The 576,716-nt window shown below is 37.1% G+C and overlaps 2 protein-coding genes across 2 annotated transcripts; both read right to left on the bottom strand.

Moving 5' to 3' along the window:
• Positions 1-159,942: 159,942 nt before the first annotated feature.
• On the bottom strand, positions 159,943-415,190 carry RSPO2 (R-spondin 2). The gene is made up of 6 exons (XM_072603281.1): positions 413,876-415,190; positions 413,070-413,367; positions 280,216-280,404; positions 249,131-249,274; positions 247,604-247,792; positions 159,943-162,027 (listed from the first exon to the last, which is right to left on the bottom strand). The coding sequence occupies exons 2-6, from the start codon at positions 413,161-413,163 to the stop codon at positions 161,912-161,914; spliced, it is 732 nt and encodes a 243-aa protein (XP_072459382.1). The 5' UTR covers positions 413,164-413,367; positions 413,876-415,190; the 3' UTR covers positions 159,943-161,911.
• An 85,396-nt stretch (positions 415,191-500,586) lies between these two features.
• EIF3E (eukaryotic translation initiation factor 3 subunit E) lies at positions 500,587-553,136 on the bottom strand. The gene is made up of 13 exons (XM_072603280.1): positions 552,547-553,136; positions 538,539-538,653; positions 537,065-537,182; positions 535,621-535,663; positions 534,266-534,370; positions 528,477-528,602; positions 527,626-527,750; positions 518,696-518,822; positions 517,014-517,115; positions 514,683-514,792; positions 501,741-501,843; positions 501,297-501,431; positions 500,587-500,750 (listed from the first exon to the last, which is right to left on the bottom strand). The coding sequence occupies exons 1-13, from the start codon at positions 552,634-552,636 to the stop codon at positions 500,712-500,714; spliced, it is 1,338 nt and encodes a 445-aa protein (XP_072459381.1). The 5' UTR covers positions 552,637-553,136; the 3' UTR covers positions 500,587-500,711.
• Positions 553,137-576,716: the final 23,580 nt, after the last annotated feature.

Genomic DNA, 576,716 nt, shown 5'->3' with positions numbered 1-576,716 from the left:
GGCAGAGCGGGAAGACAACACATGAAAGGAAGCTAAAAAGCAGGTGGCAGGGCATAGAACTTGTAATCAAAACAAGAGAAAAATGAATATGGTTGAACACTCCCTGAAATGGAAGTTCTGGCCAGGAACTCACCAAAAGAAAGTTAGATAAGACTAATAGGAACAGAGGTATCTCCAACGTTAAAAGGTAGTTGGAGCAGAGGTATAAAACTCTAGAAGGCGAAGAAAAGGTCCAGGAGAAAAATGGGCATGGATGGCTCAGGTGCTTCCTCAAGGAGGTGATCCTGGGCAAGATTTGGGAATAGAATTCAGGTGCTCATTGTGCCTCAGGTTCTTTATCTAGTTAGTCCAACTTCTCATTTTGTGAATTTATATGCTTGTCATGAAGAAGATATTTTAGTTACATTTTCTCTGTTCTGCTATAGAAAGGAAAGCTAGGAACAAAGGGGCAGAGCTATAAGAAGGATAATTTTAGTTTGAAGTAAGAAGAAATTTCTGCTAGTGATCCTAATGCCTCAAGGGGTGAGTTACTATCATTGGAGAGGTTCAAAAAGAGAATGATATTATAGAGAGGCTACCTAAAACAGGCAGGAAGCTCAGAAAGCAGTACAGTGTTCAACTCATTAATTATCTGTTAGCTATTAGGTTTGATGATGTTTCCTAGAACCTCATCCATCCCCTTTGACTTCTTGGTAGCTTTTGTAACTGCTTCCTCTCCTCAATACCATTTCTTGGTTTCTGTGCCATCACCTTCTTTTGGACCTGACACTCTTTCGGAGGATCACTATCTCCCTCCTGTTCCATTAGTGTGGGTGTTGCCTAGGAGTAGGTCCTGTGTTCTCTTTTCTATTTACTTGTATTTTCTCAGAGATCTCACTAGCTCTCAAGATAATAACCATCAACAATCTCTTAACTCTAGATATATTCCTCTAATATCTCTTTTGAATTCTAGTTCACACTGACAGTAGACTGTTGAACATCTCCTCCTGAATGACCCACAAGAGTATCAAACTCAGCCTGCCCAAAAATGATATTGACGATCGATCTCTCCCACTATCTTTTCCTCCTTTTCTAAATTTTCCTTAGTGTGGGGGTAGGAAGTCACCCATGCTCAGAAGACTGGAATCAGCTTTGACTCATTTTAAGTATTGATGAAAATGCTAAGAGAAAGGAGTCAGGGACTGTCTTTTGCTTCTTTTTGTACTCCAGGCAATTAGCATAGTGCCTGGCAGAAAATAACTGCTTAATAAATGTTTACTGACACTGACTTTCTCCATTGAATTCCATTGTCTCTAATTGCTTTTTAACCAGCAAGTTAATGAATAATCAGTTGAATATGCTATCCCCTTGAGCTATCATCCTATATCTTTCTTTCCTTTCAAAGGCAAACTCTGAGAAAAAAGACTATCTATGAAACCTTCAAAATCATACACAAGTTATTGGACGTCTCCAACTTGATATGCTATAAGAATTTCAAACTCGGGTCTACAATATTACTTATCTTTCCCCCAGAACTTTTCTAAGCAATCAATTTCTCTAAGTTCAGGATACAATTACCCTTCCAATAACTCAGATTCAAAACCGCAACATCATTTTTGACTCTTCCTTCTTCATGCTTCATATTGTTGCTAAGTCTTTTTTGATCCTATGTCTCTAAAATACACTGTATCTATTCCCTCCTATTTAGTTTGCATCACAACCTAGAGAAAGTAGGGAGCCAGAGTAGCTTCTTGAGGAAGACAATGGTGACATGGTCAAATCTATGCTTTAGGAATATCAATTTGCCAGTCTGGTGGAGGTTAGATAGAGAGGGTGGGCACAGGAAGTTATTGTAATTACTCAGACAAGAGGTTGATCTATGATGGTGCCTTTGTGAGTGAAGAGATGGAAAGTTTACCAAATTTGTAGACGGCATGAACCTCAGAGGGAAAGATAACACATTAAACTGCAGTTAGAATTCAAAGAAAACTACCAGTTTAGAACAGTAAGCTAAATATGATTAAGAAGAATTTTTAATGGACAAATATAAAGTTGTATACTTTAGCTAGAAATGTAACTAGAACAGTACAAAATGGAGGAGGAATGGTTAGATTAAATCATGCTTAGTATGGTTCTAGCTTTGAATGTTCTAATTCTTTTGAAACTGACAATTCATACAGAATATAAATGGTGTCCTTTTTTGAAACTGAATATACCAAATAACAAAAGACTTACTGCACTTTATTTAGGTAATAGCCTCCCACAGGAGAACACATTTAAAAAATTGGGATGAGTATAAATCCAAGGAAATTAAGTTTAATTTTTTTCCATAGAACTCAACAAAATATTTGTGAGTCATTATTTTTTGTCTTGCTGTCCATGAGTCCAAGAGTCCCTGTAAAAAGGTGGCAATCAACCATTTCTCCAATTAAAACTTCAAAAGTCCCAGTGGTTATTTACTGAACTAGAACTTGAATTAATAATTATTCTTTTTTTTTCAAAATTCAAAAGGAAAAAGACTGTAAAGTCTCAATGAATTTAATTTTCCAGTAATAAAAAGATCTGAGTGATAGTGTTAAACTCTTGAGGAAAATTAGAGGATTAGAAACTAGTCCATTAACATTCTCAGATTGATAAATGTGTTTCACTACTGATTTAAAAGAAATGAAAAGTTACATAATGATAAGACAATGACCAGTTGGAAATGGATAGCCTGGAAAGTGATAAATCATACATTATAAAAGCTCAAAGAGGAGAAACTACTTTTGTAGTAATTGAGACCAAGCAGGCAGGATTCCTGAATAGACTAGTACAGCCTATCTTCCAATTACAACATTTCTTTCCACTTGAGAGCCATCAGAAGCCAGGAAATTCTTAGTCGAGAATAGGTGAAAATGTATTTAATAAGAATGTTTGTGCAGAACCCATATAAGATTACATGTGATCTTGGGGAAAGAAGGGGGAGGGAGGGGAGATGGAGGAGGGAAGGAGGAGGAGAAAATCTAAGATTTATGCAAGTGATTGTAGAAAACTGAAAACAAATAAATTAATTTAAGAAAAGAATAAGTCATCATCTATAGTTTCCAAAGAATTAATGTGATATAGCACACTAACAAGTCATTTCCCTGGTGAATGCTATGTCTACATCTGAATAAGGTGATTATTGGAAGCACTTGCAAGTTCACTGGGCTTTTTGCTTTCAAGTTGGATCATTATCCAAATCAAAATATTTTTATTCTCTTTATGTGATAAAAATATAATCTGCCAAAAACACATGCCAGGTTGCTCTTATTTTGAAAAAGACTCTATTCAGAGATCTTGGGTGCTTTGATATAAGATCTCACATCCATGATTTCATTGATGATCCAAGTTAGCAAACTTCAAAACAAGTTATTATCCAGGAAAATGTAAATAAACAAAAAAATGCCTTATTTACAAAGGGCCACAAAATTAGTAATGGGAGACTCAGATCATGGAGGATTATCTTAATGTACTTTTTGAACTCTGCCTTAGTTTCTGCTTTCAGGGAAGAGAATTCTGAAACCTCTCCTTAGAAGAAAACTACAGTGATTCATGTCATTACAGATGATATTCAAGTATTGTAAAATTCCACAACCAAGATATTTACATTTTGAAATCACAATACAAATATATCTAGGAATGTTATAAAAATTCATGTTACTCTAAATTACTTTTCAGTTCACAAAGTACCTTCTTCACAATGACTGTAAAATAAATACAAGTGGTTTGATCCTCATTATCCCAAAGTAAGTAGACTGTGAACAGACTACCTCAGAGTGATTATAAGTGGCTTATCTAAAGTTGGTGCTGAGCCAGAACTGAAATCCACATTCAATACTCTCTCTACTACCCTACATAACCACTAAATTGTTGAACAGGTTCTGCTATAGAATTTTGCAATCTACATTGTATGCCTCAAGAAATAAAAGAGTCTAGATTTAAACTAAGATCTCCCTGTCTCTCTGCAACCCAGCTTCCTAGTTTAAGGGAACAGGTTGGCAAGAATATAGAGAGAGTGAATGAGGAACAATATTCAATGAGGTTAAAAAGTTAAGTTGGAACTAGTATTTAAATGATAGAGAAGAACCCAGGCATGGCAAAGAGGGTGGAAAATTGGCCATGATCAGACAAACTAAGAAACCTGCTAACAAATATTTCCCTAAAAAAGAAGGTAGGTGTGGGGCTTGGTGCTGGGGTAAGGACAGAGCTGTCAGACATACCTGGAGACAGGATAGTGAGAAGAGATGCAGGAGCTTGTTCCTGTTGGGGAAACAGTTTGACTGTTCTGGAGGACTCAAGCTTAGGCCTGGGAGGGGCTTGGGGATGACAAAGGAGGACTGATCCTGGCCAAGAATTCTGCATTGATTGCCTCTTCCTTTTTTCCTCATCCTTCATCATTATTTAGACCATGGATGACCCTACAATGATTGACTTACAGCTCATCTTTCCCCCTCCCTTTCTTCCCCTATCCTCCTTCCCCTCCCACCCTGATACATGCGTGCAGGCAAACATACACACACACACACACACACACACACACACACACACACAAACACACGAGAAAATGTAGGGGGGAGGAAGAGAGAGGGGAAGGGATGAGGAGGAAGGAAGATAGCATGAGGGTTATACAAGCCCATGATGGAATCATCTTTGGGAAACTTGATTCTGTCTTTGATCAACTTGGGATTATATCCCTAGTAGTGGTGAGGCATCTACTACCTTTCATATTTCAGAAATAATTGTGAGTCAAATATTTTGGAATTGTTTTTGAGAATTCTATTATTGTTTATAGGATCACAAATTTAGGACTAGACTGGCTCCTAGAGGCCGTCTATTCTAATCCCCTTGTGTTTTACAAAAGAGGAAAATGAGATCAAAGAGTAGTTGTCGTATCTGACTGAGATCCTATTTGAGGTTTTCTTATCACAGACAGTGGAGCGGTTTACCATTTCCTTCTGCTCATTTTACAGATAAGGAAACTGAAGCAAACAGGGTTAAGCGACTTGTCCAAGGTGCAATATTAATTATGTGAATAAGAGTTAAAGATCTCTACTCATTAATGGGCCTACTCATTAAGAGAAGCTTGATTAGAGGAGATTTGTTTTGTAAGAAGGCCCACATCTTTTGTTGATTCCTAATGGAGCACTTGTTCTCAAGGTTTGTGATGCCCTCTGTCTCTTAAAAGTGTAAATATATAGACCAATAACAATAAGTTAGGGTCCTTTAATTCTTAATAATACTGTGGAGACAATTAGGTCCAGAGCTTGTGAAGTTAGCAACGTAAATATTATTTGTGTCTCAGTTGGATAATGTTAAAAAAAAAATTCTTTTGTGTTCCATATTGTAAATGCTTTAAAAAGAAGTATTACCTGACCAAAGGTCTGAATTGCTTTATCTGTTATAAACTGCGTTAAAAATAAATAACAATAAAAAAAGGAAAAAAAAATTAAAAAATTAAATGAGGCAGAGTTGCACCAAAAAAAAAAAAAAAGCGTAAATATACACTGAGGTGAAGTTTTGTTTTGGAGCTTACTTCTTGGAAGTGTTTGGCCAAAGGAGACTGAGGGTAGCTGCTAAGAACCCCCTTTCCACCCTGCTTTGAAAACCCAGATGTTGCTGCTTCTTCTCTGGCAACTATGTGTGTATATAATAGTCATACAGTTGGAGCTGTCTGTTGATCTGTGATGTATGTATTGCTTACGGTCAGACAGTTGGAAGCCCTGCCTGTTGGTTGATTGATCTTTATTTCTCTGTTTATATTTTCTCTAAAGTTCAGGGTGCTGACTTTTCCCCTGAACTAAGTGAATGATATATGTGTTTGATTAAAGGAGATTGTTGACCCCTCAAAAGTTGTTTTTCTTTCAGAAAAGCATACCCAAGAACCTATACAGCAGGCTCTTCTGTGTATGCCAGGATCCTTGCTTCTACACAAGGTCACACAACTAGTAAGTGTCTGAGGCTGGATTTGAACTCAGTTCCTCCCAAATCCAAGTCCTGTACTTTATCTGCTGCACCATGTAACCACCCAGCCAGGAGTATGGGCAAGAAAAATCCCTTATTCAAAAGATTCTTGAACTTGGATTAACTATTATGGTATCATGAACATGTGATCCTTCTAGGGGAAGGTTAAAGGTAATCAGATAATTAATGGGGAAAATTAGGTAGGACAAATAATAGTATGTGACTTCTTTTTGTTTATTCTCTACCATCCTGAAGCTACACTTCAGTTTTGCTAATGGATTATTACCATCAAAATATTGGGGAACACTAGGTGGACATGACAAAGAATAAAATTTAAGTTTGCATTAAGGGAAAAATAAACCCTGACAATTAGTACTATCCCAAAGTGTTGCCTTGGGAAGTTATGTTTCCCTTTATGGAGATCTTCAGTCAAAGACTGGATGATTACTTGTTGGGGATGTTTTAGTACCAATTCTTACTTACAGATAAATTCCTTTAGCAACTTTGGCAAGGTTCCCACACTTTTTACATTCTTTTTCCCTCACTTTCCCATTGTGTAAAAATTCACCTGTGCTTTCTTTTTGCTTCTCTTTGACTCTTTTTCCTTGCCTCTTTTTTTCTCACTTTCCATGACAACATTCCTATTTCAATATACTGATTGGAACAACCTCAAGTCAATTGCTTGAAAGGCAGCCACATTTATCCCAGTACCATACCGAGTTGATAGCTTATCCCACCATGATTCAGAAGACCCAGAGAGCAATGACTGTGTGATGATCCATTCCTAGTTTCTCAGTTACACAGTTGCAAAAATACAAAGCAAATTTATTTAATTTGTGACTATTTGACAGAGCAAAAGTAACTTGTATATTTGCTTTTCTAGAATCTGTCAATAACTATTATTAAAGTGTTTATGGTGTTCCGGACACTGTGCTAATGATGTAGATGCAAATCCACATCTTTTTCAAAGCAAAAAAAAAAAAAAAAAAAAGATTGTATCTTCCTTCAAGCATTTTATATTCTAATGGGGTGACAATACACAAAAGGGAGCTAAAATTCTGGGAGAGGAGGGAGAATAATCCTGATCATAATGAAAGGTACAGGCTCTGGAAATCCCTCCTGAATTCTCCTTTAACTTTCCCACAAGGTCAAGTGTCTGGAGTTGACTTGAGGCATCTACCCACTCCAGTAATCCTCTCAACTGGCCTTTCGTTGTAGCCTAGTACTACCATTGTATTCTCCATTCTCTGTTACCTCTGAATCACCTCTGGCTACTTCCCCACCCTTGATCCCAACCAGACCCAATTCACCCCAGCCTACTGGCCACTCTCATCAAGATCCTCCAGTCACCCAGGACTACTTGGCCACTCCTAGATCCCTCCCACAGTCTTTCTGTATATAAAATCCATTAAAGTGCTCAGATTTAATCTGATAAACTTGCATTAGTGATACAGATGCTCAGATCCCTTAAGAGTCTAGCCAATACTCAGATTCCTTAAGAGACTGGCCATTTTTAGAATTACATCTACCTGTTGAGGTTTTAATAAACCTTGTTTTTCTTTGGCTGATAGAATGCTTGGGTGGAGTTCATTCAGGCAGGACCCACAGTCACTATTTTGGGTCCAGCACCCCTAAACCTCACCACTGGTAGCAAAGTTATGACAGCCAAAAGTACAGTGAGAGAAGAATGTAAGCTGTCCAGCTTGGCCCTCTCAACAGAATGGAGCCCTCAGAAAGAACAGTGAGAAAGCCATAGACTGAAGGAAGTTCAGCAATCACATAAAATCTATTTGGAATTTTTTTCCCACAGAATCTGAGGAAAACAGAATTTCAAAGGTCATCTAGTTCAAATGATTGAAATTTCTATCTGCTACATAACCACAAGTGGTAATCCAGACTTTGTCTAAAGACTTCCAGTGATGGGGTACCTACCAAATTCCAAGACAGTCCATTTCAGTTGGAGATAGCACTAATTATTACGAAGTTTTATCGATATTGAATCTGCATTTAAAACTTCTTTCCATCATTCCTAGGTCTGCCTTCAGAATCAAATAGACAAAAACAATCAAATCCTCTTCTCCATGAGACTACTTCAGATACTGAAAAATTAGCTATCACACTCATCATGTTCAGTAATTTTCAGTCATGTTCAACACTTCACATGACTCCAATGGAGTAAAAAATAGTGGAATAATTTATCATTTCCTTCTCCAGCTCATTTTACAGATGAGGAAACTGAGGCAAATAATGTTAAGTTACTTGCCTAGGATCACACAATTAATAAGTATCTGAGGCTAGATTAGAACTCAGGAAGATGAGGCTTCCTAATGCCAGGCTCAGCACTGTATCCACTGTGTCACCTAGCTGCCCATAAGCTCTCTTTTCTCCATGCTTACCATAGACTTAGAGTTAGGGGGGACCTTGAAATCATCGAACTGAAGTTCCTCATTTTGCTGATGAGAATCCTGCATTTCTGAGAGGTTAAGTGACTTACCCCAAATCCGAGAGATAACAATGGGCAAATTTAGTATAAAAACTCAGGTTCTCTGACCCCACATCCAGTTCTCTGCTGGTTATCTTGACTCTGTCATGCCACTGGACATCAAAGACTCAGGAAGAAAAAGTGAACCTGATGACTTTGTGCAACTCTGCCTCACTTCAATCCAATTTATACGAGTCAGGTTACCACCCTGTTGTGTCACTGGTCCTCTTCAAAAAAGAAAGAGAAAGAACAACAGCCACATCGTGTACTTTTGGATGTGATTATTGAGGCAGATATAACATACAGTATTTATCACCCTCAGTTTTATTACAGATTCATCTGAAAGTTCTAGGATGTCAAGCTCTTTTTGAATCCTGTCAGCCAGTGTGTTAACTCTCCATCCCAGATTCATGTCATCTGCAAATTTGATAAGCATCCCACCTGTGCCTTTATCCAAGTCACTGGTGAAAATATAAAACATGGTTTTGGGGAACTCCTACCAAATTTTTGCCCAAATTTCTACTCATCAGTAAAACTATCACTGCTTTGTTGAAGATTAAGTCCTTCCCAGTGTCCATAAGCAATGCTCATTGCTCCCCCTACTCAAGTATGCCTCTAAAAATCCACATAGGGTCTGTTCTGGTGCCATGTGGATTTCATAATAAAAAAAGGGCTAATGTAAAACAATGTAAGCCCAATTTGTGAAATAAGAGCTGCTAATAAAAACTGTCAATTGGAAAGAGAAATAAGCACTGGAATTCCTTGTGTGGGAGACAGCTATGAAGATCCAAATAAAATTGGCAATGGAATGATGAAAAGCCATATTTATAGGAAGAACTGTATATTTTTTTTTTGATATAATGAGATGATCAGTAGTTAGAGGATGGTATGAAGAGCATATACCTGTGAAAATGACCTTTTCGCATAATGCACTATATGCAATTTGCATGTGCATATGGCACATATATGTGTGTGCGTGTGTGTGTATGTAGGTTTCTTGATACACATTGTCAGTTGCCCAGACATGTGCCTTCATCTATGTGGGGAAATTCAAATCTGTGGTAACTGCTACTGAGGCTATTCATCAACTCTTCAGAAACTTACAGTTTTCTAAGATTATCTAGGGCACTGTGCCATGAAATGACTTGCCCATTGTCTCACAACTTAAACTCTGCTCCTCCTGATTCCATGACTAGCTCTCTATCTGTGTTTATGTCTTACACTTAAATATCCCTTGAGTCTAACCTCTCCACCTACCCCCCCCAAGCCTCCACCCCCCCCACCTTCCTATCCCCCTGCCCAAAACAAAAACAACTCCACAGATGGAATGTACTGGCAAGATTCTAAAAGTTTAACTACATGTCAAGTGCTCCTCAATCAAACTTTTCCCTGTCTGTCCCCTATGGTGGATTGTGCTCTCTCTCTCTCTCTCTCTCTCTCTCTGTCTCTCTCTCTCTGCCTCTAACTCTGCCTCTCTCTGTCTCTCTCTCTCTGTTTCTGTCTCTCTCTCTCTCTCTCCCCCTCTCTCTCTCCCCCTGTTGTTCCTTGCTTCCTCCAAGGAAAGAACAGCCACATCTTGTACTTTTGGATGTGATTTTTGAGGCCACATCTACACTAAAAGCCTACCTTCTACAGGAAGCGTTTACCAATCTTTGTTAATTCCTGTGGCTTTCCTCTGTTGATTATTTCCAGTTTTCCTCTATATAGCTTATTTGTACAGAGTTGTTTGCATGTTGTCTCCTTCATTACTCTGGGAACTCCTGGAGAGTAAGGACTGCATTATCCTTTTTTGTGTATTCCTAATGCTTAAGACAGTGTCTGGAACATAGTAGGGGCTTCACAAAGGTTTATTGACTGTCTGACTTGAAGCTCCTGGAAGACAGGGATCACATGATGTTATTTTAATAATTCCCAGCCTGCTATAACACTGTACTGCTACTCATTCAATATTGATTCTTCACCACACTCAATAATAACTAGGAAGGGAACAACATGCCTCTTTGAGAGAACTTGCTTTTCCACACCCAATACTTAACTTTGCCTCCAAGCATTATGAATACAGGCCTGAACTACAAGCCAGTTTGTTTAATTTCTTTTCAGATCATTTATATTTGTGTACAGCTAACACAAGATACTTAAATTACCAAAGAACTTAAAATACCAGATTTTGATAATCCTTAGGTGGCTATATGCAAAACAGATGTTCCCTTATACTTTCCAGATGGTGACTTTAAGCACAATTAATTAAAGACAGTGCTTGCATATCACTTAAGTACACATTAAAGCTATGTCAGAGCAAAGGGAAAATGAGTGAAAGCCAGGACTACTTTACTGCAAATTGAATTGCCAAGAGAAATTATATTCACATTTTTATGCCAACAATAGGAAGAATTAAAAGAGAAATTGGAGAAGGAATAAGTACTCAAAGGAGGTAGGACTACACTAGGAGTTACAAAACAAATTCTGTTCATAATTTCACCTTTTACTCCCTTGACCTTGGCAAAGTGTCCATTATCAAGACAGACAGTATCTTTATTAGGGCAATACAATATACAAATCATCAAGTAGAAAGGTGGTAACCCAATACATCACTCACCTTTTTTTTTTTTTCAAATGCATGTAAATTGTTGGGGAAAAATCCAAAACAAAACATGTGTATATGACCAGATTGTTTTAAAGCTACCCCTATGTCTTCCAGTCTTTCAACATATCACATGCTGATAATTCTCTTCTCACTCACTGGTCCTCAGTTTCCCCACATGAAAATTAGAAATTAGATATAGATACATACTGATAGAAATGATATATATGGATAAAGATAGAAATACATAGATAGGGATAGACATAGATGCACATGCAGGTACAGATACTGATATAGATAATATAGATAAGGATAGTAATAGGTAGAGATTGAGAGGAAAATAGAGATGGAAATAGTGATAGATAGGTAAATATAGATAGAAGGCAGATAGATATAAATACAGAGATAGTCATACATCAGATATGTAGCTTTCTTCTAAGTCCAGCTAATTTATCCCCTTCCAGTGATTACCTTTACCACAGGCTATCAACGTAAAGTCTCATGTAAGTTCATAGATAGAGCTGTAAGTGACTTTAGAAGTCACTTAGACTAAATCTCTTATTATATAGATAAGAAAACAGGCTCAAACAGGTTAGGTCCCTTGTCCAGGCTCAATTACTTGAAAGGGGACTGTTCTTTATTCACAATTTATGTCCTTAACGCCTGACATAGTACCTTGCACATAGTAGGCATTTAACGAAAGCTTTTTCAATTGAATTGAGTATACCGATTACCGAATAATCATCAAGAGTACATAATATTCAAACAACTTACAAACATGCAAATCCTTATCATCTAATTAAATTCACCAATAATGACTACTGGTCTTCTTATATGATCAATAGGATAAACTCATTAAATGAGTTTATTTTGGGGCTTATAAATGAAAGGTAACCAAGGATAAGGCCTTTTCAAACCTCTATCACATTCAGGGACCAGTAGTATATTCAACAACTTTTTATTTGAAGAGAACGTACTGGTAAGTTGTATTCAATAAATAAATGGAGAATCCAATCCCTTTCAAAGCAGTCAATACCAGCTCAGGCTCAGCCATAGCAGAGTTGGAGCAGACCCCAGCTGACTGTATCTCCTGTGACAGTGGCAGTTCCCAGACCTCACAGCACAGGGTGGGGGTCTGTTCAAATTGGGTGAGAGAGAGTCACAGTCCTGGTGGGGACTTTGGCTATAATAACAGCGCCTACTCCTGGGGCTATCAGCCAACAGACCAAATGTTTGAAAGTCACCTACTTAAACTTCTGGGAGCCAAGATGGTGAAATAAACTGTAAGTGCTCTCAAGACCCCTTGTTGACCTTGAAAAACCCAGAGAACATTGCCCCAGGAAGAATCCTGGAATAGTGGAGCCAGCCTAAAGGACAAGGTAGTCTTGTACCTCTGTGGCTTAAGAGAACCAGTACAGAAGGGAGGCATCCCAGCAAGCCAGCAACAAACCCCACTTCAGCTGACCAGAGGGAAATCCTGAGCCCCACGGTGGACGAGCGCCAACACCAGGAACCCAGGCATGCCTTCCACAGCCAGGGGAATCAGCAGATGCCAGTACGAACAGGCTCATGCCAATAGCTGAGCCTATCTGTGCTCCAGCACAGTCGTTAGTGGAAGGGAGGAGACCTCCAGTAAACAGGCCACCCCTCCCCCACTGTGAACTTCAGCCCTCACCACAAATAACATGAGACAGAGCCCCCTGTAACCCAGAAGCACTTTAAAAGCCAGAAAAAAGGCAATCACAATGGGCAAAAAGCAAAATAGAAAAGCAAAGACCACAGATTTTTTCTATGGGGACAAGGAAGATCAAAATGTGAATCAGAAGAGGACAGTATTGACACCATACCCACATCTGAAACCCCAAAAGGGAATATGAACTAGTCTCCACCCCAAAAACTCAAGAAAGATTTTAAAAGTCAACTTAGAGAGGTAGAAGAAAAATTGAATAATCCTTTTAAAAATACAATTGACAAAATCAAATCGGTAAACATTTATGGAGCACCGTCTATGCACAAGACATTGTGATAAACCTCTTGTGTGGCATAGTAACAGGATTGCAAAATTCACCGGGTAATTAGAAATGAAAAATTCATTCACCAATTTGTCTATGAAACATAAATTTTGCATGTGGTTTCACGAACTTTGTCTCATGAATCTTTAATGTTCTCTGTGGTGTGAATAGAGGTTGTAGGAGGAGATTTTTAAGGCTAAAGATGTTTTTCTATCTAAATCTCAAAATGATTAAGAATTTACTATGACTTCCCCGTAGCTACTACTCCCAATGGCTCAGACCCTTATCCTTTAATGCCTTCCCATCCTATGTAACTTTTGCCTGTATTTTTCTGTACTCAACCCAGTATCTGCCCCTAATATTCAGTCTTCTGTCACCTCTCTTCACATTACTTGGAGATCTGCTGAAGAGAGATTGTACTAATTTAGACAAGCTGATTGTTAAATTTTTAGTGTGAGAATTGACACATTGGAAATAGGAAAACACTACAAATGAGGGCTTTATTATTTTGTTTATCATGACCAGACATTTCCAATATGAAACAATCTTAATTTCCTTCATTTTGCTGTAAATTTTTTTCTGAGTCTTCCTTACCTTGGTAATATTCCATTTCCACCTGGTCCCATGGACTTCCATAATGTATTCTAACCATATATTTTAAATCCATAAATCTTACCTGCTCAGATTAGCTTACAAAATACTGCAGTAGATATTAGTATATCTACTAAGTCTATAGAAACTCTCATTTCGCAGTCCAAATTGAATCCTCCTTGGATTAGTTAAAGAGACAATGTGACACAGTGCAGTGCTTAATTTACAGTTGGAAAAATTTGTGTTCAAATCTCTACTCTGACACTTATAATCAATGTGATGTTGGGCAAGTAAATTTACTTCTCCAGGACTCAATTATCAATATGGAAAACGGGCATGATAATTCCTATAGTGCCTCTCTGAAAGGATTATTATGCAACTCAAAGAACATAATACATAAAAGATGCTGCGCAAACTTTTAAAGTGCTACAAAAGTGCCAGTTATTATCTGTTGCTCTTCTGTCAAATTTGAATGGCTGAGTGGGAAATGCACTTAATAAACCACCTTGAATGCTGGGATTGATGTTTAATAATGTGAGGTTTCATTTTTTAGCCTGACACATTTGGTGAAATTGAGCACTTCCTTTCCAGTTAATACAGTGGAATTAAATTTTCTTTATTATTGACTTAATGAATTAACTGTGCTATCTGATCAGGACAGTGAAGGCCAGGAAAATGGGGATAATAGATATCCAAAGTGCAGAAATGACTTCATGTTACCTGAAGATTACAAAAAATGGTGGCATTATGTCACTGAAGAAAGTTTCCTTTTCTTAGTGTTATAAGCTGAAGGTACAAGACATCACTTTTGAGTTAACTTTTCAGTTATGAAAGTGCCATCATTTTGTCCACCAGAAAGTGAAAAGATAGACTTTTGTTACCATAAAGAGTTGAATGGTAACCTTTTGACCCTTGAAGGCAAATTCTAAACTGAAAGCACAGGGTCAGGTCTGTTGACTCAAGTACTATTCTGAAAGACCTACACAAACCATCTTAATAAGTACTTGTAGCTAATCAAAGCCACAGGACTCTATCAGCATTTAAAAAAATGAAGGAGTCTTTTAGCCACCAAGAGATTGGCCTCCCACACACTTTGGCTTAGGTGAATGTGAGAGAACTAACAGAAATGATCACTTTACAGCCCACCCTGGTTGTACCTGGGGTTTGAAGATAAACAGATGATTTCAGTTCCTCAGGGACACAGGGATCTTTCTGGACCTGAGAAAAATAACTCTTTAAAGATCAAGGAAAATTCAGTCTTTTAAAGATGGGGCAAAAAAGTAAGAGAGGAATTCATCTGGGGATATATTCCACAATAGGAAGAAATCTAATAATTACCCAGCTTCCATTCATTAAATGAATATATTCTTGCAAAGTAGGTGGGGTGGTACTCAATCCGCCAAAATGTGTTTATGAAGCACCTGTGCTATTTTAGGCACTGCTAAGTACTCAATATGTAAAGATAAAGTCGCAGAGTAAACTCTTTTGCCTATAGAGTAGGGGAAGGACATTCAAATGTGAGATAAAGCCTTTCCTCATGCTATGGATTTGTCCAGCATCGTAGTCACATATCTGTGCCAGCCTTCAAGGAGATAACATTCTTCTAAAGGCTTACAAGTTCAAAGATAAGTAAAGATAGGTTATACATAAAATGAAAACAAAGTAATTTCTAAGGTTGAGGGGCATTAACTGCTAGGGGAACCAAGAAAGACTTCTTGAAAGAGGTGGCACTTGAAGTGAACCTTGAATAGTGATAGGAATTCAAAATTTTAACAATATTGTTATGGTAGATATGTGGAGAATGAATTGAAAAAACAGAGGGTAGATGTAGCCTATTGCAATAATCAATGCAAAAGTTTTATGAGGGACTAAATGAGGACTGTTGCTGTGTAAATAGAGAGAAAAGGGTAAATGCAAGAGATCACAGGATGAGAGAGATACAACTAAAACAGTCCTCACAGTTCACATAGTGCAATTCCCTATTTTGATGAGGAAAGTAAGAACTGAGATAGTTAAGTGACTTGCTCAAGGTCACACAAATAGTAAGTATTCAAGTCTTGGAATTGATGAAGTGAAATTGACAAGATTTGTCAACTAACTGAATGGGGGAAGTAAATGAGGCAATCAGGGTGACCCTCTGACCCAACAATAATTTTATTAGACCTATATATCAAAAAATGATCAAAGAACTAAGAAAAGGATAATTATTTATAAAAATATTTGTAGCAACTTTGTGTGTGTGTGTGTGTATTATTAAAGAACTATGAGCTAGGGGAGTGTCCATCAATTAAGAAAGGAATAGCTGAACAAATTATGATGTGTAGATGTAACAGGACATTATTGTACTACAAAATGTAAGTAGCTAAGTGGCACTAGTGGATAGAGATCTGGGTCTGGGGTCAGGAAAAGATGGGTTTAAATCTAGCCTCAAATACACATTCACTATGTGACCCTAGGTAGGTCATTTAACCCTTATTTGCCTTAATCTATTAGAAAAGGAAATGGCAAACCACTCCATTATCTTTGCCAAGAAAATCTAAAATGGGGTCACAAAGAGTTGGACATGACTGAATGACTGAAAGATAGATAAGAAGAGATGATGAAGGAGATGATTAGAGCAATCTGTAAAGCTTTATATGAAATGCTGCAGAGTGACATAAGTAGAAACATGAGAATAACATATACAGAAACGACAGCATTGTAAAGACAAACAAATTCTTAAGAACTCTAATCAATGCCCAAAGGCAATCCCCAAATACCACTGATGAGGCATGACACTTGCTGCTTGACAGAAAGGTTATAGACTCGATACAGAATGAGTTATATATTTTAAAGACATGGCAAATGTGGGAATTTGTTTGTTTTGACTTTTTTTTTCTTTTTTTTCTTTTTTTTCTCTTTTTTTCTTTTTTTCTCTTTCCTTCCCAACAGGAAAGATGGAAGCATTTATAAAAATTATTTTTAATGGTTGAGTAACTCCTAGATGGGCAATAAACCTACCAGACCAGAAGAATAGTGTTATCTTCGAAAGAAACAGGGAATTTAGGTAGATGGATGGTTTAAAAAAAAATAATGAGTTTGATTTTGGTTTAAGTTTGAGTTTGGTTTAAGTTTGAGGTGTTTATAGCACATTCAAGTGGAGATGTCTAGAAGGTAGTTAAAGATGTAGGATTGGAGCAAAGGAGAGAGATGATGGCTAGATGTGCAGATATGGAAGTTATGGTATTAATTAACACCCTGACATACACAGGGTGGCCTGCTATCACAGGTTCTTAGATCTGCATTTATAAAAGAAAAGACAACTTTTGAGGGGTCAGTCACTTTAATTAGTTCAACCAAATGCTTCCAGACACGCCTTTTCTATTTTTAACATTTCCAAAGCAACCAAGCCTCCTATCTATTTAACAAACAGAGAAAATACAGAGAAATGAAAACCAACAGACAGGGCTCTACTACATGAATCAAAGCAATATTGCTATACGCTTTACATACATCCCTGGATCGAGAGAGCCTTTATATCTGAGCAATCAGGTATCTGAACATACAGCCACTCAGAGTCTCCACCAGGTAATCCCAAAATCCTTCTCATAAGTGAACCCCCAAAGTAAAATACCAGCCTCCCAGTATAAATAATGAAGACTTGGCTCCTGATTGGCTCAGTCAGTAGACACAAAATCGACATGACTCAGAACAGCTGCAAACCATCAGGGCTTAAAGGAGACTGAACCCTCAGATGCTCACAATTCAGCCTGAGCCTGAAAAACAACTCTGGACCAATAAATCTCATTTTGCTTGCTGCTATAGTCATCAGCATAAAAATCAAAGTCATGGAATTATTACTGATATCATAGTTAATAGAATGTGAGTAAATCCATTGGAGCTTCTGAGAGCACTAAGAGAGAGTACAGAGGAAAAAAAAGGGAAAGGTCCAGGACAGAGCACTAAATTTATACCCATCCAAAAGGGGATGGGACATGGAGAATGATCCTGTGAAGAGCACTGAAAAGGATCAATCACATAGGTAGGAAGAGAGTACCACAATAGAGTGATGCTGTAAAAATTCAGGAAAGAAAGAGTATCCAGGAGGAGGAGGTATTCAACAATGTTAAATGCTGCAGAGAGGTCAAGAACTGAGGGACAAAAAGCTATTCATCTTAGCTATAAAGAGATCTCTAGTGACCTTGGAGAAAACACATTCAATTGAGTGGTGGAGGCAGAAGTCACATTGTAAGAAGACTCACCTTTTGATAAGTCAGACACAAAGTTCTTTACTGAATTATACTATAATATCAGCATCTTATTACAATTTTCCAAAAGATAACTATTTTGCTAACTCTTTTGAAAGTATTAACTCTTTCCAAGATCTTTCCTGACAATGTGCTATTATTTCTGGTGGGAAATTGATGAATACGGCATGGAATAGAATTGAGATAATAGAACTCTTCCTAGTGGAAAATTTGAGGCATTGGTTCAGTTATAGAACACAGAAAAGATGTGCACAAGATGAGATTTCAGTTGAATCTTGGGGGAAGCCAAGAGGTAGAGTGAAAAGGGAGGACATTGTGGATGTGAGTGACAGCCAGTGAAAATATACAGTCAGAAAGTGCCATGTTGCAGGCAAAAAATACCAACCAGGGCAGTGTTGCTGAGTTGTAAGTCCTAGGAGAAAGCTAAGGTATAAGACTGGAAAGATAGTAGAAAGAGTTCAAGCCATGAAGGACTTTAAATGTTAAGCTGAGGAGTTTATATTTAATCCTAGAGGCAATAGAAAGTCAGTGCAATCTATTGAATAGGAAGGTCACATTTGCACTTTAAGATAATTACTTTGGCAGCTGAGTGGAGGGTGGTTTGGAGTGAGAAGGCACTTGAGGCCAGGAAACAAATTAGGGGGCTATAGCAATAATTTGGGAAAGAGGTAAAGAGAGTATATACAAAGGTAGTGACTGTGCAAATGGAAGTGAGGGAATGAGTACAAGAACTGTTTTGAAAGTAGAAATGACAAAATTTGATATAGTAAATTGCATGAGGTATTAAGGTTAGCAATAAGCTTTTAAACTTTGATGAGTAGGAGAATGATAAAGTAGGAAAGTTGAAAAGTAGGAAGGATTTTTTGGTGAAAAATAATGAGTTCTGTTTTCGTTAAGTTCAGTAGGAGGTACATTGCTACATTTTGTCTCCAAGACACAACCATGAATCTTGACTATAGGGAAGAAAGACAGATAATGATCTTACCAGAGGAAAGAAGCTGTTTTTTCCAAACATTAGATTTGGAATAATCCAATCCCTAGAGAAAAAAGATTTCAGTGCTTTGAAACACAAGAGAAGAAACATAGTTTGGACAATTCACACCCTGGGTTTATATGGTGAAGCTGGTGCTGGGTTTAAAGGAAAAAAATCAAGCTCAAGTTTGGATAAGAATCTCACAAGAAACTGACTAAGATTTAGCACCTTAAGTATGTGGGTGGGAGTGTGTGCCTGTGTGTTCAGTTTGCACATCTGTAAGTTATTTTCAGTATTCTGGGATATAATTCATCTGAGCCAGGTGATTTAAACTCTTCACTTATCTGTGATTCAACCCCCTCTTAATTCTTTCTCCCTCTCATTCCTTCATTATAAAGTGAAGAAAAGACAAGACAGCACCTAGGTACCTCACCCCCTCCCCTAACCCCTGCCCATGAGTTCACCTGACCTGACCTTCCCAGGATACTGAAAGAACTTGCAGCCTTTCTTACTGAACTTCTGTCAGTGATCTTTGAAGAATGGTAGATGATGAGAGAGGTACCTTCGGATTAGAGATTGGCTAATGTGCCCATTTTCAAAGAGGAGAAAATGTTGCAGAGGACAGGCTGTGAGGGTAATGACAAATCTTCCTGGAAAAATTCAGGGATGGATTTTTAAAGTGATATTTTATGAGTACATAGAAGGGGGAGAGTTAATCATTAAGAGTCAGTATGGGTACATTAAGAATAAGTCATGCCAATCTTTCTTGGACAGGGTCACCAAACTGGCAAATCATGGAATTGCTGTAGATATAGTATTCCTAGATTACAGAAAGACATTTGACAAAATCTCTCATGATACCCTTGAAGACAATGTTGGAGAGATATGGACTAGATAATAATGCAGTTATATGTATTCAAAATTGGTTATATGACTAAACCCAAAGGTTTGACTAATAGATTGATGTCAGCCAAGAGGGAGTCCCTTAATGAGGTGGCATAACACTCTGCTCTTGACCCAGTTCTTTCCTTTTTAAACCCCATTCTTTCAGGATAATTTTAAAAAATCATTGATAAAGACATTTAGCATGCATCTCAGTTCTGTATTAATTGAAGTTCAGCAAGGATAACTGATAATTTGCAGAACATAACTGAGATCCAAAGAATTCTCAATAGGCTAAAAAGTAGGCATCATCTAAGATAAACTTCAATTAATTTCAATTCCTGAGTTTTAGATTTTAAAAATTAACTATCCTAGTATGGGATCGGGAAAACAGAAAGAATTTCATATGAGAAGTCTGGCAGCCTCAGTACTCAGTATGGTTCAAACAATTCCATGTGATAAGTTTTTAAAAAGTGAAATGAGAACTTAGACTGAATTAATAGAAGTATGGCCTCTAGAATGAGAGAGGTAGAAATTCCATTGTATTTTTTTTAACCAATCAAACAGCTGGAATCTCTATTTTTTTTCTGTATCTCACATTTTAGTTAAAACATTGACAAACTGGAATATATCCAAACAAGGATGAGACATGGGGGACTCAAAACTATGCCACTGAATATTGGGTGTAAAAATAAGGATGTTTATGTAGAGGCAGTAACTTAGAGCACTTCCCATGGGGATTGATATGGGTATGAGCAACACATAGCTCCTGATTACTTCTTTAGTCCAAATAGCTGGGGGGATGCATTCAAGATGAGTGGTCACTAAGCCAAGAAGAGTCACCCAGTCAGTAATTTATAAAAGAGAGGCTTCATCCCTCTTTTTTTTTTTTTTAAGTTGCTAAATTTAAGGCCTTATCAGTTATTCCTTAGACTTCTAGTGAAAAGCAGAGGAGGATTTCTCATCCTTCACATCCTCACCAGTAATGACATCTACAAGCATATAGGAGCAAGAATATGCGCTAGCAAGAGACTGTTGGGGGGTGGAGCACAGAGGGGACAGGGATGGAGGCAAGATCATGGAGTAAAAACAGGGACTGACTTCCTTGAGCTTTCTCCCAAAGCCCTCCAAATACCTGTAAAAAATAAATCTGAACAAATTCTAGAGCTACAGAACCCTCAAAATGACAGAGTGAAACAAAGCTCTAGCCCAAGACAACCTGGAAAGTTGACAGGGTATATCACATTGGGCAGGGAAGAGAAGGTAGTCTGATGTAGGCAGTGCCAGCACAGACAGACTGGAGCAGACTTCAGGACTGAATCACTAGCAGTTGTGGCAGTTTTCAGACCTCTCAACCTATAAACACCAAATACAGCATAGAAGGTCAGTGGGAAAATTCTGTGGGACCTGGGTGAAAGAGGAGCATGCAAGGTCTGGCCAGGGTCTGGCCCAAGCCCTTAGGCAATGGGAGTGGTGGCAGCAGCAGCAGTAGCAGCAGCAGCAGTAGCAGCAGCAGCAGCAGCAGCATTGATGGCTGCTTCCAGAGCTCTGGGTCCACAGAGAGTGAGGAATTGAGCAGTACATACAAAACCACTGAAGCTTGGAACAGTATACCCACCCACCATCCCCACCCCCACTGGAAACAGAGTCCTACCTAAACAAAGAGATAGAAAGTCAAGTATTTGACTGGGAAGATGAGTAAACAATGTAAAAAAAAAAACTCTGACTATAGAATCTTACTTTGGTGACAAAGATCAAAACATACAACCAGAAGGAGATAAGAAATCTTCTACATCAAAACCTCCAAGAAAAATATGAATAGGTCACAGGCCATGGAAGAGCTCAAAAAGGATGTTGAAGATGAAGAGAAGTAGAAGAAAAACTGGGAAAAGAAATGAGAGTGATGCGAGAAAATCATGAAAAATGAATTAACAGCTTGCTAAAGGAGACCCAAAAAATACCGAAGAAAACAATATCTTAAAAAATAGACTAACTCAAATGGGAAAAGAAGTCCAAAAAGCTAACTAGGGGAAGAATACTTTAAAAAGCAGAATTGGACAAATGGAAAAGGTGATCCAAAAGCTCACTGAAAAAAATAATTCCTTCAAAATTAGAATGGAGCAAGTGGAAGCAACTGACTGTATGAGAAATCAAGGAAATATAATATAGAACCAAAAGAATGAAAAAAAGGAGAAGGCAATGTGAAATATCTCATTGAAAAAACCACTTACCTGAAAAATAGATCCAGAAGAGAAAACTTTAAAATTACTGGACTACCTGAAAGCCATGGTTAAAAAAAAAAAAAAAGGCTAGATATCATCTTTCAATAAATTATCAAGGAAAACTGGCTTGATATTCTAGAACCAGAGAGCAAAATAGAAATTTAAAAATCCATTGATTACCTCTTGAAAGAGATCCAAAAGCAAAACTACTAGGAATATTATAGACAAATTCCAGGGTTCCCAGGTCAAGGAGAAAATATTGCAAGCAGCCAGAAAGAAACAACTCAATTATTGTGAAAACTCAATCAGGATAACACAAGATCTAGTGGCTTCTACATTAAGGAATTGAAAGTCTTGGAATATGGTATTCCAGAGGTCAGAGGAGGTAAGATTAAAACCAAGAACCACCTAAGCAAAACTGAATATAATCCTTCAGGGGGAAAATGGACATTCAATGAAATAGAGAACTTTCAAGCATTTTTGTTGAAAAGACTAGAGCTGAATAGAAAATTTGATTTTCAAATACAAGAAGGAGGAGAAGCATGAAAAGGTAAACAAGAAAGAGAAATCATAAGAGACTTATTAAAGTTGAAATGTTTGCATTCCTACATGGAAAGGTACTATTTGTAATTCATGAGACCTTTTTGAGTATTAGGGTACTTGGAGGAGATAGATAGATAGATAGATAGATAGATAGATAGATAGATAGATAGATAGATAGATAGATAGATGGCAGAGGGTGATTTGAATAGGTAAGGATGATATCTAAAAATAAAATTAAGGGGTGAGAAAGGAATATATTGGGAGAGGGAGAAAGGGAGAGATAGAATGGGGTGAGGCAAGAAAAAACTTTTACAGTGGAGGGGAAGTGGGAGGAGATGAGAAGGAATGAGTGAACCTTACTCTCATCATTGACTTAGAAAGGGAATAATACACACATTCAGTTGGGTAACTTACCCTACAGAAAAGTAGGGGGAAGGAGACAAGAGAGGGAATGTTTGAAGGGAGGCCTGATTGGGGAAGGGGGTAGTCAGAAGTGAACACTTTTGAAAAGGAACAAGGTAAAAGGAGAAAATAGAATATGTGGGGGGTCAGATAGGATGGAGGGAAACATAGTTAGTCTTTCACAACATGACTATTATGGAAGTGTTTTGCACAACTACACATGTATAACTTATACTGAATTGCTTGCCTTCTCAATGGGAGTGGGTGGAGAGGGAAGAAGGAAGAGAATTTCGAGCTCAAAATTTTAAAAACAAATGTTTAAAAATGTTTTTTCCATGCAAATGGAAGATGAAATATACTGGCATGGGTTACAGAAATATATCTTACCCTTTAAGAAATAAAGGGGAAGGGAATAAGAGAAGGGGATAATAAAAGGGAGGGCAGACTGGGGTAAGAAGTAATCATAATGCATGCCATCTCATTGTGGGGGGAGGAGAGAGATGGGGAGAAAATTTAGAACTCAAAATCTTGTGGAAATAAATGTTGAAAACTAAAAATAAATAAATAAATAAAAAGATTATGTGCTTGCCTAGGTAAATCTGAGCCTGGATTTCAAGACTTCAGTTGCCTCTTCTGCTTTAACTTTCTTCCCTGAGTTGTTGTTTCTCCTTCATTTTCCAAGGGTACCAATAATATCATGGGTGATGTCTTGACTTGTTTGTGAAATGAATGAGGCACAGTTGCACAAAGTCATTCACTTCACTCTCTCCTCCAGAGTCATCGAAGTCCAGTGGTAAGACAAAAGTCTAGACCACTTGTGATGGCCCAGGATGCAGTTCATAACATTGGTATCTTCAATGTCTGACCAAGCTTTAAGCACTTCACAATACCTGCTTCAGTCACCTTCATGGACACTGGAACAAATTGTTCTCACCCACCCATTTCACTGGAGAAGTCTTCTCCTGCTTGGGATATGCCTCCCCCTAATTCACCAATGGATTTGAGGCCTGTTGGTTATCATCAGTCTGATTTAGCTCATCTGCCTAGATGATTTGCTGGAGTTGGCTTCTGTGTATGCTACAGCTTCTTGGAACCCCAGGTGAAAGATGGATGAAGATGGATGCCAAAGGTGGATGAACAGCCCTGAAAAAGGCTAAGCAAGCCCTCACATCAGAGGTGCTGGTCCTCCCTGAATACCCCATACATCCCCCTTCCCTAAGTAGAGGAGAAAAGAAAACCAAAGGGAGAGGGTAGGGCAATTACCTTCAATATTTACAAAGTTATTACATGTAGATGATAGAGAAATTTTGTCTGCTTAGCCTCAGAAGACAGTATTAGGACCAATGGCTGGAAGCTATAAGGAAGTAGATATTGGCTCAGTCTGATAAAGAACATTCCAACAACTTGAACTTTACTGGAAATAGGATGAGCTGCTTTGCATAGTGGTGAATTCTGTAACAATTAAAGTCTTCTGGACAAACGTGGAAGATCACTAGTTAGGGATGTTACAAAGAGAGTTCACAACTCACATAGTTAAATTAACTGATCTCTGGTGTATTTGTCATTGTATGATGCTGTAATTTTTCCTGAAGAAATTCCTAGGTAATTTAATATTCTAGCACCATCAACAAGGTAAACTGAGTCTTTGAAGACAGCCAAGCCAGACATCTGATCCAATTGTTGAAAATCATGCTTCTTAATTCATATTTTTTCCTCTTCTTGTATCTATTGGTCTTATTCATCATCCCCTCCAAGCTGACCTTGCCTCCCATACCTGACATATGGTAGCAGTTTAGATGAACTTGGTGGATGCTCAGACAAAAACCTTGTCCCCTCAGGGGACCACTTAAACTATTAAGTTTATACTTGGAAAAGACTTATTTTGAGTCTTTAAGGAAATTTCCTAGATAAACTCCTAGTTATATTATGCAATTAAATCAAGCTGGGGAAATGCAGCAGTCTAATAAATAGTAATATTATACAATGACATTAGTCTCCAAAAAAGGATTTCGATATTGGTCACAAAATAGACAACATTTCAGATCAGCTTGGCAAACTTACAATGACTGGGAAAGAATTGCCATGCCCAAGAAGTGGGAGAGAAGAAAGAAATTCTCATACTCTAGGGCTGGAGCTTTTAATCGGAGGTCCGATGCACTCCCAAGGAGTAAGTGGATAGCTTTCGAGAGGTACAACTACTTAAATGGTAAAACAAAACAAAACAACAACAAAAAACACCTTACATTTTTGTTTTCACTAACCTTTGCTTTCCTTTGAAATCTTATCATTTTATTTTCTGCATTTAAAAACATTCTGAGAAGGGGTCCATGAGTACCCCAAGACTGCCAAAGGGATCCAAGATACACACACAAAATGTTACCTGGTCGGGGAATAGGCTGTCATTTTTGCTGTTGTTAGTCTAACCACTTTTTAAAGAGAGGAGACAATATGTGTGACCCTAGAATAGTAGAGTTGGTATTTATTGTTATTATTTTCTTCTAAGAAATTTTTTTTAGCATTCTGTCAAACCGAAAGGAAAATCATGAGTGGAAATTGAAAACCAAAACAAACTTCAGATTTTTCCAAATAGAGAAAAATACACATAAATAAAAATATTTAATAATTTAAACCAGATAAGGACCAAATTCTAAGCAGATAACAATGGGGAAAAATAAAATAAAGTCATTTAATCAAATACTAGTTAGGATGCAGTCTTGGAAAGAGCATTGATTCAGAGAAATTGGGTTCAAAGTTCACCTCTGATACTCTCTCTTACAACCTAGGCTGCAGGGATGGGGGCTGTCTAAGTGTTCAAGTACAGCCCTTTGACTGAATTAGAGGGCCCCATGTGGCCTTGGGGTTGGAGGTTCACCACCTGTAACCTAAGGAAAGTCACTAAAGAAAAATGGGCCTCCATTTTTTCATCAGTAAAAGAAAGGAGTTGGACTAGATGATCTCCAAGCTCCCTTGCACCTCTAAATCTGTGATCGTATTAATCTTCAAATTTCTTATATCATAGCAAGACTGAACAGAAATCAATGAACAGACTCAAAATGATAGCATTTAAAGCCAAAAAACACCTCAGAGATCTACTATAGTCTTTCATTTTGATAAATTAAGAAACTGAGGGCCAGAGTCAGAGAATTAGCAAGAACTAAAAACCAAATGTCCCTCAGTTTCCAGGCTGGGGTCTTTCCAACTATACCACAAAACAAAGACATAGGAGAAAGTTAATAGTTTAGAAGATATGTTCATTTTAACTGTTTGCACAGATATTGAAAAATAAATAATTTTGATGATTGTCTATTTCTAGCACTATATTCACGTCAAAATTTAATTTTTTTCTCTCCAGTTAGGTTAATATCTCAAATTTTAGAGCACTTCAAGTTTACAATATCTGCCTCTCTTGAAAAAACATCTGTAAGATGGATAAGAAAATATGTCCCCCATTTTACCGATGATGAAACTGAGGTTATGGGAGGGGCAGATGACTTGTCCATATTAATGCAAAAACTGAGTATAGGAAGCTGGTTCTCAAAGCTATATCTCCTGATTATCTTATCACACCATGCTCCTTTTTCCCCCAATACCAGAATGGAGAAGACAACCTGAAAATTGTAACCGTAATGTGGACCATTTCTGGAATGATCAGAGACAAAGTGAAGAGAAGTTAGAAATTAATACATGGGCTTACACATTTAGACTTGGAAATAACTTTAATAGTCATCTAATAATCATAAGATTATAAAGGTAGAACTCAAAAGGACCTCAGACTTGCTTATTTTACAGACGAGGAAACTGAAACTCAAGTTAAGTGACTTGCTAAAGATTACACAAGCAGTAAGTAGCAGAACTGACCTCTTTCTCCAAACCTAGAACAATACACTGCCTCCCTATTTATTAGGCACCTGATGTATCAGGCTGTGAAAATATAGGTTATTCCCCAATTGATAAATGGTCACAGAATATGAACATGTAGTTTTCAGTGGAAGAAATTAAAGATATCTATAGTCATATGAAAAAATGCTCTAAATCACTATTGATTAGAGAGATGTAAATCAAAACAACTCTGAGGTACCACATCACACTTATCAGATTGGCTAACATGACAAAACAGGAAAATGATAAATATTCGAGAGGATGTGGGAAAGTTGGAACACTAATTCATTTCTGGTGGAGCTGTGAGCTGATCCAACCATTCTTGAGAGCAATTTGGAACTATGCCCAAAGGGGTACAAAAATGTGCATATCCTTTGACCCAGCAATATCACTTCTAGTACTGTGTCCCAAAGAGATCATAGAAATGGGAAAGGGTACTACATGTACAAAAATATTTATAGCAGCTCTCTTTGTGGTGGCTAAAAACAGGAAATCAAGGGGATGCCCATCGATTGGGGAATGACCGAATAAATTATGGTATATGAATGTAATGGAATAGTATTGCGCTATAAGAAATGATGAACAGGAAGACTTCAGAGAGGCCTGGAAAGACTTATATGAAGTGATACTGAGTGAAAAGAGCAGAACCAGGAGAACTTGGTGCACAGCAATGACCATAGCGTGCAAGAGTTTTTTCTGGTAGACTTGGAACTTCATTGCAATGCAAGGATTTAAAAAAATTCCCAATGGTCTTTTAAGGCAAAATGCCTTCCACATCCAGAGAAAGAACTATGAAATTCAATCGCAGAATATAGCAGAACATTTTCTTTTGTATTACGTTTTGGTTTGTTATATGATTTCTCCCATTTATTTTAATTCTTCTACACAGCATGACTATAGTGAAAATGTATTTAATAGGAATGTATGTGTAGAACCTATATAAAATTGCATGCTGTCTCGGGAAGGGACAGGGGAGATAGGGGAGAGGGAAAAAAAATCTAAGTTATATGATACTGATTGTAGAACACTGAAAATAAATAAAATTAATAATAAAAAAATAAAATAAAATAAAGAAAATATAGGTTATATAAAGCTGTCAAGGAAATTACAATCTAATTGGGGAGAGAGGACCTATAAGTCTTCGTATGTGCTTAGGTATGTATGCATATATATGTATACGTGGCACTGTGTGATGAGTGTTACACAGAAAACAGTCATAGGAATCCAGGGGCAAAACTCATTATCAAAGTCTGGAGAGGCAGAAGAAGGCTTTCCAAAGAATATAGGAGTGGAGCTTGGGTCTTAACGGAGAGTTTGTCCTATGATAAGTAGCTAGAAGGAAGAGAGCCATTCTAGACTGAGGAAGAAGTGTGACAAAAGGTCCAGAGGCAGAAGTAGCTCATGGTGCTTAGAAAATAAGAAAAACACCTTGATTTGAATGGAGGCTTTCTGTAGAAGAGAGAGTATTGGTCTGTAAGATTGGAGCAGTAGGGAGGAAACCATGTGGTACACAGTAGCTTGTACTGGAAAGCTGTATTTAGGGTAGATCAGAGAAAAAAGAAACTGTAGGAAATTATAATGATCATCCAGGGGTGGGGAACCTGCGGCCTCAAAAGCCATAGAGGGCAGGTACCCCACCTCCAAATCCTTCTCCCAACTCCCAACTTAGTGCAGATTCATTTCCCTCCTGGAGTATGACAATGACTTGTGTGCTATCCCTGTTCCAAGTCTCTCACCGTGCCAATTCCATTTGGCAAAATGATTTTCTTTAAATGAAGATCTGCCCATACTGTGCCCATTTTCAAAAAACTAGTGGTTCCTCTCTAACATAAAATGAAAGTATCCTATTTGACTTTTAAAGCTCTTCACAACTTAGTCCCAACCTGTCTTTCCAACTTCAGTATAGATTCTGCCTCTTTCCACACTCTTTGGTCAAAGATACCCTTCTTTCTATCATTTATATGTGCCATATTCACTCTCATCTCTCTGCCTTTGCACTATCACCTCCTGTCCTTAATGCATCCTTCCCCTCCACCTCATAGAATCCTTTCAAAAAGGAACTCATGCTCCATCTTTTTACATGATGCCTTTCTTGATCCCTACCCCCCAACTACTAGTGCCCTCCCTGTATAAGTACCATGCATTTATATTCTCTCTCTCTCTCTCTCTCTCTCTCTCTCTCTCTCTCTCTCTCTCTCTCTCTCTCTCTCCCTGTTTCTTTATATCTCTGTCTTTATCTTTCTCTCTCCATACACACACACACACACACACACACACACACACACACACACACACACACACACACATATATATATACATTCATGGACATATACATCGACATGTTTAAGTAAATATATGTATGTATTAAAGAATATAAGCTCCGTAAGAGCAGGGACTGTTTTTGTATTTTTGTTTCTTTGTTTTAGTATCCCCAGTTCCTGGTTTGAGATAAAAGAGGTCATAGGAATATAAAGGAAGATACACATTGGAAAAAATGACAGGATTAATGTATGATGAGAGACACAAACAGAAATAGAGATAGAGACAGAGGTTAAAGAGAATGCCAAGTTTTTGATCATGGAGGAAAAATGGAACCTCTTGACAGAGCTAGAAAAGATGAGGCAGGGAGTAGGTTCAAGTATTAACAATGATTAATTTGGTTTCTTCCATGTCAATCCCAATATAGCAATCATATTTGTATCTTGTAATGTAAGGACTTTTTTGCAATCAAATATTGTCCATTTATTAGACTGATTAAGACATAGCTTTAAGTAGTCATGGTGCTTTGGGGCATAAATTTAAAAAACAATAAATATTAGCAATTAATCAACTTCAGGATCTTTACCCTGGGAGAGAGAAGAGTCAATGGCATGTTCTAACCATCTTCAAGTGGTCCAAATAGGAATCAATATTGTCATACTGAAATAGGAATAGGTTTGTTCTGCTTGACTCTCAAGGCAGAATTAGAGCCAAGGGTAGAAGTTACAAAGAGGGAAATTTAGGTTTCTTGAAAAGAGAAACTTCCTAACAATTAAAGCTTTCCAAAAATTGAAGGGGCTGCTTGGGGGGTGGGAAGTAGTGAGTTCTCCATCACTGGAGGTTCTCAAAGTTTGGGTGATCACTCTTTAAGACTGTTGCAGAGAGAATTCTTGTTCAAGTTCAGGTTAGTTTTGGTGACATCTGAAGTTCCTTCCAGTTGTAGGAATCTGTAAATCATCCTAAAAATGTTTTTAGCAAAGAAAAACAATTTAAACTCCAGAAACTAACTGGGTTAAGTTTTTGTTTCTAAATGAAAACATCCTAAAGAATTGAAATATTCTAAAAGATTATTTTACCCCAAACACATGTGGACATACCCTCCCACATAAATCTCCAACTATGCATCGTCAATAGAAATTTTCTCTAGATGAGTGCTGACTAGCTTTCTTAAAACATTATTTGAATGTCTCAAAACCCTTTTAAAAACAAAGAGCATGTGTGAACCGGACGGACTTTGCTAAGCATGAAATAAGCCTAATTTAGTGGGGGTTTTTTCTTTATTCAGCAAAATAATTATTGAATTCCCAAGGGGAGTTTATATGGAAAAAACACCAAGAACAAAGGGCAATTTGAGAGACTAATGACAGATAGGCTTCTCAGAGACTGTTGTGGCCATGTGGCAGTAGCAGTGAAAGTTCTGAATAGTCATACATTTGTCTCTGTTCCTTTTAGCCTGGAAAATGATTTTGAGCAAATAAGAGCCTTCTTAACTTTCACCCACTCTGAGAACTGAACTGAGAGAGACTCTTTTTTGAGGTTCTGAGTTCTGACAGATAACTGGTTCACCACTTCCTGAGGTTAGACAGCACACAAAGTAGGCATGAAGGGGTGATGCAAGCTGTGGCCATTCCATTTTTGTCCCACTTTTCTCTAGCCCAAACCAGTAACTCTACTAAAAAGAGCTTCGTTGTACAGTCAGTAGACCATTTTTTCTTCAGAACAGTTGGGTAGCTTGGGTAACTGGGAGTCCCAATTCACACAATTGACTTTGCAGATACAAACCTGAAGTTGAGAAGCTTAGCCTTTCTTTCTCTAGCCTCACCAGCTAGACCTCACTCCATTTTCAGGATAAGACTAAAACTTTGTTCGGAAGCAGTAACCCATTGCTCTAATCAACATTTCTATATTTTATTTAACCATTGCGAAGGGGCAAAGACAGTCCAGGTCTCCAAAAGTCCTTTGTGCCAGGACCTCATCTGAATGAGACTAGCCTAAGTAGAGTCAACTGGACAGAGTCCTTAGTTCTCAGCTACTGAATATTTTAAAATCAAAAGCAACACTTTGCAATTAGAAAAACAAAACATTTAGGCGGGTAATTAATCCAGCACCCAGAGACAATAAGTTGCGTGTATCTGAATTTTATTTCTCCCCGGTGCCTTAAAAAGAAAAAATTTTTAATAGTTATTGCATTTAACGTGTTTGGGGTTAGCCATTCTCATGCTACCCTCTACTGGCCGATCTTAAGAATACACTAGAGTTCTTGCCATTGGTTTTAAGATGATCTTTCCAAAGAAGGTTGCCATCTAAGCCCACTTATGTGAGTTTTATTTTTCTCAAAGATTCAATGCAGTTCTTATTTGCATATTATCCCAGCCTCCATTTGCTTCCCATATTAGAGTGTAATCTTCTTGAAAGAAAGGATTATTTTCTTTGCTTTTATTTGTATCTTTAGTGCTTAGCATAATGCCCCACTCATAGTAAGTGCTTAATAAATGCTCTAGCTAGCTCTAGTCAAACATACTTCCTGAATGAATTATTGTTGCTCATTAGTCCTAGGTAAGTATGCATCCTGATTATTTGTACAGAACCTATTTTATATTTTCAATTTCTTTTGACTGATATTCATTAGCCCTAATTTCTTTCATGATGATTTTACATGGGCATAGTTTTTTTTAAATCTTTGCTCCAAGTTTTATCTATAATGTATTTATAATGACATTAATACAGGAATTACCAGAGTGAGCTAGACATACATTCATTGAAGGAATGTCAGAGATCCTGCTTTCCAAGGCTAGAATTTTCTTTCTTTTATACTCAATAGAAGACACTAGTTGTAATTTAGAATAACTATTACTCAAAATACCAAGGAGGAGATGAGAACTTAATATTTAATATTCTCTTAATGACCTTGATGAACCCAGATTTTTCCCAAAGGGCTCTCTTTTTCACTATGCCCTTAGAGGCATCTAGATGATTCATTGGCTAGATGAAATCAGGTAACACAATCAAGAACATTCAAGTTCATTCCACCCTCAGACATTAATTAAGTTACTAGCTAGTCACTTAACATCCATCTGCACCAGTTACTTTACCTGTAAAATGGAGTTAAAAATAACACCTACCTTCCAGGATTGTGAGGATGACATGAGATGCATTTTTAAATTGTCTTACAAGACTTAAAGCAGTATGTAAATGCTACTTATTGTGTTGATGATGATAATGATATCACATGGCTACAAGTCATGGAATACCATAATCTTTGAAGAATTAAAATGAAGGTTGCCCAACAGCTGATGGAAAATCAGAGAACTTAAGCAACTTGTCTAAGATCATATGACCCACAGGTTGCCAAAGTGGGCAATACTGCCCCCCTGGGGGAGGGCACTGGAAGAGTGTCAGGGGGAACAGTAGCCTTGAGTGCAATTAAGGATTGATGATTAAAAATAAGGGGATGGTGAATGCATAAGGAAAGAAGAGAAGAAAAGAAAATTTTGAAAAATAGTTCATATATGTTTCATCTGTTGTGTAACAGAGTTACAGTTCTAGTGAATACTTTTTTTTTTATTTTCCAAATAAGCACACAAAATGCATGTTATAACCAATCAGTGGTCGAGTCTGTGGACAGGTCCTAACAAAGGATGTGAGCAGACTAGCATGTAGTCCATCATGAATAGGCAGGAATATATGTATGTAATGACTTGTTTACAACATGATATTATATGGTAACATAAAGGAATATTGCATCATCAAAATTTCAATGCAGGAAAACCCCCCCACAAATTTACAATAAATTATTAAATTTAATGTTTTATTTTTTAAAAAATATTTTATATATTTTTGAAATAATGTACATTTCAAAAAAAACATAAAAGGGTTAAAGAAAGTGGATTTATAAGAGGAGCACTGAGTAATTTTTCCCCAAAATTTATTAACTTATTTGTTTTCAATTTTCAACAATCACTTCCGTAAGTTCCAAATTATCTCCCCCTCCCTCCCCAAGGTGACATGCAATCTTATATGAGTTCTACATATACATTTCTATTAAACACATTTTCACATTAATCAGGTTGCATAGAAGAATTAAAACAAATGGGAGAAACCATGAGAAACAAAACAAAGGAGAAAATAGTCTGCTTCATTCTGCAGAATAATTTTTTTAAATGGAGGCAGTAGACCAAATGAGTTTGGGAACCTCTGATCTAGACAGCAAGTGGTGGATTCACAATTGAAACTCTTATCCTCTAACTCCAAATCCAGATTTCCTTGTACTGTACTATACTGATTCTGTAGCTAAAAGCTGAGCAAAGGTGAATCAGCAAAGGAGACCAAGACAGAGCGGCTGGGTAGAACATAAATACAAAGAGTCCATGAAGCCATGGGGTAAGGGAGAGGCAAAGAAAAAAGGGTTTTCAACCGTGCTTAAGGATGCAGAATTGCATATCATAGCATCACCTGCTGGACATCCTGGTCCTCTTCAAGAACAAAGGACAGACAACCTCAGTGAGTAGGAGTAGGAGTTGCCCCACTATGGACCCAAATGGAACTGACCAGTTGAGAAACACAACACTTTCTTCTTTCCTTCCTCCTTCCCTCCTTCCTTCTTCCTTCCTTCCTTCCTTCCTTCCTTCCTTCCTTCCTTCCTTCCTTCCTTCCTTCCTTCCTTCCTTCCTTCCTTCCTTCCTTCCTTCCTTTCTTTCTTTCTTTCTTTCTTTCTTTCTTTCTTTCTTTCTTTCTTTCTTCCTTTCGTTCCCTTCCCTCTGTCCACATAGGGTATCATACCCTTAACTTCAGGTGCTTTGACCAAAGGAATATAAATTTTGATTGATGAAAGCTTGGAAAATATCTTAGGGTTTGCAGGCTAGATATTTTTCTTGAAGACCATGCCTTGAATCTAAATCACTCTGGCTCTCATCAAATCACTATGGCAGACAGCCCTCTTTCACTTAAATCCAATTCACTTGCATGCCATGGTATTCACCTCCCTGATGTCATGGCCTTCTTCAGGAGTGAAGGACAAACAAGAAAGTTGCAGAAATATAAAGAAAGATAAAGACTGAGAAAAGAATAATAGTGTACACTTGTATGGGGTTTTAAGGTCTATAAGAATCTTTCTCTAAAACAACCAATAAGAGAGGCAGTATAAATATCATTCACTCCATTTTATAGGAAACCAAGACTCTGAACAATTAAGTGGCATGTCCACAGTCAGATAAGTAGTGTCCATGATGAGATTAGAAGCCAACTCATGATACCCTGTCCAATAGTCTACCGTACCATGTTGTCTCAAGAGCAGTTCATTAAAATATTTGAATAATAGGAGTATCGTTTTAAAGCTGGAAGGAACCTTAGGGACTGTCTAATCTAAATCCCTCATTTTACAGATGAGTTAACTGAGGCACAGAAGTTAAGGAACTTCACAATGTCATACAGCTAGAGTTTGCCAGAATGTGAACCTAAGTTTTCCTGCCTCCAGTCCTAGTGCCTTATCTTCTGCTGTCTCTCGCATTAAAGAAGAATCTAAAGCCAGATTACAAGGTAGTTGAAGAAAATGTAAATAGTGAAGTGACATCAGCAAGAAATGTCTGAAGATAGCTCTTTCTAGGACTTTGGCACTAAAAGAGAGGAGAGATGGGAGATGATTCATTGAGAGTAAGATGAAATCCAGGTTTGTAAATGGTAAGGAGAGAGTTAAATATGTTTAGAGGAAGAAGGGGAAAAAAACCAGTAGAGAAAAATTGGAAACTAGAGCAAAAATGATTAACACATGAATTCCTATGCTCTTTTAAGGAGTGCTACAATTCCCCAACATATATTATTTTTTAAGAATGGAATAAAAGAAAGCCAAGCACATAAAGCCTATACATATGTACAAATGTTTGACACACATCCACACAAAAGAAACATGTAATTGCACAACCAGTTCAGCCCTTATTTTATCAGGCAAGCTGTTTGACATATGGAAATGGTCCTTTTCCTTATTAAGTCTACATTGTACTTAGTTTCTATTTTTGCCTTTTATCTCAGGAAATGCATATTTAATTGCCTTTATAACCAATGAAGAAAGTTTCTGTAAACCAGATGTTAAGCTAAGAATTAATTTTAGGACAAAGGTCACAAATGTAAACATCCATTTTCCAAGTTTTTCATGCTATCCTTTTCTAAGAAATATTTCCATGTTGTGGTCAACCATTTGCCATTTTGTCTCATTTTCATGTTAAATTCCTTTCCAGATAAAGTCCCTTTCGCAGACTGGGTGGAAGATTACCCACAGGCTATGATTTAAGAGACTTCTAAGGCCTCATCTGTTGTTCCTTCCCAAACTCCCCAAACAGCCAGGCACTGCTTACTCCTCCTCCTTTCTCTGCCTTGACATTCCCACCACCAGTTAGTAACAGGTGAAACAACAGATTCGTGAATATATTTCAGAAGCTACCAGGTTAAAAGGTCCATATGTTATCTAGGAGTGCCCCTTACCTTGACACTCCCCTAAGAATATTTGAGCAGATTTAATCAAAATGCCCAACGAACCCTTTGAATCTTAGGACAGGGATTCTCAACCTTTGTGTTATCATGTCCTCCTTTGACAAGCTTTTGTCATGCCAAACTGTCCAAAGGAGGGCATGACACAACAAAATAAACAAGAGAGAAACATCTGGATAAAATTTCAGGAAAATTAGAGATGAGAGTTCTCTGGTGATTGCTAAATAGAAATAGAAAGGAATTTTCATACCCTTCACCTGTAAATGGCACCTTTACAATAACTGCCAATGTATTAGGGAATAAAGACCCTCTCTAAATTGTAGAAAAGCAAAAATACCGGATGTCACTTACTTATCCCAATTCAAGCAAAATTACATTCAATAAATCTCCCTTAAAGAAAAAATTAAAAAGCAATTGAAAATTAAATAATGTAATTCTAAAGAATTGCTAAGTCCAAATACAAACGATAGAAAGAATAGAAAATTTCATCAAAGAAAATAACGATAATGAGTGACACAGCAAAACTTAGGAGATGGAACTAAAGTAGTTCTTAGGAACAAATATAGTTCTCGAAACATTTTCACTAACAAAAGAGTGAACAACTCAATTAATTGGGTTTATAACTTAAAAAATGCTTGAACAAAAAGAAATCCAAAATCACCAACTAAGCACAAAACAGAAACTCTAAAAATTAATGAAATTAATGAAATTGAAAGCATAAAGATAACTGAATTTATAAAGAAAATTAAAATAGAGTAAAATAAAATAAAAATTAATATCAAATCATTTAAAATTAAATGATAATAAGACCTTTAAAAACTAACAAAACATCTAAATAGGTAATCCAATTTTTTAAATGAAAACAAAATCAAACTGTTTATATCAAATGTGAAAAATTAGAGCTCAAAATCAGATATGAAATAAAGGAAATTATTAAAAACTATTTTGCCCAAATATATTCTAAGAAAACTGAAAATTAGAGAAAGTAGACCAATAATTTTAAAAAAGTAATTTATCAAGGTTAGCAAAAGAAAAAGTAGGCTATTTACATAACACAATATAAGAAAAAAGATTGAACAAGTCATGAATAAACTCCCAAAGAGTTCAGAGCAGATGGTCTGAACTATGGGACTAGGTACATTTACAAGTAAATTCTATCAGACTTTCAAAGAACAATTCTAATGTTGTACAAAATATTTCCAATAATAAGAAAGGAAGGCACCTTTCTTTCTATGCTACAAATATGGTCTTGATACATAAACCAGGGGGAGAAATAAAACCACAGACCAATATTCTTAATGAACATTGACACAAAAATGTTAAATAAAATATTAACAAGTAGGTTACAAAAACACTGATGAAATATTATACAACGTGACGACGTTGAGTTCACCCCAGCTACACAAGTTCAGTTAAATATTAGGAAACCCATGAATATAATAAATCAAGGAAATAATGTAAATTATAAAGCCAAAAATTATATCTCTAGATATAAAAAATATTTTTAAAAATCTAGCACTTTTTTCTATTAAAAACTCCAGAAAGCATAGGAATAAAATGATATTTCCTTAACATGGTAGAAATTTATCTAAATCCAAAAACAAACATTATATATATATGTATATATACATATATAATATAAATTAGAAGCCTGTATAAGAAGATCAGAGACAAAATAAGGATCCTTATATCACTGTTTAACTATTTAACAAAGTATCCCCACAAATTCTCTTCTGACCCCACAGGCTGCAATCCTATCTCTCTGAATTTTCTCTAGCATGCCACAGACACTTCTTCATCCTGGAAGTTGACTCTACCTTTGACTTCTCACACTGAGAGTACATTCTACATTTCTAGCCTCTGATTGGCTGGTTCCATTCTGGAAAGCAATTTGAGCTATACCCCAAAAGTTGCTAAACTGTGCATACCATTTGACCCAAATGTATTACTGCTAGTACTATACTCCCAAAATAAAAAAAAGAGTAAAAGATCTATATGTACCGAAATATTTATAGTATCTCCAAAAATTGAAAATTAAGAGATTATTCTTGGAGAATGGCTAAACAAATTAGAATGGAATAATATTATGTCAGAAAAATGACAAAATAAACAGTTTCTGAGAAAATCAAGAAGATCTTTATTGAGCAGGGCAAAGGGAGCAAAATTAGGAGAAAATTTTGTAAAATAATAAAAACATTACAGATAGAAGTAACTTTGAAAGACTTTAGGTCTATCATCAATGTAATTCATGTATGTAAAACCATATGTCCAGAAAACTGAAGATGAACATGTCCCTCATCTCCAGAAAGTGAAATGAAGAAATTAAAATCAACATTTTCAGGTTCTGCCGATGACAGAATCTTTCTGGTCTCATTATACTTATTGTGGTGAGGGTTTTCTTGTGGTCCTAATTGTTGAGTGGAGGTGGGGAGAAGAAGAGAAATGGATAAGAAACATATATAAGATAAATAAATTTTTTTCTAAAGATCTAGCTGGAATAGCCACTCTAGTTCCTATTGCCTTTACCTGTGTAATCACCTTCCATCTACTTTGTATCTTGCTTACACCTGATTATGGTCATATTATCCACCCACTCCCATTAAAATGTGAGTTTTTTAAGGGCAAGTACTGTTTCACCTTTCCTTTCTATCCTCAGCACTTCTCAGCTCAGTGTGTGGTACATAGGAAGTATTAATAATTCTTGGCGGTTGATTGATTCATCTATCTTTCCTGTTTGTCTGATATGATATGATAACTAAGTAGTTTTACCTAGCATGTACCACCATACAAGGACCAGATTAGCTAAGTGGGTTGAGGCTCGTCTCCCTAAGATTGGCTACTGGAATATGATGAAATTTTTGGCTATGGTATCTCATGAAACTTGGAAGGATTACTAGTTGAACCCTAGAAGGAGTATTCTGACTAATGACATAATGTATCCTTCAAAGTGATATTATAAGACCTTTGAACTTTACTATGGATATAGTACTTATAGCTATGCTTTTCCTTGCCTGGAAAGGTTATGATTTGCTTGTTCTTTGGTTATCATCATAATATTTAAATTAATAAAGGCTGAATTTTAACACAAGTACCTGAAGGATCCATGATTTTGTCAACATCAGGAATTCCTTGTGTATGTCCTAGGCAAGTTGCCTGAGACAAATAAGTGACTTCCCCAGGGACATGAAGTTAGTAAGTATGAGACCAGATTTGAATTCAAGTCCTTGATTCCAAGCCCATTCAGCACTTTGATTCCAAGTCTATCTACCACATTTTGTAAAAGAACTGTATAAGAACACTTTAAAACTTTAATATCTTCTGCAGAATTTGGTACCATAATCGGCTCGCTAACTTCATGCTCTGATCGATTTTTAGATAATCAATCAAATGGCCCAGGGGTGGGGAACCTGGGGCCATATGGGGCTGTTGGGTGTGACCTTTAGACTGAGTCTAAGTTTTACAAAACAAATCCTTTTATTAAGAGGCTTTGTTCTGCGAAGTTTGGATTCAGTCAAAAGGACTCAAAGTCACAGGTTCCTCACCCCTGAATTAGCCAATTCCTCTTGCTAGAAACACACCATTCTCATGAAAATAACTCAAAAACAGACTGGACAGAAGAAGACAGTTTATTTACACTTCTTGAGTCATGGGTGCTGTTCACAGAGAGCAGACACACAGACAGAAGTCAAACTGAGTCTTTTTATGGGGTTAGTGCTTTCTGGTCCCAACCTTCCTAGCTGGGATTGGTCCCAGCTCTTGTCAGTTACAGTCTTTCTAACCTACCTACTACATGTCACTCCTTGAACTCCTCCTCTCAAATATACTTCAGCATAGATCCTGTGATAAAAAATGGAGGGACAACTTCATGTGAGGTGTCAGTTAATATGAATGAAGCTTAGTAAGCAAGAGCAATTTAGGTAATAGCATGACCTCATCTGCTCCCTTAGTTTGGCCCATCTCCTGCTGAAGCAGGACCTTGAGATTTCTTGTCTTGATGCTCTCTCCCAATCACATAACTGTTTCTTTCTGTGGAGGGCAAACTTTATCTCTAATACTCTTTAACATTTTACAGAAGACTCATAATAACTCAGAGGATAGCTTTTCTATATGAGTAAACCTGTTATTTAGTCAAAGTTGGGAGAAACATATGAAAAAACTGAAAGCATTTACTTACCTTAGTTTCCATTTCAAAAATATCTCAATGACACGAATAACTGAAATGTATATGGTGTTTTATGGCTTGCAAAACATTTGGCATGAATTATTATGTCCATTCTATAAGTAAGGAAACAGGCTGAGAAAGGGTAAGTGACTGGTTCAGTCACACAGCTAATGAAGCAAGATTAGATCCCAGGTCTTCCTGATTCCAAGACTAGTGCTCTATCAATGACCAGCACAGCCTCAAAAAACAAAAACAAAAAACCATTCTCTTCCAAACAGGTTTGAAAGGAATGTTTTAAATAATCAGAAATATTCCCTAAAACCAAGAAAAACTGGGTTCAGTTTCTCCCTTTGACACATGCTGGCTGTGGGATGTTAGTCAAATCAAAACAAGTTTGCAAGCATCTATTAAGCTTTTATCTTGGGCAAGGAAGGTACAATGCTAACCTCATCTCTATCTTCGAAGAGTTACATTCTCCATTGGGAAAGATGATACATAAAAGGGAGGGAAAATTAGGAGGTGAGTGTAGTAGCACAGTGCAGAGAAAGTACTGTGGAGAGTCAGGAATGTATCCTGGAGAGGAATGAAGACATGGTTGGCCTGGACCTTCTTCTTAAATTGGAGAGAGAGAAACCCGCCAGTCAGAAAGTGAGGCCTTAAATTTGGAGGGGAACCAAGGGTAGAGTGACCTTCCAGAGTAAGAGATTGCCTTGACATAGTAGACAAAGTCCTGTGGAGATGTGTCAGCAGTGCAGCCTGGAGAGGAATCACAGATTCCCAGAAAGTCTTTTGCCTGGTCAGATGTGGTCTGGAGGTCTCTACTATAATGGCTGCCTGAGGGGGTCTGGAATGCGGTTGGCAAGAAACAGTATTAACTGAACTTCTTAACACAACACTGCTCACCTCATGACAGAAAGATGATAGACTCAGTGCAGAACAAGAAATGCATTTTTGGACATGACCAATGTGGGAACTTGTTTTGGTTGACTGCTTTCGTGATACAGAGGTTCTATATTCCCTTCTCTCTCTCTCTTCCCTACCTTCTCTCCTCCCACCCGTGGATAGGGAAGGTGGAAGGGAGAAAAACACATGAATTCTTGACAAGAGTTTGTTTTACTATACTGCTTTCTTTTCTCTTTCTTTTTAAAGTATTTGTTACAAAGAATGTCCTGCTGGGTAGAGGAGGGAAAGGATAGATTAAAAATGAATATGATGTAAAAATAAAAAGATATTAATAAAAAAGAGAAAATAAGCATGTTCAAAAATATAAAATGCTCCCACATTCAGCTCAGGAATATCTAGTATCCAAGAAGCCCATTAGCTGATGTCAAAGGCACAGCACCAATGCTACTTCAGCTCAGAAATTAAAATATCACTTCGAATCACTGGAAGCTAAGAGGTGAGTTTCACAGCGTTAGGATGCTATCAGTGATCATTAAAGTTAATCTCCTACTGACTCTGGGTCAGGCAAACACTTGAGAATTCAGTACAAAGTAGCCTTCATGAGGACGTGAGGTCTAATTCCGGTTGCCCATGTCAGATAAAGAGCTCAGCACTTAATTAAAGCAGCTTCATAAACAGCTCTCAAAGAATAATAAGTGGCTAAATTTGGAATCAGTAATCTCTCTCCAGGGAGGCATCATAAGCCAAAGGCTGAAAAGAATGATAAGTTTGCTTCAGCGGAAAATCTATCCTGCGAAGGATCAGGACCCAAAGATTAACGAGAAACAAAAGTTCTACATAGAGGTGCCTCAACACGTTTTTATCTGTCTTTTCCATATGAGTTGATCTTTCTGTGCTGTCTCATGGGTGGGAGTGGGGATCAGGTGTGAAGATTAACGTAGGACAATATCAAAACTTTTGGATAAAGAATGATTCCAATTCTGTAGATGAGGTTCTTAGTTATGGAAACTTTTAGCCAGGATATTTCAGGAAATAACATCACAGCTTTGTACTTTTTAGTATCAGTGACAATGTCCAGAAAATTCTATGACAGTCACCTCTCTCTGTCACTGTCTCTCTCTCTCTCTCTCTCTCTCTCTCTCTCTCTCTCTCTCTCTCTCTCTCTCTCTCTCTCTCTCTCTCTCTCTCTCTCTCCCTGTCTCTCTCTGTCTCTGTCTCTCTCTGTCTTTTCTCTTTATCATGCATTGATGGTTTTGATATATTAAGAAGACAGATTTGATTAACATTTGAGGATTACATCAGATTCTGCAAAATGGCAGAGACAATTCTTTTCTTTAGTCAAGGAAATAAAATTGAGTCTAGTGGGTAGATTATGGGTCCTGGAGTGAGGAAGACTAATCTTCTTGAGTTCAAATCTGCCTGCAGACACTTACTAGCTGTGTAACTCTGAGCAGCTCATTTAACCCCATTTGCTCAGTTTCCTCATCTGTAAAATGACCTGGAGAAGGAAATAGTAAACTACTCAGTGTCTTTGCCAAGAAAGCCCCGAATGGGGCTGGTTACAAATGAACAATATCAATTAGGAAATTCATCCTTGGGAGAATGAGAAATTATTTTCCCCAGTTTTAAAGTTTGAATTCTCCCTCCACACAGTCCACTGCAGACATTTGAGGGGAAAAATAAAAACATGCACCAGTACATGTATTAGTAAGTTCTTATTATAGTGCCATGCTAGCCATTTGGAGATACCAAGATTATCTAAAACAGAATCCCTGACCTCATAAAACCTATAGTCTTGTACAGGAATAAAATACAAATACAAAATCTATATTGCAGGCATCAGTCAAATGTGCAACAAAGTGTTACGGGAGAACTAAAGAGAAGGTTAATACCCACTGCAGGAATTAGTGAAGGTTGACTCTGGCATTCAAGTTCCTTCAAAATCAGCTTGCAAACTTAGTTTTCTAGCTTATATTTCACATTATTAAACTTTACAAATTTTACATTATAACCAAATTGAATTTCTCCCCACCCCCTAAAATCAATATGCCATCTCCTGTCTCCACACATTCATATGAGTAATCCTCCAAGATCTGATATGTCATAAACCTCTTTTTGTACATTTTATTGATATATTTTGTTACATTACATTCGTAAATTACTCCCTCTTGTGAGAGGTCTTTGCAACAAAGTAACCAAATTTGTAGATAGTTACTAAGTAAAAGTTAAATGAAACTAATAATTTTGTGACCTCACTTGAAAGCTCATTCAACATTGCATATCCTTAGAGCGTCCCACACACCCATAAATATCTCCACTGAAAAAAAATTTTGACAAAAATCTATTTTTTCTCCTTTCCAAACCCCAATCCACTGGGAAAAACTACATTAAAACAAATTTCTTGTAAAAAAAATATGCATAGTCAAGCAAAACAAATTCCTTCATTGGATACATACTCTTACATGCATATGTATGTGTGTATGTGTGTGTGTATGGAGAGAGAGAGAATGTGTATACAGATATACACATCTGCATATGTATATAAAAATATATGTGTGCATGCACACACACATATATATATACATACATACACGTGTACACACATATATGTATGTATCTAACGAATGAGGTATATATGTATGTATACATATTTAGATATGTATATACACAAATATGTATACTTCATTCTAAACCCTAAATCCATCACTTCTCTCTATAATGGATAGAATGCTTCATCATAGGTCCTTTGGAATCATGAATAATCATTTATTAATCATAGTTCTTACCACTTTCAAAGTTGTTTGTTTTTACAGTGTTGTTGCTATGACATAAATTGTTCTCCTGGATCTGCTAATTTCATTCTTTATCCATTTATAAAAGTTCTCAAAATTGTTCATTTTTATAATATTGATGTCATAACATAAATTTTTCTTTTGCTTCTACTTACTTAACTCTACATCAATTCATACAAGTCTTTGTTTCTCTTGGAAATTAATGATTCCTCATTTTTTAAGTATTGTAACATTCCATCACATTTACATGCCACAGCTTATTCAACCATTCCTCAATTATTAGACATTGTCTTAGTTTCTAGTCTTTTTGCCACCACAAAAAGAACTGCTGTTACTATTTTTGTACATAAAGGACCTTTTCTTCTTTCTTTGATCTTTTTTTTGTGCATATGTCTAGCAATGGAATAGCTAAAAGGGCACACACTAGTAATTTTTCTGCACACCTCCAATTGTTTTCCATGATAGTTGTACTCATTGACAAGTGCATGAACAGAGCATCAATGTGTCTGTTTCTCTATAATCCTTCAGACTTCTACATTGTCTTTTTTTGTCATCTGTGTTGCTTTGGTGGGTGTGAGACGGCATCTCAGAATTGCTTTTATTTGCATTTTGTTAATTAATAGTGATTTGGAGTATTTTTTCCATATAACTATGGATAACCTGAATTTCTTCCCTTGATAAATGACTGTTCATATCCTTAGACCATTATCCATTAAGGAATTGTTCTTATTCTTATAAATTTAGATCAATGCCTTACATATCCTGGAAATAAGACCTTCAACAGAGAAACTTGTTGCAAAAAATTTCCCCTAGTTTCTTTTTCCCCTTTTAATATTAGCTTTACTAGATTTGCCTTTGCAAAATTTTTTTAATACTATGTAACAGAAATCCATTTTATCTTCTGCAATCCTTTGAATTTCTCATTTGGTTATAACATTTTATCCACTTCATGGATCTCATGGGTATTTTTCCCAAGTTTATGTTTGCATGTTTGTTTATGATGTGCACAGTTGGAGTTTATCTTTGTGTAAAGTGTAAAGTGTTGGTTTAAATCTAATTTCTTCTGTCCAGATTTCACAGTAACTTGTCATATGATGAGACTTTATCCCAGTAGGTGAGATCTTGTATTTATTAAACTAGGATATTAAATGTATGGTATTAAAAGCATATAATATATACATTAAATGTCTGTGTTGTTTGTATAACTAATCTATTTGATTCATCTCTTTTTTGTAACTAGTAGCAAATTATTCTAATAATTACTACTTCGTAGTACAGTTTGTGATCTGGCTCCCAAAGGCCTTCTCTTCCTTCTAGGCACACCTGAAATACTATCTTCCTCATAGATCTTTTCCTGTCTCCCTAACTGAAAGTGAAGTGTGTTTTGTCTGGACCTCTTCTTTGTCCTCAGCATTTGCCACTTTGTATGCTCCTTATTACTCTGTCATCTTATTTTTGTATCTCCAGCACCTAGCATATTGACTTGTGTATAATAGGTACTTAATAAATATCCACTGAATTTAATGAAATTGAGCAGGTAACATTTGAAGTGGATTTTTCGGAAAAGAGGAATTCAGCAGAGCAGAAGGATATTCTAGGAATAGTGTCTAATCTGAGTAGGTATGGAGTAAATCCCATGTTTGAAGATCCGTCAGTCAACATTTATTAAGCATCTGCTCTGTGCTAGGCAATGGACCAGAAAAATTCAGCTTTGTTAGAACACAAATTGTGGTTAATATGAGCTGAATTTACAAAAGGATGGTAGTGTTAGATTGTGGGGGTCCCAAAATTTCCTGTTTGAATTTTATTTGGTAGGCGGTAGGAAATCACATTGTTCTCTTTCCAAAAACACTGGATTTCAAATCAGGCAGCCTGGGTTCAGATCTCAGTTACTGGTAGTTCCCTTTTTATACAATTAAAAGAATGTACTGCAAATTGTCTACTGTCTTTTCCATCTCTACATCTATGATTCCAGTGTCCTGAGTAGCTCTGCTTTTTAGAAAGACAAATCATTTAAAACTTAGATTTAGAATATATGTGCAAAGTGTTGTGAACCTGTTAGGGGATTGACTTGCTTTTGTCTATAAACTACATCTTCCAGAAAACTTTGGTGCTGTGGTGTTAGAGTTCAGAAATGCTGAAAATGACTATCGATAGGTATGTGTGTGTGCGTGTGTGTGTGTGTGTGTCTGTGTGTGTCTGTGTGTATATTTGTGTGTGTATATTTTGTTCTGTTAATTCAATCCAACTCAACACATTCCTAAATTCCTACTAAATGCAAGGGACTATGCCAGTCACTGGATATCACCTATCAGCAGTCTCATAGCTTGAGACTTCTAAGAAGGAGCTATAATCAAAATGTACATGCAATGAAATTTTACCTAAAACTCCTCTGGATGAAATGTTCAGTCTGTTGAACTTCAAACAACATAGTCATCTTATCATATTTTAGGGCTAGAAATTTGTCTTTGAGATTACCAAGTCCACTCACTCCCCCTCCATACCCACCAAAGTGTTGTCACCCAAAGTTGTATCAGGAAATTGGGGATCTGAAGTTTTGTTGGCATTCCTACAAAAAAAGGGAATAATTTCTTTTAAAAAGAAGTGCCTACTACAGCCTCAATCAGTTCATTAAAAAGAAGAACAAAACATTGGCTTTCTGCCTCTTAGGGCTTTTGTAAGCAACATACCTGCTGTATGTTGTACATTACGGCCATCAGGATGAAGATGTGTTCTGCCATCACATCAAACTAAAGGAAAAGTAGGCAGAACACATCTCTATCCTGATGGCCGTAATGTACAACATACAGCAAATATGTTGGTTACAAAAGCCCTAAGAGGCAAAGAGCCAATGTTTTATTCTTTAGATAAAAAACAATTAATCAGGTATTATAGAATTCATTAGAGTGCTGAAAATCCCACCCTGAGTCTAGAGCTTAAGAAACTAGACAATTGTTGAACAGTTAATGCCAAGTATTGCATATTCCTGATATTCAAATATTCAAATAAACCTGGGATCTCATTGATTTGAGTGCTCCTCCAGGCGAACATATTACTACCTATTCATGTCTTCCCACCCTGTGAAACTCTTGTCTCCATGAAGCAAACAAGGAAATTCATTACCTTCCTCTTGGTTGAGAAGTGGGGGACCACAGATGTGTATTGTTACACTGTCAGAAGCAGTTGCCATGCCAGTCGGCTTTTCTCACCATGTTTCTTTGTTACAAAAGAAGATTCAGGGGCTTTGGGGTGATACACTGGAGAATGACTATAGTCTAAAATGCAAAACATATCAACAAAACATTTTTAAAAATCCTTAAAGCAGTATGTCAACATGAGTTATTTTGTAAGTAATTTACTGTCATTGAATCTGCAGGATACATGGGAATGAGATTTAGTGAGATATCTTTTCTCCATTCTCTTCTCCCTTACAGATGACTCATGTTTTGGAAATATAAGCATAGTTTCTGCGTTTTATGCCCAGGGAATTTAGAATATTGTCACTGGGCTATATCTCCTGGCCTTTCTGCCTTTAAATGCAAGCTGCAGCATAGAGAGTCTGCATTTAAAATCTGAGAACTTAGTGTTAATATACAGCTCTGTCATATGCTGTGACCTTGGGCAACAATCCTAGTGTTTAACATCTTAAGGTTGGTGAAATGCTTTTCATGTGTTACCTCATTTGTGCAAATCATTAAGCTCCTCTGGGCTTCGATTTTCTTATTAGTAATATGAGGGCATTGGATAGATAATCTCCAAGGACCCCCTATATCTATGATTTCTATATTGCTGTGTTAATGATGCAGGAAATTGTATTTGCAGGGTTGTTGTTTTGTAATGCAATTACAATGCTGTGATGATATGCTAAAAGTCTTGCAGCATAAATGACATTGCCACCTGGAGACCAATGTCTGGACTCAGGTTAGAGGTAATAGAGCACTCAGCAAAGCACAAAGCCTCTTCTGTGACATTTGGGATATGCCTGACTGTAGTCAGTCACACACAGTTGTGTCATAGTTGCTTCTTTCTTTAAGGAAAAAAGTAGGTAATGAGCCAAGACCAAAGAAGACTAAACCTCTGGATATGGATAACTTATTTCTGTCCATAGTCTTTCTGCTCTCCACTGATCTAGTAGTTGTAAATGACGTTGGAAGTCACTGAAACAGGCTCTAGTGTGTAATCTCTCTAAAGAAACTGGACTGAGCACCTAACAATGAATCAATGTATTCTACTGTGTTCTCTCTCTCTCTCTCTCTCTCTCTCTCTCTCTCTCTCTCTCTCTCTCTCTCTCTCTCTCTCTCCTCTCTCTCTCTCTCTCTTCTCTCTCTCTCTCTCCTCTCTCTCTCTCTCCTCTCTCTCTCTCTCCTCTCTCTCTCTCTCCTCTCTCTCTCTCCTCTCTCTCTCTCTCTCTCTCCTCTCTCTCTCTCCTCTCTCTCTCCTCTCTCTCTCTCTCTCTCTCTCTCTCTCTGTCTCTCTGTCTCTGTCTGTTTGTCTGCCTGTCTGTCTCTCTGTTTCTCTCTGTTGTTGTTTGCTTTTCATGGTAACCAGTGTTTGTTGGAGAGCGGCAAATGGATATGAAAGTCCTCATCAAGAACATACACTCATTTCAATATTCATTTGTTCAGAATAATGTAAGCTCCTTATGGGCAGAAACTATTTTTACTTTTGCCTTAATATTCCCAGCATAGATCACAATGCTTTGCACATTTGTATTTCACAGACCTGTGATGTCATAGTTAGAGTGAATTTTTATTGAGGAATCTCCTTCTCTCAAGGCAGGTATTACTTACTGCACAATTTATAGTGTTAGAGATTTATGTGGAGCACTAAGAGGTTACACGAGAACAGGATCACACATCATAGTCAGAGGCAGGACATGAACCAAAGTCTACATGATTCCAAGTCTGGACTTCATCCACTACACCATGCTTCTTGTGTAATTTAGTGGATGTTTAATAAATGTTAGCTCATCAATATGCATTTATTAAGCACTTACTAGACACCAGATACTGTGCTAAATAATACGTTTCAAAGAAAAGCTGAAAAATAAACCAAAAGAACCCCTGCTCTTAAGGAGTATACTAAATGCATATGTCTAGGTAAATATAAGGTACATAGAGAGTATATGACAATAATATGAAAGGGAAAGTTATTTGTGGTTGGGAGTAGGGGATTCTCATGTAAGCATTCCATTCCATTAAGCATCTTCTATAGATAAGATGTGGGAAGTTAGGTGATGCAATGAATAGAGTGCCAGACCTGGAGTCAGGAAGACTCGAGTTTAAATCTGGTCTCAGATATTTGCTAGCTATATGACCCTGGACAAGTTACTCTTAGCCTCAGTTTTCTCATCTGTAAAATAAGCTGGAGAAGGAAATGGCAAACCATTCTGGTATCTCTGCCAAGAAAACCCCAAATGGTGTCATGAAGAGTCAGATATGACTGAAAATACACATACAAACACACACACACACACACACACACACACACACACACAACACATCTTCCCGGCATGGGGTAGAAGGGGATAGAGAAGAGGCGAAAATTAGTTATTCCTATGACCAAAAGAGCTTATTATCTAGAGAAGATAAAATAATATGATACAATGGGAAATGTGCTGGATTTATCCTCAGAAGACCTAGGATTAAAGTTAGTTCCAACCACTTACTACCCTGTGCCACTATGGGGAAAAGTCACTTTCACCTCACTGAGCCTTAAGTGTCCTCATATACAAAATGCAGGCTTTGGGACAGAGAATTTCAAAAGTTCTGCCTATCTATCATCCTATTACTTACTGTGACACGTGGAACCACAATACAAATTAGATCATGATAAATTCATAAGTAAATCACCAAAATGAACAAGGGAGCAAATGCCGATGGAAAATAGAGTTAAATCTGTACAGAAGATAACAAAGATGTTTACTAAAAAGTAAAGCTTCACAGGGAAACTTGGTGTCCATTTGTCTTATGAAAACTCCCAAATGTATCTTTTAACACCTATGTATAATTGGTTTGAAGGTCACGCTGAATTCTTCATGGAATTTTTCTACTACTCTAGCCTTTGTAGAAGATATTGGCACATACTACAGTTATTTTCGTAAAGGTCTTCATGGTGGTCTCCATGGTCATCTCAACCACTGCAAGGCAGAATGACCATGAAACAATGTATCACATTGCCTTTGGATACATCATAGAGCCAATTCTTTTTTACTTACCACTCTGAAGAAACGAACCTGTGCACCATCCTCCCATTTAGCTGCATTTTCTCTTCCTCCTGAGCTTAGCATTTTTCCTCTTTAATTGTTCTACATTTATTGCTTTTTTATTTTTATTTATTTTATTTTAACATAGAAATAAAGCAAGTATTTCCATAACATAGTAGAGTAGAAAAAAGATGACAGTACATGAAACTGCAAAAGCTATTATGTATAACTTGCTATTCTGTTTAAATGCATAATAAAGTTACATGTAATTTTCTTTTGTTTCTTTCCTCCCGCCTCTACCTTAGAGATGGTTACCATTAGACATAAATATATATGTGTATATGTATATACATATATGTATATACATGTATACACACACATATATGTGTGTGCATATGCATACACATATATACATATGTGTGTGTGCACGCATATATGCATGTGTATATGCATATATGCAAAGTCATTCTACATTATACCTCTTTTGTCAGCTTTTCCTCTGGGTGTAGATAGTGTTTTCCATTATAAGTCCTTTGTAGTTAATTTGAATATTTATAATAGTCAAAATGACTTAGTTGCTTAAAGTTATTTTTAAAATTATATTGCTGTTATTGTGTATAATGAATTTTAAAACCTTCACAGTGTGGTTCTAGGCCTCTTTCCTGGATTTATCTCACATTATTCTCCTTCGCACACTCTCCCTTCCAGTACAACGGTCATTCCTAACTCTGATCTTAGTGTTTTTTTCTCCTTCTTTCCACACTTAGACTAGCCTGTCTGGACTGTCTAAATGCATTCCTTTTCCTCACTTTCACCTCTTAAAATCTTTAGTTTCTTTCAAAGTTCAACTTAAAATTCAGATCCTAAAAGAAACCTTTGCTGACCCCTTGAGAAATAAGTGTTCCCTCTAGCCTCAGATTATATTACATTTCATTTTCTGTTTACATGGGAAGGCATGCTCCTTGAAGGCAGGGAACGCACTGCTTTTTGTTGTTATGTATCACTGTTTCTTCTTCTTTCTGAAAGTAATTGGGGCTAAGCAACTTGCCCAGGATCTCACAGCCAGTAAGCATCTGAGGCTGGATTTGAACTCAGGACTTCCTGACTCCAGGGCCAGAGCTCTATGCACTACTCCACATCTGGTCCCATTTCCGCTTCTAAAATCCAGTCCGCAACCCTCATATTCAGCATCCATACCCATGATATTAGACTTTGCTCTCCAGTCTTTTGTCAGTTCAAGTCTTTGTAACCCACAAATCTTAATCAACTTCAAGTTTTTTGGTACCTATTTACTAGTGAGAACATGCATCATTACTGAGATATGTGAAGCATGTCCCTGGGTCAAATACTATACCTAGAACCTGCAATTCTCTTTCAACTCTGCCTTTAATGCCCCAGTGCTGATAGATTAACATCACCAGATAGACTTTGTCACTATTCCATAGGGGCATCCTTACAATGAATGTTAGCCTGGTGGAATTCACCAAAATAACACTTTTCCTCTTACACATTGACCTTAATGTTTCTCTGATGTCTTTTGCAACGCACCTACCAAAATCATTGGTTCATTGATTTAATGATTGCAGGTTAGGTGGTTCTAGCTGATAGAATCTGCCTTTCATATATGCACTTATTAGTAGCACCTCCTTTCCTAGGGGTGGGGGAAACAGGGACAGTGGTTGGCTAGAGAGAAAGAAATGATCATATGTTCAAGCTGTACTTCCGGTATTTCACCATCTAACCATAGGGCAATCAAAGCTTCATTCTCACCCACGGTTGATTTCACACATGTACACACACACACACACACACACACACACACACACACACACACATACACACCAATACCATTAACTCCTTTGCAGAAAATACCTCATTTCACAAGAACTACAGATTACAACTTAGACATTTCATAGACCAGCATCAGTTACAGCAGTCTTAGTCCTAGATGACATCTTCAGCAAGGTACATCTTCAGTGGTACAGGCTGACTTGAAGGCCACCTCAAAGAAGCCAGGGGCCTCTGAAGTGCAAGTCAATAAGTACTGTTCATGGGCAGCTAGGTGGTGCAGTGGATAGAGCACCAGTGCAGGAGTCAGGAGGACCTGAGTTCAAATCTCACCTCAGACACTTGATACTCACTAGCTATGTGACCTTGGGCAAGCCACTTAACCCCAATTGCCTCATCCTGGGTCATCTCCAGTCATCCTGATGAATATCTGGTCACTGGATTCAGATGGCTCTGGAGGACAAGTGAGGCTGGTGACCTGCACAGCCCTCCCTCACTCAAAACAAAGTCAAGGGCAAGTCACATCATTATTTCTCTGATGGCATGGTCTTCTTTAGCAATGAAGGAAGAACACACACACAATAAGCACTGTTACCAGGTGAAATCCTCAAAAGAATCTTCACTGCAGTGTACCTAATAAGTGATCATCCAGTCTTTGTTTGAAGACTTGCCGTGTGTTCTGCAAAATTCTACCACACAAAACTCAGGTTGCAGTGGATTTATTAATGACTTAGAATGAAAAGAAAGTAGTTGCAATATATTCAATGATCTCTGTATTGAGAGATTTTACAGAATTTTGCAAAACATACTAGAGGTCTTCAGGGAAAATTTGAATGGTCATTTGTTGAGTACATTGTAATTACGTTTTTTATTTATTTTGTTTTTTGTTTTTTTCATTCAGGCATGGACTTTAGGTGGCCTCTGAAGTCACCTCCAACTCTAAAAGTCTATAATTCTGAAAGAAATTTCCTCTCTTCCAGTATGATCATTTGTTAAGCCTTTCCTTTCTGTTATGTCTTGGAGTTGGAATCAGGATCCTAGGCCAGACCCATGTGTAAATTTCTTGAGATAGGATCTCAGAGAATCAATGAAATCCTGCATGACATCAAAAAGTAAGTGGACTTACAAGTAAGCTGCCCTGCCACACCACTCCCATGCCCCCTGATTTTTCAAAGATCATGGCCAATCGCTCATCCATTACATCCATGAATTCATTCAGAGCTCTGCGATGTGATTGGTCTCAGACTGATGACTTGAATTCCTTGTTGGCAATCTAGGAGTTCTCTTATCTTCTCAGTTATCTTGAGTTTTTAACTCCTTATTAATCATTTTTGTCCTCTCCATTTCAATCAGAAGACCATTCTCCTTGTTAGATAAAACAGAAGCCAAGAAGTCGATATCCTTCCTTCTGTTCAGCATCCCCTGTTATCATACCATCCGCCTTGGATGTCACTTCTTTAATCATCAATGTGGCTTTTAAATCCTTCTTATTGTTCTTAGGATCTATGAGCAGCTTTAGCTTCTTCCAAAACTTAGCTTTCTATTTTCATTTCATTTCATTTTTCACAGGACACTGTGGCTCTTGAATTCAGTCTCAGTTACCTGTCTTTGCTCCCACTTCTATTCTGTTTAAAATATAATTTAATCAATTCCTTTTGCCAGTTGGTCCCAGGAGGCTCTCAGGAATGAAATTCTGAAAACAAAGGCAAACAATCCCAATGAGAAGCAAAAGAGGAAGAATTTTTAAAGCTCATTTCACCCCTGCCTCCTCTCTTCCTTCAGGACTTGGCTTATACCCTCCTTTCAGCCAGAGGCCCTTCCCAGTCCCTCTTCTCTACCAGGTAGGTATCTTATGTGGACTTATTTATTTACATATTTTCTCCCCTGTTAGAAAGTGAGCTTCTTGAGGGCATAAACTATTTCTGCCTGTATGTTTAGCATAACACTTGGCACATAATAAGCATTGATAAATGTCTATTGACTGACAAACTGATTACCAATGCATCTGAAAATTACAGAAAGTGCAAGAGATTGGATTAAAGCCATGGAACTCGGGATTTTCTTTCTCCAAAGTAGTTTGGGAACTCAATTCCTATTTGTGTGTGTGTGTGTGTATGTGTGTATGTTGTCTTATATATCTTCTATATCTTCCCAGTTTTCTATGCTATTAGGTTTGAATCCAGGGAGGTTTGACCTATCTATTTTCCTTGGAAAGTAAAATCTTCTAGGTAGAGTTTCTATTAGTGAGTGAGTGTGTGTGTGTGTCTGTCTGACTGTAAGTCTCTGTGTATGTGTATATATAACACAACATTATATACATAAACATATATAATGCTACATATCATAAATATTTATATAAGCAAAATTTTATACACAATATATGTATAAATTTATTTCATATATTTATATCATAAATATATAAAGTATAAAAATATACATGCAAAACTTTTTTATTCTTGACAATAACGGTATTGCAAGAGACTTTGTCAATGCCTTATTGAAATCTACATATACTATGTCTTCAGAATTTTCCCTAACTTGCCAGTCAAATGATCTTATTTAAAATGCTTAATTTTGTATATCTTTTTTAAAATTTTTTTATTAATTAATTTATTTAACTTTTAACATTCATTTTCACAAAATTTTGGGTTCCAAATTTTCTCCCCTTTTGTCCTCTCCCCCCACCCCAAAGCACCGAGCATTCTAATTGCCCCTATCACCAATCTGCCCTCTCTTCTATCATCCCTCCCTTCCCTTGTCCCCATCTTCTCTTTTGTCCTGTAGGGCCAGATAACCTTCTATACCCCTTTACCTGTATTTCTTATTTCCTAGTAGCAAGAACAGTACTCAACAGCCGTTTCTAAAACTTTGAGTTCCAACTTCTCTTCATCCCTCCCTCCCCACCCCTTCCCTTTGGAAGGCAAGCAATTCAATATAGGCCATATATCTGTAGTTTTGCAAATGACTTCCATAATAGTTGTGGTGTGTAAGACTAACTATATTTCCCTCCATCCTATCCTGCCCCACATTGCTTCTATTCTCTCTTTTGATCCTGTCCCTCCCCAAGTGTTCACTTCAAATTATTCCCTCCTCCCATTGCCCTCCCTTCCATCCTCCCCCCCCTCCCCCCGCTTATCCCCTTCTCTCCCACTTTCCTGTATTGTAAGATAGGTTTTCATACCAAAATGAGTGTGCATTTTATTCCTTCCTTTAGTGGAATATGATGAGAGTAAACATCATGTTTTTCTCTCACCTCCCTTCTTTTTCCCTCCACTGAAAAGTCTTTTGCTTGCCTCTTTTGTGAGAGATAGTTTGCCCCATTCCATTTCTCCCTTTCTCCTCCCGATATATCTCTCTCTCACTGCTTGATTTCATTTTTTTAAGATATGATCCCATCCTATTCAGCTCACTCCGTGGTCTCTGTCTCTCTGTGTGTGTGCGTGTGTGTACGTGTGCATGTGTGGGTGTGTAATCCCACCCACTACCCAGATACTGAAAAGTTTCAAGAGTTACAAATATTGTCTTTCCATGTAGGAATGTAAACAGTTCAACTTTAGTAAGTCCCTTATGACTTCTCTTTGCTGTTTACCTTTTCATGCTTCTCTTCATTCTTGTGTTTGAAGGTCCAATTTTCTTTTCAGCTCTGGTCTTTTTATCAAGAATGCTTGAAAGTCCCCAATTTCATTGAAAGACCATTTTTTCCCCTGAACTATTATACTCAGTTTTGCTGGGTAGGTGATTCTTGGTTTTAGTCCTAGTTCCTTTGACTTCTGGAATATCCTATTCCATGACCTTCAATCCCTTAATGTAGAAGCTGCTAGATCTTGTATTATCCTGATTGTATTTCCACAATACTTGAATTGTTTCTTTCTAGCTGCTTGCAATATCTTCTCCTTGTCCTGGAAACTCTGGAATTTGGCCACAATGTTCCTAGGAGTTTCTCTTTTTGGATCTCTTTCAGGCGGTGATCAGTGGATTTCTTGAATACTTATTTTGCCCTCTGGTTCTAGAAACTCGGGGCAGTTTTCCTTGATAATTTCATGAAAGATGATGTCTAGGCTTTTTTTTTGATCATGGCTTTCAGGTAGTCCCATAATTTTTAAATTGTCTCTCCTGGATCTATTTTCCAGGTCAGTTGTTTTTCCAATGAGATATTTCACTTTATCTTCCATTTTTTCATTCTTTTGGTTTTGTTTTGTGATTTCTTGGTTTCTCATAAAGTCATTAGCCTCCATCTGTTCCATTCTAATTTTGAAAGAACTATTTTCTTCAGTGAGCTTTTAGACCTCCTTTTCCATTTGGTTCATTCTGCTTTTGAAAGCATTCTTCTCCTCATTGGCTTTTTGAACCTTCTTTACCAATTGAGTTAGCCTATTTTTCAAGGTGCTATTTTCTTCAGCACTTTTTTGGGTCTCCTTTAGCAAGGTGTTGATCTGCTTTTCATGCTTTTCTTTCATCTCTCTCATTTCTCTTCCCAGTTTTTCCTCCACCTCTCTTACTTGATTTTCAAAATCCTTTTTGAGGTCTTCCATGGCTTGAGCCCATGGTATATTTATTTTGGGTGTGTGGGATACAGAAGCCTTGACTTCTGTGTCTTTCCCTGATGGTAAGCATTGTTCTTCCTCATCCGAAAGGAAGGGAGGAATTATCTGTTCACAAAGAAAGTAACCTTCTATAGTCTTATTTTTTTTCCCTTTTCTGGGCATTTTCCCAGTCAGTGACTTGACTTCTGAGTCTTCTTTCCACACCCACCACACCTCCAGATCCACCCAACCAGAGCTTGGGGTCTGAGATTCAAATGCTGCTTCCCAGCCTCAGGGCTTTTGGTGGGTGGGTGGCTGCTATTCAGTGTGAGATTAAGTTCAGGTGCTCAGGTGGGGGCAGGGCCACCTCATGGGGCTCAGTTCCCTCAGGGGATTTATGTGGAGACCTTCAACAATGGATCCAGGCTCCTGCCTGCTTGGGGAGCCCCTGTCTGCCGCCACCCCGCTGCTGCCTCCCGAGGGGGCCTGAGTTATGGGGACACCCCACTCCCCTCTCGACCAGCCAAAGAGGCCCTCTCACCAACCCTTGTCACCTGTGGGTGGAGGAACCTGCATGGCCACTGGAGATTCCATCCCTGAAGCCTGCTCAGATCTGCTCCCCTCGGCGCTGCGGAGCCAAGGCAGGGCTGGGCTCCGCTCTGGGTCCAGTGAGTGATGGACCTTTGGTGTCTATTTTCAGGGCTCTCTGGAACAGAAATCTCCTCCACTCCATTGTTCTGTGGCTTCTGCTGCTCCAGAATTTGTTGGGAGTTCTCCTTTACAGATATTTTATGGGCTGTGGGTTCGGAGCTAGCATATGTGTGTCTTTCTACTCTGCCATCTCTGCTCCTCCCCTTATATATCTTTTTTTAATGAGTCAATCATTCTTTCTTTCCTCTCTAAGCACTTACAATATGTTTAATAATCAATCCTGTAATTTGGTAGGGATCAATGTTAGACTTATGGTTCCATATATTCTAAAATCCATCTTTCTTTCATTTTTGAAAATTGGAGCATCATTTTTCTACCTTCAATTTTCTGGCATCTCTGTCAAGGCTGAATAGGATAATAGACTGACTCTTGGGACTTAGGAGGCAGAGTCACAAAATCTAGCCTTCTGTTCTAGCTCTGCTACTAACTGACTGTGCAACTTGGGACAAGCCACTACTACTCCTCTCTTGGCCACTAGGTTTGTCACCTGAAAAAATAAGATAATTGGACTGGATGATCTCTGTCAAATAGTTAGCCTCCTTTCTGGCCCCACTCCAACACGATATGCAGAAGACTATATTGGTGGTGGAAGGCAGGAATTTTGCTTTCACATAAGAAGAGTCTATAGCCAATCAATACATTGGACATGAAAACTGGCCACCACTAATGTGGGAATTCAAGCTCTGGGTCTAGATTCGAGAAGATCTGAATTCAAATCTGGCCTTAGACAGTTAATGCGTCACCCTGGGCAAGTCACTTGACCTGTTCTTGCATCAACTGTCTCATCAGTAAAATTGGGATAGTAATAGCAGCTACCTCACTGGTTCTTGTAAGGATCAAATGAGTTAAAGCACTTAGCACAGTACTTGCCACATAGTGCTATATAAATGTTAGCTATTGTTGTTATTTTAACTTTGTATATTTTTTATAATAGTTGCAAGAATTAGTTAAGCTAAGTCTTAGCTTCTCTGACTTTTTTCAAGACAGCTCAAATACCACCTTCTGTTGGAGGTCTTGGTCCCTTTACTCCTAGTTCCTTCTCCTTTGATATTATCTTCCATATCTTCTGTGTATAGCTTGTATAGACCTAGTAATGATCCTGTTGATTCCCTCATCACAATGTATGTTCCTAGGGTCAATTTCTGATCCTGCCTTCCTTTTGGCATCCTAGATCTCAGGTGCAGGATCTACCACATAATATGTATTATTAAATAATGTAGTTATAATTAAATTAATTATTATTATTATTATTATTAATGTTATTATTATTAAATTTATGCTGTTGATGACTGTCTTACTGGAAGCTCATTTTTTCAGGGAAAGAATCTAAGGTCCATTGAGGTTTTTGGGTTCTTTGAGTTCTTTGCCTAAGGTCATCCACTTGACACATATGGATCTGAACCCAGATCTCAAGTAACCCTATGGGACTAAGAAAGAGACTGTGATTGAAGGGTTTATTGCCCAGAAGGGTCTATGCCACTAACGTTGCTCACTCTGCTCCAGATGAAGCAAATTATTGTCTCTGTCGCACCAGCTTTTGATGGAAGCTAAAGACTTTATATTCAATGTCCCCAGTTAGGTGTAGTGAGGCTTCCCAGTCCCTGGGACCCTTATTGAGTTGTACATAGTGGAGCTAAAGTGTATGAAGAACCTGGCTATATCATGATGCTTCTACCTCAAAGAGTTTTTGCAAGGAGCAAATTGAGATAATATATGTAAATAATATACGTAAAAATCTTTGTACTCTTAAAGCTATGTAAATATAACCTTCTATTATTATACGTCTATTAAAACTGGATCGTTAGGATAAGCAGTGATGATAACAATTATTCCTAAGTATTTAATCTATATACCTAATAAAACTTTAAAAGTTTCTTATAGAATCAAAAAGATATTTACCCACAGATAGAATGAAATTATGCAGAAACACCATGAGATATTGCTGCATTGACCATAGCAAGAAAACAAAAGGAAACTTTGTATGTGAAATTGACTCTGTCCATTGGAGAAATCGTAAAATGAAAGTTAGATTGGATCTCATGTTTGTTTTTTTTTATTTTTCTGTGGTTCAATCGTTTCAAACTCTGTGACCCCATTTCAGTTTGGTTTGTTTGTTTTAGCCAAAGACACTAGAGTGGTTTGTCATTTCCTTCTCCAGTTCATTTTATAGATGAGGAAGCTGAGACAAAGGGATTTAAGTGACTTGCCCAGGGTCACACAGCTAGTAAGTGTCTGAAGTCAGATTTGAACTGACAAAGATGAGTCTTCTTGACTCCAGGCCCAGCGTTCTTTCCATTGCACCAACCTCTATCTGCTTGTGACTAGAATGTTTAGATCAGATCAGTCTGGGATGGAAGGAGGGAACAGATTTCAGTTTGCATTTTACAAGTAAAAATAAAATTAGAAAGAAGCTAAATAAAATTGGAAAGTCAATGTAAAAAAATTAAAAATATATCCTGGAAAGTACATAGGATACTTTTTTGGTTTAATATAGCACATTTGCACTCCTAATTCAAAATTTTAACTCCAGCGTTCTGTCAATTGCCCTTCCACTGTCTTTTATCAAAGCATCCCCAGTCAGCTTCTACTTTTGGCTGCTATTCACATGGTTGAACACTAGATGGCAGAATGTGATGGACAATGGAATTAGACTTCTTTCTAAAACTTCATCACTTCTAACTGGTTGAGGGGAAGGCTGGTTTGAATTAGTGAAAAGTCGAAATCTAGGAATATTTTTTAAAAAATGCAATTTTATTATAGTTTATCAAATTCAATTTATCAGTTTTGATACAACCACTCAGACTTGGCTGTCTGATTTCGTTCATTAATTCAAACTGTTGCCTAGGAGAGAGTGCCTTGGGTGATCTATTCTCATAAACAGATTAGATTGGTTTTTAACGAGCAAATCAATTGTGTGAAGGCAAATAGTTGCTTCTAAAGTGGTTGAGAGTGCTGGAAATGTTGTTTACATCATTAATTTACATTATCTATTGAGTAGCCTTTGCTACCTAAATGTAAATCTCGGTTTTTGTTCCATTTTTGCTTCATTCCATTGTTTACATAAAAACAATGAAAATGCACCTGATAAATGCTAACCCCTCTCCCTTTCTTATCTCATAGTGACACATCTAGATTCAGCTGAATGAGACTTTGGGGTCATCCAGGCTAACTAACCTCTCATTTAATAGAGTTTCAACCCCATGCTGACATTTCTCTATCCTATTAGATATTAAATATTAGATATTAAATATTAAATGGCTTCCCCAAAATCATACAAGTAGTATTAGAGGAAGAATTTGAATTCAGATCCTCTGGAGAGCAAGTGTCCTTTTCCTGGCAAACATGCTGCCTCCAGGTAAACCATTTTATACATATGGGAATTTTACACATTGCTTTAAAAACAAAGTACAGTATACGTGCTCTTTCCTGTTGATACTGAAAGTTTCTTCTCATTTCAATAGGAATATGTAAAACAAATAGGTAAATATATAAACCAAAAAGACAGTCTCATATAAATACGATGCATACTACTTATGGTCTCACTAATCTTATGATTTTATTGAATTGATTGCTTGTAAAATTATCTCCTGAGTCCTCAAATAAGCAAAATATTAATATCACCTTCTCCTGAAACCAAAGCACTAAAATTAATGGAAAGAGTACTGGACTTGAAGTCAGGAAGACTTGAGCTTAAATTCTTCTGCCTCAGACCCTTACCAGTTGTGTGATTCAGGGTAAATCACTTAATCCCTTAATTTACCTTTCCTCATCTGGAAAATGGGAATTAAAAATAGTATTAATCTCTCAACCTTGTTGTGAGGATCAAATTAAATTAAATATATAAAATTCTTTGTAAACTTAAAATGTCACATAAAAGCTAAATGTTACTACTATTTTTGAGGGTCTGTAGAAGGTTTAAGCAATTTTAAAAACCGAAGGCTGATATTTGTCCATCCCAGGGTGGGGAACCTGTGACCTTGAGGTCACATATGGCCCCCTAGGTCCTCAAGTGTGGCCCTTTGACTGAATTAAAAAAATTGGTTCTGTAAAACTAGGACTCAGTCAAAAGGCTGCACCCAAGGACCTAGAAGACCACATGTGGCCTTGTGGCAACAGGTTCCCCACCCTGGTCTATCCTATTTATAAGGCCCTCTAAGGAAACATTCTATTTCCTTTCTACTATCCTTAAACAATGGAATGTGCTATCTAAATTTCTTGTAGAGAAAAATTAACTAGTTAGAAAAAAGATGTTTTCTTCAGCTAAAACTTTCAAGAGAAGTAGCCTAGTATAATAACTCTGGAGATGAAGAGATCGATTAGGAGGCTATTACAATAGTCAAGGAAAGAAGTGATGAGGTGATGTATTGCCTAGGCAATATTCACAGCACTAGGGCAACTATGAATATATCAGCATAGTTCTGAATCATAAAGTTTAACAGATTCTCCATATATTCAGACACCAGAAAGCCAAATCTGTCATAGTAACCAAGAAGTCAATACACATTATAACTGGAGGGGAAAAAGTTCTTCTCAAGCCTTGCTTCTTCTTCCCACCCCTGCCCTGCCACAAACAAACAAATGGGCCTGCATGCCAGTGTTCTCTCCTCTCTCCAGACTACTCTCACCAACTTCCTCCAAGTTCTGCTCCAACCTTCCCATTCCACACATGCAGCATACTCTTCCCACCACATGTGACTTGCTCTTCTATGTGATTTAAGTAGGTCACATGGACCTATTAATGAATGGGAAAGATCTTTCCATTTAAATTACCATTACAAGTGATGAGAGGGTCAAAATGAGAATTAGAGTGGTGATCTTATGAGTAAAGAAAACTGATATTGTGAGTGTAGAATCAACAAGATATGGAGGTTTTCATCTTCTTTTTCTGCACAATGCTTAGCACAGAGCTTGGAACATCATCAGCATTTAATAAAAGGTTTTTGAATAATTGTTGAATCAGATGTGGAGAGAGGACAGGGAAATGTGAACTTGAGTAACTGGAAGAATAACAATGGTGCCCATAACAGTCAGAGAGAGGGGAAAAGTTAATGAGTTCTGTTTGGAATGTTAGAAAGTTTTTCTACCATCTCTACTTATCAAAATCTATTACTGAGCAGCTGCATCAAGTGCTCCTAGTTTGGTCCTTTGGGACCAAGTAGGATAAGACTATTCTGTCTCCCATATCAAAGCCCTTCAAATATTTGAAGATATCTATCACATCTTGGGAATCTTTTTTTTTTCCCAATACATGTTAAATATCCCTACCCTTTCATGGTATTGTCTCTTGTTCCTTCACCATCTTGGTTACCCCCTATTCTTCCTAAAATATGGGGCCTAGGACTGAACCTAATCCCCTAGATGTTGCCTGAGCAGGAGTGGGCTGAGTATAGAGAATACATTATTTCATTATTTTATTCTTGACTCTTGGATTATTTTAACACAACTCAAAGACCACATTAGATTCTTTGGCTGCCATAATATACCATTTCACCATCTACTCAGAAAACGATTCTCCCCCCTTTTAGTTCACATAGCTCCAGGGTATTCCTCAAGTTTTTAAGAAAAAATCTAACCTAAAATGATTTTTTGGACCTAGAGTTGGATCAAAAAAAAGACAAAGACAGCTTCTCTGAAGTGCTTTCCTTTCATCTCTTTGTTTTCCAGCCTACACTGCATAAATCAGCCATCTTCCTTCCATGCCAATCTTGTCATTAGATAATGGTTGTACAATGATGCAGCCTGCTGAGCTGTGACAGCCAACAAACATGAAGGTTTTAAATGTATTTCATAGGTATTAACTCCTGAATGTCCTCTTCTCTGAAACTGTCATGTATATTGTTATTAGGGAGACTCTTAAGTCAGGGTTGGGGGAAAGGGCACAAGATAGGAAGATATTTGACATAAACACTGGCCAAGTAACTTGTTCAAGGTTACCATGTCAATAACAGCTCAAAATAGAACTCAAAACTCCTGACACTTGATCCAGCACTCTCCTTAGTCAATACTATTTCACTCACTTTGATCATTTAACAAAGAGAATCGTGACTAGATGGAGTGAGAGATGTGTGTAAAGTACATTTGCTATCCTGTACCAAATGACATCATTGGATCCAGGAATAGCAATGAAAGATTTCTGAAACCTGATGTCAGTTTCTTTCCAGAGTTTTTCTCTCTTTTCATCAACTTTTAGTGAGATTAGCATTGTCTATCTTCACTCTTGAGCCTGGAAACCTGAAGACCCCAAACAGATCCTGATCATTCTTCTCTTCCCTTTCTCTAACTCTGCCTTGAACTCCATGCAGGTATGGGGCATTAATTAACTGATTGATACACTAATTAGAAAGAATTGAATACCAAAGGACTTTAGGAGCTGGATTTCATTCCTCCTCTGATTGAAACTCTTTTCAGTCCCTTGCAAAAATCATCTGGGATAAGTTCAAAACCTGTAGCTATACAGTATAAGCAGATATATCAGCACTTTGAAACTACAAGGGTGATTTTCGTGGGATCATAGATAATCAAACTTTGGTACCATTGAAGCTGAAAGAAAACAAAAAGCACATTAACAACAGTACATACAGGAGACATGACACTATATAGAACATCACCTGGGAAGATACTACAGTGACAATATGCCCAACTACACAAGCCTATAACACATGTATATTTCAAAAATACATTCATATCCACAGTACACAGCAAATACTCAAAAAGAAGTAAACACAGTTAACTAACAATGCAAAGCTAACTAGCTACAATAATACCACTACCAATAGGTCTATATATAAAATATAGCTGAGCTCTAAGGATTAGCATATATGCAAAACAATTAGCAAACAGATATTACTCTAGTATGAACTTAACACAAAACAGTTAAATGACCATGGAAAACATAAAACATAAAATTCGTGTAATTACATTTTTACTGCTGTACATTGGAATTTCTACATGATTGAGTATACTTGTTAAGAGTAAATACTTGGTCACTTCCCAACCAACTAGACTGTCCTGGCTAGTAGAAGAAGAAATGGAAGCAGTGTCAGATTTATATTTCCAGGCTCAAAGATCACTGCAGAGGGTAACTGCAGACATGAAATTAAAAACCATGGCAAATCTGGATAGCATACTAAAAAACAGAGACATCATCTTGCCAACAAAGGTCCATATAGTCAAAGCCATGGTTTTTCCAGTAGTAATATGTGACTGTGAGAGTTGGACTAAATGGAAAGCTGAGTGCTACAGAATTGATGCTTAAAAATCATAGTGCTGGAGAAGACTTTTGAGAACCCCTTAGACAGTAAAAAGACCAAATCAATCAATAATACTTAAAGAAATTAATTCAGACTATTCATTGGAAGGCCAAATACTGAAGCTGAAGCTTAAATACTTTTGCCACATAATGAGAAAATTGGAGTCATGGGGAAAGACTCTAATACTGGGGAAGATTGAAGGCAAAAGGAAAAGGGGACAGCAGAAGATGAGATGAAGTGTCATGGAAGCAATGAACATGAGGTTGAACACACTTTGGGAGATAGTGAAATAGTCTTTGGGGTCGTGAATAGTCAGACGTGACTGAATGAATGAACAACCACCCCACCATTACATTACTATTTGAGGGGAAAATTTATCTAAGCCCTGCCCATCTATATAATTGAGCACTAAATCATTTTCCTACTTATATATGAATCTTATTATTTGGAGTTTGATATTTTCCCTTTCATTTTTGAAAAATGTATTTGAATTTTTGAAAAGTACAACATTTTAATATATGAACAAGAGAATAAAAATAAAATAAGAAAAAAGCATGTATTCTGACACACACAAAAGAAAATCCTGAGAGATTATAAAAAGTCTTATTGTCTACAATTTACAAATCATTAACTCAGTCTCCAAAAGATGAATATACTAATTCTATCATGGTATTACCCATATCATTCTTTTTTTTCCTGATCTCCTTTGATCTTCTTTACTCTTCAAAGCATGAATTTGTTGTTGCTTTTATTTAAAAAAACATTTGTGATATATATTTATACCATGCCTTTGTCTCTACTTTCCTTGTTATGTATCACTTTATGTAAGTCTCATTTTAAAAATTATTCATTTCTTATATTTCAATAAATCCAATTACATTCACATACCACAATATGTTTAACTGTCTTACAAATTGATAAAACATTTCTCTCTCTGTCTTTCTCTCACTCTCTCTCTCTCCTCTCTCTCTCTCTTTCTCTCTCTCTCTTTCTCTCTCATTCTCACTCTTACAAATAGTGCTACATGTAATATTCTTTTAAACAGCTAGGATTTTCCTGCCTTGATGGATACTAGAAGTGGTACCACCAGACCAAAGGCTAGGTCTATGTTTGTCACTCTAATTGGATAATTTCATATTGCTTTCCAAAATGGTGGGCCCAAAAGGACACTTTTCAAAACTCTACCATGTAATAGCTTGTCTATTTTACCATAGCCATATCAACATTGAATTTTGTCATATTTTATTATCTTTGACAATCTTAAGGGCAGTCATGTAGAATCTCAGATTAACTTTATTTTGGTTTTATGATTGCTACATATTTTGATATTTTTATGTGATTGTTGATATTTTATGTTTTCTGACCTTTTATCAATTGTAGAATAGCTCTTATGCTTATGAATTTGTATCATTTCCTCATAAAATTGTATCATTATTTTAATGGAAGTATTTGATGCAAAGTTTTCTCCCAAATTTATTTTCTTATACTGGAAGTACTGTGATTTTTTTGTGCAAAAGCTTATTATTTTGATAAAATCAAATGTATGTGTGTGTAATAATTTCCTCTAAGCCATGTTTTGTTAAGAATTTATCCTCCCTCCACAATTTTGAAAGGAACAACAATTGCTAGATTTATTTTTATGGTGTGTTTTTTTGTATTTTGTCCTTTAAGAATTCATTATGCTATATAGTATGAGATTTTAGTCTGTTTCTGTTTTTTGTTAAAATGATATCTAATTTTTCTAGAAATTTTATCAAGTAAAGATTTAAGAAAAATGATTACTAACTGTAGATAGCACTAGTCTAACTAGTTCCATTGATGCAGTGTTCTATTTCTATCTGGCACCAGATAATTTTGATAATTATTAGTATGAAATAATTTGAAATATAGAAATGCAAATCTCCCTTCTTCCTTTTTTTCATAATTACCTTGATATTCTTAACCTTTTGTTCTTCATGTGAATTTTTTTTAGAGAAAAAATAGACTGACTGTTAATTAGATTTCTCAAATGTTCTCCACTTGTATTTTCACAGTTTATGTAGCAAAGAGACATTTACTTAGCCTCTATTTGACATAAAACATGTCCCTCCTCCCTGTGTACATAATACTCAATGTTTAAACACAAAGGGTGATACCATAAGCAAATATAGAAGCAAAGATTGTCATACTATGGATAAGGAAAGAATTTATGACCAAACAAGAGGCAGCAATCATCGCAAGGTATAAAACACAAAATTTTGAAAATTGCACAAACAAAACCAATGCTGTCAATTTTAGAAGGAAAATAGAAAACTTGGGGGGGGGGCATTTTAACAGCAATTTTCTCTGATAAAGGCCTCATTTCTCAAATACATAGATCAACTGAGTCAAATTTATAAGAATATGAGTCATTCCCTAATTGATAAATGGTCAAAGAATATGAAGAGACAGTTTTCAGAGAAAGAAATCAAAGCTAATTATAGTCACGTGAAAAATGCTGTATTGATTACATAAATGTAAATTAAAACAACTCTAAGGTAGCACTTTACACCTATCAGAAATTGCATATGCTTGAGGGTATGGGGGAAAAGAAATAATACACTGTTGGTAGAATTGTAAACTTGTCCAAACATTCTGCAGAGCAATTTGGAACTATTCCCAAAGGGTTCTAAAACTGTATATTCCCTATGACTCAGCAATACCACTATTAGGTCTGTGAAAGAAAGAAAGAAAGAAAGAAAGAAAGAAAGAAAGAAAGAAAGAAAGAAAGAAAGAAAGAAAGAAAGAAAGAAAGAAAGAAAGAAAGAAAGAAAGAAAGAAAAAAAGAAAGAAAAAAAGAAAGAAAAAAAGGAAGAAAGGAAGGAAGGAAGGAAGGAAGGAAGGAAGGAAGGAAGGAAGGAAGGAAGGAAGGAAGAAAGAAGGAAAGAAAGAAAGAGGGAAAGAAGGAAAGAAGGAAGGAAGAGGGAAAGAAGGAAAGAAGGAAGGAAGGAAGACAGAATGAAAGAAGGAAAGGAAGAAAGAAAGAAGGAAAGAAAGAAGGAAGGAAGGAAGGAAAGAAGGAAGGAAAGAAGGAAAGAAAAGGAAAGAAAGAAAAGAATGGATGAATAGATAGATGGATGGATGGATGGATGGATGAATGAATGAATGGGAAAATGACCTATATGTACAAAAATATTTTATAGCAACTCTTCTACTGGTGACAAAGAGTTGGAAATTGAGGGAATGCCCACAAATCAGGGGATAGCTGAACAACTTATAGTACATGTTTGCAATGGAATACTATTGTGCTATAAGAAATGATGAGGAGGATGTTTTCAGAAAAACTTGCAAAGACCTATATGAACTGATGCAAAGTAAAGCAGAACCTGGAGAACACTGTACACAGTAACAGCAATGCTAAACAATGGTAAACTGTGAATGACTTAGCTATTCTCAGTAATGCAATGATCCAAGACAGTTCTGAAGGACTTATGACGAAAAATGCTATTCACCTCCAAAGAAAGAATTGATGGAATGTGAATACACATCAAAGTATACATTTTAAAACTTCATTTTTCTTGTTGCTGGTTGCTTTTTGTCTGTCTTTTCTTTCACAACATGACTAATATGGAAATATGTTTTGCATGATTGCGCAGGTATAATTTACGGTATATAGCTTGCCTTCACATTGAAGGGGAAGGTGAAGGAGGGAGTGAGAGAACTGGGAACTCAAATTTTTTAAAATGAATCTTAAAATTGTTTTTACATTTAATTAAAATAAAATATTTGAAAATAAAAAAGATAATATTCAGTGAAAGAACTTACAGGAAATCTTGTTTAATATAGGATTAGAGGGAGGCAAGAGGAGAAAGAGGACCTGAGACTGCATTCTAATAGGGAACGTTGTATAAGGAAAAGCCTTTTGCCAGTTTAGCTCTATGCCTTCTCTGCAAGTTAGAATACTAGGAATATGCCTAGGCTACTAATAGATTAAATGACTTGCCCCAGAGTCATATGGTCAGTACATTAGAAGCAGAATTTGAACCCAAGCCTTCCTGATTTCAAGGCTAGCTCTCTAATCACTATATCACATTGCCTCCCTAATATGGAATTAAGATAAATTATTGATGGCCCTACCACAATATAAAATAACTAGCTGAAGAGCAAATTATAAATATTAAACATAGATGTAAATTCCTCATTTTAAGAGTATATCACTATCCTTAATATTCTGCACATCTCCAAGGACCATTTATGCCAACATTCACCAAGACTTGGTCTTTTAACTCAAATGTTCTTTTGTGTCCACAGCCAATAGCTGCCATTAAAAGATCAGCAATAAGGGACAATGATGGGCAGCTAAGTGGCACAGTGGATAGAGCACCAGGCCTGGAGTCAGAAAGACCTGAGTTCAAGTCTGGCCTCAGATACTTACTTACTAACTAGCTGTGTGACCCTGGGCACATCATTTAACTGTTTGCCTTAGTTTCGTCATCTGCAAAACAAACTGTAGAAGGAAATGGCAAACAGCCTAGTGTCCTTGCCAAGAAAATCCCAAATGGGTTCTCAAAGTGTCAGACACAGCTAACATGACTAAACAACAAGGGGCATTAATGATACCTCATATTCATATAGCACATTACAGTTTTCAAAATGCTTTCACATCTGTTATCTCATTTGATCCTCATAAACACCCTTGATGTAGACAGATATTATTATCCTCATTTTACAAAAGAGGAAACTGAGGCTTAAAGTAATTAAGTTACTTGTCCTCTGGTCAGTCAGTGGTACCCGGGGAACTAGAACACAAGTCCTCTAATTGAATCCAATGTTACTTTTACTATACAAAAACTGCCCCATCCCACCCCCTCATCATTCTAAAACATATCAATTTAGGTCTATTAAGAGGTCTGATCATTGCCAAGAACGTATTTAATTTTGTTGATGAAAGGTTTTGTGTCCTCCAAAGACTACATGCTAGGTAAATGTGGAGAGGATTTTTTTTCTGTAGCTTTTTTAATGTAGTTAAATAAATTCAATAGTGTCCATTAGAATCCTTACACTTGGCCAACTACCAGCCTTCCAGCAACATCTCCATATGTTTGGCTTCTTGCTTGCAACGAATACTAATGTAAGACATCTTTTTATAAGAACCGGGATCATTTATATCAACATGCCCACTGTCTGTCAGACACTCTTGAAAGGAAAGCATGAAGAGATGGAAATGTTATTGTTTAAAACATGAAAAATATAAGCCTCAGAGGATCGTTGAGAGAATCAAATGTGATTATATATGTGAAAGCACATTGTCAAACTCTATGCGAATGGGAGGTGTAATTATGATTGCTCATGCAGTTTCACAGCTATGCCATTCTCATCCTCAGTTCTGCTCCCCACACCCCACCACGCCCCAGCCCATTACACCAGAGATGGATACCCCTTTTGTTGGTCTCTGTGACTCTTTTCCCCTGCATAATAAGAAAACATAAATGACTAAGAATTTATTTCATATTGTATATATATATATATATATATATATATACACACACACACACGTAAATATATACTGATACATCTACACGTATATATACATACTATATGTGTGTGTGTGTGTGTGTGTGTGTGTGTGTATAAATATGGAGTGAAGAAAATGAAAAGAAGTGAAGAAGTGGAAATAACCATAGGATTAGAACTCAATGGTATCTTGGAGACCATGGAGTACAAATAGTTTCATTTTACATATGAAGAAACTGAAGCACACAGTTGTTGACTGCATTTAGTAAGTTGCCCAGGCTGGATTTAAACCAAAATATCTCCGACTCAAATGTAGTGCACTATCCACCATACTGCATTGCCTCTCAAATAAAAAAATAGTGATTTTGTCACTAGCTTGTTAAATTATTATATATAATAGATAATATATATGTACATATATATCACTGTTTAAAACTACATCATAGATTTGGAGAAAGAGAGAGAGAGAGAGAGAGAGAGAGAGAGAGAGAGAGAGAGCATTATATTTATATACCCCTGCTTATCTCTGCCTTTAGACTGCACATCCTACAAGATATGGACTTCATCGTTTTGCTTTGTTTTTCATCTTCATATATCTCTAGTGACTCCCACAGTACCCTTTGGGTAGTAAGGCTTATTAAATGTTTCTTGACTTGACTAGAAGGTTACCTAGCTAGTTGGTAGAGTGAATAGAACTCTGCCCCTGGAGTCAGGAAGATTTGGATTCAAATTTGGTCTCACACACCTACTAGCTATGTGAACTTGGGCAGGTCTTTAAGCTCTGTCTTCCTCAGTTTCCTTCAGTTTATTCTCATAAAATGAGGATAATAACACCTACCTTTCAAGGTTGTTGTGAAGATCAGATGAGATAACATTTGCATAGTGCTTCACATAGTGTCAGGCATTTGGAAAACCCTTAATAAACGCTTTTTGAAATTGAATGAACCACAATGACTCCATCTTGTGTCTTGATTTTGGATCTAGCTCAGTTCCCTTTCTATTTAATTATTGGTCTAGTGACTAGTTCAATTTCTGTCTTGTGAGAAAAAATTATTCAGTTATGAAAATTGTGAGAAAACTTTCACTATTTGAAACTAACCCTGTATCACTGAGAAGCTGGACCACCTCTGCCTGCTGCTTAGAGATCATTAACTAAGGACTCGATTATGCTGACCAGAAACCTAGTCAGATACAAAGATTGATACAAGGAGTTTTCTTACAGTTCTGCATCTCATGCAAACTGTGTACCTTATCTGAAAACTAGTCCTGTACTGGTAAATCAGTTATTTATTTCCATATTCCTTTGATTGAATCTCGAACTCTTGAAAGGAGTGGGATACGTCTTTTTCTGATTTCAGGGGATTACACCCATTTGCTTTCCCTCCTGTAACTTGGGAAGTCTCTCTTCCAATTAGAGATCATATTGCCTACTTTTGTATCCTACTTTGTACCCTGCAAATTTTTTTCTTTTAATTAGTTGGTCTTATTTGACTAATTGTTTTTAGTACATAAAACTCTGTCTCACTCTGTATTAAGGGTCTTTGGACTAACTGGGGAGTCCATTGACCCATTTATTATGCCTGTTTTGCTAATAAATCATACAACTTGAATTGTTTCCTCAGTTATTATTAATTATCCACCATCTTTTCCAATCCAGTGTTAACAGAGTAACTTGCCCATGATCGCATAGCTAGTATGAGTCTAGGGTAGAATTTGAACACACATCTTGATTCTAAGTTCTGTAATCTATCCACTATCCAGGATGTGACTGAGAGCCTTCTGAGACTTATCAAACTTCCTAACTAACCACTCCCTCCCACTTCTGATGATTCTTGTAGCAATAAATGATAAAATCAAAAGAAAACTAGAAAGCACTGTTAAGGATTATTGAGGCATAGCCAAAAATAATAGGAGAAGAAATGATTTTCATCAACTGAACACAAGGGACTCAGGAGAGAAAAGCAGCTTGGGGACTTTAAGAGATGTATGAAAATGAGATTGAATAAATGAGATGTTGCATCTCTTTCATGACATCCTTTGGGATGCTCTTATCAAATTTTGAGTTGGTAATGTGTATTATAATGTAAAATACAGTGAAAAAAGAAAAGTTAGTATGGCTCAAGAAGATAAACGATATGTAGAATATTTGCTCCGGGTGTATAGGGTGGGAAGTTGATAATGGATAAGGGTAAAAGGCTGAAATAGTTAGCTCTTATTTTACTTCTGTTCCTACCCCAGTCCATCCATGGATAATCAGTCAGTCAATTAAGTAATATTTGTTAGGTAACTATTATGTGTCAGACACTGTGCTAAGCGTTGAAGATAAAGAGTAAGAGGGGGAAAACCTATCCCTACTCTCAAGGAACTCACAGTCTAATGGAGGAGACAACACATAAATTATGTACAATCAAATCTCAGAGGGCAGGCACTAAGATTATGGAGGACTGAGACTTCAGCTGAGACTTGAAGGAAGCCAGGGAAGCTATGAGGTGGAGACAAAGAGGGGAAAGGGGGAGAGAATTCCAGGTATGGAAAACAGTCAGTGAAAATACCCAGAATCAGGAGATAGAGTATTGTGTGCAAGAAATAGCAAGGAGGGCAGTGTCATTGGTTTGCAGAATACATGGGGGAGGAGGGGAGTTGATGTTTAAGAAGACTGGAAAGACTATTGCAATATCCCAGGTGTGAGGTGATGAGAACCAACTTCAGGGTAGGGACAATGTCAGAAAAGAGAAGGGAGTATATTCAAGAGGTAACATGATGGAAGAAATGACAGGACTTGATCCCTGCCAAACTACAGGTATAATAATAATTTAAATGGGAAGATCTTTCCCATTCATTAATAGGTCTATGTGACCTGCTTAAATCACATGGAAGCCTAAATCACATATGGTGAGAGGAATTTGGTGAACAGGTCAAAAAGTAAGGATGGAGTAGAACTGGGAGGAAGTTAGTGAGAGTGGTTAGGAGCAGAGAAGAGAGGACCAGGTGGGGGAAGGGAAGGGGGAAGGGGGAAGAGAAAGGGGTCTCAGGAATGACTTTGTCCCCTATAGTGCTAATGTGTATTGACTTCTTGGTTACTATGAGAGATTTGGCTTTCTGGTGTTGGGATTTGGCTTTCTGATGTCTGAATAAATGTTTTTCTTCTGCTTTCTATATGGAGAGTCTGTCCTACTTTGAGATTCAGGACCACAGTGGCATATTTATAGTCACCATCAGTGCTATGAATATTGCCTTGGCAATACAATGGGGTATGACAGTGAAGAGTTAAGGATGACACCTAGATTGTATGGGTGACTGAGATGATTATGATACTTTTGATAATGATTGGGAAGTGAAGAAGTAAAGTGAGTTTGGGTTAAAAGACAACAAATTTCAACATTAATAATTTCATTTATAACTTTAACCAATGTACATTAATTGGCCCCAAAAGGAAAACCCAACTAGAAAATACCTTGGTCAGCAAACATTTGATTTAGTCACCAAAAAGAAAGAGATGAATGCCAAAGTCAACACCTGGTTGGAATATAAACTTCTTTGCAAAATCTTATGAAGCAATATGATGAATGAGTATGAGTGGTATCATCTCATAAAGCAAAAAGAAACAATGGAGAGTAAAACTAGTTTGAAAAAATCTTGGCAATATATCCAACTAATCAAAGTCATTCCAAAGACATTTAAAGCTGAAAAGGGAAACAATAACTAACAAAGAAAATGGAAAAGTTGAGGAAAATGTTTGTAATAAATTATTTTCTTGATCAAGTAGAGTGAGACCACCATACTTGGACACTTCACATTCTAGTCCTGGTAGCACTTATGGAGAAGGCAGAAATGACATTACAGAGAACAAGGATGGGGAAAGCAGCTTGACTGGACCAAGAAAATCCATACTGGAAGTGTTAATGATATGACTGTGATGGTATTATGGGACTAATATACAAAATACACAAATAAAGAGAAGATATCAATGTCTTGGGGGGAAAGCAACTTTCTTAATGTTAAAAAATGTTGGCCAGAATATCAATAACTACTAACCTACATATTTACTCTCTCATCTATTCAAAATCATTATGAAACAAGAAGAATGAATATGGCTTTCTCTTCTCATGAGAGGTCTTTAGTCAAAGGCATGGGGATGATTTGCTGAGAATATTGTCAAGGAGACTAAATTTAATTTAATTCAACATACATTAATTAAAGATTCATTATGTGCTAAGTGCTCAGTATCAAAAGACAAAAATTAAGCATTCCCTGTCCTCAAGTCACTTACATTCTATGAGTGCACAGATAAGTAAAAGGCAGTGAGGGAGACAAAATGGTTGAGTAAGTGGGAATCAGGAAAGGTTTTGTAGAGACTGTGACATCTGAAGTAAGTCTTGAAGAAAGATATTATTCCTAATCAGTGGAGGTGAAGAGGAACTGCATTATAACTATGGGGAACAGTTTTTACAGTCACAGAAAGGGGAGATGAAACATCACATATGGAGAACAGAAAACTGACCACTTTGGTGGGACAATGATAGGAAAAAAGCCTGAAAACTGAGACTAGAACCAAATTGTGAAAGGCTTTACGTAACTGATTATTCTTTATCCTAAAGCTAATAAGCATCTTCTTCAGATTTGAGCATTGGATTGAGGTATTCTTTTTTTTTGTTTTTTGGGGGTTTTTTTACAATTCTTAACATTCATTATTAAAGCTTTGAGTTCCATGTTATCTCTCTTCCTCCCTCCCCACCTACCCTCTTGAGAAAGCAAGCAATTCATTATAGGTCATACATGAGGAGCCATGCAAAACATTTCCATAATAGTTGTGCTGTGAAAGATTAACACACATTTCCCTCTGTCCTATCCTGCCCTCCATTTGATACATTCTCCCCCTTGATCTATCCTCCCACAGTAATGTTTGCTTCTAATTATCCCTTTCCTAAATTTGCTATCCTTTCTATTATCTTCCACTCCTATCCCCTTCTCCCCTGCCTTCCTGCAGAGTAAAATAGATTTCCACATCCAATTGAGTATGTGTTATTCCCTCTTTAAGCCAAATTCCAGAGAGTAAGGCTCATTTATTCCCTTTCATCTCCCCCCTCTTCTGCTCCACTGTGAAAACTCTTTCTTGCCTCTTTTATGTGAGATGATTTGCTACATTCTACCTCTCCCATTCTTTTTCTCCTAGTATATTCCACTCAACAGTAAACTTTGTTTTTAAGTATTCTCTCTTCATATTTAGCTCACCATGTGCCCTCTGGCTGTGTGTCTATACTTATACACATATATGTATATATATGCCCATGTATGTATACATACCTAGACATATATAATATACATGTGTGTACATACATGCATACATACATACACACACATATATTCCCTCTAACAAGCCTATTACTGAAAAAGGTCTCATGAGTTACAAATATCATCTTTCCATGTAGGAGTGTAAACAGTTCAACTTTGGTAAGTCCCTTATGGCTCTTCTTTTCTGCTAACCTTTTCATATTTCTCTTAATTCTTGTATTTCAAAGTCAAATTTTCTATTCAGCTCTGGTCTTTTCAACAAGAATGCTTATAAGTCATTGTGATTTCATTGTGATTTCTCTGATGCGTTATACTCAGTTTTGCTGGGTAGATGGTTCTTGGTTTTAATCCTATTTCCTCTGACCTCTGGAATATCACATTCCAATCCCTTTGATCCCTTAGTTTAGAAGCTGCTAAATTCTGGGTTATCCCGATTGCATTTCCACAATACTTGAATTGTTTCTTTCTAGTTGCTTGTAATATTTTCTCCTTTACCTGGGAACTCTGGAATTTGACTACAATATTCCTAGGACTTTTCCTTTTGGGGTCTCTTTCAGAAGATGATCAGTGAATTCTTTCCATTTCTATTTTACTCTCTGGTTTTGGAATATCAGGGCAGTTTTCCTTGATAATTTCTTGGAAGATGATGTCTAGGTGCTTTGTTTGATTGTAGTTTTCATGTAGACCAATAGTTTTAAATTATCTCCTCTGGATCTATTTTCTAGGTCAGTTGTTTTTCTAGTGAAATATTTCACATTGTCTTCTATTTTTTTCATTCTTTTAGTTTTGTTTTATAATTTCTTGATTTCTCATAAAGTCATTAGCTTCCATCTTCTCCATTCTAATTTTTAAAGAACTATTTTCTGCAGAAAGCTTTTGGACCTCTTTTTCCATTGGACCAATTCTGCTTTTTTAAGTCATTATTCTCTTCATTGGTTTTTTAGACCTCTTTTGCCATTTGGGTTAGGTATTTTAAAGATGTTATTTCCCTCAGCATTTTGGGGGTTTCCTTTTGCAAGTTATTGACTCATTTTTTGTGATTTTCTTGTATTTCTCTTCCCAATTTTTCCTCCACCTCTCTTACTTGACTTTCAAAATCCTTTTGGAGCTCTTCCATGGCCTGAGACAATTGCATATTTTTTGAAGGTTTTGGATGTAGGAGCCTTAACCTTGCTATCTTCCTCCAGCTGTAGGCTTTGTTCTTCTTCTGATTATATAATTTGCTCTTCCTCATCCGAAAGGATGAAAGAAAATACCTTTTCACCAAGAAAGTAACCTTCTATAGTCTTATTTTTCCCATTTTGGGGCATTTTCCCAGCCAATTACTTGACTTTTGAGTCCTTTGTCAAGTGGAGGGCATACTACCCCAGGCTTCAGAGGTGTTGTGCAGATGTTTTCTGAGATATCTCTAGAGACCTGTAAGTTCTCAGTTCCTCCCAAGTGGCATAATGAAGGGAGAGGTGTTTACTCCTCTCCTGACCTGTGCTCTGGTCTATGAGCATCTACAAGCACTCTTTTCCGCCCTGGAACTGCTAATAGGATTCCCTCTCCACAGCTGACACTAGCTCTGCCACACCAGCACTCCTCCTCAACCCAGGACCTCAGGGCTGAGACCCAGATCAACTGCTCAATTCCCCCAGGGTCTGTAGGCCAAGCTCTCCAGAAGCAGCTGCTGCTGTAGCAGTGGCTGCCAACACCCTCAGGCTAGAGCTGGGGTTGGGGCTGACCAAGTACCCCTCTCATCCATGTGAAAGAGCTTTCTAACTGATCTTTGAAGCAGTCTTTGTTGTTTATGGGTTGAGAAACCTGGAAACCACAGCAGCTGCCCATGTTTCAGACCCTGAAGCTTGCTCCACTCCCATCCAAGTGATCCACACTGGGCTGCACTCCACCCGAGGCCCTGTACGAGACCCTTTCTGTTGGCCTTCCAGATTGTCCTAGACTGGAAATTTGTTTCACTCTCTCATTTTTTGACTTCTGCTGCTCTCTAGAATTTGTTTAAAATCATTTCTTACAGCTATTTTAAGGTCTTTGGGGGGAGAGCATATGCAGGTTGGTGCTTCTACTTGGCCATCTTGGCTCTGCCCCCCTACTCTGGATTGAGTTATTCTTAAGGATGCTTTGGAAGGAGATTGTGTGGGAAATGTGTTGGAGATAAGAATCAAGGACACCAAACTGGGAACTGTTGCAACAACCCAGGGAATGGGTAAAGAGAGCCTAAACTAGATTAGAAAGAAAGAGACATACAAGAAAAGTTTTACTGGAGTAGAATTGATAGCACTTGATAATTAATTGCATAAAAGCAGATGGCTTCTGAAATTCATTCCAGCTCTGGCATTCTGAGATTCTGAGGTCAATCCTCTAATCAGTCCCCCAGGTGACACTCCTCTCTGATGAGTAACTATAGGGCAGCATACTGTCCAAATAATAAAACTGAGCAATTGAAAATCGACAAAATAAAGACGACAAATCCATAAGACAACATGAAATTCATTGGTAAGTAGCCTAAACCTAAGTCTCAGGAGATAATATACTCCCTTGGAAAAGGTATCACTCAGAGCAAGAAATCAGACATTCTCCTAGTTATAAAATTAGGTAGATTGCTATTTCAAAAAGCATCTTTCCAATGCTGGTGAAATCATATCTCTTGGCTTTGACCTATTGCTTATAATACCTAGAAACACTGCATGTAAATCTGCCTATTTATATACTGAAAAACCAAGTATCCCTTTCCAAGGCTGAAACATAACTTTTGCCAAAACATTATTTGCTCTAAAACTAAGGGCTATTGCCATATTAAACTTTGTTCAGACTCTTCTTCCAACATCAGTCATTGGTGCAAGGAAATCAGAGACTCTATATGATGTAAAATGAAACAGGTCTGAAATGCCTTTCATGAGGCAACACAAAAACCAACCACAGAATGGCACCCTTGGTGATTAGAAAATGACTATTGCATGTTGAGAATCTACCATCATGGAGGGGAGACCAGTCAACCACAGCCTGCCCCTTCTATGTTGGGTCCAATAAACACTTCATTTTGTAAATTGCATCAAAGGATAAATTGATCCCTGAAATATCTTTTTAAAAAGTGGCTTATTTCTGATTGGTCACTCTGAACTTCTCTCCCACTGCCCCCTCCAAATGCAACAATGTTTATATAAGAATTAGCTCTCCCAACAACTAGCTGGGTTTTGATTTAGAGACTGAATAGTGTGTTGGGCCGCAAAGAGCCACTGAGATACAGACAGTGTGTTCTTTTCATTTACTTCTATAAACAGACAAAAATTGGAGTCAGCTGTCAGTGGAGTCCAAATTAAAGGACTGAGGGTCACTTAGAGTCACAGTTGAATCAAGATCAGTTTTTGAAAGGAGTCGGGGACAAGGGAAGGAAAGCCAGTTGGATTTTTAAGAGTTTCAAAAAAAGATAGGATGTTAGGTACAAAGTGAAGATGTTCAATTGAACTGTGGTTAAAATGTAACATGCATTGTTTACTTTTCATAAATTCAATTTGGACTGAAACTAATATCATTGCTAGAAAAAGTTCCCGGACTTATATGATGTACATGATCTCAAAGTATAATAAAATAAATGCCAAAACCATAACCACTCCTAATATAATTACAACAAGTTGAGTTCCGTCTGTTATGAGTGAGGCACTATGAATCTCTTCAGTGTGTTTCTTTTTCTTTTTTTCAAATTAACCTCTCCTGCTATTTTTTACTGGTTAGTCTAAGGTTATCCTTCTATTTATTCCTTCTTCTCTTATCTAGCACTCAAAGTTACAATTAGATATTTCTGCCCTCAGAACAATTACCACTAGTGGAATCCTAGGGTACAGGGCACAAAACAAAGACCAAGTTTGGGGGTGGAGAGGATGAAACATTGTCCTATTGGCAGGAAGAGACACAGACTCAGGGACATCATTATGATGCTTACGCATAAGATGGAAAGAAGGAAGCTATAGTAGCCAGAGATCACTCCAGCCTCATGACTAATAGATTCCTATTTTTAACTAATTATTCTTACTAACTTGGAGCTAAGGCCTCATATTTCTTTGAAAGACCATGTCAGTGCCCTTTAAATTCAGTGCTCTTTAAATCCCAGTATGCCAAAACCATAACCACTCCTAATATAATTACAGCAAATTGAGTTCTGTTTGTTATGAATGAGGCACTATGAATCTCTTTGATGTGAGTTTTTTGTCTTTTTAAAAATTAACTATTGCTGCTTTTAAGGATTAGTCTAAGGTTATACTTTTGTATATTTATTCTTTTATTCTTTTGTTCCAGCAAAGCCTCACTCACTTTGCCCTATTTCTGAATGTGCTTGTAGTAGCTTGGTATATGGCATAAGAGAAAAGAGTATGGGACTTGGGTGTTAGAAGATATGGGTGTGAATCCTATCTTAGATGTATGCCATTTGTGTGACCATGGGCAAGTCACCTGATCTGTCTAGGCCTGTTTTCTCATCTGTAGTATGTCCCAAGCACTTTCCTGAAACTGAAATTTGTGGAGGAGTTGTCAATATGCTTCTTCAATTCTGTGAGTTCCTATGCTAGGAGTGTCTCACACAGGTCCAGAACAACACCAAAAAAATGCAGAGAAATAAGAATATTTACATTTTCTATGTCACAAAGCTCTGCTGAGACTTTTTAAACCTTAAAGTGCTTTATAAGTTTATTATTACATAAATCTGTTACAGTAGATTACAGCACCTATGATTAGTATTTAAATAAAACAGAATCTAAGGCCTTGTATTTTTCCATGATTTCATATACAGCTTAATGAAAGTCATCATAAAGGTATATATGCATCATAATATGTTTGGAATTTCACAAAATTAGTTATATGTAGTCAATTCATGCCCCTGGCACAATGTTAACAATTGTATAGATTACACAGAAGGAGTTTAGGATACAGTCCCTGAACTCAAGTAACTTACATTGTCATCAATGAAATAAATTATTCCCTCTCAAAATTCTAAAAATATAAAATTAAGGGCCAAAATGAGAAGAATAGCTAAAAAATACTATAGATGATTAGACAAAGGAAAGATCAGTGTAGACTGAGGTAATAAAGCAGGGTCTCATGATCAATCAATCAGACAGTCAATAAATACTTTTTACTGTGGGCCAGGCTCTGCCCTAACCCATAGGGGTTACAAAGAAACACAAAACAACTCTTGCATTAAAGAAGCTTATGCCCATAGCTCATAAACTACCTCTCAACAAATTCTAGAGCAGTAGAAGCCACAGAACGATGGAGTGAAGGATATTTCCAGCGCAGGGTGACCTGGAAGGCCAACAGGAAAGGTCTGTGGCACCAGATGCAGAGCAGACCACAGCCCAGCCTTCACCACATGGTGCTGGGAGGAGCAGGACTGGAGTAGACCTCTGGGGCAGCATCCCCAACAGCAGTGGAAGTTTGCAAATTCCTCAACTCACAAGTGCAAAAGGTAGTTTCTACAGTCAGTGAAGGGGCTTTTTCAGCTGGGAGAGAAGGGAGCAGGGTCCCCCCTAGCACCAGTTCCAGGCAACAGTGGCAGAAGGAGCAGCAGCAACAGCAGGTGGCCGTGGTGGCTGAGGCAGGCAACAGCCAGCATCCATTTTTGGAGCCCTCAGCTTAAATCCCCTGGGGGAACTGAGCAGCTGAACTGAACCTCAGCTCTGAGTGGTGGCCCCACTCCCAACTAAAACCTCTAGGGGAATTGAGCAGCTGACTTTAATGAGTGGCTGGTCTGGCCCTGGGATCCCTCTCCCTAAAGCACCTGGGAGAATTGAGCAGCTGATCTGAATCTCAGCCCTGAGTACTGACCTGGCAGAACTGGAGGCTTTGTGGAGAGAGAAATCTACTACTTGAAGATTCTGGGTAGAAAAGTTTCTTGTTGCTCCTAGACCAGTGTGCAGGCTTGATTGTGCCACCTTGGAGGAACTGAGATCTTACAGGTCCCCATAGTATACCTAGTCTTGACAAAGGACCCAAAAGTCAAGTAACTGGTTGGGAAAATGCCCAAAGAAGGAAAAAAAATAAGACTATAGAAGGTTACTTTCTTGGTGAACAGGTATTTTCTCCCATCCTTTCAAATGAGGAAGGACAATGCTTCCCATCAGGGGAAGACATAAAAGTCAAGGTTTCTGCATCCCAAATATCCAAAATAAATACTCAATGGTCTCTAGCCATGTAAGTACTCATAAAGGATTTTGAAAATCAAGTAAGAGAAGTGGAGGAAAAATTGGGGAGAGAAATGAGAGTGATGCAAGAAAATCATGAAAAGCAAGTCAACAGCTTGGTAAAGGAGAACCAAAAAAAAATGCTAAAGAAAATAATACCTTTAAAAATAGGCTAACTCAATTGGCAAAAGAGGTCCAAAAAGCCAATGAGGAGAAGAATGCTTTAAAAGGCAGAATCAACCAAATGGAAAAGGAGGTTCCAGAGTTCACTGAAGAAAACAGTTCTTTAAAAATTAGAACAGATAGAAGCTAATGACTTTATGAGAAACCAAGAAATTACAAAACAAAACCAAAAGAATGAAAAAATGGAAGATAATGTGAAATATATCACTGGAAAAAAAACTGACCTGGAAAATAGATCCAGGAGAGACAATTTAAAACCTATGGGACTACCTGAAAGCCATGATCCAAAAAAGAGCCTAGACATCAGCTTTCATGAAATTATCAAGGAAAACTGCCTATTCTAAATATTCTAGAAACAGAGGGAAAAAATAAATATTGAAAGAATCCACCAATCACCTCCTGAAAGAGATCCAAAAACAGAAACTCCTAGGAACATTGTGGCCAAATTCCAGAGTTCCCAGGTCAAGGAGAAAATATTGCAAGCAGCTAGAAAGAAACAATTCAAGTATTGTGGAAATACATTCAGGATAACACAAGATCTAACATCTTCTATGTTAAGAGATCAAAGGGCATGGAATATGATATTCCAGAAGTCAAAGGAACTAGGATTAAAACCAAGAATCACCTATCCAGCAAAACTGAGTATAATACTACAGGGGAAAAAATGATCATTCAGTGAAATAGAGGACTTTCAAGCATTCTTGTTGAAAAGACCAGAGCTGAAAAGAAAATTTGACTTTCAAACACAAAAATCAAGGGAAGCCTGAAAAGGGAAACAGGAAAAAGACATCATAAGGGACTTACTAAAGCTGAACTGTTTACCTTCCTACATGTAAAGATAATATTTATAACTCTTGAAACTTTTCTCAGTATCTGGATTGTCGGTGAGATTATACACACACAAGCACACACACACACACACACACACACATATAGAGAGAGAGAGAGAGAGAGAGAGAGACAGAGAGCACAGGATGAGTAGAATAAGAAGGGATCATATCTAAAAATAAAATTATGGGGTGGGAGAGGAATATATTGGGAGGAGAAAGGGAGAAATGGAATGGGGCAAATTATCTCTCATAAAAGGGGCAAGATAAAGCTTTTTCAATGGAGGGGAAAAGGCGGGAAGTAAGAGGGAAAAAATGAAGCTTAGTCCATCACATTTGGCTCAAGGAAGGAATACCACACACACTCAATTCCATATGAAAACCTATTTTACACTACAGGAAAGTAGGGGAGAAATGGATACACAGGATCGGGGGGGATGATGAAAGGGAGGAAAAATGGGAGGAGGGAGCAATTAGAAGTAAACACTATTGGGGAGGGACAAGGTCAAATGAGAGAACAGAAGAAATGAGGGGCAGGTTAGGATGGAGGGAAATATAGTTAGTCTTACACAACATGACTATTATGGAAATCATTTGCAAATCTACACATATATTGCCTATATTGAATTGCTTGCCTTGTCATTGGGGATGTATGGGGAGGAAGGAAGGGAGGGAAGTTGGAACTCAAAGTTTTAGGAACAAATGTAGAACATTGTTTTTGCATACAACTGGGAAATAAAAAATACAGGTAATGGAGTATAGAAATTTATATTGCCCTACAGGATAAAAGAGAAGATGGGGATAAGGCAAGGGAGGGGTGTTAGAAGGCAGGACAGATTGGTGGAAGGGGTAATCAGAATCCTCAGCATTTTGGGGTGGAGGGAGAGGAGAGATGGGGAGAAAATTTGGAACTCAAAATTTTGTGGAAATGAATGTTGAAAACTTAAAATAAATAAATAAATTATTTTTAAAAAAATAAATAAAAATAAAAAAAGCTTACAGTCTAAAGCAGGGGGCTATATGAAAACAAAGAGGCACAAAGCAGCTGTATAATGAGTAGATGAAGGGTTATCTCAAAGGGACAACGGATTCCCCCAGAGGAGACAGGAAAGGCTTTCTACAGAAGGTAGTATTTGAACTGGGTTTTTAAAAGGAACCCAAGAAAGCTGAGGCAGAAATGGGAGGAGAAAGCATACCAGATATGAGGAATAGCCAGTGTAGATACATAGATGGGAGGTGGGTTGTTGTGTGTGAGAAAAGAAAGTAGGCCAGTGTAGCTCAATCATAGCGGGTGCGTAGGAGAATCAAGGGAATGCTTCAATCTGCATTCAGACTCTCTCAGTTCTTTCTCTGGAGATGGATAGCCACACTATTTTCTAGTTTTCCCAGCAGTTTTTTTGTGAAATACTAAGTTCATATACCAGAAGCTGGAGTCTTTGGGTTCATCAAACAATAGATTACTATAATCATTGACTACAGTGTCTTGTGTACTTAGCCTATTCCACTGATGCACCACTCTTTTTCTTAGCCAGTACCAAATAGTTTTGACAATTGCTGCTTTATAATACAGTTTTAGATCTGATACGACTGGGAAACGAGGGATGTTTTTAAAAAGGATTAAGGAAATGTGGATATGTTTGTAGTCCACAGGGAAAGAGTCATTAGAGGTTCAAGATTAGAAAGAGAACGGATGATTGTGGGAGCAATCTGGAGGAGCCAAGAGAGAATGAAATTGAGGATGAATATAGATGTTTTGGCCTTAGCAAAGAGGAGGGTCACCTCTTCATCTAAGACAGAAATGAAGGAGAGAGTTGGGGTGATATCTGATTGTTGTGAGATGTGTAAAGATGTGTAAAGGGAGCTCTCCTCAAATGGCCTTGGTTATTTCATTAAGTATGAGATAAGGTCCTCAGGTGAGATATGAAAATATTGGAAGCTTGAGGAGAAACAAAAAGTTTTGAAAAAGTTGTTGTTGAGCATGAATAAGTGAATCAATAAGGGAGGAGTTTACCTTTATGCAATGTGGGCTCAGCTGAAACTAGATAACAAATATGTACTAGTTCCAGTTGGCAAATTGTCATGACTTTCTACAGCTCCATTCAATAGCACATGAGTAGAAGCAAGGGAGGAAAATGGTAGGAATGATGTGGCTTTGGTAAGGTGTGAACAGTGACAGGACAAGGGAACAAGGGATCCAAAAGTAGAGAATAATATAGAGAAGAACTAGTTAACCTAGGGGTTGGGATACAGAAAGGTGAAGAATGCAGTCAGTGTAAGGGTGATGACCTCATAAAGAACTAAGGACTAGAGGGAATGGAGGGCATGGTGAGGAAAAAGAACAACATTAGGTATTTTAAAGCACAAAGAAATGTGTAATAATAAAATATTACAAACAGATAAAGGAATTTTGAGGGTAATGAAGATGGGATACTTGTAGGTGATTGCAAGGTCAAGAATGTGACCATATCCAATTTAACTGATATAGAATGCAGTTATAGATCAAAGAAACTAGTCTATTGAGAAACTAGGATGTTAGGATATTTGAGAGAATATCAATATATACTCTGGAGTTCCCCCATAAGAAAAGTGGTATAAGTAGTATGTTGTAACTAGTGCTAGGCTTGGAGTAAGAAAAACCAGTATTTTTTTGAATCTCACTCAGGATGTTATAGTGGATAGAACTTTTAACCTAAAATCAGGAAGACCTATGTACATTCAACGTACATTCTTCTAGTATTCTAAATGGCTATAATAATTTTAAGCATTTTATAGACATTCAATAAGAACTGATGGGAATAGAGATTTAGATTTCTTTATATAAACATAGTTTCCTTCATAAAATATTTTTATCATGATCAAGGATGAAGCATTCCCCTTCCCGTTTCACACACAAACAACTGAACTCTGAAAAAGTAACATGTGAAGAAGGGAAGTTGGAACTTCAGTGGAATGTAGGCTTGGGTGAGGGGTTGGATATTTACCTTTATTTAGAGAGGGAAGGAAAACAGAGGGGAAGAGAACACTCAGTGCTACTATCTCAGACATTTCATTTCACTTGGAGTTGGAATGAGGAGATGTTAGCATTACTAGAGGCAGCTATATGGCTAGTGGAATAGATAGGGTGGTGGACTTCGAGTCAAGAAATCTGGGTTCACATCCAGCCTCCACTGCTTACTTCCTGTATGTCTCTGGACAAGTGACTTGATTTCTTGGTGCCTCATTTTCTTCCTTTGTAAAATGAGGATAATAATAGCACCTACTGCCTAAGGTTATTTTGAGGATCAAATGAGATAATTTGCAAATATTCAAGGACTCCATCAACACTTCTCAGCAGTAGCAGCAGCAGCCAATTCCTCTCCCCTGATGTTAAAGCCTTCCCAAAGAGAATTATGATGTTCCCTTATCAAGGTCTCATTTTCATCCTGTTTTCTAGAGACAGAAATCTGAGCCAAATTAAACAACAAAGGCATATTATCTAAAGAAAGGATTGTACTCCTGAATGAGGGAAAAGACAAAGGGACTTGAAGGAGATCAGCAAATTGGTGTGGTGAAGTTCTCAAACTCAATACAAGGCTTTCTTTTTCTCAGAGCATATTTTCTGATAGGATAATAATAGGTCAACAGAACATTTTTTTAATTTTATTTCTTTTATTCTGAATTTAAGAAATAAAACAAGTATTTCCATAGCATAGTAGAATAGGAAAAAAAAAAACCCTGCTAACCTATTATGCATAGCTTGCTATTATTTTAAATATATAATAAAGTTATCATGTAAATTCATTTTTCTTAATTTTTTCCTCCACTTCCACCCTAGAAATAGATACCATTAGACACACACACATATTTGTATGTATCTAAAACTATTCTATATATACTTCTTTATATCAATTCTTTCTCTGGATACAGATAGCATCTTCCTTCATAATGGCCTTTGTAGTGAATTTGGATATTTATCATAGTCAAAATAACTTAGTCACTCAAAGTTGTTCTTAAGACAATTTATAACATGTTTTTAAAGCACTTACTATGTCCTGGGCACCATAAAGGCTAATGTCTTGCCTTTGTGACTAGTCCCCAAAGGCTACTGAGTTCCTTTGACTTGGACCCCTCCTCAGGGCACTGTATGGGTACATCACAGGATGCCTGAGCAGGAGTATGTTGGTGGGACCTACAGATGGACGGAAATTGACAGAGTCCAAATCTCCCCCCTGTCCTCTTATTTCTGGGCTTCCTAGGTGCAGGTACTCCTGACTCTAGGGAGAACTGGAGCATATTTGGATTTGGCACAGTCGGGTCTCTCCATCCATACACTCTTGACAGTGATGAGGTGAAAGCTATTTTCAATGCATTTATGTGGAATAGTTATCATTAGAACCAGGGTAATAGAAAAAGGATCTGCTTGCAGTTTACTGTATCCCTTCCAGTCAACAGTGTTTCCTTTCCTGATGGAGTATGCTCACCAAAGCCTTACGGGAACACAGCTCTTACTTCATCCCCAGCAGCTATCTTTTTGGCCAGCTCTGTGCCCTGGACCCAGGATCTTTTGAAACAGTCATCCCTTCTTTCTCATATTTCCAAGTGAAACAACTTCCCTGCAAGCGCTTCCCTGGCAGCCCCACTCTCTTATTTTAGAAGATAGTTTTTAGACAATCTGTTCCAGCCAGAAGGCCACTTGTGACAATAAGCAGCAAACAAAGCTCAAAATCGAAGGAGTTTAGGAGTGATGAAACAAGACGTTGTTGGCTGCCGCGCTTCTAAATCCAGCTGTTCCTCTCACACACTCTATATTTTCTCTAATAGCTGAACGAGTGTTCTCCAGAGTTCTCCAGTTCTCTCAGCCTAAAGCTGAATTGTTGGGCTTTGTCATGTTGTGGATGGAGCTTCCATCATCTGTCAGCTAGTATGAAATCACTTGAGTTTTGTCAGCTTTAAACAGTAAAAACCAAAAAGTACCAGATGCCTCTCTATACTTTGAAGTGCTCCACTCTAAGCATTTGCTAAAAGGAAAATTATTGGATTTGGGATTCCATGAGATATTGCCCAAGAAGAATAGCCTTGGGTTTTTGTAACTCTAAATATTTTAGAGAAATCAACTTGCTTTGCAAGTCCTTTCCAAAAACTTTGGGGCTACATTATGGTTGGCAAAACAAAAAAAAAATCAAAGGAAAAAATCAACAATTTTGATCAACCTAAAAGCATATATATATATATATATATATATATATATATATATATATATATATATATATATATATATATATATATATATATATGTATCTTTTATTTCTATATCCTGATATGTAAGTTCAAGGGAGATACCCTTTAACATGGAAAAAAATAAAAGACTAAAACACACATAGTTTGGTAAAACTAACTGATGTTTCAAAAAAGTACAGTACTATTTGGAATGTTCCAAAGCCATGGCCACTCATCTCTGAAGGAAAATAGGGGATATGGCTTCTCATGTGCCTTTTAGGGGGGCTAATCTTGGTCATCACAAGCACAATGATCATTTTCAATGGTTTAGTTGTGGTATTTTTCACTAATATCATGAAGTCATTTTTATATTGTTTGCTCTTCCTTCACAATTTTGCATCAGTTTGCATGTCTTCTCATACTTCTCCATATTCATTTGAGTTATTTACTATTTTACAATAACATTCCATTTCTATGTACCACAATTTGTTTGGTCATTCCCCTGGAAGCAATCTACATTATCTCCTATGTTCTAGGCACTATTCTAGGTTCTAGAGATATAAAGACAAAAATAAAATATTCCCTGCCTTGAAGGAGTTTATGTTCTATAAGTCACTATGTACATATCTTAAAAGCATACATAAAATATATACAAAATACACAAAACGTAAATTTTTTAAGGTTAGGGTTAGGATCTTATAGGGGAGAAGAGCAGGAAAGGCCTCATATTGGAGCTGGTCCTTTAACTAAAAAAAAATCAATGATGTTAAATGTCTGAATAGAGTTCTTCTTTCACTATTGGCATGAAGTATAAATTGCTCTTCCACCTCTGGAAAGTCTTTTTCTCTACCTGATGGTCCAGTAAACTACCAACTAGCATTTATAAACTCTCCATTACTCATTCATTATCAACCAATAATTATAATTTGCTGCTGGCTGTCTTCCTCCAGTCCCCAGTTCAAATTCACTCTGGTCATCCTACGGGATATCTCATAGGTTCAATATCTAGAAGCAGCATTAGAGCTCGTATAGCTCTACCTTTATATCTGCCAGATGGGGAGCTAGGAAAAATGATTACCCCAGTCTTTCAGATTGTAAATAGTAGAAATCAACCAGTCAGTCAATGAACACCTAATATATTTCAGTCATTGTTCTAAGTAGTAGAGATACAAAGAAAGACAAACAAAAGCCCTTGCCCTTGAGGAGGTCATAATCCAAAGGGTGAGACAACAGGCAAATAACAATGCACATACAAGATATATATAGGATAAGTAGGAAATAATTGGAAGAGGGAAGGCACTCAAATTAAGAGAAATCAGAAAAGGCTTCCTAGAATATAGGATTTTTACAATATCTAAAGGAAGCTAAGAAAGACAGGAGGTAAAAAGGAGGAATGAGAGCATTCCAGGCTAGTGAAAATGCCCAGAGTCCAGAAGAGGAGTGTCTTGTCTGAGGAAGAGTGTAGATTGTAAAAAGACTTGAAGTACTGGGGTCAGAGAAAAAGGGTGTGAATGGCTTTGAATACAAAAAAAAAACAGGATTTTATATTTGATCCTTCAGGGGTTAGGGAGCCATTGGTGTTTACTGAAGAAGAAAAAGAGGAGGAAGAAGGAATAACATGGGTCGTACCTGCACTTTAGGAAGATCACTCCAACAGCTGAGTAAAGGCTTGACAGGAGTGAGTAGAGATCCTCTCACTTCCAATTCTATTTTCTTTTTCCTTTCTACTAAATGTCTTCCAAGGACATCATGTGGCCTTCACCAGATTGTCTCCAAGCTCTCATTCCTTTCAGGGACAATTTAAGTTTTCAGGCTGTCTCAAATCATGTTACTTTTGGCACCACTCACTTCCAGACTCATTTATGATCCAGATTTTTCTTTGGAGATGCTTCTGGATTTAGCTAACAAAGTATATTTGGGAGGGGTCAAAAAGACAGATTATAATGGAAGGGAATTCTATGTCTCTTTTAGGAGTGTCTACCTATCCTCTGCTACCAAGCAATCTAAGTCATCTTTCTCTGAACAACGATGGCCTCAAAACATAGCCTGAATGTATTAATTAGACAGCAGCTAGTCTGGGGGAAAAAGATTTGGGGGCTTTTGTGAACTGCATGTAAAATATGAGTCATTAATGTGATATGATGGCCAAAAAAGCTAATGAAATGCCTAAATTTACCTCTTTGCTTCATTGAGAACTATAAATTCCTGGAACAAAAAAACTATGGTATCAAAGAATCATAAATTTAGAACTAAAAAAGACTTTAAAGGACTTCTGATTTAGATGTCCTTTAAAATATTCTTTACAGACAAGCAAATCAAGGCACAGAATGGTTAAGATACATTTTCATAGTTACATAGCCCAGCCACATCTACAGACATGGTAAGTATCCTGCTAGGTTCTGCTCCTGTCAGACTATATTTCAATCAATCAATCAATAAACCTTTATGAAGCCCCTAGGCACTGTCCTATGTGCTGAAGAGACAAAAATAGATAAAAGACAGTCCCAGTCCTCAAAGAGCTTACGTCTTAATGGGAGTGACATGCACATAAATATACAAAGCAAGCTATATACAGGATGAATAGGATACAATTAATAAAGGGAAGGCACTGGAATGAAGAAGGATGGAGGAAGGCTTCCTGTAGAAGATGGAATGTTAGTTGGGACTTAAAGGAAGTCAGGGAGGTAAGTAGTTGGAACAAAGGAGGCAGAGTAGGGGACAAAAGAGAAAATGCCAAGAGCCAGAGAAGGGTGTCTTGTGTGTGGAACGGTCAGGATGCCAGCGTCACCAGATCAAAGAGTACATGTAAGGTATAAGAAAACTGGAAAGATAGGAGGGAACAAGGTTATAAATGACTTTGAATGCTAAATAGAGCACTTTATATTTGATCCTGAAGGCAATAGGGAGGCACTGGAGTTTAATGAGTGAGGGTAACATAATTGCACCTATGCTTTAGGAAAATCACTTTAGTGGCTGAATGAAGTATTGTGTGAAGTGTTGCATGCCACAGATTAGAAAAACATGATGTTGATAAACTAGAGAATATCTGGAGTAGGGCAATTAGAATGGCAAAAGGCACCAAGTCTATGTCATACGAGGATTAGTTAAAAGGAGCTGGAAATATTTAGCATGCTGGTAAGAAGCCTCAGGAGGCACATATTAGCAGTCTTCAAGTAATTATAAATCTGTCCTGTGGAAAAGAAATTAGATTTGCAATGTTTGACTTCAAAGGAAAGTAGAAGAAATGGATACAAGTTGTAAAGGGGTAGATTTAAGCTTAATATAAAGAAAAATCCCCTAACAATTAGAGCTATCCCAGGGGAAAGGGAAATGAGCTACCTTGGGAAGGAATGGATTGCCCTTAAGTCTTCATGCAGAGACTGCATAGTCATTTATTAGGCATGTTCTAATGGGGATATTTTTAGGGGTGTGATTTCTGGGACCTCTCTCAACTCTGAAATAGTGTGATTCTATATTGTAGACCATCTGCAAGTTCATCTAGTTGCTGTAGCTAGTAGGGCAGCTAGATGGCACAGTGCATAGAATGTTAGACTTGGAGTCTGAGTTCAAATGCAGCCTAAAACACTTAACTAGCTATGTAAGTCAAATTTTTTAAACTCTATTTGCCTCAGTTTTCTTATCTGTAAAATGGGAATAATAATAGCACATACTTTGTAGTTGTGAGGATAAATTGAAATAATTGCAAAGTATTTTGCAAACTTAAAAACTACCCATCATCATTATTATTGTATTATTATTAGCATTGCAAGGATATAGCCTTCATATCCATTTATATTCACTTGCACATATGTCTTACCTGTTTTGCAATTATCTATTCTGTTCCAATTATCTATTCTGTTCATTAAGATGAGTCTCTCATGGTCACTGAACCACAAAAGTGGCCCCATTTATGTCCTAGGCGGGGAGGTACTGAATAAAAACAATAAATCAAATTCACAGTATGTTTTAAAATTTACAAAATGCTTTCCCTGCTATATCACTTTGGGACTTAATTTGACCCAACACAGGAAACCTCATAAGGAAATTTATATTTGAGTAAGTTGTACAAGTATAATTTGCATTTTTTAATTGATCAGTTGTCTTTTAGTCTTCTCTGATGCTTTACGACTCTAATTTGGGATTTTCTTGGCAAACATACTGCAGTGGTTTGTCATTTCCTTCTCCAGTTCATTTTACACATAAGGAAATTGAAGCAAACAGAGGTAAGTGACTTGTCCAGAGTCACACAGCTACTAAAGTGTCTGAGACCAGATATTTTTTAACACATGACCAAACTGAGTCTCAGAGAAGCTAAATGATTTGCAAAAGTCCACCCAGCTAGTAAGCTTTTGAGAGTAGGCTTGAATCTGTCTTATGCCTCCAGATCTTGAGTTCTTTCTAGTATATCATGCTTCCCTTTTTAGGTAGCTAAGTAGGGAATAGAACTCTTGATTTGGAGTCAGAAAGACATGAGTTCATATCCTATCTCAACTTCCCTTGGTCTCAGTTTCCCCATCTGCAAAATAATACAGAGAATATTAGCACCCACCTAACTGGGCTACTGTGAGGATCAAATGAGAGATCTTTTTCTTCATGAACCTTAAATTGTTAAAAAAAAAAAAAACAAAAAAAAACTGTAGGTGTGTGCCCAGAATGTTAGTCTGAGCACTAGATCAGACATACTCCAGGATTATAATTGAACCCAGAAGTTGTATAAGAACAAGTACCCTGGTGACTATAAAGAGTAGTATAAATCCTACATCACTTTGCCACCTCAATCTACCAGGGGAAGTCACTGGAGAAATTCTACCCACCATTCCTCCCATGCTGCCCTTCCCAGCACATGAAACCTCCCCTGAGTACCATCCTGCTACATTCTACAAGAAAGAAACAAACCTCAACAGTGGTTCCAAATAACTAGTGTGGGGCACACAATGAGGCCCCTCCACTCCATTTAACCCTGGTTGCAATTTTCTCTTCATGTCTAGATTAGAGGCACACACCCATTTCCCCTAAATCACATTTAATTTGTTTCTTGGAAATTTTACCATGTTCCAAGAGACCCATTTTCACAATGCCAAGATCTCCCCTTGGCCTGATTTTTCAAGACTTAGCTTTTGTGAGGTGACGTCTATTTCGCAGCTCACACAACATTGCTCACGAAAAAGTCAGATTGTCTGGATAAGTCACAATAGTTTCCTATTCCCTCCGTGAATGATTGCAGCTGATCGACCAGAAGGGTGAAGGGGCGGGAGGGGGGCGAAAAGTAGTGGAATACTTATACTCTAATTTGGCTGCCAGTTTTTTGAGTGTTGAACTACAGACAACCCATCTGGGTCGTATTTGAATGCAGTTAAGCTCTGAGACCACACTAAAGTAAGTTCAATCCATTAATAGTATTTATTTCAATATTACAAATTGCAAGCAGAGAAAAACAAAGGGTGGAAGCAAAAACCTTACTAGGTAAAATCAGCTAATCTCTTCTGAAAAGGAATTAGTAAAACATAGTCCTCCATTAATCAAAATGTCCCAAAATCAAACCCATACTAGAATTCCAAATCCAACCCAAACGCTCTCAGCTAAAGTTCCTGCTACTCCTTTTGAAAGGTAGTCTGCATTCCTGCTAGAATTTTGGCAAGAGACCACTTAGTTTTTTCATTCCTAAGACATCACTGGTCCATACATCACTCTCCTGACATTGCTTCCCAGAACTTTCCCCAGACATTTTGCCATGGCTTCAATCTCCTGCCTTTGTGACTTTATCCAGGTGGTTCTTTATACCTGGAATATCTTCAACTATCTTCTAGGAACCTTATATCCTTTCAAAGCTCAGCTCAAACTTTCCCTCCTACACAAAATCTTTCTTGATTCCTCCAATTTATAAAACACCACCCCCTTCTCTCTAAATTACCTTGTATTTACTTCGTTCATGTTTTGCTTGCTTGTCTGTACCCACCAATTTTCCCTAATAAAATTAAGTTCTTTGACTGCAAGGTCTACTTTGTTTTTGTCACTGGGTCCGCATTTTGTCGTTGTGTATAAAAACTTAATATGTGCTTGTCAAATTGAATTTCATTTTCCCCAAACCTAATAAGGAGGTAATGCTCTATTATCTATTTGCTGAGCAGAGTTGCCAGGGAGGTGTTTTGTAAACTTTAACATATCAATTTTAAATTTGAATTCAAATAATTTGATTCTTTTTCACCTTTTTTTCCTACTTCCCAGTAAACATTTTTCTCACAGGCATATAATGGTTAAAATTCAATCTGTGCATTTAATGAATCTACATCATGAGTCCTTGCAATATTAAAGAGGTCACTCATACCTCTATCTCCTTTAATTAATTTAATCATTCCTCACACAGACATGGAGACAGCAAGAAACTGGGAAGAATGCATGATAAATGACATTTACTTGGGACTGTATCATAGGATCATAGATCCAAAATTGGCAGAGAATTCAGAGGCCATCTGGTTCAACTCCCTTCCTTCTACAAAGGATGCTGAGTCTCAGAGAGGCTAAATGACATTTCCAATGTGGCACTGGCAGTATTAAGAACTGTTAAGGGGTCACCTGAACTTGTCTTTTTGAGTTGTCATATTTTCCAGAAACATTGAACCCAGAGCACACATGAGGCCCTGAACGTGTCAAGGACAAAACTCCCCCTGAGCTGACATAATTTGTTGTCCAGCACCCCAAGTAGGATTCCCTGTGTGTTTCTTTCGGAGGCAAAACAGTCACTATCCAGTCTCTGTCGAGCTGGGATAATGTTTGTGCAGCTAGGGTCCTTTGTAGATAATTGGATCCTCCTATGTTCATAATCTAGCAGTTTCCAAGGGAAAAGAATGAAGATTTTGCTATCACCTTGCTCCTCTGCAGGGGGCATTATTACCCCATTTTCTTCCCATGCCATGTCCCTTCTTTTTTTCTCCAACTCTTTTTGCTGTACTATTATAAATATGCAAACTTCTGTGAGGACTGGGAACTCTTTGGGTTCCACATGCATGTTAATTTCTCTTGTAATAAACTCAGTTTTCACATGTCTCATGATGTCCCGATTGCCTATTGATGGTAGAAGGCACTTGATAATGAACCTAGGTCCTTTAATTTCAAGGCTAGTGTCCCTTCCCCTATAATCATGTGGTAATATATAAGGGAACAAGCAACTCTATAGTATCTACAATGTGCCAGGCCCCATGGTAAGTGCTTTATAGATAGACGGATAGACAGATAGATATGGACATACATATATAGATATATATAGATATCTCATTTGATCTTCACAGCAACCCAGAAGGTAGCTGCTATTATGATCCTCATTTTTCAGCAGAAAAAAAAAAGGAAAAACAGAAGCAAAGATTAAGTAACTTGGACAGGCTCACACATCCATTAAGTGTCTGAGATCGGATTTGAACTCAGGTGTTCCTGATTCCAGGCCATTACTCTATTCACTGAGACACCAGCTGCCATAAGACAAGAAATGTGGGATTTTCACTGAGATGGATTGAGTGCAAAATCACTTAATTTCTACTTCAGTTTCCTTATATGTAAAACAGGGTTAATTGATAGCACTTACCTCATATAGTTTTTGTGGGGATAAAAAGCGAGATAATGTAACAAAAACAACAATAATAATGCATTTATAAGGCACTTTAAGTTTTGCAAAGAACTTTATAGACATCTCATTTAATTCTTACAATAACCCTAGAAGGGAAGTGCCATTAAAGTGCTTTATAAATGCCAACTATTGTTATATCTGTGAAGGGATCAAATCCATGATGTTTGGCCTTTGTCATATTTCAGCAGCTTTAGCTACCCTGACTATGGGGCAGCATCACTTAGGGACAGACTTAATTGAAGCATCATGCTTTAATGCACAAAGTACTGGCTTTCATTCCAGAAATTTCAGGTTCCAGTCTTGGTTCTGCTAGGTACTAGCTCCGTAACTGAGTATCTGCTATCTGAGTGTTTCATGTGTAAAGTGGAAACAATAACATGTACCATGCTTACCCCAAATGGTAAACCTTAAGGAGACAAACATGAGATATGATTACTCTTATACAAGGTAGTTGACTCAATAGGCCCCAAGAGGGGTTTGTAATCTGAACCTTGTGAGTCAGTTGCTGGCTAGATTTGAGAGCTAGGCTCTTGAACCTTCAAGTGGAGAGAATTACAATAATTTGTGCCCAAATCCATGGGAGCTGAAGATATCAAAATGTGAAATAGTGTAGAGGGAGAACAGAGCTCAGTAGACAAGACTGTGGGACACCCATGGGTAGCAGGCACATTCTGGATGAGGAACCAGTGAAAAAGATTGTAAAGACACTCTAACTATGTGGTTAAACTAAGCCAAGACATGCAACCTCTCTAGAATTCAGTTTACTTAACTGTGAAATGAGGGATTTGTATTAAATGATTTCTAGCCCTTGAATGATACAATTTTGTTGGTCCATATTTTCATATATCAGGTATTCTTAAAGTGGGCACATTCAGTCCGTCAGTCAATAAACATTTATTAAGAACCTGCTAGGTGTCAGACAATATCATAAACACCAAGAATATAAAGAACGGCAAAAGACAGTCCCTGCTCTTAAGGAACTAAGAATCTGATGGAAGAGGCAACATATAAACAACTATGTACAGATACTATATTCAGGATAAACTAGAAATAATAACAGAGGGCAGGCACTAAAAATAAGGGGGATTAAGAAAGGCTTCCTGCAGAAGGTGAGATTTCAGCTGAGACTTGAAAGATGTCAGAGGCCAAGAGACTGTGAGGTAGAATATTTCAGGTATTGGGTCAACCAGTGAAAATGTCCAGGGATGGGAGATGCAGCATCTTGTTTAAGAAACAGGAAGGAGGTCAATGTCACTGAAGTGCAGAGTGTATGATGAGGTATACATTATAAGGAGTCTGAAAAAGTGGTATGAAGACAGGTTATGAAGGGCTTTGAATACTGAACAGAAGATTTTATGTTTGATCCTGGTAGTGACAGGGAGTCCCTGGAGTTGAGTAGGTAGGTTACATCATTAGACGTGAATGTTACAAAGATCCCATGGACAGCACAGTAGCTTTCTTATCCCAGCTAAAATTTCACCTTCTATAGATGATCCCTCTTAATTCTAGTGCCTTTCCTCCACTAATTATTTCTAATTTATCCTGTATACAGCTTGTTTGTGCAATTATTTTCATGCTATCTCTTCCATTAGATTGTGAGCTCATTGAGAGCAAGGATAATCTTTTAACTTTATTTGTATTCCCAGTGCTTAGAACAGTGGCTGGCAAATAGTCAGCACTTAATAAAAATTTCTTGATTGACTGAATGATTGAACAGGAACAGAGTGGGGAAAGACCCATGGCAGGCAGACCAACTAGCAGGTTATTGCAATAGTCCAGATGTGAGGTGATGAGGGCCTGCCCCAATATGGTGGCAGTGTCAGAAGAGAGAAAGATGTGAATGAAAGAGATGTCATGAAGGTCAAATCAAAAGGTCTTGGACAGGTGTAATGGTAATTTAAATGAGAAGACCTTTCCCATTCATTAATAGACCCATGGGACCTGCCTGGAACACATGGAAGTCTGAGTCACACAGAGTCTGTGATGGAAGGAGTTCGCTAAGTGGGTGGAGCAAGAAGGGGTGGAGTAGAAGGTGAGTTAGAGCAGGCAGAACTGGGAAAGAGAGAGCAAGCAGCAACCAGCATGAGTGGGAGAGCTTGTTTGTGATTTTGTTTAAGGGAGTCTGCTTATGATTTGAGGGAGCTGGCTTGTGGGAAACCAAACAGAGGTAAGGCTTGGGGGTCATAGTCCCCCCTGCATTGTTACTGTGTATAGATTTCTTGGTTGCTATGATGGATGTGGTTTTCTGATATTGGGATTCAGCTTTCTGGTGTCTAAATAAATGTTTTGATTCTGTCTTCCATGTGGAAAGTCTTATATTTTGAGATTCAGAACTGTGCTGGAATATTCATAACCACTGTAGGTGCTGTGAATATCACATTGGTGCTACACAACTACAACAGGTTGTAGTAGTGAGAGATAATAAGAAATTGAGAATGCAACCTGGGTTGAAAGCCTGAGGGACTGAGAAGATAATGTTGTACTCTATAGTAAAAGGGAGTAGGGGAGGGTGAGTTTAAGGGGAAAGATAATGCATTTGAACATGTTGAGTTTAAGATGTCTACAGGATATCCCCTTTGAGATAATTGAAAAGCAGTTGGAGATGTGACACTAGAGGTCAGCAGAGAGATTTAGGCAGGATAGGTAGATTTCTTTTTTTAGTCAATCAATAAGCATTTATTAAATGACTACTATGTATCAGGCACTATGCTAAGCACTGGGGATACAAAGAAAGATGAAAGATGGTCCCTGCTTTCAAATAACTCTCACAAATGGGAAAAAGAACAAGTCTTTCACAGTTGATCATCATTACAACGTTGTTACTACTGTGCACAATGATCTCCCAGTTCTTCTCACTTCACTTTGCCTCCGTTCATATAGGTTTTCTCATGTTTTTTTCTGAACTCCCCCTACCCACCCTGGACAGGTCATTTCTTATAGCATGATAGTAATTTTGTATAAATAGATATGTACAGGATAGATTGACCCAACTTTCTTCTTAGTCAGTAAGAGGTAGTTTATTGGATGGATACCTCCCCCTTCTCTGGTATCTAGGACCATAAAGTAGTGGAAACCTTAAGTTCTGGCATCATACAAGTGATTTATTAGTTGTCTCTTTCCTCAAATTACCTTGTATTTACTTATGTGTGTAAATGTTGTCTTTCCTAAGAGGATATAAGATTTTTGATGAATGTTTTATTTTTAATTTAGCATCCCAAGCACTTGGTTACCATTAATGTCTTGAACAAACTAAGCAATAAATACTTGTTAAATTGAATTATGGGCTGACTGGCTAAGGTCTAAACGTTTCCGGCATAGAAGCCAACAAACAAAGGGAGATTAAACAAATCAACAGCAAAATTATGAGTTCCAGATTTATGAATTCTGCAGACTTGGCTTTTTCTGTCATGAAGCATATATTGTCAGACTTGGTTATAAAGAAGGGACCAAGGAATGAAGGTACTGTCTCTCTAAAAGGAAAAAAGTACAAATGGTTTAACCATCAGTCAACCAATAAACATTTATTAATTACCTTCCATGTGCCAGGAATTGTGGTAAACCCCAAGGATACAAAATTAAGTCTGTCTTCAAGGGGATTACAATCCATCAAAGGAGACAATACATACACACAAAAGATGCAAAATCTGTATAAAATAAATACATAAGCATAAATACATAAATTCCTTGGGCAATAGCTTCTGGAGGTACAGGAAAAGATATCAGGAATAGCTCGCTGCATGAGATGTCCTGTGATATAACAACTCTAATGGTTTTAAATCCTAGCTCTGCTCTTTACTACCTACATGCCTCTCAGCAAGTCATTTACCCTCTGGGTCTCAGTTTTTCTCATCTGTAAAATAAAGGATTTGGGTTAGATGACTTCTAAGAACCTTTTACATTTTTTTATTATTTATTTCAAACATTCTTTTCTTTTTAAATTTTGAGTTCCAAATTCTCTTCCTCCCACCCCTCCACCATCCACTGAAGAGGCAAGCAATATATCACTCCTGTAATATTATTCAAAACATATTTCCATATAAGGCACATTGCAAAAAAGCAAGAAAAATACAGCAAATGAGAAAAGTATACTTTAATTTGCACTCAGATTTCATCAATTCCCTCTCTGGAAGTGGATAGTATTTTTTCATCATGAGTCCTTTGGAATTGTCTTAGATCATTGTATTGATCAGAATGGTCAAGTCGTTCACAGTTGATCATCGTTTTACAGCATTGCTGCTACTGTGCATAATGATCTGGTTCTTCTCACTTCATTTTGCTTCATATAAGTTTTTGTTCATACAGGTCTTGCCAATTTTCTTTCTGAAACCACCCCCTCGATCATTTCTTATAGCATAATAGTACTTCATCACAATCATATGCCACAACTTGTTCAGCAATTTCCCAATTGATGAACATCATCACCTCAATTTCCAATTCTTGGTCACCTCAAAAAAAAGCTGCAATAAATATTTTTGTATGCAAAGATTTTTTATCTTTTTCTTTGATCTGTTTAGAGTACAGATCTAGTTGTGGCACTGATCAATTAAAGGGTATGCATAGCTTTATAGCCCTTTGGGCATAGTTCCAAATTGCTCTCCAGAATGGTTGGACCAGGTTACAACCATATCAGTAGTGCATTACTGTATCTATTTTCCTCCATCTTCTCAAGCATTTGTCATTTCTGGTAGGTGTGAGATGGTACCTCAGAACTGTTTTCATTTGCATTTCACTAATCAATAATGATTTAGAGCCTTTTTATATGATTGTAGACAGTTTGATTTCTTTTTTCTTAAAACAACCTGCTCATATCCTTTGACCATTTGTCAATTAGGGAATGGCTCTTCTATTTAATAAATTTGATTCAATTCTCTATATATTTGAGAAATGAGATCTTTATTAGAGAAATTTGTTAGAAATTTTTTTTAATATTACTTCATTGTCTATGGTGCCTTTTAGCAAAACATAGTTTCCCTGGTTATGTTTTATAATTAGATCTATTTTTTGCTTTTGCTTTGTCTGAAATCATAATTGCTACTCTGCCTTTTGAATTTCAGCTGAAGTATATTAGATTCTGCTCCAGTCCTTTAACTCTGTGTGTGTGTCTTTCTGTTTCAAGTATGTCTCTCATAAACAATATACTGTTGGATTTGGTTTCTTATCCATTCTGCTATCTACTTCCATTTATGGATAAGCTCATCCCATTCATCTTCAGTTATGATAACTGTGTATTTCCTTCCATCCCATTCTCTTCTATTTCTTCTTCTCTATTTTTATCCTGTCCCTCCTCAAAAGTATGTTTCGCTTCTGCTCTCTGCCTCCTTTGATCCACCTTCTGTTTTATTTTCCTCTCCCCTTTGCGTTCTCCCCTTCCCCTCACATTTGCCTATTGGATAAGATAGATTTCTATAACCAACTGAGTGTGTGTGTGTGTGTGTGTGTGTGTGCATTCTTCCCTCTTTGAACCAATTCTGATGAGAATAAGGTTCAACCATTGTCCACCCTCCCTACATTTTCCTCCCTACTATAAAAGCTATTCTTTGCATGTCTCTTTTATGTAAGCAAATTTCTCCTTTCTGCCTCTTGTTTCCCCCTTCCCCCACTGCATCCCTCTTTCTCATCCATTCATTTTTTTAGAACATCCCAACATAATCAACTCAAACCCATGCACTTTGTCCATGCCAACTCCTTCTAACTACCCTAAAAATAATTAAGTTCTTAAGGAGTTACATGATTACCCTTTCTAGTTTATCTTTTTATGTTTCTCCAGAGTCATGTGTTTGAATATCAAATTTTCAATTTAGCTCTGGTCTTTTCATCAGGAATGCTTTAAAACCCTCTATTTCATTAAATATCTATTTTTTCCCCTGAAGAATTATACTCAAATTTTCTAGATAGGTTATTCTTGGTTGTAATCCTAACTCTTCTGCTATCTGGAATATCATATTCTAAAATATCATATTCTTTTAATGTGAACTGTGGCTTCATGATAAGTGAATTGTTTCTTTCAGGCTGCTTGTAAATTTCTCCTTGACATGGGAGCACTAGAATTTGGCTATAATATTCCTGGGAGTTTTCATTTTGGTATCTCCTTTAGGAGATTATTGATAAACTCTTTCAATTTCTATTTTACCTTCTGTATCACAAGGTAAATAACTGTATAATTTCTTGCAATATGGTATCTAGGTCTCTTCTTTGATCATGGCTCTCCACAATCTATTTTTTAAGTCAGTTGTCTTTCCAATGAGATATTTCACATTTTCTTTTTTTCCTTCTTTTGATTTTGCTTTATTGCTTCTTGTCTCATAAAATCATCAGCTTCTACTTACCCAATTATAATTTGAAAGAATTCTTTTCTTCAGCCAGCTTTTGTACCTTTTTTCCCATTTGGCCAATTTGGAATTTTAAGTTCTTTTCTTCAGTGAATTTTTGTGCCTACTTTTCCATTTGATCCATTCTACTTTTTAAGGAGTTCTTTACTCCAGTGAATTTTGTGCCTCTTTTACCAAGCTTTTAATTCTCTTTTCATAATTTTCTTGTATAACTCTCTTTTTCCAATTTTTCCTCTACCACTCTTATCTCTTTAACTCTTCCAAAAATTCTCACTGGACTTGTGTCCAATTAGTATTTTTTTTTTCAGGTTTAGCTTGTACCTATTTTCACTTTATTGCCTTTTTCTGAGTTTGCATCTTAGTCTTTCCTGCCACCATAGTAGCTTTGTATAGTCAAGTTCTTTTTTTTCTGTTGTCTGTTCATTTTCCTACCTATTTCTTGACTTTGGACTTTATAATAAATTGGGCTCTGCTCCCTTGGGGTGGGGCATCCCTGTCCCAAACTTCACACTTTTTTGTGTTGCTATTTTCAGAGCTAGTTTTGGGGGTCTGAAAGTTTTGGTTGCTTTTGAGGTTCTGTGACCTGGGGAAAGGAGTGGTCACATCTCTCCTGGTCTACACTCATGTCTTTACCACAGAAACTACTGCTGCTGCTACAGAGGCCAATGCTGTTGTGACTGCTGTTGCTGTGGGCTTCCACCCCAGTGTCATAGACCTCTCCTGTCAACCCCCAAGTTTACTTAGGATGGAAAAATGTTTCACCCTGATCTTTTGCTGGCTTTACCACTTCAAATTTTAACTTGAGTTATTACTTTAAAGTTGTTTTGAGGGAAATGTTCAGAGAGTAAAGCTGGGTTGCTGCCTTTAATCCACAATCTTGGCTCCACCCCCAGGAGAGGTAGATTTGAAAGTTGTCAGCAGATATGGTAATTAAGTCCTGGGAACTGATAAGATCCCTAAGTGAAGTAGTATAGAGGGAGAGGAGGAGAAAGTCCAGGACAGAACCCTGAAGGACACTTATGGTTAGGGGACATTATCTGGAAGAAGATCCAGCAAAAGAAATTGAGAAAGACGAAAAGTCAGAGAGAAGGAAAACAAAATCAAACAAATGGAAAAAAGTCTGGTATTATCTAGCTGAAGCAACAGACTTCCTGAAGGTTCTTCTGAATACCCAAATCTATAATCCAAAGGAACCTAGGTAATTAAGTCTCCCTACTTATACAGCAGGAATAACCCACAACCTGGATCTTTCAGAAGTCAAGAGCTACTACATTTTTCTACCTCTCTCATCCATTTTTAGTATCATCTTAATGCCTCTCATACTAGACAGTAAGTCAAAAGATGTAATCGACATATCTTCTTTTGTTTCTTCCACCCTCAATTTCTTACCTAAAGCCTATGAAATTTGATATTTTCTATTTAAATAAAGGTAATAACTTCCAACTTAAGCCAAGTTCGTCTGAACTCCTGAACCCTGAAGGTACATGTACTTATCTGTTATGGAACTCCTAAAATACCTGGGAAATAGATGTCTTTTAATAGAAGAAGTGAAAATGACAATTCACTCGAATTGTGAAATTTGGGGTCTTCAGATAAATGTTTTATTCAACCCAACTTCTCAGTTACCTCCACCAAGCTTAAAAGACAACACTAAAATCAACAAACCTACCTTTCCTCTGTCTCCTTTGACCACATAATTATCTGAGTTAATGAATTTTATGTTGGAGAGAGAAGAAAATTTGAAGGTCATTATACAAATGTGAACTTTTTAGGGGCAGTAGTTGATAATTTTGGCACATATAAAATAGAAGCATAATGCCAAGAGTAGTGTATAAAGAGCTAGACTCAGTGTCAGGAAGACCTGAGATCAAAGTGTAATTCTTGACACATTCTAGATATGGGAAACTGGGCAATTCACTTAAACTTCTCAGGGATCCAAATGACTTGTTGAAACCATAACCATAGACCAACGACTGGTCTATACTGGAGGAGGATGTTTCCTAACCAAAAGTTCTCTATTACAATGAAATCAGAAATCATAGAATCCTAATCTTGGAGGTATCCTTACAGTTCTTCAAGATATTTGTAAAGTGCTTACCAGAATGCTAAGTATATGGCAGACAACCCATACCATATACATCCATCTTCTTGACAACATCTCTGACATGTGGTTATCTAATCTCCGCCTGAACATTCCCACTGAGAGACTGGTAGTCTCTCAGGCTTAGGGCAGAGCAGGATAGAGTGCCACACCCCACACCAGGCTTGGTATATCAAGAAGGCAGCATCTCAGAGGTGGGAGAGAGGCAGAGACTAAACCAACCAAATGAATTACATGCCTACTATGTTGAAGATATGGTTCTGGAGTGAGGAAAGAGGGAAAATTCCTTAAAGATTGACATTTGCCTAGATTAACATGGCTAAGTTGAAAGGTTGGGTTAGTTGAAAGAGGCAAAAATGTCATTGAAGTGAACTGGGTCCACTACTGTGAGAATAGAATAAGATGGTCAGCTATTTGCAATGAAAAAGAGTGAAGCTCAGGGGTAAATACTCTATAACCTGGTTATCTATGCATAGCTACAGTTTAGCAAGATCAATGATCCAAATCCTACCAAAAATTAGTCTAGGGTATAGGTAAATACAAAGTTCTTACATCTCTCTGGCCTCAGTTTCCAAAATACCTCTATTTGGTAACAGTGCAAAAAAGGGATAATAAGACTCTATGACTTTTCACACCATATAATTATCACATGAGGTCAATGTCATGGACTCAAGAAACACTGCATGAGTATTTATAGAAATTTGAATGACTGTGAGGAATCCTGAATCACAGATTACAACCAAGAATAAGAGATCTATTAGATCGATTTTTCTTTCATCTACTAGAAATTCCTTGGGGCCTCTTGGTGGAAAATAATTTCTTCTGAAAGCTCAACTGAATATATTTCTTGAAAATTAAAATTGCTTGAGTTATACAAGGGATAGGCTGAATAAGACTAGAGGAATTACTCAGGATTGATTATATTCAAAAGCTCCATACCCAAAGCTTCTTTAAGATCATGCATAGATTCTTAAAAGTTCAAGGTGGAGGAAATTGATAATCACAATTAGAAGAGTTCCATCTGGGTAATCTTTCAGATTCTGTTTGGAATTGAACAAATAATTTTTATTTTTTGTTATTTAGTTGTGTCTAAATCTTCATGAACCCATTCGGGATTCTCTCATTGAAGTGGTTTGCCATTTCTTTCTCCAGATCATTTACAGATGAAGAAACTGAGGCAAACAGAGTTAAGTGATGTGGTCATAGTCACATAGTTAGTAAGTGTTTGAGAACAGATTTGAACTCAGGTCTTCCTGATTCTAGGCTTAGTGCTGTATGCACTGTGCCACCTAACTGAAATGTCCTACTTCATGAGCTGCTCCAGAATCCCAATCAGAACTCTTATTTTTATGGTGTACTGTTTTTCTTATTTGGTTTCCCTTGGATGAGAATAGAAACATGGGGTCTTGGCTACTCTTCACATCATATCCTGCTTTGCCCTTACTGAGGGCCAGAGTGCTTCGTGTACTTTCTAAAACATTAGTACAATTTCCATTCATTCTGAAAGACTACAGGGTGAAGATTTATAGACATTTCAAAAATGTAATAAAAATTAAGCTAAAAGTTGCACTTTTTATAAAGGTAAAGGGCTGTAAAGTTTGCTGGTCTTGCCAATGTCTACTGCAAGTAAATGTATTAGACCTGTCCAGATTTTCCCTTCTTTCATTTCAGTCCCAAATACGGATTTTGGTTCTCCCCAAAGTAGAAGCCACTCCAAGGTAGAAATTTCCAGAAATGCTATAAGTCTTTCTGGGTAGGAAGTGACTATTAGATATGGGTAGAGTTAATAAACACAAGCATCTATCTACCTTATAAAACAAGATCAGTTCCAGCAAGGAGCACGAGAAAAATATGATGAAGAATAACATTGCAGTTAACTCCAACTTCGTGAGCAGCTTTCTCTTAGTGGAGCCAGAAACCCACAAATGGCAAAATGATCACTTGTTGGAACTCAACAACCAATAATAGTGATAATGGCTAATCCATTCCCATGAAGTCATGGGGCACTTCTCAAGTCTGATTCCTGTAGACAAAAATTGTAGAGGATAGTTTAAAGTGATCACAGTAGAGTATAATGTCTGAATAATCTTACCTGCACAAGTTATTATAATTCACTGCCCAACAACATCTGCTGCTGAGGACCTGGGCTGATGCCCTTAGACTTCCCTAAGTCAAAGAATCTGCCTCAGTGGACTCCCTAAATAAAATAGAAGACATTTACTCTTTTTTACCTTTGACTTGATTTTGCTTTTATTAAGGCTAACTAGATATAAAATTCATTAATTTTCCTTGTATCTATTAGGATGCCTTTTGGTCTATTTGGTTATTTAACCTTAGTATATGAACATGTTCATTTTAAAAGTCATTATCAAAAAACACAAGTTACTTAAACTTGGAACTTCTAGAAACTATTGTGCATTGAGCACTTCAAAAACAAGAGCTTAAATTTATATTAGATACTGTCCTTAAAAGGAAGAAATTAACTTTAGAAAATTACCTACCAGAAACTCATTTTTGTCATGCTTTTGATGTTTTACTTTATTGTGAGGTTTATTATTTATTGTACCTATCTTTTGATTTGTAAATCAAAAAAATTTGTAAAAATTTTTGGCCAAAAGCAATAAAATTCTCATCTATTTGTGCCTAACAGTACTAAGTGAACTGATCCTAAAGCATCTTACCCAAGATACATAAAAACAATGATAAAATATTCTCATTATAGTGCCTTTACCTAAATAAATTTACTTTTTAAGTGTCAAACTATGTTAGCCAAAAACACTTAAAAGAAACACAAGAAAGTCTCTAGTATTTGGAGGAGTCTCTTAGTTTACTACTTTCATTGATATTTTGACTCACTGTCACTTTGCTACAATCCATTCTTCCTTGGAATTTGTGTGTGTGTGTGTGTGTGTGTGTGTGTGTGTGTGTGTGTGTGTACGTGTTAGTCCTTCATTGCCAAAGAAGACCATGCCATCAGAGAGATGATGACATGACTTCCACTTGACTTTGTTTTGAGTGAGGGAGGGCTGTGCAGGTCACCAGCCTCACTTCTCCTCCAGAGCCATCTGAAACCAGTGACCAGATATTCATCAGGATGACTGGAGATGACTCCTTGGAATTTATGAGATGAAGATAAGGAGACAAATATTTAAAAAGAAAAAAAGCAGTGTCCATTTCATAGACAAGAAGTCATGGAGAACAACTTGGATCCTCCATTCTCTGCTTTCTCTTCTAGTTGGATTCTTTCAGTTTGGTTTGGTTTCAGTTTTGGTTTAGTTTTTGCAGGCTTGTACCCTGTTATCAATGGGCAGACCACCAGCTGTTGAGAAAACCTAATGGTTGTGCTAGGAACTGCTTGAAATATGCAAAAACAAAAATAGCAGCAAAAACATAGAAATTGTGAATAAGTATTGATTGAGCATCTGCTGTATGCTCATCATTGTACTGAGATATAGAAGGAGAAGGATGTATAGGGTGTTCAGGGAAGACTAGCACCTCTGGCATGAGGGCTTGCTCAGCCTTTTTCAGGGATGCTCCCCTAAATGGAGCCATTGTGCATACTTCATTGTTGTATGCCTGTAATTCTAGATAGTCTACCATCACCATGCTAGAAAATAGAACTCTTCCATTTAAACTGAATTATGAAGATTATCTGGCAAAATTAGGCACCAGTCACTGAGGTCTTCTCTTAACCTTAACTACCAGGCATTCGAACTCTACTGTACAGAGTACAGCTTTAATTGGCTGGTCATGTAGCCCAAATGCCAAGCATATGTTTAGCTAAAAGACTATTTTGTGAAGAACTTACATAAAGCTCACATGGGCATCAGAAGAAGTGGTACAAGTATATTCTCAAGGACTCTTTGAAAAACTTTAGTACCAATTGTGGGACATGGGAGACACTGGCACAGGACCACTCAGGTTGGCATGTCCACATTAAGGGTGCTGTACACTATGAACAAAGCAAAATCACAGTAGCACAGAAGAAACGTGACATACTCAAATCTAGAGACATCTCCATCTCAAATGTTCCAGTGGACTATGTGCGCCTGACCTGTAGTAGAGCCAGTTGAACACCCCCTACCTTGACTCCAACATCATGATGTCATTGCTTCTCTTTGAATACAAAGGACAAAAAAATGACAACACAGAAATAATAGAATATATGCTCATTTCTCTAAGGAGTTTGCATTCCAGTTATGGAGAGCGGGGAACACAAATAAAGCAAGAATGAACAATATAAAGAGTTAATATAATGAAATTATGAGATTATAGAACCTAAGTGCTAGGTTCAGCATTGAGGGAGATCATTGTAAACTGGATAAGCAAAAAAGGTTTCTTGGAGGAAGTGGGACTGATGCAAATATAACATTACATCTTAAATAAGGATGTACTTTTAAAATTTGTCTACATTTTTTACAAGTACCAGTAAGTGTATTATCATTGAAAAGTTGTTGAACCTTTGAATGAATGAATGAAAAAGCATTTTAAAGCACTATTTGCTTATGCGGTACCTGCACTGTGGTAAGGGATAGGGATAGGAATAGAAAAAGCAAGGAAGTCCCTGCCCTCAAGAAGTTCATATTCTAATGTAAGGGAATATATGTAGGGGAGTAATTGTTAGGGATGGGTGTTGTATTCAGGGAAGTTATAGAGATGGTAAGTAGAGGCATTAGTCTATTGATTGACAATATTGAGTTGATTCCTGTACCAGAGCTAGATGGGGGAATGCAGAAACTGAGGAGGGAGGGTGTATGACATCATGACATGAAGCAGGAGTGGATTTGGGTCAGGGAACAGATAGAGAAAGTTCTCACTAGTCTGGATCCCAGAGCCTAAGGGTAGGGCTAGAAGACCAGGCCAGAGACTGAGAGTAAAGTGACATTATTATAAAGATGGCCAGAGAGCAGTATGTTGGATCTGAGTCAAGAACCACAGAGTCACTGACAATGAGAGTCTAAAGCTATCTCAGTGATCATCTAATCCTACACATATGTACAAAAGAAAACTCCACTATTGTAATAGTGGGTTTGGGGTAAGGGTAAATAAGAAAACACACACTAAGCTGGAGCCCAGGGCCAAAGGGCAGGAGCTAGACAGAAACAGGAGTCTCTGCTTGAAAATATCCATGAAAGGAGAACTTGCCTCCTCTTACTGTGACCCATTTTTGATGGCTCTGTTTATTCTTGACATAAAGCTTAAATTGACTTCTTTGGAGCATCACTGCTCTTCATTCTGGCTTCTAGGGTCAAACAGAACAATCTAATCCCTTCTCCACATGACAGACAACTCTTCAAATGCTTGAAGGAAAGCAATCATGCTCTCCTCTTACCCCTGGTGTCTTCTCCAGCTCAGGCATGCCCAGCTCCTTCAAATGATCCTCATATTGCATGAACTCAAGGCCTTTTCCCATCCTGGTTAATCTCCTCTGGATACTCTTCAGCTTAGGTCCTTCTTAAACCATGGACCTAGTATTGAACATAATATATCAAACAAGGTCTGAAGAGGGCACAATGCAGTAGGACTCTGACATCCCTGTTCATAAAAGCCATGTTTCTCTTAATGTGACCCAACAATATATTAGGTTTTTTGTCTATCATATTGCCCTGCTAAATCATATTAAGCTTGTAGTATACCAAAATGCCAGGATAGATTTTTTTAAAAGCCCTAAGTATGCCTTAGTCTAGAATGATTGAACTTGGCATCAGGAAGAGGTGAGTTTGAATTCTACCTCAGACATTTCCTAGCTGTGTGACTCCGAGCAAACAATGTAACCTCTTTTTGCCTCAGTTTCCTCATCTATAAAGTAGGGATAATCTACCTCCCAGGGTTAATGTGAGGATAAAATGAGATATCATTTTTAAAGTGCTTTGTAAACTTTAAAGTACTCTATAAATGTTACTGATTACTTTACTTCTGCCACATCATTCTCATGAAGTTGATTTTTAATGCCTTACACTTATGTCTAATGAATTTCATCTTTTAAGAGAGATTCCGCTGTGGTAACCTATCAAGATCCTTTTGGTGTCCAACTCCACCATTCAGTATATTGGCTATACCAATAAGCTTCATATCATTTGCAAATTTGATAGGCATACTGTCTATGATTTTATCCAAGTCAATGATAAAAATGTTATAAAGCACAAAGCCTAGCCCAGATGCCTGGGGTACTTTACTAGAGACCTCTTGCCAATTGACACCAGGCCATTTACAAATATTCTCTTAGTCTGGTCATCAAACCAGTTATAAATTCATCTTATTCTATTATCATCTAATCCTTATCTCTTCACATTCTCTTATAAGGATAATAGGAGAGATTTTGCTAAAACCTAGGTTTTAGTATCTTTTCCAAAAGAATAACACTGAAAACTTTGATAAAGTCAGAAGTACCCAAGTGAGAATACAGCCTCGAAGATTTAGTAGTAGTATGGTCTCAGTACCTCAGTATCTATCTCAGCCTTGATATATTCATCTACAAAATGGAGATAAAACTTTTAGAACCTACCACATAGGAGCATTGTGAGGCTTAAATGATACAACGCATGCAAGCGTTTTACAAACTTTAAAACTCTCTATAAATGTCAGTTATTATTTTTCAGATGAAATCCTGTAAAGGTTTCACTCAACCACATACCATACGTGGCAAGAATGTCTGCCCATCATGGGTTATAGAAGAAAAATATAGCCAAGTCAAAAAGCTAAATACAATAAAGTCGAGTAGTAAATTGTTGGATTTCGACATTGAGGAAGAACAAATTTCTAATCTTGCCTCTGGCATTTGTTAGCTATGTGACCCTGAGCAAAGCACGTCACAATAGTCTGAGTCCATCTGTAAAATGGAAATAAAGTTACTGCCTACCTTAAAGGTTTGTTATGAAGTCGAATGAGATATTACATGTTGAATGTTTTCCAAATCCTAAAGCAGTATGTAAATTCTAGCTATCCTAAGCTGATTTATCTTTAGGCCAAGGTAAACAGGAAATTCAGTTGGTCAGAGAGTTACTAAAACAAGAACATTACCAAAGGAAAAGTGTAGTTACTTTTCCATATTTACTAAGCCCTGGCTATCTGCCAGAGACTGTGCTACATCCTGGAGAATAGAAAGACAAAAAGGAAAGACTGCTTGACCTCAAAGAGCTATCCTTCCAAAGGGGAAACAAAATGGCCACATATAGGTACATGCAAAAGGTACCTATGTACATAGGTTATAAATATATATATATATGCTTAATATAGGTTACATAAATTATGTCATAACTACAAGGTAATTTCAGAGAGAGAGACAGTGGAGCCACAGGAAAAGGCTCAGATAGGAGGTGGAGCTTGAGCTAAACACTGAAAAAAAATCTAATGATAGTTTGTTATTTCACTGACTCTTTCTGGCTTTTATGCCCACAACATTTAGAGTTCCCTCTTTTTATATTCTATTAAGGACTTGCTCCCATCTTGAAAATAAAGCCTCTCTAAATCGGGTCCTCCATTTAATTTAAATACTCAAGTACACAGATAAATTGGTGGATATGTATAAGATTGGGTTGTATGGATGTTTTAAGAGTTCTATGAGAAAAGGAATTGTGCCATAAGAAATAATGAAATGGATTGTTTTAGAGGAAACTAGGAAGAACTCTGAACTGATATAGAGTGAAATGAGTAGAATTAGAGGAAGAACCTATACAATGATAACAACATTATGGAGAAAAACAACTTGAAAAAACTTTAGAACTTCAATCAGAACAATGATAAATCATGAGTTCAACAGCATGTAGATGAAACACAACACTCACCTCTTGAAAGAGAAATAATCAACTGAAATGGCAGAAAGACACATTCCTTTTGAGACATGGCTGTGTGGGAATTGATTTTGCTATATGATACAACTATACGTTGAGGGCTTTAATCTGCTGTTTTATTTTGCTCAATGAGGGAGAGAGAGAGACAGTAGGGGAGACAGATTTTTAAAGTAAAAAAGGAAAGTACATGAAAATACCTATGAGGAGCCTTGTCATTAAAGACATCACAGTTTGAGAAACTTTGCACTAAAAACAAGTCTATCCAACATATTAATATTGTTAATGTTAATATTAATTATAACATTTTTTAAGATAAACATGTTAGAATTTTATTTTATGTTAAAATAGTTTGTATTTTCATAAAATATTATTCACTAAAAATAGAAGAAAATTTCTATAAAACTCTAAGCTTTAGCATAAAATAGGAAGCATAATTTAATTTGAATTTTAAATCCATCATCATATTATGATAAGAAATTCTTAATATATGTTTGTTCATCTGAATTGAATTAAACTCCTATTGGAAAAAATGAATCAAAAAATGACCAGCTGAAGATTAGAATTTACATTAGTCAGGACTGAGAGACAGTACAAATGGAGTTTGTGACTCCCTCTTGGGTGAGTGAAACAAAGAATCCAATTTTTTTATTCATTTCACTTTTCTGAGAAGCAGGAAATTCATGAAGGGATCGGAAAAGACCCCTCCAAGTAGGTGAAGATGTCATTCTGCTGCTTTGCCAAACAGCATCTTCAGACTCCACTCCTCTCTTACCTGGCCTGCTTCTCTCAGGGGACTAGCGGACTATGGAGTGAACATTCCATTCATCTGTTTTTCCCTTAAAGGGCTTAATTCTGTAGATGTTTATTGTCAATAGAGCTAATTTGATATTTCACAGCTTCACAGAAGTAGGAAGAGTTTAGACAACCCTATTCTTAATAAAAATTACTTGGCCTGATAAAGATTTGCTTTGCATATAAGACTTAAAGAGTTCTTTCTCCAACCTACAGTAACATCTCAATAGGGACACTGAAAGAAAATATTATAAGTAATGTAAATAATAAATAACTCTTAAAAAATTTACATAAAAGGAAAAGTTGGTGGTTAAGGAAGAAATTAGAGCTCAGATTTCTGATTCTGAGTTGGAAGTTATGCTTGGTCCACAAAAATCTCCCATCTGACTCTACAGGAGAAGGAATATGTTTATTTATTATCCCACCGTGACTAAAACCAGCATTATTTGGCAACAATTCTCCAAATTCAATGTCACAATATCATTATTGTTAAACAAAGAGTGTGGTCAAGGCCAAGATGCTTCAAGACTAGTATTTCTCATGATAGTTTTCAATTTTCACTTCTAATCCTCGTCAAAACCCAAAGTACAGACACAGAAGAAAATCAATCTAAATAAAAACAACCTTAGAAATGAGTTGGGGCTTCATGTGAAGAATGAATGAGTGATGACTTGGGCTTGGTTTTATTTTATCTGAACTAGATCCTTGATCTTGGTGCTAGTAAATGTTTTATTGTATTGGTGAAAACACACAGGTCTCAGGTATCTAGAATTATGGCTTATACCACTGAATGACAAACATTATCCATTTGGATGAAAATGCACCATCAGAGCAGTGAATGCCAACCAGGGGCTCATCTGTTTCAAAAAATAGCATAGAAGTAAACAGGTAACCTCTCTGATTTGTCTAATCTTGCAGATGTCTAAAGTATGATCACTTCCAATCTGTGTAATACCTTAATATCAGGAGAAATTGTCTCCTCAGAAAGACTCTGCAGTGCTCTGGTTTTATGTTTCTGGGTTGTTTTCTGATATGGACAGGATGAAGCACATAAAAGCATTTAATAGTAGACATATTTTTGCCTAAGAACAAACCCTACTTCTGCCTCCACAGGATGTTGGTGCTCTCCACAGACCTTGGGTTGATTACCCTCTATGGGAAGTGGTGGTCAAGTCTAATTAACTAATTTACTTCTAACAAGTGTTTAATTAGGCCCTTGCCCATATGCCCTATTGAAGAGTCTTCACAATGAATGCACTTTTTAGATGACCTATTAATCTGGTTCTCTGACATAAGGTCCTTGACTATGGAGAAAAGCCCCAACCAGATGGTCTCCTGACTAAGGGTTATTAATTTTACTCTTTTTAAAGCTTCAAATTGTAAGATGTTCTGAAAAAATAAAAACCTATGTGAGTAGACTGGCCCATAAATTGTTCATTGGTGCATTTATGTGTTTTTTTTTTCATCAGAGTTAGAGTTAAGCTGGCCCAAAATTTTCATGATATAGATAAAAAAACTAATACCAAGAATGAGGAAGTATTTTGTCCAAGGTCACATAGGTTCATAGGTAGCAAACCAGGATTCGAACCCATTTTCTGTGACTCTGAATTCTATAATAAAGTGGAATTGCGGATTAAATCAACATAGAATTAGTCATCCTATGGAAGCTTACTATTCTATTTTCAACTCTTCCTCAGAGAATTGATATAAAAAATGGACCTATGTGTGACAACAGGGTTCTGATATTTTACCAATAATAATGGAGGTAGTATAGTTTAGTGGAAATAGAACTGTAGTGCTGGGTTTGAATCAGGAATGCATGATTTCAAGTCTTGCCTAAGATATATATTAGCTATGTGACCTTAGGCAAGTCACCTAACATCTCTCAGCTACACCTAATATTTCTTCAGCTGTAATTGAGAAAGTTGGATTCAATGGCTCCTAAGATCCCTTTAGTTCTAAATCAATGATCACATGATCCATTTTATTTATTTTAAAATATCAAACATTTTAAGAACTTAACAATAACAAATGTTTAAACATTTTGAAATGTTCAACACTCTTGTGTCTTCCCATTAAACTCACAATGTGAAGTGGAAAAGACTTATAAAACCTCAAAGATGGAAAAAAAAATACTTATCACATCTTGAAATGCAGAATGTTGTGTGTGTGGACTTCACATATTTTCATTAAAAATCCTAATCACAGAAGAAAGAAGGTGTCAAATGTGAAAGACATTGTGGAAGTAAAATTGAAAGTACTTGGCACTTCAATGAATATGGGAGATGAGAAAGATTGAAGATTTCATAATGACTTTGAGTTTGTGAACCTGAGTGACAGAAGAAAAGTGGTATCCTCAACAGACAAGGGTATTTAGAGAAGGAATGGCTTTGAGGGAAAATATATACTTTCTGTTTTTGATTTGTTGAGTTTAAGATCTTATTGGGGCAGCTAACTTGAAATGTGCAACAGGCAGTTGGTAACATAGGACTAGAGCTCAGGAAAGTGATTAGAACTGGATTATATAGATTTCATGGTCATTTTCATAGGAATGATAACTTTGCCATTGGGGGCTGATGAGGTCACCATGATAAAGAAACCTGAGAAAAAGAAGAGAACCAAAACAGAAACTTAGGGGGCATTGAGTGTTAGAGGTCATGATAAAGATATTGATTCAGCAAAGAAGAATGAGGAATAGTCAAATAGGTAAGGGGAGGAACAGGAGAAAACATTATTAAAATAAACCTAGGGAGGACATGATATCTGGGAGAAAAAAACTTAAGAATGTCAAATGCTGCAACTTTTGATCAAGAATATGGGCAGAATTTTTAACAAATGAAAAATTTTTTAATGTCATCTCTTCATTACATAAAGTAAATACTGCAGGAAGAAATATTGCTAGAAAATTTTAGTTGCTGCATGCAATGATGTAAAGATATGCTGCATTTCATGCTGGGCTCTCCCTAATTAATCCAAATTCAATGAGATTTTACTGTGCCCAAAGAAAAACAACTACTACAAAAAATGAAAATAAAAATCCTAATCACAGAATAAGACAACTTCATTGGAATGCATTCATTATTTCTGAGTTGCTAACAAGAATTTGGATTTTCACTTTTCAGCTGAAGATTCCATGAATTTTGAGAATTTAACCTGATGCTTCTGATTTAGAAGGACATGCAAACATCCTTTCCAGGTCTTATGTGATTTTCTTTAAGTAGTTAAGATATTGATGGCATGATGGTCTTCCTAGCTTATAATTAAATGAAAAACCATACAAAAGTTGAATATTTTAGAGTAATTCAGATTCATCTAATCTTACATTCAGAAGTAACTTCCACCTGAAAACAAAGGGAAATTCATTCCCTCCTAAAGCAACCCACCCCACTTGTGGATAGCCTAATCATTAGGAACTTTCTCCCAATACCTAGCCAATGTCTTCCTCTCTACCATCCAGTCATCGCTATGACTTTTCTCTGGGAATAAGCAGAACAAATCTAATCTCTCTTTTGTGTGGCAGCCCTTTAAATACTTGAATTCTCATGACTTCAAAATTAGCTGATAATTAAGAAATGCTATTATCAGAATGGTCATAGTGGATAGAGTGCTGGACCTGGAGTCAGGAAGACTCATCTTCCTGAGTTCAAACCTGATCTCAAATGCTTCTTAGTTGTGTGACTCTGGGCAAGTCACTTGACTCTGTTTGCCTCAATTTCCTCATCTGAAAAATGGATTGGAGAAGGAAATGTCAAACTATTCCAATATCTTTGTCAAGAAAACCCCAAATGGGGGTAATGAAAATTCAGACATTAGTAAAACGATTGAACAATAACAAATTTTTATCAGAAGTAAATGTTATAGAAGGGCAAAACACAATGTTGGTAATAATTAGTTCTATAGTTCTGGATAAATTACTAACACTTCTGATTCTCCGTGTCTTCATCAATAAAACAAGGCAAATTAGAGCAGATGTTCTCTCAGTTCTGTATAAGCTATAAAATTGTGATTCATTCTATAATCCTAAGAACTGGGGAAAGTAAGATGTAGTAACTGAAACCTGAATTTAGTTAGTTTATCTCTCCCCCACTCCACTTCCTGTCCTTAAGAGTCATAGTGCAAAAGAAGTTGAGAAGCTAAAATTTGATTTTTATCCAGAGTTAGGTTGTCACTGACAAAGGTCCTAAATATTTGGAGAACGGTAAAAATCTGTGAAATTAACATTGATATTAAAAACAATACTACAACAGATCGTTCAGACAATATCAAGGAATATCCAGTTGGTGCAGATAAATGTCCTAGGTATTGAAAGGTGACACAAAATTTAATTAAAATATGCTCCCTGCCCTCCTGGCAGTTTTTCCTTTAGAGAAAATATAAAATTTATATGTAGATCAGTATAATACATCTGCTAAGCACATCAGAGAGGCACATGTATTTTGTGATATCTGAAAGGTTAAGGATTGTTGCTAAAAACAAAGGTTTGATAGAGAATGTAACATCTGAGTTGAATTTTAAAATAAATTAGGAACTTAATGAGCAAAAACAGGAGTGAAACAGCAGTGGGGCCCAGTCTGAGCAAATCCAGGAAAGCATAGAGTGTTTTTTAGGACCAAACAATAGTCAGTTTGGTGGTAATATAAAATATATGCTTGTTAGTAATAGGGGATAAGCTTGGACAAGTAAAATTGCATGATATAGATTCATAGCTCTAGAAATCAAAAAGACTTCGAGATACTTTCATTCCAAACTTCCCATTTCACAGATGAAGGAACTGAGGCCCAAGGAGGCTTAGTAACTTACCCAAGGTCACATTGGCAGTAATACTCAGAGGTGATCTTTGAACAGAGTCAATGGTCTTTCATGCCTCCCAATTCAGATTACAGAGAGTTTTAATTCCAGGTAAAATAGTATCAAATGAGGGTCTGATGGTCAGAAAAATATGGAGAGACTGTAGAAAATATACTCTAGAGAAATACATGACTTTAATTTCAATAATATCAAAAAACAAACAATAAAATTCATATTATGATTAAATTCCCAGTACTTTAGGTGATATACTAAACTTAAAATGATTTCTCAATTACACTGCAAAAAAGCGTAGACAAGCCAAGATATTGCTATTTGTCTCTTGAATGGATTATATATACATGAGTTTTTACAGAAAGGGAGATGGGGATGAAGAGTGAATTATCATTCTTTTTATCTCATTTTATCTTACTCTAGAAGCCTAGGGCAGACAAGAGGTAGCAGACCAACCTTGGAAGAAGGATTCTTGGAGGGTCTTGATTAATGAGGGATGAATGCTCAGTGAGAAGCAGTGGACAATAGTGGATAGACTGACTCAGAGACAGAAGATGGAGATGTAAGATCTACTTCAGACACATACTGACTGATCGTAAGACTCAGGACAAGGCACTTCATCTCCCAGTGACTAAATGAAATTTAATTTAGGAAACTCTAAACTGTAAATCACAAGAACAGGTTAACTTGAATTGCCAGATGGAGGTTTCTATGAGTGAAAACAGAGGTCCAGTTTTGATCCTCTAACTTGGTGCTCAAAAAAAAATGGTAAAGACTAGAGATATAATACCTAAATTGACATATTTTAAAAAATAATTCTCATCAGAAACTTCCTACACTACTGAAATCAAAGGTCTGAATTAAATATATAACATTGTTTTATACATACCAGTCCATAGGGAAAATGAAGTGGGTATGGGAGCAGGGTAAAGAGGCAAGTGCAGCAACACACACATATGTATATGTATTTGTATGTGTGTATATAGACACACATACACATATATACATACATACATTTACTCCATATATAATTGCCCAAAGATTTAAAATATTTTAACATCAATATTGTGAATGAGCTTCAAGTGAGTAACTGGAGATTGAGTATAATGATTTCATGGACAAATTTATAAGTTAAATAGCAACATATTCGAGAAAGAAAAAAATACTCCTCCATCATTCACCTGGAACAGACTCAGAACAAATTTCTAGGAAACAGAAGATACCATAAATAACAGCAGTTTCTTATGATCAACAAGCATGGCTTTTCACAGGTGTTTCCAGGTATATGACATTTAACCTTATTTGAAAAGGTCTTGATAAGTATAATCAAAGAGACCAGGGCCTCCTTACCTTGGCTTTGGAAGGAAGCTCTAGATCCCTTTCTTCTATCTAACAAAGCAAACCAAGATCTCTTTTTCCCCTATAACACCAAACAAGCCAGGAATTTCCAGGTCATGTGACTAACAAGACAAAAGATGAAACATTTTCTCTAATATTCCACAAATCTCAAAACTCCCTGAAATAAGATTTATCCTTAAGAGGTAAAAGAGTTGTTCCCCAAGGTCGACACCAAAACAATCTGAGACAACAGCGTGACTTCAACAGCAGGGAAAGCTAACTCCTAATCCCTAACATGCTCATTCAGCACTTCATCCTTCCCAGATTCCTACCCTTGTGCTCTAAGATCCACAAAGAAAGTTTCTTGTTCCTCTTCTATATGGAGGCCCACCTGCCCCCTTCATCCCAACATTATTTGACAATAAGCAGTACTCAACTTCAGCCATGGTAAAGAGAAAGAGTGTCTGGTCTAGGGCAATGTCACACTGAACCAGTGTTGTACCAGAGAACTAACGATCAGAAGGAAACGGGTCAGGGTGACAATTTGGCAGTGGAAGGAGGTGCTGCAGCAGTCTTGAAGGAAAAGGGATTGGCATCAAGCTGGGGCCAGTTCTGTCCTTCCAGCAACTACTTGGAGGTGGGAACTGAGGCTGGTGGAAAGGAAATTTCCCAGTGTGAGAAGTGGATGAGACAGTTTTGAATGATATGACTATTCTGCACCCATCATATACTGATGAAAGGAACATTTTTTTCCAATGAAAAAAATACCAACATTCAGTGAAAGAGATGAAAGAGAAACATTTGAAGAATTGTTTCCACTTAACAGTATTATTCCAATTGCATGTAAAGATAGTTTTTAACATTCATTTTTATAAGACTTTGAGTTCCAAATTTTTCACCTTTCCCTCTCCCCAAGACAGCAAGCAATCTGATATAGGTTATACATATACAATCATGTTAAACATATTTCCACACTGATCGTGTTGCAAAAGAAGAATCAGAACAAAAGGGAAAATCCATGAGAAAGAAAAAATGAAAAAAAAACATGAAAACAGTATGCTTCAATCTACATTCAGACTCAGGATGCAGATACCATATTCCATTATGAATATTTTGGAATTGCATTGCTGAGAAGAGCTAAGTTTATCATAGTTTATCATTGCAAAATGTTGCTACTAATGTGTGTACAATGTTTTCCTGGTTCTGATCACTTCATTCAGCACCAGTTCACGTAAGTTCAGTGGTTTTTTTTTTTTCTGAAATCCACTTGCTCATCATTTCTTATAACACAACAATATTCCATTACATTCATAAACCACAACTTGTTCAGCCATTCCCCAATTGATGGGCCTTCCCAATTCTTTGCCACCACAGAAAGAACTACTATAAATATTTTTGTACTTTGGATCCTTTTCCCTTTTCTGTGATCTCTTTGGGATACAAACTTATTAATGGTATTGCTGGATCACAGTTTTATAGCCCTTTGGGTATAATTCCAAATTGCTCCCCAGAATGATTAGATCAGTTCAGAACTCCACCAACAATGTATTAGTATGCCAATTTTCCCATATCTTCTCCAACATTTATCATTTTCCTATTATGTAATATTAACCAATCTTATAGGTGTGAGGTTGTACCTCAGAATTATTTTAATTTGTATTTCTCCAATCAATAGTGATTTAGAGCATTTTTATGTGATTATAGATAGCTTTAATTTCTTCATCTGAAAACTGTTTGTTGATATTCTTTGAACATTTGTTAATTGGGGAATGACTTGTATTCTTATAAATTTAACTTAGTTATCTATATATTTTAGAAATGAGGGAACTATCAGAAATGCTGGCTATAAATATTGCTTCTCAGGGCACAGCCAAGATAGCAGAGTGAGAACAAGTACTCACCTAAGCTCTAAGACAAATTCCTTCAGATATCTCTAAAAAGAGAATCTGAACAAATTTTAGAGTGGCAGAATCCAATAGAAGACAGAGTGTGGCAGATTTCCTACCCAGGACAATCTGAAAGGTCTATGGGAAGGATCCATTGTGCAAGGCTGAAGGAGCACACAGTGCACAGGCTGTACCAGCTCAAACCCTGCCATGGCAAAGCCAAGCAGGAAGCCCCAGGAGGACTGAAGCAGTAGCAGCACTGTGGATTCTCAAATATCATCAGCCCAGGACAGGAGTCCAGTGGGAGAGAGAAGCACAGAACCCCAGGTAACTGCAACAGCTGCTCTTGAGACTATTGGACCTCAGATTAAATGTCTGTAAATCACCTACTTGATCTTCTGGGAGCCAAAATGGTGGAGTGATCTGTAAATGCTATCCCCCTCCCCTTGTTGACCTTGAAAAGCTCAGAAAATATTTCCCTAGGAAAAATTCTGGAATACTGGGATCAACAAAATGGGTGAACAGTCTCTTAGTCCATGAGGCTAGGAAAATTGCAAAGTGGGTCCCTCTTGCTGTGGCTGAAGGGGACAAGTGTAGGACCAGAGCTATCCCAGACAGCCCCACCTCAGCGAACTGGGAGGAGATCCTGAGCCCCAGAGGGGTGGAGCCTGTAATCATCAACACCAGGACCCCAGGCATGCCTCAACACAGCCAGAGCGATCAGGAAGACACTAGCGCAGATGGGATTCACCAAACACTGAGCTTGCCTATGCTTTAACTCAGGAGAGGAGACCTCCTGCAGCCAGATCACCATCCCCCCGTACATAACGCAGCAATCTCCAGGGTAACTCTGGGGAAACTCAGAAAGACTTCACCTGGCCTCTGTTTTGGCACACCAGCCAGCTCATCACCAGGTTAGCTGAAGCATTTTAGCTTCTAGCTGAAAGAACCACAGACCATAATACACAAAGCCTCAAGTTCTAAGCATAAGAACTGTGGGACAGAACACCCCCCCCCCCCAGTGCCCCAGAAGCAGAGATCCACTTTAAAAGCAGGAAAAGAGTGATCATCATGAGCAAGAAGCAAACCAGAAAAGACCATAAACTCTTTCTATGGGGACAAGGACCAAAACATGAATACTGAAGAGTCAGCATTGAGACTGTACTCCCATCTGAAAGCTGAGAAGGGAATATGAACTGGTTTCAAACCCAAAGAGCACTCTTGGAAAAGCTGAAGAAAAATTTTAAAAGTCAAATTAGAGAAGTAGAAGAAAAACTGGTCAATGGTTTTAAAAATATGAAAAAAAGAAATTACAGAAGAATTTAAAAGGAAAATTGGACAAATGGAAAAGAAAATACAAAACCTAACTGGAGAAAATAACTCCTTAAAAGGAACAATTGGGCAAATGGAAAAGGAGATGCAAAAGTTGACTGACAGAAACAATCTATTAAAAATCAGAATTGGGCAAGTCGAAGCTAATGACTTTATGAGACAACAAGAATCAGTCAAATAGAATCTAAAGAATGAAAAAATAGAAGAAAATGTAAAATATCTCATTGCAAAAACAACTGACCTGGAAAACAGATCCAGGAGAGAAAAATCTAAGAATTATTGGTCTACCAGAAAGCCATGATGAAAAAAAGAGCCTGGACAATATCTTCCAAGAAATCCTCAAGGAAAACTGCTCAAAGGTCCTAGTTTTAGAGGACAAAATGGCCATCAAAAGAATCCACTGATCACCTCCTGAAAAAAATTCCAAACTGAAAACACCCAGGAATATTGTTGTCAAATTCCAGAGCTATCAAGTGAAGGAGAAAATATTGCAAGCAGCCAGAAAGAAACAATTCAAATACAGAGGAACTACACTCAGGATCACACAGGACCTTGCAGTTACCACATTAAAAGATCAGAGGGATTAGAATATGATATTCCATAAGGCAATTACTACCGGACTTCTATCAGCTTTCTGCTGTTAGTATATAGAAATGCTGATGATTTGTATGGGTTTATTTTATACCCTGCAACTTTGCTAAAGCTGTTAATTACTTCAAGTTGTCTTTTAGTTGATTCTCTAGGATTTGCTACGTATATTATCATAACATCTTCAAGGAGTGATAGTTTTGTTTGCTCATTACCTATTCTAGTTCCTTCCATTTCTTTTTCTTCTCTTATTGCTAAAGATAACATTTCTAGTACAAATTGAATAGTGGCGATGATGGACATCCTTGTTTCATCCCTGATCTTACTGGGAAATCTTCTAGCTTATCCCCATTACATATAATGCTTGCTGATGATTTTAGGTACTAAATGGTGTTACTTACCATTTTAAGGAAAACTCCATCTATTCTTATGTGTTCCAGTGTTTTTAAAAGAAATGGGTATTGTAGTTTGTCAAAAAGCTTTTTTTTGCACCTATTGAGATAATCATATTCCTTCTATTAGCTTTGTTATTGATATATTCAGTCATGCTGACAGTTTTCCTAATATTTAACTAGCCCTACATTCCTTGTATAAATACCACCATCATAGTGTATTATTATCCTCATGATACATTGCTGTAATCTCTTTGCAAATATTTGGTTTACATTTTTACATTTATTAAAATTTAGGGACATTGATTTATAATATTTTACTTCTGTTTTGGCTCTTCCTGATTTAGGTATCAGCACTATACTGGTATCATAAAAGTAATTTGGTAAGACTCCTTCACTTAATTTTCCAAATAGTTTATATAGTATTGGAGTTAACTGCTCTTTAAATGTTTGGTAGAAGTCACTTGTCAATCCATCTGCTCCTGGAGATTTTTTCTTAAGGAGCTCATTGCCAACTTGTTCAATTTTTTTTCAGAAATGAGGTTATTTAAGCATTTAATTTCCTCTTCTGCTAATTTAGGCAATTTATATTTTTGCAAATATTCATCCATTTCACTTAGATTGTCAAATTTATTGGCATACAATTGAGCAAAATAGCTCCTAATTATCATTTTAATTTCCTTCATTGGTGGTGAATTCACCTTTTTTTCATTTTTAATATTGGTAATTTGGCTTTCTTCTTTCTAATCAAATTAACCAAAGGCATATCTATTTTATTAGTGTTTTTTTTTTCATAAAACCAGCTCTTCATTTTATTTATTAGTTCAATAGTTTTCTTATTTTCAATTTTATTAATCTATCCTTTCATTTTCAGAATTTCCAATTTGTTGTTTAATTGAGGATTTTTTATTTGTTCTTTTTCTAGCTTTTTAGTTTGCATGCCCAGTTCATTGATCTGCTCTTTGTTTTATTCTTGTAAACATTTAAAAATAGAAAATTTCCCCCAAGGATTGCTTTGACTGCATAATATAAATTTTAGTATGTTGTCTCACTGTTGTCATTCTCTTTGATGAAATTATTGATTGTTTCTATGATTGGTTGTTTGAACAACTGATTTTTTTGGGATTGGATTATTTAGTTTCTAATTAATTTTTAGTCTATCTTTCTATAGTCCTTTACTACATGTAATTTGCATTGCATCATGATCTGAAAAAGAGATGCATTTGATATTTCTTCCTTTCCATATTGGATTGCGAGGTTTTTATGCCCTAAGACATGGTCAATTTTTGTGTAGGTGACATGTATCACTGAGGAAAATGTATATTCCTTTCTATCCCCATTTAGTTTTCTCCAGAGGTTTATCATATCTAACTTTTCTAAAATTCTATTTACCACCTTGACTTCTTTCTTCTTTATTTTGTGTCTAGATGTATGTAGTTTGAGGGGGTGAATTGAAGTCTGCCACTAGCATAATTTTGCTGTCTCTTTCTTTCTAAAACTCACTTAATTTCTTCTCTAAGAATTTGGATGCTATGACACTTAGTGCACATATGTTTAGCACCAAAATTACTTCATTGTCTATGGTATGTTTTAGCAGGATGTTGTTTCTTTCTTATCTCTTTCAATTAGATTTATTATTACTTATGCTTTGTCTGAGATCAGGATTACTACCCCTGTCCTATTTTTTAAATTTCAGCTGAAGCATAACATATTCCACTCCTGCCTTTTACCTTTACTCTATATGTGTCTGCTTCAGATATGTTTCTTGTAAACAATATATTGTAAGATCCTGGTTTTTAGTACATTCTGATAACTACTTCAATTTTATGGGAGAGTTCATCCCATTGACATTCAATTATGATTACTGGACATTTCCCTCCATCCTGTTCACCCCCCCCCCCCATTTATACTTTTCTGTCTTTTTTTACCTTGTTCCTCCTCAACAGTGTTTTGCTTCTGACCACCACCTTTCTGAATATGCCCTCCCTTCTAGGAGTGCTCTTGCCTCGTTTTTTCCCTTTTCCCCCTCTTACTTCCCTGCAGGGCAAGATTAATTTCTATATCCAAATGAATGTGTATGTCTTTCTCTCTTTGAGCCAAATCCAATGGGAATAAGGTAATGTTCACCCCCTTCCCTCTTTCCCTCAACTCTAATAGCTCTTTTATGTCTCTCCATGTGAAGCTATAGTCATTGATTACTGTGCCTTGTGTACTAGATTTCACTGATCTACCCCTCTGTTTCTTAGGCAGTACCAAGTGGTTTTGATGAGTGCTGCTTTATGAGATCTGGTAGGGCGAGGTCATGTTCCAAGCCTTTCTTTCCATTAATTCCCTTGATATCCTGGACCTTTTGTTCTTCCAGAAGAAATTTGATGTTATTTTTCTAGGTCTCTAAAATAATTTCTGGTAGTTGAACTGGCATGGCACTGAATAAGTAAATTAATTTATGCAGAATTGTCATTTATATTATATTGGCTCAGCCTGTCCATGAGCAACTGATATTTTTCCACTTACTTATATCTGACTTTATTTGTGTGAGAAATGTCTTGTAGTTTTATTCTTATAGTTCCTGGGTTTGTTTTGTCAGGTAGATTATAGTGTCTACAATAATTTTAAATGGGATTTCTCTTTCTATCTCTTTTCTATTGAGTTTTGTTGATAATATATAGAAATGCTAATAATTTATGTGGGTTTATTTTGAATCCTGCAAATTTGAAAAAAGATCCTGCCAAACACACTATCACAAAAAACAAGTTGAAGTTATACTAGAGATGCAAGGATGGTTTGACATTAGGAAAGTGGAGCTAGAGAAAATGAGGAGGGAGCTAGAAACAGAATGTATTTAATCCCTCTTTGATTTCTCTCACATTATCCCTCCAAAACTTTAGCTGACAAAACCATCTGTCAGTCTAATTACCTGTGTTATCTTGGGTAAATCATCTAACCTCTTTGTCACTCAAGTTTCCTTATAAATAGAGCCAGGACTGGATTAGAAGATCTTGAAGGTCTTCTTCAACTCTGAATGTATAATCTCCTTTCATGTGCAAATCTTTGCCAAGTTTCCACATAGTAAATGAACATGGCTTTTATTAAATGCCAACTCTGCAATGTACATCACATCTCAGTGCTTAGCAAGTGCCTAGCACATAGTAGGTGCTTAATAAATGTTTATCATGAGTGACTGCTTAACTATTAAACCACCAATGGCTGGTAAATCTTATAAGATTAGAGGAATGTTATTCTTTTGCTTCATTATTCTTGCAGTGGATCAAAAATACATTAGGCTCCCTTATTCCACGCTTGGGGCAACTAGTATAGCAGATAGAGTGCTAGGCCTGGAGTCAGGAAGACTCATTTTCATGGCTCAAATCTGGCTTCAGATATTTACTAGCTGTGTGACCCTGGGCACTTCACCCTGTTTGCCTCAGTTTTATCATCTATTAAAATGACATGGAGAAGAAAGTGGCAAACTACTCTAGTATTTTTGCCAAGAAAGCCCCAAATAGGGTCTGAAAGAGTCAGACATGACTGAAACGACTGAACAAAAAAATTCCAAATTTCCCTATTAGTTTTAGAGTACAATCTTCTGCCCATTCACCCAGGCTCCCAACCTGATTGTCATCTTTGACTCAATTCTATCTCCCATCTGGTCCCAAGATCTGTTGATTTTATCTCATAATATCTTTTTTGTACTTTTTTTCTTTTGACACTGGCATTACCTTGGTACATGACCTTATCACTTTGTTCCTGAACTATTGCAATAGTCTGCTGGTTGTTCTCCTTATCACAACAGTCCCCATTCGAGTCCCTCCTTGACTCAACTGTCAAAGTTATCTTCCTAAAGTATAGATATAACCATGTCATTTCCCCATTCAATAAATTCCAGTGACTTCCTATCACCTCCAAGATAAAAATTCTCTGATATTCAAAGCTCTTCACAGCCTGCCCTCTACTTTCCCAGTTATCTCACACTTTACACCCTACAACCCCCACATATGCTGTGATCCAGTGGGCTCCTTGATAGTCTAGAATAAGATATTACATCTCTAGACATTGGCCATTTTCATTGACTGTCATTTCCCATGCCTGGAATGTTCTCACTCATTTTTGTCTTTTGGCTTTCTTGGTTTTCTTCAAGTCTCAGCTAAAATCTGACCTTCTACAGAAAGCCTTTCCTGATCTCCTTTAATTCTACTACCTTCCTTCTGTGAATTGTTTCCACTTTGTCACTGTATAGTTTGTTTGAACATAGTTACTTAAATGTTGCCTTCACTATTCAAATGTGAGCTTCTCAAGAGCAAGGATTGTCTTTTGTCCTTCTGTGTATCCCCAGCACTTAGCACAGTGCCTGGCACATAGTAGGCACTTAATAAATGTTTATTACCTGCATAATTGAGTAGGCTGTAGGTTACATGAAAGAAAGAACAAGGTTTTAGCTAATTTTTTCATCAACCCCAAATGACTGTTCTATACGCAACAGGGACTTAACAAGTTTCAATGGATGAAAGAGGAAAAGAAGGAAAGAACCATTGAAAGATTCCATTACACAGCTGAGGTAATATAAATATCAGGCTTTAGGAATACAAGATGCCAATGTACAACACACACATAATAGTAATAACAACAATAACATAGCTAATATTTCTATAGAACTTACTATATGCCAGGTACTGCCAAAGACTATAAAATACTGTCTCATTTGATTCTTAAAACACTGTGACATAAATGCTATTATTATCCTCATTTTATACTTGAGAGAACTTAGGCAACACAAGTTAAGTAACTTGCCCAGGGTCACACAGTTTCTGAGGTTGTGGATTTCAACTCAGTTCTCCCTGAATCCAGGCCCAGCACTTATCCGTTGCACCACCTAGCTACCCCTATACAAATTAGATCAAGACTAGGACCATCCCGAAGGGTTTGTTCAAACTTCTAACTGATCCAAAGCAATCTCATTTATTATCCAGGAAGAATGAGCATCATTGGGAATTCCCAATGAAGACTATAGGGGATCCTCTAGAGTAATACTGTTTTAAAATATTGTTATTATTAATACTACCAATAATAACATTTATGTAGCATGTTATGGTCTGCAAAGAACTTTACAAATTTTATCCCAAGAACTACCCTGAGACATAGTTGCTATTATTATTACCATTTTATAGATGAAAAAACTGATGTAGATAGCAGTTGTGATTGGCCCGGGGTCAAACATCTACTATGAACTCAGGTGTTCCGTACTCCACTTTGGCTCAAACCTGTCAAACAATTTGTCCTAATAGCCATGAAGGCAGCTAAAGCAGGAGCTATGGAATACTTTGAGCTAGGTCAGAACTCAAAGAAATCAAAGTCGTCCACTGCATCCCAGGCCACTGCCAATCATCCTGACTTTTGTCTCACCACTGTACTTTGATCTCTGGAAGAGAGAGTGGCTGATGACTTTGTGCAACTTTCTCTCTTAGATTCAATTCACACAGGAGCTAAGATATCACTCTGGGGTATCACTGGCCCTCTTTCAAAACAAAGGACAAACAATAAATCCACAGTTAGTCATCTTCTGGGCCACCTAACTGCCTATTATACCAGAGGTCTGATGTTGTTACTGGAAGATGAAGAGAGGGGAACTAAGAAGAAAAATTTCATGGGATCATTCACCTGTAGCAGCATAGATTAGACAAACTTCAAAAACGAAGTTAGGTAAAGTTTCTCTGATGGCAGTATGCCCAACCTCCAATATGTCTCTAACCAATATCTATGATGCAGATGAATTAATTGTATAGCCTGATAGTCATCTGATATTTGTTCACTTGTCATGGTTTCCCCCTGGTAAGTGGAATATTGTGACAAACCTTTGCAAGTCTGCTCCCTTATCCCATAGCCAACCAAAATGACAAAAGTACCCATTTAACAATTATTGTTTTCAGAAAAGCACTGCACATACCTCAGAATTTAATCATTGAGAGTCAGCTGGCATTTCTATTCTTCCTTTCTCCCTCATACCAGACCTCAGTGGAAATGCCTTATTCACTGACCCCAGTGGATCTCTTTGGCTGTTCCTTTCTCACTTGAGATAATAAGGAATTCTAGGAAAAGGGATGACGTGACCCTGAGGCCCAGGTCTTTCCATCCCAAACTACACATTATATTTCTAACTAACTGGCATCTATGAACTGACTGTTTAATTCACAAGTTATTCTTTAGAGAAGATAAAGGTTATGGGGGTCAAATTCAATTAAACTCACAATTCAGCAAGTATTTATTAAGCGCTTGTCATTCCTGTGTCTGTTGAGTATAATTCTTTCCTTCTAGTTACTTAGATTCTCAACTTTATGAGTCATCTTTGACTCTTTCTTCTTCACACCCCTCCTTACCCAACTTGACAATTTCTGTTGCTTCTATCAAGACATTTTTCATACCCAACCCTTCTCTTCACTGAGAGTCAGCATCGTCTTTGATAGACTTAGCTCTTCTCAGCAATACAATGATCTAAGACAATTCCAAAAGACTTGTGATGAAAAATGCATTCAGAGAAAGAACTATGGAGTCTGAATATAGATAAAAACACACTTTTTGCTCTTTTCTTTTTGTTTTTTCTCTTTCTCATGGTTTCCCCTTTTGTTCTGATTCTTTTTTCACAACATGGTTAATGTGGAAACATGTTTAATATAATTATACATGTATGGCTTATATCTGATTACTTGCTGTCTTGGGGAGGTGAGAAGGGAGGGAGAGAGAAAAAAATTTGGAAGTCAAAATATTATAAAAGGGAATGTTGGAAACTATTTTTACATGCAATTGGAAAAAAATAAAATATTTTTAAGTTGGGAAAAATATAGGGATGTCATTATTTTCTGTTCTTTTTCCATGACCCCATTACATCAATTGACAGAATTATCACTATTGAAATTGATAGTATCTAAACTGCTCCATCACCTAACTAGAAGAGTGGGGCAAGACAGGAATTTGACTTATGATAATCATCCCAAAGAAAAGTATTTAAAAGAAATAAATTTGCTTTGAAACTATTTTAAGGCCAAAGATGTCAAGTAACAGGACAATTTCCAGTGAAGGTCAAAATAACAGAACCACTTTAAATATGCCACAGACTTATCATTCAGTCATCTGGCACAATTGGTTGCTCTGATTCAAATGAGAATCACTATTTTTACACTCTATTAGAGGAAGATTTGGTAGGATATTTAAAACCAAGTAAATAATGCGATATGCAAATAAAGGAAATTGAATTATAAACAAAATCAACAAATTTTCGTTATTAATCAAATTATTTAGATATTGATACCTTCAGCAGATTGAAAGTTCCTTGGAGAAAACCTCACCCCTTTATTTTTGATTGTAAGCTCCTTGAGAGTGAGTACTGTCTACCTTTTTCTATTTGTATTACAAATAGTAAGCCTTAATATTTGTCACATAGTACATTCTTAATAAATGCCTTTCATTCTTTCATTTATTCATTCATAACCCAATGCCTAGATCATTGCAGAAAGTAGATTCTTAATATATACTTGTTGGATTAGATATGCTTTAGAAAGAGTAACTGGCACCAAGGGGGAAGACCAATTAGTATTCCTTACACAATAGTCTAGGTAAGAGGTGAAAAGTGGCCAAACTATTTTGATTTCTGTTGAAAAGAGGTTGAATTGTATAAACTTAGCAACTGTTTGGGTGTTGGGGAGGTAAGGTAGAAGTAAGAAAAAAGGAGTAGTTACAAATGATTATGAACCACTCTAAGATGGATTTAGGGAAGTTTGGAGGAAGGAAGGATGTAAAGGATTTAATAAATAATAAAGCTAATATAGACCTCCCTCATACTCAAACAGAACATTTGCCTTTCTCAGTCTTCAGTGGGTGAAGGACCCAAATTGGGGAAACAGAAAAGAAAACAAGCAAAGAAACAATGACTAATTCAGTCAAAGAACTAGGAGGTCCAGCCTAAATGAGCATGGCACATTTCATTAGGGTGTGGACCCGGAGAATTTTATTTTTTATTTTTATGTTTTCAAGATAAACATCTATTGAATAGTCCTTCTTAAAGGGCATCATTATTATTAGTTAAATTTAAGAAGCTAAAATCTACCTAAACTTCAGTTATAAACAACTAAACTTCACTATAAATAATGCAAACTTTCAAAATGAGCATGTAGGGTATCCTTGTGAGTGTTAGGTAGTTAGATGAACTCTGAATGAATGAATGAAAGAATATTATCTCTTTCTAGCTTATCAATGCCCGTTCTAAAATGTGATTAGAAGCTTCATCTAGTTGTTACTCTTTTCACTGTATCAGACCACTTCCTACACACTATATGGGTTTCTCCTATAATTATTTTCTCTGTTCCTATCCAACTTTATTCTTTTCTATGGACAATTATCAAGTTTGTATTTGTGTTAGTTTGGTGGTTCCTTGCCTCTCCTGGTTTCTGTAGGTAGTTGTTGCAAAAACAAAATACATAAACTGCATAAAAGTCCACACTTCTCCAAATAAAAGATAGCTTTTAGGTAATATCCCTGAACAAACATTCTCAAAGACAAATTAAGCAGTCAATCTCACCACATAAGTATTTGTACTAAAAATTATAGGTATGGAGAATACTTTTGCTCAATACGGATCAGTTTGCTCATTGACCTTTGTATCCATTTCAATACTTGTCAGAGAACCTTAACTGTGCAAAGACTTGCCTCCTTTTGAGTGCATACATAACCATTTCATTTAAGTTGCTTCCACAACCCTAGCAAATGAGACCCTCGTAGCAAGACCTGCTGTTTGAAAGAAATGTATTAGATTGTCGTGTGTGTAATATCATCATCTTCTGGGACAACGGGAAGTAGGTTTCAGTCCTTAAATAACTTAGCTTAGGTAAGGAAAAGTGAAATGCATCGCATCTTAATAGAGTGAAATTTGGAGATGGGAAGAGGAAAAATCTCCCAGGGAATTTTGAAAGCTCTGAAAAAAAAATCTCCTTTTTTGTATTTTATTGAACTGTAGATTTATCTGAATTTCAATGACACAACAGGTGGTTTTGATAACAGAGTTGAGATTTATCTCCTATAACACCAAGGCTTGCAGAAACTTTTCTCTTTCTTGTGTAGGTAAAAAATCAATTCAAATGCAACATCTGATATGAATTCAGAGGGACAGAATAAAAATGATATAAATTATAGAATTCTGGCGAATTGGCAGGACCTCAATTCCGAGACTACAAATGATTTAAATATTTTGGGACATATTTCACATAAAAAATATACAGACCAAAGCAGACTGACAAAGATAGTTAACAAATACTAGCAAATCAATTTAAATAAATGAAATAGTATCTTAGAGAAATGGAAATAGCTTTCTCTATATAGATGAAAGTGAGCAGTATTCATTGTGTGTTTCATAGTCAACTTTCTTTTGTATCAGTGAATTGAATGGAAGAAAAAAATCACAAAGTTTTACCAATTTTCAATAAGTGGTTAGACCATACCGTTAAGCAGAGCCCACTCATTTACTGGTATAGAAGAAGAAAACAAAGACCAGGTGAGGATAACAATGTGGCTAAGTTCTGGACCTTGGTTCTAGATACCTCTTGGTATTTTCATATTCCTAATTCTTTTCCAACAACATGAAGAATGTTTATCCTTCATCGACATAACCAATGCAAATGATTACTTTAGTAAGTACAGATGAGAACCAAAGAAGCATAAAAGATGGTAATGGAGTGAAGGTTATAAAGGGAAGAAATAAATAAGTGGGTTAGGAGGTACCACCACACTTTCTTCCAAAGGGGAATAGGTCAGAAATTCAATTAATTTGCACTGTGTATTGTTTCAGAAAAGCTAATACCTATTTTCTTTGGGTAGGTTCTGTGAATATATCTGTTGAGACTGAACTCTGTTTCTGTGATCCAACTAGTTCTGTCACTCAGAAATATGTTACAATGCTCTGATTCAGCAAGGGGAATGGAAAGGAAGGGAATTCAGCATTTATATAGCTACTGTGTATCAAGCACTGTGCTAAGTGCATTTACAAATACTTTATTTGATCCTCACAACAATGCTGTGAGATAGGTGTTATTATTTCCCCCATTTTACAGTTGAGGAAACTGAGGCAGGTAGATATGAAGTGACTTGCCTAGAGTTACACAACTCATAAGCGGCTAAGGCTTGATTTGAACTCATGTCTTTCTGACTCCAGAAACAGTGTTCTATCCACTTCACCACCAGTATATGCTGTTGATTGACTGACCAAAGTGGGGTGTCTAAGTATGATCTATAGGACTGGAGAAAGGTAGAAGAACAACAGATGTGGAAATGGAATGGAATTAACTAAATTCCCAGTAGGCAATGCCTTACTTTGTGTATAAACTAGAACTCCTCTAAATTTCCTTGCAAAATTATTTCAAAGGAAGGAGTCAGGGGAGAGGAAGGGAGGGAAGATGGCAGGTTGATGATTAAAGTGGCTAAAGAATGCAGAAAAAGGAATGCAGAGGATGGCAGAGGGGAGTAAGCTGAAGGTCTTTAAAAGATCATTGAATCAGATGACCTGGGTTCGAATTCCCAATCTACTACTTGCCATCTTTGTCTTCTTGGTGGAGTCACAACTTCTCTGGATCTATTCTATAACATGAAGAATGGCATGAAATCGAAGATTCCTTTATAGCACTGAATCTATGATCCACAATCAGTATATCCTGAATGATTCACTGGAAATATGTCAGCAGCATTAGGAATTTCTATGACTTAATAGGAGTCCAGATTCTCCTTAAGCCAATTACTAATACTGAAAAACTAAAAAAAAGAGATACTTACTTTGTGACCCTGGGCAGATCACTTAACCTCCGCTGCTTCAGTTTCTTCATTTGCAAAACAGTGGAATAATAGTACCTCCATCCCTGGAGTATTATGAAGTTCAAATGAGATATTTGTAAGGCATTTTGCAAACCTTAAGGCACTATATAAATAACAGCCATTAGTATTATGTGCTTAAGTGATAATGAATGAAATTATAATCGGTCTCACAACCAGGAAATAGTTTTAGTTGTCTTTGGAGGTCTGCTTAACAATTAAATTCTCTCTCTCTCTCTCTGTCTCTCTGTCTCTGTCTCTCTCTCTGTCTCTGTCTCTTTCTCTCTCTGTCTCTCTCTCTCTCTGTCTCTCTCTGTCTCTCTGTCTCTCTCTCCCCCTTAGTACCACCCCCCATTCAACCATTATTGTTGCTGTTAAGTTCTATTTTATTATCAAGATTCCTGATTCCAGCAATGAGGAGAATAACCATTTACCCTCAATGATTGATCTATATATTAATCTTAGAGAACTTCACTGGGCACTGAGAAAGTTAATTAGATTGCCCATGGTCACATAACTAGTCTGTCAGACATATGGTTCAAACTGAGATCTTCAGACATTTTGACAAGAAACTGTGCCTTGGTTAACATAACAATTTCAGCTTCACAAGTCCTGTTCTGGGGCCCAGCCTGCTCTGATTGGTGAGTGCCTCACATGGCCCACTATACCAGATCTACTCTAGACATGTTTCATTCTATTTCTTGCCCATATTTTCCTCAGTTTGTGGTATACCTCATCCTCTCAGAACCGGATCAATACTACTAATTGTTACTAAAAAATGTCACCACTTATGGAATTCAGTGCTAATCAACTGTAAACTCCATTAGGACAAGGGACTATATTCTGGAGACAGAGAGAGACAGAGACAGAGAGACAGACAAAGACAGAGAGACAGAGACAGACAAAGACAGAGAGACAGGGAAAGCAGAGAGACAGAGAGATTGAGATGTTATGTATTTATTGCTTACTGATTTGATGTTACATGACCTCAAGGGGACCCTCATTGCTGCTAGATAATCTTACTATACCTCCCTTATCAAATCACTATCCAACCCTCCACAGTAGCTCTTGTAAATCTTGTCATCCATCCTCAAACCTCCCATGACTTCCCTTCCCTCCACTCTCTCAGTTGAGAACTTTGCCTCATATTTTACAGAATAAAACTAAAGCCATTCACCATATTTTTTCTCCTGTCATTCAGGGGCCTTCTATCACTATCTCCTCCTTCACTTCTGTCTCACATGATACAGACTTTCTCCTTTCCAAGGCTAACCCCTCTTCTTGTTCAAGTGATCCCAATCCCATCATGTTTGCTCCAACAGGTTGCCTCCTATGTCATCCCCACTCCTTCACTTATTTTCAATTTCTCTCTCCACTGGTTCATTTCCTACTGCCTACAAATATACCCACATCTCCCTCATCCTGAAAAAAAATCTTCACTCATCTTTCTATCTCTGCTAACTATTACCCTATATTTCTTCTGTCTTTTGTAGCTAAACTCCTTGAAAAAGACTGTCTACATTAAGGACCTCTACTTTCTCTCCCCACACTTTCTTCTTAACCTCTTAGGAACTGGTTTCCAGCTGTATCATTCCACCAAAACTAGTCCCTCTCTAAGTTCCTGATGATCTCTTAGTTGCCAAATCAAGTGCCCTTTCTCAGTCCTTGATCTCTCTTCAGATTTTGGCAATCACTCTCTCCTCCTCGATATTTTCTTCTCTTTGGTTTCAGTTCACCACTGTCACCTGGTTTTCCTCTTATCTGACCATTTTTCTGTTTCCTTCGCCAGATCTCCCTCTAGATCACCCTCTGTAACTGTAGGTGTACTGCATGGATAAGTCCTGGACACTCTTCTCTTCTCCCTCTATACTGCTTCACTTGGTGATCTTATCAGCTCCCATGGATATAATTAATATCTCTATGCCAATGATTCTTAAATCTACCTATCTACAATCTCTCCACTGACCTCCAGTCTCATATTTCCAAGAGCCCTTCAGACATCTTGATCAGGACAGTAAGCAATGTTAAACTATGTCCAAACTAGAACTTCTATTTTTCCCCCTAAACCTTCCCCCCATTCCTTAACTTCCTCTTACTTTAAATGGCAATACCATCCTCCCAGCCTCTCAGGCTTACAACCTAGGAGTCATCCTGGATTCCTCACTCTCTCTCACCCCCTCTATTACCTACCAAGGCCTGTCAATTTTACCTTTGCAACATCTCTCCAATATGCTCCCTTCTCTCCTCTGACACTACCACACCTCTAATGCAGGCCTTCATTACCTCACACCTGGATTACTGCAGTAGCCTGATGCTGAATCTGCCTGCTCTAATGCATCCTTCTAATCCATCCTCCACTTATAGCCACTAAAGTGAGTTTCCTAAAGCACAGGTCTATTGGCACTCAGAGTCTTGCATAACCTAGGCCTCTCCTACCTTGTACCTTACTCCCTGACAGGTATTCTGATCCAGTGACACTGGCCTCCTTGTTGTTTCACAAACACTCCATCTCTCATCTCTGGCATACTTTCTGGCTGGCACCCACACCTAGCAAGGTCTCTTTCTTCTGCTCTGACTCAATTCCAGCTAAAATATCACTTTCTACAGGAAGCCTTCCTCAATCCCTATTAACTCCAGTGCCTTCCCTCATTCAACAATTTCCTATTTATCCTGCATATAGCTTGCTTTGCATGTTGTCTCTCCTCATTAGATTATAAACTCCTTGAGGGCAAAGAACCCTTTGCCTCTTCTTTTGTATCCCTAGTACTTGGCACAGCATCTGGCACATGTATGCACTTCATAAATACTGATTGATTGAATTCCTAGGAAATTTAATATTGCTCTTTATTACGTCTACTCCAGGGCTACCTTGGTTGTACTTACATGCTGAATTAAAACAGAAGGCTTTATGCCTTTAATGAAAAATTCATGTTGAAGCTTAGCACAATATCTTACAGTACTTATTCTTTAAAGAGACTTTTTTATGAGAGAGACAGAGAGAGTGAATGTTAAACTTAGTAACAATAAATATACAGATTTCAGAACTTTGTTCTAGGCATGCAAAACTAGAAACATGTACACACATATCAAGTGGCACAAAAACTGTAATTTTCAATAGATCATTAATTCAGTGGATTCTTGCTTTCTAAAGTATTAGAACATTAATTATCTGGATCATACAACTGAATTCCTATGCTGCCTTTGACTATTAACTGTCCATGAGTGTGTATGTTATTTTCCCACCTAGATTATAAGTACTTTGGCTGTACCTTGTCAATTTTGTCTTAAAATTTTATGAGCTAAATACTTTGCTCATAATAGGAGCTCAACAAATTTATTCATTGTTCAATGCTATTAATCATGTTACTGGGAAAAGAAGGATTCTTTTTCAAAGAACAAAACAATATGGATCAAATTTAAACAATAAAATAGGGAGCTGTTCAGCCTTCCTCAAGAATTTTTCTTTTAGTACAGTGGAAATAGTAACAGAGTTTGAGGTCTTAGGTTCAAATCAAATGAAATTATATATTTAGAGCACTTTGAAAACTTTACAACATTATGTACATGTTAGCTAGTATAATTATAATTATTATCCCAGTTCTACTGCTTCCTACCTATATGACTTTGGTCAAATTATTTCAATTTTCTGTGCTTTGGTTTCCTTAACTATAAAATAAAGGGTTTGGGTTATTTAAACTCTACAGATGCTTCCAGCCTTAAATTTATAATATATAATCCTTCTAAAATAGTATAAAAGCATCTTACTTTTTGACAGAAAAAATTTAAAAACCCACTGCTTAAATAATGAAGCCATTAATGGCACAGTCATGAATTGTGTCATTGCCAGTATCAATAGATACTAAAATGTTACTGGCACATTTGCCTTTCACACACTACTGAACATAATACTGAACTACACTGGGGACTGTGAGAAAATGTCCCATGTCTACAGGAATCAAAGTTGAGTACTGAGAAACAGAGGTTCTAGATGATCACAGACGTACCCAGCCCAAAAAATAACTATGAAGAGGCACTCCAACAGCTTTGAATGTTGACTTAAAAAAGTTTTTTGTGTGTATGTGTGCAGAGTGAATCACATATTTTATATCAGGTTATGATAGGTAGAATAAGAGTTTATTTCACTCTTTGGACATCCAGCATTGCCTTTTAAGAGACACGAAAGAGTGTTCATGACAAATATCCATTCTCTGGGAAACTAGGCAGTGGCTAGTTATCTGAATAATGGGGGTTTTATAATAGTTGTCTAGTTCATTATTAGTTAAAGCAATGGAAATCAAATGTGGACCAAGAATCAAGCCCAAGCCCTCTTTCCTACAAATGCAGTGTTCTTTCCTTCTACTCTATGAGGCTACTTTGCTTCCTGCCAACTGAGTCTTAGCACTTTGGATTTCTCTGGGGGCTCTTGATACAATGTGCAATGTATAACATGGCAGTACATCATCCCGCTGCAAAATGCACTACTCCCAGTTCTCACTGTCACACTCCATGTCTGCCATGTTTCCCCTGCTCTGTCTCTTCCCTCCACCCAGAGTGCTGCCCAAAGCAACTATATCAGACCCGGATGGACTGTTCTCTGTCATTCCATTCTTCACTTTCCATGATATTTTAGAGCCACTAAAGTGCACTGTCAGGTCAGAATGTCTTTTACAATCCAGCACACACACACACACACACACACACACACACACACACACCCCAGGCAAACAAAAATAATTTGACAGGAATGTTTGAGAACAGTGGTAATTTTAACCCACTAAATGTTAATTATATTCCTGCAGTTCTGGAATACTTAGGATCATAGTTTTTAGAGCTGTAATAGATCTTAGATAATTTTGTCAAACCCCATTAGTTTTAGAGATAAAAACTTGAGGCCTAGAAAAGTGAATGCGCTATCCAAGGTCACATATACAGCTAACAAGTTAGAGCTGAAATTCAAGCTCAAGACCTTTTACTCCAAATCCATTGTTCCATAGTGCCTTAAGAAATCTTAACGGGGGGGGGGGGTGGGGGGGGGTGGGGGGGGTGGAGCCAAGGTGGCAGAACAGAAACACTGACCTGCTCTAGCTCTCCCCTCTAAACCCATAAAATATCTATAAAAAATGACTAAAAAAATTCTAGAGCAGCAGAAGCTACAAAATGACAGAGTGGAACAGATTTCCAGCCTAAGACAGCCTGGAAGGACAACAGGAAGGGTCTATAGCACCAGGCTCAGAGCCAAACACAGATCTGCATGGCAGACAAGAGTGAAGCAGGCTTCAGGGTGCAGAATCACGAGTAGCAGCTGTGGTTCCCAGATTTCTCAACCTACAAATACCAAAGACAACTTCAAATGTCAGTAAGAAAGCTCTTTCACCTGGGTAAGAGAGGAGTGTGGTCCAGCCCCAGCCCCAGGGCAGTGGCATTCACGGCAGCAGCAGTATCTACTTTTGGAGCCCTCAGCCTAAAGATCTTGGGGAAATCAAGCAGTTGATTTGGGTCTCAGTCTGGAGTGACTGCCCTGGGGTGAAGATAAGTGGAGCTAGTGGCAGATGTGGAAAGGGAAACCTATTCATAATTCCAGGACAGAAGAGTGCTTGTGGTTGCTCACAGACAAGAGCACAGGCCAGGAGAGAAGTAAACTCCTCTCCCTTGATTTTGTCACCCTGGAGGAACTGAGAACTTACAGGTCCCTAGAGATATCTCAGAGAACAGCTGCACAAAACCTCTGACGCCTAGGGTAGTATACTCTCCACTTGACAAAGGAATCAAAAGTCAAGTAACTGGCTGGGAAAATACCCAAAAAAGGGGAAAAAATAAGACTATAGAAGGTTACTTTCTGGGTGAAAAGGTATTTTCTTCCATGCTTTCAGATGAAAAACAAAGCATACCTTCAGAGGAAGATATCAAAGTCAAGGCTTCTATATCAAAAGCCTCCAAAAAGAAATATGCAATGGTCTCAGACCATGCAAGAGCTCCAAAAGGATTTTGAAAATCAAGTAATAGTGGTGGAGGAAAAATTGGGAAGAGAAATGACAACGATGCAAGAAAATCATGAAAAGCAAGTCAAGAACTTGCTAAAGGACACTCAAAGAAATACTGAAGAAAATAACACCTTTAATAATAGACTAACTCAAAAGGCAAAAGAGGTCCAAAAAGTCAATGAGGAGAAGAATGCTTTAAAAAGCAGAATTGGCCAAATGGAGAAGGAGTTTCAAAAGTTCGTGGAAGAAAATTGTTCTTTAAAAATTAGAATGGAACAGATGGAAGCTAATGACTTTATGAGAGACCAAGAAATTATAAAACAAAACCAAAAGAATGAAAAAGTAGAAGACAATGTAAAATATCTCATTGGAAAAATAACTGACCTGGAAAATAGATCCAGAAGAGATAATGCTAAAATTACTGGTCTACCTGAAAACCATTATCAAAAAGAGCCTAGACATCATCTTCCAAGAAATTATCAAGGAAAACTTTCCTGATATTCTAGGGTAAAAACATAGGGTAAAAACAAAATGGAAAGAATTCACCAATCACCTCCTGAAAGAGATCCCAAACAGAAAACTCCTAGGAATATTGTAGTCAAATTCCAGAGTTTGCAGGTCAAAGAGAAAATATTACAAGGAACCAGAAAGAAACAATTCAAGTATTGTGGAAATACAATCAGGATAACACAAGATTTGGTAGCTTCTACACTAAGGAATTGAAGGGCTTGGAATATGATATTCCAGAGGTCAAAGGAATTAGGATTAAAACCAAGAATCACCTACCCAGCAAAACTGAGTATAATACTTCATGGGAAAAAATGGAATTTCAATGAAATAGAGGACTTCCAAGCATTCTTGTTGAAAGACCAGAACTGAATAGAAAATTTGACTTTTGAATACAAGAATCAAGAGAAACATGAAAAGGCAAACAAGAAAGAGAAGGCTTAAGAAACTCATTAAAACTGAACTGTTTACATTACTACATGGAAAGATGTCATTTGTAACTCATGAGACCTTTTTCAGTATAAGGACAGTTAAAGGGAACATACATTTATATATGTGTGTATGTGTACATATATACAATTAGGTGTGTATAGGTAGGTATGTATGTATATATATATATGTATAGATATGTGAGTATATGTGTGTGTGTATGTATACACATAGACAGAGGGCACAAGGCTAGCTGAATATGAAGGGAGAATACCTAAAAAAATAAAATTTACTGTTGAATGGAATGTACTAGAAGAAAGAGAAAGGGAGAGGTAGAATGCAGCAAATCATCTCACATAAAAGAAGGAAGAAAAAGCTTTTACAATGGGGGGGAAGAGGGGAGAGATGAAAGGAAATAAGTGAACCTTATTCTCATAGAATTTTGTTTAAGGAGGGAATTAACACACTTAATTGGATATGGAAATCTATTTAACCTGCAGGAAGGCAAGGGAAGATAATAGAAAGGACAGCAAATTGGGGAAAGGGATAATCAGAAGCAAACACTATTGTGGGAGGACAGGTCAAGGGAGAGAATGGAATAAATGGAGAGCAGGATAGGACAGAGGGAAATGTGATTAGTCTTTTACAACATAACTATTATGGAAGTGCTTTGTATTAGTACACATGTATGACTTATACTGAATTGTTTTTTTTTTTCTCAATAAGGGCAGGTGGGGAGGGAGGGAGAGAATATGGAACACAGTTTTAACAACGAATGTTAAACATTGTTTTAGCATGCAACTGGAAATTAAGGTGTACAGGCAATAGAGTACAGAAATCTATTTTGCCCTACAGGAAACTAGAGGTGAAGGGGGATGGAAGAAGGGTCAGTAATAGAAGGAAGTTCAGACTGGAGGAAGAGGTGGATGGGATGCATGCTGTCCTGCGGTGGGGGAGATGGGGAGAAAATTTTGAATATAAATTCTTGTGGATGTAAATATTGAGAAATAAAAAATAAGTAAATTATATATTAAAAAAATAAATCTTAACTGATTTCTTTGCAACATGGCTATAGCCACCAGGCTCCCACTCCTACCTTCTTTGTGGCTTATGAGACAAGAGTTCAATCAGCAATCATATCTCTCCTACTTCCCCTTTGATGAGTAAAAGACTTTGGGAAAATCACAGGCAGCTCATCAGAAAGAGGTTTAGGTTCATGACTGTAGTAAGTCATATAAGAGCAGCTTTTTGAAGAAGGAGACAAAGGGGGATTAGCAGTTGGGACATAGGTGCTTATTCTAGTTTATTGTGGGGAATGAAAGAATGTACTAAATGACGTCCATAATTTCATTCCATGCCAAGTGTGATATTTCAGATCCAGTTAGTTTAAATATTCACATTTCACTGTTGTGGTACTTCATCCCAATTCCACCTCCAGTGGTAATTTAGCTACTTTCCTCTGTCTGGATAGATTGTATTCATGATTTAATATGCCCTCTCCCTACAAAAAAAATCTTAGAAACATAAATTTAGAGCTAGAAGGAAAGTTAGAAGTCATCATATCCACCCACCTCATTTCATAGATGACAAAACTGAATTCTAGAGAAGTTGAATTGAATCTTCAGAGATGAAAAGTAATCATGATTTGAACCTGGGTCTACAGGTTACAAACCCAGTATTCTTCCCTCTGTTCCACGTCAGGGGTCAACCATCTGCTGGTGAGCTTCTCTTAATTTAGTTTGACTGGTTCTTGGATAAGAGAAATGTAGCTCACTAGGGAGCTGGTGGCTCAGAGGATAGTACTCAGGGTCTGAAGTCAGGAAGTCCTGAATCCAAATCCAACCTCAGATAGTTATATGACCCTGAAGTAAGTCACTTAGCCTCTGTTTGCCTCAGTTTTCCCAGCTGTAAAATGGGGATAATGATAGCACCTACCTCCCAGGTTTGTTGTGAGGATTAAATGAGATAATATTTGCTTAAAAACAAAAAGCACTTAGCACAGTGCCTAGCCAACAGTGGGTGCAAAATTAGTGCTTCTTCCCTCTCCCTTATCACTAGGCTCAGACTTGACATCTTTCAGCTTGGTAGGAGATACCAGCACTGGTTTGGTGCTAATAGATCTTTTAGGAATCTCTAGACAAACATTTCTTAAGTACCTACTATATGCTGGGCATTGTGTTTGGCACCAGGGATATTAAAACAAAGAAAAAAAGACAAGCCGTTCATACCTTCACAGAGCTAGCATTCTACTGAGGCGAAATCCTGGGCCACATTCCATACCATGTTGAGGCTCAAGGATAAAAATAATTTTGTTCTTCTCTTTGTATCTTCTGGGCCTATTAAAATGTCTAGTACATAGCATAGTAGGTGCTTAATAAATGCTTGTTGATTGAGTGAACAAATGAATAAATTATCTGACAGATGAGAATTTCTTTTTCTGTTATGGTCAGCTATTCCTACAATTATTTCAACCCCTAGCATTTTCATGTCTTTGAACTATGCCAAACTTCAGGGGAAAAAAGTTTTGGTTGTGGAGAAAAATTAAATTCTAAGATCTTCTGCTAACTGGTAATCCTCTGGCCCTTTATGTGAGTCACTGCTCTGTGGAAGCATTTTTGGGGTTTTTTGGGGTGGGGGGTCAGGCACAGAGAGTTAAGCAAAAATACACAAATTAAAGGGCTGTGAAATTTCTAAAAGCCAAACCTCAATTAGGAAACCCATTTTAAATTAGAGTCATCTCCCTTAATTACTACTTTGAATAGAATTGTCTTGCCTCCCACAATAAGGTATTCAAGTCTCTTTCATGTAGTTGTAGAGACTAAGTATTTTACTTCTACCTTACCTTCCCTTACTTTGACTTTACTGATTTGTATGTAGTAAAGGTGTGTTGACAGTAATAAATCCATAGTCATGAAAGGGAAACTATTTCCCCATTTTTACAGATAAGGAAACTCAGATATATCAAGTTATTTGCCTGGGAACATTCAGACCAGTAATTATCTGAGGTTAAATTTGAATTCAGGTCTTCCTGTTTTAGCCCTGTTTGCACAATATCACCTAGATGCCTAGAAAAGGAAATTGCAACAGCAAAAAGACAGTATCTTGCTTCAGCTCATAGCTAGTAAATGACCAAGGTAGGTCCCCTGAATTTAAGTCTGCTCCCTTTTCACTTGAACAGCACCACACGGCTTCTCATTTCTAGGACTGTTTTGTTTCTTTCTGTCTTTGTGTCTGCAGCACCTAAGTACAGAGTATGGCACAGACTAGGAGACTAGGTACTTAATAAAGGTTTGTTAAATGGAATCTAATTCAAAGGATTATAGATTTAGAGCTGAAAGAGACTCTGAAACTCATCCCATCCAAAGCAATATCCTCATCTTATTTTTTTTGACAGTATAGGAAACTGTAAGATTGAATGACAACCTTACAAATGACAAAACAGGAGACTGAATGATTTACTCAAGGTTACACAGGTATTAAACATCCCACAATATGATTTTTAACCTCAGAGCTCCTTCAGGTTAAGGTAGCAAACTGTTTTCAGAAGGTTTCTCCTATGGTTTTTGTGATCATAATAGCCACATCTTAAAATTAGGTTCATTCATGGATTGTGACTTTTGTCATTTTACTAAAAAGTTCATTGACACAATTAGACTAAAGACCAGGGGTCCCTGCTTTCACCAATCTGCTTCTCTTGGTATTCATGAAACACACTACCAACTCTTACTAAGGAGTTTCTGATCTCAGCCGTGTTGAGAACTAATCCAATTTCAGCTCCAGTTGTTAAACTGCTGTTTTTAGAAGGTCAATTGTCACCCAACAGATGAAAGGCAAAATTTCATGAAAACAAATTAAATAGTTGCTTTTAAGGTGATTGGTTTTTCTAAAATTCTTGATTCTTTCACTAAAATCTACTCAAACCAATTTCTTGATTCCAGCTCAAGGCAATAGTCAGTCCCAAAACCCCAGTGGCTGCTAATCTGCAGAAGCTGTTTATTCCTTTGAAGTTTCCTCCTCCTCAGAAATGGCAGTGTTTTAGCCAAGTTGGGTTTTGGGAAAACTGTCTAAGGCAGTTCCATTCCCAGGTTTAGTCCTTTCTCTATGGCATTTGTATCCCTGGCTTGAATTTCAAGGGAAACACCAACGTGCTCAGATCCAAGATGGGGTGGTAATGTTTTCTCAACTCAGAGTAGAAGAGTGGAAAGCTGTAAGTGTATATGTGTGTGTGTGTGTGTGTGTGTGTGCGTGCGTGTGTGTGTGTGGTATATGTATTGTGTGTATATATCTTTATGGAGCAAATCTATGTAACTTGAAACAGTTAAATTATACTTGGCATGTTTTAAACAATTACATTTACCAGAACTAGAAATAACTCCATTGAAGATACAGTAATGATTCTACACAGATCACTCTCTTTGTCATTATTTTCCCATGTAATCTTAGCTAATTTGATACAATGATGAAATGATCCTAGAAAGGGTCTAATAAAAAAAAAAAAAAGAGTGCAATGCCAAGTTGTCTATAGGCTTCAATGAAAATGTAGCACATGAAATTGGTTATATGCATTACCCATAGTTCCCATTACTATATTCAGCCATCTCGCCTTACGATGTCCTAATATTTCTCTTAAAGAGGGTCATGGACCATTAATTTCCTGGCCTTGAACTCTCTTATTATTAAAAGTGTTTCTTAGCAACTTTTAGACATTGAAGTTCATCCAAATAAGAAAAGCCAAAAGGTCTGTTGGTCTGTTTCACTCTTATTGTAAAAACGATTGATCTCCTGTGCTGGAATATTTTTCATTTGCCTTCTTGGAATTATATTGTCTTGCCTGGGTTAGAAAAAGAGGAAAATGTGAATGTTTCCTTGGCTCCCATTATTCAAGTAACAAAATCACAAACATATAGGGATCATCCAGCAGTTTAGTCTCACTGCTCTCTATACATAAAGATGTTTTCTATCCTAGGGTTACTACCTATTGTTGAAAATGTCAAAACATATCCTACATTCACCTCCAAGGATATGCACCACTCATTAGCTGGTGAGTGGATGTGGCAAGCTCATTTATTCTTTGCTGCTTTGCTTCTTGACTTTCTGATTTCAAAGACTACTGAGGCAATCTCATCTTTGATTGCCATGTACTGGTTTCTTTCTACTTGCTGGTTTCTCAGAATCAAGGAATAGCCTATGCAAAGCTGCCCTGAAACTTGGATTCATCATAATGTTTATTAATAAAATCACAGTTGGCCTGTGGCAAAATTTGTTTCTGAGTTTCCATAAAGGGATGAGTAACTTTCACACAATTTTAAATCAATAAGTAGACACTGAGCACCTACCAAGGGCCTCTAATTGTGCTGAAAACACAATCAGAAGCACAAAAACCATCTGAGACTCAATCCTTGCCCTTGAAGAGCTGACAATCTGACTAAAGAGAAAAGATTCTCCTAAATAAAAAACAAAATGATTAGAAGAAAAGATTGGATTAAATTCAAAGTGCCCCACAGAAATAGTGTTGTTTATTTGACTGATGAGATGATTGAAGTATAAGAATTAAACAAAGGGAAGACAACATTTGATTAATTTCCCTTTTTGTTTTGCTTTCTAACCTGTAGATAATACTTCTCATTTCTGCTTCATGAAGTTGATTTCTTACCTTCAAACGGGCGCTGAAAAACAAACGTATCTATCTGAGAATGTTCCCTTTCTTAAAATCCTTGCTTCCTTTGTCATGTATATAACATTAAAATCTTTTCAGAAATAAGGAATACGCTTGAGTTTTTCATAACGGCATATGATTTGGAGTACAATGCTCCACTCCAAAACAAGCATTTAATAAGCACCTACTATAGAAAAGGTGCTGTTCTAGGAACTAGGAAAAGACAAAGAGAAAACTAATTCCCTGTCTCAAGGAACTGATGTTCTACTGGGGGGAGAAAATGGAGTAAATAAAACAGTATATAACTTTTTTAGGGTAATTTACCTTTTAAAAATAGCTTGGGAATCCAAATGAAATCTAATTGATGAATTGATGTGTGGGAGGTTCCCCCTCTTGGGGCAGAGGGTTGGAGATGAAGGACACATTTAAATAGTCCATTAGGAAGAGTATAAAGTTGTGGTCCTAGACTAATCCATCCTTGCACTCCCTTCCTTAGCTCTTGGATTGGACTTTTCACCTCTGGGGATTCAATATAAAAGAGTCACTGATGAGTTGGAGCTATACTATTCAAATTATGAATTGTAAGTATAAAAAGTCAGACAGTCTGTTTTACCTTATTGGTGTGGATGAGGTTGGCCTTTGATATGGCTTGTCACTTTGTAAATAATGCAGATGAAATTGTACAAATGGAGTAAATCCTAGTAGACAGTCCCCTCCCACCCCCAGCCCCCCCCCAAAAGGGGTTGATAATAATAACAGCACAAATGTGTAGCTATGGTAATTATCTGATTCTGGAAGAAATTTTCTCAACAGATTTGTTTAAAGGTGGTCTGATCACCTGAGAAAGAAGTACTGCAAGGGTGGGGATCCTGTGGTCTCAAGGCCACATGTGGCCCTCTAGGTCCTCAAGTGCAGACTTTAACAGAGTCCAAACTTTGCAGAACAAATCTCCTTAATGAAAGGATTTGTTCTATAAAACTCGGACCCAGTCAAAAAGCCACACCCAAGGACCTAGAAGGACACATGCGACCTTGAGGCCACAGGCTCCCCACCCCTGTACCAGGGTTTCTCTTCCCTCTCATCCTTCCAACATGGTTTGAGTTAGTTTTTCCCCTGACAAAGGTTTTTCCAGGACTTGACTAGCACAAGAGGAGAAAACTCAGACTGCAACCTCCCTTGTTACAGCTTTCTGGTCAACTAAGGACATAAAAGGGACCACCCATGTTTAGTTGGGTCCTTCAAACTTTGCAGAGGAACCCTTGAGTGACCATACCCAACCCTGCTGACCACAGTTTCCATAATGAGGTTTGGGAGTATCTAGACTTTAAGTAGTCTTTTTGATTACCCTTTCTATGTCTGGACCAAATGAATTTCCTTTGATTAACATTTGAATGAGCTATGGGTGTCTCATTTTGTTCCAAGATCAAACTTTAACTGGAGACTGGCCTAAGTCAGGCCCACCCACTACACCACCTTAATCATAGGAGAACAGGAATGAGGGAAGCAGTATGGTGCTGTGAATAGAATGCACAGCTTGGACTCAGTCCCACTTTGGACAGTTGCTGTCTGAATAGACCTCAGCAAATCAGTCCACCTCTCTTTGCCCTAATTTCATCATGTATAAAACGGAGATAATAATAGCACCTACCTCATGGTAAATTATTCTTGGTAATGCACTTTCCAAACTTTACAGTATTATTCAAATGGTAGCTATTATTGTTGTTATTAGAGCTGAAAAGGATCTTGGAGACCTAGTACACCTCCCACTTTTTGCACAGATGAGGTCAGGCTTTAAAAAAGTTCCATCTTTAAGTTATCTAAACCAGGTGTGTGCGCTATCTGAATTTGTAGGTGGGGGGAGGGAGGTTGGGATGAAGTATTTTACTCTGCATCAAGAATGGAAATGATCATGGGACCTCAAAGGTAAAAGTCAGTGAAGTGCTAGTTCTTTCATCCATTCAAAGTCCATCAACTGTATGTCCATGGTTGTAGGACTAAGCTTTGTTCAGAAAAACTTATCAGCAAGAAGTTAAACTCAGCAACTCACGAAGATAGAGAGGGACCAAGATCACCTATGGAGGAGGGAGCTGAATTACGGACAGAGGGACTGGCAGCAGGAAAGCAGCCTACCCACTACCAACTTCACTAACAATAATAAGGATGGAAAAAAACAAACGAGCACTTATATAGTGCCTACTCTATGCCAGGCACGTAGTCTGAGCAAATACTGAATAATATCTCATTTATTCCTCACAACAGTCCTGGGAAGTACATGTTATTATCCTCATTTTACAGCTGAGGAAACTGAAGCAGAGGTTAAGTAATTTTTTCAGTCACACAGCTACAAACTGTGTGAGGTCACACTTGAATTCAGGTCTTCCCAACTGTAGGTCCAGCACTCAAAGGCTAAACAAATCTTAGGGAATTGTAAGCTGCTTGGAAACTTATTTCCTAGAAGGTCAATCTCCTGGCCTTCACCATAGTCTCCAGTAACTTCTCTTCCAGTATGATTGAATCAGCTCTGAAATTTACACATCCTCAGAATCCCAAGCTCTGGAACTCTTCCTTGGAGTTCCTTGGAGAGGATGGGGTATAGACATCCAAAACTCCTCCCAAATCCTTCATTTAATGAGAGGGCCCATTGCAGCCACCTCATGATTTTCAGCTGAGTTGCTGATCTTTCTTATGTGCTCCATATGCAGGTGGCATCCTTCTGTTTTCAGTGACTTTTTATGAGTTGTGTCTCCCCTCCCCCCACTCCCTGACATACCCCTTAGATTGTGAGCTCTTTCAGGGTGGGACCATCTTTTGCCTTTCTTTGTATCCCAAGATGATTAGTCCAATGCCTAGGATGTAACAGGTGCTTAATAAACTTCATTCACTGAATGGCTCAAAAATCATAGGATAATAGTCCTAGAAGGGATTCTAGTGTTTGACTAATCCAGTTCTTATTTTAGAAATAAGGGTGCAAAATCAAAGAAGTTAAATTACTGGCCCACAGACAGATGACAAACTAGGGTCTCAGTAGGTGGCTCAGTGGATGGAGTACCAGGCCTGGAGTCAGGAAGATTCATCTTCCTGAGTTCAAATGTGGCCTCAGACACTTACTAGCTGTGTGACCCTGGGCAAGTCACTTAACCCTGATTATTTCAGTTTCCTCATCTGTAAAATGAGCTGGAGAAGGAAAGGGCCAACCACTCCAGTATCTCTGCCAAGAAAATCCCAAACGAAGTCATTTAGAGTTGGACACAATTAAAAACAACTGAACAACAACAACCTAGGTTTTTTGACTCCAAATTCAACGCATTTTACTATCATGCAAGGCAGCATCATGTATTGAACTGCTGCAATTTTGCTAGAGTGAGATGAGGCCAAGATTCGTGATCTTTTGGGTTCTGTTCTGGTTTAAATTACATATCCTTTCCAAAAATAATCATAGATTGAAGCTTTTCTGAGTTGCATTTCTCAAATTGGGCTAGATTGAGGAAAACTATGAAGAAAGGGAAGTTGAGAGATTTTGGAAAAGCAACTTTACCTTTTACTATCTCATATTCCTTCTTTTTATGACCCTGGTGATAACATCTGCCACCAACATAACTGTTGGCTGTGGCCTTCAATGTGTCATGAAAGAGTTTTGGACCTGAAGTCAGGGATACAATCTCACCTCAGACATTTCTTAGCTGAGTGATCTTGGGCAAGTCAGTTAATGTCTCAGTTTGCTCATTTGTAAAGTGGGGGATAATAATAGCACCTATCTCACAGATTTGTTTTGAAGATGAAATGAGAGAATGAATATAAAGTATTTTACAAACTTTAAAGTGCTATACAAATGCCAGTTACTATTAACTTTTGTTCTAAAGGGCTTGACATCCTTAGGGTATATTAAAAAATATATAAAGTCATGACAGCTTTTCCCCACATCTATTGCCTTGATATACTACAATAAAAGATACAAAAAATCAGTAAAGGTAATCATAAAAAAACACAAAACTGGACCCAAATAGAATAGTAGAGTCCTAGCCCTGCTATATAATAAGTACCATGTTGTATAAATTCAGGAATGTCCACTAAATTGAATCTGCTTTGAACACTGACAGTTTGGGTTTTGCCTGAAAGAGAATTACTCAGGTAATCACAAACCCAAAGATTGATAGAAAGCAGATGTGGGGAGAGAAGGAAGAAAAAACCCGAATGAACAGTCCCATCCTCATCTCTAGAAAGCAGCACCCAATTCTGGACTTGCCATAAACTTGTACTCTGCCTTCAAGTACACTCTCTTTTGTCCTGTGGCTTAATTCTAAATCATCTGAGGCTCTCAGAGAAGCATAGGGCTATTTTGTGGTCTCTCCTCCCCATCCCCAACAGTTTTTTTTTAAAAAATAAAGTTTTTTGAGAAATATTTGGATTGGCACAAGTTTCATTTCTATTTGAATGTAAAAGTAAATAAAAAAAAGAATAATAATTTTATTTCTAGAAATTTCAAGACCCAGATATCTGAAAGGCAACTCAAACATGAGCACCACCAGTAGGAGGTTATAGATTTGCTTTCCTTTCAACCAAACAGCTAGTGGGCAAGTAGTGAGGAAATACAGTAAAACAAGCCACGACAGCATCACACTCAATTGATACAGAACAGCCAGTGTCCTCTTTCTACTCTGAGAAATTATATTTAATAATTACCATCCATTTTTGATGGTGGTCCCCTGAATTGTCTAACTTTCCTAATTAGGTTTAATGACAAAGGACCTCATGGAAAGAGCATAATTATAATGGAGCTCAGCTGATACTGGGCAGTTTGGTAGGAGGCTAACACGCCATCCACTGTCTGCTGCTAGTTTATGAAATATATCAGCTCAAAACGGAAAGATGAAACACACAAAGACAGTTTCCAAAAGTTCAGCCGTATTTCTTTTTTAAAGATGTTAAATTAAATGTACTTCCCTTTGTAGCGTTGCGGGCACAAGTTCATCATCTGCTTTGGAGCCTATTCTTTGCTGATACCTACTTTAATTTGCAATGCATCAGCAAGTATTTATTAAGCACCAACTATGTACTAGTCACTGTGCTATGTTCTGGGAGTTACAAAGACAAAAAGCAAAGTCCCTGCCCTCCAGGAACTTATGTTCTAGACAATATTCACAGAAGGAAGGAATGACATAGGTAGCAAAATTCATAGGGAAGGGAACAAAGGAGGAAGGGTAGGAAGGAGGGAGGAAAAGAGGAAGAACAAAGGGAGGAAAAAAGGAAGGCTGGAAGAAGAGAAGGAGGAAGGAAACAAACATTTATTAGTTTCATATTATATTATATAACTATAATACATTGTAATATATTACATTATATTAAATATATATTATAAATATGATAAATATATATTATAATATAAATACAACATAACTATATCATAGTGCTTACTATGTGCCAAACACTTTACAAATATTATCTCAACTACCCTCTCAACTATTACAACTACCCTGGAGGATAGGTGCTATTAATATTTCCATTTTAAAATTGAGGAAACTGAGGAAGGCAGGTTAAGTGACTTGCACAGAGCTGCATAGCTAGTAAGTATTGGAGGTCACATTTAAATTCAAGACTTACTGAAGTGTTCTATCCACTGTGTGCCTAGCTGCCGTGTAGAACGTGTCCCAAAACTCTTAATGCAATTTTAAACTATATACAAAGCACATGTAAAACGGGTACATGGTAATCATGTGGGGAAGGTACTACCAGTTAGGAAAGACCAGTAGAGTCTTCATGTTGATGATGACCCTTGAGCAGAGTCCTTCTTGAAGAAAAGCTTTGATTCCCAGAGGCAGAATGTACCAGGTATGGGGGACAGTCAGTGAAAAGGCACAGTCGATAGATAAACTGTCATGTGGGAGGGACAGCATGAAGACAAGTTGGACTGGCCTGTAGAATACCCGGATAGCAGCAATGTATGATAAAGAGGGAAAAGTAGGATGGGGTGAGGTTGTGGAGGAGTCAAAAGGCTCCCCCAGATCCTAGAGGTAATAGAGAGTCCCTGCAGTTTATTAAGCTGGGGGTGACATAGTCCCACTTGAGCTTTACAAAAATGCTCTCTATGATGGCAGTTCAGAGAATGGGTTGGAGGGGGCAGAGATTTAAGACAAGGAGACCAATCAGAACAATATTGAATCCATGAATTAATAATTGTGGAGCTGGGATTGTGTGTGTGTGTGTGTGTGCACATGCACACGTGCACATGTACTCAAGTCAAACATTCACATTTAATCCTATTAATTTCATCTTTTAGTTTCGGCCCAATGCTCTAATCTGTCAAGATTATTTTAGGTCCTAACTGTCATGGACTGTTAGCTATCTTTCCAACTCTGTGTCAGCTGCAAATTTGATGAGTATATCGTCAACGCCTTTTTTCAGTCATTAATAACAATGTTAAGCAACAGAAGGCCAAGTGTGGATCCCAGGAACACTCCGTTAGAGACATCCTACCACCTTGACATTAAACTTGGAGCAAGCACTTTTGAGTCTGCCTATTCAATCATTTTGGAATCCAGCTTATTATATTATTGGTTAATCAATATCTCTCTATCTTCTATGCAACTGATATTCAGAGCATTGACCTCATCTCCTTATTAATTAAACCTATGGGAGCTGATAAATTCAAAGTGAGAAATACTAAAGAGAAAAGAGAAGAGGACCCAAGGCAGAACCTTGGGGTATATCCCCAGTTAAGGAACATTCCATGCATGAGGATCCAGTAAATGAGATCCAGAAAGAACAGGCAGGAGAAAATCCACAAGAAATAGTGTCACAAAAACTGGGAAAGAGAATATTTAGGAGGATAGTGGTGAATGTCATCAAATGTTTCAAAGAGGTCAAGAAGGAGAGAGATTAAGAAATAGCATTAAACTCAATTAAGAGAAGATTGGCAACTTAGGAGTGATCAGTTTCAGATGAGTGATGAGGTCAGAAGCAAGATGGCAGAGGGTTACCCTGCAAGTGGAAACTTGAAGCAACAATATGACCAGTTATGTTCTGTAATCATAGCCCACCAGTGCTTTGGGGAAAGAGAGGGTGGTGGTTGAGACAGTAGCTAATAGAGCACACTACATACATATATGCATGTATGTTATATATAATATATACACATATGTGAACACCTCTCTATATACCTACATCTCTATATCCATTTATACATGCCTATATAAGATATTTGAGAACAAGGATAGTTTGATTTTTGCTTTAGTGACTGGTAGCACCTAACATAGTACCTGTCACATACTGTATTAGGCCTTTAATAAATGCATATTGGCTAATTAAACAGAAAAATAACTTTATCAGTGACAAACACCAATAAGGGACTTTGGAAAGAGCTACCAATCTGTCAATACTTTATATTTTAAATTAGGTCTTTTGTTAAATGCACAAGTCACAATATTGTGTGTATTCTATCTTACAGTAGCATATACTCCAGTTTTCTTATGTTTTATGGATTGATCTAGAGGTCTAAACTCAACTAAGCCAGAAAAAATCTTTTATTGCCTGCCATGCTTAAAAACAAATTTTAAAATTTCACATTATCTTTTTTTTCCAAGGTTGACTTTTTGTGAGAAGAAATGAGAGTTCATAAGAGGGAGTAAGGTAAGAAAATTTTTTTACATTGGAAAAGAGTTTCAGAATTGTATTTCAGCTTACCTATGTATTAAGCATTGGTGATTAATGTTCGTCAGCAAATGATACCCTTGGAACATATATTTGCATCTCTTGGCCCATGTCAGAGTGCTTGCAAAATGCAATCCTTTGTATTGCTCAGACAAGCATTTCATCTAATTCTGTCACATCAGAGAGTTCGGTCACTAAGTTTTCTCAATAATAACAAGCTACAAGAAATAGTCTTGTCAGTTAAGATTACAAACCCAGCTTCTGTTGGGAGAACCTATAATTCTCTGAAACTTCCCTATTCTTAAAAGGCTTCCTTTTTATTAGACTGGATCACCTTTGATTAAATGAAAAAAATCAGAAAAACAGCTTTTGAAGAGTTAAGAATGTGACTTTTTTTACAAGTGAATGAGATTGCTACATGATACGTCTAATCTGAATTCAAATATATATTCAAACAAAGCTATATTTTATAGCTATAGATTAAATGAACAAAAATGAGATATTTGTATAGTACATTGAAAACCTTAAAGTTTTCCCATAACAGTATGCACTTTTCATATTGTATACATATTAATTATGCATGTTTGTACACAAGCTGTAGGTCCCTGGAGAGGTAGTATGGGATAGGAGAAATAGCACTCATCTTGGCATTAAGAATTTAACTGGGTTCAAACTCTCTCAGCAAATCTTAAAAGCTGAGTGACTATTACTTAAAACTCACAGTCTCAATTCCTTCCATGTCTGAGAATGAGGATCAAAGCAATCATGCCATGGTGTTCTACCTGAGTGTTATAAGGATAACATCAAGTGTTTTTTAATCCAAGAATATTATCTAAATATCAGCTATTAGTAGCTTATAATCTTCTTTAATCCTTGTATTTCCTTAAGAAAAAATACAGTGTGAGAGGCTGAATGGCATAGTGGATACAGAGCCAGTCTCCAAGTCAGGAAGATCTACAACTCTAATACAAATGGTGTTGGTGGTGAATAATTCTGGGTAAGTCAATTAACCTTTCACTGACCCTGGTAACTCGGTTGCTGTCCTTGGTTCCCAAAGAGGACCAAAATGACATCACTATGATAAAGTCAAGTTTCAATGTGTCCAACTATGGCTGATCTGACTAATACGAGCTCAGAATGCTCTACCACAGATTGGGCACAGATAGTCCACGTGAACACTTGGAGTGGATACTCTAAATTTGTGCATCCTATGTTTACTTTGAGCTGTTTCAGTTCTGCTTTGCTCATTGTTGTGGGCACGCCCTGATGAGCAGTCCTGTGCCAGTGTCTCCCATGTCACACAATCAAATCCACAGTTCTGGAGACCTTGAGAGTGTCCTTGTATCATTTCTTCTGGCCACCATGTGATCACCTGCCCCGGTGAGTTCTCCATAAAATACTCTTTTTGGCAAGCATACATTTTGCATTTGAACAATGTGGCCAGTCCATTGGAGTTATGTTCTCTGAAGCCAAGTTTGAATGCTTGGCACAGTATCTGCCACATACTGTACTTGGCACTTAATAAATGCATATTGGTTAATTCAACAGAAAAATAACTTTATCAGTGACAAACACTTGGCAGGTACTATCCCTGGTAACTTCGCAACAGTAGAAGTTGTAAGTGCAGCTACACATCCTCAGTGAGAGAAGCAGCTCCTCTCTAGGAGCTCCCTACACCAAGAGAAATGTTGCTGTTACCATTTAGTCATGTCCAATTCTTGGTGATGCCATTTGGGGTTTTCTTGGCAAAAATAAAAACTAGAATGGCTTGCCATTTCCTTCCCAAGTTCATTTTACAGATGAGGAAACTGAGGCAAACAGGCCCAGGGTCACACAGCTAGTATATGTCTGAGGCTAGATTTGAACTCAGGAAGATGAATCTTTCTGACTCCAGGCACTGCAGTGTGCCATCTAGCTGCCCATATGAGAAACATAGATACAGTTTTTAAAAATTCCCCAAGGAACTCTATATATAAGAGCTTAAGGTTAATTTGGGGGCTGTTAAAGCAACTTTCATGTAATATATTAGAATATTGTCTTAATGGTGTGATAGGAAGAAAAACCCCACTGAATTTGGAGTAAGAGGACATAAATTTGAATTCCTACCATGACATTCAATTTCTGGGTGTCCGTGGGCATGTCACAACCTCTCTGGGTCTCTGTTTCATCTAAAAAATGAGATTTGGACTAACCAGCTACTAAGATTGCTTCCAGCTCCATATGTGGGATTCTAGGCATTGTTTCTTATAAGAATAGACAGGGGCAGAGCGGAGCAATTCTTGGGGGGAATTATTAGGTATCACGGCATGGTGGAAAGCACACTGAATTGGGCTCACAATGGTCTCTACTTAAGTCTTAGATCTGAAGCTTAATAATGGAGCAAACTCAGCTAAGTCATTGAAATCTCTAAGTTTCCTCATTTCTAAGATGGGGATATTAGTACTTATGATGCCTCATTCACAGGATTGTTATGAAGAAAGTATTTTACAAACCTTAAAGTGCTTTACAAGTGTGTTCTTATGGTGACATTGGTAGAGGAAAGGGTGGAGTATATGACGATTCCTTGAAACAAGTGGCAGAATGGAGAACCATTGAGAAGTAGTAGGGAGCTCCTAGGTAGAAGCTTCTGGGGGTGCAAGAGAGAATGATAAAAGCCAGCATTTATATAACACTGTAAGATTTACAAAGCATTCTCTGATTTTATCATCATAACAACTCTGGCAGGCAGGTGCTATTAATATCCCCAATTTGCAGTCAAGAAAAGAGAGGCAGATTATGTTTCTTTCCTAGGGTCATGAAGCTGGTGTCTTAGGTGGAATTTTAATGCAGATCTTCCTAATTCTAGGACCAGCATTCTACCCACTGTGCTAGCTGACATATGTCCTCTAGACCAAGGTTTCTAGCCTTGCAAGGCAGGTGATGAGAGTATTTGTTCACTTATTTCACTTACATCTGACTCTTTGTGACCCCATTTGGGGTTTTCTTGGCAAAGATACCAGAGTAGTTTGCCATTTTCCTTCTCCAGATTATTTTACAGATGAGGAAACTGAGGCAAATGAGATAGAGTGACTTGTCCAGGATCACACAGCTAGTAAATGTGTGAGGCCAGATTTGAACTCAGGAAAATGAGTCTTCCTGACTCCAGGGAGGGTACTCTATCCACTTACCACCTAGCTGCCTGGTAAGAGTATGGCTGGGAGTAAAGAAGCAAAAGACAAATTTTGCAAGAAGAAAAGTTTAGATTTGATGTCAGTAAGTTTTCAGCTAATTAACTCTGTACAGAAGCAGACTGAGTTCCTGGAATAGTGGTCTTCCAGCCAAACCTGGATGAATGGAGGTGATTCGTTTTCAGGCACAGGTTGGACTAGGTGAACTCTGAGGTCCACTAGCTCTTGAGATTCTTTGATTTATGCATTTGCTTAATCCCTTTTTCAAAGATTTATATCACTCAACTTCATACCTTCATGGGCTAAGTGCAAAGTGTGCACTCCCATCAGTGAAAAGTGGGAGTTTTCTATTTACACAATTGATCTACTTCATGATGCAAGGAGTGGTCCCTAATTGTTATTTTGAGATCTCAGATGGCAAAGTTGACATTAACCATCTTCTGATGTTGTAGGTAATTCTATTCTTTCCATGTTATAGCTCCTTCTTAAAATTTCAGTTGTTTTTTCTAATCTTTTATCCTCCTACATGTACAGAAAAACTATAATAATCTCTCACAGCTGGATTTCTCTCAGTTCTCTCAAGGATGGTTACCATCCTTGTTCAGGACTTCATTGCTTCTCACCTAGACTGTTGTAACAGCCTCCTAAATGGCCCATGGCCTCATCTTTTCTCTCCAATTCATCCACTCTGATCATTTCACTCCCTAATTCAAGAAGGTCCAGTGATTTTGCCTCTAAGATAAAATAAAGACACCTCTCAAAACACTTCACAGTTTGGCTCCAGGTTACCATTGTAGACTTAGAAAGTCCTCCTCTTCAAGATTCAGCCAAACTAGAATTCTTATTGTTCTTTATACATGGTATTCCATCTCTCATCTCACATTTCTGGAATCCTCTCCTTGACCTCCCACTGCTAGAAGTCCTAAATTCCTTTGAAACTCAGCCCAAGCAGTTGTTTGTCCTTCATTTCCAAAGGTGACCAATGACATCACTGGGTGTCTATCTGACTAATAGATTTGCAAGTGAATTAGATTTAAGTGAGTCAGAGTTGCACAAAAGTCATCAGCCTCACTCTCTCTTCCAGAGTCATCGAAGTCCATTAGGAAAACAAAATTCAGGACTGGCAGTGGTTGACCTTGGCATCTTTGACTTCTGACCAAGTTTCACAGCACCTGCTTCAGCTGCCTTCATGGCCATTATAACAAACTGATCTCATCCACCCATTCCATGAGAGGAAGTCTTCACATGCTTGGGGTGACATCCTCTTAAGTCACCAACAGGTTTGAAGCCTGTTCGTTACCCTCAACCTGCTTTAGCCCATCTGTAGAAATGGTTTACTGGTCACTGCACGTCACAGCAATCAAATACTGTTTCATTCATTCCTTGCCCCAAGCATATCCTGCAGTATAAGGCCTTTTGTGATTTGCCCCAGATTCAAGGCCCTCCTCACTCTATGGGTGTGTTTATGTATGTACATATTGTTCCCTTAATAGAATGCTCCTTGAGAGCTAGTTAGAACAATTTTCATTTGTCTTACTACATCTAGTTCAGTGCCTTAATTGTAGGAAAGGCTTAAATCTCATTTCACCTGATTATCTAACAAATTTCCTTGGTTTTCTAACCTGCAGGTCTTACATAACACCCAAGTGACAAGAACCCAAATCAATATTTTCTATGATGGGGCGATAATTTTCTTGTTGCATAAGAACCCCACTAAATAAGTGGATACTGTGCTAAGTACTCCAGTGTGTCCAGTGGATTCTTTTACTTCTAATGATATTAATTATTGGTAATACTTTACATACCTTACAATTGACAAGGCACTCACACACGATCTCCTTTGCTTCTCTCTCCTTTGCCTGCCCTTTGGACCCCAGAACCCCACTAAGAGTAGAAGAATTGAGCTGGAGCAATCACACACCATCCTGACTGCACGAGACCACATAGTTGAGGTTGAGCATGAAGTTTCTTCCAGATGTCTCTCATAAAACATGCAGAGTCCATGTGTCCAATTACTTTATTTGTGCCTCAAAAACAAAAACTTCAGCTACAAAGAACATGGGAAATTTTATTCATAAAACTGGACTTTCGTGAGGATTCTCACACTGATTCAGTCTCCCCAATAAGATGGACTATAGTATCTCTTTTCCAAGTCTAGGAGGAATATCTTCCCATTCAGAACTGCTAAGTTTGCCTATATGATAGCTAACAATCATGAGAAAAGACAATTCCCATGTAATTGTCTTATAATTTGAATCACAGAATAGTGTGGCAGCTACACCCAAGAATAATCTAGGCATTTTCATTCCTGCATGGGTCAGAAGATCATAGCTGAAGAACTTAATGTGATCTTAAAAGTTAATTCAACTCTCAGTTGACTGAGCTCCATAGAGGAAAGTGGAGTAGCTAAATGGTGCAGTGAACAGTGCCAGGTGTGGAGTCAGGAAGATTGACCATCACTGAGTTCAAATGTGGCCTCACAAACTTACTAGTTGTGTGATCCTGGACAAATCACTTGACACCATTTGCCTCAGTTCCTCATCTGTAAAAAATGAGCTGGAGAAGGAAATGACAAACCACTCTGGACTCTTTGCCAAGAAAATCCCAAATAGGGTCACTAAGAGTCAGACATTAGTAAAAAATGACTCAACAAGGAAATACGTGATGTGGTTAAATACCAAGTTTTAATAACTTCCATCTGATTTTTGCTGCATTTTAGATGATAAGTAACAACATTAACTTAGATGAATATTTACGAACCCTAGTAAAGGTAAATTATTTTGTGAATATGACTGATTTTAGAAGAAAACTGCTATACCAAAAGCAACATGTTGAAGGTGATTGACCCTTGGCTAGGTAGTACAGTGGATGGAGCGCTGAACTTGGGAGTCAAGAAGACCTGAGATCAACACCTGTCTCACATACTTAGTCATGTAACTGGGAAAGTCATTCCACTGTTCAGCCTCAGTTCCCTTATTTATAAAACAGAGGTCAAAATGGAGGTCATAGCAGCATCTGCTTTAAAGGGTTGTTGTGAGGATACACTTTGCAAACTTAAAAGCTACATAAATGCTTGTTATTTTCCTTCAGTGTACTTATGTGTATATATGTTCATTATTTAACATAAATACTTAGTTTTAACTACTTATACACACAGATATGCCCTCTCACTGATACAGAAATCAAAAATTTTGAAAGAACTTTAAAAACATACCCTTGGCATCATTTCAGATAGTAGAATAAGGATATGGATTGAACCTGTGATTTCGCTAGTGTGGAAACTCCCAAGTGAAGTCTCTTATAATGCAAATTTTTACCTTCTGGGCAACTCAAAGTGTGAGAGAGTTGCCTAGCACCCTGAGAGACTGAGTGATTTCCTCTTGGTTGGTCTGTATGCCAATTTGTGTTAGAGGTGGGACCTGAAGTCAAGCCTTCCTAGCTTAGGGCTCACTATCTCTACACAGCACCTCATAATCAAACTAGCATCTTGGTGGCAAATTCCTAAGTACGCAGCACTCAGGTGTATAAATTGTGATTCTATGCCACTCTCCTCTCATTAACCAAAAACATCATCACTTTGGACAAGAAATGCTTTTATCAAGATTTTAGAAAGTTTCTATTTAAGTCCCATTTGAGCCATACTGTATTATTTTAACTGGAAAAAATAAAACACAACTAGTTCCATGTATTGCTTTCTCACATTTTGATGTCCATCTCCAAAAATTTTACTGAAAAAGAAAAAGAAAAGCTCCCACACGGTACTTTTGAAGTGATTTAATGCATAAAAGAACATCCCAAAAACAGAACAATTATTGGTCTCATTAACAATGAAGCATTGCAAGTATATGGGGTGTTTGCTCCCCTACCACTAAACAGGAACATACGCTAAATAAATGTGAAAGGAGGTGAGGACCTTAGGATTTCGTGAGTATCCCAAAGTTTTATACAACATTCATATATGGCTTATCTCACAGCAATAATATTCTGTGATACTTAAAGATGGATATTATATCTTTTCTTATTCTTATTGGTAAGGTGTTATTTCAGAGTTATTTGATGTATAACAGAAACAACATCAAGGACAAAGACCCCACAGTGAGTAGTTTGTAAATTCTAAAGAGGTAGTTTTGCCAATACAAGGGTGAGGGCTGGGGAGAGAACAGCAGAGCCCTTCTTTAGGTTTTCCTCAATATTTGCAAATGTTCCATTTATGTTCTGATCTTCTACTTTGGGTTAGGATGGGAGGGGGCTATTATTTCTAAAGTGTGAAAGCATAAAAAATAGAAATCCACAACCAACTGAGTATTCAATTACCTTATGATTAATCTCCTAATAGATTCTCACTGAGTCCCAGGTTTGAAATGACAACATTCAGCTTCCCCAAAACTTGCTAGGATTTGTGACCTGACCAGCAGTGTCCACAATTAAATAGCCATTGTCTCCAAATTTCCCTGGTGGCCTGAGGAGGATAACTTAAAAGGGCTGCTAGGGTGACTCGTGTTAACTTTATAAGTACCTCATGCCAGGCCTGAGATTACTTCTATAAGAAAAAGAAAAGAAAAGGTATTTTCCTCACCACCCCACCTATCATTACCTGTGAAGTTGCATGTCTGGAAACTGAGGCTAGTGAATGCACTTTCCCATGCTCCAACTGTGTTTCACAGGGGAGTCATAAAAAACCTAACACTTAAAGGAAGGTTCTTTAAGGGGAGAAATAACTATGGGTTTTTTGCCTGTGATTGCCAGATACCTGTGCACTATTTAATGGGTGGGTCAGGCGGATTAGGCACATGTTAAAAATCCTTGACACTAGTCATTGGACAACATACCAGTTGATCCTAGCCTTCTGATGAGATATAAGACACCAGATATTTCAAGGGGTAACAGAACATAGAAAGGATGTTCAAAATCTAGGGGAAGAGGAAAAAAGCATTTGCTACAGGATGCATATAGAAACCACTAGAAATGAACTGACAGAACATTAAGCAGGTATACTTTGTTACACATAAGAAAGCATAAATATACAGTAAATAAGTAGATGTTAGACTCAGCACAATATGTACACATCTGAAGGTCCATGAAACAAGGCGGGAATTCCTGGAGCATATCATCAGCATAAAGCAGCTCTACTATACAAGTGTTTCAAGGTAACAGATGCTAAGAACAACATAGGTTAACACTAAGTAGATATTCATATACATTTACCTCTGGAAAATGCACAAGATACAAAACAAAGGTCATAAAGAAAATAGCACTTCTACCTCCGAGTATCTTCTTTCACATAAATATGCACAAGTCCATTGTCCATCTAGGTGTGTGTGTGTCGGTGCCCTGAAGCCCACTGCCCATAGGACTGGCACTCCGCCTGGCACCTGGGCTCTGGGCCTCCCAGACACTGAAGGAATCATCCGGCTTCTTCTGCACCTGCTCTCCCTGGTGCCCCCTCAGTGCGCTCCTGTCTCCGCAGGCTCCCGCTTCAAATTAAAGTATAAATAACACCCCCCATCCACCCCACTTCTCCGAACGTGTGGGTCTGCCTCACTTTCACAGGTTCCTTGCCACCAATACTGTCACCAAAGCAGCATAAGGCGGTGCCCGAGTGTGCGCAGGAGCCGAGCGGGGAGAGAGCGGCTGTGTGCACGTCTGCAAACGGAACTAAACAAAACAAAACGAAAACCCATCAAAAAAAAAAGAAAGAAAAGAAAAGAAAAGAAAAAAATGTTCTTTTTTATTGGTTCGCTCTATCTGTAGCAAGGAAGACACTGTGCTGCTCCTGGGCTCTGTCTATTAACTTCCTTTTCTTCTTCTTGTTCCTCTTGTCCTTCGTCTTTGGGGCTCTCTTCCCTAGAAAAGGTGAGACAGTTGGGGGGAGGGAGGGATGAAAGAATAAAGTTAGAGAAGTTTTCTCAGCCAAAAAGCATCCAAACAATTTAAAATTTTGCACAAAGGGCATCTGGAAAGTGTCCCCTATAGAGGAAAACCGGCTGGGGAGAGAAAATTATTCACATTAGCCAGTGTACTAATAATTTGCTAAATTGGATGTCTTGTCTAGAATAGGTGGATCTGTCTTCTTGCTGAAGGGAAAGGATAACATAAAAAGCTCCCATTGGCCCTTTCAATTTTGAAAATATCATTATGCCTTACACACACTGTCTCTGTTTGTTTTTCAGGTCAAACCTCTGATTCTAATTAATGGAGAGAAGTCCCAGGCAGAAAATTCTCTACAGCAGTTCAGATCGGCACCTCCTCTGTAAATTATTGTTAGAGCTGTCTGCGTATTGAGAAGTTAAGAAGCACCGTGCCTAGGGTGATCTGGCCTGTATGTGACAGAGGCAGCAGGAACTGAACTCTGTCTGACTCCAAGTTCAGTAACATGCATTTAACCCCCATTCTCCTTTAAACCAACTTCAGAGCGAGTTTTCCAACCATCAGTTTACTATTGGTCCATACTTCAATAGACAAAAGCGAACAAGCAAGTACCTTAGAAGTTCACGACACCTGCTGCCTTTTCCCTCCCTTAAACCCAAACAGAAAATGGACCATTTCTGATGATGGGGAGGAGGAGGAGGAGGAGAGCAGTTAATATTTATATAATGTTTTAAGATTTGCACTACACTTTACCTGTATCATGTTACCTGACCCTCACAACTCTGTGAGACAGTTATTATCCTCATGATGTAGAAATGGAGGCTGAAAGGTTAAGTGACTTGCCCTAGGTCACGCCACATTTGAAATTTAACAAAAGGATAAACTGAGGCCATTATCTGAGCAAGGTAACATTAAGCAACAGGGGCATTCTGCCTGCCAATAAAGGGATCAGCGGACTGCCACCATTTATGCCAAAAACCCTGAGCAAAAGGACAGTTCCTCTTTTGTAGGTTTTGGGAGGTGCAAAACAAAGAACAAAACAGGGTAGATGATGACATCACAAGACTGAGGGCAACATGACTGGTTACAAAGCTGAGGTGCAGGAAACAATCTGATTGGTTGGAAGTCTGGTAATGACAATGACAATAACCCCCCCTCCCCCTTCTTCTCTCAGGCTAAGAATATTCCTTATTTGAATGCAAACATGAGATAGTGGCCCACACTTTTGAACAGAAAACCAGACATCCCTGAAGGATAGCTTGGTGTTGCAAAGATATTAGGGCTGACTCCCTTGCATTCATACACATCCCCAAAGGTCAGTTAAATTCCTTGAGGCAAGAACTGATCAGTGATTAGCAGCTGGATTAGAGCTGGATTTCTAAACTTAACCCATTACAAACTAGTTGAATTCTGACCTAAGTTCAGAGACAGAGAATCAGGACATAAGCAGTTACAGGACAAAAGCAGTTAGTGGTAGCCAGGATCAATAAGTTCATGATAGAGGATCACTTCAGTTTTCTCAGTCACACAGCTAGTAGTAATACTGATAGCAATAATAATAGCTAGCATTTGCATAGTGCTTTAAGGTTTGCCAAGTACTTTACATGTAAAATTTCATTTTATCCTCACAACAACCCTTGAGATAGGTGCTATAATTACTCCCATTTTACAGATGAGGAAACTGAGGCAGAGGTTTAGTAACTAACTAGTCTATGGTCACACAGCTGATAAGTATCTAATTCAGGACTGGACCTTAGGTCTTCCTAATTCAAGGTCTAGCATTCTACTCAACTGGCTTGACCCAAGCGTCAGATTTTATTCTCATTATGCCCTACTAACACAGAATACTAGTATCTTCATAACTGTGCCTTAGCCTCCATGAAGGAAAAGTGTTTACTGTTCTAGTTCCAAATCTGGCACAAGTTTTCTGGGTTACTTTGGAAAAGTAACTTTATATGCAATCCAAAGAGAATTCAGTTATGTGATCTTGAATATTAAATGTTAATGTTGTTCTTGTATTTGTCCTTCACTCTGGAAAAGAACCATGACATCAAGACGGTGACATGACTTGCAGTTGACTTTGATTTGAGTGAGGGAGGGAGGACTGTGCAAGGTCACCAACCTCACTTTCTTCTCCTGAACCATCTGGATCCAGTGACCAAATGTTCATCAGGATGAATGGAGATGGCCCAGGATGCAATGGGAGACCCTGGCCCTTTCAGGCTAAGGTCTTATCACAATCTCACTTTGAGTGAGATACACCCATTCAATGAATAGGCTTCTTTAAGTTACTCAAGGGATGACCCCTTTAATAAAAGAAATCAAACTGGGAGGGGAAGACCTTCAGGGTTCCTGGGTAAAAGAGAAACAATTACTATTTAGTTATTACATCCATTCTGTGCTGGGGGGGGGGGGGGGGGGGGGGGGGGGCGCCGGGGACTTGTTATCCAGTTTATGAGCTACAGAGTGAATTGGGTTTAAGGCTTGATCTTTGAGCAAGGAATATAGCAAGTAAATCCAAAGGAAAAAAGGTAGCTTTTGGGCAGAACACTAGAGGGGAAGGGAGGGGAGGGGAAGAGAAGGGGAAGGGGAGGGTGAAGGAAGGGGAGAGAAGCTACTCACTCACTACTGTGCTAGGTGGGTGGGGAGAGTTTAGGCTTTTAAATGCCAAGTGCTTAGACTGCTTTAACACAAAATATGTTACACCACAAAGTATCACCAAGAGAGCAGCAGGAAGTCAACTAGTCCTGAAATAACCTCAGGCTACCTACAAACTTGGAATTATGGTTTAAAGAAGGAAAAAAAAAATGCATTTCCTCTAAATGAGACATGACATAAAGTTAAGTAGTTGCTCTGGTAATCAATTATTTAATGTTATTTGTTGACTGAATTAAAGGAATTAGACTCTTGGCCAGGATAAAATGACCTTGAATAAAAAAAGTATGAAGTTCAATAAGCTTGGGTCCTGGAGTCTTGGAACAAATTCCATTTATAGACAAGAAGCAGAAAATAATCTTTGACTGAGAGATGGTTCTGAAAGACAGTATCAAAATCTAACTGGTGTGTATGCCTTAGCCCAAGGAAACAGGATAAATCTTTAAGGATACAATGGGGAATTAGTTCCTCTTTGGCTAAACAGGGGATTAACAATGCTCATTCTTCCTCACTCCCCAGAAATTTTAGCTACATGGATGGATTCAGAGAATTCAAGAAGTCATTTCTTCTTGTCATAATCATAGCTTATATTTATAAAGTGCTTTCTCCTACAACATGTAAACACATATCCCCAACTTACAGAAATCAACATGAACATTTTTGGTCATCATGGCCACAAAGAGTTAGAAGCCAAATACATATTTCTTTTCTTCCATATCCCACCTGAGAAACTCAACATCACACCAACATGATCTTGAAGGCTAGAATGCTGGACCAAAGCAAGCAACACTGATAGAGATAAGTATAAATTCTTACTAGAGTTTAAAAAAAAGTTCATAGGCAAAGAATGGGAAAGATACAACTATTAGCTCAACTGAAAAAGATCTGGGGTTTCAGTGAGGAAGGATCAGCAGTATGATAAAGCTGTTAAAAAACTAACATAAACTTAGGTTGGCTTATGAGAAGCTCAATAATAATGATTATAAATAGTTAGCATTTCTGTAGTTCTGATCATGTGCCAGGCACTAGGCTAAGAACTTCTTCATAAATATCACCTCATTGGATCACAACAACCCGGAGAAGTAGGTGCTATTGTTATTTTGTTATTTCCATTTTACAGATGAAGAAACTGAGGAAAACAGAAGTTAAGTGACTTACTCAGAGGGACACGGCTAGTAAGTGTGTGCAGCTACATTTGAACTCAGGTCTTATTGACTCCAAGTCCAGCACTCTATCTGCTGTGAGAAAAAGAAGGAAAGAAGGAAAGAAGGAAGGAAGGAAGCAAGGAAGCAAGGAAGCAAGGAAGGAAGGAAGGAAGGAAGGAAGGAAGGAAGGAAGGAAGGAAGGAAGGAAGGAAGGAAGGAAGCAAGGAAGGAAGGAAGGAAGGAAGGAAGGCCTACTAGATTAGGAAGCTGATAGTTCTACTTTACTCCACACCTTGATCAGATCACATTCTAATGTACTGTCGTGAATTTGGGGTATATTTTGGGAAAGACATTACTACCTAGAAAGAGTACCCAGAGGAAGGCAATCAAAATAATTAGCCTTGATCAGAGACTTAAAAAATTATCTGTAGGAACTGGTAATTGGACATATTTAACCTAAACAGAAATATTTAATAAGCACATAATAACCAACTTCAGTATTTAAAGGTCTTTCACATGAAAGATTTGATTTTCTCTCCTTGGCCCTAGAAGGCAGAACCAAGACCCAAGAGTTAGGGATAGGGTGAACGTCAGGGGGAATTGGGAGGGTTTACAAAGAGGCAAATTTAGCTTAATATAAATGTAGCCTCTCCTCTCCCCACCCTTACCCATTTTTTACTCTAGGTGCCCAGTTAGATAGGATATTTTGTAGATAAAAAATCTTCTCTAAACCATGGGTCATATTCTTATATGCTACATTTTTAAATAGTCATATGCTACACAATTCTTAAAAGAATTTATTCTTAAAATTAGAACTTAAAACTTAAACTTTAGAAATTTAAACTTAAAATTAGAACTTAAAACTTTTAACTTAAAAATAAAATTCTAAGCAACATTCCCTCCCATGCACTTTAAGCTTACTTTCACATAAATACATAGACATACATATCTTATTAATATAAACACTCAGTGGAAGGAGTGGCCCCTTATAAGGATCATGAATTGGGAAAAGTGACCACAGTACCTACACTGAGGTACTGTGAGTTATCAGAACACTTGGAAGAGCAAGTTGTTTTCCTGCAGCTGAAAAGCTACCCTATGTCTTCTACTGATATCACCATGTTATTTTCTGTCGGTCCTGCTTATGACTGTTTATGAAGCTAGGGCCAAGGACTGCTTTGTACTGCTTCCCCAACTAGGTTTTTCTTTCTGCTCCTCTAAGTTGGTAGTCAATCCTGGCTCTTTCAGGGATACTTAATACCTTGTACAACACTCACTAGGGATGCTGTGTCATGGTTATAACTCTTTGACAAGTTTTTAGTCACATTCACCATGTTCTGGGGCTGGTTGGCAGGCACTGTGGTCAAAAGGCCTCTTTCATTGGGCTGTGTCCACCTGCTCCATCAGTTTCTTCCTGGGCCTGAGCTACACTCTACAGTGGAAGTTCTCTTCATAGCCTCCTGGAACTCTGTCCTTCAGCTCTCAGAGGTGCTGGGCTTATTAAACACTTTCCTACTGGGAGGAACTGCACATTAACGGTATTCCTCAATCAACCTTCTTAACTAACGCCAGTGAAGTTCACTTTAGCTCTTATGGTCAGGATTCTTAGCCTACTGGTGAGAAGTTCTCTGTGGTCTTCTCATTCAGGCTTCCTAAAGTCAAGGGCTATGAGGATCTCTGCTTCTCAGCCAGGTTGCACAAGGAAAATACAGAAGCCTGTAAGTGAAATTAGTTCTGCCTTTGGGTCTTTTCTTAGATATTTCTGTTATCTTTTTTTTTTTTTTTTTGTAGAAACCCTGCTGTGTTTCATTCTTCTTGACCCTCCACAGTTCTTAAACCCTTTAAGTGAACTTCATTACCCTCCCCCTGGGGATCCCAAGATGGATGTTACTGACAGGAAACTAGTTTTAGGATTTCTCATACCCCCTAGCTGAGTCTAATCTCCCTAGGGTTCTACTTTCCCAAATAGAAGAGGAATTAATCCTTGAAGAGACCACAACATATGCAGAATCCCTGCATTTTCCCTGGTTGTTTCTCTCTTCCTGGAACTTGCCCCTTCCTGATTTGTGCCTACTGGATTCTCTAGCTTTCTTCAAGTTTCAGATAAAATCTCACCCTCTGAAAGAAGCTTTTCCTAATCCTCAACTCCAATGCCTTTGTTCCCCTTTGATAATTTCCAGTTTATCTTGTATGTTTCTGGTTTGTACATAGTTGTCTTCATGGTGTGTTTTCTCCCCCTCAGAAGACTGGGAGTTTCTTCCAGGCAGGGGCTGTTTTTACCTTCTTTGTATCTCTAGAGTTGAACACAGTGCCTGGCACAAAGGAGGCTCTTGATAAATGTTTGTCGATTGACTTGGCTGATATACTGGGATAAAAAAAATAAACAAGAAATAACAAAAAACTCCAAACAACAATTTTAACCCCATTCCAGGTTCTATTCAACACAGCAACCATTGGAGAATTCCAAAGATTGGTTCTGTGAAAACAGTAATTATTATATTGACTAGAGACTTCTGAGAGACACTGTGACCTTTCTCCCAATTCCCTCAGCAATACAAAGGTGTGTCTTTCTCAGATCTCTCTAAATAAGCAAAAATTTCCTCATCAGTGAATTCTTTTTTTATAATTTTAAAATCATTGGCCAGTTTTTCTTTTATTTCCTTCTTCAGCTGTTCCAGGTAATCTAGTTGAGCTTGCGAGAAATTCATAGTCCCTTCTGAGGTTTCAGATGGAAGTACAGTCTCAGCTCTGACCTCTTTGGTGTTTGTGTTTTGGTCCTTATCCCCATAGAAAGATTCTATGGTTTTTTCACTTTTCGTCTGCTTTTTCCGATTCATGATGTTGGCTGAGTGTTGTAGCTTCTGGTTCTTTCAGTCAGAAGGTACAGATCTTTGTGTTGAGCTGATGTGTGTCGAGGATAAAAGCAGGTTTTTGTTTTTTGTTTCCCAGATCAAGCCTGGGGTTAGCTTGTTAGGTGTGTGGGAGGGGTGGTCTGGTCTCAGAAGATCTCCTCAGCTGACCTGAGGCAAAGGCAAGGTCAGGGGATGGTGATCCCAGCTTCCCTATTGTCTTCCCTTTTCCCCTGAAGGGCTGGGGCACGCCTAGATGCTAATGCGTGTTCCCACCCCTCCTGAGGCTCCTCTCCTGGTGCTGAGGCTTGCCTGGGTCTCAGTGCGAATTTTCTCTGCCCTGGGTCATCTGTCCTTCCAGATTGCCTCCGCCACAATAGGAAGAATCCCCCTTTGCTATTTTTCTAGCCTCTGGTGTTATGAGACTATTTGCCCCCTTCTGCTGTTCCCGCTGATCCAGGATTTATCTGGGGAAATATTTTATGGTTCTTTCACGGTCATCAGGGGGGAGGAGAGAGCATTTACTGATCACTCCGCCATCCTGGCTCCCGGAAGTTCAAGTAGGTGACTTACCTAAGTTTAGTCTTCAGGCTGAAGGTTTCAAGGGCTGCTGCGCTGATATCTGGCGCTCAGCGGCTCTCACCGGCTCGGTTTGGCTTCTCTCCTGCTCCGCTAGTTTCGCCCGCCACTCTTGGGCTTCTCAGGTCCCTTCCGCCCTGCTGCGCTGACCACGCTGCGCTGTGCGCTGGGGGCTTACCCCCGCGGAACAGATCCTTCCCGTGGACCTTCCAGTCTAACCTGGGCTCGGAATCTGTCAAAGTCTGTCACCCACTGGATTCCACACCTCCAAAGTTTGGCCAGATTCTCCTTTCAGAGATATCCAGAGGAGTTTGTCCAGGAGCTTAGGTGAGTCGTTGCTTTCACTCCGCCATCTTGGCTCCGCCTCTCCAAAAATTTCCTTAAAAATTAGAACTGTCCAAGGTCATGGAATCATGAATCTGAGACTTGGAAGTGACCACATTGGTCATCTAGTCCAACTTATGTTGTTTGGACATTTCAGGTCTTTGTGACCCCATTTGGGGTTTTCTTGACAAAGATACTGAAGAGGTTTGCCATTTGTTTCTCCGATTCATTTTACAGATGAAGAAACTGAGGCAGATAGAGTTAACAGTGACTTGCCTAGAGTCACACAGCTTATGTCTGAGGTAGGATTTGAACTCATGAAGATGAGTCTTCCTGACTCCAGGTCTGGCACTCTATCCACTGTACCACCTAACTGTCCTTGTCCAACTTATGCACAAAATGAAACTCCAGTATCACATACCCAGCAAATGACTGTCCAGCTTCTGTTTGAAGACCTCCCAGCAGGTGAAACTCACTACGTTCTAAAGCAGACTTTTGCCACCATCCACCACCATTAGGAATATCTTCCTGATAGCATGTCTAAATTGGTTTCTTTGAAACTTTTATCCATTGTTCCTGGTTCTGTCCTTTGAGATCAAACATGAAAAGCCTAATCACTTTTCCTCCCATGATACTCCTTCATATAGTTAAAGATGTTGATTTCCCCTTGAGACTTCTTTAGGCTTAAATATCCCCAGTTTCTTCAACCAATCCTCATATGACATGGTCTCAAGGGCCTTCATTACCTGTGATGCCCTCCTCTAGATGCCCATGAGTTTATCAATGTTCTTCTCAAACACTAGTGCGTGGAACTGAACACAATACTCCACACAAGGTCTGACACTGACAAAATATAGTGAGATTATCACCTCTGTATTCCTGGCATCTGTAACACTCATCATCATCATCGTGAAGATAACGACAGTAATGATAACTGTCATTCAAGAAGCACTTAAAAGTACTTTATATATCTTACTTCATTTGATTCTAATGACCCTGTGAAAGTTAGTACTATTACTTTCCTTATTTTTAGATATAAGGAAATGGAGGTTGTGAGAGGTTTAAGTAACTTCCCTGGGGTCACACTGCTAGTCCATGTCGGAGACAGGATTTGAATTTCAGTTTTCCAGACTCTTAAGTTCAAATACCCTTTCTATTGTGTGCCCTAGCTGCCTCTTAAGTCAAATGGGCTGCTTAAGAAGTAGAGATCTACGTTCTTTAGAGATCTTTGAATAGAGACTAAAGAAACACTTGCAAGGTGAATTGTATTCTTGTTCAGGGATAGGTTGGACTGAATGATTTCCATGGACTTTTCTAATGCAAGGGACTATCATTCTAAGATTTCTAAGTAACGTAACCTGGTAAGAAATATGGCTAACAAATTCAAGACAAATAAATTGGATATTTTAAAAGCAATGGGCTGCAGGCAACCTAAGGCGTAAATTTTTTCTCTTATAAGCAGTGAGGGTATAGTAGCTTCTATTCAGTAAGCCTGTATTAAATACCTATTATGGGCCAAGTAATGACAGGTGTGAGAGATAAAAACACAATAACATCTTCAAGGAGCTTACGTTCTAACAGTATTCCAATACACAGGAGATCCAAGATCTAGGACCACTCTAACTAGGTGTGGACCTTAAGCAAGTCATTTCACATCTATGGCCCTCAATTTATTAGCTTAGAAAATGAAGGAGCTAAGTTTGATGACCAAGCAAGGTCCCATCCACCTCTACATGATCCCTCCCAGAAGGGCCATTCTAAATCTGTCTTACCTCTACAATAAGATAGTCCACAGCTAAAAAAGGTCATCCTTCCCAATTCATATCCCAGTGAATCCTAGTCTAATGATCTCTAAAGTTCTGTTCATTCAGTAAAGAAGAAAATCTATATTCTCAAAAGATAAATGATTTTTCTTCTTTTCGTGATTCATTCTTACTTGGCACAAATGGAATATAGGGCAAGGAGAAGGTTCTCTCTTATTGTCAAATGCTCTTAGTTTACTGAATAGTTAATAAAAGCCTAGGAACATGGGAAGTTCAGATGAGTTATGCAATACAGAGTACAAAGGAGTCAATTTGAAAATGAATGGACCAGATGCTATACCGAGAATGTGCATTAACTCCTTTAGGGCACCGTAAAAATCCTTCAGTCTGTTCTTTGGAAAAGATTGTTTATTAGCACTCCATTAACCAGAAAGAGTTAAAGCATCTCTAACATGGAGAAATTTACCCTCTTCTTTGGATCGAATCAGAACTGGCATTTCCTATTTAGCCTTAAAAAACGTAATTATTGAACTGAGGAAAATGTTTCTACTTCATGGCCAAAAACCAGTTTTATGAAGAGTCACAAACTTTGTCAGATAACCTTAATCTAATTCTGTGCTTTATAATTTGAGATAAATGAACTATTGCCCAGAATAAACACAATGGCTACAAAAAGAGAAAAAATAACATTTCTTTTTTATATGACACTACGTTAAAATAATGAGAACATGATTGTGTTCCCATATTAAATTATAAGGGTCCTTGGAGTTAACTTCTGCTTTTCATTAAAGTCTGGCATTAATGTCACAAATGGCATTTTGCCATCTTTAAATCTAGTTAATCCTACCCAATGAAACCTCAGCCTAACCGATCATTAATCAAAGCAGCCTTAAAGTTACAACTATTTAGTAACACTGTATCTAATGACGAGACACACCTAATAAGGTCAGAGCGATGAAGTACTTAACACGAAATGGCATATTTAAGAGAAAATGGTTTCAATTACAAGAGTTTTCCCAAGTTTTCCTTTGCTCTATATTTTATCTTACAGGGAAAATAGCCCAAATTAAAAAAGGATAACCTTGTTGACTCTGTTTTTTATACTTCATTAAATGAGAGTTTTTAGTAATGAATTTACGAAGCTAGGAATTTCTTTGAATAGCAAATTGTAGAGGAAAAGAAATGATAACATCATTACGTGAAAAAATTTATTCTGTCAATATCAACCTCTTTATCTGGAATCTTCAGTTTACTGATGCCATTCAACAGACACAAATCTTTTCACAGCTTCCTGCAAATCTGGTAGAAGAAAATTTAACTAACAATTCATCTAAATCATATAATATTTTAAACTACCTGAAAAGAGGGGTCAGAGTTTAACCATTTGCTCTCTTTATTATTTTGATATAATTTCTTTCTTATATATTTGATATAGAATATTGATATATTTCTTTCTTATCAGAATATCAGATTGCCTAGGGATAATATTGTATAAGAAGGAAGCTATTCCATATTTCCATCCAGTTAATTCACATCACAGCAGATACTTGTGTTAGGTAGTTAATAAAAACACAGCAAATTAACTTCCACCCAGGAGTGTTTCCATAGGAAAAGGGAATAAAATCCCTTTACAGCTAGGATAATTCCTGTAATTTGTATGGTGCTAGTTTCAACTATTAGTAGAGAACCTGAAGCCCAATTTGTAACTCTGAAAATCTTCCCAAGAGATGTCATTTCAAATGCACTACCCTTTATTTAGAATCATTTCTCATAGATTTATTACCAGCACCAAGGAGTTAAGATGGTTACTCAGGATTTGACTTGTATTAGGCCACCATTAAGGGACCATATTTCGTTGTCCTTGAGGAGTTATTCCTACTTCCCTAACAACACAAAGATCCTGAGAAAAATGCAAAAATAACTGCAAACAAAATGTATAAAAATGTTTGCACACTCTCCTTCCCTCAGGCAATATCAAATTTTCATACACTTGAACCAGAAGAACATTGCACACAGTAACAGCAGCACTGTTCGATGACCAACTTTGATAGGCTTAACTCTTCTCAGCAATGCAAGGATCTAAGACAATTCTAAAAGACTCATGATGGAAAATGCGATCCACAGTCTGAATGCCAACTGACGCGTACTGTTTTGTTACTTATTTTTTGTTATTATTTTTTGTTTCTTCTTTCTCATATTTTTTTCCCTTTAGTTCTAATTCTTCTTTACAACATGACTGATGTGGAAATATGTTTAATATAATTGTACATGTATAACCTATATCTGATTGCATACCTTCTTGCGAAACGGGGAGTGAAAGGAGAGGGAGAAAATTTAGAACTCAAAATCTTATAGAAGTGAATGTTGAAAACGAAAAACCAACTTAAATAAAAATAAAGATCTTCAATAATGTAAAAATATTTGCCCGTATTGAAATTCAAGAGGGAAAAATAAACTTTAACAAAACAATAAATTTAAGCAAGACTAATAATCATTTGAGTTTTCCCTTTAAGATATATACACTAAAGACATATGGTAGTAGTAATATTCAAATACAAAAGTTGATTCCATGTAGTCTTCATAAAATCGGTTGTGCTCAGAGAGACTCACCAGATGCTGTGAAAAATAACTTCAAGTGTTTCTACTTATCTTGAATGCTTCAGAATCACGTGGTATGGATGGCAGTAAAAGTCTAGTGTGACGGCTCATTGGCTCATACTATTTTTGCCAAGAAAAGATGGTAGTCTTATTAATTTGCTTTCTTACTTCTCTGTCAACTAGATAAACATCCCTGAACAACATGCTGCTTGAGTGTCAGAATATAAACACCTCATATCCAATATTTTCAAGTTTAGGATTTCTCTGGTACAGAATAATATATAAACTTAGTCTTTACATATAAATATATAAGCTCAGTTGCCACAACAGTATTTCTAAAGTCCAGATTTGACCATGTCACTCTTCCCTGGATAAAGAGCCTTAGTTTCTCCATATTACCCCAAAGATAAAATACAAACTTTTCTCTGTTTTACATTTACAGTCCTCAGAGTGGTTCTAACATATTTTTTCAGTTTTATTCCTTGTTATAACCCAACCCCCAACACACCCACACACACACACTACCAGCACCACCACCACAACACACATATTTCAGACAAACTAGCTCACTTGCATTGCCCATGCATGACATCCTTTCTCCTGCCCATGTGCCTTGTGGCACAGGCTTTTCCCTTTCCTTGGAACAATGTCTCCTTACCTCTACTTCTTGGAATGCCTAGGTTGTTTATGGATGTAGCTTTCTCCTATGAGAAAGCTTTCCTGTTCCTTCTGCTTGTTAGTGCCCTCCCTCCAATACTTGAGAGGGGGGAAAGAACGGGGAAGAGAGGAGAAAAGAGGATGGGGAGGAGAGGAGAGGAGGAGAGAGGAGGCAAGAGGGGACAAAAGAGAAGAGAAGAAAAGAGGGGAGAGAGAGAGAAAACAATATATTATCTGTGCATGTTTCCCCCCACTAGAATGTAACTTCCTTGAGAGTAATGACTGTTCATTTCTTTGTGTCCTTACCACCTGTCAAATCTTCAAATTCTGTGAGAGGAATCTAAGTAAAAGGAACAGAATCCAGAGGATTAAGGGTGAAGGGCCTAGGGAAAAGGATTCAAGGATAAGGAAACTGACAAGGTAAGTGGAACAAAGGAAAATAATGCAAAATAGTGAAACAGATAAGAAGCTAAAGCTAAAGTGACAGGGAAAAAAAACAGGCTTATCAAGAGGATGGAGAGTGGAAAAAATGTTACACAGAAGGAAAAAGGAAACTGAACAATTGGAGTGAAAACAAACTGAGGTTCTCCTAAAAAAGAGGAAACTGTGTTCTGAAAACAACACAGTTGAAGATGAGTAAATAAAGGGAGAAAGAGAAGTAATTTCATCATCTAAATATAATATAGATTAACTAGAAAGAATGAGGAAATAGATGAGGAATTCAGAAAAGAGACTATAAGCCTGGTACAAAAGTAGGGAAGTTGTGGTGGGGGGAATCTGATACTTTTTTTTTTCAGTTCACAAGCATTTATGATTGAAATTGATAATTCTCAAAAGTTAATATCTTCTTGATATCCTTATATGACTATTTCATCTTTCATAAGGTACATGAAACAATAAAGGAATAGTAAATACTGGATCTTACTCTCATGAAAAGATAGAAACTAGTAGCTGGAATGGAAATGAAATGAAAAGAGGAGAGGAAAGCTAATCTACGTCTGACATGTAATGTTGGGAAAGCAGATTTCAGAAGATGCAAGGTTCTGATGATTAGGATTTCATGGAGTAAAATTTCACAAAGGAAGTTATCCTAAGAGGAATGGGAAGTTCTTAAGAATGAAATTCTGAAGATTGAAAGGGAAAGAGTTCCAATGAATGAGAAAATCAGGGACTGACTGAAAAAAACAATGTGAATGCACAGATTATTCAACAACAAACAGATTAAAAAATAAAAAGAAATATACAAAAGAGGGAAGCAATGGGAAGACAACACAGGACACATTTCAGAGCATTATATGGTCCTGTTAGAATAGTGTCAGGCATTCTAAACTGAACCTGGTGAGGAAAGCCTAAGACAAGAAATTTTTCATTCTCTTTTTTTGTCTTAAAGCTAAAGAAAGAAGAGGCACGATTAAACCTATACCCTAAAAAGATCAAAGAGGAAAAGGATCTAAATGCATAAAAAATATTTATAGCAGCTCTTTTTAGAGTGGAGAACAATTGGAAACTAAGGACATGCCTATCAATATTATAGTTCTGGAAGAAACAATTAAAGAGATGTTTCTGGAAAAGTCTGGGAAGATTGCATTAACAGATACTAAGTAAAGTGAGAAGAAGCAGAAGAATGGTTTACACAATAAGAAAACCATAGAGACAATTTTGAAAGCCCTAAGAACACTGAACAACGTAACTACCCACTATGATTCCAGAGAACCAAAGATGAAGAATGCCATCTACCTCTTTTCTAGCAAAAGAGTGATAGACTCAAGATGCAGAAGGAGACTCACATTTTTTGAATGGTCAGCATGGGAATTTGATGTGATTGACTAGTCATATTTATTACAAAGGTTTTAATTTTTTTAATGAGGTGTGGGAAGATGGGAAGGAGGAAAAGCAAATGTTTGTTAAAAGAAGGAAACAGACCTTTGCTCAAGTGGAAGGGTTGATAAATTATAACAGAAATAAGGCAGAGCTGCTGAATTCTTACATAGCTTTTTTTTTTTTTCATTTTCAGGTACAGATAACAACCATTGCCCTGGAAATGACAGAACAAAAATGACTAACAGGGACAGGTAATGAAATAAAGATCACCAAGTTGCCTTTGATGAATTCAAGATACTATATCAGATGAACTGGAACCATGAATATTGGAAAAATGGCAGATATGATTGCTGAGCCCCCCACCCCCCTCAGTTACATGTGAAAGATGGTAGAAAACTGGAGAGGTACTGTAGGATTACAGTAGTATGGGATATTTGGTTTTCTTTAAAGGAAGAGAACAGGATCTGAAAATTATAGGCCACTATGATTTTGAGTTAGATTCTTAGGGAAATTCTAAAATGGAATTTTAAAGAGTTAGTCAGTGAATTTCTAGGAAAGGAAGCAATAACTACAACAAGCCAGCATGACTTCATCAATTATAGGTCATGTCTGACAAACTTTACTTTCTTTGGGGTTTTTTTTGTTTTATTTTACAGTTTCTAAACTAGTAGATCTAGGAATGGTATACATTTACCCAGATTTCTGAGAAACATTTAATAATTTACCTTATATCATTCTTGTAAAACTGTGGACTAAGATAAATAATACAATTAGGCTCAGAACATGTTGAATGATCAAACCAAGGCATAGAAATGTTTCTGAATCAACCGGATAGGGCTGATCTCCAGTGAAGTGCATACCTCTGCTTATCTCCGTCAAGTCAAGTCAATGTCTTAGATATACACATAAATGTCTTACCCAAAATTTGAATATATACAAAATTTGCAGGGATTATTATTACATGAGATGACACCACTGGTATCCAAAAGGTCTTCATAGGCCAGAGCATTCAGCTGAATCTTGTTTTCACTCAGTTGTTTTTAATCGTGTCTGACTCTTCTGACCCCATTTGCGGTTTTCTTGGCAAAGATACTTGAGTGGTTTGCCATTTCCTCCTCCAGCTCATATTTTACAGATAAAGAAACTGGGGCAAATAGGGTTAAGTGACTTGCCCAGAGTCAGACAGCTAGTAAGTGCATGAGAACACATTTGAACTCAGGTCTTCTTGACTCCTGGATCGGCACTCTTTCCACTGAGCCACCTAACTTCCCCATCTGAATCTAATAACATGAAATTCAATAGGGAAAAATGTCAAGGCTTTACACTTGGGTTCAAGAAATCAACAATATAAGAATAGCAAGAGGAAGGTATCTTTAGAGAGGAATTTGTCTTCAGATTATCAAGGTGAGAGCTCAATGAGTTAGCAATGTGATGTAGCCACCAGTACGGCTAACGTTAGCTTGTGCTACAGTGAGAAAGGTAGAGTTTTCAGGAATACATGAGATTATCAGACTCCATCTGGAGAAATGTGCTCAGCTCTCAGTGTCACAATTCAAGAACAACACTGATAACCTGAAAAGCATCCAGAGACAGAAAATCAGAATTGTAAAGGGTCTTAATTCCTTATCATGAGACCTAAAGGAATTAATGACATTTTGCTTGAAGGGAAGGCTGGGGACAAGTGGAAGATGGTTTAGATTTGTTCTGTTTGTTCCAAGATAGCAGAACAAGAAGCAATGGGCAGAGCATGCAAGACATAAATTGAGGCTTGATGTCAGAAAAAATATCCTAACAATTAGAACCATGGAGATATGGAATGCACTGCCTCTTGAGGGGATGGGTTCTTCTTTCCCTTAAAATCTACATAGAGGCTAGAAGAATACTCATTTGGTAATGACAATAATACTGGGACTATATAATAATAATAAATAATGTAATAACAACTATATCATAATACATTATAAATAATAATTTAATTATGATCATATAATATATTAATCTATTATTATATTATTAATATATAATATAATAATTGATTATATTTTACAGAGCCCTAATTTAAGTAGCATTAGGTTTTTTAGAGGAATCTCCAGAGTAGCAGAGATAACAATGAATTTGGCCTCAAAAGGCTTAGGTCCAAGCCTTGGTCCCTCTGTTCTGTGATCTGAGTGACCCTGCAAAGTAGTTTAACCTCCCCAGCCTCAGTTTACTCACCTTCAAAATGTTGTCTATAATATCTGCCTCACAGGATTATTTTGAGGACCAAATTAGATTTTGCATCATTGAAAAGATCCTCTTCAGCTCTTAATTGATATTCTACCTCAGAGAATCCCTAACTCCCTACAAAGCTCAGCTCAAGTCCCATCTCCTACAGGAAGCCTATTCTGATTCCTTCTAATTAACAGGGTCCCACAAGACTACTCTGTTTGTACTTTGTACACATTTTTTATTTACCACACAAACATACAATTACATGTGTGTATCTTGCACATATAACATGTGTATACATGTTGTTTCTTTTCAAGAATTCAAGCTCCTTGATGGCACAGACTTTCATTTTCATCTTTGTAGTCCGAGCCCCTGGCAAATAAAAGGGGCTTTGATTCTATGACTGATAAAATGTTTTGAAGATTGTAAAGCATCCTATAAAGGCACACTTGCAGTTCCATTATTCTTGATCCTAGTACGGGGCTGACTAATTGTCTTTGCTGTTGTATTTTAAGATAACTGTCTAATAATTCTCAGAAGTCATTTCAATGGTGTTTTTCAATTCCTTCTCGGGGGAAAAATCTGTCAATCCACACAAATGACCAAGATGTACACAGTCAAAAATAACACACCAAAGGGGGACCAGGGCAACTAATGTTTGTTCCACCCTCAAAAAAGGTTAGAAATTATTTCAGTTCAATAAGAATTTATCACATACCTGTCTAAGTATCTATATACCAGGCATTGCCCTGGGCACTGGGGAAACAAAAATAAAAATCAAACTTACTGCCATCAAGGAGCTTACTAAAGGGAAACGGAATTACTCAGTATTGGATGGATGGATATAATTTAAATATGAAATAGCTGGGGTGGGAAGAATTGTGGGGAGCACTAACAAATGAAAGGATAAGGAAAAACCTCAGGTACAAGATGGTACCAAAGCTGAGCCTTGGAAAGAGCTCTGCAATCCAAGCAAGAAGATTATAGACAAAAGAGGTAGCTACCTATAGAAATGGTATTAAGGTAGAAGCTATACTTCCATGTACCGGAAACAACAAGAAGGCCAGTTTGACTGGAATCTAAAGTGAGTGAGAGGGGATAAAATGGTATCTGACTGAAAAGGTAGGCTGGAGTCAGACTGTGAAAAGCCTGAAAGTCTCAAAAGAGTTGTTAACATTTTATCCAAGGAGCAATAGGAAGCTGGTGAACTTTCTAAAGTACAGAGGTACTATGGTTTGGAACAGCCTGGAGGCCACATGTGGCCCTCTAGGTCCTCATGTATGGCCCTTTGACCGTATCCAAACTTCACAGAACAAATCCCCTTAGTAAAAGGATTTGCTCTATAAAACTTGGACTCAGTCAAAAGACTGCACCCAAGGACCTAGAAGGCCACAAGTTCTCCACCCTTGGAACTTCAATTTGGTGGCTGTATGGATAGGAGAGAAGAGATTGTAATTAGGAAGACTATTTCAATAGTTGATTTGGTGTTTGTGAGTTGTGGATAGAGAAAGGTTCAAAATACTAATAATTTCTGAGAAATTTATCAGAGGTCACTCAGTCTATTCCACGCAGAATTTTTGGCTGAGAATTTTATCTGTTGCCTTTTGTTTTAGCTTATTTTTAAACGGTTTCATGTTTTTTAAGTATTATTTTATGAAAATAGAAGTATATTCAGCTATAAGAAATATTTGATCCATTGAAGAGATAATACAGTCTTCAATCTGGCCTTTCAAAGTACTTTCAACACATGGTATTAGAGATGTAGGTCCGACTTCTCATTATGAAATATCCTTTAGAGCCAATCTTACATCAAAGCAGACATCTCCACTAGAGAAAGATACCCCAAATTCTGTCCACTTACTCCAAGCAATAAATAAAATAAAAATGAATAAAATAAAAAGCAATAAAACCTTTGTTGTTATAGTAACACACAGATCTGGACTAATCCTCAGGCTGGCTTTTACTTTAGAGTTTGACTTTGTAAAAGTACTGGAAAAAGAATTTTATTATACAGGAGTATTAATGCAGTGCTGGATGGGATCTCATAAGCCATGTAATCCAACAGCCTCATTTTATAGGTACAGACAGTGAGGACCAAGGAGGTTAAATGATTTACCTAACAATACCCAGGTAATAATTATCAGAGGCGGGAAATGAACACAGGTACTCTGACTCCAAAACCAGTGAGTGACTCTTCATATACTTAAGACAACCATAACAGTAGAAATGAAAAAGAAAGTTTGTCATAGGTGGAAACAGATAGTCATAAACAGAGCAGGCAGTCTTTTTGAAATACTTTGGTCCCTTTGGTAGCTGGGAAGCAAATAACCGAAAACTAAGACTTCTGCATAATCCTTCTTTAAGGAAAAAGAATCCATTGTTCTGCCACAGGGGGGCGATGATTCACTTTGAAAAACCTGAGGAAGAAGTTTGAAAATAAGCATAAAGGCACTACCTGATTTCTTTGTAGACTTTAAGGCTACCTGAGAACCATTCGCAGATGTCTGGATGGCAAATGAAAAGCTTGGTTTAGAGATGATTTCCCTTCATTAACTGGGAGGTGTTTCTCACCCTTTCTTCTACCTTCTAAACCCAACCAAATTTTATAACATGCATTGAAAGTTTATGCAGAGTTTTAATTTCAACATTACTTTCCTCCTACTCCTACTATGAGTGTGTAGTACTTAATCAATATTTTGGGGGGGAGAACTTTAATTAAATCATAGGTAAAGACTGACATGATCTTTCTTGACAAACATTAGTTATTTGTCAACTAAATTTGAAAGCCTTGGACAAAAACAGAGAAAAAGAAAAATGTTGAAAGGAAACCAATTTGACACTGTTTCCATTTACTTCATGGTGCTTACATGGAATATTCCTGCCTTAAAAAAAGAAAAACATCAGAGTATTTTTCAAAGGTGAAAATAAAATTAAACAAAACCAACATCCGTGTGTACATATATATATGTGGGTGCATGTGTATGTATACACGTGTGAATGTATGGAGAGAAACAGAAATAAAAATGCATGACATGTATAGAAAGAGTATGTAAATCATGAATGTTATAGAGACAAATATTGTTTAGAGAAAAGCTGTAACTACCCTCAAGGAGGCATTTTCATTTCAAGTATTCTCCTTTGGATTAAAAAATTAAAATCACTGAATTTCAAAAATGAAACAGATCTTAGTGATTTAGTTTAATTTTCTCTTTTTATAGATGAGGCCAAGGAATACGCCTAAGGTCATAACCTTAGATAGTTAGAGAGCTGGTTCTTCAGCTCAGGTCTCTAGAATCCTATTTCAGTATTCTTTTTTATTCATGGAAACTATGTCTTATAGGAAGTGACCTCCAATTAGAGACGGATGTTTGGCACTTTCACACAAAACTGTCACTTGGGTAGCCCTCTAGTATTAGGTAGGCAAAAAAGCTCAGAAAACCTGTTGCAGTCCTTTGACCTAGCTGCGACAAAGATAATGGAATCAGTAGGACAATGGCCATTCCCATGGTACTCTGAAGTTTTCAGTGTTCTCAACCCACAGCATCTCGTTTTAGTTTCATAATGATCTTTCATCACAAGCACTCCTATTACCCTTCTACAAAAAAAAAAAAGGCTCATAAATGTTAAGCGATTTGCTCATGTTAATATAACTGATAAGTGATATGTTGAGATTTAAAACCAGGTCTTCCTGCTGCCAAGTCCATTACTCTATCCACTATACCAAGGGTCAGCTCTATTGTTCTAGGTGCAAGATGCATAATATCATCTTAAAAGATATACTACTATTCCCATAAATCAGAAAAATACAGGCTTTTACACTTCAGAATGGTTTCAGATTTTTAAATAAAGTTTTATTATATTTAAAATGCAAATAGCACTTTTGGCTAGGGATTCATACACTAAATGGCCTGTAGAGTGCCTGGCCCTCAAGGCTTAGTTTACTGACACTATACCATGCTGCCTCTGAAAGAAGAGAATAAGAATGGTCAATTGTTCCATTACCTTTTTAGTTATGTAGACTTCCATAGGAGCAATAAGATTTGGAGGACAGGGCATTATGCTTGCAAGGAAAACCACCTGGGTTCAAATCTCAGCTCTGTTACTTTAAGCAAATCGCAACCCGAGTCTCAGTTTTTCATCTGTAAAATGGGAGTAGCAATACTTGTACTATCTACCTCTCAGGAAAAGTGAGAGTCATGATGTTTTCAAAATTTAAGTCTAACAACACGATAACCATTAAATATATTGATTTAATAATAAATCAATGCCTCTTCATTCTCTATGGCTTTAGGTGCAAGATGGATAATATCATCTTAAATGATACCCTATTATTCCCAAATACATTAGTGGTAAAGAACATGAATATTTTCAGGAGAAGGAATTCAAATAAGCAAGGATCATATGAATGATTTCTCTCAATCACGAAGAGAAGTGGAACTAAAAACAACTCTGAGGTTTCACCTCATACCCAAATAAGCCAAGACGATTTAAAAATAAAAAAGTCAATATTCGATGGGCTGCGGAAAGACAAACACACTAATAGACTGTTGGTGGAGTCTTACCATTCAGGATTGCAGTTTAGAAAGATGTGAGACGGGTAACCAAACTGTTCATAGTTTTTGAACCAGCAATACCAGGACTACTAGGCATATTCCCCAGGTAGGTCAAGGACAGAAAGAAAGGTGCTATACATAACACAATATTCACAACAAAAATTAAGTCATCTTCTTATACCTAATTCTCTTTCACATACTCAACCATCTAGCAACGATGGCCTTCTTCCATGTTGTTCCTGGCACAGGATACTCTATCTCCTAACTCAGTGCCTGAGTCTCTCCACTCTTAGAATCCTCTCTCCCCTTTCCTTTGCCTCCTGGATTCCCTGACTCCCTCCAAGACTCAGTTCAGATATCACCTTAAGCAGGAGACTTTATGGGCCTTCCCCTTCTCCATAATTATGCTTTCTCATCTCAAATTGCCCTCACCCACTCTGTATAAATGTTACCAGAATCCAGTTATTTACATGTTTTTCCTTCCCACTAAAATATAAGCTCCCTGAGGACAGGGGCTGTTTGTATCCCCAGCCCTTAGCATACAGACTAGTATATAGTTAGTGCTTGATATACGCCTGTTAACTTACTGACCACCGTAACATAGAAGAAACGTTAAATTTTCATGAAGAATCTCAGTGCCAAAGGACAGAAAAGGAAATGCATTTTCTTCCTCTCAGTGGAGGTGGGGGACTATGATGCAGAAATCAAGTCAGTATACATTCTTAGGCATAGTTATATGTACTTGGATTTTTCCTAACTGCTTCTATTACAATAAAATGTTCAATGGTGCTGGTATTAAAGGGAAAAGACTGCAGGGTAAAAACAAAAAAGTCACCAGTAAAATGTTAAGTAAACCAAATTTTCATACATTATAGAGATAAAATTAAAAAAAAAAAAACAAACAAAACCTGAGATCCATGATCAGAAGCTACTGTCACTTCTTGCCTTAAGTGAGCTACAAGTCAGTCATTCTACCATAGGTTATGAGTTTTGCAGGTGAATCTTGGATTTATTTGGTATGTAACAATATTGTCCCCTTTCATTCCCCCCTCAAATATATACACATACATACACACACATGCACACAGTCACACTTTAATGAGAAGATGTTGCTGGCTCCATTTTGATTTGATTAGGAGGCAGAGTAATCAGAAAATTTTCAAGATCCTTTGCAGCTGACTTGATACTGTAATAGGAGGTGCCTTTTAATATAATTACATTAGAACTGGAGGTATGATACCTTCTGCTTTTGCTTAAATCGATAAGCATCATCTTCTAAATGAAACTGTTCAGGCAATGACATCTTGGGGAACTCTAGGCACAAGACAATTTCTTTTAAAAATTTGATACAAAGCATTTTCCCCACTAAACTAGAAGGACATACAGTTTCCAAGAGACAAATTAAATAATGCTTTTTCTAGCACATGACTAGTCAACAATCCTTGTTACCACAGGTCTTCAGTCAAAGAAGAACACCAAGGAACTGTTTCTGTGCATAGCAGGGGTTTAATGAGAGGTACATGGCAGAGTAACCTAAGAATCAGAGACCCTGGTTCAAACACTGCTTTCGGAGCAGAGGGGCTGGCTCTGTGATCTTGGGAAAGTCAGCAAGATCTTGGTGCCCCAGCCAACTCCTTAAAGACTTTAAATTGCAGAACAGTTGCTGGGTCCACACTGATAGAGGAAATTACAAAGGAAATGGGAAAAAGAGGGGAAAGAAAAAGGCACTTTAATGAATGGCTGTTGAATGAATAAATGAACAAACTGATGTGGATGGAAGAAAAGTCATCTTCTTTGTGGTGTGTCTTGCAGGAAGACAAGAAGCTTCTTTTCCTTGAAACATTTTCCCCAATTTAGAGAACCATATTATACTATTGCTCAAAAATACTTTATATACATTATCTTACTGAACTGATACAGAATAAAAACAGTTACATCAATGGAGTAATATACATAATGGCCACAACAATGTAAACAAAAACTGTGCTAAAATGCTGCTTAACTCAGATTAACTGACAAATGTAGACTGAGGCAGACATAAGGAAAGGGACTCATTCAAGGTCACACAGCTAGTGTAGGTGTTTGAGGTTGAATCTGAATTCAGGTCTTCCTGACTTCAGGTCAGTCATTGGTCCGTCTATCCTACCACTCAGCTGTCTCTACAAAGCATTAATAACAGTTGCTGACTGTGAAACAAACAAAAAAAACCCTGCATAATATCTGGTAATGATTAACTGGATGTCACTGAACATCAATCAGTACGAGTGATTTTCTGTCCAGTTCAAGCAAATGGAACACAAGAAATGTGTTTCCAACATTTAAGGAAAGGGCTAGGAGAGGGAGGAGGGGAAACAGAGAGCTAGGTTGGTAAATATCTACATCAGCCCAGAAATGGAAGAGAGAACCATTCTTACATGGAGAAAGGGATATCAAAAGTGGGCCAGAAAGACATTCGCAGCACTCATTCTTACTCAAAAACTGCAGCTTTTCACCAAAGACTATATCCTGACCTCATGGATCTTCACTGGCTGGAACTCTCCTTCTTTATCTATACCTGTTGGTTCCTCATCTTCAAATTCCACCTAAAATCCCAACTTCTACAAGAAACATTTCCTGATACATGTTAATGCTATTACTGCCTTCCCTCTGCTGGTTATCTTCAATTTATCTTTATATAGCTTGTACACATCTGTTTTCCTATTGTCTCCTCCATTAGACTGTGAGCTCCTTAGGGACAGAGACTGGGTTTGTTTTTTGTTTTTAACTCTTGGGCTTAGCTCAGTGTCTTTCACACAGTAAGGCCTTAAGAAATTCTTGTTCACTAACCCTTGAGCTGATCTTAACCTAAAGAACCTGGTTATATTCAGGAATTATTATGACATGTAAGAAAGAAAACTTTCTAGTTGTCTGTTACCTCATTTTCCCATGATCTACGCTGTTCATTTCCTATCTATTTATCCTGCTGCCTTGCCTTCATGTCTTAACTTATAACATTCTCTGTAGCTAAAATTCTCATTTTACCTTCTGAAATTCTATCCATCCTTAAAGATCCAACTCAAGTGCCACTTCCTCTAAGAGTCTCCTCATATGCCCTGATTCACAAATCATCTTTCATAAAATCCTAGAATTAAAAGGGTGCTAAAATTACACCTAAATCATAAATTCTATGTTTACCAAGTTTTTCCATGAAGAGTTTCGGTGTTAGGGATGTCACTATCCTCCACATTAACCTGGTCCATTTTTTTGGACAAATTTATTTATAGGAAGATTTTTCTCATGTTGATCTGAAATCCACCTCCCATAATTACCATCAACTGCTCTTAGTTCTACTCTTAAGCCAAAGAAAAAACAGCTATAATTCATCTTTCTCATGAATGCCTTCAAATATTTGAAGATCATATGCCCTGTTCCCAAGGCATATCCCTGCTCCAAGTTAAACACTCCCAGTTCCTTCAACTATCTCCCAGATGCCAGTGTCCTCACCAATAAGGTTACCTTTTACCTACCCTGTATGTGTCTTGTTTTATGCCTATTTATGTACATGTTATCTGTCCTATTAACAGATAAGTTTCTTGAAGGCAAGGAATGTATTTGTTTTTACCTTTGTGTCCCCAATGCCTACAGCAGTGCCTAGCACATAGCAAGCCCTTAATAAAATGCTTGTTGATTACTTGATATGGCATGATTTCAAGTCCCTTCACCAACCTAGTTCCCCTCTCATCTTTCTAAAAGGTAACAAATTCAGCAAAAGGCAATGTTCCAGATGTGATTTGGACTGAGTAGAAATATTGGAGAACTATCAATTCCCTCAGTCTGGTCAGTAGACTTCTATTAATACAACCCAAAGTTACATTAGGTCTTTTAATTGCTACATCATGTTGCCAACTCATATTAAGCTTACAATTCACTAAATCCTTAAGATCGTTTTGTCATGAACTGTTTTCTAGTCACTTTTTCACTATCCTATTTTCACGCATTTGATTTTTAAAATCCATGATCAGGACTTAATATTTATCCCTATTAAACTTAATATTTATCCCTATCATTATTAATCCCTATTCCAGCCTATACAGGATCTTGATTCTGCTAGCTCTCCTTCCCAGATTTTTGTCATCTACAAGTTTCATGACATGCTATGATGAATTTTATCCAGTCAGGTCAACGTAACAATCAAATATAAACAAGTTAAAGACAGAGCACTAGGAAATTCCAGGGAAAACCTTCCCAATTTGGTACTGACATATCAATTACCATATTTTGGTCATTCAACTTATTCCTTAAGCAGCTACCTGCACTGTACCTTCCTTGGGGCTGACACATAACACTTTGCTTGCCTCCCTCTTCTATATTTATGTTCTATGCTCCATTCTAATTACTAAGACCATATTCTCCTTTCCAAAACAATAAATTACATGAGGATAAGATCCAAGCTTCATTCTTTGAATCTCTCCTGGCATAAAACTATACAACATAAAAGGTTCTTAAATATGATCTGCTGAATTGAATTCTAAACTGTAAAAGGAACCCCAACTAATCTCTTTGACTATTTTATTCTATCCCCCAGGCTTTTTATATGTAGGAAAGGATCTAAGGAAATACATCTTGAAAATTATTTTAATTTAAATACCCCATTTTCCCTCCAAAATGATATATAGAGATGTAGTGATATTTTGGTATTTAGTCATTTCAGTCATGTCCAACTTTTTGTGACCTTATTTCAGGTTTTCTTGGCAGAAACTCTAGAGTGGTTTGTCATTTCCTTTTCCAGTTCATTTTTCAGATGAAGAAACTGAGGCAAACAGGGTCAAGTGACTAGCCCTGGGTCACACAGCTAGTAAGTGTCTGAGGCTGGATTTGAACTCAGGTAGATGAGAATCTTCCTAACTCCAGGCTGACACTCTTTCCACTGTGCCACCTAGCTGTCTCCCATATAGCCACTTACTGTTAGGTAATGACTAATAGAACAACTACATAAATATTTCATTTTAAGGAGATTTTTGACCCATACTATATTTTAATCCTTGGGGAGGGAAGATGACAATACAGGATTATATTTGTAATAATGTTGGAAGACAGGTAGAAATTCAAAAGTTGGACTCCAATATTTCATAAAATGGTAGATGTATAAGGAATCAAATAACAGACATTTATGTACAGATGTAAAGCACCATATATACATTACCTTGTTTAAACCTTACAACCACCCTGAGGCAGGTACTACAGATATTACTGTACCTGTCTTACAGATAAGAAAATCAAAGCTCAACTGAGATAATTTGTTCACAGTCACACAGTTAGTCAATTGGTCATGGGCAAGATCTGAATCAGGTCTTCCTGACTCGAAGTTTAGCTTTCTCTCCATTTATCTTACCACTCCCTAAACAATAATTACTATTTTAAAGTATTTTTATATATATTACCTCTTGATAATCACAACAACTCTATGGCACAGGTAATACAGGTGTCACTATTTCAATTATACAGAAGGGGAAACTGAGATTCAGGAAACTAACATGGTAATACAGGAAATTTCAGAGGTGTGATGCAAAGGTAGGTCTTCCCAATCCCAAGTCTCACACCATACCCTCTACTCTCTGCAGCCTCTCAACCCCACCTCATTTTATAGATACAAAAACAGACAGGGTAAGATTAGAGTGAGTGGCAAGAGCAGAACCCGTTTTTTATGCCGTCCATTGTTCTACTGTTCCACACTGTCTGAAGAGCAAGAAACAATGTGTTCAACAGCTGCTGGAAGGGACAGGGCACCTGCTAAGTTGTGGTCACACATCTGCCAGAATGCTGTAGGAAACATGTTCAAGAACTAAGGGGGAAATCCTGCAGCTAATGTCACAGGAAGAATGAGCCAAATCCTGATTTTGTTTTTAGAAAGCATGGGTGGTTATCCAGAGACCTGAGACAACCTATTTCATCTCTGTCCAGAGTTTTGTTTGGACATTTTAGGGAACTATATGTTAAGTTTTTTAGATCTTTCTTTACCCAAATCGTCACAAAAAGTAGCAAAAATGTCAGTTCTTAAACTAGAATTAAAAAGAAAAAACATTTTAGAAGCCTAATTGAGAAAACATGTTAGAGTTATCTGACTAAAACTTTATGCATTTCACAACTGCTTTCATAAGTTACAAAATGGGTTTCTTTGTTAAAATTTATCTGTCATGATGTTTAAGTCCATCCTTATGAAAGGGTGACAGTAGAAGGAAAACAGGACTGAGATATAGAAATCATGGGTTCTGACTAGTCTAGGCTTTATCAAAAACTAATTATAATAACTGTACATGTAACTAGAATAAATCTCTATGCTTTTTCAATTGTCAAACGGGAATAATTGCAACCTGCTCTGACTGTCAGGATCAAATGAGAATAGATGCAAAAGTGCTCTGGAAATATTATGCAGATAATAATAAAATCAGAATAATAACTAGTATTTCTAATAAATGATAACAAAAGCTAGCACTTTAAGGCTTGCAAAGTGCTTTGCAAATATTATCTCATCTGATCCTCACAACTCTGGGAAGTAGGTACTATGATCTCCACTTTGCACTTAAGGAAACTGAGAGAATCAGAGCTTCAAGTGACTTGCCTAGGGTCACACAGCCTAGTAAGTGGTATGAAATTCAGATCTTGAATCCAGGAACAATACTCTATCTACTCCACCAACTAACTCTAAACCTGACTATCGCAACAAGGATGAAGTAAACATTATTATTCTTCCCATCATACAGAAAAATAAATTAATCAATGAATAAAAAATTAAGTGCCTACTATGTGCCAGTCACTGTGCTAAGTGCTGAGGATACAAATACAAGTAAAAAAAGGAAAAAACCAATTCTTTCTGCCCTCAAAGAGCTCACATTTTAAAGGGGGAAAACAAAATATAAAAGGAAGCTGAAAGAGAATGGTGGGGAGGAGAAGATACCACCAAGGTGGCATTATGGTGAGGTCCAAGAAAGTCAGAAACATAGATGGCAGGACTGGGTCCATCCCCCCAGTGGTGGCTCCTTGGAAGGAACTCACCAGTGGGAGAAGGAGGCCACTATGGTGGAAAAATCTGTCAGTGTAAGAAGGCTCCAAGCAATGAAGGAATCTCCATGGTAAGAAGGCTGATGAGTCACAGTGTTAATGTTAGGAAGAACTAGATGTACAGCAGGGAGGGAAATGAAGTCATATTGGAGAACTCTTTCCAACTACTTACATTCTAGGAATCTACCTAGCAGTCAAGTCTTGAACTCTATAGAGATAAAACGTTTAAAACACTGCACATCTTAGAGCACTACATAAATGCTAGCTATCTTTATTATTATTAAACTCTGTCATCATCTGGCCCCCTATCAATGTTACTAAACATGATTACCTATTCAAAGAATCTGGCTCAATGCCACTACTGGTTTAAAGCACCAGATGTGGATAAATAGTGGATAGAGCACTGGGCCCAGAGTTCAAATCTGGCATCAGACACTAACTAGCTGTATGATTCTGTGTCATTTATTTGCTTACTGACTCAGTTTCCTCAAATGGGAATTTAAAACGTGACTCCCTTCCAGGGTTGTTGTAAGGATGAAATGAGCTAATATTTGTAAAGCATTTAGTACAGGGCTGACACACAGTAGGTTCTTGTTCCTCTCACCTTAAAGCAAAATCAACACTGAGGCTATATTTTCTTTGTTACATTTTCTCCAACCTTAACAAGGACTTTTGTTTACTCTAACACATTTTTAAACACTGAAGAAACACCCATGGTTTTCAATCAAAAGGAAAACATTCTTAAATAGTCTAAAAATATGCTTTGTAAATTCCCACATCATTTCATTTTTCAGGTTTCAAGAATACTATGGTGATCATTAATGTTCTAAGGCTACTATCTTTTTTTTCCAAACTACTTGTTACCATACAGTGAATAAAACAGAAAAAGTGGAGTCAAATGTCTCATCTCAGTTTTAGTTCAAATGGAAAGGTTTTCCTCTCCTGAAAATCTATTATCTCTAGCAAGTGAATACGGAAATTATTTATAAACAATCTATGTTAAATTGATATAAGAAACCATTATATATCAGCACAGCAAATGCTTTATTGATCCTTCAAGCTCTAATGGCCAAAGTACTATGAGCCTTGGGCCTTGTCAAATTGCTTCTTGGCTTAGGTGATTCTAAGGTAAGGATGACTAACCACAAATACAATTTATATCAATCAGAAAGAACAAATGTGATTGAGCAGAGAGCTGAGTAGCTGACCCCTGAACCAGACAAGCAATGATTAGTATTTCAAGCAACTTTAGTAAGTTCAATAGGAGTCTGAGAGGAGAAAAATAAGAAGTCAAAGTAACAAAGTCAACTAATTCTTCAAAAAACAGAAAAGGATCTGGAAAGCACTATTAAAAGTTTAAGACTGTTATTAGGATGTAGAAATAAGATTGTAGTATATAGTGGCAAAGATAGGCTTCCCACTATATCATACACTGGAGTCATAGACCCAATTTGGTTCTTCCCAAATTAAGAAGAATGTAGAAGTCAGAGAGGGACTAGATAGTATAATTAACTTTAAAAACATAAGAGTAAAATAGGGATTATATGAAAAAGCTAAAGATGTCTTAATATCCAAGACAGATAGCTTTCAAGGGAAAAAACAGTTTTCTACTGACACCAATCCTTAACAAGAAATGGATAAAACTGCAAGAGCAGAGTTTTACTGGAGTTATTCAGGACAGATGTAAATGAATTAGCAGTAAAAATCTCCAAAAAGAAGATATTTGCCTGTCATAGTTAGGTAGATTACTACAAGAAGACTGAATGAGTGAAGGATGAAATTATCTCTAAGCCTCACTTTTTGCCCTCTTGTCCTACTGCAAGATAGGAAAAAGTGAAAAATGAGCAGACTAACACCACATTGAGAAATAAATGCTTTTTAAAATGCTACCTTTAGTCAATGACCACCACAGTCAAGTCCTCACAGAATATTTTACATTTAACATTTTTGCACATTAAAAAAGTTCTTTTCCAGGACTCATCTAAATGCGCTCCCTGATCCTAACATTCATCAAGGCTTTCAGTTATTGAAAACTTGCAGCAGCTGTGTTATAACTACTCTTCATCTTATTTTAAATTCGGGGTCACTACCAGCACCACCTACAAAGTGAATACCGGCTGTGAACAAGTAATCTTTTTTTCCTCACAAATCCCTCTGTGCATACTTATCTAGAAAATATAAAGACCAAGAAATGTGACTTCATCCTATAGACATAATTAGAAGGAAAGTTAAAAACAGATAGTGTATTCTCACAGAAGTTATACATAGAACTCAGGTAATAAAAACTGTGATTACTTATAAACTGCCTACCAACTAAGAAAATTCTTTAATAGAAATAAAGTTCTGGACAATAAAAGTCAGTGCCAACCAACTATAGGGAACTTGCAACAGTCCACTGGGAAAAGTCTAGCACTTGAAGCCAAGACTAAACAAGGCTATATTTTTCAAACTCTGTCCAAAAACATCCTGCACACCTTATATTTAAGTTACATAGTATTCATTTTCCAACTTCTCTCTCTTAAAAAAAGTGAGAAAAACCCTAATCAATTCATAGCAAAACACTGGTCAGCTAACCATAGATCCTATATTTTATCCAAAAATTGCTGTTGCATTGCATGGGAAAGACAAGGAGGGTAAGCATGGACACATAAATTATTTAGTTTCCTTTAAAAAGATTTAAGCCCAGAGGGGTTTAGTCATAATATATATGTTAAAGTGGCTTTCACATATTAGAAGTACTAGACTGAATGTCATTATTAACTAATTCAAATGTAATAGGGATTTGAGAACTGACTGGCATTCTGGGATTTGTAGTTCAGAGAGAAAGCATTCCTCCTCATTCCTGAAAGCTACTTGGATGATCAAAGTCTTAGTAATGAAAGGTACACGTCAGTCATTCCTTAGGATGTTTGAATAAGACACACAATCTGTGAGAGGACAGACTGCAAGGTAGGAGTGTAAACTATAATGAGGAGAGAGGCAACCTTTAGTGAGGAGTGCTGACATCCTCAGTCCTGCCCGGGACTTCAGATGATCTGGAGACAAACAGCAGCACAAGAACAATGGAGAGAAGGGGGTAAGAGAGAGGGGAGCTGAGCTGAGTCAGAAAAGGAAGAAACAGAAGTTAGCTAGAAACATACAGAACAAATTATGACAAAAAGCCAAGTGTTAAGGGTTTTTTCCATCTTGACTATACAGCTTTGAACTATGATGATTGTATTGATAATAGCCATGAAATATCAGAGAAACCACAGACACCTGAGGGCCATTAATTACCTTGCCCCAGGCTTAAAGTGAGCTAATTGATGTAATAATGTATATAAGTGACTGACTCTCTAGTGGGAAAGGAAAGGGCTGTGACCAGAGGGGGGAAAATCCTACTCTAAACCACACCAAAGAGGAAATAGGAATGTTTCAGGGCCACCCCTTTCCAGAAGGGAGGAGGGATCAGACAATAGCTGGTACCAGGGTGTTAACTTTACCCTCATTAGCAATACTCACAAATCAGTAAACATTTATCAGACATTTATGGGTTTTAGCAACCATTGACAAATTGTGTGCCTGGGAAAGCTATCTTAACCCCTCAGGGTCCCAGCAACTCTCTAATACTATACGTTACAGAGAAGGTGCTGATTCTCTTTGGCAGAGAAAGTTCCTCACAAAGATCTGCTAAAAAAATCATACTAGATATTGTGACAGGTGCTTAGGCTACAAAGACAGAAAGGTAGAAACAAAGAAAATGGAACTGCCTTGAGGAACTTTTTGGAAATCAATGGTTTGAAGATGAAATACATGCTGTGTTGTTGTTGTTCAGTCATTTTTGAGTTGTGTCTATGACTTCATTTGAGGTTTTCTCGGCAAAGATACTGAAGCAGTTTGCTATTTCCTTCTCCAGCTCATTTTACAGATGAGGAAACTGAGGCAAACAGGGTTAAGTGATTAGCCCAGAGTCATATAGTTAGTAAGTGTCTGAGGTTGGATTTGAACTCAGGACAATGAGTCTTCCCCAACTCTAGGCTTGGCACTCCATCTAACTACCCTTCTTCCAAGATACCAAGTACAGAAGTAGTATCACGCAGATCTCACTGGATAATTATAGTTATTAGTATTTTAATTCCAACATAGTCCCTTACTTAGAAGTTCTATAAAAATCTCTATTTTTTATAGAGTAAAATTCAGCAAAAAAGTGAGTTAGAACAATTTCCTAGTTTCTGAAATACCAAACAGTTTCTTCATAGGGCAGTCCCACAGCCTGGATCCCCAGAAATGCTTCACTATGACTGTAACAAGATGACAGGACTTGGGTTGTAAAATTCTGATCAAATGAGCTTCATCTCAGTTTGACCAACACATTCCTCAATTTCCTAGTGCACTGATTGGAACTACATAGCTCCTCCATTGAGATAATGACAACTTGTGGCGCCAGCAAGATTGGATTTCAACATCAGAAATTGCATTATGTTCCATTAAAGTCCCCTTACAAAAATGTGCGCCAGGCGGGCAGGTAATATTTTGCAGTCAGTTTTCTTCTCCAGATGCTATTTACTTGTGGCACAATTTCATATACAATAAAGTACAAGTTATATGTCTGTGTTTAGATGCTGAAAATCTAAGTAAAAGAAGGAAAAGGTGAGGAAGGGGGAGAGGGAGAAGGAGAAGGCAGACACAGACAGACACAGGCACACAGGGATATATAGAAATAAATTACATCGACAACAAATGAAAAATTCTAAGAAATACTTGGCTATGCAAACAATTAATCCAGACTGCCAAAGCCCAGGATCTGACTGGATTTTGAAAGAACTTCAAGTTCCAGCCTCTTGCCCAGAAGTATATCCATACCCAAATATTCTTGATTTTAAAGAGCTCAGAGAAAGATGAAAGGCAGCATGATGCGGAGGATAAAGAGCTGGCTTCAGAGCGAGGCAGATTTGAGTTCAAGCATACCTCAAACACATAATGGCTGTCCGACCCAAGGCAATTCATGGAATAGCTCAAGAGTCTCAGGCAACTCTGTAAGACTGAGTTGCAGAGGTGGCTGGTTGAGGGACTACCTTCATCAAGAAATTCCCTCTACTAATAAAATCACAGATCTAAGTCCTATTTTTGGCCTGGGGAAGATAATCAAGTTGTATAACCAAACACCACTGAAACATTGGAAAGCATTATTCTCACAAACTCTGTTTCACCTTCTGCTGTTTAAATACATTTTCTCTCAGAGAGGACAAGCAACTTGCTACCACAGTCTCCATATAATAATCTTCAAATACATGAAGAATATTAGATCATCCTTCAACTGCTGAACAACTATTAACATATGTATATACATATATACACACACATATATACATATATATGTATAAGCTGACAAAGTATATAAAGTTATCTTATTTTTACATATATACACTGCTTATTTTCCACCAAAATTTCCATTGATCTTGAACATCATAGAAATTTAGTCATTTGGGATCATATAGAGATCAAAGTCTTTGGAACCATCAAATGGTCCAACATGAGAAACTGATAAAGTTTCATTAATGGACATGAACCCTAGAGAAGATGCATTGCCATCTGCTTTGCTGCTGTGCCTTTCCATACAACAGGTAGCTGAAACCACCTGCATGTGCTATCTCCCCACCTGGAAGGGCAACTCTGTTAGAATAGAGGCTGTCTTGCTTTTCTATTTGTCTTCTCAGTGCTTTGCACAGAAAAAACACTTAATAAATACTTTTTCATTCATTTTCATTGTATAGCCAAATGACTCTCTCAAGTTTCTAACTTTCTTCCCTTTTAGCCAAAAATATATACAGCAAGGTTTGAATGAACTAAGTGAAATTAGGACATCCCAAAATGTATACACAGTGACTATCATAAAGGAAATGAATACTAAAAGGAAGTCAGTCTCTGGGAGATTATCATAACCAGAGAGCATATAAAGCTTTCCTTTCAGCAGGAGATTATAATGACAGAATGTTACCTTTTCTGTATTGTCAGATGAGGGCATTGTATCATTTGCTTTTGCTTCACTGTTTTGTTACAACGGAACATTGAATGGGGGCCGTGGGAGAGGAGAATGTCGATTTACATCCAAAAATGGCTACACTGTTAATAAAAATATTATCTAAATTAAAATGTATTATTTTAAAATGTTTAAAATGTTATACTAATAAAGTAGTAAAAAAAAAAATAACTGTTAGAGGGGTAGATCGGTTGAATAGGTTAGGTACATAAGACACAGTAGTAGTCAATGATTATAGCAGTCTACTGTTTGATAAACCCAAGGACCCCCCAGCTTCTGGGATAAAACTCACAATTTGACAAAAACCTCTGGGAAAACTGGAAAATAGTGTGGCAGAGACTGGGCATAAACCAACGCCTAGCACTATATACCAGAATAAAGTTCAAAGGGGTACACAATCTAGGTATAAAGGCTGATACTACAAACAAATTAGGAGCAAGGAATAGTTTGTCAGGTTTATGGAGAATGGGGGAAGTTATGACCAAACGAGATAGAGAACATTATGAAATGCAAAATGGATAGTTTTGATTACATTAAATTGAAAAGTTTTGCACAAACAAAATACAGTCAAGATTAGTAGGAAAGGAGAAAACTGGGAAAGAATTTTTACAATTAATATCTCTGATAAAGGCCTCATTTCTAAAAGATATAGAGAACTGAGTCAAATTTAGAAGAATCCAGGTCATTCTCCAATTCATAAATGGTCAAAGATATGAACAGGCAGTTTTCTGAGGAAAAAATTAAAACTATCTATAGTCATATGAAAATATGCTCTAAATCACTACTGATTAGAGAGGTGAAAATCAAAACAACTCTGAGATACCACACCACAACTATCAGATTGGCTAACATGACAAAACAGGAAAATGATACATGTTGGAGAAGTGTGGGAGAGTAGGAACACAAATTCATTGCTGGTGGAGCTGTGAGCTAATGCAACTATTCTAGAGAGCAATTTGGAACTAAGCCCAAAGGGCTATAAAAATGTTCATACCTTTTGACCCAGCAATACCACTTCTCAGGCTGTATTCCCAAAGAAATCATAAAAATGAGAAAAGGACACACAAGTACAAAAATATTTATAGCAGCTCTCTTTGTGGTGGCCAATATCTGGAAATTGAGGGGATGCCCATCAATTGGGAAATGGCTGAACACTTTGGGATATATGAATGTAATGGTATACTATTGTGCTATAAGAAATGATGACAAGGCAAACTTCAGAAAAATCTTGAAAAACTTATACGAACTGATGCTAAGTGAAGTGAGCAGAGCCAGGAGAACATTATACACAGCAAGAGCCATAGTGTCTGAGGATGTCTCTGATAGACTTAGCCCTTCAGAGCAATGCAAGGACCTAAAACTTTCCCAAAGGACTCATGATACAAAATGCCATCCACATCCATCGAAAGAGCTACAGAGTTGGAATGCAGAAAAAAGTAGACTATTTTCTCTTGTTATGTCATGTTCATGTTTATGTTCTTCATGGTTTCTCCCATTTGTTTTAATTCTTCTATGCAAAATAACTAATGTGAAAATGTGTTTAATAGGAATGCATGTGTAGAACCCATATAAGATTGCATGTTGTCTTGGGGAGGGAGGGGGTAAGGAGGGAGAGAAAATTAAAAACTTATGGAAGTGATTGTTGAAAACTGAAAACAAATAAATTAAAAACTTACTATTAAAGTTTTATCTACAAAACATTTAAAAGAAATCAAAAGCCCAAACCTCCCAAATCAATCACTAAATGCATTCTTTCATGGTCAATTAACAAGCACATATTAAGTGCTTATAGGCTCTATGTTAAAAAAAAAATTCTCTGTTTCTCTTATTTGCATGGATTTTACTAGAACAGAAGTAAATGCACCTCAATCTTATAATTGCCCTTCCCTAAGCCATTTGCATTTAAAACATTGTTAACCTTAATACACATGAGCAGTAGAAGGGTGAAGTTGGCCACTAACCACCAACATAAGTAGATACAAGCTTATAGGAGATTTAGAATTAGAAGAGACCTATCTAGTCCAGTCTCTTTGCTTTACAGATGAAGGTACTAAGGTTCAGGGATGTTTAATAATTTGACTAAAGTTGCATGGGTAATAAAGGGGAAATGTTGGGACATAAAACCTGGTCTCTCTTACCTCAAATTTCATTATTCTTTCCACTATCGATACATGTCCTCCATAGTTGTGTTAGCTAGCCTTCCTAGCTCCCTCCTATTTGCCTCTTTTCTCCTTGCCCCCCAAATCTGTCCATGGACTAAGTGAGTTGCTCTTTTCTGAACCAGAAACTGTTCTTATCTGTGGTGAAAAACTGATGATGATTTAGATAAAGTTGATTTTTAGCCCTATCATTTTAAATAACTAAAAAAAAAAAACTAGTGAGACATTCACTGATTTCCAATAAGATGGATATCATTCTATAAAAGGGAGAAAAAATACTAAAAGAAAACAAATGTGGAGATAAATTCACTTCACAGTGGATATTTACCAAAAATAAATTACATCCACAACCCTCTCAGTTGGAGACAAATGGCAAGCTACATGGCCCCCCTGTATCGATGCTGAAAGTCAGCCAGAGCCTGCGGTTTGGCTCTCTCACAATGTTTAAATACAAGAACTCACACAACAGCACCCAAACGACCAAATATTATGTGTGCTCCTCACAGCTAAAAGTGAAACACACAGTGACTCTCTCTCTCTCTCTCTCTCTCTCTCTCTCTCTCTCTCTCTCTCTCTCTCTCTCTCTCTCTCTCACACACACACACACACACACACACACACACGACACACAGTATCTAATTTAATATTTCATAACTAGAGGTTACTAATTATGCCTCCCCTAGAGACCTTATGTAGATGAATGAGGTAATGTGTCTTTCCAAAGCTGAAAACATTTCCTGTCTCTCACTTTATTAATTCTCTATCTGCATGATCTTTCTATTCTTTAAATGAAACTGTATAAATTTAAAAAAATCTAGAAAAGCCTGTAGGAATGTGCTGGAGATAGCACATTCATCATCTTCACAAGAGTTTCTTTTTCTCACTGCATTCTTCCCCTAATCATTTTAATGTTCCCAGTCTGAAGAAAGCAAATAAGGCGGAACAACCTTATTTCTTGACCCTGATATACCAAGAAGGCAGTCGATTCAAACATTCATTCAACACCTACTATGTTAAACATAAATAAGGAAAAGGTACTGAGGAAGAAGGGCAAAGAGTAACCCATGATGAATTGATACAATAGAAATTAATTAAAACTTAAAATTTTAAAACATTCAGAAGCAGAGCTGTATTCTGGGTGCTAGAGAAATTAATATAAGTGAAAATCCCTGATCCAAAGGTATAGCTTTATGGATGTGAGAATTTGTCCCAGAAAGGCTGATCTTGCTCTTCCAAAGCATACTTACTAGACTTTCTTTGACAATTTATGACCTTAAAGAGACACAAAGTCCATTATCAAGCCTGTATCAAAGTTTTTTAAACACTGGGAGAGTCATCAAAAAAGTGAGAGTAATCTCTTTGCCACAATTAGGCATCAGAATAAGAATTTGGTGGATTTCCATTTTATGACATTAGAAAATGTAATGCAGATAATATAGTCAATATATTGATGTTTTCTACACAACCAGAGTAAAGTACTTTTCAAAACAGAAGATGATAGGTTTTTAAAAAACATATTTCCTAATTACCCCTTTCTCCTACAAGACATCTATCATTATAATTTAAGTACCTGCTTCTTTGATAGCTTGGGTTCTTAATCTGAGTTGCATGAACTTTAAAAATCAAAACAAAACTGGGTAACTCTATTTCAATATAAATGGTTTCCTTTATAATGACTACATATTCTATTTTGTGCATTTAAATATATTAACCTGAAAAAGAATCCACAGACTTTAGACTGCCAAAAGATATCTGGTCTTAATAGCCTTAGAAATGTGTGCATACATAAACACGTGTATTCATGTGCATTTATAAATATGTGAGGAAGGCTTAAAGTAGCAAATAAGGGAATTGATCTATACATGAATGGTACATGGGAGTAAAGAGAGGACTAACAGATCTAAGCATTAGTCAGCGTCTGGGTATGTTGGCCTGGGAATTTACATGACAAAGAGTGGCACCCCAGGTTAAACATGCAATTAAATCTGTTCTTGTATTTAAGCTGTGACCATCTCAGAAACTACTTTTCCTGCACAATCCTTACCTCTATCTCCTAAAATCTTTCTTCCCAATTTTAAGCAAAAAGGGTAATTGGAATTCAATTTAATTAACACCTATTAATCACATATTATGTATAGTATACTAAGCTAGGTGATTAGTGAGTTACAAATCTTAAGCAAAACACTCCTTATCCTCAGAGCCTATTCACTAACAGCAGGCCATGATGCCATGAACTATAAAGCAATATAATACAGAAGGGGCACAAAATCTATATCAAGTTTGGAGAAAGATTTGGGAGTATTCACAATATCAAGGAAGGCTTTAAAAACAGGCAGAATGTTGTATCTGTCAAGAAGAATGATCTTTGGGCTAAAAAGGACAAAACAAAAATGACCAATGGAATAAAAATCCAAAACAAGTACAGAAATTATAGGAGGGCACTAGGCTACTCTTGATGAATTGAAGTTGCCAGACCCAAGTCAACTTTGATGAAGGACACCAGAAAAAAATACTAGTCACGATTGCTAAGCTGTTGCCAGTGACCTTGAAAAGACTGTTAAAAATGGGAAAAGTGAAGGGTTGAGGAAAGGGGAAAATGTTCCAATTTTTAATGGAATCTAAAAACTATGTCAGTAAGTTTGACACAATTCCTGGCAAAATTCTGAGGGAATACATTATTAAAGTGATGGTCAGTGAATATCTACAAAAGGAAACAATAACGACAGTCAGTATATCTTCTTCAAAAACTCACCATGCCAGCTAATTCAGGAATGTGTTTTGCTTGACTATGCATATTTGTCACAAGGGTTTTGTTTTCATTTCTTTTTTCTAAGTAAGGTGGATGTGGGGAGATTGTTGTTAATTTAACATTTTTCAAAAAATAACTTTATGCCAGAGTAACTTTATTTCCTTTTTTGAAAGCCCTATTAAACTGATAGGCCTCTAGTAACATTTTCTACAGAATTCTCATGATTTTTAGTAAAGAATGTAACAGTCTCTTATGGACAAGATGGAGAGAAATATGCTATGTGGTAGAACATTTAAGTTCGGAGTTATATAATCATGGATATTTATCTGGAAGGACCCTCAAAGATCATTAAGGATTCACTGAACTCTGGTGGCTCCCTCTTACCCCTAGGATCAAATTTAAGATCTTCTGTTTAGCATTCATAGTCATTTGTAACTTTGTTGCACTCCTATCTTTCCAGTCTTCTTACATCTTACACCTCACCCGTGTCCTCTGTAATCCAGTGACAGTGGCCTCTTTGTTGCTGCTCTAATACAACACTTGATCTCCCAATTCTGGGCATTTTCATCAAGGACTGGTTGTCCCTTATGCATGGAATGTTTTCTTTCCTTATCTCTGCCTCCTGACTGACCTAGCTTTCTTCAAGTCTTAACAAGATCCAACTTTCTAGCAGAGGCTCCCAAAGTGGGTATACCACCCTCTGGGGGGGAGGGGGGCACTGGAATGATCGTGGGGGCAGGAGTAGCCTTGGGTACAACTGGGGGCATTGAATAAAAATAAGGGGGCAGTGAAAGCATAAGGACAGAAGAGAATTTTGAAAACTCATTCATACATGTTTTCTCTGTTGTGTAACAGAGTTTAAGTCATAGTGATTGCATTATTTTCCAAATAAATACACAAAATGCAAATTATAACCTATCAGTGGTCAAGTCCACTGACAGGTCTGAACAAGCAAGTGTTGGCAGGCTAGCCTGATGCACATTGTTGGAAGTCCAGCATGTATCAGGAATATGTGCCTGTAATGACTTGTTTATATTATGATAACATACAGATACATGATGCGAAATTGCATCATCAAATTGCAATGCAGGAAAAACACCCACAAATTTACAATAAATTATTAAATTTAAGATAGGGCATTTAAAAATATATTTTACATATTTTTTAAATGAAGCAAATTTTTAAAAAAACACCAATGGGTTAAAGAAAGTAGATTTCCAGGGGGGCACTGAGTAATTTTTTTTGAAAAGAGGATAAGCCAAATAAGCCATTCTTAATCCTTCTTAATTCAAGTACTTCCTTCTGTTGGTTACTTCCTATTCATCCTGTATATAGTTTCTTTGTATTCAGTTGTTTTATTGTAGTCTCCTCCATTCCACTGCGAGATCCTCAAGGGCAAGATCCTTTGTATCCCTAATGCTTAGCATGGTGCCAGACACATAAGGTGCTTAATAAATGCTTATTGATTTACCAACTAGAAGTTTCAAGGAGGAGTACCTTGGGGCACCAAGTACAAGTGAGTAATCCTGTGTTATTCAATATCTTTATTAAAGTCTTAGATGAAGTATGTGCAGATGATATGCCTACCAAATAACCAAATGACACAGAGTTCAAAAGAATATCTAATACAGATGATGATCCAGTCAAGATGCAAAAAGAAAAACCACCCAAAACTCTATACTCTAGAATGTTGAAACAAAACTAAAAATACGAAACTTTGTCATAATAAATTCAAAGTCTTACATTGGCTTTTTTAAAGTCAACTTCACTAAGACAGATGATGCATAACTAGAAAGTAGTTATTCTGAAAACATCTGGATGAATTCAATCTGATGAGGCCATCAAGAAAGATAATGCAAATTTAGTCTACATTAAGGGATGAACAGAGTCCAAAACTAAGGATATGAAAACTTCACTGTATTTTGTCTAGTTGGACAACATCAGAAATGTTGAACTGAATTTTATGATGGACACTGATAAGGTGGGAAGCTTTTATGGGAGGATAATAAGTATGTTGAAAGAACTGGTTCATATCATGGGAATATGAATTGAAGGAACTGAATTACCCTGTCAAGAAGACTTAGAAAATAAAAGATCACTGTTTTCAAAGAATGAGAAGGGATGCCAATTGGAATCAACCAACTAAACATTTATTAAACACCTATGTAAAAGGAATTGTGCCAAGTATTGGAATTACAAAGATTAAAAGTGAGACTGTTCCTGCCTTCAAGAATCTTACATCTCTAGTAGCTCCTCCTCTACAGGGATGTAGATTTCCTTTTCAAAGAAGCAAAATGTTTCAGCCATGAAAAACAAAGTGAAAATGTCTACCTGCGGTTTGCTTTCTTCACTCTATGCAGTCCTTACCAATTCACCACAATAATGCATATGAACTCCTAATTGATATGATGAGTTTGCATACAGGTCAATGCCATTCTCCCATTTTGTCCAACTATGCTAAATTAGATCCTATGCTCCTAGGCTTAAGTCCAAACTAAATATTTTGGTCTTCCTAAGAATAATAGCTAACATTTATATAACATTTACCATGTGGCAGACACTACGATAAGTGCTTTACAATTATATCATCTCAGTATTATCTCAATTATTATCTTATTATAACTAGTTTCTCCACAACAATCCAGGGAGGTAGGTGCTATTATCCTCATTTTACAAAGGAGGAACGTGAAGCCAACAGAGGTTAAGAGACTTGTCCAGGGTCTGACAGTTACTAACTGTGTGAGGCCAGATTTTAACTGTTCTTTCTAATTCAACACTCAGTGGTCTAGCCATTATACCACCTACCTGCCTTTCCCAGAATGAGAAATGCTCTTACTCTCTCCCCTCTGCTTGTAAGCCTTAAATAAAATACACTCAGCTTAGCATTACTGTTAATCAACTTTCTATCATATTTTCCAGCTTAGGAAATAAAGTCAATTTTTGAAAGAAAGTTCAATATCAACCCCCTGCATCCCAAGCCCAGTTAAAAGCATAAGTTTAAAAAAGAATGAGTGATCCAATATATAAATGACTCTCTCTGGAAAAAAGGGAGGAAAGGTCACTAATCTTTCTCACCAGACTGCACCAAGCAGCAGTTCAGAATTCATCCAAGACATGTTCTGTGTTTGCATTGTCCTCTGGCTCCTACCCTCTTGCAGCTACTGCTACAGACTTCTGCTCTAAATGCCACAGTATCTGCTTTTTCCTCCTCACTGCATGTTTCTGTCTTAACTGTTAACTTGACTTTCTTCTCTTGTACCCACAAATGATTTTCCAACGTCAGGGTAAATGGCACTTTGATAGTCTGCTTTTAGGTAAAGTCTGAAATCCCTTAGAACTTTGGGAATACTGGGAAAGAGGAGTATTAAGGAAGAGATTATGTGGGAAGAAAAGTGGACCAAGAAAAGAACCTTGGAAATACTGACCTGAAAGTGTAAGGAAGAATATGAGTAACCAATAAAAGAAACCAGGAAGTAATGTTTAAGAAAAGTAGGAGAAGAAACAAGAGAAAGAGAACAGCCTTAATGGCCAAGAGAGGACAGGTTACACAGAAGGAAGGAATGATCAAAAGTCAAAAACTATATCAGTGCTCAGAAAGAGTAAAGAGTCAATGAGAAAAGTCACTCAATTAGGGAATTAGCAGGTCAGTGTTTCAGGAGTGGTCAGGAAAGAATAAAGGAAGGTGTGGAAGATACTTCAGATTGGAATTTTTTTTTTCAAGAAGTCTAGCAAAAATGAAGAGAAGAGAGGGGAAGATGGGCAAATTGGGTAGAGGACTGGAGAAGATTAGTTTTTAGGTTTTGAAAGAAGTAAGAATGTTTATAGGTAACTAAGGACAAGAAAAGGGGTGACTAAATAGGCTTAGATGAGATGGGATGATTTCTGGAACCAGATCCTAGAAAAGGTAGCAGGGGATAAGATCAAGAAGGACTTTTATTTTTACTAGGCTTGTGATTTCACTGGCACAAGGAACTCCCAAATGAGGAACTCTGCTCTGAAAATTCACATCTGCTCCAATTTATAATCTTAAGAGGGTTTCCTTAAGGACTGAAGTCACATGATTTTTCTCTAATTCACAAAATCAGCAAGTGACAGAAATGGGACCCAAATCCTGATATCAAAGCCAGATCTCCATCTTGAGTTATTACTATTATTGTTATTATTTTTTAATTACTAAAATTGTTGTGGGATGGAAAAAAGTCTTGCAAATGTCATTGCCATGAATTTTTAATTAAACACTGCAGTAACCTAAACAAGACCTGGCACCCAATCAAGGGTCCTTACCAACTCTCTCGCTGTTCTATGTCACCACTAAATACTTGGTTATCAACACAATGGAACTACAAAGGGAATAAAAATGGCAAATTCTATCACCTATGATTTCCACTCTTGTCATGAGATCTCAAAGCACTCTGAGGTCAAACCTTCACCTCTGAATAAACTCAAATAATCGTTAAACCAAATTCTTGACAGGACCTAGAATGGCCACCAAAATTCCTCAAACAGCAAATCCAGTAAGTCACACTAACCTGAATCCTAACCATCCATTTTGACCACTCTGTTATATTCCACCTGGGGAATGTTAGGAAACAGCTCAGTTCTTTACAAAATGGTCTTCTAAAGTACTAGAACAGTATTTTGTAATCCAATTTGTCTCTCATCCTTTATGCAACCGATTTAGCAAAACAACATTGATTTGTCTCAGAGTGACCATAAATCCAAGAATTCCTCTTCAGTGTCAGAAATATAATAGCACTGCACCAGTGAAAGAAACAATTTATATCCTGACTATAAAAAAAAATGCATGTCATGAAATCAAGTGAATAAACTTCTAACTTTAAGGCCTAAGCTATTTAATTCCTGTTAACGTGACACTAAACCCAAGGGCTGATACAGAGGACAGACAAGAGCTAGTTTGTACCAGCAGCTGTTTATATTACTGCTGTTTCCTTTCAAAGTAAAACAAGCCATATTCATATGAACTAGGTCTTTATTCCACATACCGCCTCAAAACCACAGCTTAGCTGTGCTTCTGGCCTCAAGATAACCACAGGCCAGAACCGCACTGGGTAACTTGAGATCGGCAGTAAATTTTCTTCACAAGCTTTCTTTATTTTCTCCTTAGATGCTGTCACATCACATGAATGTTATCACTGTACAGTAGTTGATAACTACATACTCTGTCCTGTCCCAAATCACTGAAATCATTTGCTCCAATATAAAGTCACAGAAAAGAGGAAGTGATGCTGAGAGCTGGAAAAGGCACTTATGAAAAAGGGCATACTTTAAGGAGAAATGTCTTACATACCCAGAAGTAAAAGCAAGCCAAAATGCCATCATCACCCTGATAAAAACAAGCTTGCATTTTGTACTGAACTAAGATTCTGAACTAAGAGGTTTTCTCAAAATTAATTTTTAAGGAGCTCGTTGTAGGTCATATAAGTTCCATTTTTTAGATCAGGAAAATGAGGTCAAAACCGGTTGGATTAAGTGACTTGCACATAATCACATAGCTAATTAGTGTTAGAGACAGAACTCAAACTTTAGTCATTTAAGCTGGAATCTAAAGCTTTTTCCAGAGCACCATGAAGTAAGCTTTTCAACCGAATTAAGTTCAAACATTTATCTGGGGAGAGGGGAAGTGTAATGATTTTCAGCATGTCACACTGTTCTTTAGTCATTTTCAGTGGTGTCAGACTCTTCATGACCCCTTTTCGGGTGTTTTCTTGGCAAAAATATGGGAGTACTTTGCCCTTTTTTTCTCCAGTTCATTTTACAAATAAAGAAATTAAAAAGAGATTTTATTTAAAAAAATCAAGCAAACAGAGTTAAGTGACTTTTGTCCTGGATTACATAGTTACTAAAGGTCTGTCACTGCATTTTAATTCCGGACTTTCTGATTCTACACTCAGAATTTTATCCACTAAGCCATTTAGCTGCTAAGGGTTACACTGTAGTGGGGTACTACACAACATCACAAGACCTCATACAAAGAGCAGTATAATGCAATACAAAGTACCTTGCTGGACCTGCAATTACGAAAACATGGGTTCAAAAATCTGCTTACTATTAGTTTAATTCTGAGACAATTTTATCTTCATTTAGTGAATCACATCAAACAACAAGTTTTTATCAAGTGGTTACTACGTGCCAGTCACTGCACTAAGCAGTGACAATATAAATCTCAGATTCCTCATCTGTAAAACTGGGGTTGGAATATCTACCTTACAGATTTGTTGTGAAGATCAAATGAGATAATGGACCTAAAACACGTGTGTAGTACATAAATGTTAAATACCTTGTGTATGATTTTTTTCTTCCATTGTAGCAGAAATTCTCAAGTAACCAGATACTAAATCTCAAATCTTACTCAGAGAGAGAGAGATAGATAGAGAGAGAGAGAGAGAGAGAGAGAGAGAGAGAGAGAGAGAGAGAGAGAGAGTATGAATCACCATCATAGGAAATGACGGGAAATAAGCAGAAAACTATTTCAGGTAACAATATTCATTAAACATTTATTAAATGCCAAGAACTATGATATAAAGTTTAATTAGTGGGACCACTAAGGTTATAAAAAAAAAAGCTCCTGCCCCTAAATCAAGTCAACAAATATTTCTTAAGTACCTATTATGTGTCCAACAGCATATACACTGGGAATACAAAGAAAGGCAAAAAAAAAGTCTCAACTCTCAAGAAGCTCGAATTTTTATGGGGGAGGAGAAATAATACGTGCATAAACAGTAATACACACACATATGATACATAAAGAATAGTAAGGTACATAAAAGTGGTCTTAGAGAGAAAAAGCACTGAATGGAAAGAGAAGGAAGAGGAGATAGAACAAAAATGGATTTCCTTCACAAAGTAGGATTTGAGCTGAGTCTTGAAGATCAAGATTCTAAGAGATGGCAGTGAGGAAGAAGAACATTTGAGCCATGGAGCAATCAATGCAAAGACATTGAAATGAAACAATTCTTTTTTTTCCAAATAGAAGTTTTATTAGATATCCTCGGAAGTTCCTTCCTACTCTTGAGATTTTCTGCTTGTTTGATTATTTTAAGTGGTTGTAAGGTAGAATCTCAGAGCTATTTCTCTAATTAGGAGTGATGTGGAGCATTTTTTTCTTATGGCTACATACAGCCTGGATTTTTTTCCCCTTGAAAACTACCTGCTCATATCCTTGGGTCCAATTATCAGTTGGGCAATAGTCCTTATTTTTATAAATTTGAATCAGTTTCTTATATTTCTTGGAACATATAGCTAAACCACTGCTAAGCCTACACCCAAAAGAACTTAGAGAAATAGGAAAAGGTTCTTTATGTATGAAAATATTTGTAGTTCTTTTTCTGTGGTGGCAAAATAACCCTGGAAACAAGGGGGATGGAAGTGATGGGAAGGAAAAAGAAAATAATGGAATGCTATTATGTTATAAGAAATAAGGAAATAGGTCATTTCAAAGAAAAATGGAAAAACTTGCATGAACTATTACAAAGCAAGCAGAACCAAAGGAACAATTTATCACATTAATAGCATAAAAATGAACAATTATGAAGATTTATATAAACTGATTTAAAATGAATAGGACAAGGAGAAAATTTTATAAAATGACAATCCCACTGTAAAGAAAAACAACTTTGAAAGCTGTAAGAATTATGATCAATGTAATGGCCATCCCTAATTTCAGAGGACCAGAAATGAAGCAGGCTATCCACTTCTTGACAGAGAGGTGATGTGTTAGACATGAGGTGAGAATTAGATATGTATATATTCTTGAAGACTGCCAATAAAGGAATTTGTTTTTGCTTGACTATGTATATCTGCTTAAATGAAATTTTTTCTATTGTTTGTCAATGGAGGGGGAGTAAGATGAAGTAGAATTTTGTTATTGAAATAAAGTATTTAAAAATAGAGAGGTTGGGGGACTAAGGTATGGAATCCTGCATGCACTTTCAGATTATCTCCCTCTACTAGTTTTGGTTAATTGTTTTTAGTTTGCTATAAAAGAGCTGTTGGCATGGCAAGAAATGTAGAAATATTTGTAATAAAACAGGATAAAACAGGTCAATAAAACTAAAAAACAGATAGGAAAACTTTGAGAAAATATGTCTGCCAACTTCAATTAAAGACTTTTGGGAAATATATGGAGTATTTATAATGCTATTTCCATAAACATAGAAGTAATACTTAGTCTTGGGGGCTTTTAGAAGGATTTAATTCTTTTGAAGAAACTGATAATCAAAAAAAATTGAAATTAAACAAAACAGTTGTCTAGTGTGAATAAAGTTCTGTTAGATGCCACTCTCCTTGAGATTACAGTGTAGCAAAAGTTCAAAGTTCCTGTCTGTTCTCCAAAAAGCACATTAAGGGCTTAGGATGGTGTCTACTTTTATTAATAGATATATTTAAGAAAGATGGCTGCCCCAAGGTACAATTGGGCAAGTCAATTCAGGTCTCTGAGAATCAGTTTCCTCATCAATTAGAAGAGGGACTTTTGGTAAAAATAATATCTAAACTAACCATAATTTCCAGGCAAAAATAATCAGGACATATTATCTCTCAAGAGATATTCCCTTTAGAAAAGTAAAAGTATAATTTCACTTCTTGGCATTAATAGTATCCAGGGGAAATCTAACAAATATGGGCTCTGAATTGCCAAGGTTCTTTATACCTTTACAATTCAGTTAAGCTTGAGTTTCAATTCAGTACAGGAAGGAGTAAGAGATAAAAACAATAAAACAAAATAAAAACATCTTGATACAGCTAAAAAAGGATACCTTAGAACTGGAAGATGGGAAAAAAAACAACAGGTATTTATTCACCCAGCCTGAAGTCTACATGCATATATGACAGTGATTCATCATATTAAACAGGTCTTTCTACTGACTTGCCACGTCAGGGACTCCATTGTATTGGGCTCTCTGCCCCGACCCTAACCAACTCCCCTTAGGCACGGATGCTATTCAAATCCCTTTCAAACTCCTTCATTGGCATTGGAAGCAGATCCTGGGAACCCCTAGAACACTTCCCACCTGAGAACATCAAGTAACTGCTGTGTTTTCCTGGAATTCCAACTCCTGCATGTCCCTTCCAACCCTGGGAAGCCTTGGCAACCTTCCTGGGAACACTGCCTACCTATTATGTTGCCTTCTTATAGGCTTCTAAGTAGTGTTGCTACTTCCAGCCTCCCTTTTCCCTTCAACCTATTCTTCCCACTATTGCCAGGTTTATCTCACTGCATAGATCTCCTGATGTCACTACTCTAATCAAAACCCTTTAACTGCACCCTTTGTAAACCTCAAATTTTTCTATAGCTGTAAGCTATTTATTTTCAAGCTATACTGCTTGGCCTGACATTCAAGGCCCTCTGTAAATAGACACTACCCTAAATCCCTTCAGTGGAAGGAAGGCCGGTGTAAAGAACAGGATACTAGACCTGCGAGTCAGGATTCAAATCCCAACTATACACTGGTTGCATGAGTCACCGTGACTGAATTTTCTGTGGAAATGAAGCAGTCACACTCAATGGCTTTGAAGACCTCACTCAAATCTAAAAAAAAAAACCCAAAAATAAACAAATAAAAAAACCCTGAGATACTTATGTGCAATGTAATCCAGCCAACTGGGCTATTCATCAGTCCTCTTTCATGTTCTAAACCTCCACTGTCTTTGCTCAAACTATTTCTTTCCAGTTCAAAGGGTGAGGGAAAAGTGGGAAAGAGAGAGAGAACAAGCATTTATTAAGCACCTATTATCTGTCAGGCATGGTTCACAAATATGATTTCATTTAATTCCCTATGCCAGTATTACCCTCCTTTTATTCCTGTGCTACTCAACTTCATTTGAATTCCGAAACATCTTTTAAAGCCCAAATGCCACAGATGAATGTACATTAGTGACACCTTCTCTGATCTTCTCTGCCAGTAATCCATCAACAAACTGGACAGAGTGGGAGATGCTGCAGCTACAAAAATAATGAATAATGAGTCCTGCTTACCAAGGTTCTTCTTACTTTCCACTGGGGAACGCAACAAGTACATACATATGTAGGATGGAGTAATTATAAAGAGAACAAATAAAAGTAAATCCAAAGTAGTTTGGGAGGGAGATCACTAGCAGTTGGGTGGCTCAGGAAAGGCTTCAGAGAAGCTTGGTGCTTGAACCACATCTTGGAGGAATGGAGGGATTCTCTGAGACTGATGTTTGGAGGAAGGATACATATCTCATATTTATTTTTGTACCATAATTATTTATATACAGGTCATACTCCCCTACTAGAAATTATAAACTCCATAAGGACTAGGGTTTCTTTAAGCATTATATTTCCTCAAATAGGACAACGCTTGGCTCAAAGTAGGAGCTACACCAGGGGAGGGGAACATGCAGCCCACATGTAGCCATCTAGGTCCTCGAGTGCAGCCTTTGACAGTCTCCAAGTTTTACAGAACAAATACTTTCATTAAGAGGATTTGTTCTGTGAAGTTTGAATTCAGTCAAAGGGATGCACTTGAGGACCTAGAGGGCTACATCTGCCTTTGAGGCTGCAGCTTGCCCACCCCTGTGCTAAATACTGAATCAATAAAGGAATGTTACATGAGTACCATTTTGATTTCCAATCCTGAACTACATAAAAGAATGATTGCATGATTCATTCAACATTACAAACCATAATATACAGGATGGGGATTCAAATGTGCAAAAGGCTATCTATCATGATCACCAGGATACAAAGTAAAACAGTCCTTATTTGAAAAAGGAAGATGTCCTAAACAGAGGTTCCCAAAATTAGCTTACCACTGCCTTTAAAAAATATATTCATCAGCCCCCTAGAAATTTACCTTCTTTTACCCTTTAACATTTTTAATTGTGTCATTTTAAATATATATGTACGTATTTTTAAAATGATGTATCTTAAGTTAAATAATTTATTGTAAATTTGTGGAGGTTTTCTTGCATTGAAATTTTGATGATGCAATATTGCCTTATGTATAGTATCGTAATGTAAACAATTCATTACAGGCACATATTCCTGCTGATGTATGCTGGACTTCCTGACAACATACTACTCAACTGAGGACACTTGCTGGTTCGGACCTGATGGCAGACTTGACCACTAATCAATTATAACTTGCATTTTGTCTGTTTATCTGGAAAATAATGTAATCACTATGACTTTAACTCCATTACACAACAGAGGAAACGTACAGTTTTTCAAAATTCTCTTCTTTCCTTATGCTCCCACTCCCCCCTTATTTTTAGTTGTTGACTCCCAATTGCACTGGAGGCTACTACTGCCCTCCATGATCATTCCAGAGATCCTAGGGGATGATATTCATTTTAGGAATCTCTGCTTAACTAATAAAACACATGAAATAACAAAATGACATGAAAATACTCATTTACTGCTCTTTATTTTTAATTTAGAGCTCCAAGTTAAATGCAGGCAGTCTCAAACATATAACCAGCTTAAAATAGTTCTAAAGTAGATCTACTACATTCATAATTTCTAGAATTGATGGAAGCAATGAACTGATCTGGGGAAGAGCTCTGAAGCCAAGTTTTACCTCTAAGAGATTTTTGTCATTATTACTAATTCTTGGAAAATAATTTGTCATGGAAATGTTGAGACTTAACTGTATTTCTACTAGCAGGAACTGGGAAGCTTGGATGAGAACAGAAACTAAAGCTATCAATGTGTAATACAATGGGCATGTGTTATACATATATATATAACACAAGCATGCATACATATACATATGCACACACATATATGTATGTATGTGTCCATACATATATACATATATATGTACGTGTGTATATATGTGTGTGTATGAAACAGTATTGTTTGGGATTAATTTCAATCTGTTTAAGCAATACAAGATTCTAACTTGTCCCTGATCTACTATTCTTCTGGATTAAGAAAAAAAATTCTACAAAAGATCCAATTGTGAAAATTTCATAACTTACTGCCACTGATGAATATTTAGGGACTGAGTTCCATGTTTCACAAATAAAAGTAGTGCAGATTCTTTTGCTATTTTATTTTGCCCAGAAACTTTCCAATAAACACATAATCTGGAGTCTCTTCTCACAGCATGCTTCACATAAAATGGACTGGATTATAGTGTTACATAAATTTTACCTGAAGGAGATGAGATGGGATTTCCTTTTTTTAGGACAAGTCTCAAGATTATAGAAATTTTATGGCAAAATATTATCAGGGAAATCCCCATGAATACATTATCATGCTCTCTCACTCTTTCGGGGGCACATTAACCCTTTTCCATAAGATGACAGGAAACTATAATAGGACTTTATGGATGAAATATTTTCATTAACATCCTTACCTTCTGTTTCAAAAAATGTTGGCAGAATTTCTTTAAGAAGTCAATTTAATCTTTGGTACCCTTTTCAGTGCCTTTGCACTCTTCATTATCTGTGTCTCATTTTGATTCACCTTCTTTGGCATCACCTTAAATTATCTCTACCCTCTTATATCATCAAAACTTCCTGTCCAGTTCTCCAGTCTCACTGAGCTCTCAGATTGAAAAGCAATAGAGTTACATTGTTATATAAACTTTTAGGCTGACAAAGGACTTGCTTAATTTTTTACAGAGTTAAGGAACTTATTTTGTATTTTAACAAAGACATTATGAAGATTTCTAATACCTTGATAAAAGTAGTCATTGATCATTTCCAATGATGGTACCATGAAGTCAAGAAATCTTTGAGTGGGAAAGTGAAATCCCTCAAGTTCCAGCATGTTGTGATAACTGCCTATTCTATGAACACGTAAATGGAGAGGGATTACCTGCCTACCAGGCTGCTGTCCTTGAGGTCTAGTGCTATTTTTACCATTCTTTGAAACCCTAATACAGTACAGTTCCTGGTACATACTAAGCACTTAATACTTTTTCATTTATGACTTATTCCAGTCTTCTCACTCACATTACACATCCACTGGCTCCATGATAATATTTAATGCCTCCATCAGCTTATTCCATTCCTACTAATAAGCCATCTCTAAAGCCTCTCTCTCCTTGATCAAACTCTCCCTTTCTTTCCAAAAATCCTAACCTTACTTTCTAACACTTTAAGAGATAGTGGCCTTTTACCAAACATACTGCATCCAACTACACAAATTCACTTCTTTCCTTACATCCAATGCTAACCTATGCCATTCCTTAGGGCACATACATCATATATTTTTACTGAACTTATTTGTTCAACCTTTGTTGAATATCTGCGTCCATACATCCTTTGTGACTTTTGCAGGGTGCCTGCAGGACAGTTTCAGTTTGACTTACTTTTTACTACATCCAAGAAAACAAAGTGCGTAGATGGATTTGGGGATGCTTTTGGTTAACAAGAATAATGGTAGAACTCAAGGGTTTTTATTTCTTTCAGATCACACATTGAGACCTAAAAAACCAAAATGAAATGTTCTCCTCTGAAATATAAAGGGCCCCGAAAATCCTGCATAGCCAGTTCTTTCTCCATTTTTTTCCCCTTTGGGAATCTATATTTGTGTGATACTGAGTCTCCACAGCACAAGGATGCCCTTGCTCTCCGTAATACAGGAATCAGGATAAGGAACTAGGGATGGCAGCAAGGTGAAATACAACTGTTAGGAAACTGAGTAGGACCAATGCAAAAATTTTTACAGACCAAATAGAATTTTGGAAATTACAATGATTCACATATTTTCTAACAGTACAAGGATGACAACAGTCTAGACTAATGCTTCCAAGACTACAGCTTGTATACAATACTGCCCCCACTGTTATTGTTCTAGTTTTAAGTGGTTTTATCTGTTTGTATAAATAACACCAAACTAGTCCAGTTCTGTATGCAGCTTACTCAAAAGTCACAGCTCACAAAGTCAGGCTTCTTTCACTTTCATGTCTGTTTTTTCTCCCTTTGTGGTTAGTGGTTGTCAATTAATTATACTCATTCCTTCTTCTCCATGACATAGGCATTCTTTTCGTTTTTCTAAGTAACACTGTATTATGAAACTTCCATTTCAATTGGGAATTTGATTCCCCAGACGGTGGTTACTACTTTCATTCTGTTCCTCAGGGTTCTAGGAGTAAATAACCATGAGGGGGCTGGGTTTCTAGCACTGTGGCTCATGAACCCCCACCAGTGTGCTTTTCATTTATGTCAGCTAAATGTCAATTAGATTTTGGAAAAATGTATTTACTATGGTAGCATTGTAAGCACCACTGGTACAAAACAAATATCACTCCAAAAACCTGAGCTACACTCTCTCACAAATACAGAGTTCAAGGAAAGTACAAACGTAGTGAGGCACATATAGAGAGAACACATGTAGCCAAAAGGTAAATTTGTGGTTTAAGTCCTTTTAAGAGGCCATATCTAACATTCTTTTCCAGTGCAAAGGGTAACATTTCTTGAAAATTCTCTCAAATGGCTCTTTCAACATCTGTGTCCATGTTTGTGCTTCTCTGCTTCTGTTTGGATGCTTTTCTCCTATTAGGTCAGCAGGTCTAATAACATGGTAAATGGGGAAGGAGGGAAGTAGAAATTGAAACTGTCTCTTCTCCATTACTTTTAAGAGTTTTCCTTTCTCAAGGTCTTAGCTCAAACTGAAAAAATCCAAACTAGAGTTCCTCATCATTAGACTAACCCACCGTTTGACTGAACTCACCACTAGGCTAACTTCTATTTTTATACATACACCCATAGGTGTGTACAATTCTTTTAGCCAGTCTCAAGCTATTATCTTTATGCTGCTGTTTGCTTTCATCCACTGGAAAGACCTATATTTGTCGAGTTGACTAATGACTTATTCACAAATTATTTAACACCTCACTGCACAACTGATTGATTCAATTTTAGAAGAATGGATCTTCTGTAATTATGCTAATGAGGAAGGTGTAAAACCCCTAACTTATATCTACAGCTATTCTATCTTGTCTTCGCATAAAAGATTTTTAATATATGATCTGACTGACTTCTTCATCATAGTTTTTGCTGAGCTCTATTTAGATGTCATTATAACTTCCAGTTGAGAGGCAGCATGGTATAAGGGATAGAGTGCTAGACTCAAGGCAGTCCTTGGTTGTAGCCCTAGCTATGATGCTGGATGGATTATTTAACTTCTTTAAGCCTTGTGGAAGTTACTTTGTGTCACAGTCCTAGATAGGCTGTGATTTGTTTTAGGGGAGGCAGTTCTCATACTAGGACATTCAGAGGTCTTTAACAAAATGATCTATAATATCCCATAGCTTTTTATTTTATTTACTGGTATTAGATATAATATTACCGATATTATATTAACTTAGATTCTATCCATTACACTTCTTATATTTCCTTTTTTTAAATTATACTATATCATCCCTCACCCAGGTTATCATTTTCAAAATGATTTTTATTTCATTCCTATCCTTAAATTATAAAGGCTGTGAAGGCAGGGATACTTTTTACTTAATCTTTATTTTCTACTTATAATTTAGGACACCACATGTAGCAGGGACCTGGTAAGAAGTTTAATTAAATGAGTGAAAATTTCTTGGCAACATTTTAAGTAGAAATGGGTCAATATCAATTACATCAATTACAATAACCATTACCAAAGAGTTTACCCTTCACATACACAGAGGTCTCCTCCATTCTAAATGGAACTACCCTGGCTCCATCTGCTTGATCTTTCAATGCATGCCTCCTATATTTGTAGGTGTTATATCTTAACACACAGCATACTTTCTTGCATATTGTGATTATATACAAATAGACATTTATTTCTCATACTTCTAATTACCTTTTATAGGCATCATGGTCCACTGGAAAAGAACACTAAATTTAGAAGCAGAAGACTTGGAAGCAAATCTCGTCTCTGCTACTTACATACTTATGTGACCAATGAGACCAATTTAACCCTCATGGACCTTAGTTTCCTTTTCTATGAAATTAGAGCAATACTATATGGCCTCTATGTTTCCTACCTGTTCTAAAGTTATAATCAATTTATCCTTCTTAAGATATCTAATTTTGACAGGCAAGAATCCAAAACTTAAATCTTAATGTTTAAGTTATTCATGCCTTAACTTTGGAGTTCCCATAATAAACTATGTCCACATTTCACAATCTTCCAAACTGAATATATGTGTGTGTGTGTGTGTGTGTGTGTGTGTGTGTGTGTGTGTGTGTGTGTGTGTATTCAACTTTGCCTTTGTATCACAAAGGCAGGGAGAGCAGAGAAGGTAGCATTTGGACTGAATTTTGAGGAAAGAGGATTTCAATGGGTAGAAATATGAAGTTGTACTATATAGTAAAATTCTGCCATACACTAAAATTTAGCTTCATTTAGCTACTATAAACGTAAAAGAAACCATTCTTTTGAAAAGAAACAGCTAAATGAAACGACAGAAAATCCAGAACCAAAGTTTCTATAAATTATTATTTAATAAATTGAAGTTTAGAAGAAAATCACTAAGGAAAACAATCACTCACTATTTAATAAATACATGGGGAAAACTGCATTGGAATAGGGCCAATATAGCATTAGTCTCACATGCCCCCCGCTATACACTAAAATAAAGTCCAATTATATTAATTTATGAAAAACATCATAAAAACAGAAGAAAGAAGGAATTACAAATTTTTCAATAGTGGAGAAGCACATTATTCAACACATGGTAGAAACTGGAGATAAACAATCAGCAAGCATTTATTAAGCAGTCACTGTGTTCCAGGCACGGGGAATAGAAGTACAAAGAATGAAATAATTCCTACTTTGCAAAAAAAGTGTTTAAATTCTAATGGACAAACTAGACAGAGCTGGGTAAATAAAATAACTCTTTCTTTTCAAAAAAATAGAAGAGCAATACCTCAAAAAAGGAAGAGGACAGAAGCAAAGAAAACATTGCCAGCAAATACACCTTATAAAATCATTTTATACAGAAGACATAAATTTGGAAAAAATAATACCTCCAAATTAAGGTATAATAAATAGCAAAAAATATGAACATGAAGTTTTTGAAAGAGCAAATTACCAATCACAAGAAACTTTCTTCTCTGATGATTCACTGAAGAATCAATGAGAAATTATATAGTTCATGGTATTAAATTGGTAATAGAACCTAGAATTGGTGACATTCTTTTGGCATCTGGCTTTGCAGTATACAATAATTATGACAGCAGTTTTAAATATAATACTGAAAACGACTTTGATATACAGCAAGTGGAAAATGGCTGAATTGTGTCATATTAGCATAACAAACTTACTATATATAAGGAACGACAATTATAAAGGACACCTCCAAATTAAAGTGAAATCAAAGCTACAACATGAAATTAGCAAAATCAATAAAATGTGAAAAACAAAGGAGAAAGAGTACTCAGAGGAGGCACAGAAGGAAATATGATTCCTTTTCTCAACGTTCATAAGATAAATATCTTACATACACATATATGAGGCTAAACTGCATAATATAAAAATATTCAAAAAGCTTTAAAATGATTACACATGCATTACCTTATTTAAAATATCTATACCTTTCCTTTTTATGGATAGTAAATGATCTAAACTACCCAATTTGGATCTTCATAATCTCTCTTCTAAATTATTTTTAACTGCTTCCTAATTAGCATTTCTTCTTTTAGTATCTCCCCTCTCTAATTCATTTTCCACATAACTGCTAAAATTATATTTCTAAGATATAGATATTCCTGCTGAAAAGCTGTATACAAACCCTTTGACCCACTGACACAAGATGGCACAGTGGATGCAGTGCTGGCCTGGAGTCAAAAGAACTGAGAAAGGTAACCACATCACTTGGGGGAATGGTTGAACAAGTTATTGTACATGAATATAATAGAATACTACTCTCCTATAAAAAATTAAGAAAGAGTGGTTCCAGAGAAACCTAGAAAGACCATGGTATAGAAGTATCATTTATTCTATAACAGCTTCTTAAAATGAAAGCAAAAATGGAAAAGACAAGTAATGTGATAAAAAAAAAAACATCAATCATGATTCTAGAGGACAGAAGATGAAGAATTATATTCACTTTCTGAAAAAGAAGAGATAAGACTATTTTGCTGAATGAGACATCCTTATGGACATGGACCAACATGGGAATTTGTTTTGCCTGACTCTAGTTGCTACAAAGGTTTTTGGTTTGTTTTTTTTTAGGTGGTGAGACAGAAAAAAATAAATGCTTGAAAATAAAAATGAAGCTTAATTAAAAATAACTAAATCTTTTTAAAATAGCATATATTAAATCCTTACTACATGCCAAGCATGTGCTGAATACTGAGGAAACAAATAGAAAAAAGTGAACTAGTTCCTGCTCTCAAGGACTTTAATTAGGGGAAGACACTTAAAAGAAAGTTCAGCTGGCAATGCTAAGGATTTCTTGGCAGAGCATATTGCAAGGCAAGACTCAGATATCCTTTAGGTTGCATCAACTGATGGTATGCTGGTCCTGTGATGTGAAAGACTTAAAAGCAGGGAGGATGGTAACGTCAAAAGGATTTCAGAAGGCAATGGCAGGTCAGGCCATAAGCCCTGGTGGTCTTCTATTTTGCTAGAAGGATTACAGCTGGTGACTTCCATTTCATCTAAGTGGTATTAACAGTCAAACAGCCTGGATGGGTTCAAAACAGACAGATACTAAAGGAAGAAGGGCTGAGCAGGCAAGGAGTAGGGAGGGTATCCTCCATCCATCTCCTACTGTCTAGCTGAAAGACAGAAATGAATTTTAGCTAGGAGTTGATAATCAAAGCCTCCCAGAAGATATTCCCTAGATATTACCTTTTGCATGCAGCAGGCAAACACAAAAATCCATTTTAATCACCCTTACTTCTTGACCAAATGCATTAATGCCTTCAAATATTATCATACCTACTGGATTACTTGTCAGATTAGAATTCATGTCTTCATTTTCACCTCAGAGACTACTGAAGTCTAAAGCACAGAAGTACACAAATGTGACTTGTTAAAGTTTAGCTACCAAAGACACACAAATCCAAGCTGCCACCATTTAATACTCCATCCATAAAACCATGTGAAGATTGGCCCGTTCACCTGACTGGCTACAGTTCCTCCTAAAGCACTTGGGGAAATAAAAATTCAAAAACTATGGGATTGGAAAAGAAAGTAATTTTTCTTCCAGCTCTCTTCAGTGAAGTGTAAGCTTCTGAGGAGGGCATAGTGACAGATTTGGATATATGCTGCATTGGAGAAAATAAGAGCAGGGTCTGGCAACCTTTTTTGGACGGCATTTGAAAAAGAACAAAAGCTCAACTCTGTGTGTGCTGGTGCCAAACATATCCAGCAGATCTCAGGGAGAAAAATGTTCTTATAAGCTGATGTTGTTAAAACTGAGCAGTTGAAACAAAATCTTCTCAATTATAAGTTCCTATAAGTGACCCTTGGCTACTTGATTCCCCTTTCTCCTTGTTCCTACTCATTTTCAAGCTACATAGAGTGCTAATATAGCACTACTAAAGCTTTGAACCTATCAACAAAAATCTTGGAAGGACACTATATCCGATTATTATTATTTATTATTACAAAAGTCAACTAGCAAGAAAACTGAAGCAAATCCTTAGATCAGTACAAAACGCATTTTTGTTTTTCCTTCTCCAAGAGAGAATATTTTAACATATTCTGATCTATCTCTCTGAGCAAGGGATCAAGGAGCATGGGGAAAGGAAACATGTTTGTTAGCAAAAATGACATTATAGCTTTTGCTTGTTATTAGCTCTAGCCAAGCATAAACAAACATTTCTTTTTTCCCTCTTCAAGTTATTATGGAATCATATGCCCACCAGCAGGAACTGTTATCACTTCATTTTCTGCAGAATGGCTCAGAAATCTGAAACCTCCCCCACTTTCCCCATGTAAGCTCTCTGGATTTTTAAACAGCCATAAAGTGTTTGTTTCCAAAAATGAATACATTTGATGGCTTGTTGGTACAGTTGATCATTCAAAAGCTTTTTAGAAGGCAGAATGGGAAAAAAAATCAATGACACTAGACTAGAGGGTTCACTGCATTAAAACTTAGCATGGATTAATTTAAACAACTGCCATATAGAGTTAATCAAATTATCTTCAACACTGAGGGTCTGTGGACCTTATTTAGCTAGCACTTAGAGAATGCAGACAAGATATTATTTCGTAGGTGCAACAGAAGTTGGTGGAATAAAGCAATACTTCAAAAATATTTTACTGATCAATACAACAAAATCACCTAGACCTGAGCATGGAAGTGTCAAATAATTCAACTGCCAATCTTTTGTTCTGAATCCTATATCATATTCCATGAATATCAACACTAGAATCTCTAGTTTCAATGTTCTAATTATTAACACTCTGGACTTTGGCCAAGGTGAAACAGATTTTGAAAGGACTTCTTCCAAGTCAAAATGCTTTTTTTGTTTAAAGGCAAGACTCTTGGACAGGTTGAGCATACTGAATATCTTCCATTTTAAACCTCACCTCTAAAATCCAAGATGAGCTGGAATGTCAAATTCAGATATCAATGAATCAAAATGGAAGACTTCCATGGAGGAGCTTTAATTTAAAACCCAGCCTTCTCTAAGACACAATCCTTCATTATTCTGAAATTATCACCTTTTGCAGTCTCTCATATGAGTAATTTCACCTATATTCATAGAGAACATAGCCCTCCCTAGAGCCATATAAGTGCAAGTCTTGAAAAAACAGCCTCGTCCAACATGCGTTCCTTATCATGTCAGACTAGTTTTCTCCCCACCTAAGATCAACCCTTGTAATCGTCGAGGTGGTCATTCTGTTTAGCAGTTAACAAGATGTGGGACACTGCCCATAAGAAACTAGAATCCCAGAGTACTAGGTTTTATATTATTTTTTATAAATGCAGACAAAGTGTGTGTGTGTGCGTGTGTGCGCACGCGCGCACGAGAGAGAGAGAGAGAGAGAGAGAGAGAGAGAGAGAGAGAGAGAGAGAGAGAGAGAGAGAGAGAGTTTTACAGAGATGCTTGGCAGAAATGCAAATTTTCCACGAGGCTCTAATCCCCTTATCAACCTCCTGGGATTCACCCCTTCAACCCTCATCTCTCCCCTGGCTATGGTTCTCTATTTTTATTGCTTGCTTTAAAAAAGGAAAACACTAGTAAAGCTACCCTAGATCCTGTTTTAAGAATCCCAAGAGATGACACAGGGAAAGATGTGGACTTGAGCAACTTTTTAATTAAGAAGTCTGCTGGTGAGTTTCAGGAACATTTCACCTTCCAATTGACGTTCCAGGGATGCATTATGCCACAATCTTATCCTGGCACTAAGTTATTCAACATCTGCCTCAACTGTTCTTAAAATATGGGTCTAGTAAAGAAGATTTAAAGTATCACAGGACAGAGCCATTTAGATGGCTAGAAATGGAGACAAAAACTGTATAAACCCTCAAAGTAAAAAATCAACTAAATAAAAAATATAAAAAAATATAAAAATAAAAAAATATAAAAGCCAAAACTTTCAAATAACTATCTTATCAATTATAAAATCACAAGTTACAGTGAAACTTTCTATTGAAGTTCTTTAGTAGAATTTCAAATCTGTTTAATGTAATTGCTTCAAGTGTTCATTAAGCAATTGGTTCCAACAATTTTTTATGGTTTACTTCTTCCATTTTGCCAACATTTGGTCCTTTAATTTCATCTGCATCTGTCTTTAAAGTTTAGTTATTCAAATCTTTAATAACTTCATCATTGTGAGTCACAATTCCCTTTTTTATAAGTCACAATTCTTGAGCTCCTTAACCAGGGGTGGGGAACCCATGACCTAAAGGCCACATGTGGCCCTCTAGGTCCTCAAGTGTGACCCTTTGAAAGAATCCAAACTTCACAGAATAAATATCCTTAATAAAAGGATTTGTTCTGTAAAACTTGAACTCAGTCAAAATGTCACACCCGAGGACCTAGAAGGCCACAGGTTCCCTACCCCTGCTCCAGCCCATTATTAGAGATGTATGCTCTCTAAATGGGTGCGTAAAAATGAGTACCTTCATAACTACAATTCTGATGGGGGAAATCACTATGTGTGATAACCCCACTATATAGGGGTTACATATGTGATAAATCTGCTCCATGGACAGGAGCCTAAGAGTAGCCAGATATTACATATACATATTTCATCCCCAAATTGAATGTAAGCTCCTTGATTTTAGGAATTATCAGTCAACAAGATTTATTAAACACTTACTATGTGTGCCAGGAAATATGCTACAATACATATACAAACAGTATTTCCTCAAGTAACAAAGAAGGCTGAAAAGGGGTGGGGGTCAAGAAGGTACCTAAGCACTTGGGGGCATGATCAATAAGTCCTAGTTGCAGCCTGGTGAGAAATGAACAGAGTTGGCCTTGAAGCTCTCCACAAAGGGACGTTCTGGTGAAAGCAATCCAACCAGAGGGAAGAGTCATGGAGGTCAAGGGTTCTTCCCTGGTTTCAATTCCAAGGTTGAAATATTCCTCCAGGAAAAATGGTTGTTTTGGGTTTTGTTTTTTTTTTTCTGGGAGGGGGTGTAGTAAGGAGGAGGGGAGGAAGGGTTAGATGGACAAATCTGGAGTACAGCTATTATGAATCCCTTCCCATAACCAGCTGAAACTCTAGTAGGAAAACAAGTTTGAACAGTAATAGAATGGAAACCTGAGGTTTTATAATAATATAAATCCCCCTATATAATCCCCCTGCAGGGGGATTCTGGGAAGGGAGATATGTTGAGTCCATGGGAACCACTTATTGTGTTTGAAACCCAGTGCATAGCATGGTCTGTGACAAAAAAAAAAAAAATGCACATAACAAACGCCTGTTAATTGAACAGGGCAGTGAAGGAATAACAATAAATTTTAATATTCCATATTTCTTCATTAATGACATCTGCTACAAGTGAATAATCTCCACACAGCTTCAACTTAAGGATACAATGGAAATACACCAGGAAATTAGCATCTACTAAGTCTCAGTGGGTTTCATTTCTAGGTATTACAGCCTTTACAAATTTGGATTTGAGTTTAAATTTTTCTCCCTTTGTCCCTACCCATTTCTACTGTTTGTTTCTATACCTGAATTCTCCTTAGAAGACAATGTGGTAGGCAAGGAATCAGTAGACACATGGACTCAAATAACAGCTCTGTGAGGCAACCTTAGACAAGTCCCTTAGACACTGAACCTGTCCTTTCATCTGTAAAATGGGGGCAACTATATCAAAAGATTGTTGGAAGGAAAGTATTATGCAAATCTTAAAGGGATAGTATAGATTTGAGCCACCAAAACTTCCACAGATCTAAATAATATCTTCCTCTAACACAAAGAATTACCTTATCATAGATTCAAGGCTTTTGCTTTTACTTGTAGGCAACACAGGTCAAAAGAACTACCCAATATGGGTTTTCTATACAACCAAATGCTCAAATTCTACTATATATCTGTTGGGGTTTTTTCAACTTACACTGAAGAGCAAAGGAAAGGAAGGAGTCATTATGAATTGGTTCTGTGTTTTTGTTAAAACAAAAAAAAAACAGATGGTGAAACAAGAAAAGCATTAAATGTGTGAACCAGCAAATTTTGATACAAAGGTTCATGACAAATTTAAATCGCAATTTCTGCTCACTGCATTTGACCTATCTTTGTTCCTCAGACCCTTGACCATCACTCTTCAGGAACAGACAAATGCTCCAATTTTCTCAACACAGAAAATAGTAGAGTATTCGAGCCAAATGGAGTCTGGCTCAAGATAATTGTGCTCAATTTCATCAAAGCAATTTGGAACCGATATAGAAATTCACTACCAGTTAGCTGACAAGATTTCATCAGGCTGTTTGAAAAGCAGTGAAATAAACACGAGCTGAGAGACAAAGAAAACAATGTAGCAACTGTCAAATAGAATGCGTGGAACATTTCTTCTGCATGCAAGCCTGAAACCATTAATTCACAAAAATAAATGTGCTGTGGAAATGAATAAAAATTAAAACTACGTGGTAAATCAACTTTTGTTGGGCATTCACTGTTTACACCGAATGAAAAATTTAGAACTAAATACCAGTGGAGTGGAAAAAAAATCACTGAACATCATGTAATAGGATTAAATATATTAAAATGTGGAGTCAAATTGAGAAGGTGATGCCTCATTTACACCTTTTAAAGCAAATTCATCATACATTGGTCTATTATAAAGAAGAAAGTCAGAGGAGCATGTTCTTCCTATCATGGTTCTGTAGTTAGGCATTTGTACATGTGTTTTCTAACTAGTGGAGAAGTAGAAGAGCACAGGGAACACATGTAGCTCATTCTCTGGTCAATGAAACTTTTTCTCTAATAGAAAAACACGTGTAACTGTATTAGTAGCTGTGACTTGGCAGGGATTACTTCCAGGTCTGAATTCAGACTCAACCAGTTTTTGAGCCTGTGTAACCTTGAGCAAGTCATTTCACCTCCATAAGCCTCAGTTCCCTCACCTATAAAATGAAGAATTTGGACTTAAATGAACTCTAAGTTTCCTTCCAGCTCTGAATCTGTGATCTTAAGCATTTTGCCAAGTTTAAACCACTTACTGCTTTCCCTCCTAAAGGATCCTAAATAGAATGTCTAGTAATATTTACTGTAGCATTAAGCTTTAATAGTTTAAATTACTATTACATATTAAAGCTACACTAATACTTTTAGGATATCCTGTATAGAGCTGGAAGCGACTTGAGAGGTCATTTAGTTAAAATTCCTAAATTTGAAGATGAGAAAACTGAGGTCCAAGTTAAATGACTTTTCCAAGGTCACAAAATAAAATGTTGCAGATTTTAAAAACCTAGGTCTTCTCCCAGGATCAATGCTCTTTTCCATTGTATCCTGCCCCTCCCCTTCCTAATGTTAATTGATTATATTTTAATAGACAGGAAATTATTTGCTATTAACGTGTTAATTTTTCCCAAATCAATTTATACCACTAGTTTATTAGGACAAATATCAAAATGAATGCAAAATCTGTAAGTATAAAAGATAGCACATGCAATTAAAACAACTACAACAGGAACTATTCTGACACGGCATTTTGATTCATCCCCATCTTGTCTTCTTCATGGGAACTTGATATAAAATAAAATGAATATTGGCACAGAACTTATAAATTCATGAAGAAGAAGAAGAAGAAGAAGAAGAAAGAAGAAAGGAGAAGGAGAAAGAGGATAGGAGAAGAAAGGAGAAGTAGAAAAGGAAGAAAGTAGTAGTAGCAGTAGTAGTAGTAGTAGTAGTAGTAGTAGTAGTAGTAGTAGTAGCAGTAGTAGTAGTAGCAGTAGCAGTAGTAGTAGTAGCAGTAGTAGTAGTAGCAGTAGTAGTAGTAGCAGTAGCAATAGGAGTAACTGGCATTTATATAGTACTTTTAAGGTCTACAAACCAGTTACATATAGAGTATCTCATTTAATCCTCACACCAACTCTGAGAAGTAAATGTAAATTTCCATTCTACAAGTGTAAAAAATGAATCTAAGATTCTTCCTCATGTTCATACTTTGTACTCTTTACACTACTTTTCAACTGATATAAATTTATTTCCATAACAAGGATTTAGAGCTGTATCGGAATATTAAATCCCCTCATTTTACAGATGAGGAAACTAAAACACAAGGAGATAAAGTATCTTATCCAAGGTCACATAGATAGTAAATGTTTGAGGTGGGATTTGAACCCAAGTCCTCTTGATTCTAATTCTAGTGACAAGGACCAAAACACCCCCAAACTATCTTAGTTAGAAAACATTTAATTTTTAACGCCAAGCAGAAAGAGATGGATGCCAATATCTTGGAGAGAGGGATGGTGGAAGTTTATGAGCTATATCACTTCATTAAAAAGCAATGGAAGGAAAAGTAAGTATAAAGTTTGGCAAGAGACTCAACTAAGTAAAGTTATCACAAGAGCACTTAAGGATAAATAGGAAAGCAACAAACAAAAAATGGAAAGTAAGTATTTCTGTAAGTATTTCTGCAGCAAATTATAAACAGTCAAGGATAGTGGAGCCACCACATTTAGACTCAAACACATCATGGTCCTGGATGTCTTTATTGAGCAAATGGAAAGGATATTAAATTAAACAAAGATAGAAAAAGAAAAATGATTTAGACTAAATCCTTATAGTGGAACTCTATATTGAAATTGCTCTGCATTGAGGGCACTGAAGGATCACTTATATTGGTAGATTAAGGAAAGGAAGATACCAAAGGTACAGAAAAAAAATACTGTTTGTGTGCATATATACATATATATAGTGTACATATATTTTTATATACATATGTACATATATACATGCATGTACACATATACATACACACACATGCTAATACTAGATATTTTATTTCACCCCTACAAGGAACTTCCTGTGAATAAGCTACACATTGTCTTACGATTTATAATTTCAGAGAGCTAGTTACCTGGGGAAGTGAAAAGCCAAGTAACTTTCCTAGGGTCTCACAGATAAGTGTCAGAGACTTGAAATGAGGCCGACCTGAATCTATGTTGGTTCTCTATCTAATATGTATATCACTTCTTTCAAGAACTTAATAATATCTCTCCATCTCTCTTACACACACACACACACACACACACACACACACACACACACACACACACACACACACACACACACCACAAGAGAATATCCACCACTGGGTGTCCTCTTATTCCTTTACACCTTTCCCCACCCCAGAGATCCAGAACCCATCCAGACTGCTTTACTACTAATTCCACCTGGGTGAGATTGAGTCATGAACTCTATGTCTTCCATGCAGGGCTACTAAGTCTTATCATCTAACCTTCCACTAAATTCTAAGGTTCAAGCCTTACTGCAAATCATTTAACTTCCCTGACCTTCAGTTTCCTCATAAAATGAGAGAATTAAACAAGACGGCTTTTCAGGTTCCTTCTAACTCTTAAATCTATGATCCTGTGATTTTATATTCTACAATAGATGTCTTCTTCACCATTACATATAACTGACTAAAAAACATAGAGGATATGATACCAATGTACTTATCATTTACTGCCTATAAAAAAAAGTATTTGAAACAGCAGAACACAATGCCACCTTAAAATTTCTCTTCTAACAATGTGTCTTCAGTGCAGGTCATCTGAAATGCTACCCTTATTAGTAGCAAGGCCTTGATCTCTGATATTAGAATCATATTGTACCTCTCTTGTACCTAAAAATAATAATAGGTATGGCTATTAAAGTATATTGAATCTATATATTAGCTTCAAGATACTATATATGGCTTTTCCACATAATTTATTCTAAATAATAACTTCAAATGTCTTTTGGAGGCTTTTGTTAAAATGGCATTTATTATTTCTCCATTTTTTAGGTTTTCTTTAGGTTAATTATGATTAAGTTTGCACAGAATCATAGATCCTTAAAGGTAGAAGAATTCTAAGCAGCCATCTCATCGCCATTCATATTCAAAAAAGGAACCTATCCCACCAAGAACCACAGTAGTCTCTGTTCCCTCTGACTGGACTGGACAGCACAGCGAAGTCTCCATTTGAGGAGAGTTCAGAGTGCTCAAAGTTCATCAACTTTCCACCACCTGCACCCCTTGGATTCTGCTTCATCATCTTCATGCTCCAAGAAAAAGCTCATGGCTAGGAAATTCATCATTCTAGATATTACATGAGTTTTGGTACTCACCTCTTATTAGTACACTCAGCAGATTCTGTTCCTCCAATTAAAGGGCTCGAAGGAGGAGCAAAGAACTTCTCCCAAAGCCTTCGTCTAAAGAGAGCTCAAAGGATTTGTAGCCCACCTAATTTCCACCAACTGAAGATTTTAGATTGAACTCCACCACCATCATGAGCCCCTCCTCTCTTTAAGCTTCTTTTGTTAAGTTGTCTTCCCCTATGAGATGGTGTTCTCTTGAGGAGAGAAATTATCTTTTTTTTTTTCTTAGTTGTATCCCTGGTGCTTAGCACAATATCTATCACACAGTAGGTACTTAATAAATTTTTATTGAATCGCATTAAATTTACAAGTCATCGAGTTTCTGCTTGAACACATTCAATAAAAATGAACACATTACCTCTCAAGTCAGAGTATTCCACTTTTAGATGACTAATTTTTTAGGAACCTTCCTTGATATTAAGCCTAAATTTCTCTCTTTGTAATTTCCTTCCATCACTTTCTCTAGAGAAACAGAACAGGTCAGATCCCTCATCTAAACGTCAAATGCTTGAGAACTCATGTCCTACCAGAGTCTTCTCCAGTCTAAATATCCCCAGTTTCTTCAATTTAACCTCATGGGATGGTTTCCAGGTTTTCCAGGTTTCCAGGTCCTTCCACATTGTGGATGATGTTCATAACTAAATACACCACTCCATATGTTGGTTTTTCATGTAGAACAGAGTACAGTGGGACTACCATTTCCTTAACCTGGAAACTATATCAATCACTATACCTGATTAGGTATACCATTAGGTATTTTAGCTGTCCTATTACACTGATGACTCATTGATCTTGAGACCCATTAATGCTCTCAGATCTTTTTCCAAGCTCCTGTCTAAATATGCATCTTCCAGCTGAACACTGATGAAGCTGATCTTTAGAAATTAGGTATTAGAACTTAGATTTATGCCTACTGAACTTCATCTTACCAGAATCATTTTAGTGTTTTACTCTCCAAAATATTTTGGATCCTGACTGTCATCCTATTTGTCCACTAGTCCCTCCAACTCTTTGTCATCAACAAACCGAGTGACACTTAAACCTTTATCTAAGTCATTGATAAAAATGTCAAATAGCACAGAGCTAAAAGTAAAATGTCAAATAGTACAGATCCTTAGGCTACTCCACTGGAGAAGACCTCCAGCAAGCCGATTTTGAGTCCAGCAACTCAACTTGCTTCAAATCTAATTGCTATCATCTCTTCCACATGTCTGATTTTCCCACGAGAATGGTGTGAGATACTCAATGAATACTGCGCTGGTAAATAAAGGTAAACTATCTCTACAGCATTCCCCTATTCAACTATAAAAGGAAAATAAGGTTAGTGTGGTATGACCAGCTCTTGATGAAAATGTGGATATTCCAGAAGGAGACTGTTACGCCCACCTTTCCTCCCAGTGTTTCTATCATAGGCATCCTAGCAACTGGTTCCTCCCTATCAGAGAGAATCAGATCCAGAGCAAATTTTCCTGCATAGCTTTCACTTTTTGAAGTATGAAATTATCATTTAGACAAGTCAAAGAGTTATTAGCAATTCTGCTTTTGGCAGAGAGAGCTTCAGCAGATATCCAGATAACTGAAGCTTCCTCTCACTACTATGTCATGCTTCTGTGTCAGGTTTGTGATCTCTTTGCTGAATTCCTCCTCTATTTCCTATTCTGCATAGGTGGTCTATGATATACGCCAACAACGGAATTATTTCTGTTTATCCCTTTGTTGATATCTACACAAATAATTTCATGGTTCCTCCTACTGGTTCCTGGATTTTCTCTCAGTGATACCTATGAACTCAAATTTGCTTCTCTGCATTAAAATCTATTGTCCCTCATGTTTTCTCCCCTAAATATTAGGCATTTGTGTACAGCCTTTTGAGGTCCCAGATTTATTTTTCAGATTTTTGTCTCCTTTGTACTTTTGATTGTTGCAAATGCAATTTTTTTTTCACTGTAGCCTTAATCTATGTGAAGTAGCTCTCCAAGTGTGGTCCAGATAATCCTGGGGGTCTCTGAAATCCTTTCAGAGGGTCTATAAATTCAAAATTAGATTTCATTTTTAATACTGTAAATATCTATAAATATAACTCACATAAAAATTCTTTGGACAGATCTTCAATCATTTTAAATAATTATTATTATTTATTCAATGGGTTTTTTACTCTCAGTTTTATTAATCTCACCTTTAATTTTTAGGATTTCCAAGTTAGTGTTTGAGGGGATTTTTAATTTGTTCTTTTCCTAGTTTTTTTATTGCATACCCAATTCTTAGTCTGTTCTTTATTTTATTGATGTATTTATATTTTCTCTATATAAATTTTCTCTAATCACTGTTTTTCCTGTATCCCATAGGACTTGATGTCACCTCAATATCATCATTTTCTTTACTCAAATTATTGTTTCTATGATTTGTTCTTTATCCCATCAATTCTTTAAGATAATGTTGTTTAATCTCCAATCAGTTTTACTATATATTTTCTTGGTCGCTTATTAAGTATAATTTTATTGCATCTAAAAAGGATACTCTTAGTATTTCTGCTTTTCTGTTTTTATCGATAAAATGTGTACATACTAATATATGGCCAGTCTTTGTAAAGGTACCATGAACCACTAAGAAAAAGGTATAGTCCTATTTCCATTCATTTCTCTCCAGATATCTATGATACCTAATTTACTTAAAATTTTATTCATTTTCTTAAATTCTTCCCTATTTATTTTTTGGTTAGATTTATCTAGTTCAAGAGGAGAAGATTAAAGTCCTTTACTATTAAAGCCCTCTACTGTCTATCTCCACTTCTAATTAATTTAACTTTTCTTTTAAAAATCTGGATGCTGTAGTATTTGGTGCATATAGATTCAGTATTGATATTGTTTCAGTTTTTATAGTATCTTTTACCAAAGCGTATTAACCTGTTTATCTCTTCTGTGTTACCTATAATTTGGTCTGAGATCATAATTGTTACCCCTGTCTTTTTTTGCATCAACTGAAGCATAATAAATTCTTTTCCAACCCTCCATTTTAACTTTGTGTTTCTCTCATTTTTAAATGTGCTTTTTGTGAATAACATATTGTTGGATTCTGAGTTTTAATCCATTCTGTTATTCATTTCCATTTTACGGAGATACTGTCTACATCCAAAGAAAGAACTTCTAAACAGAAGTATGTAAAGAATAATTTTACATATGTAGACCTATTTGTGCGTAATAGTAGCCATCTCTAGGGCAGCAAGGGAGGAAAGAAAAAAAAAAGAAACTTACATCATAATTTTGTTGTATATTTAAAAGGAATTGCAAGTTGTGCATGGTAGATTTGTAGTTTCATGTACTATCATCTTTTCATTGTACGACGTTATGGAAATGCTTGTTTTATTCCATATATCAAGAATAAAAGAAAAAGTAGGCAGCAGAATAATGACATGCATATTTAGCTACAGACTCATCAGCATTTCTATTACTGGGAAGGCCAGATGATTGGTTGTACAATATATTCTATTTTGTAAATATGCCGTTTACTTACCTGTTGGATGCCCATACACAATAGTCTTTGGAGTTTGAAAATTATCTTTCCACAAGTAAGGAAAGAATTTTTTTACATTCAAATCATCTGCAAATTACCTCATTATTTTGACACTAATTGGTATATGGAAAATTCATCATTATTGTTTCTTTACTCTCTCTCCCTCATCCTAAGTGTCTTAATTAAATTCAACATCCCAACTTCACAACTACTTTACTGATTTCAAAGTCTCTGCAATCCAGCACCCTGGCTAGCATACCTATTCTGTGTCATTCCATGTTCACTAATTCAGTAACTCAATTAAATATTTATCAAATGCCTATGCTATGATAAAGCACAGTGACAGAGACTTAGAGATACAAACATAAATATGACTTTCCCTGCCTCACAGGAACTTATATTCTAGTAGACAAAACATGAAATACACAAAGTAAAATCTAGTAGGGATCTAAAAATAGGTGTAAAATGTCAAGATTGAGAAGTACAGCTTGCTTTGGAGCAGCTAGGTAATACAGTAGATAGAGTGTCAAGACTTGAGTCAAAAAAAAAAAAAAAAAACAAACCTCATCTTCCTGAGTTCAAATCTGACCTCAGACACTCACTAGCTGTGTAACCCTGGGCAAGTCATTTAATGCTGTTCACCTCAGTTTCTTCATCTGAAAAAATAAGCTAGAGAAGGAAATGGCAAACCACTCTAGAATCTTTGCAAAGAGAACTCCAAATGGGGTCACAGAGCTTGACGTGACTGAAATGACTGAACAACAATGAATAACAGCTTACTTTGAGGAAAGGGAAAAGCACAGAACGCTTCTTGGCACTGAGTAGAGACTCAGAGGATGAAAGGGTACAACTTCAATAGCTAGACACAAGAGTCGCAAAAACTGGATTCTACATTTTGAAGAGAGGTAACACTACAGTCGTAATCATTCCCGCAAAACCTAGCCCATCATCCATGTCATCTACCATGGAGCAGTGGGAAGGGCAGGGGAAGACCAAACATGGTGCTGGACAGCAGGGACTTTGAAAACACATCAGTAGCTGTGAAAGATAGGCTGAAGAACTGGTGAAACCACTGACTTGGTTAGCATCCTGGTCAATGTGATGTAGCTATCAGACAGTCAAAGAAGTAGATGAGACAGCAAAGGGCCACCGGCTAGCTTTGCCTGAAACAATGGCAATGACCAGTTTCATGATAAGCACAGAAGAGTGATAAGTGTTCCATTGTGTTCTAGTACTACAAGAAGGCAAATACACTGGCAAAAACTCAAAATACCAATAGCCTACCTAGTGGAAATAACTGAAGTCATATGATGCTAAATGACTAAATTGAGTAAACCACAAATGCACACGAAATGAGTGAAAGATATGAATGCTTTCAATATTCACTAGTATATGTGATAATAAAATTGAAACCAGATATTGCTAGTTATAGGCAGGGTCTACATACTAATTTTTGTCAACTGTACCCTCAACTCCATGTCCCACAACAACATTCTGCAGAAAACAGAAGTCAATTATAAAAAAAAAGTCATCCATGATTCCTAATTTTATTCAATTATGATCAATAAAAACTAATAATGAGAGTTTACTAAAATCTGTACAAGGAAAAGTTGAGGAATCTAAAGCTATTTAAAATCTTAATTATTGTTGTTTAGTGATTTTTAGTTGTGTCCAACTCTTCACAACCCCTTTGGGGTTTTGAGCGGGGAGACAGCAAAGGTACTGGAGTGACTTGCCGTTTCCTTCTCCAGCTCATTTTACAAAGAGGAAACTGAGACAAACAGGGGTAAGTGACTTGCCTCAGGTCACACAGCTAATAAGTATCTGAGGTCTGAACTCAGAAAGAAGACTGTTCCTGACTCCAGGCGCAGCACTTTATCCATAGATGCCACACACTGGAAGTACTCTCTATCCCTAAGCCTATCTGTATGATTAGCTGGTTCTACCCAGAATCTCCATTTTTAAGAAGGATGCCCAGGCCAACCATGTCTTCATTCTTTTCCAGGCTCCTACTCCTATCTCCTTCAGACCTTCTCTAAAATACTCTCATGCTGAGTCACATTTATAAGAATAGAAGTCATTCCCGCACTGGTAAGTGGTCAAATAATATGAAGAAGCAGTTTTCAGACAAAAATTAAATCTATAGTCATAACAAAAAAATACCTAAATCACTACTGATTAGAGAAATGCAAATTAAAACAAGTATGAGGTTTCACCTCACACTTCTCAGATTGGCTAATATGACAAAAGGAAAATGATAAATGTTGGAGGGAGTATGGGAAAACCAGGACACTAATGCACTGTTGGTGGAGTTGTGAACTGATCCAACCATTCTGGAGAACAATTTGGAACTATACTGAAAGGGCTATAAAACTGTGCATACCCTTTGGTCCAACAATACCACTACTCAGCTTGTATCCCACAGAAATGAAAAAAAGGGGGAAAGGACCTATATGCACAAAAAATATTCATAGCAGCTTTTTTTGTTGTGGTTAAGGATTGGAAATTGAGTGGATACCTACTGGGGAATGACTGAAAAAGTTGTGCTATATGATTGTGAAGGAATATTCTTGTGCTATAAGAAATGGCAAGTAGGATGATTTCCCCAAAATCCAGAAAGACATGATGTGATGCAAAATGGAGTGAGCAGAACCGGGAGAATGTTGTACACAGTAACAACAATAGTGTACAATAAAGAACCGTGAATGACTTAGCTATTCCTAGCAACACGATTGAATAAAATCCCAAAAGACTTATGATGATGTATACTATCCACCTCCAGAAAAAGAACTGATATTGTCTGAATACTGACTGAAGCATATTACTTTTCACTCTTTTTTCATTCTTTTTTCTTCCAATATTTCTAAACAAAATGACTAATATGGAAACGTTTTACATGAATGTACATGTATAACCTATATTGAATAGCTTACCATTTCAGAGAGTGGGGGAAGTAGAATGGATAGAATTTGGAGCTCAAAACTTTACCCCCCCAAAAAAATACCCAAATGTTAAAAAAAAAAATTAAAACTGCAAAAAAATAACAGAACTCATGCCAATAAACTTTATCTCCCCCATATTACAACCTTGATCTTTCCCTTGACTCTTTTCAGATTTCCTTTAGAAGTTTTCTTCATCCAGTAGAATGTCAGTCCTTTGAATATAGGGATACTCTGTTTGCTTGTATTTGTATTCACTTATCACAGTACTTTGAACATAGGAAGGTTTTAATAAATGCTTCCTGACTTCACTTGAATAAGGTCACATAGTCAGTATATCAGGAGTGAAATTTTAACACAAGTCTTCCTGATTCTCTCTCTGTTACACCAGTGGTATCAAACTCAGATAGAAATGGGAGTGTCACTAATCCACATATCAGAATCCTGCCTGACACATATTGAATTAATTTTAAAATGCAATGCTATTTATATTTTATTGTATTTTTATTTATTTTGCTAAATACTTTCCAATTACATTTTAAAATGGTTGGGCCACATTTGGGAGTATGGTGGGCCACATATTTGACACATCTCTACTATATCATGCTTTGTCTTGTCCTAATAGAACCCTGTAAATATTAATTAAGTGCAGGACCCATCACCCTAAGTCAGCTTTAAAAAGTTAACACTATCTCATCAAAAGGAGGTAAAGGATTGTTAGATGTGCTCAGATTACATGATAAAAAGGTGTAAAATGGGTGGGCACATGTGGCCTTTTAGATCCTTAAGTGCAGTCTTTTGACTGAATTCAAATTTCACAAAACAAATTTAGTCAAAAGGTGGTACTTAAGGATCTAGAAGGCCACCTGTGGCCTCAAGACTGCAGGTTCCCCATCCCTGGTCTCAAATCTGCAGAAATGCTTCTAGAACAAGCAGTCATTGCTTCTCTAAATAATTATAAAATAAAACAAGGATGGTAGATACATTCCTCTGGATTTGTCAAACATAAAGGCAGCTCACCTCTCCAAGGTAACTATGAAATAGTTAAAATGTAGGAGTGGAATTGAAAGGCTCCCCATGGATAGCATCCATACGAACTTAGCCAACCATACAAAAGTCAAGAACAGGAGAATCAATTGCTCACTTATGTCTGTCTATAGAAATAAAGGGGTCTGTGATGGCATTTCAGGATCAGCTTATCATAACAACCGTAATGATAGAAAAAGTTATCATTAAGGAGCACAGGCTTTGTGACTAATGTAGACAACATAAAAAAGTGGTAGAAATTATGCAAAATATTGCATATAGTAAAAATTTAGCACCTGTTAGAATATCTAAAAGATCTGGTGGATGGAATTATACATCAGAAGCTTACCATCTTTCATGAATGAATAGATGAAAAAGTCATATAAAACAATTGTAGATCTGAGTATCCTTGAGAATTCAACTAGTAAAATTTCCACTCTGCTACCCTGGTCAACATGCTGCTCAGATGCAAATAGGTTGCCCAAGGGTCCAGTAAGAGCTAAATACAAAGTTCTTCTCCTACCCTGCTGTATGACAATACCCATGAGCTTAGCTCCCACTTGCTAATGACACAGTGGACAGAACAAATATGCCAGGTAAAAACCATGATCGAACGGGGCCCATCTGCTGAACAGATTCAAGCCACACTAATGTCCAAATTCCCATAGTATAGCTAAGAACCCAGTGAGAATGATCAAATCCAAATACAGCTTTAAAATATACTTCTCTATCTAAATAACTATATGACGGAATTCAGTCTCCATTTGCATTTTAGCTTGAAGTAACGATACAGTGTTACCTGAGAAACCTCTCTTTATCAGATGCCCATCCTCTAGGGTCATCTAAGCACCTCTGCCTGATAACAGAACAGTAACCAAACCCCCTTGGGTTGGAGTAAAAAGCCACAAGTAAAATCGAACAAGTTTCTCTGTCTCTAATCCTGTTAAAATGTTTTCTTCCCAAGAAAATCTGATACTGGCAGACATCCAAGAGCATCAGCTCAGGAGGAGTCCAGTACTAGGGAACGTATTTACAGGAAAACTAAATTAGCCAACAGTCGGCTCCCCTTCTATCAGCATCATTTTGAGATGCCATAGAGTAGCCTAAGTAGAGAAAAGAGTTATCCTAAGTTATCATAACAGGACTAACACATGTAAGAACTTCTTATGTCATGGGCAAGGGGTGAGGGGCAGAAGGATCCCATATCTAACAAAAAAGAAGAACACTTTTATTTGTCTGTCTTGATTTGGAGGATCCTTTTAAGGAAAGATTAGTCTGGATGCAGACATGCATTGAAGGGCTCAGAGCCTACAGTCACATTTTAGAGTATTGCAGGTGCTGTTTTCTAGAGTTTACATCAATATTAGAGTAGCTTCTTATTGGTAAAAAATAAAATAAAATGAAATAAAAACCATTTTTGGATGCATTTTTGTATATAGTGTTTCTTGGATTAGATGGTATGCGTTAATGAGAAACTCTTTTTACCAGCATCCATAAAAATCCTACTCTAGTGCCTGAAATCACACTATAACCAAATAATAGCTATAACTGGACTTGAGTCCCAAGGGCTTTATCCCAAGGAATTCCAGTCTGGAAGGGGAAAAATTTAACACATATACATTACTTCAGATTTAGTTACAATAGGAAACTACCTGGCATTAGACCCATTTGTCAGCCACTATAGGAACCAATTCTCTCTCCAATTCAATTCAACTTGTTTTCATTAATTCTTGGATAATTTCACAACATGAATTGCAAAGGTGGTTTAAATTTTTTGTTGCACTATTTTCCTCAGGCATACTTTAGGCTTAATGTCTCAGGCTCTGAAGTCACTAGTTAAGGCTTTGGTAAGTAGAACAAGAAGAGATTCCAAAGGAACCGCACCTGGAATCTCTGCTTGTTGAGACCTCGCCTCTCTACCTCATAGAATCCTTAACTTCAAGGCTCACCTCATATGTCTCCTATACAAGGTCTTTCCTGACCTCCCCTCCCCTAGAAGTGAGTGCTTTACTACTCCCCTATATTACTTAGCATATATTTCATATTTACATATTCATTCTGTAGAATATAATCGTCTTGATTATATAATCAGGAACTGGGTTTTGTTTTGTTGGTTGGTTTGTTTTTTGGAGGGGAAGAAATTGGTCTCCACATTCTCAATGCATAGAACACTCGACACATAGCAGATGCTTAATTTTAATTTTTAAAAACTGAATTTAATTGTACTGACAATACCTTTCATGTAAACATGAACACTGTCCATTAATGAGGTCCCTCACTTTAAAATTCCCTGACCCTGCTGGAAATTAAGGCTGGCATCAGGATTAGCTAAAGAAAAATAGGCTGTTTGACTTTTTATCACCCTTATCTTTCATCTGCCTTTCTATAGCTACTCACCATTCTCATGTAGCAAGCCCGTGATGCCCTAAGCTTCTCAATCCAGCTTTCCATCTTAGCCTTTGCTTCTTAAAGAGGTATCTAACTTTAGTCATTCTTGACCTACTGCTCCTTATCTCTTTTGCCCCATTCACCCATGGTTCTGCCTTCTCCTGAGACAGAGAGATGATCTAAAAGATCCAGCATTTGGAGGGACCCAAAAGGCTATCTATTCGTATTCCCTCATTTTAGAGATATGGAAACTGAGCCCAAGGTCACTTAAGTGATTTGCCCAAGGTCACACCAATAAGAGTCAGAGACAGACTCAAGAGCAAGCCTTTTTTTCACCAGCGTTATCCTACTTTCAGGCAACAGCTATATTTTCACAGAAATCTTCTAGAAATAAATGCCTTAAGATGTGACTCCAAAATTTCAAATATTTTAACTGACCAGTAGGAGACATATATTGGAGGGGAAAGGCCTATTAAAATCCTTGTTTAATCTAAAGAACCTTTATTGACTTATCTATGCTTTACTGACTATGAGAAATAAATTTCCTTTTATCATGAATGGCCTGGGAATGTGGCACTTTGGTTAATTTAATATTCTGGCAAGCAAAACTACTCAATATGTTATCCATGAATTACTAGTTTTCAAAGAATGAGAATACGAAACACATACTTAATAGTAAAATAATATTAACTGCTACTCCATCTTCTTTTGATGTGATTTAAAAAGTACTTTATGTTCTTTTACAGATGATCTTAAAGGGCTTATAGTGACAATAACAGTTACTCAGTGTTACTGAGGTAGATAATAAAAGAAATAAAGAAAAGTCTTTATTCACTCTGTTTTATGCAAAAAAAAAAAGATTTCGTAATTCATGGTATCAAGCTGTGACTATCCTATCAAAAGAGAAAAAGAAAAAAATCCAGGAATTCACTTTATCACTTCCTTACAAATAAATAAATTTACAAACACCCAGTAGGGTAGAAGTTTTCCTTTCATGGATGATTTTTTTTTTCTTGGTAAAGAACCAAATAAGTTATTGCTCTACTTCCAATAAATGTGCTATTAACAACCAACATAACAAGCCTTCCCTCTTGGTTCTGCAAGAATTATTAAAACCTGTATCCAAATGGTTTTCAAGCTTAGCACACATAATGCAGACCACATAAACTGCGATTTAAATGTAAACAAAATGTCGATAAATAAAAAGCACATGTCTAAGGCATATTTTCTTGACTCTATCCTACTGAAAATGTCCTTATTTCCTGCTCTCCATTTAATCCATCACAATCTACAACTGCCTTTAGTTATATTATCTAGTGCTTCAGGCACATGTCACTGTCAGTTTATATACAGAAAACATTAGTTAGAACCATAATCTCAGCAAAACATCTCTCTTAGAAAGGCAACAGTAGTAAAATCCTAAAACACTGAATAATATTTCCTTTAGTCTCCCCAAGTTAAAAGCCACATTTTGTTTACAAGCAGCTGAAGGTTGGATAAAGATCTGCTTATTCAGGAGAGGAGATGATGAAAAAAATCAAAGTAACATAATTTAACATAATTTAAGATTTCATATTTAAATTTCTCCACAAAACTAAAATAAAATAGTTAAATGATTGATGATTATTAATGCTACCAAGTTCTAGATCTGAAGAGAAGGCAGCCCAAAGTTCAGTAGCCAGAAATCAGAGTACGCCAAAGCCCCACCTGAAGGAATTTAACAAGCTGTGATGGTTGAAATGGATCAAGAGCAGAAAGAATCATCTTGGCATGAAGCAATCAGAGAAAGGGGTGGGGTTCCTATTGGAAAGCACCAGTAAGCAACCCATGAAGCAGGGAAGCAGACCCAGAAGTGAGTAGTATAGCAATTGCCCTCCATGGCAGACTTCCTCCAAACTGAGAAAAGAAAGGACTTAAGAACCAACATTATTCTTTCAGTTTCACTCACATCAAGTGTAGCAAAGAGACCTCCAATATTCTTCTGAAAAGAGAACTTCCAAATGTATAAGAAGTCAAGCCTTACTCTCTTATCTCAGTATACTGGTATCATGGAAGTGATAACAGGCTATATTTCATTACTGTTTTTTCCAAATTAGAGTCAGATCTAGTATATCAAGCAGTAATTCTGTATGTCGGGTAGTCAGATTGCTACTGTTGACTTGTTTCAGCAGTGTCTAACTCTTCATGGTTCTATTTGGGGTTTTCTCAGCAAAGATACTGGAGTGGTTTGCCATTTCCTTCTCCAGTTCGTTGTACAGATGAGGAGCTGAGGCAAACAGGGTTAAGTGACTTGCCCAGGGTCACACAGCTAGTATTTGAGATCAGATTTGAACTCAGAAAGATAAGTCTTATGGAAATAATATGTACATATGTAAGTGGATTCAAAATACAAAGTGACTATTAGGGGAGAGAAGGGAACATTAGGAAAGGGCTCATGAAGGGAGACTTATACAGTGCAGGCCTGCAGGGATGGGGAACCTATGGCCTTCTAAGTCCTCAGGTGCAGCTCTCTGAGTCCAAGTTTTACAGAACAAATCCTATTATTAAGAATTTGTTCTGTGAAGTTTCCTGGAGGACCTACAGGGCCACAAGTGGCCTCGAGGTTGCAGGTTCCCCACCCCTGATAGGGATTATAAGACAATGAAGTAATAAGAAAATGATCCCAGACATAGAAAGAAAAGTCCCACAAAGGCATAAAAATGGAAAAAGAAACATTACATGTGAGGGACAACAAGTAGGCCAGAGCACATGAAGAGAAAGGTACCATGGAAACCAATCTGGAGGGCTGAACTTGGCATCACTAGAACCAAATTCAAATGCTGGCTCTTCCTCTCACTACCTCAGTCATCTTGTCCAACTCTCTCAACCCCTCTGGACTTCATTTTCCTCACCTCTAAAATGAGAGTATTAGACTGAATGACCTACAAAGTCCCTTCTCTATCTCTAGATCTATGATCCTAACTGTAATCAATTTGGAAAGGTATGCTGGAACCAGATGGTTAAGCGCTTTAAATGAACTGGGAATACGTATGTATAAATAAACACATGTATGTATGCATACCAATGTATTTGATCTAGAAGCAACTGAAAACCACTGGAGTCTTTTGAGGAGCGTAGCAATGCCATGTCAGTGTTTGACGACTCTCACTTAGCAGATATATAGATCAGAGGCTGCTTTGAAACAAAAGAGACAAGATCTATGACCCTGAGAGTGAGTTATTAATTAATTAAACCTATTAATTCTTTCTCTGAAACATCTTTCATATCCATCCCCATCCTTTTGCCATGATCCTAAGTCAGATCCTTATTACTTGCCACAATAACTCCTCACTGATCTTGGCCCATCTAATTCATCCGACACATGCAGGATGCTTTTCCTAACAGATTTAATCATGCTAATGCCACACTTAGAAACCTTTAATTATTCCCCAGTACCTACAGATAAAAGTGTAAAGTTCTGCTTCCAAAGGCTTTCAGAGCTCTGGCTCCCTCTTACTCCCCTAGTTCTACCTCCACCACTCCCCTACATTCTAGCCAAATGATACTTCTCTCTCACTGTTCTTGGAACATTTTCCATACTTTCTCAATCCTCTGGCTTTTGCTAGTACTTCTTACCTTTGCCTAGTCTATATCATCCAGTTCTTACGCTCAGCTGATAAAACCTTTCCTATTCATCAAAATCCATGTAAAATACTACCTTCTTCCTCATCCTCCCCCAACCTGAAACAGATATGATATTTTCCCCTATCCAAACTCTACAGCTTTTCTTTTGTGTCTTCTATGAGTTATTTGTGCATCCATCCATCACATTTTCTCTCTATTGGACTGTAAGTTTCAAGGGCAAAGACCGCATCTTAGATTGTCACTGAATCCCCCCCACATCTTCCTATATGGTCCCTAGTCTAGCATAGAGCTTTAGACAAGTAAATATGCACTAAATATTTACAGAGTCAAACGAGGCTACTTTCAATCCTTATTGTTACAGGGGAAAGCTGAAAAAGATTCTAATTCAATCTTACTAGGCCACATGGCCATAAATTCCTGGTGTCAGGGTACCTGGAAAAGGAGCAGGGAGGTACCACAGGGGATAAAATATCAGGGCTGGATTCAGGAAGACCTAAGTTCATATCCGGCCTCAGATAATTGCTAGCTATGTTACCCTAAGTAAGTCACTTAACCTCTGCTTGTTTTATGCTTCCTCACTTTAAAATGGTAGTTATAACAGTACTGCAGAATTGTTGTGAGGATCAAATGAGATACTTGTAATACACATAGGACAGTGTCTGGCATGTAGCATGTGCTACTGTATTTGTGTATAACATTACCTGCTGTTTCTGCCACCTAGGTCCCATCCTAATTCTGTCACGAACCACGTGACTTAGTAATAAGAATTCTATGGACCTTAGTTTCTTCATCCATTAATTCAAGAAACTGAACTAGATAAATCTCTAAGGTCCCTTTCCCACTCAAATTCCATAATACCACAGTTACATGAGGCAATGCTGTGCAGAGGACTCCTTATGGAGTCAGAGAGACTGAGTTCAGATTCTACCCTTGCTGCTTACTTGTGATGTGTCCTTGGGCAAATCACTTAACAATCTTACACCTCAGATTGCTCCTTTATAAAATGAGGAGATTGGATCAGATGAACTCTGACATTCTCAGCCCTAGATTTATGGTGCTAGCAGCTATGCTACAAGTATCTCCAGCTTTATAAAAGAGACGTTACAAAAAACCTAGTCATTAAAGAACTTTGAGTTTTTAAAAATGAACCCTGTTTTCTCACTGACCAAAACTTAGACTACCATGGAGAAATAAAAACTTCACAACAGAGAGCAGGGAAAACCTAAAGAAGAGATGAATATAGTTGCCAGTCTTTGGGGTATGCAGGGAAATCAAGTGTACCAACAAACCAGCTAGTATTCGTAATTCCTACCTGGTAAAACTCTGCCTGGCAGTTCATATTTTTTTATAATATATTCCTTGCTTTTACTGTTGCTCAAGCCCCCAGATCACAAAACTTTCTTCAAACTTTGGTTATTCTCTAGATCTACTTTCATATAATTTCTCTCTGTTAATGCTCCTGGTTATCTGTAGTGATCAACAAGTGTACCTCCATTCTTTACTTCTAGTAGGTGTTGACTGATGCACAGTCTAACTGGAGCTAGAAATTCATTGAATTTAAGACTGAAGATTAAATAACCTAAATTAGTTCCTAGATTATTAGTTCTACAAATTACAACATAATCAGTATCATTTATCATTTTCAAAATTGTCCCTTTGAGTTCTGTTACCAAACACTCACTCCTTTGTCAACTCATTTGTTTCTCCTTTCCCATGCAATACTTTTCTCTGTGAAATCCACCTTTCCCTACATGATATTGTCTTTTCCTTCCCTACTTATTTTTCCTTTTTTCTTTCTCCATCCCCTTGCTATCTTGGTAAACAACAATAGCTGGATACAGCATCATGTCATTTGCTAGCTTTTTAACAGTTCGTCTCTAAAGGATGCCACATGTGTATCCAAGAAGGAATTCTGCTTCATCTGAGGACAGAGTACCCAAGGCAGAGACCTTCCTGAAGCAGGAGAGTAAAAACTGTTAGCTGTGGAAGGCTTGGCAGCTGCATTAGTCAGCTGCTGGAAAATATTCCAGACCCCTCCTTGTTAAACAATGCTGTTGGTCTTCCAAATCTCTTCCTCTTCCCCTATATGACAGCCACAGAACCTGGTTATTTACATAACCTGGCTTTGAATTACAGAATTCTAGAATTTTAAAATTGGAAGAGACCCTAGAGATTATGAAATCCAATACTCTCTCTTGGCAGATAAGGAAAATGAGATCAAGAAAGGTTAAATGATTGCCCATGGTCAGTCACAGATCTCATTAGTGACAAAGCTGAGATTAGAACCCAGCTCTCCTGTCTTCTAAGGCAAAGTTCTTTAATATAAAAAGAAATATAAAAGAATATAAAACAAATCAGTTTTCAGTAAAAGGAGACAAGAGGAGATATAACTTTTTAAAATGAAAAGAGCTTGAAAAGAAACAAACATTTTTAAAAAAAAAGATAAAGTAATTGCACAGAAGATCCACAACACCTACTTTCTACACCAATTACTTTACAGAGATCAGTTACGAACATACTGTCCACATCCCTCAGTGCTCTAAAAATGGAGTAGGGAGGGGGAAAGAAAGCAAGTGTATATTCTAGCTAACAATTAACAGAACTTTATCCTGAGTTTAAAGGGTAAAAAAAAAAATCAAACATATTTAAGGCCTTTTACATTCTCACTGCATAATAGCTTTTTAGGGCAACATCTTATGCACTTAAAGTGAATATTCCATCATGGTGACCTATAACTTACGTCTGCAAGTAATTGTAAACAGCTGATTCTAATATTACAGTGTTTAATGTAAAGGGAGGTTAAGACTGGGTTTGTGCACAATCAGGTTAAGATTGGATGCAACAGCAGAAAATCCATACATATGTTGGAAAATTCTGAAAAATGCCCATAGTCCCAACCTGATTAGGCTTCACATTTTTGCATGGTTTGTCAAAGCAGTTCAGTGAAATCAGATCAAGATGGAGAATGGGATAAAGTGATTTTCTCTTCTGTTTTTCCATTAATCACCATGACCCAAGGAAGAAAAAGACCTTCTTCCCCTTCTCTCCTGAGGCAAGAAGGGACACTTCTTTAGGAATTATGCTGATTCAAATCAGTTGCTGCTTAAGTTTCAAAATTTATTTCTATTTTTCCTGTAATATTTTTGCATTTGGGTGAAGCTGCATTATTATTCCCAAACGCAATATGCATTAAAGCAAGCTAATTTGTGTATGATTTACCAAATAGTACTAACCACTTTTAAAGTGGTTGACATTCTCTTTCAGTTGGACCATCCTGGTATTTGTGTTATTGTCCAGAAGCTGCAGTGATATAATTTTTTTTTTAATGAGGACAGAAAACTCATTCAAAGAAACTGAAAGGTAAGCACAGATATAAACTCAGGGGTTAAAAAAAAATCAAGGCAAAAACCTTGAACTTGGCTAACTCCTGTACTTAAAAAAAAATGCTATTAGATATCTGCTCAGGACTTTCAATTTTGGTTGCATTTAAACTGCTAACAGAGTAGTGTCAGCTTATTTTTCAATTAAGATAGTGTATTACTAGTACTAGTTCAGACAAACATCTGAAGTTTTCAATGAATGTTACGCTCATAACCTGTTATCTAACAACATTTTTACTTCTATCAGACTGTATTAAGATGAAGTCTGTAACAAAACAGCACACTTTATTTAAACAAAAGCATGTTTGCTTTAAAAGCCTTTTTGGCGAGTGATTCTTGTTATTAATTTGTACCACAATGGGGTGCAGAACTGCTGAGAGAGGAAAAGAGATGTTATATAAACAATATACCACAAAGCAGGCCTTTATTCTCGATACCTGGATACTTCCCATTTGTTTTTAGGCTCAAGGTTGCAGGTTAAATATCCTCAGCTATGCAAGAGGTAGCTTATTAGTTTCATAAAAAAAAATATTTTTATACTCTGAATGAAAGCCACTCAATTTATTTGAACAACACCATCCTTGTGAGTATAAGAATAGATGATTGATGTCTGTTTCCAGTGACCAAACAAGGAACTCAAATTGAATAGCCAAACCACCAAATACAGGAGAGATTCTGAATCTGGATCTAATAGGATCTCACAACCAACACTGATGTCTCCCTTTAAAAAAATAAAGTTCTCCATTCATTGTAGATATTGTATATGAGGCAGTGTAAAATGGATTTTTTAAAAGAAATTTAACCAGATGTATTCACTTCTTGTGTTATAGCCATGAGATTTAAATGGATTTTTAAAAATCCACTAAATGCCGAAAACAAAGCAACAAAGGGAAATAAACACTAGAAATAAAAACGCTCTAGGTTCAATGCTGCAAACAGACTTAGATGAGCTTTTTTTTCCTGACCCATCTGCCCTTTCCTATATTGAGCCAAGCATATTAATAATACAGCTGGTGGTAGGGATCACTGACTGTTCCAGCCTCACTACTAAGCATAATACCAAAATTTTGGTATCCTACTAACTAAACAGCTGATTTTTTAAAGTTCTTATTGGGCCCTGTAGTAATTTATATAATCACTAACCAACATATGGACATGTGCACACAAGAAATAGGCTAATTTCAAAAATCTTTTTTTTAAAAAAAGCATATTAATGGCACATACACACACAGTTTTATAAATATTCAGTTGATGATCAGGGCTATTCACAGATTACATAAAACTCATTAATTTAATGACTTAACTGTTAGTCATATCCTCATGAATAGTAGCCACCAAACCTAAATTTAGTCAGAATCCATTTTCTTGGAAGCCTTAAGGGTTCTCATAAACTTCACTTTACACTTTATTTCTTTCAAGACACACTAACGCTATAATAGATGAAGTCAGTTCTTTCCTGAAAGGTGAATTCTCCTCAGATCAAAAACCAATTGTTGTTCTTATTTAGGTACATTCATAAGACTTTTCATAGATTTCACCACTTAGCAACCACCTGAGGTAGATATTACAAGTATTATTATCTCCAATTGAGAGAGGAGATAACTGAGACTCAGAGAAATTGTTACTCATTGTCACATATGTAATAAGACTGAGAAATAGGATTTGAACCCAAATCCTCCGGACTCCAACACCAATACTTCCAACACTCAATCCACAATCCCATATGTCCTCTAATATAAGTATTACACAGAACTTAACAGCTAAACTGTAATTTTAAAATGTCTTTCATAGACCCCTCACACTGGGGCAAACAAAAGAAGAAGGAAAAAAACTTCATAGGACAGATGAAATTCATGTAATCTTACCTCCTGGACAATGTCTCATGGCCATTTTACACCTTCTAGATTCGGCAATGGTTGGACATGGTATTGTGTCTTTAGCTGGCTTCTTAACAATTTGCCGTGTTCTTGTTTCCAGACCCCATTTAAATCCACATGTTCGGTTGTTCCTGCTACAAGTTCCCCACTCACTCCAGGGACCCACTTCACATCCTTCTGTTGAGAGAAAGGCAAGTAACCATTTGACACAGACTGACCCTATACCATCTACTTATATAAGGATTCTCTCTCTCTCTCTCTCTCTCTCTCTCTCTCTCTCTCTCTCTCTCTCTCTCTCTCTCTCTCCCTCCCTCCCTCCCTCCCTCCCTCTCTCTCCACACAAACACATATACACACATACAAGCTAACCCTATTTATGTATGTGTATATATACAATACATGTGTATATAAACATACATAATTATATGTATGCATATATTTCCCTGGGTAAACATGCTTTCCCACAATTTTAAGCAAGTTCTTGCCCCCAGTGGTAAGCTTTCCATCTTTTCTTTACCATTGCAATAAAGCCTCTCAGCTTTCATTTGAAGAGGCTAAAATACTATATTATCCAAATCCAATAAATATTTCTTAAGTGCCTTCAATGTGTCACACGTAGTGTGTATCATCCCAAAGTTCATCATGTAATCCAAAAAAGAAAATCAAGAGAAAAAATTATTTTATTTTTGATCGAATTAAAATTCCTAAATCAAAATCTAGCAATCAATTGTTCTCTAAATTTCAACTGAAGAATATAATAATTCTGAATCTCAGTGAAATTTTAACTATTCATATAATGATTATTAATGAATAGTAATGCATGGCAGGTATTACAAATTTCTCATCCCAAGGATTTAGATTTATTGTACAATGAAGAAGATAGAGTGAAACACTTATTTATTCATTCAGCATAGGTTTATTAAGCACGGTTCTAAGTCCTTGAGGAAACAAAAATTAAAAAAAAAAAGAAAGAAATAGTCTTTGCTCTGCTGAAGTTTACATTCCACTGAATGGCTTGAAGCATGCTACTTTATGTGGGTACAACCAACCATAGTTTATACATTTAATACAAATGCACAGTTTTCAAGCAGCTGAGTTTTTGCAGTGGTAGAATAACAAAACTTTTGAAATTTAAGGTCCGAATGAAGCACGCTTAACTGAAGTGAAACAACTTGAAATTTTTAAAGGAAAATACAAGTGAAAAGGTGCCTCTCTGGGAAGTCAATAGTATTTTACTAAGGTAAAAAGAAATAGATATATTGCCTAGGTAATAAACTTTTGCTGTCACATGTTGATTTCAATAAGCAAATATGTCAATATTAGCTAACTATTAGGAGAATAAAAATACTTGAGAAGATTCATCTCAATAATTCAGTAAATCAACAAGATTCATCAATTTTAGTTTTAATGAACACGTTAGTTCAAGTAGACAACAGGAAATCAATCCAATAAGTTTTGTAAAGTCACAGGTATTAAAAAGGGCTACAGTTTTAAAGGAAATTAAAGACCACTCACCCACGCATTCCATGGCTTCATCTAAGGATGCAAAACCATCAGGACATTCATGAAAGCAGCGGCCTCTATGCAAGTAAAAGCCTGCTTTGCACTTCGTACAAAAGTCTTTGCTAAAGCAAGAGTCACAGTTTTCTATTCTGCATCCTAAATGTAATTTTTAAGAGAAAGAGAAATTCAGAGTAAGAAATACCTTATTTACAATTTACTCCCCCCAAATCATCATCCCCTGGTCACAATTGTCATTCTTCCTTTTCCACAGCTACTAATATTATCCCTTTCATATCATATTCATCCCCCAACTTATCACCACAACAATAAGAAAAAAAAGCAATGGCGAGCTGGTCTCTGAAGTTATTACAGCCATGTGATGATGTACAGAACTTTGTGTGCAGCCCTCAAACAGTCTAAAAATAAATAAATAGTTTTTAAAAATAAGAATTTGAATTGATTCTGTGATTAAAAATAAAAGGTCAGAGAACCTTAAACAAGATCATAACATAGCTACACATGCAAACATGATTGGTACAACTGTGGGCTGTCCATTAAAGAAAAAAGAAAGAACAGTTCATTCACCAAATTAATTCGGTTTCCCTAGACTGCAAAGATTCCTCTGAAACCCAATGCAGAAAACATAGAAAGAAGATTCTCCTCAATGATTCTATGCTGATTTGATAATTAGGTGACCAATCTAATTCTTATGAGATCTTATCACTTTCACTGATTGCTTGAGTTACTGGTGAAAACAAACAAGAAAAAATTTGCATTGATTTTAAAGAGGATTTTTTTTTTTTCTAAATTACATTTGGCAAGCCACAAAGAATGAGGGCGTGAAGGTTTGATTAGGCTGAAAGTAGGGCATAATGGATAGACTAATCCTTCTACAGAATGCTATGCTACTGCTTACATATCAGTTTTTTCAGCTTTCCTATGGTGCCTTCAGTGACTATCTCAGTGCAACAGCAACACTGAACTTGATATGTTAAAGTACCAAAAAAGCAGAAGGCAAATAACCTCATAGAAAAGGCAAAAATAAAACCTGAAACAGTACAGATTTTTAAAGTTTCTTCTGAAAATATAATTGATAAGAGGACCTACAACTAAATGAAATATTGAAAAATCAATGTATAGAATATGTTGAAAAATATATTGAAAAAAACATAGACTAATAATATAAAACACAGCTAGTTCTTCATACCTCCTAAGTATCAAGAGGCCTTACCTGTACTTCTTGATAACCTGTGTGACCTGAGGCAAATCATTTAACTGCCCTAGGTTTCAGTTACCTTATCTATAAAATCAACGGATGCAGCTCCTGACAGAGAAGCAATGGATTCAATATGGCAACTGAAATATACATTTTTGTATGTGCCTATGTGGAAATATTTTTACTGCATATTTGTTACATGAGTTTGTCTTTTTGTTTGTTTTCTTTCGCTTTTCTAGGAGGGAGAAGAGAGGACGGAGAGAAAAAATGCTTATCAAATGGGAAAAATGTCTTAAAATCTAATAAAATGAGTGTTGGACTAGATGGCCCATGATATCTCTCTCAACTTGTAATATATGATATTGTGATCATATAATCTTTAGTGGGTCTGTTTGGGAAAATAAGTAACCACAAAGAAACAGTTAATGAAATAAGCACTGAAAAATCATGTACAAATGATGTACCACTCATCTGGGGAAAATTCAAAACCACAGCAAGAATTCTTTAAAATACAGGAAAGCACAAGGTTTATTTGTTTGGAATCATAGCTCAGTGACATGCATTTCAATAAAAAGTTTATATGCAACCACTTAACCTCTTAATCATGGTCACATCACATATCTCATCCACATAAAAAAGTTGGACTTTCTGTTGACTTTCAAATAAATTATTATTATTAAAGAAATTACAGCAACTGTACAAAACATTTAAAGAAATATAAGGGAAGAGATCAAGCAAATCTATTAAATTAAAAATAATTTGAAGGCTAGATGCCTTATTAAGCCATCTGAAAAGTCTGACTGCTGCTTAAAATGTTGTTAAAATCTTGGCTGGACGCAGGAGATAATAGCAATATACATTTGGGATCATTTTCATGAAACATCAGCCTGGTCATTTTTAGTACTCATATTTCCATTTCTCTTTTTATTTTCACCCTATCCTTTCAAATCAGTTTATAGAATGTAAAACCTCTTAAATATTATAGCCTTTAAGAAATTCTGGGTACACTAGGAATTCATGCTGTTCAACTTATACTGTGTCCTCCCTCCAGGAAGGCAATAACTTCATTCCCCCCAATTCCATTCTCACTACCCAAAGAAACTGTCTATTCCTTCATCGGAGCTCCCACCGTACTAATGGCTGAAAATCTCTGAGGATTTCCTGAGAAAACTGAACCTTTTATCTTTAAGCTTACTTTTCTTCCCCTTCTTTTCAGAGCTTAAGATGCTTAAATATGCTTCATTCTCTTCTCAATTCTCCTAGTCTCTAATGAGGTGTCCCTTCTCGGCCAACCCTCTCTACATATCCCATTGTAGGAAAAGTGATTGATTATGTTCTTCTTTTGAGTTACCACACACCCAGGACTTTTGACTGGTCCATCGAAGCTTGTGTTTTGGCTTCACACAAATTTTATTGAATGTTTATGATTAACTCATATTCCTCTCAATCTACACCTTGCTTTCAAATTGCCTTCTTAGCTACTTTGCTTAACTGTATACATGTGGTTTGTGTGCAGGCATCCTCATCTAAATCCTATATAATGTAAACCTTCTAGAACCTGGACAAGAGGAAGCCACACCATTCTGGCTTGCTTTCCCCTTGCCGAACAACCTAATACATTTCTTCCTAAAACTATTTCAGATTTTGGAGTTTGTTCTCGCAAACACCACCATCTTCTCCAACAGACTGCTTGTTCAACTATTCCCCATCCAGCCTTTAACCTCTTCCCTTTCAAATGGCTCTTTCACAACTGCCTTCCAACACACCCACCCACATTTTCCTTATACTTAAAAAAAAGAGAAAAAATTTCCTTTGATTTCAATCATGACCTTGAACTACTTCCTCTCTACTCAAGAGATGGTATATTCAAGTATATTCAGAATATGGTTATGTTCAAAAAGCAATCAAATTTAGAGTCAGAAAGAAAGGTGCAAAGCAACCTCAGACATTTAATAGAGGTGACAGTCTGGTCAAGTCATTTTCCTATCTGTGCCTCAGTTTCTTGATCTGTAAAATTGACTCTATGGACTCTCTCCCTGCTAGTTCTGAGTCCATTATCCTTTGAGTTTGGTTCTCCAGTGTTCTTTCCGGTTCTCATGCCTATTTTCTGTTCCTTGTCAATTTCCTTTGCTAGATCATCATCTATCTCATATCCCTAACACTGTTACCCACGTGGTATCCTGGGTCCCCTTCTCTTTATATATTCTCTTGGTGACTTCATCAGCTTCCATGGGCTAAACTGCTCTCTCTCTGCAGCTGACTCACAAATCCAGACCTAAACTCTCCCTCTGAGATTTAAACCCCCATAGCCAACTACCTGTGGTCATTTCAGACTAGATCCCTGAGATTTCTCAAATTCAACAAGTTAAAAATGCAACTCGTTATCAATCCCCTGATAACCATCCCCTTTCAAACCTCACTATTTCTGTGGAAAGCACCATCATTCTTCCAGTCCCCCAGGTTCATAATCTGAGTCTTATCTTTGACTTCACACTTTCCTTCAGCCCACATATGCAGTCAGTAGTCAAATCTTGCTATCATATCCTCCAAAACATGCCTTGCATATGACCCCTTCCCTCTACTCATAGTCAACACCCTAGTTCAGGCAGTCATCACTTTTCACCTAGTCTACTGCAATAGCCTTCCTAAATGGTCTCATGGCCTTAAGTCTCTCCCCTCTTCCATTTCTTTTTAACACAGACAACAAAGTAAACTTCCTCCAGTACAGATCTGACTGTCTCTCACTATTCTATATTCAAACTTTCAGTAAGTCCCTATGGTCAACAGAATCAAACAACTTCCTCTCTTCAGCATTTGAAGCCCTTTCCAATGGGGTTCCAAGGCATCTTTCAAAGCTCATTACAGATTATTCTTCATCCTGCATTCTGTAATCTACCCGCCGTGGCCTCCTTTCTGCTTCTCATGAACAGGCCTTTATTGTCTATTCTTTTGCTTTAAGATGCAACTTGAGCACCCTCTTCCACATGCGGTCATTCCTCATGCTCTCCCCTCTCACTGCTAGTGTCCTCCCTCCTAACTTACCTTGCTATTGTCCTCTTTATGTTTATTCTGTACCTACTTAGATACGTAATTGTCTCTTCTATTAGAATGCAATTTCCCTGAGAGTAATGATCATCCCATTCTTTGCCACTATACCAGCATGTAAATAATAAATTTTGGTGACTGACAGATGTTCTGCAGATTTTTTGTTCATTGGTCCGGTGTTTTCAATGGTATAGGAAATTTCTAAGAAGAAAAATTCCTTCTACTAATGCAGATTTCCCTTAAACTCAGTGGACTCTGAAGCCCATGGGCTGGACAACAACAGGTCCCCACCCAAGCTTCACTTAATGGCTGGCTTAGAGTGATTATCACCAGTAACAGTTTCTGTTGATTTAGTTATTTTTTTTCTTTTGTTCATGAAAAGGGCCATTCCCTGACTACTTCTTAAAGAGGCCTATTCACTGAATGGGTATGACCTCCCTCTAAGTGAGTACCTGAAAAGGCCAGCCTAAAAAGGCCAAGTTTTCCCAGTGCATCCTGGGCCATCTCTCCAGTCATCCTGATGAATATCTGGTCACTGGATCCAGATGGCTCAGGAAGGGAAAGTGAGGCTGGTGACCTTGCACAGCTCTCCCTCATTCAAAACAAAGTCAAGTACAAGTCATGTCATCATTTCTCTGATGTCATGGTCCTCTTGAAAACAAAGGAGGAATGTAGATAGACCGATAGTAAGTACTCTACAATATACAATCTGCTTTTGCCCAATAATAAACTATCCTGATAAGATAATTTAGTCATTTATCTTCAAAATGTCATTCAAGCTGACCAAGTCATTCTCTTGTATACTACTTTCAAATTATCTGTTTGAGCTGTCTCCCAATGATAAAGGGAAAAAGACACACTTCAGCATTTACTCCCAAAACTATACAGACATCATTATCTAAACTACAGATTTGGTTACTCATCATCCAAAGCTTTACTGAACTTGTTGACTCCTCTTCTAAAATGCTCTTATATGAGACTACTTGTTGCTGATATTATTTTTCAGGGTCAGAGATCACACAGCAGGTCAATTTGATTATTTAAAAGTATTAATAGATCTTGCTCTTCCTAACAAATAATAATTCCTCCAGTCTGGTCACTAACAGAAAAAGAGCTGCATCCTTTAACTTAGTGTGGTCTGTTGGCAATACCATCTGATTTTGGCTTACTCCAGCAAACAAAACATTAGTTACACACTGGAATACATGGCAATGTTTCAAACTATCCCAAATTTTCCAAACTCCATTCTCAGTTTTGCAATCAAGAGATAAATATTTATTCAATAACTGCTTTGTAGCAGGTAGGTGCTGGTGATTAATAATAAAAATGAAAACATCTCCAACCTCCAAGAGCTTATTATATTCCACTGAGGAAACAACATATGCACAAATACGTAAATAAAAGATATATACAAAATAAAACAAAGTAATGGTAGAGGAGGCAATTAAAAGTCAAAATAGGCTTATTGAGGGAGGCAATAAATGAGGTGAAAGTAGAAGGGAGGAAAGGAGTTCCCAAAAAAGGTGAAGAAGAGAATATTTTAGGCATCGAGGACAGTATATGAAAAGACATAGAAAAGGTCAATGGAATGTTATCAATGTGACTGAAATGTAGTGTGAACAAATAATGGAAGACTGGCATAGCAGACTGATTTCCGGACTTGGAGTTAGGAAAATTTGGGTTCAAATCCTGCATCAGATACTTACTAGATCTGTGATCCCAAGCAATTCATTTAACCTCTCTGGACCTTAGTTTCCTCATCTGTAAAATGAATAGGTTGGATTCAGTGATCTCTAAGGTCCCTTCCAGCTCTAAATCTATAAGCTAAAAAAGGGGAGTAATGTGTAATTAACCTGGAAAAAGAGGCTGGAACTATTTTGTGGAGATTCTAAATGATTTTAAATACCAAAAAATAGAATACGTATTTATTCAAGAGAAGGGAACCATTAAAGCTTCCTGAGATCAGGGGTTGAGACAGACCTACACTTAAGAAATATTAATTGACAGCTGCATATGAGATGGAATGGAAAAGGAAGAGACACTGGTGAAGAGACCAATAGGGAGGCAAGAGATGATTACAATATTCTAGTCAAAGGCAGCTAGGGATCTGAATTGTGGTGATTGTATTGTGAGTGGAGAAAAAGAAAAGACATTCATGAAGCTATGCAAGGAAAACCCATAACTCTTGACAGTTAATAAGCTGAAAGATGTCTAGGACAGTTGGGTAACTAGAAACAAGGAAGTCAGGTGAGACAGATTTAGGAAGATGAAGTTTATTTTGAACACACTGATCATGACATAAATCAGTGCTGGCAGTTATCAATTTATAGCGATTGACAGTCCAAGAATGTGGTCCTTATTATTTAAGGCACTTAGAATAGATGATGTACCAGAAGAAAAGCAGACTTTTCTACCCATTTCCCTCTTTCCAGTGTTCTCTCTCTCTCAGCCTTGAGTCTTTTCAACAAACCCAGGACATAGGAAGTAAAACTCATAGGGAAGGAATTACTATTAAGTCCCTACTATGTCACAGGCACTGTGTTAAGTGCTTTGCAAATATCATCTTATTGACCCTCACAATAATCCTGAGAGGTAGGTACTACTATTGCCCCCATTTTGCAGTTAAGGAAACTGAGGCAGACAGAGGTTAAATGTCTTGCCCAAGGTTATACAACTACTAGGCATCTGAGGCCAGACTTGACTCAGGTCTTCCTGACTTCAGGACTCATTGCTATCTACCATGCCACCTAACTTAACCATCCTTCTTAGCCATTGATTTCCTCCTCTCTTTCCAGTTGATTTCACATTCCTCAAAAAATCTAATGGTCTTTTCTTGGGCTATATTATACTATATTTTTCTCTTCTATGTAACTCATTTTATCCAAAAATCATAGTACACAGGGTCAGAAGACTGAAATCCTAGTCCCAATTCTACTACTTATTGTCACCTGGGCCTCAGCACCCTCATCTAGATTATCAGACTAATATATGCACTATCTATCTAAATAATTACTTTCACTTAATTTTTTAAAATATCAGTAATAATAGTGTCAACATAATATATTTAAGAGCAACAAGGGATGTAGAGTTTTGTTCAATAAAGAGTGGTATGATTTGGCTTGGTTCTATAAACAAAGAAGGCCACCTTTGAGTGTGGAAGCTCAGAACTCAAGTACTATCTTTGACACATGTAACACAACTTATCTCTAAAGACATTTAATTTAATGTCTATTATGTGCAAAGCAGGGAGAGGCAGGGTTAGCATCCTAGAGAGAGCTGGTTTTACAATCTGGAAAAACTATGTTTAAGTCCTGCCTTTGGCATGTATTGGCTATGTGGCACTAGGGAATTCACTTAACTTTTCACTTATCCCAAGCAATCTTCTAAGAGTTTAAGATGTAGAGAAGGGGCTGATATGTTTTATTGGAAATCCTTCACTGGGATCTCCCTACACTGACAAAATTCACAGACCTGGTTATTTTGAAAAAAGAGAGAAAGGGCTGCGCTAGCTAGCCTCTGGGGGGAACTCAAAGATAAAAATGAAGCAGTCCCTTACCTGGAGGAATCTATATTCTATTGGTAACTGTGTAACTGTGAAGAAGTCATTCAAATCTCTCATTTCCCCAGATGACTCTCCAAGATTGTCAGTTACAAATAGCTGCCAATCTGAGAAAGGAATTTCCACAACGGGAATTCCCCTACAAAGCTAAAATCACAGGTACAGGCCAAATTTAAAAATGGTTTCAATGTACTTCAGTACAGCCTGAGATTGACATTGCTCAAATGAAAATTTGGCCCACTCCCAATGGAAAAAAATAAAATAAAAAAAACAACCAAATGGGTAAGAATTCTCATTATCCAGACAATATGCTAAGTCGTCTAATGGGCAATAAAGAAAATTGTGCATCAGTTCACCTATCTTAATCAAATACTGCAGATAGGAAATGAAACTGACCCCAAATTAAAAGGAGGACAACAGTGGGCTGGATAGCCTTCAGGAAATTGTGCAGTACTTCCAATGACTCCAAGATACCCCCTCCTGGAGGGAAAAGAGACCCACATTATTAACACTAAGAGTTGTTCAGTGATTTTATATGGCTATTAAGTAAGAATTAGTCTAATTTTCAAAGAACTAAAGTCACAAGTAACCCAGCAGGCAATGGAGAAACACACATGATAGATGTTAGTAGAAGACATGCTAAAAAAGAGAAAAAGTGGCTAGATAAATGTCTGCTCAGAAAGAGATGGGACTGTGTTAAAGCAAGAGTAGAGGTTAAGCAATGGCAAGGCTGCTTGCTCCTTTGACAGTTATACAATGTCAATTGACCTAGAAAAAGATCCCCAGTGCACTGAACAGATTCTTGTAATGAATTTATAGGAGAACACAGAGTTAGAAAAAATGGAAATGCCTGACCAAATTGTGATATGTGGAGGAAGCACCCATATTAATGAAAAGTATAGCACCATACATATTATGGCTAATTAAGAATGTGATTAGAAAAGGAGAAAAAATACACCTGAAATTTCCTAAATGACCTACCATTCACTCGTATGCTATTTGGGATGTATTCAGTTGATTAACCAATGTTCTTGAAGTATACTTTATATTTAAACTTAGGGTTCTATCTTAGAATTAGAAGGAATATTAGAGGCTATTTAGTCTTGCACCATCATTAAGAAGAAGAATCTGAGATGAGGAGGCTAATTGACTTGTTCAAGGTCATACAAATAGCCAGCATGTTAACCTAGGTCCTCTGACTTCAAATCTAAGAATTCTTTTCCACTCTCCAAACTGACTACCTTCAGAAAATATGTTCTGAATGCAAGAGTCACCAAGCGTGGGAGGGAATCAGTCTGTAGCTGACATTACTAGAGTAGTATTTCGCCACTTAGCCTTTAGACAAAGGTCAAAGGATTCTCATTCCCTAGCATAACAAAACTCAAATATGTTAACAGGATAACTCAAGAGAGTCATTTTCCTTTAAACCTAGAGGCACCTTTAAAGACCTCTCACACTGAAATCATGTAACTGTGTCACTTTGAAGGATGAAGATTTTTAAAAATTGTTTAGCTGTTTTCAGGCATTTAACAATAACTTTTAACATTTGTTTATAATTCTTCTCAAAAACTCACAATGGTTTATAAATAATCCTAAGAAGCTTAAAAAAAGCTTCATCACCATTCTGCACTTTTAACTACTCCCACATCAATAGAAGCTAAATCTGGAAGCACATGTCATTTAAAAAATAGGCCAGGAAATATCCTGGCTGTTATGGTGGCCCAACCTTAGGAGAATAGCAAGGGGCAAAAAGCCAGATCAACTGAATGACCTTCCATGGCCATCTTGGGCCCAGGGCAAACTATTTCTTATTTTTAGCTGAAGACAGAAGGAAGCCTGAGCTCTAAGTCTGGAAATAACCCTATTTAGGAAGAAGATGTAGGTCATCTCACAGGACATGAGTTTTAAGGCAAGACAGTCTTAATCAGCCATGGAAAGGTTCAAGAAATGACATGAATTTCTTAAGGTCAAGTAAAAAAAAGTATATTTGGGGAGTGTGACATGGAATAAAGTAGAAAATAAACACAGATCCAAGTGTATATAGCAGGAACATAATAAAAATCCTTTGTATTTAATATATTTAGGTTCAAGTATAACAGATTATGATTGAATTGATTGTAATAGAAAAGTCAAATAAGAGGTAAAAAATATGTAAAGCTTCACAGAAAAGGGCAAATTATTCTCACAAGAAGCCTATAAGAGGTAATGAGTCTCTCAAGATCAAGTATCCAACGAATGTTTCCTGACTTCCTGAATTATTTGGACTTGGAGTCAGGAGACTTGGGTTACACTTGTCTTACTAGTCATTTGGAACGTTGATCACAGATGTAGAGTTGGACAAGAACTCAGAGATCCATCCAGTGCTACTTCCTCATTCTACAAATGAGGAAACTGAGGCCCAGAGAGGTTAATTTTTGCCCGTCATATAACTAATAGGTATCAGAGGCACAATTTGAACCCAACCCTTATTCTCCAAACCCAGTGCCCTCTCCACTACATTACAACGGAAAAGTCATAATTTTGCTATGCTCTCTGTAGGTACCAGTATTGTTCTAAAGATCAAACCAGCTATTTAAAAAGGAGATAAAGGGAAGGCTAATACTAGATAACCTCATCCATGTCAAAGGATGAAGCAGCTGGTCGCTTGGTGGATAGAGCACTGGGCCTGGAGTCAGGTAGACACAAGGTCAAATTCAGCTTCAGATACTTCCTAGCTATGTAATCCAGGCAAGTCACTTAAACTCTGAATGCCTGACAAAATGAATTCACTGAAGAAGGACATGGCAAACTAGTCCAGTACATTTGCCAAGAAAACCCTAAATGGTGTCATGAAGGGTTGAACATGACTGAAAAAAACTGAACAAACCACACACCAAGGGATGTTACCTAAAATATGGACTACTCAGTTTGCAGGTAAACTCAAAGTTAATCTATGTATCCTGAGTGAAAAAAAGACAGAACCTGAAAAGCCAATCAGAGGCAGAGAGAAAAATCAAAGCCCTACTGCACAAAAATAATCATTTCATAAAACTCTCCAGTAAGCAGTACAAGTCCCTATAGTTCATATACTTTTACGTCTCTCCAGAGCTCATTTTTGTACTCTTTTAATTTCCTTTGTTCTTGAAAAAAGAGAATTAGAAGCAAACTACTCCAAGCTCTCAAATCGCTTGCCCTTTTCTTGCAGTAGTTAACTGGTTTGCCAGACTCAGACTTGTAATGTCTTTCCTAGTAGCTTTACTGTGATGTTTAAATATTTCTATCCTGCCCACCCACACAAAATAATCTGAAGAGACATTAAGGCTCATAGAATAGCATGAGCTCCACAACCAACAGTCAAACATACACAGAGAACACTGGCTTTATGCCTCTCAGATTCAAACAATACACACTCAAGAGCCTTTTCACAAGCAATGAAGCTAGATGTCCCTTCTTGTTATAAGTACAGTCCTAGAGGCTGAAGATTATACTAACCACTCTTGATCTATAATGGTGACAGCAGGATCATGAGCTATAATCAGACTAAAATATTATATCTAGGACAAAAATTATTTTTAAAATGTTTTTGAACAAAGAAGAAAATATAGCAACCAGAGAGAATAAGCATGATATAGAAAGAAACAGACAGTATTTTTAAATTGAAGTACACTAGAGACCACCTGCATAGAAAGAAGAAATGGACGAGGAGTCTGACAGACAACAAGCCTGAGACAGAGATGTAATAAAGAAGGAGTGGAAGATCTCAACTTTCCACACATCTGCTGGAGTACTCTATCTGCCAAAAAAGGGTAATTAATAATTACTTGACTTGCCTTTGTGAGAACTTCATTCTTAAAAAGTGGAGGAATAAACAGGGGAAATGCTAGTCTGAATCTAAATCCCATGAAGTAAGTATAATAATAATAATGTTATTAATAATAATGAGAGGATGACCATGTCATCAGAGAAATGATGACATGACTTGCACTTGACTTTGTTTTGAGTGAGGGAGGGCTGTGCAGGTCACCAGCCTCACTTCTCCTCCAGAGCCTTCTGAATCCAGTGACCAGATATTCATCAGGATGACTGGAGATGACCCAGGATGAGGCAATTGGGGTTAAGTGACACAAGGTCACACAGTGAGTGAGTGTCAAGTGTCTGAGGTAAGATTTGAACTCAGGTCCTCCTGACTCCTGCACTGGTACTCTATCCACTGCACCACCTAGCTGCCCCAATCAACCATGAGATGGGACATACAGGCGAGAAAGAAGTTGTGAAGAGGCCTTTGAAATTGGTCCCCTTGCTTTGTTGACTAAGATGATCTAAGTTTTCAGCCTGGTGAAACGATACAATATTTTAATAGACATTTATATCCATATGAGAACCCAGAGATCATTTAATTCAACCTTTACAGATGAGGAAACTGAGACCTAGGTAAGTTGCCTTATAAAAAGTCATCCCATAATTTAAAGGCTAGAAGGTAGGTAGCATATATACATAATGCTATAATGTTTGCAAAGTTCATTTAAGATATCTCATTCTAATCCCTCAAAAATACTAGAGTTGCTACTGTTTTCTTCATTTCATGAAATTGGGAAACTGAGGTAGGTAGATTTGTTGCTTGAATAAAAACGATGGGAATCATCCATTCAGTGGCAACTCCATCCTAAAAATTATGATATAGGAGAGGAAATGGGGACACAGACTGACATGCAACCTAGATTTGGGGAAAGCAAATTTAAAAGGCTTCAGAGGAAAAATAGGTGGGACTCTATGAACCAAAATGCTTCAAAGGACATTTTTCTATTTAGTATGAAAAACACTCAGCAACAAAATTTGAAAACCCAAATGGAAACAATTCCAATAAGAAAGAAAAATGGGATTTTTCTGAAGACATTGCTGTGAATGCACAGGGAATTCACTGACCAAGATTTCAAAAGATATGTACAGTTTTCAGAAATGGTCAATGTCAGAATTTGCTTTGCTCTAATGTTCATGTTTTGAACTCAGAGATTTTTTTCCCATTGTTAAGAAAATTTAATTATTCTACTAGATGGGGGAGAGAGCGAAAGGCAAATTAATTTAAAACAACAACCCAGAAAGGCAGAGGATAAGGAAAAGCAAGGTGACTGAAGATGAATATGAGTGTTGCATGACCTTATAAAAATGCTTTTGAGAGCACTAGAGGTTAGAGTGAGTTGGATTGTGTGTGAAGGGAACTCAAGTCAGTAAGGAGGGGAGAACTGTTAAAGGTATGTTAAGGGGGGGAAGAAAAGGAGAATCCAAGCAAAGATAGGCCCTTTGTGGGTGATGGATGTGATGAGGATAACTAACAACTGAGCAAAGCAGAGCTGCCAAACTTTGATTTTACTTCCATTTGTTTGATATTTATACTGGAAGTGAGAGACCAAAAATGACTAAGAGGTTACTGAGGCTCAACATACATAAGGAGTAGTAAGTGAACACCTAGCTGACCTTGATGAACTCAAGTTGCCTGGCACAGAGGAGCTACATCCCAAGTATCTGGGAGATAAAATAGCTGTACTTATTGCAGAGTCACTGTGAGTCAGAACATTTGAAAATCGGGGAGGGAAACAAGTGTTTATTAAGTACCTACTACACGTCAGGCACTGTGCAAAGGGCTTGACAAGCATCTCATTTTATCTTTACAATAACCCTGAATGTAGGGACCATTATTCTCCCACTTTACAGTTGAAGAAACTGAGGCAGGTAGTGACTTGCCCAGGGTCAGAAGCTAGAAATGTCTGAGGCCTCATCAGAACTCAGTTTTTCCTGACTCCAAGTCCAATGTTCTATCCACGGGAGCCATACAGCTGACTCCAAAGGAAAGGAAAATGGAACCAGTATCACAAGATTGGAAAAAGACAATTTTTTTCCTTAAATTTTCCAAAAAAGAGAAGGGAAGAGAAACTTTATATTATAGTTTCCATTCAATTCCTGAGAAAATTCTAAAATGAATCATTCAAGAGATTGTTGATGAACATCGAGAAAGGAAAGAGATAATTTCCAAAAGTCAATATGATTTCATCAAGAACAGCTCAATCATGACAGAATAACTTTATTTCTCTATTCAACAGGTTTACTAAATTAGCAGAATGCTGGGGGCATAGTTTAACTGTATTTTAACAAAGTTTTTTTGATAAAGTATCTGACACTCTTCTTGCTGAAGTTATGGAGGGATGTGCAGTAGATGATGATACAAGTAGAGGGATTCGGAATTGGATGGATGGATGGACTCAAAGTAATGGTTAATATTAGGAGGTCTCCAGTGGAGGATCATTTGGAATCCATGCTAGGAAACCTAGATCCTTGAGAATCTATCAATGATTTAAATGGGTACAAAAATAGTCTGATCATCAAATTTGTTGATGATCCAAAACTGGAAGGAATAACTAACTTTGCAGATAACAGAGTCAGAATACAAAATCATCTTGACAGCACTAGACTGAAACTAACATATAATTCAAGAAGGATAGATTTCAAGTCTTAACACAAAGAATCAACTTCACAAGTAAAAGTTAGACAAATGGTTGTTCTGAAAAAGATCTGCTGGTTTAGTGGGCTGTAGCTCAACATAAATCAGCAATGCAATAAATCAGTCAGTTCCCCCAACCCCCTCCCCACCCCAAAAAAGTAATGCTGTCTTGGGTTGTATTTAGGGAGGCATGGCTTATACAATTAGAGAAGTGATAGCCCCACAGTAATCTGACATTCCCAGGCCTCATTTGGAGTACTGTGTCAAGTTCTAGCTGTCATGGTTTAAGAATGACAAATCAACTATAAAGTCTTTAGGGGAGGGCAGCCAAAGGAATAAAAGGGTTCATGACATGGAAATCAGTTGGGCATGTGTAGCCCAGAGAAGAAAACACTCAGGATACATAATACTTATCATTAAGGGTGTCATGTGGAAGTGTTCTATTTGACTCCATGAACAATGTCAGGTGGATGGTGCAAAGGGGTCAATTCAGGCTTAATGTCAGGAAAAACTTCTCCACCACTGTAGCTATCCAAAAGCAGAATGGTGACAGGTTCCCCTTCTATATTCATTCTCACTGTCCTCCATCTTATGCCACTTCTTGGGTGTCTTATAGTGGGGAGTCCTTCCATTTATACATTAGATTACAAAACTAAGGAAATTTTTTCTAACTCTCAAATTCTGTGACTTTGTGAAATGCGTATTCTACTTCAGATTTCAAAATGCCTTCCCACAATGTATCTCCTATCTGAATTTGTCTGTTCTTTTTTTTTCTTTTTTGTATTTAAAGAGGGAAGGAATAACTCCAGAGCATCATAACCAACCATATCACAATACTATCAACCTCTTGGTAAGAGGAAAAAATACTTTAAACACCGATGTGTGCAATGATCTGTGCTATGCATTTTACAAATATATCATCACTTCCAAGGATGGTGAAGATAACAAAAGGGGGGCAGTAGGGGAAGAAGGGATAGGATATATGGGGGAAACAATATTGGTTCTCTGTTGCATATTTACTCTGGGTCATCTCACAGACCTGGCTTAAGTTCCAAGTGAACTTGCAGCACAAAACAAAGGAGAAATTGTTTAAATCCAGAAAAGCAACATTTTGCAAGGCACGAGACTACAATGCAACATTGTGGCCAAACAAATCTTCTGGCAAGAAATCAATAAGTATGTGGGATTGTGGGCTGTAACATTTAGCTATGGAATACCTTCCTTCTTTCACCTTCAAAATAGCTCCAATTCCCTTAACACTCTAATTCCCAGGTAATAAGATGGGGGAGGGGAGGGAAAAAGGAAACAGACAAAAATCATACAATTGCTTTAAAGTCAAATACCACCACAGCCAGGGAATACTTGCCTTGTATAAGGCCAACGTCAATTCCTAATGTGAGACAGAGAGAGAGAGAGAGAGACAGAGAGAGAGAGAGACAGAGAGACAGGGAGAGACAGAGAGAGACTGAGAGAGACAGAGAGAGAGACAGAAAGAGATGGAGACAGAGAGACAGAGAGAGAGAAAGACAGAGATAGAGACAGAGAGAGACAGAGAGGGAGGGAGGGAAAGAGGGAGGGAAGGAGGGAAGGAGGGAGGGAGGAAGGAAGGAAGGAAGGAAGGAAGGGAGGGAGGGAGGGAGGGAGGGAGGGAGGAAGGAAGGAAGGAAGGAAGGAAGGAAGGAAGGAAGGAAGGGAGGGAGGAAGGAAGGAAGGAAGGAAGGAAGGAAGGAAGGAAGGAAGGAAGGAAAGGAGTAATACAAGGGGATATCTGCCTTTAGAACACATGGATGTCAGGGAAGCTAGAAGGGACTCAAATTACAGCCAAAATCTGGGAAATACCGAATTTGTGAAAATCATGAATTCAGAATCCTGGAGATTAGAGCTGGTGGCTAAACACTTAGCAATGTGGTATAGTGTTGTGGGTTAGGGGGAATCAGGAAGACCTTGCTTCAAATGAGATCCTTAACACTTTCTAGTTTAGGGAGAGTGGGCAAGTCACCTATCCACTCTGAATCTCAGAGAACTTAGGGCTAAATTAGGGAAGAGGTGCAATCTGCATTTTTCATACCAACAAGCACAGATCCCTAACTGATATGGATGATATTTTGGTCAAGGAAAACAAAAATTAAAAGATGAGGCTTTCTTTAACTAATCAGTAATATAATGCTCTTAAAAGTTTGAATGATTACTCCAATTGTTTAAAAAATGCAAATAAGCTGACTCTTTTAATGCTATGTAGAGGTATTACTTATTAGTGTGCTTGTTTCATATTGATAATATTTTCAAGATCAAAGGGGAAAAAACATTCAAACCTCTCCAATATTCCTGATAATAACTTCCACTGGAAGACCAATTATGGTATCCTAGATCTTAATCCATTTTTAAACCAAGTTGGTAAACAAAGTTCATCTTTCTTTTCACAGAAAAAAAAAGATATGAAAAGTTATTTTCCTATTGTAGCACCCTCTCAAATGTCTGGTTTTTTGTTTCCTCAAAAAGAATGATATTTTTGTGCATCCTTAACTAGAGTTTGTTTTGCCTAGAACTAATCCTTTCCTTAATCTACCCTCCTCCAATTCCACTCCTCCTCTTCCCTTTCTATTTCCCTATTGAGTGAGGTTCAAATGTTAACCACGCATCCTCCCTCCTGCTTTTTGTATAGTTGTCTACTTGTGTACCCCCGATTACATGAGAATTTCCTCCAGCCTTTCTCTCCCTTCCCTTCATCCCTATCCAGTGGCTTCCTCTTCCCTCTCCATTCTTTTCTTAAGATCATCAAGACATAACAAAACCATTCCTAGGCTGGAACTGGACTCTTTCTATAAACTCAAATGATGATAATGTTCAGAAGATACACATGTATAATCTGCCCATATTTGAACATAAGCAGTCTATCCTTGTTTCATCCTTAATTATTGTTCATTCATGTTTGCCCTCTGTTTCTCTTTACACCTGTGTTTGGACTTCTAAGTTTCTCTCCAGCTCTGGTTTTAATATCAGATATGCTTGGAGGTCCTCTATTTCATTAAAAATCATTTTCCTCCTGTAGCATTATATTCAGTTTTGCTAATTTATTTTTCTCTACAAGCCAATATCCTACACCTTTCTTCTGGAATATTATATTTCAAGTTCGTTGTTCCTTTATAATAAAACCTGCTAAATGAGTGATCCTGAATGTGGCTCTTTCAATCTGGTTGCTTATAATTTTTTTTTTTGAGTTGGAAGTTCTGGACTTGTCTATGATACTACTGGAATATGTTGTCTTGGGGTTTCTTTCAGGAGATGACTGATAGATTCTTTCTATTTCCACTGTACTTTCCGATTCTAGTAAATCTGCAAATTTTTCTATTATGATTTTTGAAATAGGATGGTTAGGCCATCCTCTTTTTTTGGTCATGGTAGTCAGATAGTCCAATGATTTCTTAATTTTGTTCTCCCCTGTTTTCCAGTTAAATGGTTTTTTGTTGGTTTTTTTTTTTTGCTACGCGATATTTTCTATTTTCTATTTTTCAGTCTCATTTTGACTTTGTTTTAATATTTCTTGTTGCCTCATGGCCTCTGTTTTGTGCTTTTTAATTTTTAGGGGATTTGTTTTTTGGGCAGGATTTTGTATCTCTCATGCCATGCTAATTTCCTTTCCACTTATTTCTTCCATAGCTCCCACTTCTTTTCTATTTTCCCTCTCAAGTGCTATTTCACTTATAAAAACATTTTAAAGTTCTTTTTCAAACTTTCCTTATTACTTCCAAGAATCCTACGAGTTTGTGCCCAAGTTGTGTTTTTTCTCTGAGGCATGGCTTGTAGGTAGAGTCATACTTTTTTCTGTGTTTGCATCTCGAGAGCCCCTGCTGTCATAATAACTCATTCTTATTTTGTTTACCCATTTTTCCAGTCTGGTTTCTGATTTCAAACATGATATTAGGATTAGGTTCCATCACACTTCTTGAGGGAAAGTCCAGAATGATCCTTTCACTGTTTTCTTGGCATATCAAGTGCAGTGTTATTCCAGGATCCAAGGGACAAGCTGGGGACTTGAAAGCTTTCAGCATTCTCAAAGTGGGGTGAGCCAACCATTGAAAGGCTGATTGTTGCTCTCCTGATCTGAACTCTGAAAGTTCCTGACTTGGGTTTAGGTTTGAGCAACAGACTCCTCCTGCTAGACTCTGTCCCTCTCAGCCATCTGGGAAGCTATACTAGCTCAGAGTGATGGAATTGTAGGTTATTTGGTCTGAGGTTCCTGTCTTGGTTATTTCTCTGCGAGCTGAGCTAGATGCTAGAAGTGAGACTCTGTTCTGACTTGGGGTCTGCTCTGCAGCTGGCTTCTGAATTTCCTCCTTTTTAAAAACACCATTCAGTGTCTCTCTCCCCTTTGTGCAGGTTCTGGATCTGTGACCCAGGACTGGGTAGTGGGTGTCAGAGCTGCCAGTTGGCACCTATCTGCATCAAAATGCCCTTGTATGGGTCTGGTCTCTCTTCATATCCTAGTGCATAGACTCTCCCTGGCTACTGTAGTACTACTCTACATGCAGTGACCACCTGTCCTTGTTTACAAGTCAGGCTCGTAAACCTGTCTCTCCATGCCAAACTGGGCTGGACAAATGACTCACTATGACTTTTTCTGGATTTCCTCAACAGGATTTGATACGACGCATTTTCTAGATTTGTTTAAAGGAGTTACTGTTGGTGCTAATTGTTTTTTGGGAGAGGCTGCCTTACTTCGCTGTTTCTTATCACCTTGGTTCTGCCTTTTACTCCCCTCCCCTTCTAAAAATAATAATGATAATAACATAGCTATCATACTGGTAGATAAGGGATGGCAGACACTAAGGCATTTTTTTAAAATTCCCTCAAAACATCCATTTTGAACAGGACAGAAAGCTATAGACCAGATCTAGAGTTAGAAGTCCTAGGTTCTAATCTTCGCTTTGTCACTTCAAGGGGTTAACAAGCAAGTCACTTCACCTCCCTAGGCCTCAGCTTCCTCTGCGAAATATGGAGTTGGACTAAATGGCCTCTAAGTTCCTTTCCAGCTCCAAATCTATGACCCTAAAGGGACACAGCCCTTAGATGAATTCAGATCTGGTTCAATGCCTGGCCCATAGGAATAGCCTTTAACGAACTTAAAGCAGCGTTGTTCTAGAGCTAGTTGGGATTAAGTACGGATTTGTGGGAACAGGTTGTTTGTATTTTCAGTGTATTTACCCCTTGGGAACTGGCAGATGCCACCAATCAGGGCTTGAGTTGTTGTTTTGTTGATTGTCCAGACTGAAGAGAGTGATGGAGAAAATGTGCATCATGGCGATTAAACTTAACAGTGTATGCTTCAGATCATTCCTCACCCCCACCTCCCCAGAGCTGGTGGTTAAACGTTTAGCAGAAAACCTGGACTCTAAGTCAAACAAAAGGAGGTTGACAGTGGTACACCCTAAGGACCTATACTGGTAAACAAAGAATCACTGATTTGGAGAAGAAAGCAAGCTTAGAGACCACCCAGACCAATTTCATCATTTGACAACTGAGAACTTCTCTATGTGGCTTCTGTGAAAAATGGCTGTAATAAAATGAGTGGTAGAAGAGAGGTCGTGAGCTATATAAGGCAGAGAAGGATACTGTATAATTGATTTGGAGGCATCAGAACTAGTGAAGCAGGTTAGATGTTAAATCTGAAACCCCCTCGAAAAGTTATTTACATTAAGTTCCTCCATTTCTCTTACTTGGAAAACCCTCTTCAATCTGGCTTCCAAGCTCATCACCCAAGTATGACCATCCTCTCTAAAACTAGCAGTGGTAAAGTGAACAGAGCTCTGGAACTGAATTCAAATCCTGCCTCACATACTTCCTGGCTATGTGACATGAAAAGTCATTTAATTGCTGTCTACTTTAGTTTCCTTATCTTTAAAAGTGGGGATAATATAGCACTTACTTCCCAGGGTTGTTGTGACCATCAAATAAGATAAAATGTTAGCTATTAGGAATAATATTATTAATTGTTAAGTCTAATAGTCTTTTCTAAATCTCCTTCATCTCACTGAAACGTCTGAGCACCTTCTCCCAAATCTTTTCATCTCTGCATTTTCATGACACTGTTTTCTTTGTCATTATCCTTTTTCATGTCTGATACTACTTGGTCTCCTTTGTTGAATCTTCAACTGTATCATGGCTACTAACTGTGGGTCTACTCCCAAGACTCTGTCTTAGACCCTCTCTTCTTTCTCTATAGTCTCCACTTTGTAATCTCAGCTCCTACAAATTCAATTATCAGTCTGACATGAAGCCTACTTTTTCATCTTTTCAATGCCCACCCATTACTCCAAATTTTGTTCTCTGTGAACAAACAGAAAAAAGCTAGTCCCTCCTCTTATGCTTTCAAACACCTCAAAAGATAGATTATGTGTACCTCCTTTACGTCATCTTCACCATACCAAACATATTCAGTTCTTTTAACCAATCTTCATGATACAGACTCAAGTTCCTTCACCCTGGTGAGTACGTGTTATTGAATGAAGATCTAGCAAAGAAGACTTTAAAGATATGAGCAATCATATGGGTAGAAATCTCTAACTTAACATATCCAAAGTAGAACTCTTCATTTTCTCCCTGGCTGACCCCTCTTGTTAGCTTCTCTTTAATGTGAGGGTGCCATCATCCTTCCAAACACCTAGGATTACAACCTCTTCACCATCCTCAACTGCTTTCTCTCACTCCAAATATCCAATCCAGTGCCAAAATTTTCAATCTTTTTCTTCTCAACATTTCTCACATACATCTCATCTTTCACATAGCCATCACCCTAATTCAAACCCTCATCACTTCTTACTAGGACTCAAAGTAATCTTCCAATTGGTCTCTTTTCCTCAAGGAACCACTTACTGGGCAAGTTATCATGGGAGCTCCCTTCATGTACAATTTAGATTAGATAGCCACTAAGGTTCCTTTCATCTCTCAAATTCTGTGATTTTGATTCAGGAGAAAGGGAGGTAGGTAAGTGATTTGCCCAAGGGTACACAGGTAATAAGGTCAGCAGTAAGATTTGATAGCATCTTTATCATATTGATGAATGACCTGAAGTTGGGAGGGATAACATGTTGGATGACAGGATTAGGATCTTAAAAGGTTTCAACCATGGGTAGAATCTAATTAAATGAATTTGAGTAGAGATAAATATAATTTCCTACAACATCAGACCTATAGTTGTTTGGCTGGTTGTTTTTTTTAATCAATCACACAAATATAAAATGGGAAAGATGTGGCCAGACTAGCATTAATTTGAAGAAGATATAGGGATATAAGTGAATTGCCAAATTGAATCACCAGTGTTACACTGAAAGAAAAACAACAATGAGACCTTAGACTAGACAAAATATGAAAAATTCAGGATTGGTGTCAGAAAAAACCTACTGATTAAAGCTATCCAATACTGAATGAGCTGTCTTAAGAGGTGGTAAGCTTTCCTTCATTCAGGATTTTTAAGCAGCAACTAGATGAATTATGAGATGCTACATATTTTTCTATTCTCCAATATCTTTGTGGTACAATTCAATATAAAACACTTTTCCACCTTATGCCATTTGTCCAATAATTCTTTCAGGAGTGCTTGTCTTCCCAAGGTGAATGTAAGCTCCCTGAAAATAAAGGTACCATATACTTCTATTGTCTTCCCCACTCGCACCCTGACACCTACATACCCACAATATGTAGAAAAGATTTGGTATTGTCATTTTGGTCTAGACCTGTGAGTTGACTGATAAAGAAACTTCCTCATCCCCCTTCAACTGAGATCAAAACCACATCAGCTATCTTAAAGAGTTACTTTGGGCAATGAGATATTAAAAGACTGATTTATGGTTTAATAAAAAGTGTCACAGGCAAGATCTGAACTCAGAATCTTCCTGAATCCAAGGCCATACTACTTTTCCAGTGAAAAGAGTTGGTACCCAATAATTTATTATCAAGAGATGAACAAATTTTTCCAAAATGACATCTAAGCCGTTACTTCACAGAACCACAGAATTTCTCGCTTGGAGGAAACCTCACACTCAATAACTGCTCATTCAGACTTGGCTTGATGATCTCCCAATATAGCTCATTCTAATTCATAATGTACAACTCATACATCTTATCCAGTTCATTTGTTGGAGTCACAGGGGATGTGATATTTGTCGGAGTTTGTTCCTTAGTAATACGTCCACATTTCATCTAAATGAATGTTACTTTAAGATCAATAACACAAGAAGGCATTTACACAGTGTTTTACAATTTACAAAGCACTTTCCTAAGAATTTTTCTTGCTAAATAGGGCAACTTTCTTTTTTCTATTTTTCAGGAAAAGAAATTACTTCGGATACACTGTGACTTGTCTAAGTTTATACAATTAGTAAGCTGGGACTTGATCCTTGCGATCTGACTCTAATTATACCATAACCACTTTCCCAACTAAAGCTTAACTAAGTTATTTTTAAATGTGAGTAATTTGTCTATATTCATATCTCTAAAAAGATCACTGACTTAGGATTCATTGACTAGAAATACGAGCTATGAGGCATGTCACTTTTTTTAAGCCTGGGAAACTGTTATATTTAGGTGTGCCATTTCCTACACAATAGCACTGCCCAAAGTTCAAATCATATCCTTGTTGTTAGTACGGAAAGCTCCAATGAGCCTTTGACACAAATAATCACATTTCCCTATTATAAAAATGCCCAAAGGACTTGGGCACAGTGATGTCCACTAAGTCCCACCTGGCTTTGATGACTCCAAATACAGCAAAAATAATTAAGCTCAAATAAGAAAATTCTGCCAAAATATTTTTTCTATATTGGGCAGCAATATTCTTCTGCTCAGTTTTAGTATCAAGTGCAGTATCCCTCCTCCAATCAATGGTAAAAAGGCTTTTTATTATTCCAATAAGGCTCACTCTTTTCATTTAGCATGTTAATTGTTTACATCTTCCTAAAACACAATATTTAAAGTACTGTTATCCCCCTCAAGCTTGTTAAGAACCAATAACTAAAAGAGCAAAGGGGACGTATTGACGAAGGACATTAAGAGTAGCCAGTGAGTCAATAAACATTAAGTACTCACTACATGTCAAGACCTGTGCTAAGCTCTGGAGATACAAACCAGGACAACAATATATCTTGTTTGTACACAACTGTTTGCAGCTGTCTCCTCCTTAGACTGTGAGTTCCTTGAGGGCAAAGATTGATTGCATCCCCAGTACTCACCACAGCATCTGGCACAGAAGAGATGTTTAATAAATGTTCGGTCACTTGAAAAACCCAGTCCTGACCCTAAAGGAGCTCACATTCTAGTGAGAAGCAGCATAATTAATTATGTGCCTACAAGATACACACAGTATAAATGGGAAGCAACCTCAGAAGGAAAACACTAGAGGAAACCCAGAAAGGACTCTTATGTAAGGTAGGATGTGAACCAAGGCTTGAAAGAAGACACAAAGCACAGGTGAGAAGGAAGAACGCTTCAGGAATGGGAGACAGTGGAAAAAGTATGGAGTCAGGAAATTGAGTGTTGTATGTACCAAATAGCAAGAGTGCCAGTATCACTGGACTGTAGCGTACATGTAGGGCAGTAAAGTATAAGGAGATCACAAAGGTAGCAAAGGGCCTTAAAGACAAATAGAGGAATTTATATTTGATCCAGGAGGTGACAGGGATCCTACTGGAGTGTGCTGAGCTAAAGAATGACATGGTCAGATCTGCGGTTTCAGATCACTTTGGCAGTTCTGTGAAGGGATGAACTGAAGTTGGGGAGAGAGTTGAGACTGAGAGACCAGCCAGAAAACTACTGTATTTGTATGGATGTGAGATAATGAGGGTCTGCAACAGAGTGGCAGCTGTGAGTAGAGAGAAGAGGATTTGCATGAGAGATGTGGAGGGAGAAAAGAAACTTTTTGGCAACACGTTGGGTCTATGATAGGAGTGTGATCAGAGAGCTGACGAAGACACCAAGTTTGCAAGTCTAGATGACTTGCAAAGATGGTCCTTTCCCCCATACCCAAAAGGAAGTTCAAAAGAGGGGAGTGTGAGAGGGAAAGACAATGATTTTCTTCTCATATAAAGCTACCATGAAGAAACTAATAATTTAATAGCCACAGGATAGTCCTGTACACAAGCTGTCTCACTCATCATCAGAATTCAGGAAACCCACACCCATCCCCATGACAAACTAAGGTTTGCCTTCCTTTGCCATCACAGCTGGAGGCTGCCAGAAACAACTGCCCAGAATCCTGAATAGCAACCCAGAACACATTTATCCCATTGAGACCAGGGTATAATATCTTCACTAGGTTCCTCATTAGCAATATGTTCTGTATTTTTTTAGGTTAGTATAAGAAGTTAACAACTAAGTAGCACTTATATGCCAGGTACTGTGCAAAGCATCAAGAATACAAAGAAAAAAGCAAAAGTACTTCTGGTTCTCATGAAATTTACTTTCCAATGGGAGAGAGAAATATATATGTGTGTGTATGCATATGTATATGCACATATATGTATGTGTGTATATGTGCATTTGTGTACATATGTGTATATATACATATATACATACACTCAATGTATGTGTATATGTGTACATGTGTATGTGCTTATGTGTGCACATATATACAGTACTCCAGAGGTGTCAGACTCCCACAACACTCCTTAGGGTAGCCTGAACCAGATTAAAATGTAACTGATCTTAATGGGTGATGTATTAATTAAAAGAAAGAACTATATATGGTTTTCTAAGTTGATAAGCAGCCCATCTGGATCCTTATGTAGTTCAGTGGGTCCCATATCTATTTGAGTTTGACACCACTGCTCTATAAGATCCATACAGAGAAGCTATGGTGGAGGGACTAGGAAAATCCTCTTGTAGGAGAAAGTGTTGGAGTTCAGTTTTGAAGGAAGCCAGGAATTTTAAGAAGCAGAGATATCATGGGAAAGGAGAACAAGCATGGGGGACAGTCAGAGCAAAGCTACAAACAAGGGAGGTGGAAGGGAGTATGTCAGACACCTGGAAGGATAGGAAGGTATCATGGTGCAATGAGCTTTGAATGCCACATAAAATTCACATTATATCCTAGAGCTGATAGGGAGATATTTACTTTTGTGAACTGGGATTAGAGGTATGAGATAAAGTCTGAAACATAATCAGACCTGCACTTTAAGAAAATGACATTGGAAGCCATGAGGAAGCTGGATTGGAATAAGAAAGAGAACTTAGGGAGACCAACCAGGAAAAGACCAATTTCAATATTAGATGGTAAGACCCTGAACAGGATGGTGGCTATGCAAAAAGAGAGAAGAGGACAAAGACACAAGGTAATATAAAGACAGAAAGGTAAAGATTTGGCAACTGCTTGGATCTATGAAGTAAATAAGGGTGATGAGGAGAAGATGACACTAAGTGAGAGAAGCCTGGGTGATTGGGGGTGGGATGAGATGATGTTGCCCTCCACAGTAACAGGGGCAGAGTTGGAGGGGAAGACAAAGGAGTTCTGTTTTTGACCTAAGTTATTTTGCAATGTCCAAGGAAAATCCATCTCAAAATACACAATAGACAGTTTGTGATGTGGGAGTCAAGTTCAGCAAAAAGACAAAGATGGACCTCTAGATCTGGATATCAGCTGCAAATAATAATTGAAACCATGGAAGCTAATAAGATCACCAAGTGAGAGAGTAGAGACCAAAAGGAGAAAAGGGGTCAGGACCAAGCCTTGGGGTACAGTCACAGTTAACAAGTTTGACGAAAGTAAATATCCAGCAATAGGAAATGAGAAAGAGTAGTCAGACAGGTAGGAGGAGGACTTGTCATGGACTCTCAGAGACCAGAGAATATCCAGAAGGAGAGAGCTGTCAACAGTTTCAAATGTTACAAAGAAATAAAGAGTGATGAGGATTGGGAAAAGACCATTAGATTTGGCAATTAGAGATCATTAGTAACTGTGGAGAGAACAGTTTCAATTGAATTACAAAGTCAGATTGCAAAAGGTTGAGGAATGAGTGTTAGGAAAGGAAACAGAGACGTTAAATGTAGACAGTAGCATATGGGTAAGATATAGAAGGGGGACAGAGTTCCCCCATGGATCTTGCTAATTGACGGAATGCTGGAAAACCATGCTAAGTTCCTTGCTTCAATTAACTCAAACAGCCTAATGAGGTAAATTGACTATGAGTGGTTGAGACCGTGAGAAGTTCAGAGAATCCAGGATTATCTGGAAGTAGAAATGGGGGGGAGGGGGGGACAAGAGCATCTAGCTCACTCCTTTCATTTTTTTTATAGATGAAATTGAGGCTTGCAGAGTTTAAGCAATTTACTCAAGATTACACAACCAACTACAGTATACCCATGATCTATTCTTGACCCTGGGACCCTTCAGTGTTGAGAAAGACTGGAGACAGAACAAGCTACCAAGAAGGGCCTTTGATTCTAATTTAAGGTTCAGGATGAATTGTTTTTGCTTTTGTTTGCTTTGTTTTTATGTTTTTAAAGACCTTAAAACATCAAGATATGAAACATCCTAAGATGCTTTCTTTGTTAGCGTCATTTTAAGTTGAGCCATTTTAGAGAAGTTTTTTCTTTTTTTTGCCATTTAAGTGGGATTATTATGATTAAACTGGGTGGGCTGGAATAGAATTACTCTGATTAGAAATTCTGAAGTTCCACCCATGCCATGCTGTTTGTACCAAGAGATAGTGATACATTACGTACCCCAAAGTACAGTTTGGATTTGGGAGTGATGAAAATCATTTTGGAAGCTGAAAACTCTAAGTTTTACAGATAAGGAAATAGGAACCAAGAGAGGTTATTTTGCCCAAGGTTAAATATTGGTGACATAGCTGGGGATCAAACCCAAGTCTCTGAACCACCAATCAAAATATCATAGGCCACCAGGGAATTATGCTTACAAATCAACACATTCCAAAAGTTTTGTCAAAAGACCCCATACCACAAATAGAAATATTTCCGTATATTTTAGATTTAAGAGATTTTACAAAAATGAATGTATAACAGATATCAGGGATAGAGTGGAAAGAAACGTAGTTTTTTTAATTCAGAAGACCCAGGTCCAAGTCCTGGCTCTGCTTCTTCATTACTCTGTGACATGGGCAGCTAGGTGGTACAGTGGATAGAGCACCAGAGCAGGAGTCAGGAGGACCTGAGTTCAAATCTCACCTCAGACACTTGACACTCACTAGCTGTGTGACCTTGGGCAAGTCACTTAAGCCCAACTGCCTCATCCTGGGTCACCTCAAGTCATTCTGATGAATGTCAGGTCACTGGATTCAGATGGTTCTGGAGGAGAAGTGAGGCTGGTGACCTGCACAGCCCTCCCTCACTCAAAAAGCAAAGTCAAGCGCAAGTCATGTCATTATTTCTCTGATGGTGTGGTCTTCTTCGGCAACAAAGGCCGAACACACACATTCTGTGACACTGTGTGAATCACTTGACCTATACAGGACTTCATGTTCCTCATGTGCAACATGGATTGAGTTGTACTAAATTAATAGACACTAAGGTCTCTTTCCAGTTCTAAATCCATAGACCTGAAGCATATGTCACAAATAAACACTAAGAATAAGCTAACTCACATAACTCATTTTTGATATCAAAGCTGTGATTAGAAATCCCCAGCAATCAGTGCTATTTCCCTTGTTTAGGCCTACTCTTTCTACAGAAGGGCTTGAAATCATTTTGATGACTAAAAAAATGCATAAGTGACTCCAAAAGAGCTAATTTTTAAAACTCCTTACAATTTTAGAAAGGGTGTGTGTGTTTGTGTCTGTGTTTGCATGTGATGGCTAAAGTTCAATTGCCAACTAATGTTCATGGCAGGGGTAGCTAAGAGTTTGGGCCATTCATGACCATAAATAAACACACTCAGATGTTTAATAAATTCCAGTAGAAGGCAGAGGATTTATAAGCATATTTGAATTTCAACAAGCTTGTATTTCACACCAAGAAACCAAGCTAAGTCAACACTCCACACAGTGATGCCTCTGATCAACAGTTTCAACTGTTACCTTTAAAAACTAAAGTGTAAATAGAAAGATCATAGGACCATAGATTTAAAGTTGGAAATGAACTTACAAGTCATATGATCCAAACTCCTCATTTTCTGCTTGAGATTGAAGTGTCAGAGAATTTGAGTGACTTGTGACACATGTGTTATAAGACTTGTTAGTTGGTCTTCATCCATCCACCTCTTCCTTCAAGGGAATTCTTTCTCAATTTGATATTCCTATTTTCTGTGCTACAGCACACATAGCACTTTAAGGTTTACAAAATACTTTACATATTATTTGATCTTCATAACAATCCTAAATAGATACTATTACTCTTTTTTTTTTTTTTTACAAGAAAACTGAGGCTCAGAAAACTTCAATGATTTACCTAATGTCATGTACCTAGGAAGTACGCCGAGTAGGAACTAGACCTAAGTCTCCACTAATTCTAAGTCTGCTCTACCTGCTGACTGCAGATACGTAGGCAAATTTGAACTTTCTCACCGGGGCTGCTGGAAGCTGGTGTTAACCAATTTCATAGAGACGGTGAGTTTTATAAATAGAGGCTATGACTTAAAATACAGATAACAAATTAGGACAATCTATGCAAAGCACTTTGTAAACCTTAAAGTGCTATGCACACATTAGCCATTATTGTTATCTTCTGACCACTCCAACTTCTGATTTGAAATCAGAATGTCTATTCAATATAGACAGGTGATCTGTGATCAAGAATCAATACATATTTGTAAAGAGCTCTGCCAATTCAAAGAACCTTAAGACCATTAGCAAATAGCTGTCATTTTATACATTGGTTTAAAACAGTCAATGCTACTAACCATTCTTCTGTTTGCTCAAGGCAAGCAAGTTTAACCACAGATCAATAGAAAAAAAAACCCTTGATTTCACTGATTTACTACAACCATAACTGCAGCAAAGCAAACTAGTTAATATTTGTGCATCTACTTTATAAGGCTGGTTCGCAGAATCATCATCCTCCTTCCTTTTTACTTCTTTCTTTCTTTCCTTCCTTCAGTAAATAACTGCTCCAAATAGTCTTCATTTTAAGAAGTACATGTGAAATCTTGCACATGATAAGGTTTTCCTGAAGAGTGTCCTACTCATATAGCCCACTTTGGTGGCATTTACCAACCTCATCACAGCTGGGTCATCTGAATAGGGACCCATTGTATCTTCTACCATGATAGAATCAGCTTCCAAGTGGGAACGGATCTTAGAGATCATTTTACAGAGGAGGAACCTGAGCTCCAGACAGGGTTAAGAAAATCGTCTAAAATCGCAACTACCATGTGATAGAGCCAGGATTTGATTCCTAGTGTCCTGACCAGGGTGCTGTTTTCACTACTGTGCACTAGTAAGACTGACAGGCAGGCAGGGATTAGGAGGAAAGTCTCTTTGTCAAGTTAGAATCTCCCAGAATGAGTTTAGTCCCCACAAGAGGGCTTTCTATTCAGACCCGCTGAGCTGATTACTTCAAATTAACCATGTTCTGAAGTATATACTTTACAGCAACAAGATCTACAGAAATTAAACCAATTCTGGACATTCCCCTTAGGGGTACTGGATCCCTCCAGCTATTCATAGGATCATCAACCCAGAGCTGGAAAGGATCCTCAGAGTTAATCTAGTCCAACTGACTCAATTTATAGATGAGAAAGATTAGACTCATGGAGGTTAGGTGACTTTCCCCCAGCCACACAGGTAGGATCAACTTAATTCCCTAGAAATTTAAAGGCACTGATTTTTCTAAAGAATAAGTTAATTATGCTACCATGCCCATACAACCTTTGAATTATAATCATTCCTCAATATTATTCCTTTTCTCCTTCCACTAACTCAAGCCCTCCTCACCTCTTATCTGGACTACTGCAACAGCCTCCTCATTTGTTCCCATGCCTTAAGTCTCTCCCTTCTAAAATTCATCCCTCACATAGCTGACAAAGTGATTTTCTTAAAGCAAAAGTTTGACCATGTTACTCCCTTCCCCTCACTCCATAAATTCTAACAGCTCCCTATTACCTCTACGATCAAACCTAAATTACAATGGTATTTAAAATTCTTCACAACTTGGTCTCATTCTAGGTTTAAGCCTTCTTACACATTCTTACACCTCTAGATGATATACAATTCACCAACACTAGGTCCAACATATGTTGCTCACAATCAACACACCACTGTTCAGCCTTCATGGTTTTGTACTGGCTGTTCCATATCTGGAATACACATCTTCCTCATTTATACCTCCTAGAATCCCTGGCTTCTTGTAAGATTTAGCTCAAATGTTGTCTTCTGCATGAAGCCTTTCTTGTACATAGCACATATTGGTACCTTCCTCTTCAAGGTTATTTGTTATTTGCTTTGCATGTTTTGAATGCCCCCATATATGTAGAGCACATGTTGTCTCCTCAATTAGAATGTAAACTCTTAGGGGGTAAGGGTTAATGCTTTTGTCTTTAAATCTCCAGCACCTAACAAAATGCCTAAAATAAAGTAAATGCTTAGCATGTTTGGTGATTGACTGAATTAACACTCTTTCCTCTTCTTAAAGCTCAAACTGTCTCCCACCTATGCTAAATCAATTTTTGGTTTACTACATTTATTTCATTCATTTACCATGAGCATGATAAACCTCTCATTCTACAATGGTAAAAGTACACAGATATTGCTTTTTGTTATAGATGGTAAATTAAAATATTGATAGAATGACATACTAACTTATGACAATTACTACTCACATTACATAGTTTAAAAAAACAAGAAAAGAATTTAAATGCTTACTTGCACATCTGTTCATGTCTGGTGCTCTATGTCCATAATACCCTGATGGGCATGAATGTAAGCACTCTCCATATTGCCTCATCCCTTCTCTTCGAAGAAAGAAGAATAACTTCTGTTGGCACCTGCTGCATCCATTATCCTTTGAACAAGACAAACAACCTTTGCAAATGGGATTTGATACGTAGCTAGCTGCAAAACAAAAACAAAAAATAAGATGTACCATTTTGAAATTAGGAGTCTTGGGAGGAGGCAGAGAATGTGGAGGAAAAAGGGATAGGGCCTTTGTGACAAGATGGGGCACCTTGACTCCACAAGGATTAAAATTTTTAAATCAGAAGACATTCTTTGCAACGAATCAACAATAATGCACAAAGCATAGCAAAGTTAACATTAATTCTAGATTCAGTTCTACCTTATCATAACACATAATGGTGTAACTTAATGAAGCCAGACTAGAAATGTTCAAGTCTGACTGACAGCAATTCTGACAGACATGATCATAGTTACACTATAATTAGTAACAAAGATTATATACAGAAGACTTCCAACTTTGTCTTCTTTGAAGGTTAGGCTTCAAAATTTCAAACTGTACTTAAGAAAAATTAGTATCTTTAGTCCCAGGTCTGATCACCATCTTAAGTGCTGTTCAATTGTTTCAGTCATGTATGGCTCTTCATGATCCCATTCGGGGTTTTCTTGGCAAAGATACTAGAAGGGTTTGCCATTTCTTCCTCTAGCTCATTTTACAGATGAGGAATTTTAGGCAAACAGGGTTAAGTGACTTGCCCAGGGTCACACAGCTGTAAGTATCTGAAGCCAAATTTCAACTCAGTTCTTCTCACCTCCAGTCTGGCACTCTATGCACTGTGCCACCTAGCTACTCTTACCATCTTAATAACCACTTTTAAAAAACTCTCAATGACCTTGGGTAATTGTTTCAATACATTCCTCTTACAGAATTTTAATGATTACCTCCATTTGATCCTGTATATAGTATACAGATGGTTGTTTTCATCTTATCACTCCCATTAGACTATGAGTTTCTTAAGAACAGGGACTGTCTTTTGCCTTTCTTTGTATGTACAGTGCCAGGTACATAGTAAATATTTTATAAATGCTTGACAACAGCAGGTAAAACGAACCATTTCAGATTAAGAGAGGGTGGCATGCTCTGTCCTACAAAGAACTAGCTTCTAAGACTGTTGATCTCATACATGTAGTTGTTGCCTCCAAGGATGCAGACCATACTCCATTCATGGCTCCTTCTCATATATAACTTTCATCCATATCCTCCCATAAGCTCACGACTGGGATTCTACTCATTGTCTTAGGCCCTTCGTTATACTGACTTGACATTGTGGAGACACCAGTGGAGCATAAAAAGCATCATCGGTTAAGTCTTGCTCTCAACTACGTGACTAACCCACCTCAATCTCAGTCACACATTTGTCTGATTACATCCCTTTATATCACTTCTCCTAGAAAGCTCCTCATTTGTACCCTTTTACAGATTACTTGTGCACATCATGTACCTCTCCATGTGGTGATTCTAAGATTCAAATCATTGGAGATCAAATCATTTTAAAACTTATAGCCATATCACTAAAATATTACTGATGTGTTTAAAAGAGGAGAGGAGAGGAAAAGAAGGGGTACTGTTTTAGAGATAAGCTTTGAAGTCACTAAAAGAACCGTGCAATTCTTTAAAAGCCATCCAGCCTTCTCACCTGTTCAACTCTGAGCCCAATTCATCATCCATTTGCCACATCTTTCCAAAAGAAGTGCTAAAGTTTGTCTATCTAACTGCATAGATATGGTCAAGCAACTAAAAGGGCAAAATATGGTATGAGAAACCACAATAAGTTACTTTGAATGTGAGTCCTCCATCAGCAAAGGAAGAAGAAAATGATAAGGTCAAAATGCTTTATTATAACATCATATGATAATTTTTTGGAACTTAAAAATCAAGTTCAATTTTTTGTCCCACCATTTTCTAACCACTAATGCTAGACAGAATTTTGAACTTTGTTTCATGAATAAAAAGCCAGTCACAATGGCACAATCAGTATTTATAATTGAAATATATTTCAACATAATGGTTATTATGTGGATTCATATCAATGCCATTCAGTATTATTCTAAGAGTGACCACAAATAAAGCATGAAAAATATAGGAAAAAGAATTTCAGAGCTGGAAGAAACTTTGTAAATCTAAAGTAAGGGATATTACTTTTACGGGGGAAAACCAGAAGGGGAAGAGTGGAGAGACAAAGGAACATAGAATTCCTCATATGAGACTGTGTGGGAATACCATCACCATATGTAAAATACCTGTATCCGTTCAAAAGACATTTATCGAACTCTCTTTGAAGGAGCCATATAAGCAGGGTGTGTGGGGCATAGCAGGAGTTGAGAGAGACAAAGTATAAATGATACATTCTTTGCCATCAAAGAGAGTAAATGTACTATTACAGTATAATATCTCTACCCAAACAAAGGGGAAACAAATTAAAATGGGGAAATACATGATAGTCACAAAAAAGGAGCACAAAGTTATCAGTGCTTAAAGGAAGAAGGAAAAATTTATGGTTGGGATTGGGGGATGGAGGATCTGAGAAGTCTACATATAAAGGAGATGAAATTAAAAGATGAGTCTATACCCACTAAAATTAAACAAATATTCAGATAAACAGCTGTAATATATATGAATATTTATGTTGACACAATATCTGAATATTTATCTACACATGTATATATATGCCTATTTTTTTTTCTTTTCTCAACTTCTGGAGAATCAACTTTGATTCATTTTTATTCATAATACTCAGCCAAAATTTAATCTAAATTTGATTTATAAAACTAAATTATATTTCTAAATCACTTTGCTAACCTTATAGTACTATGTAAATGCTAGTTATTATTGTAATCTATCAAAACCAATCAACACATGAACCACATCTGAGGATTTCTTATTCCATGTCTTATTACTTCTATCAAAAAGTGGGAGGTAGGCTAATTAAGTTCACAGTAAAAATGAATTCTTATTTTAAAAGAGTAAGAGTGACTGACAGGCAGTCTAAATATTCTATGTGGATCCATGTGATGTCAAAAGCTTTCAAAGAGACCCCTAAGTTGTTGAGAGGACCCTCTGTGAAGGACATATGGGGCAACATGGATGAGAGGTGCAGGGTGAAAACGGTGGAAGCATTTCAGTGATGGCATCAATGAGGAAGTATGAAAGCAAGGATCTCTCCACTACAGAACAAAGCTAGCACAAATCGCCATACACAGTCTTCATTAATCTCCAGCTACAACCCTATGTGACCAATTGCCTGCTGGACATCTCCACCTAAATGTGCCAGAGACATTTCAAATTCATCATATACTAAATGAAATTATCTTCCCTCAAACCTATTCCTCTACCAAACTTCCCTGTTTCTGTCAAGGGGACTACAATTCACTTGAATGTTATATAAATCAATACAAATACTGAATTTAGACTAGATTAAAATTCTCAGCCCAAAATATAGGATTATTTCAATAGGAAAATCAAATTCCATGTATGTCATTTCTACTAAGAAAAGCTTTTCCAAAAATCTAACAACCCCTAGCAAGTGTGAGTAATGCCTACAAACCATGGATTTTGTCTAAGCAGCCAGAAACTATTTCATGACAAGAAAGAGATTTCAAATGTCAAATGCAGAAAGACAGACTGGAACTGTGTCTTTCTTTCATTCTAGTAGTAATAAATGTTCTTTCACGTGCTGCTTTGCAGAGTGAAAAGAGGAATTCCCTGGCTATGATTGCTGACCTTATGTTCAACTAGGGATCCTCAAAGACTCTATCAATATTCCTCAGATTCCAACTTTAGTGTTATCAGCTATGAACAGAATTTGAAAAGACTTACCTGTACAGCCACATGATTTAAGGACAGAGTGGCTAGAACATCAGTCGCTGGGAACTGAAGTTGAGCCTACGATGACTTTTAGTTCAAAGAATTGGGCTCAATGTTTCACCACAAATCACACTCCATAGTAAAAAGTATGAATAATAAGGGGAATAAAGAGGATAACCTTATGTGAAAGTCCTCAAACATAAAAAGCAATCATCTTCCTAACTAAAAAGTCCTGTGATCCTCAGAAAATTTTCCTAAATTTTCAGACATGCTAATTAAAGAATGAAATGCTTCATTCGAGTGAGGGTTAACCTTATCTTTTCTTGGCCCTTTGCTCTTTGATATGTTTTAACCAATCACTTACATGAAGGTTGAGATAGTATGCTTATCAGATTTGCTAATGACATGAAGTCGAGAGGGATAGCATATGCTACATGACAAATCAGAATCCAAAATAGAAAAAAGAAGGCAAAGCCAAAACAATCTAAGGAAATTAAATTTAAAGAGAGGGAAATGTAAGAAGTATTATGTTGGGGTTCAAAAAGTCAACTGCATAGTTAATAAAATTGAAGAGACATAGTTATGCAGCACTTCATATGCAAAACACATGGGATCATAGTGCAAGCCCAATGGATCAGTCAACTGTATGACATGATATTAGCTACTTTGACTGCTATCTTAGATTATGACAACAGAAACATAGTATTCTGAATGAAGGAGGATACACTACTATTGCATTGTGACTTAATTAGGCTACCTTTGAAATACTCTATAAGGTTGTTGAGGCCACACTGTAAGGACACTCACTCACAACCTACATGTGCTTCAAAAATATAGCACTTAGTACGGTTATGAGGAAAGTAAACATGCTGTAATAGGATGGTGTAAAGAAGCTGGTAAGCCAAGCCTGGAGAAGGAAAATTGGAGTTTGGGCAAATTCTGTTAAAGAACATATACTTCTCTTGCTTCACCCCAGAGGGCACAATAAGAAGCAATGAGAAGAAGCTGCAGAGAGACATGTTTTAATTCAATATGTGGAAATAATTCATAACCAATATAAATACCCAAAATAAAATTGGGCTGCCTGACAAGACTGTAAATCTCCCCATCTTCTGTGGAGGTTGTTAAGGATGCAATAGAGGGCATTTCTGCTTCAGGTATAGATCAGATGAAAGGATATCAGATGATCTTTTCATCTCTAAGATTTTAAGAAATGCTAGAACATATAGATGAAATGCCAAGATGCTTACTGAAGTATTTTTATACCTGTAAGACCTGGATTATCCTCAGGTTCATAATACAATTCTTAACCAAACCTAACACAACATCTACCTTTTACCAAACTTGAATATGATAAGATTGCAAATGCATAACCTATATCAAATTGCTTGCCATCTCAGGGAGGAGGCAAAGGGAGAGAATTTATAACACAAGATTTTAAAAAATAAATTTTAAAAACTTTTTTTCATGTAATTGGGAAAAATAAAATGTTATTTTAAAAGATTTCTATCTTACAAGGTGCTTATTAATGCCAAGATGACTCACTAAAGGGGAGTATATCACTCCTGAAGTTTGCGGCTTCATGTTCCAAGGATCAAACACAATTTGTGGCATAAGACCACACAAAGACATTTGAGGTTTATTTGGCTATCACTTACAAAAGTCCTTCCTCCTACTTTTTCCCAAATCTGCTATCATATCTACAAATTGTATATGGAAAATTTGGCAGGAAACCTATATGCGCTATATAAGGGCTACAAACCAAACTTTAGGAAATAAAACTAGGAAGACAAAACTTTAAACACTTGGCTAAAGTCATTTATTTTGTCAGGATCTTAATATCTAGAATATCTCTGTTTATTGCCCTAAGATTGGCTCAACTGTGCAGGTGAATAAACAGAGAAGTTAATTTCTTGCTTTGATGATCTCGTTTATTTTGTCTCTTAGTAAGCTTCCACTTCTCCAACCCTGAAACCTGCTGAGACCCAGAATTACAGCAGTCCAACCCAAACAGCTCAAAACCCAGATCCACCCAAAGAGCAAGGCCAAACACATGATTTTGCAATGTTTAAATGCCCCCAAAGGAGAAAAACAATGATTTTTAAAGAACACAAACACATAATTCCTTGAGAAATAAATAAATACAGATTTAGAGGTTCAGCAGAATAAGTATAATGGAGTCTGAGTGATATCTTTTTACCTTCATACAGTTACTGAAGCAAGTGTTTTGTAAACCTTAAAGTGCTACAGAAGAGTGAAGTTTTTGTTTTAGTAGTGTTTGGGGATTTTTGCTGTGGAAACCTGTGATTTCATCAGTCCTTCCATTAATGTAGACAGGCAGTTGTTTGTAATTGATAAACTTAGAGACTAGTCCATGAGCTATTAGGTCTCAAGGCAAATGTGAACCCAGGTTTTCCTGACTGTAAGGTCAGCACTCTAATCACTATGTCAGGCTTCTGCTTTATTACTAAGTCAATTTTATTATGATAGAAAGCAACGGGAGTCAGATTTGTTCATCTTATTTCCAATATGTGCAATTTTTAACTCCAATGCGTAAAAAGTCAACTTTTTGTGGCTCTTCAGATTGTTTTCAAGTCTCATCATTTGTTAAGTTAGATCCAGCTATTTACATTTTACTCTACAGAACATTTTATGTAGGTGTTGAATGCCCATCTGTTTCCAATAGACTCCAGACATTTAAGTGCTTCCCTGTTTCTGGATTTTGCTTTTGCCAAGTAAGAAGGAATCTAAATTCCTTCTAGGTGAAGGCATCCATTTCTGACAAAGGGTGTACATTTCTGCTTCTGACAGCAGGATTAAACAATGAGTTATTGGCAACTTGGCATAAAGTTGAATCTGCCCATATGATATCATATACCCTGAAATTTAATTAAAATGGGCAACTATTATGAGTTGCAACAATAGACCTTACAATAATGGCTAACATTCATTTTCCTCCTTCATGAGGTTTGTTTGCTTTTTAATGAAATATTTTTTAAAGAAACATCAAAGTGCATTAAGTGTGTATCTCACAGGGTATTGTGCTTGGCATTGTACTGAACAGTCAGCTATAACCCTTGGCTTCTGTGAATTTATAATCTATAAATACTGGGAAGAAAATACTGAAATATCTTAAGTTACCAGCCCCCAACTCACTTTAGTCATTAAGATCATGAATTATGAGCCATAAAGACTTCATACAAATGATAAATGCTAAGCCTTGGGACAGCCTGCTTAGATTTACATACATAGAGTTGAAGATACCTATTAAAAACAGCTTCTTAAAACATGTAAACTGGTCACAACTGAACATAATAAATCTTAAAAAGCTTGACAGTTTATCACTATGAACATTCTGCTGCAAATGAAACAAAAAAAAATGAATGTTTAAATTAGTAACAATTCTTCTTTGCTCAAGCTCTATCTGTATCTCTAAATACCTGTTAAACATTTCTATTGGCCATTTTGTTTCTAAGTTTGGATTATGTAACCTAATCTGTTGCTTGCTGAAAAAAGCCATATCTGGAGAAACCATATTGGCACATGTTTTAAAATTTGTGCTGTTTAAACAGATAATCTTGCTTTCCCAAAAATAAACCACAAACTTAAGCCAGATACAAATCATAGTAGTGTTCTTGGAGCATACTTGAAATATTTTGTAGTGAAAGTATCAGTCACTGAGGCTGCTTTATTTGTATACCAAAACCAATTTCAATATCCTGAGATACTTTCAATGCTGGCATGGTCTATTAGTTGTAGAAATTCAGGAAAATGTAAGAAAGAAGGAGAGAGGAAGAGAAAGAGAAAGAGAAAAAAAACAGAGAAGAGAAAAATACCCAATCCATTTATATTATAGGCTATGCTCACACTTACAAGAAAATGCAAAAATCTAATGTTTCACTATTCCCACACCTTTTCTAATGTCTAGTTTCCAGACAAAATTTGATCCTACAAAGATATTTGCAACAGAGATTTATTTATCAAAATACTCAAAATCCCCACCCCTTGTCGTATGTGGTAATGGGTATTTTTAAAACCGATCTAATTTAATAAAATAAATATTTAAATGCCTAACATCACCTTTTTCCTCATCATAAATACAGACTCCTACATGAGCAACATTGTAGAAACTAAAATTGTTTCATCACACATCATGACCCTACAAAATGTACCAAGGCACCCACAAAGGTAAGGCTCTTGGGAGTTCTGGTACTAGTAAACTTCCCCTGCCACCAAAAAAAAAAAATCTTTCATTGATGCAATGAAAACTGAAAGACCTTTCTTTTCATAAACCAGTTTCTTTCGGCTATACTTCAATGATGATTTTCTTAATTTTCTAAAAATGTTTTTCGAAGTAAAGAGCACAACCTCTTTCCTAGAGGCAGTCTCCTGTCATCTCTACTCTAGCATAGCTTGCCATCCTGAATGCTTTCTAGGGGCTCTCGGCTGCTAATATCTCAGAATTTATTACAAATTCATCACCTAATTTAGTTGCCTGAGAAACAAATTCATGAATTCTAGTCTATAACCAACTGTATACTTTTCCAAGGAATCCAGGGAAGACCTTAACTTCAGAAACTCTACCACTTTTCTCCCTATCTGCTTTAGTCTTATTCAGATACAATCTATAAATACTAAGCATATAAACATAGTAAGAAACCATTTTGCTTAATTCTGAAGTCTAAGCAGGATTGTCACTATTTGTGGTATGGTGGTAAAGGTGACAGGTTTAGAATCAGAAAATGTAAGTTAAAATCCTGGCTCTGCTACTCATTACCCACAACCACCTAGTAAGCACCGCCTCCATTTCAGGCACTGTGCTAGTTACTAAGTACCTTCCACCCCTAAAAGTTGATGGAGTCTAAAGCCCTGTGTTCTAGTCCCAATACAAATTCTTACACGTTAACATCACTTTTCTGAGATGAGCTCATGTGTCAAGGGAAAATACTAGAGAGCCTTTCCTTTAACACTCTCCTGCCCACAGTTAGCTCCTTCCCTAGCATCATGGTAGTTTGAGGCTTATTAAGCTAATGAGAATGAATGATGCAGACCTTCAGCACCATAGTTGTTTACTGCTGCAAAATCTACTCAGCTAATCTCTCCTTCAAAAAATAAAGCACAGCAACATACAGCTACCAGTATTCAAAATGGAACTCAAAGCGGCATTCGCCAAGAATCTGTGCCCTGCCATCCCCCAGAACTTGTCTCTTAAGTAATGTAAAATAGGGCATAGCAATGTTACCTGAGAGCCCTGTGGCTCATAGGCATGTAACAAAATCCTGGGCCAGCAGGTTGGAAAGAAACAGCATCCATTGGCCCTCTACTGAATCCCAGTTCAGTGTTGGTGCTCAAAAAGGAAAGATGTGAGTCTCAGTCATTTAGTTTAGAAAGTCTTGGGAAGGGGGTGGGGAGCAAGAAGAAACTTTCATAGCATGTCTTCTTTGGAACTATGCCATGTCCGGTTTGTGTGGTCCTGGAGGAGTTTGATCCAGATCCATCTCCTGCAGGTATAGTTACTTGGGAGAATACTAACCTATGAGTTCTACTTTTTTAGTTGGATGCCTCCTTGTTCTTTGTGCCTCCTCTGGCTAGGATAATAAAGGGTTAAGTCACTGGATGGGGGAAGGAACAATGATACAATTTGGTTGAAAAACTCTCTTCTGACAAATCTCAATTATCTCCATCCTCATATTCATTTAGAAAGAAAATATTAATATCTCATATTAAACTAAAATTCTGAATGGAAGAAAAAAAAAGAAACCCACAGATCTGCTCATTCCACCTGGGGTGATATCCTCTAGTCTCAAGCTCCCATTTGCAGAAGAAATCCCTAATGCTGCCAGTACTGCTGCCACCACAAAACAGAACCACTGGCTCTCCAAAGTGAAGACTGCCCAGCATTCCACCACTGGCTATATTCCACCAACACCCAATTCAATTCAAGAATCACTTAGGGTTTTTTCCTCCAAAGACCACACTCTTAGATGGAAACTTGTTAATAAAAGAATGACAGGGAGCTTCTGTTTGGGCAACATGGGCTTCTCTTGCCACATGTTATAATAATTAAGTCGAAGCAGTAAACTGAAGATTAACACCTGGAAAAAAAACTTTGGAAAAACATTTAACAGACATCTACATAGCCAGTGGCATAGACCTTTCTGGATTCCGCACATCTTCAACACCATCTCTTTATCCAGAGCATTTATCCATATAAAAATTTCTTATTGATATTGTTTCCTCAATAGTGATTCCAGATATTTAAATAATAAAAGATTATTGTCACAAAGTTCCTTTGGAGTATCCTTCAGTGATTTCAATAACCCCAAACTTCTTTCTGAATCAAAAGCCCATCTTTTTAACCTCAAAATTCTTCCAGTAATGCTAGATAGCTGCAATTCATGAAATATCACAGTCTCTAAGGAATTAAGGTCCCAAGTCACACAAAGCAAAAATGAAGAACTACACAGCTGATGCGAGAAGGCTATGATATATTGCCCACAAAGAATTATGCAGGAAAATCCCTAAAAAAGTAGGTTATCAGAGATATATACAACCAAGAAAAGGACCTGTGGGCTTAGTCAAGATAGCTCGTGGAAAGCCCTGAAGTTTCATGCTATCCATGAAATGTCATGAGGTCTAGAGCAACACCTTAAGAATATTTGGGTGCTCTCCCACAGAGGATATAGATAATATCTATATGAAAGGATATAGACATATGTCCTTTGTAGTTAATTTGGGTATTTATAATAGTCCAAATGATTTATTCATTCAAAGCTGTTTTCAAAGCAATATTACTGCTACTGTATACAATGTTCTCTGGGTTCTGCTCATTTGACTCATTATTTTGTAAAAGTCCTTCTGTTTTTCTAAGCTCCTCGAGCTCATCATTTCCTACAGCACAATAGTATTCCGTCATAATCACATAACACAACTTGCTCAGCTATTCCCCAATGGATGGGCATCCTCTCAATTTCCAGTGTTTTGTCACCACAAAAAGAGTTACCGTAAATATTTTAGAACATAAAAGTTCTTGTCCTTTTCCCCTAATCATCTTGCGTCCTGAGAAAGAACTCATAAGTAGAAGCACGAATAGAATAGCTTTACATATATAAATACATATATGTGCCTAATGGTAGCCATCTCTGGGTGGGGGTAGGTGGAGAGGAAGGGAAGGATTAAAGAGGGGGAAAAGTTATATGATAACTATAGATGTAAAAGGAATAGCAGCTTATACATAATAGATTTGCAGTTTCATATACAATCATCTGCTTTTTCTGTTCTACTATATTATAGAAATGTCAGAATAATTTTTTTTAAATAAAGGACACAGTCAATCAAGAGTTCTAGGCAGAGAGAAGGCATAGACAGATGGGGATCTGCACCATAAGAAAGAGTATCCTGATTTATACGATTATACATTTCACAATGTATCAATGAATTACTTTTGCAGCAGAAATTACTGATTTTACTGGCAATGAGACTGGTTACAAAGTGATTTTTAAAGCAAAATTATTTTTCTTTTGTTGTTTTCTTTTTATATCAAGTGCTAGGGGAAATATATATTATCTTTTATGTTTCTTTACAATAATGGGAAGGAAGTACAGCATGTATCACCATCCAATTTAATGGAAAAAACAAACAGAATTGCAATGTTAATTGATTTGCCTAAAGGTAAAGAGCTATTAAGTAGCAGAGCCTAGACTAATCTATGCCTTATGACACTAAGTACACCATATTGCCTAAATAGCAAGGAACAGAAATCTCTGCATTTCTAAAACAAAAGAAATCTGCACTGTCATCAATATGAATGAGAGAATGAGAGAGAGAGAGAGAGAGAGAGAGAGAGAGAGAGAGAGAGAGAGAGAGAGAGATATTTGGTTCAAGTTATAGCAGATAATATTGCTTTGTAAAAGATTTTTATATCACTATGTTTCCTGCCACCGCCCTACTCCCATTCCCATCACTCTGAGATCTAAAGCTTTATTCCAATTTACCTTGTCTGTCTTATTATTACTCGCTTTCACACACTCTGCAATCCAGCCAAAGTGGCCTTCTCTTACACATCACAATCCATCTCCCATCTCCATGCCTCGGCATGGGCTGCCTCTCCTCACCTCTGTCTACTGAAGTCCCTAAGTTCCTTCAAAACTTAGTTCAAGTGCCATCTTTAGGATTAAGCCTTTCCTTATTATACCTGCTGCTAATGACCTCCCTAACTATATATTTTTGTTTTGTATATATCTTGTATAAGCATACACACACACACACACACACACACACACACACACACACCTCTACATGAGATTCACACAAAACCTACATTTTTCTCCATCAGTTGGTTATAACCTTAGGAACAATTTTATTATTTTTCTTATTTATATTCTCATGGTCTGGCACAAAGCATAGGGAATGCTTGTTGATTGATTGACTCTAAAGTTGCCTGACATTCTATGTTTAGAATGTCAATTATCAGAGAAAAGCATCTCATCAATAGAAACACTTAAAATGTTCACCAGTGTTCACACAATAAGGGTTTGTTTTTTAATCATCTAGGAGGCTTTCTTCTTCTTGCCATAATAAATACCTCCAAATAATAGACTTGCTCATGACTTAAAAGTACGGTTAAAACAAAGCTACTTGCATTTAACTTACAGGCAACTGAAGATATATCAAAGTTAATATGATTAGAAAGACTATGAAAATGAGCATTCTATGCTTAGAATAACAAACAGTCTTCATTGTCATCTTCTGAGCAAGAATCCATAGATGCTTTCTCATATTTGCATTCTCAGTGCTTAGCACAATGCCTGGCATACAGTAAGTCAAAATTAATAAATGCTCTATCACAGGTTAACAATCGTACAACCAGTCCATTCAATAAGCATTTATTAAGTACTCACTATTGGCCAGATACTATGCACTAAGCACCAGGGATATGAAAAAGGCAAAAACACTGCTCCTTTCCTCAAGGAGATCACAATTCGAAAGAGTAGAGACAACATGCAAATTATGCATTTAAAAGCTCTATTTATATATCTATCTATGGAAGGTAATCTCAAAAGGAAGACACTAGTAGTATGGGAGAGATGAGGATAGATCTTTTACACAAGGTAATTTCATTTAGTGTTGAAAGAAGCCATGGAAGCCAAGATCTGGCTATGAGGCATGAGAACATTCCAGGTGTTGGGGAGAGGGAGGTGATAGCTAATGGGAGATGGAGTGTCATATGTGAGCTGGATTATGGATAAATGGAAGTAAAGTGTAAAAAAAACAGAAATATAGAAAAGGGACAGGTTTTGAAGAGCTTTAAATACCAAAGAAATTTATATTTTATCCTAGGAGAAGTAGGAAATAACTGGAATTTATTGAGTACTAGGGTAGAGGTAGATAGGTGGTTCAGTGAATGAGCCTAGAATCAAAAAGGCCAGAGTTCAAATCCAACCTCAGATACTTACTTACTGTGTGACCCTGAGTAAGTCACTTCGTCTCCCTTTTCCTTAATCCACTGGAGAAAGAAATGGTCACTCCAGTATCTTTACCAAGAAAACCCCATGCACTGACACACTACAGTCTGTGAAGTCATGAAGATTTGGACACCACCTAATAACAAAGGGGTATCACAGACCTGAGCTTTAGGAAAATCTTTTGGCTGCTAAATGGAGGATGGACTGGAGTCAAGAAAGACTTCAAGTTAAGAGATCAACCAGCAGGCTAATTCAATAGTTCTCACAGGAGGGTGATGAAGTCTCACCATAGTTGTGGTTATGTGAGTGGATGGATGTATATGACAGAATCTATTAACATTTTTCCCCTTAAATCAAGATAATATTTAGAAGGGAAAGTCATACTCATTCAAACTCATTTTAATTTTTTTATTTTTCTTATTGATTGATGAATTTATGGGAAAAAAACATCTTATCCAAAGAACTACCATGCTTGGTCATAAAAGGAAGTACAAGTGTATCAAATCTTGTTTGTCAGATGTTTAGAAATTGCCTTTCCATGGGGAAAGAAATACAGGACTGAAGCTTAAAAGCTTTTGTCCCTCAAGTTGACAACATTAATTATACATTTCTCTTCCTCAAACACAAAGTATAGAGGTTAGGGATTATGCTTTCTTCATGGAAAAAAAAAAAGAATTCTGTAAACTTAAAAAAAGATGAAACTTTTATCATAGATTAAGTTTTAAGAAAAATTTGTAGGTAGCTAAGTGATGGGAATAAAAATCCACATAACTTTCCAGAGAGAAGAAAAAGGGAGAAAAAAAGAAAAAAGGAAAGGAAAAGAGTAAGTTTCATGTGGATGTTTACAATACTATAACTTAAGCAATGAGGATTTTTCCCCTTGCTGTAGAGTGCACACTGCCCATGCCAAGTCTTGGCTTTAGCTTTTACAGCCTACTTATTAGTCCCCTATGGAAATGTTGACAGACTGTTGGCACTGATGGTAGCTCCAATAGGAACAGAGTTGAAAAAAGCACAAGATTGTGGCCTGGAAAGCTACTCTTTCACAAAATACTATGTTTATGTAAGAAAATAATCCAATTATTTAAATGTGAAAAACAAATCCTTAAAGATATACCAAATCCAAGTGGGTATTTGAGCACCTATAATACCATACATTAGACAAGCTTTTTTATATAGACTCAAGTACAACATTTGGGATATACCTGAGGCATAAAAGCCCTCTGCTGGCAAGAGTATACATGCCCAACTGCCCTGTCTCTGGCTTTTCTCAGTCTGCTCAAAGCATATTAAGTTGTGTGTGATGTACTCAGGTTACCTCAAACGTGACTCCCCAACAAATTCAGCTGTCTCTATAATACGTGCTTTTTAAAGGATGGATTGTCTAACTTTTAACCATTGCCACACTTGTCTTGAGTTATAAAATTATAAATAAATAAATGGATAGCCAAATAGGATGGCTTTTTGGAGCTGTGACTTTTCAGCCCACAACAAGAAAGGGCAGTCATAAATAACTGCTCCAGACACTACCCAGATGAAAGAACACATTCGCTTTTGATGTGGAAAAGACCTGGGGTCATACTTCTGTCTTTTTAAGTTGGGACCATACACCCTTGTAGTAAGGAACCAAAAATAAAAGCAGTTACTTTAATGAAAAGCAAATTGTTACAAAGTAATAGGTTTATAAACTGTTACTGTTGCTAAGTAACTGCTGCATAATATCAAAACTAGAAGCAAAACATTAGGCATATGTATCTCCTAGTACCTGTATGCAAAATCTGCCAGAAAAAGTGCCATTTTGAACTTGGGCATTCAGCATCCATGTTGTTTATGTACCTTTTCAATTTACTTGCTACTTTTAGCCCAAATCTATGTAGGGAAGGGCTTTGAAATGTAAGCCCTTAACCGTTAGGCTTAGTCCAAGATAATATGCGAGTAAAAGGTCAAGATAAGGGAACTAAGCAGCTTCTAGGATACGCCATGCATTCAGAGCACAACTTCATTTTGTTTTTAAAGAGGCAATGTGATAGATACAACACACCATGAAACTCTGATTTGATTGCCTGGGGGATGGGGCAAGGGGAGTTATCTAAAGCACTCCGTTTACAGCAGTAGTAGAGGAAATCCCTGAAGTAGACAGAGGTTAGGACTTGACCAGGGACACACAACTAGTAAGGATGAAAAGCAGGAATCAAACTGCTAACTAGGTTTTCTGAGAGGATTATATGCATAGAAACACAAAATAACGATATTCACATGCAAGCACAAAAACATTCTAGAGCGAGAAATCAAATTTGGTCTTACTCCATATTTCGGAGTATATGTCTTTAGTCTAAGAAGCAAAGTTAAATCAGGAATAATTTTATTTGCACATTTATCAATAATATAAAATCCCATTCAAGGCCAGAGACACACATTCTCAGATCTGGCCACTGGGTGATGACTTTTCCAGGGACTGCAGCCTCTGAAGACTGACATCTTAAGGGGCTACTGATCTATCTCTGTGGCCACTGTATCCACATGGCCAAAATCACACGCCCTTGAAGTACAAGAGAAAGTTAATCATTGGCCTACATATAGTTTAGCATTAAATCAAGACTTGACTTAAAAAGAAAGTTACAATTGTTAATAAAAAATAGTTTGGCATGGTATTCAATCATCAGAAACCCTTCAAGGTGCTACTTTTCAGTATTTTCCTAATCCCAACATTCAAAGTCATGTACTGCACTAAGTTGAGCTCCCCAGCTCTAAAATATTCAGGATTTCTCCTCACCCTCTTGTATTTATTTTCATGCTTTCCTAGCAGACTGATTGTTCCCTTTTTCTTTCAGCTCATCTTGAATTCTCCTCCAAAGTGACTCTCTTTAGGACTCTTTTTAGAGGCTTTTCTTCGTCACCTTACCCCCAGCTTTTAACTCTCTCCCCCTTGAAAATACTTTATATTTCTGTATGCATTTTATATTTGATTATCATGCTACTTCCCCATAATACTTTGTCTCTTGAGGGTAGCTGGCACTGTTTTTTTCACCACATTTTGCAAAAAATAGATATTTTAAAAATGTTTGCTGACATTAATTCTTTACAAGTACACCTGTGGCTATCACCAGACCCTTGTGGTACACTGGAGTATGTTAAATACATTTACTGATCCAGAGATCAGCGTTCTTAAATCAAGCAAGGCAGTGAATGTCTTCTCCAATTTGTCACGAAATTTGAAGAGGAAGTGTTTTCATAATATAGCTATTTCTTGACCTACCTAAATTAAAAGTGGGTTTACATAACATGTAGTCTGATGGTTGAGAACATGAAGACATCAGTTGTGGTTAGCATACTATAAGAGCTACTCAAAATTCCAAGGGTATAATCTAGTCACCCAGTAAGCTGCTATCCCCACTAGACCAGTCACTGCTCTTCAGGCTAACCAGCTGATGATTCAGCCAAATGTCTATACAGTTGGTAGTCCAGATAATATAGACTGAACTGAAACAACTTTTAGTTACTTCTCAAGAAGGTCAGATGCAATCCATTTTTTTCTCTTCTAAAAAAAGAAATTTCCTCCTGCAACGTAAATGGCTTTATCCTATATGCATATTTTAAAATATGCTCAGAAGCAAATATCTTATATTCGAGTATACTAGAATTTTACTTCTGGCCTCAGTGGCTTATTAACTGTAGGTAAGTCACAACTTCCCTACGAAGGCCATCATCTCCCAAACATACATATCAAAATATATATATACATAACATCTATAGAAGCAACTTCTTGGACTTCTGATGATCAATATCAAATACAATAAGAATGCATATAAATTATTTTATAAATTTTAATGTTAGGTATTTCCACTAGTAGTAATACTACCTAATATTACTTAAATTTCTAAAATAATAACATACTTTTATTAAAGGAAACAAAGATTTTGTCAAGTCATTGGGTTGGAACAATAACCAAATAAACAAAATAGGGTTTTTTGATCTGGGATCTATGAATTTGATTTGATATTTGAAATATGTGTGTATGTACACACCTTTATACAGATATCTATAATTATTTATGTGTGTACATATAATTATAGTTTTTTTTTTCCCTTGGTAATCTTATGTATTTTATTTTATTCATTTAAAGACATAATTCTGAGCCTACTGACTTTAAGAGTTCATGTCCCAAATAGGCTAAGGAATCCTGGAATGGGTCTGCCAGTAACTGAAGGAAGAAATTGTCTTACTAAGAAGTGTTAAGATGATGCAAGTCATTCTATTCAACAGTTGCTAAGTACTTCAGTGCTTATGTGCTATATGCTTAAGGGAAGATGCCAAATTTAGAAAGACAATACAGTTCAATTTTTGCCCTCAGGACAGTCTAAGATTGGGAATATGATCCTTACATAAATTGATTGATCTAGACCTATGATTCCAACCACATAGAGAATTCCCCATGTGAAAATTCTATCCATAAAGGCTGACAGGAAACTCACCTGGAATATGGAAAACATTTAATGATGACAATTTTAAAAATAAAAATAATAAAAAGAGTCACCATATGTGAGACAGGGAGCTAGTTATCGTGTGTGTGTGTGTGTGTGTGTGTGTATTTTCTATTTGTTGTAGAGGTGAGGGACTATGGGCATAATTACACAATCCAAAATAGTTGTTACGTGAGTTGGTTTTAACTGCTTTATGCTCTTAAAAGGGCAAGATCACTCCAGGGAGTGGTTGAGAGAGATATTTATAAAAATTCACGTACTGGAGAACAACCTGGAATTATGCCCAAAGAGTTATTAAACTGCTTATACCTTTTGACCCAGCAATATCACTAGTAGGTCTATTTTTTTTTTTTACTAAATTATTTTATATGCTTTCAGTGTTCTACAATCACTTCCATATATCTTAGATTTTTTCCCCTCTCTCCCTCTTCTACCCTCCCTCCCTGAGACAGTGTACAATCTTGTATAGGTTCTACACATAAATTCCTATTTCACCTTAGTCATGTTGCATAGAAGAATTAAAATGAATAGAAGAAACCATAAAACAAAACAAAATACAACATAATACAAAAGAAAATGGTCTGCTTCATTCTGAGATCCAGTTCTATAGTTCTTTCTCTGGATGTGGAAGGCATTTTGTCTCAAGAGTTCACTGGGAGTTTTTTAAGTCCTTGCATTGCGATGAAGTACTAAGTCTACCAGAAAAATTCCTCACACACTGTGGTTGTTGCTGTGTACAAAGTTCTCCTGGGTCTGCTTCTTTCATTCAGCATCAATTCATATAAGTCTTTCCAGGCCTCTCTGAAGTCTTCCTGTTCATCATTTCTTATAGCACAATGGTATTGCATTGCATGCATATACCACAACTTGTTCAGCCATTCCCCAACTGATGTGCATCCCCTTGATTTTCAGTTTTTGGCCACCACAAAAGAGCTGCTATAAATATTTTTGTACATGTGGGGTTCTTTCCCATTTCTATGATCTCTTTGGGATACAGTCCCAGAAGTGATATTGCTGGGTCAAAAGGTATGCACATTTTTGTAGCCCTTTGGGTATAGTTCTAGTAGATCTATTTTCAAAGATGATTGGGGGAAAGGAAAAGAACCTATATATTCTAAAATGTTTATAGCAGCTCTCTTTGTAATGGAAAAGAACAGGAAATTGCAAGGATACCTACCAAGTGGGGGAATGACTGAACGATTTGTGGTATATGATTGTGATAGAATACTACTGTGCTAAAAGAAATAATGAATTCAATGATCTTAAAAAGTAGAAAGACTTCCATTAAATAATAAAGAGCAAAATGAGCAGAACCAATAAAATATTTTATACAGTAACAGCAATATTGTTTTAAGAACAAATTTGAGTAATTTTAATTAATATAAATACCTAAATTAACTATGAAGAAAGATGCTATCTGCATCTAGGGAAAGAATCTTAATAGAAGTATGTATAGAATAATTTCACACACACACACACACACACACACACTTATTTGTGTCTAATGATAGCTATTCTCTAGGGTGGGAGAGAGAAGGAAGAAAAGGAGAAAAAAGAAATTATTATATATAAATTATATATTTTATATTATATATATAAATGGAATAGCAAGTTATATAAAACAGATTTTCAGTTTCATGTACAATCATTTTTTTATTATACTATGTTATGGGAATGCACATTTTATTCCATAAATTAAGAATTAAAAAATAAGTCACAAAAGAAACTGAAGTATAGCTATAGACATAAATGTGTATCTACAGTAGAATCTGACCTAATGCTTGTAGTAGGAGGGAGTAAGAGGATGACCACTGGAGTAAGTCATTTTAAAGGTACTCAAAGATTGATTTTTAAAAATCTCTCCAAAGGTGGGAAGATCCCTACCAAAATGAAAAATAATATGGATGATGTTTTTGTTTACCACCACCCCAACATGTTGTCTGATTTAAAAAAAATCTCCAGCCCTATATATGGGCAGCAAGATTGCACAGCAGATAGACCACTGGACCTGGAGTCAGAAGGACACAAGTTCAAATCTGGCCTCAGGCACTCATTAGCTGTGTGACTCTGGGCAGGTCACTTAACCCTCTTTACCTCTGTTTCCTCATCTGTAAAATGAACTGGAGAAAGAAATGGTAAACCAGTATCTTTGCCAAGAAAACCTCTAAAAGAATCACAAGGAATTGGATACAACTATAAATTACTAAACAACAACACAGATGTGTGTGTGTGTGTATATATACACACACACACACATATATACACACACACATATACATATATACACACATGCATACATATACACATATCTATTATCTGTATAAAACCTTTAATGAAAATATTCTACATATGCATTCAATATATATTTGATGAAATCCTATGATGGGAAGCAACAGGCATGCTTTCTTAAATAATATTTTCTAGCATATTATAACTTTACAGTCACAAAGCAGACTGAGAGGTGCAGAGTAGATACAGTGGCATGTATTTTTATTGACTATTAGAAACAATTTACTTAGGCAAAACAAAATGCATCCTCAAAGACTATCCTTGGATAGGTATTTGCCACATAAATATAAAATTATATATATATATATATATATATATATATATATATATATATATATATATATATATATATATATATATAATAGACACAACTATACAGACAGCCAGACACAACTATAAAGACAACTATTTGGGATGTTCTGGCACATTAAGTGAGGGTAAAAAGACAAATATATGCTCGTCTAGGGTATTTTTCAGTGTCATGGAAAGCATTCTGTGCAGTGTCACAGGAGACCCGCTTGACTAGTTCAAAGGAAAAAGACGTAACTACAGGCTATGCGATTGCCTCCCAATGAGGCACTCTTCTTTCTGTGTGAAGTCTTTGAAGACAAACCCTCTTCTAACAAGGTCCCCTTTGAAGTAATGGCAAGCATACCTATGTAATTAGAAGGCTTCAGTACACTGTAGATAGGATCAAAACTGCATTTTAAACTGTCTATGGTGGAGGAGAGAGGGAGCGCAGAAGACAACAAAATCTGATATAGAAAGTATAATCTTTGTTCCAACCTGCCTCAGATATATAACACACAGGGACAGGAGATGGAGAGTGGACCTGTATTGTCATTAACGCGGGGAATTCTCTTGGGGAGGAAACTCCCTCCACCAATGCAAATCAGCACTTTCTTTGCTATTTCTAGTGTCAGAGAGTTTTGTAGAGCACTGAGAGGTTGCCACTTAGCCAGCATCATGCAGCCAGTAATAGGTCAGAGGAATGACTTGAATCCAGATTATTATGGCTTCAAAGCTAGTTCTCTAGTAACTATGCCACTGTATCTTTCATTCATGCCTCTACACACACACACACACACACACACACACACACACACACACACACACTTAACTATAACAAATTTAGTGATTATTTCCCTTGCAAAAAAAGATTCTTTTCGTTCTGAGAGGATTCAGTTAAAGGTCCATAAATCTATACATAAATGAGTGCAAATTTTTCTTAATACACGCAACTCCCCCAAAGTAGATAAAATTAAATACAATCCAACTACCCCAAATAAAATTCAAACAATTTTAGGGGCAAAATTGTTGCATATGAGGCCATTCAGAAGACTATGGTTTGAAGCCTGTGATGCCCACCAGAGATATGGAATCACTAAACATTTTAACATTTAGTACACAGGCACCTAGTGGAAAAGTGATTGCCAAGCAAAAAGAAGAGTAAGAACAAAGGAAGCCAGAGAAAGAGCTAGGGAGTAAAAATGGAAGCCATAATGAGGCAGCACCATGGAGAGGGAACACTGAGCACGAAGCAGGAAGCAATTTGTTTTCCTCTTTTCTTAAATATTTTAATTAACTCATCTATTCTTGGTTCTACACTGCTCATGCACAAATAAAAATGTTAAAAAGCTCTATAGGGCAATATCAAAGTGGTGCATAGAACAGGATAGGTAGAAAAAAATGACTTGAACCTGAACCTGAGTTGAAAAAAAAAAATTAGGTGCTAATGGAGCTACAAAATAAATGCATGGTTCTAGCCTTCAAAGCTCTTACAGTCTAATTTTTTTTGAAAGTTAACTATAATTAAAATAGAATGTGGCAAGTGTATCAAAAGGTACAAGAGGATGAGAGTACTGAGTGATAATAGAGTAGAAAAAAGAGGATGTGTTTGGAAAATGTTAAGCATTGCAATTTGGCTAGAATGTAGAATGCATGAAGGACTGAGTATGGAGCCTGGAAAGGTTGAACAGGACCAGCTTATCAGACTTTATTTGGTAGGCCAGGGATAACCAGTGAAGACAATAATCCAATCAGAACTAACAAAAAGATTTATCTGGAAGAAGTGCATAAAATGGATTGTATTGTGGAAGAGGATAGAAGGGAAAATTTTTCTTAGGAGGTTCTTAGAACAGTATAAACAAAAGGCAAAAATAACCTACAATGTAGAGACAACGATAGAAATAAAAAAGAAGTCATACATTTAAGAGATGTTATGACAGTCAAACAAATACAGCTTGAAAGATTCCAAAGAGACTCCTAGGTCTCAAGTGGAGGTGACTCAGATGATGGTGACACCACTGGCAGAAGAAATCAAACACAAACGTATGTTTTAGGGGGAATGAGATTGGTTTTAAATACAATGGATCTGAAGTACTAGTGAAACATCCAAGTGGAAATGTCTAATCGGCAGCACAGAATACAGACCTAAAGATTTTGGGATCTTTAACTTATGGATTATAGCTTAAAATGTGCAAAGTAATACTCTAGCCAAAAGAGAGAATAGAGAGAAAAAAATATGAGGCATAAAGATCAATTCCTAGAAAACATCTACATTTAATGGGCTACAACAGGTGTGAACACACAGCTCATGAAACCAACAATACTCCTATGTGCAACTTGAACTAGAATATAATTATAAATGTAAAATGTAACTGAAAAATATTTAAGAAAGTAACTTAAAATACAATATATCATATATAATGTCAATATGTGATTTTCTAAGTCAATACATAATCCAGAGAAATTCTTATGTACAGTTTAGTATCCCCTTTTCTACTTGAGTTTGACAATACCTGGCTAGACAATATATAGGTGCCTTAGTGAAAAGAACTCTGAGCCTGGAGTCAAGAAGATCTGCATTCAAATCTGGCCTCATATACCCTATTTTTGCCTCAGTTTTCTCATTTGTAAAATGGGAATAATAATCACAGGGCTGTTGTGAGTATCAAATGAGATAACATTTGTAAAGCACTAAGCACAGTGCTTAGCCAACTGTACTATTACTATTTCTATCATTATTACATTATTATTGTCATCATTACTAATTAGAGCCCAAGATGGAATGAAGAAGAAGAGGATCAGAAAAGTACAAGTCAGGATGTCAGGAATGAGAGAATGTCTCAAAAATGGTGATCAGTGGCAAATAGGAGAGAAAGATTAAGGAGAATGAGGACCAAAAGAAGACCCCTGATCTTTGATTCAGATCAGTTTTGATAAAAAAAAAAAAGAAGAAACTAGATAATGGGCAGAAGACTGCTGAAGTTGAGCAGATCATAGACTATTCCTCAAAACTTGGCAGAAGAGGCAGAGATAAAAAAAAGTGGCTTGGGGGAGAAAACAAGGTCAAGGGTAGTAACAAGGAGTGAACAAGGTCAAGGGTAGTAACAAGGAGTAACAAGGTCAAGGGTAGTAACAAGGAGTAAACAAGGTCAAGGGTAGTAACAAGGGTAAACAAGGCTTGAAGAGGTTTTGAGGGAATTAGGGAAGAAAAGTACAGGCATTTGGGAAGGAAAAATTGAAGAAAAAAATAAGATGAAAGAGTGTCTGATGGAGTAAATTCTTAGAAGAATTAGAAAGTTCTGTCTTGAAAAATGGGAGGGGGGACGGAGTCAAGATGGTGGAGTAACACCACACATTTTCTATAGTTCTCCTCTCAAGTCCAGTCAAATATCAGTAAAAAAGAAAAAAATGACTCTGAACAAATTCTGGAGCTGCAGAGCCCACAGAATGACAGAGTGAAGCAAATCTCCACTCCAAGACAGCCTGGAAAGCCACCAGGAAGTGTCTATTGTGCCACAATGGAGGCAGGGGACAGTCCAGTGTGGTCCATGCTGGAACAGACAGGACCTGAGCAGGCCTTGGGGGGACTGAATCTCTCACAACTGTGATGGTTTCCAGATTTCATGACCCCAAAATGCTGGGGATAAATTGGAAGGTCATTGGGAAAAGACTGTGGGACCAGTGCAGGACAGTGGTGTGGTTCAGCCCCAGGGCAGCTGAGGGGTGAGGGGATGCAGGAACATGAGGTAGCCACAGCAGCAATAGGGACAATTGCAGCCACTGTTTCTGGAGTTCTAGGTCCACTGAATTTGGGGGGATCTAGCGACTGACAGTACACCCCACCCACCCACCCCTACTCGAAGCAGAGAACTACTTTGACAAAGAGCTCAGAAGTTAAGTAAATGACCAGGGAAATGAGCAAAAACCAAAAATAAGAATCAGATTATAGAATCTTACTTTGGTGACAAGGAAGACCAAAACACGCAAGCAGAAGAAAACAAAGTCAAAGCCCCTCCATCCAAAGCCTCCAAGAAAAATATGCAGTGGTCTCAGGCCATGGAAAAGCTCAAAAAGGATTTTGGAAATCAAGTAAGAGAAGTAGAGCAAAAATTAGGAATAGAAATGAGAGTGTTGCAAGAAAATCATAAAAAACAAATCAACTGCTTGCTAAAGAAGACCCAAAAAATGCTGAATAACACTTTAAAAAATAGACTAACCCAAATGGCAAAAGAGATCCAAAAAGCCAATGAGGAGAAGAATGCCCTAAAAAGCATAACTGGGAAGATGGAAAAGGAAATTCAAAAGCTCACTGAAGAAAATAATTCCTTAAAGATTAGAATGGAGAAGATGGAAGCTAATGACTTCATGAAAAATCAAGAAATTATAAAACAAAACCAAAGGAATGAAAAAAATAGTATAAAATGTGAAATATCTCATTGGAAAAACAACTGACCTGGAAAATAAATCCAGGAGAGGCAATTTAAAAATTATGGGACTACCTGAAAGCCATGATCAAAAAAAGAGCCTAGACACCATCTTTCATTAAATTATCAAGGAAAATTGCCCTGATATTCTAGAACCAGGGGGCAAGATAAATATTGAAAGAATCCACTGATCACCTCCTAAAAGAGATCCCAAAAGAGAAATTCCTAGGAATATTGTAGTCAAATTCCAGAGTTCTCAGGTCAAGGAAAAAATATTGCAAGCAGTCAGAAAGAAACAATTCGAGAATTGTAGAAATACAATCAGGATAACACAAGATCTAGCAGCTTCTATATTAAGGGATTAAAGGGCTTGGAATATCATATTCCAGAAGTCAAAGGAACAAGGATTAAAACCCACAATCATCTACCCAGCAACACTGAGTACAATCCTTCAGGGGAAAAAATAGTCATTCAATGAAATAAAGGACTTTCAAGCATTCTTGATGAAAAGACTAGAGCTGAATAGAAAATCTGACTTTCAAACACAAGAATCAAGAGGAGCATGAAAAGGTAAACAAGAAAGAGAAATCATAAGAGATTTATTAAAGTTGAATTGCTTGCATTCCTACATGGAAAGATAATATATGCAACTCTTGAGACTTTTCTCACATTTGGGTAGTTGGAGGAATTAAATACATCTAGACAGAAGGCACAGGGTGAGTTGAATAGGAAAGGATGAAATCTAAAAAAGTAAAATTAAGAGGTGAGAGGAATATATTGGGAGGAGAAAGAGAGAAATGGAATAGGGCAAATTATCTCTCCTAAAAGACGCAAGAAAAAGCTTTTTCAATGGAAGGGAAAAGGGGGGATGTGAGAGGGAAAAGTGGGGATGTGAGAGAGAAAAGTGAAGCTTATTCTCATTACATTTGGCTTAAGGAGGGAAAAAAATGCACATTTAATTTGGTATGAAAATCTATCTTACCATACAGGAAAGTAGGGGAGAAGGTGATAGTGTGATGTGGGGGATGATAGAAGGGAGTGCAAATGGGAGGAGGGGATAATCAGAAGTAAACACTTTTGGGGAGAGACAAGGTAAAAAGAGAGAATAGAATAAATAGGGGGGTAGGATAGGATGGAGGGAAATATAGTTAGTCTTCACAACATGACTTTTTTGAAGTCTTTTGCATAACTACACATGTATAACTTATATTGAGTTGCTTGCCTTCTCAGTGAGGATGGGTGGGGAGGGAGGAAAGGAGAGAAGTTGGAACTCAAAGTTTTAAAACAAATGTTAAAAATTGTTTTTACATGCAACAGGGAAATAAGAAGTACAGGTAATGGGGTACAGAAATCTATCTTTCCCTACAAGAAAATAGAGGAGAGAGGGATGAGGGAAGGGGGAGCTGTGAAAGAAGGGAGGCCAGATTAGAGGAAAGGGTCATCAGAATGCACAGTGTCTTGGGGTGGAGGGAGGGGGGAGGAGGGAGAAAATTTGAAACTCAAAATTTTGTGGAAATGAATGTTGAGAACTAAAAATAAATAAATATTTTTTAAAAAAGAAAAAAATAGGAAAGCCACCAGAAAAGGAATAAATGACAGATAAAGAGATTTTAGAAAGTACTAAAGAAGAAAAATAAAATAGCCTGTATTTCAGTAAGATCAAGCAATAATAAAGGCAGCTAGGTAGCATAATGAATAGAGAGTGAGATTGTAATGCTGATGTAAGGTTAATGGGGGTGGGGGTGGGGAGGACAGTTAAAGATCTTCTGCCCATTAATAATCCTCAGATGAAGCCCATTAAAGGAAGCTTGATTAGGGGGAGACTTATTTTGTTGGAACTCTTTTGTTTCTAATGAGGTACTAGGTCGGGAGAGTCATGGTGCCCTCCTGCTCTGAAAAGTGTAAATACTCCAAGGTGAGGTTTTACTTTGGGGTTTATTCTTTGCAAGAAGGTTGCTGTGCCAAATAAGACTCTGGGTAGCTATTAAGAAGCCCCCAGCTTTGAAAACCCAGATGTTGGTGCTTCTCTCTCTGCTATGTATGTATGCAATGGTCAGACAGTTGGATCTGTTTGTTGATCTGTGATGTATGTATTACTTACAGTCAGACAGTTGGAAGCTCTGTCTGTTGGTCTTTACTTCTCTGCTTATATTTTCTCTGTTGGTGAATGTAATTAAAGAAGATTGTTGACCCCTCAAAAGTTGCTTTCCTTTTAGAAAAGCAGACCTAAGAACCTGGGCAGCAGGCCCTCCTGTGTATGCCAGGGTGCTTACTGCCACACAGACCTAGAACTGAGTAGTTCAAATCCAGCCTCAGACACTTACCCTCAGCAAGACATTTAACCTCTGCTTACCTCAGTTTGCTCAAAAGTAAAATTAGGATACTAATAGCACTTCATAGTACTGTTTTGAGGATCAAATGAGATAACTTTTATAAAATACTTAACATAATGCCTGGCACACCATAGGTGCTTAATAAATTTCTATTCCCTTTCCCTTTACCTCTTAAAGTCACCTACTAGAGAGGAAGGAGGTACAAGGATATGGCTAGGGGACTAAGCAGTGAAAAACATTTATAATATCCAAAGTAATGCTTCAGGAATTGACAAGAAATAAGGAAATAGTCTATCAAACAAGTGTGAACCTAAATACTTTTTAATCTATAAATTCAGGCTCTCTCAATAGACTAGAATCTAGTCACTAGATTATTGAACCAAAATTATCAAGATGAAGTTTAGCAGGAATAAATATAATGTCTTGCTTTCAGTTTTTAAAACGTTAAATGCATACCTATTAGATGAAGCAGATTTGACTTAGAAACAATTGCTATAGAAAAAAAAATACAACCTTTTGCAATCTTTTTTGACCACAAGCTCATTACGTGCCAACAGCATAACCTCAGCTAAAACAAAAAAATCCTAATGTAATCTCAGGCTACACTAGAGGAAAGTGTTTAGATCAGGCAAAATAATAGTCCTATTGTACTCTGTACCATTCATTCTACATCTGGAATAGTATAATCACCTCTAGATCCCTTTCCCATACTATACCTTGCCATTCACTCTGTCTCAGTTCTTGTTTCTGATAGAAAATTTCTAGGAGGATATTCAGCTTGGGGAAATGATTGTTTTCTTGATCTTTGCTCTCTATCTGTTCAGGAATTATTCCAAGCACAGTCTTTAGTGATGATAAATAAGACAACAAAGTCAAGATAGAAGAGGAGAGGCAGCAACTCAGCTGAGGTCTCCCAACATTACCCTCCAGAAAATATTAACAAACAGTCTCAAAATCAAATTGCAGAGGGTCATAGCCAAAAAAAGTCAAGTTGAGATATTTTTCCAGTTCAGGACAATTTAAGATGTCAGCAGGAGAGACTGGTAATCCTGAAATGGGAACTGGTCCAGAGAGCACCTGCACTGGACCTTGGAGGAGGCACCAATAGTTGCAGTGGCAGTAGTTTGGGGGCCTCTCAGCTCTGAGATGGTAAGGGATTTGGGCAACTGGTCAGAAAGAGATTACAGGGGACCCTGAACTGACACTAGGCACAGGACTAGGTTGTGTCTGGCAACTCTATTGCCCATATTCAGTTCTGGGTCACAGTTTCCAGGTCAAGAGGAGTGCTAACACTTGTGGCTACAGGAGAGCTGGGGCCTTTTCTGAGTAAAAGCTAGAGTATAAATCAAGAGAGCTGTCACCAGACTTCTCCCCAGGTCATACCATTTTGGAAGCATCAGCAACTTGCAAACCCCCAAAACTATGTCTGAAAACAGCAGCTGGAAAAAGCCTGAAGCTTGGGACAGTGCTCAGCCACCCTCTCCCACAAATGAACAGAAGTTAACTTTAACATAAAGTTCAAAGTCAAAGTCTAAGGTTGGAACAATGAATGAACAAAAAAAAAACTTGACCATAAAAAGCTACTATTATTGCAGGGAAGAGGAAAATCCAAACTCAGAAGAAGACAACTATAGAGCAAAAGCTACAAGCAAAGTCTCAAAGAAAAATGCAAATTTCACAAGCCCAACAAAAATTCTTGGAAGGAACAAAGAGACAAGAGTGGTGAGGGGAAAACTGGGGAAAAAAATGAGAGTGATATGAAAAAATTATAAAATGAAAATTAACACCTTGGTAAAAAGCAAAAAAAAAAAAATACTGAAGAAAATAATACCTCAAAAAACAAAATTGGCCAAATAGTAAAAGGGGCATAAAAATTCACTGGAGATAATAATTCCTTAAAAATTAGAATTGGGCAGGCAGAAGCTAGAGGCAGCTAGGTAGTGCTGTGGACAGAGCACTGGGCCTGGAGTCAGGAAGACATGAGTTCAAATCTGGCCTCACTAGCTGCGTGATCTTGGGCAAATTACTTAACCCTGTTTGCCTCAGTTTCCTCATCTATAAAATGAACTGGAGAAGGAATGGCAAACTTCTCCAATATTGTTGCCAAGAAAACCCCAAATGGTGCTATAAAGAGTTAGACATGACTGAAAACAACTAAAGAACCACAACAATGCAAGTGAAAGCTAATGGCTATAGGAGACATCAAGAAATAAAACAAAGTCAAAAGAATAAAAAAGGAAAAAATGTGAAACATATCACCAGAAAAAACAACTAACCTGGGAAATAGACTGAGAAGAGATAATTTAAGAATTACTGAACTATCTGAAAGCCATGATTAAAAAAAAAAAGGCTAGACATCATATTTCAAAAAATTATCAAGGAAAACTGCCTCATTCTCCTAAAACCAGAGAGTAAAAAAAGAAATTGAAAGAATTCACTATTCACCTCCTGAAATAAATACCAAAAATGATAACTCCAAGGAATGTCATCACCAAATTCCAGAGCTCTCAGGTCAAGGAGAAAATACTGCCAGAAGCCAGAAAGAAACAATCCAAATATCATGGAGCCACACAAGATTTGGCAGTTTCCACATCAAAGGGTCAGAGAGCTTAAAATATGATATTTAGAAGAGCAAAGGAGCTAGGATTACAACTAAGAAGTACCAAACTCCAGAGAGTAAAGAAAAAATATCTACTAAAACAGAGGACTTTAAAGTATTCCTGATGATAAGACAAAGATGACTAGAATATTTAACATTCAAATATAAGACTCAACCAAAGCATAAAAAGGTAAACATAAAAGAGAAATCATGTAGAGACTCAATAAGGTTAAACTACTTACACTGCTGTATTAAAAGATGATACATGTAACTCTTAAAAACTTTATCATTTTTAGGGAAGTTACAAGAGTCTACATAAACAGAGGGCACATGTTGGGGTGATCTCAAAAGAAAATGAAATAATGAAAAAGAGGGATGCATTGAGAGAAGGGGAAAGAGAAAGGAATATTGAGGAAAACTATTTTATTACAAAAGAGGTAATAAAGGAACTGTTTTTATAATGGAGGAAGAAAGGGGGGAGGGAAGGCAACACTTGAATCTCACTCTCATTGGAATTGTTTCACAGAGTGAAAAATATATCAGTTGAATATAGAAGGCTATCTTAGCCAACAGGTAAGTAGGAAAGAAAGAGGAAAAGATATAAAAGGGAAGATGGATTAAGGGAACAGTGGTAAGAAGGAAATAAATTGTTAAAGAGGGACAGGGTAAAAAGAGAGAGAATTTAAAAAAAACATAAGAAAATAGAAAGGGGAAAAATACACAGCTAGTAATCATAACTGTGGATGTGAATGGGAAGTGGACAGCTAGATAGTGCAGTGGATGGAGTACCAGTGCAGGAGTCAGGAGGACCTGAGTTCCAATCTCACCTCAGACACTTGACACTCACTAGCTGTGTGACCTTAGGCAAGTCACTTAACCCCAATTGCCTCAGCCTGGGTCATCTCCAGTCATCCTGATGAATATCTGGTCACTAGATTCAGGTGGCTCTGGAGGAGAATTGAGACTGGTGACTGGCACAGTCTTCCCTCACGCAAAATAAAGTCAAGTGCAAGTCATGTCATCATTTCTCTGATGGCATGGTAGTCTTCAGCAATGAAGAATGAACACACAAGATATGGATGGGATGAACATTGGATTAGAAAAGAGAATCCAACAATATGTTGTTTAAAAGAAAAATACTTGAAATAGAAAGACATTTATAGAGAGTTAGAATAAGGGGGCTGGAGCAGGATGTATTATGCTTCAGCTGAAGTAAAAAAGGCAGAGGTAGTAATCACGATCTCAGACAAAGAAAAGGCAAAAATAGACCTAATTAAAAGAGATAATAAAAGAAAGTACATTTTGTTAAAAGGTACCACAGACAACAAAGTAATATCAAAAAATTGTATAGCAGGTTTCTCTGATAAAGGCATCATTTCATTTCTCAAACATATAGGGAAATGGGTTAAGTTTATAAAAACAAGAGTCATTCCCCAATTGATAAATAGTCACAGAATATGAACCTGCAGTTTTCAGAAGAAGAAATCAAAGCTATTTATAATCATAATTAAAAATTCTCTAAATCAGTGCTTCTTAGACTGTGGGTCATGACCCCACATAGGGTTGCATAACTGAATTAGGGGATCATGAAAAATTTGACAATAGTAAAAGGTTTCTGAATGTGCAATGATTAAAAATTAGCTCCAAATCAAATCCATAATGAATCTGAGGTGTTTCTGGCAGCTCTTGCCTATGTTGCATCACACAACTTCACTATAGCCTTGATTCTGAACACACATGCAATCTGCACGGTGTATGCCATCCTGCCATGCAATGCCAATGAATGCTTGCAGAAACACCTTGGCTCAAATTTGAGACTACTGTATGCTATGAATTGAAGTATTTTTACTTTACATACAAAATCATTAAATGAATTTTGACTTGGAATTAGGACAGAATTTCCAACAATGTCTGATAGGGGCCTAAGCATTCTTCTACCATTTTGTACCATATATTTATGCAAAGCAGCATCCTCAGCATTGATAATTATAAAATCAAAATGTTGATCAATTCTGGGAACCACTAAAGATACTCTATGTCGTACAGTATCAACTATTCTGCCAAAACTTAATTCTTTATGTAAAAATAAACATATCCACCTCATTAGTATGCAAATGTGTCTTCATCTTTAATAAATGGCAAAATCATATGTAGACAATAAATTTCTTTATGATTTGTTATTAGTGTTTTATTTGTATACCTGCATTATATATCTATATACCTGAGGTCACATAAAAATTTCTTGGAGAAAAAGGGGTTACAAGTAGAAAAAGTTTAAGAAGTCTTGGTCTAAATCACTATCGATTACAGAAATGCAAATTAAAACAACTCTGAGGTACTACCTCACACCTATCAGATTAACAAATGTGACAAAAAGGGAAAGTGACAAATATTGGTAAGGATGTAGAAAAATAGGGGCACTAATACACACTGTTATTGTTAACTGGTCCCACCATTCTGGAAAACAATTTGGAACTATGCCCAAAAGGTTACAAAATGCGTATACCCTTTGACCCAGAAATACAACACATGCATTGCCAGAGCTAGCTCAGTGTTTGGGAGGCTCCAAAGGAAAGTCTAGGAGAGAAGAGGTATTAGACTATCACACTGAAGGTCTACAGAGCCATTGTGCTGACCACATTGTTGTATGCCTGTGGAATCTATGCAAGGAACCAAATCACTTCTTGGGAAGATTCTGAACATCACCTGGCAGGATAAGATACCAGACAACAAGGTCCTTTCTTGAACTAAATTGCCAGGCATTCAAACTCTACTGGAGAAAGTGCAACTCTGATGAGCTAGCCATGTTGTTTGAATGGCAAATGTATACTTGCCAAAAAGACTATTTTATGGATAACTCACATAGGGTAGACACTCAGGTGGTCAGAATAAGCAATACAAGAACTCTGGAACTGATTATGTGACATGTGAGACACTGGCAAAGGACCGCCCAGCATGACATGCCCTCATCGGAGAAGGTGCTATGAGCAAAGTAAAACGGAAGTAGCTCAAAAGCGAGATGCTCAAATTTTGAGAATCCACTCCAAATGTTCACATGGACCACTTACATTCCAAGCTTGTATTGGTCTGATCAGTCACAGGCAGACACTATAACCTGACTCTAACATAGTGATAACATTTTGGTCCTCTTCAAGAACAAAGGACAACAGTCAACAACTAATCCTTTGACTCAGCAATACCACTACCTGCTCTGTATCCCAAAGAGATCAAATAAAAAGGGAAAAGACCTGTATGTACAAAAATATTTATAGCAGCTCCTTCTGTGTTAATGAGGAATTAGAAACTAAAGGTATGCCCACCAATTTGGGAATGACTGAACCAGCTGTGTTTATGATTATGATGGGATACTACCATCCTAGAAGAAATGATGAAGGGGATGGTTTCAGAAAAACCTGGGAAGATCTAAATGAACTGATACAGACTGAAGTGAGTACAACTAGGAGATCATTGCACACAATAAGAGCAATATTGCAATGATGATGAACTATGAAAGACTTAGCTACTATGATAAGTACAATGATCCAAGATAATTCTGAAGGACTCATATTAAAAAACGCTATGCACACGTCCAGAGAGAGAGAAATAATGAACAAACTGAAGTATATTTTTTCACTCTTTGTATTGATTTTTTGTGGCATAGTTAACAGGAAAATGTGTTTGCATGATTTCACATATATATATAAAATTGATATTGCTTGCCTTCTTAATAGGTCTTGGAGGGGGTGGAGGAAGAAAAGAATTTGAAACTCACAATTTTTTTAAAATACTGCTAAAATTATTAAATAAGTGATTAGGAGGAAAGAAGTAAAAAAGAAAAGAAAAGTAAAAAGGGGATAGTAGAAACTGAAGAAAGTAAATAAATCTATGCAAAAATGATAATACGATGGAGAAAAGACTAATTTTGGGGCTCACTTAGTCCTACACTCTCAGTAAGGTATGCTGAGTAATATTCATTAAACCAGTTAATATTAGTTATAAGATCCTAGATCTTCCAAAGTTCTAGTGCATCTTTACACAATTCCAGTTATAGGGGAAAATGTTATTGACTTAAGACCATGGAAGGCATTGTGGAGCATAAAAATATGAGCACAGCAATCAGGTTAACGGATATTACTGCCATCACTTTGCCTTTGTATAGTGCTGGAGAGTTGAAAAAAATGTTTTCACAGAAATGGAAATAGATGCGCTACAGACCACTGTGAACAAGATTATGGCAAACAGAAACCATTGCTTTTTCTAGGGAGTAAAAAGGGAGAAAATAAGAGAATGAATATGTAGCATCATGCTACTCAAAGCAAATTATAAATATACTCGACCACAAACACAAGCAACTTATTCTATTTAAATACTATTTTACATATTTCAAGCGACTCTCAAATTTGAAGAGATTCATCCATTCACAAATTGTTTTTAACCTTGGAATGATCTCCTTGCATGTGTATATTTAAACTGGTTTGTTTTTTAAGCATTTTTTTTCTACTAATGCTTTCAATCTTTTAATTTAGAGTACTTTTAAGTATAGTACATAACTTTCTTAAACTCCATTCCTTATTTTTTTCCTATAAATTAGAAAATTTTACTGGTAGAGTTACAAGAAAATCCTTAACTAAAATTAGTGATTAACCTTGGAGAACAAAGTAAATGAGTTTGGTGTTTGTTTTACGTGCACTAAACATGCTTTTCAAGGCAGAGGAAATAAGTGGTTAGGGAAGAGTTACTGTCTCCCTCTTTTAAAAGACACAAAATCCTTATTTGAGTAAAACACACACACACACAAACACACACACACACACACACAGAGTCTTACTAACCTTAATTACAATTTCCTCCAACTGGAACACTCATAAGCCTTAAACCCTTTTTACTGAGTTTTATTGCCAGTAATTACATAAGTACACACTTTCCAAAAGTTTAAAAATAGTTTTTCAAAGTTTATTTTGATCAAGAAATAATGGTAACTTCCCCACTCCCATATCTTTTAGACAGAGGAAATACAGAAAGATATGAAAAGAAAAAAGAAAGATGGGAAGAATTAAAGATAGGAAAGGAGAAAATCCTGTGAATTAGTTTCACACCAAAACAAATATGGTTCTTGGATTTTGCCCAGGTGAGTAAGTTTTAAACCATTATTCCTTTATGATGACTTCCCAAAAACATGTCTGGCAATAAAACTGCAATGAGACCTCTTTTTACTACGGAACTAGGCAAGTAAGTGGGACATTCAGCATGGAAAAAAAATCTTGAGAACAAATGCTGGTTATCCAAGCAAATCATCTTAGTAATTTAAAGACAAATTTCAAATTTCAACTTTACTATAAATACACTAATGTAAGGTATAAAGGGGGCATTTTATATTAGCACAGCTTTTATCCATAAGGATTCATATACACATTTACCAAATCTGAATTTCAAATCCAGATGCTTCAAATGAAAAAAAGATACTCCTATCAAAACACAAAGCTTGTGTTTTCCCATTTCTTTTTCTTATTCTACATGACTTGTAAAACTACCAAGTCATTCACTACCGTAGATTTTCAAGTACAGGCTGTAAAATAATCTATTTTTTTACTTATCCACTTCTCTCCTACTTTTCTGCAGGGTAAGATAGATATTCATATCAAATTGAGTATGCATGTTATTCCCTCCTTAAGCCAAATCCAATAAGAATAAGGTTCACTCTTTCCCTCTCACCTTCTCCCTCTTCCTTTTATGTGAGACATAATTTGCCCCATTTTATTTCTCTCCTTCTCCTCCTAATATATTCATTCCTCTAGAGAAATCTCTTTTTCAAGGAAAAAATTGGTGTTTATAATAGTCTTATGTATAAAAGTGAATGAAATTATACTGAATAGTTAATGTTTCTGAGACAGAAATCTTTGACAGTGACACTATTCATATTGTATTTACCTGAAATATACAAGCTATACAAATTTGGTGCTCCACAAATAATATTCTATGAAGATTTAAAACATTCTATACTATCCAAGGCTCTTAATTGTAGCACCATGGGAAATGTGTTATGATGGAATACCTAATGTTCTATATGTCAACTTGAAAGGCTAGGGATGTACTTTAGATATCCTTCTTCCAAAACCTACCATGGATCCATCATCCATCAATTTTTCTTAATCATTCATGAAATTTCTGTGCTTCAGACTGTACTTCTTTTTAAAGTAAAAATAAAACTTAGTTATCAAATGCCCATGCATTACAGAGAATCATGCTACCCACTGTACAAAATAGCTTTTCTTTTCATTTATCCTAAATTTATCTCTTTCTAGTCTTACATCCTGCCATCCAGCCAAATTTAACTTAAGACTTAGTCGCTGTCTCTATATTCATACCATCTGTATCAATCATTTCATAGAATGATCATTTTTAGCCTAAGCCTTCAATCTTTTTAAAAGTTCTGTTCTCCAAAGTCAAGTACCTTTGATCTCATACCTCTGATCACATATAATTCTTGTTCTCTGGATCCTCTCTAGTTCTATTTGTGTTTTTCATGATATTGATTGGTTAGTTGCTGTCCTTTGTTCTTGAAAAGGACCAATATGTTGGATACAAGGTATAGTGTGTCTAGCTGTGGCTGATCAGAAGGTATTACCACAAGTCAGGCACAAATAGTCCACATGAATATTTGGAGTGGAGATTTCTCTAAATTTGTACATCTCATGTTTCTTTTGAGCTGCTGCAATTTTGCTTCACTCATCATACAGTACAGTGCTTTCTTTGATATGGGCACACTGTGCTGAGTGGTCCTTTAACGGTGTCTTCCATGTCATGCAATCATCTTGAGAATGTCTTTGTATCACTTCTTTTGATTATCATATGAGTGCCTGCCATGTGTGAGTTCTTTGTAAAAATCTTTTAGACAGTCATCCTTTTGGCATTCGAACAATCAGCCAGCCCATGGAAATCGTACTCTCTGCAGTAGAGTTTGAATGCCTGGCAGTTAGTTAGAGAAAGTACTTCAGTGTCTGGTACCTTATATTTCCAGTTGATCTTTAGAATATTCTTAAGCCAATTCAAATGGAAGCAATTCAGTTTCCTGGCATGGCGCTGGTATACTGTCCAGGTCTCTCAGGCATACAACGATGAGGTCAGCAAAAAAGCTTTGAAGACCTTCAGTTTGGTAGGCTGTCCAATACCTCTTCTTTCCTACACTTTCTTCAGAGCCTCTCAAACACTGAGCTAGTTCTGGCAATGTGTGCAACAACCTCATCATCCATAAGTACATCCCTAGAAAGTATATTGCCAAGGCAAGTGAACTTATGTACGGTATCAAAATTTCTCCATTTTTTATAACTAATGGTTCTACATATGGATGGTGTGGTTCCTGGTGGTGGAACATTGTGTTTTCTTGGTGTAATTGTTATGCTAAAAATAACACAGGCAGCAGAGACTCTATCCATACTTTGTTGCCTCTCAGTTTCAGAGGCTGCATGGAATGCACAATCATTTGTAAACAAAGTCAGAAGTCAGCTCTCCCACTACTTTAGCCTTTTCAAATTAAATAACTTATCTTCAGTGTGGTAACTGACCCTGATGCCTTTTTCAAACTCATCTGTTGTTGTCCATCCTTTGTGCTCGTAGAGGACCATGTCATCAGGAAGGTGATACCATGACTTGCAAGTGAATTGAATTTAAGTGAGGGAGGACTATGTAAAGTCACCAGTCTTATTTTCTCCTCCAGAGTTATCTGGGTCCAGTGGCAAGACACAGACCAGGACAACTGGAGATGGCACTGGATAGAATGGGAGACCATGGCCTTTTTAAGTTAAGATCCTTCCTAAGTCTCAGTTTGACTGAGGCAATGCCCATTCAGTGATTAAGGCTAGGTAAGAAATGAAGCAAAGAATGACTTCTATTACTTAGTTAAAATATCTATATCTACATACATGTGTATATATACATATATACATACACACTATATATACATATATATGTAAGTATACATATGTATCTCTAGAGAGAGGTCTATGTGTGTATATACATACACATTTTATGTACATGTGTGTACATGCGTATGCATGTGTGTGCATGCACATGTGCGTACGTGTGTGTGTGTATGCACAACCTGGGACAGTTAGACTCTCAGGGTTTCTGGCCAAAACAGAAACAATTGCTATTTACATTCACTCTGAGCAATCAGAGCCCAAACAATGACCCTGTGGACTTGGGCTTGAAACTATCTTTTGCCAAGCAATGAGAGCCAGAGTGATTTGGGTTTAAAGCCTGGTCTTTGACAAAGAAATCTAGCCCATAAACTCCAAAATATCTTGAGGGGTTTCAGCAATCCAAAATTTATATTCCTTTGGGAAGAGCACCAGCAGATAACAGTATGATAGCCTATGTGGACAGAGGAAAAGGAAAGAGATGAGGGGAGGGAAGACATAAGCAAAGGAGTTGCATTGCCCAACTGGAATTGGCTGGCTAGGTCCCCAGTGAGACAGATCATGCTACTCAGGTCTTTGTTTGTCCTTTATTCTTGAAGAGGACCATGACATCAAGAAGGTGATGTCAATCATGACTTGCAAGTGAACTGATTTAAGCGAGAGAGGGCTGTGCAAAGTCATCAACCTCACTTTCTCCTTTGACTATCTGGGTGAGCTATCAGGATGACTGGGGCTGGCTTCTAAAGGCATCCGACAACATTGCTGAAAACATCATACTAAAAAGCATGGGAGCAAGCACACAGCTTTGCAGCTATCCGTTAGTGACTGGGAAAGTCATCACAAGAGCATCATCTGTTATCCATAATCCATGCAAGCATGCCATCATTAAATTCATGTACAATGCAGAATAACTTTTCTAGGCAACCAAATTTTGACGTAATTTTCCACAAGTGCTCATGACTGACCATATCAAAGGCCTTGGTCAGACTGACAAACATTGTGTACAGATCTCTGTTCTGCTCCTGGAATTTCTCCTGGAGTTGTTGGTCAACAGAAACCATGTTGACCATTCCTTGGCCCTTTCTGAAGCTACACTGGCTCTCGGGTGAATGGTCATCTTCCAGGTGAAGGATCAGTCTATTAAAGAGGACTCTGACAAGAATCTTTCCTGGAATAACTAAGAGAGATACCATCCTATGACTGTCACAGAACAAGTTATCTTCTTTATCTTTATAGAGATGGACACTTGGAGGCATCCTTGAACTCCTGGGGAATAACTTCCTCTTCCTATATAATATGGAAAATCTCCATCAGCTTTTGTATGAGCAGTGGGGCTCCTACCTTTTAAATCTTGGCCTGGAGAGGATAAGTTTATGATCAGTCCAGCACTCTGCACAACACATCACTTTCATCATTTTCACATCTTGTTTTTCTCTCCTCCTTACACTGACATAGTCTATTGAATGCCAATATTTTCTGCAAGAGTACAGTCATAAAGTTTTTTATTGCATTTAAATAAATGGAAGACAGTGTTAGTGATGAGAAAGTCATGAGATGCACAAACCTTCAGTAGTAAGTAATCATTGCTGTTGCTATTTCCAATTTCATTCTTCCCAAGGATTCCCTACCATGTCTAATAGTCTATGCCTACATTTGCATTAAAGTCATACAGAATTACAAGCTTATCCTCTTTTGGCATAATGATGATGAGGATCTCCAGGTCCTCATAAAATTCTTTGACCTTATCATGCTCCATTACAGTAGGAGTATATACACTGATGATGGGGTTTGTGGTGTTTTCCTACAAGTGGTGATCATATCATCATGCATCTGTCATTCACTCCTTGTAGTAAGCATATAAGCTTGTTAACTAAATTAGTTTTGATCGCAAAGCCTATGCCAGCTTCATAGCACTCCCCTTCACTGTGGCCACTCCAGAAATGTGTGTATCCAACTCTAAGTTCGGTAAACTGGCCTTCATTTGCCAGCCTTGTTTCACTCAGGGCTGCTATTTGGATATGATATCTTTGAGTTCTCTTCCAACAAGAGCTGTTCATCCTTCAGGTCTACTAGATTTAGTGTTGTCCATAAGCGTGTATCCATTTCATCCACTGATGGTAAGTAAAATCATCTTTGTAAAAGTTTTTGTACATTTTTTTTTTGTTTTTCAACCATAGCATGGAATCCCCACTAGTCACAATAAGCCAGACAGGGCTGGGTAAGGCAGGCAATTTTAGGGCACCTTTTCTAGCCTCTTTGTCACACTAGCAAGTAAGCAATGTGGGTCTTTAAAAATAGCTCCTCAAAGAGAAGGTAGATTAGCTGTACCAGATGTTAAATAACATTATGAAGCAGCAATCATTACTTGGCACTGGCTAAGAAATAGAATGGTGGATCTGTGGAACAGGTTAGATACGGAAGACACAACAGTCAATGACTATAGTAATCTACTATTTGATAAATCCAAAGACTCCAGCTTCTGGAATAAGAACTATTTAACAAAAACTGCTGGGAAAACTGGAAAGTAGTATGGCAGAAAGTAGGCATAGACCAACATCTTACACCTTATACCAAGATAAAATCAAGCTGAGTACATGATTTAGATATAAAGACTGATACTATATGCAAACCAGGAGAGCAAGTGATAATTTACCTGTCAGATCTATGGAGAAGGGAAGAATTTTTGACCAAACAAGAGATAAAGAACATTATGAAATGCAAAATGGATGATTTTGATTACATTAAATTGAAGTTTTTGCAGAAAGAAAGCCAACGAAACCGTGAGTAGAAGGGAAGCAGAAAGCTGGGAAACAATTTTTATAGCCAGTGTCTCTAAAAGGCCTCATTTCTAAAATATATAGAGAACCAAGTCAAATTTATAATACAAGTCAATTCTCAATTGATAAATGGTCAAAGCATATGAACAGTCAGTTTTCAGAGGAAGAAATCAAATCTATCTACAATCATATGAAAAAAATGTTCTAAATCACTACTGACTAGAGAAATGCAAATCAAAACTACTCTGAAGTATCACATCATACCTACCAGATTGGCTGACATAACAGGAAAATTATAAACATTGGAGAAGATATGGGAAAAATGGAACACTAATGTATTGGTGGACTTATGACTGATTTAACCATTCTGGAGAGCAATTTGGAACTATGCCCAAAGGGCTATACAATTGTACATACCCTTTGACCCAGCAATACCATTTCTAGATCTGTATCCCAAAGAAATCATAAAATGTGTACAAAAATATTTATAGCAGCTCTTTTTGTGGTGACCAAGGATTTGAAACTGAGGGGATGGCTAAACAAGTTGTGGTATATGAATATAATGGAATACTACTGCACTTTAAGAAATGATGATCAGGAGGACTTCAGAAAAATTTGGAAAGACATATATAAACAGATGCTGAGTGAAATGCACAGAACCAGGAGAACATCGTACACAGTGACAGCCACTTTGTGCAATGACTGACTTTGATAGACTTAGCTTTTCTCAGCAATGCAAAGGCCTAAGACAACTCCAAAAGGCTAATGATGGAAAATGTTATTCACATCCAGAGAAAGAACAGTGCAGTCTGAATGCAGATGGAAAGCAGACTGTTTGCTCTCCTTTTGTTGTTTTCTTTTGTTTCTTCTTTCTCTGGTTCCTGTCATTAGCTCATGACTAATGTGAAAATATGTTTAATATGAATGTATATGTAGAGCCTGTACCATCAGATTGCACGCCATCTTGGGGAGGAGGAGAAAATTTAAAACTCAAAATCTTATGGAAGTGAATGTTGAAAACTATACATACATACATATATGTATATATATACACACACACACACACACACACATACACACACATTATTTAGTAGGTGCTCAGCTGACCATGTTTTCCTTACACATGTATGTCCTTCCACTTGCATTCACTGACCACACATGTTCTCTACAAATGTCCAATCTTCCTAATGATAGTACATGTATTTGTAGGAGAATATACTCTAGGTTTATAGAGGGGAAAATAGCTGCTCTGGTACTCAAGGAGCTGACAAATTCTGCTGCTGCTTCCAGTAAGAAGACAACCTTATGGCCTAGGCCACTTGTGCGCAGGATTGTGACAACAGTGCTCAGTGTAGCCATATCTGCTGCTTTGTCACCACAGGATTTTGAGATAAGTAAGCATGGTAAAATGGGGGGGGGGAGTGGATGTCTTTTCATTCATGCATAAATTAGATTTAAGTGAGGAAGAGTTACTCAAAATCATAGGCCTCACTCTCTCTTCCAGAATCAAAGTCCAGTGTTAAGACAAAGCCAAGATGACTGGTGATGGCTCAAGATGCAGTGGATAATGCCTTCAGTGTCTAACCAGTCACCAAGCACTCCACAGTGCCTGGTTCAGTCACTTTCATGGCTGCTGGAACAAATTGTTCTCATCTGCCTGTTCTGCCACAAGTCTTCACATGCTTGAAGTAGACACCCCACTAACTAACTGAAGGGTTTGAAATCTCTCAATTTACCCTCAACCTGGTTTAACCTGTCTGCCAAAATGGTTTATGTGTCCACTGTGCATGCTGCAGGTTCTTGGAACCACAGGTGGGAGCTGGATGAATCAACACCAAAGGTGGAAAGCAGCCCTGAAATGGCTCAGCAGCCCTCACACTAGAGAAACTATTAGTCTTCCCTGAACACACCCTACCCCTAAGAACTTGAGTCTTCTACATCACATGGCTTTCCAGTAGGATAAAGTAAAATATTCTGTTTTATTTCCAAATAGCATTCAGAAAGAAGATTTATCATTCTGAAAGTTGAAAGTATATCCTCTGCAGACTTTAAAGCACTAACCTCTGTTAGCTACAATTATCATGATGGAGATCATCATCATTACTACTGAAATAATATTAGACCCATTTCAAAGACAGCTATGGAGCTAAATCTAAACCTGATTTAGGTCTTTGAGGATACTAAGGAAGGAAGAAGGGATGGTCCATGGTGATTATATCCCTTCTTCCTGCTCCACTTCTAGGAGTTCTTACACAGAGGTTTGTGTTGCTGCTGGTCCATTTTAGGGTCCCAAGACCTAGACCCTGCCTTGCCCTAACCATGTATATATCATCACTGCTCTCCCTAATTTCCACTTGTCTTCTCTGTCTAAGTCACAAGTCTGATTCACTCTCCATAAATTCCCTCTCTTTCCTCTGCTCCAAGACTTCCGTATACTAAGGCTCTGGAATCCATCCTTCTACATCTTTCACTTGCTCTATTACTTATGACTTGTGGTTTCCCCTACCTTGTTTTGGGAGGGTGGTGATTATGCCATTGCTTCAACTCACAAAACTGATAATTCCTCAAAGTGGAATTCAAACCCAAGTCACTATGACTACAAATCAAAACTTAACTTACTACGCAATACAAAGATTCACAACCCAAAACACATCTCCTCACCCAACTTATTAAGGTTTATAATTCAATCATAAAAACAAAGCTTTTCACTTTTTAAAAAAATTAAAAGCCTTCTTTGAAGTCACAATTAAAATTCACCCTCAAATTGAATTAGTGTACAAGTATAATTGGCCCATATCAGATTCTTTCCGACTGTGTAGAAAGGGAGGGAAAGTTGTAAAGTTGGGCAAGTCGATAACAAAATGGGAGAGCACCTGAAAGGAAAGGTGCTACCATGGAGGGTGGTCACTATCTCATTTGGCCTCTGTTACCAAGCCACAGAATCTGTTAGAAATAGTCATCTAGTCCACTATTATCAAGGTTCCCCTGGACATGAGACCAAACGAGTGGTCACCCAGCTTCTTTCTGAAGACCTCTACTGAAGGGCAAGGCATTTCTTTAGGATAACCCATCTAACTTTTGGATACTTTTAGTAAGCTTTTCAAAAAATAAAACAGTCTGCTTCACTCTGCATTCTAATACCATGGCTCTTTCTCTGGATGTGGATGGCATTTTACATCATGAGTCCTTTGGAAATGTTTTAGGTGCTTGCATTGCTGTGAAGGACTAACTCCATCAAGAACAGCTCTCACACATTGTGGCTATTACTGTGTATAAAGTTATCCTGGTTCTTCTCACTTCTCTCAGCATCAGTTCATATAAGTCTTTTCAGATTTTTCTGAAGTCCACCTTTTCCTCATTTCTTACAGCACAATAGTATCCCATTACATTCATATACCACAATTTCTTCAGCCATTCCCCAATCGATGGGCATCCTCTCAATTTCCAGTCCTTGGCCACCACAAAAAGAGCTGCTATCAATGTTTTTGTACATGTGAGTCCTTTGCCCATTTTTATGATCTCTTTGGGATAAACCTCAATATGGTTTTGTTGTTGTTGATGCAACTTCTAAACAATCACTCCCAGTTCTGCCCTTTGTGACCAAGTAGAATAAAATGAATCCTTCCTTCTACATAAGAGCCTTCATAATACTTGAAAATACCTATCGTGTTTTCTGAGTCCTCTCTTCTTCCAGCTGATCATGCCCAGCTCCTCAAATTACTTCATTTGGTCACGATCTCTGGGTCTTTCATGCTTTGGTTGCTTTCTTCTATATACTCTCTACGCATAGCAATATCCCTCCTTAACTGCAACCCTTCTAAGAAGTGAACACATTTCTCCAAATATGGTCTGACCAGGGCAAAGAAGCAGAATGATCTGGAAATTAAGTCACATTTTAGGAAGCTCAAGATCATAATTGCTATCTACTGTATATGCACTAAATGCACTAAAACACCCAAGTATTCTTTATAAGAATTTCCTGCCCTTTCTCAAAGGACTGTACAGATTCATATACTTATTTTTCCTTGTTGATTCCCAGTGAAATAACTTCTTTAAACATGCCACGATAAAGAGCCTTACAGACTACCACTGTCTCTACTCTGTCTGGTCCTACTGAGTGGCACTTTTTGCCTCAACTAGGGCTTGCTTTTTTGATGGGCCCCATGTGACTGAGGACTTCTGGCTGATTGTGTGCATCATTCTGGGGTGACTAAAGTCACTTACTGTAGTTTCTCAGTAGATTTCTTGAGTATTATGTGGACTGGCATCCTTTTTAGTTTTTTTGGCTGGAGTAGGTATGTGGGAACTAGTCTGCCAGCTTCTGTTCTGGAAGCCATCTCAGCCAGAAATGTCACCTGGAATTTTAATCAGCATGGTACCAATGCCTTTATAAAAATTACTGAGAAAAATGCCATTAAGGATACAGGCCAAAGACAGATCCCTTATATACTCTGCTAGACAGCTCCTCCCAAAATGACAAGAAACCATTATTATTCAGCAGCTCTGGCTACCAATTTCACATTCACATTACTAGCCCATGTCTTTCCATCTTTTCCACAAAAAATGATGAGAGATACTTTTAATTGTTTTGGTATAATATAAATAAATCCTAGTATAAATGCAAGAACAAGGAGCAGCTGCTCTTTATCATACTAACTGATACAAAAGGAAAGAACACTTAAATGTGGAAAACTCAGCAATGATAATAAAGACAAAGTGAAATAAACTATCACAAGCACTTATTACAAGGGAAAAGAAAACCTCAAGTGCTTCCACAGGCTCCTACCTACTGGGGCTGCCCATCTCTAAAACATTCCGTGCTGGTCTGGATAGCCCCAAACACTGCGACTATTATAATCTTAGGTACAAATTTTCTTTTTCTTTTTTTTTTCAAAATTTTATTTTAAACTCAAGGGCCAGAACACAAATACAGAAAAGAGAAAGAAAAAGAACACATACTATAAATATTGGAACTTAAATACATAGAAAGAAAAAAAGCATGTTGTACATATAGCAGAACATGAGAGAATTCAAAATATGTAACGATAAATTTTCACTTCAAGAAAGCCTGTATGATAAATATATGTTGTGTTGAGAACTGTCCATCTTTTCTTTGCTTCCTTGTAAGTTTTCTTTTGTTTTCTGCTGTGCACTGTTACTTTGTTCTTTTTTCCCTCCCCTCTCCCCCCAGAAGGCTATAATGAAGTTTAGATATGTTTCTCTATAGCTATAAATACATACACACACATACATATATACATACACATATATAGACATATATTTTCCCAACATATTCTACTCCTGATTGTTGTTTTTATGTTTGTATACATATCTCGTCTCCTATCCCTCCTGCCTCCTCTACTTTACTTCTACCCACTATCTTGCCCTCTTATTACTTGCCTACCCCCACTTCAAGGATCCCTCCCCTATCCTCCTTTTTCTAACCCTTCTGTAACCCCCCTTTTTATCTATTCTCTCATTCTTCCCTCTAAATATCCCTCCCTTATCCTCTCCCCCCTTTCTATCTCCTTACCATTTTATTTCTTCTGAATTTAGAAGACTTTTATACTCTTCTAAATATATATATACATATATATACATATATGTATATATATATGTATATATATATATAATTCCCTCTTAAACCCATTCCCAATGAAAGGAGGTTAACAGAATTACCAGCCCTTGTACTCCATCTAATTCCTCTGTACTGATTCTTCCTCTTGCACTTCATCTGTATAAAATAATTACTCTTTCTGGCTAGTCCTAAATGGTTTTACTTTTTACATTTGTATCATACTCAGGTTTACCCCAATCTTTCTCATGAGCTACCCAATTCTTAATAGAATCTTAGACATACATTTTATATATATAAAAGGTAAAACAGTTTGTCCTTACGAATCCCTTATAATCAGTTTTTGGTATGTATCAGGTACCAGTGTTCAAAGTTAATCCCTTAGCAGTATCTCAGAAAGGGGCCTTGTGTAGGGTAGACTGACTCCTATCAAATCAGAGTAGCTCCAAAGCTTGAAAAAATGGAAAATGTAGAGAAGGAGAGTCTTAGAGGGAAGAAAATTGAGGACCAGGGCTGCAACTCTATATAATTTTGTAATAAAATACAGGAGGAAATAAACAGATAAGAGAAGTGAAAGAAGATAGAGAGGAGACCAAAGTTCAGATTTTTTGCAGTAGCAGTGAGGGACCAACCCCCTAACCCCTTTGTGATAGCTCCCAAGCTAATATTATAGGGACTGAAAAAAGTTAGTTGCAAAAAGGAATGTGGAGCCCAAAGTAGATGGAATGGGAGAGAGAGAAAGGTGGAGAATAAGCCCAAAATCAGTGGCCACCATCAGTCTTTATATAGTAGCAACAGGTCACCCTTACCCCTAAGGACATAGACTTTGCCCAACCTAGGCGGCAATGCCAAAGTGCAGAAGAATCAAAGGATTGTGACCTCCCAGAAAAACATCACGAAAAGAAAGCCTAAACTCAAGGTAAACTCAATCTACAATATTCCCTTGAAATGCAAGTCTGATGAGACTATCAAAAAAGGAAATAACATCAGTGCAGTATAAGTACCGGCTCTCTATCATCACCACTTACTTTTTCAGATGTTCACTATCCATCGCTTTACTAATGCATTCTAGAATCTTCCCAGTGAATTCAATCTAAATCAGTACCCTAAGATTGTTCTCCATGGCTTCAAGTCTATATATTGTAATATTCTCTCTCTCTCTCTCTCTCTCTCTCTCTCTCTCTCTCTCTCTCTCTCTCTTTCTCGGGGAACATTTATCCTTCTCCACTCCTGAAGCAGCTCTAGTATTCTACAAAGTCTTCCACAGATCACCAACAATGCTCAACAATCATACCCACTAATCCTTCTAGTACCTCAGGATATCATCATTTGGGTCTGAGGACTTCAGCTCATGAAGGCTTGCTCTTGAAATTTCTTTATTTACATTATGTATCAATATCCTATTTGCCATGTGTTCTGCATGCCTAAACTCAAAGGTTCTTTCAAACTCTTCACTTGGGGTTGCACGGAACCTGAAACCTACCTAAAGAGGAAGTGCATTCTTGGCTATGGGTAGGGAAGGAGGAGACAGGAATGAGCATTGATTAGGTGCCTACTATTTGACAAACACTGTGCTAAGTACTTGGCAAATATATTTCCTTTATTCTCACAACACCCCTGAGTGGTTACTTCCATTATACAATACTTCTTTTCCTTCAGGATTCAAGCACCCTAGTCTCTATTATGGATATTTTCATCCCCTCTTCACTCCTTTGCCTCAACAACTAGTATCCTCCCTTCCAAACTACCATGCATTCAACTACTTCCATTGAACATGCATTTATTAACTTTATATTTAGGATATCTATCTGTATGCATATGTGAACATATATGTATAAACATATATGTACATATACACATATAGATGTCCACTTTTTTTTTTTTGCTGTTTTCTTCATTAGAAGTTAAGCTCCTTGAGAGTATGGATCATTTTATAATTTGTATTTGGCCAAGTACTTGGCAAATAGCAAGTTCTTATTAAATGCTTGTTGGGTGATTTATTCATTTCTACTCCCTAGCAAAATACCTACATATCAACTATTCCAGACCTTCTCTTCCAAGCCTCATTGATGCCCCTCATTTATGAATGTGCTCAATAAATGACCTCATTTAAGAAACAGACACACACCATCTAGAGTAAATGGTCATTTTTTTTCATATCCCTACATGAACAATATTCTTTTAGTTTTCTTCCCAGTCTCAGAGAAGGTTATCTTCAGTTTCAAATCCAAACCCTCTCTACACACACACACACACACACACACACACACACACACACACACACACACACACACACACACACACACACAGTTGCCCAAATGATATTTGCAAAACAGATCTATGTTTTTCCCCTACTTAAAAATGCCTTTTGTCTTTAGAACAAAATATCAATTCCTTGACCTTAAAATCCTTTACAATACAGTATCCAACTCCATTTCCATATTACTCTCATTTATACACTCTGTTCCAAAGTGGCCTGCTAGTTGTTCCCTCCACACAACACTCTCATGGCTCCCTTATTATTGCACAAGTGGTCCCTAATATGCAGAATGCGTGCCTTCCCCACTTCCCATCGTAGAATCCCTAGATTTTATCAGAAGATATTTCAAGTACTGTCTCTCATTGGGACTTTTATCACTCTCCCCCCAAGTTATTAGCATTCTCTTGATCTCAAAATTATTCTTATACTGTAGCTGAAAAAATTATAAGATTCCTTAGTCCAATTCCTACTCTCACTGAAAAGTTAAGTCCTAAGAACTTGGCTGTATCTCCGCCCCCAAAGTTCTAGTGATAATACTGCAGAGTTGGGAATGGTTCTCTAACATGCCATAGGCTCAATCTCTCACCATTCTGCTTCCCCCAACATTTTATGGGGGTACAAAGCTTCTCCCCACAACCAAGCCTATAAGACAGTCTCCAAAAGTACACTGAGCCCAGGAGAAAGTGAGCTCAAGCTCACTTGTGAGCGTAGAGCAAAAGATTAAACTGACCACTGGAAGTCCTTTTATTCCATTAGTGGAGTCCTCAAAATGTTCCCTTTACATATAATGAATCGGCATCCATCTATCCTTGACTCCTAGTGCAGACATCATCATCAGCCGATCTAGAGATGTGGCAAACTGCTATCACCTGATCAAGATGTATGGCAAGGACAGGGATGCGAAGATACAACATCCTCTGGACCAGCTGTGTCAAACTCAAACAGAAACAGATCATAAGATTGCATATTGACTTCCAAAACCACAAATTAACATTATCTATGTTATTTTGTGTTTTTATTTGTTATACATTTCCCAATTACATTTTAACTTGGTTTGGGCAGTACTGTGGTTTTATAGGTCCCATGAAGCCCAAGGTAGAGACTTTAACACCGCTGTTTTGTACTTATTGAAGCTCTCAAACCACCTCGCTGACAAGCAAACCTAATCTTCTGTATCTGATTTTCAGTGATGCACTCTGTGCAGCCAGACTTGTCTGTCATTACTCTAACATTCACTCTCCATTCCAGGTAATAACTTGTTCTTAAACAAGTATAACGTGACTATTCATACCTCTTCATCTTCACTCATGTTCTTCCCCTTACCCGGAATAATCTCCTTTTAGAATGTCATGGGATGATCATGATGATCCCAAGTGTTTTTTTTTTACAAATGATATTTATATAGTACTTTCAAGTTTTCAAATTATTCTATGAACATTATTCATTTAAGCCTTCTGAAGTATTAACTGAACTTTTATCAGGAAGTGAGGCTCCAAGTCACTTGAATTGTCCAGGATAACACAGCTACTAAGAGGCAGAGTTAGAATTTGAATACAGTTCTTCCTGACTCCAAATTCAGCACTCTATTTCTTTATACCACCCACCTATAATAGAATTTAAATCTGGAAGTCACCATCCAAACCAACCCTCTCATGTTTCAGCTGGGGAAATAGGAAGCGCTAAGAGACAGACAGTGATTTGTCCAAGGTCACACAATCTAGAGCCATCTTCCTAGAAGTTCTCTTTGACTTCTTGTGAGGATGTGGAAGACTCTGATTTCCATCACTTCTAGTTGGTTTGCAGAAAAAAACGGCAGAAGAAAATTCTCTTAGTTTATGGATACAAACCCATATAAGAGTAGAAACCATAGGTCATCACCATCTCAGAAGTTTCATAACTTCATATAACCCTAAGGGCAACAAGAGGATATAAGTTGACACACACAGCAATTACTTTCATGGCTATGTATACCAACCATTTTACTGCCATGATGCTGTGTTCCACCTTCCGACTTCAACCTGTTACTCCATCTCTGGCCCTCATGACTTATGTTCCTGATTGGTGAATTCTCATTATGTGGACAGTCCAAGACCCACAATGCTTCACTCTGCTGACTCCTTCCTTCTACCTTTAGTTCAGGTAACAGCAATCAAATCAACACTATAATTCCTAGAAAAGACATAGGGTGATCAGTTACCACCCTGTGGCTTCATTCACCATCCCTACGATTTCTAAGACCAAAGTTCCCCTCCCTGTCCACCATTCCCCGGAAACAGTGTCTTTCCCTCTTAGAGTGTAATCACCTCAATAGCAAGGACTATCTAGTTTTTGTTTCGGATTCGTATCCTTAGCACTCAGTATAGTAACTGCCACACAGCAAGTGTTTAGTAATTACCTTTTCATTCATTCATGACATTCCACCTATTTCATGAAGTTTCTCTAGGCTACTTAATTTCTCAGAAATCTCTCTTTCCTCTGAAATTCCTTAGCATTCAGTTGTCTATTTGCCTTAAAGGATATAGCCCCTTGGGCTTTTGCTGGTTGTTTCACATACTAAGTTATATTCTAACCTAGAGAGGAGAAGTTGAGTTTTATACTACTTATGCTACAGTGGAAAGCACTTTGGACTAGGAGTCAAAAGTCCTACATGTGAAGTCAGACTCCATCAGGTACAACCTTGTGGACCTTGGGAAAATCAGTTGATGTCTTTGGTTTGCAGTTTTCTCACCAGAAAATACAGAAATGTGACAAGAAGGAAGAGACTGCCATTTTAAAATACATATATTCTTTAGTACTTATTGGTGATGTGCATATGATAAAGCCTAATAAAGTATAATTATGAAGTATTTTGAAAATATGAAGGTTAAATGTAATCACTCTAAAGAGTGTTAGCAATTGAAATAGTAGTTTATGGTGCAAGGTGAGGAAAATCAAGAAAAAAACTCACTGACTATCCCAAATGAATGAAGAGAGAAGGGAGATAGAGTGAGGACAATGCATTTGGGGTAATGCCAGAAAAAACTGGACACGTTTGAAAAAGTTATTTCACTGGGAATCAACAAGGAAAAATAAAAAGATGAATCTGTACAGTGCTTTGAGAAAGGAGAGGAAATTCTTATAAAGCAGATCATAGGTAAATTGCTAAGGCATTTAATCATTTAATTCAGCAAACATCAATAAGCATCCACGATGTGTACAGAAAACACTATGCTAGATACCAGAGGAAAGAGGTTCCATTTCCTTGTCATTCTTGGTGCTTATAATATAGTAGAGGAATATAGCATACATATCAGAGGGATACAGAGTAAAATACTATGTGAGATCTGAGAGAAAGGTCACCATAGACAGGAAGCAACATTTAAGCTGGTCTTTAGTCAGTCAAAAAACAAGTATTTTTTAAGCACTAAGCACTATTTTAAGTGGTTAGGATACAAAGAATAATGAAGAGAGGAGAGGGAGTATGTTCTAGGCTCAGGGGATATCAGGAACCTTTTCACAGAGGAAGGAAAGCTTGGGATATATTTAGGAAATGGATAATAATCTAGCAGACTTATGAGTAGCATGGGATAGCCCTAGCACAATGACATGGGGTCGAATTATAGAAGGCCTTCAAATTCTGGGCAAAAACGTTAAAACTTTACTCAACAGAGAGTCATTAAAGATTGTTGAGTTTAAAATTAATAAAACTTCAATTATGTACGAAGAAAATTCTTCTGGAAACTATAAGAAAGATCACTGAGTGAAGGGGGTAGAAGGTAGGGAGTACATGGAGACAAGAAGATCTATTAAAGGACTATTGCAATAATCTGGGTGAGTGTCAGTGAAGGTCTGTAGGAGGATGGTGGTGCTCACAAAAGAGGAGAGGAAGGATAGTAGAGATAGTGTGGAAGTACAATCAATGGGCCTTGATAACCAACTGGTAATTATTACATTGTGTGTGATGCAAATAATTAAAATTACCTACCAAAAAGCAAATACTAATGGCAACTGTTTTAGAATAGGAATGCACATATCTAACTTTAAATACCAAAACTGTAGTAGCATGTATTAAATGGTCTAGATGAGCTTCCATACATATGCTGCTGTTGATTTTTATCTACACTAAAATGTGTATATAATGCATATATAAAAATCAAGCTAAGTTTTTCAGAGATTGTTAGACTTCAAACAATACCTAGAGAAGGAAGAAAACGAAAATAAGGAAGGGAAAAAAATTAGCTGTAGGAAAGGTGATCTGTGAGACTTGGAAATGCTTGGGAGGGAAAGTAATAAAACTGCACTGGTGATGAATGTTGAATTTGCAATGTGAGCATTTACACACTGGAAATCAGCTAAAGCTACAAATCAGGGCTTAATTTATTGTTTTGTTGATCGTCCAGACTTAAGAAAATGAAGAAGAACATATTAATGAGGCAGAATTAACTTAAAAGTGTGTCAACTTACATTTACATGGTTTCTCCCCAGTGAACCAAACCCTTAGCATTTACTAACACACACCCAGCAGGAAGATATCTATATTACACATACTACCATCATCCCACAACTAAAGCTTAATGTTCAAATTTTTCCTTTTTTTAATGAAGTTCTCTGAATGTCAACATTAGTTGTATTGAATTAAAAAGTGTTTATTCGAGTGCATACTATATGCCAAGAACTGCAAATGTAAAAAGAAGAAAGAATGAGATAGTTCCATGTTAACACTCAGCAACTGTGTATAGATATGTGCTAAGTTTAACAAAAATTACACTCAAATTTATTTGAAATTTACATTTGAAATTTTATTTTGACAAATATTTGCCCAAAATGCCAAAGAAGAAAATTCTTATTCTACAGAATAATTATACTTACCATGGATACACCCTCATTCATATGTGATACCTGGAATTTGAAAATGTCTTCCAGTGTTTAGCATGGTGCCTGGAATGCAGAGAGGGCTTAAAACATATTTGTTGACCAAATATAGAAGATTTTATTATTCAAGGATTCAGCCAAATTGCAGAAAATAGTTAAAGCTAATGAGCTCCTTTGTACAATAAGATACAGTCAAATTTGTTAAGGTGTGAATAAATTTTGATCTTTCACACATACGAAGGAGCTACTTTATACACTTTTTAATGACAGTGATACATTGTCAAAAGGAGAAAAGGGAAAAAATCAGCTTAATCTTATGTAGAGTCTTTGCCATGTTCTGCTTGAAGAAAGAATATTGAAAAAACAAATTATTAAACTTTTTTATGTGAAGGAATAGGGTCATATGGAAAGAATGCTTGTGTTAATGATATACAGCATTTGCAATAAATCCTTCTCACACTGTGAAACACTAACCAATATTTCACAAACCTCCCTTAGGTCAACATGAGAGACCTAAAGCAACCAACCAGATTAATTATGGACCACATCAAGGAAAACCTGGGCCACACAGAAGCACTTTGCTCCATAGGAGACAAAACAATACATATAATATTTCAATAGTTTCTCAAGCTGTTCCAGTCATTGTTGGCAAAAAATCCTATTTTCCCAAATCTACTGAAAATATAGACATTATCCAGGACTGAGGATTTTCAGATTCCCTAAAAAAGAACAAAAACGTCTTTGCTTTTCACCAAGATACTACAGTCTTAAATTAAGAAGGTGGGGAAGGGGTAGGAGAAGGGCAAACAAAATCTAGATAAAGCACTAAAGCCTAAGTATATCATCGCTAAGCTACTCTGCAAAGCACACATCTGCATGTAAGAATACCATCTACTTCACTTGCATTCTCTGGACTTTTGGTGGGGTTTGCTGTTATCCCTTAATTTAATAGATCTTCAAAAGGGAAAGCCCAGAACTCATTTTAACATGTCTAGGATTCAAGTTGAAGGATCTGACAATGCTTAAGTGGGAAAACAAAGTAACTGAGAAAGCCTCTTGCAAACTCATTCCCAACACAAATATGGATGTTGAGTTTTTAAACAATTTGAGCATCTGAAAGGACAGGTATTTCTACAAATCAAAATTTAGCTGTCAAGAAAAACACCAAGTCAATGGCATTTGAATGCTTAAAAATAGGATCATTCTTCCACGGGGTAGCCTACCATAGAAGAAGAGAGAAGAATATGGGACATGCTGCTCATTTACAAGGCTTAATAACAACTAAGCTGTGGGGCCCTATGATGCAATTCACTTAACTTCCTTGGCCCTGTTAAGGGATTCCCCTGAACTTGTCTTTTTGAGTTGTCATATTTTCAAGAAACACTGGACCCAGAGCATGCAGGAGGCCCTGAATATGTCAAGGACAAAGTTCCCTGAGCTGACATAATCTGTTGTTGCATCCCCAAGCTGGATTCCTTGTGTGTCCTCAAGAGGCAAGACAGGTGTCAGCCAGAATGTGCCAGGCTGGGATAATGCTTATGCAGCTGGAGTCCTCTGCAAATAAGCAGACCCTATTATTTTCAGTCTAGCAGTTCCCAAAGAGAAAGAATGAGGCTTCTGACATTGCCCTGCTCCTCCCCATGGGGAGTGGTCTTGTCTTTTTTCCCACTGCACTGTTTCCCCTCCCACATCACGCCCCTTCCTGGTATCCCTCCTCCCTCTGTCCTACTGTAATAAAAATGTAAACTTCTGTAAAGAATGGGAACCTTTTCGGTTCCACATGCATGTTCATTTCTGTTATAAGAAACCTGATTTTCACATAAGTCTTGGGACACTGTAATTGTCTATTGACAATCCCAGCTTTCTCATCTGTAAAATGGGAATGATAATAGCACCTAACTCATAAAAATCAATGCAAAGATCAAATGAGATATCATGTCTAGTGCTTTACAAACCTTAGACTGTTATATAAAAAATAGACTCGTTATATAAAACGAGTTTATTTAGGTTCTATGGTTATCCATTCTGAACTCTAAATCTAGGTAATAGGAACTCATTGCAAAGCTATTTCACTGGACCACCAAAATGCCATTGCATTTACAGTAAAATCTATATTATAGCCCTTTTCTATTTGGATCTCAACCACCAGATCTGCCTCTTACATGAGGCTATCTGCAATTCTACTCCTTAGTCATCTTTCCCTTATTTTGCATTTCTTCAGTAGACTATAGTTATAAACACTTAAAGATCATCTATTCCTACTCTAAAAGGTAGAGCAATCTTTTCCACAAGAGTCTGGGATTGAGTACTCAAGCACTCTGAAGGCAGACATCACAAACTTTCCACTTATTTTGCATCCACCATAAAGGCTACACAAATGTAATCATTAATAGGTGCTCAGAAATACTAATGAAAAATCTTTAGCAAGAGATAAAACCATCATATTCCTTTTTCCTGCCAGGCAAAATTAGTATCAATGAACATTTATGCATTTTTAACAGAGTTTTCTCATTTGATCTTCACAATTCTGTGAGATAATCTGCACAAAGAATGGCACTGAACTGAGGACCAGACCTACCCAAGATCACATACAAGTAATAGTTAAAGTTGAAATATGAATATAGGCCTCATGCACTTATATGTCTACTAAGCACATCTCCTTAAAAGTCTTAGCACTAACACCCCACCTTCCTTTTTGGTGTTCCCTTTGTTCTCACTGACAAAGGTTATTTTATGAAGGGAACTCAATCAAAAAATACTTATTACATACCTACTATGTGACTGGCACTGTGCTAAATACTGGGGATACAAAAGGAGGCAAAAGACAGTGCTTAGCCTCAAAAAGCTCACATTCTAATGGGGGAGGAAAGCAAACAAATATACACAAAGCAAGTTATATACAGAATAAATAGGAAATAATTAATAGAGAAAAGGCACTAGACTTAACAGGAGTTGGGGTAGAATTCCAGGAAAATATAGGGGAATCAGTTGGTAAATAAAGGAAGTCAGAGAAGTCAGTAGGCAGAGCTGAGGGAGGAGAGCATTCCAGGAAAGGGAGATAACCAGAGAAAATGCCCAGAGGCAAGAAATGAAGTATCTTCTTTGTAGAAAAACCAGGAAGCCGGTGTTATTGATTGAAGAGTATATGTCAGGGGAATAAGGTATAAAATGGAGGGTGCTAGGTTGTGAATGCCTTTGAATGCCAAATAGAGTATTTATTTATTTGTGTTTTCTGTATCTTGGAGATGACAGGGAGCCACTGAAGTTTACTGAGTAGGGAGGGGACATGGTTGAACCTGAACTTTAAGAAAATCACTTTAGTATCTAAATGCAAGGTAGACTGGAGTGGGGAGAGACTGGTGGAAGCAAATTCACCATCAAGCTATTACAACAGTCCAGGATATGAGATGAGGTGGGCCAGAACTAGAGTGGTATTAGTATTGGCTATGGAGGATGAGAGACAGGGATGAGTCTAGGTTGGCTCCTACATCGTGAGCCTGAGGTACTAGGAGAATGGTGTTGTATTTTATAGAAATAAGAAAGGTTTGGGGTGGGAAGGGAAGAGATGAGGAAATAGGAGAAAAGATAATGAGTTCAGCGTGGAACATCCTGAGTTTGAGAGGTCTACTGGACCTCTAGTTTGAGATATCTGAAAGGTATTTGGAGATGCGAGATTGGAGGTCAGGGGAGAGCTTTGAGCAAGATAGGTAGATGTGAAATTCATTAGCAAGGAGATGCTAATTAAATCCATGGGAACTGAGGAAATCACCAAGTGAGGTAGTATAGAGGGAAAAAGAGAAGAGGGCCCAGGACAGAAACTTGTTACACTTATTAGAGTGTGTGATCTGCAAGAGGGTCCAACAAAGGATTCAGAGAAGTGATCAGATAGGTAGGAGGATAATCAGGAGAGAATGATGCTTTGTAAACTTAGAGAGAAGTGAAATCTAAGGATAGTGTGATCAACAACGTCAAAGACTGCAGAGGTCAAGGAGAATGAGGATTGAGAAAAGATCATTGGATTTAGCAGATAAAAGATCAAAAGCAACCTGGAAGAGAATAGTTTCCATGGAGTGCTTTAAGTCAGAAGTCAGTTGTAAGGGGTTAAGAAAAGAGTGAGAGGAGAGAATGCTGAGTGAACTATTGTAGATGGCTTCTCAAGGAGTTTAATTACAAAGGACAAAAGAAACGTAAGAAACTAGCAGGGACGGAAGGATTTTTTTCCAGGATGGGGTGGGGGGGAATAAGGGTATGCAAGAAGCAGGGAATGAGCCAATACAAAGGAAGAATTTAAAAATAAATGAGAGTCAGGATGACAGAGGAAAACCTGTTGGAGGGGACAGGATGGAACGTGATTACTAGGACAAGCAGAGGAGTTAGTCTTACTAAGGGGTAAGGACACTTCACCATGTGGACAAAGGTAAAGGAAATAGTGGCAGAAGACCTCTGAGTGATAGGAAATGAGGAAACTCATGATGAATGATCTCATTTTTTTCTGTAAATATGAAGCAAAGTCTTCATCTAAAAGAGTTGGGAAAGAGAGCCATGAAAGGTTTGAGGAGGGATGAAAAAGTTTGAAAAAGTTGTTGCAGATGTAGGATCCTAAGTTGTAAGGGAAGGTATAGTAGGATTGCCTAGCAGTAGTGAGGACCCAGCTGAGCTTGTGTAACATCAATTTTTAGTAGATCCAGTCAGAATGGTTGTGTAATTTACTCTATCTTCTTTCAGCAGCATGTGTATAGGAGCTAAGGCAGTGAATGGTGAGAGTGATCCAAGGCTGAGGCTTAGCTGCGTAATGATATGATAAGGGGTTTAGGGATTCATGTAAGAAGGATGGTACAAAGCTGAACTGACTGACAGGGGGTCAATATTAGGAGAAGATGAGAGAGTGGCTAGTTCAGGGGAAATAGCCTAAGAGAAAGTTGAGAAGTCAAGGAATTTGAGATCACAGTGTGAACAGAAATTTGGGTTTTTGTAAAGGAAGGCAGGGGGAGAAGTGAAAAGCCAATAGACCATGATTGGTTAATGGGATTTAAGAATTCTGGAACACAGGGAGGGTACATTTGTGGATAATGACAAGATCACGAGCATCACCATCTTTGTGTGTGGCTGAAGTAAGATGGAGGAACAGTTCATGAAAAGTGAATGTGTCTGAAGAATTAAGTGGTTAGGGTAGTTAAGGGAGAGTCAGCTTGTATGTTGAAGTCCTTTAGTATGAGGGCAGGATTTGGGAAGGAGAAAAAAATTTTTAGCTAGGTACTCAAATCACTGACCTATGGGTCTATATACAACAGCCATCATGGTTTTGATTGGGTGGTAGATAAGAATAATGGGAACTTCAAAGGAAAAGGGGTTACTGACTGATAAAAATTAGGGAGAAAGTCTGGAAGTAGCAATGGGGAGCAAGGAATATTCCAACTGCTCCTGCCCGGCGTTCAGGAGAATGAAGGACTAATCAGTACTGGAAAGGATAACTAGGGAAATTGTGTTATGAGAGACGAACCAGATTTCAGTAATATCTAGTAGGTGGAAGGAGTGGCATGTTTATAATGGTGGTTACTTTCTGCTACTGACATGTAGAATAGAAGTCACGTGTCAAACACTCATAGTTGTTGATAGAAACTGTAGCTAGCATTTAAAGGAAACATCACATTTCATCTCTTGCACTATCTCTTGTATCAGGACTATCTCTTGTATCAGGCCTACACAGGCTGTACATAGAACAAAACTGTCTCACTGGAATTATGTAACTGTAAGGTGAAATTTCTGGAGCACTGTCATATTTAAGGTGTTAGCCAATTGTGCACTATCATATGCAAACAACAAATGAGGAAACTGGTCCAGTCTACATGTATGATGGCAATACAAAGCCCACATATCACAACTATACAGTATAATAAACTGTAGAAGACCAGAGAATGGCATTGTTTGGTATATTTTGGGGCATGGAAAGAGTCCATTATTAGATTGTGAACTTGAGGGCAGGGAATTTGTTTTGCCTCTTTCTGTATTCCTAGCACTTAGTAGGTACTTTATAAATGTCACTGGCTACTGAATAACTCACTAATAATAATGTTTTACTTTAAACATTCTCAATCTGTGGTAACGGTGGCACTGTGTCTATAGGAGAATGCTTCCTCACTCTCATAGGCATGTCCAATTCTGATTGAAAGGATAAAAAAATAGAAACTCCCAGACTTGAAAGTGGTAGATGTAATTAATGAACCTCTGGGCAGTAACACCATGAAAATTCAGCAGTACCATGAGATTAGAAAAATCAGTTTTCCTGATTTTCACAAAGGATAGAGAACTAAGTCGGTAAATATAGGTCAGTCAGCTTCAAATTCAATATTAATTATCTCCACAAATGAAAGTGGATGACATTTATACAAGAACTGAAAAGTTTTATTCCTGCTGTACATATGGAGAAACTAGAGCTCAGTAAAGTTACACAGCTCATTCAGGATTTTTATAGAAGCTTTTCTGACACCAGTCCCAGGTCATGTCACTAAACCTTGCTGCCTTTAAAATAAGGCCTATCAAAAAAATTAATGAGATTTTATTAATACTTTTGAATAAATACTAGTCAACTGCTGCTAATTGAGATTTTTGTAAAATACAGATCACATAATTAACATATTATGACTAATTCCATCTAAAGTACCTGCTTAGCTCAACAAGTATCTGAATAATTACTAAGTACTTGTGCTCTTAAAGTCATACAAAATTAAATTCAACCAATATTTTTAACAGTCTAACCATGTGGCAACATGGTCTAGGGGGACAAAAAAAACTGTTCTTGGATGCAGGAAGAACTGGGTTCAATTCCGTCCATCGTGTTTAAAACAAATCACTTTAAATAAGAAGTCTCTAACATGTAGCATGCATGCACACACACACACACATACACACACACACATGCACGTACACACATGCACAGATCAAAACACTCCTGGGTGCAACCCAAACTAGAAAAAAATACGTAATCAGGAAATGTTTAACAAATAAAACATTGATAATATTACATTTTAAAACTAAGTCAATATGCAGCCCACGGTAATGTGTATAGATTAATTACTCCATGACTATTTGAGTTTGATGCCACTGCTCTAAACCAAACTAAGACTAAGTTGTAGAGAAGGTAGTGATCTATATTGAATAACAGTAGTTATCCTCATCCAGTTGTTTCCTATTCCCAGAAGAGCACAGGTCCACAGTCCCCATCCCTCTCCTTAACTGCTAGGCACTGAAAAAACCTGCAGTTTGTGTTCTCCAAGGAAAGGAAAAATGCATTTATTAACTATGTTCCAGGCACTGTGCCAAGCACTTTACAAATATTATCTCACTTGATCCTCCAAGAGTTTATAAACTTCTTTGCCCCGACATGCAGTAACAAAAATAGATGTAATTCCAAAATTTTCTCCCTGCATCTCTCTAAACTTTTCCCCAAGGTAAACATAGCAGCTAATATTTAGTTAGCACTTTGCACTTTGAAAATAAGTTAGGTGGCACAGTGGAAAGAGCACTGGACCTGAAATCAAGAAGGCCTGAGTTCAAATTCAGCCTCAGAAACTTACTAGTAATACAACCATGGAAAAATAAGTTAACTTCTTTCAGCCTCAGTTTCTTTTATTTGTAAAATGGAGATCATAGTACTTCACAGGGCTGTTGAAAGACAATAATTGTAAAGTGTTTTGCAAACCTCAGAGTGCTATCTATAAACACTAGTGATCATCATTATCAACAAAAACTATCTGATTTCATTTTTACAATAATGCTGTGAGGAATATTGATACTAATTTACCTATCAGAAAATGGATATTTAACAAAAGATAAGTGGGACTGATAATAAATGTTATAAGGGGAAAAAATGAGGAAAGTTTGCCCTTCAATATTTAAACATTCTCTCTAAACTACTGTGGAAAAATACTAATTTAAAATAAAGACCTGGCTGACATTCCAATTCTTCAGTTAGAAGAGATAAAAGTCTAGAGTGCTAGACTTTGAGACAGGAAGACCTGAACTCAAATTCATCCCCAGATATTTGCTAGCTGTGTGGCCATAGGTAAGTCAGTTTATACTTCTCTCAAAACTTCAGTTTGCTCATCTGTAAAATGGCAATCATAACAGCGCTTGCCTCACAGGGTTGTTGTGAAGCTCAAAAGAGATGTGTGTGTATGTATGTATGTATGTGTTTAAGAAAGCACTGTACAAACGTTAAAGAGCTGGCTATCATATTAAGCAAGCTTTTTACAAATCCCTGGTGACCAGCATCTGATCAAATGACAATTTATTGTCATCTAATACTGCCTTACAAAATAAAAACAAAATTGAGAGGAAGGGCAATAGTTTCAACTTCCCTGAATCTTTTCTTCATTCTGATAGATTATTTCTTAATTCATCAGTTGGAATGATTTCACTCTAAGAGTGTTAAAGGCTGGCTTGATTACTGATTCACTCTTCAGAAGGAGCTCAAATCAGTGTTCTTCATGGTTATTGCCAGGGAATATAAAATACTCCTTTCAACCAAATCCAGGAAATTCAGAAATGAGGGCAGTTCCTTAAGGCTTTTGAGGATCCATACAGATATACCCTCATGACCAGGAGACCTTTAGGAAATGAGGCACTCCTGCCTGGAGAGCACCAGCTTCTTGTTAAATCCAATCAGTAAGGAAACAACTGTGTCTTTGTCATGGAAACCTGAGTTTAAGTGCATGAGGATCAGATAAGAGACAGCATATGGTATCAGAACAAAAATGATATGCTTTGATTCTAGATGTGGAGTTAAGAAAGCAACAGAATGTGAACACTTTTAGGGAAAGGGATGTACAAATGAAGAATAAATTGGCTTCCTCTGTTCTGCAGAGCAGCAATATCACTGGGGGGTGAGGTGGAGAGTACCTAGGAACAACCCTGTATTTGTAAAGCACATACAGCCTAAACCAGACTTAATTTAATAAGGGTTTAATACTGTGATCTTGGGTAGGTAAGTAGTACTAAGAACAAAGTACTTAGAAGCTGACCGTTTCAAATATTATGGATAAGTGATTAAAGAGCACGTATTAATTTGGAAAGGCAATGACTATGCTTGTGGTCTGCTGGGCCCCATATCCTGTACAGAGAAGAGGAAGTGGTAGATTGGTTTTACAGCTGTAATTGAGACAGCATTTTACATACCTCCTTCAGTTACCCAAATACTTAAAGAACTCTAGTCAGAGTCTTCTCAGATTACAGAAGATAATAAAAAGCCAGGAAGCATAAAAGGGGCTCTTTTGCCCACACATTAAACATGAATTTAATTACCAAAATTTCATGGGGGTATAGACCCAATACATTATGCCTTGGTATTCTAAGTAGAGTAAGACTTTTAAACATTTCTAAATTGAATACACTTCTGAAAGGAGGTAAAAAATTATGCATAATATCCAAAGTATTCATTGAAATAATATAAAACTAAGTCCACTGTTATCATGGCATTCTTGAGTTGGAAGGAACCTCAAATGTGATCTAGTCTAAACCTTTCATTTTACAGGCAAGGAAACAGACCTAGGGAGAAAAAAAAAAAGTGACTTGCCCAAGATCACATAGTTAGTAAATGCAGCTGGGATTTGAATCCAGTTCTGACTTAGAATTCTAAGATCTATTAACACTCTACAATATTTAAAAGTTGGTAGATATAACTGTCTCTCATCACTAATTATTGTCCTTTATCCCTTCTGCCCTTTGTGGCTACATTCCGTGAAAAGGCCATCTACAATAAGTGCTTCCACTTTCTCTCCTCTCACATTCTTCTTTACTCCTTAAAATTGCTTCAAACTTTAACACTCCACTGAAACTGCCCTCTCCAAAGCTGCTAATGAGCTCAGCTGCCAAATCGAATGGACTTTTTATGATTCTCATTCTCCTTTTGCTTCTGATGCTCTTGGTCACTCTCTCCTCCCTAATGCTCCCTTCTCTCTAGGTTTTTAGGACAACACTCTTTCCCGATTCTCCTCTCACAGCTTCTTCTGTTTCCTTTGATCGATCCTCTTCCAGATCGTACCCTGTAACTGTAGGTGTCCTGAGTACTCTTCTTTTCTCCTTCTATACTACTTCTCATTTGGTGATTTCATTAGCTCCCATGGATTTAATGATCATCTCTATGTTTGATAATACTCAAATCTAAATTTCCTGCCTCAGACTCTCTGCGGACCTCCAATCTCACATCTTCAATTGCCTTTCAAACAAGTCCAACTGGATGTCCAGTAGACATCTTGAATTCACTATGTCCAAAACAGAACTCATTATCTCTCTTCAAATTCTCCTCCTTTTCATATTACCATCACCAAGAGGGAAATACAAACCCTTCAGTCCCTCAGGTTCTTAACCTGTGTCATCCTGGACTCCTTACTCTACTCTCTCTATCAGCAAGGATGCTGGCATACACAGACTCTGCTGTGCAGGTTCTTAGATCTGCATTTATAAAAGGAAAGCAACATTCGAGAGGTCAACAATCTCATTAATCAAGCACATACATCACTCATTCAGTTCAGGAGGAAAATATCAGCACACCCTGAACTTCAGAGAAAATACAGAGGAAATAAAAACCAACAGACAGGGCTTCCAACTGTCTGATCATATATACATAGTTACCAGAAAGGGAAGCACCAACATCTGGTGCTTTTCAAATGGGATTTTCAAATCTGGTTTTTCAAATGGGGAGAGGGAGGGTTCCTTAACAGCTGCCCAGAGTCTTATCTGGCCAAACAAACACTTCCAATGATTAAGGCCCCAAAACAAAACCTCATCTCAGGGTGTATGTGTGTGTGTGTGTATATATATATATATATATATATATATATATATATATATATATAGGCATCATAACCCTTAAGAATCAGTGGCTCATTAGAAATTAACAAAATGTGTGGGCCTCCCCTAATCAAAGTTCCCTTGATGGGGAGGCCCATTAATGGGTGAGGAAGATCTTTAACTCTCATTAGCATTACACCCTCCAAATCCAATCTGTTGGCAAGACCTGCAGATGGTTGATTTCACCTTTGTAACACCTCTCAGTTACTCCTCCCCCTCTCTCCTCCATCATCTCCTCCACTGCCACCATTCTTACACTCATACCTGGACTACTGCAATAGCCTGCCGATACATCTGCTTGCATCAAGTCTCTACCTACTTCAATTCACCTTCCTTTTAACCACGAAAGTGATTTTCCTAAAGCAAAGAAATGACCTGGTCACCCTCCTGCTCAAAATACTCCAATGGCATCCCATAACCTCCAGGCTTAAATCTTTGCTTAGTATTCAAAGCCATTAAAAACCTAGCCATCTCCTACTTTTCCAGTCTTCTTACAGCTCACTCCCCACCACACTTAAGTGTGTAGCATATCATCAATAAACGGACATCATTTTCCCTTAGAAACACTCCATAAAAACATATTCCAAAGTAATCCACTTTCAAAAGTCCAGAGAACTATAAAAAATTATCGGGGCTTAGGCACAACACAGACTAGTTATTGAGGCAGCCACCATATCACTGTGCCTCAGTTTCCTTCATCTATAAAATGGGGATGACAACACTACTACAGAAATGAGGATTGCTGTGAGGAGAGAACTTTGTCCACTCGAAGTGCTATATATAATGTGATATAGACAGATGGTAGATAGATGGAGAGACAGATAGACAGATAGAAAGACAGATAGACAAATAGATGGGTAGATAGATAGACAGAATTTTTGTTGTTCCTCAAGAATTTCTGACTCTTGAGTCCACAATCTTCTTGCTTGCACATCAAGCAGTAATCAAAATCTTCTGTTGACATTTTTGATTATTCAGATTTTTAAAGAAATTGCCTGTAGAATTATGACCTTAAAATGGACATATAATACTGAAATACTTTACGTGTGGAAGGGGAACTTGACAAAAAATGTGTCTACTTGGGGAAGTACCCCACCCTTGCTCAGTACGATGAGTGAGGGATGTTACACATATCAACAGATATAGATGATTTATTGGATGGTTTTGCTAAACTGCTTTTCTTCCTCTTTTTTTTTTAACCTTGGTTATAGAGAATAACTATTTCAAGGTAGAAAGCAAAGGAACACATACAGAAATGAAGGTAACATAAAACCCAAAAGACCTCATTATTTTTAACTCCCCTCTCCCCAAAAGAAATTATTGGGACTCAGGGAAGCAATATCTACCACTAATTATTTCTAGTGTTAACATATATAGGTCAATATTTAGTACAAAGTTTCCCAAAGAAGATGCAATGAAACTAAAGATACTCAGAGCTGCTGATTTGGTAAAAAGAAATTATGAAATAGGATTATTGAAAAAAAGTATACAAATGATTTTAAATAATATTCTGGGGCTAGAGGCATAGGAAATATTTGAGTCTAAACATATACCTATATTCAATTTAACCAACATTTATTAAGCAAATAATATGTACAGGGGACACCAACACAGATGGGAGTGTTCTAGATATACAAATGTCTGCTATTACACAATATTAAAATTTGGGGGAAAAAGTCATCCCAAGATGAAAAAGCAAACTATAATAAGAAGACAGGGCAAAGTATTAAGGTTTACTTTGAGCACTGAGCACTGTCATCTTTCAATTAACTTTGATGAAGTAATTGTCAAAGAACTTAAACACCAAGTATCTAAAATAAGTACATGTTCTACAAGCATACATGCTTTTGGCATGTGAAAAACGAGCTCCATAATTCTTCTTTATACCTCATTTTTTTTAGACCTGCATATGTTGTCATCTTCTAAAAGTGGCTTTTAACAGGAAATAAATACTTCCTCTTATCTACTTTAACAAATTGCAATCAACTTAAGTTCTTAAAGGTCTCTGGAAGGTTCTTAGCTGTTAGATGCTAGATTATATTATCCCATTCTAATATATGACAACTTTTCATATCTTCATAGAGGTTCTACGTCAACACTTTTGAAATTGAGGGAAACTCTCTCTGGTTCCACCCAATTATACCTATCATTTTTTTCCATCCTTACCACTGAGTAATCATCAATATCAGCATTGGTGGCGTTTGAGCAAAACAGCTGTTTTATTTTTCTTTTGCAATGCACCTATTTACGTTATATTCCCAGATTTGAACAAGGTTCCATCACAGAGTCCCTGCTTCTTCACAAAACCACAATAAGACTCATTTGAATCTACCATTAACCAAATGATTTTTTTAAATAGTCTCAATAAAGAAGGCACTTAAAAATATCTCAAATGACTGTGTATTTTGTGGTACAGCAAAACTTCCCTCCACAAGTTCTGAAAGTATGCACATAAAGAGAGCGTTAAAAGCCTTCCTTTCTTTTTCTTTGGTAGTGGCTAAATGGTCTTATTACACTACTTATTTTTAAAATGGATTTTGGCCATTATTACTGATTATTAGAAGCTACATGAAATCCATGTATTTTATAAAATATTGAAGTAGATGTTGTCAACCCTTTTAAAAGAACTGCCTAGGATGATGAAGCTGAGGTAGTGGAGAAAAGGCAGGGATTCACTTGAGCTCTCACAAATTCCCCTCCAAACAACTTTACATAATGCCTCAAAACAAATTCTGGAACATAAGAACCTGCAAAAGAATGGGGTGAAACAATTTTCTAGTCCAAGACAATTTAGAAAGTTGGGAATAAAGGTCCATTACATCAGTGTGATAGTGGAATACAGGCTATACCAGCAAAAGAAATGCCCTAGCACACAGCTCTTAGTCCACCAATGTTAAGGGAGTTGGACAATTGAACAGAATGAGATTACAGGGTGCCTTTGATGGCAATAGGCACAGTACTCAATTGCATTGCCCATACTCTGGCCTGAGTCACAGTTCCATGGTGAAGAGCACTAGCACACCAGAGCTTGTAGGCCACAGGAGAATGTGCCTGTAGTCACTCACAGACCAAAGCACAGGCCAGGAAAGTAGTAAACACACTTCTTATTAGTTCATACCACCTTAGAAAAACTGAAAGCTTACAGACCCCCAGAACTAGCTCTGAAAACAGCTGCACAAAAAACTTGAAGCAGAGGACTGTGCCCCTTCCATCCTAGGAGCAGAATCCATTTATAAAATATAATTAAAAGTCAAGAAACAGGCTAAGAAAATGAACAAATGATAACAAAAAGATCTTGAGCATAGAAAATTACTGTGGTGACAGGGAAACTCAAAACACAAACTAAGAAGATAACAAAGTCAAAACTGCTACTTGCAAAGCCTCAGAGAAAAATGTGAACTGGCCTAAGGTCTTGGAAGAGCTCAAAAAGGATTTTAAAAATTAAATAAGAGAGGTAGAAGAAAAATTCAGAAAAGAAATGCAAGTATTGCAAGAAAACTATGAAAAAAGAGTCAACAATTTGGTAAAAGAGGCACAAGAAATACTGAAGAAAATAACAGCTTTCAAAAGAAGAATAAGTCAAATGATAAAAAAAGCATAAAAATTCAATGAAGAAAAGAATGCCTTAAAAAGGAAAATAGGACAAACAGAAAAAAATATACAAAAATTAAGTGAAGAGAACACCTTAAAAGTTAGAACTGGCCAAATGGAAAAGAAGGTACAAAAGATAACTGAAGAAAATAATTCCTTAAAAATTAGAAATGTGGGGGAGAGAGGGGGCAGAACCAAGATAGCAGAGTAGAAGGACAGAGCTGTAGAAGCTCCACCACATAGTCATAAAAGACCTATAAAAAAACCAAAGACAGCTTCAAAGGTCAGTGAGAAAATGCTTTCACCTGCGTGAGAAGGGAACAAGATCTGGCTCCTGGGTGGCAGCAGTTGCTGTGGCACAGTGTCCATTTTAGGAGTCCTCAGCCTAAAGTCCCTGGGGGAATCACCTGGCTGATCTAGATCTCAGCTCTGAGTGGCAGCCCTGGGGTGAGGAGGAGTGCTGGCTGGCCTGGAGGAGCTGGTGGAGGCTCTGGAGAGGGAATTCTACTCACAGATCCTAGGCAGAAAAAAAGTACTTATGGTTGCTCACAGACCAGAGTGTTGCCCAGGAGAGGAGTAAATTCCTCTCCTTTGACTGTGCCACCTTGGAGGAACTGAGAACCTACAGGTGCTCAAAATATATCCTCCTCTCTACAAAGGACTCAAAAGTCAAGTAACTGGCTGAGAAAATGCCTAAAAGAGAGAAAAAAAATAAGACTATAGAAGGCTACTTTCTTGGTGAACAGGTATTTTCTTCCATCCTTTCAGAGAAGTAAGACCAATGCATACTATAAGAGGAAGACATAAAAGTCAAGGCTTCTGCATTCAAAACCTCCAAAATAAATGTGCAAAGATCTCAGGCCATGGAAGAGCTCAAAAAGAATTTTGAAAATCAAGTAAGAGAGGTGGAGGAAAAATTGGGAAGAGAAATGAGAATAATGCAAGAAAATCATGAAAAGCAAGTCAATAGCTTGCTAAAGGAGAACCAAAAAATGCTGAAGAAAATAACACCTTTAAAAATAGGCTAACTCAATTGGCAAAAGAGATCCAAAAAACCCATGAGGAAAAGGATGCTTTAAAAAGAGAATTAGCAAAATAGAAAAGGAGGTTCAAAAATTCACTGAAGAAAATAGTTCTTTAAAAATTAGAATGGAGCAGATGGAAGCTAAGGACTTTATGGGAAACCAAGAAATTAAAAAACAAACCCAAAAGAATGAAAAAATAGAAGACAATGTGAAATATCTCATTGGAAAAACAACTGACCTGGAAAATAGATCCAGGAGAGACAATTTAAACATTATGGGACTACCTGAAAGCCATGATCAAAAAAAGAGCCTAGATATCATCTTTCATGAAATTATCAAGGAAAACTGCTTTGATATTCTAGAACCAGAGGACAAAAAGAATATTGAAAGAATCCACCAATCACCTCCTGAAAGAGATCTGAAAAGAGAAACTCCTAGGAATATACTGTAGCCAAATTCCAGAGTTTCCAGGTCAAGGAGAAAATATGGCAAGCAGCTAAAATGAAACAATTCAAGTACTGTAGAAATACAATCAGCATAACACAAGACGCAGCAGCTTTTATCTTAAGGAATCAAAGGGCTTGGAATATGATATTCCAGAAGTCAAGGGAACTAGGATTAAAATCAAGAATCACTTACCCAGCAAAACTGAGCATAATATCTCAGGGGGGGAAATGGTCATTCAATGAAACAGAGGACTTTCAAGCATTCTTGATGAAAAGACCAGAACTGAATAGAAAATTTGACTTTCAAACACAAGAATCAAGAGAAGTATGAAAAAGTAAACAGGAAAGAAAAATCATAAGGGACTTACTAAAGTTGCAGTGTTTACATTCCTACATGGAAAGATAATATTTCTAACTCTTAAAACTTTTCTCAGTATTTGGGTAGTTGGAGGGATTACACATACATACATACATACATACATACACACACACACAGCACAAGGTGAGTTGAATAGGAAGGGATGATATCTAACAAAATAAAATTAAGGATATGAGAGGAATATATTGGAAAGTGAAAGGGAGAAACAGAATGGGGCAAATTATCTCTCACAAAAGAGGCAAGAAAAAGCTTTTTCAATGGAAGGGGAAAGAGGAGAGAGGAGAGGAAAAAAATGGTGCTTACTCTCATCACATTTGGCTTAAGGAGAGAATAACATTGCACACTCAATTTAGTATGAAAATCTATTTTACACTACAGGAAAGTAGGGGAGAAGTGGGGTGGAGGGTATGATACAAGGGAGGGCAAATGGGATGAGGAAACAATGAGAAGTAAACACTTTTGGGGATGGACAAGATCAAAAGAGAGAATAGAATAAATGGAGGGCAGGATAGGAAGGAGGGAAATATAGTTAATCTTACACAACATGACTATTGTGGGAGTCTTTTGAAAAACTACACATATATAGCCTATATTGAATTGCTTGCCTTCTCAGTGGGTATGGGTGGGGAGAAAGGAAGGGAGAGAAGTCGGAACTCAAAGATTTAGGTACAAATGTTGAGAATTGTTTTTGCATGCAAGTGGGACATATGAAAAACAAGTAATGAGTTATAGAAATCTATCTTACCCTACAAAAAAAGAGAGAAGATAAGGATAAGGGAAGGGAGGAGTGTGAGAGAAGGAAAGGCAAATTGGGGGAAGAATCAAAATGCATGGCGTTTTGGGGTGGGGGGACCAGAGAGATGGGGAAAAATTTGGAACTCAAAATCCTGTGGAACTGAATGTTGAAAACTAAAAATAAACATTAAAAAATATTAGAAATGGGCAATTGGAAGAGAGTAAATCTATGAGACATCAAGAAAAAAAGAATGAAAAAATAGAAGAAAATATGGACTACCTCATTGGAAAAACAACTGACCTGGAAAATAGATCCAGGATAGATAATTTAAAAATTATTTGACTATGTGAAAGCCATGATCAAAAAAAATACCAAGACATCATTTTTAAAGAAATTATCAAGGAAAACTGCCTTGATAACTTCAAACCAAATGGTAAGATAGAAACTGAAAGAATCCACCAATCACCTCCTGAAAAAGATCCCAAAATGAAAACTCCCAGAATATTATAGTCAAATTCCAAAGCTCCAAGATCAAGAAGAAAATATTGCAAGCAGCCAGAAAGAAACCATTCAAATATCATAGAGTCATAAGATTTAGCAGCTTCTACATTAAAGGACTGGAAGGCTTGGTATATGATATTCTGGTGGGCAAAGGATTTAGAGTTACAACCAAGATTTAGAGTTACTACCCAGCAAAACTGAGTATAAACCTTCAGGGGGCAAATGGATATTCAATGAAACAGAAGAACTTTCAAAAGCATTCCTAATGAAAAGAACAGAGCTGAATAGTAAATGGAATTTTCAAATACAAAAATCAAGAGAAGTGTAAAAAGGTAAACAGGAAAGAGAAATCATACCTCAATAAGATTAAACTGTTCACCTTCCTACAAGGAAAGACAATACTTGTAACTCCTAAGAATTTTCTCATTCTTATGCCAGTTAGAGGGAATATACCCACATAGAAGACACAGGTGTGAGGTGACTATGATGGGAAGAAGAATGCACTGAGAGAAGGAGAATGGGGTAAATTATCTCACATGAAAGAGCTTTTACAGTGGAGGGGGAGATATGGAAGGTGAGGCTAGATGGGATGCTTGAACCTTACTCTCATCAGAATGAGAGTAAAAAAAGGAATAACCTGTGCACTGAGTTGGGTATAAAAAAATCTACCTCATCCTACAGGAAAGGAGGAAAGGAAAGGGATTGAAGAAGGGGAGAATTAATAAAAGGGAGAAAGGATTGAGGGAGGCAGTACTCAAAAGCAAAACTCTTTTGAGGATGGACAGAGTGAAAGAAAAGAGAGAGAGAGAGAGAAATAGAGAGAGAGAGAATAGAAAAAAACAGGGGTATAATAGAATGAAGGGAAATATAATTAGTAATCTTAACTGTGACAAAAGTTTACAAGTTTCTCTGATAAAAGCCTCATTTCTCAAATATATAGAGAACTGAGTCAAATTTATTTTAAATAAATAATAGATTCTCCAACTGATAATCACAGGACATGAACAGGCACTCTTCAAACAAGTAATCAAAGTTATCTACAGTCATATTAAAAAAATGCTCTAAATCACTATTGATTAGAAAAAGGTAAATTAAAACAATTTTGAAGTACGTCACACCTATCACATGGGCTAATATGACAGAAAAGGAAAATGACAGATGTTGGAGGGGATGTGGGAAAACTGAGACACTAATGCATTGCTAATGCCTAGTTGAGAACTAATTCAACAATTCTGTAGAACAATCTAGAACTTCACACAAAGGGCTTTAAAAACCATCCATACCCTTTGACCCAGAAATACCACTACCAGGTCTGCATCCAAAATAGCTTTAAAAAAAAAAAAGGAAAAGGACCTATATTACAAAAATATTTAAAAGAACTCTTTCTATGATGGCAAAGAGTTGGAAATTAAGAGGATGCCCATCAATTGGAAAATGGATGAACAAGTTACGGTATGGTATATGAGTATATGTATATGATATATAGTATATGCATAATGTAGTATTATTGTGCTATTAGAAATGACAAGCAAGATGCTCTCAGAAAAACCTGGAAATATTTATACGAACTGATGCAAAGTGAAATGAGCAGAGCCAGGAACATTGTACACAGTAAAAGAATACTGTACAATGATCAGCTTTGAATGACTTAGCTATTCTCAGTCATATTCTCAGTTCTGAGACAATCCTGAGGAACTTATGATGAAAAATGCTATCCATCCCCAGAGAAAAAACTGTTCGAATCTGAATGCAGATTGAAGCATACCTTTTATTTAACTTTATTTTTCTTGGGGTTTTTTTGAGGAGGTCTATATTTTCTTCCACAACATGACTAACATGGAAATGTTTTGCATGACTGCACATGTATAACCTACATCAAATTGCTTGCCTTCTCAATAAGGTGGGAGAGGAAAGAAAGAGAGAATTCAGAAGTCAAATTTTAAAAAAGAATATTAAAAATTATTTTCACATGTAATTAGAAAAAATATTAAATATTTTTTAAAAATAAAATAAGTAAAAGCACTGCTTAAACCTTTACTGTTTAGGAAGAGACCATTCTGATACAAGTAAATAAAAGTTCAGAGTGTCAACTGGGAAAGAATTGTCTTTGTTAAGACATAAAGAGTGGGAACGATTGGTTCAATAAAAATAAGTGTTACCTGCAAAATAATGGTCTCAATCAACAAATTAAAAAATGTAAGACAATGTTTTCAGAGGATCAAGAAGCTAACCAATATTCTGAAAAGCTTTGTTAGGATGTTTGTTCTGTTTTGGGTTTTTTGGGGGGACCCTGAAATGGCATGGCTTCACAATGCGTACTGTAATACATCATCGTGATTATTGCTTTTGTATAGTCTGATAGTCATTGAATTCTAAGGATGCTGGAAAGGGCTTTCGATACTATCCCTACAACAGTCTGTTTTCTGAGGAACCATTTTAACTAAGAACACAGAGGACAAGACAGTAGTCTGGGAAGACAGTGAAATAGATCAGAAAATTCCAAGTTCTCAAGATTTTCCCCCATAAAAGAGACATACAAGGACTGGATTTGGTTGGTGAAGAGTAAACACTTTCAAGTGAAGGAAAACTTTAACAACAAGCAGCAAACTCTGGGGTTAGCTGTTTGGGGGGCTGCGTTGGCCCCAATCACAGGAACTTTTACCCCTGGACCACTGAGGAGAGTTGGGCATCTGAGCCAGGGAAGGAGGAAACCTCTGCTGACAAGAAATATCAGACCCAGCTGTGCTGTGAAGAGTGGTACGTTGAGAAGAAACCAGCACATGCCATTTGAGTGCAGCAGCAAGGGGGTAGAATGCCCCTGGCTGTGGGCACAGACTGGAGGTTTGGCTTTGTTTCCAGGCTAGAGGGGAGAAATGAAGATCTGGGGCAAGAGGTGCCATCCCCCCTACTTCAAGACTAGAGGTGATGGGGTGGAGCCAAGATGGCGTAGTAGAAAGACGCACATACACATAGCTCCGAACCCACAACCCATAGAACAACTACAAAGAAGTAACTCACGGCGAATTCTGTACCCAGAGGCCACAGAACATTGGAGCGAGGGAGATTTCTGTTCCGGAGAGACCTGCAAACCTCTCGTAAAAGGTCCTTCGTGCTGCGGACTGGGCGCCGGGACTGGGAGCTGAGTACAGCCCTGCCGTGGCAGCGGCACCGAGAGGAACAGATCCGAGCGGGCTTCAGGGACGGGATCTCCAGCGGCCGCACAAGTACCTCCACCCACAGGTGACGGGGGTCGGTGAGAGAGTCCCTTTGGCGGGTTGAGGGGGGAGTGGGGTGCCCCCATGGCTCGGGCCCCCTCGGGAGACAGAAGCTGAGGGGCAGCGGCAGACCAGGGCTCCCCAAGCAGGCAGGAGCCTGGATCCATTGTTGAAGGTCTGTGCATAAACTCCCTGAGGGAACTGAGCCTGAGAGGCAGCCCTGCCCTCACCTGAGCATCTGAATTTAATCTCACACTGAATAGCAGCCCTGCCCCCGCCCAAAGCCCTGAGGCTGGAAGCAGCATTTGAATCTCAGACCCCAAACACTGGCTGGGAGGATCAGGAGGTGAGGTGGGTGTGAGGAAAATATTCAGAGGTCAAGTCACTGGCTGGGAAAATGCCCAGAAAAGGGAAAAGAAATAAGACTATTGAAGGTTACTTTCTTGGTGAACAGGCATTTCCTCCCTTCCTTTCTGATGAGGAAGAACAATGCTTACCATCAGGCAAAGACACAGAAATCAAGGCTTCTGTGTCCCAGCCCACTCAATGGGCTCAGGCCATGGAAGAGCTCAAAAAGAATTTTGAAAATCAAGTTAGAGAGGTGGAGGAAAAGCTGGGAAGAGAAATGAGAGACATGAAGTCAAAGCATGAACAGCATATCAGCTCCCTGCTAAAGGAGACCCAAAAAAATGTTGAAGAAAATAACACCTTGAAAACTAGCCTAACTCAATTGGCAAAAGAGGTTCAAAAAGCCAATGAGGAGAAGAATGCTTTCAAAAGCAGAATTAGCCAGATGGAAAAGGAGATTCAAAAGCTCACTGAAGAAAATAGTTCTTTCAAAATTAGAATGGAACAGATGGAGGCTAAGGACTCTATGAGAAAGCAAGAAATCACAGAACAAAGCCAGAGGAATGGAAAAATGGAAGATAATGTGAAATATCTCATTGGAAAAACAACTGACCTGGAAAATAGATCCAGGAGAGACAATTTAAAAATTATGGGACTACCTGAAAGCCATGATCAAAAGAAGAGCCTAGACATCATCTTTCATGAAATTATCAGTGAAAACTGCCCTGAGATTCTAGAACCAGAGGGCAAAATAAATATTCAAGGAATCCACAGAACACCTCCTGAAAGAGATCCAAAAAGAGAAACTCCTAGGAACATTGTGGCCAAATTCCAGAACTCCCAGGTGAAAGAGAAAATATTGCAAGCAGCTAGAAAGAAACAATTCAAGTATTGTGGAAATACAATCAGGATAACACAAGATCTAGCAGCTTCTACATTAAGGGATCGAAGGGCATGGAATAGGATATTCCAGAAGTCAAAGGAACTAGGACTAAAACCAAGAATCACCTACCCAGCAAAACTGAGTATAATACTTCAGGGGAAAAATTGGTCTTTCAATGAAATAGAGGATTTTCAAGCATTCTTGATGAAAAGACCAGAGCTGAAAAGAAAATTTGACTTCCAAACACAAGAATGAAGAGAACCATGAAAAGGTGAACAGCAAAGAGAAGTCATAAGGGACTTACTAAAGTTGAACTGTTTACATTCCTACATGGAAAGACAATATTTGTAACTCTTGAAACATTTCAGTATCTGAGTACTGGGTGGGATTTCACACACACACATGCACACACGCACACACACATAGAGACAGAGTGCACAGAGTGAACTGAAGAGGATGGGATCATATCTTAAAAAAAAATGAAATCAAGCAGTGAGAGAGAAAGATATTGGGAGGAGAAAGGGAGAATTGAATGGGGCAAATTATCTCTCATAAAAGAGGCAAGCAAAAGACTCATTAGTGGAGGGAATAAAGAGGGGAGGTGAGAGAAAAACATGAAGTCTACTCTCATCACATTCTACTAAAGGAAAGAATAAAATGCCTACTCATTTTGGTATGAAAACCTATCTTACAATACAGGAAAGTGGAGGATAAGGGGATAAGCAGAGTGGGGGGGGGATGATAGAAAGGAGGGCATGGGGAGGAGAGTGCAATTTGAGGTCAACACTCATGGGGAGGGATAGGATCAAAAGAGAATAGAAGTAATGGGGGACAGGATAGGATGGAGGGAAATATAGTTAGTCCTATACAACACAACTATTATGGAAGTCATTTGCAAAACTACACAGATTTGGCCTATATTGAATTGCTTGCCTTCCAAAAGGAAGGGGTGGAGAGGGAGGGAGCTAAAGAAGTTGGAACTCAAAGTGTTAGGATCAGCTGTAATGTTCTTACCACTAGGAAATAAGAAATACAGGTAAAGGGGTATAGAAAGCTATCTGGCCCTACAGGACAAAAGAGAAGACAGAGACAAGGGCAGAGAGGGATGATAGAAGAGAGAGCAGATTGGTCATAGGGGCAATTAGAATGCTTGGCGTTTGGGGGGGGAGGGGAGAAAAGGGGAGAAAATTTGTAACCCAAAATTTTGTGAAAATGAATGTTAAAAGCTAAATAAAAAAAAAAATGAAAAAAAAAAGACTAGAGGTGATTACAAAAATTAAGATACTACTACAAAAACAATGCACAAAGGAGAAAGAAACCAACCATAGGAAGTTATTGTGCAAATAGAGAAGATCAGGGTTCATCCTCAGAGGAGTATAGTGAAGCAAAGAAGCCCTCTTCTACTCCCAAAAGTAATGTCAGATGGTCACCTACCCAAAAAGAATTTATAGAAGAACTTAAAAAAGACTTTAAAAATCAAATGAGAGAGATTGAGGAAAAACTAAAAAAAAAAAAAAGAATTATCCAAGAAAAACAAGACTATGAAAAGAAAGTCAACCAATTAGAAAAGGAGATCTAGAATCTTAAGAAAATGACACCTTGAAAATTACAATTGGGCAAGGCAAAGTCAGTGAAGTTATAAGATATCAAGAAATAATTCAACAAAATATAAAGAATGAAAAAATAGAAGAGAAAGTGAAACATTTTATGAGAAAAATAACTGATGTGGAGAATAGATCAAGGAGAGAAAACATAAGGATAATAGGACTACCTGAAAACTATGATAAAAAAAGAATCTTGACACAATGATACAAGAAATAATTCAAGAAAATTGTCCTGAAGCATTAGAACAAGAGAAGAAAGTAGAAATAGAAAAAAAAATTCATCAATCACCACCACTTGATAAAGATCCTAGACGTTACTCTATTCTGAAGATTAGGTTTGCTACTGATATTCTAAATGTAAAATCCTGGTTCAGTAACCCAGTGAGTAGATATTTCACGGGAAGATTTAAGTCGTATAAATCTTGACATTCTTCTACAAATGCAACCAGAAGACCATAGGGATGTAAATGACCCACAAGTAGTCCTTGAGGAGGCAAGTATCAATTGGCAGAGGTGATTTTAGTCTCATTTTCAAAAGCAACAAGAAAAAAAAATCATTCCATAAGTTATTTGAGCATCTTTACAGTGCTCATGATAAGTATTTACAAGATAGTAACAGAAATAATAGTAGCCTCTATATCAACATCTGGTACAGAAAGCAAAGATGCAAAGAAATTCCACAAAGAACTCAGTAAGACCCTCAAATTACATCAGTATATACTTTAAACCCCTGTGGTGACTTCAGTACAAGGGTGGTAATAAGTGAGGATGGTTTTTAAAAAAGTGTTGAAATATATTTTTAGGAGTAAGGAATGAGAAGCAAGGATTTTAAATCTACGTATCAGGAATCCTTTCTTCAAGTAAAAAATTTTAACTTACAGAAAATGACTTGCTAACTTATGTGGAAGTCATTCCTAAATTAACTATCTGTGTATAGTCAGATCAAATATCAAAGTTAGTATAAAAGTAGAAGGAAAAATGTATGTACACATACACATATGGGTAAAAAAAGAAGTACAGATATACAAAATTCTTAGTGCATTTTAAACAATTAAAGCTTAAAGTTGCCCTAACATTTTTAGGACACTATATCATTTACTTAAAGCAATTTCAACATGATCTATTTAAACATGTTAATATAAAAAATAGTAGTGAATGAAGGCAAGGAAAGCAACATGGTTTATGACAATTTTGTATAGAAGTTTTACCAATAGTAAGCCTACTATTCTTTATCAAATATTTCACTTATTTGCCAAATAGAGCGATATGACAGCAGTTTGGAACATGATTTTATCTGAAAAAGATTTCAGAAAAGAAGGAAGGACTATTATAACCACTATGACTTCATAAGATACCAAAACTGATTTAAATATAAGCTGCTCAAGAGATCAAACAAAGTCACTCTAAATGTATTTAAAAATGCAAATGGAAATTGATCAACTGAAAAGACAGGAAAAAACAAGTTGTGAATACTATTATACCAAACTTTTCATCAACAAGACAGTCAAGAGACCACATTAGCACTCTCAGAGTATCAGATGTGCTTTAGAAAACATATCAGAGTATCAGATGTGCTTTAGAAAACAGAATGTGCACTGGTAAAAAAAAGAAAGTGAAAACAGTTGAACCAGACTAAGATAGAAGTCTGTCCTGGAAGTGAAAAGCTCAAGTTTGAAAGACTGACCCTTAAGTTCTTTTAACAAGAAAACAAAGACACATAAAATTGTGAATATTATCCCAAAAAGGCAACCAAAAGAAAAATCAATAACTGAAGACCAATGTGTTTCCTTTCCTAGATCTATTAAAATGTCATAGGAATAATCTACATATGCATTGAAAACATCCTTTATTAAAGTATTAGTTAGAATAGCCAGGCTTTTACAATTTATATTTCAGAACAGACTGTTTTTAACATCATGTAATTGACTCAGATATAGTAACACAAGATCATGCTTATGTTGACTATTTTAAAGAAGAATTTGATTCGGTACAGTAAAACACTGCCTTCAAGGCACTCCTCCAAAAAGAATCTACAATGTATACACAAATTGTATGAGATTCTTTGAAAAGTATAACAGAGATAACCTAATTCAACCATCTGATCACCAACATCATGCAAGGTATAATAAAAAGAGGATGTCTCCTTCCCATATATTTTTTTCCATCACTGTCATGGAAAAGATCCAGAGCAGTCAAAGTTAAAAAATATAGTGAAGTTCTCCAGATGCTCCTCTTTACAGATGATATATATGGCTGCATAAAGGACATTGGAGAATCTACTGACAGGTATGATAGTGAAGACATTGGTCTAACTATCCACGTAAGAAAAACTAAGCAGATGAAGAATATCTATTGTTTAGACTATGACATGCAGTTGGATGGATGTTCTATCAAATTCATTCCTGAGTGTGTATAACACGTGTACATACACACACACATATGCACGCACACACACACTACAAATAGACAATAGTTGCAGCTAGAATTTAACAGGAAGTAAACAATCTCAAACCCCTTTAGGAAACTGAAACTCTCACAGTTTCCCCAGATTTCTTCATAAAAAAGACTTATATTAGCATTATCATGTTAAAAAGTAATATTAATAAATTTTAAAGGCCTATTGACATTAACATTCTCCAGATGGCCTATGTCTGTGAATTATGAAATGGTAAAATATCTGAAGAAATGCTGTTGAGGTTCACCCAAAAGATACTGTGCAAAGTAGGTATAAGCATATTGCAAAACACTGCAACAGGAGAATTTCGAAAGGGTATAAAAGGGTTCATTAAAGAAATGAAGGATAGGGAAAAATAGAGAGAGATGGTTTGGACACCTGGTGATAGTGTGGAATAACTGCTCTACAGCCTGTTTGCTTCACTGGTATTCTTGTGATGCCAATAGAAAGGGAGACCTCAAGTACACAGAGTAGATTCTCTCTGATGAACCTATTGAAAGACATGGACAATGATTAGTTACACAGGATGGACAGGCATGGATGGAATATAATATACATTGTAGGTAGGAGTATTCACATCAATGAAAGTATAGATCCTTTGGAATACTAGAGGGGAAACATGATTTATTAAGGCACTCACATTAGATCACCTGTTCTCTGAGGTCACATTATATCATTTTTATCTTGAAGCCAAGATCATATAAAACTGGTGATCCCACATTTCCTCAAGCATTTTGTCAATGTAGAACTCTGTCTCCACAATTCTACACGGTAGACTTCAGCCTAAAGTCATTTATACAAAATGTTATTTAGCAGGACCATATGCAATGGTAAGGTAGAGAGGACTCTAATGAATTTAGTTACAAACCCATTCATATTTTCTCATTCTTGAGAACTTGACATCTTCTGCAGTCATACAAGTAGATTAACCTGTATCCTAAATTCTAAAGATTAATTCCAAATTCTAATTAACCTATGTTCTGTATTCTTCATTCATACCTACTAAGTTCCATCTTATTAATTCAGCCCATTGCTATAAGCTTGTCTAGATATTTTTGATTTTTATCTAACATACCAGCCACTTTTCCTAACCTTATATAATCTGAAAACTTCACCATCATGCTACCTAGGTCTTCATTCAAGACATCAATAAAAGCCTAAAATAGCATAAAGCAGTAAACTCAGATAGCTGGTGCATGAAACAGACCATCTTCATCCAGGCTTCTAACTACTCAAATTTAGCCATTCTACAAGCTCTCAATCAACCTAACTGCACTATCATCTCTACTTCTTATATGTCAGGATATCATGCAAAACTTATTCATGTATTTTGCCAAAACTCAAGTGACACTACAGTTAGGCAATTCCTTGAGCTACTATTCTAGTAACCCTATCAAAAAAGATGTGGAGCTAGTCTAAACAGCTATGTTGTTAACCAATCAGTATTAAGTAAGCACTTACTATGTGTCAAGTACTGTGCTAAGAGCTATGGATAGGAAACCAGAAAAAAAAAAAAAAAAAGCAAAAATGGTCCCCTTTCCCTCAAGGAGTTCTCATTCCAACAAGAAAGACAGCATAACAGACAAGACAGATTACATGGAAGATCAGCTAAAGTGAGTAGAACGCATCTGCAGAAAGTAGAATTCATTCAAGTTCAGGCTAGAAGTCAATGAAATTATGACCAATCAATAAACATTTATTAAGTACCAGGCCCTGTGCTAAGCTTGACAGGCACAAAAAAAGAAATAAAAAGAATTTTCCTGCCTTCAAGCTTAAAATCTAATGGGAAAGACTACATGTAAACAAATATATACAAAGCCAGTTATATACAGGATAAATAGGAAATAATTAACAGAGAGAAGGAATTAGAACTAAGGAGGGTTAGGGAACGCTTCCAGTAAAAGGGAAGATTTTAGTTGAGACTTAAAGGAAGCCAGAGAGATCAGCAGTTGGAGCAGAGGAATGGGGACATCCAGAGAGAATGCCTGGAGCAGAAAAATAAAGTGTCTTGTTTGTGTACTAGCCATAAAGTAGTGTCACTAAATCAAAGGATACCTGTTGGGGAGTAAGGTGTAAAAAGACTGGAAATGTAAGAAGGGGCTCATGAAGGGCTCTGGATGCCAAACAGAGCGTTTTGTATTTACTGGAGCCAACAAGGAAGCTACTGGAGTGTACTGAGTGTGGAGAGGGAAAAGGAATATGACATAATCAGACCTGTGTTTTAGGAAAATCACTTTAGTGGTTCAATGGAGGATGAATGGGAGTGGAAAGTGACTAGAAGCAGGTAGATCCCATCAAGCAGGTTAGATGAGGAAGAAGACCACTCTACGCATAAGGAATGAACAATAAAAAGGCAGTGCATTGGAAGATGGAGTGTCAGGTTCAAGAAACAAATGGCCAATGAGAATGGATCACAGGATTCATGAAAGGAAGTGTAAGAAGACTAGAAAGTTAAGAAAAAAACAGGTTATAAAGATTCAAAAGACTTTGTATGTGATCCTGACAGTTGCCACTGGAGTTTAATTGAATTTTCAAATAATAACTAAGGATTCACTGAAAAAAGGAAAAATGAAAAAACAGCTCAACTAGGAAAGAAAAATGATAGTACACAAAAGGTGACAGAATTGTTTCCCCTTTGAAAGCTGAATACTAAATCCTTGTCTCACACGATTTTTACTACAAGAACATGGTGGACAAAAAGGAATTGCCATTTTTTTGGTAAGAGTCTAACATTTTGGAAACAGCACTGGACTCAACATTAACAGCCTAGGATTCAAATACCATCTCTATCACTACTCACCATGTGAGGACAGATAAGATAATTAATCTCTCTATAGCGCATTTTCTTCACCTATAAAATATGGTGTTTGGGTTTTTTGTTTGTTTAGGAAAGGGAGATGTTGCAGAGAAGATACAGAAGGTTAAAGAATAGTAAAAATATCCTGAATCAAAACCTATCTTCTAAATCATACATAAGCTACAAGCTTGAGCTGATTCAATATATTCTTCATGTATTTAATTATTTCTCACCGAGATAAAAATGTTAAAGAACTAACCACAGGTCTGAAAGTGAAATGATGGTAACTAAAATGATGACAGTAGATTGAATAATTTCAGACTTTGCAACAGAGAAGTAGCCTCTACTTAGATCACTTTTTACTAGATGACTTAAGTATGTGATATATAGTAAGTATCTTCTGTCTCCTAACATCCTAGAATCTGGTAGAGTAGATTTCCAAGTATTCAGCAAAAGGACAGTTATCATTATGACAGTTTTATATGGTCAATTTTAGGAGAAGTTAGCTTAGAAGAAATGGAAATCTCTGCAGAAAAATTTTGATATGGAGGAAAAGGGTGGAGTCTTGCCTAAAGTTACTGATGTTGATAAACGGAAAACTCACCAACCAACTTGAATTTTTAAAAAGAAATGTATTAACAATGGAAGCAAAGGGTAAGAGTTGTTCTGATTATCTACATATAAAAAGGGGAAGTTAAGAGAGTCTGAAATCTATATTAATTCAATTCCTGACAAAAGATTCCAGATTATTAAAAAGCTAATAAGTAAACCTCTGGTTGGTCAACAAACATTTATGAAGTACTTACTATGTGTCATTTATTGCGTTAAGCAAAGAGTATACATTGAAAATCAAAACATTTCCTACCATCAAAGAACTCATGTTATAATTGAGGGGACAGTATGTTAATAGGTACATACAAAATCTATATAGAGTAGAGGTAAAGTATTCCAAGAGGGAAAGGTAATAGTCACTGGGGCACACCTGCACAACTTGTAAACTTCCTTGAGCTGAAGATAAGTTAGATTACAGACAGACTGATGATGGTTGGTTGCTGTGGGTCATGTGAGAAACAGGAGAGTGTGCAGTGGCAATGCTACATCTTTCACAGGCTGCCCAAAATTCTTGTGCAGGCTGTGGGCAGCCTGGGGCACTTATAGTGTTCAGGCCTGATCTGGGGACAGATCGGGAAAGAAAGGTATCTGGCAAAAGGGAAGTTTTCAACTGAGCCTAGAAGGAAGGCCGAGAAGTTAAGGAGCAGAAAGGAAGAGGAGGAGCATTTTAGGCACAGAGGTAAAGCAGTGCAAATGAAGGGAGGAAATGAAATGTCATGTTTTTAAAACAGTAAGTAGACCACTGTAATTAGATTATAGAGCATATGGAAGGTAGTGAAGTAAAAGAAAAATGGAAAATGTAGGAACAGTCTGGGTGGTGAAAAGTTTTAAACGCCAAGCAGAATTTTATATTTTATCTTGCCACCTCCACTGATGGGGTGCTTGGGTCCCAATTCTAAAATCACATTGCTCTCCAAAAATGGCATTTCTCCCTAGCCTCAAAACACTGTCTCAGGCAGTTTTTCCCCAGCCCAAGGACATAGCCTACCCCAGGAACAACCGTTATCTCCCTTCCTGCTACAGCAGCCAGCTACACCTATAGAACTTATTAGTGTGAACCAGCTGTGTACCGGCTGAACTGGCTGTGCACTGGGTCATAACGACATTTACCACTCACTGACCAATCACATGAATCCTAGACTTAGATATACACTCCCTTACATTTATCTTGTCTAACAAGACATCGATGAGAGCTGCCTGGTATTCCTTAGTCAGTCCTGTTAGTTGACTTAGTGACATTTCAGGCCTAAACCCACACCTCCATGTAGCCACCCTCTTGGGCTACTTCCCAATGAACTCTGGGTAAAATACCTGCGCAGCGGATACAAAAGCTCCTTTAAGAACTAACCACTCCCTAATCCTACCCTGAATCACCTAATTAGCATATTTGGCACATGTTTTATTACAGAATATCTTATATAAACTTTACCCTATTCAAATCACAGGTTCCCTAAGAACTCTTGCCTACTGAAAAATGTAATAAATCTTTACCACCTTGAGCTCAAAAATGCTTGAGTCTGTGAATTCTTTTCCAGAGGGCCCAGGCAGGGAACTCCAGCCTTGGAGTTCCTGTACCCCTATTCCTCCAGTCCTCATCACTATGAGGTATCATGAGCCACTGAAATTTAATAATGGAGGTGAGGAAGAGGGTGACATTAATAGATCTGTACATTAGGAAAATAACTTTGGCAATTGGGTAGAGAATGTTTTGGAGTGGCTTGAAAGTTGAGCCAGAGAAACTAATGAGAAAGCTATTGCAGTTGAACAGGCAAGAAGTGATGGGAACCTGAAGTAGGATGGTCCTTTTTGAGTATAGAGGAGGGGAGTGTATATTGGAGATTTTGTGAGGACAGTAATTCCAGTAAATGGAAAATGTATGAATAAATAGAATAAAAGAGAATGTAAAGTCAAGGAAGACATCTAGGAAAGGAAAAAATGAAAACAAAAGGCCAGCGTCACTTTATTAGGAACAGGTTATGTGTTACTTTTGAAAGAACTCTGTATTTAGTAAGAACTTCTAGGAAAACTGAAAAGCACACTTGCAGAAATTAGACTTAGGTCAACATTTTATACTGTATCCCACAAGAAATTAAAACAGGAGATGTAACCTGAATATTGTAGACAGACAACAGCACTTAAACATTAAGAAGTAGAACATGTTATTCACAACTACTAGTAGAGAATAAATTCTTAAACAATCCCTTGTTTAAGGCAAGGCAATTAAGAGAGATAAAATAAGTAATTTTAATTTGCCTATTTTGAGACTGAAAAATGTTTGCACGAATGAAATTAATTTTTCTAAGATAAAAATGGAAATGGAGGGGAAAACTATACTTTTATCAAAAATCTCTAATAAGGGTTTGATATCCAAGATATACTACAAGTAAAAGTTAAGGGCTTTTGTCTACTATACGTAAGATGAAAACCATTCTCCAAAGGAAAAGTGGTCAAAAGATGCAAACAGTTCTCAAAAGAAGATTTGTAAACTCTTAAGAATTATATCAAAGAATACTCTAAATCACTAATAATCAGAGAAATGCATATCAAAACAACCCTGAGTTTCGTGTCACAGCCAGAAAGTTGGTAAAGATGCCAAAGCCAGGAACAGTCCATGGTGACTGTACACCCCTAATACATTATGGGTAGAATTATAAATTGTTACAACCATTTTGCAAAGTGACTTGTAACTATGCAAATAAAATTAATAAGGCACCCATATTGCTTTTGATTCAGAGATTCTACTTCTAGATATACACCCCAAGGACGTCACTGCCAAAAAAGAATAACAACACACTAATATATTTATAGCAGCACTTTATATGGTAGCAAAGACAGAAAACAAAATGTTCACTGACTTGGGAAAGACTAAACAAATTGAGGCACAATAGGGTAACAGAACACTACTGAGCTGTAATAAATGATAAACATACTGAATACAGATCAGCATGAAAATACATAAATTAGCTGATGAAAAATGAAGCAGAGCCAAGGAAACAATTCACACAATAACAATCATCTAAATGTAACAAGGAATCACAAAATAAAAAACAAAAGGAAAATTACAAAGAACAAAGCTGGCTCTAAAGAAAAGATATGAAAAAACCTACTCCCATTGTAACATAGTGATAAGTTTTGCTCCATTTTTTTCTTCTCCTTCATTTTTTATTTTTCAAAAACTATTTGCTCTATGGGATGACTCTCTGGTACAGACAAAGGAAAAGATGTATGGGCAAATGTAAACAACTTAATTACATATCAATGAAAATCTTCAAGAAAAAAAGCAACTTCTACCTGATTATCTTTATTTCTTCTTCTACCAAGGTTAAATTGGTAGACAAGGAAATGCTGTAGATTAGCAAGATATTTTCCACCATCTCTTTTGCTAGTCTTGTTGAAAAGATGTGGGCTAAAAGATAGCATAAGTAAGCAAATTTGGAACTACTTCTGTGACTACCTAGGTGGTGCCCTGGATATAATGCTGGGGGTAGGGTCAGGAAGATCTGGGTTCAATACCTGCCTCAGACGTTTCTAAGTTGTGTGACCCTGAGGAAGTCATTTAACATTTCTCTGCCTCAGATTCTTCATCTGTGAAACAGAAATAACAATAATGCCTACCACCTAGGGCTGCTATGAAGACAAAAGAAAATAATGTTTGTAAAAAGCTTTGCTAAAATTTAAGAGCCATAAAAACGACTCTAATATCATTATTCTTACTTTCAGGCCCAAAGATTTAACGTCAACTCCAATGAAGTTCTATAAGGATCCATATTTTAAATAGCCTCTACTATTTAACATGTTTGCAATGCCTGGGATAATAAAGTTATAAATGAGATGCTTACCGAATTTGCAGATGGCTGACTAATGCCTGTGTGTTTACAAGGGAGAATTCTATTGTGGGGAACAAATAATTGGAAAGTGAGTGGAAAAAAAATAAAAGAAACAATAAAATACTTCTGAAAATCAAATCTTCAAATGACATAAAGTTAAGAGGGATGGCTAATACAATAGTCCACAGGATTACAAAGATATTGATAGGCTGGGGTATTGAGTTAAACAGAAAGTGAAATAGAACAGAAATAAAAGTAAACACTTCTACTGGGGTAAAAAAAACTTATCAGGTAAAATATGGGGCTAGTAGTTCATCTGAAAAAAGATTGGGGAATTTTAATCAATTGCCATCTACTTCAGTCAATAGTATGAGATAGCAGCAAAAGAGATCTTAGACTGCATTGAAAGGTGTGGAATTTAAGACTAGGGAGTTTATAGCCAATCTATGTTCTACCTAGGTCACTCATCTATATGATTCTATGACATTTTAATGAAGATATTTTCAGTCATGTCCAACTCTTTGTGACCCCATTTAGGATATTCCTGGCAAAGATGCTGGAGTGGTTTGCCATTTCCTTTTAAAGATGAGAAAACGGAGACAAAGAGGGTTAAATGATTTTGCCCAGAGTCACACAGCTATTAAGTGTCTAAGTCTTCCTGACTCCAGGCCTGACACTCTATCCATAGGGTCACCTGGCTGCCCTAATGAGAATATTGACAAGCGTCAAAGATTCTGAAAGTCAGCAGATGAGATGGTAAAGGACCTAGAAATGATGCCATATGAGCATTAACTGAATGAAGTAGGGCTTGCTTTAGCTTGGAGAACAAAAGACAAGGAAACTTGTGGTCTTCAAATGCCTGTAGATCTATCCTATGAAGGAATGACTGGAGGGAAGATGTAGGAGGAAAATACAGGGAGGCAGATTTTGGCCCCTGTAAAGAAATACTTTCAGCTATTCAAAAGTAAAACGTACTACATAGGGAGGTAGTAAGTCCCTCCAGCACTGAAGGTGTTCAAACAAAGGTCAGATAACTCCTTTTTGGGTGTAATGTATAAAGAATCCTGTTTCTGTTACAGACTGAACCAGATAGCCTTTTGGATATGTATAACCTTGGCCAAATCACCTCACCTCCTACCCCCTACCAGACCTGTTTCTTCAACCATACAATGAGGGATTGGACTAGCTGGTCTCCAAGGTCCCTTCCAGCCCAAGATAAATGATCATGAAATAATTAAATTTATGTAGACATAAAAAGCAATGGAAAAACATCTCAATTACAAATTGAAACCATGGATAAGGTTTGAAAATTAAACATCTACAGAATATAATCTCAATTCATTAGGGGTAAATTCGAGGGAACCCCTTGGACAATTGAACTAAAATTTATTCATAGCATGATTTGTTTCGATTATCTTCCTCTCTCTCAAAAGTTTCCATTTCTTTGCCAATCCTCCTTCAGCTCTAGTGATACCTGGGATAAAGTCATCATAAGATCCCTAATACGTATATAGCATTTTACTTTCAAACCTCCTTATCACCATATTTAAGAAATAAGATGTATTTTAGGCTGAAGATATTAGGAATCAAGAAAAGGAAGGAGGGAAAAGAGTATGAGAGAAGAGAATATTTGAAACCAGGAATGCAAAATTCACTAACCTTGGATGTTTCTTACATCCTAAATTTCAAATGTTGACATTTACCCAATATGATGCAGCACAGTCATTCTCAATATGGTGCTGATATATCAGATGAGTGCAGGGTGGGAGGGGTATGGATCAGAGTTATTACTAAGAGTCTATATGTAGCCATATGTTCTCAATCAATGATGATGATCATCATGTGGAGGTCTGTGAAATATTTTGATGTTTAAAAAAAGGGGGGCCTCCAGAAACGAAGGATGTATGTACACCAAAATATTCACAGCAACTCACTTTTTGTGGTAGCAAAGAACTGGAACAAAGTAAATGCCTATCAACTGATGCAAACTGTGGCATATTTCTGGAACAGAGTATTACAGCCCAATAAGAAATTATGAATATGAAGAATTCAGGAGAGCTCAAAGTCTTATATGAAGTGATACAGACTGAATCAGCAGAACCAGTAAAGATATATGTAACCATGATAATGTAAATGGAAAAAACAGCAAAAAAAAAAAACACTGCAGAGTTGTGATGACTGAGCTAGTCAAGTCAATAAGCGTTTATTAAGCATCTACTATGTGCCCCTATGCTAAGCACTGAGTATACAAAAAAAAGTAGAAGGCAAAAGTTCCTGCCCTCATGTAGTTTAAGATCTAATGAGGTAGACAACAGGCAAACAACTACGTATGAACAACCTAGATGCAGAAGAAGTTGGAGATAATCAGAGGGAAGGACTAAGACAGGCTACTTGTAAAATGAGGGACATCAGATGAGACATGAAGGAAGTCATGAAGTTGGAGGAGGGAGAGAATTCAGATATGGGGATTAACCAGGGAGAATGCCCAGAGTAAGCAGACCAGTGTCACTAGATTGTAGAGTAAACAGGAAAGGAGGGGAAAGGAGAAAGTACGGTGTAAAAACTCTAGAAAGGTAAGAAGAGGACTGATTAAAGCCTAACAGTGGATTTTACATTTGATCTGGAGATAACAGGAAGCCACAGTGATTGATCTGATTGGGATGGGGGAGAAGGAGACATGATCTGGCTTATACTTTAGAAAGATCAATTTAAGAGCAAGTGGAGGATAGATTAGAGTAGGGAGAGACTTGAGGCAGAGACACCAACCAGGACTATAGCTGTAATGCAGGCATGAGGTGATAAGGATCTGCACCAGAGTGATAGCAGTGTCAGGGGACAGAGGGCATATACAAGAGGTATTTTGAAGGTAGAAATGACCAGACTTAGTCATTTGGATATGGAGACTGAAAGTAAAGAGTCAAAGAGCACACCTAAAATTGCCTAGGTGACTGAGAAGAGAGTACTAACCTCTACAGTGATGTAGGGAAGTTAGCAAAGAGAAAGGCTTGGGAGGAAATATAAGGAGCTCAGTTTTGGACACGATGAATTTAAGATGTCTCCAGTTCAATAAGTGGTTGCAAAGAGAGTTGCAAAAAGAAGATCAGGAAGGAGGTTAAGTACATTTGAGAAGTATTTGCACAGAGATAATTAAATCAATGAGAGCTGATGCGATCCACCAAGCAAAAGAATATAAAGGGAAAAGAGAAGAAGGCCCAGTGTAGAGCCCTGTGAGGCATCCATGGCCAGCAGGTCTGACCTGGCTGAAAATCTAACAAAGAAGACTGAGGTACAGTTAGACAGGAAAACCAGGAGAGAGTGGTGTGACAACAGAGAGAGGAGAGTAACAAAGAAAAGAGGGTGAGATCTAAAGTATAAAAGGCTTTGGAAAGGTCAAAAAGATGAGGACTGAGAAGAGGTCATCAGATCTGGTGAACGAAGGATCACTGATAACTAGAGAGAGCTCTTTTAATTGAATAATGAGGTCAGAAGCTATACTATAAAGAGGAAGAGAGTGAGAAGAAAAAGAAATGAAGGTATTAAGTACAGATGGTCCCAGAGAAGAGATGGAAAAATTAATCAACATCCATTCTTTGCAAAAGAGGGGGATTATGGGTATGGGGAGGGGGTGGAGAACCTGCAGCATGAAACCACATGGCCTTCCAGATCTTTGAGTGACCTTTTGACTAAGTCCAAGTTTCACAGAATAAAATCCTTTTATTAAGGGGATTTGTTCTGTGAAATTCAGATTCAGTCAAAGGGCCACACTTGAGGACCTAGAGGGCCACATGTGGTCTTGAGCCTGCAGGTTCCCCACCCCTAGAGCTTTGCACAGACTGAGACTAAGTTGATGTGTTCTTTAGTTTTACAGAAATGACCTTTTCCCTTTTTCTATTATAAAGGATAATTCTCTAGATGGAGGAAGGGTGAAATATTCAGAAATAAAAGTGATATAAAGAAAAAAGAATTTAAAAAAATAAATTTTAAGAAAGGATGAAGTGCTTATAGTTGAAAAGGTTGAGAATCAATGGTGTAATGGATACAACACTGGACAAAGAATTATGACACGACTTCAAGTCCCAGCTCTGTCACTTACGAATTGCCTTGCCCAAGGGTAAGTCATTTGGCCTCCACAGTCCTAGTGCTCCATCTGTGAAAGTGGAATAACTCCTCTACCAAACACATAATAAGGCTGTTGTAAAGATCAAATACAACTCAAGTGAAAGCCCTTCAAAACCATAATATAGAGCCACAGAAATGCAAATTATTATCAAAAAGAAACATGGAATAAGGAGTCAAGAAGACCTAGATTGAAATGTTGTATAGTAATTATATAGGCACAGGCAATTCATAGCCTTTCAGAGCCCTAGCACCTCTCTAAGACCTTATTTACCACTGGATTGCTGATCTGCAGGAAGGGGGGAAGGTAGAGGGAAGAGAGTTTTTATGCACCAAGAATTTCATATTTCAATGAAATAACATATGCAGGTCCAATAAAAAAAAACAAAATACAACACCTCTTCCTAAAAGTAATACTCCAGGGCAATACTGAAAGGATGCTGGGTTCTCAATATGGCTTTGGCAATAGAATGGTCTTTTGTCCAAGACCAGTCTACAAATTGTAGACTGATCTACAGAAGCTTAGCCACAGATGATGAATCTAACCACTGTGAGTAATGCTTCTACTAGTCCAACTTGCTACGGTCAAGAGACAGCAAGCAACACAAAGAGAATCACAAAGCCTTGGTATTACTGATCCACCTACTCCATGCAATGTATACTGCATATCAAAGTACCTCCCAAAGGAGCCGTTAAACCATGGGATGCTGAATCCTGCTATTTCATAAATGCATTTTCTTGCTTTTCTGAAACTCTTCTTTTATACTCAAGTGAAGCAAAATAAACACCATTAATAATCACAGAAGCCACCTTACCTTGAAGTAATCAGCCCTCTGACAGTTGCTTATACAGTGAAATACACTTGCCAAAAGGAAAATTGGCTGCTTTTCCAGGAAAATAATACAACACAGAAAAATAGTCAAAATGTAACATGAGTTCATTACAGTAGCAACAGATGAACTTTCAAAGTCTAAACATCTTTTCTGAATTATATTGCTATCTTGAAATAATCATCATTACTGCACTCTCTGATTTTTACTTCATCTCAGCAAAAAGAACCGTAAAGGCCAGTAAAGCCAACGTTCTAACATTCCGTGTTTACAGCTACACTAATTGCATCCTTTACGCCCAAACACTGGTATTCTGGTTGAACACTGTGCTCCTCTGGTATGTTGCTTAAAAATACTGGCTGGTTGGCCAAACTTCTGTTGATTGATCCACAAAAAACACTTTGAGGAAAAAAACTTAACACTTATTGATCCATACATACCACCCTTCAAAAATCACTATGAGATGATTTAGAAGGATTTTCCCCAAATCTCTAAATTGAAATATATAAATATCCAATAGATACCTAAAAAGGACTCTCTCCTCTCTGTGCCTCTGACTAGTCCATCATCCAGTCTATCAAAAAACCTCTAACAAAGAGAAACTTACTATTTCCTAAGGCAGCCATTCCACCTTTCAATATCTCTCATAGTTAAGGTTTTTTCTTGACATCAAACTCAAATGAAACTGTTTCTTGGGCATCTACACACTGCTCCTAGTTCTTTCCTCTATAGGCAAAGAGAACACATCTAACCCTTCTTCATACATGGCATCTGTCTTCAAATATTTAAACAGTCATCATACCAAAGTCCCATATCCAAAGCTTCTCTTCTCTAGCATAAATTTACTTCCTTCAACCAAACCTTGTATGACATTATTTTCAGGTCCCTGAGGGGACCCCTTTGAGCTTATCAATGTCCCTACAAAAATGGGGTATCCAGAATTAAATATAATATTCCAGATGTGGTCTGATGAGCACATATGACACTATTGCCTTCCTGTTTCTGGACACTATACCTCTTAATGAAGATTTTCATAAGAGAATACAATAAAGTCTCAATACAATTTGCAGTTCATGTTCCACCAAGTTATCTTCCAATGATACCATTCAATTCCAGATATTTTATACAGGGTCAAAACTTTACGCGTAAGAAGTTAGGTATCAAGTCCCTCCCTGACAGAGCAAAATTTGTACATGACATAACTTGAACAAAATCGGACCACTATATATCAAACAAACATCATGTCAACACCTAGAGGGCAAAGGTCAACTGTTTTGGGAAGGGTGATATCTTTTGGTAGTCTTGTGAAGCTTATGGATTGACCCCTTCTCAGAATGTTTTTTAAAACATAAAATAAGATATGTGGAACTTTGAGGGAAACCAATTATAATGAAATATAGTTATCAAAATATTTAAAACAAGTTCATGAGGACCCAGGCGAAGAACCCACCCCTGGCCTAAAAGGTACCTATTAAATTATACCTCATATCTGTTGTTACCATTCCTTTCCCTTCTATATTTCTCTCAAACAAACAGTAGAAGAGTAGATCCCATGATTTGAGTATAAGTGTGTTGATCCTCAGGAATTTCTCCAAACCATAGATTGAAACCCCTTTATTCTAGAATGATAAACATTGCTGTATAACTGGTCACAAACTTACATCTAAAATTCTTGGATTTTCTCCCTTTCTGCATGAAGTCCTTGCTACAAAATGTGAATATGGCTTTAACAGAAAAGCTATATGCCAGGGTATATGAATGTCCTTTTTTTTAATTTGGATATCATTTTCCTTGAAATGTTAGTAAGGGTTCTTCCCTAAAGAACTTCAGTATAAAAATAATCAAGTAACTAGAAATTCACCTCCTTGTAATGGTCCCCTGATACAAACAAGGGATTGGAGTATACTGATGAATCAGATTTGCCAGCCCTATATATTTAGTCTAGAAGAAAGAGAAGGGTGACTGAAGCAAACACCATCAAGAGACAGAAACAAGAACAGTAAAAAGGACAAAACACTGGCTTGGTTTCCTAGTGTTTGAACACTTAAAAAAGGATCTTCCCCCTAAGAATAGGGATTTGTAGCAAGGTTCACACTGCAAAAAGAAAAAAGGAACCACTTAGTAGGGTCATCAATAGCATCACCTTCAATTTGTTGAAAGAATAATAAAGCAAGGAACACAAAAAGAGAAGCTTGACCCAAAGGGCTAGAAAAGGATTAAGTTAGAAGAAATTCATCATCTTCTTTCCTATCTGGCAAAAGAAAAAAGAAAAGCAGCACAATAAACACTTAAAGAAAAACTAAGAAATGCTGACACTTATAATATTGGTTGCTACCCTTGAGGACCTTCAATTCTGATAGAGAGGGTAACATGTCACAATCAGATATAATTCAAGGCAGTGATACATAGTCTCTTGACATGTGATACAAGGACTTAATATGCTTTAGGAGCAATAGAGAGAGAGGAATCATTTCTAGATGGACCAAGGAGTGGTGCTGTCAGAGAGGCCATATTGGAGACAGGTCTTGAAGGACAGAAAGAACTTCAATGGAAAAATTAGGAAGAACATTTCAGACAGGAAATGACTTAAGGAAACACACAGTTATTACTACATTGGAGGATCAGGGGGTGGAAGGGATGAAGAGTAATCTAGAATGTAACAAATATAGGATTTTTATAGGATAATAAGAGGAGATCAGGTTAGGGGTAGGTCATGGACAGATCATGAAGAGGAGCAACAAAGTTTGAATAAACTAGTATAACAGCCTCGCAAAAGCTAACAGAAACTGAGTTATTATGGTTGTTGCTCATATACCATTATAATGTGTCTAAATAAGTTTGACACATTTGACAACCACCACCAGAGGCAGCAATGCTATGGTAGAAAAAATTTGTTGAGTCAAAGGACCTATGTTTGAATCACGACTGCTACTTACCACTTGTGTGACCCTGAATAATTTAGTTAACCTCTTTGGATCTCCAATTCTTTTCAGGGTGGGGCCTGAAACAGAGGTCAATGCAAGAGGATTCCAAAAGAGACAGGAGAGAAAATGACAGCACTGAGCACACAGGGCTCTCAAGAAGTTTGGCAGAGGAGAGATGCAGGACAACAGCTGGCAGAGATGGCAGGATTAAGTGAGGGTTGGGATTTGTTTTTAAGATGGAGTAGAATTAAGTATGTTTGTAATCAACAGGGAAGGAACCTGCAGAGAGGCTGAAAATAAGAGTGAGAGCTAGACAGCAAGAATGACACGGTAGAGTAATAGTGGCCAGGGAACACAGGAAGACAGAGAATTGAGGTATATGTAGTGGGCGTGCTTTGACAAGTAGAAGGGCTCCTTCCTCATGCCGCCTGGGACTAAAAGAGGAGATTGGGGAAGGTTGGATAAGAGGAGGAGAGAAAGATGTCTGAACAACTGGAGATGACCTTGGATTTTTGAAGAAGTATGAGATAAAAATCTCAGCTGAGAAGTTAGGAGGCGATAGTAAAGGGTAACCTTAGAGGAGGGATGAGGAAGTTTGGAGAGTGGGTTGCTGCATGATAAAAATGAGACACACTATTCTTCCTACTGCGGCTTCAGATGACAAAGGGAAAAATCTCTGTGCAACAACGAAAAGAGATCAAGCCAGACTGGTCTCTACCGTCCAGGATCAAACTAGCCCAGCTGTTTATAGGGTAGTTTTTGTGTTCTCCAACATAATATAGAAACAATTACAATTTTTGACCACTGTGTTAATTTATGGGTACTTACTCTGTGGGTGCCATCCAGGATCACCATGAAAAAAGTAGAATGATGATTACCTTGATGCTGTGAGGGGCCAGTAGAAATAAGATAGATCTGCAGTGAGCCCAGCTGGCCATTCATCATTTTCTTCAGTTACCTTCAGCAGTCAGTCAATAAACATATATAAAATGTCTACTACTACGTACTAGGAATTGTGCTATGTATCAAGGATACAAAGATAAATAAGACAGTCTCTGCCATCAAGGAGCTCACAACGTAATGGGGGAAGAAAACACATTAAAAATAAGCTAAAAAGTGGGGAAGAGGTTTGGGAGGGCATGGAGGCAGATGGGAAATTATGAGGTGGCTACCATGGCCCCTTCATTTACATGGGCTCTCTGAAATCCACCTTTCATCTCCTAGCAGAGGGAAGGAGGAGTCCAGAGGCAAAAAGTACTAAGGAAGTATGAGGTTCAGAGTTGATGCGATCTTGAAGAAAAATGAGTTACTGGAGACAATGATGAATGAAACAGCGCATGACTAGGTGCAGGGATAATGGTTTGGGACAGAACGGAGAGATGGAGGGAATGGGGGTTACCATGAAGACAAAGAACAAAATTAGGGAAGATCAAAAGATTAGAAGACAAGTGAATTTCAGAGTTTGTGAACATAGATGTAGAAACACATGTAGAGGTAATTGAGAGAACATCAACATATGTGTTGAAGTCATCTCATACAGGGGCACAAGTTCAGGAGGCAAGAAAGACTGCAAAGCCAGACACTGAACTTAAGGAAAAAGGAATGCTCCAAGTGCAAATGAGTATGGCAGCATTTTAAAATATCTTGATAGCTATGATCATCAGCCAAATATAAGATAAAATATAATTAAAAAGTCCAGGTCAGCAAGTATTTTATTGAGCTATACACTGTACTAAGAACTAAAGATACAAAGAAAGGCAAAAACAGTCAACTTCAAGGAGTTTCTATTCTAATAGGGAAAACAACATTAAATTACTATGTGCCAAGCACTGTACTGTACTGGGAATTTAAATACAAAAATCAAGACAGTCCATGTCCTAAAGTGAATTACAATCTAAAAGCCTATCAAGATCTTTTGGTTGGTCTCCTAGACATAGGTCTCTCCCTCCTACAATCCATTATCCACTCAGTTATCAAAGTGATCTTTCTAAAGCTCAGGTCTGACCTTCTTATCCTCCTGGGTAGCTCTTTGTTATTTCTAGGATCAAATAAAAAATCTTCAGTTTCACCTGTAAAGCTCTTTATAACCTGTTTTTCCATTCATCTTTCAGGTCTTCTTACACCTTTCGCCACTCGACACATACTCTGATTTATTGACTCTAGCCTCCTTGCTGTTCCGTTCACAAAGACATTCCATCTTCCAACTCCGGGCATTTTTATTGGCTGTCCACTATCCCTGGAATGCTCTCCCTCCTCATTTCTGTCTCTTAGTTTCTCTGGCCTCTTTCCAGTCCCAGTTAAAATCACTCCAGGAGGCCTTTCCCAATTCCCCCTTAATTTTGGTGCCTTCGCTCTGTTGATTATTTCCAATTATCCTGCATGTATCTTATTTACACATCCTAATTGTTTTCATACTGTCTACTGCCTTTCTTTGTATCCTTTAGCATGGTGCCTGGCATATAGTACATACTTAATATATGTTTACTGACCGACATTTGTCAGCTTAAGTTTATCTCCAAATTTGATATGCATGTTCTCTATACCTTCTTAGAGAAAAAGAGCCCAGGACAGTTCCTCAAGCCACCTTACTGGAAACCTCTTCACAAGAGGACAGTAACCCATTAATGACTATGTGCTTTACTACTGGAGGATTTTACTCTCCAACCAGTTCAGCATCTACCTAACTATATTACCCTGTAGCACATATGTCTCCATCTTGTCTACAAGACTGATAATAAATTATAGTAATGTTGCTCCAGAAGAGTCATGAAGAAACATGCTGTCTACCTTCAGACAGACTCAGAATGCAGACTGAAGCATTTTACATAGCTAATGCGGGAATTTGTTTTGCTTGACTGTGCATATTTGTGTGTGTATATATATATATATAATATATATATTTTATATATACATATATACTTTTGTTTTTCTTGCTTTCCCAATAGGTAGCAGTGAGAAAGGGAGAAGGAAGAAAGTTTAGAACTTAAAATAGAAATGAATTTAAATAATTAATAATGGTGATAATCAATATGAAAATAATCTGACACTTATGTAGCAATGAAATTTGCAAAAATACTTTCAACACATTCTCCTATCTGAAGATCAAAGCATCCTTGAAAGATAGGTACTATAGGTATCATTTCCATTTTTTATAAGAAGGCTGACTCAGTTTAGGGAGGTTAAGAGATATGAATGTGGTCACACAGCTATTATTGTCAGGGGTGGGAATTGAATCTATCTTTCCTGGCTCCAAATCCAGCATTCTATAAACTATGCCATGCCATTCTAACGGCATGAGAGACTGTCAACTGCTCTGCTGAAACATAAGCCGACTACTCATTTTTGAGTGTTCCCCTCCCTCTTCAGTCTAGTCACCCCAGCCAAAGAGGAAATGAGGTTCATATAATATAATCAGATGTTGAAAACGTCATACTGGCTCTTAGCGATTGCTGCTTCCTTTTCTACAGGTTCACCAACTATCCCTTTAATAATAAATTCTAGAATTTTTCTGGGAATTGAAGTCAAACTTACACTCTTTTTTATAATTCACAGACTTCACTTGCCTCCTCCCCTTCTTTTAGAGATCAGGGCAACATTTAACCTCTTCTTCTCTTCCAACACCTCACTCAAAATGGCTAAGCAATCACTGCCACCAATTTCGAGTCCCTCTAGGATGTAGTTCCATGTGTTTGTGATCCACAAGATGATCCACAAGAGTCTACCTGGCCACTTTTTATCCCCTCAGCAAGAATCAGGGCACCTGGAAAGTTCTAATAAGTAAGAAAGACTGAAGCTGAACCATTATAGTCCTAGTCAACTCTGACAGCTCTTTAGGACTATGACCGAATATGCCTGTTGCTCTGTTTAGGTCCCTTCCCCTCTCCCATTCCACCTATCCTTGCCCTGCCCTTTGCCTTCTTTACAAAAAATTTCATTGAGATTGGTAAAGTAGATTACTTACGCTGGCCTAGCTCAAAACATTGAGGGGATCAAATAATAGTGTAATACACTATGCAATGTAAATGGTTATTAATTTAAATTCTAAAAATAAGATGCATCTTTTAAAAATTATATAATATGAAAACCTATACTGTATGAATATTCTCAAATTTTAGTGAAAGACCAACATAAAAAGTGAGTTTCGTCATCATCAAAAACAATTAACACCCCACTTCAAAACATACACCTTAAACAATAACAAATTTCTCAGAATTTCCCCCACCCCAATTTCTATATGAATCAGTTGTAGGCAAAACTTGTGTGATGGAGGTAGGCTGGCCAGAAAGGGTCCTAACCCCAGAGCATGCACAATATGACATACCTGCTTTGGTGATCATGCTTTTGCACATGAATAATGGACTAGCCTTTCCCCTACTCGAGAATACCATCAAGTATGCTCATACTGTTTCCTGTCAGGTGACTGCATGGTGATGGAAAGCCTTTTAATGAAGACATGGTCTACAGATCTCTTCTCTAGAGGCTGGTATACTCAGCAAAGTGAATAAAACACTGCACTGATGAACATTAGGTCACAAGGAAATAAGAAATCAATAGTCTCCATACTATTTAAATATCAAGGCAGAGCAAAAATAAATTCATTAGGAAAAATAGGTCTTATCTTCCAGTGTCACAGATTTAGGTCCTCTAACTTCAACCACTTGAGAGAAATTAAGATTCAGAATGTCCAAAGATTTCACTAACTGATACTTGTAGACTTCCAGTATATACTGTTAAATGACCCATAAAACTTGGGCAGACATGGCCCTCGACCACCAGCTTGACAGCCTACTAAAAGATACAAAATAATGGAAGTTGGAATATGAGGGCAATGAAACGCAGGCATCTGGAAAACCCAATAAAATTTAGAGTAAAATTCTGGCTACGTAGAGACATTTCAAGTTTGCAGGATACGTCTTGACCTAGCCATGTTTTTCCTGCAGCCCCACCTTAGTACAACTCCTGGAGCATGACAGCTGCTATATAAACACTTATTCCCTTCTCTCCCTATACTCATCTCACTAGGACCAACATATAAATCCAGACCAACCACTGAACAGTAGTCCTGAAGCACACCACAACAAACACAGCTAAGAAGAAAGATTCACAGATTATACCAGAAGCACCAATTGGCTCTTCCACCAAGAAAAAGATAACAAATATTTTTATTTGTGATGTCTATAAAAGGCCAGCTTTTCACTATAAAAGATGAGACTAATGGAGAGGGGAACAGAGAGACAACAGGAGACCACAAAACTAAAAAAAAAGTGGTAAGAAGTATTAAGCAGCAGGAGAAGCAGACATTAGAAAGTAAGACATTGCCAGAGACAGAATCTAGGATAGCAGCCTTGATTTTTCCCTCAAAAGTTGGGTCTGCTTGGATGTTTAATTCACAGATTAATTCTGCAGAAAGGCAGGCAGGCAGCATTGCCCAAGAGATCATACTGCTACCCATCATTCATTCTACATTTGTGAGAAAGGAGCTAAGGATACAAAAGTCAGCAAGGTATAAAGACCTTTTCAGGAAACAAATCTCAGCACTGATGTTAGGGTAAATGGGTACAGACTCATCTGTGGCACATCACAGCAAATGTGATCCAGTAGGTATAAAGGAATGGGTAAATTATATTCAGTATAATTAGCTAAAGCAAGAAAATATAGTTAATTCTAGAAAGGTTACATTAAAAAATAATTTTGATACTGAGAGGATTAATCCTCAGCCATTCATAAAACAATGCAAAAATATCTAACGCTCTTTCTTAGAATACCAGATATCCCAGGCTTTACTGTTCTTTTAAATCTCTGAAAATGACATCATAATTTCAGAAAAGAAACAAGTTATTTCCCTCCCAAAACAATCTCATCCCAAACTAAGAATCATAAAGGAGAAATTCTCATGCATTTCATTTCAAAGTGTTAAAAAGGTTTTTATTATTCAATGAGGAAAATTTTAGTCTCACCCAAGACATAAATATTATATACATTAAGCTCACAATGAATTTTCCGTAAAAAGGAAAAAAGAAGCAGTTACTTTTTGCTCAGTAGATGGAAGTTTCACTTAATATGGTTGTTCATCCTTCATTTTCAAAGGGGACTAATTACATTATGGGATGATATCTTGACTTGCACATGAATTATGTGTATATGAGGCAGAGCTACATAACATCATCAGCCTCACGCTGTCTTCCAGGGTCATTGAAGTCCAGTGGCAAGGCAGAAGTCAAAACAACTGGCCATGGCCCAGGATGCAGTGGATAACATTGACGTTTTGGATATCTAAGTTCTAAGCGTGCCACAGGCCCTGTTTCAGCCACCTTCGTGGCTGTTGAAACAGATTGTTCGCATGGGCCCATTCTGCCTAGGAAAGTCTTCACATGATTAGGATAGATATCCCTCTAACTTATTGACAGGTCTGAAGTCTGTCAGTTACCCTCAACCTGGGTTAGGCCGTAGATGGTTTAACTGGAGTGTAGCCACTGCACATGCTACAGCTTTTTGGAGCCACAGGTGAGAGTTGGGTAAAGGTGGACACCAAAAGTAGATGAGCAGCGCTGAACAAGACTCAGCCAGTGCTGGTCCTCCCTGATCACCCCATACACTCCTAGAGATGATTAAAGCTTGACCAGTAAGATATACACACATTATGGCACTTAAAACACTTGTGTGAGGATGCAAGCCAATTTCAGGCCAGTATCACTATCTTTGGGTGTGCACAAATGATTGTTATTTTAAAAAATAAAATTCAAGATAGAAATAGTTGTTTTGAATGTTCTGATTTGGTCATTTCTCTCCATGTTCGTTACTAAAGAAACAAGCCACTGCAGAGATCAGCATGCTATTTTAACAAACAGAACTGCTTAGTTCATCTCCTGGTAAGTAGTTTAGAGAGAAAGCTGGATGGAGTCAGAGACATAGTGGCTGTGTGACCATGGGCAAGTCACTTAACTTCTCCGTGCCTCAAACAGATCTAATGTGATAAATGTTCTCCACACTGATAAAATCACAAGTTCAGATTAAAAAAAAAAATCAGTCTCCAAGGATAGCTGCAACCACTACCTAATGAATACCAAATAAGGCTAATGCTTTATGAATAATGTGTTCAGTTTCAAAAGACAAAATTATACCAGGGGTAAGACAACACGTTACAAGTGGCTTTCTTTTCTAGGCTTTTCCTGACTTGAAGACTGTTTATTATGACAGCCAGTGAAACCGCACTATCAAGTCAAGAAGGGATTACTACTATACTAGAAGTCTGATCCATATTCCAAAGTTCATATATGCATCTGAGAACTGTGCTGGGCAGCTGAGACAATGAACAAATGGTAAATGTCTATGTAACGCAAAGCTACTTTCATTAGGCAAACCTCATAAGGAACTGTTTTTTCCATTTAATGTCTACCTCCCAACATCTAACAGTGCTTTACTAACAGTAAGTGATTAATAAATCATTGTAGGATTGAATTGTTGAATTCAACAATTCCTTTCCTAAATGTCATTACTTGAACCTCTCCATCACTCCCTCACACTGAGCCATCACAGCCTCTGTGGCAGTCATCAACCTACGCAGTCCCTCCAGTAGAATGATTACCAGACCTGACCTACCAGTGCACCCAAAAGACCACAGTGATTTACTATAGGTTCTTCCACTGAATCCTTCTATAATGTGTTTTCTTCCCCGTTTAAATTGCCAGCTTTTTTGAGAGCAGGGACTGTTTCACTTTTCTATCTGTAATCCCCAGAGTTTAGCACTATGTTGGCACATAGTAATCATTTAATAAATGCTTTTCCATTCCTTCACTTAAGCAGCTTACATTCAAGTGGGGTGGGGGGAATTCAAGATTTAAATTAATAAACATATCTGGCCATTAAACAAATTAAATAAAATAGAAGATTTAAGGATACTCTCTGAAGTACTCAATGATCAGCAAAACAGTTGCAAAAGTTTGGGTATTAAGAAAGTTTTCCAAATGCAAATTTGAAAATAAAAAAGAGGTCCTCTTAGGTTGACCCACTAAGTTAGAGTATATTAATTAATTGTTCATAAAGTAAATTTTAAACTAAAGTGTTATTTTAAACCCCAGTGACTTAACAATAATAGAAATGAACTCTTTCATATAAAAGGTATGTGCAAAAAGTAATCTCTTCTTGGTATTTTCTTCCTCTCCTTCAAATGGGTTTTCTATGTATTTTAGTAGCAAACAATATATACAAATTTATATTCCATGTTTCTAATAAGTTATTTGTTTTTAATTCTAGTTGAGGTATGAATCTTCACATTCATATACAACCAATTCAATTTCCACCTTTAATCAATAGGGAATGTTTTTTTAGTCATACATATTGAAGTGGTCCTAGGACAAAATCAAATAAAAATAATCCATTTTAATCAGTTACAGTGAACAAATACTTTAAAGACAACAGTTGAAGATGGAAGGAAAAAACAATGTTGACTTTTGTAATTATTAAGCACCAGTCAAGACTAGTAAGTACGTGGAATGTTAAAGGTGTGGTTTAAAAGCAACAATAATTTTCCTGCTGGAAAACTGAAGCCAAGTAAATCTCTGCACTTTCATTGTTCAATTCGGTTAAAAATTGTGCATGAAAAAGTCTAGAAACAGCTGATCTGGTACAAGCAAAAACTCTAATCCTGAAGGGGCTGCAATTTAGGTCAAATTTGAGGAAACTAATCCTTCTCAGGTGACAGTTACTTGTATTCTACCACAACCAGTTGATTGCCTCAGATATTTTCTTTCCTCTCTTCCTTAAACCTTGCAGAGTATGTTTAAGTAGCACAGACTAATGTTATTTTACCCAATGAGCCTCAGATTACACCAGCCCAAAACTACTGTTATGTCCACTTATTGGCTGCTCTGAAAGCTGTTAACAGAAAACATTATCAGAAGATAGCTAATAGACTTCAGGTTTTCAGAAGTTCAGATTTCATTCTTGACGGAAACAGCCAAAACTTTTTGATGTCATGTGACCTACTAATGTTTCAGTAAACCAAAAAATAAAAATAACTATTGGAAGTTTTCACCTCCTCTGCCATATAGGAGAAAGACCTTAACCGAAATGAAAGAGAATTTTATTTATCCAGTTCTAAGTTATCTGTTCTATGATGCACCCAAGGCTTTTCAGGAGTCCAGAGGAATGATTTCTTCAATGTACGGAGCTGCCCTGTGAGAAACTGCCTTCTGCCAGTGCAAATTAGCAACAATTCCTCTGTTTATAATCTTAAAGTTATTTGGGGCACTAAGAAATTAAGTAATTTGCCAAGGTCCCATATTCAGGACATGACAAAAGGAGATCTTGAACCCAAATTTTCCTGACTGATTATATACTAACCTATGATACCTTTAGTAAAGGTTAAAAAGTCCATTTAGTCTTTTATCTACATAGCCCATGTGCCTAACCAGAGAGCCACATAAGTATAACACTTTCACAAAAAAATAAATAAAATTACAACATGGCCCCAGGAGAATGACAAGCATAGTATTTATTTAATAAACCTTGTCAAAATTAATGGAAAGGACTCATTTCAAAATAGTTTTGGAACAAGAGATAACTTTTTTAACAATGAAGATTAAGATAAGTGGTTATAAAAAGTAAACCTCAAATGACTAGGACCCAGCAAACTAGGGCATCTCCTATGTCTATCCCCCTACTCTTCATAAGGCTCTCCCAAACAATCTTTCTAAAGCATTGATCTTACCATGATATTCTTCCACTCAAGAAGCTTTAGTAAGTCCTTATTGCCTTTAGGATTAAATACAAACTCCTCAATTTGGCATTAAATCTTTGTCTTTCTTTTTTTAAAGACTATATCTCCTTATCTTTTCATGCTGAAAGTCTTAGGGTTACTCCATTGGCCTGTTCCCACTACTGAGCCACTCAGTTTTGACCTGTTCAGTTTCTGAAGTAGGTTCATCCCATCCTTAAACAGCCTGATGTGCACCCTCCCCTTCCTCCACAACATTGATCCTGTACTCAGTACAGATACTTGATCAGCATAGCTAACTACATACCAGAATTGAAAGAGATTGTCAGCCACCTCCCCAGCAGCTGGCATCAAAGGTGTGTTCTGCCATGACTGGTCACTTAAAGTCTTTCAAAATAAGTCTCTCTCCTACCTCCCAGGATTCTTTTACTCTTCTCTCCATCATTCCTTCTATATTCCAACCAGAACTTATCATAAATAACTCTTCCCTAAGCTTAATACTCCATCTCCCGCCTTCACACTTTTGCACAGTCTGTCCCCCTATGCCTCAAATGCTCTCTGTTCTGAACTCTACCCCTCTGAATTTCTGACTTTCTTTGAGGTAAAACTCATATGCTGTTGAATCATTTCAGGCATGGCTGACTCTTCGTGAACCCATTTGAGGTCTTCTTGTAAAGATATGGAGTGCTTTGCCATTTCCTTCTCCAGTTCATTTTACAGATGAGGAAACTGAGGCAAACAAGGTTAAGTGATTTTCTCAGAGTGACATGTAGTCAGTGTCTGAGGCTGAATTTGAACTGAACCTGACTCCGGGGCTGGCTCTCTATCCACTGTATCACCTAGCTTTTTTTTTTTTCTTACTGTAGCACAAATCACTTTCATTATGGACTAAATTTAAAAATTAAAATATCTGATTACAAAAACATTTAACAGCTGTGTTTGTAAGCACTGTCAAAGACTGACCAGTAGTTTATGACATTATGCACATTTAGCTATTATTTACTGATACAGCAACAATTTTATTAATGAACGTCAGAAGTCAATTTGGCAACTGTAAAGTATTGGTCTACACAGAAACATTCTGAGAGGTGAAGAATATGATAAATTGAACAATGCCAATCATATTCTTGCCATTAGTTTCGATAATTAGGTTTTCCTCTATCCCCTCAAGTCTCATTATAATGAAAACTAAAGAGCATAGAAAACAATAAGAATACTAATTTTGGTCACATCCAGCCACAAAAAGTGTGCTGTCATATTTAGATGCTGATTCTGTGCAGTGTTCCTGGGGCTTTGAAAGTTAAATCTGAACATGACTGAAGGGAAAACTCATACACTATCTTCTAAAGGTAGCTCTTCCTGACTCTCTGAAGTTGTTCGTGCTCACTCCTTCCTCTTCAAATAGCCAAGGGTAGGCTTATTAATTTAACACTTTTATTCTCCTGCCTCTATAGAATGCAAATTGCAAGAGGATATAGACTTATTTTTTTCATTTTGTTTCTGCATCCCCAGTGCATTGCACCTCAGAGATGCTCAATAAAAACCTGCATGTAGCATTGGAACACCATCTGTATTCCACCTACGACAGGCAAAATGAGGCCCCCCCCAAAAAAGGTTAATATCAGGGATTAAAAGGAAAACCATCACCAACTGAGGCAGAGATTCAGCCCTAATATCTATATTTTCTATAGCTATGATACCATATATGGATTAGTGATATTTAGAACTGAGATCCTGAGCTGCTTCAGGATGGTAAGTCAAAGAAAGTCTCACATGTTACATGTGCCCTCCCTGAAAATATTATTATGCTAAAATACAGTCTGAAACAATAAGGATGTCTGTTTATTTTTCATTTATCCAGAAGAGCCTGACATCCTCTTTAGAGCTACCTTAATAAAAAGGCATAGCTCTAAAACATGAAATACTTGCCAAGAAAAATATTTATTCAATAAATATACCAATAGTCAAATTAAATGCCTACTATATGTCAGGCACTTTGATAACTGCTAGGAATAAAAAAGGCCAGGGGAGACAGAAAGTAGTCCCTGCTCTCAAAAAGCAGAGAGTTTAACAGCAAAAGCAACATGCAAACAACTATGTGCAAATATGGTGCAGACAAGATAAATTGTAGAGATGACCTTAGAGGAAAAAACATTAACATTAAAGAGTACTGGGAAAGGTTTACTGTAGGAGGTTGAGCGTTAGCTGAGACTTGAAAGAAGTCAGGGAAACTAATAGACAAGAGGGAGAACATTCTAGGTAGGGAATACTGCCAGTGAAAATGCACCAAGTCAGGAGATGGAATGTCTTATGTGAGGAACAGCAAGGAGGCCAGTGCCGCTAGATCACTTAAGAGCCCACATTTATCTCTACCTTTACAGTTTACAAAGTGCTAGACACATTCTCATTCGATTCTTTCAACATTCTATGAGATAAGAGGTGTGATAAGCTCTCAAAGATGAAAAAACCGAGGCTCTGAAACAGATTAGTCAAAGTTCCTACAACTAATATGTGGGTAGAGCACAGGGATTCAAACTCAGGTCCTCTGATTTTCAACCCATTTCTCTTTCTCTTGTGCCATGTTGTATCTGAGCACATACTATGTAAGCATTGATTCAATAGTTTTTCTTATCCTATTCTTTTTATATTTCTTTTGAGTTTACAAATCAAGTTTCTTACCTACCCTATGGTTAGGAATAGAATTCTTAACCAAACAAGGAAGAGGTACTCACAAAAGATAAAAAAAGACCATTTTGATTACATGAAATTAAAAAGGGTTTGAAAAATCAATGCAAGTAGGAAAAGAAGAGAAACTGTTAGCTGGAGAAAAACTTATCAATCACCTCTGACAAAAGTCTGATATTCAAGATATAGAGAGAACTAACCCATATGTGTGTATATATGTGTGTGTGTGTGTGTGTGTGTGTGTGTGTGTGTGTGTGTGTGTATGTAACACTAAGAGCCATTTCTCAAAGGATAAATGGTCTGAGGATATGAACATAGTCCACAAACAAAGAATTGTTAACTATTAACAATGTGAAAGACTGTTCCAAATTACAAATAAGAAAAAAAGGCAAACAAAACTACTCTGTTTTGCCTCCCATCTAGCGTATAGGAAAATACGACAAAAGAAAACATGACAAAAGTTGGAAGAATTATGGAAAGACAGATATACTAGTATACTATCGATAAATTTGAATTTTTTGAACTATTCTGGAAAAAAACTTGCAATTATGCTGAGAGATGAACTAAAATATTCACACCCTTTGTCCCAGAGAAGGAATTCAAAGCACAAAAGAAGAGATTTTACAAATAAGAGGACAAAGATAAAATTGAAAATAAAAATCTATTCAACTAAAAAACAAAGAAATGTTAACATAGATTAACAAAAACAATAAAATGCTAGCTAATTTTATCAAAAAAAATAGCATAATAAACTTAACAGTCAAGATGATAGAACAAAAAGAAGCAAAAGAGCCAAATTCTCACGTGTCCTCCAGAAAATATGCAACAAGAGTGACAGACCTGAATAAGGTAGTTGGTAAAAAGTATCACCTTTTGGACCAGGGAAGGCAAGTTCAGTTCTAAGAAGCCTTCTAACTGACAGTCTCAGAGTGCTTCTAAGCAGGAAACAAATCTCAGGGCTGTCAAACACCAGGGAGGAAGTTCTAGAGTAGCTAATCACCATGGAGATATGGGGTTGAACTTGGAAGTGAGAAGCAGGAAAATGGTAGTTTCTCTGAGTGGACAAAGATCAGTCCACATACCCTAGGGGGTATGAATGTTTGTAGAAATCTACCATGAGCCACCTCTGACAGCCTTGAAGAACTCAGCACTCTGTACTCAGAGAAAAAAAGAAACCTCGCGACCTACTAGCACTCTGCGCATCAGGCGAAGGGATGTCCAACAAGAGAATACCAGACATCACAGATCAGAGCTAAAGATGAGTCACATTATCACACTGAAGTATGGACAAGCAGTTAGAGTCCAGTGCTGAGTCAAAGTCCCGATTCATGAAGTAAAGCTTGAAATACAAATAAACAGAAGATCCTGAAAATAAATAAACTACATGGATTCAGGGACATCAAGTACCCAAGACAAAAAGAGTAATTTCACAGACTATGAGCAAAGCCTGAGATAAACTTACAGCTTGACCACAAGTTCAACTAGAATTCCTGTGATTTCTTTTTAGAAAAATGTGTTATAAATAAAAGTGCTAGAGAGAAAAAAATTTGATAAAAATAAACAGAAGACACTACTTGTGTTAAAATCATAACCAAAAATGAACTTCCTAAAAATCAGATAACAAAGCAAATCAATAACACATAGACAATACAAAGCAATAGACAACAATAAGTAAAAAAGACAAAAAGTAGAAGAAAATGTATATCTGTTTTCAAAAATAGTTCACTTGGAAAACAAACTAAAAAAAGATGAGTTAACCATCATTGGACTACCTGAAAGCTAAAGTACAAAAAAGCCTGGATACCAGACTTTAAGAAATCATAAATGAAAACTGCCTAACTCTAGTTGAACCAGAGATCAAAATGAAAATGGAAAGAATGCCCTTCTAAGTCACTAAAATGAAGCCCCAAAGTTGAAAAGTTCTAGCCAAAATACAGGACTTCGAGACTAAAGAAAAATTATTGCAATCAGCCACTTAAAAAAACACTTCAAATATGAAGTCACTATGGTGCAAACCACAGAAGATTTGGCAGCTGCCAATATGATACAGCTCAAAAGTTAATATTCCAAAAGACAAAATGTGTGTGTGTGTATACACATGCTGAAAGCCAAAAAATCACTTACCATGCAAAACTGAGTATCATCCCATAAGGGAAAGAGAAAATGAACTTAAATGAAATATAGGACCTTCAACTATTCCTGATGAAAAGACCACAGCAAAAAGTTTGCAATCAAAAAATTTTAAAGCAAAAATTGAAATCAAGAGAAACCTAGAAAATTTCAAAGATCATTGGGGAGGGACTGCACGATGACGAAGCAACTACAAAAGGAGGGAAGAAACAGTCTTCATTTAGAACCACAGCATCTTCAAACGTCGTAGAAAAGTTAATGAAGTAAATGGGGCCCTGATCATGATTCTGTTCTGTTTTGATGGTCTTAAGAGAAGCATGAGAGGAGAAAAAACTGAATACACTAAGGAAGAAAGTGGGAAGAAAGAGGTAAAACACATAATAAGGATGTGCAAAACAGACTACACAAATGTGGAGAAAGTGGTGGAGGAACAGGTGTCACATGAATCTCACTCTCATCTCACACCCCAACACACAGCAAGTTTACAGCAAAACAACATCAAACTCAATTCGATCACTTGTTTATAACAAATACTTGAAACAAAAATTACATAGAATTTGATGTAAAGGGAACGCACCCCATTTATTGTGTTTCAGATGAACTAAAGAAAAAGCAGCGGTAGCAAACACAAGTACAGACAAGCACACAGTTAAAAAACTGATGACAGAAAAGAGATAAAGAGGGAAACTACATTATGCATAAAACACCATCGATCATGCAATAATAAAAATATTTAATTTATATATTCTGAATGGCAGCATATAAATATTTAGAGGAAAAGTTGGTGAAATCAAAGAGAGAATTGGACCATAAAACTTTAACTGTTGGAGAATTGAACATGACCCCTTTCCAACTTAAAATAAATCTAACAATAGCAGCAACAAAGAAGAATTTAAGAAAAGACCTAAATAAAATTTTGAATATTGATATATAATAGATCTCTGTAAACTACTAATAAAGACAGAAGATATCATACATGTTTTTTCCCTAAGCTAAGTGTCTTTACAAAAACTGACCAAAAACCAAGTGATAAAAACTCAGAAGACAATGCCAAAGGGAGGAAACAATAATCATATCTTCTAATACACACAACGCAACATAAACTGTATTCATTAAAAAAAAAAACCCTTTGAAGAATGGATTAAAATTGATTGAAATTACAAATTTTGTCCTAAAGAATTAATGGGTCAAAGAACAAAGCATAGAAAAATAGATAATGTTTTGCAATAAAATTTTAACAATGAGTAAGTACATCAGATTTAGGATCGTATATAACCAAAGAACTTTAGAGGAGAAAAAAATTCTCTCTCTAAATACCTTCATCAGCAAAAGAAAAAATAGAGGCATGCAACTAAAAAATGAAAAAAAATTAAGAGGGAATACCATAATAGAAATACTGAAAATTGAAGAGATTTTGCTTTCAACTCTATTAAACACAACTGAATTACTAAATGCAGGAGTTAGTTTTGAAAAAAAAATGAAAAAAATTATAAATTAACTCCCAAAGAAAAAAGCCCCAAGACCAGAAGTATAAGTGAATTCTAACATCCCAAGAATAATTAATTCCAATATTATATAAACAAGTTATAAAAACATAAAAAGAAGGGATCCTACCAAACTCCTTTTATGACACAAATACACAGTCTTCATACCTAAACCAAGGTGAAACAAAGTATAGACTGATATTCCTAGTACTGATGCAGACATTCTAGTTAGATTTTAACATGAATAGCACAACAATATAATAAAAAGTTCATACACTAATTCTGCATCATTTTAATGTAAGGAAAACCTAGCGTATCGTACTATTAATAATAACAAAAATTATGTGTTTATATCAATAGATGCTGAAAGTGCTTTTGACAGAATACAATATCCACTTCAGTTAAAACCTCATAGAAATAATTGAATCTTTCCTTAAGAGCATCAACTGTAGCAAAAAAAATCCTCCAGATCAACATTGTGTATGTGTATGTGTATGTATATACTTACACATACATGCTGACGTATACATACACACACTAAGTGCTTCTCCAGTAAGAACATGTGTATGGGGGCAGGGAAATAGAACAAAGTAAAGTTATCCATTATCCCCACAACATCTGATATAATGCTAGAAAAACTAGCTACGGAAATAGCATAAGGAGAAGAACTTGCGGTAGAAAGCACAGATGAGTGGCAAACAACGTTAACACTTTTTCCAAATGACATCTATTTAGAGAATCCTAAAGACTCAACGAAAAATTAATTGAAACAACTTCAGTAAAAATGGATTATAAAATAACCATAACATTTCTATATACTTCGCTTACCAATGCAACTACACAAATACTCCTTATAGGAGTGGAGATAGACAACAAATTAATTTACCTTTCTCCTTGCCACACCAAACTTACAAACTTTAGAGAGCTAGAAACAAATAAGGAAAAACATCTGGAAGAAATAAATTTAAAGAATCTCAATGTAACAATGAAAAAAGTGAGAAGTAAGGGGGCCTATCACATCCCAAATTCTACTACAAAGCAGTTATAAAATTCGGTACTGATTTAAAAAATAGAAAAGTTGATCTGGAGAACAGCTTATTTACACAACATAGAGATGAAAATGAGTGTAATATGTTTTCAGATAAATCTAAAAACTGCTGCAAAAACTATTAAAGAGTCTAAAAGAAATTATGTGTGAACAAACTTCTCAAACCATATACACCAAGGTAAGCTCCAGGAGGATAAATGATCATATCACAAGCAAATTAGAGAAGAAGAGAAGGAAATTCATTTTGCAACTATGAGTTATGGAAGAATCTGTGAAAAAAAAATAAAAACAGGGAGGACAACAAAAAGTAAATGTGACAATTTCTGACATAATAATTAAAAGTTTTCAAACAAAACCAATGCAGTTAAAATTAGGGAAATAGTTTATTGAGAAAAAAAATCTTTGCTCCAAATTTCTCTCATAAAGGTCTAATATACACAAGGAGTTGATTCAAATGTATAAAAAGATGCATTCCTCAAAAAAGAAATGGTCATCACAAATAAACAGGCAGTTGGTTATTAACAAAAAGTTAATAATTTCTTTAAGAACAAGCTCTTAATAGTCACATGAAAAAGGTTCCAAATTAGCAATAATTAGAAAACTGCAAATTAAAGTAAATCTGGCAAAGAGATGCTATACTCAGGGTACAGAGTGAGATGTATGTACATTTATACATTTTGGGCATGGCCAATGTGAAGATTTATTTTGCTTGACCAAGCATATTTGTTATTTGCTTTTTTTTTAATTGGTGGGGGGCAGAAAATGGTAATTAATAGCTTTGGCCCCTTACCCCTACCAAAAAAAGAGGAAGTAGAAGAGAAAGCAGTTTTATAAACATAGAAGAAAGCAAAAGGGAGGCCAGAAGGAAATACAAAGTTACAAGTTTTATTTTATTTATCATATGTTTTAGGAAAAGCACGTTGTACATAATAGAAATTTGTAGTTTCATATACACTACTCTTTCTGTTCTACTTTCTATATGGAAATATTAGTTTTATTTGTTGTTTCGGTCTAGAAGAACTTTTAAATTAAACTACTTATAGAGAAGAAATATTTAAAAGATTTTTTCCCATTAATTTTCAGGAGAATATAAATCCCTATGTTGTTTAAACAAAGAATTTTTAAATTTTTAAAGAAAAAAATTAGTTGGGAACATGAAAAAAATTAACTAAACCATTCGATGCCTTGGTAACTCAATGAGTTGGTGACCCACTACTGGACATAAAGAATATTCTCTGAAATAGAAAGAGAAAAGAGTCTTCTGCAGAAATATGCTGGTAATATTTTACCACTGTCAATTCAGAAAAAAAATGAATAAAATAAACATTTAAATTAAATTAAATCTGCATTATTAACATTTTCTCCATCACTTTTTGGAAACTAGATAACAAGAAATCAAGCCCTGATCAGTAGCACTTACCAATTTCTGACATGTAAATTCTCACACTGAAAATTTAACAATAGAGTTACAAGTTGGTACCTGAACACTTCTGACCCTGTATATACTAAATTTGCATGCACTTTTTGTATTAGCAAAGAGCTAGATCCAAATAATGCTAACATTTGAGGAACCGCTAAACAATTTGTGCCATATAAATGTATTAGAATAGTTTTGTTATCCAAAACAAGAACTTGTACAAACCAATTCAGTGAAAACCGTGTAACTAAAAGAAGCTACACAATGACAATAATATGAATTGAAGTACCAGAAGACAACACAAATCACATCAAATTCAGTGACCAATATTGGTTTAAGATGACTGATGTTAAGAGATAATCAACTACAAATATGAAATGCTTCACGCTGATAGTCACAACTGCTAGCGCAATGGTTTTGCTTACCACATAAGGAGGCAAAGTTTTTTGCATAATTGTTGTTAAAATAAATTTCACTAATTTAATAATTTTAAGGAAAAAGTCAAGGATGTTGGTGTGTTTATTCAAAATTATGATCCAAGGGGAAAAGTAACAGTAGCAGTAGTAGCAGCAGCAGTAGTAACAGTAGAAATAACAGTAGTCATACCAAGAATTGGTACTCATATAGCACTTTACGGTTTGCAAAATGGTTTACATACATTTTTTTCATTTGATCCTCACAACCCTGTGAGGTAAATGCTACTACCATCACCAGCACACAGAGGAGGAACTGAGACACAGAAAGGGTAAGTGACTTGTTGAGGGTCACGCATCTAGCTAGTGAGGATGGATTTGATTTCAGATTTTCCTGACTTCAAGTCCCAAATTCTATTAATATAACTCCTTTAATACGAAAAGGCTGATGAGGTGGTAAACCTGAGTGAACTGCACAGATCAAAAAAAAAAAAGTCAAAGAAGACAATAAAGGAGTAAGGGGTTGTAGCCATAGCAAGTATTCTTTCAGATGGAAGGAATGTTGGTATTTAAAAATCATCACCACCACCCATTAAAAAAAAAACAAAAAACCTCCCTTCAAAGATAATGAAATTAGATTTATTATCAAGAAAGCACTTTTCAAACCTTAATAATTCAAATTTGCATACTATATTAGTGCTTCTATACATCTGTATAACTTTTCACATTTACCATCCATGTCAGTTATTAGACACCTTGTAAAGCCTTTACCTCTCTGGGGAATTAGGGATTTCGTTAATATAGGCAACTTCAGATGAGGGAACAGTTTCTACTACTGCACTTGGGCACATTTCCTATATCTTACAATGTTACACAGTTATCCGGAACACCGAAAGATTAATTAGCTTGTCCAAGGTCCCAACATCAGGATAAGTAGAACGTAAACCCAGGTCTTCCCTGGTACTAGGTCAAGCTCTCTAGCCATCACCTTCCCTGTTTTTAAAAATTACTTTTAAAAATTCACATGATGTCCCTCTACAAATCATACAAAGTGACAGGTTCTTCTAGTGGTTACACACAAAAATTATTTCCCTGCAGACAAAAGACATTGCTAGGAACAGAGACTCAGAAAACAAACAAACCATGGAGATCATGAGTTCAGGTACTCCCACCTTTCTTTTTATACATGAAGAAACCTCAGAGAGGAAGTATCTCACCTAACATCCTCCAGGTAGAATGCAACAGTTACAATTCAAATTTTTTTTAACTGATTGCATATCCAATACATCCTCCATCCTAACTACCCCAACTAAAATGTACAAAAGTCACAAATTTATTAATCAGCATTTAAGCAAACAAATTATTTTCACCAATGCTAGGGTTGGCATATTACACTACCTTATTTTGAGGTCTAAATAAGAGGACTATACAAGGCTCTTTAAAATGTTAACAATTATTAGAAAAACAGGAGAAACCAGTAGACTGAAGAAAATCTTTCAGAACTGGCATGACTCAGTCATAAATCATGTCAGCTAAACAAGTTACATTGTGACCACCAGTAGCGATATAAGTCACTTCCCTAACCCCACAAGAAAGTAACCTCAACCCACTAATCATCCTTGTGGGAAAGAATGCTGTCCACTTATCTTACAGTGGTGGTTTTTCAAGCTTTGTCTCCTGACACCCATGGATCTTGGTTGAATTGGTGATATTTCACCAAGCCAGGAGAGGGAGGCTGGGAAGCCCTTTAGTATATCTTTCCAGTTGTGGAAGTCATGCAGAACGGTGCAAGTTCTATTTATCCTTAGGCATATCAGGATGAAAGAGGCGACAAAGAACCCATGTTGAAGCCAGGAAGACTTGGTCCCAGTTTCCTGACATATACTGGCTGTCAGACCCAAAACAATTTTCTAAGGCTGTAAATTGCAAGAAGGCATCTGCTTGCCATGATAGAGGGTGTTTCCTTATTTTGGAGTTCCTTATACCAATGAAACTATAAGTCTAGTCCCCAACCCAACATTAGCACATAATATTCACAGAACCTAATTTGAAAGGACCTCAGAATACAACTACTGCAGCCCATAATTAGAAAAGTATCCCCCACCTCCTACAAGACATGTTGGGTCATCTGTCAAACAAACACTACCCTCCAATGAAGGGGAACCCACTATTCTCCTATGACAGCCCATTCCCACTCTGAGAAAACTGTTAGAAAGCGTTCTCCTTATACCCAACCTCCCTCTTAGCAACTGTTCCTAATTATGCCTTCTGGGGCCAAGGTGAACAAATCAAGTTTTATTCTTGCACATGACATCCTTCAAATACTTTGAGGATCACTATCATAAGTTCTTCCCAGCTTACTATTTTTTCTACCCCTGCCAGGCAAGCATCATCAATTCTTTCAATAAATCTTCATAGGGAATGACCTCAATCTCAGTCACCCTCCTATGGAGACTCATCATCTTACGAGTCTCCAGACTCTACTAAAAAGAAGATGATTCAGTTGTGGTAGAACACAGTGCATGATCCCCTTCCTCACTTGGGATATTCATTTCTCCATGCAGCCTGAAATGAATCTTCAGAATTTTTTTTGAAAGAAATAAGGTGGTAGTGTTTGAGTTTTGTTTTTTTTTTTTTTTTTACCCTATTTAATCAACAGGTAGAAAATGAAAATTGGAGACCGTGGGGATGATAGTGGGAGCAATTTCTTGGAGAAGCTAGGATCAAGAATTAATGTAGCAGAACTAAGAAACAAATCCACATAGAAAACATAACGCAACACAGCACTCATAACTGTGCCTTCCAGCCTAGACAAGAAATGCTCCAAAGATGCCCCAAAAGACCAGAGAGCCCCAATTAAGGAGTCCCTGGATGATTATATGTCTTCAGAGTTCTGGACCTTGACATAGCAATAACAGTCACAAAAACTCAGACCAGGAACTCAACCAGCAACTGACCTAATCCATCAGCTCTTAAAGATGAAAAGCTATGTATGCAGAGGAGATAGGCAGGCCTGAAACCTACTGGGAATCAGAATACAAACACCAATACTGAAAAGAACGAAGATCATAACCAAAAGGAGCCTATTCTCCAACTCAAGTGTACTGATCACAGACTATCCCTGACACAAAGTCCAAAATTCAGGAAATATCTGGAAAAATAAGTAAGCAGAAAGAGATACCAACCATAAGGAAATGTTATGGCTCCAGCGACATCTGGAACAAAAACATAGAATAGCAAAAGCAGAGCCTCAAATAAAAATACAGCTTGACACAAAGCCCACTTCCATTTGTGGAAGAAATAAGACTAGTTTTTCTTAAGGACATTAAATATGTAATGAAAGTTGTATAGGAAAGTATGGGGGTGGGTGGGGGAAACAGCTTAGAAAAGGAACTATTAAACCTTAAACAACAGGTTAAATAGAAATCAATGACTACGAAACAAGAAAATTCAAAAGATTGAAATAACATAAGAAAATATAAAGTATCTACTATCAAAAACAATTGACTCCAAAATCAAGACAAGGACAGATCATCTAAGAGTCATACTATCAAAAAAACAGGACCTTCCCCACCCCAAAAAAGAGAGAGAGAACCTAGATATCTTATTTCAAGTAATCACTAAATGAAAATTATCTGGACTTATAACCAGAGGACAAATCATCTATTGGTTATTTCCTGGAAGAAACTCCAAGATGAAAATCCCAGATTATCACAGCCAAAATTGAGAACTTCAAAGTCCAAGGAAAAATACTGCAAGAAACCAGAAAGAAATAGTTCAAATACAAAGGAACCATAGTCAGGATCACACAAGACTTGGAAGCTGCTACAAAAATAACAGGAGAACTTGGAATATAATATTCCAAAAAGTTAAAAAAAAAAAGGTTATAGCTAGGAATAACTTAACCAATAAATTGAAGGATAATCCTATGCAGGGGGGAAAGTAAACCTTTAATGGAACAGGGTACTTCCAAGCATTCCTGATAAATAGAATCTCTGAAATGCAATTGACAAGAGAAACATACAAAGTCTGAAAAAAGATTAGAAAGGACTATATAATCATGAAGTATTTACTTACATTCTAGTAGGGAGAGAAAAAAATAAGGATCACCTCAAAAACTGAATATTTTCAAGGATCATAGAAATAGTTAAATTCAACAGATCTGGGGCACTTTTGTGATGCTTGAATGGTCTTAAGGGAAGAAAGAAAAAGGAGGAAAAGTAACAAAGGAGAGAAGAAAGTAGGAAGAAGGAGTAGACCTTATTATCTTATATAATCAAAGAGAATATGAAGAATGTCCACACTTGCAGGAAAGGGTGGAGAATTCATATGAACTTCATTTTCATGTGACATGGACAAAGAAGGATTTATTCACCCACCCCCCTGCCAGACGCATTTCATTGGGTATTGAAATACGGTAAAAAAAAAAAATGAAAAGAAATGGGAAGAAAAGGGTAGAATTGGAGGGGATTACTTGTAAACAGACCATACTCCATTTTCAGAGGGTGAATTTATATAAAGACAGGAATAAAAACCTATAATAGAGATCTGAATGAGGGAAAGAGAAGAGAGGTAACTAAGGGAAAGCATATCACTTCAATTACAGAACACTGGTGTTGAGCACATTCCTCTTTCTCAACACCTTTGCAAAGAGAAGTGGGGGGGAAGAGAATGAAGTATAAAAATAAGATAATAGGACGTTAACAAATCAAGACCCCAAATGAGAATGAGATGCAAGTCACATATAAAACAGAAGGGAGTGCAGAATAGATTAGAAAGCAGAAACAAATAATATTTACAAGAAGCGACTTGAAATATAATGATTCACACACACAGTTGAAAAAGGAGGGCTAGAGCATAACATATGCTTAATGTGACCCACAAATGAAAAAGCAAGAGTAGCACCTGTGATAGAAAAAGCAACAATAAAAATGGGAACGGTTAAAGGAGATAAAAAGGGAAACTATTTTATGTTCAAAAATCCCATAGATGATAAATTGCACTGAACGTCAGCATAGCATCAAAATATTTAAAGAAAAATTATGGTGACAATGAGAAAACAAAATTATGATAGCTGAGAAAGCAAAATCTATTAACAGACAAAATCTATAAAGATAAATCTATAATAAAAATGATTAAAGAAGTCAAGAACTGAATATGTTTTAGAAAAATTAGAAATGAAGGAATTACTGAATGAGAAGAGAAAGCAACATATTTCAGCTGGGCTTGTTAGCTTTACAAAAATTGTTCATGAACTAAGACATAAAAACTTCACACACATATATAGAGATATTAAGCATATACTTTACTAACTACAACACAACAACAATTAAATTAAGTTGAGGGCCTTTGAAGAAAGGATTAAAATTAATTGGAGACTAAAATTTCAACCTGCAAAAATTAGTGGGTCAAAGAACAAACATTAGGAAGGATAAATAATTTCTAAGAAAATTACAATGAAGCAGTCAATCAAAATGTTTTGGATGCAACCAAAGCAGTTATTGAGGGGAAACAAATTTAACTCCAAACACCTTCACCAAAAAAAGACAGAACAAATTAATAAATTGGGTATGCAACTAAAAACTAGAAATGCAATAAGTTAAAAGCCCTACCATACCCCAAAACATTTTCTGAAAATCTCAGAAGAGAGTAAACAAATTACATCAAACCCACTGAAATTTTAAATAAATTCAAGAGTTGTTTTTAAATAGATTAATAAAATAAACAATTAGCTAATCTGTTTCTTTAACAGAGGGGAAAACCAAATTGCAAATGTCAAAAATAAAAAAGAGAATTCACAACAAATTAAAATAAAAGAAGTTATTAAAATAAAGTTATTATGGGCCAATAATAATTATGATAGCTAGCATTTATACAGTACTTAATGACCTGCAAATCACTTTGCAAATATTATCTCATTAGATGACAAAAGTAAAATGAAACGTATGAGTAATTTTTAAAATATAGGTTAAAGAACAAAAATCCAGAAACAACATTATATATAATCGATAAATTGTAGAGACCTTTCCCAAAAAAACCAGAAGCAAAGTAATCACTATCTATCACTACTATTATTTGATATGGTTATAAAAATGCTAGCTATAACAATAGAACAAAGAAAAATAAATGGGCAGAATAAGCATAGGTAATAATAAAACAAGAGTTCTGGGAAAACTGGAAAACAGGGTGGTGGAAACTAGGCATAGACCCATGCCTGACACCGTACACAAGAATAAAGCTCAAATGGGTACGTGATCTAGGCATAAAGATTGATACCATGGACAAACTGGAGGAGCAAGGAATAGTGTATTTATCAGATGGAGAAGGGAAGAATATTTTACTAAAGAAGAGATAGAAAGCATTATGAAGTACAAGATGGATAATTTTGATTACATTAAACTGAAAAGTTCTTGCACAACCAAACCCAATGCAACCAAAATTCGGAGGGATGTAGTAAATTGGGAAAAAGTTTTTACAGCTAATCTTGGGAATAAAGGCCTCATTTCTAGAATATATAGAGAACTGAGTCAAATGTACAACAATACAAGTCATTCCCCAATTGATAAATGGTCAAAGGATACGAACAGGCAATTTTCAGAGGAAGAATTAATGATATCTATAATCATATGAAAAAATGCTCTAAATCACTTTTGATTAGAGAGATGCAAATCAAAACAACTCTGTGGTACCACATCACACCTATCAGGTTGGCAAACATGACAGAACAGGAAAATGATAAATGCTGGAGAGAATGTGGGAGAGTTGGAACGCTAATTCATTGTTGGTGGAGCTGTGAGCTCATCCAGCCATTCTGGAGTGCCGTTTGGAGCTATGCCCAAAGGGTTACAAAAATGTGCAAACCCTTTTACCCAGCAATATTGCTTCTAGGACTGTATCCCCAAGAGAAAATAAAAATGGGAAAGGGTCCCACCTGTACAAAAATATTTATAGCAGCATTCTTTGTGGTGGCCAAAAACTGGAAATCAAGGGGATGTTCATCAATTAGGGAACAGCTGAATAAATTATGGTATATGAATGTAATGGAGTACTATTGCTCCGTAAGAAATGATGAACAAGAAGACTTCAGAGAGACCTGGAAACACTTATATGATCTGATGCTCAGTGAAAGGAGCAGAACCAGGAGAACTTTGTGCACAGCAACGACCACAGTGTGTGAGAGTTTTTTCTGGTAGACCTGAATCTCACAGCAATGCAAGGACATAAAAAAAAAAAATTCCCAATGGTCTTCTAAGGCAAAATGCCTTCCACATTCAGAGAAAGAACTATGGAATTCAATCGCAGAATGTAGCATATCATTTGTGTGTGTGTGTGTGTTTGTGTGTGTGTGTGTGTGCGTGTGTGTTATGTTTTGGTTTGTTATATGATTTCTCCCATTTATTTTAGTTCTTCTACACAGCATGACTATAGTGACAATGTATTCAATAGGAATGTATATGTAGATCCTATATAGAATTGTACACCATCTTGGGGAATGAGGGAAGTGATGGGGGTTAGGTAGAGGGGGAAAAAAATCTAAATTTTATGGTAGTGATTGTAGAATATTAAAAATAAAAAATTTAAATTTAAAAAAATTTTTAAAAAGAAAATAAGTGTTGCTCTTTCAAAATGATATGATGGTAGAGAAAATCTTAGAAGATTAAACTGAAAGTTGAAACAATGACTTCAGTAAAGTTAGATATGAAAATAAGACCACAAAACTTACAAGAGTTGACAGATAAGATTACTGAGCAACAGACAGTGAAAGATCAAAGAGAAGCCCCACAAGACTGGAAATTGACAAATGTCCCATTTTTCACAAAAAGGGAAAAGAACAGAAGGTGCCAACTATTGGCCAGTGAATCTGACTTCAATGTCTAGAAAAATGCTAACAATATATTATTAAAGGAATGGTTAATGAACCTCTAGAAAAAGAGAACCAGGTTAACTTCATGAACACTATGTCATGCTAGAATAATTGTTATTTCCTTTTGTCTTTTGACAAAGACTACTAAACTGTTAGATCAGAAGAATGCTACAAATATGTCTGCAATTGCTAAAATCTAAGTCTCCCTTACTCTTCTTAGGGACAAGATGAAGATATATATAAGCCAGGTGACATTCTCATTAGGTGGATTTGGAACTAGTTGAATGGCTAGATCCAAAAAAGAGTAGTCATTAATGGCTGGAAGTTGTCTCTCAAAGTTGTCAGTTATGGAGTTCTTAAGGATTAGCCTTATGGTCCTGTGTGGTTAACTTTTTTATCAATGACATATATGAATGCATAGATAGCATATTGATAAAATTTGTAGATCACATGAAGCTGGGAACTTTAACACAATGGATAACAGAGTCAAGATCCAAAAGTTTCTCCAAAAGCTTAAAACATTGGTTCAAATCTAATCATATAAATTAAATAACTATAAAGGTAAAATTATATATACGTATTTGGAAAAAAACTTCTAGATCAAATCAAATCTGAAGAAATTTTTAAAAATCAGATTAATCCTCCATTCTCAAAAGGACACCTATAACGGATGAGGTCAAATTACTTCCTGCATAACCAAACACATTACAAAAAAGAACGTGAATGAAATAGGACATGGTCTGTGACATCTATCTAAAATGTGCAAATCTCCAAAAGTGATTATTAAACTTTAAAGCATTTTTATAAAGAACAGCAGAAACTGTTGAGTGTCTTCCCCAGACAAATCTAGCTAGAGAGCCAACTCCAGCTTCCCATACTGCCCAATTTAATAATTTATCTTATTATCAAGATAAATTGCTTATTTTAGCAAATGTAGCTTAACTTTTGTACTACTCTACACTCATTCCTTTTTAGTCCCCTTATTCCTCTTGCAGATCTTTTTACACATACACACACACACTCTTCACTAAGGTATGTAAAAAGCATTTACTAATGGCCCAACGTGTTACCTGACCCTGGATTGTTTTGTTTTTTTAGAGTAGAGGGAGGGCTGAAGAGGAGTGGGAATCTAGCCCCTTGATTTCATGAGTGAAAGAATTCCTACAGTGAAAACTTCTGATCTAGATCAGCCTCTATTCTGGAATATGGGATTTTAGAGAGATTTTCCTGGGAACACAGAAGTTAAATGATCCATCCATAGCCACAAAGCTAAAGTAAGTCAGTGACAGACTCTGAACTCAGGTCTTCTTCACTCTGCTGCATTTTAATGATGAGTTGAAAATTTCACAACATGACTAAGGTGGAAATGTGTTTAATACGACTATCTTATAAATAGGCTATTTCAGATTGTATGCCATCTTGGGGAGGGAGAACTTAAGGGACGGAGAAAAATTTGGAACTCAGAAACTTATAAAAGTGAATGTTGAAAAACAATAAATAAATAAATAAATGAACGAATGAAAGTTTTAGTCCAAAAGAATGGAGTGTAGATTTCTAAAAGAATGTTATTTCAATCACCACCAGGCTGGTGACCAAAAGGCCACCTTTGCAGCAGACCTCAAATCACCATCATATCTAAATCTCAACTCTACTCATGCCTGAGAGACCACCAATCCTGCCTACAGAAATCTGGTATTCCTACAACATTCAATAGTTCTCACTTTCTCAAAGGATGAGTAATCCTAGTGAGTTTAAATTATGATTCAAGTTAGCAAAACCTCAAATTATATACAAATTCTTTAAAATTCAACTATAAAGTAAGGTATGCCTATATTAATTTCTGTTTACTTGAAATTTTCCTAGAATTTGCAAGAAGTTGAGGCCCAGAAGGATGGAGTACCCATGATTACACAGGTAACAACTGGCAAAGTCAAGACTTGAACTCAAGCCTTCTGACTTTAAATCCAGGCTTCTCCAATGTGCCACAATGTCATCACAGTGGTTATCTACTGCTTCTCACCAACATTTTGTACAAATTTACCAAAAAATGATTTTGATTCTTCATTTGTCCTCCAAAATATGAAAATATGCTATATGAGCCTTCATGACAAGAGAAATTCAGGAAAATGGGTTGTCCTCTTCACACCCAAAAACATAGCCCAGGGATAAGTGAAGGGCAAATATCTCAAGCTTCTAAAGTAGGATATTCCCTTGTGAGGAAAGAGGAAATAGAACCTCAGTTTTCTACAAACGTATATCAGAGAAGACCTTAAGGGAGCCTGTGAGTTCTCACATTGTTCACACAAAATAAATTAACTTTTTTTCCAGAGTATAGAATTATAGCAGGAAGGAAGAATCGGTTAGGTTAAATATTCTGTCATCCCTCTGATACCCTGATTAGGGAAATAGAATGGGGATTGTGAGGAAGAGGAGACAGAGCAGCAGACACGAGTTTAAGAGTTTCACAGAACATGGGTAGTAACAAGCTTAAGAAAAAGATGCCAAGTGTGCCCTCTATTGGTCCTGCTTCTTCAGTCTGAGTTGATTATAATGTTCTGACTTTCCCAAACAAAAGGGTGAGGAGAGACCAGGGAGGTCATGATGCAGAAATGTGCAGAGGCATATGGACTTTCAGAAAAAGAACTTAGCTACAATTTAGAACTATGTTCCAGCTCTTTCAAAAATTAACGATATGAGCTCCAGAAAGTTTCATCATTGCTCTATACCTCAGATTCTTCGTCTATTAAAAAAATGGAATTAAAAATTTATGCATTGCCCCATTTGCATTCACTGCAAGGATAGAAATGCCAACAGATAAATTTTAACCAAATCCTTTATGTCTTACTAAAGGTACAACTTTTAACCTTTTCAAGGTATTTTGGTAACCTGTGTCTTTGAAGAAATAATCCTCCTAAAAGATGACTTTGCTACAACAGATGTTAGTCCCAAGTTACTGTATCAAATATGCATATGTAAAGCTACCTTTTAAAAGGAGACAAACCCTACACAAAGTGTAACAGACTGCCTTTTGTTCCTCTAAACAGGTTTTCTAAAAGGGTGATGTGTGAACAGGATTTGCTCTGATTTTTTCTTTTTCTTATCACCTATTGAGGCAGCATAGAACTGTGGAAATATCACAGGTACCTGAAGCCAGGACTCTCGGATCGTTCTAGGCCTGACTCTCATATTGGCTAGTTGTCTTCCTTGGGCTATTTTCTTACTAGCTTCATTGCTGCCTCATCCAGAAACCATGTCCCTAACCCTCCTTTTCCACTTGTGGAACCACAATCCAATTAATATTACCATTACATCTGGAAAGGATGTATCAATCTACTTCAATTAGACTACACCCACTCATGTAGTAACTTTCCAAACCAAAATATCCCACCCAGGAACCATTCCCTTTTTTGGGTTGTCTTTATTTAGATATAAATTTTTTGAGGCAGAAATTGTCTGCCCTCAGTCTTCACTCTTGTTTTCAATTAATCAATGAACATTTATTAAGTGCCTGCTAGGGGACAGGCACTGTGCTAAGCCCTGAGGGTACAAGAAGCATTGCTTGCCCTCAAGGAGCTTGCCATCTAGCGTTCCAGGTATGGGAGACAGGCAGACAAAATGCCCAGAGCCAAGAGATGGAGCGACTTTTGTTCTCATATCCCCAGCGCTTAACAAAAGACTGGGCAAAGGAAACCCATTAAAAATTGCTTTTTCCATTCATTCCAACCCCTTTGAGTCTCCATTTCCTTACCTACAAATTGAGATGATACTTAAAATTCCTACTTCACAGGGTTGTCATGAACAATGGGTTTTTTTAAGTCCAAAGGGCTACTAAATATATGCTTTTATTATAAATTACAACATTCTGCAAGCAAAATTTACCCACCCAAAGCTCTAGAAAAGTTTCTAGGCAATTCCTTTCATTATAAATTAAACATGAAGTGACATTTTGACTGCTTTCCAAAAAGCCACTGGACAGTTGTGGTGATTTGGTAACATTCTCTTGCATTTGTAATTATATGTGCATATATATACCTTCTCCTAACACCCTACTTGTGCATTAACTCTTCTTAATAAATGTCCCAGGTATTTAAAAAAGAATGCTACACGTGCAGCATAAAAAGAACACAGGAATTCAAACTAGTCCTACCTTAGAAAAGACTCGTCATTGCAAGCTCCACAGTCTTGCCCCTTCAAAGAATTTTTTTTAATTCAAGAGGTTATGGGGAACACTCAAATATTGTGCCCTTTCAAATCATTAAAAGTACCAGAAGGATTTTTAGGGACTAAACAATCATAGCTGGCATTTAACTTTCAAGCTTCCCAAGTACTTTACAATGATCTCATTTTATCCTCACAACAATCCTGGGAGGTAAGTGCTAGGATTATCTCCATTCTACAGATGAAAACACTGAGACAGGCAGAGGTTAAACAACTTGACTTGGGGTCACAACGTTAATAAGCATCTGAGGAAGATTTGAAAGCAAATCTTCCCAACTGTAGTTCCAGCGCTCTCCATTAGGCCACCTAGCTCCCTTGAATTAGTAAATTCTAGACCTAAAGAATTAACCAACAAGACTGAATTAAGCCATAAGGCACTAATTTCATGGTTACTCCAAGAAGACTTGGCATAAGCCAACTGTACTCAAGGAGAAGTGTTAATAAGTATAAAGTAGTTCAATATACTCAGATTATATTATACCCTTAGTTAAGTCATGACTAGCATTCCCTCCTCAGTATCCCTAACCATTTAAGTAAGTGTCTATATAAAATTTCAGATAACTCATCTTAAAAGACAATCTTACTGTACATAAGTTAAAATCAATAATACACAATGTAATATGTTCAATTTAATTGCTTTAGCATGTTTTATACTGTTTTTTGACTTTATGATTTCAGAGTTGTACTCAGAATGCTGTTTTGCAATTTCAGATTTTAGATATCCTTATCAAAGGCAAAACTTGAACCCAGACCTTCCTGATTCCTAATCCTCGTTCTCTGTTTACTATGCCACACTGTTTTTCAAGTATTCCATACAGAATTCTAAAAGCTGCACCAGGAAAAAAAAAGAAAAAAAAAAGCACTTTGTTGGAAGGAAGTGCAGGGTCATGGAAAGAACATCAATAGATCCAAGGTTCTAGTGCCAATTCTGTCCCTGACTCTGTGTGACCTTGCTGACGTCATGTGTTGTGCCCGGACTGTAATTTCCTTGTCTATACAGTTTCTATGTTAGTGCAAGTTTGGTAGTCTACAAGTGTTTAGTAGGTTGGACCATCTCAAAGACCTCAGGCAACTGTAACATCTAGGAACTATTTATTAGGTTCCAGATATCTATTGCTTGACCGAAGAGCAATGTCTTGGGGAAGCTTTGGAAGACCCACCCTAGGGCCATGCTGTGCCGTCTTGTTTGGTGAGACTTATCTCAATGGCCCTAGACCAACCATGTTGTTGTACCCCAGACATTTTCCCAGCCTGCCACAGATACATACCTACAACTTTCCCATCCTCTCACCCACTTTCTGACTCTTACTCAGGTGGATCAAGTGAACAAATCAATCCTACCAGTTTCCAAAAACACGTAACAACTGACTGTCCTGTTGTTCAACCCATCATTCCTACAATTTCTCACACCAAAATACCCTTCCCTGCAAAATTCTAGGTAGGTTACTTAATGCCTCTGAACCTTTGGGAAACCCAAAGAATCTAAGTTACAGATGGCTAGGATTTTCAAATCCCACACAGAAGAAAGTCAAGGTCCTTTATACAATGACATATAAGACTATTAGCATAAAGAGGCCTTACACTGGTGTGTATTACCACCTTTTCCCACCCTGACAGATGATTTTCATGAGCAATGGGGAGAGGACAGAAAAAGATAGGAGCTAACTGGGTGACCAGCCTTCTGTTACAAGGGTCTAAGTACATAACTAGGCTGACCCTAACACAATAGTTATTTAATCTGTAGCTAGGTCCAAGCTCTAAGCACCTGCAGCCTGGTAGCATCTGCTGGAGTTCCCATTCTGGGTAAATCTTTTCCAGTTCAGCTTTTACATCATGGTAAGATATCAGCTGTGCAAAAATGGTAGGAAATATTGCAGACCCAAGTGTCCATAATTAGATTCCAAGAGTCTAGCAGCAAAGAGAGAGAAAAAGCTCTAGCTTGGAAAAGACCTATGTTTTCTTCCTCCCTGACAAAAATAAATAATACTTTACTAATTTATATTATTTTAATGATAAAAAATGAGCAATGCTTTCAACTTACTTGAAGGGACAGAGACTGCAAGGGTTTGTCAGTGTCTGAGGAGCACTGAGTATAAGAGAGGGGGCAAAAAAAAAATACTCATTTACCCTTCTTATGCAAGGAGCCAAAAATATTTAAGGCATATTTTCTGGGATTTCCACACACAACTTGAATGCTAAAGTTCACTAAAAGATCATATAGTCTTAGCATTTTTCTAAGTAAAGAAAGAATATAGTTTTAATCAACTATCATCCATTAAGTAATATTTACAGCATGTTAGGCAACTCTACTGGACCCTGAACTCTTAGAGATAAAGACAAATTTGACTTAAAAGCTCTTCAAGGACCTTACTATTAGAAGATTCCAATGTACCCCCAGAAACACATAGGAGAATATAATGAGTATGAATGCTAAAGAGTATGAAGTGCTAGTAGATCAGATGTGATAAGAATTGTTTCCAGCTGGAGCAATAGAAGAGCAGCTAAAGCATAATGAAACCATAAAGATGGGCATGGACTGATACAGTCTCTCCAATATTCAGTTCTTAATTATCAGTAAAAGGATAATAAAGAGAAATTAAAAGCCACAAATGACACCTTCATTTTTGCCCCAAATGCTTACCACATCTCTTTGTGAATGTTGTTAACAAATAGCTAAATTATTATGGTCCCTGAGCTATTATCATTCTAGAGAGGAACAAATACATTAATGACTAACAACACGGTCTAAAGGCAATCAGCTGGGAAAAGACAAGCCTAAGGTATACTTCAGGTAATACATGAACTCTGGGTAATAATCAGACTAAACAAAATCAAGAGGATTTGATGAGGATCAATGAGAGATGTCATCTCTAACTATGGACTTGGTTCAAGTGCTACGCTGTGCTCCAGACAGATTTCAAAGGCAAATAAGTCTAAATTAAACATAGCTCTGAAGTAAGAAGGTTACCTACCCTAAATTACTTCCAAAATCCAGTAGCCAAGTAAGATGTTGCTTTAAGTGTGTCAACTTCCTGACCTTCCTGAAATGGTGAAATATATGCCAGACATACTCACTGACTTACAACTGGAGAGAATGTGGTCCATAAAAAGCATGTCTGTGCTACAAAAGTTATCGCATGAACTTTTCTGAAACATTTTGTAACCCAGAAGAGCCAGCATACAAAGCCTTTTCACTTAAACGTAGGTTAATAAGTTCCATGTGCACTCTTACAGCTTGAAAGAATACCATGAGGAATAAACCATTATCACAAGTACCTATAAAAACAAATCTTCAAATCTCTCCATTCAATTAAAAATGAAAAAAAATTAATGTTGCTATATAACAGAGGTTTATGGCAGATTTATTTCATTTTTCCAGCTTCAGTTGCCAGAAAAACCACCACACAATTTGTGATAAACACTTCAATTTCTTGGAAAAGCCAAATATAATATTATGAAAACGGGAAGAGGGTAGTGGGGCAAAAGTAGGGTGTAGGAAAGAATATAGCAGGAAAACACTTGTCATGCCACTAACCTCACCATCAGACCACTAGAAGTATGAATAATGCATTTCAGAACCTTCTTTCTTATAAAACTGTTTTATTAAAAAGTTATTGTAAACTTTTGTTTAAAGTATGACTAGGAACAAGTCAAGGAACTACCAAATTGAGTGGTGCTTTATAAATCACAAAAGGTGTGAGGTTACCTTAATAATACTTTGATTAGTCTACTGACCTTTCAACTATTAAACTTGAAATATGGTTTATACTAATTCCTGAAAGAAAACAAATCAAATGATCCAATTTACTATACCAGTAAACCTTTGGTATAAGGACCAAAACAAAAATCACCCCTATTATGTGTAATAGTAGCTAAAATAAATGACCATTCTGCCAAGAAAAAGCAGGAAGAGGGGGGAGAAAGTGGCTGCAGTACAGACAAAACCCTAGTTGTCAATAGACTGCTCAAAGTTAGTCTATTTCACATACACATAAACAGACATTCATTGTGGTTATTTATATATAGCTGATTAGAGAGGTAACTAAGACTATAAATTACACAGAAGGTGCTGAAGGTGTTGACCTACGTTGGTAAAGGGAATTTCCTCACCTGGGAATTCCCTATTCCAATGAAATCATAGGTCCAATCCCTATCCCTATCCCATAGTTGATTAATAGTATGAACTGCTGCATTTATTATTAATAAAATAAAACAAATGAAGTTATCCAGATCATATTTATTTTATGCGATTTCTAAATCTACACACACACACACACACACACACACACACACACACACACACACACACACATTTGCTTATGGGTCTTTGCCACTCTCCCTAGAGCACAAATATCTTTCCGAAAAAGAAAGGAAAGGCTGGCATTCTGCTATGTATCCTTAAGCTAAATTTTAAAATTAAACACAGAGTTAAATGATAGATTTGCTTTCTATTCCAGACTGGATGCAATTGATTTTAACTGACTAAATTATCTGATCTCTGCCAAGAATTTTATTTCATTAAGAAAATGATATTATGGAGCATCTGAGATCATAGAGCAGACTAAACAGAATGCCAGAGAAGTTCTGAGTGCACCCCACAGTGAAGGTTTGATTATTTGCAGATGGAATATGTAGAGGGAAAAAAATCTAAATCAGAGGAAAATTCTATGATATGATTCTGTGAATTGTACTCTCCAACTTTCATATCACTTCTGCCTTTGTGTTTAGTAGAGTATAAATTTAAGACATTAGATGATATTTGCTATCCTGGATTTTTTTTAAAGGAAAGAAAGAATCACCTTTCTGCCTTGGAGGAAATATTAAGCTACCACCAACCCTAGACAAGAAAAAAAAAAGGAAACATTGATACCACAATAGACTCTAGTATGTCAACTGTCAACACTGACATTATTTGACTAGTCCTCAAATACTCACCAAGAAACTAATTTAAATCAATCTCCTTTGGGAAAGCCAATTGTTCGCTATACACAACAATTGGGCCAAGATCAATCAGTGGACATGAGATCAATTAAAACCAGCTTAAGTTTTTGAAGAGGGATAATTCACACAACTTGAGTTAAATCTCTATTCATTTCAATACTCCCACAATGCAACCCTTAAGCTCGTTTGTAAAGCAGAAACATTACTACTATCACCCTACACTGTCTAGCCAGCACTTTAAGTAGTTCCACATTTAATTAAAGACACAGTATATCCTTTGTTGGCATAGATAGTGTGGTCACTTTTAAGACTGCAGTCATTTTAGCCAAAAAACTTGGCATTTTGAAAAGCCATCTGTTAGAGAAAATATAAAAAATAAATCATTGTTGAGGTAAAAAAAAAAATGCTATCCTAAAATTTGCATGCGCTTGAAAGCAACAGTCCCTGCACATTTGAATTTCATGAAGACTAAAGAGCAGTTTGGCAAAATTACTACCATACACTTTGGATCAGCTTTTCCAAATGCCATCACTTAAGCATATCTTAGATAGCTGAGACACCACACTGTATTCTATACTAAGATAGGGGAGCAGGAAATAAGGTCTTACTTCTGATACCTAAATTAAAACATAAAAATAACAGAAAATGAATTTATTTATCTAAAGTGCAGTATCATTTTTGTCCACATGAGTGCTGTAATGATATACTCCACTCCACTAAACCCAATCTAATGTACTAAAGATTGCTAGTGTGATGTTACCAGTTTCTCACTACTCAAATACAACCAAAGAGCAGAGTTGATATTTGACGCTGCTTTGAAATTATCAAAAGATGTCAATTAGTAAGACAACTCACTCAATGTAAAATGTTTGGAGAAAAAAATTAAGTAATAAGTTTTGTAATGAAGCTCTGTCAAAACTTCAGTAACATCACTATAGATAAGTCAGAGAAGATAACATTGCCAGTTTCGATTATGAGCCTTAGTTATGTATGACCAGGAGCTCCCTGTCTGATAAACCTTTCCTGAAGTATAATGCCAATTTTATTTTACCAGTGCTCTGAAATACTACTTTTTTTTTTTTGGAAGAGGAGCAGTGCTTACAAGCTAAATGGATAACATTCCCCTCCCCCCAAGACGACTATTTTCTAATTTTCAAAAATCCTCCCTTAAAATTTACCAGGTTGACAAGGAGTTGGCATTAAAAACGCCATGTGTAGAATGTGAAACATAAAACCGAATTTAAAAAAAAAATCATTCCAGGCAAGAACTAGAAGGCCACCAAGACTTTAGGCAATTTCCCACAGGTGGGATCAGCTCAACGACATCCTGAGCAAGATTCAAAAAAGGCAAAGAGATAAGCCAGCTCCAAAATCTGGATGTAAGAAGCTTCCATCTCAAGTGAGTTATAAACAAATCACTTCACAGGTTGGGCGAGACGTTTATATCCCGGGAAAATCAAGACCTATTAACCCAGAAGCATCAGCCCCAAGATGCATGTTGCCTGTGTGTAAGTGCTGAGTTATCGGACAAAGACAGCTCTCTCCGGGAGCCTGCAAAGTACGTTTGGGGTTCCACACAATCGAGTCCACTAGGACATGAAGCCTCATCTCCCCTCCCAGGACCCGGTGCTTCAGGATTAGCTACAGTCACAGCACCACCTGAAGAAACCACCAGTCTCCTCCCCCAGCGCAGAAAGCTCTCCCTCCCCCTCTCCCCCCCACCCCCCCCCACCCCCACCCCCGGTGATTTCCACGAAATTAATCAGCGGTTCTGCCCAGCATCCACAGAATGCAGTTTGGTGAAGGAAGCATTAAGTACCAGGGGTGGAGAAACTGGTGAAATTTGAGAACCCTCGTGAAAAACAGCACTTAGTGGGGCTCGCTTTATAATCGAACTCTAAAATGCCTTCGGACACAGGACGATGAGGGGACAATTCCAGTTATGATACTTCATTTGTGTGCGCAACTAGGGAGCTTCCCCTGGAGTTGCTATTGTACTTGGAAAGTTACACCAGGTCTCTATTGGAATTCTAAACCTCTGAACCCTACTCTAACAAGTCCGAGAAGGATTCCTTCTTTCTGGGTCTTCTAACCTGTTCCTGTTCCCCGTGATTTCAAGGGGCTATGCTTGTTTCTCTTCCCAGGCCCCAAGTGTGCTCCCTAACAGCTTGCCACCGTAACTGGATAACTGCGTGGTGCACACCTGGTGGAGTGACCCGCCCCAGAAAGCAGCTCATCAGGGTGTTCAGGCAAAAAAGAAAATGCCAGGCAAAAGAGCAAGCCTCACAGAAGAAGACTGGGAAGGAGAGCAAAGGGCCAAATTCAGGGGAAGGTATAAATCCGTTTATTCGACTTGCGCAAAGATGGGCTGGATCCCTTTTCTTTCTCAGAGCAGCGCTGCAATAATAAAAGCTGAGGGAGAAGGGTAGCTGCGCCACTTTGCCTAGATAGGGAAGGGCAGAGCAACCAGCCCCCTCCCCGAGAGAGGGAGGGGTCTGGGGATGTTAGGGAAGAACACTACAACGTTGGCCATCTGAGGACCAAGAAGCCCGAGTATGGTTGGGGGTGAATAATACCTCCCCATCAGAGCGCCCGTCCCTCTGCCTCCTCCCACCCGACACAACACATCCCTCCTCTGGGCAATACTGACCTCGCTTACTGCGTCTCCAGCGGTTGGCTTGGCAGTGACCGTAATCCATGCAGTTCAGGATGATCAGGGCAAAAGAGAAGAGGCGAAACTGCATCTGGGCGGTTGGGTTGGGGGGAGACTCCTCTCAAAGTCGGAGAACAGGAGGGGTCATCGGCGGAGCCCGGCACCACTGGCGAGGCTGGGGCAGAGACAGTGAATCGTTGCTAGCCAGCGGGAAGGGCTTCCAAGAGTCAGGCAGACACTACTACAGAGCGGAGACACAAGCCCTAACGTCCAGCAGCATCTCCGTCCTGGGAATCTGCGAGATTAGGAAGCAAGAAAGGGTGGTTTTGGGCAAAGGGAGAGGAGCTAAGGAAGGGGATGGGAGGTAAAGCAGGGAGACAGAGAGGCGTCTGTACATTTGAATCAACCAACCATTCTTTTTAAGGAGGGGCACCCTATAGGGCTGATCAATTTTCTCTTATTGGGATCAAACACTGAGCCCGAGAGTTTACTAAGTTAAGGAATAGTTCTAGCTAGACTCAACTAAGCCTCAGGAACTGCCCTAAATCAGAGCGCGCAGCAATTTCAATGAGATGATTGCAATCAAGGGAATCAATCACTGGAAATCTCCGCGGAGCAGACGTCCTAGAAAAGGCAATAGGAGAAAAAGAAACGCTCCCTTGGGAATGAAAAAAAGGATAGGCAATGAGGAGCGCTTACGTTCCTATCCAACCCCTCCACCCTGGACCTATTTAAAATTCAAAGCTGGGGTATCCACCCCAGAGGGGAAGGAGCCACAGCGCTCCAGCAGAGAGAGAACTTACCTTCAGAGCGGAGTCAGCAGCACGAGGGCTCTCAGGCATAATGCTGCATCCCGGTGTCAGGCAGGGCAGCCTGCTCAAAAACACGTGGGCTGGAGAGAAAAAAAAAAGTTTGCTAGACTCCCTTGCGCTGGGAGAGCCTCGCAGTAAGAGCCGCTAAATCAGTCCTGCCTCGCCAGCGGGCGTGCAGCTACTCTGTGCGCGAACCGGGCTCTCAGAAGGGAATGAACCGGCGAGGCATGTGAGGCTGCGTCCCCAGCCACGGCCGCTACGTCCCAGCCAATGCCCCCCACCTCGAAACCTAAGAGGGGGTGTACCTCAGCTTGGTACCTCCCCACCCCCTAAGTCCTCTCTCCCCTCTGCCTTCTCTTTGGCCGTCCCTCTAGATTTGTTTTCTACTCTCTCCAAGTTGGGTGAAGAAACAGCCCTAATACTGAGCGGTGGGAAATAGGGTGAGCGAGATTTCGAATAGAGATGCAAGGGGTTTGTGGCAGGGGATTGATGCTTCAATAAGTAGGTGGTGCTGTGTTCCACAGCATCTCAGGGTTTTTCTGACCGGAATCCCCCGGGTCCTAAAGCCTGCTCTCCCTGAGGTCCTAAAGTACGATGATGGCTCTTTAGAGATCTGAGCCCCTTGCCGGATTCATCTGGACCCCTGATCCCTTGGGTCAAAAACTACAAGACAGAAAAGCAGCAGCCTTGGATGCTGACCTAGAAGAGTCACGGGACCCACCTCTCTTTCCAGCAAGTCAGACTCCACAGGGCCCTATACACTGAGGAAGATACCCTCGGAACTCTCAATTAACCTACAGGGGACGCGACTACACATCGCTTCATTTATTTGTTCGGAAATGTCCAGAAGCAGGATGTTTCATCTGCAGCGTAGGGTTTAAAATTGGACAGTCTCGGTGGGTCTTACATCTGTGCTTTCATTTCTTTAGACTCCTCCTGAAGCTTGAAGAAAGTTCTGGGAAATACAGTACATTTTCAGTTCAGACAATTACGAGGAGCCTCCTTTAATAAGTTTAAAAAGAAAAGAAAGAATTTTACTTTAAGATTCATCTTCCTTTCCAAGGATCTTCATGTTCTTTTTTCTCATCCAGTCTCTTCAAGTAAGCTTCTTGAGCACACGGATTGGTTTTGGTTTTTGCCTGGCACATTGTAGGCATAAAAGTTTGTGGAAATGACTTGTTGAATGGACTTGTCTCTGTTTCCCTCCCCCCCCCCCCACCTTGGAGATTTTAAAATATATCGGCTAACAGCCATTAAGCACCTACTTCATGCCAGCCACTCTATTAAGAGCAGGCGATAAAAAGAAAAAAAATGAAAGTCCCTTCCTCAAAAAGCCTACATTCTATATGTAAAATTTTATACGCAGATATCTTTCTCTCTCTCTACATACATATATATGCATAATCATATAATAGGTATATATTTTCCTTCACAACTGAATATTCACCAAATCTTACTCCCCTAGTTTTCCCACATGCAAAAAATAAAAGTGAACTTTTAGAATCATAGTTTTAGAAGGGACTGCAGAGGCTATCTAGTCCAAATCCCATTTTTTGTACAGTTTCAAGGAAACAGTCCAGGAGAGGTTGTAACTTGCCCAACAAGAAACAGGTTAAAAGTGTGAGAGGGGGGATTGTATTCTGATTCTAAAGCCAGTATTTTTTCTACTGTATCACAAAGATTCCCTCAAAAGGTTTACTTAATTAATAAACATTTATTAACTACTGTATTAAGCATTCCATTCATTTAAGAAATTCAATTTGACTTCCTCTGTAAAATGATTCTTTTCCAGTTCTAACCTGCGATTCAATGTCAAACTTTTTTTTGAGAAGCTTTTACATTGGAGTGGTCCTACAAAGCACCAGGAAGTAATGTGAAGATGTGGTCCTTGCTGTCCAAGAGCATACAGTCCAGTGGGGGAGAATAAGACATGTTCAAAATTAAATATAATACAAAGTGGAATATGGAAATGCCAGAGGCACAAAGTTCCAGGAAGGTTCACATAAAGGTTACTACCTTTTAAAAACATCATCTTTGATTTACTACTGGGTATCATGTTTACTATTCTAGGCAAGGGTTGATTCACATATTGAATGGAGAGCAAGATAGGTTGCAATAGGACAAGCCTTAGATTTGAAGTAGGAACATGGATTCCAATATGAGTATTGAAATGTACTATTTGTATTACCTGGGGTTTGTAACTTAACCTTTCTGGATCTCATTTTCTTCATTTGTAAAATGAAGAGGTTGGACAAGTTGACTTCTAAGAAACCTTCTAACTCAACATCAGTGATCCTTTGTTTTGATATGAGTCTGTGATGGACACTATAAAGATAATACAGGTGCTATGCTACTATACTTTCAAAGATCTGTTTTCTCATCATTGTCGATATTCCCTCTAATGATATAGGTTGAAAGCCATCCTATATGATTTTCTTCCATTTATGGTGGTGGTAGAGGCAGTGCTGGGGGGGGGGGGGCGGGGGAGGTTGGAGGAAGGTTCTTGAAATTCTCTTACTTGGACATGGACATCAATGGAGAACAAGAGCTATTCATCAGTTGTCCCTTGTTCTTGACACATGACCAGTCCATCTTTTATTCCTTCCAGTTATATATTTCTTTGATTACATCTTTTATACCTGAAATGTCAAACATGTGATTGGTTCATCATATCTAGCTCATAATACTCCCAAGTGCAGCCTGAATCAGATTAAAATGTAAAGGCAAATCCTTCACAAAATAAATAAAAATACAGATTACTTTTACATGTGGTTTTCTAAGTCAATACATGGCTGGCACAGGTCCTTATATATGGTTTCGTGGCCTATATTCTATTTTAGTTTGGCACCACTGCTTTATACTACTTCTGTAAAATTCCTCATATAGTCTGCTCACGTTTATCATGAATCTTTGAAGACTGTAGTATGCCTTGCCTTGCCTTGCCTTACCTTGCAGCAATAACAATATTATTGCAGTAACATGCTATTGTAACATCATTTTAGTAATTAATTTATCCTACCTTAAACTTTTGAATAAATTTGGAATTTTGTCAAGCATTCAGAAATTCTAAATTTTGACACTAGAATACTACCAACTGACTTTGTAACTGATCAGTTGACCTTCTGGTTAAAAATGTAATAAATGTATCATTTAAAATTATTAATATCCTTATAATAACCAAGTACCTCACTGTTATTCCTATATTATGTACTTTGGAATGCACCTCATTCCCTAAGCTGGTTTTTCTAACTCCTATTATATAAATAAGTAAGCCCAGTCCTCAGACCTGATCAGGCTCACACTTAACTTTGCAAAACCCAATGCCCAAGTAAAGAATCTATTTCTTAGCTCACTAAACCATACTGCCTTTTAGATGGCAGAATTGAGGCACAATTTGTACCAAATTCTTCTTTTTGGAGAGGGTCAGTTTTCTTGAAATGGTAAATGGGCATAATAATCCTCTGAATTCTCCTATAACATCTTATTTCAGTTAACAATAGAAACAGCTGTGATGGAGTGAATAGAAAGCAAGCCTGGAAGAAAGACTTGGGTTAAACTCCTACTTCTGAAACTTGTTGGCTGTGTAACCTTAGGCAAGTCACTTAAGTCCCCCACCCACCCCAAAAGTTCTAGGCAAGTATAAGACTGTAAGCCGAAGAGAAAGTATCAGCCTGTTTGGTAGAGGGAATTTCCTCTCCCAGGAGAGAAAACTTCCATTCCCTATATCAATTAAATCATAGATCTAATTCCTATTCTTTATTACAATAGGAAAGAAACATAAATTCATAGTGGAGTTAAAATGTAGAAAAGCAAAAATGCTGCCACTAAACATCTATCTAGCTTCTTGTATTCAGGCAGAACAGCAAGTCCCATCCAAGGTCAAGAGTTATCAATAGCATCCATTAAGAGTGCTAGGGAAGGAACAAAGCAGTAGAAACAGCAGTCCAAGGGGGTTGAATTGTAGACCTGATTTAGTCACTTCATAGTTGTGTGACCTTTTACATTAATCTCTCTATTCTTTAATTTATTTATCAAAAAAGTGAGGGACTTGTGGAATCTCTAAGAACCCTTCCAATTCTAAAATTCCGTGGTGTACAACACAGAATTTTACAAAAGATACATCTATTTTCTGACCTTAGCAAAAAAAATTTTCCTTCATGCCTAATCTGAATCTCATCTGTTTCAGATTTAAAATCATTCATTTTTTATTGTTAGTGGAGAAGAAAAATAGCTGGTCAATAACCTCATTATATGTGTTCTGAGATCACCTTTCAACCTTCTCTTGTCAAGGTGCTATTTTACAAATCTTTACCCATTTTGGTTCCTGGGTTTTGTTACCCAACCTCTTTCTACAGCCTGCATTGTACACAGTAAGAACTTAATAAATAGTTGTTCAAATGAATCTATTCTATGACCAGTAATTTGCTAGCATTCATTCCAAAAATTTCTTAGGATTTTTTTTTTTACATTGATCATAGTATATTGATCCCTATTAAAAGTCCTAACAGGATATTGTCTCTTGGTGGCACAGAAGGGACTCTTAGTTCTCAAGGACCTTCCCAATGGAACATTTTTTTTTACTTTCCACCAAGCTAGGAAGGCCTGGAAATGGGCTAAATGGAAATGAATTAAAAGATGTTTGATCACTCTGTAATGACATGTTATTGTGTGACATGGGAGACACTGGCACAGGACCGCTCAGCATGGCATGTCCACATCAGAGAAGGTGCTGTGTTCTATGAACAAAGCAGAATTGAAACAGTTCAAAATAAACTCAAGATATGCAAATTTAGAGAATCCACCCCAAAAGCTCACACAGACTATTTGCACTCCATCTGTGGTAGAACATTCCGAGCTTATATTGGTGTGATCAGCCACAGTCCAACTCACTAACTTGATTCCAGCATAGTAATATCATTTTGGTCCTCTTAGAGAATGAAGGACAACAATCAACTGTGAGGACGTGTTTTTTTTTGGTGGGTGGTAGAAGGACAGTAATATATGAAGACCATCTACTGAGGCATAGAAGGTTTGTAATGTATACCAGGTGAGTACTCGAATTAATATAATTATATTAAAACTTTTGACTTGGAAGGGATCTCAGAGGTCACCTAGTTCAACTCTTTCATTTTGAAATGAGGAAAATGAGACCAAAGGAGATTTAGTGACTTGTTCAAAGTCATACAGATTCTAAATCTAAGAGGTAGGATTTGAACCTATTACATCTGACTAAACTCAATCTGGGGTTTTTTTTCTACCATATCATGCTGCCCTGACCAATATTGTAGTTCATCTTGGCACACTACCCAGGAATTTACATTCAGATAAGTCCTTCCTTTAAAAGGGAGTATATATTTTGTTTGGGGAAGAAATTATTTAATCTTATTTTATCGCTACTTTTTTATATTACCTTCAATTCTAAATATATACCTTCTTCTTGCCCCCTGAAGCAGTCCTTTGTAACAGAGACTTAAAAGAGAAAAAAAAGTGGAAAGTATGTTTTCTCAACTCTTGGAATGTACATACGTTCAAGTTACCACATTAAACTATAAATTAATTTGGGAGGAATGTCAGCTCAAAGATGAATATGTAAATTATTATTGTTGGTCAAGAATAAGAAAATAGCTCAATTAGGTAACTTTGTGATAAAGAGCACTGTGTCAGTCTACTGGGGGAAGAGTCCTGCCAGTACAGTCACATGGAAAAGGCAAACAGAGAAGATGGAGATCAATAGGGCTAAAGAAATGAGAGAGAAAATACACCAGAAGAGACACACACTCAAATAGAAGAGTGGGAACACAGTGATTTGGTGATAGTAACTTGTAGAGAAAGTATCTTCCCCAGGAAGTAAAAGCGATCTCCAGGGTCCCATTGGGCTGCTTTTTTTTTTTTTTTTTTTGTGATGTGTTTTGATGAAACACATGAAAAAAGAGGAAGAGAGAAGGAGGAAAAGAGAGGGAGGGAAATGGAGGAGAAAATGAGAAGTGAGGGAGATGGAGGAGGGAAAGAGGAGAAAGGAGGGGGCAGAGGGAAGAGGGAGTAAGATACCCAAAGTTTAGCCCAGTGCCTGGCAGGTAGCATACACTTAATACAAGCTTGTCGACTTCTTGACTTCATCCAAGGGCTGTGATAGACCTACTTTGAAAACATACTCCCAAGCTGGTAGTTAAATTTTTAGCATAAGCATTTACATCTCAGAAATCAACAAACCACAAATCAGGGTGTAATTTATTATTTTGTTGATTGTCTAGACCTCAGAAAGTGATGGGGGGAAAAGTTGAAATGAAAATGAAGATTAGACTTAAAAGTGTGTCTGTTGGGGGAAGAGGAGCCAGTTTTTAAAGCCTTTACTAGCACACTTCTGTTTCAGAACTTCAGACCTACAAAGAGGTCCTTTAGAAGGAAAGAAAGAAACAGAGGGAGAGAGAGAGAAGCAAAGAAAGAGAGAAAAAGAAAGACAGAAAGGAAGAAAGAAACAAAGAAAGAAAAAGAAAGAAAGTGTTCAGACAGCAAGTCCCATAGAGAGCAGGAAAGAGAGTCCTTGAGGGTAGAGAAAGCCCCTTCTCTTCGAGTCAGTATTGCCCCTACTCTCCACTTTCATCTTCTCTTTCTAGCTGCAACACACTAGATATCATTAGTATCCTTTTTCTTCTATGGTTCTTCCAGCCTGCTCTTCCATAAATCATGTGCTTTTGGTGTATGACTTCTTTCTGCTCCTGTCTGACCTTGCAAAAATGTGTTGTCATTTTTTCTAATAAAGAATTAATTGGCTGCATGAAAGATCATCATAGAATCATCATTTGCCTTTCTCAAGAACTACAACCTAATATAAAGGGGAGTTTTAGCAATTCCAACCCTTTTCAGTACCATACTGGAAACTCCCTGAGGTGCCAGAATGCAAATGACCATTAAGAAGTTGTTAACTCCAGGTGAGGTGAGAGGGGCTTTGTTCAGACTTCTGGCTATCAAAAGATGAGCTCCTTAGATTCATACTACACTTGGTTTGGAGAAAATATGTAAGTTAGACCAGTGTTGACCAGTATAGCTGCAGCATTTTCAGCACATCTTTTCAAGTTTCCTACTGGATTTTATGGGACAATGGGGATGATGGGTAAAGAGCCAAGAACCTTGCAGCAGCTCAGCTCTTGTCAGGTAGATTTTTCCTCCATTGTCTCTCACTAATGCTTTGGGCTCTGGATGCTGAACTTCTGAGTCCATCAGGAACTCATGTGCATTGCTGGTATACCTCTAGGTGTCATATTGTCTACTGACACGCCCTGTGCTATTTAAAAGCCAAGGCACAGAGTAAATCTGAGAGGAGACCTGCATGGAAGGGACATACCCTGCCAAGAGTCAGGCAGGGTCAATTAGGGAGGTGATTTTCCACAAATGACCTCAGCTCCCTAGTCACTAGGGAAGAATGCCCAGGGGTGGGCATTTTTATGACAAGTAAACAAAATCACATGCCCTTGACAGCTTCATGCCATTAATAGTCAGCAAAGCCAGCTGTCAGTACTGAAAGAAGGAAAAGTAAAGTGGCACGGGGTTATAACAGAGGGAGACTAATTAATGGCAGGTGAATATACTGAACCATGCTCTCATCAACTATGATACTCATTGGTGGATAGTTAGATTATGTCAGTCAAAACTAGTGATCTATTGCAGAGCAGGAGTTCTCATCAAATTCATCATCAAGGTGTTCATACATTACCATGTGAACAGGAAAATTCCCTTTCCATAATACAGGGATCCTCAACCTGGGTCCACAAATTCCTAAGGGATTTGTTGATAGATTTCAGGGAGGAGGGCCTATGAACTTGGATAGAAAATAATACATCTCTATTTTCACTAACCTCTGACTTACTGTTTTGATTATTAATATAGGCAACACAGCATTATTCTAACAAAGGGTGCTTGACACAAAAAAGGTTGCTTGACACAAAAAAGGTTAAGGACCCTTGCTCTAGTGTCTGGGATGCCTTTCTTGACTGGCCTGTTGTGTGATTGTGTGTCCCTTTTGTGATTACATCAAAGAAACACATCTTACCTTTAGGTTCCTAGGAGAATGGAAACCCCAAAATAGAAACCCAATTAATTTTGTCTATGTGTGGACAGTAGGAACCAAGTAAAAGGCCTAAACTGTTCAAGTTCAGTGGAGGATAGGGTTGAGCACTATAATAATAAGGAATGACCTTAGACTGAGTTTCTAGCTTGAAAATGTGTCTCTGAGGCTCTTTCTAATTTCTTTAAAGGGATGAAATTTAGGGAATTAAAAAAAAACTAGACAATACCCTTTTAGGGAAAGAGGTTACTATAGTAGATCATAGAAAAGGACATTCTGGAGTGGTGTATCATAACTACATCATCTTATTGAACATTTTTCTGTTAGTTTCTTTTTTATCTAGCTTTAAGTTCTGCCCTAGAATTTTCTGACATGTTTTCTTATCTTTATAGCTTAAATCTCCATTTTATTCTTTCTGTTAACCAAGGGATTTGATGATTAGGTCCATAATTAGTTTCTAGGTGGGGCTGCCTTTCTTGAGGAAGGAAGCCAGTGGTATCTTAGAGAAATTCACTACACTTTCACATCACAACTACTCCATTTCTCCCTATTATTGTCAAATAAATACCACCAATCAGATGAGCCCCTTAGGGCCATTATTAGTAATAGAACTCATTATGCTTCTCTTGAATACCTTTCCCAGAAGCTTGCTAATGATTTTACATCCTGTTGTTGTTTTACCTGGGATATTCTCAGAATAAACTCAGCTTGATGAGATGAGATGAGAAGACCTGTCAGTGGGTGAAAATGTTGAATAAAGCAATAATAGTCCCAGAAGAGTAGATGATTCCTGGTTTGCTCTTCTTACATGTTATTTTTCTCTAAGAATATCATCTGCTCTCCAAATATAATTCCTGCTTAACACTTGTCCCACAGCCATTTCTGATTTTATTCTGTCTCATACTCCTCTATTTTGGGGTTTACTTGTTGATAATGTAAACTTTTTTGTTGCTCATTGGAAGATTTGTACTGATTTTAAGAATGTTGGAATGTGCTTGCTCCTAAAAAATCCAATCCTAGAGGATCCTAAACTATCATTAACTCTAATCCCATATCTCTGCTTCCTTTCATTATAAACTCTTTGAATGTGTTGTTAGAGCCCAGTCTCTTCAGTTTAGTGACTCTACAGGCTATATCTCTATCTCTATACGTATATAGAGATAGAGATATATTAGTTTCAATTGAGAGTTATTTCATTAGACCAACCTTGCAAAAAAATGGTATTTGCCCAATGAAATAGAAAAGTAGCTGGGTTTTTTATTTATTTTACTACTTACATAACTGTCTCCTGAGAAAGCTTAGCTGGGAAGATTGAACAGTGTGGAATAGGAGTAGTTTTTTAAAATGTATTTTATTTTCAAGATTGTAACAAACTTATTTATTGGAGACCTTTAGAGTAGATGTAATGGAATGAATCTAGAAATTTGAAAATCATCCTTGAGTTTTTGATAGGACTTATTGCCTGGCATTTCCAAAATTCAATTAATTGTTGTTGCTGCCGTTTTTGTTATTTATATTATCATACTTTCACATTTAACTTTCAAGAATGCTTTTTCATTCAACACTTTTAGTTTTGCATCAGACAAGGAGTTTTTTTCTTTTTAATCTTGTGTCATCATCGACAATTCACCATAGTTCCTCCACTATTTCTGATTTGTGAGTTAGCAGGAACATTTTTCAGGGTATGACAATTCGGTTAATTATATTTTGAATAAGGTAATTCAATTTAATTATACCCAGTATCTCCAACAAGGGCACTGGCCTGTTTTTATCCAGCTAATTTGTTTTTTAAGACAGTCACATCATAAGCACTTATTTAACATTTGAGCAATTTGTAAATATTTGACTCTTCCAGATGTTCATACTGTGGTCTGCCACTTGAGAACTCTTTTGTAGACCCATGTGATAAGGACTAGCTCTCATCTTGCTCTTCGTCCCCATGGAAGTGGTCCAGCGTGAAGTTCTACTGACTTCAAAGGGAGTGCAGTGCAGAAATCAGCCCCAACATTTGACCTAAAGTTTTTCAGTTGTTTTTCTTGCTTAACCTACTGATTCCTGAAACGCTTTAATTCAGAATAGAATATATTTCATTCCTTTTCTTCTTGTGGGAATGTGGTAGCTAAAGAATGACTGTACTCCTTGCAAACAAAAAATGGAGATGGAAATGACTCCTGATCTTTAGGGGAAAGGACAGTTGAGTTAAGAAAACAGTCATTTTAATAGCATGCCTGTTCTCATTGTGTGTGAACTCTCATAATGTGGAAGAGTTAGGTAACTAACTTAGGTAACTAAGTTGGTTTTTAGACAGACATACCAGAATTAATGGATCCAAATGTGAGTTATCCCCTTCAAAGTAGTCACTTGGGGAGGCCATGCCCTTATCTCTACAATTCTATTATTGTTCAAAACATTTTTTGGAACTTCTTTGGAATTACTTTCAGAACTGACATCTCATTCTTTTGAATATCCTCAGTAGGGAAAAAATCTTTTACTTTTGGCTCTTTTCAAAATTAAATCCATCCTCACAATACAATTTGGAGTTGTCTGGCAAATGTTATATAATTCTAGTTGGGGGGGGGTTGAAAACAAAGGGTAAGTACCAAGCCTTGAGTTTAATTTTCTTGAATAGTTTGGAAGTCATAGAGAATTCATTTAACAATAATCCATGTAATGCTTTATTAAATACCTAAAGTTTAAATGGAGTGTGTATGTCCCAAAGAGAGATTTCAGAAACATTTTGAGCAGTGATGATTTTACTGGAACAAGTATGTTTCCATCTAAGAATTAGATAACTATATACTTTGAAGGACAACACTAGTGTGAGAACGAAAATTCATTAAACTTGGTTTTTTTCATTACTTTATCATTACTCTTAGTTTTTGAAGTTAAATACTGAAAACCGGCTAAAGCCCATTACAAGCAATTGGCCAAATTATTTATTAGGTCCTATTTATGATTTTATTCTAATGTATAATCCCTTCTTCTTCCTACATTCTATTCCCCCAATGCCTTGTTAAAGTCATTTAGTGTCCATATTTTTCTTTAGGGGTGTTGGATTTTATATCAGAGACCTAGTAATTTTTACACATTGTTAGTTAGTTACACATTACACTAGAGCTGTGTAGTAGAGTAATATAAGCACTGGCTTAGGAGTTAGGGAAACAGGATTTAAGTCCTCTGTCACTTATTACCTGTGTAACCTAGGACAGGTCACAACCTCTCTGGATCTCAGTTTCTTTGTCTGTAGAATGCAGTGATAGGACTGTGTGGTTTTTGAGTTCCCCTCCAGCTCTAAATCTATTATCCCTCTCATCGAGGAAAAAAAATGTACTCAACCTTTCTACTTTAAGGATCTGACATTTCCTTGTTGAGTGAACCCTTCCTTCACTCAGGCAGACAGATTCCAACCCTTCTACAATATAGTAAATGGTCTTCAAAGAGCTGCTCTGGTTCAAAAATTTATCATTAAACAGCAAACCTGCCAACGACTCTCCCCAAACATGGATAGACTACATTTATTTAAGGAAGCATATGATTCTTGTATGCAAACACAATGTCTAAACAGAAATCTGATCTATACGTTTTAAAATTCTTCTTCCATCCTAGGTAGAGATAGCTTGTCTGCGCCCAATCAACCCATCCCTGTGGGTTTTATATGTATATGTAAATATATATATATATATACATATATATATATATGCACATGCCCTGTCTTCCCAACTAAATTAGAAACTCCTCGAGAATAGGAACCATGTCTATTATTTTTTGTATCCTCAATTTCTAACAAATATTTGTCATACAATAGGCTCTCATCCAACATTAATTATTAATTATCTTGACGTTCGATCTTACTCATTATATGTTCATTTTATGTATTGTTTTAGGTACGTACCTACATACAAATGTTTGGTTCTTTTACTTCCTCCTTTTTCTCCACCACCACCTCCTCCTCCTGCTTCTTCACATCTGTCTTTGCTGTGTAGTTTTTTATCCTGCTGCTAGATGGCAGGAATAATCTGAAAGTGAGTTGTCTGTACCTCTCTTATGCATTTATGTTCTATGGTGTAGTATAGCTATTTCTGTATGTTGAATTCAGCTAGAAGATTGCAAGATAAAACAATATGAGGCAAGTCACAGAATCTCTGCTTTGAAAAGGGACCTAAGATGTGTTGTAATCTAACCTGCACCTGAACAGAAATCTTATAGCATCCAGTCTCAGACACTTGTTCGCTAGGTGACTCAGGGAAATTCAATTCCCCTTTTTCAGACTCAGTTCCTCATCTGTAAAATGGGGATAATGATAGTTGTATTATAAGGACCAAACAAGATAATTTGCATAGAGTACTTTATAATATCATCAAAGGATATATAAATATTAATTGTAGTTTGTGGTTATTATTCTTCTTTCCAGTTATAGACGTGCTTTCTGTAGAATCCCTGAGGAAGGAGGCAGGGCAGCTAGGTGACACATTGGATAGAACTCTGGGCCTGGAGTCAGGACGACCTGAGTTCGTATGTTGTCTCAGATGCTCACTGACTGTGTGACCCTTAGCAAGTTCTGTCTGCCTCAATTTCTTCATCTGTAAAATGGAGATGATAATAGTTCGTATCTCTCAGGATTGTGGTAAGGATAAAATGAGTTAATAATTGTAAAGCACTTTCAAAACCTTAATGGGCTATATAGATGTAAGGTGCTATTCATATTACTATCATTATTGTTGCAGAGGAAGGAGAGATGTCTCCAGGCTGAGATATTCACTGTAGGCTTCTGAGAAGCTGAGGTTAGGATAGTGGGGGTGTGGGGTGGGATGACATGATGTGGGAAGGCAGCTGCTTCCAAAGAAACTTTAGACGCTGAGGATCTAAGGTCAAATCTCAATTCTTTTATTTGCTCTCTAGGTGACCTGGGTCTAATCAATTAACATCTCTGGGTCTCAAGGAGTTGTTGGATCAGTTGAGCACTATGATCTCTTATAGTTCTAAACTATATTTACTCCAAGTCAATTTGCTTGAAGACCATTGGTGAAAGAGAAACTACGACATTTCAAGGAAACCTGTTTCATGGTTGGACAGCTCAAATTGTTAGGAAGTTTGTCCATCCAACAAGCCTTACTTGGACCCTCTGAAATTTCTCCTAAATTTTCCTAATTCTGCTCTCTAAGGTCAAGAAGAACAAATCTGATCCCTATTCAGTGTTAGAGCTCTTGAAATACTTGAATACAGCTATATGGTGCCTGCTTACCCACCCTCTGGGTCCAGTCTTCTACTGGTTAAACATCCCCGGTTCCTCTACCTAGTCCTTATATGGCATGATCTTAAGACCTGACCATACTGGTCACTCCTCTCCAAATTATGAATATATTTCCAAAAATGTAATGCCCTGAATTGAACATAATATTCCTGATATGGTCTGATCCAAAAAGAAGACTATAGGACTATTACTGTCACAGTCCTGGATACTGCCTATTTTAATGTAGCTTAAGGTGGAATGAATTAGCTTTCTTGTCAGACTATCAACATGCTAACTCCTACTGAACTTGCAGTTCACTAAAACCTCCAGATCCTTTTTTCAGATGAGCTGTTTTCTATAAACCTTTGTGACTAGGGAGCCACTTGGATTATATTGTGATGATGTTACTCCCTAGTGGATTTACTCAGCTAAATATGACTTATTTGGGCAAAGTGTTTACCCTATCGAATTATATTTTGTTTTTACTAATATTATTACTAAACTTTTACTTTTTTTTACTTTTACTTTTTCTGTTTTGATAGAAGGGATCATTCCTGGAGCATAATGGGTAGCAGAGGGAATCCATTATGGTATTAAAAACTTGCAATACATATGGCAAATAGATCATTAACTCTGCATGCTTATGTGAATATGTATATATGCTTGACATACATGTGTATATTAAGTAATGTATCAGTAAACAATTTAGTCTTACCCTTAATGTTTTAAAATGTTTATACTTTCCTATGATATTCTTTCCTATATCTCTAAAAATAGATTAAAAGTCCAATAGGGACTGGAAGTTATTGCAGCACTGAGTATCTCTGGACTGACCTATGGTTACCAGAGGAGGTTTATGGGGTCTCTTCCTATTTACTGACCTATCTTTTATCCCTTAGTAAAACCAATTTTTTCTTCCAAAATGAACTTCTGATTGTTTAATGTCTGTACTATCTGTCACTGAAGTGAACCCTATTTAGCATAAAAGTGCTCCGCTGCATGTTTTTCAGACTGTAATTTCAGTAAAAATACCTTGATACTTGTGAGAAATACACCATATAAATCAATAATGTCTGAATAATGCACAGGTCCAAAGTGTCTTCCTTAGGGTAGAAAGAGAAAAGTATAACCATAACTTTTTTTTCAGAACAGGGTAAAGGAAATGACAATTTGCTCCTATTGCCTGAGAAACACTCAAATGGGCTTTGGTTTTCAGATGGAAAAAAAATTAAAAACATCAAACATTCCGTTTACGGAGGAGACCTCCCCTTTCCTCACCACTACCACTACCACCAAGATATTGACACACTGTAAATACCTTCGTCTGGAGATCCAACTGGTCATCTGATAGTTCAGCAATAGTCGTAGTGAAGAAAGAAAAATGTGTCTCTTGGTTTTAGAGGAAGGAAAAGGAAAACAACTCCAATAATTACATTATTTAATTCCAAGCTGCAGAGGAAATGTTTTCTTTTATGAAAAACCAATGAAGCAAAACTACACAGAATTTTTCTATCTGGCTACAGAAAATCCAGTACTAGTTGTTAAGGGTACTACCATTTTAGAAAATGTGCTTTCACATCAAAACCCATTAACATGAAGGAAAAATATGGTGGACACTTGGGGGTGTATTCAGTATGTGAGTGAATTCCACTCAGCAATCCCCCTCTAAAAACCTGGGATCAAATCAAGCACTCTTGTCTTTGTCTACAACTACTTTGATGAATCTATTAAGAAGTAAAATTATCTTAATTTGTTTTTATATACCTTCTTTGAAAAAGAGAAAAAAATAAAGTAGAAAGCATTAAAGGGAAGCTTTTATAATTCTATGGAATTTCATTTTCAGAATTATTCTCTCTCTCACCTCTCTCTCTCTCTCTCTTTTTATCTCTCTCCTTTTTCCCCTTTCCCTCTCTTTCTCTGTCTCTCCCTTTCCCTCTTTATCTTCCTCCCTCTCCCCACATTTTAAATAATAAGAATAATATGCTGTACACATTGCATCCTCATCTTTCAAAGTGGACCTGTTCAAGAGTGTCATTTGGAGACTGCCAGCTGTGGAGACCATATTCCTGTTGGAAAGCACCAGAGTATTGGTATCACATTTCTTTTGGAGAGTACCAGTTCCAATTTGCCAGTCTGTGGATATCAAATTCTTAAGGTGAGAGTGCAAATTCCAGTTTGCCAGCTATAGCCACCAGGCGACTTCTGGAAAATGATCAGGATAGGATATGCAGAGAGAGATGAATTGAGTCCTGACAGCATTTTTAAAAAGAATCTACATCTATTAAATGAGTAGGATTTTTCTTTCCCATTTTGGAAGGGTTCCCCTTACCCCAATTTTGATAGTAATTCATTATATTTAATAAGATTAATCACCAGCCATAAAAATCTCACATGTTTAATGTCCTTGGCTCATTCTTTAATGCATCAGTATTAGTAAATGTAATACAATAAATTGTGTCATCCAGTGTGTGAGTTTCTGAAAGGGAAAGCCAAATGTAAGAAAATGGAATTGGCTGGCTTCTAGGAACCAGATTGCTGTGTGGAAACATTTGGACTTTTTAAAATCATAAGCTTTCTTCCTTCATCACTTCCCCCTTCAGTTACAACTATTGTCCTTACAACACAGCCCTTTAGTAGCCCAGCAGCTGGTTAGAGAGACTGGTTATCACTGTTAACCATGAGAACATGACATTACACAAGAAAATGAAGTCTGGGGATTTCTAGCCTTTTTCCCCTGTTGCTTTCAGTGTAAATGTGGTCACCTCATTTCTTCCTTAAAATAGTTGCCCTGCAATCAAACTGTGCACTGCCCTTTGATCCAGCAAAACCACTACTAGGTCTGTATCCCAAAGAAATCATAAAAAAGGGAAAAGGACCAGCACGCACAAAAATATTTGTAGCAGCTCTTTCTGTGGTGGCTAAGAACTGGAAATTAAGGAAATGCCCATCAAACTGGGGAATGGCTGATTGAGTTGTGGTATATGAATGTAATGGATTACTATTGCACTATAAGAAATGATGAGCAGGTAGATTTCAGAAAAGCCTGGAAAGATTTATATGAATTGATGCTGAGTGATGTGAGCAGAACTGGGAGAACATTATACACAGTAACAGTAACATTGTACAAAGATCAACTATGATTTCCTTACAATACAATGACCCCAGATAATTCCAAAAGACTTGTGATGGAAAATGCTACCCATATCCAGAGAAAGAACTATGGAATCTGAATGCAGATTGAAGCATATTATTTGATTTGATTTGATGACCTTTCCCTTGTGTTCTGTTTCTTCTTTCATAATATGACTAATGTGGAAATATGTTTTCATGATTGCATACATATAACTTATATCAGATTGCTTGCCATCTTGGGGAGTGGGAGGGGAATACAGGGAGGGAGGGTGAAAAATTTGGAGCTCAAAATGTTATAAAAGTGAATGTTGAAAGCTATCTTTACATGTATTTGGAAAAAATAAAATACTGTTTACAAAAAATATATAAAAATAAACAAAAAAATTTTTTTTAATTAAAAAAAAAAAACAGCTACCTTGTCCCAGGACTAAGAAGGAGAGAGATTTAGCATAACCTGAAGTCAAGTTGCCTTCAGCGGCATTCTAGATGTTTTGAAAAGCTTGTGCCCCATCCTTTGCTTTTTCCTGAGCTCTTAATTAGGTTTTTGCCCTTATGCTTTAGGCTCTACCTTCTGGAGGATAAAATAAAAGCTGTACTTAAAGCTAGTAGTAGTTTAAATCCTTGCTCACTGTAGAACAGCCCTGTTACTTGCTCCTTGATCTTTATCACTCAGAAGGAAGACATGGAGAAGCTAGATCAACTCCAGCTGTGTTTACATCTGACATACTCTCTTGGTTATTTTAGTATTGTTTCTGATGGGACTATGGCATCAACAGACTTAATACCTTTGGATCTTAATCTCCCTCTTTCTACTGATTCTCAGTAATAATAGTATGTAGCTATCATTTATATCACACTTTAAAATTTGTTAAGTCCTTTATGCATATTATTTCACTTATTCTCTACAATAACCCTATGAAGTAAGCACTGTTATCCCCATTTTACAGAAACTGAGACTGAGAGGCATTAAGTGACTTGATCAGAGTCACACAGCTATTAAGTATGTAAGGCAGAATTTGAACTTGGGTCTTCCTAACTCCAGGACCAACATTATCTATTATGCCACCTATCTATCATATATTCAATATATAGTGATAGTCCAGATCATGGAATATGATAATTTACTGACCTATTAAAAGCATAGATAGGAATTCCTGAATGTGCCCACTCAGTTTTATTGTTTGAAACAAAGCTGAGAAGAGATTCTCCAAAGGTTCCTATTTATAGATAGTATTGTTCTGGTGACATCAAGCCCTAGAACATGGTAGAGCCTCCTGGAAGAGGACCATAAGAATTCAAAATAGTCTAACCATTCACACAGGAAAAAACAAGTGGATGAGCAATTTCTATTGTTTAGGTCATGACAGCCAGTTAGAAGGATAATCTATAGAGTTATGTTTCTGTGCATTGTGCCATTGAGTAAACAAATGAACAATTTTTGGCACCAAATTAGACAGGAAGAGGGTAGACTGGATTGTCTTTGGGTAATTGCAAAACTTCTTTGGTGACCCCAAACTTCTCCCAGAAACAAATGTCAATCTTTTAATACCTATGTTCTACCAGTGTTGTTATACCACTAAAATCATGGAATATTACACTCTCTGAAGAGTTAAAAATGAACATCATACAGAGGGCAATGAAAAGACACGTGATGGATGCAAGTAGGTCATGTTGAGTAGACCTCCATCCACAACCCCCATGACAAACATGTTAAAAAATGATGGGAATGAAACATATGAGTTACAATCTCTGTCATAGAAACAAATATCCAAAATGATGAGATCATAGATCCATGTGGATATTTAGGGCTCTATGCTGATTTTTCTATGGTATGACCTTGAGTTTATAAAGGCCATACTGATAGGCATACAAAGTTCACCTATGCACCATGAGGAATCAGCATAGAACATTCATACTCAAGATACATAGATAGACCTGAGTGACCCCATTGATTTGGATGACTCCTCCAATGGAAATCTGAACTGTTTATCACATTCCAGCTAATGTCAAACCAACTCAGTGTAGAGTAGAGCTGTCATTTCCCTATTACTGTTCCATAAAGCTCCAGGAAGCGCATTTTAAAAGGAGAATCAACAGGTCAAATCAAGGCAACAAGCATTTATTAAATGCTCATTATATACCAGGCACAATGCTAAGTTCTAGAGATACAAAGGAAAAGAACATTCAGTCTAATGGATATAACATGCAAATAACTATCTACAAAAAAAGGTATTTACAGAATAAATTGGAAATAATCAACAGAAGAAAGGCATTAGCATTAAAGAGGATTGGGGGAAATCAAAAAATGACAATCCATTTAATGGCAATCAATATAGGGAGAGGTTACAAGACCATGATAGATAGCTGAAAAAAAAAAAAGAATGCTTGCTTTAAGACCATAGAAGAGATAATTCAAGGAGTCATGATAGTCTTCAAATATTTAAAAGACTATGATGTGGAAAAGAAATTAGATTTATTTGGCTTGACTTCAGAGATAAGAGTATATAATGACCTGATGCATGAAGGTAGTAAGTTTCTTGTCATTGGTTATATTCAAAAGGTTCCATGTCTTCTCTTTGGAGATGTTGTAGAGGATATTCATGTGGTTTAGTAATACTGGCCTACTTTCTATCCTTTGCATACAATATTCCATATCTCATCTCTGTGTCTTTGCCCTGTCTGTCCCCCCACGTCTGGAATGCTCTCCCTCTTCATCCTCTGCCTCAGCACATGCCTGGCTTCTTGAAAAACTCAGTTCAAGCACTCCCTTCTGCAGGAGTCCTGCCCAGTTCTTCCAGTCACTTGAGCCTTCACCACTGAATTCAGTTTCCTTATACTTATTATGTGTGATATATATATATATATCTATATGTTTACATGTTGTCTCATCCATTAGTCTGTGAGATCCCTGAAGTCAGGTGCTCTTTTTCTGTTTTTCCCATTTGTTTTATATTCTCAGGTCTTATCACAGAGCCTGGCACATAGTAAGTGCTTAATAAATGCTTGTTGATTCATTCATTCATTCATTCATTGACAGAGCATGGGTTCAGTTTACACTGCCTCTGAGCCATCTCCTTCCAGTTCTAAGAGCTCTTTATTCTATTGCAATGTGTGACATATGAAAGTAATTAAAGTGCAAAGTATAACTCTCTTACAGTGTTTGCATAGGAGGATAGGAATTACATTCATGTACTAGCCCAATGGTGTTATATTTACTATCTGTGACTGTGATATTTGGGTGTGCAAGGGAAAATTATGAAATGATTTGAAGAACATATATATATATCTATATCATAACAAGTCTTTTTCTGTTCATTTCACTCATTCCATCCTTTATTTAACTAAAGACATGTTTTCTGACAGTCATTATATTATTACATTTAGTAACAATAACTGCAATGATAACCATCCTAATGAGAATAATTTTCATATCTATGGTACTGTTTCTGAAAGGGTCTTTCGCACAGGACTTCAGTGAAGTTGGTCATACAAATATCATTATTCCCATTTTTGATAATTAGGAAACTGAGGTATATGTCATAGATATCAGAGTCAGGACTCAAACCCAGATCATTTATCTTCTTGTCTGTTCACATGTGTTTAGGTCAGAACCCAGGAGGAAAAAAGGAAAGCAAAGGCAAAGCCCCAGAAGAAGCAGTTTCTTACCAAAAGTCATGTTATACAACATCAAGTTTGATTTTAAGTTTTTGCAATGATAATCAAAGTTTCTTTAGAAAAGAGGATGTTATAGCAGAGAGAAAGTCTAGAGAGGAAGTCACAGGAACTCTGCTTATATTAAAACCTTAGTCACTCAGAAGCATATCTTTATTGGTAGTATCATGCTAGTTAAAGGACTGCCATGTTTTTCTTTAGATCAATTTGGATTCCAGAATCTATGGAAGGCAGAGAGTGAAGGAAAGGCAGGAGAACTGGAAGGCCAAGTTTTCCTATTCTGTTTGTGAGAGAAAATGGTTACCAGGGGAAAGGTGTGCTATAGGGCTAATTAGCAGTTGTACAATTAAGTGATAATGCTTTCTGTTTTAAAAAAAATTATACATATTTATACACATATATGTGTGTGTATGTGTGTATATATATATATACACACACATATACACACACACACACACACACTCACACACACACACACACACATATATATATACACGTACAGAGATTTCAAATGAGAACATTTGGTGATTACGGCCCTTGGAGATGTTGATCCTAAGCAAAGGGTTAAAGGAAGTTTAAGATTCAAGATTGCACTGTTTCAATTGATAAAATTGCTTTAATCAGTCAACAAGTATTATTAAATACCTATTCTGTGCCAGGCACTGTACTTGGCACTGGATTCAAATACAAAGAATGAAACAGTCAGTCCCTACTTATAGTGAGCTTGCTTTCTAACAGTCAGCAGATGAACTATCAAGTCTGAAGAAGAATTTCAGTAAGCCCATTTGACTAGAGCATAGAATATGTAGTTATTTTAGTTGTTCTGATCGTATAAGAGTCATCACTGACTATATCATGGCTAAATCAGAATTATGGAAGAGGACCTTTGATATAATTTAGTCCAGCTGACTCTTCTACAGAGCAGAGGGATGGAAGGAGGGAGCAAGCATTTATTAAGCACCTGTTTTGTGCCAGGCATTGTGCTAAGTGATTTACAGGTATTGTCTAGATTGTGTAGTGACAGCAACCCCTTAAGGTAAATGATATTATGATCCCAATTTTCCAGGTGAGGCAACCAAGGAGGATGTAAGTGAAAGGACTGCCCAGGGTCACACAGCTATGAAGTGTCTGAGACCAGATTTTTAACTCAGGTCTTCCTGACTGGCACGCTACACCCTAGTTAATGTTAGGATGAAAACATCCTGGTCCCTTGATTCCTAATCCAGTACTCTTAGATGTCATCTAAGAAAGGGAGACCAACTCTCAAATGTATAGTAAGACTTAACTTATCTCTAGTTATTAGCATTGGGTATGACGACAAAGGGACATAAATGGAGCAAACCATCGGAGATGAGCTTTGGAGGCTCTACTTTCACCTGGCTACAGGAGCCATTTAATCTAGGTTCATGCTTTATTTAGTATTGATCTACAACTATCAGACCAGCCTATGTATTGAGGTTCTCAGTACAGTGAGGGGGAGTACACTGAGACTGAAAAGCTATGGAAGTCTCCAGGAAGCTGGCAGCAACTGGACTATTTGTGCCTTCTTATTTCCATCCATTTATTTTATATGAGTTTGGCTGCTGACTGACAAAAGCAGTAAGAAATTCATTTGGCATGTCTTCGTTCTCAGGTCATATCCTCTACCGTGCAAAACCAGAATACAACAGACATGGGGGAAGGACTTGGGTGGAAAGGAGTTCCAGGTCTGAGCAGTGATGATATGTTCTTCAGATTCTGCCTGAGAAATGTGTGTGACCCTTCATGCCTGCGTTCAATCCCCTGTCATGTGGAGAGAACATCCAACAGTGGACATTATGTAGGACATGAGGAAGAATGCCTTGTGAATTCAATACATTCCAGCATTACTTGACTTTCACTATAGTAGTTGGTGATGGCAGGAGTAGGGGATATGTGAGCATTAGAAAAACCCTCCTAAAACGAGCCAATTTTTATCTTCTTGATAGCTTATTTAAGCACAATATGGCAGCAAGTTATCATGGAGTGCATCCATAAAATAAGGATCGTTTGCCATAATCGTACATAAGAGTTGGCATATAGTTGGGGTTTTTTCACCCTTAGGGAATACCATATATAAAGACTATATCTAATGGGAAGATCACTAAAAGGACGAGATTTTCTTCTGAACAAAGACATTCGATAACCCAGCTGTTCACTCCTGTGGCAAGGGTGATTCTTTCATGGATGACTTGAATATACCAAAGAGAAAAGTGATACAATTGTGTTCTCCTTTAAACAGGATTTCATGTTTACAATTCAGCCTGGCAAATCCACCACACTTACTCACTGGAAGCATTTTTAAGCAGAGACATAACTTTGCTGGCTTTAGTTTTCAACAGCATCTCAGCTGCCTTACCAACCCCCAGCTCTGTCAAGCAACTCTGACACCCTCATTAGGCAAAGAGCGGTTTTGCAATCATGTAATTGCGATATTTTGTTGGAATGTCTTAAAAGCATTCTGGCCAAGTGATAATGAGAGGATTGTTTAAAGAATCTTGGAGAGTTACAACCCAGATAAGCCTCTACCAACATTTAAGAGTTACTTCATCAATACATGTCAAAAATGAAAATCTCTTCTACCTAAGTTAGATTCCGTACAGATGGACGGCAGATTTTGATAAGGTGCTAAAGGTTTATCAGGTCCTTTATGGAGTTGTATAAGTTATCCCTGCCTTCCCCCCAAGGTTTCATACTTTAGGTCACCTGAATTTGGAGACTCCCTTGTAAATTTCATGGCCATCAATGTTTCCTCCCTCCTACCCCTTCAAAATTAAACAAAAAACACAACCACAGAAAAGCTTTATTATGGAGCTTAAATTAATTTTTACATTTTTCTTCTATCTTTGTATTACAACTTCTTTTCAGGAGTAAAAAGAAGAGAAAAATCAGTAGAAATTTGTCATTTATCCATAAAACTGAAATGTTTCTATGTTCATTTTATTTGCTCCTGACAAATCACTAGAGATATTCACAGTGTTATGGTATTTCATTGGTACCAAATATTGTCATTGCAATGTGATAGTAAGCCCTTCAGCAGTACTTATACAGAGTATTCCAAAAGTCTTTGTGCTGTTTTAAGCTCTTAGTACCTTAAATAATTTAAATGATCAAAGTTTAAAACAGCATGAAGATTTTTGAGACGCCCTGTATTTTATACATTGGTTGTGTTATTTATAGCTATATAAAACCAACCACGGTAGTACAAAATAAGGTACAAGTCCAGCCTATCATGAACTCAACCAAGAGATTCAGCTGCTTGAAAATTTGGAAAGACCTAATTATAATAAGGCTAATTTAAACATTGTGGTTATTATTTGTGTATGCTGAAAAGAGATAAGTACTATTACATGAGAAATTCCTCTCTCAGGAAACTTTCTAATTGCAGATTCCCAAAGCTGGAAGACTTCAGAGGCCGTGTAGTCTAATACATACCTGAACAAGAATTCTCCTCTGTAATATCTCTTTTCAAATCAAGTTTTTGCAGAAAGACCTTCAAGGAGGAGGAATCCACAAACTATAAGGCAGCTATCTACCTCCAGATAGTTCTAATTATTAGGAAACTTTTCCTTCATCAAACCTATGCAACTCTTAGTCACTATTTCTAGTACGAAGTAGAACAAATGTAATCCTTTTCTATGCAGCAAACATTCAAACATACTTATCATACCTCCCAACCAAGTTTTTATTTCTCCAGACTGAATATCTCTTGGTCTTCCCACCAATCCTTTTATGACAGGCTCTAGTCCTCTCCCCAACCTAGTTGTTTTCCTTTGAAGATGGTTCCTGTTCTTCCTTTGAAGAATGTACTGGTTTCTCAATGCCTTTGTTTAGCTTTTAAAGCCCTTCACAACCTATCTTTCCATAGTTAATTACTTCCCTTCCAAAACTTTGTGATCCAGACAAACTGGCTTTCCTTCTGTTCCTCACACAAAACACCCCATCTCCCATCTTCCTGTCCTTGAATTGGCTGCCCTCCATCCCTAGAATATATTCATTTCTCATGTCTCCCTCATAGAAATCCTCTCTTCATTCAAGACAAAGTTCAAGAACCTACCATGTATTTAACTTCTTTGTACTGATTTACATTTTATGTTCTTTGTATATACATATACACATAGCATATACGTATGTATTATGGATAGATGGATATTCTTGTTCCCTCCCTTTGTAGAATGAAAACTTTTTTCCAGTGCAGACTGTTTCATTTAATATATTTGTTTTCCCAGTAATAGGCACAGTGCTTGGCACATAGTAATCACTTAAGAACTGCTTTTTAAATGATTAATGGATAGAACTGAACTCCAACATTAGATTCATCCCAATATTGTTTTCTGTCAAGATCTGTTTTTGGTTCTTGACTCTGTCAACCAAAATATTGTCTATCCCTCTCAGCTTTGGGTCACCTTCTAATTTGTTCAGTATAACTTCACACTAATTAGTGACAAAAATGTTAAACAGTACAGGACCAAGGATAGATCCCTAGAGAGGACTCTATTTAAGCCAATTCTCCAAGTCAGCATTGAGTCTTATCGTGAAGTAGCCTTTAAATTTCACATTTCCTACCTCTAATTTTCAAGGCCTCTATAATAATACCTAAGAACTCAGTGACTATCTGAAGACTCATGATGTTTAGGAATAGAGAGCAGGTCTTATATTTATCCTATATCCAACACAGTTTTTCCTTAACACAGTATTTGCAATATTGATTGTTCATTTGATATGGTTTATCTCATGAGGTAGACTCTTTGGTATGGTGGATAGAATACTAGTCTGGAATCAGGGCAACCTGATTTTAAATCCTGCCTCAGACGCAAACTGGCTCTATGACCTTGACCAAGTTGTTGAACCTCTCTTGGCTTCAACTTTCTCATCTACCTCCCTAACAGGTTTGTTATAAAGATCAAAAGGAATAACATATGAAAAGTACTTTGCAAACTCTAAAACTCTATGTATATGTTAGTCAATATTATTTCCTCCTCCACCTCCTCCTCCTTCTTCTTCTTGAAAATGGGTTTCCATAGCTAAAGATTTCCTCACTTAGTGGCCATCTTATTTACTGGTGAGGAGTCTTAGCTATAGGTAACATAATGGATAGGGTACAGGACTTGAGGTCAGGAAGACCTGATTTTAGATCCTGCCTCAGTCTTATATTGACTTTTAAAGAAGTCAGAACCCTTAAAGAGAATCAAATTGGATGTGAGTGGGAAGGTGAAAAAGCAATGAAGGAGAAAAGGCAGATGTACCTAACTTTTATTTTGCTTCTTTTCTCTAGGTAGCAGGCTATATGGACTATAAAAAACAAACTGAAAATTGCTAATAGGGAGTTGATACTGAAGATAAGTAAGGAGATAATAAAAGAACACCAAGCTGCTCCTGATGATTTAAAGTCACTGGCCCCAGATAAATCATAGCCTTGGAGTACAGAAAAAAATAATCAGATATGATTTGGGAGCCACTACCAAAGATTTTTGAAAGATCTTTGAGGTTTCAAGTCATGTGAGCAACAAGAGGGAGGACTAGACCTTTTCTCTGATCTTCACGACCTCCTAAACCTCTCCAAAACAGAAATTATTCATGAAAGATAAACAATTTCCGCTATCTCTCTGGTATAGTATACCCAGAATCCAAAATAAAATTGAAAAAAAACAAACAAACAAACCAAAGCCCATGGACTGATGCTCATTGACCCTGAACTCAGCATGCCTCCCCCACCTCCTATTCTACCAGCTTTAAGGCTGCACTACCAGATGCAAGGACCCAACAAAAGCTAACAAAATATCCCTGCAAACTGTCTCTACACTTTTTTCAGTGTCACAGAAACCTTGACTCTAGACTGCAGAAGTTCATCTGCGTAATAGACAACCATTGCTGGGGTGGCACTTCAGAAACAAAAGTCAGCTGAGACTGAAGCCCCAGGGTACCAGTACTGCAAAGCTCTGAATTGCTGGAGCTAGAATGGATAATTCTGTAACACTAGTACAACAGGGCTCTCTGAACTGCTGATATTGTGCCAGACAATGAGGAAGAGGGAATGAGACAGGACACTAGAACAGAGCATTGTGTGGGGGAGAGACTGTGTGGCACTTCACTACTAAGCCTAAAGGAGAGATCACAGCATAAAGTTGGAGTCAATTCTGCCAACCCAAAAGTCATGTGGAGAAAAGACCCAGGCTGATGAACATGGGGGGGGGGGGGGGGAAGGGGGAAGTTTAGATGCTTTGAGATCCATTCACCAAGGAAACCACCATCAGAGGGAAGAAAGTCAGAAAGGGTATATGAGAAAATGAAGAGAGAAAGAAAAGAGTGAAATTTCCAAAGGTCTCAGGAAGAAGAAAACTCAAAGACCTCAAACATAAGCATATAAATCAATAGAGAAAACATTGATAATAGAAGAAAATATAGCCTCCAGATGTAGCAAACAAGTTTAGGCATCTGTGAATAAATACTACAAAACAAAGGAAAAATGTTTTATCCAATACTTGATGGGACAGAGAACCCTGTGGAACATGAGGAGAACATGGAACTCTACAACATGCTATTTCTGAGTGATTCAAAAGAGAAATAAGAATTATGGTGAGATTAGAAAAAAACAAAAAAGACTGGACCTGCAGTGACAGGTCTTATCACAGAAATAGAAGAAAGAACAATCGATTAGGAATGCAAATATACAGAGTGAAAGATAATCTAAAAGAAGAGAAGCAAAAAACAATAACATTAAAAGAAAATATGCTTACTATGTAAACAAAATATACTGATCTTGAAAATAACATCCATAGAGAAAATCTACAGATCATAGGTGTCTGACCAGAACACAACAGGACAAAAAATCCTTAAGACCATAATGCAGAAAATTACAGAAGAGAACTTCTCAGGGATTCTGAACATAAAAAATGAAATACCAATTGAAAGAATTTTCAAATTTCCTTCAGAAAAACCCCAAGGCTTCAAACTCAAAGACACATAACAGTTAAATTTAATAATTCAATTCAGAAAAAATGGTCTGCATATGATCAGTAGAAAGACCTACACAAATAACATTAGGTTATTCTGCACTCACCAGAAAATGCAGGAGAGAATAGAATAATATATCTTTAAGAGCAATGAAGCTCAGGATGACTCTAAAGCGACTTGTCCTGCAAATGTAAGCTCAACCATACGTGAAGAAAGATAGACATTCAATAATAAAGAGTCATTTGTAACATATTTAGAAAGAAAACCAGAATTGAAAAGATTATTTGCTTTTCAAATACCCAAACGAGAAATTTAGGAGGAGTGAATAAATGCAGCAGTAAAGGCCAGTAATAGAAAAACAGTAGAGAATGAGAAAATTCCTTTTAAATGCACACAAGAAGACAGGAATTAGGGCAGAAGTCTGGTGGAGGTAGCAGTGAAGAGCATGGATCATTACGGACAGAATCTGGCAACACCTGCCTACAAGGTAGCCATTTTTTTAAAGTGATTACATTGCAGGAAAGGTACCTGAAAGGTAGATAAGAGGAATGTATAATTTGCTGGGGTCAGATTGAGGGTCAGCATTGAGAGGAAGGTGATCCCTGTGGTCTTAGAAAGAGAGGAGCCTATAGGGGAGTGGGTGAGAAGGAGAGGAGAAGGACAGAGAAGAGAAGGAAAGAAGGAGACTTTGCTTTAGTGATGGGAATTGGTCTTATTGACAAAGGAAGACTTCTTCTATGAGTAAGGAGAGGTGATCTGTGAAGACAGATGGGACCCTTGTGCTAAGTATGTCCCAGAGGATTGGTGTTTGAAAAATCTCCTCAATCTACTTTTGGAGAAGGGTTAAAACTTCTGGTGGCAACTGGAATGTCCAGTATTGGGAGAGCTTGAACTCAGGGAAGAGATTTTGAGGCAAATGGGAAAAGAAAGGTAACCAGGGGAGGGTATTTATTAGTGGTGGGCTGTATAATCAGGGATGTGGTGAGGGCAGGGTCCTACCATAGGGCAGTGTTTTTCTGACACCTGAAATAATTGGCTTATTTTGAGAGTAAGGCACAATAGAGAAGTGGAATCCATGAGGCAGGCTCTAGAAGGCAGTGGCAGAAATCATCTAGGGAAGAGAGCCCAGAATGGATAGCTTGAAAGTTTTGATTGTGTAAGGAAAAAAGTTTTGATTAAGGAGGAAAAAAGAAATAGGCCAGATAATTATAGGGGTCATGAACCAGTGAATGAGGATCTAGGGTAGAGAGAAATCCTTTTTGGAAAAGGGCACAAAAATGAAATTTTAAAAAACTAATGAAAAGTGATAGCCAGGTGGCACAGTGGATAGAATATAGGGCCTAGAGCTAGGAAGACTGAGTTCAAATCTGGCCTCAGATGCCAACTAGCTGTATGACCCTGGGGAAGTCCATTTAACCTGTTTGCCTCAGGTTTTGTCATCTGTAAAATGAGCTGGAGAAGGAAATGGCAAATCGCTTCAGTATCTTGGCCAAGAAAATCCCAAATGGGATCACAAAGAGTCATATATGACTGAACAGCAATAATGAAAAGAACTAGTTGAAAGGTAAGAGAGGAAGGGAAAGTCTATTTGAGAAGAAAAAAAGGTAGAGGAAGAATTATATAAACAGATAAGAGAAGGAGAGGAAAAGGAACTAAAAAGTAAAATCCCAAAGGAAGAGGGATATAAGAGGAAGGAGTAAGGGGAAAAGGAAAAAGAACTAGTGGGAATAAGGCTACCTTTAAAAATGTTAAGGTTAGGTAATAGAAGAAACATAGTACTACATTTAGAGCAGAAGATGGGGGGAAATCATTTATTGAAAAAAATTCCAATATTGAAAATGGATGGAGGAAAATATAAAATTAAATTTCATAATTTTAAATGTGAATGTATTAAACAATCCAATAAAATGAAAAAGAGTGAAGGATTAGATGAGAAAACAAAACTCTACAATCTTTTGCCTGCAAGAAACAAAAACCAAAATCATACACAGAATAAAATTATGGGGAGGGAAAAATATTTACTATCCATGAAGTGAACCCAAAAAAGCAGGAATTGCAATTATACTATTTTTGAAAGCAAAAATAAATGTTCAAAAAAGGGAAGGGATATAAACAAGAAAACTATGTTATACTGAAAGGAACCATAAGCAATAAACAGATATCAATAATTAAATTGTATGCTCCAAATTCTTTAGCATCCAGATTTATAAAGAAAGCAACATCTGGGCTATGAGAAGATACAGACAGTAACACAATAGTGACCAGGGACTTCAATATCTCTTAGTCTTGGATAAGTATAACAGAAAGATAAATAAAAGAGAAAATATGGAACTGAACAAATGGCTGGAGAAACAAGAGTTAAAACACTTATAACATCTTCTAAATGAGAAAGCAAAAGAATATACATATATCTGAGTACTACATGGAACTTTTACAAAAATTAACCATGTATTAGGGCATAGAGATATGGTCAAAAATAATAATAAAGTGTAAAAAGATAGAAACAGTGAATATACCTTTTAGAGACAATGATGCAAAAAAACAGTAAATGATTCAGACATCACAACTACAGGTACAAATCCAAATGGAGACTTAACAATGAAATCCTATACAATGACTGGATCAGAGAACAATCATAGAAACAATTAATTTAATACCTATATAAAAATCATAAAGACATAACAATTTATAAAATTTCTGGAGTGTAGCTAAAGCAATACTTGGGAGAAATAACATAACCTTTCCAACATACAATAATAAAACAAAAAGAGAGGATTAATAAACTGAATATGCATTTTTAAAAATTAGAAAGACAACAAATAAACAAACCTAAAATAACAAGTACAAGAGAGGCATTTTAGGTAATCTGATTTAAAAAGAAGAGAGAAGAAAACAAAATCAACAAAATAGCAAATAAACAAGGTGAAATGATGACAAAACCAGAAGAAATAAAAAGAATAAACATAATATTACGCAATTATATGCAAAGAACACAAAATAAATAAAAGAATACTTTCAGGGGGTGGAGCCAAGATGGCAGAGTAGAAAGATGCACTTATGCTAGCTGTTCCCCCACAGTCCATAAAATACCTGTAAAGAAAGACTCTCAACAAATTCTAGAGCAGTAGAAGCCACAGAACAACAGAGTGGAGGAGATTTCCAGCCTAGGGTGAACTGAAAGGCCAGTGGGAAACATCTGTCCCACAGGTCAAGGAGGAGAGCCCAGCAGCCTTGGCGCCTGCATGGCTCTGGGAGGAGGACCCAAGCAGGCCTCCAGGGCAAAATCCCCAGACACAAAATCCCTAGACACAACAGCAACAGTTCGCAGATCCCTCAACTCACAGGCACCAAAGTCAGTGACAAGGTTTTTTCAGTTGGCTGAGAAGGGAGAAGGGCCTTCCCATAGCTCCAGCCTCAGGCTGCGGCCCACAGAGATCCCATCAGGCAGGCTTCAGCACCTTCCACAGCAGCCCCTACAGCAGCCTGCATCCATTGTTGGACTGTAAAACCCCTGGGGGCACTGAGCAGCTGATTCTTACCTCAGCCCTCTGTGGAAGCCCTGCCCCCACCTAATACTCCTGAGGGATTTGAGCAGTTGATCTTTATCTCACACTGAATGGCAGCCCTGCCCCTGCAGCTTCTCTGAATCTCAGCCCCCAGTGCTGGCTTGGCTGAACTTGAGGCAAGGTGGTTGTGAAGACAAAACTCTGTTACTCAGATTCTGGGCACAAAAATTTCTCCTTGCTCCCAGACCAGTGTACAGGGTTGATTGTACCACCTTGGAGGAACTGAGATCTTACAGACGCCCAGAGTATACCCTACTCTTGACAAAAGACTCAAAAGTCAAGTAACTAGTTGGGAAAATGCCCAAAAAAGGGGGAAAAAATAAGACTATAGAATGTTACTTTCTTGGTGAAGATATCTTCTCCCATTCTGAAGAAGAACAATGCTTACCATCAAGGAAAGACATAAAAGTCAAGGCTTCTGTATCCCAAACATCCAAAATAAATATTCAGTGGTCTCAGGCCATGGAAGAGCTCAAAAACGATTTTGAAAATCAAGTAAGAGAGGTGGAGGAAAAATTGGGAAGAGAAATGAGAGAGATGTAAGAAAATCATGAAAAAAGGGGCAATAGCTTGCTAAAGGAGATCCAAAAAAAAAATACTGAAGAAAATAACACCTTTAAAAATAGGTCAACTCAATTGGCAAAAAAGGTTCAAAAAGCCAATGAGGAGAAGAATGCTTTAAAAAGCAGAATTAGCTAAATGGAAAAGGAGGTTCAAAAGCTCACTGAAGAAAATAGTTCTTTCAAAATTAGAATGGAACAGATGGAGGCTAATGACTTATGAGAAACCAAGAAATCACAAAACAAAACCAAAAGAATGAAAAAATGGAAGATAATGTGAAATATCTCATTGGAAAAACAACTGACCTGGAAAACAGATCCAGGAGAGACAGCTGAAAAATTATGAGACAACCTGAAAGTCATGATCAAAAAAAGAGCCTAGACATAATCTTTCATGAAATTATAAAGGAAAACTGCCCTGAAATTCTAGAACCAGGGGGCAAGATAAATATTGAAAGAATCCACCAATCACCTCCTGAAAGAGATCCAAAAATAAAAACTCCTAGGAACATTGTAGTCAAATTCCAGAGTTCCTAGGTCAAGGAGAAAATACTGCAAGCAGCTAGAAAGAAACAATTCAAGTATTGTAGAAATACAATCAGGATAACACAAGATGTAACAGCTTCTACATTAAGGGACTGAAGGGCATGGAATATGATATTCCAGAAGTCAAAGGAACTAGGACTAAAACCAAGAATCACCTACCCAGCAAAACTGAGTATAATACTTCAGGGGAAAAATTGGTATTTCAATGAAATAGGGGACTTTCAAGCATTCTTGATGAAAAGACCAGAGCTGAAAAGAAAATTTGACTTTCAAACAACACAAGAATCAAGAGAAGCATGGAAAGGTAAACAACAAAGAGAAATCATAAGGGACTTACTAAAGTTGAACCGTTTACATTCCTACATGAAAAGACAATATTTGTAACTCTTGAAAATTTTTTCAGTATCTGGGTAGTTGATGGGATTACACACACACACACACACACACACACACACACACACACAGAGCACAGAGTGAGTTGAATATCTTTAAAAAATGAAATTAAGGGGTGAGAGAGGAATATATTGGGAGGAGAAAGGGAGAAATGGAATGGGGCAAATTGTCTCTCATAAAAGAGGCAAGTAAAAGACTTTTCAATGGAGGGAAAAAGAGGGGAGGTGAGAGAAAAAACATGAAGCTTACTCTCATCACATTTGACTCAAGGAAGCAATAAAATGCACACTCATTTTGGTATGAAAACTTATCTTACAATACAGGAAAGTGGGGGAGAAGGGGATAAGCAGGGTGGGGGGGGAGGATGGAAGGGAGGGCAATGGGAGGAGAGAGCAATTTAAAGTCAACACTCTTGGGGAGGGACAAGGTCAAAAAAGAGAATAGAAGAAATGGGGGGCAGGATAGGATGGAGGGAAATATAGTTAGTCTTACACAACACGACTATTATGGAAGTCATTTGCAAAACTACACAGATATGGTCTATATTGAATTGCTTGCCTTCCTAGTGGGGATGGGTGGGGAGGGAGAGAGGAAGAGAAGTTGAAATTCAGAGTTTTAGGAACAACTGTTGAGTATTGTTCTTGCATACAACTAGGAAATAAGAAATACAGGTAATGGGGTACAGAAATTTATCTTGCCCTACAGGACAAAAGAGAAGATGAGGATAAGGGAAGGGAAGGATGTTAGAAGCTAGGGCAGATTGGTGATAGGGGTAATTAGAATGCTTGGCATTTTGGTGTGGGGGGAGGGGAGAAATGGGGAGAAAATTTGGAACTCAAAATTTTGTGGAAATGAATGTTGAAAACAAATAAATAAATTTAAAAATAAATAAATAAATAAATTTAAACAAAAAGAACACTTTCAAAAACATAAAATGCCCAAACTGTCAGAAGGTTAGATAGAGATCTTAAATAATTCAATCTCATAAAAGAAAATAGATCTAATAGTAAATGAACTACCAAAAAAAAAAATCCTAACACTGATGAAGTCATAGGAGAATTCTATCAACTTTTAAAACAGATAGTACCCATACCTTGCAAATTATCTCCCCAAATTGAGAAAGAAAGCATCCTACTAGAATCCCTTTATAAGACAAATATAATCCTAATACCTAAACCATGGGAAGATAAAACAGAAAGAAAAATATAGGCCAATATCTTTAATGAACCATGGCTCAAACATTTTAAACAAAACCCAGTCAGCCGATAGCAATTTAGCCAAAAAATAATTCATTATGACCAAGAGGGATTTATACCAGAGATGCAAGGATATTTCAACATTAGGAAAACAATCAACACAATTAATTATATTAAAAACCAAAACATACAAAACCACATGATCGTATAAATAGATGCAGAAAAAGCCTTTCACAAAGTACAACACTCTTATAAAGTAAAAACCCTGCAAAGCATAGGCAGAAAAGGACCTTTTTTAATATTGTAAAAAGCATCAGTCTAAAACCCAAAACAAGCATCATAGGTAATGGGGATTCACTAAAACTTTTTTTCAAAAAATACCTTTGCAGAAAGGATGCCCACCCTTCCCACTACTATTTGATATAGTTTTGGAAAAGCCAGGAACAGCATTAAGACAAGAGAAAGAAATTAAAAGCATAAAGAAAGATAAGTAGGACATAAAACTACCCCTATTTTGGATGATGTGATGGTTTGCATGAACAATTAATAGCTTCAGCAAAGTTGCAGGCTACAAAATAAACCCTCAAAAATCAACAGCATTTCTATATCATAAAAAACATGATAAGAAATAACAGAAAGGGAAATCATTCCAAATAACTACAAAATACATTAAAAATCTGACCTATGAAAGTGCACAAAAGACATTATAAGTTCAACTACAAAGTGTTCCATAAAGAAATTTTTTAAGAAAAGCTTAAATAGCTGGAGAAATATTCATTGTTCATGGCTAGGTCATGCCAACATAAGACTGCCAAAATTAATTTTCACTTTTAATGTTATACCATTCAAATCACCAAGGGCTACCTTACAGAACTTGATAAAATAATAAGAATAATTTGGAAAAATGAAAAATCTAGAGTATCAAGGGAAAATTATGAAAAGAAGTGGAAATGGAAGGAGATTAGTATTTCCAGACCTCAAACTATTATTATAAAGAAGCAATCAAAAGCTACTTGGTACTGATTAAAAATAGAGCAATAGATCAATGAAACAGATTAGATAAATCAAAAGTGATAAAATTCAATAATCTAGTGTTTGATAAAAATAGAAGACAGAAATTACTTTGAAAAAAACTCCTTATTTGATAAAAATTGCTGAGAAAACCAGAAAGCAGTCTGGCCACTTAGGCTGCATTGAGAAGTATAAAGTTCAGGATTCAGAAGGTAATAGTTTTGTTCTTCTGGTCAAGGCACATCTGAAGGAGTATTGTGTTTAGTTCTGGCCACCACAGTGTAAAAAGGGGGTTGATAATCTGGAGACCATACAGAAGAAGCGGGGCAACTGGGATGTGAAGAGCTTGAGGTCATGCCAATAAAGAAGGGGAACATTTAGCTTAGAGAGGATTAGTCTTGTGGAGAGCATGATCGGTATCATCAAGAGGGTGAAGAACTGTAGGGTGAAAGAGATTTATGCTACTTAACCCAAGAGCACAGAAATAGGAATATCTAGCAGAAGCTACAGAGATGCAGATTCAGGCTTGATGTCAGGGAAAACTAACTACCGGTGGAGTGAGCTTCCCCCAGAAGGTCCTAGAGATATTCATGCAAAGACTGAATGACTGCTTGTCAGGGATGCTGCAGAGGGAATTCCTATTCGGAGAAGAACTGGTGTAGATGGCTTCTGGTCTCCTCCAACTCTCAGATTCCCTGATTCTGTGAAATCAGATTCCATGTCTCAAATGTGTCTTTTCCTTCTTTATTCCCACTGCTACAATCCTCATATAGGTCCCTTATTTACATACTCCTAGACTGCTGTTCTATAGTGTCTTCTAACAGGTTCTTCTGATTCCTCTATCCATCTGCTCCAAGGTATTTTTTCCTCTTGCTGCCAGAATAGTATTTTTTATGCATAGATATGGTCTTACTTCTTCCTCTGCTCAAAACGAACAAACAAAATACTTCAGTGTCATTTTTTTCCTGAATAAAGGTCAACCTCCTCTGCCTAGCATTCTAGTCTTTCCAAAACCTGGTAGTACCTCCACCTTTCCAGTATTATCTAAGAGGGTAAGAGTTTTTGGCTGGGTAGTCATGCTAAATGCTATTGAAGTATAGTGGAAAAGTGTGTTAGCCTAACGGAAACCTGGATTTGATTTGTGCCTCTAACACTTACTAGCTGTGTGACAATGGAGATAGATAGATAGATAGATAGATAGATAGATAGATAGATAGATAGATAGATAGATAGATAGATTAGATAGATAGATAGATAAATATCTCTCTCTCCCTCTCTTTCTATACATACATATATATTTAACTTCCCTGAGTTTCAGCTGTAAAATAGGGATGATACTATCTATATTACTTATCTCAAAGACTTTTTTGTGAGAATCAACTGAGATAATGTATGTAAGATTCTTTTTCAATTTTTAAAATGATATATAGAATTAGCTATTTTTATTTTGCCAATTCTACCTTCACGTCTGTCCTCTTCTCTCTACTCACTGCGCAACCAATACAGTTCTGTCCTTTGTACCTCTTGAGTAGTCTATCACTAGAGTTTCTTAATTGGATTTCCTGCCTAAAGCTCCTCTCTTCTTCAATCCATCTTGCACTCAGCTTCCAAATAGATATTCCTTCAGCACAGTTCTGAACCCCACTTCCCTATTCAGTAAACTCCAGTGGTTCCCTATGGCTTCTAAGACCAAATATAAACTCTTTTGACTTCACTTATCTCCATATGCAGGCTTGATTTCATAGTTTTCAATTTTCGTGTTTTATTAGCTACTATCTCAACTTGCATGGCCATCCTTTAAGATTACTTTGATGAAAGGGTCATGAGGTATCTTGAGTATAATAGTCTAAGAACATTTGTAGTCTGCTAAAATATTTTTTATTGCCATTGGCTAGTATAATTTTTATTAAAGGTCTATGGGGACAGAAAAGCAAATTAACTAACTGTCCTTTCTCCTTTTTTTACCTAGTAAGTAACTAAAATCTCAAGGAGGGGATGGGGGATGGGGGTGTGTGTGAGTAGATCCAGAATCTACCTTTTATTAATCCCATTACAGAGATGACAATCCCTTTAGAGCCAGGCCCAAAGCCCATCACAGACTGACACAATAGAATTCTCAGGAGTCCACACTTCACTGAAGGAAGCAGCAATAAATCAGGAGGCAGCTCCTCTCTGAGGCTTCTCCAATGGATGTAATATTTTCCAGGCAAATAAAAGCAGGCAGTCAAGTAACAAGAGAGCTCAGGTTTCCGGGTGTTGCGATTACTCTAAGTGGGGGAAGGGCAGAGGGAGGCAGAGAAAATCTGACCCTACCTTGGATAAGGAATCTGCTCTTTTTGGCAATCCAAGTACAAGAACTTCTGGAATACTAAATTTTCTGTACTACACAGCCAGAAACAGTAGACCTCCGGTGTCCTGTGATAAGCCACTGTTTCCTTCACTCTTTCTTTCAGTAGTGTTAAATGAGCACCACCTTAGCTTGCAACCCTAGAACAGGGATCTCACTGGCAGCAAGGAGAGGAAAGCAGAGTAGCCTTGTTTTCTCTTTCCTCTACGAAGTCATAATTCCAAATAGGGGAGGAAATGCATTTTTTTTTCCTTGAAAAGATATTTTTGGCTCTTTTTCATTTGCATTACATAATCCTGTATTAATATTAATAATGAAACGAATAAATAACAATAGCTAGCATTCAATATATTATCCTACTTGCTTATTAAGTGCTTAGCATAGGAAAAACACCATACTACAAGCTGGTGATACAAAGAAATGAACAAAACCATTCCTTCTCTTAAGGAGCTTACATTAATGCTACACAGGGCATGATGTGCATAGGTAAATGCAATTTTTTTTTATCTGGAGTTATGATTTCATCAGGATAGAGCACCTCTTCTTACCAATGCAGATTAGCATCTGCACGAGTGTGCAGATGCACGCGCGCGCACACACACACACACACACACACACAGTTGCAAAGTACATGAACAATAATTAATATAGGTAAACACAGAGGTAATACGGTCACTAGAGAACTGATGTTGGAATCAGGAAGAAATAGGTTCATATTCTGCTTGCAACACTTAACTGTGTGACCGTGGGCAAATCACTTAACCTCTCATTGTAGCTCCATATGAATACACCTTGATCTGCACTGATAGAGGGAATTTCCACATGGAGTTCCCTATGCTGATAAAATCATATGTTCTGACTCCCCCTCCCCCAATCAGTCTTTATTAGTGTCCTCCCCAGACATTTAAATTACTTGTTACATGTCAGCGTAGCATAGGCCCCTTCCTCCCTCCTGATAAACAAGATGTTCCACTTTGGACTTAAACAGATCTCAAAAAAGGCTTCTGAGAGAAGATGGAGGGTAAGGTTTTCCCATGCAGGGTAATCTCCCAAACAAAATTTAGACATGTAGCGTGTCTAAAGTCACAACAGGATATGGACAATAGGGACATTTCTAGAAAATGCTCAATGTGCAACGTAAGTATTTGGTGTAGGCCAGCCATTTTTTCTTCTACCGCAATGAACACTAAAAACAAAAAAGATTTATATCTTTGCATTAACAAATGCGGCAACATGAAATAATAATTTACCACATTCATTATACTCTCATTGTAGGTTAAGACAGCTTTGTGGGAGTGCAGTACCTTTCACATGCACATTCTCATTGATCTCTCTCTTCTAAGCACTTCACAAGATGCAGCCAGGACATGAACTAGGTTTTATTTGTTCAACTACAGGAGGGTCTGGTGGTCATCAACTTCTCTTCCTAGAAGTGGGACTGTTGCAGAACTGTCCAGACTGCCATAGGGCAGCTGGCACTCAACTCCAAAATGCTGCAGGTTCCCACCAAAGTTGGAAGGGTCTATTTTGCAGGATTACCCGTTGCTCATTACAGACGTGCCCAGAGGAGAAATATAAAAGTAAAAGAAGACGATCTTTAACTCAGACTGACCTAGGATAATGTGCTTTTTTTTTCTTTTTATTAAGTATTTTTCATTTAACAAATATTTATTTGACTCTCACTTCCCCCTCAAGGAAAAAAGGAGAGGAAAAAAAACAAAATGTTTGTAACGTATATGCATAATCTTGCAAAAGAAATTCCATATTGGCCATGTCCCAAAATATGGGCTTCATTCTGCATATTTAGTTCATCCCTTCTCTGCCAGGAGATGGGTAGCCTTCTTCATCTCCAGCCAGGATTGTGTCATTCTACCACTTTCTGACACCTGTCTGGGTTCCTAGACTCCTTAGGTCACTGCTGTGAGGTAGGTTTCTCAAAGACCTCTTAGGCTACAATATCATCTACACTGAGGCTGTGGACTTTAAGGGAGGAATATTAACAATGGATCTCTCCTTCATCCACTGATGCACTGCTTATACTCATTTCTCAATGGTTAACAAAGTCCCTCCTCTTTATGTTTACTCTATCCCAGTGATTCTGAGCCTCCAGGTACGGAGGAGTAAGCCATGTTCCCCATCTCTATTCGCATTATCTCTTACTCTCATCCACCTCCACTCTACTCCCATAATGTCCCACTTTAGATCTGCCTGCCCCATGTACTCTGCCATCTGTGACATCTGCTAAATAATATACAAAATTCCTTTCAGCTTAAAACCTTTCCTTTCTCACTCTTTCATTTTCTGTCAGTCACTGAGAATTGGCTTCCCCCCGATAATATTGTTTCCCTGGCAATTCTTCCCCGCCCCAGACCCATAGATTAAACTGGGTATGAAGAGAAAGTCAGAATATTCCTTGCTCCCCATCACTACTTTCAGGCTGTTGAAAACTTGTGAGCTTTAAGTAAGGCTCAGTTTGGAAAAAATGGACTGTTCATCAAAGGTGAGCTTAATTCACTGTGGTGTGGTTTCATAATGAAGAGCTGAAAATTATGGCTTATAATATTGTGAAGTCAGTGCCAGGTCATGCAAAACAAGAGTCTGAAGAAAAAGAAAAAAGAGGATATATTGCACATTATTTTTTTTTAAATAAAAGATGTAAAGACTTGTAAGGTTTATCATGTCAATACATTTAATTATTTTACCTTGTCTCAGTTAATTTGTGCACCTTTCCCCCTTAGGTGATTCTTAATTCTCTGCAATCTGGCTTCCAACCTAATCATTCAGATAAAACCACCACTCTCTCCAGAATTTCTCCAGTGATTTCTTAATTGACAGTCTAATGGACTTTTCTCAACCCTCATCCTTCTTGATCTTTCTGCAGTATTCAAAAAGGTTGATCTCCTTGTCCTCTTGGATAGCCTCTCCTCTCTAGGTTTTCGTGTTTTTAATGTTTGCTCCTGGTTCTCCTCCTATATATATATGCATATGTGTATGTATTCATATATGTATGTATATGTACACATACATACACATACATGCATGTATATATATGTTGTGTGTATGTGTGTCTATATGTATACACACATATTTCTAACCTGCATCTCTCTCCTAAATTCCATTTCCCCATTACCAACTGTCTTTTGGACATCTTTTGATGTCTTATTGACATCTCAACCCTTACATGTCCAAAACAGAACTCATTATCTTTTGCCCAAATCCTCTCCTCTTCCAAAATGTCTTATGGCTGTCAAGGGCACCACTATTTTCCCAGGCACCCAGGTCAGGAATGTTGTTATCTTCAACTCCTTCATCTCACTCACCACACATATCCTGTTCATAATCAAATCTTGTCATTTCTCCCTACATAACATCTCTCTCATCAGTGCCCTTCTCTTGGCTCACATAGCCAATCTACTACTTCAAGCCTTTATCACCTCTCCCCTGGACTGTTACAATAACTTTCTGATTGTTTTCTCTGCCTCAATACTCTCCCCACTCCAATCCATTTTTTTCAAACATCATTCTTTGTATTACCTCACTACTCAAGAAATCCCAATGGCTCTCTCCATTATCTCCAGGTTCAAATACAAAAATCTCCCCTTTGGTGTTTGAAGCTCTTTGCAACCTATTTTTCCCTCTTTCCAACTTTTTAATGTTTTTCAATGAACTCTATGGTTAAGCTACACTGACCTGCTTACTGTTTCTCCAATACTATATCCCATCTCTTGTCTTAGTGCCTTTGCAATGCCTCTCCCACACCTGGAACGTCTTCTGTCCTCATTTCTGCCTCTTAGCTTCCCCTTTCTTTCAAGCAGAAAGGGGTTTTCTTCAAGATTCAGTTCAAATCTCACCTTATGGAGGAAGCCTTTCCTGGCCCATCCACCCCTAGCTGTTCATACCTTCCCCTCTGAAATTTCTTTCTCTCAAATAGTTTGTAGGTATCTCATATAGACTTACTGCTTTAAATGTCTCCCTTATTAGAATGTGAGCTCCTGGAGAGCAGGAACAGTGACTTTTGGTTTTCTTTGTATCCCTAGCACTTTATACAAGGGTGTGCTGAAACCATATTGTTAAGTTTTCAGTGTAAGCATTTATACCTCAGAAATCAGCAAATGCTACAAATCAGGGTATGATTTATTGTTTTGTTGACTGTCCATACTTTAAAAAGTGATGAAGAAAATGTTAACCATACAGTTTAAACTGAAAAGTATGTCATGTGTAGCTTTTCTTTTCAGAGAACCCATTAAACATTTACCAGCACACCACATAGTAAGTGCTTAATGAATGCTTGTTGATTGCATATATATTTGGTATTTACATGTTGTTCTCTTCTCCCTTCCCTGCCCCAACCAAAAAATAAACTTTTGTGTGGAAGGGATACCTTTGTTTCTCTAGTCTCAAATGTAGTACATGGCATGCAACAGGAGCTTGATAAACATTGCTTTATCAAGTGGTGAATTATTTATCCTTGTGAAAATTATTTAACTTCTATAGACTTCAGTTTCCTTATCTGTAGAGTGAGAAAGTTTAATTAGATGACTAGATGATCTTGAAGGTCCCTTCTAACTTTAAAGCTCTATAATCTATGTCTGTTGTTAAAGTAGGTCTAGGAAACCAGGGAAGCTAAGTGGTACAGTGGACAGAGTCCAAGGGCCTGGAGTTGGGAAGACCTGAGTTTAAATCTAGCCTCAGACACTTACTAGCTTACTCAGGTGACCCTGAGCAAGACACTTAATACTGTTTGCCTCAGTTTTCTTATCTGTAAAATGAGGGAGGGAGAAGGAAATGGCAAACCACTCTAATATCTTTGCCAAAAAAACCCCAAATGGAGTCACAAAGAGTCAGACATGACTGAACAACAACAAACAACTTGATTTTAACCTCCAAAGCTATCTTATGTCGAGTAGAAACTTATCCTTAGCTAGTGTGACCTGATGCATTTACACCGACTTGCCTTATGGAGTATAACTAATAGAAATAAAACAATCCAGGTCATAAGACCCCAGTGGCAGGACAACTGATTCTATTTGTAGGTGTGCTTTCTTAATTCTTACTGAATTCTCATAGACTTTCTTAAGGTCAACAATTTTCCAGAAATTAGATTCAGTTATATATACTCATTAGGCATAGAGATGAATAATTCTTGGTGGGACTTTGAGAATAAGTGTAATCATACTCTGGACCATTTTAATATGTCTTGAGATAATATAATTTTAAACAGAATTCTGGAAGCACAAAAGTGAAGGCTTATCTCTTTCTGTAACATCCTGCCCTGAAATAAATTTTTCCCCTGAGACTTAAATTTTTAAGAGATCTTAACCAGTGTAAAAACTATTCTTTTTTCTTCTTCCTCTTCCTTTTTCTTCTCTCCCTCCCTCCCTCCTCTTCCTTCTCTCTTCTTCCTCTTCTCTCTTCTCTCATTTTCCCTTTTTCTCCCTATTTACCTAATCTCCATTGCTTCATCTCAGGGTAGCTAGGTGACAGAGTGGATAGAGCACTGGGCGTGGTCAAGAAGACGAATTCAATTTGAGCTTTAGAAGCCTACTAATCTGTGTAACTCTGGGAAAGTCACTTAAACTCTGTTTACCTCAGTTTCCTCATTTGTTAAATGGAAATATTAACAGCACCTACCTCTTAAGGCTGTGATGATCAAATGAGATAATAATGGCAAAGTGCTTATACCTGCCTGGTACATAGTAAGTGCAATGTAAATGTTAGCTATTATTATTTCTCTTTCTCCCCTCCTGCCTTTCTTTTTCTTCTTTTCTCTCTTTTCCTTCCTCCCCAAACCTAATAACTTTTCAACTAAACCAGTCAGGAAGCCTTAAAGGGCTGGATTACTGTGACTACAGGATAATCATTTTTGTATATCCAAGATAGGAGAGGCATAGATAAGTAATAGTTCCAGTGGAAAAAAGAATCCAGGGGTTTTAAGTTCATCATAAGCTCATTTTTGTCCTTGGTCCCTATCATTCCAACAATAGGCCAGCATAGCTAAGTACAAAGAAGATCTCCAGCAGGCTTGCCACTTGATAATGAATTCTTAAGCCTTGATGAGACAAAGAAAACCAGACAATGAACCTTAGTCAGTTGAAGCTACCTTCCTCTTCTGCAACGATAGAAGCAGATTAGTGGGAAAAGGGAAATCAAGTGCCAAGAAACACATAATTTTTAAACCATCCATAAACTTTAATTTGGTTATTGGTACTCGACACTTGAGAAACTATCAGTCTCCAACTAGTGGATATATTCCTGTAGAAGTTGAATCAAATCAATCTTATCACTGTTGTCATAAATGAAACCAGTAGAAAGAAATTTGTAGCTAAATGGAATGCTGTCTCATACATACTCCTTGGAGAGGCAAAGAAAGGAGCTGACAAAGCTAGTTTTATCATATGTCTAAAGGCAACATTCAGTCATCATGTATTATACATACTCATAATAATATTTACAAAAAGAACTCCATGAAAATAATTGCAGCTTATACATAAATAGACTGCAAAGGATTGAGATAGAGAAATTCTAAAAAGTTCTCTTCTAAATTAAATTAGCATATACTTTGATACTCATTGCCTTTAGTGCAAATGTGGGAAAAAGTGGGGAAAGTGATAAATATATTGAAAAATATGAGTCAAAGAAAAAGAATAAAGAAGGGCAAATACTTATATGCCCTGCACAAGCTTATGACATGACTTTGTGTAATGAATAAATTACAAGAAAATAGTTTGTATGTTGTGGACATGGTGAGAACCAAACAACATCACAAAAATCAACTTTATTTTTTTAACACATAAAAAAATTATAATTAATACGGGAGGCATCCTGAGTCAGCTCTCTGTGTTTAGGAGACCATCACCTTGATAAAAATGGAGAAAGATTAGGGGGAAAAAGGAACCAGAAGAACAAGAACAAGAAAGAGAAAGACATGTGACATGCAATTGAAACAACTTAATCATGAACAACTTAAACAAGTAATTGATTTGAGATTTGGTGATGGACAGCAGAAATGACATCAACACTGATTATAATAATTTTACATAGAAGTTTAACTAATATAACTCAACTGCCACAAGGTGGAAACCACAATAGCCTAAAAATCATCTTAGCAAACACTTGAATCACTTGCCAAGTGGAGAAAGATGGAAGTCAGAGCACCATTGGTTTAGAATATGAATTCATTTTTTAAAAATCTTACAAAGAAGGATAGTGAATTAGTGTCAACAGCATTGTCTCACAAGGCAGATAGAAGTTGAAGGTAAATTCTGTGTAAGGAAAATTTGGTAAGTGAATCATGTATGCAAAATAATTGCACTGATATTTAAGGACAAAAATAGTGCAGGGAGGGGTGTGCAACCAACATGAAAAGTGGAAAACATTAGAAAATATTTTTAAAATAAATTTTTTTTACTACCAAATACGGTAGAACCACAATTCTTGGGTCTTAGCATCCCAGTCCCTGACATATTTTTAAGGAGCTTGAAATGGCACTGAAAGGAACAAAGACAAGAAAAGTAGCTATATTGAACCAAATACTCATAAAAAAGAAATCATTTTGAAGGCAACCCAGTTTTTAGGACATTGAGGAATCAATTTACAAGGTTTCTGAAAGAGGTTAAGACATCCAAGAATGTAGGCGAAAATCTTGGAGTTTATTAATACCGAAAAAATGTAAGAAAGAGAACAGCAACAATTACCAATCTACATGCCAACTTTTCCAACCATACTAAATTCTTATGAGACTCATTGTCACATGTATTGAGGGCATCCTCAACAAGAGAATTAGTAGGGAACAAGCAGATATTCACAAGTGATATTCTGCAGTGGATCACATCTTGGAAAGATGCAGAGACAGAAGATTACATTATGCTCATTATAGAAGATTATAGATTAGTATTTTATTCACTAGAATAAAATTCCACTTTAGAAGTTATTTTTCAAGAAGTTATCTTTCAAGAAGTTATCTTCCATCTGTACAACAAAATTTATTTGCCAAAATTGCTCACCAAAGATGTTTGCTTCCTTTATGGAAGTGACTCAGATAAGAATACAAATTGAAGAGGAATTCCCTGCAGGTGATGATACCTTCCAGATGTTCTCATTTGTGGATGTCTTTATGACATCTATGCCAAGTCCCAGAACATTGGTGAGCACTCTAGAAGGGATCCATAACCACATGAAGGAATCTGGTCTGACCATCCACACAAGAAAGACCAAGAGGATGAAGAATGCCTGTTTCCTAGATTTTATGTGCAATTACATAGACAGTCTGTAGAGCCTGACCATCATTATGTGTATCTGGGACAGACAGTAAGATGGACAAGTTGGGTCTAGTATTAAATAGGAGGAGGTGAGCATATTGAATTGCATTCAGAAAATTGAAATGTTCCTTTAGTGGCCTAAATATTCTCTCAGAAACAAAGGCCCATCATTTTGATACTAATATTCTCCCAGGGTTGCTATGTACCTAAATGCCATAAATCACAAAAGACTCTGAAGAGTTGGAATTGAATATTCCATGGAGTGCAATGGAGAATCTTTTGAGGTATATAATCTGGTTTCAATATATAACTAAAGACAAAATGGAGAGAAAAGGAGCAAAAGATGTTATTAGAAAAGTCTTCCAGCATGTTTGATGCCTTTCCCACCCCCATCCCCCAAAAGACACAAGAATCATAGAAGATGAACAATCATGAAAATGTTTGATCATCATTGATAGAGGGAACATTATAATCAATAAGGACAAAGATTTGTGTGTTTATTTGAGTTTGCAGTAGTTCCACATCATCTCTAGGAGCAGTATAAAATCCTTTGCTTGACATTCAAGGCCTTCACAATCTTCCCTCTCTTATCTTTCCAGTCTTCTTCCACCTTCCACCCCCGCCCAGTACCTTATGGTCCAGTGACATTGGCTTACTTGCTGTTCCATGAACAAGACACTCCATCTCCTGATTCTGAGTATTTTCACTGGCTCTACCCCATACTTAGAATTCTCTCCGTTTTCCTCTCCACCTGCTGCTTTCCCTGGCTTCCTTCAAGTCCCAGCTAGAGCAGACCTGCACAATTTGGTAGGTAAGGCCAAAACAAAAATCGACTATATTTCTTTGGGCTGCAGATAAGTTTTTAGTGGCTCACTTTCAAAGTAAAGATATAATTAGTGATTAAAATATTTGCCAATAAATGATATTTTAAAAAAGAGAAATTTCAATTAACATCAATTAGTAACACTTGTTACTGAAGATTTTTATTTATGAAATTGCTCCTCTCAGACTAGAGACAGACTAGTGGTTGGTTGCTGCAGATCATGGGACAAACAGGAGTGTCCAGTGACAACCCACTCTCCAAGTTATATGATGGCCACTATTGGAAGGTAGGTGAAGCAGGGCATGGACAAAACATTATTACATCTTTCCTTTCTTTTATACCTCTACATTTTTCATGGGCTGCCTGAAATCCTTTGGCAGGCCACAAGCAGTCCGACGGTCATATATTGTGCAAGCTTGATCTATAGGAAGCCTTTCCTGAGCCTGGTAGGACACTCTATTAACTATTTCCTATGTATGTAGCTTGTTTGTACCTAGTTGTTTACATATTGTCTCCCCTGATAGTTTAAACTCCTTGAAATGAAAGACTGTCTTTTGCCTTTGAATTCCCAAGGGCTTAGCACAGAGCCTGGTACACAGTAGGTACTTAATAAATGTTTATTGACTGACTAGTTTTGAAATTCATAGTGTCCAGAATAGTGCCCTAGGCTCATTCATATCACGTTTGATATACTATATTCAATACTGGACACTGGTTTTAGGAAGGACATTAACAGGATAAGGCATACTTTAAAAAAAGAAGCAAATGATGATGATAACAGGGGTAGTTAAAATGTTGAAGATCATACTTTATGAAGATCAAATGAGGTTTCATTAACATGGAAAAGAGAATAATTAGAAGCAGGAATGTGCTAGAGCCAGTTTATAAAGGTTTTGCAAGAGGTGATTGTTAAATTTTTAGCGTGACCATTCACACCTGGGATATTGGCAAATGCTAAAAATCAGGGTTTGATTTACTGTTTTGTTGATTTCTACACTTAAGAAAGGGATAGAGAAATTATTTGTAATGAAGATTAAACTTATTAAAATGTCATGAATTTTTCAAAGCTTGTTGTTAACCATTTACCAATATACTCTTCTTTAGAAAGGACATTGACTCAGTTTGTGAGGGGTTGCTGTGTAGAAAGGAACTGGGTCTACTTGGTTCAAAAGGACAGTTATAAGTAAAAATTTCCCAATGGTTAGAATAGTCCAAAAATAAAATGGGCTGCTTCAGAAGGTAGTGGGTTTTCTGTCACTGAAAATATTCTAATCAAGGCTAGATGATCACTTTTTAAAAATCTTTCTCCACGATTTTATTTCAGTCATGTCTTCCATTTTTACTTTTTTTTTTTTTTTTTTTTTTTACAAATTTTGTAACATTTTCATTTAAAGTTTTGAGTTCTAAATTCTATCCCTTCTTCCCTCCCCTCCACCTCTCCCCGAGACAGTAAGCAATCAGATATAGACAGTAAGCAATCGCACAGATATACTTGTGCGATTGGGTAAAACATTTTCATACTAGTCATTTTGTACAAGAAGACTCAACTAAAAGAAAAAAATGAAAGTGAAAAATAGTGTGCTTCAGTCTGTACTCAATCAATATCAGCTCTTTCTCTGGAGGCAGATAGTATGCTAGTCCTTTGGGATTGTGGATGACCACTTCGTGACAACGTTAAAGAGAGAATTCTTAGTCATGTACACATGGTCTCTAGAATTCTTTCCAACCCTGAGATTCTGATTCCTGAAATGGGCTTGTATGAGAGACAGTGGATTTCCCAACATTGGAGGTCTTGCACTGGAGGCCAGATGACCATTTGTCAGGAATTCACATGGTAAGAGAGGATTCCTATTCAAGTGCTCAAGGGACTAAAGGATTTCAGAGATCCTTCCACCCCTAAGATATCATGATTCCGTTACTCTGTGTTATGAATTTGCTTAACTGCTTGCTAAGAAAATAAGCAAGATAAGATTCCCCATCACCACCCTTTCTAACATATGGCAGTTCTCTTAAGAGGAAGAGTGAAAAGCAGTGCCAAATCAAGGGTAATGTACATCTTATAAAGCCTCCATTATCTTCCTCTGTCATTTTAGTCCATTACATCTCATATCACCATCTGTCCTGGCCCACAGAATATCATTTTTAATGCTACATTGGGGTTGTTTTAAAAGAAGTTCTGAGTCAGAATTTTTTCAGGAATGATAATTGAGGCTCTACTAATGCCATTCCCTCAAAGAAACAAGTTATTGATGGCATCTCTTGATTGTTCCTTGCAAATAGCTGGAGGAGGGTCAGGGAGCCTCCACTGAGGCTGTAATCCTCCTTCCTCAGCAAATAGCAATTGAAAACAGGTCAGTAGGAGGGTTTGGATGACAGTTTTACCAAACCAGAAGCGAGAAGAGGCTGCCAATGAGAGCTTGCTGCTGACCTCAAGCTTTTCGCTATTTTTCTTCTGCTATTTAACCCCACCTCTCTACCTCTTTTTCATCTTTCATTCCACTGAGATGAAACATTTTGTATTTGTATTCCTAATACCAAGTGAACATCTGAAGGCACAGATAGAAGCTGGGCTACAGGAGAAGCCTTCTGGGGTTAAAAGCAGATGCTAAAAGGATCTGAATTCACTTACAATCACATTTTTCTTGTTGTTGTTCAGTCATTTCAGTCACATCCAATTCTTCATGATCCAATTTGGAGGACTTTTTGTCAAAGATATTGGAGTTGTTTGCCATTTCCTTCTCCAGCTTATTTTACAAATGAGGAAACTGAGTCAAATGAGGCAAACAGAGTTAAATGACTTACCCAGGGTCACATAGCTAGTAAGTATCTGAGGCCAGATTTGAACTCAGGAAGATGACCTTTCCTGACTCCAAGCCTGATCCACTGTGCCACTTAACGACCCTTTTCATTTCTCATTTCTCACCAGGGCTAAAAATCAAGGTGGAGATTGGAAGTCAGGAAAATCGAGCTGTGCAGCTAAAGTATAGCAAATTGAGTGATGTGCTTGGAGTCAGGGAGATCTGAGCTGGAATCCCATCTCAGTCACTTATTTCACATGTGACTCTGGGCAAGTCTCTTAGACTCTCTCTGCCTCAGTTAGTCAATAAGCATTAATTAAGTGTCAAGCACTGGAGATACAAAGAAAGGTAAAAGATAGTCCTTGCTCTCAAGTTCACAGTTTAATGGAGGAAGCAATGTACCAAAAAAAGATACATATAAGATAAATTGCAGATAATCATGCACTGACATTTAAGGACTTATTGCCAAAGGCAAAATTTTAGCTTCAATTCGAAGGAAGTCAGGGAAATTAGGGGGTCAAGTTGAGGAGAAAGTTCTAAGCATGGGGATGGAAAGTCTCAACCTCAGTTTCCTCATTTGTAAAATGGGGATAATAATAGCACCCATCTTACAGGGTTGTTGTGAGAATCCAATCAGTTCATCCCTGTAAGGCTCTTCATAAAACTTATAGCATAAGAGATACTAGCTGTCATTATTATGAATTTCTCCCACAAACGTATACATACATATAAAAAATATGTACGTACACATAAATACACATATGTGTGTACTACATGTATATCCACACATGTATGTGTATGAGTATGTGCAAGTCAACTTACTTGTAACACAGTTGGGGCTTTCTGGTTTGGGGTCAAAGATGATCTTTGAGAATTGCCCTCACTGAAAAATTCACAACCTTGTTGTTAATTTGGAAGCATTGCCTCTCTAACCTTAGATGGAATGACCCTGAGAGATGACATAAAAAATGCTATCAGTGACAGTTGAGGGTGCAATGGATAGAATACTTGGCCTGGAGCAAGAAGACCTGAATTTAAATCTAGCCTTAGATACTTACTAGCTGGACAAGTCATTTAATCTCTATTTGCCTCAGTTTCTTCAACTATAAAATTGGGACAATAATATCACTTTTTTCATGAGGTTATTGTGAGGATAAAATGAGATACTTGTAAAAGTGCTCAGCACAGTGCCTGGCACATAGTAGGTGGTATATAAATGTTTATTTCCTTCCTTCCCCCCATTCCCATCATGGTCCATATTTAAAGCTTTTTCATACTCTTAGCACCTGCCAGACCTTGTACTGCACTGGAATAGCTTTCAAAAACGCAGGGTCACTTCCACACTAAGATGAAACATCAGGGTAAGACACTTGTACTCAAAATATTCAAGTGGATCTCAATTCCCATTAATTTGGATGTTCCCTCCAACTTGGAGATCCTAATTTCTCCGTGCCTACTCACTGTGTTCAACTTTTATTCATGCAATTCTGCCACAAAAGTTTCACTCAACATGCAAGAGGCCTTCCACACTTCCTTCTGACATTGTGACGATACCAGAGGATCACTCCGACTGTCTGCCTGCCATCCTTTGCCCTTGTTACATGGCCACCCCATTTTCTTTTCCTATTGTACATTTCCTTGATGATGGCTTTACTCCTGTTCTTTTAAATTCTACCTTTGGCTTTATGTTATATCTAATTCACTCATATCAAAGTCAACTGCAAGGCTTATCATCATTTCCCTAATATCATGGTCCTCTTCGAAAACGAAAGACAAACACAACAACAACAATATCTAATTCACACCCACCATGGATCTTTCTATCACTCTATATGTGATCTTCATTTTTGATTCTTCACAGACTGTTGTGTCTCATGTCTTGTTGAAACACAAATGCACTGAGATGAAAGGAGGGGATGTAAGGAAGGAAGGAAGGAAAGAAGGAAGGAAGGAAGGAAGGAAGGAAGGAAGGAAGGAAGGAAGGAAGGAAGGAAGGAAGGAAGGAAAGAAGGAAGGAATGAAGGAAGGAAGGAAGGAAGGAAAGAAGGAAAGAAGGAAGGAAAAATTCATTTATGAAGCGCCTATTATGTGTCAAGCACTGTGCTAACTGCTTTAGAAATGTTGCCTCAATTAATGAGAAAGAGATGTTTTATTTTTCTTTTTATCCCTAACTCTCAGGATATAGCAGGCATTTAATAAATACTGTTTATCAATTGATTAATTTGGGACTGAATGAATGTATGATTTTCCATTGGAAGATTTTAATGATTTTTGACTGATAGCATTTGATCCTTGTGTGTGAGCCTTAGGTCTTTTAAAAAGTATCAATTAGCATAAACACCTGGTTTCTGCTCCACTCCCTACCCTCCCAAGTTTTTGTCCCTTTGAGTGATTACTCAGTGCTAGCAGTATGGGGTCTACCAAAGTTCAGGACCTGGGACTATCCCCTTTGGTGTATCATACACTCTTTCTGCCTCTTAGGGATAGAAACCTGCAAAATGTGACAAGGTAATGTCATGGGGGAAAGTGGTGGGGTTGGTTTATTTTGTTTTCACCATTTCATTAATATTTCCCATAATTCCCTTGGAAATCCTTGATGTTTCTTTGCCATTAATGCCTGGGTTGACTTGAAGTGGGTCATTCCCTTGTTTTCCTTTCTGAAAGTTTAATTTTTCAATAATTCTTCTGTTTTTAATAATATTTGAGCCTGAGCTTTGAGTTTTTCGCTGACTCCTAGCATGCCTTTTTTGGTACATTGTTTTCCTCAGCTGCCTTTGGTGGTAAGCGCTGCTGAGTGGGAGTGAAGACAGAAATCCAAGAAGCCTGAAGGCAATCTCTTGGTTGGCAGCCTCTGCTGCTTTTCGATTTCGGTAACTGGCATGCAGGGACTCCAAAGAACACAAATATCCCCATTTTCCTGTTTGGCAGAATTGAATGATAAGTATTTTAACAAAACCCAGGGAGATGGCTCAGGGAGAGAGGGCAAAAGGGACAAGTAAGTCCACTGCCAGGTTGGAACTGAGACAGTGGCACTGTTCATATTCTTTGTGGACTGAGCATTGGTCATTGTGATTTACACTGTGTATTTTAAACTCAAGAAGCAAAAACCTTCCCTTGCTCCATGCTGTCAGCTGTAGCAACCACACTGTCAATGCTCAATAAATTTGAGTTTTATTTTTGTCACAGTAGCAACAATCCTTTTGTTTTCAAAACCCCAATTACAATGTGGTTGTAGACAGGTTATGATCCTAGAAAGCAAGAGGTGGATGAATGCAGGCAGAATTCCCACTATCTTCTCCACAGATGTCGGGTGCCTTTAGGTGCCAAGATCACATCACAAGAGGAATGCTTTATGTATGTGTACACAGAATAAGTTATCCGGGCACCAGCATATTCTCCCGTAGATGAGTTCTCAGTTTCTGAGGCTCCTCCTGTGAACTTCATGGCCCTGGAAAAAGAAATCTGAAACAAGAAGACAGCATTCTCTGTCTCTCTCTCTTAGTCTCTCCCTACCCCAACCCCCAAGTCATATATCCAGAGTGAATTCCTAAGCCACCTGAAAATATCTTGACTATAATACTAGTTTGAGGTGACATTTCTATAGCCTTTTACATATACTATTGCATTTGATCTTCAAAACCCTATGAGGCCCCAAGTGATAAATGGTCAAAGGATATGAACAGGCAATTTTCAGAGGAAGAAATTAAAGCTATCTATAATCATATGAAAAAATGCTCTAAATCACTATTGGTTAGAGAGATGCAAATCAAAACAACTCTGAGGTACCACATCACACCTATAAGATTGGCAAACATGACAGAACAAGAAAATGATAAATGCTGGAGAGGATGTGGGAGAGTTGGAACACTAATTCATTGTTGGTGGAGCTGTGAGCTCATCCAACCATTCTGGAGAGCAATTTGGAACTATGCCCAAAGGGCTACAAAAATGTGCATACCCTTTGACCCAGCAATATCACTACTAGGACTATATCCCCAAGAGATCATAAAAATGGGAAAGGGTCCCACATGTACAAAAATATTTATAGCAGCACTCTATGTAGTTGCCAAAAACTGGAAGTCAAGGGGATGTCCATCAATTGGGGAATGGCTGAATAAATTATGGTATATGAATGTAATGGAGTACTATTGTGCCATAAGAAATGATGAACAAGAAGACTTCAGAGAGGCCTGGAAGGACTTATATGACCTGATGCTGAGTGAAAGGAGCAGAACCAGGAGAACTTTATGCACAGCAACAACCACAGTGTGTGAGAGTTTTTTCTGGTAGACTTAGATTTTTGTAATAACACAAGAACTTCTTACCAAAAAAAAAAAAAAAATCCCAATGGAGGATCTCAAGGCAAAATGCCTGCCACACTCAGAGAGAGAAATATGGAAGTCACTCACATATTGTAGCAGATCATATTTGTGTATGTGTATGTGTTTGTGTATCATGTTCTGATTTGTTATACGATTTCTTTCATTTATCTTAGTCTGACTACATAGCATGACTATAGTGAAAATATACTCAATAGGAAAGTATATGTAGAATCTATACAGAATTGTATGCAGTCGTGGGGAGGGAGGGGGGTAGTGGGGAGTAGGTGGGGAGGGATAAAATCGCAATTGTATGGCAGTGATTGTTAAACATTACAAAATAAAAAAAAATGAAAAAAAAAACCCTATGAGGTAGGTGCTATTATCATTAAACACATTTTATAGTTGAAGAAATTGAGGTTCAGAGAGTAAGAAACAATGACTTACCCCAGGATCATACAGCTAGCAAGAGCACACTGGATTTTGAGTCAAAGAACCTAGGTTCAAATCCTGCTACTGTATGACCATACCACAAGAGCAAACCACTTGACTGACTTCTTTGAGCCTCAGGTTTCTCACCTGTAAAATGAGAGGGCTGAACTAGATACTAGATTCTAAGGACCTTTACACCTCATATCTACGATTGTAAATGTCTAAGACTCAATCCAAACCTTAAGTCTTCTGGACTCCCTGTTCTAGCTGCTATCTGTTATAAATACTAAATCAGTTGCCCTCTTTCCTTCCTCCTTTTCAACTGAATAATTAGGAAAAGATTTCAAGCAGAAGTCCCTGGACACCAAGAGCTCATGGCCATTAGCCACTCACATAAAAGTTGTCAAACTTCAGAATTTCCTGTTTCTCTCCAGATCTCAAATTAGTATCACTATCTTATAATTCTTAAATCAAGATCCATCTGCAAGAATAGGTAATGGATCCATATTGGATGGGCATGTGAGCTCTGCTATTTGGAGCACTTTAAATTAGGACAGAACAAACATGGGAGTCCATAAGATAGAACACAAATTGTGCCCTGGCAAGAGGGTGTGCTTTGAGATTGGTGGTCAGGTCCTCTCTGACTTGCCGTGTTATGTTTCTACGGTCCTAATTGGATTCTAACCACACTGGAGAATAACTCTCCTTCATTTTCACATTTCAAAAAGTTGGACAAAGCCTAAAAAACAGAGGCTGGTATGGTTCTCTACAGCAGAGACATAAAGCTACAGAATGGGCCTATGTCCCAGTCTTCCATAATGGATGAAATAGAGATGGGGGAGGGAGAGAAAGAGAGAGAGAGAGAGAGAGAGAGAGAGAGAGAGAGAGAGAGAGAGAGAGAGAGAGAGAGAGAGAGAGAGAGAGAGAAACAGAAAAAGTGGTATGCATCTTTTCTTCTGCCTTTTCCTTCTGGGAACCAGAATGGTAAAGGATGCTGTTGTAGCCTCAGTTCTTCCTAATGCCAGATGCAGAGTGCATGTGTTGTCAAATTAGGATTAGTTTGTTATTTCTCCTTTAAGTAGGTTAAGCTTCTTTTGAGCAAGGGTAATTAAGATTATGACCAGACAATGAATGAATAGAATAGCAAGGCTTAATGAGGATAGCAGAGTTATACTGAACCTGAGAGGATAATGAATTCACCCTTTATTGGCAATAAAAGAAAATAGGCAACAGTGACATCAGATGAGATGTGTGTCTTGCTCAGAGGGGATAGATTTTTTTTCTCCCTTTCCTGACACACTGAGAATCTACTTCTGATGTTACTGGATTTTGTTATACTTGGAGAACTGGAGAATACTACATAGTTGAAACTGTCAGTAGAACTCAAAGGAGTCAGGGTTCTCATCTGCACGGCACAAAACTTCCTCTTTAGCTTATCTTAGTTCTTCATGATGATGGATATTAATGAGCTTTAATAAAAATGTGAATCTACCTTCTCATAATAGAGGTGGTGAGGTTTGTGCATAGAACTTACTTCCTGGGCCTAGGAAAACATGAAAAAGAAAAGACAGCAAACAGGGGACAGAAAAAGTTATGGAAGCAAACAGGCAGACAAAAATTCAAACAAAATTTTCAGGTGTGTCTATCTTGACAGTAGGAATGAATGAATGAATGAATGAATGAATGAATGAATGAATGAATGAATGAGATGAGATGACACAAAATGACATGAGATGAGATGAATGAAAAAGCATTTGTTAAGCACTTACTATAAACCAGGCACCATGCTAGACAGTTGGGATATGAATAAATATGAATACAAAGGTAAAGGCAGTTCCAGGCCTCCAGGAATTCTAATAAGGAATTTATGATCAAGGAGGCAAATCTTGGTTTGGAAAGTTCCAGGGCTAGTTGAGCTGTAGGAGACTGATTATAATGACACACCCTTCCAGGAGCAGCATCTGTACTGATCTGATGGTTGCAGAGTTGGAAAGGGAAGGCGAAGTTACTTGAGGGGGCAAGGTGACTGTTGAGAAGATAGCTCAGGAACAGAAATTAAAGTCTACGTTGGCTGAGGCTTCCATGAAATGCTGGGTTGAGTGAGGCATTCATCCACAAGAAAGGGCTCAGCAACCTCTCATATCAGAGGTGCTAGTCTTCCTTGAACACTCCATACAAACACCGCCCCACTCCCTAACATAGTAGATGCTAAATAAGTGTTTCTTCTATTTTAATGAGGCAAATAGAGTTTTGCACTGCTATAGATTAAATATTAAAGCCCTAAAGTAGGCTTCTTAACCTGGGGTCTGGGAACTTATTCCTTTTAATATTTTGATAGCTATAGTTTAATATAATGGATTTCTTTTGTCATCCTGTTTATTATGCTTTATTTTTAAAAACACTCTAAGGAGTCCAAAAGTTTTACCAGACTACTAAAGGAATCCATCAGACACATACATGTATGTACACATGCACACCTGCACACTTGTATGCGCATGCACATACACGCCTCCTCCCACACACATGTTAAGAATCCTTGTTGAAAAAGAAGACCTTTAGTACTTTGAGCAGATAGACATAACAATGAAAGTTTTATGGAAGCAAATGGGCAAGAGTAATAGAGATTGTGTATAAGTTGTGACTTGCTCTGGAGGCAAAAAAAACCCCCAAACAAACCTATAGATAAATGCATTTAAAAAATCTTACTCCAAGATGTACTGGGTAAAGTTAAAATCTACTAAATCGATCCACCAAAAATTTGAATTTAGGTATTGGTTTTTCCTAGTACGCTCTGTAAAGGCAACAGTCCATCACTGAACATTTATTAAGAGCGCTTACTATGTGCCAGACACCATGCTAAGCACTAAGGATGTAAAGGAGGGTAAAAATCAGTCTCTGTCCCCAGCCTCCACCCACTGAAGCTCACAAAGATTTGTGACTTAGTTCTACCTGGATGCTGGCTTTAGTTTCCAAAGGTTGTTTCAGTGAAATTCCACCATCTCCTATGTCTGTCTACAGGGGAAAAGCTCCTTTTCCCCCCAGACATTTGACAAAAAATACGCTTCCAGAAATAAAATATTGTCTCCAATATGGAAGATAGAATTATTTTGACCAAAAACATTTGATAAATTCCTGGCTTTCATAATCAAGTCCAAGGAATTCAAAGGTCCTGTAAAGTTTCTGGGTTTATCAAATCAAATCAAATCAACACATATTTTTTGAGGTCTTTGTGCAAGGCACCCATGGTCCTGACAACTTTTAATTTTAAGGTTCAAGTGATACAGGACACTGGCTCGTTTGAACTGTTTTTGTGTGTTTGTTGAACATCTTAAACAAGGTCATGATTGTAAAAGTTTTCAGTGTAAAGTAATTACTGGAAACTTAAGTGCTTACTTGGTGCCAGGAGCTGTGCTTAAGTGCTGAGAATAAAAAATATAATCAGAAAGAAATAAAGAGCTTACGTTGTAAGGGGAAGCAAGGCAACACATGGAAGCTGGGAGCTGGAAAAGAGTATCAGGGATATGAAGGAGCTCAATGTGGAGGTATTACAGAGAAAGCAAAAAATGAGAGACAATCTGCAGAGGAAAGAAGACCTGGTTTACCTGGATGTTGTCCTTAGAAAATAAGTTCTGGGAGAAACCAGTCAATCAGAGGGAGGAACAGCAGGGGCTGTGTGAAGTCCAGGGCTGGAGTTTGATTCTAAGGTGGAGAGGTTTCTGGTAGCATCATATTGGAGCCAGCTCCTACCAGCTCTCAAGAGCCAATTGTTCAATTTTCAGTGTGAACATTACACCTGAGAAATCAACAAATACTACACACCATATCTTGATTTCTCATTTTGTTGGTTTCTAAACATAAAGTGATGGAAAAATGTTAATAATGCAGAATAAAAACTTAAAAGTGTCATATATATATTTTTGAGAACCAATTATTGAATAAGTTAATAATTATTAAATACTATTAAATAAGTTAATAAATACATTAGTTCATAGCATATACCTGTTTCTGCAACATCGTAGACAAAGTCTGGAAGAAATAAGCAGCATAGTCTGGAGAAGAAGAGAATTCTACTATGGGAAGCAGAGAAGTAATTATCTTGGCCTCTGTACTGGATTTCCCAAGTGTTAAAAATCCATTTGCTAGAATCCAGGCCTGAGTAGGAAAAGCAGCTGAGAGACAACAAAGGTAAAGAAATATCCTAGAGACAGTTAAGTGATAAAGTGGACAAAATGCTGGTCCTGGAGTCTTTCAGACTTAAATTCAGATCTGCCTTCAGAAACATATTGCTTCTGTGACCCTGAGCAAATAATCTAATCTGTCTTCCTTAGTTTCCTCAATTTTTAAGTGAGTAACAATAGCACCTATCTCCCAGAGTTGTTATAAGGATCAAGTGAAATAATGTCTGTAAAGCACTTAACATTGTACAGTAGTTATTTAATAAATGCTTCCTTCCTTCTTTCCTTCCTTCCCTTCTTCCTTCCTTTTTTTTCTGCCTTCCTTCTTTCCCCCCTACCTTCCTTCCCTTGATTGATGGCAGAGCCTAATGGTGAGTATCTAATCAATATTATCATTTCGTTTCATTGCCAGCTACTTTTGCATTTGAAAGTCATTTCTTTGACTGTCCTCCTTACACAGAAATATGTTCTATGGGAGGAATCAAGAAAAAACGTTCTGAATCTTGCCTCTGACACTTACTGTGTGATGACGGTCAAGCTACTTAATATCTCAACTTTAGTCTCCTTAGCCAATAAGATAAGTAACAGATCATAGAATAGTTATGAGATACAAATGGGATAATGGGTGTGATGCACTCCGCAAACCTTAAAACACTATGTAAGTGACAACTGTTATTATTTTGATCGATAGAGTACTCCATAACAATGTGAAGCAGGCTCCAGGAAAAGGAGAGAGCAATAAAAATAGGGACATTATCAGATACATTGTTGAGCTGGAGACAAAAAGGCCTGGGCCCAGATCCCATCTTAGATACTATGTGGCCATGAGTAAGTTTCTTAACCTGGATGAATCTCAATTTCCTCACCTATAAAATGAAAAATAATAGTCTTTGATTCACATGATTGTTGAGAGGACCTCAGATGAGATTACAATATGGAAAGCATTGCATGAAACTAACATGCTATGTAAATTTCAGCTGCTAATATTTTTATTATAATCGTTCTCATTTTTCTCTTCTTTCTTTGAAGGGAATTAAGTCCTGGGACAAGCTGCTGTCCTAATATTCTCCTTTTATATCTAATGTTCTGTATGCTATTGTACAAGCAGATAAAACAACTTTTTTTGTAAGTGAGCGAAAGGGTCAAAACATAAGGTCATCTTGTGTAGGTTCACTGACCGCATCTTTGGGATAATTGCCAGGGCAGATAGGATGGCAGGGATGATGTCCACTTTGTCCTGTTCCCAGCATAATTTTGATTTCATCTTCTAGGTCTCTATATTTTAAGTTTCTTGTCATTCTACAAAGCTTGGAGATTATGAATATTTAACAAGGCCACATCTATTGGAATTCTTGTTCTTAATTTTTTTATGGATCAATCTAAAATTAGAGGTGATAGTCTATCAGTGATAATGGTCTGGTTTCAATATGGTTTGTTTGTTGAATTCTCAAGGGTATTATGAGAATTATATTTATCATCATGATAAATTGTTGTTATTATTGTTATCCTCTTAAGTTAGGGCCACGACGAAAAGTAGGCAGACTCAAAAAGGTAAGAGTTGATTGAAATTAGACTTCAGAACTCTCCTGTAATGTGCATCCCTTAAATCAACTGGAAAATCATGTTAGAATCACAATAGTCTTGGTTTCTGTCTGAACAATAAGGGTAGTTTACTCTTATTAGTTGATTGGGTTAATTACTGTAATCCCAGGGCACACAGCTCCACTAACATAGGTGACAAGGAAAGAGCTGTCGCAGTTCTCTGGTAAAAGGAAGCACTTTGCACAGTAGGCCCTGGGCAGCAAAGACATGAGCCTTGCTTGGATCACCTTCTTGAAAATCCCCATGCTGATGACTATTTCTGAGAAGACTCAGCCCATCATGTTAAACAGAGTTCTAGAAATCAGCAGAAACGTTATTGTTGGGAGGGGGAAATTGTGATTGCCTATCCAACATATAGAGGGAGAGACAATCTCTACAGTAACAAAGACCCAAACTCTATAAAGCTTTATGGATTAAGGTCACAGTACCCCTACTCCACCCCCACCATCAGTGAATACATAATGCCCTAAAGATGGTTCCAGTTTGCTCATCCAAAAGTAGAAATGGAACAACAGAAGGGAGGTGGCTGTAATTTCCATTCCACTGACTTAAGTTATTCTAAGGCATGCCACATTTTCCAGTTAAAGCCCTTTCCTATTAATAGGCCTTCCTATTCTTCATCTGGTACATAGGAAAAGTATCAATTTTCCAAAATTTAAAATGAATTAAATTAAACTTGCTGAATATGACACAGCAAAGCCACATTCTCTGCATGTGGGGTGAAGCTCAAAGCTTACTCTCTGATTCCATTTTAAAAATTTGAAAATAAGGTAAGTTTCCTATGGGAGAGAATGGAGAGAGGAGGTTCAATAGACTGTTGATTTGACTTTATCATCCATACTGGGACCAGAACAACAAAGCTTAGGAGAAATCAGTCAGTCTGTCAGCCAACAAACACGTACCGTGCCTCTACTATTTGCTAGGCATTGTGCTAAGTCCTGGAGATACAAAGAAAGGCAAAAGATAGCCCTCGCCCTCAAAGATCTCACAGTGTAATGGAGGAAACAACATACAAACAATTTTGTGCAAACAAGCTATAGATGGGATAAAGTGGAGTTAATCAGCAGAAGGAAGGCTCTAGAATTAAGAGGACTGGAGAAGAGCTTCCTATAGAAGATATGATTGTAGCTGGGACCTGAAGGAGCACAGGGAAAGAGGAAAGAGATTTCTTTGGCAAGTGTCATTTTTAGTTTTCCTTCTGCCAGTTAGGACTCATTAAGGCAGGTCTAGGGCTCCTCAATAAGTTTGAACTCTGGGAGATGACTGTGGGCAAGGGTTGTCTTGTCAAGAATATGAATGAGGCAGCATTTGTTTTTGATGACTCTCAGGCTCTTACCGGGTGTCCCCTTGACTTCCAAGGGATTGTCACTCTCTCCTGAACCTGTACAATAGACCTTTTCCAACATGTGTAGAAGTATAGAGTTAGATTTTGAATCAAAAAACCGAGGTTCAAATCCTGCCTCTGCCACTTATGTCCATGGGCAAATCATTGAGGTTCTCTGGGCCTCAGTTAGCTCATTTGTAAAATTATGAGCTTGGAACAGATCAGGATTCTTAATCTAGGGTCTGTGAACTTAGAAAAAATATTTTGATAACTATGTCAATCTAATCAGTATTCTTTGTAATCCTATTACTTTATTTTATGCATTGAAAAATATAATTCTAAAAAGGGGTCTATAAAGCTTCACCAGACTGCCAGAGGGCTCCACGATACAGACACACACACACACACACACACACATACACACACACACTAAAGATTAAGAACACTTAGACCAGATGATCCTTTCTAGTTTATAACTCTGAATAGACAGAAGTCCTTCACTGAATTTGGATTTTCTAAGCAACGGACTTCAAGTCACAGCTCTGTCACTTAATGTCCATATAACCTTGGATAAGGCAGTTCATGTCTTCAAGCCTCAGTTTACTTATCTGTTACATGAGGAGACTGAACTAGATCAATGCTAACTACCTTTTTTATTCTATCAAGTAAAGCAGAAGAAAGAACCCTGGATTTGTAATCAGAGGATCTGGGTTTGGATCATAACCCTGTCACTCACTATCTCTATGATATTGGACCAATCATTTCATCTCTTTGGACCTGTTTTCTCAACTGTAAAATGGGTTGAGAGGTGTTGGATTCTGACTTCTAACCTCTAAGATCCCTTCCAATTCTATTTCTATAACTCTGTATATTCCTTCCTCTTGTCCTTCAATCAAGTTCTCCAACCCTATGTCCCTTTTTGAGGAAGGAGAGGAATAGGAGTAATGAGAAATTGAGAGATATCAGGCACATAGAAATGTCAGACCTTGGCAATTGGCTGTATTTGTAGTGGGGAGGAAGATATACTTGAGGTTTCCAGTATGGATAACTGAGAGGATGGTGATATCATCAGTAGAAATGAAGAAATTAGGCAGTTTTGGAGAAAAGAAATGGCACCTCATCTACCCAGCTTGACTTTTGCTTGTCAATATACACCCTTGGCATGATCAAAACTAAATTGTCAGGAAAAAAACAGTTATGCAAAATAAACCAACATAACAAGTATGTCTAAATGCATATGTGGAATTCTACTTCCACAGTGCATCACCTCTCTACTGAGAGTAAGTAGTAAATATTTTTCATCATCAGCTCTCTGGAATGAAGACTGGTCATTACATTAATCTGAATTCAGTTATCTTTTAGTGCTTTTTTCCTTTAAATTATTGTTGTCATTGTGTATAATTTTATCTTGGTTTATATGAATTAGTTTATATGTCTTCCTAAATTTCTCTGAAATTTTCATATTCACTGTTTCTTTTTCCTTCCTTCTTTCCCTCCTTCCTTTCTTTCTCCTGAGATTTTGTCGGTCTAGGGAACTCAAAGAGAGAAAACTTCCTATAAACCAATAGAGATCTGCTCTTGTTCTGCAACTTAGAGTCTCAAAGGGTTACCTAAGGCACTACAAGGTTAAGTGACTTGCCCAAGGTCACACAGCCTATATACGTGAGAGGAAGGGTTTAAAACAGATCTTCTGCACTCTGAGACCCTCTCTATCTACTTTGCGTACTGCTTTTCCATTATTTCTTATGGTGCAATAATATTCCATTATATTCATATGCCAGATTCATTCAGTCCATTCCAATTTAGGAAGCTATTCTTTTTAAAAGTAATTTTTGTTGATATTTTTGTGGTTATTACACTTACATTTCCCAATCTATCTCTATGCCCTCCTCTCCCCAGAGAGCAAAATAAAATAACAAAGAATTTTTTAAAAGAGTATAAAAAATTGTTCAGTAAAACTGTCCAACATATATAAAAAAAAAATCTGACTTTCTATGTAGTTCTCTGGAACTACAGTTGTTGCAAAAAAGAGGGAAGGCATCTTTTCTTGTGTCTTCTTTGAGGACAAGCTTGGTCATTATAATTTCACAGTTTTGATTATTTTATTGTTATAGTCATTGACTATTATTTTTTCCATTTCACTTTGAATCTATTCATATGTCTTCCTATGTCCTCTGTATTCATCATATTCATTGTTTCTCATGGTACAATAATATTCTATTACATTTATATACCATAATTACATATTACAATCATGTACCATAATTTGGTTAGCCATTCTCTGATCAATGTCCATCTCCTTTGTTTTTCATTGTTGCTAGTGCAGAAAATATTGCCAAAAATTTTAATTCTGATATTTCTACTTTTGACCTTCTTGGGGACATATGCCAGGTGGTATTGCTAGCTCAAAAAGAATGAAAAGATTAGTGATTTTTAGGAAGTGCAATTTTCCAACAGAGAAGGGGATAATTTTCAATGCTTGTGTCTGCCTTATATAAGCTACTATCTGGAGCAAGCTTTATGGCAGACAGTTAGGAAATGCTTAACTAGACAAGTCACTTCATCTTTTGTTTAAATCATATGCTCATTTGTTTCATCTGTGAAATAAGAGGGTTAATCTGGATGATTCTTTAAAGTTCCTTCTAACTATAGATCTATGATCCTATCACTAAAGCCTAGAAAGAAATGAAATGACTTGCCCAAGACCTCTGAAGTTCCTTCCATCCCTCAATCTATGATACCATGAAACTTTTAGTGGTAGAGCCAGGATTTGAACCTAGGAAACTTTGACACCAAATCTGCTGCTCTAAATCCCTTTATTTTACAGAAAGAAAACTGGCTTAATCAGTTGAGGTAACTTGCTAGAAGCCAGTTCAATTGGAAAATGGGAATTCCAAGCAAAATACTAAACAGTCTCTACCCCTGAGGAGCTTACGTTTGACTGGGGGGAATGTGTATGTTATGTAATAGCATTTAGTGGAAGAACTGGGACTAAGACTTTTTCTCTGACTCCAGACTAGAGTACTTTCTTTTATATCACAATGTGGACCTGGGTCCCTTTTCCCTCAGAGATTTTGAAACATAACTCTGCCTTATGTAACTGGATTAACCAGACTTCTTCCTAGGCAGAGAAAAGAGCCTTTCCTCTCTGTGAAACTGCCTTCTTCCAGTGAAATGATCTCTCTCACACACCAGTCTTTCCTTTAACCAGGGAAGATTACCACTGGATACTCCTTTCTCTTTGGGGATTTTCCTTCTCCTTATCTGACCCCCTAGTTCTGAAGAGCCTTTTCTCTTCACTCCCTAACCCCACTGTGTCACTTACACCTACAATAAAACAAAATTTCTCTGCTAAAACCTTGACTCAAACCCTGTTACATGGAATGCTTTCTTGCCATGCAAAAACAACCAGAAATAATTTTAATGGAAGCTAGCTAAAGGTCTACTTGTTGAACCCAGCAAATACTGAAATAATTCCAAATACCCAGCTGTGACCTATTTGACCATTAAAAGATGAAGACATTGATATCGGGTTTGGTTCTGAACTTTTTCATGCTGGTTAATTTCTAGTGACTTTCAAAGAGTGTATCAGCCACAAACCCAAACTTTCAGGGTCTAGCCACCACCTGCTTCATTCATGTTCTGTTTTCCCAGAACACGCTTGAAGGGAGAGAGCGAGTAACAAATGACTGTTGGAATGTCTGAGGCCCATTTCTGACATATGAGATAAACCACAAGGTCTAAACTTGCAAAATTCATCAACCTATATCTTTTTGTGATCTTTGTAGTAAAAGTACATTCCTTCAGTTTATCTTCACTACATCTTTTCCTTCCACTTCTCCCTAAGTACAGTATCAAACTTTACTCCAAGCTACCCTCGAAAGGAGGGATGGGGGATGAAGGGGTGTGAATGTAATCACCACCTTAGGTGGGGTGTCATTTTTCAGTTGTGACAAAGGATGATTGTTTAAGGGAAGCAATGGTGTCTGCACACAACTCATGGGTTTGGAAATCTCGTTTCTGCATCTTGTTCAATATCCCTCTCTATGAGCTAATGAGGTGTTAGAGGTAACATTCATCCATCCTGCCAGTTTCAGTGCCTTCTCAGTTGTGATCTCATCCTCATATTTGGTGACTTCTACTATCTATATCTAGGAAGGAATGTGAGAGTTTAAAAACCAGGCTAGACAAAAAAGGGAATTGTGGGAAATAACTTAGCACTTGAAGAAAAGTAGATTGGATTTCACCTTTTCTCCATTAAGATCCAAGCTAAATTTGACAAGAGTTGGTTATGCTCCACTACGTCTGCTATAGTCAGTGTTTCATGGCCTGCTACACATGCCTCCTGACCTTAGTCTTTGCCCAGAATGTCTGGTTTTCCAAACTATTTAATTTTCACTCAGAGAATATAGGTAATAGATCAAATAATACTGGTGCCAGATAGGATTACTTTAAAGATCATCTTGTCTAACCCTATCATTTTTCAGGTAAGAGAAATGGGACTTAGAAAGGGAATATGACTTGTCCAAGGTCACCAAGTTAGTGGTTGAGTCAGGGCTTAAATCCAAGGCTCCTGATACTTTCTAAACTGTAGCATACTGCCTTTCCTTTTATTTATGATTTAGTTTTAGAAATGATGGAAAACAAATCTTCTGCAGTAATATAGGATCATAGAATCAGCATTGGAAGAGATCTTAAGGACTGTATAGTACAAGGCCCATATTTTTCACGTGAGAAAATTAAGGTCTAGAGGGACCAAATGATTTGCTTAAGGTCACACAGGTGACAGAGTAGATAACTAAGTGACAGAGTAGAATTCAACCCTAGGCACAACTCCCAAGGGATCACTTTTTTGACTATACCATATAGTCCCCAAACTTTCAAAGGAAAATAAGTAAATAGAATAAGCACATTATCCTTGTCTTTAGTTATTCTTAAATCAAATATTCGATGTGTTCATTGTTTCACTAAAGTGACATAAGGGGGGAAAACTGGGAGAATAGAAACTTATATGAAAAAGATATTTATTGTTTTCAGTAGACTGCAAGGTTAATACCAGTTAAGTATGACATGGCTGCAAAACAAACAAGACTGTTAGCCCAGTACCCACTAAGTGAATAGTGTCCAGAACTAGGAAACTGATGGTTCCAGTTTATTGTGTCACAGTCAGACCAGATCTGAAGTTTTCTAGTCTGGGCATCATACTTTAGAAAGGACGTAGACAATCTGGAGCAAAAACAGAGAAGAACCACTAAGTTGGTAAGAGGACTGGAGACCATGCTATCCATGTACAAGCTGAAGGAATTGGGGATATTCAGTTCAGAAAAGAATAAATTTAAGGAGAGTAAGATAATTGTCTTCAAGTATATAGAGGGTTGCCTCATGGTAGAGTTACTTGTTCTATTTAACCCCAGGGAAACGGAGTCAAGAGGAATGGGTGATAGTCTCAGAGAGACAGAGTTTTACTTTATATAAGTTTTAACGTCCTGACAATTAGAGATATCTAAAAATAGAAAGTGATTGCCACGGAAGGGAGTGGCATTTCTATCTCTCTGGGTCATTTGTAGGCAAGATTGTAGAGGTGATTCTTGTTAAATTAGATGATCTGTGAGCTCCTTTCCAATCCTAATGTTCTGTGCTTCTGTGAAGGCTCTATGAAGTGACACTGACCTCCTTGAATAAAACATTCCATCTCTGACTCCAGGCATTCTCCCTGGCTGCCCTCCCCATCCTCCAACCCCCATTCGTGGAGTGCTCTCCTTCATCTCTAATTTACCCTGTATATATTTTCTTTTATACATCATTGTTTGCATATTGTCTTTCCCATTAGATTCTTAGCTCTGCAAAAGTAGGGATTTTTACCTCTCTTTGTATCCTTGTCACTTAGCACAGTACTTGGCACTTAATAAATGTTTATTGACTAACTGAAGGAAAGGTAGCAGGAGTTCCTTGCTGTCTCATAGCTTAGTCTGTTTGTATTACTTACAGAGCATGTTTAAGGCCTGTTATAGACAAGCAAGTGTCCTTTCTATAAAGTTAAAATTTCTCTCAAAGGCCAGCTTGACCTAAGACAATCTAAATGAAAAAACAATGCTTTTCCATATCTCTTACCCCTATGCTTTCCTATTAAATGACTATTTAAATTCTCTGTATTATATATTAAAGATGGAAATAATAGTATTTCTTTACCAATATACTGGCTTTGGGACCCTTGGCAAAGTCATTTACTTAACCTTTCTGTGTCTAGGCAACCCTCTAAGGCTAAAGGTTGCAGAGAAGGCTCCTACCTGCATTGGTAAGAATTTCCTCACCCTGGAGTACTCTACACCAATAAAATCACAGATCTAATCCCCACCCCTCTCCCTAACCAAAAGCAGTTAAGAAGGTTCATGCAACACTGAATTTAAAATATTGTTATGGGAATTTCAGTAGATGATATCAACTGTTTTACCAGATGTCTTTTACATTGATGATTGATTGGAATTCTCTTGCTGACTTGGGAACTAACAAAATAGATCTCAAGAATAATTCAGGGATCTAAGCTTTTAAAATTCTGATGCCCGTTGACCCCAGGCTGCCAAACGCCAGTAGAAATGGGTTGGAAAATGCCCAATGCCTATCTGCTTTCTGGTTGTTCCAATACTGATTACTAAGTTATTTCTGGAAGACTGTGCCAAGTTTCTCTGCGTCTTGTCTCATTTAAGGAAATCTTGTCATTGTACTGGGTTCAAAAGGAATTCTGGGTTTTAAGCTGAAGCTGCAAAGATCTCAATGTGGCATGCTTTAAAAATACTGGGAGAAGCCATCACTCAACAAGAAAGAAAGAACATTGGTTTTAATCATAAAATTCATAATATCATTATACGAACAGGGAAAAAACAAAGCATGAGCATATATATATATATCATAAGAAACATAGAATAATGGCTGAAAGATTTTTTAAAATAAGAAATACAAGATTCAAGTAAATTCATATGCATTAGGTGACTGCTATGTATAACGTGTTGAGAATACAAAGAGGAACAAGGTGGAAAAAACAGGCCCTTTTCTCAAGGAGTTTACAATCCTCAGCATTCACACGAGAGATTGTATGAAAGATTTAGTTGACTAAAAGTTTTGTTTTAAGTCTGATATGTCAGTCTCCCAAAGCTAACACAATCTTACATTACATGATAAGGAATAGTTTACAGAATGACCAAGATGATATACTGTATTCTCCCCTGGTCAGACCACATTGAGAATATTATGGCCTGTCCTGGGTGCCACATTTTAGTGAGGAAATTGATGAGGAATATATTAAGACAAGGATGACCAGAATGGTGAAGGACCATGACACATGACGATCTGTTAAAGGAACTGAAAAGAAGGTTGGGAGGAGGGGTTGAGGTGGGGGGGAGGGCAGAGATGGGGAGAGAAAGTTAATATCTATTTTTAAGTGTTTGAAGTACTGTCATATAGAAGATAATTTTGATATATTCTACATGGTCCCAAAGGATAAAACTAGGTTAAATGGGTACAAAGATGCAGATATAAGAAATGTAATAGAAAACTTTCTGATGATTAGAATTATCCAAAAATGTAATGGGCTGTTTTTGAGAGAGAATCTGGTCTCTGTCACTGGGAGTCTTCAAGCAAAGACCGAATGACCACTTAGTTACGTTTTAGGGGGAATTCTTGATCATGGAGATTGGACCAGTTGTTTCAGTGGATGCTAATTGGTGCTTAGAGAAAAGACCAGAGTTGAAATTCTAGCTGTGAACATTGGCCAGTCACATGACTTCTCTCATCTGAAATAATTGGGTTGGACTTAATTCTGTAGTTAGCTAATAAAATGATTCATGATAGTTTATAAATATCATGTTACTTTCCTTCTCATTGCGAGCATCTTCAGTGTTTGCGTAGAATCACTGTTCCTTTTTCAGTCATGACTGATTCTTCAAGACCCCATTTGGGGTCTTCTTGGCAAAGATACTGGAGTGATTTGCCATTTCTTTCTCCAGTTCATTTTACAGATGAGGACCTGAGGCAAACAGGTTAAGTGACTTGCTCAGGGTCACACAAGTAGAAGTGTTTGAGGCAAGATTTGGACTCAGGAAGATAAACCTTTCAGACTCCAGGCTGGCTCTCTATCTTAGGATCACAGAGCTCAAAGGGATCTCAGAAGTCCAACCTCCTCCCCTTCCAGTTTTACAGATTAGGAAACTGAAGTTTAGAGAATTAAATGACTTACTCAAAGCAGCTATGTTACTTAGTGGATAAACCTCTATATCTAGAATCATCAAGTCCTGAGTTCAAATCTAACCTCAGATACTTACTGAGTTGTATGACCCTTGTCAAGTCACTTAAACTCAGTTTCTTTAATTGTAAAACGGAGGTGATAACAGTACCTACCTCACAAGGTGGTAGTGAGGATCAAATGATATATTTATAAAGTATTTCTTTTGTAAACTTTAAAGCACCATATAAATTTTATATTACTATCATAACTCAATTCTTCTGATTCCAAATCTGATGAATCAACCAATCAGTAAACACTTTTTAAGTGCTTACTATGTGCCACATACGGTGCTAGATGTTGGGGATACAAATATAAAAGTGAAATCATCCTTTAATAAAATATGTAGTATGAATGCAACCATTAATGATAATAACAGTAATAATCACCTCGAACCTCTCCCCTCCTCCCAAACAAACTATGGATAGAGATGAAATTGGAGACAGGAAGACCTGCATGGAAATCTCATCATAAACACAATAAGTTGCGTGAACCTGGTCAAGTCACTTAACCTCTTTTGGCCTCAGTTCCTGTAAAATAAGAGAGTTGGAATAGGCGGCCTCTAAAGCCCCTTCCAACTCTAAAGGTATGATCTGTGGAATATATGGAAATATTTTTAGTATGAGCAGACAATACTAAACACTGATAAGAAGAAGGATTTATTAAATGTAAATAAAGTGGCTTATTTCTGAATGAAGCCAAAGCAAAGTCTAGGATGCAAGAGTGAAATCAAAAGCCTTAACAAAGAATCTTCATGAAATCAACCAATAGTATGTCTGTGAAGAAGCATTGAATAAACTCTTCAGTCACATGAATTTGCTTGTGGAAAAAGAGATTCATGATGGCAATTCAGGTCTAGAAATTGAAAAACAATTAGATGGTGCAGTAGATTGAACAGTGGGCTGGAATCAGGATGACCTGAGTTCAGATACTTATTAAGCGTGTGACCCTCAGGAAGTTTCTTAACCTCTGTCTCCTTTGGTTTCCTCAACTGTAAAATGGGGTTAATAATAGCACTTACCTCCTGGGTTTGGTTGAGCATCAAATGAGATGGTATCTGTAAAACACTTAGTCATATTAGGTATTTAATAAATACTCATTTCCCCTCTTTCTCTGCAGAGTTGTAAGGAACCTCAGTGCCCATTTACTCCAAACCATGCCCCCAAAAGAATCCTTTCCAACATATAAATACTTCTTTATATGTGTGTGTGTATAAAATATATTCACATATATTAATTACATATTTAATACCATCTTTGATTAAAGACTTCTGATGAGGGGAACTTTCAACTTCTCAAGACGACCTATTCCACATTTGACAAGTTCTGCGTTTAGGATTTTTTTTTTACCTTTCAGTCATTTTAAATTTGCCATCGTTCCTGTTGATTTTGTCTTCTGTGTTAAGTATATCCAGTTTAATTCCTGTTCTATGTGACAAATCTTCAAAAAGTCGAAGACAGTTATCTATCATGTCTCTTCCTCTTCTCCCCACACCCCCACCCCTCTTGTCTCCTTACCAGGTTAACCATCCTTGGTTTCATTAATTATTCTTATATGGCATAAACCCAAGGCCTTTGACTATCCTGGTTCTCCTCAGAATCTCAGAGATTTCATTTAGACACATCAGATATCTCTACCCTTCTATTCTTCACAAAGTAATTTTAAGATATTCAGAACCATAATATAGGTACTGTACATGCCCTGAATTTCGCTATAGCAAAATTACTTATGTTATAACCAGAGTAGATGTTTGTTCCAGTAGAAAGAAGTTATCTGATCAGGCTTATCCAAACATCTGCATCCTCAGTATTAATAAGAAAACTGCTTGGAATAGAAGGATGACTTTAATTGCTGAGATGATACTTGACTTTGACATTTTTCAGTTTCCACATTTTCCTTATCTCTTTCCCCAACTGTACATATATTTACTTCTTCTACAGGGTGGGGGTAGGGGGAGAGAAGGGGAAAGGGAGGAAAGCATGCTCTGTACTATGCATAGTGGTTCTAATACCTTGACAATAATATTGCTTAGACTTCGTATATTGCTTTATGGTTTCTAAGGCACTTTCACAAACATCCTGTTGTTTTACTACTTGGAAATACTATATAGAGATGCTGCTTATTTGTTAATTTTACTAGATAGCATCATATTTATCTTTCTGGCCAAAAGGCCGCAAGAAGGATTATTTAAGCTCCTCCGGTGAGCCAGGCAATGTACTAAGTGCTTTACAAATATGATCTCATTTGATTATCACAACAACCCTCGGTGGGTGCTAATATTATTCTCATTTTACACTTGAGAAAACTGAACTAAACAGAGCTTCAATGACTTGCCTTGGGTCACACAGTTAGTAAGTATCTGAGGCCAGATTTGAACTTAAGTTATTCTGACTCCAAGCCCAACTCTTCATCCACTGGGTCACCTACATGGTATAGGAAGTGACACTGAAGGCTAGGCAACTATTGTAGTAATCCAGGTGTGAGAGTGATAAAGGATTAGATTGACAACCAGAGTAGAAATTAAAGGTGAAAGTGAGAATCCCCAGAGCTTTTTGAATGTTCAAGTTGAAATAGGAGTAGGAAGGAAAATAAAGGTTAGATCAATTTAAAGCTTCTGTGATTGGAAAAATGATGGTACCACTGGCATAGCTAGGAAATCAAGGAGGAGTTTTATTGAGCTCTTATTTATTTGCTAGGCACTGAGCTAAACTCTTATCAGTACAAAAGGAAGGGAAAAAAACAGGATTCCTCCCCTCAAGGAGTTCATTAGTTTTCAGTTGTGTCTTACTTTTTGTGACCCCTTCTGGGGTTTCCTTGGCAAAAATACTGGAGTGGTTTGCCATCTCCTTTTCCAGCTCATTTTACAGAAGAAGAAACTGAGGCAAACAGGGTTATGTAACTTGCCCAGGGTCAAGCAAATAATGTCTGAGGCCAAGCTGAACTCAGGACTTCCTGACTCCAGGCCTGGCCCTCTATCCACTGCCCCACCTGAACCCTGGGTTCAGTCATGTCCAACTTTTCATGATCCCTTTTGGGGTTTTCTTGGCAAAGATACTGCAGTGGTTTGCCATTTCCTTTTCTAGCTCATTTTACATATTATAACAGGGAGAGAACATATAAAAAAATATACATATGGAAGCCCAGGGAACTAGTGGAGTAAAGGTGAGGAATGTGATTTTTGACAAGTTAAGTTTGAGGTAGTATGATATCTCAATTGAAGTATCCAGGAGGCAGCTAAAGTCATACTGGATTCTCATCAGTTCAAGTCAAATCTCCCAGACGTGACAAAAGTTCAGCTAAAGGATCTTGTCTAGAGAGAGATTCAGGAATTAGAAGTCTAAAGATGATAAAGGAAGTCAAGAGGGTTTTATGTGTTCCCTGGGAAGGGGGTGGGAGAGGGAGAGCAGTGGGTAAAAGGGCTCTGGCCTTTAGGAACATCCACAGTTAGACCATGGATAATGTCTACTTAGCTTAGACTAGTATCTTTTTAAAGGCTCCAGCTATACATTCTCCAGAGTATAAAACAATGTTACCCTAACTATTCTGGCCACTCCAAATCAGCTTGCAATTATGAGCAAGTTTGGCTTCTTGATGTGACACTTTCAGCTACACTTAAAGTATCTTGACTTCTCAGGACAAGAAGATTCAGGACCAGAAAAAGATTGAAACTCAGAACATCAGGGACTTTATGACTCTAAGCCCAGAAGCCTACTCATAACATCATGATGGGTTGCCTTTAAATAGAAGCAGATGCTTGTATGGGATAAAACAAAAAATATAGTGGATACAATTTATCTTAAACACAAGTTGGAAACAGTGTTTCTTGGAAAATCACATCTCATAGCAATACTCATTAGAAGCACATATGGGCATTTTTTTTCACCAAGAGCAAGAATGGTTGAGTACCCAGCCACTCAAGCAATTGTGTGGCAGTAGTGGCAGAAAATGAAGGGTATGGAGTCATGCAGAGGAGACTTTAAGGTCCCAAATCCTCCTCTGACAAGCTATAGTGCTTCTATAGACCAGCAGTTAACTCAGTCTATCCATCCACTATCCATCAATCCATTCATCCATTCATAAATAAACATTTATTACAATTAAAAGTCTGAAACTTCTGGGAATAGAAGTTGGGTTACTGTCACTGTGTTTCTGTAAAGATTGTCCTTACTAGGAGAGAGCCCTAAAGGTGCCATGGGAACTCAAATAACTGAGTCTAAGCTTCTCTGAGGAGAATCACTTCTTTCATCCAGGACCAGGATTGTGGCTTGAATTAAATCACCTGAGTCCTACCATTTCAAGGGACAAGGCAGAGAACTTCAGTTGATCAGACCTTATAGTGGCAGAATAAAATCTTTGGGGTACTACATTTTCTTTGGTTGCCTATTCTCTGAGATTAATTGCATTGGGAGAGGATGTGCATCCTCCCACCTCCATTAATCTTTGACTTGGCACACTCTCTCAATCTCAAGGCCTGCCTTCTCCCTGAAATCCTACAAAAAGAAAATGCACCTCCAATGGAAGCAAATTGCCCTGAATGTTGGCAAAAGTCCCAGCTAGAATGCCTGGTCATACCTCTGCCCAGAAAACTCAGACAAGGCAACAGAAATGAGATATTTGTGACATGATGGAGTAATACTGTCTGAAGACCTACTATGATTTTACTAAAAAATTTCACACCACAAAATGTGTAAAGATGGAATATTAAGGTATGATTCCTTTTCCCTAAAGCGATTAAAATAAAAACATATTTAAAATAATTGTAAAACCTCTGTGTGTTTGTTTTATCCTTTCTAGAAAATGAGTTAGAAGACCCCCAAGAGTAGATTCCTTTTCCACTCACACATCCTTCTCCCTACGCCCAACCCCTAGCCAGGGATTATTTCCTCCATTTAGTAACTGTATAAACATGACTATTATACCATCTTACAATTGGGTAAAATCAAATTTAGACAGTCTTCTAGCAATGGCTTCCTAAAGTTGAGGCACCCAAGGCAAGCTCAAAGGAAACAGATGCAGTTCTCATCCATGCTGCATTTACCTTAAAGGTGATGCCAAAGAACCCTCACCCCTACTCCCACGGACAATATTGCACATCCCAATGCTTCCTTCTAGTTGCTACACACCTGATTTAAGGCTACAGGATCAAAGAGTAAACCACTTACAGGAAAGGACAACAGATTCAATAGCTCATCTGTGAATGGAATCACTTAGAACAATTTCAGAGGGTCATCACAAAGAGCAAGATTATTTTTAGAAATGAGTTTTCTTTTGATACAAAGAAAAATGTTGGCCATTCCCCTGGTGTTTATAACAACATTCCAATTTAATCTTCAGTTTAAAAATTCTTTAATTATTGCATAACAGTGCTTTGTGGATTGCCCAACATGCACATCTCTGGTTGATACTAACATCTTGAATTCTCTGGGTTGTGTGTGTGTGTGTGTGCACATGCATGCATATGTGTGTTTATGTATGTGTTTTCCATTTTGATAATAATATATGTAAAAATCATGGTTTATATTTTGAATTTGGCTTTCAAGGAAAAGCTATACAAATAAAAAACATTGGAAATAAAATGGGAGAAAGCTTTTGTTTGTTACCAAACTCCCTCTTTTCTTGTTTTATCAGATTCATTATTACTTACCCAAGTTTCTCTCTGGTCACTATAAGGAAGCCCAGAAATGAGTCTCTCCCTTGGCTTATGAATTGTGGTATTTTTCTATTCTAGAAACTGATTTTCTTGGGTTCCATATTCAGTGTCCCTGAACTTGTCCACATTAAGGCATCAAAATAGAAACAAAAAGGCAGACAAAAAAAAAAGTAGGTGGAGTGATTTTATTTTCCTTAAGGCTGATTATTAGAATCGTACATAGGGAAGATATTTCCAACCCCCAAACAACCATTCTCATGAATCTTATTCCATTCAATTCAACCAGCACTTATCAAATGCCTACTATGTGCCAATCATTATGTTTGGTGCTGAGGACACAAAGACAGCAATGAAACAGTCCTTGCTGTTGAGGAATTTTATTGGGGTAAAACCACAGGTTATGCAGATGAGCAACTGCAATTATGTAGAATACAATATGAAGAAATTTGGAATGGGGGAGATCTCTAAAATGTGGCAGATAAGGAAAGGTTTTGTCTAAGTGGTGGCACTTGAGCTAAACCTTGAAAGGAACAATGCAACTAGAACAGTTGGAGGTAATGTCTGTTTCAGCTGCCCACTGAAGTGCTCGAGATTCTCTTTTCTAGTGCCCAAGTTGCTTCTCCAGTAATAATATTAATTCAGTCTTCATAATTACATAGTTCATAAGACAGTAATTCTCCTTACATGAGAATGATTCTGGGGGCAGGGTATCTCCAGTCATCCTGATCTATATCTTGCCACTGGACCCAGATGGCTCCAGAGGAGAAAGTGAGGCTGGTGACTGCATAGCCCTCCTCACTTAAATCCAATTCATTTGCAAGTCATGGTATCACTTCCCTGATACGGTCCTTTTTGAGAACAAAGGACTAACAACAGCAGCCTCCTATTATCATAGTATAATGGCAAATTCTCTGTACTAAGATAGATTTAGATAACAGAACAATTTTAATGTTGGAAAGAGCCTCAGAGGCCACTAGAAAATCTCTTATAAAATATATCATCTATATCATCTTAATCTTTTTTTGTACCATGGAATCTTCTGGCATTCTCATCAAGTCAACAAGCATTTATCAAATGCTTACTCTGTGTCAGACACTATGCTAAATGCTGAGAATAAAAAGTAAAGCAGCCTCACCCCTCAAAAAGCCCCTCATCTCAAGGAGTTAACACTCTAATGGAGGAGACAACTGCAAGCAATTATGTACAAACAAGATACATACAGTGTAAATTGGTGATTGGAGGCAACAAGGTGGTTCAGTGGATAGAGTGCTGGGCCTAGAGTCAGGAAGATCTGAGTTCAAATTTGCCCTCAGACACTTACTAGCTGAGTGCAAGTCACTTAACCTCTGTTCATCTTAATCTACTGGATAAATAAATGGCAAACCACTCCAGCATCTTTGCTAAGAAAATGCCATGGTTGGTATTGGCTCTGTAAGATCACAAAGTCATGTTTACATGACTGAACAGCAATAAACTGGTGATAGTCACAGAGGGAAGTCAGTAGTATTCAATAATAGGGACTAGGAAAGGTAGGTTTTTAGCCGAGCCTCGAAGGAAGCCAGAGAATCCAGGATATGGCGGAGTAAGAGAAATCTAGGCATGGAGGACAATCTGGGGAAGCCTCTGGACCCCTTCTCAGAACTATATATTTAAATGCATGAAACAAAATACATAGGATTACAAAGGAAAACAATTATATTGAAATAATTATCAAAATATTTTGTAAAATGTACAAACACCCTAGGTTAAGATTAATCTAGCACAGCCTTTAGATAAACAGTAATACTGTCCTGCAGGATCTCTGGTAAGAGGTCACCTGGCATTATTTGAAGATCTCCGACCTGACCACCTCTTATATCAGCTCACTCCTCTTTCTGAAGGCTCTGATTCTTAGGGAGTTTTTACTTACAATGAACCAAAATCTGCCCTTCTGCAACCACTATTTCCTTGGATTCAAAGAGAACAAGTCTATTCAGACTCTTTCCTAACAGCCCACCAACTATCACCTATCAGATCTCTATTACCTGTCCACCTTTTTAGTTCTTCCATCTGATCCTCATCTGGTATGATCTCCAGACCCCTTGCAAGTTCTATCACTGTGCCCTGTCACCCTGTATAAGTAATTTCATTTTCGTTTCCTTCTCTCTAAAACAAGGGGCATACCTTTAAATGATCTCTAGCATTAACATTCTACAATTTTGTAAAAATTCTTTTGTTGGCTGAGCATGCACAAATAAGCCAAAACACACAACCACATACTTTTTGTCAAGTCATACATATGAAACCAGCATAATCATTCTTGAGTAAAAATCAAAAGCTAGTTCCTAAGAAGAGACCAATGCCACTATAAATATGGTTCTGAGACATGATCTGTTATTCAGTTAATCACAATAACTTATTTACTCCATTTTTGTTTATGGTAAAATTAAAGACTAAAGGACACACACACACACACACACACACACACACACACAGACAAATGGGCCATTTAAATAAACTTTTAAAAACTTCTCCAAACCTCCCTGTGCCTGGGTATACCTCTGGTATTTCTCTTTTGGGTAGCATGTTGGTCTGTCATGGTGTAAACTCTGCTCTTAGCTACCCCTCGTCTTGGGCTTTTTTATACAATTGAAGGGTGAACTTTTCAAGGCCAAGAAACAAAAGGAGTTTGTTCACTCCTAGAAGACAGGACTCAAAAAAACACTGGGTAAATATAAAAAAAAAACATTAGTTTTGCTTCTCTACAATTTAGTCATTATAGCCGACTCGAAGTTTCAAACACACAAAACCTCTAGTCTCTTGGTGCATCTTGTATTACCATCTCTTGTTCCACTGACATGCCGATGTTGGAGCAGAGTGTTCTTAGGATAATTCAGCTAAGAAAAAAAGTTCTTTCTTGCTGCTCGCTCTCTACTCAAACATCTAGAATGTTGAAGGGAACAAAAAATTAGTTTTTTCACCTCCCTTCCTTTGATGCAAAGTTGACATGAAAAATGCTTTACTTACTATGTCATCCTGCTAAAAACAAATCTCACTAATAAGCTAATTTACCTTCCTAGGAAAATAAAAGTACTGTAAATTTTAATTGTTGTATTATAGTCAATCACACTGTTAATAGTATTCTATTCAGGAAAAGGATTTTCGATGAAGAAGAGTGATTTCCATGGATTCCCCAACCTCTCACGCACTATAAATCCCAGACATATTAGCCTACCTGCTGTTCCTCAGACAGAATATTTTCAAATCTCCCTTCCCATCTCCCTTCCTTGCACATGATATCTTCATGCCTGGAATGCTCTCCCTTCTCACTTCTGCCTCCAGCTATCTTTACACAAGGGGTCTTCCTTTCTTAATTCTACTGGTTGTTAGTGCCCCTTTATCGCCATAACTTTGTGTATCTCTTCTTTGTTCTCCTCCGTGATACATCACTAAGAGGGTGCTAACACTCTTCTTTACTTTGCATTTTGCATTTACTTATTTGTGTCTGTCATTTTTCCTCTGTGGAATGTAAACTCCTAGAGGTCAGGGATAGGTTTTTTTTTTCTTCTATGTAATCTCAGTACCCAATTCAGTGCTGAATGAATGAATGGTCAATAATAAAACAAATATGAAGAGTAATACCTAATTACCTACCTCACAGAGCTGTGGTTGAGGATCAAACGAAATAACACATGGGAAAGGGCTCCGACTATCATAAGCTAACTTTGAATGGCAGGGAAATGTTATTGTTACTACTATTACTGTATGATGGCTAATGGCATTTCATCAAAGACCTGTGAATTTTCAGTAAGCAATGCCTCACGGATTGGTCATTGGTCAAAGAAATCAAATGAGCAAAAGATCAAATGAGCATTATGGTATAGTGGAAAGAATGCTGAATTTGGAGCTGGTGGACCTGTATTTGAGTTCTGACCTTGCTACCTGCGTGACCACCTTCTACAAGTCACTTCATTTCTCTAGACCTCAGGAGGTTGGTAGCTAGGTGACATAGCGAATGGAGTGCTGGATGTGGTGTCAGAAAAAGCTGAAATCAAATCTTGCTTCAGATACCAGCTGTGTGACCCTTGGCAAGGCACTTACCTTTTCTCAATTTCAGTTCCCCAGTATTTAAAATAGGAATAATAAAAGCACCTACCTCACAGTATTGCTGTGGAGATCAAATGAGATAATAAACATAATGCTCTTTATAAAACTCAAAGGATTGTCTAAATTTTAACTATCAGAATTATCATTAATCTCTCAGGGTCATTTTAGCTTAAATTCTAAGATAGTATGTAGAGCCGTGTAAAGTTACTTAATTTTGCTAACTCACTGTAAAAGACATTCAAAGAGACAACAAAATAGAGAATCCTGGGCAGCTTCTGAAACCAACAGAGTAAAGGGTCCAAATGACTCTTCCTTCTCTGACCACCCACAATATTTCCAACTAATTCATAAGCTACCACTTAGAGAGAATTTAAGGTGAAATCACCAAACAGGTCAATGTGAATGCAAAACTGAAGTCCGTAGTTCTAATATGCAGCCACAAGTTTTATAATTTCTTCCCCAATAGATAATAATAACAGCAATAGCAACCAAAATGTTACTCAGGTCTTCCTAACTCCAAACCTGTCTTACTATCCATCCATTGTGCCACCTCTCTGCCTCAGTGCCCACATTCTAACCTCTGCTGATATAAATGTGGAACTTCTCATACACCATCAATAGGGCACATGTTTTGGGTTATTTTTATAATAGATGTAATAAGTGGATTTAAGCTACTTGATCTGCACTCTCTTCAGAATTCCCCTGTTATCAATGGAATGCACATATACAACAGATGGTAAAGGTTAGTAGTACAAATCTGGACAGGAATGGAGAAAAACTAAAGGGCTTCTACTGGGATAGCCTAACTTTGACCCTGTTAGTCACCCCAACACAGACATATCTAGCCAGGAATTCATTTTTTTTGTTAGCTTTTTAAAACACTGTAAGCAGCAGTCCTTTCCTTTAGTAAAGGAACCACATACATAATTAAAGAATTTGGGGAGCCAGAAGGTCATAGACATCGCCCAGTTCAGTCACCTCATTCTATAGATGAAGAAATTAAGGAACCCAAAGATGGGGTGATTTGCTCAAGCTCACTTTTAATTAGTCAGTGGCAGAGTTGGGGCTTAATCCCAGGTATCCTAGCTTCTAGTCCCATTCTCTTTCTACTATCTTATTAGACTAGACAGATTTTGAAAACTTTCTTTTCTTAGAGCTTCCCTACTTCATTATAAGTATTACTCACCCACTTGGATCCATTCAGTCAACAAATACTTACTAGGCACCTGTTATGGGCATATCACTTTGGGGAACAAATACATAGGTGTCTCAGATAGCCTCCCAAAGACCCTCTCTAGAAGAGATACAAGTACACAAATCTATTTTGTTTCAACAATTCAAGTTGAAAAGCATTTATTAAACACATACTGTGTGCAAAGCACTGTACTAGGAACTGTAAATATAAATCAAAACAAAACTCCTTATATTTAAAGAACTCATATTCTGTTGGGCATAGATACAACACACACACACAGATAAATACAAAGACTATATAAATACCATATATCTAAAAAATGCTAACAATTGGGGATGGGGGTGGCACAAGAGCTGAACCATGAGGAAAATAGGTGGCTATGAGCTGAACCTTGAAGAGAGCTAGCAGTTCTTAGAGGTAAAGGTGAAGGAGGGCATTCCAGGTGTGAGGAACAGTCTATGCAAAGGCATGAGGGTGGGAAATGGAATTGTCTATCAGTTAAGTAATATCCAACTGATGGATCACCAAGCTTCAATTTCTGATCCAGAAGCCAAAGCAAAATCATCCAGTTGTTGTTCTTCTTGTCCCTGTGAACATAAATTATGGTCATATGATTGCAACCTTTCAAGATACCATCCATCTTGGAACCTACCTACCTCCAGTGTACATTTTTAAAGCATTATTCTTAATGCATTTCATATATACATATGTATCTAAAATTTTCATCTCCTTGATCTACCTGGGGTGGTGTCAAAATGGCCAAGCTGTTTTCTTGTTACAAAGATACCTACACACACACACACACACACACACACACACACACACTCTATATCCCTCTCCACCTCTCTGCCCCCCTCCCAAAAATGTACCCTCAGAACACTTAAGACAAAATTATTTGGTCTGGCGCTGTTCTGCCTTTCCCATGATACTGAACTGAAGTCAGCACAAGGGATACATTTTAGAACCAAAATAGGAGATGCCTTAAATTAATGTTATTTCTTACAGCTTCTAAAAGTCAAACAGTTTATTAAATCCATGAAATGAAAAATTAACAAAACATAACAATGTTTGTGCTACCTCTCCAGGAAATTAATGCTCTTCCAGAGGATGGGCTGATGTCTGTGAGAATTAAAGATGCAAGGGTATGAGTTATGTATATAAAATACACAAAGCAAAGCTCTATCAGTGAGCCATGTCCTAAGAGTCAAAATGCCTAATTAAAGCTCCCTAGTAAACTTTGAATGTTTCCCCACACCAATAGGTTCAGACACTGATGTCTCAACTGCTCTTCCTGTTGCTGGCCTTGACTGCTCAGTCCTGGAGTGACCTAGGCAGCAGCCAGACATGTCTGCCACGACTCTGGCTCCACCAAACGATTTCATTTCCTAAAACTACTCTTCCAGAATCTATTCTAGATTACTTTTCTCCAACATATTCACCAATCAGGGAAAAGGGAGGGATGCTAGATAAGAGAGATACAGTGCATTAAAAAGCAAACTATATTCAGCAAAGAAAATGTCTGAGATCATGAGTTTATGTAGCATTTCATATCATACAACTGTTTTTAGAACCAACTGTGAAAATACATGTAAAGCACTTTATATGTTATGTAATAGGTTCTAAAGACATCCTATCGTTTTATTCATCAGTCTATAAGCATTTATTAATTGCTTCCAAGTCATTAGATTGTGAACTCCTTGAGAACAAGTATTCTCAGCACTCAATACAATAGGCCCTTATAAATGCTGGTTGACTCTGTGCTAAGCACTGAATTAGGTTCTGGTGATATAGGAAAAAAAAACCACATTAGTCCTGGCAGTTTCTTGACTTGCCCGTCACAATGCCTCGACTGTAATCACATCCATGTCAGATAAATGTAAAACTAGGGCAATTACCTTGCCCTCATGGAACTTATGTTCTTTTAGATAGCTAATCCATAGAGCTTTGTGAAGCCCTTTACAGTGGCATGATGGATAGAAAACTGGGCTTGAAATCAGGAAGACTCCTTTTCATGAGTTCAAATCTGACCTCAGACACTTAACCATGTGACTCTGGCAAGACATTATAATCTTGTTTGCCCCAGTTCCTTATCTGTAAAACAAGCTGGAGAAGGTAAAGGCAAATAATTCCAGTATCTTTGCCAAGAGAATCCCAAATGGGGTCACAAAGAGTTGGGACATGATTGAACATGTTACATATATATATATGTATATATATAAATTTATTTGATCCTGATAATTAGCCCTGTGAAGTAGATGCTATTATCCTCATTTCACAGTTGAAGAAACTGAGGCTGAGAGAGGTTAAGTAGATTTGCCCTGGTTCACAGAGCTAGTGTCTAAGATAGTATACAAATCCATGTTTTCCTTCCTCCAAGTCTATCCACTAGGCTACCTTTTGTTACAAACATGTTGGCAACATGAAGCCAATGCCAGGTTAGTACTTTTTCCTCAATTTTATCTTCATTTTGATGTTTAGTATTTCTTACAAAGCTTTAACCTACCTTATTTCATTTGATTTTCACCACAACCTTGTGAAGTAGGTACAGCAGGTTTAGTATGATTACTATTCCTCAGATGGTAAAAGTCACCATTCAGAACCAGAAGAAAAACACTTGACTCCCAGTCCAGGCACCCCTAGTCCCAGTCCTCTCTTAAACCATGCTATGAGGCTTTAAGCCATCATGGATGAATACGCACCTTAATGAACAAAAGGAAACCAATGAACAAATAAGTATTGATTAGTGCCTATCAACTGTGTGTAGCGCAGTATAAAGCCCACATTTTTCTAGGTAGAATCAAATCTTTTCTTGTCTAAGACTTTCTTGCATTAGTTTTCTTGCTGGATTTTAACATTAAAATGTATTTATCAGCCTTGTGAAGATCATTAGTCATGCACAGCCTCTGACATTAGTGACTTTTAAAAGAATAACTTGTTAAACAAAGAAAACAATGAATGAAGGAGAAACAGTAACAGAGGAAGCAGAAACACTCATCCAGCATTATTAGCTCACAATAAGAATGAACCTAAGGTTTACAGGTTCCTAAAAGAAAATAAACATCTTGTATCTCCTAATAAGGTCCTATAATGAGGTCTCTCTTGGCAGACAGGATACCCATTGCTGACTTTTGAATCAAAACAACTGTGCCATGTGACTCCACATACACAGCAAAGTCTGATTTTCCTCTTCCATTCATGCAGCTCCTCCATTAAATTGGTATTAGGTTGGTGACAGATCATATGTCTGTTATCTGATAGCTACACCAAGTTTTGGTTGTACCAGCTGGTTTGACATTTTCCCACTAATCTTGTATCTTGGCTTTTCCCTTCCCTAAGCAGATGCAATGGAACTCATGAGAGCAGATTCTGGTATCCAATGAAACTTTTACATTAACTCTTTAGCCTGATATTCAAGGCTATTTCCACTACTTTTCTACTCCGACCTCACTGTTTATTCCCTTTGCAGCATATTCTGTATGCTGGCCAACTGGACTACTCTCCATTACCCAATTCTTTCCAGCCTCTCTTACTGGAATAGACTATTTGCAAGTGAAAGGCCTCTAGTTCATTCCAGTAGGAGAGCAAGACAAAATTGGTCAATAGAGAGTAGTCCAGTTGGCCAGAATATAGAGTGTGCAAGGATGGAAAAGTAGGGAACTAAATAAATTCTAAATGGCCTTGAATACCAGGTTAAACAATTAATGTAAAGGAAGGTCTCATTGGATACCAAATGTCTGCAATTGCATAGGTTCAGGTTCTATTGCATCTGATCAGCGAAGAAGCCTGTCTCTAGATGACTTGCTAAATTTGCCAAAAACTAGGTTACACTGACCTTTCAGCATGCTGGCAACTGGCACATTTTGATGACTCAAATCAAGTGTGTCTAAGAATTAGACTGGGAGACAGGGACCATCAGCAGTCTGCTGATATGCTTCTCAGCTTTGAGATACTCTACTCCAGGCTTTTCACATCTCTTCATACTGGATAACTTCAAGGGGCTAGACAGTGATCCAACTGGAAAGACCTATGAAAATTCTGCCCAATCCAAGTAACGATTATGCTTTAAGGTTCATTATCTTAGTCTCACAACAATCCTGATAGGTAAGGATTGTAGGTATTATCAGACCCATTTCATAAAAAAATTGAAATTAAAGGACTTGCTCATGATCAAAATGGGTAGTACCACAAGCGTGATTCAAACTCAGGTGTTCTCTCCCCATGAAATGCACAATTGCTCCCAACCATGACTCCCTTGTATAGATGGTGGCACTTGATTTGGCAATCTACCACATCAAATGTTTTACACAATCTGAGTGTGTAGTTGTTTTATCCCTTGTAATGACACTGAGTTTTATCCATCCATAATGGGACCTTAGCTGATTCACTATATCCCTGCTTTGGCACCCCAGTGCAAGAAACCATACTACCATGAAGTGCTGAACAATCTTCTAACTCCTGTTTGGCTAAACCTGGTCCTTTCAGCAGCTTCAGCCTTACATACAGAGAACAACAGATAAGGAGATTCTGGAGAATTATGCTTGAAATTGAAGTTGAAAACTCTTGCGCTGATAGGTAACACAGGCCTAAAGTTAGTGTAAACACATGCTTCTGTGTAGATTCCAAGTAAGACAGAGATATCATAGTAGCACATACACATATATACAGACACAAAGATATGTATTACAAAACACTTACTGGCTTGCCAAAGGTTTAATAGTATCCCTTTGTTTCTCCTGCTTAAATTTCTGCCCTGAAATGTCTGTCTCACACTCCCCCAAAAAGTTGTAGTGATAGAGAGAATGGCCACATTCATGGAGGGATGGGCCACTTATCTCTGAGTATGTAGGGATAGTAGTCCTTATAGACTTCAGCTCAAGACATCAATATAAAGGCCAAGCATTCCAACTCTTAGCCTGGTCTTAAACCGATAACTGCCTCAAGATTCTATAGGTGTTTAAATCTTGAAGCAGAGAAATAGATTACATGATAAAGGACACAAAGAAGCAAAGCCCAAAGTGTACATAAGTACAGTGCCTGGAACTAAGGTGAAGTCTGACAACCTGCTGCCTGCTGCTTATGGCCCAAGGGTACACCAGCAGCTAGAAATCCTTCAGCATGCTGCAAGACGCCTAGGGGCCATAAACTGCAAGTTGGTTAGGTCTGAACTAAACTATACACGATTCCTGTGGGCCATGTAGTGACTTAGAAAATCACATATTAATATATTAATATCATGTTCCATTATAGTTTTGTCAAATCTTTCCCAATCACATTTTAATCTGGTTCAGACTGCACTCAGGGATGCAAGTGTTTGAGACCACAGATTTAAGAACTTGAATGGACCCAGTAGGACATTCTAGGATTATAGATTTAGGGTTGGTAGAGATAATAAAGGCCATTAAGTTCATCCCTTTTATTTTATATATAATTAAGGTCTGACTGTCTGTCATACAGATAGTTGACAGGATTTAAAACCAGTTTTTCTAATTCTGAGTGTTCTTTATACCACTCAATAGAAAAAAAAAAAATCCAGTGCTTTGTAATTAGATTAACAAAGGCATTCCCAATGAAAAAATTCCTTCAATAAATGCTGATCTGTAATTGCAATTAATTGTATATGGCAACAAATTCCATAGCCTGGATTTCAAGTGTTTTTCTAGTATTCCTTTACACTTCTTCTCTTCATATATTCTACACTCCAGGTAAATGGGATTGTTAGTCCCAATCTTGTCCTGTGTTTTTCCACCTCTAATTATTTGCAGGGGATCATTACAAGTTACATCTTACTTGTCAAAATTTTTCAAAGTTCACTTCAGGTTTCCGTTTTCCCATGAGACATTAGATACCCCTACCTAGTTATCCCACCCCACCCACAGTTGAAAGTGATCTATTCCTTCTTAAAATTCCTTATGGTACTTTGGCTCTCCCTTCCTACTTTGCAGCACATTTGTTTGTATGTGTATTTCTGACCCTTCCTCGTTAGACTATCATAATAATTAGCATTTACAAAGCACTTCATAAATACTACCTTGATTCTCACAAGCCTGGGAGTAGGTGCTATGATCATTTTACAAATAAGGAAACTGAGGGAGACAGGTTAAATGACTTGCTCTGTAGGTCACAATGTCTGAGGTAGGATTTGAATTCAGGTCTTTCTGACTCTAGCTCTAAGACTTTATCTATTGTACCACTAGTGTCTTGAGGAGACAGACTTTTTTTTCATTTTTGTATTCCCATAGGTGCTTATCAAATATTAACTGATTTAATGAAATCTGTCCTGTGCAAAAAATGACTTTTCTTCATTTTTCTTGGGTCAAATCTGACAGGCAATCTGTTTTTGTACAATAAAACATTATTTTAAAATGTAAAAGCCATTCTTAGCTCGTGATCAAACAAAAACAGGCTCTGAGTCTTATTGGGTGCTGGGCCATAATGTAGTAGTTGACTGAATCCTGTCCCAGATAACTCAACTAAATACCAAATTGCAGAAGATAGTGCTCTGCATTGGAAGAGGAAGTTTTCACCCCTGGTATTCCTCTACACTATACCAGTGAATAACTGGTCCCTACACTTCATTCAGTTTATTTATTAAGTACTGATTATGCATGAAGCCTAGAAGTAGGGACTGGAAAAGGAAGACAAAAATGTGGTCCCTGCCTAGAAGGCATTTATATTCTTCTGTCTTCAAGGAAGATACTATGTGTTGTCTTTTAAAGTAGATGCCAAGGATATCACTTTAACACTTTTATTTTACTAGTAGTAAGTACTGTCATCCTTGTCACTGCCCTCACTAAAAGCAATCAGTGTCTGGTAATGGTGTAGAGCAAGCAGCTTCTTTGTATGGAAGCACCACTAATGGATTCTCTTTGTCAACATGCCAGATGTCTAGCAGACAATGATGGAGGACAGGGAAGGTTTGTACTTAAATTTATGTCTCATGATCAGGAGTTATGTGGGAAAATTTCTCTAATTATCACATAATGCATTGTTTGACAATTTTAAATAAATATGGTTTAAGTGTTGCTTTAGGAGTGAACAATGGGCTTAAGCAAACACATACACAAACTCAACAGTAATATGAAGTGAAACATAGCCAATTTTATTCAAATTCACAATATTTCAGGTTTTCCCTAGCACTAAATATTTTGTATAATATGTTTACTGAAGAAGGAATTTTTCAATATGCTCCTCTTCCAAAGTACTTCAGTAGAAACCAGAGTCTTGAGTAGCCCAGTTTGGAGCCTAGAACATAAAGGAAAGAGTGGTCAATAGAACAGAAGGCAATTTCTGAAAATATTATTAAAGTGATATTTACATATAATATTCTCTGTACACAGTAGACAATGAAAACCGAACTGAATGTAATAGTTGATACTAGTTTGCCTCTTCATTCTTCCTGGTATGACTTCAATAGCTCATGGTTTTTAATAAAAAATGTATATTATTTATCATGTTATATGATTATATATTTAATAACCTACATGAAATCATGATTTAATGAATTTAAATAGGAAGAAATGAAGGGGCAAACTAGCAATTATAATAAGACAGAACATGTAACTTTTTCAGTTTCTCTGAATGTTATGACAAAATTCCTGCCCAGAAATTAAGAAATTAGTACTAAGTATAAAATCTTAAAATAAAATGTGCTTACTAATGAGAAAAAAATAACTATTAGCAGATCATACAACAGTCAATCTCTGAATAAGTATTCATTTCAATTCATAGTAATGATGTTTTACTACTCTTAAATCAGCCAAAACAAAAACAAAAAGTCACGGTTCTTACCTCTGACCTACTATTCTGATTAAGCTTTTTCTCAATATTCATGGCCAGCATCTGGCTTCGAAAAGAAAGGCTTTTAGTCTTTTCAATCACTTGCTGATAGGGGGAGACTGCATTGTTACCCATAACCACGTGGCCCTGAAATTAAACAAGTGGACATGTGGTCTTATAACATTTTAATGATGGTGTTCAAAAAGACATAAACATAACATAATAACACTGCAAGTATGAAATGTAAAATCAACATGAACATTTCATACCTTTGCTAATGAGGTTGTATTATGTTACATATTCAGTAAAGCTAGTTAATAAATTAAAAATATTTCTGTAGTCAGTATGGAATCAGAAAAACCTGATAAAAGGTCAAAGTAAGGGCAAAGATCAAAATAATTTAAAATTTTTAGTAACTGATACTCTGTATTTAACTTAACATTTTATAATACATACCAATTTGGAATCAATCTTGGCATCAAGCCTAGCATTTCTAATCAAATTGACAATCCATCTTTCAGCTTCTTCAGGAGTCATGTTCAACTTATCTGCCAACATGCTAATAGGAAAGAGGAAAAACAGGTATGTTACCTGGGTGCTGAAGTATTGTCTTGTACTTCATTACTACACAATAAATAAAAATACATTGTAAAATTAAATTCTACCCACATTTTGTTTTGTTACAATTGGCTTTAGGTAAGTTACTTCTAAGCCTTCCTTGCTGAATCGAATTGGAAATCTTTCCTTTGGGATTCACTGTCTATAATACCAAACACTTGCCTTATATCAGTTATTTATGAACATGTATCATTTTGTAATCTCCTTAATAAGGGCAGGGAAAATAGGATCAGAGATATGAAATTGGGATAAAATACTAGAAGGTCATTCAGTGCAACCCTCTTATTTTATAGATGGGGAAACTGAGGTTCAAAGAGACCAAATGACTAGCCAAAGGCTACACTGGAGAGATGGAAGTGGCCTTAAGTTCAGGTCCCATGACATTCAATTTAGCACTCTTTCCACTGTACCAGAGGGACTTAGTAACTGTTTGTTGCTTATATTTATGGAAAAAGTGGGGATCTTTCTCAGTGATGTGCAAATGCCCCTAAAAATTCATTCACTGTAATATTTTAAAAAGAACAATATCATGATCTGATCATTATTTCATTTTGTACCACAATAAAACTGTTGCAACAGGATCAGCCTATATCAGTAATCATACTAGATCAATCCTAATGTCCCTGTGTATAGACTTTATTGTATATACAGCTGTCCAGGTGTATACAGCCTAGGAGTATTAGTGCACACTGCTTTTCTCACACACGAATAGTAAACTGGTTAATAAGATAATACAGAAAAGAAGCAGGCACCAGGCCTGATAACTAGACATGTCAGGATATGTCCAGTGAATGCAGTCTACAAAGATGAGAGTGGAAGTCTGCAATAAAGGTCAGCATCCTGAGACTACATGGTTTATTACAAATAGCAATGATATAATCAAAGTGTTATCTACGTCATGTAAAGTCCATGACCCCCTCCCCGTCTCTGCATGTTAAATAGTTTTTCTAAGGGTTCTTGATTTCTAGAAGGAAACAGACAAGAAGGGACACATTGCAAAGGGGCATATGGGGTTGCAATCTGTACCAGTAGGAAGAGTTTCCCTTGAAATACAAGGACCTGCCAAAGCTGCAGGCTCCACTGACACAGTCTTTAAGAATATAGGATCATTACCTCTGCATTATGATGAACAAAGACTTTAGTAAGACTTTAGTGGAGAATACTTATAAGGTCCTAATATTACAAGATTCATTCAAAATGCAAAAGCAAAGTAGGAAATCAGTGAAGCCACATAGAAAAACAAAATAAATTTAAGATATCATCACTTTAAAGTTTTCCTTGAAGCTGCTTAGATTTAAAATCTACTTTGAAAACTAGTTCAAGAAGTGGTTAATTCAACCATAAAATTCTCTCGGATATATCACACTTATGTCCCTCTTACTTTTTATGATTAGGTTTAGTGAAAACACCTAACAAATCATAGTGACCAATTTGTGACCATTAATTAATTCTCATGGATATGAAAATATATTTCCAAGTAATTCTCATAATCTCTCTTTAGCTAAACTCCATCTCCCTTTAAACAGCCACCAAAACAGGGAAGTGTGTCATTTTACTTAAACAAACAGGCATTCTTCTGTCCAGGCATAATTCCTGCAGCTGGTGTTTCCTGTGGTTTTCCAATAAACTCCTTGCATTTCCTGCTGCCGCTTGGCTGATTTTTAAGACTTATAAATCTCAATCTTCTATCAGCTTCCAGACAAGGCAAATGTCTGGAGTTTTTACCTGAAGTGCTTAAACTAAGTCAAGTTGCAACATTACCATCAAAGAAGAGACTCACACTAGTATCATTTTACTACTACATAAATAAGTTTCAAGTCTTAAAGTCAATCAGGCTAGTGCAAATGTGGTCAAGCAGATGAAACATTATATTAATCCAAATATTCATTTATTTCAGTAATTTATTCTCTGCTTTCCAAGGAATGGGAAATAATTCCCAAAACAAACAGCTAGCACTGGTATACAAAATGACAACACAGCCTTCCATATGATAATGTCTGTATTAAAAAAAAAAAAAAAAGAGAAGCCATCTAAATATCTAGCCATATTATTTAATTACTAGTAAAGGTACTTAAATAATTAGTCAGCATAATAATTTATGGTAAATGATATGTCTTAAAATGAAATATTGCTTTAGTTTCATTTATCAAAATATTTTTAGATTTTAAAATAAACATGAACCCACTCACCTTAATTTATAAAGTATAGACTAAAATTTTACTATATTAGTCAATAGTGATCAGGATTTAGTGACAATGACAATCGTTAAAATAGAGGTTCTTTAAGGACAAAATAAATAATTTACCTACCATGTAAAAATTAGCAATATGAATGAAAAAGACCAAGTAGTCCTAAGTCCACTAGAAAATAAATCTAGGATGGGACAGTTTACTGAGATACAGAAATTTGACACTAGTTAAAAAAGAAAATAATGCAAGGAGTTATTTATACTCTGCAAAGGCCAATCTGTTTCCTGTGCCTACTTCTGGAATCCAATCTTAAGGATGAGAAGTAACTGTAAAATGGTTTGAATTACAGGCTAATGACTATTTCTTCTCAATCTCTAATGAAGACCTAACAATTTAGATTTATATATACAAGGAAAACAACAAACAAGGAAAGTTGTTCTTAGGAGCATCTTATTTAACAGAACTCTTAGAATTCAAAGGGACCTCAGGGGTTATCCAGTACAAAGAATTCTCCTCTACCCTGAAAGATGGTCACTCTGGTAGGCAGGTCTTTCTACATAAGGAGGCAGCTCATTCTTCTTTAGGACAGCTCTAGTTGTTAAACTTTCCAAAATCTGTTTCTCTTTAACTTCCAACTACTATTTCCGATTTTGGTTTCAAACCAAGTGTGTCCTTCAGTTTGACAATCCTCTAAATGTCTGAAGACAGCTACCACACCTCCCATGAAGTTTTTTATTCTTTAGGTAAAATGTCCCTTGTTCCTTCAAGCAATATGCATGCGTATGTTGTGGCACACACATGCTCACTCACAAACTGCTTTTCTTATAACAATCCTATGAGGTGAGCTGTATATTATCCCCACGTATAGAAGAGCAAACTAAGTGGCCTGTCCAGGAAAGAAGATGGCATTGTGAAAGCCACAGTTTAAACCCTGACTTCAGAAGTCTACAATTCTAAAATGTATGCTTCTTTCATTATACGTACCCACTGCTTCCCAGATTCTGTTAACTAGTTTGTGTTTTGCTAATCATCTCTGTTATATTCATCTTAAATATGCTGCATTTTTAATACTCTTCTTAAGACGCAGTCACAGACACAATTCTACATATGTAGTCTGAATGGGGAAGAAATAGGTTGGGACATTTTGAAATATGCCTTTTACTTCAATGGATCAATTTCATGGGTGTGAGGTCTTCCTTCAATAAAGAATGCAGACTGACACCTTGCCTTCCTATAAAATCTTTCATAGGTGGTTAATCCACCTTTAGAATTATTGACATTTTATGGATAACAGTGATGCAAAACAAGCTGTTTCCTGGCTATCCCTTGTTAATGCTCCATAGCTAGCTTACCCTCTCTGATGACATAATTTATACCTTAGTGCTAATGTAATTTTTGGTTGGTAATGTGTTGGCGCTTAGTCATATTTACCATATCTGCTATCTGGGTGACTTTCATCGTCTTCAGATTGGTAGATACAATATAAGTAGATATACAATATCACTAGAAAAAACCGTATTTTTCATATACAATTTCTATTGTCATATACAGTATCACTGGAAAAATATTTTGATTAAAAAAATGGTTCTTTATTTCAAAAGTATATGGGGCAGAGGTGTAGCAAGACTTTAATTTTCTTCATTCTGACACTGTATTTCTAATAAAGAAACACAAAACTCCCATGAACCTTGTTTTAGCTGCTGTCATACAGCTGATTATAACAAAGAATTTCAGTTCACTAAGACTTCCAGATCTTTTCCACATGAACTAGAAACCTACCTACATTTCAGCTACAAGCTTGCATAACTGATTTTTTGAGCCTGTGAAGATTTTCTATTTTTCTCTACAAAAATGAAAAAAAAAAGGTTCTACATCACCACTACTGATGGGAGAAATACAAATTAAAACAACTCTGAGATACTACCTCATACCTATCAAATTGGCTAACATGACAGAAAAGGAAAATGACAAACGGGGAAACTAATAACTCTGCTGGTGGAGATGTGAACTAATTCAACCATTCTGGAAAACAATTTGGAACTATGCCTAAAGAACTATAGACTGCACATACCTAGCAATAATACTACTAAGGTCTGTATCTCAAAGAAATCAAAGAAAAGGGAAAAAGACATATATGTACAAAAATATTTTTAACAGCTCTTTTTGTGGTGACAAAGAATTGGAAATGGAGGGGATACCCATCAACTGGAGAATGGCTGAACAAGTGATGGTGCATGAATGTGATAGAATACTACTGTACCATAAGAAATAATAAACAGGACGGTATCAAAAAAGCCTGAGTAGACATATGAACTGATACAAAGTGAAGTGAGTAGAACCAAGAGAACACTGTACACAATAACACTGATACTGTAAGGATGATCAACAGTGAACACTTAGCTCCTCTGATCAAGGCAATGATTCAAGGTAATTCCAAAGAACCCATGAAGAAAAATGGTATCTTCCTCCAGGGAGAGAACTGATGAACTGCAAATTGAAGATTACTTAAAAAAATTGTTTTCTGGCTTCTTTTGGGATGTGTTCTTTTGCAATTTGGCTATATGCAAATGTTTTGCATGATTTCATATGTATAATTAATATCACATTGTTTGCCTCCTCAATGGATAGGGGAGGGATAGAAAGGAATTTGGAACACAAAAATTAAGAAAAGAATATTAAAAGTTTTTAACATGTAATTGGAAAATGAAAAACTATTTTTTAAAAAAGTAATATGTTCTAAGTAGATTGAGAACCATGTGCCACAACATTCTTAAAGTTAAGAAGGGAAGGGGATAGAACATGCTGTGAAATAGATACTGGATTTGCAGTCACAAGACCTTAGTTTAAACAAACAGCTCTGCAACTTACCAATCATGTCTTTTAACTAGGCCATCTAAAGTCTCAGTTTCTACATCTACAAAATAAAGGGGGTTAAACAGGCGATTTTTAAAAGCCATCTTGCAGCTCTAATATTCTGTGATCCTATGGACACAATCATAAGAGTTAGGAATGATTCCCAGTTCAAATGATATTGAAGTATAAATGAAAGAATTCATATCTACAAATCTTTCTGCATATCCTTCAACCAATGTTCATTTAGCCTTCACTTGAAGATCTTTGGTGATGAAGAATTCTCAATATACTGATAGTAACTTTTTCTTTGTAAAATCTGTTAACTACTTATAAATTCTATCCATTAGTACTAGTTCTGTCCTCTGTGGCTACCAAAAAATTCTTTCTGAGGTTCCTTCAAATTAGAGAGTTATCTTTTTATTCCCTCTATTCCCCCCCTCACCTCCATCCCCACCTCCTGCTCTAAGAAGTCCCTAGTTCTGTCAACCTGTGTATAGCAAAGTTTCTGGTAAACTTTTCACCTTTCTCTGGATATATTTCATTGCCTATATTCTTCCTAATAAATGAATTTTAGAACAGAATAAAATACTACAGGCTTGAGTAACCAAGGAAGAATACAGTGGGAAACAAGACAGATTCTTGAAAAAATAAGATCTTATATTTATATGATTTATCCCTTTCAAAGAACTTTAATGATATACATTATCTCACTTGAACTCTACAACCCTGTGAATTAAGTATTATAATTCTTTTTATAAAGAGGAAATAGACCCAAAGAGCTTGTTTAAGGTTATACAAGAAATTAATGGCAGAGTTGGGACTAAAACAATTCTTCTGCATTCTTGTCTACTACTGATTCTGTGAAGGTCTACTTCTGTCATTTTCATGGTTATACTCTCCAGCTACTTGTCCAGGCACCAAATAAGACTCCTATTTGCCATGAACAGAGGTAAAAATTTAAATTCTAATATTAAATCCTTAAAGTTAGGAAAAAAATATAGTGGTGTAAATACTGGATTCAGAAAGAAGATCTAAGTCTGAATTTTCTTAATCTTATGAATTTAGTACACTGACACTAAGGAAAGATAAAACAAAAATATTGTAGTTTATTGTTGTCAGAAAATATTCTCCCACTCATTTCAAATTCAAAATGCATTTAATAAAGGGAAAAATGGGAAACATCCTAATTGATGCCTTAAAATCTTACCTACAGCACATAAAGGACTATTCTAAAATTTACGATGACTTCTGAAGTTGTACTGATGGTGACAATGAAAACGAGTAGTACTTTGACAGAATATATTCATTTAAAAGGGACAAAATAATCTATACACCAAGCTAAAGTTTGAAAATATTTCTTTAAACTTTTAGTTTCAATGAAATGAAGAGATAATGAACATGAAAGAATGCCAACATTTCACATCATTTTGATGAAATAGCATTTAATTATAAACATTTATGTTCAGTTTACCAATAGCTACAATGTAGCAGAAAATATATCTAAATGCAGGATGCCTGCCAAAAACATCTAATTCATCCCAGACTCTTTTAAACTTCCAGTAAGATTACACTAAAATCACAACCTTGTCTACAAACATGTTAATATTAAGCATTCTGAAAAGTGTTCATAAATTTTAAAATGTGCATTTAAGACTTAATAGCTATCTGGCTCAGTAACCACAAAAGATGGCTATTAACAAGTTACACTTAAAGTAACATCCATAGAAACCATAAATTCTATACAGTCAAAAAAGCTGCAAAGCACCTCCACATTAACTTAATTTAAAGAAATTACTTCTTTAAGCTTAAAACAAAACTCTTACTGGGACTTTCAGGCAAGTTATGAATACAGATGGTTTGACTTAAGAAAACCCAATACATGAAAAATGGAAGGGAGCTGATTATCAATTCTCATAGGACTTGTTTTTCTATGTATATTGGCCTACAATCTGCAGGTTAATAAGGAGGAGAAAAAAAATTAAATTACATAAATGTTTCCCCCTGAAAAGATAAGTTTGACAAATGGAAGGTTTGGAAAGCATGACATCTAATAAAATGGTCCAACATGCTGCATTTAACAGTTACCATTTCTGAAACAATTTGGCTTTCTATATCTTATCCATGAAAACCACTTGATTTCACCTATCACTAAGTGAAATGGTATCACTGGGGACTTAACACGCTACAATTTGGAAACTAAGAGACTTGAAGACACTGAACACGGTCAACAGCGATTAAGGCAATTTAAAAGGGAACCCTAAAGTCCCCTTTTCGGGACCAATGTAACAAAAGATAAGTGAAATAAATGCCCTAACATAAAACTGAAGGTGAAGAAATAAAAAAGTAAGAAATATAGAGAAATGCTGAAATATCCATGCTTTGTGAGACAAGAAAAAAACTCTTGCTGGATTCCCCATTATCTCAGAAACCAGAGAGGCACTTTAACATAATTAAGATCTTCAAAAATACTGTATCTTCATCTAGAAATACTTCTGAAAATGTTACTAGCATTTTTAACATGAGTTCCACTTTGGATGTTTTATCTTCAGTACTCTGCACACTCCTAAGTACTTGTGGTTGTAGTGCACACATTAACTACTTAATAAAGTCTGCTGAAATCCAGATGTCTGCTGCATCACCCTACAATAAGGAAGTTTAGCAAAAACAAATGCGACAATCTAAATATCACTTAAAATAGGCAAAATACAACAAGCTTAAAAGTTAAAATGCAAAAGGAGTTGACAATTATATCTCTCTTCTTAAGGAAAAAATAGGGACTTACTACCAATGTATACTTAAGCTATGTTTATGATAAATATTTAAAACAGAACTTTCATATTCTGTTATCTACAAATAAAAGCTTTTCCAAGTATTAGTTTAGAACAGCCTTTAAATATCAGACACACACCAGTATCTGATAAACTATTCAGCTATATTAAATTTAATACTATCCACCATAGTCATCTTTTCTGGCAGATGTCATATATGTTAGAGGTAAATCGATTTAAATCTTATCCTACAAAACTATGGGTTGTATATAAACTGATTAAAAATATTCTAAATATGTACTTTTCCAAAGGCATGACTACCATGCATGTGTTCATAAACATTTAGTAAAGATAAATGCTAATTCAGCATAAATGTCAAACTTCAAATGGAAAATAATGCTTAATAAATTACCACTGGGCTTTAGAGTAATGTAACACACACTCTACACTTGAAAGCATTAGTGCAGGGAGGAAGGGAACAGAAGAAATTCTTCCTCATGCTGCTCCACAAATTAATGTAAGTAGACTAATGTGAACTATGGGAAAAGGTTAATATACTAGAAATTGAAAGATTTGGAAAGAAATATCATTTGGTCACTTTACAATGCTGTACTATAAGCTATATAAAGAACATGAAAAGCAAAGATGTCCTCTCTCTTCAAGACATATTTCCTGTAGCACTTACCAAAATATTCTGCATTAATATTTGTTAAAATATGACATTTTGCCCAGGATTTATTTGACGATTTTCCCTCTCCAAGGTCTGAGGTAAAAGAGTAACAGTCCCAGACAAGCAACACTGACAACAGAATAACAGAAGATCTGACTTTGAATCCTTCAGCTATGTGACAACAGGAAAGTCATCTGAAACTCAATTTGATTTTAACTTGTATATATGATAAGGATAGAGATAACAAAACTTCACATTCCTATTGCTAAGAAAGAAATTTAGTTTTTTAAACTTTTTTTGAGTGAAATAAAACAAGTCTAGGATGATTTTATTTGGGTCCAGACTTAGGTCTTCTGTGCAGGGAAATACAGCTGAAGGAAATCCCTAGATCAATGCAATCAACACCTATCACTATAGTGTGATATACTCTTCAGAATGCTGCCTGGAACAATCTAAGGTTAAATGACTCATCCAGAAACAAATCTTTACGAGTTGAGACCTAAGCCCTGGTCTTCCCCACTGTGTGATGCCAGCACTCTTCACTAGTCTATTTCTCATTGCTAGGGCCATAAAAAGCCCCAATTACCTTAATTTTAAGCATAACTTTACTACTTTTAGATGATTATCATCAATGCCCTCCAATTTTGATAGCCAGTGTGTACCTTTATGTTTTCTCCTTGAAAAAGAAATATATCTAGTCCATATGTCACATGTGTAAAGTACATTGGTGTATGAAAGTATATGGAATAACTAGAAAATTAAGTAGGGAAAAAAATAAATAAAAAATAAAATTACATAAATGTTTCCCCCTGTAAAGATAAGTTTCGGAAAGCTTGGCATCTACACCTTTTTGAAAACTACTTAATTTTTTTTTATATTGCAAAGACAAATTTTAATATCGCAGAGATTACTATAAATTCCAAATTATTGGGGACCTCCAAAAAGAGATTTTGTTACAATTAAGAACTCACAGGGAAGTCTTAATAATATTTCTGATTACATTTTTAAAACTCTATGAACCAGTCTTAAAAATTTAAAAAAAAAAAAATGAGAGCAGTCATGGATTTAGTACCTGGGTAGCCTCCTCACCAAAACTGCATTGTGGAATCCCATTACCATTCTCCTGGGAGATAATATATGCTATCTCTACATAAGTTTGTCCCAACAACAGCTCAACACCATCATCAATTCACTTCATCTTTCTTCTCATATACCTTGCCACTAGGGGGCCATAATTCCATGAACATAATTTGGGAAGGATACAAGTTTCAATCTTCAAACATCTGCTACTAATTAATGCAGCCAATGAGGGCAATGACCTCTGAGATGCTATAGTCCAACTCCCTCATTTTACCTAAAGAAGTGTAAGAGTTTGCTCAAAGTCACACAATAAAAGGCAGCGAAGATTTAAAGCCAACTCTTCTAGATTCTAATTCAGTGCTCTTACTACTTGCCCACTACAGAAGAACTCCTAATAGTTTAGTTGTTTGTGATTTTGTGAGTCAGAAATCTGGGGTTTCCTTGGTAAAGATACTGGAGTGGTCTGCATTTCTTTCTCCAGCACATTTTACATAGGAAGAAACTGAGACAAACAAAGTTGAGTGACTTGCCCAGAATCACATAACAAATAAGTGAGGCTGGATTTGAACTCAGGAAGAAGGGTTCCGACTCCAGGCCTGGCACTCTATGAACTGTGCCACCTAGCTGCCCTCCTAACAATTAGAACTACACAAAGATGAAACAGTTTAATAATTCAGATGGGCTAAATGATCTATAACAAGGATATGGTAAAAAAGATTCATATTTCATACAGGGCTTGGATTTGTCTCTTCCAACTCAGATGCTACGATTCTTTCTTTAAAAGGTTCAAACTAAAATATGCTACTAGTAAGTTAAAACTGATTTAACAATACATACATACATACATACATATATATATATATATATATATATATATATATATATATATATATATATATATATATATATATATATATATAAAAGGTTAGAGATAATATTACCTTGCACCTGTTATAGTGGTTTCAAGCTTTCAAAATTATTTCATACACATTACTCCCTTTTGAGCCTCACAACCATTCTGTGAGGTAAAGCAAGATAGACATTATTACCTCTATTTTACAGAAGAAGAAACTAAGGACTAGGAAGATGAGATCACTTGATTAAAATTATACTGCAAAAGGAGGAGATAAGAATGGTACCTCGCTCTTCTGATTACAAGTTATCTTAATGCATAACACAGAGGATAAAAGCATGATAGATATAACTACAGTTTTCTCAACATTGGTAAGGACAGAAGAGATGAAGTTCCAATCCAAGGAGAAGAGCCAAACAACAGGAGGCTAGCCAGAAATGGAGAAAATTCCACTGGGGTGAAGCCAAAAATTTAAGCTCTTCCTTAAGGCCTTCATTATACGTCTTAGAAACAAAAAATCATAGCAAGGAAAATTTAGTAGTTTGTCATTCACCAGAGTTCTAGAAATGATACACCTATTGTTTCCTTCCACAGCCAATAAAATCATATTAAGCACACAGAGCCAGTCATCTGCCAAGAGAAGCAGACTAGTCACCATTTAATTCAGAGGGCTACAAACTAAGGACCTGAGTTTTAATCCCTATGAGCCAGAAAAACTCAGGTTCCACTGCCAGAGATTATCTCCCTAGCTTTTGAAAGTCACCTTAATTAATGTGTGCTACTGGTCACATGGGAAACTGGTTAAACAAATATCACACTTAAAGAAATAATAAGTTAAAGAATATGCCGGACTGACAGCAAATATTAAAGTCAGAACTAAAAAGTGCAACTATGGCAGCATGTGACTGCATAGGCATAATAATCAGACTTTGAGGCCCACAGAGAACTAGTTAATATTCAAATAGATACCAATTAATGAAATACCAACTAATTTCCAAATATTCAAACATAATTTAAAATGTTATACATTGTCAAGTCATCAATTTTCTTTCAGCAAAAAAATATAATTATTTAAACTTAAAAGAAATACAATTAGTGTGTAACAAACTTTCTGCCTTTTTTGGGCAAAAAGATAAATTCAGAAATGCCAATTATAGGATTCATGTGTGAAAAATATAATAAGCGCTAATAACTGGAATGTCAGAAGAATGTGATCTTGTTAACTGAATTTCTAGCTAACTGGAACTGAAAGAACTGAGCAGAAACCTTGTATTATTTGTCAATGAACATTTAACGTTATTACTCCACATTTTTTATTTCAAAAAATATACAACAAATTTACCATAAGCTTTCTTAGAAGAGAGGGTCTTGAAGTACATTTACGGCCATCATTCTAACCATAAATAATAATGTATGACTCATGTTATAACACTGTAATAATCATGTATAACTCAAGCAGAATCTATAGGACATTGAGCTGAATCCCTGATTTCAAGGAATATGTTAGAACTGTGCCACTTTTCTTCTTTCTCTTTGGGGGTGGGAGGCCAGGGAAGAGATAGCAAATGCATCTCTAGATAATGGGATTATATTTCTGAAGTTTTATTATAAATAGAAAACCCTCCTTTCTTCCAAACTTCCCCATTTCTACTGAAGGAAGCACTATCATTCCAGTGTCTCATGTTCACAACCCCAGCATTTTCTTCTACTTTTCACTTTCCCACTTACCACATATCCAAATCAGTTGCCAAGACTTGCCCTTCTATCTTCACACCATCTCTCACATCTGATCTCTTCTTTCTACTCACAGAGCTACAAACCTTAGTTCTAGCACACATCTCTTTTTATTTATTACAAGTCTCCAAATTGGTCTCCCTGATTCAAGTCTTTTCCCAAACCAGTATATCCTATACACTGCTCACAAAATCATTTTCCTCTCATTCAGAAATGACTATATGAATCCCTATTCAAACAAATCCAATGGCTTTCTGTTTCTATGATAAAATATACTTATTTACTTTTTAAAGTCCTCAACAATCTACTTCCAATTTTTCTAGCCCCCCTGCCACATTTATATACAGGCATATATCTCTATAGAATATGTACATTCTGATGCATGTACATGAATATAAACACAGACATATACACACATATTTTATTGAGTTGCTTTACATTTATGCCGTATACAATTCATGTGTACTTGTGTCCTATAGTAGAATACAGGCTCACTGTAAGTAAGGATCACTTCACTCTTTGTACTCATACCTAGTGCAGTGCTGTCACATAGGAGCTTAACAAATATTCTTTGATTAACTGATGTTTCAATGAATGTTTAAATATCAGAATACAAGCCAAAGTATTGTGTACCTTATGCTGATACACTGATGAATGCGACAGAAAGTCTCAAATATGAAGAGTCGAGCATTTTCAATGAAATCCTCAAGGCAAGCCACCAGGAAAAAGTCATTCACAAGAACCTTTCAATTCAAGAATATAAAAAGAAAATGAGTATACTGACAACCCTTCATATTTAGGCATTTTACTTTCATATTTACCTAAAATAATGCGCATACACCTTCCTTCAGATTCTAATCACTATTTTTCAGTCTGTTCTTTCTCCGCTTCATAAAAATTTACATCCTCTAAAGCTATGTGGTTCCTAAGTTTGTTCAAATCTCCAACTGTATAAACCTGTGGTTCCCCTTCAGGCGCTCTGTGAGGTCAAAACTATTTTCATGATACTAAGACATTGTAATTTTTAATACAGTAAATACTGATAGAAATGAACCACAAAAAGAAAAATGATTGGGGTCCTCATTAAGTTTTAAAAGTATAATGGGGTCCTGACACCAACAACTTTGAGAACCACTGGTATAAACATATCATACCTCAGTAAGATCGCTAGAAAAATGGAAAGGGAGGAGAGGAGAGCAAAGAACTCAACGCAAGGATTTGCAATGGTATGATAAAGTCTACTCAGATCATTACGTTCTGCAAAAAGCAGACTTTGTTGTAAATCTAGCCAGGATCACCAAAATCACCTACTAATATTTAAGCATCCATAAAACTAACTATGTACAATCAATACATAAATTTAACTTTTTGTGGATTTAAAAAATTGCTTACAATATTCTATTTGCATGAATATAGTACATTATTAGTAGACAAGGAAAGACCAAACCATATCTATAGCAATGAGAGTGGAAAGACCAGTACATGGACCCACTGGACTTAAGTTTGAATTTTGGTTACGCCATTAATCTATACAGAGATCATCTCATCTTGAGGAATCATAATCTAATAACTGGTTCATTCTTGCTTCAGTACAACCTCAAGCCCCAAGGATTCTACATATTTCTAAATCCAATTTAACCAAGGTTCATAGAGGTAAACCTGGAAGGCACCTAAAAGGCTAACTAATTATAATTAGTCCAACATCTAATTTTACAGGGGAGGAACCTGAGGTACAGGGATATTAAAGCAATTGCCCTAGGAAGAATTTGTGCCAGGTCCTTGTGCCTCACTGTAGTACTCTTCCCATTATACCATGTTGCTTTCAAATACTTGCTCAAGTTTCTCTTCCAATTCTGGGGAAGGAAGATTTCAGAACACAGGATAGGGATCACTGCCTGTAACAGCAAGTAAAGCAGGATTTTTTGCTGTTTTTCTAGACTGAGTTTCAGCCAATCAAGTGCCTTTGATTGAATCAATCAAGAACCTTTGATTGGAAACACTATAGAATTGCTTGGAGAGAGAAGTGAGCATGAGTGAGCTAGGGGAACTTGCTCGTGGGGAGGCCTAACAGAAGGAACGTTTGTGATGTTGGTACTCTGCTTCCTGATCTGTATTGATTTCTCATCAGATGTCCTCTCTGATGGTTGGTGCTGATTTCTCAGACACAAGCCCTGTCTGGTGGTCTTTATGAGGGAATTGAGATGATGGCGCTGGTAAAGTGTATAAATACTATTATAGACCTGTTAAGCTTTGTTTTCCTAGAAACAGGAGCTGTGGACAGGAGACCCTGGAATCTGCTGTCAGGCAGAAGCAGGAAGAGTTTGGAGTAGAGCAGTCCCTGTGGGCTGAGACAAGGACAGGAGCAGAGTGCTGCCTGTGTGTCCAGGCAAGAGCTAGGAGTGGTCAGTCTGTGGAAGAGGAGCTGTGGGGTTTGGAAGTCACTCTTTAGTCAAGATGAGAAAAGCTTTACTAGGACAATGTATATTGATTAAGGAGATTGTTCTTCCGGTGATCTAGGGGTGGGTGGTGTGGTATTCTCTGCTACCCCTTAAGGACGCAGTGTGCTAGGGAAGACACTAGCCTTCCCTGACTTTGGGGATTCAATGACATATGCTATGTGACATATTGAGTGTTATGAGATACATATATGTATTAGATGATATGTTTTGCTTAAGGGATGTTGCTACAAATGTTGTGCTTTACTTTACTGAACAATGTTTAGTTTACTGCTGAATACGTATGTGATTTAGACCCTTAAAAATTATTCGCAGCAGCAGCCCTCAGTTGTGCTGCTGCGTTTGGCTTTATGCTGCCTTTGTTAGTTTTCTTTAGTAAGTGGCAACTTTCAAAAATCTTGATCAAAATGGATCTATGACTATAAATAAAAAAACTATATAATCCTACTGAAAATATTCAGCATGGACTAAAAGTAATTGGTTATTATAGGTTAAAGTTTAGACTTACCGATTCACATTCTCTTAACTTTTTCTGGGCACCATCAAAGTCAAAGTTAACATATAAGCATTCAACAAACTCTGTTATAGGATCTTTGTACGTGTAGGACTCCTACAAAAATAAGTTAAAAAAATATCAGATCGATTTAAAAACATCTCAACATAGCACTTAACATCCCTTGTTTCCTCCTCTTCCCATTACTCATTCTGGTCAAATTTATTGAAGGCCTTCATTACTACCTACAAATAGTCCTGCATCTCCCTCATCCCTAAAATAAACCTTCATTTTCCAATTCTCAAACTATTATCTTTGATCTTTCTTTTTTATATCCAACTTGCAGAGAAAGCTATCTATACTCTCCTTTCACTCTAGTCTTCTATTCACTAATTTACTCCCTTGTAATTTGACTTCCATCCTCAGGATTCACAGAAACTGCTGTCTCCAATATCACCAATTGTTCCCTTTATGTCAACATCCAACAGCCTTAGCTCAGTTCTCAATTCTTGATTTCTCGGCTGTGTTCGACACTACTGACCATCTCCTCCTGGATAATCTCTCCTCTAGGGGTTTTCAAGATATTGATCTGTTGTGGCTTTCATCCTAACTCTAAGACTGATCTCAGTGTGCTTTGCAAAATCATCACGTATTATAAACCTCCTTACCCCACAGCCAATTCATACAACTCTATAGGACATACCCCAGGGTCTGAGGTACACTGGGCCCTCTCATCTTCTCTCTTGTTTATGTCTTCAACTCCTAAGGACTCAAATTAAACTATTCTTTATACCCAGATGACTTCCAAATCTACATATCCAGCTACTGTTCTTCTAAGCTTGAGTCATACATATCAAATCAGATATTTCAGAGACATTTCAAATTCACTCATGTCCAAAGAGAATTCACTACCTTACCTGAAACTTACTCCTGGTTTCCCCTTTCTCTGCGTAAAGTACCACTATTCTTCCAGTTACCCAGGTCTGCAATGCAGCTGTCATACTCAACTCTCTGCTCTCACTCACTTCCCAAATTCATCTGGTCAATTCCACCCTCTTAACTCACAACCACCCTAGTCTAACCTTCATCACCTCTCAATTATTATTATAACCTTTTAATTGGTCTTCCTGAATCTTGTCTCTCCAATCCATTCTCCACAAGAGCTGTCAAACTGCTATTCCTAAAGACTAGGCTTGACCACATACCACTCCTCTGCTCGAGAAGCTGTCTTCATAATCTGGCTCCAATTAATCTTGATTAAACACTAATTCCTCTTAGTCTATGTTTCAGACAAACTGGCTTTTGTGCTGTTCCTTGTTCATGAAATTCAATCTCTCATCCCCACTTTTTTCCAGGCTTTCCAAAATTTATATATAGAGTGCTATTTCTGTCAAGACCCCTTTCTTGACTCTTACTGTTCATACCCTGCTATTACTTCAAATACATTTTGTATGCCTGTCAACATGATGAAATTACCCCAGTAAAATATAAGCTTTGTTAGGACAACTACTATCTCACTTTACAATATATTAGCACAGTTCCTGGCATGTAGCAACTCAAATGTTTGTGGATTGATTTTCAACTAAGGCCAACTTGTTTTGTCAACAGTCCTGTTCTATCTACTGTCCCAGACCCTTTACAAAAATTACAGAAGCATAAAAAAAACCCAAAACACTTCTCAAGAGACCTGTTCTTACCTGCTGAATAACTTTGACTAGGTCTTTTAATACCTGTCTTCGTTTTCGAACATCTTTGTTTGTTATGACTGCAGTAGTCAAATAGCGGAGAATATGTGGACACATAGTTTGAATTGCATTAAGATACCTAAAAAGGAAATTTAGGATTCAATAATGAATGCAAACCTCTAGTGTAAAATAATTCTAAACAAATTAAACTAATGAAGACTTTATTAAACATAATATCTTAGAGATAGCAAGTTTTCAGTGAACTAGGATTCCAAAATGTACTATATCTGAATAACATCTATAACTGTATTTGAAGAAAGGTAATTTGTAGAGAGTTATTTAAAACAGAACAAACCTAAGTTTCAGAGAGGTAGGGATAGAAAGCACTGCCAATTGTACAAAGTCAATATAGTTCAATATTCAACTCAATTCAAAGTAAAGTGCAAGGTAAAATTTAGGATTCTGGTGTTTTACAACATTAAATCACTGAAATTTCACCTCAGTGGACTACTGAGATCCCTTCCAACACTCAAAAACTCTCTAACATTGTTTTATCTTCTGACCTTTATCTCAGGGAGGGAAGTGGTAAATGCCTGTGCAAACCCTGGGTGATAGTATGACTCTCGATGGCACTGAGAAGTCTACTGCTAGTCTGAGAAAGGGACTTGATAGCTAAATGTATGGGACCCAGAGATTCTAATTTATTGCTATTTCCAACTGGATTTGTCACAAAATCTTATAGTACATTTATGAGTTAGATATATATATGGGAGGAACAACTTGTCCATATACAGGACTTCAAAGTAACATTTTGTTCTGCAAAATCAATTGTTTCCTACATAGTAAGTGCATCGGTATGTCAAAATAGCTGTATCTTTTTAAATGCCATTATTTCTTGAACTGGTATATCAAGCAGAGAGGTGAAATACAGAGGACAGTTTTACTACATTGTCAAAAAAACTAAGTATAGTTAAAAAAAAAGGCACATTTGTTTCATTTTGTACCCATTTACTGTCTTGCTATTTTCACTTATAAAATGCTCAAGATAATCTAGCTGAATCTCACACCATGCTCTTTATGGGCTTATTTTCCATAATTCCTTCTTGTTCTTTTGTGAGGTGATACTGTTCAAAATCTTCTGTCATCCTGCTTTCCAATGTTTTACAAAAGACCTTGTACTGAACACATTATCATCCATTGTTACCACATCACTCTGCTTAGCAGGGTGAAGTAACTTTTTGTTGGCAAAATCAATTAGAATGCTCTAATTTATTTTGGTCCCAAGTATTAATTGACTGGTGTTCAATGGGTACATTTCTCTCATAAAAAAGTGATACTAAACACCATCCTTCTTATCTATTCCTATATTTCAGAGCTGACAACTTGAAACTGATCAGACTACAGCCACTGCGGTCATACCTAGTGCCTTTCTTTCACTATCACCTTTTGTTCCTCATTTCATATTTACTGTGAACTTTGATTTCTCCAGTTTACGATCCAGCTATACAAAGATGGCTAATGCTAAAATAAATTCCACATTGCTATCTAGTCAAGATAAAGCCAATTTCATTTTCAAGAATCCACTCAGTGCTCACTATTATTAGGGCTTTTTGGCTACCTTCTTAAAGAAAAAGCTAAATAATTTGAGGTTTTTGTATAGTCCAACAAGTTTATAGTGCAAACTCTCATCGCCATACACTGTGACTACTACCACTGCCTGCCGGTTGGTCTGTTTGCCAAGTCTCTCCTCACTTCAGTTCATCCTCCATTTAAAATGCCAAAGAGATCTTCCTTTTCCCCAGGCTCCACTCAAAAGACTCTACTGGTTCCAGGGTCAAATATAAAATCCTGTTTTGCATTCAAAGCCCTTCATAGCCTACACTTCCACTTCTTCCCAGTCTTATTATACCATACACACTCTACCCCATCCCTCATGCTATGATCCAGTGACAATAGCCTTCTTGGTGCTCTTCAAACAAGACACTCCATCTCCTGAATGTGAGCAATTCTATTGTTTTTCTTTCAATGCATGGAATGCCCTTAAACTACAATTATCTTTAAGGTGATCAAATGATCATGTGTTTCATTGAGGTTGATCATGCACTTCATTAAATCAGTCACTCAGTGAGTAGAGCGAACCTCAGAGGATATCTAGGCCAACAAATATATAAGTAACTATTCCCCCTCAAACATCCTGGACAAACGATCATCCAATCTCCATTATATCTCTCTCATGATGGGGAACTCACTTGATCAAGAAGGCACATTCAAATTTTAGAGAATTCTAAGTTTTAGGAATTTTCTCTTATACTCTGCCAAAATCTGCCTCTTTGCAACTCATAACCATTGTTCTAAGTTCAGCTATCAATGGTCCTGTAAAACATGTATAATCCTTCTTCCACATGACAAGCACTCAAATACTTACATTTATTATGTGCATTCCCCCAAGTCCTTCTTCTTTAGGCTAAATATTTGTAGTTTATTCAAATGATCCTTGTGGGATCAAGTTCCCACACTATCCTGGTTGCCTTTCTCTGGACAAACTTCAGCAGAGTCTGGCTTATTATAAATGTCTTTACAGAAATATGGCATCCAAAACTTAAAACAACACTCAAAATGTGGTTTGGCTGGGGTAGAGTACATTTAATGGCTGTCCTCTGCTCAAGATACTGTTTTTTTATTAATGTAGACAAGAGCCATAAGCATTTTTCTATGTCACATCAAGCTACTTCTTAATTAAAGCCCTCAGGTCTTTTCCACATAAAATGCTATTTAGCTTCAACTAAGTATCCTGTATTTGTACAGTTGGCTTTTTGAACTTAAGTGAAAAACTTTACATTTACACTATGAAATCTCATCCTGTTTGACTTGGACTATTATAGCCTGTCAAGACCTTTCAAAAAAAAAAAAATATATATATACTGAGCCTGTCATCCTAAATATTACTTATCAGCTTTATTATTCACAATTTTCAGAAGCATACCATTTAAATTATTGATTAAAAAGTTAAATAAGACAAGAATGAGAACAGAACTAGTGGGTACTAGTTGAACTATGGAACAGGAAGCAGCAAACCAAATTAAGAGAGAATCTCAGCCTCTGGGCTAGTGTTTCTAAAAGGGCTCTCAGAGATGATGACACTAGGAGGAAAAAGAACAAATAAGCCACAAATAAAAACTCTTCGTAGTCAAAACCATGGGCTATTAAGGAGTCTAGTTACTTAGGTAACTTTTTCTCTGTTAAATAGTTTTGATGATTTATAAAAAAATATATAATATAGTTTGAGGTTTAGGGATGCTACGTTTTCATTTTCTCATATGAGATAGTAGATCTTCTGTTCTTCCAAGTGAACTGAATTATTTTGTCTATTTCTAAGAAATATCACCTTGATAATTCAATTGGCTTAACAAAGGTCTGACCATGTTATTTCTCTACTCAATAAACTCCAAGGTCTCATTATTACCTGTAGGATCAAATATAACTGCTCAACTTAGTACTTGAAGCCCTTGACAACGTGGCTCCAACCTTCCTTTCCATTACTTCCCTTTAGGATCCACCAGAAAAACCATACCTGGAAGAGCTCTAAACTACTTGCCTCAGAACTCCTCAGGGGCTATCCACCTCCTTTCTGTCCTGCTATTTTCCTCTCTGCTGCCTGCTACTGTGCCATCTTTCAAACTGGACCTTCAAAACTATTTCCTGCAGAAGCTAAGCCATCTAGCTTTCTATTCTCTGGAACTATACAGCCTCTTCAGTCATTTTATGTCTTCTTCCCAACCACCACATCACTATATTACATGTGTTGTCTTCCCCATCTGAATATAAGCTCCTTGAGGGCAGAGACCCTCAATCTGTGTCCCTATCCCCAGCACTAGGCATAATATATAAATAATGGTTTCCCTCAATTATTCATGCATTCATTAATGGGGAACCCATTACATTCTGAGGGAACCCATTATATCCTGAGGCAACACATCACTTTTCAAAAGGATTTTTAGGTTGAAAAGACAGAATGTATTAAGATTATAGGATATCCTAGGCTTAGAAATGGAAAGGACACAATGGACTACAATATATATTTTGCAAACGAGGAAAACAAGGCTAAGGCCAAAAGGAGTTAACTGACTTGTTCAAGGGAATATAATTAGGCAGTGGCATAGTAAGTATTTAAATCCACTTTCCTAATACCAAACTGAGGACACTTTCCAGGACACTTCACTCTGCTTTGGTATTAGGACCATACTGTACAAGGTTTTAATGCCAAGCTAAGGAAGCCTGAATATTATTTTTAATACTAAAGGCTACCTACTTGCATTTAGCATGATTCTGTATAACTGTAGTATAGCTCATGTAAAATAAATTACCTGGAAGAAAAAAAGTAATAATAAATATCGGTTAACTAAAATTTGAGTTTCTTTTCTTCCATTGGCATAGAATAAGAGGAACCACATGGCATTGTGTTACAAATATATTCCCTTTCATGACATTTAGTGACATGGTATCACCTCTAATTGTTAGTTGTATTAGTACCTTATACCTCCATCTTGGTTGTTATATTACATTTAGATGTTCTAAAGTGTTCAAATGCCTAAATCACTTCCATTTGAGATGAAGAATAAATTGCCACAAGGATGTCAACATATGACACAACTTAAAAGCTCCATTGTTATTCTATATATTACCTGAAGGACATGTGAAAATTATCTTTCTCTTGGTCTTACATTAAAAACATTTTAAAATAACATACTCAGTTATGTTAAATTATATTGCTGTGCTATTAGAAATTTTAAAGAGATGCAATACTTTCTCCATTAAATCTAATTGATTTCTGGGTCAATTAGAAGTTACCTAGAAGCCGAAAATGTTTACTGAATTAGAGGCAATGACAATTTCAACATATTTGAACACATCATACAGGCATCCCAATTTATAGAACAGATAAAACGCCAGTAAAATTTTGTAAGAATTTACCGAAAAAATCTTAGTTTTACATTTATTTTCATTATAAAACTGGAGAATGAATAGAATAAAAAACAGGTGAAGTGAAAACTAAATGATTACAACTGAAATATTTGATGAATAAGAAGATAAAATGTCAGTGAGTTCTACAGTAGAAGCTTTAGATTAATAGCCCATTCAAAGTTATAGCATGAATAAACAGTCCACTTCTTTCTAGATCTTTCCTGACTGACATTTTCCCATAGCAATTTATATCACTTTGTAGACATTTCCTCAGAGCTCTGCTTTTTTTCTTCTATCATTTGTGTGGGCATGATACCATATTTTACAACATCTATGAGATTTAGATGTTATACCATTCTTTGGCAGTAGATGCTCAAATCTAATATGTTCTAATCTTAAAAACCCAAGTTCACACAGTGCCAGGCTGTACAAAAAAAAAGAATCAATACTCATCAATTTGCTAAACTAAAAATTCTGTCTAATGCATTCATTTTGAAAATGGGGCTCCTGTTAAATGAAACGAAGGCTTAAGGCTTAGAAAAAAACACCATAAACTTTAAAAATGTGAAAACTCTATGAAGCATCTGCTTAAGTCTGTCAAGTATAAATGCATTTAACCACAAATAATTTGGAAGGAGACACTCTAAAAGTACATTTAGAAGTAGAATTCTAAATCAAGAATTTGTTAATTTTTTTCTTCCCTGCAATTAGCCACAGTATCTTGGCTAAGTATTCATAATTATTCAAAATTACTATCTATCATCTAACAGATTCCAATAAACTAAAAGGGCAGCTAGGTGGCACAGTGATACAGTGTTGGGCCTAGAGTCAGGAAAACTCATTTTTAGACATTTATTAGCTGTGTGACCCTAGGCAAATCACTTAACCCTGTTTGCCTCAGTTTCCTCATCTGTAATATGAGCTGGAAAAGGCAATGGCAAACCACTCCAGTATCTGTCATGAAAACCTCAAATGGGGTCCACAAAGAATCAGACACAACTGAAAAATGAACGAATAATGCCTTGTAGCAAATTATTGCAAATGACAAATGAACACATCTATTTTCAGTTAGGAAGCAACTTCCTATGTAATGATTTGTAGCCCTTGTGAAGCAACATGCTATATAAAGGAAAGAACAAAGTAGAAGCTATTAGTGGAAGTCCTACACCATTCTACCCTGAGGTAGAAACAAGTTTAACACTAACTGGTTAATGTTATATTATCTAAAATGGGATGAATGCATTTATATATTGTTATATATATGGGCAAAATAAAGTGTCTGAGCTTCCATTTCCTTGTCTATAAAATGGGGATAAATAGCACCTACTTCACAGTGATGTTGTGAAGATCAGTCAATGAACAAGCATTTATTAAGCATCATAACAAGAACTTATTAAGATGTATGCCAGATACTTCTAAGAGCTAGTGATAAAAAATAAATGAAAAACCAATGAAAATTCCTGGGTAAGAGACAATGAAATGTCTATCTTCCCTCATAGTAGAGATGTGTGGGAGACTACTATGACAGAATATAGTGTATATATAGTCATACATGGTGCCTCTATTGGATGTCTTCCTTATTTTTTGGGGGGACAAGAGAGGGTTTGTTTGATCTGGAAGGGAAGTAGGAAAGGGTTGATGTTTAAGATGAAATATAAATAAAACATTTTTAAGACAAAGCTGTGATAACATTTTGAAAAGAAATCTATCGGAGATATAGGGCATTCCTAATAATGGGATTATTGCATCAAATATATTTCCCCCTCATTTTGTGACTTAATATATTCTGTCAGAATGCCCTCAAAAGTCTACCGTCTTGTAATTCCACTGCCAATGTACATTTTCTTCAAAAACTTTTGAAATACTTCATTTCTTCACTTTTATCAAACTTTGCTACTTATGCAGATACTTAGGTTGCTTCAATGATCATTTCTCTATTAGTGTGAGTTGTCTATTAATGTTTGAGTGATCATTTGCTATAGAATATTCCAGTAGAATATAAAGTCCTTGAAGGGAACAGTTTCACTTTTGTTTTTATAGCCAAAAAATTTAGCTATCCTTGTGTGTCACAGTACAACCAAGAAAAACACAGCTTATGTTCTTGCCAAACAGCAATCAAAACTATAACTAAAATTTTAAAATAACTTTCATTAAACTTCAGACCATATGAATGTCAAATGTGTTAATTTGCTTCCCACATGTTTCTAACATAGCCAAGTTTTTTTTAATTCTAAAAGTTATAGAATTACCAAGTATGGTGACATACTCAGCACAATATAGTACCATGCCAAGTATGACAGACAATAAGCAGCATAAAAAATATTCTTCTAAATTGTGGATAATATAAAGCTGGGTAGGAGGAATAGCTAATAAGTTAGAAGATCAAGAGTGGAAATGGTCCAGGGATTCCTCAATCTGGGGCCCCTACGCTTCAAACTAAATTTGAAAGCTGTATTTCAATAGAATGGTTCCCTTAGTATCCTACGTGTTGTACTTTATTCATTAAAAACATTATTCTGAGAAGGGGTTCATAGGTTTGACCAAACTGTCAAAGGGGTCTATGATTAAAAAAAGAAGTTTAAGAACCTCAGGTCTAGACAAAATTAAACAGCAATCTGAAGCACCATTTAGCAGGGAGAGATGTCTAGCATTTAGGTTTTAATAATGAACTATACAAATACAAATGAAAAGTTTATATAAAATAAGTCATAGGGGCTTTAAGTTGCCCAATAGCTCAAAAAAGAACATTTCTAATCCAAAAAATACTAATGCCAACTTGGAATAAGTGAGAGAATGATATTTGGGTCTCAAAGATAACAGTTTCTATGTATTTTAGAAAGTAAAGGTTGAGGTGAGGAATCAAACCAAATACAAAGTATTATATTAAATTCTTCATAGTACATTTTAAGAGTCATTCTCAATTTGGAAAAGTTGCAAACTTCATCACATGAGGAACAGTTATCACTTGAACCCCTCTCTCCCCAAAAAAGGCCCTATATACATCAAAATATTTAAAGCAGCACTTTTCAAGGTAGCAAAGAAATAAAAACAAAGAAAATGTCCAAAGACTGGGGAATGGGCTAAACAAACTGTGGCACAAGAATGTAATGAAATGTTATTGCATTGTAAGAAATGTTTAACATGATGAATACAGAGAAACATGGTTATTATGAGCCAGGATGCTAGCAGAATTGGACTGGCTTGAGAAACCCTCACACTCCTACCCCACCAATTAAGGTTGTTGTAAACCACGTAAGATAGATGCAGTTTTACTTAACTCTGCTTCCAGGCAGATAGACCTAGGTCTCAGCTGTGAGACCTTTGAGCAAAGAATTCATAAATCAAGGTCTCTGAGAGAGAGAGAGAAGGGGGTAGACCATACAAACCCAGGGGAACTTCCTTGCAGGCTGCTTTTGTCTCTTTGTAGACTGCTTTTATCTGGCAAATTATAGAATATGCAAAACCATATTGATGTACCTAAATTAAAGAAATTCCTTGCCTTCACTAATAGGTACACTGCGCCAGGTGTGAAACCAAAACTGGGAGACACAGAAAACCTTATGGGAACCAATGTAAAGTGAAAAAAGCAAAGTCAGGATAACAACACAGCTAATGATTACAATAATTTAAATGGAAAGAACAATCAGAAAGCAATCATAACTGAATATTGTGAAATTATAGAGCACAGGCTTGGCTTCTAAGAAAAGGTCTGGAAAGATACCAAGGTAGAACACATCACATATAATTCAGATTTTTTAAAAATAAAGTGCCTGTTTTTTCTTGCATGTTTTTCTTTTTCCTCTTAAAAATTCTTTGTCATAAGGGATAGGTCTCTGGGAAAGGGAGGAAACAAGGATGGATACAGGAGGAAATTCAGGAAACAGAATAACAAAAGATATCAATAGTAATTTTTTTTCAAATAATTTTTCAAAATTAAAAAACAAATTAAGGTAACAAATCCTTAAGTTAAATTTACTTACTGTGGCTGGTAAAGAAAGAGATCTATAATGTTGTCTCGACCTTTTGGGTGGTTGAAGAATACAAATAGAGACCAATGAATCAGCCATGTTCTCTGCTGAAGGGACTGGAGTGGAGAACTGACAGACTGAGAGGATATAAGGGAAAGAACATATGAGGAGAAAAAAAATAAGTTTTCACACTTCACTGTTAGGAGAAAAATAGGCAAATAAAAAAGATACTGTATGTTTTTTTAAAAAAAAAGAAACTGAGGGACACACTGGAATTAGTAAGATTCTATATCATATTCAGAATAATTTTCAACTGATTCAAAATCTGTGGTCATCAAAGAGGTTTGATTACATTACCTTGCAATAAAGTAGTAAATGTAAACAACTATATTATATTTTAGACCAAAGTTTCAAAGTAAGAACTGTGATAAGCATTCCTTGAAATAGGTTTATCTATATACTCACACAATAAGCATTTGATACTGGATGTATGTGTCTCTCAATACCCCAACACAAAGTGCACTAGCAACAGCAACATTACAAAACTGAATTTCAATGAAGATACTAGTTTTTAACTAGTTAACATTCTGCACTACACATATTTGGTATAACATACAGTATATAATACTCCAGCAATTGCCCTGTCATTTCCTCATCAGATTAATGCAAAACATGCACACCAACGCCAATAGACATTTAAAGGGGGAAAAAAAAACATAGAGAAAAAATTATATTATTATCCCTAAAAACATTCAAAGTAAAATTCTTACATTCTCCATACTATACTAAATCGAAAATTCTGGTGGAAAAAGCATTAATTTACATTAAGTAACACTTCAAAAAAAACCAACTCACTCACTCACATTATTATCTATGGTCTCTTTCAATCTTGTAAGATCTTCCATGGCTGCATCCCAATTCTGCATTAAAATTTCAGATGCCAGTTTTCCCCAGAGTGAACTCAAAGCATTTCTATCAGTTGAGGGGACCTGTTTAGGCAATTAAAGACAATTACATATTCACAACAAAGTAGTCCAAAAAGTGCCAGATGAAAAAATATTTTATAAAGCCATATAACATTATATTGAGAAAAAAAAATGCTGATTTTACTGAAACTCGTGGGCATTTTTAGTCCTTAACAGATCATACTTTATTTAATCTCTTTAAAATTTTTTCACCTAACTTGATTTACTGAAAATAGAGGTCTTTAATATTTAATCTAGATTAACATACACAGAAGTATTTCAAAGTACTGGCAGAATGAACCAATGTGCATTTTGATTTGGTGGAAAGGGTGCTGATCTTGGGAGCCAAGAGGAGACTTGGATTTAAATCCTGGCTCTGACACATATTAGCTTTGTAAAATTGGGTAAGTCAACTGTCTTGTCAGTTTTTTCATGTGCAAAAAGGGGGTACCAACCTCACATGGTTGTTATAAAATATGTGTATTCCAAACCTTAAAATGTTCTTTCTCCTCCCTTCATTACGTGGTCATTGTGGGGTGAGGCAGGGGGGATTGGAAAGGGATGTTAGAAGGAACAACTATTGGAACATTATGTATGGAATGTTGGCCTCATTTAATGTACTGGTTTTAGCGAACTGCTTTTTCTATTCTTTTTGTTCCAAGAGATGACTTTCTAGATTGGGGACAGGGATGGGATTATTTGGAAATGAAGGTGATATAAAACAAAAGACAGCAACAAAAATTTAAGAAAAATCTTAAAGTACTTAATGTGAGTAAAACTGCTAGAAAACCCCTTAATAATAATAATAATAGATGAAGATATACAAATGTCAAATGTTTGTTACCTGAAATACCTAAAAATTTCAGAAAGCAAGTGAGTCTCTGAAGGAGATTAAGACAAATCTGAGGCAAAACTACTCTGTCTTGCTGATATGGAGGACAAGTTCAACTATGAATTCACATAAAAATCTAGGTAGAAAGCCAGCTTCCTCCAAACAGCATTTCTAACAAGTCAATGAAGCAATGTAAAAGAGATGACCATGCTATTCAGCGCACATTAAGGAAATGTTTTAAGAGAGGCTTGAAGAACTTCCAAAACACAAAGATATTCTTTCTCCTTCTCTCTAATACTGGGAATCTATTTATCTGAATCCAGTTTCTGACAAGAATAGTCAAAGAGAATGTTGGGTCACCAGTCACTTTCTGTTGTTCAGATTTAAGGATTGAAAGAACTTTGGACATCATCATCATCTTGTTCAACCCCTTCATGCTACAAATAAAATGAAAGTTACTGCTAGGAATCAAGCTCAGATTTTCTGAGTCAAAATCCAGTGTTCTTTCTACTGTACTCTCTCTCATATCATTCGTACTAGCACAAAAGCACACATAATATGTCTATTTATTAGATATCAGATCCACAAAGGCTCAGCAAAGATACATCCATCTAGAAAAATGCTTAACCTGCAAAGACCAACATGTTCAGGAAACATTTTCACCTGCACTAAGAGCCACTGTAGGAAAGCATTTTTCCCAAGGCCTCAGACCAATGAAACCTACTACTCCTGCTTAAAACAATGACACTTCTGTGATCTGATGCAATTGTAACTAAAGGCAAAGGATGCGTCACTGAAATCTTGAATAACCAATCAAGGTGTTCCTACTCTGGAGAAATTAAATCACAAAATGTCATTGTCTTATGAACAAAGAAAGGCTTAAGGAAATGACATTCTGTGATTGAAGTCTGTCTTTGACAAAAAGAACCAAACTAAATGTTCTGGATAGCATACATTTTTGATCACATTAAAAAATACAGAAATTTAATTATTAATTTAAAATCCAAACATACAATTTCATGAAATCCTTGCTTCAAACACTGACAGATAATTCAGCCTTTGTACTTTTTATTGGGACCTATGCTGTTACTAATGAAGAGTCACACTAAAGGAGACAATAAGGGGTATGTTTTTATCCAAGTTATGCAATGAATCAGTAGTTTTATTCAAAGATTAAAAAAAAAATTACTAATGCCTCAGGCATTAATGGGAAGCACTGAATTTTTCATTTGAAATAAGACATTTCTCATGAAATAAGTCAATTCAAGTTTCATAGAATACACAGTGAGTTCTTGAATTTACTCAACTCTAAATAGTCATTCACTAATTCTTTTTCAAATAAGGGTAATTCTAAGGTCACATAGCTTTAATTTATAGCCCACAAATACACAAGGTCAATTAAGGTGTCAAATTCTAATCTCAGTTCATAGTTACAATGGTTCTTTCATAGCTTATGTTTCCCTATCAATTTAAAAGAATCTTTACCAACCAAAATTTCACACACACAGTTGTTGCACTCCCACTTCTATAATAATTAAAAGAACACCACCAAAATTTTACAATTTCTGGCTTAAATCAATTTCTTAAGGCAGCATTTTAAGTAAACACAGTGGCTTCAAATTCTATTTCCCATTCCCCTGAAAAGAGTAAAAATCAATTATTTTTTCCAACTCTAGCTTTTGTCAGTTATTTCTAATAGGATGACAAGAATTAATTACTTAGAAACTTACATTCTAAACTGCGTCATACTAACGCAAAGCTTATTAACTGGAATTCTAAAAGTGATGATCTATCACTTAAACAATCTGGGGTGCTAGTATAGTTTGAGTTTCAACACAGCATTAGATAAATAGTGTGTAATTTATTTAAAAAGAAGCCAGGTTTCCTTTTCTTTTTAAAAATTAAGAATCACTTTCAATTAAGAGAAAATATTAAAGAACCTTTCAAAAACTCAATAAGTACATACTATAGGTAGAAATATTTTTCAGGTTGCTTATTCTAGAAATTGTTTGTTAAAACCAGAACATGCCATAATGCTGGTATAAAAATTTGTCAGTGAACTTCAGTATTTTTTTCTTTCAAAGTCTTAATGTTCTACCCTGGCTGAGCTCCATATCATTATAGCTGGCTCTTCCTACCATCCTGCTTTCAGAGATGGATATACTAGAACAGTTTCAAAATCTAACTTTTCCAACAGTTGCCTTAAGTTTCCATGGGTTAGCAAAATAGCACATTTACAAATTGACTAGCAACAATAAATTTACTGTGCTAAGACTCTAAGAAGACACTAAATCTTCATTCTCAAAATTCACTTTCAACATTAGCAAATGACAGGAATAACTAGCTCTTTTCATGTACTTGTAAGAATATCAGAGTTCTGATTTTACAATGCTGATTCAGGCTGTTTACATTTCCCAAGTAAATTCAACATACCATTTGATATTCTTCACAATATTCAAAGTAAGGGAGATTTAGTTTTCTAAAAGAGAAAGCAAGAAGGCAAGCAAGAAAGCGAGAGAGAGAGAGAGAGAGAGAGAGAGAGAGAGAGAGAGAGAGAGAGAGAGAGAGAGAGAGGAAGGAAGGAAGAAGGAAGGAAGGAAGCTATAAACTCAGCATTATCAAAGACTGCCTTCAATTTACCTGCAAAAGTTATCCACCACTGACTGGGACTTAAGAATTCATTTACAAATGGATTAATTAGAAGACATTAGTATTCTAGGCTTACAGGGAATATTGAAATTAATTTTTAAATTATAAGACTAAGCAATTGGGAGAGCTTATTTTATTTAAAATCACAGTAAATTTTAAAAGCATAGTTTAACAGTTTATTATGTGTGTCATTCTTGACTCTGAGCTTCATTGCCAATTTGTTTGCTTATTTTGAAATCATATCAGGATTAGGAAAGATTAATTTCCTGGATAAGAAACAATGTTAGCAACTCAAAAAATACTTTCCTTTGTGGTAGCCTGGGTTAAAGCTCTCGGATAACAGAAAGAACAGGTCATCAGAAATTAGGAAGACAAGTAATCTAGAGCTGAAAGACAGTTTTATTGGATAAAATAATATATTTCACAGTTGTTAGATTAATAAGAAAAATCCAAAAGCCTTACAGATACATGAAAGGGATATGTTTATTTACTAGGGCAAAAATTTATACTAATTCAAAAACCAGAAAGAAAAAGTATTGCATTCTTAGTTTATTTCCCTTGCAATAGTGAACTACCTAAAATGAGTAGGCATAGGAATGAACAGAATGGAGCTGTGATTTTTGAGGAAACTCCCTTTACCAAACTGGTTCACCATCTTCCCTGTAGCTTATGTCTTAGAAGTCTGCCTAGAGTACTAAGGGGTTAAGTGCAGGGTCACAAAGCCATTACTTGTCAGACACAGGGCTTGAATTCAGATTTTCCTGCTTCTGAGGTCAGAAGTCAGCTCTATTTCTACACCACTACACTAAAGGTTCACAGATCTTGAGTATTTATTTACATAAAAGCAGCTAGGTATTAGCGTAGATGGAGCACTGGATCTGAAGCTGGGCAGAATACTCACTAGCTGGAGACTCCAGGGAACCTAAGTCAGTTTCCTCATCTGCAAAATGGGAGTGATAATAGCACCTACCTTCAGGTTGTTGTGAGGATAAAATGTGACTGTAAATCACTTTAAAAACCTTAAAGTGCTATATAAATGCAACCTCTAATTATTATTATATCATGAACCTAAATAAAGATGTGGAAAAAAACAAACTACCCCCTCAACAAAAAGTCTTGGTTTTCTCTCTGCACTACATAATATTCTCTCTAATAACAGTATTTAATTACAATAGGAAAAATTAAAATCACAGCAAAGTAGGATGATGTAACTTATAGATGAGAATGATTTTTATTGCAATCAACCATGTTCATAGATCACAGAGCTAGGAGGAACCTCAGAGATTATCTAATTCAAACCCCTCATTTACAGATGACAGGCAACTTAGGACCTAACATTACATGACCAGAGCTAAAATAGTGCTGACTCAACACTCCACTATGCTATACCTTTCTCTCCCCTGCTAGAGTTGGCAGCGGTCAACATAACAGTGGCAGAGCTGAATCCAACCCAAATCTACTGATGCCTAAACAAGATTTAATACATGTAATGCTACAAATATTCCTATGTATCAGGAAATATTAGCCTTTATCTACATTCTAACAACTGAGAATATAATAGGACGAGGAAATTTAAAATATTAAGGCAGAAAATAAACTGAAGTGAATTTCAGAAATTCCGGAAAACCCCTCATTATTACTTTTTCAGGAAAAGCCCAAAGGACATTTTATATAAGCAAACACAAAATTAAACAGAGAATAATAAAACCTGAACATATGCTGCCAATTTTAAACCATTATGAACTTAGTAATTACAAACAAAAACCAATAATAAGCACACAAAATAACGATCAAAATCTTCCATAAAGCTGAGCATTTAAAGAAATTAGAAATAAACAAAATAATAGACAAAACAAATAATTTTGTCAGCTCTGCAAGTCTTGTCAAATCTAAATGAATAAACTTGTCCTAAATGACAGAAACCATTTAATATTAACCAAAAATAATTTCCTTTGTAATTTTTTTGGGAGGGTTAAAGTGTCCAAATCTGAATTCTTTGGCACAGAATCAAGGATTCTCTGTGAAGAAAATCCCCATACTAAAGCAACTTAGAAAGCTGTCTGGGGACACTGAGAGGGTAAATGACTTGCCCAGGATGCCTGCCAGTATGTGTCAAAGGCATGATTTGAGTCCAGGTCTTTCTAGCTTGCTAGCCACTATGTCACATTTGATTAAGTTACTAGAGATCAAGAAAAAGAGTACTTACCAGCACTCTAAAAAAGTAGAGATACTCTGCTGCTCCGGAATAGTTGCCACATTCATACTGGAATTTTGCGTATCTATAGAGTGTATCTAAATATTCTTGTCTAAACTGAAAATAAAAATTAAAGTGTTACTTTTTCATTTTGACTTAATGTCATCTACTTAGGTTATATAGTAAATCATTTCACAATCAATTAGTTTCACTTAAGACTAGATTCTTTCCCAACTTTTACCCCTCACAGTTCATCAAAAAACAGCTTTGGTCTTTAATGCAGATTCTTCTGAGTCACTATTTTTAGGTAAACCTAAAGCTTAAGATACCTGTGTTTTACTTTCAAGTCAACAGATAGTAAATTAGTACTAGACAAAAGACTTATCTTTACTTAAATAAATGGCTTACAGAAGCCAATGACAAGGAACTACAACATGTATCTTCATCTTACATGGCCTGCCACAGCTTGGCAATTAAAACCATACGTACACTGAAAAGATTTCCCCAAACTGTACAATATTGATTAAACAATAGAGTCCCAGACTTAGACAGTACCCTAGAAGTCATCTAGTCTGTCCTCTTACAAAGGGGATGAATCCTTTCCACAACATTTTAGTGGCCATCCAACTCCTATGTGACAGCTCTATTGTCAATGAATTCAAAGTCTCCAATGGTACACTATTTCAAGGTCAGAATACTGTAAAAGGCGAACAGCCTATCTTAGAAAGCAGAGATTATCAATGAAGGCCTTCAAATAGAAGCTGGATAACACAAACTGAAGAAGATACTAGAGGAAAAAAAAATCTTGGATTAGTTATCAAAGAACCAGATGAACTGGATGATATCTGAGGTACCTTCCAAGTCATACTAGGATAATTGTTAGGAAGTTCTTCCATACAATGAGCCAAAATCTCTTTTTGTGTCTTCCATCTATTACTGATCCTATCTGTCTAGGGTCAAGAAGAACATACGGTTCTTTTATGTGACAGTCTTTCTAAATTTGAAGACAGTAATAATGTCTTTTCCTTCCCTCCCCTCCTTCCCAATTTCTTCTCTTCTCCATGCTAAACAATAACCAGTTCCTTCAACTATTCTTATGGTATGATTCAGAGACCTCTGAAGTGATGAAGACTGACAAGGAAGATACCGCAAAAATATTAGTGGTCATTTTTATTAATGTTTTATTTCTATTACAACAAAATGAGTTTTTTTTCTGTGATCTAAAGGCCAGTTATTCCTCTTGACAAAGACAACACTGGAAATATGTGCTTTTGAAATCTGTCAACTTTATACTAATAATCAAGTTAATTATGTGATCTATCATATTTAAGATACTTTAAAATATTTTAAAAAACCGAAACACTTACACCATGTTTGTCAGCCAGGTAGTCAAACAGCATCCGACCATCCCTTAATAAATGTTTTAAAAAATGTATTTAGTTTTTTAAGAATAATTCAAAACAAACAACTCTGTAGGATCATGAAGACAAAAAAATTGTAAATGATACAAACTGCAAGGAAAGTAATAAGTTTTCACAATGAAACAGCACACTGTTAGTTTTCCAAAACATTAAAATTAAAATACTAGTAATTGTGCTTTAATTCAGAGGATATAGAAATAATTGTCCCATTCTTATTAGCACAAATACATTTTCTCTCCATGCCTAGATTACATACTTCTAAAGGGCAGGGAGACATGTTTTCTATTTCCTGGAATATCAAGATTTGGATTACATGATACTTAAAAAATACTGGTTAATAATCTTTTATTACACACTTAGTTTTAATGTTAAAGTATTTATTAAGCATTTATATGTGCCAAGCATTTTACTAAGAACAGCAAGATAGTCTCTGCTCTCAAAGAGTTCATATTCCAATGAAAGACAACAAATAATTAAAACTAAAATGCTGTAAACAGTACTGTAAATTTAGATTGATTCACATTAGGGATCCATTAAAATTAAGTGATCTTAAAATGATCTGACTAGCAGAGTTGATCCAACCATTTATCAGGTTAAAATTACTCAATTTTTGAAAAAGTCAAATTAGTCAATTATTGAAAAAGTCATCAAAGAACCACAGAAAGACTATGGCTGCCCTCTTTGAAATCAATCTGAATGGATTGTTAGTTATTTAATTGCCACCCTCATTTTTTAAACTCCATAGATATAATATGGAACCATTAAATACTTAAGAATAAGATTTTTAATAGCTGTCCTACAGATGTAGATAGAATAATAAATTCTATCTACAAGTTACGCAGAATGAAAAACTTTGAAAATTGTCACTTGTAACAAAATCAAAATCTTTTAGAAACAGGATGAGGTCATATCATATCATTACTATCTTGTCTGCTACTATAGTTGAAAGAGGATAGTTTCTGTGAGCTTAAGATAGGCTTACATTCTAATATGATTATTAAACTACAAGAAGCAGTGGTTAACCATCTGTTCAAGTCAGTAGGAAATTAAATATAAGATGATAATAATAGGAGCTTCAAGGCAGACCCAAGATGATAGAGTATAGACCAGGACCCATCCCCTTCCAACTTTAAAATAACTCCTCAAATCAAATCAAAAAGTGGTCATTCAAATCATATATTCATATTTCAAATTAGTAAAACTGGAAAGATTTCATTGAATGAGAACTAGAAAGTACCTCTGAAATAATCTTGTCCATACTCTACATTTCAGAGATGAGAAAACAGGCGCTAGAGAGAGAACTAACTTGCCAGAAACAGAAGTCAGATCTTTAAATTCCCTGCCACCATTTTTTCAACCACCACTAGGTTTCAAAGAAGGAAGTGGCTACCTGGTAGACTGCATTTGCCTTGTTGTTTCTGGATCTTCAAACATCTTGACAATTGGTTCGGTTTCTGCCTGCAGTTGTTTTAGTTGTGCAACAACAGTAGTTCTTTTCTCACGCAAAGCTATTAAAAAAAAAAAAAACTATTACTACAACACTGATGCAAAGCAGATCAGATTATAATTTTCACCTTGATGAATCTATTGATTCACTATCCTTAGACTTATTTATCTATCAGTTACTACTTCATTCTACAGAGGATAAAACTGAGGCTGAGAGGAAAAGTGACTTCTTTAAGGCCATACAGTCAATAAAGTCTATACAACATCTAACAAATGCAGCACAAATAAAGCTACATTCATGAAAGAGCCCCAATACTATTCTTTCTGGAGATGCCAGCATCAATAGACTACACAAGTCATTCCCACCATGCAGGAAAACTCGAGTCACTTCAAGAAATCTATCAATACGCAAATTCTCAAATAAGCAAACTGAAGAATCAATATATCTTACAAACATGTATATTACTATCTATATAAGGATACTATTGTGATTAATCCATCTAAAAGCACTACTGAATTAATAACAATTTGTGATATAGTTTCTCAACTAAAAAATTCTAACAATATGAGCTGGAGGTCCGTAAAATGTTATATAAAAAGTTTTGAAACAACTGACTTTGAGTAGGTCACAAAAACACTTTTGCTGTTATGCTATTAAATTGTTACAATTCAACATCAATACATACAATTACAGGGTCTAATGTCCCCACAGGAGACAGAAAAAAAAAATCTAACTGCATCTTCATGCAGGGATGGACTATGGATGGGTACACTCTGAATATCCTGCTATACTTGGTATACTGGTATGCTCAGTTTTGCTGAACTACCTTTTGTTTCTTACCTTCTAGATGATGTGTTAACAACAAAAAAGCAAACACACCAAGATTCAGTTGCCTCCTTCTTTAAAGCATGTATCTAGTTGATTTCTATCCAAGTTGCTGGATTTTGTTACTGAAGACAGATCAGTGACCTTAAAGTTGGCAGTCTGTACAAGGCTACTGTTAAATATTTTTTTAAAAATTTAATGAAAAAAACAATATTGGTGTGAAAACAAACAATGCATAATTGAAGAATTTAAATCTGCAGGATCACTAATCAACTGATGGAGCTATTTCAATAGTTTTTTTCATAAGTATGCACTAGATGCTTTTCAAGATGAAAAAGGTACACCTTTAGAACAAATCAGGTCACCAGTCTATACAGGTACATAATTGACAATACAAACAAAACGGACTGTCAAGAACAGAAAGAATTTGATGATCTTTTATAACAATTCTGTGCCTTTGAAAGAAAACTTCTTTATAATTATATGCCAATCCAAGAATAATTAAGCCTTTTAGCAAAGATTTACAATCGAAAAACTTTAAAACACATGGCCAGAGTTCCAAAGTTCTGGTCTTAATTACCAGGCTACTTACCATGAGGAATGTCATCAGAATAAAGGTTTTTATACACATCCATTGCAAAATCCACCATGTTTGTGTCACTAAGAAGGTCCAATTTTCCTTGAAGCAATTCCTTTTCATTATATATCTGCAAGGAGGAATTAAGAAATATTCTGAGAGAAATTTTAAAAATTGATTAATTGAAAACAATACTAAATGGCTTTAGGATTCAGATTATTTGTAATGTCTAGTCTGGTCTTGATTTCGGAGGACCTACAATGAAACACTTCCCTCTTTTCAGTTGAGGTGGTGCACTATGCGATGGTGCAAAAAATCTTCATGCAGTGTCAGATTAGAGAGCTTTGTGCTCTCCTCTGGGAATCCACCCTAACTTGAATATGTCTTTCCTAAAATGTGACACTAAGACCTGAAGATAATACTGCAAAAATGCACTATCCAAAATCGAATAACACTATTGCTTATTCTGTTACGCTCACTTTAACTTTTAATATTGTCTAAGACTGCTTTATCTTTTCAAGCCACTGTGTCACTGGTGACTCAGTCACATGAAAAAAATGCTCCAAACCTCTAAAAGTGAAGTTTAATTACAACTCTGAGGTCCCACCTCAAATTCATTAGAAATGGCAAAGTTGACAAAATAAGAAAATGACAGACACGCTGATGGACTAGCAATTTAGTACTGTCCTTACAGAATGCAATTTGGTACCATGCCTTAAGAGTTTTGTGCATATACATTCATCAATCCCACAGAGACCAAAGATGGAAGAAAAAGACATTATAAAGAAAATTATAGTAGTGTGTTTTTTTTTTTGGTGGCAAAGGACATAGATGCCCATCACTAGGGATATAAAGGAGAAGGATGGATGAACAAAGTATGCTATATGAAAATGAAGAAGGGGATGGTTTCAGAAAAACCTGGGAAAACTTTTATGAACTGATAAAGAAAGAAGCGAGTAGGAGCAGAATGGTTCTTATACACAAACAACACGTTAAAACAAACAATTTTGAAAGATAACATAATTCCAAATAATCAGAGAAATGATCACTTCAAATGAGACATTTATGTTTTGGACAATGTCTTGCCTTATGCCTATTTGTTAAAAATGCTTTGTTTTTCTTTTTCTAAGAGTGTGGGAATGAAGAGAAAAAAAGATTTCTGTTAAATCAAAAAGAATTTTTAAAAAATAAATTGGAGGTGTAAAGTAGAAAAAAAAAATCCATGTTAATTGAAAAAAAATGTTTTAAGGGTCCCTGGGATACTTCACTAGAATTGTTCTTCCAAGCATACCACCCATTTACAGGGGATTAATCATTGGATCTGGTCATGTCATTAGTTTCAAATCCCCCTAACCATATTAGTCCCTATTTCTTGCTCAGGATAAAATAATTTCATTGATGATCTCAAAGAATGATGAGAGGAGAAAGAACAACTCAACTCTTATTCTTCAGTTTTTTTTTTTCTACTATGCACACTTAACTTCAGCCTGGAAGGATAGAACAAAGACACTAACGATGAATTTGAAACTCAAAAAAAAAAAAAGAGAGAGAGTAAAAACGACAAAAAAGCTTTTTGTATTCACAGACTCAGATTCCTCCTTCCTCTTATTTACTTCTTAACTTTTTTGCAGTCTGGCTTCCAAACCTCATCACTCAACTGAAACTGCTCTCTCAAAAATTACCAATTATCTCATAACTGCTAAATGTGATGACGTTTTCCCCATCCTCCTCCTCTTAGACTTTTCTGCTGCATTGTTGACAACCCTCCCCACTTGGATACTCTTCTCTCTCTAGGTTTTCATGACACTTCCTTCTTGAGGGGCTTCCTACTGTCTGACTAGTCTTTCTTGGTCCCTTCTTATTGGTTCCAACATCTATCTCACATCACTAATTGTGCCAAAGCCTGTTCTGAGGCCCTGTCAACCACTCTGATTGTGGACCAGATACTGTCTTAAGTGCTGGGAATGCAAATAAACATTCCCTGCTCTTACAGGGAAGCTTACATTCCAATGGGATAAGACACATAAAAGGAAGCTAAGAGGGGTTTGGGGTAAAAAGAAAAGGTGTCCAGCATGAGGGCATGAAAAGAGAAATCTAGAGTGCAAGCTGGTGAGAAATGAGGTGGCTGGTCTGTGCAGGCTACCTTTTAGATAGGTTCTGGGAGGAGCAATGGTTCCATGAGGGAGGGAAGAAGGAAAGGTTAAAAAGTATTTCTATAGAGCCTACCAGGCACTGTGCTAAGCACTTTACAAATATTATCTCATTAGATCCTTACAATAACCTGTATCTCCATTTTACAGTTGAGGAAACAGAAGCACATAGAAATTAAGTGAATCGTCCAGGGTCACACAGCTAGTGTTTGAACTCGGGTCTTCCTGACCTCAGTGCTCTGGGACTCAAGATGATTCCTGAAGGAGTCCAATAGAACCTCTCCCCATGTAGGTGAGAGGGAAGATTTCCAGTCATGGGGGTCAGCCAGTGCAAAGGATGTTAAGTTTGGAGAATGAATGTTAGGTTGGAGTAACTGTCAGTAGTCCAGTTATAGCTAGATTATGAGCATGAAGCAAGGGGAGTGAAACACAAGAAGACAAAACAGCACAGTAAATAAAAAGTACATACTCTCTGACTCACAAACTCCACTAGGACTACCTCAGTGAGGTCAAAGAAAGATCCCATATACCCTAAAATATTCACGACAGAACTTTTAATAGTAGCAAAGAATGGGAAGCAATGTAAATATCCAATTACTATCGATGGTACATGAATTTAATGGAACCATGACCAACAATGAATATGAAGTATTCATAGGAGCACTTAACTCTATACTATGCACAAGAGATATTAAAAAACAACAGAGAGGAATGCCTTTGCTCTCAAGGAGCTTACAAACTAGATCGGAAAGACAAATATGTAAATAAATACAAAAATACATAGAATATAACTGGGGTGGTGGTGGAATGAAGAGGTGGAGATCAGGAAAAGCTTTCTGTATGAGGCATCACATGGAGCGACCCTTGAAGGGATCTAAGAATTCCAAAAAGCAGAGACGAGGATCTAAGGCAGCTATTCTCAAAATGTGAGAAATTTGACAAATTTTTTTGGAGAAATTTTGGAGATTTTTGAGGACTTTTTGGAAGGTCCTCGAAGTAAAAAATATCATAAAACCTTAACTATTATAATCTTCCCTTTCCCAAATATGTTTGTATGAAGTCAGATTTTTTTTGATGTTTTGACTTTTTAAAAATTTTTAAATGTAAATGCAAAATGAGAAAAAAAGAAAAAACCGCTGCCATGTACACAGTAGAATATGAGAGGATTCAATATAAAACAATAAATTTACATTCAAGAAAACCTATAATAAATACTACCCATTGTTTTCAAAGCTAACCAACTTGGCTTGCTTGTTTTCTTTCTCTGCTGTGCACTTTTTACTTTTTTCCCCTCCCCTGCAAAAGGCTACAATTAAGGATAAATATATACACATACATAGATATCTATAAACACACACACACACATACACACATATACAATATATACTCATACACATATATGCAAGACTGTAATATGCTTATTTCCTCCTCATCTATGTCTCTAAAGGTGGACAGCATCTTCCTTCACAAGTCCAAACCTTTTCATGTTTTTCTAAATCAACCAGTCCATTTCCTGCACCACAGCTATATTCCAACCCAATCACATCCTATCTGAGATTGTCTATGACAGGTTTTCCCCCCAGTTTCCTGCATTCCTTCTATTCTTGGCTGCAGATTTTAATTATAGAAGAAAATCTCAATTTAAAATAATCAAAATTATCCTTTATATACTTCAACAACGCTCTTACCTTTTAATTATAATTTAAGGTCTGATACTGCTGAATCTACTTTCTTTACATCTTTTTCCCCTGGTTTCTTTGAAGTTCCTGACCTTTTTCTCTTCCAAATGAACTGTCATTTTTAACTAAGTAAATAATTTTTTTAGGAATTTAATTGGGATGACAAGGTAAAATTGTCATTTAAAAAATTATACTGGCTGAGGCCAGATATTTTTCAACTATTTCACTAAAACAACAGATTGTACAGTCTAAACTGCAGATGTGAGAATCTAGTTGTCTTCTATTATGTCAGACATTAAGGCATTTGTAAAAATATAGAAAACAATGCCACTCTTCTCACTATAAAAAACCAATATAAATGCTAATTGACTAAATTATGTTTCGAAATTTTTTTCACAAAATGCTTTTACGTTAACATACAATGGGTTTATTACTGTAATTTTAAATGAATTAATACATTTACAAATTATTTATTAGCTTTAATTTCTAATATGCAATACAAATAGATATAATCCTCATTAAAAACAAAACAAGTTAGGATCCCTCAATATTTTTTTAAAATGTAAAGAGGTCCTGAGACCAAAAAGCTTCAGAACAGTTCATTTAGAGGTTTCAAAAGGCAATGGTGAGGCTGGAGAACATTCAAACCATGGAGAGGTTTGCAAAGGCAAAGAGGCTAAAGATGCAATATCAAGCAAAAACAGTAAGCAGGTGAGGTAGGTTGGAATGTAACATGTACAATGGGGAGCAATGTCAAAATTAGTTTAGAAAAAAATATAAAAATTGAAATACCTAAATTCAAGCAGCTTACTAAAAGATTTCCCTGCTTCCAGTCTGTCCTCTCTCCATCCATCCTTAACAGCTTCCAAAATAATCTTCCTAAGGCACAGATCAGACCATGTCACTCCCCAGCTCAAGAACCTTTAGCAGTTTCCTGCTGCTTCTAAGCTTAAATACAAAAGTCACAGTTTAGCATTTAAAGTCCTGGATGAGGAGACACCAGCTTATTTCTCTAAACATAATTTACATGAATCCCACCACATACTCTACATTTCAGGCAAACTGGTCTATTGCAATTCTCAGAACTCAACATTCCATTTCCAGAGATCAATCAACCAATAAACATTTATTAAGTACGGACTATAAGCCAGGCTCGGTGCTAAGTGCTGACAATACCAAGAGTCAAAAGCCAGTCCTTGTCCTCAAGGAGCTCACAATCTAAGAAGGGAGACAATATGCAAAAAACTATCTACAAAATGCCATACAGAGAATAGGAAATAATTAACAGAGGGAAGACACTAAAACTAAGAGGGTTGGGTGAGGCTTCCTATAGAAGGTGAGATTTCAGTTGGACTGAAAGGAAACCAGAGAAGACAATAGGGGAGCTGAGGAAAGGAGAGCATTACAGTCATGGTAGACAGTCAGGGAAAATGCACAGTTAGAGATTGAAGTATCTGGTAAATGTAACATCTAGGAGGCCCAGGGAGTTACTGGATCAAAGAATACGTATTGGGGAGTATGGCGTAAGAAAACTGGAAAGGTAGGAGGTTACGTTATGAAAGGCTCTGAATGCCAAACAACATTTTGCATCTGATCTTGGAGGCAATAGGGAGACACTGAGTTTACTGAGTAGAAGAGTAACATGGTTGGACCATCATTTTAGGAAAATCACTTTAGCAGCTGAGAGGAAGATAGATTGGAGTAGGGGGACATTTGAGGCAGACAGGCACCATCAGGCTACTGTAAATGTCAAGGTATAAGGTGATGAGTTTGTACCCAGAGGGGTGGCACTATCAGAGAGGAGGGGGCTTATTTGAGAGATGGTGCAAAGGTAAAATTGACAGGTCTTGGAGGAGACAAATCTGACGTTGGGGGTGAGGGGTGTTAAGAGTAAGGAGTTGAATATGACTCCTCAGTTGCAAGCTTGAGTGACTTAGAGAATGGTGGTGCCTTCTGTAGTAAATAAGTAAGGTAAGACGTGGGACAAGAGGAAAGATAAAGAGCAGGAAAAGAAATGATTTAGGATGAAGGGAAGGTTGTTGCCTATGAAACAGGCACTCCATAGGGTACAGTGGAAGGGCTGACTGGAGTTGGTTGAAACTTTGGAGTGGGAAGGTTGAGGGGAGATGGGAACATGGAACTGGATATTGGGAGGGTGGGAAATGTAGTTTGGATAATGACCTGCAGTAGTTCAGAACTACTTAGATATGAAGAACATAATCAGGTATGAGAATGTTTGTTGATCACTGAGTGGAGGGTGCCACTCAAAGGAATTTGGAGATGAGACTAGAGGCAGGTGAACAGTGAGACAAAGGCACAGGGTCAGAAGGTTAGTTGAGAGGCCCAGTTTCATTACTCCTTCTCCCTCTGAAGGGTGGAGATGAGGTAGGAAAGCGTATGGCAGGCAACAGAAATGGAATCCTTACAACAGAAGAAGTCTAATTCCCCACTAACTTTCCTCTTTCAGAAAGGAGCTGGAAGGCCAGTGGTGTCAAAGGAAAAGGCTATATCTAGCAGAAGATGAAAGAATCACACTTATCAGCATAATGTTTGGCACCTTTTCTGATCTGAAGAGGCTGGAAGGTACTGTTTCAAAACACCTTCAAAGCAGTCACCTCTGAAAATTATTTGTTTTGAACTTAAAATGCTTTTATGACCCTCTTGGAAGGGAGAGATGCCTGAAAGGGGGTAACAACCTATAGTTATCCCTCTTTTCCCTCTCAAACTACAATTGAAAAAAGAAAACAAAACCCTTGGGGGAAAAATATGCGTGGTCAAGAAAAACAAATCTTTCCCCGGTCATATACAAAAAATGTATGTCTTTTTCTGTACCTTGAGTCTATCACCTCTGTTGAGAAGTGGGTAGCACACTTCTATAGTAGGGTTGGTCACTTCACTGATCAAAGTTCTTAAAACTTTCAAAATTGTTTTATTATATTGTCAACTATTCTCTCAGTTCTGCTCACTTTCCTTTCCATCAGTTCTTACAAGTCTTTCCAAGTTTCTCTGAAATCATCCCTTTAATCATTTCTTATAGCACAATAATTTTCCCACGTAGTCATATACTATAATTTTTTCAGGCAATCACAAAATACTGATGTTTCCAATGGATGCTTCCATAGTTTTCAATTCTTTGCTATAAATATATATATGTGTGTGTATATATGTATATATATATATATATATATATATATATATATAGGCATACAGGCTTCCTAGCGGTATCGCTGGGTCAGAGTAAGCAGTTTAGCCATTTTGGGGAAATGGTTTCAAAGTGCATTGCAGAATAGCTGGATCAATGTACAGCTCTACCAACAGGGCATGGATGTGTCCATCCCATCCCCCCAACTTTTCTAACTATAATTTTTCCTTTACTTTTTTTATCTTCATCTTTTCTAATTTTATGGGTGTGAAACAGAACTTCAGAATTGGTTTGATTTGTATTTTTCATATTAGTAGTAATTTGGAGCTTTCTAATACAGTTGTGAATAGCTCTGACATATCCCAGCTCTTAAAATTCTTAGCTTCCTTGAAAGTTCCTTGATTCCTCTGGTTTTGAGGACTCTCCTCTCTCCTTCAAATATTTTCTACTTATTTATTTCTGAATATACCACACTAAGCTTTATCTGAAGGGACTATTTCTGTCACTGGTATGTACTAATTATTTGCATACATGTTTTAGGCTCCTTATCTAATAAGCACTTGAATACAAGGACTGTATATAATTCAGAATCAAAGAACTTCAGATTTGGAAAGGACCTCATCCAAGGAAATATAATCAAATCAGTACCTGTACAAGAATCATTTCCAAAAACCCCTGACAACCGTTCATACTGTCTCTGCTTGAAAACCTCCAAGTAGAGAGAAATCTACAATTTTCCTTAAATCAAAATCAAATCTATCTTTCTCTAACTTCAATCCAACCCTAAAGAAGGAAGCAGCAGTCCATTAAGTATTTCATCAAGTTGAAGGTTGGATTAAATGACCTCTAAGGTCTCTTTTCTAAAACTTCCCATCTTCTCCCAGTAGATTGCCCCTTCCTATCATCACAACTCTCCCTCTCTACTGGTCCCTTCTCTGCTGCCTACAAATATATACCTGTGATGCCTCCATATCTCACATGATCCTAATCCCCCCTCCCCCCATCTATTCTCCTTCACCTTCTCTATCTCTATTCACCTTCTCTTGCTTCCTCTTCTTAGTTAAACTCCTTGACATTATTATCTCCTGGTTCTTCTTCTGTCTGAACACTCCTGATTTTCAGCCAGGTCATGACCACTAACCATAAATGTCTCCACAGAGGGATTAGAACAGCAAAAGGTTGTGGTAACTGAGTGAACCACACTGACTCCATCTTATGACTCAATTCTGCATCTAGTTTAGTTTCCTTCATATTATGGGTCCATTCCATTATAATTATGAGTCTACTCCATTTTTTGTTTTTTGAGAAAACCCTATTTAATTGTGGGAATCATGAGAAAACCTTATTGCATTGTTTGAAACTAGCCCAGCGTGGCTGGAAAGCTGGACTACCTCTACCTGTTGCTTAGAGACTATTTAACTATGGACCTAAATTATGCTAACCAGAGGCCCAGTCAAATCTGAAGGTTGATACAAGGAGTTTTCTCATAATCATACATCTCAAGCAACCCATATGCCTTAATTGAACACTAGCCCTGTACTGGTTAATCAGTCATTGTCCCATGTTCCTTTGATTGAATACAGACATTTCAGGGAACTGTACCCATTTACTCTCTCCCTCCCAACTTGTAAAGTCCCTAATTTTTTTCTCCAATTAGAAATCAAATTACCTAATTTTGTATCCTGTTTGTTTTATTAAGTAGTCTTATTTGATAGTTTTCAATGTATAAAAACCTTGTCTCCTCCTATATTCAGGGTCCAGTGCTAAAGTTGAGGAAGGCCATTGGTTCTCATTTGTTATGTAATTGACTTACATTGCTTAATAAATTGATATACTTGGAAGCTCAAGTTTTTGTTCCCTCAGCCATTTCATCTTTTACCCACTACTCTCAAGGTTCTGAACTGCACTTTCTTCTGTCCTGCCTCCATACTATATCGTATCAATGCCCAAAAGGGCTGAATTTTCTTCTCTAAGGAGCTGAGAATTCCCAGATCTATATAGCCAACCTCCAGTCTTGCATCAGAAACTGCCATTTGGATAATTTGAACTTAGTTAAATCATCTCAGTCAATTAACATTAAGCACCTGCTGCATGCCATGCACTGTACTAATAAGTACTGGAGATACAAAGAAAGGCAAAAGATAGTTTTGTTCTCAGGGAGCTCGAAGTCTAATGGGGGAAAAAACTTGTAAACAACTATGTACAATCAAGTTATGTTCAGGACCCTTTTTTTCCCTTCAAACCCTCCCCTCTTTCAAACGTCCCTATTACTGTCAAGGGCACCATCAATCTCCCAGTCACCCAACTTTACTACCTTTCTTGACTCTCCTCCCCTCTTGTGCTTACTCCAAAAATCCAACATTTCCAAGTCTTGTCATTGATACCCTCACATCTCTTGTACATGTGCCCCCTTCATTCACAAAGCCACCATCCTGGTGCAGGCTCTCATCAATTCAAGTCTAGACTATACAACAACAGTGTACTAGTTGGTTTAAGTACCTCAAGTTTCTCCCCATGACAATCCACTCTCTTCTCAGGTGCCAGTGATTTTCCTAAAACACAGATCTGACTGTATCACCTCTTTCAATAAACTCCAAAGGTTCCTAAGCAGTTAAAGACCTTCATAGCCTGGCCCTTTTTCTCCATTCTTCTTACACTTTACTCCCTTCTTTGTTACTCTATGATTCTAGAAGGTTAAACTGGCCCTCTTGGTATTTCTCCCACAGGATACTTTATATACCTTTTCACTAGCTGTCCCTCAAACCTGGAATGGTCTCCTTTCTTCCTTAGCATCTATTGGGTTCCCAAAAATCAGCTCAACTTCCACCTTCTTCAGGAGCATTCTGTTCAGTCTCACCCTGGCCCTATCTCTCTGAGATTACCTTCTATATATCTATATACTCTGCATACATCTTGTATGTATATCGTCACCACTTTTAGAAAGTCAATACCCTGAGGCCAAGAACCATGTTTAAAAAAAAAAATTGTTTTTATCCCCAGTGCTTAGCACAGTGCCCAGCACACATAAAGAGTTTAATAAATGCTTACTGTCTTAAAGTGGAAGGAGATCTATGAGGTACAAGTTTAGAGGAAGAATATTCAGACATGTAAGACTGCCTGCACAAAGACACAGTGACAGAGTATTGTCATGTATGCTGCTGCTGTTTGTACTTCATTCTCAGATTGTTGTTGTGTTTGTCCTTTGTTATGGAAGAGGACCATGACATCAGGGAAATGATGACATGACTTGCAATTGACTTTGATTTGAGTGAGGGCTGTGCAAAGTCACCAGCCTCACTTCTTCTCAGGAGCCATCTGAATCCGGAGACCATTCATCTGCAAGAATGGAGATGGCCCACTCCTTCATTTTCAAAGAAGACCATGACAACAGGGAGGTGAGGCCATGATATGCAAGTGAATTGGATTTAAGTGAGGGAGGGCTGTGCAGTCACCAGCCTCACTTTCTCCTCTGGAGCCATCTGGTTCAGTGACCAAATACAGATCGGGACAACTGGAGATGATCCAAGGTACAATGGGGACCATAGCCTTTTCAAACTAAGGTCTTTAACAGATCTCAGTTTGACTGAAGCAATACCTATTCAGTGACTGATGCTTAATTAGAACTGTGGCAGAAAACCGTCCTCTTTTACCTAGTCAAAATTTGATCTGGGAGGGAAGAACCTTTTGGGTTTCTGGCCAAAACAGAAACAATTGCTATGTACATTCATTCTGAGCTAATCAAAGTCCAAACAATGATCAAGTAGGGCTTGCTCTGGGACCTATTGTTGACCAATCAATGACAACTAGAGTGATTTGGGGACAATAAAAAGAACTTTCAGAATTAAATTTTACATTCCCTTTGGGTAGAGCACCAGCAGGTAAGGTTGTGATACCTACCCTATGTGGAAAGAAGGAAGGGAGAAAGAAAGCATATATGAGGAACAAAGAGGTCACTTTAGCAGGATTCCACCGTGGGACTGGAAATAATGCATTTTAAAGTTCTTTTATGATCTGGACTCTTCTATCCTTTTAGTCTTACACATTACTCCCTTCCACACACTTCTATTTGGTATTCCATGAATACTGAAGGTGAAGCGTTCTCTCGTCTTTTCCAACCCCCTCTGTTCATTTACTATCTAATTGCTCCATTTCTGTAAGCCTTACCTTCCCGACTACACTGTTGCCAACTTGAAGACTATTTTTTTATTATCCTTAGCAACACAGTGAACAGAACACTGCTCAGTCACTTATTATCTGAGTGACCTTAAGCAAGTCACTTCAACTCTCTTCAGATAAAACTTGCACTACCTTCTCAAATAAGATGTGTGTCAAGTGCTTAGATTATAATCCATGAAACTGTTCACTCTGCTATCCCTCCAATGGTTTTAATACATTTCTTCCTCAAGATATCTCCTTGCCACTGTTACATATCAAACTTATTTTTACACGTACCTAGAGCAGGGATTCTTAATCTTTTTTGTCTCGTGGACCTGTCAGGAAAGTCCTCAACTAAGAAGAATAGGACCTCTTGGGAGATAAGCAGTTGTCAATGGGGTTTGATGACTGAATCAAAGCTAGATCAAATTGAAAGCAAACAAATCTATCAGCAGGCTAAGGAAACTGGTGATAGCAGATTCAATTTCCTGGGGTACAGATTTAGTTTTCAAAACTTTTGAGCCCCACTTAAATTACACAGCCAATGAACAGCATTGTTACAACTTAGTTTAGATAAGTAACATTTTTTACAGAAAAGGGAAGGATAGAGAAAGTGTGTGTGTGGGGGGAATCATTCAAGGGAGAAAAAAGGGAAGAAGTTTCTGGTTAAATATTTCCCCACACACCTGGCAAATTCTGTTATCTGAGAAAGAAAATATTCCCCCTTCAAGAGTAGAAGACACGGGGAGGTAACTGAATACTTTTTACAATTGTGAAAGAAGTCCTTTTACACAAGATTGCAAGGACAACCAATAGTTGTTAGAACAGTGGACAACACCATATACTTCACATGGTTTGTTACATTTTTTTTCTTACTTTTCACTATTAGGCCACCAGATGATTGGGGCATTGACACTGTTAGTCCATCAATATGTATGAAATGATTAATAAACTCCAAGGCTCTCTATCACCTCCAGGATCAAATATAAAACCCTCTGTTTGGCATTCAAAGCCCTGCATAATCTCCCACTCTCCCAAACTTTCCAGTTTTCTTACACCTCACAAGCCCTCCCTCTCACATATTCTATTATTTAGTAATACTGAACTCCTTTACAGTTCCTCAAACAAGACGCTTTATCTCACAAGTCCAGACATTTTTGTTGATTGTCTCCCATGCCTAGAATGGTCTCCCCTCATTTCTCATCTCTGCTTCCTGTTTCAAGTTCCAGTTAAAATTCAATCTTTTACAAAAAAGCCTTTCATAACCCCCCTTTCCTTCTAGTGTCTTCTCTCAGTTAATTACGTGATATTTATCCTGTGTATAAGCTTGTTTGTACGTAATTGTTTGCATGTTGAATCCCCGCCCTATTAAACTGAACTCCTTGAGAACTGGGGTTGTCTCTTTTATCTTTCTATCTTCAGCATTGAGCGCCTAGCGCATAACAGCCTTAAAAAATGCTTAATAACAAGCTCAACTACAAATCCCTGCCAGTTGCCAGAGACATATTAGAAGTGATTTATCCATAGTCACAAAGTTAGAAAATGTCAGAGATGGGATTTGAATCTAGGACTTCAGGACTCCTAGCTCTCCTACTGCATCCACATGTCTCCTTGCCTCAAATTTATATTGTACTTCAGTTTTCCTAACTACCCTGTAAGACATGTAGCACAAGCATTATTACCATCAGAGAAGGTAAGGCCATCCACATACCAATTATCAGAGAAAGGAAATGACTGTATATCTTCTGGCTCCAAAAAACATAAAGAAAAAAAATCAAAGTTCAAAATCTGTATAGTCAAGGGGCTAAAGAAAAAATATTCATCAGCGGAAGCGGCCCTGCAGTTTTCCGCTTTACGTGGGGTAGGTACAAACTCATCAAACACAACAGTAAACCCAGAACACTACTGAAAACACTTGTTTTTATATTGAGTTCAGAAACAAATAGGACTTAAGCATCAACAATGGTTCTGTAAAATGAGTCTACCATTACCACAGAAATATAGAGACAACGTCCAGACAACAGGAAAAACTTTTTGGGGTACTGCCTGAGCTAAGTAGTCAACATACTAAATAAACAGCCTGTAACTAAACAAAACTAAACAATAAAGTGTATTTTAAAAAATTCTTCGTCTATAGCTCACGAAAGAGCAAATTGATGAGAACACTGTTTACAATATTTTTTATGGGAAACAGTTAAACGGCTTGTATCCCCAGCTCAGAAAACGAACAGAAAAAGTACGCAAACGTCACTGACGGACAAACACTTCCCTGCTTGATCTTTACTGGGCAAAGGCAACTGTGCTAACAACCAGCGGAGAAAAAAACCATCTTCTAGGCCATCTCGGGGAGGAGGGGCAGGAAGAGGCAGTGGAGAAAGGGGGTGAACACAAGGGAGAACTGACTGGAGATTAATTCAACAAGAGGCTAAGGTATGGAACCCCATAAAAGACACAGACACCGAAATTTCCATCAGCGCGCAAGGACAACACTAGGACCGCGAAGAAAAGTTAGGGTTATAGCGACGTCCCCACTTTTCCTCAAACTCATAAGAAATGCAAGTTATTTTGCTCCCTCTTGTCCTGTTCTAAAACTCCTCACGCGGCGCAGCTTAAAAAGAGAGAAATACTAGGCGCTCGACAACAGGAGAGCAGGACGCGGAAGCGCCTGGGGCCTAAGGGGTGCGAGGAAAACTGAAACTCCCCATCGTCTCCAGGCCCTGCCCACGTCCCCGCGGTTCGAAGCCCCAGCAGGCCCAGGCGGAAGAAGGAAAAGCCGCAGGCCGCTTAGGCCGCCTCACACGTGTAGAAGGCCTGGGACCCGCTCCTGCGGCCGGAAAGACGAAGCAAAGGCCGCCCCGGCTCCCGGGCCTTTTTTGCAACCCTGGTAGCGTTCTCACCTCTTTGACTGAGAGAAACTCGAGCAGCGGGAAGACCAGATGGCGGTCCAAAAAGTGCGCGATGCGAGTGGTAAGATCATACTCCGCCATCTTGCCGGGAAAAAGGGAGTAACTTCTCACCAAGCTTTATTGGTATCGCGGCCAAGAGAACAAACAGACAAATCCTCGACTACGCTTGCGCAGCTCTACATCCCGGGAGGGGCGGGGAAAGGGATGAGTGAGACAAGGGGCGGGGCTTTCGACCCTGGCCTGCGGACGCCGTGAGGATTGCAGGCTTACTGCGCAGGCGCCCAGCTCGGCTGGCCTTTTCTGCTTTTTCCCAGGTACTAAGGGAAGCGTTAGACCCTGAGCTTGAGACCCGGTGCTCGGCCGGTCTGGTAGATTTCTAACTTCATTTCTTTTTTCCCTCATCTCTTTGACGTCTTTCTCGAGCTTTGCCCAGGGGCTGAGCTGCATCCACGGAGGTCGCCGGTCCTCCGATAACCAATCCCCAAGAAACTCTCCCCGCGGCGTCCCCGCAAGCCTCCTCCTTTCGGGCCTTGCGGGAACCCTCGCTGTTAGGGAGATCGGGGTTAGCGGTCCCGAAAGGCAGGCTGGGTACTTGGCCTGTGGGTGGGGACGGACTTCTCGAGTACGGAAGCTCCTGGTGGGCAGGGACTTTACCCTTTGTAAAGTTAAGGTACTGCTGAATGCTTTTTAATTAAATTGAAATGCGTCCTTGACGCTAATGGTAATAGTCTTATTTTTTAAAGTTCTCTTAAGGTTTTGCATTCTTGTTCGAGCCTCCCCCCAGCTCTGAGGCACGTTGATTCCCAATTTCCCGCGGTGGAAACTGAGGCTAAGAAAGATTAAATGACTGTCCCAGGGTTTGAGTTAGGATACCATTTATGTATTTCCCAAGATGGTTGTGAGGTGAGGGCTTTAAAGCTAAGTCAGGAATTAATATGGAACTCTATAACAAGAAAATTTGAATAAAATAAATATTTATTAAAGGCACTTAGTATCCTATAGAGATATAAAGAAGAAAAAGAGTGTTGTCCTTGTCCTCAAAGAGGTTGCATTCTCTTGTAAAGGTTATTAATCAGCAGGTCAGTGGACAGCTGTGAGGGGATAGAGAAGCTTGGATGGGAAAAAAATTACATCGTTTTCACTAATCTCTATCAGAAAGTTAGCATTTTCCGCACTTATTTTAAAAAATGCCAAGAAAAGTTCCATAGGTTTCACCACTCTGCCAAAACTGTCCACGGGACAAAAAAAGGTTAAGAATCCCTGTTATAATAATATTTACAAAAATAAGTTTGCAAGAAGATCTCTTGCGGAAGTATACAAAGAAAATTTGAGGAGGAACAGATCCCCCTTATTAGAAGGAAAGATTTCATGGAGGAATTGGAATGCAAGCTAAGCACTTTATACATGTTTTATTTGAGTAGGTAATACAAGTATTATTCTAAGAATAATAATAGTTAACATTTATATACTGTATGCTATGTGCCAGGCACTGTGCTAAGTGCTTTACAATTATTAATTTATTTGATCCGCACAACAACCCTTCCGGGTAGGTTCTATCCCTATTTTACAGTTGAGGAAACTGAGATAATTAACAGTTAATTGACAGGAGAGGGTAGATGAGTTGCTAAAAGTCACATATCAATTCATTTTATACCTAGACAAGCATCCCTTGAATAACATACCAGACAAGTAATCATCTAGCCTTAAAGACTTCTAGCAAGAAGGAATTCTCTTGTCTTCCAAGTCAATCCATTCAATTTCTAGATAGCTGTTATTATTAGAAAGTTTGTAAGGAGGGCTATGTAATTGCCTTCAAAATACTTGAAGCCAGCTAGCATATTGACTAAGTCTTGTAAGGGATAAACATCCATTTTCCTCCACTGATCCTTAAACTGTTCAATGAGTTCAAGGGAAAGAATAAAAGATTGGAGTTGTTGGTGCGCAGGCATTCCAAAGAGCACAGTGGGAGGGGTGGATAGTTTCTGGGGATTGGTCAATTTAAGAGTAATGGGCATAAGGGATTGGACAGTAGTAGGCAGGGAAAGATTCTGAATGAATGACAGCGAGGGGTTCAGAATCACTGGGTTAGGAAGTGTGTGACCAGGGAGAAGTTTGTTAATCACGGAGGAATATGTTCAATTAGATTTTCGTTGTAGTTGTGGCCTAGCCCAGAGTTGAGATCTGGGTTCAAATGCAGCGTCAGACACTTCCTAGCTATATTAGCCTGGGCAGGACATTTAACCTCTGCCTGTTACCTTAACTGTAAAATGGAAATTACAGTAATAGCACGCAAGCTTATGAAGATTAAATGAAGTAACATTTATAACATTGTCCTAATATTAGCACAGTATCTGGCACATAATAAATGTTTATTCCTTTCTCCCTCCCCTTGTTGCAGTTTGGGGTGTTGGAAACCCCAAAATGCAAGGGTACAAGGCATCTGTCAAAAAAATTCAACCACTCAAGCCTTCTTTCAGTCTCAGTATTGAGGTTTTATTATAACACCTGTTAGGGTTAGTCTCAGGGTGCAGTTCTTTCAAGGCCTTATGCAGTTCAGGCCAGGGACAGATACTAAGAGCTGAAGGAATGTTATTACTCCTTTTCCCCCAAAGGACACCATGCTGGAGCCTTGATGGAATTGCCTTTCTTTTCCCTGGAAGGGAGGGGGAGCCTGATGGTTGGAATGTTATTTCTCTTCCTTTAGAGAGAGATGGGATCTGTCACAGTGGAATGGTGTTCTCCTTCTAAGGCAGGCAGGAATATTATGCATAGTATTAGCAGTATCTCTTCTGTTTTTACCTCTACCCAAATTTTTTTCTATCATGATTTATCCCTCTGGTTCATGTTTTTTCTTAATTGGTTTTCTACTCTACCTTCACTTTTATCTGTCTTTGTTTTGAATAAGGTGAACCCTTTTCGAACTTTTTTTTTTTTTGAAAACTAATTGATTCTATTTTTTTTATTAATTTATTTATTTAACTTTTAACATTCATTTTAACAAAATTTTGGGTTCCAAATTTTCTCCCCTTTTGTCACCTCCCCCCCCCCAAACACCAAGCATTCTAATTGCCCCTATGACCAATCTGCTCTCTCTTCTATCATCCCTCTCTGCCCTTGTCTCCATCTTCTCTTTTGTCCTGTAGGGCCAGATAGCTTTCTATACCCCTTTACCTGTATTTCTTATTTCCTAGTGGCAAGAACATTACTCAACAGTTGTTCCTAACACTTTGAGTTCCAACTTCTTTACCTCCCTCCCTCCCCACCCCTTCCCTTTGGAAGGCAAGCAATTCAATATAGGTCAAATCTGTGTAGTTTTGCAAATGACTTCCATAATAGTTGTATTGTATAGGACTAACTATATTTCCCTCCATCCTATCCTGTCCCCCATTACTTCTATTCTCTTTTGATCCTGTCCCTCCCCATGAGTGTCAATCTCAAATTGCTCCCTCCTCCCCATGTCCTCCCTTCCATCATCCCCCCCACCCTGCTTATCCCCTTATCCCCCACTTTCCTGTATTGTAAGATAGGTTTTCATACCAAAATGAGTGTGCATTTTATTCCTTCCTTTAGTGGAATGTGATGAGAGTAAGCTTCATGTTTTTCTCTCACCTCCTCTCTTTATCCCTCCACTAATAAGTCTTTTGCTTGCCTCTTTTATGAGAGAGAATTTGCCCCATTCCATTTCTCCCTTTCTCCTCCCAATATATTTCTCTCTCACTGCTTGATTTCATTTTTTTTATATGATCCCATCCTCTTCAATTTGTGCACTCTGTCTCTATGTGTGTGTGCGTGTGTGCATGTGTGTGTGTGTAATCCCACCCAGTACCCATATACTGAAAAGTTTCAAGAGTTACAAATATTGTCTTTCTATGTAGGAATGTAAACAGTTCAACTTTAGTAAAGTCCCTTATGACTTCTCTTTGCTGTTCACCTTTTCATGCTTCTCTTCATTCTTGTGTTTGAAAGTCCAATTTTCTTTTCAGCTCTGGTCTTTTCATCAAGAATGCTTGAAAGTCCTCTATTTCATTGAAAGACCAATTTTTCCCGTGAAGTATTATACTCAGTTTTGCTGGGTAGGTGATTCTTGGTTTTAGTCCTAGTTCCTTTGACTTCTGGAATATCCTATTCCATGCCCTTCTATCCCTTAATGTAGAAGCTGCTAGATCTTGTGTTATCCTGATTGTATTTCCACAATACTTGAATTGTTTCTTTCTAGCTGCTTGCAATATTTTCTCCTTGACCAGGAAACTCTGGAATTTGGCCACAATGTTCCTAGGAGTTTCTCTTTTTGGATCTCTTTCAGGCGGTGTTCTGTGGATTCCTTGAATATTTATTTTGCCCTCTGGTTCTAGAATCTCAGGGCAGTTTTCCTTGATAATTTCATGAAAGATGATGTCTAGTCTCTTTTTTTGATCATGGCTTTCAGGAAGTCCCATAATTTTTAAATTGTCTCTCCTGGATCTGTTTTCCAGGTCAGTTGTTTTTCCAATGAGATACTTCACATTATCTTCCATTTTTTCATTCTTTTGGTTTTGTTTTGTGATTTCTTGGTTTCTCATAAAGTCATTAGCCTCCATCTGTTCCATTCTAATTTTGAAAGAACTATTTTCTTCAGTGAGCTTTTGAATCTCCTTTTCCATTTGGCTAATTCTGCTTTGGAAAGCATTCTTCTCCTCATTGGCTTTTTGAACCTCTTTTGCCAATTGAGTTAGCCTATATTTCAAGGTGTTATTTTCTTCAGCATTTTTTTGGGTCTCCTTTAGCAGGGTGCTGACCTGCTGTTCATGCTTTGACTGCATATCTCTCATTTCTCTTCCCAGCTTTTCCTCCACCTCTCTAACTTGATTTTCGAAATCCTTTTTTGTCAGGCCTAGAGGCCTGAGGGCTACCCGAGTCTTACCTTACCTCTATCGCAGGTCTTCGGCTGGCCAAACCAGATAAACGTATGAGAGAAGAGACTTTCCGGAGTCGAACAAGGGTTAGGCTTTATTCAGGGTCTCGGTTACATGTGCAGGGGAAGCTCTTCCTTAGGAGGGAGAGAGAAAATCTCCCAAAGAGGCAAAGATCGTACGATAAGAAATTGGAAGCAGAAGTGTAAGTGGGGAGAGAGGGGGGAGGGAAGAGCGAAGAGAGGAAAAGGGGCCTTCTGTCCTGTAAGGGCCCCTCAGCGCTAAGAACGCCTTCAGGCTTCCCTGACCCTACTTAAGCTCTCCGGCCGCGTAGTTTGCACCTGAATACCGTGCCTGTTAGATAACAATAGGTGTGCCCAGATCTGGGCCAATCTCGAGGGCGGGGAGAGCTCTCTCCCATCACGTTTCTCACGGGAAGAGGCGGAAATACACGAGATAGCTCGGTCTCACTCCTCGATTCCCTGCTGTTTTCTGGGGGGCCTCATGAGAACTCTAAGATTTAGAAGTTCCCACCTTTACCCGCCCAAGACTGTCCACATGGAATTGAGCTTCCATCCCCAACACTTTTTGAGCTCTTCCATGGCCTGAGCCCACAGAATATTTAATCTGGATGTTTGGAATACAGAGGCCTTGACTTCTATGTCTTTCCCTGATGGTAAGCATTGTTCTTCCTCATCAGAAAGGAAGGAAGGAAATGCCTGTTCACCAAGAAAGTAACCTTCTATAGTCTTATTTTTTTTCCCTTTTCTGTGCATTTTCCCAGCCAGTGACTTGACTTCTGAGTGTCCTCTCCACTCCCACCTCGCCTCCAGATCCGCCCAGCTAGCACTTGGGGTCTGAGATTCAAATGCTGCTTTCCAGCCTCAGGGCTTTTGGCGGGGGCAGGGCTGCTATTTAGTGTGAGATTAAGTTCAGGTGCTCAGGTTGGGGCAGGGCCACCTCAAGGGCTCAGTTCCCACAGGGGATTTACGCAGAGACCTTCAACAATGGATCCAGGCTCCTGCCTGCTTTGGGAGCCCCTGTCTGCTCCCACCTCCGCTTCTGCCTTCCAAGGGGGCCTGAGTTATGGGGGCACCCCACTCCCCTCTCGACCCACCAAAGAGACCCTCTCACTGACCCCCGTCACCTGTGGGTGGAGGGACCTGTGCAGCCGCTGGAGATCCCGTCCCTGAAGCCCGCTTGGATCTGTTCATCTCGGTGCCGCGGCCGTGGCAGGGCTGTACTTGGCTCCTAGTCTGTGGCGCCCAGTCCGCGGCGCAGAGGACCTTTTGCGAGAGGTTTGCAGGTCCCTCTGGAACAGAAATCTCCTTCGCTCCAATGTTCTGTGGCCTCTGGTCCTGCAGAATTCACAGTGAGTTGCTATTTACAGATGTTCTATGGATTGTGGGTTCGGAGCTATGTGTATGTGCATCTTTCTACTCCGCCATCTTGGCTCCGCCCCCCCTTTTCGAACTTTATTCAAATCATGAATCTTAGTCAACTAATTCTCAGTGATACATTTGAATCAGATTCTCAAGTTTATCTTGTTTATTAATCTTTCATTGTTTATTTGTGTATTGACATGTGGTGTCATGGCTTTTGTTGCTGGTTCTTTTCTTAGATCTTTTCTCAATTTCTTGGCATATATACTGTTATTCATTTTCCTCTACTGTAACTACTAAAGTATCTGGCTTGGTGGAATATAGCTTTCTAGAGAGTATAGCTTTCTATATAATGTATAAAATAATGGACCCAGATTCAGGGAGACCTGGGTTTAAATCTCATCCCAGACATCTATGAATTGTGTGACCATGGGTGTGTCACTCATTCACTTTGAGGCTCAATTTTCTCTTCTTTAAAATTGTTAACACACTCTGACTGCTGGGTTGTTGTGAGGCTCAAATGAAATAATGCTTGTAAAGTACTTGAAGACTTTAAGCCGTTATCACTGAGGTTAGTCTGTCTCTGCCTTATCTGTTTAAAACCCTTTTAATTGATTTGACTGAAAAGAAGACTATGTTTGAGTCAGGCAATGGACTCTCAATTTAAAATAGTATGAAACCCAAAATGGATGTAGTATTGAGGAAGAGATTACACCTCAAAAGCAACCCCTCTTTCCCAATATAAAAGCTCCAAGAATGAATTATATTTGTCATTTCTATAGCCATTGTTGCTTGATATTAGCTGGTGTTAGTCACTTTCAGGATTTTTGCGGAAGACAAAACTTGTTTTTTGTCCTTCATTCTTATAGAGGACCAGGGCATCAGAAAGGTGATACCATGATTTGCACATGAATTGGAGAGAGGGCTATGTAGCGTCACCAGCCTCACTTTTTCCTCCAGAGCCATCTGGGTCCAGTGGCCAGTTATAAATCAGGATAACTAGAGATGGCCCTAGATGCAGTGGGAGACTTTGGCCTTTTTAAGCTAAGGTCTTCCCCAGGTCTCAGGTTGACTGAGGTAACTACCCATTTAGTAATGAAGGCTGGATAATAAATGTGACAAAGAATGGCCTCTTTTACCTAGTCAGAAGAAAAAAAAATCAATTTGGTAGGGGAAGACCCTCAGAGTTTCTGGTCAAAAACAGAAGCAACTGCTAATTACTATCATTCTGAGCCTTCAGGGCCCAAACATTGACCACTAAGTGGGGCCTGGGCTGGGACCTATCTTTGGCCCGTCCATGACAGCCACTGTGAATTGGGTTTAAGGCCTGGTCCTTAAAGAAATCTAGTCTGTAAACCCCAAGATATCTTGCAAGGTTTCACTGATCAAAATTTATGGCCATCAAGGCTAAATTCATTTGGGGATCTGATAGACTACCATATCCTTGAATAAAGCTCATCCAGATATATTTGTTCAATTCAAATCAACAAATGTAATTAGATCCTATTGCCTGAAAAGCACTTTTCTAGGTGCTGGGCATACAAAGATAGGAATGAAATTAGTCTCTGATTTTGAGGTGCTTATTTCCTAATGGGAGACCCACATAAGTAAATATAATACAAGGAGGGAGAAAGTGCTAAAATTAGAGGATCAAGAAAGATTATTCTTCTATCTCTTGTGATGTGGCCTCAGGCTTATCTTATAGTGATCCAGATAAAGAGGCAAATCTTTCTAAATATGAGTTACCAAGATCCAATCTAAGGCATGCTGAAGGCTAGCCATTACATATATAATAAGTAACTAAGATAGGATTCAAACTCAGGACCTGCATGATTCCAGATCGAGTACTTTTTTTCCTTCTCCTTTGCCTTTAAAAAATTGTCTTTAGTACCTAACACACAAACCTCCCAACAACATAATATAGCACTTTATATTTAAAGGTACTTTATCATTTGGACTGATGAAACTTCTTAGGCTTTAAAGCCTTCTAGTAGTTACTTGTATGTTGGAAATGAGGCATAATTTTAAAAAATTTTTCTTAATTTGCTATCAATCATTCAAGTTGGTGGTGGAGAATGATTAAAATCTGCAGTCTTGGAGTTTCTGCTTATACAGTTGTACATGTGTTTGGAAGAGGTCTGTTCCATATGGAATGCTACATTCTTCTGGAGCAGCTAGGTGGTACAGTGAATAGGGTACCAGTGCAGGAGTCAAGAGGACCTGAGTTCAAATCTCACCTCGGACACTTGACGCTCACTAGCTGTGTGACCATAGGCAAGTCACTTAATCCCAATTGCCTCATCCTGGGTCATCTCCAGTCATCCTGGTCACTGGTTTCAGATAGCTCTGGAGGAGAAGTGAGGCTGGTGACCTGCACAGCCCTCCCTCATTCAAAACAAAGTCAAGTGCAAGTCATGTCATCATTTCTCTGATGGCATGATCTTCTTCGGCAATGAAGGACGAACACACACACGCTACATTCTTCTTGTATGAAGTCTTTAATGCTGCAGAAGAGATTCTCTTGAGTATCTGGCATCTGGATATGATTTTCATAATGTGTAGTAAGATAGAGTGGGTCGAAACTTACTTTGTGCAGAGGATTCACAGGGTCAGAATCAAATCCACCACAACTTTAATGGGGAACAAAAGTGCTTGTGCAAAATCATTTCTTAGACTTGAAGCTTAAAAGTGTGTTTGCTCTTCAGCATGTACAGTTGGGTAGCATTTCTGTAGTTAATCGATCTAATAGATAACCAAACATGTTTCTGTATTAGTAACCACCTTTTTTTTTTTTTTTTAGTATATTAGGAGGTTTGAATACTCTTAAAATGTATCTCACACATACACAATTGCATTTCTGTTTCCTAATAGTAAAGATACTTAAATACTCATGTAACATTAATCACTGCAGCCCTCACAGCCTGGAAGGCCAGTTGGGTTAGATTTTCACTCCTTCAGGATTCTCCATTATCCTTTTTTCCTCTCCATTATACTTAAAAGGGAATTGAGGTTATCTAGGCGCTCTGCAAATGGTCCCAAACCCACTAATGGTGTTCCCATAATTGTAGGACATAGTCCCTTGTATCACAGTTCCATTTAGCTATGGTCAGATCAGCCTTTACAAAGAAATTTTTACTTCAAAAAATATGATAATAAATATACAAACTTACTTTCCCAATACATGGCAGGAATAATTTCCCCACCTCCCCTATTGTATCATCTCACTCTCTAGGGAAAGGAAAAGAATTAGGTTCATAGCTAATCTGTCTCCATTGAGTACAATCCCATTTCCAAGTCCGGAACACCCCTTGGATTTTAGTGCCAGGCCCCCCATCCCGGGCCACTATGACTTGAACTCCCCAGTCCAGTGGGGATCACTACTTGTACCTGAAACTGAGGGCAAACTAAACACAAGACAAACCCTAGCCTATTTCTTGGCATCCAGGGTAAAAAAGTGAGAGCAGAGCACGGAGTTTCTTCCCCTCTGACTGGTTCAGTTCATGGTGACAGTGCTGTGAGTGAATTAGGATCTCACCCTCTGGGCACAGAAAGAGTCCCGCCAGGTTTAAAGACAACTACTACACCCATGCACATGGTAGGGAAATCAGAATGCCTCCTTCTTAGGAAAGCTGGTGAAGCCTCCTTAGGGGTGTCTTCATTTCAGATGAACTGGTCATGCTTCAAAGACCCTGTTATAGTTAAGTACTTAAGATATTAGAAGGCTTTGAAATATATAAACCATATTTTCCCAGAAAATGTCCTTCAGTACCACTCAGAAACAATTTTGGGTTAGATGGGCCATTGAGCTAACCTAGTATAGCATGTCTTAATGCTTTTAAAGTTTTTGTATGCATGCAGTAGGGTGGGGCAGGTGTGAGGAAAGGAGATACTTCTAAAAAGAAATGTTTAGAGGCAGCATGGTGTCAATAGACAGTTTATCTCGGAATGAGGAAGAGCTGAGTTTAGTTTCTTCTCTGATAACTGCTAGCCATGTGATCCTGGAAAAGTCACTTAACCTCTCAGTGCACAAGAGATTCTCTAAATATTGTAACTTTCAGAGTGGGTGCCAATCTGCATAGTTTCCTCATTCTCTCTCAGCACTCTCCCCCTTCCCCCAGCTCTCAATGGCAGTGATCTCTAGGGTCTATCTTCTTTATAGTCTTCATCATTGTTGCAACTTTTTCAATAAAATTTGCAGCAGTTTTAGTTATCATTTGACTGGGCCTTCTATCTAGGAGCATGGCTAAATTTTTTTTTGTTTTATTTTATTTATATAACTTTTTACAAAACATTTAACTATAGAAGCACTTTTACATGCTATTTTTGTTTTAATGTAATTTTAAAAAATCTATATGCTCTACTATGTAATTTGTATACTTTGAGAATGATGACTTCTGTATTGTCCTCAATAGGGATATGGGGAATAGTATTTGTTGCTTTAACTTTTAATATTTTAGTGAAATGGTATTTTGTGAAATTGTTTTTAATTACTTTTTTCTCTAATCAGTACCTGTTATAACTGTTGGCCTCTTATGTACTAAATATGGTTGTTTAAGAGAAGAGACTTTTATGTTAAGAAAACAACAATGATACACCAACAATAACACATTTTAATCAGCTATATATCCTTCCCTGTTGTTGCCTTGGGAGGCTGTATGTTATTCCAGTTCAGAGCCGGTTTTTGAACCACAAAAGAAAATCAGAACAATTTCATTGTAGTCACTCCATATTTTGCTTAACATGTTTCAGCACATGAATACTTTGAGATGCTTAGGAAAAAGTTATTCTTCTCTGGCATGTGTTACATGCCAAAATTTTGATTTTTCTGTTGGAGAAAAAAACGTGTAACAAGGGATGTGGTTACACTACCCAACTGGAGTAAGAAACAGAGGGACAAGGCAATTGATGAAATCTCCTAGCTGTAGAATTAGATTTGGTTGACAATTTTGCAGAGTTGCTGTCATCTAGAATATACATCCTTGCATATGAATCTTAGAAGGTACAACAGAAAGGTAATTGAAGGAATTCAGTGACTTTCAGGATTGTTCCTATTACCTTGGCAGTGTTAGCATTAGATTTATAACAGGGAATTTCAGTGTTGGGGTTTCAAGATCAATGAAATTCCAGATACTGGAAAATGGCATGTCTAGAGCCTAGAGCTGAAATATCCTGCTGCTTGTTTTCAGCTCTGATCAGGGTTATCATTTAAGTTTCTGAGGAACTTTCCAAACTAGTCATGAGCTAACTGTACTATTTATCCTCATTCTTTTCATGGGAAATGGAGTCTCAAAAAATTAGATAGTTATTTTCCATATTAGCTCTCATCCTCAAGGTGGTAGCTGAGTCACAGACAAAGGCAGAGAGAGTGGGAGGTGGGGAAACAAATAGGAAATGTGACCTAGAAAGGTTCTCCAACTTTGGGAGAATCTGAGCCTAGAATCAATTCCCTGTGCCATCTGTTATATTGGAACAATGCTTCTGCTTGCTTTAGTTTTTATCTCTTTCATTTAAACTGCTTTTTAACATTAGGACAAAGTTATATGTGATTGACATCTGTGAGAGAAAAGAAAGTAATGGTCATTGGGTGGGGGCTTGAGCCAAAAGATTTGAGTAGTATCCACACAACTGTGCTGGGACTGAAGTCAGACTGGCATAAGCCTCCTGGGTAGAACTATGCCCAAATTGAAAGAAACAACACTGTCTCCTGGTGACTATGTATGGGAGCCTGTCTAGATAAAATGTTTTTTTTTCTTCTACTTGTGATTTATTAACCTGGAATTATAAAGGTGTTTTTAAAGTCTCATTGTTTTATCTATTTATTAGGAATAGTAGGATAATGAATCATAGAGTTGGAAGAACCACAGATATCATCTTACTCAAACACTTTATTTTATATTTGAGAAAACTGAAACTCAAAGGAGTTCAGTGTTTTGCGCAAGGTCTCACAGCTTGTTAGTGGCAGAGTAAAGAGCAGAGCCAATGTCCTTATGTTCCAATTCAGTGTTCTTCCCATATACAAGTGTTGTTCAACTGAAGTCTATGTACTAGTACCATCAGTCTGTAACCAATTTTGGCTGGTCCCCCAAATTTTCTCTACCAAAGGTTTTTATATTTTTAAACCAATTAAAAAAAAGACTGACAATGGACAAGATAAATCATATTTTAAAACAAAATGAGTAGATACTAAGTATTTTGGTGGGAGAGACCACTATTTTACTTAATTTTATATATTTTATTTAAATAAGGGTTATTTATGCTTTTTGTTTTTATATCACAATCTTTTCTGGATAGCTGCAACCCCAAACGAATGAGTCTTCCCTTATAACAAAGAAACAGTTAATCACCAACCAACAAGTATATGTGAAATCTTGCACCTGTAGTCTTCTACTTCTTTACCAAAAGAATTTCCTCATCTGCTCTCTGTGATCAATATTGGTCATTGTAACATATAATATATTTTATTTATATAAATATATTATGTCCATAATATATAATTATAAATATATAATAAAAATTATAATACATATAAATTATAAATATGCATATTATAAAGCATTCAGCTTTATTTTAGTGTTCTTTACATTTACATTATTTTAGACATTACATATGTTTTGATTTTTTATGTCATTCTGTATCTTACAACTTTCTCCATGTTTTTCTCAATTCAATTTTCCATTTCATAGTAATATGCCATGACATTCATATTCTACAGTTAGTTCAGCTGTTCTCGCATCAATGGGCATCCACTTTGTTTCAGTTTTTGCTACCTTGAAAAGTTCTACCATAAATATTTTGTTATATGTTGATGCCGTAGATGGAGAGCGTAGGTCTGGAATTAGGAAGATGCTATTAACCACATGACCATTGGCACATCACTTAACTTCTGTTTGCCTCTGTTTCTCCATCTGTAAAATGGGGATAATAATAGCACCTACATCTCTGGGTTATTGTGAGAATCAAATGAGATAATAATTAAGAAGTTATTAGTATAGTTCCTGGAACATGGTAAATGCCATATAAATGTTAGCTATCATCATCATCATTACCATCGCAATAGTTACATATAAGGCAATTCATTTTTGGGGTACAAGTTTGTGGGTATTACCAGACCTTTGTGGGGATTGCCACATGTTTTATGTATATGTGTGCCATAGCCCCTGGAAAGGCAAAAATCAAAGTTACCATAAACAGAATACCTTTTACATTATTTGATGGTCCTTAAAAATTTAGCAACAGAAGACTAACTTTCTCCATGTTTAAGTAATGTTTTTACCCAATGCCAGAAAATGTAAAGGTCTTTAAAAGCATTGGATATGAATGTTTGCAATTCTATGTAGATATGAGGTATGAAAATGCATACTTTATGTTAAAGTAAGCTGACTGTCCAGAGGGGGAGTTTTGGAAGGATTATTTGAACCACGACATGAAGCTGAAATATTTTTAAGGTAAAAGAATTTGAACAGGGCCATATATGTTTGTAGTGAATAATGGGATGTAGTATTTTCATATTTGTTGACTGTAGTATTTTTATTTCATTAAAGTCCTATTCTGAAGCTTCATTTTTATGTTAGATATCCTTAGGTTCTGTGTGCTCAGTGATGAATGTTCTTCATGAAGCTTGCTGTAACCCTTGAATTCATACATGAAGTACCTTCTGCCCCCTGCAGCCCCTCCCTGATTGGTGACTCCTCCTGGGACTTGTATTTAAAGAGGTGCCCAGGCCAGCTGTGTCTCATTCCTCTCCACACTGGGTGTCTGTTTCTCCCCAGGCCCAAGCTCCTTCATCCCATTTTAAGCTTCCTGTTATGTGTTGTCTTCCCCCATTAGAATGTAAGCTTCTTGAGGCTAAGAAGTGTCCTTCTTTCTTCTTGTATTTGTATTCCCAATACATGGCAAAGAGTTTTGAATATATTAAACCCTTACTAAATTCTTATTGACTATCTGAACAGGCAAGCTAAATTCACCTTGGCCACAGGGTGATGAATTGTTTTGGTGATGGAAGCTCTTGAAAGTGAGCTACAAAGTTTTAGAGGAGTTGTGGTCCTGGGAAGTAATATCAACACCAGTAAAATTCCATATACTTGAAGTGTTGAAACATTGAAGTCACTTATAAAATGACTTAAAATTTAAAATATTGTATACTATGACTGTCTTTAATTTGTCTAAAATCTTTGGGACATTTAAGGAAAAGCTAATAATTTGGTTAAGCACTCAAGGGGAAACTTATGAAATTAGAGAAGAGTGTATGTTTTCCAGGTTTGGAGGTGACCTTGTAATATTGAGAAATACTGAGGTCCCTTTTATCCTGGACCAAGGGAGGGGAGCCTGAGTGGCCTTCTAGGTCTTTGGGTGTGGCCTTTTGACTGAGTCCAAGTTTTACAGAACAAATCATTTTATTAAGGGAATTTGTTCTGTGAAGTTTGAATTCAGTCAAAGGGTTGCACTTAGGACCTCAAGGGCCACATTTGGCCTTGAGACCTCAGGTTCCCCACCCCTGTAATGGACAGATCCATTTCAGGCTTTAAGTCTCATTGACTTAAGGTCTGGAAATAACAAGCACGAGAAAGGTAGCCCAAACCTAGGCCAGGCTCTGCTAGGCAAGACATCTGCTTTAGATGTCATGTCCTCTTGGCTGCATAGAGGCCAGCAGTGGGCAAGGCAAAGGGGCAGTGCAAGTTGACCCTTTCCAACCCTTTTCTCAGGATGCAACCAGAACCAGGCCTAGACTGATTCACAGCTGAGGGAGTGGTCATTCCCTTTTGTACATCTACTGAGTCATCAGTTTTCAAATTTCCTTTTCAAGCAAAAGAAGACTTTGGTGGTGGCTAGCAACAGTCTCCCCTCACCTCTGACCCCTATCCTAAGCTCTCATGTAGTATGGGGTGTGCGTGTGTGTGTGTGTGTGTGTGTGTGTGTGTGTGTGTATAAACACACATTTATAGTTAACAAGATTCAGGGACGTCAACCCTGGACATGCCCCATGGGATGGCCCTTATGGGCCAATTCAACCTTGCTACATTGGATTAATATAAGACCTAAATGTAGTTACTGTCTTCCAAGTTTCTCCCAGAACAAAGAGTTGTTAAGTGTGTCCATTTAAAATTCCTTGGTAGGTTTAAAGATGTGATATCTTAACATTTTCCATATTGCATTTTGTCCAAGGGAGGATAGGTCATCAATAATAATAACAATAATAGATATTTATATAGCATTTTAAGGTTTGCAAAGTACTTTACATGTTATCTCCCTTTTCTAATCCATCATCCACTACCTGCCAAAATAATCTTCCTAAAAATCTTTCTTCTACATTACTCCTCTCCTTAAGAAATTCCAGTTACTAGGTCAACATGCAAATTTCTCAGTCTGGTATGTAAGACTTCAAAGTGCAGATCCAACTTACCTTCTCAGGATTAGTATACATTTCTCTCCTTCATTCATTTTATAGGCCAACCAAAATGGCTCTTTGCTGTTTCCCATACATAACATTCCTCCTCTCAACTCCAGATATATAGGTCCTTCATGCCTAGAATGCTCCTTTTTCACCTCTTTCTCTTGGAACCCCTGGCTCCTTTCAAGATTCAGCTCAAGTACAACCTCCTTCAAGAAACCTTTCTTTGTTCCTCTAGTAGTTAGTGCCCCCTTTCCAATAACTGCATTTATTTTGTATATATCCTATATTAACTATAAGCATGTGATAAATAACCCACTCCTGGCCCCATGTGTGTTTATGTGTATATTCAGTACAGTGCCTGACACAAATGATTTTAATTCATTAATTGATTGATCTGACTTCCTCTGTGTGCCTATAGAATTTTAGGCCATAGAATGCATCCTTTCTCTAAATTCTTAGAAATCCAGTCTCAAGTTCTAGAGTGCTTGTCAGAGTATAATTGGCTTTCTTCTCCTTATTGATCACAACTAAAGAAACTGTAGCTTTGATAACTATTTTTGCCACAGTCATGATTTGGATTGGGAGTGATCTGGTAGCAACATGTCACTTCATTTTTCACCAGTGTTGATTTGGTCAATAAATAAACATTTTTGAAGTGCCTACTGAGTGCTAGCCCCTGTGCTAGGAACTAGGAATACAAAGACAAAAATGAGTTAGTTTTAGCTCTCAGGGAACTTATTTTCCTTACCACTTGAAGAGGACACTCTTCCCCCATATAGAACCATACTGTGATTATGCTCCCTACTAGATCCTTAAATCAAGCACTTCAGGGCTACAAATAATTTGTTGTGATTGGCAGAAAGCTGAAAGTACTGGACCATAATACAACCTAGGCTTAATAATTAAATTAGTTTCAGAATCATCTTTGGAACTGCCCTAGCGCATGCAAACATGGCTTCAGTGTGCAGAAAACTTTTTCTATCTGCTGTTTAGATGTTTTTCAGCTATCGTCTGTGGTACCAAATCATGATTCATGGCTTTAAGGAGAATATAAAATAATATACCTCCTTCATAACTAGGAAAAGAATTTTCTATTGTTCATAAGAAGATATCTCTTCCTCCTTAATTCTGACATCTTTAGAATTTGGTGTATGGGGAAAAAAAAAACCTCATAGCATTGACCATTCACAGTTCTTTTCTGAAAGAAAAATAAAAGAGAATTATTGTCAGGTGCCAGTTGTCTTTCTAGAGAAATGACAGGCCTTTCCATTGAAACTAAAAGGGAGTATTTCTAAAGTGCCTGTCTAGCAATAAAGTTTCTTAGATTTGCATTCTTTATACAGATCAGGTAATGCAGAATTTATGATATTCACATATGATATGATATTATATTAAAGAGTAGGGAGTTCCCTTTTCTTTAAGAAGTTAATACTTGTGCTTTCAGTGTTCCCTGTATTAAAATTAGGAAACTGGATGCAGTTTTACTACCATGATTTACAAAAATCAGATTTCTTAATGTGATAAAGGCATCATTCACACTCATTTTCCTATTATTTTTAAGTATACACACACACACACAAAGATATGTGAAACATATTGTGGTAGCAGGTTTAAGAACTATACATCTAATAGATAATTTCCTAGCTAATTTTTATGATGCAATAGTTATATTTTGTAAATAGCCCTCATCACCTCACACCTCACACCTGGATTATTGCAATAGCCAAATGGTGGGTTTCCCTGCCTCTAGTCTCTCCTCATTCCAATCCATCCTCCATGGAAGAGGATCAGTGACATCACAGATGATGTCTTGACTTCTGTGTGAATTGGATTTAAGTGAGGTACAGCCGCCCAAAGTCATCAGCCTCACTCTCTCTTCCTGGGTCATTAAAATCCAGTGGCAGGACAAAAGTCAAGTTGCCTAGGATGCAGTGGATGATCTTGACATCTTTGATGCCTCACCAAGCTCTAGGAACTCTAAGTACCTGTTTCAGCTGCTTTCATGGTCATTGGAATAAATTGTTCTCATCTACCCATTCCATTTGGGGAAGTCTTGCCATGCTTGGAGTAGATATCCCCCAACTCACCAACAGGCATGAGGCCTGTTGACCTTCCACCTAGTTTGTACAGGCTCAGCCTGTGTGCTAAAACAGTTTGCTGGGGTGTGGCCACTGTGCATTCTACAGTTTCTTGGGGCCACAGGTGAGAATTGGATGAAGGTGGAAACCAAAAGTGGATGGGTAGCCCTGAAAAGTGCTCAGCAAACCCTCAACCAGAGGGGCTAATCCTCCCTATACACCCCTAAAGCACAGGATAGTTGTATTACACCCTACTCAATAAATGCCAGTGGCTATTACCTCTAGGATCAAATCATTCAAAGTCTTTCATAACCCCTTCTACTTTCCAGTCTTCTTACACTTTACTCCCAGACATGTATTCTTCAATCCCATGGCAGTAGCCTCCTGGATTTTATACTAGCAAGACACACCACCTCTAGGCTTTGGGGATTTTCTCTGTCTGTCCCCTGCAATGTTCTCACTTCTCCACTCCAGCAGCTGACTTTCCTAGCTTCCTTAAGTCCCAACTAAAATCTCATTTCTTTTGCTGGAAGCCTTCACCAATCTCACTTAATTCCAGTGCTTTCCCTCTGTTAATTGTTTCGTATTCTGTACATATAGCTTGCTTTGTATATATTTGTTTGCATGTTAGGGGGACCATTGCTCATACAAAAACTGACTGAAATTTTCCAGGTTATATGGCAAGAGGAGGTTATCCTCCAGGAGTTCAAGGATGCCTCCATTGTCTATCTCTAAAGGTAAACAGAATAGATTGTCCTGTGACAATCACAGGGAGATCTCTCTCTTAGTCACTGCTGGCAGAATTCTTGCTAGAGTCCTCCTTAATAGGCTGATGCTTCACCTGGAAAGTAGTCATATACCTGAGAGCCAGTATTGCTTCAGAAAGGGCCAGGGAACAGTCATTATGGTGTTTGCTGCCTGACAACTACAGGAGAAATGCCAGGAGCAGAGCAGAATTCTGTACACTTTGTAGATCTGACCAAGGCCTTTGATACTGTTAGTCATGAGGGCTTATGGAAAATTTTGTCAAAATTTGGTTGCCCAGAGAAGTTCATCAGTATTGTATGTCAATTTCATGATGGCATGTTTGCCCGGGTTCTGGATAATGGACAAAGCTCTCATGCCTTCCCAGTCACCAGTGGAGTGAAACAGGGCTGTGTGCTTGCTCCCATGCTTTTTAGTATGATCAGTATGATGTTTTTTAGCCATGTCAACAAATGCTTTCAATGAAGATGAACATGGCATCAAGGTCAACTACCATAATGATGGCAAGTTCTTCAATTTGAAAAGGCTACAAACCAAGACCAAAGTGGAGGGAGTGTTGGTGCATGATTTTCTGTTTGCAGATGATTGTGCACTCAATGCAGCCTCTGAAGCTGAGATGCAACAAAGTATGGAGCGATTCTCTGCTGCCTGTGCTAATTGTGGCCTAATAATTAACACTAAGAAAACACAGGTGCTCCATCAACCACCACCACACCATCCATACATGAAGCCATTGGTTACAATAAATCGAGAAGTTTTGAATGCTGTGGATAAGTTCACTTACCTTGGTAGTGTACTTTCCAGGCATATACACATTGACAATGAGATTGATTCACACATTGCCAGAGCTAGCTTAGTGTTTGGGAGGCTCTGAAGAAAAGTTTGGGCAAGAAGAAGTATTAGACTGACTACTAAACTGAAGGTCTACAGAGCCTTTGTGCTGACCTCATTGTTATATGCTTGTGGAACATGGACAGTCTACCAGCACCATGCCAGGAAACTGAATTGCTTCTATTTGAACTGTCTTAGGAAGATTCTGAGGATCACCTGACAGGATAAGGTACCAGACACTGAGGTCCTTGCTTGAGCTGAATTGCCAAAGTATTCAAACTATGCTTCAGATAGTACAACTCCTATGGGCTGGCCACATTGTTAGAATGAAAAATGTCTGCTTGCCAAAAAGACTATTTTGTGGAGAACTTGTATGGAGTAGGCAATCACATGGTGTCCAGAGGAAGTGATACAAGGAAACTCTCAAGGTCTCTCTCTAGAACTTTGGATTTGACTGTGCAACGTGGGAGACACTGGCACAGGACTGCTCAGCACGGCATGCCCACATCAGAAAAGGTGCTGTGCTATTTGAGCAAAGCAGAATTGAGACAGCACAAAGTAAACGCAGGCTGCACAAATTTGGGATATCCTCCCCAAATATTCACATGGACTATCTGTGCCCAATCTGTGATGGAGCATTCCAAGCTCATATTGGTCTAATCAGTCACAGTGGGACACACTGAAATTTCACTTTATCATGGTGATGTCATTTTGGTCCTCTTGGAAGAGGAAGGATAACCATCTCTCCCATTAGCATTAGACTGTAAACTCCTTGAGAGCAAGGTGGTTCTTTTGCCTCCTTTTCTATCCCCAGCTTAGCATGAGGTCTGACTCTGAGTAGCTGCTTAATGAGTGATGGATGGATCACTTCCCTGGCCTCCTTCTGGATTCCACTTAGTCCCACTGTGTGAAGGAAGCTATTCTTTGTCTTCTTCACTGCGGCCTCCAAAAGTTTTTTTATGAGATTATCTTCCACGTACTTTGTTTTTGTATATAAGTATAAACACACACACACACACATATATATACACATACATACACATATATAGTATGTACCTATTTATATGTTGTCTTCTTTATAAGAATGTGAACCCCTCAAGGATAGCAGATGCTCTTTGTTTGTTTTGCCTTTCCCTAAATCCCAGTGTTTAACACAGTGTCTTCATATACACATAAAAGATGCTTTTTGTCTGACTGACTGACTAACTGGCTGACTTCCAGATACTCTCAAGTAGCCAGAAAACATGGTGACTGCTATTTAAAACAGTCCTCTGCCAGTGGCTAGCATAATGATTTTTCATGCATTCTGTGGAGACTGAAGAAAAGAGCTGTGTGTGCTTCTAGTCATACTAGAGAATGCATTGTAGAACTCTCTCTGTCTCTTGGTTTTTCTGCATTTTTGTGCCATTCAACCAGGGAATTACCTGGACACTATCACACTATATTAAAATCTTGAAGGAGGAAGAAAAGGAGGGGGAAGAGGAAGTATAAAATTCTCTCCTCTTCCCTAATCCCCTGCACAAATTTACCAATGAGAAAAATAAGGCTGATCAATTTGAAAAAGATATCTGTAGGCCTAAAGTGGCCAAGGTTTCCCATTGCATCCTGGGCCATCTCCAGTCATTCTGATGACTATCTGGTGACTGGATTCAGATGACTCAGGAGGAGAAAGTGAGGCTAATGACCTTGCACAGCCTGCCCTCACTCAAAACAAAGTCAAGGGCAAGTCATGTCATCATTTCTCTGACGATATGGTCTTCTTCGATAATGAAGTATGAACACAACAACAACAATTCTCTCTCCCTTCCCCCTGAAAAGTTACTTCAGGTTAAAATTCTCTGTGGGTCTGAACCTGCTCAAAAACTGTAGTTCATGAATTCCCCCCAGTGTGTGTACTTTTTTTTTTTTAGTTAAGCTTTTTATTTAATGTTACAAAAAATATTTATTCAAACAGACCAAAGCCCATGTCATCATTGAACTCCTCTGATTCTTCTTTTTTTGCTTCCCCTTTCTTCTTCTTCTCAGCTGGAGCAGCTGTGCTAGCAGGAACAGCCCTTTGGGTACACTGGTCTTTTTGGGTCTGCTAGGTACACTGTCTTCTGGAATGTGCTCTGCTAGTGACTGCTAGGTGCTGCGTCCTTGAGAGCAAGAACTGTTTTTGGTTTTCTTTGTAACTCCATGGTTTAGCACTGTCTGGCATATCATAAGCACTTAACAAATGCTTGGTTACTGACTAACTTACTGGGTATTGAGTTGAGATTTAGTTGACAAATTTCTCTCTACTACCAGCTTTTGGACATATCTCTATAGGATTGTTTTCTGGCCATCTATTAAGATGCAGTGACTAGAAAACCACTTATCTAATAAAAGCCTATGTTAACTGTAGCAGAGGCTATGTACCACCTAGCAGCTAAGGGACTGAAAGCCCAGGCAGAGGATCCCCAGGCTAAGATTATGTCAGTGTTTTAAACTTCTGTGTCTGTGGCTTTGCAAGGGGCAGGTCTGATGCCCCTCTTCTAATTCAGGTTTGATGTTGGAATAAAATGAGACCCTTATAGATGTCTCCAAAAGGTTTACTTAACCTTAACATAGCAACAATATGCAACAAGCTTATGGTAGCACTTAATTTTTACAGGCAGCCCCACACCTCTCCAGATGAACAATATCTGAAGTAACAGGGCAGGGTTTGGTGATTCACATGGTTTTTAGGAATCTATAAAGTGTGAAAAGCACTCATTCCACGTAGGTGGAACGTTTTTATGCCCATAGGTGACCAAGAAGCCAAAACAACATAGTAAGGTGCCACCAGGAAGCTGTATTAAGGAAGGCAAAGCTTGAGTTCTTGGGTCATTCTAGTCCTGGTTTTGTTGCCTTTTCGGGAAAATATGAAGTCATGGCCTTCCAGATATGAAGTCATGGCCTTCCAGGTAGTGCGGACCATGCTAGCCAGTATTACATGTTGAACCTTGTGTGGGATACATCAAGTTCTTTATTTTTGTAGGGACAGTTGGATAGATTCTCTACCTAGGCTTTTTGATTTAAGACAAACTCTGTGAGATCCTAGAAAAATTTGACAACTTATTTTTTAGGCTACAAATATATAATTATCTTTTTTTGTTTGTTTCTTTCCAGTGAGTGCTCCTTCACAAGTCAGTTCCACTGGTGTGATTTTCAGACTTTTCCTTTGTTGATTGCTTGACTGTTAAGTACTGATACTTTTGTGTGATTGAATTCTGTATAACTATTAGCAAAAGAAGGGAGGTCATTGTCTCAAACATCCCTGTACCCCCAACACAATCTGTGTTACATTATTGCTTTTATTACACATAAGTGGTTGGACGTAAGTCTGCTTGCATGCTCAAGGTCAAACATCATTAAGGTCCTACTTTGTTGCCTCTCTGTGACATTGGAGGTGACCTTATCTTTGTTAACAGTGCAAGATTTAGCAGGACCTAGTAAGCTGATTAGTCTTTGAGAATGGGTTTGATAACAGACTCTGTGTTTGTCATCTGAAAAGAAATACTCATCAGTCAAAGGTAGATCACTTCAGGTTATAACCAAAAGGGTCTGTAACCTTTTTAACCAGAAGTTACATAACAACAAGGAAATCTTGGATCCTTCAAGTGTTGAAAGGCTATAGGAAAAAAGGTCAGGAATATCCATTTAAATTCCTGGAGGGCAGGGATTATCCAATTTATTTTCAATGAATTTTCAACAAGACAGCACAGTATTTAATACGTAGACATATTCTTTATTACCCTGTATGATGCTGGTTAGAAAGATGTATACATTGTACAGTAAAGTTCAAATTAACAGAAAAAAAGTAAAATAATTATATTTATGCTGCAATCACTGGCTGCAGTGACTTGTTTTCACATGATTTGGCATAGAATGCACAGAATTTTGATACATTTTAAAACTTCTCATCGTAAAACCATAATTTTATCACATTGTATATTAAGCATATCTTTGAAAAACTGAAGATTTTTTAAATCTAGTTTTGATTATAGCTCATAGGTTTTTAATTAGGTTTAAATAAGGGGAGTTGTCAGGACATTGAAGCATGTCCATCATTATTTATTGGATAAATTTCTGAATTTTTAAAGTATCTGAAGATGTTCAAATATTACAGACCCACCTGAACTGTTTTTTACAATGGTTTTGATATAGCCTTAATGAAAAAAGTGAGTTTCATTTTTTCCAGTTTTCCAAAAATTATCTTTTTTCAATCTTTTATGCTCATTATTATATTGTCCTGACTACGACAAGCATTTTCTCTTCGTAGCATTAGTTAGCATTAATTTTTTTTTTTACTTTCATTCATTTTTTGCTTTCATTCCTATGTTAAACTGTAGAGCAATCAATAAAACTCCACTAGTTGCCAAGTGTCACTAAAGGTTTTTGATTATTCTTTAAGGATTAGTTGGGTTTATTTTTCATTTTTTATCACATTTCCTTTTGCACTTTCATGCGTTTAGTCCTATTTCAATGTAGACTTGAATTATCCTTGGAATTTTTGACTTTCTTATATTGATAGTCATGCTATCTCTAGCAGTCACTTAAGTGTGTTCTTTTAGAGCTACAACTTTTGAACATTTTCCTAGAGTAAATATTATTCATTCTTAAAGATCAGAAATCTAAAAACACAACAGAAGGAAGCAATAAAAATGCATACATATTATTATTGCTTTCAGAAAATGAAACCATATCCACACCATTGCTTGTCTCAAGTAATTTGCATGCCACTGGAAAACTATTACTGTTATAGATTTCATAAAAAGCAGTTTAATTATTCCTTTCTTTCCACTTAAGCCTGAATACATCA

The sequence above is a fragment of the Notamacropus eugenii genome, chromosome 4 (genome assembly GCF_028372415.1).
Source record: "Notamacropus eugenii isolate mMacEug1 chromosome 4, mMacEug1.pri_v2, whole genome shotgun sequence".
Lineage (NCBI taxonomy): Eukaryota > Metazoa > Chordata > Mammalia > Diprotodontia > Macropodidae > Notamacropus > Notamacropus eugenii.
Note: the sequence above shows the minus strand (reverse complement) of the source record. Positions and strands in the feature narration are given on the sequence as shown.

Coding starts and splice junctions, on each gene's coding strand:
- RSPO2 (XM_072603281.1), bottom strand. CDS start 413,163: ATGCAGTTTCGCCTCTTCTCTTTTGCCCTGATCATCCTGAACTGCATG. Junction 280,405..413,069: donor CTGGAGACGCAGTAAGCGAG/GTCAGTATTGCC, acceptor TTTGTTTTGCAG/CTAGCTACGTATCAAATCCC. Junction 162,028..247,603: donor CATGAGACATTGTCCAGGAG/GTAAGATTACAT, acceptor CACCTTTTCTAG/GGAAGAGAGCCCCAAAGACG.
- EIF3E (XM_072603280.1), bottom strand. CDS start 552,636: ATGGCGGAGTATGATCTTACCACTCGCATCGCGCACTTTTTGGACCGC. Junction 518,823..527,625: donor CTCTTTCTTTACCAGCCACA/GTAAGTAAATTT, acceptor TTTCCTTTTTAG/GTATCTTAATGCAATTCAAA. Junction 500,751..501,296: donor ATCAGAATAGTAGGTCAGAG/GTAAGAACCGTG, acceptor TTTATGTTCTAG/GCTCCAAACTGGGCTACTCA.